Genomic DNA, 465,000 nt, shown 5'->3' on the forward strand with positions numbered 1-465,000 from the left:
GACCCAGGCCTGACTGGTGAGCTCGGTATTTCATCCAACAGTAGACCGATTATCGGGATGGATTCTTGAGACATTCTGAAAATAAATAAGGATTTGGATAAGTAAGGTGTCGTAGAGGTGGGGATGAGACCTTCGGAGAACTGGCCTGTTAGCTAGTGCTGAAGCAAAAAATTTACCTAGAACCGAGTGACAGGTGAGGCCCTGCTAGTGCCAAGTGGCAGAGAGAGGCTCTACCTATGATTTGGGCCGAGGGAATTTTGTGGCCACTTGAATGAGGTGGCAGGATGTTGGCCTCTCGGTGACCGTAAGAGATTCAAAATGTGTGGCCGTGACTTGGGAAGCCCTAGCTGTAGCCCTAAAGAAGGGCGAGCGAGTTAGCGAACTATGATTTGGTCATGAGGCTGAACCTCCGTGTATGAGGTGGGGGTGTAGACCTTGCGGGACCATAGTATTACTTAGGGTAGCTAAGGCCAGTGCCTAACCCTCAATGCCAGTTCACTAGCCTAATGGAGCTTGTCTCTTAGAATGGTGTAATTGAACATACGTATATACTTAACCTTGAGTATTGTCCTTTTTCTTTGGTCAATGCGCAGGAAGATTTAGATATAAACGTATGGGTAAAGTGTAATTATGAAATGTGACTTAGGAACCCGTGTACGATGAGGGACCTGAACGTAGGTCTGTAAGTAGAGACAAGCCCCCCCCCCCCCCCGGTTCCCACAATTGTGACGTTTACATGATACGAAGGCGAAGTGAGGCCTTGAGGAGAAACTTAATCGTAATCGTGATGCCGTGTAACTTGGTGAAACTACGGTAATGACACAGGTCTGAGTGAGGAAATGTAGAAACAATAGACAGGAAATGTACGGTTAAATAAGTAGTAGCGAGGTGGAGTGTCGGTTTGAGTAAGGTTTGCTGTTCTGATCGTAGTGAGGAATCTCAGACCTGGTTCGTTTGAAGTGTAGAACCCACTTTGGGAGGTGGGCAGGCTGAATGAGGCCTCGAGGAAAAAAGAGAACTGGTAAACCTACTTACCTGATACAGTAATACAGGGTACTGGGATACCACTTCTTGAAGACTGTTTGAAGGAAAGTAGTAGAACCTAAAAACATATGCAGTCTAAGTGTAAGGAACCGGTATATAAGGTCTTTTAAGGAACTGAGGTTTAAATTGTGTTAATGGTCTGTGATGACAAAGGACCGTAAGGGCTTAACCTATGAGCATAGTGACCTTAGATGCGTAGAAGATAATACATTAGTGAAAGTACAATAAACTAAGTCCCCGCCGGGTTAGATAATGCCTGGAGGTGTATTTATACGTAAAATAATAAAAAGAAAGTGGCCAAACTGTCCCTTTAAGAAGATTACCCTGTGAAAAATAGGTGTCCCACAATTATGTGACCATGGACGGGAAATTTGTAAAACACATATATTTTTCAACCAGTGGTGACTTTAAGAGCCATATAATAAACTTAACATCATACAGGAAAACATAATGTGAGTGCTTGGTATAAGTAAGTGGCATAACTAGATATAGTTACAGTAGATTAGTAAATTTAAACACTGTAGCCCGTTGCGTTCAGTTAACCGAATGAACAAGAGTACTATAAATAGAAAGAACTCCTGCATTCGGTAAATGGAACATCCAAAAAGATTTAAACAAAAGCCAATTGAATAATCAGCTGCAGGCTGTAATGTGTAAATTAACTAAAGGTTGCACGAAAAAGCCGTTTGAACGTGTTCGGCTGAACGAACATACGAAAGTACAGACGAACGTAGGGTAAGTATGCACATACGGTAAATTGAATTAAACTAAAGTAAAACTAAAGCGTGTGTATTCCGCGTTCGGCTGTTAGCCGCACGAATGCGGAAGTACACGAACAGTGTAATAGCACTAATAGGTAAGTAATAAAGGGAGCCTATCCCCGCGTTTTTAGGCCCGAACGTGGGAAATAGCTGAATGCTATTTCCCACGTTATGCTTACGTGGACGTGCCGGTCTCGTGACCGTTTGCTGGAGACTGACTTTGGCGGGAACAACTGAGCAGAAGTGCTGGTTGCTATGGAGAAGACAAAGAGCTTACACGACAAAGGTGAGTAGGGGGTAGGGTTTATATAGGATCATAACTCCTCCCACAAATTCAGACCAAATGGCCTTCCAACACACACACACATATATATATATATATATATATATATATATATATATATGATCCAAGTACTTTTATTAACTTTTACATGGCCGGAGGGGGGACGGAACGGGCAGAGGTGGTCTGCCTGAGCTCCCGGGATCACGACCCTCGGGGGAAAGACAAGCACCCGGTAAGTACAAAGGACGGCGGGGACGTTCTAAGCCTCCTGACTACGTTTAGGACCGTCCTCAAAAAGATGTCAGCGAACATCCGTCATCCTTAAGGGGTTAAACACTTTATAATAGTACATATCCAAGCAACTAGGTTACATGAGCTGTTCACTGTCCTATACTCGCCTTTAACGGTTCTACAAAGAAACACGACAAAGTCAATCAATTTCTTTAGTACGAACACAGCATTTGGACTCTGCCTACGTTAGAGGAGAAAACCACCTTAATTTCAGTCAGAAAATGGTTGGGGGGAAAACCGAAAGGAAAAAAAAACAACAACCTGTCATTTTCAACCTGGAGTGAACCTTAATTTATTTGTTGGTCCCCATCACAGATTGCATTTAAGTTTCATTTTTCTGATCTAGCTCCGACATAGATAGCCATATGCAGAAATACATGTATGTTCATGTATGAAAATGCGTGTAAATAAGAACACGTGTGTGCACATGATTGAAAGCAACACAAAATTAAGTGTGTCCGTGAATAAATTTACTGTGGGTGAGTTATTGGCCTTTTATGTGCATATGAATGTGGTTGAGAGTTTGTACAGCTAGTCTGTGTGAGTAGTAATTACTAATACCCTTACTTCACGTATTTTAAGGATTAACCTTATTCATTTTCCAACTTTCTCCCTTTACCTCTCTATACCTCCCCGTATTTGGGAATAGTCTGGACTATAGTCTCTATCCATAGGTGGTTTTTTAAGGACGATAGCTGATTTTTCCACAATATCTATTGTCCAGTACCACTGTTATTTAGAATCCACTCCTTTTTAAACTATTTTTTGTATTATTATTTTTTGTTTTCTTAGTTATTTGTACAATTGGTGTTTATTTCGTTTTATTTTATCTTATTTCCATTAAAGGTTAAGTTTTAGTATTACTATTAGGAAGGGGTTACCTACTCTGGTCGATCTTATTAGAGATTAAGAGTTTTCTATATCTCTCTCTAGATCTTCCTCTTTTGTTTTTTGTTCTTATCACGTATGTAAGGGTTACCCCCTTTCCAAGGTTTCCCCAGGCACACTCACGGACTGGTTGTCTTTGGCAACTAGCCTTTGGCTTCTTTTCTTTTCGATATTTCTAACAGGTTTCAATACCTTTTAAGTGTGCCATGTTCCTTACTCCAGTGTAAATTCATAAAATATGGCCAGTTTTTTGAACCAATTAAAAGACCCAAATCAATGGTGTCTGGATGCCGACAAAGTGTTTTCAGACAAAGATTGTCTTTTTCCATCAACTGACATGAGTATTGAATCAAAATTTAAACGTTTATCTAATTTATGTAAGCAACAAATTAGGATTGGGTGGGAATTATCATCTCTACACAATTATCTTAATAAATCCATGATACCAAGGGGTCTCAGGGTACAAATCTTGCCTAATATTGACATGGATGACGCCGCCCTCCTAAAGGAATGGGAAGAGGCAGCTAATCTTTGTTCTAAAACTTTTATGGATATTATCTGCAGGTTTGAAAATAAGCGACTCACTGCAGTTAATGAAAAAGTTAATGAGGCAATAGAAGTCACTCAAAACTTAAAGGAAGATCCTAATTTTAGCACTCAAGAGGATAATCTTCAACAAAGTTTAAATAAATATAGAGATTCTATTAAAAAACGAAAACACAGAAAGTTTCTTAGAGATCATAATGACTACAAAAATGAGCGGGTATATAGAAAATTTAAAAGGAGTACCAGAGTAGACTCAGATCAGAACACAACATCTGAATACGAGACATCAGACACAGACAACGACGAAAGCAGTACCTCTTCTATGTCCCAGACTAATGAACAATCTAAAAGCATTCTTAAAAAGGGAGTGACTTTTTTAGGGCACAACCCCCGAGAGGGGGAACAACCACAACAGTACAGACAAACACGGTACAGAGGAAGGGCACGGAAGAGATATTGAGCACTAATACTAAGGTGCTCAACTTCTCTGACACTATACTCACTGAACAGCAATGCCAAATCTTGATGAAGGGTTTGTCTTTTGTTCCGGTCCCCCCTTTTAATAAGTTCGACTGGATCAAAGACATCCATCTGTTTGGGAGACGTTTGGCCCTTCATAAATATTTCTACACCATTAATGAAAAAAGAGCCAAAGATCTTGGCTTCAGTGTTAGAGAATACCAATGTCTTAATGATTTAGTGTCCCTCCTTGAGGATAACGAAGTTACCTCTTTACAACCCTATACTGAACTGTGCCCTAAAAGCAAATTCACTCCTAATATTAGGGACTTCAAAAATGTCGAACTGTTTATAGAGTCTGTATGTACGATGATACAGAAGTTAAAAGTCGATTCTCTGGAACCCCGACCTCACAGTAATCTCTCGAGGGAGGAAAGTTTAGCCCTTCGTAGCCTAAGAGACAACGAGGACATCATAATCAAACCAGCAGACAAGGGGGGAAATATTGTGGTCCTTAATAGGACACACTACATCTAGTTAGCTACTAACATACTAAAGGATGAAACAACCTACCGTACCCTTAAATCTGATCCTTCCACTAAATTCCTATCAGATCTTAAAGCTATCTTGGACTCAGCATTTGACGAAGGCACCTTGAGTAAGGACGAATATTCATATATCTATAATAAAAGCCCAGTGGTTTCTACATTCTACTGCCTACCCAAGGTGCACAAAAAATGTAGCCAACTAACAGCTAGACCTATCGTGTCAGGGGTTAATAATCTAACGAACAGGGCCAGTCTATATGTAGACACAATATTGAGACCATATGTCGAAAAATTACCTTCGTACTTGAGAGACACAAAGGACACATTAAAATGTCTAGCTTCTCTCAATATACCAAGCAATGCACTCCTATGTAGTCTCGACGTTGAGGCCCTGTATTCGTCAATTCCCCACACTCAAGGTCTTATGCATTCTGAATGCTATCTAGCCACACGGGGTCCGGAACATGACCGCCACACGAAATTCGTGATCAATTTGCTGAGGTTTATCCTGACCCACAATTTCTTCCTCTTTGATGGTCAGTTCTACCACCAGGTGCAGGGGACTGCTATGGGCACGTCTTGTGCTCCATCGTATGCCAACCTGCACCTGGGGTGGTGGGAAGAGAATGTGGTGTTCTGTGACACAAATGCTGACTTTACAAAATATATATTTCTGTGGAAGAGATTTATCGATGATGTCCTCGTTGTCTGGACTGGCACGGAGGACTTCTTTAGATCCTTTGTGGAAAATTTGAATTCCAACGACCTCAATTTAAGATTCACGTTTGAGATCGGAGGAACCACACTTAATTTTCTAGATTGTACCTTTAACATCTCCAAAGATTTGGTAATCGACACTACCCTCTATAGGAAACCCACCTCAACAAATACCATGTTGCGGTGGGACAGCCATCACCCGATACCCCTCAAAAATGGGATTCCAGTTGGACAGTACCTCCGCTTGAGGAGAAACTGCTCAACGGTGGAGGAATTCATAGTTCAAGCTAAACTCCTGAGAGCGAGATTCAAAGAGAGGGGATACCCTAATCGTTGCCTCAAGAGGGCATATCAAAGGGCACTTTTGAGTGACAGGGAAGACCTCTTAAAGGATAAGGCAACACCATCCAACCAGGAACTCATTCGTTGTATAGCAACGTTTGACTCCGGATGGGACCAGTCCAAACGGATACTGAGTAGGTTCTGGCCACTGATCTCCCAAGATCCCCAACTAAAGGGAGCTGTGACTCCATTTGCTTCCCTCACTGCACGTAGAGGGAAAAACCTCAAAGATGTCCTGGTTTCCAGCCATTTATCCTCTAGAAGTGCCACTACTAACTGGCTTTCAGTGCAGGGTACCTACCAATGTGGTAGGTGTGTAGCCTGCCATTATATGATGAAAAACTCTAAAATACTTCCAAATTTGATAGACAATACAACATGCAAAGTGAAACATTTCTTTAACTGTAACACAAAGGGCATCGTTTACCTATTGACTTGTGTATGCGGACTTAGGTATGTGGGAAAAACTATACGCCCCTTTAAGAGGCGTGTGATGGAACACATACACTCAGTCAGAAACCTTAAGGATACCCCTGTCGCTAGGCACATAAGGAATTACCATCACAGCGACACAAGCGGGATAAGATTTGCAGGGATTGAGAGAGTCCTATTGGGTCGCAGAGGGGGGGACTTAGACCGCACTCTCCTCAGAAGAGAATCCTTTTGGATTTACAGTTTTAATACACTGACCCCCAATGGTCTAAATGAAGGGTTCACATTTACTCCCTTCATTGAAAAATGAATTACACTGTGAGCATAAATTTATACCATCAGCAATGCTCTTACCCTTAATCTGTATATATTTTTCATTAATCTTTGTAAATACCTTCATTTTATTAATTTTTGAGTAACTTGGATTACATATATCTGTCCCTTTAAGAGTTGGGAGTTCTGGATTCTGTCATTATCATAACTGCCTTTTTCAAGATAAATTTAAGTTATAATTAGACCCGTTTTTTATTTGCTATATTTCACTATTATCCTTTCATGAACTTTACAATTTGGTAATTGAACTGAGTTATAAGTTTGGTTGCATCCCTCCAGTCTGTAGGAGGGTTTAAACCCTTCTTTTCGTTCTCTCAATAACACATACTTTACTTCGAAGTAAGCATCTAGGTGGCTTGACAGGTATTTGCATATCGTGTCAATCAACCCATGACGTAAGCAGATGGGCGGTACAGATTGAAACGCCGTTTTTGGCGCGAACAAATCCTCCAACTCCCTTCTCATGTTTGCCGGCTCTCCAGATATAAAAGAGCCGTCAGTAGGACAGCACGCTGCTTGTACCTCTGATGAAGGCGCAATTATAGCGCTGAAACGCGCGTCAGGTAGCTAGTGTAGGAGTGAGTTCCAGACCTTGAGCCTTTAGTCTAGACTAGATAGTTTTGCTTCCAATATTGCTACTATTGAGGTTTTTCTAAGAGGGAAATTAGGGGGAGAGTGTCTCTGTCGGCAACACAATTTAGCCGATTTTTTGTACTGTAAACTTTGAGGTCCAGGTGTTTATTGGATACAGGGGGGTTTTTTGCTACAAGTGTTAATTTGGCAGTGGTACTTTATTTTATCTTGTTACAGTACCCACTTGTTAGCTTACATGCAACAGTTTTTTAGTGTTGCTAACCATCCCACCCAAGGACCTAGGTTTTTTGCTACAAGTGCTTAGTACATAGTTTGTTTAGCACTTGCTAGCCAGTATACTAATACAATAATTATTCTCATGTATGGTTTAATTCCCTTACTTCACGTATTTTAAGGATTAACCTTATTCATTTTCCAACTTTCTCCCTTTACCTCTCTATACCTCCCCGTATTTGGGAATAGTCTGGACTATAGTCTCTATCCATAGGTGGTTTTTTAAGGACGATAGCTGATTTTTCCACAATATCTATTGTCCAGTACCACTGTTATTTAGAATCCACTCCTTTTTAAACTATTTTTTGTATTATTATTTTTTGTTTTCTTAGTTATTTGTACAATTGGTGTTTATTTCGTTTTATTTTATCTTATTTCCATTAAAGGTTAAGTTTTAGTATTACTATTAGGAAGGGGTTACCTACTCTGGTCGATCTTATTAGAGATTAAGAGTTTTCTATATCTCTCTCTAGATCTTCCTCTTTTGTTTTTTGTTCTTATCACGTATGTAAGGGTTACCCCCTTTCCAAGGTTTCCCCAGGCACACTCACGGACTGGTTGTCTTTGGCAACTAGCCTTTGGCTTCTTTTCTTAGTAATTACTAATAAGTAGTAAAAATAAATACCAATCATACAAGATAATAGTTGCTATCGTGTTCGTACAAGGTATGGAAGTACTAGAAATTATCGTACCACTGTTACCTGCACCAGGTCTGGTGAAAATGGTACAGGTCCAACATTTGACTTTTTAGTCCTTTTCAGCTGCTCCAAGCGCTCTTTGTCTTTTTCCACTGCTCTCTGTGATTCACGCAACCTTTCAAGGTCTCGCTGGTAGGCCTCTCTTTGGGTCTCGAGTTCTTTCCGCTCCTGATCCAGCTTCTCCTTCTCCATCTTAGATTGCTCTTCTCGTGACTTTAACAGGGTCTCTGTGGTCGCTATTTCTTTTTGCTGTTTTTCTCGCTCTCGCTCCCAGCGCTGCCTTTCGTTTCTTAGCTGTTCCTGCAGCTTCTGCACATTGACAAGCTCCTCTCTTTGCTTTTCAAAGTTGCGCTGTTTCTCTTGCTCCAGAAGCAAGTTACCCTTAGAAGACAGCTGTCGAAACTGCCTCTCCCGCTCTTTCTGCACTTCGACAAAGCTATCCTGCTGGGTTACTACTGCCTGTGTGTGAGAGTTGCAGATTTTTGCATTAGGAAACTTACTGAAGACATGTTTAACAGTAAAACAGGAAACACGTTTTGATGCCTGCTAAGTTTGCCTGTCAATCTGGCGACTACATATATTAGCCTTCAAAATTTATGGCTGTGTTTTAAAACTCATGCACAGATATATACAGAGAAACAAACAGATCCCATTCAAATGGGAATCTTTACTTTTATGGCAACTACACCATTGGATAATACATTGAAAATTCAGTATACCATGTTCATCTTTTTTTTTCCCCCTCTTCAACTGATGCTTCATTTTCTTTTAAATGTATATGAGAGATTTAAAATTTTACAACACAATTAAGTTCAGTCCTGGCATAGCCAGAGCGCACACAGTATGGAAGAAAGTTTAGAAACAGAAACAATGGTATATCTGCCTTTTAAGGCAGGAATAATCAGCTCTGACAGTCGTTTCTCTATTTATTACTTTTGTAATATTTCCAGCATTTTGGGTAGTGCAATCAATTAATATTTAGCGTTTTAACCATCAGAAAAGTATTCTTTCCTGACTATCCATATCAGCATATACAAATTGGTTAGCTCTGCCTCATACATCAGCTTTTCAGGCTAAGTTTTATTTTATGCTCACTAGGCCATTAAAAAAAAAAAAAGGCAGAGCCAGGAAAATTATACCTTTTTATTACTGAAGACCCAGTGTGCAGTCCTTTTAAAATGTCTCCTATGTATGAATTGCTGTTTGTTTATAGCACTATGGTCCAGAAGATTCAAAACAAATTTATCAGAAATTGCACCTGCTTATTATCCTAGTTACAAGTTACAGATGTAACACTTTAGGAGAGTGTAAATCTGATTGGTTATTGTTATTTCAATGGCCTTCTAGCTTACTTGGAAAACCTCAGAATAAAAGGTCACATTTAGGAGCATATTGGTGAGAATTTATGTACGTACTAAAGATTGGGAGCTAGTAAAGTGTGTATAAAATGCTATGTGAATGTGATGTCAATGTTTTATGTCTGCAGCAAGTTGTATGGTTATCTGCACAGGAATGGTTGCAGGCTGTAGTGTTAACTGACAAAGTTAAGGCATAGCCCCACTTCTAAAGACACTAAAGACAACAAATGGGGTTTGATGTTTTGAATATCTTGTTGGGACTGGCAGGACCAAGGTTAATTTGCACCCATAATATGTCAAACACTGTTTATCGCTTGTAATTTTTTTCACTTACATTACTTTTACAAACACTTTTCAGACTACTTTCAACTAAAAAAAAAATTAAATGCCCTCCACCCCCGCCCACCAAAACACTTTCATAAATTTTCCAATGTCTTTGCTTATATATATATTTTTTACTGATTTTGTGGAATAAACTGGGACTATTATATTATAATAATTTATTATATTTTTCCGTTGCTTTTTTTGTGGGCGTTGAATGGCAGAATTTACCTAGGCACTCATTTGTGTTATTTCCACCATTTTGCTTTCTATTTTAGAAAGGTATTAGAATACACAATGCATCGCATTGTCCAGCGATGAAAACGTCTTCAATGTGGATGTGAATTCCAGAACCAGACCAGAGCAATGGAAGAAAGGTGAAGACAGCAAGGTGAAATGTTAGTGTAGGATTTACCTAAGAGATATTGTCCTGATGTGGCAGGTGAGCTTACAAAGGTAGGGAGGGAGGGGGAGAGGGGGAGAGGGGGAGAAAGAGAGTGACAAGGGAGGGAGGGGGAGAAAGAAAGGTAGGGAGGGAGGGGGAGAAAGAGAGTGACATCCATCACACACACACACGATCATGCAACCCTTACACACACAATGCATTCCTTACACACACACACTCAATGCACCCCGTGCGCGCGCACACACACACACACACACACACAATCATGCAACCCTTACACACACAGAAACACACAATGCATTCCTTACACACACGCAATGCACCCCGTACACACACTCAAGGCACCCCTTACAGACGCACACACTGCATCCCGTACATACACAGAAACACACCATGCAGCCCTTACACATACAAACAAAGATTCACACAATGCATTCCTTACACACATATCAGGACATCCCCTACACACTCCACCCCCTGTGAACAAACTCATTGGTGGAACATGAAGGTGGACCCTGGGACCCAGACTTTGAGCTGTGTAAAGGGCCCCCAAAAAATGGAGCTGCTTCCCGTTCTCCCAGAACATTGATTTTTGTGACCACAGTTACAAACAGCCTCCAGAGAGCCAAACATCATCCTCATCTGGTTGTAAGTAGGCAATCTAGCACATTATTCGTGGCACTAATCTCTAATTTACCTCACATTAAAGAAACACTATAGTCCCCAGCTTAATGTAGTGGTTCTGGTGTCTATATGCAGGACTTTTAATGTAAACACGGCGGCACTGGCGTTCGTTAACATGGCAGAAAAATAATTGGAAAGGGTTAGGGAGGCTACTAATAAGGATAGGGGGAGAGGGGTAGGTAGAAAAATAATTGGAAGGGTTTAGGGGGGCTACTAATATGGATGGGAGGAGAGGGGAGGTAGAAAAATTATTGGAAGGGGTTAGGGGAGTACTAATATGAATGGAAGAGGTAGGGTGGGTTCTAATATGCATGGAAGGGGTTAGGGGGTACTAATATGCATGGAAGGGGTAGGTGGGGTTCATTTGTGCATGGAAGGGGTAGGGGTGGTTCTAATATTCATGGGAAGGGTAGGGGTGGTTCTAATCAGGAGGATCCCAGCGCTGTATCCGGGTAAGTAAAACCCCTTCCCTGTAGTGACCCTTTAATGTTATTATTTAATCATTTATATAGCGACTGCAAATTCCGTAGCGCTGTACAATGGGATAAACAACTCCTAGTTTACGGAATAAGAATATACCCGGCGAGTAAAAATGCTATCCCCCCCGATTTTTTTGGGTTCCTACGCCCATGAATGCGGATAAGCAGTAAGGATTTTTTTTAAAACCTAATTTAAACCTTACAAAACACATATTTCTAAATACAATGGATAAATACACAAATTCTGGGAATTGACAGGTTTCTTTTAAAGCACAATAGTAACAGGCATTTTTTTCAGAAAAGGGTGACTGCAACCATGGTAAAACGCCTGGGGGGAGGTACTTACGACAATCTTCAGCTGCTGACAAATTGCATCTGTCAGAAAACATTCACATTCATTCTATCTTATGAATTAGTAATAGTACAAAACAGGAGTCCATGGAGACTGACCATCAGGTCCTCCACAGATGATCACACACGCGGCATGCAATAGATATCCATTCTGCACTAGGCAAGAAGATATAGGTTATCAACTGTTGCCCATGATGACGGGAAATGTCAAAGTGCTAAAAACTCCACCCTTTGCCAAAGATTGTAAAAAAAAAAAAAAATCAGCAATTAAATGAGACAAAGTAATCCATGTAAGGTCAGCGGTGTATCCTGGTTTTGTGCTGCCCTAGGCTCCACCCCCACCCTACCCTTCCCCCCTTGCCCCGCCTTCTAAATACGCATACACTAGCTAACAGACACACACACACTCACTAACAGACACACACTAACAGACACACACACACTTTTTTGATTATTTATTTATTTTTATTTAACCCCCCCCCCCAGCCTCCTTACCTTTGGGAATGCTGGGGGAGGGTTCTCCCTTTCCCTGGGGGTCCAGTGGCTGATGGGCGGTCGGCTCTTTCCCCTGAGCGGTCTGCTCAGCTCCCTCGCGCGCCGGAGAGTGATGCCAGGAGCTGGAATATGATGTCATATTCTGGCTCCAGGTGACCAGCATCACTCTGCGGCGCGTGATGGAGCCGAGCAGAGCGCTCAGGGGAAAGTGCTTCCTTCGCCAGCGCCGCCCGCCCGACCGCATGCCTGGACTCTTAGCGCAAGGCTAGCAAGGCATTTGCCATGGGCATTTGGGGGCAGCTTTTTTTGCCGCCTCCTGGAAAGTGCCGCCCAAGGCAAATGCCTCGCGGCTAAAACGTCCCTGTGTAAGGTTATGGGTATCAGGACTGTGGAAGACAGCTCAACAGGCTAGGAGTGGTAGAAAGGAGGAAAAAGAAAAAGAGGAGAAAAAAAACCCGAAAGGATGCATACTAGAAGTAAAAATGCCAAAGATTTCCCATGTGCGACCTGGTAATAATAACATGAGACAGAAAATAAAACTTACTAAAGGTTTGATAGCTTCCAAGTGTCTACCTAATGGATTTGGGTAACTTTATTCAAGCATCACTTACCTGCAGACTATACAGCATCTGTAGTAGTGTCTGTACCTTGCAAAGCAGCTGTGGAGAGATATGAAGTGAAACAATAAAATAAATATGTATGCATTTTAACAGAACAGGCCTTACTGGCAAAAACAAAATTACTATATAGTACAATGCATAAAACTACCAGTAGCCCATGGCAAGTGAAAATGTAACCCTTGCAAGTAGGAATTTACCCCCAGTGAGTATGCTACAGCTTGCAGAGGTGAGTAGCTTTTGTGGACTGGCACATTTGAAACTCTTTTTTTTATTACAAGAATGATATTCAGCAGAACAGGAGGAACCAAAATTACTTTTTTTCCCCTGCCTTCCATACAGACCGTATGTAACTCTTCAGTCCTCAACTAACTGCTGTTGTGAGCAGAAATGTCTTGCTTATTAGCAGATACATTCGTACATAGCTGAAAAGTGACATGTGCCCATCAGGTTCAGCCTTTCTCACATCTGTTTTTGCAGTTGATCCATAAAAAGGCAAAAAAAAAAAAAAAAAAGGAAAATGAAAAAACAGCTTGTAGCACTTCTAATTTTGCAACAAACTAGGAAAAGAAAAGTAATTTTGACCCCAGAATAACAGTCAGATCTTTCCTTGGATCAAGAAGCTATTACCCTACAGTTTCAAAAATATATCCCTGAATATTATGCTTTTACAAGTATTCAGATGATCCTCAAATAAAAAGAAAATGTTTATAAATACCAAACAGCCTCTACAAAAACCTTACTGATGCCAATAATATTTTCTCATATGAGGAGTGGAATCACTTATTTAGGTTATGTAAGTTAGCTAATTAACTCAATTAGAACAGCAGTCCCTTTTAGAATAATGCCACGCCTTTGCAGTGATCTGGAAAAATTATTCCAAGTGCTACTGTATATTGTTGTACCACTTTTATGTTTGCGGTCATGCTTTACTACATGCCACTAGCCTAAAGTACATACTGAAAAATAAATATCAGTGAGAAGTAACAAAGTTTCATTACCTCAGGTTCTTGATTAATGGGAGCAATATTATCATCCAGTAATGACACATCAGGCTGTTGAATTAAACAAATTATGTTTTACAAACAAAGAAAAAGGTAAACAGTTGAGATCATATAATACATTCCATGATCTAAAACAGAAAAGGCAACTGACAAACAATAAATCAATAAATAGTAGCACTTGTTGGATTTAACACGGTGAAATCTTAATGCGTCAAAATTAGATAGGACACAAAAAGTAGATCAAAGTTTCAACCAACAGGGTAATTATCGATAAAAATGAAATCAAATATAAATAAGAACATTTGTAAATTAAAGTGAAATCACTCATAAATCAAGGTGTTCAGACCACACACACTATACAAATATATTGAGGATGTAACATCAAGCTATTGCCTGGTGCTTAATTAATATAGTGTCTGTGTATTTTACAAGAAAAAAAGTCTTCCGCGGAGAGATATTCTTTTGTTTTGGTTTTTATACACACACATTTTTATATATTTATATTCACACATACACATACACAAACTTTAACAAGATCATCCTTTTCTCAAGTCTAAAAACAATGCTTTAGACTTGAGAAAAGGAGGATACCTCAAAGTCTTGCGGTTCCATAATTTTGTTAGTGTTTCTCAATAATTTGACTGGATAAACGGACATACTACCTCACTTCGCACAAGTTCCACACTTGGCGTTTCTGAGCTGGTTGATGTAGTACGGCAATCTTTGACTTTTTGTTTAAAGCTGCCAGCTGGAGACAAATATAAAAACAACATATGCATTTAACCACCAAACCTCAATGACCAGGTTTTTTACTCATACAAACATTTTATTCCAATCATTGGGTGTTAAATATGAAAAGTGTTGTGTTCTGAAAAGTGGCAAACAAAGAAGAAGGGTGGAGACATCAATGCAAAGTATCATCTGGTATCACTTGTTTCTATGGTGACTGCCCCACTTTTACATCTTTAGACCACTTTTCAGAATAAAACACTTTTTATGCAAAGCCTCCTATATTTTATTAATTGCACAGTTATGAAAATTAGTCATAATGTTTGACAAAACCAGTCATTTTTGTGGGCATCTTGTAAACTATATAGAAACAACAGACAATCATACAATATGTATGTATCCATGAACAAACTATCAAAAATAGGTTTAAAACCATTTATTTATCTGTATTTTTGTTTTATATGACAGGATGTAAAGGAAAATCTGACACACACACACACACACACACACACATATATATATATATATATATATATATATATATATATATATATAACAAAAATGAAAACAGGAGCACTCTCTTGGATTTCCAAAATATATATTTTTTTTAATATATTTTGGAAATCCAAGAGAGTGCTCCTGTTTTTATTTTTGTTTATACTATTGCTGGTAGGCACCTGGGTACAAGTTACTGGTGTATATATTTTTTTCAGGTTGAGTAATATATATATATACACACACACACACACAACTATGTACTATTTCTTCCATACTGGAATAGATGGGAACTACTCATCAAAGAACATCAGATGCATGTACTGTGCATTCATGACTGGCTCATATTCATTTCTAAGTAGGAAGCACCAGCATGCACATAGGTGATAACAAACAATGTGGCTTCCATAGAAATATGTTTAATTAGCACCTGAAGTAAGTTATAAAATAAAGGGTTACTCCAACCATAAAACAGTGTTTTAACAAAACACTGTTTTTGGTCAAAGTAACCTGTACAGGCATGCTCCCCCATCTCTACCCCAAGGAAAAAAAGAAGCATTAACTTTGATTTAGTGCAAGACATCACTCCTACTCACTACAGGGGAGGACTTGGGTGGAATGGAGGGCAACAAATGGCTTTATACTCTGTATGTATGCTACACATACAGACTCAAAGCACCATGGTAACTGCAAATCACTGAAGGGGTCATGGTGCTTTGTATAACCCTTGAAAAACACAATGGTGTAAAACCATTAACGTCTCCATGTCCAGATTTTGTACAGGATATTTGTCAAGATCCTATCCTGACAACCAAGATATTTTATTGCTGCAATACCTGTTTCTCGCCTCTGGTGGCCTCCCTAGCCACTAATCAATCCTCAGTTGCTCTCACCTGCCTCATATGATCTTCCAAGTCTGCTATAAAAGGCCGCACTCAACTCTTCACACGGCCTTTACATTGAAGTCAGTGTTCTGACATAGAACTTCTGATCCTGGCTCCTGAAAACATCCTGTATTTATCTGCATTATTTCAATCTGAAGAGACTTACCTGCATGATCCTGTAAGCAACCTGTATTACATTATACTGGAATCTACTTACCTGTTTCAACTGCTGCAACACTGCATGATCCTGTAAGCAACCTGTATTACATTATATTGAAGTACTTACCTGTCTCAACTACTGCAACTCTACATAATCCCGTAAGCAACCTGTACTATATTATACTGAAAGTACTTACCAGCTTTAACCATTTCAACCCTGTATCATCCTGAACGTGGCTGCAGTGTGACATTCCACAAACGACTAATCTACTTGGGAATAACGTCAAACCTACTTGTATATAAAATACTTTATTCATTTACTTTCAAGATATCCTGTTTGTGGCATATTATTATTCTGTTTTACTCTCAAAGTATCCTTTTTGTGGCATATTGCCTTAATTCTTTCTTTCAAGTAAATTGTTATGTCTAAAAAGACAAAAAGTTTGAACCAATAACCCTGGCAATTGTCTGCTCTCTGACCTGCTCAGGGACATGACACTATTGTGGTTAAAAATCTAAAATGATTTCATAGTTATACACATTAAACACTTACTTTTTCTGTGTTCACATGTATTTTCTACAACCTTAAAGTTTGGAAAATTCATGCAGGAGGTGCGAATATTAATGTACATTGTTTTTCAGTGTGCGGGCCTGCTGCATAGTTCGCTGTAAGATGGAATTAGATGTAGAATGGTGTAGAAAGTAAATAATTTATCCCGACTGTCTTACTTTTGTTTGACTGACTGGCATTACGGTCATAACCTCCAAATGTCTCTGATCTTCGTGGCAGAGACGGATTCCCAGAATTCCCCTCCTCTTGGGATGTCTGGTTTGATGGTGGTTCGAAGAGCATGAAAAGAATTCTCTCAGCTACAAAAATTAACAATACATTACTAAAGACAGAGGCTACATTAGCCCTTACTATAAATAAATGAGAGCGAGAAGAGAGAGAAATCAGAAAATGTAAATGGAATGGCTAGGGTTGTCTCTTCATTAATGGAAGGAAATAGACATTTGTACATCAGGCTACTCTACTGGAACACTGTATTCTTTATTGCAATACATGACTTTTAATGCGTGTTCAGCCTATCTTTGCAGCAAGACTTTTGGCGGCTTTACATCTAGTTTATGTATGTTATGTATTTTACCGGTTGGCCAAAAATGTAATCAAATTTTAGAAACACAGAAACGGAGTGTAAGAGTTTTGGTCATCATCAAAATGCATAAGGTAACAAGTGGGGCAAAGGTAGGTTCTACAAAGTAATAAAACAAGGGTGTCATTTGTTGGCCAGCTACAACATGGCTCTCCGCAACAGAAAGAATTCAGAAATACCTAAACAAATCACTACCGGATGTGAAAGAGCTAACAATATTTCCCTACATTTATTTAAAAACAAGTTTTAAAATAATTGCTGATGTTTTAGACATTGTGAAAAAGTATTTATTAAAATCTGAATAAAAGAAAGGAACATTAGATTGCAGAAGTAACTTAAAAAGTTGTACCTTCAGCTATAGCAGACAGGAGTATACTTTCCCCTGTGAGATTTTCTCCAAGCAACAGTCTTCTGGCTGACTGAGGAGCATCTTCTAAGCCATACATATCTGAAATGTCTGTGCATATCAGTAGTTTCTCTTTTAGTGACTGCATAATACACACATCTTTTGTATGAAGACGCTCTGTGTGATCAGGAAGAAAATAAGAGATAGGATATTTAAGGTGACCAGTCATCCTTGAAAGGCCTGCTATGGAAAGTCACGTAGCTTACCAAGAAATATGGTCTGAATATGAAAATGATTTTTTTTTTTTTTATTTCATAAGACACACTTATAGGGGGGTCAATAAAGGTTATGACAAACACAGGTATCAATGAGGATACAGTACATAAGTCTGTCAGTGTTCACTGCTATGAATATTTATTGAATCTGAATTATTAGGCCAAAACACATGAACCAAAGTGCACAAAATGTTCTTAAAGTGTTATTCAAACCAAGAAGCAGTGTATTAAGTGTTTCTGTTGGTGTACCCCTTCCAATCCTTTCACTCTCCCCACCTTGAAAATAAAGTCAAAACTTTATCTATGCAAAGAAATATTAGATGGCCCGTAAGTCTTGTTCCGGATTGGCTAATGGCGCCCCAATGATGGTGCTTGAGATATTATTATTATTAGCATTTGCAAACTGTAAACTTATTCCACAGCACTTTGCAATAATATAAATGGGGGAATTTAACAACAATTGAGAAACTGACACATTTTGACAGAAACAACAAGTTAGGACTCTGCTCAAACTCAAATAGTCATGGTGCTTGGAGTAACATTTTAAAATAGAAGGAATAACGTACTAGCTTTTTTATTGTTGTTTTTGCTGAACAACAATAACATTTATTTAGAAGACTACATAAAAAGTCCAGTGCATCAAGTGAACTTTAAACCTTACCTTGTAACTCATTTACTTTAGCAGTACGCTCGTCTGTATCGCTGATGATATCTCCTTCAACTGGACAACTGTCATGAGAATAGAGAAAGATTTCCATGACAATTCTATGATATTCGTGTGTCTTAAAAAGACCGTTAAAACCAGTTAAATAACAAAGTCAATCCCATAGTTTTCAAACTGCGAGTTTCTTTCTATAAAATTGCCTGAAAGGCTATCTCAATCAGAAAATTTAAGATTTTATGGTTACTCATGCACCGAGCAAATCTTTAATGGTAAGTTTTGTCCTGGTACTATCGCTCTTCTGACTCCCCCCTCGGCACTGGGTCAAAGCTCCGCCACATCCGACGTCTCGCAATGAGCGGGCGCAAATGTGCATGTGCTGCAAATGCTTGATTCAATGCTTTCCTATAGGGGAAAATTCTGACACTGGAAGTCCTCATGCACCAAAAGTCTGTTTCAATCCAGCAAGCCTTTGGTAGACAGCCACTGGAGGCAGACTTAGTGCTGCAATGTAAACATTGCAGTTTCTCTAGAACTGCAATGTTTTACATTACAGCACTAAGTGAAAAAGGGACACTGCAACCAGCTGAAGTGGACTGTGTGCCTACAGTGTCCCTTTAACTGGCAACTTGAAAGAAGAAAAGCAGCAAAGTTACCTTATATAAATAATGTTTAGAAATCAAATACCAAGCCCATGTCTGTACTAGTATTATTTTGCAAAAACTAATTGGAAATTGTAGGTGCTTTATATTTTATTTGTCTATAATACGACTGGTATGGGAAAACAGGAGGGGAAAAAAGTGGGGCTGGTGTGGAGAATGTAAATGAAAAATTAGGCTGTGGCAGATGGTTTGGAAAAATAGAGCTACGGTGGGGAGACTTAAAGCGGCACGGTCATGCCGAACTTACCTTTCCTCAATCTCTTCCTCTTCCCCCCCTCTCTCAGGATCTGTTCTTCTTTTCTTCCTGTCTTCTTTAGTTTTCTTTAAAATCATAAGACAAAGTAGGGACTCTTTGTCTTATGGGGGATTCCTCCGCTTGACCAGCTCAGACCAGCGGAGGAGCAAAGTGTGCTTCATTTCCGCTGGTCAGAGCAATTTTCCCATGATCCCTAGCTTTCCTCCCAGTTCCCACAATGCTTCCTGTCAGTATTGCCGAACGTCCTGTCACTTAGACAGAACGCCGGCAAAACTGCCGAATTGCATCCTAACAGAATGAGAAGAGTTTCTCCATTGGTGTTAGGATGCAATTCGGTACTTTGATCGTATCGGAATTTCATTCTAATGAATGAAACTCCGATCCTATTCAATGCCGCGGCTGCATCTTGCAGCCGCTTAGTAGATAACTCCCTAATTCCCACGATATCAGGGAGCTATCTACTAAAAGGCTGAAAGACCTAAACTGGTCTTTCAGCCACATTTACTAACACTAAGTAAAAATTACTTGGCATTAGTAAATAATATGCCCCTACTCACTATACCGCGAGTAGGGGCATGTCCTGTGGCTGCTCACTGTAAAAAAAAATAAAAAATAAAAAATATTGCCCCCCACCCCTAAACGACGGGTGGGGGCCGTAAAGTAAAATAAGGGAGGGAGACCTATTGTCGTCCCCCCCGGCCCCCACCCCTGAGCGGTGGGTGGGGGCCATAAAGATAATGAGGGGGGGGGGGGGGGGGAGACCTACTGCCCTCCCCCCCGGCCCCCACCCCTGGGCGGCGGGTGGGGGCCATAATAGTAGTAGGGGGGGGACCTAATGTCCTCCCCCCCCGGCCCCCACCCCTGGCCGGCGGGTGGGGGCCATAATGGTAATAAGAGGGGGGGGGGACCTATTGTCCACCCCCCCCGGCCCCCACCCCTGAGCGGTGGGTGGGGGCCATAAAGATAATGAGGGGGGGGGGACCTACTGTCCTCCCCCCGGCCCCCACCCCTGGGCGGCGGGTGGGGGCCATAATAGTAGTAGGGGGGGACCTACTGTCCTCCCCCCCCCCGGCCCCCACCCCTGGCCAGCGGGGGCCATAATGGTAATAAAAGGGGGGGACCTATTGTCCTCCCCCCCGGGCCCCACCCCTGGGGCGGGTGGGGGCCATAATAGTAGTAGGGGGGGGACCTACTGTCCTGACCCCCGGCCCCCACCCCTGGGCGGCGGGTGGGGGCCATAATAGTAGTAGGGGGGGACCTACTGTCCTCCCCCCCCGGCCGGTGGGTGGGGGCCATAATGGTAATAAGGGGGGGGGGGCCTACTGTCCTCCCCCCCCCCCCCGGCCCCCATCAAGGTGACTAGGAATTCTTTGGAATTTTCCCACGCTTGTAAAATGACACAGAGCACTGTGATTGGATGGCTTGAAATCCATCCAATCACAGTGCTCTGTGTCATTTTACAAGCGTGGGAAAGTTCTTTGGAATTTTCCCACGCTTGTAAAATGACACAGAGCACTGTGATTGGATGGATTTCAAGCCATCCAATCACAGTGCTCTGTGTCATTTTACAAGCGTGGGAAAGTTCTTTGGAATTTTCCCACGCTTGTAAAATGACACAGAGCACTGTGATTGGATGGATTTCAAGCCATCCAATCACAGTGCTCTGTGTCATTTTACAAGCGTGGGAAAGTTCTTTGGAATTTTCCCACGCTTGTAAAATGACACAGAGCACTGTGATTGGATGGCTTGAAATCCATCCAATCACAGTGCTCTGTGTCATTTTACAAGCGTGGGAAAGTTCTTTGGAATTTTCCCACGCTTGTAAAATGACACAGAGCACTGTGATTGGATGGATTTCAAGCCATCCAATCACAGTGCTCTGTGTCATTTTACAAGCGTGGGAAAGTTCTTTGGAATTTTCCCACGCTTGTAAAATGACACAGAGCACTGTGATTGGATGGATTTCAAGCCATCCAATCACAGTGCTCTGTGTCATTTTACAAGCGTGGGAAAATTCCAAAGAACTTTCCCACGCTTGTAAAATTATAAAGAGCACTCTGATTGGCTTGAACCCTACCGATCAGAGTGTTCTTAGCCTAATTGCAGGGCGGGGCAAGGCTTTATAAGCCTTGCCCCGCCCTGCGGAGCTCAGTCTGCGCGGAGCCCTCCATGGGTGAAGATGGATTATTTTTTTTGCGCTCGGGTTTTTTCTTTTTCGTCGGGTTTTTTTTGCGCTCGGGTTTTTTATTTTATTTTTAGTTCGACGGCTATGATGGTTTTTTTATTTGGCCTTTTTTGGGGCTTAAAAATGAAGATTTTAGAAAAAAGAAGACGTCGAATGGTAAGTTTAATTTTACTTTACAGGTTAGCAATTTTATTCCCCCCTCACTATTTTTTAGGGTGAGGGGGGTAGGTAGGGGCATTTTTATTTGGGTGGGGGGTGGGTGACTAGGGGCTTGGGCACCCCTAGTCACCTTACTTAGTGCCCCCACCCGCCGCCCAGGGGTGGGGGCGGGGGGAGGACAGTAGGTCCCCCCCGTTATCGTTATGGCCCCCACCCGCCGCCCAGGGGTGGGGGCCGGGGGGTGGAGGACAGTAGGTCGTCCCCCCCTTATTACTATTATGACCCCCACCCGCCGCCCAGGGGTGGGGGCCGGGGGAGGGGAGGACAGTAGGTCCCCCCCCCCCCCCCTTATTACTATTATGGCCCCCATCCGCCGCCCCACAGGCTGCTCACTGTTTAGTGGACATGCCCCTACTCGCGGTATAGCGAGTAGGGGCATTGGGGAGATTTGAATCTCCCTTATGCTATTATGGGGGTCATATTGACCCCCATAGAGTGAGGGGAGGACCTGGGGGGCTAATGAAGTGGTGGGGAGCACTGCTCCCTGCCGCTTCTGTCTTTACATATTGCAAGGAGGGAGCTGCACGCCGGTAGCTCCCTCCTTGTAATAAACCGAACAAACAAACGAACACTGATACTCAGTGTTTGTTTGTTCGTTTGATTTTTTCTATTCATTCATTCGTCTGTCTGATGAATGAATGAATAGATGAAATTCCCGTTCGCATGTCCAGGTGTTTCACTGGGCATGTGCGGGAATCTCACAGTCTGTGTAGTGTGGGTAGATGACGTGTCCCACAGGGACTTCACCTACCCACACAAAGATGGCGGCGCCCTGAATATAGATCGGGGCAGAAAATAAAGAATAAAAAATAGGTAATGTGGGGGGCTTAGGGGCATTTGCGGGTGACTAGGGGGTCGATTGGATGTAGTGGAGGCGGGAGGGGGGTTAAAAAAAAAAAAACGGAATTCGGCATGACAGTGCCGCTTTAAGACAAAAAATGTGTGAAGTGGAGAGGGTAATGAAACAAATAAGGTTAGGGTGAAGAGGAAGATGGAAATTATGTGGCTGGAGTGGAGGGAAGGAAAATGTGGCCAAGTTGAGAGGATAAGAGAGCATAAATGTAAATTTTTAATGCAAAAGGAACTGTGGGAATTTTATGACTTTTGTAAAGAGGTCATGTAACAAAAAAGGTACCTCTCCACAGCTCCCCGAATTAGTGCCATCCATGAGTTCCTTTCTTCTTTGGAGCTAGTGTGAATTTCATACATTTCTGGGCCCTTTAATGAAGCACTGATCAGGAACATGGCCTTTTCCTCATTAGCTACCTCTCGGACAATCAACTTTTGCAGTAAAATCACTGGTGGTTTTGAGTCCTGCAGGATACAATGAAATTTAGAACAAACAAAATTAAATATTGGGACTTTGTATAGGTTTAGACCATAAAATTTAATAATACAGACTAAACAGTTTCAGGTAAAAAAAAAGAACTCAATCTGAAGCAATAACCAAATGGAATGAGACTGATCCTCCCAGTGCCCTAGTTTTTTCTGTTTGCTTTGTGGCTAACAGAGATGCACTCCAGGATAAGGAACATTAATGTCAATATATGTATAAAACATTTGAGAGAGGGAAAAAAAAAAAGAGGAGAAAACCTTTTTAAAGGGAATAGGAGCTTTCCAGAAAGCAGATATTAAGATATCTGCATGGCAACTAAAGTAGGCCTGATACTGTGAGATTAAGTCAGGTCAGGCTGGTTTCCTTATCGGACTGCAAAATATTACAGACCAGGTAGTAGTTCACCTGAAACATTTGCTCTTTGCATTAGAAGTCATTCCCTCTTTACGGTTTATTTTTATAGGTAAAGACTCATCAGTAAAACCTTATCAAACTGACCTATAAGGGCAAAGATTAAAATGAAAGTTCTTTTGACAGTATTACTTATACAGATGCTTTGCTTTCAGAAGCCTGCATCACACTGGAAGTGTATTTGCTGTTTCAAAAGCATGTGCCCAAATTAGAACATACTTGACACCTATAGAGACATTTTAAGAGTTCTCTCAGCTTTGGTGAAGGCTTTTAAAAAGCCAATGTCTTTGTAAAATAAGCCTAGATAGCTGAAACCACTTACCACATTTGAAAATGAATACTTTTGATCCTTTTCTTGCAGAAGTAGCAAGACATCTGTGAGCAGAACAGCAAGAATATCTGTAAAAATTAAAACATGCACAACAAATGATCAGAATACTGGCAAATGAACATAAACTGACTTAGAATATGCATAACTCTCTTAATTTATATTAAGATTTTTTTTTTTCTTAGTCAGTTCCATATTTCTCATATGTCCTTGTAAACCAGGTGTCGAGTGCAACATTTCTATCTGAAATAATTTTTACACTTGAGTGAGTGCAATTTATTTACGCAGATTGAACAATCACAGATTTTAAGTTTGTTTGATCAGGTTTTCTCCACCTCTAAACATCCCCTTTCTATAATTTTTAAGTGGAGTATGTTGCCACAATACGAACGCTAATAATAATAATAATAATAATAATAATATGAGAGAGTCATTTCCACTGTTTGGTCATATTTATTTATTTTCAGCATAACATGATGTCTCTTTAAAGGAACACTCCAGGCAGCAAAACAAGAGTAAATTAAAATAATAAGCTCAAATACCGGTGGTTAGTTTCTTTTCTTTCAATTCTGTGCAGTTTTCCTGCAGTGCTGCAAAATGTTTTGATGTTTTAAGCAGGATAACCCAGCCTCCTTAGCCACCCCCCTCTCAAATTTCAACATGTTCCTGATTCCCAGAGTCTGAAAGAAATGTACCCTTTTCAGCCAATGAAATAGAGGCATGTCTTCTTAAGTGTAAGAAATGCTCACAGCACAGACTGCACCGCAGAGACATCAGAGTCCACATGTGCTCCTCTCCCTCCCTCCCTGTAATGCAAGTAATAAATTCTCTTCCAGCTCCTGTCAGCCAACCTCCCAACCTACTGTTAACCCCCTTCCCATCCAGTCCCTGTTAATCAACCTCCCCAGACAGAGATATAGATAGCTAGAGAGATAGAAAGATAGCTAGATAGGTAGACAGATAGCTAGAGGTATATATGGATAAATAGATAGACAGAACATAATGTTCTATTTGGATTTATGAGTTTGTCTATTTATAATTATTTATATTAAATATATGTCACTGTATGATATCTAATGTGGTTAGGAAATGTGAGTGTGTGTGAGAGAGAGATGTGGTTACTAAGTTCTAGTGTCTAAATGCTGTATTTGTAATATAATTTAAGTTGAGTACTTCTTGGGCAGGCATTGTGGCCATGTGTTGAGTCAAGCAAACTTGCATCACTAAGTTCCGGCAAGCCTACTAAGGCGTGTCATTACGGATTCTCATAGAGAATCACTGGAGCATGGCAATTGGTGGACAGTCCAGCTGAAATACAGGAATTAAGGAGAAAGCAAAGGGGGAAATTACATTCAATTAGAGGAGGAGTAGAACATCTGATCAAAGTAGAGAGGTACTTATAAAGCTAAATTTGACACTATTCAGGGAAAAAAGCATTTAGTGACAGTAGCTTTACTGTTGGGGGGGGGGGGGGGGGGGCGACAGGTATGCATTTTTTTTGCCTCTACAGTTTTTTTAATGTTGCATTTTGTCAGCCTTTTTAATGTTTATAGGTTTTGAATGAAAAATCTGATCTCAGGAATGTAGTGTTACTAGTACACTGTCTAGAGTCACTTAACATGGAACAAATCTGTAATGTAATATATGAAGCCATAAAAACCAACGTACAGTTAAGTACATTATTTATATGATATCGGTTTATTAATGTTAATACAATGTGTAATTATATAAATGCATGTACCCCGTCAAATAAACTTTCACTCCATACTAGCTATATGAACAGACTTTAACCTGATGAGATTTGTATGCAATTACACAATTACCTACAAACTAGCATGCTCTCTAAAATCCATAGGATCAGGCATTTTATGGAACATAAGTATGCATACCTTTCAAGCGACCTGAAGCACTCCTCCAGTAAAGAATTCCATCATAGAGAAGCTGCCTGCGCATCATATCATGTTTCCTAAATGTCATTCCATTCTTTAGCTTTCCAGAAGATTTCAGTTCCATCTTGCCCACAATTTCCCGCAGACGCTGAACTTTCTCACTTTCATGAACACGTAAGTCTACTTCAGTGATGGTTTCTTTGATAAGAGCTAGGGCCCGGGTCAGTGCCTCATAGTCTTCGGTACCCGCTGAAACATTAAATATCCAGTAAATAAGGTGCCCTTTGTGCATCTTGAATGATCACAGACAGCACAGTCTTCTAAAAGCACAACCAAGCAAAGATTCAAATTACTTGATGCCTGAATAGCGCAAAGTTGTGTTCAATATTTAATTTCTTAAAACTAAATTGTCATTCTTTAACACTAGTTATCAATAGAAATGTACTCAATGCCAATCCTTTAAGTTATCTCAGAACTGTCCACTTATTTGGTGTGGTGAGCAACATTTTGAAGCACAGGTATCAGAAGGCAGGATGAGTTAGTGATTTAATAACCTCAAGGCAGCCAGGTGTTGTCCAACAATGAACCAAAACAAAGTAATTTATGTAAAGCATTTTTTATGGACCATGCCATACTGTCTGAAAATAAGTTTAGTACTAGCCAAAGGTATGTATCCTTTAACAAGTTCCACCACTCAGTGTGTAGCTTATTACAATCATTATATGCATTATATTGCTTTTTATGTTTTGTAATTAATTGGCCTCAGTTTTGCAATGAGGAGTAATCTGTTGGTGCTCTATAAATCTAAAGGCTAACACAGATTTACTCAAAGGTCCTAGGACATTTCACTAAATTCCTCAAAATGAAACATATTATGAGTGATTGGTAGTTACATCTAAGAGAAATCTTGAAAAACATAGAAATTTTTATTTAGAATAAAGTTTATTTATGCAGTTACTGCTAACAACAAAGAGTGGGAAAAGTCATTTTCTAACCCACTGCTAAAACTGCTTATCGAACAAACAAAATTAATTTACTGCATTAATAACAGTCAGTAATTAATTTGGGAGTAGGATGTACAATGAAAATGGATTAATCATTTATACATTAGAACCATAAACATCCTACCGTCTGTATTCTGAAGGATACGTTCCACCAGGACAGGATACTTAGTAATCCTCTGAGTTACCAACAGGATGCACTCTGGAACGCCTAGTCGCCTCACGATGGAGGAATTGCCTATTTTCTGTATCATTAAAAAAAAATATAAAAAATAAAAAAAATAACATTTATTCTAAATCATGGTGGACCGCCGGTACAATCTATTCAATGTCTTCTGGTTTTCATCATCATCTCATCTGCCTATATATTTAGGACTTACAGCAGTACAACACAAGTCTGCATTTTACCGTGGTCTCGGACGGATTTAATATAGCCTGGTTGTTAACAAACCTATGACCCAAAAATGTGCAGATGAAAAGCTCTCCCTCAGCTAAATTATAAAATTGTATTTAAATAAGACACAGCCAAAATATCAACCCCAAGTTGACTCAGCCAACACATTACATGTCCTGCCATTAAGCGGACCTGAAAGGGCTGCCTTGGACTGCAACCACAGTGTACCTACCTTTCGGTGCCCCTAAGGTTCAAATGAGGTCTTATGGACTCACCAGACGGGAGAGAGGGCCGCTCTCCCGACCAGTGTAAAGCTCTATCTTCACACGCATCCCAGTACTACGAGGTCCCTTTGGACCGGCAGGGGTTATCCCAATACCCACGGGCTCAGCACACTTACCACTGACGAACGCCACGGTGGCCTATACAAGATGGCGGACACACCACTTTCTTTAGAGGCTACTACTGTCCTGCCACCTGGAAACCCCTCAGCTCTATGGAGCACTTTAACAGATGGCTGGATGAGATCTTCCTACCCTTTTGGGCAACCCTGGAGAAGCGCAAATGTTTGATGCTTCGTCAGCCTGAGGAGAAGGTGGGGAGAGATGGGGGGCCGTGGGTGGAATGGATTTTCCCCGGGCACAACTTTCCCACAAGCGCACGTGCCCCCTACCGCTAGCCTACCTAGGCCGAAGGCCACCAGGGGTTTGACCCAAGAGCATCACGCACATAGTCAGAAGACCACCCACTGCAGGCGGAGGCAGAATAATGGGATCTTCTGTTGCCCAGATCCTCGTGTCCACCGAGTGCGCGGTGCAGAAATGCTGGCCTGGGGCTGGAGGGAGGACCCACCTTGCCACCAACGCGCCTGTACCCTCACGAAGCTCTGTGAACCACATACCTGCTTACCCAGCATAGGAATTGGCTAACTATGGACAGTCTAGTCGGTGTAACCCCCCCTGTACCCCAGCGACATCTAAATGCCACCATCTTACATATGATGTGCATAGCTTGATACACCCACTGCAGTTTTATTTCTTATTTCTCGTTTATAAATATATTTTATTGTACCTTGCACGTGTCAGTTGTAGGGGGGGGGGGGGTGTTGGGCCTTAGTGGCTACTCAAGCATACGTTTTACTTTTGAACCATGTCTTACTGAAAATAGCACAGTCAGTAAAAAGAGGGGGAAAACATTTTTTTAGATCCATAAATGAGAAAAGGAAAGTAAAACAAGGATTAGTTAGATTAAAAACAAAAGAAGGAAGGTATGTAGAAGAGGATAAAGGTCTAGCTGACTGCCTCAATTAATATTTTTGTTCAGTATTTACAGATGAAAATGAAGGAAAGGGACCTCAGTTAGGAAAAAGGACAGATGAGTCATTTATTACATATGAGTTTACAGAGGAAGATGTTATATTTCAATTGTCAAAAGTAAAGACAAATAAGTCAATGGGACCTGATGGAATACACCCAAAGTTATTAAAAGAGCTTAGTGGTGTACTAGCAAAACCATTAACAGATTTATTTAACCAATCATTGTTAACAGCAGTAGTCCCAGAAGATTGGAAGTTAGCGAAGGTTGTGCACATTCACAAGAAAGGCAGTAGGGAGGAGTCGGGCAACTATAGGCTAGTAAGCCTTACTTCAGTAGTGGGGAAAGTGATGGAAACCATATTAAAGGATAGGATTGTTGAAGATCTAAAAACACATGGATTTCAAGATCAGAGACAACATGGGTTTAATTCAGGGAGATCATGCCAAACTAATCTTAATGATTTTTTTGATTGGGTAACTAAAATAATAGATCAGGGTGGTGCATTAGACATTGCTTACCTAGATTTCAGTAAGGCTTTTGACACTGTTGCACATAGAAGGCTTATCAATAAATTGCAATCTTTAATTTTGGATTCCAATATTGTTGAATGAGTAAGGCAGTTGCTGAGTGACAGGCAACAGAGGGTTGTAGTCAATGGAGTACCTCAGGGATCTGTACTTGGACCAATTCTCTTTAATATTTTTATTAGTGATATTGCAGAAGGTCTTGATGGTAAGGTATGTATTTTTGCTGATGATACTAAGATATGTAACAGGGTTGATGTTCCAGGAGGGATAAGCCAAATGGCAAATGATTTAGGTAAACTAGAAAAATAGTCAGAGTTGTGGCAACTGACATTTAGTGTGGATAAGTGCAAGATAATGCATCTTGGACGTAAAAACCCAAGGGCAGAGTACAGAATATTTGATAGAGTCCTAACCTTAACATCCGAGGAAAGGGATTTAGGGGTGATTATTTCTGATGACTTAAAGGTAGGCAGACAATGTATGGTTGCATAGGGAGAGGTATTAGCAGTAGAAAGAGGGAAGTGCTCATACCATTGTACAGAAAACTGGTGAGACCTCACTTGGAGTATTGTACGCAGTACTGGAGACCGTATCTTCAGAAGGATATTGATACTTAAGTTCAGAGAAGGGCTACTAAACTGGTTCATGGATTGCAGGATAAAACTTACCAGGAAAGGTTAAAGGATCTTAACATGTATAGCTTGGAGGAAAGATGAGACAGGGGGGCTATGATAGAAACATTTAAATACATAAAGGGAATCAACACAGTAAGAGGAGACCATATTTAAAAGAAGAAACAACAAGAGGACATAGTCTTAAATTACAGGGGCAAAGGTTTAAAAATAATATCAGGAAGTATTACTTTACTGAGAGGGTAGTGGATGCATGGAATAGCCTTCCAGCTGAAGTGGTAGAGGTTAACACAATAAAGGAGTTTAAGCATGCGTGGGATAGGCATACGGCTATCCTAACTATAAGATGCCGTGCAGCATCCTATTCTGTAGCTGACCCAACAAGTTTTAAAGTACTCTTACATGCATTAGTGTAATTTCAATAAATAAAAAATAAAAATAAAAGTGATGTACCTCCAAAGTTTAAAGGAGCACTACAGCCTGTATTTCTGACCCTATACTGTTAAAACCACCATCTAGCCCCCCTGGTCCCCTCATGCCTCCCTAAATATAGTAAAATCATACTTGTATTCAAGTCTGGAGCTGCTTACTTTGTCCCTGTTTCCTTTTGACCTGCCCACTGCCTGCTGACATCAGCAGAAGTGGTAGCCTGATCCAATCACAATGCTTCCCCATAGGATTGGCTGAGACTGTCAAAAAGGCAGATCAGGGGCAGAGCCAGCCCAATTCAAACACAGCCCTGGCCAATCAGCATCTCCTCATAGAGATTAATTGAATCAATGAATCTCTCTGAGAAAAGTTCAGTGTCTGCATGCATAGGGTGGAGACACTGAATGTTTTGATGCATTTTAGGCATCAATGACTCAGGAAGGATCTCTAACAGACATCTCAGGAGTAGCCAATGAAGTTATCACTAGGCTGTAATGTAAACACTGCATTTTCTCTGAAAAGACAGTGCTTACAGCAAAAAGCCTGAAGGTAATTATTCTACTCACCAGAACAAATTCAATAAGCTGTAGTTGTTCTGGTGACTATAGTGTCCCTTTAATGTTCAACAAGATTTTGACCTTTTGTGCATACTCATGTAAAACATTGTTATAAGCCTGTACTTTTTTTTGTGCACTACAAAACTAAAGTATAAAAAAAAATTACAAAAATAGGACACACAAATAAACATAACTACTAGTGATTATGCTGTCCATAGTCTATCAGTGCCATCTCAAAGCAAAAGTGGTTTGAGAATAAATGGGACTCTTTAGTACCCTGACACTGATTACTTGTGAGCTGAAAATGTGTCTTTGCACTTCTGCATTATCAATATCAATTTATCTGGTCTATCGGGCAGCACTAAAGATTGTCAGCCTTGAAGTGTTAAAACTTTGACTTAGCCAAGTTTTTTTTTTTTTTTTTTTTTTAAACATAGGATATTTGGTTCACTTACCTTTATCACATTCTGAAACTTTTTACTGTCTCTCAGGAGGTCCTTATAATAACCAACTGCCTTGTTGTGCTGACTGCAAAACATCCCATACTGATCTTTCATATGTTCACCTATGTCCCCTGAAAACTAAGCACATGCAAATAATACATTACAACAATTATACATACATTGCTACATGAGCACAAATGGTTGAAAATATTTTGTCTATAGAGGTCGCTTTACCAGATTTAATTTAAAAACAAACAAACAAATCTGAATTATTACAAAAAGAATAGTCCTGCACTCACTCCCATCACTCATGGGTGGCAGCAACGACCACAGTACACATCAGCCCAATACATACAGTAAATCAAAGAAAAAGTTACCTGCGCTCTCTAATTAAAATACCTATGTATATGTGTTTAAACAAACGGAGATCATTTAGTTACTCCAATGGCCACTGGAGGGAATAACCACCAGCCAACGTCAAGGTTGAATATAGGAGTGTATATAAAAAAAAAATACCCCTCTCTGTCTCATTGGAGATATCTTTGCCAGAGGCTCAAGGAAGCAAGGTGAAGGATCAGTGTAGGACCCACCTGGGGGGGGGGGTCTGCCTTGACGTTGGCAGGTGGGCATTCCCTCCAGTGGCCATTAGAGTAACTAAATGACCTCCATTTGTTTAAATAAATATACATAGGGATTTAGGAGAGAGCGCAGGTAACTTTTGCTTTGGAAATCTGAATTATTATTTGAGAGGAAAAAAAAAATGAATATTACATGGTACAATAATTAATGTATATGTTAACAGTTAGTTGATCCAAGACGATACCCATTATGGAATGGCCATTATGGAACCAATAAGGATGTTGTGGCATACTTGGAAACTTCTTCTAACTAGCTTTTTGTTGCCTTCTTATGGATCACTGCACAGATGTGTTAATGGTTTAACGGTGGATTGGATTCTGTTTTTCAATAGTTTACAATGCCACTATGCTTCATTTAAACAAATAAAAAATAGTTTTAGACAGATTAATAAACACATAGGTACACTGGAAACAGAGATGGGTGTGTTAGCAAAGACCATTTTAAATAACAATTTTCTTCAGTATATATTAATGAGGATCCTATGGCAAGAGATATGCATATTATCGCTGCAAAGAACTTGCAGATAACTTGAGATTGGATGACTCGAGACAAGGGGCTACAGCAGCTAAAAAATAAATTAATGTAAAGAAAGCTCCAGGGCCTGACGGTATTCGCAGAAGTAAGTAAGTAGAAGTACAGATCAGGGTGTTGCAGTGGATGTGATCTACTTATGGTTCCTCACAAAAGGTTAGTGTTCAAACTAAAAGAAATTGGTCTAGATGAATATTCTTGTTCTTGGGTAGAACATTGGCTTAAGGATAGAGTACAACGAGTTGTCATTAATGGTAAATTTTCAGGCTGGACAAAAGTGGTAAGTGGTGTCCCTCAGGGTTCTGTTTTGGGACCGCTTCTATTTAACATATTTATAAATGATCTTGCAATAGGCATTGAAAGCCATGTTTCAGTGTTTGCAGATGACACCAAACTTTGTAAAGTAATAAAATGTGAGCAGGATATTGCTTTGCTGCAGAGGGAATTAGATTGGGGGACAGGGCACTAAAAGGGCAGATGAAATTTAATGTAGAGAAATGCAAAGTTATGCACTTCGGGGTCAAGAATGCACAAGCAACTTACACCCTAAATGGTAGTGAATTAGGGATAACCACACACAAGAAGGATTTGGGAATGGTTATAGACAACAAATTAGACAGCAATATGCAATGTCAATCTGCAGTTGCTAAGGCCAGTAAGGTTTTGTCATGTATATTATTATTATTATTATTATTATTATATTATTTATAGAGCGCCGTCAAATTCCGCAACGCTTTACAATGGGTGGACCAACAGACATGTAGTTGTAACCAGACAAGTTGGACACACAGGAACAGAGGGGTTGAGGGAACTGCTCAATGAGCTTACATGCTAGAGGGAGTGGGGTAAAATGACACAAAAGGTAAGGATAGTATTAGACTAGTGACAGTTGCAGAAGAGGAATCAGTTGGGAGCTATTAAGAGTTTAATTGATACGCTTTTATGAAGAAGTGGGTTTTTAATGATTTTTTGAAGGAGTGGAGACTGGGTGAGCATCTAACGGAGGAGGGAAGCGAGTTCCACAGGAATGGTGCAGCCCTCGAGAAGTCTTGAAGGTGAGCATCAGAGGTGGGAGTACGGACAGAAGATAGACGTAAGTCTTCAGCAGATCGTAAGGGCCTAGACGGGACATACTTGTGTATAAGGGAGGATAGATAGGTGGGAGCAGCATTATGTAGACATTTGAAAGCAAGAACCAGAATTTTAAATTGAGCTCTATATTTTATAGGAAGCCAATGTAGGGACTGACAGAAGGGTGAGGCATGGGAGGTGCGGGCGGACAGGAAGATGAGCCTCGCCGCCGCATTCATTATGGACTGTAACGGCGCAAGTTGGGAGCACGTAAGACCACTAAGAAGTGGATTACAGTAGTCAAGGCGAGAAAGTACAGTGGAATGGACCAACACCTTAGTCGCATCTGGCGTTAAGTAGGGGCGGATGCGCGCAATGTTTTTGAGATGGAAATGACAGGATTTGGCGATAGAGTGAACATGAGGCTTGAAGGAGAGGTCGGAGTCAAAGAGAACACCTAGGCAATGAGCCTGCGTGGTGGAGCTGATGGTAGCACCATTGACTTGGAGGGAGACAGACACAGGAGTAGCAACACTTGAGGGAGGAAAGACCAGAATTTCAGTTTTGGTCAAGTTTAGTTTAAGGAAGTGGGTAGCTATCCAGTAGAAACAGCAGAGAGGCCGTCAGAGACACTAGTCAAGAGGGACGGGGAGAGATCAGGAGAGGACAGGTAGATTTGCGTGCCATCTGCAGAGAAATGATATTGGAAGCCAAAGGAGCTAATGAGTTTACCAAGGGAGGCAGTATAGATGGAGAACAGTAGGGGACCAAGGACTGAACCTTGAGGGACACCAACAGAGAGGAGTTGGGGAGAAGAAGCAGAGCCAGAGAAAGAAACACTGAAAGAGCGCTGGGAGAGGTAGAAGGAGCACCAGGAGAGAGCAATATCTTGTAGACCGATATTGCTAAGGATGAGAAGAAGCTGTTGATGATCAACAGTGTCAAAAGCCGCAGACAGGTCAAGGAGAATTAGGATAGAGTAGTGACCACGAGATTTTGCAGCGAGTAGATCATTGGATACTTTGGTCAGTGCCGTTTCCACCGAGTGCTTAGCGCGGAAACCAGACTGAAGCGGGTCTAGCAGAGAGTTTGATTCGAGGAAGTCTGTCAATCTCGCATACACAATTCTTTCAAGGATCTTGGATGCAAAAGGCAGTAGCGAGATAGGACGATCGTTGGATGGGGAGTTAGGGTCAAGATTGGGCTTCTTTAGAATTGGGGTAACAGTTGCATGTTTGAAGGGCGATGGAAATATACCAGAGGAGAGAGAGAGAGAGAGAGAGAGAGAGAGATTGAGAATTTTAGTGAGAGGTGGATAAAGAGATAAATGTGGTAATATCTAAAATTCATATATACCATGTAAAATTCCTTTCTAGTACTGCTGCAAGAAATAAGAGGTCACATAGGGCAATATGTAAGGTTTTTTTCCGCTTCTCATTTTTATAAATATATACTTGGTTCTAATCTGATTCCCTCTGTTTTTACTAAAACCTGGGAGGACCAAGGAAGCCACTGCACAGCATTGATACCACTCTACGCTGTGATACCTGAGCCAGTTATATACAGGCTCATGAAAATGTGAGTGGTACTTATGAAGATTTAGATATACTTTATTTATAGCTATATTGTATTGCCATATGTGAGCTCTTATTTCTTGCAGCACTACTGGAAAGGAGTTTTACATGGTATATATGAATTTTAGATATTACCACATTACTCTATTTATCCACCAGTGCATGCTTCACTAGTGTGCTGTCCACTTTTTTTCTGTGTCAATGCATCTCTATGAAGAGAAGCTGATTGACCAGGGCTGTGTTGGCTCGTATTGGCTCTGCCCCTGATCTGCCTCCTTGACAGTCTCAGCTAAACCTATGGGGAAGCATTGTGATTGGCTCAGACCACCACTTCTGATGACAACAGACAGCAGGCAGTTCAGGGGCAGAGGCAGCAGCTTCAGACTTGAATACAAGTAATATTTTACTATATTTAGGGAGGCAAGGGGTGACATGAGGGGGGGGGGGAGGTGCTAGATGGTGGTTTTAACACTATAGGGTCAGGAATACATGTTTGTGTTCCTGGACCTATATTGTTCCTTTAATATGAAAGCATTGAATTACGGTTAAACAGACTTATAACGCAAATTAAAGGTTTTGTTTTGATCAAAATGTGTACAACTGGCGGTGTCCTTAAAGGGAATCTCCAGTGCCAGGAAAACAATCAGTTTTCCTGGCACTGCAGGATTCCTCTCCCTCCCACCCCCCAATCTAATAGACAGCCACTAGGGGAGGACTTAACCCTGCAAGGTAATTATTGCAGTTTAAAGAAAACTGCAATAATTACACATGCAGGGTTAAGGGTAGTGGGAGTTGGCACCAAGACCACTCCAATGGGCAGAAGTGGTCTGGGTGCCTACAGTGTCCCTTTAACCCCTTCAGGACAGAGTCAATAGTGCACATTCTGATCTACCGTAATTCACCGCTGTCACATTAAGTGCACCCACACTTATTATATATCATTTTGTTCAGGAGAAACAGGGCTTTAATTTATCAATAACTATTCATATATGGAACATAATTTATTATGAATAAAATTTAAAAAAAATGTGAGAAAATAAGATTTTTTTTTAAAATTTGTATTTCCGTCTGACATTTTAGCTGTGAATGTCATAATACGGTTAGGTTTTACTGCAATAAAATGCACATATTTGTAATCAGCGATGTCTCACGAGTACAACAGTACCCCCCATTAACAGGTTTTATTGTGTTTTGGAAAGTTACAGGGTCAAATATAGAACGTTCCATTTTTAAATTGAAATTTGCCAGATTAGTAATGTTACCTTTGAGACGGTGTGGTAGCCCAGGAATGAGAATTACCCCCATAATGGCATACCATTTGAAAACGTAGACAAGCCAAGGTATTGAAATTGGGGTATGTTTAGTCTTTTTTTAGTAGCCAATTAGTCACAAACACTGGCCGAAGTTAGCGTTCATATTTGTTTTTGTGTGAAAAAAGCAAAAAACAAATATTTGGCCAGTGTTTGTGACTAAGTGGCTACTAAGAAAGACTGGACATATCCCACTTGCAATACCTGTTTGAAACACTAATATTTGAGTTCAGCAAAGTCCCCCGAGTAAAACAGTACCCCCTATGTACAGGTTTTATGGTGTCTTGGAGAGTTGCAGGGTCAATTAGAGTGCTTGCAAATTAAATTCTCTGCACTTTCTCCCTGTGTTGTTAGGCACGTCAATCAAATTTTAATTAATCAAATCACATAATTATGATAAAAGATTGCTTAAATATACATGTAGAATTTTAATATATATTCATATATATGTATTTAAATTCTACGTGTATACTAATGTAATCTTTTATGTAATTATATGTATTTATATATGTAACGGACCGTTTCAGCATAAAAGGGGAAAAATCCGTTTAGGCAATAATCCCCTTTTCTGGATACAGGCACAGCTACTGCAGAACACCGCACTCCCGATCTGGATACGAAATAACACTCCGAACTGGAACAGCTGAACAAGAAAAGCATACAATCGGCTTACACTCTTGGCAGTCAGCTTACAATCCAATCCCCCCCAAGAACGAGACGACACTTCGTTTTGAGGGTTAAGCAGGAACTCAAGACTGGGACACCCAGTCTGGCTTTTATTACCAACAAGTACATACAGGACACTCCCAGGGGGAGGATGAAATTAACCAATCACATGGATGTACCTCCCACACATTTCCTCCCCTTAGATTAACACTTAACACAATTATACTGTACACCTTTTTCCCCAATTCCTGGATGTACCCCAAATACATATGCTACACCTCCAAAACAGGTATCCCCTGATAGCCCTTATTCAGGGGGACAACATATGCAAGAATCAGCCCATTCGGATAAATGGTTCAGGAGTTATGGGACTTTAAAGTATTGACCGACCGCATGGGTAAAGTATCCGAAAACAGTTCCATGCATTTTGGCCCTGCGGTCGGTCACAAACAAGGGAATGAAAACAGGCGAATTGCCTGTGTTATAGAGCCTGGAGAGGGTTTGAATGAATTCCCTTGTTTATGGGGTTCTTTCTACCGAACGGCTGGTCATTCGGTAGTTTCCATACGAATTTCTGGAAGTATGGAGGTCTCAGCGGTGTTTGCCTAGTCGAGTGTCCGATTTCAGTTCCAGACACTCGACGGCAAAACACCGCTGTTCGGTAGTTAAAGATGGCCGCCGCCACGTGGTTGTTTCCTGAATGGCGGCCACCCAGAGGACACAGAACACATTACATGATTGCCAATTACCCGTTTGCAACATTGTTGCAAACGGTAATTGGAGGCACACTTAGTCCTGGGTGGTCTGGTTGTTCGGTAGTTTCCTCAATACAATGAATGGAGTGATTCTACCGAACAATCAGATGAAGGCTGCATATATACATAACCCAGGTTAACTGCATACATAAATACATATACAATATACAGGCAGTATAATAGAATATGCTTCACAGTCTTAAAGGGACAGTAGTCCCAAAATGTCCACCGCTGATTTTAAAGGGCCAGTAGCAGCAATATAAATTATACATGCCCAAATATAGTCTTTAAAGTGTAATATGTCCAGGGGCCATAGTCAGCGGGCAGGAGGCTAGCAGCCAGGCTTCTCCAGCCCACAGTGGCGAAGTTGGTTTCGCCACAATATATATATATATTTGCGTTTATTTGTATTTTATATATAGATAGATATATATAGAATGTCATTCTAAGTGTATTTTGTTACCAATATATATATATTAATAACAAAATACAGTTAGAATGAAATTACATATGGATATATCATTTATATAAAATTTTGTTTCAATATTTTATTATTTTAATTATACGTATATATATATATATATATATATATATATGTAGATCTATTATATATATATAATATATACACATATTATATATATGTAACGTCATTCTAAGTGTATTTTAATACTACTATATGTACTTAAATTAATATTAAAATACCCTTTGTATGACGTTACATATATATAATATATATATATATAATATATATATATATATATATATATATATATATATATATATATATATAAATACTTTTAATTTATTTTATAACATGTTTAATTGTTTTTTTTATTCTTCATACCAGCAGGGGGACTGTGAATTTTTTTTTTTTTTTAAATCTGTTTTATTAGTATAATACGAAGTCAGAGGTTTAAGTGTACAAACATATTCGTCAGCGAGGACTCGCAGGTCCTAATTGCTCGTAACCAGATAAAGTCGCATACAAAGTAAGTGAAACTGTTATACAGAATTATACATGACATATACAAAGTCGGTAAGGCAGATGTAGTGTTATAAACAGCGCTCAACATATAATGACACCATCCAAATTCGCTACATAACAGAGCGGACAGCTAGAAGTCAACTTTGTTTAGTGCGCTACGTGTCTGAAGTGTACCTTGCTAGTCATGGTGGTGTATATGAGGTGTTGTAATTAGCGTCGTTATAGCGGGGCGCAACCCAGGTCGGGTACAGCTAGATATCATGGGTCTTCGTGTGGCTATGAGGCTCTGCGTCACCCGCATGTAAGTGTATGTGCGTGCGTTAGCGTTCATGCGGACCGCCACCATTTTACCAACCACCACATCCCCACTCAAGTCAATTGTGCGTGAGACCCTAAACCATCAACCAATTCCGTGGGAGGCAGTGTGAGGTAAACCCAATGTCCACCTCTCGTGGCCGAATCGCCCGGCCCCTAACGTAATAGAAACGCATCGCCACATCTAGCGTGTGTTATAGTCATGTGTTTGTAACAATTGAAGATCCTAGAGAAGAATCAAGAATATATAGATAGAGAGAGAAAAAGAATTGAGAGGGAGTAGAAGGATAGGAGAGCCGCCCCCAAGTTCAGTTATAGGTGGATTAGGGAGGATATGGAGGATAGGGGTGGTCAAGTCCCACCGGGCCAGGTGCCCTTTCTTCCCACTCTCAATGGCCATTAGAGATAAATGCAAACCATGGTTGCCACAGCTCCGTATGTCTGTCCCCCCTACCAAGCAACGAAGCCCGAATTGCTTCCGCTCCCTGAATCTCCTCCACCCTACGAATCCATTCCTCCTTTTTGGGAACCTCTGTCTTCTTCCAGTATAGAGGGATCAATGCTTTGGCCGCATTAAGTAGATGGCGCACGATCGACTTTTTGTACCCAGCAATCGACAGTGTCGAAATATGTAGGCGGGCTAGCGCCGCCGTCCATTCCGCTGTCGCCCCCAAGATTTCGATGATCGTATCCCTGACCATTTCCCAGAATGGGACTATAAGGCGACATTCCCACCAAATATGAACGATCGTGCCCCTTTCCGACATGTCGGGGGCGTTGTCGGAAAAATCCTATGGAGTAATATGGGCGTCCGGTACCATAGAGCCAGTTCGTTTCCTGGTATTGAGTGCAGATGGAGCTTTTGTGCTGCCAGAGCAGCGCGGTTTCCCATTGCTGGGATGTAAAGGCAGTGCCTAACAATGTCTCCCATTGCCTGCGGAAGACATTATTCTCTGCCAAGTGTCCCACCACCAGGTTTTGGTAGAGGGTGGATATAGTTTTTCCCAGCGATGAGCCCCTCTCGCATCTCTGTTCGAACCAGGTGAGATCTCTGTGTAGTTTCTCCTTATTGCGTACATTATCATAGTAGTGCTGTACCTGCATATAACGTAGTGTGAGCAGAGGCGTCCGGGGCGAGTGCCCCAGCAGGGAATCCAAAGAGCTCAGGGCGCCATTACGCAGGACCGTGGAAATGGGAACATGGGTGCGGCCCTCTGCAAAGGGCCATGCGCTTGGTGGAATGCCCCCACCTATCGCCGGGTTATGGATGATGGGGAGTAAAGGACTAGGCATGGGCGAGACATGTGGTTGATCTCTCACGCGTTTCCAGCTGATAAGCGTTTGTGTTATGATGCCTACCGAGTCCCCCTTGTCAACCGCCTGAGGTCCTCCCGCCCAGATGGCAGATTTCAGTTGTGCCTCCTGCCCATCCCTGGTCAGTGTCACCCACTGTTTCTGGTGCGTGATTGCATGCCATTCCAGGATGCGCTGGAGGGTCGTTGTGGCGAAACCAACCTCGCCACTGGGCCCTGGAGAAGCCTGTTTGCTAGCCTCCTACCTGCTGACTATGGCCCCTGGGTTATTTGGGGCATATTGTACTTTATATTGCTGCAACTGGCCCTTTTAAAATCATCGATGGACATATTGGGACTTTTTGGGATTGTGGCGAAACCGACCTCGCCACGTGTCCTTGGAGGGGGCCGATTGGCCGCCTCTTGCCTTTGGACTATGGACCAGACTTTATGGGAATGTGATACCCCAGATAGCTATACCATGGAGCCTATTCATAATGAAAGACTATGGGAAAGACTTTAGCTCCATGGCAATTGTACTGTGTGAGTAGGATCTGCGCGCTATTCGGTAGTTTTGTGCGCGCAGATCCCAGCTATCTGGGGATAGGTGAAATGTCTGTGTGTTATGTGTAAAAGGTGAATTTATGTATTTTAAAGTGTTTTACTGTCTTTGTGTCCCCATGTGCTTAATGGAGTCTGTCTCTGTGCTGGGAGATAATCGGATTACTTCTCCAGCACAGAGAAGGCCCTGGAAAGCTAGGGGTTTTAAAAGATACTTTTAGTAACTTTTGAACCCCTGGTCGGATTCATGCCATTTTTTAATATGTTGTTCCCCTGAATGGATTGATTGTGGATATGTATTTTAATGTGAATGTGATGTATGGTTTTAAAGTTTTGAAAGTTGTGTAAAAGTATATTTTACACTGTATGCATAATGGGATTATGTGTCACACTAAGGGGAGGGGATGTGTGGGAGGTAACATCTATGTCATCTATGTCCGGGCTGGATGAGCCAGTCCAGAGTTCCTGTTTAATCCTCAAAGTGAAGTGTCGTCTCATTATTGGGGGAGGATTTATTGTATGCTGTTCCAGTTTGACTGCTAGGATTGAAAACCTATTCGTATGGTTCCTATTCAACTGTCTACAGCATTCATATGCTTGAGAGGATTTATACGCTTCTCTGATTCGGTGGTTGTGGTGTCTGCTGCAGTGCTTGGAGTCCTCAGGAAACGCTAGGAGCATCCTTTAACGGAGGTACCCAGTCGGGGTGCCAGGCGATCCGTTACAGTCGTGGCCTGGTGTTATTTTTTTAAATCTGGCAATGCTAGTCCCCCACGGCATCGTGGTAAGCAAAGCAGATCGTGACGGAGCCTTGATCTCTCACCTTTCCAAACATAGCGGATAATTGCCGATCTCAATGTGGAGAAGAAATGTGGAGGAACAGCCCAAGGGAGTGTTTGAAATGCATACAGGAGCCTGGGTAGGACATTCATTTTAAGGACAGCGATTCGTCCAAACCACGAAACGTGTGGGTATGCCCATCTTTCAAGGTCCGCCAGGATCGTCTTCAGGAGTGGAGGGAAGTTTTGAGGGTATAGGTCACTCGGGTCCGACGTGAGCCATATCCCAAGATATTTCATTTTACCGGGACACCAGCGGAAGGGGAACAGGGTATCTAGAGCCCAATATTCAGCTTCCGGAATGGTGATATTAAGTACCTCGCATTTGGACAGGTTAAGTTTGAAACTGGATATTGTGCCGAATTGCTCAAGCGCGGCCATCAAGCAGGGCATTGTGACACGAGGAGAGGAGATGAAGAATAAGAGGTCATCCGCATATGCGGCCACTTTATGTTCCACCCCTTGCCACGAGTATCCCCGAACGTCTGGGTGTTGTCTAATAGTTTGAAGTAGGGGTTCTAAGGACATGGCAAAGAGCAGGGGTGACAGTGGGCATCCCTGCCTTGTGCCGTTGGAGATTGCAAAATCCGTCGTTAGCGCCCCATTCACACGTACCGCGGCCCACGGATTGTGATACAGCGCCAGTATCCATGTGAGGAGCCTCTGTCCCAACCCCATAGCACCAAGGGTGGTAAGCATGTATGGCCATTTTACCCGGTCAAACGCCTTTTCAGCGTCTGTGGAGAGGAGGAGGAGAGGTTGTCTCTGCTTGCGCGCTCTATGTTGAATTGCGAATACCCTCAGGGTGCTATCCCTTGCCTCTCGGCCGGGGATGAATCCTGTCTGGTCCATATGTATGAGGGCCGGTAGAACAGATCTGAGTCTAGTTGCAAGTGCCTTAGTAAACAGCTTTGCATCCACATTTAGGAGGGAAATTGGGCGATAATTGCCACATATCGCGGGGTCTTTCCCCAGTTTCGGCAGGACAGTTATTATAGCAGCCTGGGATTCCGTTCCGAAGGTCTCTCCTGCAGCTATCGCATTCAGAGCCTTCGTGAACCATGGTAACAGTATGGCCGAGAATGCTTTATAGTACCCCACGGAGAAGCCGTCCGGGCCTGGCGCCTTGCCCGTCTTGGTCGACTTCAAGGCCGCTTTTAATTCCTCCTCAGTGATTAAACCGTCCAGCAACTCTGCCGTATCGGGGCTGATCGTCCTCACCATAGACTCTTGTAAGTAGTTCCGCGTTAGTGCGCCTTCGTCAGTTGCAGCGACATCGCCGCCTGTCGCGTGTATATTGTAAAGTGAGTGATAATACTTCTTAAATTCCTCAGCTATCTCAGTCGGGAAGATCGTGGAGGTGCCCGAAGAAAGGCGTAGGCTGCGAACCTGTGAGCGGGGGGTATTCCCCTTCAGGAGATGAGCTAGGTATTTCCCCCCCTTGTTGGCATGAGTGTAGAAGAACCCCCGGTTGCGTTGTAGGAATTTGAGGTAACGTTTTGTGAGAAGATCCTTCAGTTGTCGTCTGGCCTGCATGAGTTTCCCATATGTCTCTATCAGGTGAGATCGTTTGTGTTGCTGTTCTAGAGCTGATATTAATTTGTATAGATCCGCCATTTCAAGTGCAGCTGCTTTCTTTTTGTGGGACGCTATTCGGATAAGTGTGCCTCATATAACGCCTCCCATATTGACACTGGAGAGGTTTCCGGCACGTCGTTATCTTGGAAATACTGTTCTAAGGCTTGGGTAATTTGGGTTCGCGTCCCAGGGTCGAGGAGAAGGGCTTCATTCAGCCTCCACGACCACGCCGAGGGCCGATAGAGAGGAGATTCAAGGCCCACTGTGACCGCGTTGTGATCTGACCACGTAGCTGGATCTATGGTAGCGGAGATGAGCCTTTGTAGGCCCAGTTGGCGAATGAAAACATAATCAATGCGGGAGTACCGATCATGCAATGCCGAATAATACGTGTAGTCTTTAGCGGAGGGGTGAAGGGCCCTCCAGCAGTCTACCAGACCCATGTCCCCCAGTGACCGTTTCATAGAGCGCAGGTGTAGATGAGAGATACTGCTATGTCCCGTTGAGGTGTCCATGATGGGGTCCAGGGATGCATTGAAATCCCCCCCCCAGGATGAGTGCACCTTCCGAGAAGCTGCTTAACTTATTCAGCGTTCCTCTGAGGAACTGAGCTTGTCGGGTATTAGGTACGTAAGCCGTAGCAAACGTGTACATCATGCCCGAGATCGTCCCCTTCAGAAAAAGATAGCGTCCCTGTGAATCAAGCAGACTGTCCAGCTTCTGGAAGTCAAGGTGTGCTGCTATTAGGATGGCTACCCCTGCTTTCCGCGATGTTGGATGATCGCAAAAATAATTTGTCGGGTAATGTTTGTTATGTAATCTGGGAGCTGCCCCAGTTCGGAAGTGCGTCTCCTGTAACAACGCCACCGAAATATGATCCCTTTTCAATTCTCGAAGGAGATGGGTCCGCCGCTCAGGTATGTTCAGGCCCCTGCAGTTAATAGTGCGGCCAGGCAAGGGAGCAGGGCGATATGCACCAGGCTCTGCCATCCCCTTTCCGGGATCCATTGCAGTGAGGTACACCCTCCCGTCACCTTGGGTGGGTGAAATCCAGGAGGGTCACAACCGCCACAGTGCGGGCCAAGGAGAGGCCCAGAGGGACAGACCACCCTGGGTGTAGGGCAGAAGGGAGTAGGTCAGAGGAGGGAGAGGGCAAGGGGGGAGACTCAAGAACGAGGAGAGAAGAGTAGAGAAGAGAAGTAAACGCCCGTAGTAACGGGTGTTACAGCTGAGACAGAAGGCGTCCCAGAAGATCCACCCCCGTATGGGTGGTGACTCGTGCTACGGTCAGAAACTCAGGGATTCCGTACCGGCAACCAGGCCAGGTATCAGGAGGCCCCAGGTTCCGCCGTGCAGGGTAAGCACGAGCGTGTGTCGGGATGCGCGGTTCAACACCAGACAAGAGTGTAAGAGTATGTATGTGATCGGAAGAGTCCTCACACCCCAACCCCTGACAATGTGTTACGTGAAGTACAATTTAGTGCGATCTGTAAGAAATGTTAATATGCGTGAATAATAGAACAACTACAAGGGCATGGCCGTAGCCCATAGACGATAACATTCGGTACAATAATCAAAGAGACATTAACTATGTAATTAAGCAGTATTAATAACAAAGCTTCATAACTTCTGTCCCGCATCCCTACCAGGTAAGGCCCCAAGAAGCCACAGTGGTTCCGGCCCACCCCGTATCATAGGCACAGTCGTCGTCGGGGGACCTGGCGTCCAAGGAGGGGGGGGGGGGGGGAGAACAATTTCTCAACGAGTGGGTCAGTGAAGAGTCGGTCCAGTAAGGCGTCCATAAACAGAAACAAAGTGCGCAGTGAAATTGCAGGGGAATGATCTATACACTAAAACTGCTTTATTTAGCTAAAGTAATTTAGGTGACTTTAGTGTTCCTTTAACTTGATCATGAGCTTCTAAGCTGGAATGGCAGTTATGATCTGAGCGGAAGCAGTCTTGATTGATAGTGGGCTTCACACACTTGTGAATGATATTCTAATGCGCTGTGTCAAATGTCACGATAACTATTATATTTGTATTTATTTTACTTACATGTGTCTTTTGTATATGGATTTGAAGTTGCAGTAAAGATTAACTGTGAGAGTTGCATAAACAACTTATTTTTATGCATGTGGTGTTAATTCATTTCGGTTTTCGATCCTAGTGTAACGTTAATACCCAATACGCCGAGTGAAAATCACCAAGACAATAGAGACAGGTAGAAAGTCCCTAAACCAGCCCTTAGAATGGCCGGAATAATAGAAACTACAAGAAATGCCAGGGCCAAGATATTTCAAATACATGTCATTGTCTACAAAAGAAGCAAATGTTGAGCCAAAGCTAATGAGATATTTGCACATTGTAAATTTAAAGCAACACTATAGTTACCTAAATAACTTTAGCTTAATGAAGCAGTTTTTGAGCAGTTTAAATCATGCTGCTCAGGTTTCACTGCTCAATTCACTGCCATTTAGGAGTTAAATCACGTTGTTTCTGTTTATGCAGCCCTTGTCACACCTCCCCTGACTCTGATTGACACAGCCTGTGTGAATAAAACTAAACTGGTTTCAGTTTCAATCAGATGTAATTTACCTTAAACAATTGTATCTCTTTCTCTGTAAATTGAACTTTATTCACATACAGGAGGCTCTTGCAGGGTCTAGGAAGCTATTAATATAGCAGGTGGATAAGAAAATCTAAATTAAACAGAACTTGCAATAAATGAAGGATAAACTTTAAATGAATCTTAACATGAGGTGTTTAGGAAGGCTGTGCAAGTCACATGCAGGGAGGTGTGCCTAGGGTTCCTAAACCAAGTGATTTAACTCCTAAATGGCAGATAATTGAGCAGTGAGACTGCAGGGACATGATCTATACACCAAAACTGTTTCATTAAGCTAACATTTTGGTAACTATAGTGTCCCTTTAATGAGAAAGAGCAGGGAGATCACAAACCACCTGAGAAGTTTATGACAGGTTTGTGTCTTCTTATTAAAGACTGTATGCAAACAGTGACAAAATGAACAGTTTCAAAGAAAGCGGCTTTTGTGGAAACAAGTCTCATGCCTATTGAACTCTCTGTCCTGCAAAAGGAAAGGTGTGCAAAATATGTGGGAAGTTAAACCACTTTGCAAAAGTATGTTGCTCCAGCCGCGAGAAAGGTCCATAAAATAAGCAATGAACGCACCAATCGAGAAGAGTGAGATAAACTGATTATTGACGCAGGTCAGGCAAAGCCCAGACAGAACAGGGCTTTTATCAATGTTAAACAAATTGTAATCAAGTTCAAACTAGACATCGGTGGTGAAAGCCTAGAGGTAAAAGTCAAATGTGACCTGAAATGCAAGCACAAAGATATCGAGATGGTCATGACATTTTATGCAGCTGACACAAATGCACCTCCAGTCATAAGTCTAAACGGCTGCATGGACTTTGGTCTCCACAAACTAGCATTGTTGGTCACAAGAAAACAAAAAGGTGGCAATCATGGAAGAACTGGCAGATGTCTTTAAAGGAATGTGACTGTTTCCTGGTGAGTGTATTAGATCACTTAGATCAACATGAAACCCCAGTAGTCCAATCGCACTACACAGATGCCTCGATGCTGCTACTGTGAGGGACATGGAGCCACCTGCATATAAGGGAGAACTAGACAAGATTAATTACCTCTTTAAATTTGCACCCAATCTTGCCAATATCAATGCACTAGTGTGCCAGCTCCTGAAGGAATTATGTTAGTTTGTTTGGGACATCCAGCGTAACAAAGGTTTTAAGAAAATAAGAGAACTTCTCACATCAGACTCAGGGCCAGTATTAGATTACTCCAATCCTCACAAAGAGCTCAGGCTATAGGTTGATGCCTGCAAGTGCAGACTCGGGCAGTACTCCTACAAGAAGGAAGACCTATCACTGAATATGAAATCAACTATGCACAAATCGAGAAAGAACTCTTTGCTGTATTATTCGATTGCAAGCGCTTTCATCAGTACATTTATAGCTGTGAAGTCATTGTTGAAAGTGACCATAAACCTCTTGAGTCCATAATGTGTAAACCCCTGGCATCAAGTCCCACAAGGATCCAGAAGATGATCATGCAGCTCCAGAAGTACAACTTCACCATTATACATTGGACAGGCAATAACATTACTGTTGCGGGCACTCTGTCCAAAAAGTCACTAACTGACCAAGATAGGAGCATTAGTGAAGGTACGGACATTCAAGTGCACACACTCTACAGCAGCCTTCGAGTAAGTGACCAAGAGTTGGAAAAAAATCAGAATTCAAACTGAAAAGGACCTGCAGTTACAGGCATTAAAAGTGTCATACAAAGAGGTTGACCTGAAGAAAGACTACAATGTCCTCTAAGTGCGCCACAACAGCGTATACATTGACATTTTAATGAAACAATGGCATGAAAAATGTTGCACATTTTTATATTATAAACAAGCTTAACCCCTTAAGGACATGTGTGACATGTCATGATTCCCTTTTATTCCAGAAGTTTGGTCCTTAAGGGGTTGAACTTCCCAACATGTCACATAGTTGCACATGCGCATTAGGTATCCCCCACCAGCGGACGTCAGTACTAGATTAAGATAAGTGTCTGAAGAGGTTTTAACTCCTTCAGCAATGTGGGATGTGAGGTGGGAGGGAGGGGGGCACTCATGGATGCTCTACTGGATAATTCCTTTAATGACTTGGAGAGGATCTGCAAAGAGGAGTGGGGCAAAATCTGTCTTGAGATGTGTGCAAACCTGGTAGCCAACTACAAGAAATGTTTGACTTCTGTGATTGCCAACAAGGGTTTTGCCACCAAGTTCTAAGTTGGAAGGGTCAAATACTTATATCACTCATAGACAAATCAATTTGTAACTTTTTTGACATGTGTTTTTCTGGATTTGTTTTTGTTATTCTGTCTCACACTGTTAAAATACACTTACTATTGAAATTATAGATGGATCATTTCGGCTGGCAAACGTTCAAAATAAGCAGGGGAACGAATACTTTTTTCCCCTCACTGTACAGCCAATGCTGCAGCCCAGCCCATTTGTTCCTTATTAAGGGTTAATAAGTATGTAGAAGTTTAGAAAAATATCCCTCTCTGTCTAGAGATTTTACCTTGAAGCTTTCCTCCTCCTCTCCTCCTTCCTAGCGACGTCATCGGCTGAATGCGCATGCGTGGCAGGAGCCGCGCGCGCATTCAGCCAACTCATAGGAAAGCATTTTCACAGTGAGAAGCACGCAAGCGCCTCTAGCGGCAGTCAATGAGAAAGCCACTAGAGGCTCTAGAGGCTGGATTAACCCTCAGTGTAAACATAGGAGTTTCTCTGAAACTGCTATGTTTAAAAAAAAAAAAAAGGGTTAACCCTAGCTGGACCAGGCACCCAGACCACTTCATTAAGCTGAAGTGGTCTGGGTGCCTATAGTGGTCCTTTAATGTGGAGAATTAAAGCGCCAGGAGGAACCTCCAGAATAAGGTTCAGTTAAGTATAACTAACCTTTCCCTGCTCCCCTGGACCCCAGTGGCGATATCACAGTTAGTGCCGCTTTAAGTTCAGTTTCCTAACCTCTGGCAGTTTACTGCTTACGTTTGGGATATTTCAGGTTTTTCACTGCTTAGATTTCATACAAACTGTAAAAAATTAGGTATTTTAAAACCTTTGACCAGTATTGTGTAATGAAAAAATGTCCAACATTTCCATGAGATAACACAAAAAACAAACAAAAAAAAAACCCCATTACTAGGTACTATGATTTAAAATTTCAGTCTTACACTATTGACCAGGACTTAAAAGTTACTTACCACTGAAAGCCTAAAGGGTCCATGGCAAACTCACCAGGGGTGAATTCCTAGGCTAGTAGAAATTTGGAGCCATGCTATGATGGATTGCTGTGGCAATTTGTCCTACCTGCTGCACAAGGATGTCACCAATTTTCTGAATGATGTAATTGCGATCGCTCCCCTCCTCTAAGGACTCTTTACGCCTCTCTTTGAACCGAGCCAAAAATTGCCCATGCAATTCCAATAGTTCATCCACACAAGGAAAGATCTGGTGGATTTCTTTGTTTCCATATTGCAGGTCCTCCCTCAGTGCACGAGAGTATACTTTCAGCATTATCTTTAGCGTCCTCACATGGTGCATCTCTGTTTGCATTAGCTCTGAGAATTAAAGACAACATAATGCATAAAGGTTTGTCAAATGGCACACTAATCTGAGGAGAGATTAAAGTGCAAGGTTAGATAAATTATATATTTAGATTACATATATCAATAAGAGTAGACAAAGTGATTAAAGCAAAATATAATGAATATCCATTATTGTAGAAACATGATTTTACATAGAGCAACATGTAAATAGCAACTGATCTAAGTGATCATTAACCCCTACATAAATAACAATTTAGGACTGACACAAAGAAACATTTGTGAACAAGTATGGTAATTCAACACTAGTGCTTCTAGAGCAACACAATATATTTGGGCCTTGCAACTATTAAAATAATTAACAGGGGCTATTAAATTAAATGGGGGACCTACTGCTTCCCAAGTCCTCACACACCTATTATCCCCCAGACCCCACTCATTAGCGGCAGGTGGGGCCTAATTGTAAAAAAAATAACTCCTCAGTGATTAGGGATCCCCAAATCCCTAGATAACCCCCAAACAAAAGCTAAAAACATATCCTACTATGCAGTATATCAAACCACATACAAAAATATCTCAGATCTACTTTGTCTAGTTTTGTTTTATTATATAAAAAAAACTAATATTGGATAATTATCTGTTTTAGTGTCTAGTCAAGTGAGGTAAGTGTTAAAGTGAATATCTTTTTCTTTTCAAATATTTTTTATTGAAAATGTTTATATTTTATAGTGATATATGCAATACACAATGAGTACTGGAAACATTTATGCATTATTTCCGGAGATATGTTATTTTTATTATTTCTGTTATATATATATTTATTTATTTTTATTATTTTTTTTTGTTAAGTCAATCTGTAATTCATACAATCTTATTGTCATTATTGTTATTGAATTTCTTTTAATAATAATAAAAAAATTAAAAAAAAAAAATATATATATATCCTACTCTAATAATAGTGAAGGGGGATGAAATAAATTACTAAATAACTGAAAAATAAAATATTAATACTTACCATTAGATGTCAGCGCCAAAAAAGGCCAAATAAAAATCCATAAAGACGCGTTAAAATACTAAATAAAAAAAGTGACAAAACAAATATTCCATTCACGGCGAGGACTTATGTGCACAGACTGACCTTTGCAGGATGGGGAAAGGCCTATAAAGCTTTCCCACGCCATGCAATTTGACTCAGAGCACTCTAATTGTTTGGTGCATGGCAACTAAAGAGCTCTGACAGGTAAATCTTGAGACTTACAGGTTATTATTACAATTAGCCCTTACCTGCAACAAATGGGTGGGGCTGATGGGACAATAGGTCCTCGTCCCCATTATCATTTGGGCCCCTGCCATTAATCCGAAGACATAGATAATCCCTTATTAATTCAAACGGCTCATTAATGAAAAATTGCAATGAATACATATAATGCGCAAATCATACCTTGCAAAGTACTATTGCAATCACAGAGTGGAGGGATTATTGGGAAGGGCTGGGGATGACCTAGCTGTCATGGTCCATGATGGTATCAATGACCAAGTCAGAGGAAAATGGAAGGTCCTAAATAACGAGTTAATGGAACTAGGAAGTAAGCTAAAGAAAAGGACCTCCAGGGTAATATTTTTAGAAATATTACCTCTGCTGCGCGCTACAGAGAGGTCAATGCGTAGCTGAAGTCTTGGTGCAGGAAAGAGGGTTTGGTGTTTTTAGAGCACTGAGCCGATTTTGGGCTTGTACAACCTGTATAACCATGATGGATTGCACCTAAACGGAAGAGGGACTGCTGTGCTGGGGGTAGGATGGCTAGAAGGCTGGAGGAGATTTTAAACTAGTAGTGCAATCTTAAAAACGGAGATAGGATAGAAAGGAGATGGGCTTTAGCTCAGTTAAAGGGGGGTGGAGATGGGGGAGTGTCAAGCTCAGAACAGAGGAGGTATGTAATATTGATGTGAATTTACAAAAAGACTCATGATAATATCAAATTTATGCTTACTAATGCAAGGAGCCTATATAACAAAATTGGGAACTAGAGGCAATAGCATACACTTAACAATGTGATATAGTATGCATAACAGAAACATGGTGGGATGAGACACATGACTGGGCAGTTAACTTAAATGGGTACACCTTATTTAGGAAGGATAGGAAAAACAAGAAGGGTGGTAAGGTATGTTTGTATGTCAAACATGAGTTAAAGTCAAATCTTAGGCATGTGGAGTGTGACGAGGAAAATGTGGAAGCTTTATGGGTAGATATCTGCTTGGGGCAAACAAAGGGAAATCAATTATTGGTTGGGATATAAAAGGCAGACATTTTAAATAACTATTTTCTTCAGTATATATTAATGAGGCTCCTATGGCAAGCGATATGCAAATGATTGCTGAAAAAACTTGCAGATAACTTCTGATTGGATGACTCAAGACAAGGTGCTACAGTTAAAGAAAATGTATGTTAAAAAAAGCTCCAGGGCCTGACGGTATTCACCCATGAGTACTTAAGGAGCTAAGTGGGAAAATAAGTGAACCTCTGTATTTAATCTTTCAAGATTCTTTTGTTTCAGGTATTGTACCGTAAGATTGGAGGAAGGCAGATGTTGTTCTTATATATTAAAGGGTACAAAATCCTTGCCTGGGAAATTATACCTGTGAGCTCAACTTCTGTGACTGGGAAAATATTTGAAGGGCTATTAAAGGGACACTCCAGGCACCCAGACCACTTCTGCCCATTGGAGTGGTCTGGGTGCCAACTCCCACTACTCCTAACCCTGCAAGTGTAATTATTGCAGTTTTCTACTAGACAGCCACTAGAGGGAACTTCCTGGATTAAAGCACAGATTATCTGTGCTAGAGTGTCGCTGGACGTCCTCACGCTGTCTGAGGACCTCCAGCGTCGCTCATTTCACAATAGGAAAGCATTGAAAATCTTTTGCTTTGGCAGTCCAGGGCCCCACAGTTACTCTCTGCACCTATATATAGCGATGATCACTTATACATTTTCAAGCTGGACAAAATTAACCTAAATTGCATTCTATGAAGAAGTAAGTAGAAGTATAGATCAGTGTGTTGCAGTGGATGTGATCTACTTGGATTTTGCCAAGGCATTTAATACGGTTCCTCACAATAGGTTAGTCTTTAAACTAAAAGAAATTTGTCTAGATGAATATTCTTGTGTAGAACATTGGCTTATGGATAGAGTACAACGAGTTGTCATAAATGGTACATTTTCAAGCTGGACAAAAGTGGTAAGTGGTGTCCCTCAGGGTTCTGTTTTGGGATTGCTTCTATTTAACATATTTATAAATGATCTTGCAATAGGCATTGAAAGCCATGTTTTAGTGTTTGCAGATGACACAAAACTTTGCATAGGTTATATATAGGTGCAGCCGCAGGCCCCCCGGCTCCCTGTATCTGCAGAGGGGGCCTAGCGGACTGCAGCTGTACAGGCCGCACATGCTTTAAAGTACAGCTGCAGTCCGCTGGGCCTCCTCTGCAGGTACTGGGAGCCGGGGGGGGGGGGGGGGGAGGGGGGCACAATGGCACCGGACCGGACTGGACCACCAGGGATCAAAGAATCTTCCCCCCTCCCTGAACCAGGTATAAAACAGGGAGGGGGGTATAACAGATTGCATTTACAAGCATACACTACTAAACACACACACACTGCATCCACTACACTAACACACACACACATTGCATCCACTACACTAACACACACACATTGCATCCACTACACTAACACACACACTGTGCATTCACTACACTAACACACACACTGTGCATTCACTACACTAACACACACACTGTGCATTCACTACACTAACACACACACTGTGCATTCACTACACTAACACACACACTGTGCATTCACTACACTAACACACACACTGTGCATTCACTACACTAACACACACACTGTGCATTCACTACACTAACACACACACTGTGCATTCACTACACTAACACACACTGTGCATTCACTACACTAACACACACTCTGCATTCACTACACTAACACACACTCTGCATTCACTACACTAACACACACTCTGCATTCACTACACTAACACACACTCTGCATTCATTACACTGACACACACTCTGCATTCATTACACTGACACACACTCTGCATTCACTACACTGACACACACACTGCATCCACTACACTGACACACACTGTGCATCCACTACACTAACACACACTCTGCATCCACTACACTAACACACACTCTGCATCCACAACACTAACACACACTCTGCATCCACAACACTAACACACACTCTGCATCCACAACACTAACACACACTCTGCATCCACAACACTAACACACACACTGCATTCATTACACTAACACACACTGCATTCACTACACTGACACACACACTGCATTCATTACACTAACACACACTGCATTCACTACACTGACACACACACTGCATCTGCTACACTAACACACAATCTGCATCCACAACACTAACACACAATCTGCATCCACAACACTAACACACAATCTGCATCCACAACACTAACACACAATCTGCATCCACAACACTAACACACACTCTGCATCCACAACACTAACACACACTCTGTATCCACAACACTAACACACACTCTGTATCCACAACACTAACACACACTCTGCATTCATTACACTAACACACACACTGCATTAATTACACTAATACACACTGCATCCACTACACTGACACACACACACACACTGCATTCATTGCGGGGGGAGGCCGGCCGGGCGCGGGGGAGGGGAGGCGTGGGGGGCCCAGACCTTGTGCTTTGTCAGGGGCCCCAAAATTTCTGGTGGTGGCCCTGACAGAGACTATCCACACTGGGCCTTGTTTTAACAAGATGTGTGACAAGTGATTCCAATAAGGCCTTAATTACAAGAGTGTCCACTCCTGGCCTTGTCTGTAACAAGACAAGTAACTGTGTTTTCCAGCACCGAGAAAATCCACCCTGGTCCTTGTTTTTTCAAGATGTTTAGGTATGGTATCCAGCCGGACTTAACTCAGAGAATGTCTGCAATGGCCCTTGTTACTACAAGATATGTGGGAGTATTTTCCAGCAGACCTTAATTCAGAGAATATCAACACTGGCCTTTTTGTCTACACTGGACTTTGTTTACAACTAGATATGTTGCAGTTATTTCCAGCCTGCCTTACTTCAGAGAAAGGAAAATATTCTTTATTCTGAGCACTCCTATCTAGTGTGAAGTCCACTGCTCCCTCGGTTTTTATTCATTATGTGAATTGATTTCCTCTCACTTGTGGTGTTCACAACTAATTCAGGCCCATTAAAGGGACACTATAGTCACCTGAACAACTTTAGCTTAATGAAGCAGTTTTGGTGTAGATAACATGCTCCTGCAGCCTCACTGCTCAATCATCTGCCATTTAGGAGTTAAATCCCTTTGTTTATGAACCCTAGTCACACCTCCCTGCATGTGACTTGCACAGCATTCCATAAACACTTCCTGTAAAGAGAGCCCTATTTAGGCTTTCTTTATTGCAAGTTCCGTTTAATTATCCCCTGCTATGTTAATAGCTTGTTAGACCCTGCAAGAGCCTCCTGTATGTGATTAAAGTTCAATTTAGAGATTGAGATACAATTATTTAAGGTAAATTACATCTGTTTGAAAGTGAAACCAGTTTTTTTTCCATGCAGGCTCTGTCAATCAAAGCCAGGGGAGGTGTGGCTAGGGCTGCATAAACAGAAACAAAGTGATTTAACTCCTAAATGACAGTGAATTGAGCAGTGAAATTGCAGGGGAATGATCTATATACACTAAAACTGCTTTATTTAGCTAAAGTAATTTAGGTGACTATTGTGTTCCTTTAAGAGAATGATCTTATAAGGTATTATGTTACTGGTTGTTGTGACACTCAGCATGTAGGCAAGCAGATTTAAAGGAGTGTGGAAGGATTTGTGTTTTTTTTTTTTTTTTTTTTTTTAACTTTTATTGTTTAATTTTGCACTTGACATCATGTGAAAAGGATATAGGAGTCATACATCTCATAACATGTAATACTTTACAGTATGCACGAGTGGTACAGAAGTTTCAAACTTTAGGGTAGTCCTAGCTTGACAAATTCCTAAAATACATTGTTGTCAGCTTAGAGAACAATACACAGTAGTTCAGTGAGGTATTAGAAGCAGTTTGTAACGGTGTGATTACGTATATATTAGGTAATCGTCTGAATGGCTCAAAGAAAACACAAGAGGGTTAAGTATCGTGGAGTGGAGAACCCTCAGAGTCTTTAATATACTTGTCCCAGGGTGCCCAGGTATATGTGAACACATCGTAAGTGCCAGAGAAGGAGTGTGAGAGCTCCTCCATTTGTCTAAAGGTGTCCACTTTGGTAATCCATTCCCTGATGGATGGGGGCTTGGTTTGCTTCCATTTGAGGGGGATTAGACTATTTGCTGCGGTAAGCAGATGATAGAGTAGGGTACGCATTGATTTTGGTAGAGGGGTGGGGAAGAGCATGAATAGTAAGGCCTCAGGAGATTGTGGGATTGCGTAGCCCGTAATAAGTGTTATTATGGTGGTTATTTTGCACCAGTATGATTGTATTACATTGCAAAGCCACCAGATGTGGCCCGGGGTCCCTGCGTCAGTTTTGCATCTCCAGCATAGGTTGGATGCGTTCGGGAAGAACTTGCATATTCTGGTTGGGGTGAAGTGCCATCTAGAAATGCGCTTATAGTTACTCTCTTGGGTTATAGTGTTGCTAGAGGACTTAAAGGCATTTTTAAATATGGTTCTCCAATCGTCAGGTGAGATTGTGATCTTTAAGTCTTTTTCCCAGGATTTTGTGAATTCTGGGAGGTTAGCGTGGAGATCCGTCTGTAAACATTTATAGAACACGGTGATGTGTTTCTTTGTCATAGTCCCCAAAAAGGTTCTAGCTTCGAATGCTGTCAATGGTCTGCTACCTTGTGTGAGGGTAGGTTGAGTTTGTAGGAAGTGCATGAGTTGTGTGTATTTGTAACCCTGCATTGGTGTGTGTGTGGGCGTGGGGATTAGATCCGAAATAGGGACCATTCCCTGACTGTTTAGTACGTCTTTCAGGAGTAGTTGCTCCTGTTGGTTCCCGAAATCTCGGTATGCATTCTGTGGAATGCCTGGTTTGAAGTGTGGGTTTCCTGTAATCGGGTACAGTGGGGATGGATGCGGGGCAACATGGTCGGATTTCCTTATATTGTTCCAGTATCTTAGTGTAGGGATTAATGTTGGATGGTCTTTGTGGTTTGGGCGTACTAATTCCAGGCCTGAGGCATGCCATGGTAGCGTTCGAATGTGGACTTGTAGGCTGGTTGCTTCTATTTGTACCCACTGTTTCTGGTTGTAATTGTTAGTCCAATCGTAGATACGGGATAGGATGACTGCCCTATGGTATGTCTCTACATCTGGTGCCCCCATGCCGCCTTGTGTTTTGTGTCTCGTTAAGTTTGTGTATTGAGTCCTTGGGTGTTTTCCTGCCCACAGAAAGTTGGAGAGGCAGTGCTTTACTGTCTTGAAGAATGAAGTTGGGATCTTTATGGGTAGTGTTTGTAAAATGTAAAGGAATTTCGGCAAGATGGCCATTTTCAAGATGTGTACTCTGCAGAGCCAGCTGAATTGAGGTTTGTTCCAGGTTCTTAGGTCTCTGTCAATGTTGGCCAATAGTGGGGGAAAGTTGAGGTCGTATGTTTTGTGTAAGGAGTTCGTCAATTGTATTCCCAGGTATCTTACGGAATTCTGTGGCCAGTGGAATGGGTAAGTCTGTTGAAGTCTGGTCTCCAACCCCTTTGAAATGTTCAAGGGGAGGATCTCACTCTTGCTACTATTTATTTTGTAGTTGGATACTAGGCCATATAGATCGATCTCTTGCAACAGGTGGGGTAGTGAGGTTTCTGGGTTTTTTATCGTGTATAGTAAATCATCTGCAAAGGCAGAAACTTTGTATTCCCGGTCGGCTATGTGTAAGCCCTGGATATTCGGGTTGTTTCTGATCCCCTGAAGGAAGGGTTCTAGTGTTAGGATGAAAAGCAGGGGGGACAGAGGACATCCTTGTCTCGTGCCATTAGAGATATGGACTGTGTCTGAGAGTTGGCCATTAACCCTTATTTTTGCACCCGGCTTAGAGTAAATAGCTGAGAGCCACGACAGCCAATTGGGGCCGAAGCCCATGGCCTGCATTGTGGCTGTTAGCAGAGACCAGTCCACCCTGTCAAACGCCTTTTCGGCGTCGATTGTGAGGATAAGGCTCGGGTCCCCCTTCGTCTGTGCATGGTATATAAGGTTCAACACTTTGGTGGTATTATTTTTGGCTTCTCGCCCTGGCACGAACCCAGCTTGGTCGGGGTGAACTAGTCCCTGCAGGTATGGTTTGAGGCGGACAGCTAGTATCTTTGTAAAAATTTTAAGGTCAATATTTATTAGTGAAATGGGCCTGTAGCTGCCACATTCCGTTAGGTCCTTGCCTGGTTTGGGGATAAGTGTAATATGCGCTTCTAGTGTTTCTCGAGGCAGAGTGTGCCCATGGTTTAAGGAATTGAACGCCGCTAGGAACGGTTTGTTCAAGGTCTTGGAGAAAGTTTTGAAGTATTTGGCTGTAAAGCCATCTGGCCCGGGACTCTTTCCTAGTGGTAGTTGTCTTATAATCATGGAGACTTCTTCTGATGTGAGTGGAGAGTCTAGTATTTGCCTAGCGTTTGGAGGGATTGTCTGGGTTAGTCTTTTTGCGAGGAAATTTTGGATGGCTTCCGGATCTGGTGGTTGGGATCTTAGGTTATATAGGTTTGAGTAATAGGAGTGGAATTCTCTCATTATGTCTGGCAGTAAGTGGGTTATTGTCCCTGAGGATTTTTTTATGTGGGTTATGTACGTTAGCTGCCTCTCTTTTTGTATCGCCCTGGCCAACATGCGGCCGCATTTTCCGCTTTGGGTGTAGTACTTGTGTTTAGTATATAGGAGCGACCGTTGAATTTTCGTGTTCAGAAGTGTTTGGAGGGTAGAGCGCTTGTCTATGAGTTCTTTATATGTATCTAAGGTCATGTGCCTTTTGTGAGCATTTTCTAAGCATCTAATGTCCTCCGTGAGAGAGGTAATTTGGGCCTCCCTCGCTTTCTTGTGCCTGGATGCAAGGGCAATTATGTGTCCCCGTACAACGGCTTTATGGGCCTCCCAGATTACTGTGGGTGAAACCGAAGGTGTGCTGTTCTCTTCAAAGTAGTTATTGAGCGTCTCCTGTATTTGGGCAACATGTATTGGGTCGTTGAGTAATGAGTCGTTAAGTTTCCATTGTGATCTAGATGGGAACAGGTTAGGTATCTGGATAGACATAGATAGGGGACCATGGTCGGACCACGTAATGGGGCCGTACTCGCAGGAACGTATGAGATGTAGGTGTCTGTGTTGCAGGAAGAACATGTCTAGTCTCGAGTATGTGTGCTGAACCGCTGAGAAGAAGGAGTAGTCCCGGGAGGTGGGGTGTGTTATTCGCCAACAGTCAAAAAGGTGACGATTGTCAAGGATTTGAACGATTCTAGATCTGGAGGTTGCGTTGTATTTAGTGGACTTGGAAGTTGTGTCTAAGTCAGAATCTAGTGAGATGTTGAAGTCACCCCCCAGTATAAGGATCCCTTCCGTGGTTTTGTCTACTGCGTTCAGATATTTGCGTGTATGTTTGCATTGTTTGCTATTGGGAAGGTATAGGTTGGCAAGTGTCACTACGGTGTTCCCTATCTTACCTTTGACTATCAAAAGCCTACCTTCTGAGACTGAGTGGTGTGATAGGTACGTGAAGGGTACGTGTTTCCCTATCAGAATGGCTACCCCTTTGGATTTGGAGCTTTCATAATTGCTAAAATATCCTGTTGGGTAGTGTTTATTGCGAAGGGTTGGGGCTGAGTTAGCTTTAAAATGCGTTTCTTGTAGAAATGCTATGTCTGTTCTGAGAGTGTGAAGTTCTCGAAGAGCTAGGGATCTTTTGGTTGGTGAATTAAGCCCCCTCGTGTTTAGGGTTGTGATACGTATGGTTGCCATGTTCGGTTGTCTAGGTGAAGTCACTGCTTCTAGGAGTGTTAGATAATGTAAATGCAGGCACAGTGGATACACTGAAAACAATATATGAGAGATATCGACTCTAGTAGTGAGAGTATTAAGTGCAGATTACAATATATCAACCAGAGAAAAAAAAAAAAAAAAAAAAATAAAGAATAAAGAAAGAAAGAATATCAAAAACGGATTAATCCAACTATATACAAAGACTTTGAATAAACTCTGGAGCTAGCAATTGAGAGTGCGAAGGTGTTGTGGGTGTGTAGGCCCTTTTAGCCGGTGGCTTTCCCCGAGGGTATTGGGAGATCTCGGGGATACAGATATGGCACCGCTGGGGCTTGTGATGCTGCTGCAGAGTGTCTCGCAGTCTGTGGTGGGGGGTAAATCTAAGTTGTTTTGAGTGATATAAGGAGAGGTGGCGGGCAATCCACCTGTTAACTTATGTGAGGAGGTGGATTTCGGGCGTTAAGTTTTAGTGAGGAATTGGGACACATGTGAGCTTTGCTCGTTATGAACGGGTCTCCTGGCTCAGTTATGTGTCAGGTTGTGTGCGGCTTCGGTTATGGTCGACACTCTCAAAAGCTTTCTCTTGGTGGTGACTTTTCAGGGTACCCGACTCTCTCCCCCCCCCCAACGCCCCCCACCCTCCCCCCTCCCGACATCCCCAAATACATGTCTAAATATTGTACTGGAGAGGTGTGAAGGGTAAAAAGAGCAAGGAAAGAGGAAGGAGGGAGAGCAGGCCCGCGGCCCTTAGGGCCGGGAGAAAGGACAGGAAAGGGAGCCGAAGAACACAGTAGGTTTATCTAGTGGTTTGCATAACAACAGAACCCTGAACCTTTAGGTAGACAGCAAGTACGTATGCTCCTTGGTCAGATAAGTTCGTGGGTATTTGGAGCCCTTCAGGTGTGTGTGACAAGATCTGTGGTGCCAAACTCAGCTTTATGGTAAAAGTCACTGGGATCGCACCGATGTCCCTTCTCCGGCTTGATATAAGACATTGACGAAGAGCTGCCATGTCTTAAGTCCAGGCTTCCTGTGGATCAGGCGTTTTCCAAGAGTCGGGGCTTCATATTAGGCTCGTGAGGTCTAATTGGGCGGGAGACTTGCTGTTCGAAGGAGAGGCTGATGTAGCCATGTCTTGTGGGAAATCAGTGTCTCAGTCCCTTTGTGAGTAGTCTTGAGCAGGCTCTTAAGAGTGTGATAACCTGTGAATGAAGACGCTTTTCTGGCAATTTATGTGGTTTTCAGTTCTTTTCTATGTCGTGTTTCCGTCTCAGGTTTCAGAATCGGTGTGGTTCAACCTGTTGCCTTTGCGTGTTTTGGAGATGAGGTTGGTTGTCGTTGCGACGCCTTTTTGGCGGGGTTTGCCATCTTGATCTCTGAGGACGTGGATAATTATGAGGAGCTTGAATCGGGCCGTACCAGTCTGGTATTTGTACATCCGGGAGATTTAAGGTAGAAGTGAACGTGGCAATGTCCTCTGAAGTGGTTACAGTAGCGGAGGTCCCGTTATGGGTGGCTGTTAAGGAGAGGGGGAAACCCCATCTGTACCTGATGTTCCTAGTACGCAGGATATCTGTCAGGGGTTTAAGTGTTCGTCTTGCTTGCAGAGTCATCCAGGAGAGGTCCGGGTAAATTTGTATTTGGGCCCCCATAAACAGTAGCGGTTGAGTCGTTTTTCTGAGTTCGCGGAGGATGTCTTCTTTCACCCCATAATAGTGTAGGCGACAGATTATGTCTCTCGGGGCGTCTGAGGCCGGACCTCTTGGCTTAAGTGCTCTATGGGCTCTGTCAAAGAGGATATGTTCCGCTGGATCTTTGTGCAGTAGGTAGTTGAATAATTCTTGGAGTGTTTTAGGGAGGTTTTCCCCTTCTATTTCTGGCATGCCCTTCAGCCTTAGGTTGTTACGTCGCCCCCTATTGTCCAGGTCATCAATAGCTCTGTACATTAACGCTAATTGCGTATTTTGTGCTTCTAGTGCCTGTTGGACCTGTTTAACTTGTGTGAGTGTGTGGTCCTGATTATCTTCTAGTGATTCTATACGTTCCTCTACCACTTTAACTTCCGCCGCCATGTTGTCTAATTTATTTTGAAAGGAGGATTCCATTTTCTGGATCAAGGCTGCTATGTCTTGTTTAGTTGGCAGATTGCTGAGTATGGCTCTCAGGTCAGCATCTATGTTTGTGGAGGCACTGTCCGAGATGGCTGGGCTTAGTGGGGGTGAGGATGAGGGGTGCTCGTGTAGAGCTTCCGCCGCCATTTTGGGGCCTATCTCGTCGGCGGCGTTTTGCGCCGGATTTTCTTTAAAAAAATTATTCAGGGCGCCCGTTTTGACAGCGGATTGTCTGTGGGAGGCTTGGGCAGGTGTGGTACCTTTTTTGGGGTGTCCCATGTTGCTCTGTGTGCCCGATGGTCGTGGATTGCCCGCGGTCTCCTGCAGAGCTCAGCTAGTGCACGTCCAGCTCGGCTCGCGGTCGGCTCCGCCCCCAGGATTTGTGTTTTTTATGTTAGAATTAAATAGAAATTTGGTTCTCTTAAGATTACCATATCTCAAAGTATATCCATTTTAATCTGATGTAAAGGGTCTGTCCAGTCCTTATTGAAGTTAAGGTATGTTACTTCATTATACTTTGGAAGTATCATTTATGGATTCCTTCATTAGTCTATTTCTGGTCTCCAATTTAGAATAGAAGATAACCTTATTTGGGATTCTCATTAGTGCATGATCTTGTGTCAGTCCTTATTGAAGTGAAGTATGGAATATAGCCTTTGTTTGGGATTCTCATCAGATTATCTGGGTGTCTATCCAGTATAAACTCTGTACATGAACTGGTGTGTATGAACAGTCCAGTCTTTAGTATTGTCAGCCGAGTTCTTATTAAAGTGAAGGATGGAATATAACCTTTGTTTGGGATTCCCATTAGACTATCTGTATGTCTATCCACTATAACCTCTGTACATAAACTGGTGTATATTGACAGCCCAGTCCTTATTAAAGTGCTGGTAAGTAACTATATTCGGTGTGAGGCTCTACTTGCAGTATAAGGCCTTCTATTTGTCATACCAGAAAGCCTTTACATGTGGATTGCAGTTTGCAGGACACACCCGGTAAAAGAGTAAAGTCTTGCAGTTCTAATTAAATACTTCAGATGAACTGCAGGTGCTACTGGGCCTTGTGAATTGTCCTGACACTGAAAACAGGAGTCTTGAGGTTAATATGGTGGTTTGCATTCCTGTTATCATGACTTTAGAAAAACTTACTTTTATTCTTTCTTGTACATAGCTACCAACATTTACTTGATGTAAGGCACCTTCAGAGAGTTTGTCTTGTATAGTTACATAGTTACATATGCTTTTGCTGTTGATCCAAAAGAAGGCAAAAAACCCAGTCTGAAGTGCTTCCAATTTGCAACAAACTAGTAAAATTCCTTCATGACCCCAAAATAGCAGTCAGATGTCTCCTTGGATCAAGCAGCTATTACCCCACTAACTAGAAATTATATCCCTGTATGTTATGTTTTTGCAAGTATGTATCCAATTGCAGTTTAAACATCTGTATAGACTCTGACAAAACCACCTCTTCAGGCAAAGAATTCCATATCCTTATTGCTCTTACTGTAAAAAAAAACCCTTTCTTTGCCTTATATGAAATCTCCTTTCTTCAAGCCTAAATGTGTGACCTCGTGTCCTATGTATAGCCCTGTTTATGAATAGATTTCCAGATAATGGTTTGTACTGGCCCCGAATATATTTGTATAATGTTATCATATCCCCTCTCAGGGGCCGTTTTTCCAAACTGAAGAGATTTAAATTTTTTTAACCTTTCTTCATAACTAAAATGCTCCATTCCTTTTATCAATTTTGTAGCTCGTCTCTGCACTTTTTCTAGTGCCATGATATCTTTCTTTAGAACAGGTGCCCAAAATTGCACAGCATATTCAAGGTGTGGTCTTACCAGCGATTTATAAAGAGGCAAAATTATATTTTCATCTCGAGAATTTATGCCCCTATTTATACATGACAAAACCTTACTGGCCTTAGCAACGGCAGATTGACATCGCATATTGCTACCTAATTTGTTGTCTATAACAATTCCCAAATCCATCTCGTGTGTGGTTATCCCTAGTTCACTACCATTTAGGGTGTAAATTGCTTGTGCATTCTTAACCCCGAAGTGCATAAGTTTGCATTTTTCTACGTTAAATTTCATCTGCCATTTTAGTGCCCAGTCCCCCAATCTATCCAAATCCCTCTGCAGCAAGGCAATATCCTGCTCACATTTTATTACTTTACAAAGTTTTGTGTCATCTGCAAACACTGATAGATGGCTTTCAATGCCCATTTCAAGATCATTTATAAATATGTTAAATAGAAGCGGTCCCAAAACAGAACCCTGAGGGACACCACTTACCACTTTTGTCCAGCTTGAAAATTTACCATTTATGACAACTCGTTGTACTCTATCCTTAAGCCAATGTTCTACCCAAGAACAAGAATATTCATCTATACCAATTTTTTTTAGTTTAAAGACTAACCTATTGTGAGGAACTGTATCAAATGCCTTGGCAAAATCCAAGTAGATCACATCCACTGCAACACCCTGATCTATATTTCTACTTACTTCTTCGTAGAATGCAATTAGGTTAGTTTGACATGACCTATGTTTCATAAAACCATGCTGATTATTGCTAATAACACAGTTCTTCCCAATGAATTCCTGAATATTATCCCTTAGTAGCCGTTCAAATAATTTCCCAGTCACAGAAGTTAAGCTCACATGTCTATAATTTCCAGGCAAGGATTTTGAACCCTTTTTAAATATAGGAACGACATCTGCCTTCCTCCAACCCTCCGGTACAATACCTGAAACAAAAGAATCTTGAAAAATTAAATACAGAGGTTCACTTATTGCCCCACTTAGCTCCTTAAGTACTCATGGGTGGATACCGTCAGGCCCCGGAGCTTTATTTACATTAATTTTCTTTAATAGCTGTAGCACCTTGTCTTGAGTTATCCAATCACAAGTTATCTGCAAGTTTGTTGCAGCAATCATATGCATATCTCTTGTCATAGGATCCTCATTAATATATACTGAAGAAAAATAGTTATTTAAAATTTCTGCCTTTTCCCGGTCTTCATTAACTAACAGACCCATCTCTGTTTTCAGTGTACCTACACAAGTGTCCTCAAGTATTTTAAAAATGCATTGTGTAGGTATATATATATATGTGTGTGTATGTAGTCATTAACTGATTCAAACCGATTAAGGTTGAATATTTTTCTTTCTTTATTCTGGCTACAGCTGCACAGCTTGAGATATTGGGTATAAAGTATATTTCTGTATTATGCTGGTAAAATCTGAAATGTAATGGTAAATTCAGGCTGTTTATCCTACAATTCTTTATATCACAGTGTTAAAGGATGGCATTGTTTTGTTAAAATTTTCTGCACATATATAGTTAATGTCACTCTTTGCTCTGTCTATAGGTGCATATTGATATTCAGGTTTTATTTTTATTCACTTTTTAGGATTTGGTGCATTTAAAGCCTTTGCATTGAGAGAATAGTTTCTAATTGTAGGAGATCTCTCGGTGTATGATATTCTATTATGAGTTACTTGTGTATATATATATATATATATATATATATATATATATATATATATATGTGAACTGTCTTCCCTCCTTGGAGGTTGTATGCGGTTACTTCTTCCTATATTATGGAATGTTTTTTCTTAACCTTAACATGTCTTGTTCACACAGGGATTAGAATATCTGGTGTCTAAATCTTTCATCTAGAAAATTCTGTATATCTACAGTGTGACATTCTATTATTCAGTGTGTCTAAAGTGTGACACATTCTATAATTATGTATACCTATAGTGTGAGACATTCTCTAATTCTGTATATCTACAGTGTGACACATTCTATAATTCTGTATAATTACAGTGTAACACATTCTATAACTTTATATATCTACAGTGTGACATTCTATAACTCGGTATATCTACAGTAAGTGTTACACATTCTATAACTCTGTATATCTACAGTGAGACACATTCTATAACTCAGTATCTATGAGCAGTAATTTGTTCTTTTCATCTTTGATTCATTCATGTTGGATAATGTTCCAGAATTGTCATGTTATGCTTGTGTTTCTTGTCCGAAATATGGTCGGTTTCGTTCTGTATATCGATTTCCATTCATATTTTTAATCACTAATAATATAATTGATTCTGATGGGCTTGAGTTTCTTGTCCTATGCTGCTGGCCAGGCTTTAAGGGTTAATTGCCACTGCAGGCCTGGAAGGTCTGTGGCACGTTTACCAGAGGTGAATTTCTCCTTGCTAGAACTAAATATTCTATTTCTAGTGACAAGTGGAAATGTTGAACCGTGGGCTAGGTTAATTTTTTTAAATATATATATTTTTTTAGTAAAACCTTCACAGTGCTAGAATCCTGTTTCACTATTTATAATCTGTAGTAAATCATAACGGCCGATATGTTTTAGTTTTGGGCCTCTGAGCTCAATCTTGTGAGTTCTATTCCGTATTACCTTTTCCACTGGAATGTTATTGGGTTCTGTTCCTCCTGCTACTGCTCACATACCTGCAGATGAGTCGAAGGTGGACTACAATGGACCCTGAAGATAGTTCTACCATCTCTGGTAAGTCCTATATCATTTACTAATAAGAAGTTCATCTTATATCTGCACAAGATATCTGCACAAGATCTGCTATTATTTATAACAAAGGAATATTTAGAGCAACAGGATATTTTCCGGTGCTGCTTGGTTTAAGTTGTCATACTGATTTACAATTAATATCTGGTATTATCATGCCTGGTTATCCTATATTGGGGCACAGACCATACTAATCTCTGTATTCCAGGTTTAGGAGATCCAACGTTACCATAGTTCGGATTTAATATCGAGAGAATTTTGCATATTATGTTTTGGATAGATGGAGTATCTGTTCAGACGATGTGTCTGTTTTTGCACTTATTATTTAACTACTTATTTTCATCATGTTTGGTTAACTTTTTTTCATTTGCGTTTTAAACCACTGTTTGCTAGTTATCTGATACCTACTGGTAACCGTATCTTGTCTTACTATTCATAATGTTTTTGGGACAATCAAAGTATAAAGAGTATCCTGATATTTGCAATGCTTCGATACCTTGATCTTAGTGCCATAATAAGGTGCGTCTCACACAATTTCATTTAACTCTGTTGTTAATGAATGTTTCTGTTCTCAGATGTCACTATAGTCTTCTACCTTTTAAAATACTACATTACTGAATTGTTACTGTATTTCCTGTAGTCTCACACCTTGAGAGAATGTTTATTTTATTTTATTTTTTTGGGAGGTTATGTTACAGTTTCTGATCTCTGAGAAACTGGAAGAATTAGCAGCTTCTCTGATGCTGTAGTTGTTCTCAGTCTTGAAACTATTCCTGTTTAACCTGGACTATTCACTCACTGCTGGTTTGTGCCACAGTTCCTCTGCCATTTTATATCTAATACCTTTATTGATTTTCCTCCCAGTTTGCAATTATAAGGATGCCAATGTAATTTGGGTTAGAGGTCTGATTCCCTGTTCCTCCTATCGAACACTATTTTGGGTAACTTCTGCAGTTGTCTTTGCCTGGGGGGGGGGGGGGGGGGGGGAGGGTGGCCTTATTTTACATTTTGGGAAGTTTTCCATAAACTCTGCAGTCCAGAGTTTGCTTTTTCGTAACTGATTGGACGAATATTGGTGGGTGCTTGTTTATTTCCCTCCCATCAGATGTGGAGCTTGGGTATTACCCTATTGTGATGCTGCCATGGATTAGCCAGGAATAAGGAAAATTTCACCATACTTACTGTAATTTTCTTTTCCTGGATATATCCATGGCAGCATTGCATACCTCCCTTCTGTATAATTTTTTTTTTTTTTTTTTAGGAGTTTGGAACTAGACTGGAGATCCGGTCTGGTAGGAGGAGTATTTATACTTTTATTTCCTGTCCTAAACAGCCAAGTGGGCGGAGCTAACCCTATTGTGATGCTGCCATGGATATATCCAGGAAAAGAAAATTAGGGTAAGTAAGCTGAAATTTTCCTTATTTCAAGCTTTGATGGAAGTCTTGGTTGATAAATGCATATCTGTCATCCTTGTGCACTGAGATGGAAGCAGCTATAAAGTTAAAGCTTGCTTGCTTCCATCTCAAGCCAAAGAGGGTGATCACTATCCAAGTAAAATTTTAAAGCCATCACAGCAATGGTAGCATAATAGTATTGAATAAAGTCAGGCAAGCCTACGCCCCACAAGTTTTTGTAATATGGATAATTTAATCCTGGCAGGTTTACCTAATTTGGATATAAATTACTGGTCCCTTCATTCTATTAACTATATTAATGATCTATTTTCATATCCACCCTTTTATCCTTTCCACAAATTAAACAAAGATTCCACCTAAGTGACATTGACGCCTCTATTCGCAAACAGTTGGAACTACAAAATTTCGAAAAAATATATATATTTCGGATCCTGACCAGAAACGTGCCATCTCTCAATGTTACGCTGTTTTTGAGGGCAAACTAGGTGCGAAATAACCTTAAATGATTAAATGGGAGTGATTTGGGTGTGATGTTTACTGTGTCAGAGTGGCATCATTTAATATTGGCTTTAAAAGGGATTACTCATAATATTATCAATTTGGAAACTCATTTGAAATTATTATATAGATCATGGGTCGTCAACCTGGTCCCTATGTTTCAGGATTCCAGGTGGGCGGTAGGGATTTCAAGGTTGATAGTGCGGGCGGGCGGGTGCGAGCCGGCGGTACCCGTGCGACTGGGTACCGCTGTGACCATTTGCGGCTCCGGCCCGCGCGGTAAACTGCCGGGGCCGCCTTCCAAAGTGTCCATCGGGTGGCCCATGCTGTCAGGGCCACCCGATGGATGCGGATTGTAAGGGGGCCCGGTCGGCGCTGGGCGCTTTAACAGCGCAACCGGGCCCCCTGTGATGACTTCACAGAGCTGGGAGGAAGTGATTCCCCGGTCACTCCTCCCAGCTAAAACTGAGAGCCGCGCGGGAGGAAGCAGAGGGAGTCAGAGTGGGAAGCCATCCACCTGAGCCACCACTGGACCCCAGGAAAAGTCACCCTCCTGTACCTTAAAGGTAGGAAACAGGAGGGTGACTTAAATATAATGTGTGTGTTTGTTTGTGTGTGTGTGTGTCTTTGTAGGTATGTCTTGTGTGTGTGTGTGTGTGTCTTTGCATGTCTTGTGTGTGTGTCTGTCTGTATGTGTCTTTGTATGTATGTGTCTGTCTGTATATATATGTGTGTGTGTGTGTGTGTGTGTCTGTATGCATGTGTGTCTTGTCTTTGTATGTATGTGTCATTGTATGTGTGTCTTGTGTGTCTGCATGTGTGTGTGTCTATGTATGTCTTATGTGTGTGTCTGCATGTGTGTGTCTGTTTGTATGTGTGCCTGTCTGTTTGTATGTATGTGTCTTGTGTGTGTCTGTATGTATCTTGTGTGTGTATGTGTGCCTGTCTGTGTCTTTGTGTGTCTTTATGTGTGTCGTGTATGTGTGCCTGTCTGTGTGTCTGTATGTGTCTGTATTTGTGTCTTGTTTGTGTGTGTGTGTCGTATGTGTGTCTGTGTCTGTATGTGTGTCTTGTGTGTGTGTGTCTGTATGTGTCTTTGTATGTGTGTCTTGTATGTGTGCCTGTATGTGTGCCTGTATGTGTGCCTGTCTGTTATAGTGGTATTCCTTATTGCTATAAGGAAGGTTAAAAAATAGAAAAAAGGGAAAAATAGGCGGGGAGGGGAATTGAGGAGGGAGAGGAGATGAGCTGACGCACAAATGAAAAATCATATTATACGCAAACAGAGAAGTCGTCTGAATATCAATGAAAGAGACCTTCGTTTGTTCCTTACGAAAATCGAACCAGATATACAATATTTAGTCTCGCAGCATCAACCTCAAGGATCTCATTAATCACTGGTAAAGGTAATTTCAATTTACTTTATTGTTTTCTCATTAAACTTTATAAAGTTAAAAACCTTATAAACCTGCATTAAGTAGAAATAAAAAGATAAATGTACGTACATTTTTTTTTTTTTAAAACACCCTCCTTTCTAAAAAATATTCTGCATTTGCGCGAAAACTGTTGGGCGGTAAGGAAATTTTTTCAACCAAAAAGATGCATTAGTGGGCGTTAGATAGAAAAAGGTTGACTACCACTGATATAGATGATGCTTTTCTCCCTTTAAATTATATAGACTAAATCTTACCAAATCTAAATTGTGTTGGAGGGGATGTGGCCAAATGGGTACCCTGTTTCAAATTTTCTGGAAATGTCCAAAATGGAAAAATTATTGGAAAAACACTTTAGAATAAATTATCACCATCACAGAATGTTTAATTTATTCACCCCGAGTATGTGTCTCCTTAAACATTAACATGATCTAGCATATAATAAACGCGTTATGTTGGGTCATCTACTTGTTTCAGCCACCTCTTCTATTCCCTGCCTATGGAAATCGGCTGCTACTACAACTGTAAATGAAGTTCTTACTTATTTGAAAGCAAAAGATGCAAGCTTGCTCTCCGCATACCATCAGCCAGTAATTTTTTTCCCTTTTCCCTTTTTTTTTTTCTTCATCTCAATATTGACTTTATCAATTGAAGAAAGCATGACCATCTTACATATATTTTTTTTTTAACCTTTTTTTCTTTTTGTTGGGATTCGTCGTGGACATAATGTTATCTTTTAAAAAAATGTATTCCCCCCCCTTTTTTATTTTTTATATTCTCTCCCCCAGTTACATTATTACTCTATAGATATTGCAAATGCTTATTATAGGCCATTATTGTATTAAAGGGACACTCCAGGCACCCAGACCACTTCTGCTCAATGGAGTGGTCTGGGTGCCAACTCCCACTACTCCTAACCCTGTCAGTGTAATTATTGCAGTTTTTTAAAAACTGCAATAATTACCTTGCAGGGTTAACTCCACCTCTAGTGGCTGTCTACTAGACAGCCACTAGAGGTCTCTTCCTGTGCTAGAGCATCGCTGGACGTCCTCACGCTGTGTGAGGACCTCCAGCGTCGCTCAAATCCCCATAGGAAAGCATTGAAAATAGTTTTCAATGCTTTCCTATGGGGAGACCTAATGCGCATGCGCGGAATTGCCACGCATGCGCATTAGGTCTCCTCAACCGGTGGGCGGGATCAGTCTCGCCCGCCGGCCGACGGAGCCAGTAGGAGGAGCAGCGCGGAGGAGGAGACAGCGGCGAGGGACATCGCCGCTGCCACAGGTAAGTGACTGAAGGGGTTTTCACCCCTTCAGTAACTGGGGATTGGTGGGTGGGAGGGAGAGGGACCCACCAGTGCCAAGAAAACGGATCGTTTTCCTGGCACTGGAGTTTCCCTTTAATACACTTACTGTAACAGCTTCACGTTTCTGAAATCTTACAATATATTTTGGTTATGTATCTTTACCACTACATGATACAGTTTATTATATTGTTTATTATTATTTTTTCTTATATAATTCAATACATTTCAAAAGAAAAAACATATTTGAAAGTAGTATGTTGTTAGAATACCTGATTTGCAGCTTTATTAAAATGACCATACACCACGCTGTCTATCATTCTATTTGAATTCCTTCAAGTCTGCAACTTTTAGGTTTTGCTCACTGTTCTTAGAACAAGAGTATAATCAAGGTAGAGGTAAAAAAATTAAAGAAATTGGTTTTGCCATCAGGCATAGTATGTAACAAGGTTGCTCACCATATATAACATCCTGTCGCTTAATAACCTCCTTCTTCTGCTTTTTAGCATATGGAGCTTCAACGGCACTGCTCCAAGATTCTGTGTCAAACTCATGTGAATCAGCTTCTAACTCTGTCCTCACAGAGGAGTAAAATAAATCTGAAAACAGAGATAATTATTAGAGGTCAGAAAAAAAGAACAGTCATGATAAGACCTACCAGGTTTTAGCATTTCCCTCTCTGGTCTGTGAAAACATAGTTTTGCTGTGTTCTAAGCCAGCATGGTCAAGAAGTGGGGGGCTATGTTGCCTTTAACAATGGTGTCCAAGGAACACTCACACAATGTTTGCTTTTAACCCCTTAGTGACCAGACCATTTTTTTCAATTTTCTTACCGTTAAGGACCAGGGCTGTTTTTACATTTCTGCTGTGTTTGTGTTTAGCTGTAATTTTGCTCTTACTCATTTACTGTACCCACACATATTATATACAGTTTCTCGCCATTAAATGGTCTTTCAAAAGATACCATTATTCTCATATCATATAATTTACTATAAAAAAATTATAAAATATGATAGAATAGGGTATGATAAAATATGATAGAAATTTTTGACCCCCCAAAATCTGTTACGCATCTACAACCACCAAAAAACGCCCGTGCTAAATGGTTTCTGAATTTTGTCCGGAGTTTAGAAATATCCAATGTTAACATGAACTTAGCTTTTTTTGGAAAGTTATAGGGCAATAAGTACAAGTAGCACTTGGCTATTTCCAAACCATTTATTTTTATTCAAAATTAACGAAAGTTACATTGTAACACTGATATCTGCCAGGAATAACCCTTCACATGTATATATTTTTTAAAAAGAAGACAACGTAAGGTATTAATCTTGGGGTATTTTGATTCTTTTCATGCAACCATTTTATCACCAATTTCTGACAAATTTTGAAAAAAAAAAGAAAATAATTGGTGATTTTTTTTGACACACATAGAATACATGTACTGAGAACTTTAGGGGTTACTGCCAAAGAACACCCCAATATGTGTTTAGCAACATCTCCTAAGTACAGGGATACCACCCATGTATAGGTGTGTTGGGTTCTCTGGGGGCTAAAAGACCTTATTTGGAGGGTGTGCATTCCAGTTTTCCAACTTGGAGTTTTCACAGATAAAATAGAAAGGTGAACAGCGCTAAAGATCAGAAATTGTACATACGTTTAGTAGAAATACTGGCCAGCGGAGTAACTTAAAAAAAAGGAGAAACAAAGATACAAATAATGGTACAGTATGTATGAACGATATAATTCCACAAGAACAAAGGTGTTATATTCACTCACACTTTGAGGAGCTATATCAGCTCGGTGTTAAGAGCTTGGACGGAATAATCCCAGTCTATGGATTTCTTGAGGTTCCAGATCGTTGGTGAGTTTATAGGTGTAAGTATTCGTTGTATGAAAAACAAGAGTAAAATACGCCACATGGTCTAGTACGTAAATATAAAATATTGTAGTAAGAGTAGATGATCCTACTTACATATACTAGAGCAACGACCTGCTCTAGTTTGGAGAATTTCAGGTGGAATAATCCCCACCTCGGGATATAGTGGACCCAGGTATAGCAGCAAAGCAGTATTAAATAGGAAGGAGGACAAAAAAAAATGACTGGATGGTTTAAAAATTATATATACTTTAATACAATAAGTAAAAAGTGAATAATACACTATAAAACCAGTCCTGTATAAAAGTCCAAAATTCTTCCTCACTTGACGCGTTTCGCCGAAGCTTTCTCAAAAGTGAAGAAAGCTTCACTTTTGAGAAAGCTTCGGCGAAAGTCCAAAATTCTTCCTCACTTGACGCGTTTCGCCGAAGCTTTCTCAAAAGTGAAGAAAGCTTCACTTTGAGAAAGCTTCGGCGAAACGCGTCAAGTGAGGAAGAATTTTGGACTTTTATACAGGACTGGTTTTATAGTGTATTATTCACTTTTTACTTATTGTATTAAAGTACCGTATATACTCGAGTATAAGCCGAGTTTTTCAGCCCATTTTTTGGGCTGAAAAACCCCAACTCGGCTTATACTCGAGTCAGAGTCTGTATTATGGCAATTTGCATTGCCATAATACAGACTGGGGGGAGAGGGGGGCTGGCAGAGCTGTACTTACCTGTTCTGCAGCTCCTGTCAGCTCTCTCCTCCTCCGCGCCGTCCGTTCAGCACCTCGGTCAGCTCCCAGTGTAAGTCTCGCGAGAGCCGCGGCTCTCGCGAGACTTACACTGTGAGCTGACAGAAGGAGCTGCACGGACGGCGCAGAGGAGGAGAGAGCTGACAGGAGCTGCAGAACAGGTAAGTACAGCTCTGCCAGCCCCCCTCTCCCCCCACTGAACTGCCACTGGACCACCAGGGAAGGAGAGCCCCCCTCCCTGCCATATATCAAGCAGGGAGGGGGGACGGAAAAAAAAAAAAAAAAGAAAGAAAATAATAAAAAAAATAATAATAATAAAAAAAAAAGGGGTATAAGGACCACTATGGGAGGGGGGGGGGGGTATAAGGACCACTATGGGAGGGGGGGGTATAAGGACCACTATGGGAGGGGGGGGGGGGGGGTATAAGGACCACTATGGGAGGGGGGGTATAAGGACCACTATGGGAGGGGGGGGGGTATAAGGACCACTATGGGGGGGGGGGGGTATAAGGACCACTATGGGAGGGAGGGGGTGGGTTAAGGACCACTATGGGAGGGAGGGGGGTATAAGGACCGCTATGGGAGGGAGGGGGGGGGTATAAGGACCACTATGGGAGGGAGGGGGGGGGTAAGGACCACTATGGGAGGGAGGGGGGGGGATAAGGACCACTATGGGAGGGAGGGGGGGTATAAGGACCACTATGGGGTGGAGGGGGGTATAAGGACCACTATGGGGTGGAGGGGGGTATAAGGACCACTATGGGAGGGAGGGGGGTATAAGGACCACTATGGGAGGGAGGGGGGGATAAGGACCACTATGGGAGGGAGGGGGGGTATAAGGACCACTATGGGAGGGAGGGGGGGTATAAGGACCACTATTGGAGGGAGGGGGGTATAAGGACCACTATGGGAGGGAGGGGGGTATAAGGACCACTATGGGAGGGAGGGGGGGTATAAGGACCACTATGGGAGGGGGTGGGATAAGGACCACTATGGGAGGGAGGGGGGTATAAGGACCATTATGGGAGGGAGGGGGGGGTATATGGACCACTATGGGAGGGATGGGGGGGGATAAGGAACACTATGGGAGGGAGAAGGGGGATAAGGACCACTATGAGAGGGAGGGGTGGGATAAGGACCACTATGGGAGGGGAGGGGGAAGTAAGGACCACTAGGGGAGGGTAAGGACCACTGGGGGAGGGGTGAGTCAGGACCACTGGGGGGGGAGTGAAGGAACACGGGGGTGGGGAGGTAAGGACCACTGAGGGAGGAGGAGGGGAAGTCAGGACATATGGGGGGGGGAGGGGGCGGCAAAAAATGTTTTGCCTACGGCGGCAAATATCGTTGCACCGGCCCTGCACACACTGCATTCACACACTGCATTCATGCACACACACACACTGCATTCATGCACACACACACTGCACTCATACACACACGCTGCACTCATACACACACACATACGCACACACTGCATTCATTATACACACACTGTAAATAAATATTCAATTAATAAAAAAATTTTAGGATCTAATTTTATTTAGAAATTTACCAGTAGCTGCTGCATTTCCCACCCTAGTCTTATACTCGAGTCAATAAGTTTTCCCAGTTTTTTGGGATAAAATTAAGGGCCTCGGCTTATATTCGGGTCGGCTTATACTCGAGTATATACGGTATATATAATTTTTAAACCATCCAGTCATTTTTTTTTGTCCTCCTGCTTTAATACTGCTTTGCTGCTATACCTGGGTCCACTATATCCCGAGGTGGGGATTATTCCACCTGAAATTCTCCAAACTAGAGCAGGTCGTTGCTCTAGTATATATGTAAGTAGGATCATCTACTCTTATCTACAATATTTTATATTTACGTACTAGACCATGTGGCGTATTTTACTCTTGTTTTTCATATAACGAATACTTACACCTATAAACTCACCAACGATCTGGAACCTCAAGAAATCCATAGACGGGGATTATTCCGTCCAAGCTCTTAACACCGAGCTGATATAGCTCCTCAAAGTGTGAGTGTGAATATAACACCTTTGTTCTTGTGGAATTATATCGTTCATACATACTGTACCATTATTTGTATCTTTGTTTCTCCTTTTTTTTAAGTTACTCCGCTGGCCAGTATTTCTACTAAACGTATGTACAATTTCTGATCTTTAGCGCTGTTCACCTTTCTATTTTATCTGTCCATTTATCACAAGGTAGAGGGAACACCTTGTTGGTGAACTGCTGCTCACCCTTGAGAAGAGAGCGCTTATTACCCTTTTGCATTGGAGTTTTCACAGCTGGTCATCATGCACCCATATTCTTTTAGGGATATTTGTGAAGCCGGCCAATGTTATTTACCCCCATCAAACCATATATTTTTGAAAAGTAGACACCCTAGGATATTTCAAATGGTGGTATTTTAACACTTTCCATGCAATTCTACCACTAGCCTTTGTCAGAATTTGGGTAGTCATTGTTTTGTCTTATTTTTCTCTCACATTGTACTTTATGCATGGATTCTAAGTTCTGGCTGTTACTGACAAAGAACACCCCAATATGTGTTCAGCAACAACTCCCAAGTACAACAGTGCCCCCAATGTACAGGTATTTTGGGTTTATATAATGCATATATACAGTGGTGTATCCTGGTTTTGTGCTGCCCTAGGCATGACAAAACTCAGGCACCCCACTCCCGCCTTCTAAATACACATACACACTCACTGACAGATACTGGCATTGAGGGTTAGGCGCTGGCCTTAGCTATCCTAAGTAATTCTACGGTCCCGCGAGGTCTACACCCCACCTCAACACGGAGGTTTCAGCCCCACGACCAAATCATAGTTAGCCACCTCGCTCGCCCTTCTTTAGGGCTACAGTTAGGGCTTCCCATGTCACGGCCACACGTTTTGAATCTCTTACAGTCACAGAGAGGCCGACATCCTGCCACCTCGTTCAAGTGGCCACAAAATCCCCTCGGCGCAAATCATAGGTAGAGCCTCTCTCCGCCACTTGGCACTAGCAGGGCCTCACCTGTCACTTGGTACTAGTTAAATTCTTCGCTTCGGCACTACCTAGCAGGCCAGTTCTCCAAAGGTCTCATCCATACCTCTAAGACACATTACTTATCCAAATCATTATTTCTTTTTCAGAATGTCACAAGTATCCATCCCGATAATCGGTCTGCTGTTGGACGAAATACCCAGCACGCCAGTCTGGCCAGGGTCTCCATAGGAATCCCTCACCCCTTCTACCACCCTCAGTTACCTGGGATTCTGGTACATTCCAAAAAATATCAGCATTGCTCTGACGCAGGGGTATCCCCTCCCCAGTCACTGCCAGTAAGGCAGAACACTAGCTAGCAGACACACACACTCTCATTGACAGACACGCATTACATACTAACAGACACACACACACACACACACACTCACTAAAAGACATGCATACACTCACTAACAGACACACAGACTCACTAACAGACACACTAACAGACACACACACACTAACAGACACACACTAACAGACACACACAGACACACACACACAGTGAGTCTGTGTATGTGTCTGTTAGTGAGTATGTGTGTGTGTGTGTGTGTGTCTAATAGTGAGTGTGTTCGTATGTGTGTGTGTCTAATAGTGAGTGTGTTCGTATGTGTGTGTATCTCTGTCTGTTAGTGAGTCTAACAGACACACACCCAGACTCACTAACAGACACACAGACACACACAAACACACTCACATTTTTAAAAAAAATATTTAAAATTCAATCCCTCTAGCCTCTCTACCTTTGGTAGATTCTTGCTTTCCCTGGGGTCCAGTGGGGCTGCTGGGCGGCCAGCAGGTCACTGCAGTCGGTGAGGGAGCACTGATTCTCCTGTTCAGCTCCCTCGCATGCCGCATAGTGATGCCTGGTACGGAGTTACGTCATATTCCGGCATCACTGTGGTGCGTGCAAGGGAGCTGAACAGGAGAATTAGTGCTCCCTCGCCGCCCGTAAAGTGCCGCCGCTGCCCCCAGGACAACAGTCTGGCAAGGCATTTGCCAGTGCGAATGGGGGCAGCTTTTTTTGCCGCCCCCAGAAAGTGCCGCCCAAGGCAAATGCCTTGTCAGCCTCGTGGTAAATACACCCCTGTGTATATATATGTTGGAAGGCCATTTGGCCTGAATTTGTGGGAGGAGTTATGATCCTATTTAAACCCTACCCCCCCTACCCCCCCTACTTACCTTTGTTGTGCAAGCTATTTGTCTTCACCATAGCAACCAGCACTTCCGGTCCGTTGTTCCAGCCAAAGTCAGTCAACAGTCCGTCGCCAGCAGCTCCTACCTCCGTCTTCCATGCCCGTCCACCGGCTTCTACCCGACTTCCGGTCACGAGACCGGCACGTCCACGTAAGCATAATGTGGGAATTAGCGTTCGGCTATTTCCCACGTTCGGGCCTAAAAACGCGGGGATAGGCTCCCTTCATTACTTACCTATTCGTGCTGTTACTCTGTTCATGTACTTCCACGTTTGTGTGGTTAACAGCCGAACGCGGAATACACACACTTTCATTTACTTTCGTTTAATTCTATGTATCGTACGTACACACTAACCCTATGTTCGTCTGTTCTTTCGTACATTCGTTCAGCCGAACAAGTTCGAACTGCTTTTACATGTAACCTTTCATTTATTTACAGCAGCTGATCATTCAATTGGCTTTCGTTTAAATCCTTTTGTGTGTTCCATTTACCGAATGCGGGAGTTCTTTCTATTTAAAGTACTCCTGTTCATTCGGTTAAGTGACGAAGGGGGCAACAGTGTTTAAACTTACTAATCTACTATAAAATATCTAGTTATGTCTCTTTACTTATACCAAGCACTCACATAATTATTTTTCCTATATAATGTTAAGTTTATTATATGGCCCCTTAAGTCATCATTGGGTGAAATATGACTCTTTCTTTTATAATTTATGTATATAATACACCTCCACTTTCCTCCAATCAGCCTTCAAGAAGCTGTATCCCAGTACCCTGTATTACTGTATCAGGTAAGGTTTACCAGATCTCTTTTTCCCTCGTGGCCTCATTCAGCCTCCACGGCCTCATTCAGCCTTCCCACCTCCCAAAGTGGGTTCTAAAACTTCTAACAGGCCAGTTCTGAGATTCCACACCGCGTTTAAAACATCAATCACACAAATCTACACCACCTTGCTACTACTTATACTTTTCTTCAAACAGAGCTCCAAGAAGAGGTACCCAGTATCCTGCATTTCGGTAACCGGTAAGAAGGTTTACTATTTTTACGTTTTCCCTTGAGACCTCATTCAGCCTCCACGGCCTCATACAACCCCCCACCTCCCAAAGTGGGCTCTACACTTCAAAAACGTACCACAGCTAAGATTCCTCACAAAATGTCAACAACAATCTCAATCATAATCCACCATATTACCACTATATTTAACGGTATATGTTTTGTCATTTATTTCTACATATCATTACTTAGACCTGTGTCATTGCCACCAACTCCTATGCCATCAACAACCTACAGGCTACCTGGTTCCCTGCATTGCAGTATCAGGTATTGGTAATCTTACTCACTACGATTACGTTTCTCCTTAAGGCCTCACTTTGCCTTCATTTAATTCAAAAAATTCACATTTATGGGAACCCAGGGGCTTGTCCCTAATTTACGGACCAACGTTCAGGTCCCTCAGCTTACCTACGTTTGTACGTTACAGTATCTCTGATACACACCTTCTCATACGTTCAACATTTTTACACTCATTATATAAGTGGCACGCCTCAGGCCCACTAGTCATCTTTTTCCCTCTAAGGTTTCCCAGAACGGGCCCGTTCCCTACAGACGCAAGAATATATTGTAATCTTCCGGCGCGTTGCCCAAATAAAGAGGACAAACACTCAAGGTTAAGTATCTACATACGTTACATCACACCATTCTAAGAGACAAGCCCCATTAGGCTAGAGAACTGGCATTGAGGGTTAGGCGCTGGCCTTAGCTATCCTAAGACCTACCACGAGGTCTACACCCCACCTCAACACGGAGGTTTCAGCCCCACGACCAAATCATAGTTAGCCACCTTGCTCGCCCAAGTATCCATCCCGATAATCGGTCTGCTGTTGGACGAAATACCAAGCCTGCCAGTCTGGCCAGGGTCTCCATAGGAATCCCTCACCGCTTCTACCCTCAGTTACCTGGGATTCTGGTACATTCCAAAAAATATCAGCATTGCTCTGACACAGGGGTATCCCCTCCCCAGCCACTGCCAGTAAGGCAGAACTACACTGGCTCACAACGGCTCAGCCCTAAGTTCCCAGGCCCGGCTCTAGCTCACAAGGGCCGTCAGCTTACTCCTCAGATTCCAATCAGGAGACCCCAGTTGCTATCCTGGCCAGCCTCCAAATGATTAACAGGCTGATAAATGGAATCGGCTATAGCCACACCAGGTGTTTCAATAAGCCCGGCAGGCGCTCACCTGGCGACCTCAGTCATACAGTCTGGCTTACCCTCCCCGTCCCCCACCACCCACTATCACTACTCCATATGTCTCACCAGCCCACCCTGTTCCAATTTCCATGGAGAAAGTAATTCTCGATGGAAAGGACGTTAAACTAACATCACCACTTAAAGACTCCCTACAGTACAAAGGTTATATTCTTGGTGACATTTCAGTACTCCAAAGTCAGACACCCACGATCTGTTTATAATTGCCTCTCACATAGAGACAGCTACTTCCACTTCTCACCACCCCTTCAACCCACGCACTAGTCAGGGAGGTGGCCAGAGGGACAAGATGGGCTGACCATTTCATTTCTGGGGAAGGCTCGGGTGCACTATGACTTTAATCGTGGGGTATGCTATTTCACTACATGCAGGGTTTTGCACATCTGCTCCAGTACCTACACCTAGTCCACATACGCAGCCCATCTGTCACCTAAGATACGCCCAACTAAGGTTAACATTGTTATCCTAATATACTATCTGCATTTACACCCAGCCAGGCATCTGGTAGATTCTGGTGCTGGGTTTCTCACAGGGGTTCACACGGGCCTTATCGCCATTCCCAAAGGTACACTCGTATGCCCTAACCTATTATCTGCACCCATTGACCCTCTTACGGTGGACCACCTTCTGTCCACAGCAGTCATACGCTGGGTTCACGATCACCTCCTTACGGTCTTCACACTTCTCATCTTGGCGTACCATTCCCATTGATGTAGACATTCACTATACCCTATAATACGTCTGATCATAGACCTTTTCTGCACCGCACTCTTCATCCATTCCCAGCATCAAACTCCTTCATTCCCGCTATGGAGTTCTCACTGCACTACGCAAATCGATCATGCAATACAAGCTATCACTTAGCAAGTAGTAAGGCTTGGTTGGGCAAGATGGACTTATCCGACACCTTTAATCTACTATCTATTCACCCTTCACTATGACACCTGGCCAACGTTCGGGCGGCCATCCTCGCTAACCATTTTGTGGCTATTTTCACAGGCTGACTTGGCTGGCAGCAACCTCTCAGCTCTTTTTAGTCTGCTTTTACATTGAAGCTCTTTCACGCTCAGTTTAAGGTCTCCTTACGACCTACTACATACCATCCAGGATACAACCTTTTCATGAGATAATCTTGGACTAAGCACACAGTTACACCTCATACAGATACGCACGCTTCACGCAGTTTCACGACTACTCTATCACTCACGCCAGGGCTTTGTATATTGTTCCATGTCACAAGTAGAGTTTGCTTGAATCAAGACTTTTTTAAACTATTGTACTTTTTGCCTTTTTCTCTAAACCTACATATCAAGCATCTTATTTATACCTCCTATGCTGTCACTCCGTTTTACGTATCCAAGGTCAGCCACACACTATCAGTACTAATCCATTACTTCATGTCTAAACATTCCATTAAGGTAAGCTACATCATGGCTTCCTTCGCTGGTCTCTCATTTTCGCAGAAGCGCTGCATCAGCGTTTCCAAGCTCTTACACCCCAGTCCACATCACTAGGTGATGGGGCCACAGGTAATCCTCAGCTTAGTTACATATATACCTCAATCAGAGTAAAAGCTCCTTACTAGCTTTCAGTACACAAGCCGTATTAACTTGCAATAAAGTGTGTTTTCTTTGAATCCTCTTTTTGCCCTCTTTTACAGGCCTACTCGTACGTTGGTTTCGGCACACCTCAACCAACTTTGCTTCTCCTTCTACATTCCATTACGTATTAGATCAATTCCGAGCACAAGTTGGAAGGCCATTTGGCCTGAATTTTTGGGAGGAGTTATGATCCTATTTAAACCCTACCCCCACCTACTTACCTTTGTTGTGCAAGCTGTTTGTCCCCACCCACCTACACCCATTTATATTAACAATTCACCTTTGTGGGCCCTCTTTTACAGGCCTACTCGTACGTTGGTTTCGGCACAGCTCAACCAACTTTGCTTCTCCTTCTACATTCAATTACGTATTAGATAAATTCCGAGCACAAATATATATAATATCTCATTATAAGTGTATATTGAGATATATGTGTATATAGCTCATAGTATACTTATAATGAAATCATATATAAGCATTATATATGTATAATATATTACAAAATGGCTCCTATTGCGGCCATGTGATCATGGAGATCACATAGCCATGAAGGGCTGGGGTTGCCGGAGCTGCTTCAGGGGGACTGCTGGCATTGGATCGCCAGTCCAGGTAAGTCCAAAGTTCCTATTTGCCGTTTTTTAAGGGGATATATGTATTTATAATGTCATTATAAATGTATTTTGATTGAAATATATATGTATATTACTATCAAAACACATTTAGAACCAGGTACGTCCAAGGTTGTTAACGACCGCTTTTTATTGGACGTACCTGGTACGCCCCCAGTCGGGAAGGGATTAAAATGGACTGGTAATGGAGAGCTAATTAAAAAGTTTACCTTAACTGTGGTGGAAAACCATAGAAAGAGGCCTAATCACGGACAAATGTGTGAAGTGTGTCTGTTGATATGTACTTGACACCAAATCATATATTGCAGTAAATAAGCAGGAATAACAAGGACCAATTGTATGGATTATATGGGAAGAAGAGGTGCATAGCATAGAAAAAAATAAAATAATCCATCAATATACAGTCATGAGAATAAGAAAGAACATCATCTTTGTACTCATCTGCAGGTCTTAGAATTAGGTAAATACTACCTCAGATGAACAACACCACATGACATATTACACTGGGTCATAATTTATTTAACTAAAACAAAGCCAAAATGGAGAAGCCATGTGTGGAAAAAGTTTACCCTTATTCCTTCCATTGGAATTAAGAGGCTAAATAGCAGACAGGTGCTGCTAATCAAATGCCCTTGAATAATTGATACGGTGTACTTAGTTTTCACACATGGCTTTTCTATTTTGGCTTTATTTCTGTTAGATAAATCATGACACAGTGTCAAATGTTGATCATCTGAGGTTGTATTTACCTAATTTTAAGACCTGCTGCGGAACAGATGATTGTTGTTATGTCCTGACATGTAAAACCATAGAATTCTATGGTCACTTTCATGGGTGTACGTTAGTTTTTCCATGATTGTAGTAAACAACATTTTGAGCTTTAAATGTTTTACTAAGGACCAAAAACATGTCATCCTGCTGAACTGGTTATGATGCGAGGATCCTGCTCCTGCCATCTTTAATTCCAAAACTTTGAGGGGAGAGTTTTACCTCCCTGCTGTCAATCAGAAAGCTAGATGGCTGGTCTTTTTTTAGCACTATAATCCAATGAACTTATTTCCCCAACAGCAGTAAATGCTCATGTTGGCAACATGGAATTAGACACTGCTGCAATATCCCCACTGCTGCAATATCATTGGTTATGTAAACTGCATAAAACAGCCTCTGCTAATAACTAGAGCAAAACATGAACAGCTAACAAGAGTAAGCAGGAGAGGTTTTTCTAGTGACTGGCATTTTAGGATGTGCCCTACACGTGTGCTACTGGCCTTCCCGTTATTCACTGAATACAGAAAACACAAAAAGCAAAGCTAAAAGCACATATATCCCCTTGTAACAGACAGGGAATTCCTATGGGTGGATCATCTGTCTTTCTTTACTTGACACAAACTTTGCTAGATAGGAAAATGGTGTTGAGAAACTAGGAGGGTAGCTACTAGCAAAAATCTCTTACACTTATTTTAGAGGGAGCATTTGTGATAGTCAGGTAACCATATCTTTAATGCATATATTTGCTCACATTTTTATAGATTAGATGTACACGAACCTGAAACAAATACTGGTATAATTACTAAAAAGGGACCCAGTCAGCCAACAAAACATTAACATATTTGTTTCAGAGCGCACAATGATTTAAAGCATTGAATACTCATATATTCCTATTAATTGCATGAAAATTTACTGTTTCACTTCACATTCTAAAGTATTGTAAGTGCCTAAATATTGTGATGTGGCAAGACTCATTATGTTGAGGTTTAAACTTTAAACATTGAGCTTTTGGTGATGCAAGTAATGCTTGTACCTCAAAATATTAGAGTGCTAAATCTGAGACAAAACTTTAAATAAGAATAAATAAATAGTATTGGTAGTGTTTTAAAATACAGACTTGTAAGGGTTCGTGAGAAAGCCCCAGTAAAGAAGAAAAAACAATGTGCCCAGCTTTGATTCATCCTGCTGAAGAATTGTTATATCTTTTGATTTAAAAATAAAAAAGGGTTATCATTATTAACGCAGAATTAACTGCTACAATTTGGGCCAAAGATGCAGCAGAAATCCAGATCTGTAACTACTGGTGGTCTATCATGTAAACAATGCAAAATTGTACTATATTACAAAGCAATTACAGATAGCAGGAGCCTGAAACTCACCTTCCACAAATATGGAATCAGCAGTGGAAGGCGCCAAGGAAATACCATCATCTGAGAAGATTTTTATCTTGGAGGAAAAAGCTGAATCTAATTCGTCCATCTCGGTTGTTGATCCACTTTGTAGATACAAACAAATGAAAAAAAAATATTAATCTAATTTGACAATCAACAATACACACACACACACACACACATATATATCAGTACATACCAGGTGTTTTTACTTTGACAATGACTGGTTTTAAAGCAAACAGACTAACCTGCAATAGTATAATAGTACTTTTAATCTGAATAAAAAAAAAAAAAATTAATTGGATATTTGAACTCCAAATTGTGCCCAGAGGGTTAAATATTGATTTTGAGATTGGATCAATTCTCTAGGGAATTTGTTCTCAATATGCTTTGTTTACTCATTTAATAAATATTACTTCTTGATATTGTTTTTAAATCACATACTTTAAGTATGTTTTCTCCTCCCCTTAACCTTCATATTTTGTTCAATATTAACATTGTGGAATTTTATTTATTTTTATTCCCTTTTTCTTAATTTTATTTTTAATAAATTTTTACTTATGCTTTATCTTCTCGCTCTTACTATACTCATAACCAACATGGCAACTCATGAACTCAATACTGGACTTTGCGGTGATATGAACTTATTGGATGACCATACCCCACAGTAAGTGGAGTTCCAGACATCTTACTTGTGGGAAATCTCTGAGGACACTGCGGCTAGAAAACTAACAGCACATGTTTAGGAAGAACATCATCAGCAATTGTCACAAAGAGAAGCCATGGACGCACGGAAATTGCGTCACTGGAAGGTGACGCCATCAATAGCAACATGTGACTATAGCGATCTGGAATAGACACACGGCCATTTTAAGAAGGTCATACGCGTCTATAAAGGGAAGCATAATCTACACTCCATGTTGGGTGGGGCAGAAAATTGCAGGTCTCAGTCCATATATGGACAGGGGTGGGTTTTTAGTTAAATTAACACACCTGTATTGTTTTTAGTAATATGTGAGGGTATATAAGGACACTTGTTCATATGTACAGCTACGTGAACCTGAGGAAGGCATATGTTTATGGTTTAAACGTGTTGTGCTTTATTTTATTTTGTTTGGTCAATAAAGGTTTTTTCTTTACTGACCTGATTCCTGACTTCTTAAACAGAAGAACCTTGCTGCTTTTTGGAGAACTGGGTGATGAAAATATCTTCACTCCAACGTCAGATTACTGATGAAAATGCCAGCATAGTTTAGAGCCAACTTATATGGGCTTTTAAATATTGTGAGTGTTCCAAGTTATTTTATTAATGCATTTAAATTACACATATTGCCCAATATTCACAGTGCATAGGAATTATCTATCACTTATATCCAGAACACTATATACCATTGTGTGTGCGATCACCTTATTCATTTTTCAATTATGCAATAGATATTGTCAACATGGTTACTCTACGAACTCTAGCTAAAATAGCCGAGATGTAAGTACAGTTTTTCAAAATCTGGTACTTTAGACTAAATTCTGCAGTTTTTGTTTTACAATTCAGTTTCACATTTGATTTGTGCTTCAAACTATGCTGTGTTATATAGGCCAAATCGCTCTATAACCACTGCTCCCATGACATAATACTTATTATTTGTACTTCTTATTTATCCCCTTCGAGAGTAGATATGGTGACAATTCTGACAAGTCTATGCAGGTCTATATGTTTCCCCGTTAGAAAAAAAACAATGTCAAATTAATATTTTGAAATACCAGCTTCCTTAACAAACCAAAAGTAAAAAAAAAAATGAAACCAGTTTAGCATGACTTATGTGTAAACTGAACTCCTCACAGTTTGCCAAGTCATACCCATACTGTTGTGAAATGTGGATGGATGGAATACATTGTTCTTCTTACCTTGATCTGTAGCCTGAAGTTGCCTGTATTTCAAATCTCGAGTTTCCTCTATGAGTAACAGTCATTCCGAGGCCCCGTGTTTGTGCATGAGTCCCTTCTAGTCCCACGATGGCATAGCGGGGATGATCCTTTAGAGAAGCTGCAAATGAAGCAAAGACTGCATTGGAATGAGAGATACTGGCATCTGAATCAAAGGTTCTCTGTGTCTTCTGACGCAAAGCAGAGAAGATATGAAAGGTCAGTAGCTCGTTCTCCAGCATAAAATTTCTGCCCCATTTCCTTGGGTAAGAACTGTACAGAGATATCCTGGAAGGTGCAGCTTGGCAACCGGTTCCCCTTTCCCTTCTGAGACTGGCATTTCCCATGCTGATACCACTGGCTGCTGCAAAATGATCTGATATACTGTCAAAAACTTTCTAGTGAAGATTCTAGAAAACCTCCTGCTGCTCAACAAACCATTATTGACTAAATCTGCACGGCTGGCAATGAAAAAGACAATTCCACCTAGGACTTATTAACACCCAGTAGTAGCTACCAGATAAATGACTATATGTGCGGAGTGTGATCACAGAGGCCACTTTAAAAAACGTACACGTGTACATCTGTTTGTCTCATGGCAACAGTCTCTTATCCAACACGCCAATTAGAATGGGGTTTCTTCTGCATATTAATGTGCAAGGACTTAAAATAGCTATAAATATTTGGAAAGTTGCACAAAAATACATTTTTCTAAGTTCACTGCATAGACTGCCTAGGCAGCAATTAAAATGCAATTTGGCCTATTTAGTCTTCCTATCGCTTACCTAAAATAATTTATATTATTCCTGACAGCTGTGTTGTGACTGTTCAACTTACATTCTAACACTTCTGCTGGTAGGCTAGTTTAGGCATCAATAACTCTTTCTGTAATTATTTTTGTTACTACCATGTTATCCAAATAAATACATAAAATAAATACATATTTTATACTACTTGTTTCAATGGAACAAGTTTTTCAGTCTTTGTTAGAAAAAAAAGAAATATATATAAAACTTACTTTAATCAGCTATCAATGTGTACATTGATTCAGAACTTTTAATCTATGATTAGAATCTGGTGCACTATATTGTATTCCAAACGCATATTTTTCAGTGTCTCTCCCCGCCACTTGAGGGTTTAAAAGATGAGATTTATTTACCTTTTAGCCCTCAACGCGCTGGTCTCCATGATGTTGCTCTGCCTCTTTGGCTAAGATGATGATCTCTGCCAATACATTGTTTTCAAGAAGCATTGGGAGGCTACTGCACATGCATGGCATAATGGCCAATCAAGCTATGAGATCACATGATTGAATAGCTGAGTTTAACTCTCCTATTGGGGTGAAAGCGCCTGTAGTGGCTATTAGGGAGATAGCCACTAGAGGCATGCTAACCTTGTTTTCAGTTGCAGGGTTAAATGGACACTACTGACTTCTAAAGCAACTCAGTTTGCTGAAGTGATTTACATGTTAAAAAAAAAAAAAGTGTGTCCAGTACTCATTTGTCCCCCCCATTTTACAAAATGTGCTGATTTCAATAGAAAATCCTGTTACCTTCCTGGTTGCTTAGCTCAGTGGAGCTAAACTCAAGAGGTAGGAAATTGCACAGAGGACCTAGCTTGCAAAGACTTCTCATTGAGAGGCACTGATAAGTTAACCAACCATATAAAGATAAGCAACTTTTGCAAGTGGTTTTAGATATAACCCCACTGAAGAAAAAAATGCAGGCATTCTTTCACTTAGGGTATATCTGCTAAACCATTATTTTATTATATTTGATGGATTTGGTTAGTGGACATTGCGCACAGACCACTCCTTTGAAATTAAGTGTTTTACGTGCATATAGAATCCCTTTAATGGGCCATTATCTGGAAAACTAAAATGCTCTTAATGATACAGTTTTGTGAAGTGAATCATGTCTTGATTCAGAAATTGTGCACTGTTACTTCAAGAACAATGGGTAAAATATTTCAGGAGGATACAAATAACTCAATTTTGATAGCCAAGGACCGTGTAATATGTTCATGAGCCAAGTATTCAAAAATTAAAGACTAGTTTACACCAGTGGTTCCAACCCAATACTTAAGGCACACCAAAGGAAGATCCAATATTCAGACTAATCAGTGCGGATATTCACAAATCACAGACTGTTGGTGTGCCTCAGAATAACTGGGGGAGGAGAGCTCTCCAAAAAGAGAAGCATGAAAACTGCGTACCTACCATGATGCATCTGGGGGATGATGGGGTGGGGGAAGGGGGGTTGTCAAAGTGTTAAAGCTTAAAATAATATGGGCAATCAAACATGAGAACAAATCTAAACACACAAGGGAATCAAGTGAAAAGCACAAACTAATGTCTTGGCGTTAAACCATAGATTTGTAAGATATAATTCTCGGCACTGGCAGTAGTTGTACTAATGAAAAAATATGAAGAATATACAATGGTAGGTACAAATCTGATAGGGCTTGTAAAACCTACAAGACACAGCTGGGCCATCACTATACAAATGCAGTAGTGGTCTGATGCCATAGTTTAGCAATGGTTTGCCCCCTTACCTGGTTCCCCGCCAGGCTCCGGTGCTCCCTGTTATTACGGTGATGCACGTTTGGCTTCTGCAGTGGTGCAGACCTCATTGCCATTCTTTGGAAGCAAGCTAGTTCCAGGCTGGATGATAACCCAATGATGCCGCTGGAAGTGATACACCTCCAGCAAAAGATGAGAAACTCTGTATGTGCAGCATTTCAAAATGCTGAACATACATACTGCAGGCACCATGACCACTTCAAATCAGTAAAGTGGTTGCAGTGGTTAAAGTAACCTTTTAATTTGCAATAGCACTTGAACCCGGTTACAGGCTTCAAAATATGTTAATGAGAGAGCTCCTATGAAACTCATGTTTTCTAGACAAGAGGTAAAACACCAATTATTTACTACACAAAAGCCAAAAGAGAAAAGTTGTCCGTGAGGCTGTGCACAATACTTAAAGGGACACTATATTCACCCAGACACTTCAGCTCAGGTTTTAACCCTTCAGATGTAAACATAGCAATTTCATAGAAACTGCTATGTTTACATAGCAGGGTTAATCCAACCTCTAGTGGCGGTCTTCCTGACAGCCGCTAGAGGCACATTCAGCGTGCAGAACGTCCATAGGAAAGCATTGAGAAATGGTTTCCTATGGAATGTTTGAATGCGCACGGAGCACTTGCCGCGCATACTGCTCCACTCGGGAGCTGACGTCGGCGGGGGAGGAGAGGTCACCAGCGCCGAGAGAGCTGGATTAAGGTAAGTAGCTGAAGGGATTTTAACCCCTTCAGCGCCAAGGGAGGAGGACCCTGAGAATGGGGACACCCTTAGGGCACTATAGTGTCAGGAAAACTGCTTTGTTTTCCTGACACTATAGTGATGCTTTAATTTAATGCAATAATAAAAAAAAAGTCATACAAACACACAAAAGATAAAGGGAACTCCAATCATTATCACGCTGCAGGAGAGGTAAGATACAGGAAGTAAATGCAAATACCCTAATACAAGAGATATATGATATATACAACAGTTCCTATCTGGGCCCCCACCATTGACCAGCACTCTAAATGCCCACCAAGGTTGCTTCATGGGTAATCCAGCAGTGCGCAGGAAGTCATGGCTTTTTATGTTACTTGGTGAATTGATGTTTGAGTACCTACATACCTACAATTTGCTATACAATTTGGCATCTCGGGTTTATTTCTACTAAATGGCACTGGTAGCTGAGAAGTCCTAAAAAAAAGGCAGATTTACCTTTCAGTCTTAAGCAAAGTTAACAAAACCAGCAAGGCAAGGGATAATAATTCATAAGTTATCACAATGCTCTGAGCCATGATTAATAAACACTTCTAAAGTGTGAAAATACAATAAATACTACCAGCAAGTTATTGCTGAAAATAAAAACATGGTGACGTAAAGCAAATAATTTATCCTATATTTCACTTCTATTTGTAATAAACAATGAGTACTTCACCACTACATAATACAACAGAAATCAAAAACGCCTTCAAAGACTAAGTATTGCTTCAGCCTAGAGGTTAAACTACTCTATAAATATGAAACAATCATTCTTGTAACATGGGAAAAGCTTATATACTGTCATATTCCATACTGAAATTTTGTTTCCTGCATCCCTCACAACAGACTGCTGAGCAATAAATAGCATAAAATGGGGCAAGAAATTGCTATTACATACCTTGTTGATAACACAATGAGGACAATTGGGATGACTGCTTCTGGGAACTGCAAAAATTCTGCAAAAAATGAAAAGGCATACTTTTTTTGTTGTTGTCTTTTTTATGCCAAAATAAAATACTTAACAGAAAGGTAAAAATAGTTAATGCTTTGTTTCAAAATTTACATGGATACAAGATTTACAAGGTTAGTCACTAAAGTGAGAATCCAAAGTGAATTTCAACTTTTAACATACGGTATCTAAACTGGAAGGATAGCGGATTTTTTCCAGTTCGACTATTTTGTTTTAAGGCTGAAATTCACTCAATTCTCATATTGTCATTCAAGAAGACAGCCACTAGAGGTGGATTTAACCCTGAAAAGTTACATGACAGGGCAATAGCACTCAAACCACTTCATTCAGAGGAAGTGGTCTGGGTGTCTATAGCGTCCCTTTAATTGAACAATTGGTAAAACACAATTTTTAGCTGCAGGTCTAGTGAAACTGCAATATATATTCAGGAACCCAAACTGTAGAATTGGCAAAATGATAAAGAGGGTGCTTTTTTGTTTTTGTTAACTTTACACTTATTACAATTGGCACACCACAAACTACCATTAAAAGTTACTTCTACATTACAAAGAACCATTTTAGTCTTTGTGAATTTAAGCTGTGTAGTAATCCAACAATGTAACATGTTAAAGCCTTTAAACGAAGAAAGCATAGATGTGTGTTCTTAACAAAAATAAATAAATAAAAAGTTCACATCAGATTTTGATTCTGTCATTTTGCTGTAGAGGCTTTTAGATGTCTGGACAAATGTTATACAGACTTGTGAAATATTCAGTAGACAAAAAATTAAATAAAATTATTCTGCACATGTAATCCTGGAACATGCAAACTGGTTTAAGAACGGCCTTTTTCATCTGTTAACATTTTGTATGTAACATGTCAAATAACCCCATTCTATAATTAAGTGCTGTGAAATAATGTTGGCGCTACATAAATATTAGTAACAAGTTACCGTATATACTCGAGTAAAAGCCGAGTTTTTCAGCCCATTTTTTGGGCTGAAAAACCCCAACTCGGCTTATACTCGAGTCATAGTCTGTATTATGGCAATTTGCATTGCCATAATACAGACTGGGGGAGAGGGGTGCTGGCAGAGCTGTACTTGCCTTTCCTGCAGCTCCTGTCAGCTCTCTCCTCCTCTGAGCCGCGGCTCTCGCGAGATTTACACTGTGAGCTGACAGAGGGAGCTGCAAAGACCGCGCGGAGGAGGAGAGAGCTGACAGGAGCTGCAGGAAAGGTAAGTTACAGCTCTGCCAGCACCCCTCTCCCCCACTGAACTGCCACTGGACCACCAGGGAAGGAGAGCCCCCCTCCCTGCCATATATCAAGCAGGGAGGGGGGACGAAAAAAAAAATATAAATAAAATAAGAAATAAGAATAAAAAAATAATAAGAATAAAAAAAAATTAATAATAACAAAAAAAAAGGGGGTATAAGGACCACAATGGGAGGGAGGGGGGGGATAAGGACCACTATGGGAGGGAGGGGGGGGATAAGGACCACTATGGGAGGGAGGGGGGTATAAGGACCACTATGGGAGGGAGGGGGGGTATAAGGACCACTATGGGAGGGAGGGGGGGTATAAGGACCACTATGGGAGGGAGGGGGGGGATAAGGACCACTATGGGAGGGAGGGGGGGTATAAGGACCACTATGGGAGGGAGGGGGGGTATAAGGACCACTATGGGAGGGAGGGGGGGTATAAGGACCACTATGGGAGGGAGGGGGGGTATAAGGACCACTATGGGAGGGAGGGGGGGTATAAGGACCACTATGGGAGGGAGGGGGGGTATAAGGACCACTGTGGGAGGGAGGGGGTGGGATAAGGACCACTATGGGAGGGAGGGGGGGTATAAGGACCACTATGGGAGGGAGGGGGTGGGATAAGGACCACTATGGGAGGGATGGGGGGGGATAAGGAACACTATGGGAGGGAGAAGGGGGATAAGGACCACTATGAGAGGGAGGGGGTGGGATAAGGACCACTATGGGAGGGGAGGGGGAAGTAAGGACCACTAGGGGAGGGGAGGGTAAGGACGACTAGGGGAGGGGTGAGTCAGGACCACTGGGGGGGGGGTGAAGGAACACGGGGGTGGGGAGGTAAGGACCACTGAGGGAGGAGGAGGGGAAGTCAGGACATATGGGGGGGGAGGGGGCGGCAAAAAATTTTTTGCCTACGGCGGCAAATATCCTTGCACCGGCCCTGCACACACTGCATTCACACACTGCATTCATACACACACACACTGCATTCATGCACACACACACACTGCACTCATACACACACACACTGCACTCATACACACACACACTGCACTCATATACACACACGCTGCACTCATACACACACGCTGCACTCATACACACACGCTGCACTCATACACACACACATACGCACACACTGCATTCATTATACACACACTGTAAATAAATATTCAATTAATATATTTTTTTTAGGATCTAATTTTATTTAGAAATTTACCAGTAGCTGCTGCATTTCCCACCCTAGTCTTATACTCGAGTCAATACGTTTTCCCAGTTTTTTGGGATAAAATTAGGGGCCTCGGCTTATATTCGGGTCGGCTTATACTCGAGTATATACGGTACCTTTGGTTTGCTGCTGGTGCATTCAGGGAGTAAGGCCTTGCAGTTTTTATGAACATTTAGAGCACAATCTGAAACAAATAAGGAAATCACATTAACTTGGATATCAGTAACAAATGATGATGGTATCATAGTACCAAAAATACAGTCTCAGAAGCACAACATGCAAGTAATGCCATTTCAGAAAATCCAAAGCTTTTATATAAACGCATAGAGCAATGAATACATCACATATTGCAAGCAATCAGAACAAAACAAAGTAAGTAAGGTTCTTATGTCACCTAAATTATTGCAGACTAAGGGACTAGGCTTTGAATGCCAATCAAGCTCTTTTTTTAACCAAGTTGATGACAGAAGAAAAAAAAAAAGAGAGAGCAGTACCTGCAATGGACTGCAGTGGTTATAATACTCAAGTGTGTTTCAACAACAGTATATAGGAAAAACAAAAGTATACATTAAATAATGGGTGTAATGAACTGAAAAGTGTGACAGCAATAGAAAATAAGCAAATTGTATATCTCAACTCTTGCTATAAGATGTGCTACTGATACAGTGACCCATTGCATACAAAAGCATAAAGGGTACTAACATTTACTTTGCTGATTTATCTATATATATATATATATATATATATATATATATATATATATATATATATATATATATATATATATAAAGTTTTCTGTGTTTATCATAAAAGTATTATCTCTCCAACCCTTATTACCCTGCATCCTTCGTCTCTCTTGGTGACAAATTAACATATTATAAAAGATTTAGTGCTACAGCAGACAAAGTAAAGTTGTTGGACCTCCATAATGCCAAGTACCACCTTGTGGTAGGTAAGGAAGAAAAAAAAAATTCTAATGTGCTATATGCTATTTTTTTTAATGGTTTAACAGTTTTACAAGGGCAAACAGTGTTATGACACCTCCTCAGCAGTTCAAAATCAATGCATAGATCATCCAGCAATAAGCATGAGTCAGATGTTCATCAACTTGAAAATTGCACCTGTCATGTCAAACATGATTGTTTCTTTATACAAAATAAAATAAAAGTTTTTTACATACAGACTCAGCCCTTCATCCTTCCGAGGTAGATAAAATGAGTACCATTAAATTGGGTAATAGTAACAACCTCTGGATGTTGGGCTAAAGTAACATCCCCATGACGTACTTGAAAACCAGACTAATCTGAATGTACCTTTCCTGGTTAAAGGACCACTCTAGTGCCAGGAAAACATACTCGTTTTCCTGGCACTAGAGTGCCCTGAGTAATTTTTTAACATAATTACCGTATATACTCGAGTATAAGCCGACCCGAATATAAGCCGAGGCCCCTAATTTTACCCCCAAAAACTGGGAAAACGTATTGACTCGAGTATAAGACTAGGGTGGGAAATGCAGCAGCTACTGGTAAATTTCTAAATAAAATTAGATCCTAAAAAAAATATATTAATTGAATATTTATTTACAGTGTGTGTATAATGAATGCAGTGTGTGTGTATGAATGCAGTGTGTGTGTATGAATGCAGTGTGTGTATGAATGCAGCGTGTGTATGAATGCAGCGTGTGTATGAGTGCAGCGTGTGTATGAGTGCAGCGTGTGTATGAGTGCAGCGTGTGTATGAGTGCAGCGTGTGTATGAGAGCAGCGTGTGTATATGAATGCAGTGTGTGTATGAGTGCAGTGTGTGTATGAGTGCAGTGTGTGTATGAGTGCAGTGTGTGTATGAGTGCAGTGTGTGTATGAGTGCAGTGTGTGTGTGTATGAATGCAGTGTGTGTGTGTATGAATGCAGTGTGTGTGTATATGAATGCAGTGTGTGTATGTGTGAATGCACTGTGTGTGTGTATGTGTGCAGTGTGTGTGTGTGTATGTGTGCAGTGTGTGTGTGTGTGTGTGCAGTGTGTGTGTGTGTGTGTGTATGTGTGCAGTGGTGGGGGGTGGGCAATTTTATTATTTTATTTATTATTATTTTTTTTTTCATTATTATTTATTCTTCTTATTTTTTATTTAATTATTATTATTTCATTTATTTTTTCGTCCCCCCTCCCTGCTTGCTAGCTGGCCAGGAAGGGGGGCTCTTACTCCCTGGTGGTCCAGTGTCATTGGTAGTTCAGTGGGGGGGAGAGGGGGGCTGCAGAGAGTGTTACTTACCTTTCCTGAAGCTCCTGTCAGCTCTCTCCTCCTCCGCGCCGTCCGGTCAGCTCTTCTGTCAGCTCCCACTGTAAGTCTCGCGAGAGCCGCGGCTCTCGCAAGACTTACACTGGGAGCTGACCGAGGTGCTGAACGGACGGCGCAGAGGAGAAGGGAGCTGACAGGAGCTGCAGGACAGGTAAGTAACACTCTCTGCAGCCCCCACAGCCCCAGTCTGTATTATGGCAATGCAAATTGCCATAATACAGACTATTGACTCGAGTATAAGCCGAGTTGGGGTTTTTCAGCACAAAAAATGTGCTGAAAAACTCGGCTTATACTCGAGTATATACGGTATGTCATTTGATTAAGAGAAAGTGCAGAGAATTTAATTTGCAAGCACTATATTTGACCCTGTAACTCTCCAAGACACCATAAAACCTGTATATAGGGGGTACTGTTTTACTCGGGAGACTTCGCTGAACTCAAGTATTAGTGTTTAAAACTGGTAAATTGTATTACAACGATGATATTTTAAGTAAAAGTGAAGTTTTTTGCATTTTTTACAAACAAACGGCACTTTTATGGACTATATTATTGTTGTAATATGTTTTACTGTTTTAAAACACTAATATTTGTGTTTAGTGAAATCTCCCGAGAATAACAGTACCCTCCATGTACAGGTTTTATGGTGTTTTGGAAAGTTAGAGAGTCACATATAAGGCTTGCATTTCATTTTTTTGACATTGAAATTTGCCAGATTAGTTATGTTGCCTTTGAGACCGTATGGTAGCCCAGGAATAAGAATTACCCCCATGATGGCATACCATTTGCAAAAGTAGACAACCGAAGGTATTGCAAATGGGGTATGTCCAGTCATTTTTAGTAACAAATACTAACGCTAACTTTGGCCAGTGTTTGTGACCAAATGGCTACTAAAAAAGACTGGACATACCCCATTTGCAATACCTTGTGTCGTCTACTATTGCAAATGGTATGCCATTATGGGTGTAAATTTATTTCCTGGGCTACTATACAGTCTCAAAGGCAACGTAACCAATCTGGCGAATTTCAATTTCAAATGTAACACGCTATATTTGACCCTGTAACTTCCCAAAACACCATAAAACATAAAATAAATTATAATGCTTCTTTTTGTTCTTTTCCAACCTCTCCTTTTCAATCAGCAGGCACCTTATAAAATTGCCAGTCTGTATTAAGTATAGGAATATAGATTTGTACTGTCCACTTTAAGGGATATTGGAAAAGCGAAGGCTTTTCCTGCTGTCTAGAATTGATCATTTTTATATAATTTGTAATTTTTATTTAGAATTAACTACCCTTGTATAATGTCTATTATGTATACCTATAAAAACTTAATTCAATGAAGTAAGAAGATGTCTCTTTGACAAAGCCCTGTAGAATTACTATGTGGAATAATTTAGATATGGTCTATGTATGTATTAGAAATAATTTTGATTAATACCACTTTGATGATTCTGTTTTGAATATGTGGCACTGAATATAACCGATTTAGTGTGGTTGCTGGAAGGGGTTAAGTCTATGAAGTTTACAATTGTGTAATTGAATGATTGAGAGAAAAAAAGAAACTGCTATGTTTACATTGTAGGGTTAATCCAGCCTCTAGCGGCTGTCTTCCTGGCAAATGCTTTCCTATGGGCGTTTTTAATGCGCGCGCGGCTCTGGCCGCGAATGAGCATTCGGCTCCACTCAGGAGCTGACGTCGGAGGGGGAGGAGAGGTCACCAGCGCCGAGGGAGCCCGGCACTGGATAAATATAAGTAGCTGAGGTGGTTTTAACCCCTTCATCCCAGCGTGAAGGGGGCCCTGAGGATTATATAGTGTTAGGAAAACAAGTTTGTTTTACCTGACACTATAGTAATCCTTTAAGTTACACAAATATTGCTCCTACTAACCTGTTAAATTGGAGCTTTTAAAGCTCTAAAGACAGTTTGCCATTATCCCGTGACTTAGGTAGAATATATGAACACAGCTTGGTGCCACCAGAACGGATTAAGACTCTGCAGAAAGGCATGATAAGCTTTAATGGATTGCTGGCCAGGTTCTGCCTTTACTGTGCAGGGGAGAACAAAAAGGTATGAAAATTGAAGATATTTACTGAATGTATAGTTATATCTCCATTTTTAATACAGGTGTGTCACAAAAGCAGATCTACTTCTGAACAGATTGGGACAGCCTACAACTCTGGAGCAATTGCTATACCTGTGCTTGTTGAAAAGAAAAACCATGAACTTATAGCACTATACAATAGCAATGTGGATCATTTGTTTTCCCGGTACATTGAAGGCTTCTCATTTATCAACACACCAATCCACAAAACAAGCACTGCAGGATTTCTTCATTGACTTAAAAGTCCATCTTTATTAAGCAGACATACAAAGGGCAAATTTTGACAGACAACTTTATGATTCATTCAATGCATAAAAATCCAACAGCAAACATATTGATTATTAAAGAATTCTTGAATTCCTTAACCCTCCCAATACCGATAAAATATAAGGACAAACAAAAAAGTATAACACTAACACCAGTTGTGAAGACAATTCTTTGTCAATCCCTTTGGATGGTTAAGAGGCTGAAACCTGCCTGCAGACTTGGTCTTAAAAATCTTTGCTAGAAGAGGAGGTAGATTAGTTGTTTGTGTTAATATTTTCCTGCTTAAAGGCATTGATCACAGTTTCACAATGTGCAGACGTATTGATCTTTGTGAGATTGGAACCTGCTGGTCGACCTGCACTTTTCTTATCCAATTATAGAAGAGATAATTATCTGAAAACAAAGTCCACATTTCTTAAAGGGAATCTTCCTGCATGTACCTTCTTCTGCACTGCAACACAGCAATATACTGAAATAACTACTTTAGGAGCTCAGTTGATAAAATGTTATGCAGCAAAGAGCTTACATTCAAAACTCAAATGCAGAGGCAATTTTAATAGAAAGGAAAACAAAGAAAACAAAAAGACTTTGATTGCTTATATATAGAGTTGAGCAGACATCTGGATGTTCGGGTCCGGCGGGTTCGACCAAACTTTGAAAAAAAGTCCGGTTTGAGAGAAGGTTGGAGTGTAGTGTATTCTCTTTCATTGTTCAAACTGAGCTGAACTCCTGATGCATGGAGAAAAGGCCTTCAGAAGTCTCTGCTATTGTGTACATAGTTTATACTAAGTGATCCATAGGTTGAGGAGGCGGTGACCGTGGCGGTGTAGGTGGACGCGGCGGTGGAGGAGGAGGTAGCCAACACTGTTTTTTTATATAAAAAATATTGGGACATATAAAAAAAAAGAAACAATTGCGGCCTGCGGTGCATTTCTTGCAGTCCTGATGCATGGAGAAATGCTCAACTTTTGATGCATGGAGAAAAGGCCTTCACAAGCCTCTGCTAATGTGTACCTAGTTTATACTAAGTGACCCATAGGTTGAGGAGGTGATGACCGTGGCGGTGGAGGAGGAGGTAGCCAACACTGTATTTTATGGGGGGTTTTAAATTCTGGTAGCCCACAAAATATTGGGACATATAAAAAAAGACAACTCTTTTCCGCAGAGTAGCTGTTGACATTATAGTTGCAAAGGAACTTTGTTGACTCTAGAGAACCTCGGGCAAATCGCACATCCCTGTGGCGGCGACTCTGCATGCGGATGTCATCCATATCAACTTTCGATGCTAGTTTCTGCGCCTACCATGGTGATTCACGAACTAATACATGCCGACGAGCGCTAGGGGACGGCCGCTCCGCTTTTGCACCCTGCTCCCTCTTATGCTGTGCTGGTGCCTCTGTGCGACCAGCGCCTCTTCCTCCAAACTGCACACCTAACTCGCATGACCTTGATTCCATGTGGGGTCTAGGACCTCATCATCCTCCACATCATCTTCCACTCACTCCTCAACCATGCCCTCCTTGCCAGTTTGCACACTGCAGAAAGCCACAGAAGTTGGCACCTGTGTTTTTCCAGCATGTAAAGTCTGCACTTTTCCCTATAAACTGACCTCTTATTTTGACTTGTGAGGGTATTGCCCCAGAATTACAATATTGTTGAAGTACCTCTTAGCTATTGATCACTGGTTTAAATATAGCAGCTGGTTATCTGGTAGTTTCTAGTGTAGAAAATATCAATCTTTTTTCTATCACTTACATCCGTGTAACACAATATTACAAGTTACCGATATAGTAAATTCGAATCAAAGTTACGCTTCGATTTGACTCTCAGATATGAAGTGAACACCCCAAATATACTATTTAGCGCCAAATAAATAAATAAATACATTGACTTTTTAAAACTCCAATGTAAGCAGCAGATTAGCAGCAAAACAATTAGAATGTTTACAAGTGCGCAGAAAGCACACTATTAGACGCTTCAATTTGACTCTCACATATGAAGTGCACGCCCCAAAATTGACTATTTAGCAGATTAGCAGCAAAACAGCAGTTGGCACCTGTGTTTTTCCAGCATGTAAAGTCTGCAAAGGACATATGGGAATTGTTTTAGAATTGTATCCAGGCAACAGTTGTCCCTATAAACTGACTTGTGATGGTATTGCCCCAGAATTACAATACTGTTTAAGTACCTCTTAGCTATTGATAACTGGTTTAAATATACAGTCAGGTCCATAAATATTAGGACATCGACACAATTCTAATCTTTTTGGCTCTATACACCAGCACAATGGATTTGAAATGAAACAAACACTGCAGAATTTCAGCTTTAATTTGAGGGTATTTACATCCAAACTTTCACTTTTTAATACATGGTTGCAAGTCCATTGTAGTCAATTACAGCCTGATGTCTGGAACGCATAGAGATCACCAGGCGCTGGGTTTGATCCCTGGTGATGCTCTGCCAGGCCTCTACTGCAACTGTCTTCAGTTCCTGCTTGTTCTTGGGGCATTTTCCCTTCAGTTTTGTCTTCATCAAGTGAAATGCATGCTCAATCGGATTCAGGTCAGGTGATTGACTTGGCCATTGCATAACATTCCACTTCTTTCCCTTAAAAAACTCTGGTTGCTTTTGCAATATGCTTCCGGTCATTGTCCATCTGCCCTGTGAAGCACCGTCCAATGAGTTCTGAAGCATTTAGCTGAATATGAGCAGATAATATTGCCCGAAACACTTCAGAATTCATCCTGCTGCTTTTGTCAGCAGTCACATCATCAATAAATACAAGAGAACCAGTTCCATTGGCAGCCATACATGCCCACGCCATGACACTACCACCACCATGCTTCACTGATGAGGTGGTATGCTTCTGATCATGAGCAGTTCCTTTCCTTCTCCATACTCTTCTCTTCCCATCACTCTGGTACAAGTTGATCTTGGTCTCATCTGTCCATAGGATGTTGTTCCAGAACTGTAAAGGCTTTTTTAGATGTTGTTTGGCAAACTCTAATCTGGCCTTCCTGTTTTTGAGGCTCACCAATGGTTTACATCTTGTGGTGAACCCTCTGTATTCACTCTGGTGAAGTCCTCTCTTGATTGTTGACTTTGACACACCTACACCTACCTCCTGGAGAGTGTTCTTGATCTGGCCAACTGTTGTAAAGGGTGTTTTCTTCACCAGGGAAAGAATTCTTCGGTCATCCACCACAGTTGTTTTCCGTGGTTTTCAGGGTCTTTTGGTGTTGCTGAGCTCACTGGTGCGTTCTTTCTTTTTAAGGATGTTCCAAACAGTTGATTTGACCACACCTAATGTTTTAGCTATCTCTCTGATGGGTTTGTTTTGTTTTTTCAGCCTAATGATGGCTTGCTTCACTGATATTGACAGCTCTTTGGATCTCATATTGAGAGTTGACAGCAACAGATTCCAAATGCAAATAGCACACTTGAAATGAACTCTGGACTTTTTATCTGCTCCTTGTAAATGGGATAATGAGGAAATAACACACACCTGGCCATGGAACAGCTGAGCAGCCAATTGTCCCATTACTTTTGGTCCCTTGAAAAGTGGGAGGCACATATACAAACTGTTGTAATTCCTACACCGTTCACCTGATTTGGATGTAAATACCCTCAAATTAAAGCTGAAAGTCTGCAGTTAAAGCACATCTTGTTCATTTCATTCATTGCAACCGCAGTATTAGACGCTTCTATTTGACTCTAAGATATGAAGTGCACCCCACCCCACCAATGTACTAGTTTGCAGAATTCTTTCCTAAGCTGTCCTAATCAGCGGCAGCATCCTCTCCCTACACTAATAAGACTGCGTATAAATAGAAACTGGGTCACATGCTGCACTGGCCCATCACAGCCATGCCATTAGTATGCATTGCTGTGATGGCTTCTAAGGGTACATGAGTCAAACGCTTGTTGATTGGCTGCCCTGCAGCCTTTGAAAAAGCGCCATTAAATCGCCGAACACCGAACTCCAACCCGAACATACAGTGAAATGTCCGTGTTCAGGTCCGGGGTCCAAAAAAAATCTAATGTTCAGTACGAACCCGAACTTTTCAGTTCGGGTTCGCTCAACTGTACTTATATACACTGATCAGCCACATATTTAAAACTAGGGATCGACTGATTAACGGTCTGGCCGATATTCTGAATTTTCAGCAATATCGGTATCGGCTAATAGAGATACCGATATTGCCATTAATGGCAATATCCCTTCCCAGCAGCTCCCTTTAGCTCCCCTGTCTAACTCTCGCTTACCATTGCAACGCTCCGTGCGGCACACAGTTAGACAGGGGAGCTGAAGGGAGCTGTTGGGAAGGTAAGTAAGAGTGTGCTGGGCCCCCTCTAAACAGTCCATGCAACCGGACCACCAGGGAATGCCATATCCCCCCTCCTTGGCCAGGAAAGAAGCAGAGAGGTGGAACTAAAACATAATTTAAAAAAAAAATTAAAAATTGAAAGTTAAAAAAATTAAAATGCACCCTCCCTCATTTTACACACTTAACATACCTACATAAACACACACACACTGCACAAACACACACACACTACACAAACACACTGCATTCACTATACACACACTACACAAACACACTGCATTCACTATACACACACTACACAAACACACTGCATTCACTATACACACACTACACAAACATCCACTGCATTCACTATACACACACTACACAAACATCCACTGCATCCACTAATCAAATACTCTCACTGCATCCACCACACACATATATTCTTGAAAACTTAGAACATTCTGACTGGCATGTATATTTTGTGCATTTACCTTAATAAAAAATAAAAAAACTTGCAAAAAAAATAAATAAATAATAAACATGTTCTGTTAACAGTAGATTTGTGAAGAAACACTTTTTTTTTTTTTAAATGGTAAATGTACAGAATATCGGTATTGGTAAGTTATTGGCTATCGGCCTGAACGTTAACAGATTATCAGTGTGACAAAACTCCTGTTTTATGGATTCCAGGGCCCTTTTCATATGCAGTTCGTGTATTTAGCCCTATTTATTCCCTTTTAGTTTGTTTACCGAACAAACTAATGAACAACCGGACCACCCACAAGGGGAGTGTGCAGCCTGTTAACCTCCCAGAAGCTGTGGTTAACCGCAGTTAATTGACGAACGTCTGGGTGGTTGCCGTTCGTATGAACGAACACGTGGCAGTGGCCATCTAACACTGTCGAACGCCCAGCGGTGTTTTGTCTTCGACCACATGGAACTGTTTTTGGTCACACGAACACCACTGGGACTTCCATCCCGTCGGTTTTATTCATATGAACGCCTCGTTGTTCGGTACACTAGAAACTCACGAACTGGACCGACCCTGGTAGCTAACAGCCATGGAACTAATTCTGGACAGCTTTCTGCTTAACGATCGGTGAAAACCTTCCATCTCCATGGTGATTCGACTGTGTTCATGGGATCTGAGCGCTTTTCGAATATATATTGAGCACTCAGATACAAGCTATCTGGGGATATGTCGAATATGGGGGTTCAGTAATGTGAAATAAGAGTTATGTATTTTAATGTGTTTTGTTACACTTCTGACTTAGAACTATTTTCCCTACCTGGAGATAATTAAGATTACTACGGCCACTTAACCCAATTATCTCCAGGATAGAGAGGAGGGATTTTACTGTTTATGTGGGAGTGTTTCACATTGTACTGTATGTTGATTGGTTACTGTAAATTGTGTCCCAGTCTTTCAAAAGGTCCATGTGGGACTATCCCTTGCTGGAGGACCTGCATAAAAGGCCAAGCTGTGGCCACCATTAAACAGATTGTTTTACCCCTTCATGAAGTCTTGGCTCATGTTTGGGGGATTGGGAGCTATAATTCACTACACCTTCTGCCACACTTGGATTTCGGGAGATTCTGCATGGATATACTCAACTTGAGTATAGGGGGTCCGTTACAATCGGTATCGGCTCTAAAAAAAATCAAATATCGTCCGATCCCTACTTAAAACCACCTGCATAATAACGTGTAGGTCTCCCTCATGCTGCCAAGACACCTCTGAATGTGTCCTGTGGTATCTGCTACTAAGACATTAGCAGAAGATCCTTTAAGTCCAGCAAGTTGCGAGGTGGTGCCTCGGATGGATCGGATTTGTTGTAGCAGCACATCCCACAGATAGGGTGAATTTGGAGGCCAATGCAACACCTTCAAAACTCTTTTGTCATGTTCTTGTCACATATTCATCCGCTTATAAAAATGTGATTAATGCCATTTACTGTCCACACAGGAAAAGTTGTGCCGAGCAGCAACCAAATCGACAGGGTTAATGCTGAGCAGCAATTATGCAAATGGGAACCTGGTAACTGCCTTTGGGGTCAAAGGCCGGTTACAGCCTATCAGACCTAGAGAATCAAGGAAAACCACGATTGGAAGACTGCATTTAATACCAGAAGTGGACACTATGAATATCTAGTGATGCCATTTGGGTTGTGCAATGCTCCAGCGGTTTTCCAAGATTTCATAAATGATGTACTCAGGGATTACATTTACTCGTTTGTCTTGGTCTATCTGGATGATATCCTTATTTATTTTCCTGACATTCAGGCTCACCACAATCACGTTAGACAAGTTCTGCAGACCTTGTTAAAGAATCAACTTTATTGTAAATTAGAAAAATGGATCTTTGACCAATCTGAAGTACAGTTTTTGGGATATGATATCTCTGCCTCTGGGTTTCAGATGGATCCTAAAAAGCTGGAATCGGTTCTACAATGGCCTTTACCCACTGGGTTGAAAGCCATTCAAAGGTTTATTGGTTTTGCCAATTATTACAGAAGGTTTATAAAGGGATTTTCTTCAGTAATAGCCCCCATCACCAATATGACGCGCAAGGGGATTAGCAGTATGATATGGTCTAAGGAGGCTATAGAAGCCTTTGAAACTCTCAAACAGCAGTTTGCCTCCGCCGACATATTGATACATCCTGACACCAGTAAACCTTTCATACTAGAAGTTGATGCATCAGAGACATGGGTAGGGGCAGTTCTCTCCCAGAGGGAGAGCCAGGATACTCCATTGCATGCTTGTGGTTACTTCTCTAGAAAGTGGTCTCCTGCCGAGTGCAATTATGATATTTGCAATAGGGAATTGTTGGCCATTATTCTAGCTCTCAAGGAGTGGCGACATCTTTAAGAGGGTTCCAAGGACCCCCTTTTTATCATTACTGATCACAAAAACTTGGCTTACATAGGAGATGCTAAATGATTGTCTTCTAGACAAGCTAGGTGGTCTCTGTTCCTTTCTCGCTTTAATTTTCTTATTACTTATATACCTGGTTATAAAAATGTCAAGGCAGACGCCTTATCCAGACAGTTTGATACTGAGTCTATACAAGAGCAAGAAAAGTCCATTATCATTTCCCCGGAATGTATCATTGCTTCCACTAACCTTTCATTGTCCTCTCCGCTGCTTGGCTCCATCATGGAGGCTCAGTCTCAAGCGCCCTGCGCTAAACCTCAGGACAAATTGTTCGTTCCATTGGGGGAAAGGGTTAATATCATGAAGGTTTTTCACGACAATGTGTCTGCTGGTCACCCAGGTATTAATAAATCCACTTCTGCTATCATGAGGTCATTCTGGTGGGATTCCCTCAGGAAGGATGTTAAGGAGTATGTGCAGGCTTGTTCTGTTTGTGTGGTTTCCAAAGTACCTCATAAACTTCCTTGTGGCTTGTTACAACCTCTTCCCGTTCCTGGTCCCATGGTCCCACTTGGATTTCATTGTAGAGCTTCCTAGATCTAATGGTTATACCACTATTCTCATGGTTGCTGACCGTTTTTCTAAAATGGCTCACTTCATCCCTCTCAAGAAATTACCGTCATCTCAAGACCTGGTACTGATCTTTATACGTGAGATTGTCCATCTGCATGGCATTCCTCACAATATTGTATCTGATAGAGGTTTGTATCCCGGTTTTGGAGGGCTTTCAATAAGCAATTGGGGATTGAATTGTCTTTTTCATCCTCTTACCACCCCCAGACTAATGGTACAGCCGAGAGGGCTAACCAGTCTTTGAAGTTATACTTGCGTTATTTTGTTAATAGCACTCAAGACAATTGGTCTGAATTATTACCATGGGCCGAGTTTGCTAGGAACAATGCTGACCATGACTCCTCTGGGCATAGTCCATTTTTTGTTAATAATGGCTGGCATCCTACTGTCCTACCGGCTGTTTTTTCTGATACGGCTATTCCTGCTTTGGATGACCGTCTGGCTTCCATCCGTGATACCTGGGTTAAAGTTCAATCTGCTCTGGGTACTGCTGCTGACCGTTTCAAGCATTTTGCTGATACACGTCGAGGTGCCAACCCTGTTTACCAAGTGGGTGAGAAGGTTTGGTTATCTTCTCGTAACATCAGGCTCAAAGTCCCTAGCATGAAATTTGCTCCTAGGTTCCTTGGACCTTTTCGTGTCCTTTGTAGGATCAATCCTGTTGCGTACTCTCTGGCCCTTCCGGCCTCCTTGAAAATTCCTAATACCTTTCATATGTCCTTGCTCAAACCTCTTGTTTGCAATAAATATACTGTCTCAAGTGTCCCCCTCCTCCTCCCTAGGTTGTTTCTGGACAGGAAGAGTATGAGGTCTCCTCCATAATTGATTCCAGGTTTTCTCGGGGCAATTTACAGTACTTGGTGGATTGGAAAAGTTATGGACCAGCCGATCGTTTGTGGGTTCCAGCATCTGATATACATGCTGGCCGCAAGATTCGCTATTTTCACGCAAAATTTCCTCTCAAGCCTGGTCCTGCCCGCCCAGTGGGCATTCTTCAGGTCACGTATTCATCCGCTTATAAAAATGTGGTTAATGACATTTACTGTCCACACTGGAAAAGTTGTGCCGAGCAGCAACCAAATCTACAGAAGGGTTAATGCTGAGCAGCAATTATGCAAATGGGAACCAGGTAACTGCCTTTGGGGTCAAAGGCCGGTTACAACCTATCAGACCTAGAGGAGGGGTATTTAGGCCCAGTTCTCATCCTGCTCAGTGCCCTGTCGTGGTTTCCCTTGTGGTTGTCTGAGAGCGCGTTATTGATTCTGGTAATTCTGGTTATTTGACTTTGGCATTGTTTTTGACTTCCCTGTTTTCTGGCATCCCTGAATCCTGGCTTTTCCTTATCGTTGGGTCTCTTTCTGTTTCCCTTGACCATGGCTATTCCTGACTATTCTTTGGTACGTTAGTCCGGCCATTCTAAGGTCCGGTATACGCTACCTATCTGTGTTACACAATTCTATGTGCTGGATCATTTTGTAATACTGACAGTTCTTCAGACTATAGATGAATGCAGTGTGGCAGGATGCAATTTAAAGGGTCCACTGCCATAAGGGAACACCGTTGCCATGAAGGGGTGTTCGTGGTCTGCAGCAATCCATAGGTAGTTGGTACATGTCAAAGTAACATCCACCTGAATTCCAGACCCAAGGTTTCTAAGTAGAACAATGCCCAGAGCATAACACTGCATCCACGACCTTCCATAACCTGCCCAGGTAAATAAAGCACACGCACCTGGCCATCCACCTGATCTAAAAGAAAACATGATTTTTCAGGCCAGGCAATATTCTTAGTTATCTCTATGTTCCAGTTCCAACATTAAACATCCTCATTGAAGGTGCTTTCAGCGGTGGAGATGGGCACTCTGACTGGTCTGCAGCTAAGTAGCAAACTACAATTTTTTTTTATATATATTTTATTTTTAATCATTTTTTAAATGATACAGTCTCATAATGATGTAAACAAAAAAACACAAGATGTAGAAGAGTAAGAATAAGAAAGTAAAAAAGTAAAATTAGAATCATAAAGATCCAAACAATGAGCAGCAATACATCCAATTACATACATGTATGTTAAGGTGAGTGAATTCACAGTTCCCGTCACTGGTCTTCTATTATATTAATCTATACATACAAAGACTGTTAAAAATTATAACACTAGATTTGATCCCACATCGCCATAGTAACATGGGTGGCGTTTTCGATACCTCCGTGTACTGTTATATGTCACAGCTCGACTAGGGTGTGCCTTCAAGGGGTTCGTATCCCTTGCTTAGTTAAGGATGTGCGTTGGTGTTATTAGGTAGTCCCTGCAGGAAGTGTCTCCAAGGTTGCCATATGTCCGTGTATCTATGGTATTTGTCTAGGGATCCCCATCTAAGTTCCTCTAGGGCATGGTAATATTCTATCTTTAGATACCATTCCTTCTTGGAAGGTGGGTTAGGTGACCTCCAGTTGTTCACCAGGCAGCTTTTAGCTGCTGTTAACATAAAGTACATGAGAGAGTGTTTGAACTTTTGTCTTGGGACATTAAAATGGAACAGTAGTAACGCTTCAGGGCTAAAAGGGATCGTTATGTTCAACACTAAGTTGTCTGTATTCCAAACCGCTCTCCAGAAACTTGTCACTAAATCACAGGTCCACCATATATGTTGAAATGTACCTGCATTTGAGGTGCACCTCCAGCAATCAGGTGAGGAAGAGGGGTCAAATCTATTAATGTCAGTCGGGGTGGTGTACCATCGCGAGATACATTTATAGTTAAGTTCCTGTAGAGGGACACTTGAATGTGAATGAAAAATGGTTTTGAATATCACAGCCCAATCGTCCTCTCCTAGTTTTTCTACTATGTGGGTCTCCCAAGTTTTGGTAAAGTAGGGTAGGGAGGTGTGAGTTAGTGTTTGGAGAAGCTTATAACACAAGGAGGTTCCTTTTGGAGGAGCTTTAAGACGTAAACAGAGATCTTCGAATGTGGTGAGATCCCTATGCTTCCAATTGATCAGACCTTGTGTCCCTAGGAAATGTTTAACCTGTGCATATTGGAATCTTTGCATTAGAGAGGGTGGTCTTCCCTCAGTCAGGTGGGTCACCAGTACTAAGCCCCCCTCCCCAGTCACTTCTGCTACCTTTCGGTAAAGTAAGCAGGAGACCCTGTTTTTCCAGCTATAAAGTCCGGGTTGTGTGTTATTGGGTATATTGGTGAGGGGGTCGGAGCTAAATTTGATCTGCCTAGAGTTTTTTTCCCAGAGAAGTAGTGTTGGTGCCACTGTTGGGTGATTGGGGATCTGCCACTTAGAGGATGGTGTCATCATCCAGGGGATCGTTTTATTAAATCTTGTTCAAGGGCGATCCACAACTTAGATTGCCCTTGGTGAGACCAATCCATGATGCGGTTGAGATGGACGGCCTGGTAATAAAGCCAGATATCGGGTAGCCCTATACCTCCTCTATCTTTGGGTCTCGTGAGGATGAGGTAGCTCAGTCTCGGGCGTTTGTGTGCCCAGATAAATGTGGTGAATAATGTCTGTATCTTCCTAAAGAACACTCGTGGGATCCTTATTGGAAGTGTGTTTAGAAGGTATAATATTCTAGGGAGTGCATTCATTTTAATTATATTTACGCGGCCAAACCAACGAAAAGGCGGTTTATCCCATCTGATCAAATCTGAGCTAATGGCTTCTAGAAGCGTGGAAAATTCGCAGTGTACAATGCGGTGGTGTGTGGGGTGACATTTATTCCCAAGTATTTTATCGAGTGCTTGGCCCAACAAAAGGGGTACTCTTGTTGTAAATGGGTTTTATCTTTATCCGGGAGCGTAAGATTTAATATTTCACACGTATCCATATTTATTTTAAAATTAGAGAGAGCACTGTATTCCGATAAAATGTTCATCAAGGCTGGGAGAGTTGATTTGGGGTTAGTTAAAGTAAATAGCAGATCATCAGCGAAAGCCAATACCTTATATTGTGTATTGCCCACCTGTATACCCTCCACCTCCGTCTGTGTTGTCACTGCGTTCAATAGTGGCTCCAGTCCTAGAATGAAGAGGAGAGGGGAAAGGGGACAACCTTGTCTTGTACCATTTGGGATTCCAAATGGGTCGGACAAGGCCCCATTGATTTTCAGTCTGGCCGATGGAGAGGAGTATATCGCTTGGATCCATTGCATCCATCTCGTCCCGAAACCAAGGGCTTCGAGCGTTGACAGGAGGAAGTCCCAGTCCACCCTGTCAAACGCTTTTTCAGCATCTATAGCTAGCAAGATTGCTGGCTGTTTAAGGCCCCTAGCCCCATGAATCAGATTAATAATTTTAATGGTATTGTCTTTGGCTTCTCTCAAAGGCACGAATCCTGCCTGGTCAGGGTGGATTAACGTTGGTTGCAGTGGTTGCAGTCTGAGTGCTAGTAACTTAGTAAATATTTTAATGTCCACGTTGATCAGGGAGATAGGCCTATAACTACTACAAAGGTCTGGGTCTTTTCCCGGTTTGTGGAGAAGGGTAATGTTGGCCTCTAGACTGGGTCGAGGTATGGGGTTATCCCTATTTATAGAGTTAATGGCTCGAAGTAGATGTTGGCCTAACTCTTTCGTATAAGTTTTGTAGTAGGAGGCCGAATAGCCATCCGGGCCTGGACTTTTACCTGATGGGGCGATTCTGATCGCGTGTTTGAGTTCTGTTAAGGAAAACGGTTCGTCTAGGGACCTAACAATAACTTGCGGGAGGACGTTAGTAAATTTATCTGCGAGGTATGTCTTTATGACCTCTTTATCCTGAGAGTCTTTTGTAATATTGTATAGAGAGTGATAGAATTCCCTAAACGTCCTTGCTATGTCCTCATTTGTTCGTACTATTTTGTCAGTTGTGGTTTTAATCTGGGGGATGTAAGTTTTCCCTCTCTGCTGTTTTAAAGCATTCGCCAAAAGTTTCCCACATCTATTACCTTGGGCGTAGAATAATTGTTTGTTCCACATCAGGGATTTTTTTGCTTTGGCCTGTAGGAGTAGAGTCAGTTCTGATCTGAGAGATAATAGTTTTCTATAGTCATTGTCTGACATGGTGACCTTATGTATCTCTTCTAAGTTTTTAATGTTTTGCAAAAGTTCCTGTTGTTTTTTTATTTGCTCTTTCTTAATGAAGGAGCCCCATTTTATGAGTTCTCCCCTCACTACGCACTTATGGGCTTCCCATTGGAGAAAAGGAGCGGTGTCGGGGGTGTTATTGTCCTGAAAGTAATTGGTGATCACTTCCGCAATGGCTTTTTTAGCCTCGGTGTTATGTAATATAGAAGTGTTCAATCTCCATCGGCCTTTCCCTTGAGCCAAGGACGGAATGTTTAGTGACATTTGAACCGGTGCATGATCAGACCAAGTGATATTGCTGATGTCACTAGTGAGAGGTCTCTCTGAGTCGTGAGGAAAAGGTCTATCCTGGTATATGTAGATGCTGATCTAGAGTAGAAGGAATAATCCTTAGTTGTCGGATGTAATGCTCTCCAGCAATCAACCAGTTGATGGTCGTGCATGAGGCGTCTAATCTGAGTTCTCGTGTGGTTCAGGTGTTTAGATTGTGGTGCAGTGCTGTCCTTGTGACCATCGATGGAGATATTGAAATCTCCCCCTATAATCAATATACCTGATGTGTGCTGTTGAACCTTGTTGATGATTCTATGCAGTGTATGACACTGTTTAATATTTGGTAAATAGAGGTTCACAAGTGTGATCGGTTGGTCCCCTATGGAGCCCTGCAAGATAATATAACGCCCTGAGTTATCATGAAAATGGTTTTGGTAGGTGAAGGGGATCTCTCCCCGGATCAGGATTGCCACTCCACGTGACTTGTTTTGAGTGAAGTTACTATAGTATGCTAGAGGGTAATGTTTGTTAGTTAGTTTAGGCGCTTTCGGATCCCTGAAATGTGTTTCTTGGACAAACACTACGTCAGCTTGAAGTCTGTGAAAGTCCCTAAGTGCTATATTCCTCTTCTGAGGAGTATTAAGTCCCCTGACATTGTAGGATAGGATATTGATTGAGTCTATCACCGCTTGTTGTGTTTGGACGTGTGTTGTCATTGTGTACACTGGATGTGCGCGGAAAGCTGAGAAGTCTATAAATGTACGCTGCTTTTTCCAAAAATTAAATCAGAAAAAAAAAAAAAGAAAAAGAATTGGTTACGGTAACAGTATATGAGAATCAACCGTAACCAATAATATAACCAATCTGTGCAATTGTGAAATCTAAATACAGAAATCACTAACTAAAGCTGGTGTCAACACCAGCTCTTAAGGAGTCGGTACACAATATTCTCCCCTTCAGCACAATTAACTGAATCGAGAATGACTACCCTGTAGAATAGTGCCAGTTTGTACCGCACAGAACCACTAATGGTCCTTTTAGGGGTTGTAAAGGTGGTTTATTCAAAAGGTTATAATAACCGTGGTCGTTAGGGGTATAATAGGAAAGAAATATGATAACCTGTAGGGCCCCCTCCAACCTCTCTAGAAGTCACTTTAAATCTGCGCTGCCTTGCACTCAAAGGTACTAAAATACCAGAATGGGTGTTACGCTGGGCATATCTTAGCAGCAAAATTAGTCACGCACCCAGTGCTCAGGTGGATACGTGGCGGGGACCCAAGGATACCCGGACCGTCCCTAACATCAACCCCCTACTTCCTTATTGCGTAAGTAGGCAGTGCATTTCTTAGCCATAATGTACGTCAACACAGTGCAGTTGCAACACACTAAAGCATCAAAGCAATATAAAGCATAATTTGACCTTTTGTATCACGTATACATTACACTCCTTCTCAGTGCAGGTCGATACACTTCCTCCGACTGTCCAAGTATCCAAGGGTCCCAAGACCCAGTCACCTCCCTATTCATTAAGCATCCAGTGGTGTGTGGAAAAAATAGAGATTGAAAAACATATGGCTTATGTCCCCAAGAAAGATCCATCAGAGGATCTGTAAGTCCAGAAATACATGGCGTTGAGCTCCTCCAACTGTGAGGTCTTGAAGTGTCCCGTGGAGCATATCTGGGTCTGGATACCGGTGTGAAGGGAAGCCTCTTTCCCGGTGTCCGTCTCTTCTCCGCCTGGAGTCTCCATCGAGGCCGTTGGGTTAGAGCTTGTGAGGTTCCTTGGGGACCGGGGTCGTACCAATTTTGTATTTCCAATTGAGGAATGTCGAACATCTTGAGGAATATCTTGTACAGTTTGAATGCATCCTTGTGTCCCATTATGCGTAGCTGTAAGGGAGAAAGGGTATCTCCATCTAAAGCGTATTTCCCTTGCCTGCAAGATCTGCGTCAGGGGTCTGAGGGCCCTTCTGCCTTGTAATGTTTGCCAGGTCAAGTCAGGCATTATTTGGATTTGTGATGCGGCTGAGTTGAGGACCGGGGAATTCCTGGCCTTGCGCAGGATCTCTTCTTTGAGGGTAAAATAGTGAATTCTGCACACAATATCCCTAGGTGCTTCTTGGGGCAGGCCCTTAGGCCTTACTGCCCTGTGTGCTCTATCCATTAATATGGCCGTATCCGTGGGGCGTTGTAATATGTCATTGAATAATACCTGCAGTGTGTCCATTATATTTTCTGGGTCCCCCTGTGCTTCTGGAACCCCTCTCACACGGAGGTTGTTTCTCCTCCCTCTGTTATCTAAATCCTCAGTGTGGCGAAGTATTTGTATAAGTTTAGCTTCTTGGGCCTCCTGTTTCTGTTCTATATTGAGGAAACGGGTTTGAATGGATTCCCTGTGTGGCAAACCTAGCCACTTAAGACTATGGAACTAGTTCCCTAAAGGTTGTCCTACACACTGCTAATATGTTGTAATTGAATGTACTTTGTATTCCGCCTGTAAATGTATGGTTGCATGTATTTCTATGGTATTCGTATGCTAGCAGCCGAAAGTCGCTAGCATTTACATGGTCGTTTCACGAACAGCAACTTTACCGGCTGTTCGTGAAACTAATTAGGTACCGAACGCAAGCCCACACACTTAGAGGCGTGTGGCACCAATTACCTGATTGCAACAGTGTTGCAATCGGAAATTAAGTGGATTCTTAGGTGGCCGTCGTTCGGCTACCGACCACGCGGCGGTCAGCCATCTTGGATCCTTTGTCTCCCCGAGCGGTGTTTGGCCGTCGAGTGCATGGAACTAAAAACGGCTACTCGAATGCACGAACACCGCTGTACTTCCAGGCTGTTCGGGAGCTTCGGTCTTCTTCTATTGGGAGACCCATTGGTGTTCGGTACTTTTTATACAAATTAAATGAATGTATTTCGTGCGGCGTTCAGTTAGTTTAGCTGGGATCTGAGCGGTATTCCCACGAAACGTACCCGCAGACCCCAGCTATCTACTGAATGGCTGTTCGTGCAAAATAGACGAATATTATTCAAGTTACAGATTTTAATGTGAAATGCCGGTTCTGCTGCACGAGGGGATAATCCACTTAACAGTATATTTTAGTGGGAGTATCCCTCTCGTGCAGCGGTGGCTGATGGGAAAAATGTACCAAATGTTAAGTCCCCCATGTAGTCTCTTACTGTATCACCCCTGCTTTGTCAGTAAGGAAACCCCTTGCATGGGGACTTGCATAAATACTGGAAGTTCTGAATAAAGCTGCTAGTTGACTCCCAGACTGTGTTTTGTCTGGTTATTGGGAGGATTGGGGATATTGCCATACTTTTCAGCGCTGACTGTGGATTTACCTGTTATACCAGCGGAGATCGTGGATTCTAATATTGCACTCCGCTACACCCTGTCTCCTTCTAGGTCCCCAACTCTCAGGCCTATCTGCCTTACCTCCGTCGTGATGGATGAAAGTTTATCCTGTATTGAGGCGTCCAACTTCGCCAGCATGGTTGCCATGTCACCTTTAGAAGGTAGATTTTGAATAATATCCTGCAGCTTGTTGGTGCCGCGTGATATAGAAGTTTCGGAGCTTGCCGGGCTGTGTGAAGAGGACGCACGTGGGGAAGATGGCGGCCCGTCCGTGTCTGTCTCTGCAAGTGCCCTCACTTTGTCTCGAAAGTAGCGGTCGAGATCGCCGTCTTTCTTACCGGACGGCTGTCCAGGGTTCTCCTGGGAGGCTTGGGGTTTCTTTTTGTTACCCATTTGTTCAACTGGGAGCGTTCACATCCCCGGTTAGGCCACGCCCCCCCCCAAACTACAATTTTTACTATAAGTATTTCAGCACTTTGAGCTACAGTAGCTCTTCTGTGTGATCAGACCAGATGGGGTAGTCCTCCCTTCCCATGTGAATCAATGAGCCTTGGGCACCTATGTTCACCAGTTGTGCTTCCTTGCACTACTATTGTTAGGTACTAACCACTGCATACTGGGAACACCCCCACAAGACTTGCCATTTTTTAGATGCTCTGACCCAGTCATGTAGACATCACTACACAACAGTCCGATAAGTTGGGTTAGCACAGTGTTAAGTGTTTCAGCTGCAATATCTTAAATAATAAGGTCAAGTCAGGCTTTCAAATTCATTAGGGGGGTGGAGAAGTTGAATAACTATTAAGTTTACTCACTAAAGTGAGAGGAGATATGAATTTAAAAAGTGAATTCTCCAAGTCAGAATTGTTTCTATTTTGGAACTTAGAATTTACACATCAGTATGCCAGGTTAAATGAGCACGCCAAGCAACATAACCACAGAGTGTTCTTAGCCTAATTGCATGGCGGGCAAGGCTTTATAAGCCTTCCACCGCCCTGCAAAGCTCAGTCTGCGCGGAGCCCTCCATGAGTGAAGATTGTTTTTATTTTATGCGTCTGGTTTCTCTTTTTCGTCAGGTTTTTTTTTGGCGCTCAGTTTGTTTATTTTATTTTAAGTACGACGGGTATGATGGTTTTTTATTTGGCCTTTTTTGGGGCTGAAAAATGAAGATTTTAGAAGAAAGAAGACATCAAATGGTAAGTTTTATTTTTATTTACAGGTTAGTTATTTTATTCCCCCCTCACTAGGGTTTTTTTCACTATAGGTTTTTTTTTTTTTTTATTTTATTTTTTACAGTGAGCAGCCACTAGCTGCTCACTGTTTACTAGACATGCCCCTACTCGCGGTATAGCGAGTAGGGGTGGAATTTACTAATACTAAGTAATCATTACTTAGTATTAGTAAATGTGGCTGAAAGACCAATTTAGGTCTTTCAGCCTATTGGTAGATAGCTCCCTAATACCATGGGAATTAGGGAGTTATCTACTAAGCGGCTGCAAGATATAGCCACAGCACGAATAGGATCGAAGTTCCATTCATTCGAATGAAATTGCGATCCGAACAAAGTCCCGAATTGCGTTCTAACACGAATGGAGAAACTGTTCTCATTCTGTTAGGACGCAATTCTGCAGTTTTGCCGGCGTTCTGTCTAAGTGACAGGACTTCGGCAATACTGACAGGAAGCATCGCGGGAACAGGGAGGAAAGCTAAGGATTATGGGAAAATTGCTCTGACCACCGGAAACGAAGCACAATTTGCTCCTCTGCTGGTCATGGCTGGTCATGGCTTAGGAAACCTCCAGAAGAGAAATAGTCCCTACTTTGTCTTAATTTTTAAAGAAAACTAGAGCAGACAGGAAGAAATTAATAACAGATCCTGAAAGAGGAAGAGAAGAGGAATCGATTTGGGAAAGGTAAGTTCGGCATGACAGTGCCACTTTTACAGAAAAGAAAAACTTTTTTAGAAAAAAGAAGTTAACATAAATCCAGCTATAGAAAGAGAGTGTTTATATTGCTTAATTTTGTAACATTCTTACACAAAACACCCCCACCCACCCAAGTGATGTAACCTGGAAATCTATTTAAAATACATACTATGGCAGACAGGTAACAATTTAGCTAGGCATGACTATAGATATCTGGCTGAAGTGTGACAGAAGATCTATGAGTGTTTGTTAGTCATCAAAATACACTTGACAGACAACCACCTGTTTCCAATTCAAATAACTAGTGTTGGATTACAGAGGCATAAACTGTATGAAGAAAAAAAAAAAAAAAGTGTATCAACTGCAGTCAAATAAGGTTTCTCTGGCAAACATAAAAAAAAATTGACAGCGATATTCTTGAAACAGGTAGTTTCACTTGAATGTTTTTTTGAAAATGTCATAAACCCTGACATAAAACATTTATAAATATCTCATTTATTATACTTTAAAAAAAACTAGACCAAACAGATTTGTATCAAACGTGTGGCATCCCAACAGACAGCAAAAACACAAAGGTGCAGATGGAGTAATAGGCCTACTGTAGAGGCCAAATTACTGCCTCTGGTGTTACAGCACTCTGCAAGATCCTAGACAAGAGCGCAATTAAGAACACTGCAGGGGAGTAAAGACTGACATGATTGCCAAGAAAACAGGTTTAACCCACAAGAGCCATAGGAAACTGATCAGAAACAACTAATGAAAGACAAATATGCGGTTTGGATTAAATTAGACCAAAAGATTTTATTAGGATTGGATCACTGGCACCAAAAAAAGCTGCAGAAGTTCAATTACATGCATTGTGTTAGTTTAATTACTCAGAAACATTTGTACAGGGATACAATGTATATAAGACCCATGTACAAGTATTAAGGAATGCAGAATAGGTGCACAGTATTGAATTTACATGTTCAAGCCCCTATGACAAACATACTGAACTCACTCAACATGAAGCATCACAAATCACTCTTATGGTACTTGATGAAGGAAATGTTGCAAGGCATGGCCTTACATAGAGTGGCTCCAACTAACAGCAAGTTACCATGTAACACGTAATTTAATTACTAGAATCAGTCATATAACCTTGCATCTGTTAGCGATTATATTATAAGAACTGCATAAACATTTCTAAATACATATAAATAACACATGTCCAAGGAGTACATATATAATGCAGTTTAATGGTCCTCATCATGCGTCAACAGTAGTGTCGCTTGTCTACAGAGAAAATTGAACTAGCAGTATTTTCACAAACATCAAATTATGCAGCAGCAAACCCAAGATACCAGCAAAAAAATATATAAAATCATGATAAAAGTAAACAGCGCAATTGTCTGCTATGGCTGTCAAATAGAGTGTAAAACAGCAGAAAGTCCAAAAAGTTATGAAGGTATCCCTCTAACATACACCACCTAAAAACAAACTAAAAACGTACCAACATAATTATACGTCATTACAACATGCATTCTAACCTCACTACCTAATAAAATACACAATAGATCACGATGTTAAACAAATACATAACATAAGCGCACACACTATTTATTGATTAAATGTATATAATTGGAAACTGCCACACACCTGGGCTGCAAGGGTAAAAGTGTATTTTATTATTTGCCGTTTCGTTCAGCAGCAAGATATACATATTATCTGTACACTGTCAATTTAATATAATTAAAGCTTCGATATAGATGTTTGCCTTAATAACAATAGTCCTAAGCATTTTTTTTAGATCCTATACCTGACACTACAATAGCTACGGCTACAAATCACTGCTTATAACCTCCTAGCTGGGTCCACACGGTGGCATGCAAAGCAAACATTACTAAAAAATTTCCCTAATGATCATATACACATCCCCCCCTTTATTAGTGCTAACATAAAGTGGGTTACGGTTACCTGCCCTGCTGTTTCCGAGGACACCGAGCTCCACCTGACGGGATCACTGGGAACCGGAAGTAAGGAGTGCTTCCGGTCGGGGGGGGGTTGTCCCGATTGGGGAATGAGAGCGTGATACATGTGTGTCTCTGACCGCATTCCATCCTTACCGAACGTGTTTACATCATGTGGACATAAAGGAATGTTATTCTATCTGGTGACTCATACCCCAATTAATGAGTTTCATGATATCATACTATTGTGGTAAAATTGTCAACATCATCGAGGTGATTTTCTTTCCCATAGGAGTATGGCATGTTGCATCTTTGTTATAAGGAAATGCGCTAAGCTCGGGTTTTGTTTGTTCATTGATATGCTATTACAATTTAAATGTTAAAGAATAGTAAAATACTTGTTGCATGCTCATATTTTTGTGCTATGGTTGATTTGAGTGTCAGGTGTTTGTACTATTACTGCAGTGTTCTGTTTTTTTCTTCTATTATTTATCAAATGCATCACATACTTTAAATGTATAGTGTTAAACTGAATCCTGTTCAACTAAAGTATGTTGCCGTTTCCGCTATAACAAAACTAATACAAGTTAGCCCAACAGGATGCAAAACATAAAGGTTAGGGAGATTCAAGTGTCTTGAGTAATAAAATGTATGCTCACTTAGTTTCCTTCTTACCCCAACTGCTGAGACACAAAGTTCCCAAAATTAATTCACTGTGCCATTTAAAGGGGCAATGTAGGCACCCAGACCCTGGGGGCGGAGCCTGACCGCCAAGCCGACTGGACGCATGGGGACAGAGCTCCCGCCGAGCGAGCTCTAAGCGGGGCAAAATCAGCGGCTATATTGCCCAGAACCCATCCAGGGTGCGACACCCACGACGGGTGTGCTTCGGGGAACCGGTGGATACCCTTTTTGTGCACAACGGGGTATATAGTCCGCAACACAACCTGAGGCCTACGGGAGTCGGAGCCGGGGAGAGGCGGCCGTTCTCCTCGACACCTGTGCCCCTGAAAAGCGCTGCAGGCCTCCTACCCCCTCCCCCCCCCCCTCCCCTCTGGACCGGGGGGGGACATCCCGGTCCCCACTAGACGGGCAAGCTGAGGCAGAAAGCAAATGCGACGATTGTCTAGCGGCCAGATAGCAAGTCAACTATACCTCAGATGGCCGTTTAACGAATGCCGCACAGAAAGAATGAGGGGCAGCTAAGACACCCCCACTTCTTGGTGGCCCTGGACTGGCTCTACTCGATCTTCTGCGAGATACTACTCTCCAGGGGACTGCCCTACCCACAAGCGGCTCGGACGGTGGCCACGTGGATCCGCCCGGTGACCCGCCGTCGCCACTATGGAGCTCCGCTAGTGGCCCTCAGAGCAGCCGTCAAGCCACCTCTGACTAGGCACAAGAGAAGAGGGGAAACCGACCACGCAGACCCAGGTACTCACACATGCATCCGCAAAGGCAAGAGCACAGCCACCGGGTCACAGATACAAGCAACCCCACAAGATGGCGGAATTGCGCTCAGAAGCACCACGAGGTACTCAGGCACAATACTGCCTCACATCCGAGCCACAGGTACATACCGGCGGGACACAAGCCTAGCACAGAGCGACCATCGCCCACATGACAGACTGGGCATCGGCTGAATAAGCAAAGACCCTGGACAGTCTCCCGGCACAAATACTGACGGCGCTGCAGGACTACAATACTCTGGGGACTCCCCAACAAGTACAGGTCTCCCTACGTGAACCTCGCATAATGTTCTCTAGACCTAGCCTATGGGACTCATTCATAGTTGTGTTTTAAAGCCCCATAGCCAGTTTAATATGCTATTTGTTGTATTTTACGCGCTGAGTTACTAACTCTGTCTTATATACCGCGTTGTTGCTATGATAAATGTTGCATTGTATACAGCAGTGTGTCGCTAGACTAACATATATAGGCATGTCTATAACTATAACTCCAAAAGTCTTACGGCTCATGATGTAGGCGTGTTTAATTTTTATCTTTGGTTAGTATGTTCTTCTTTATTTTAGCCTAATTCCACCACTCTTAACATATAGGACTCAAAGCACCATACAAGTTAGCTTACTCGGTCAACACGTCTAACACACCTGTTTCCCTTAACTGCAATGCATTGGCCACAGGGCTCTTACTACTTAACAAGCTGGCCCAGCTGCCTTCAGCACAGAATATAAGTACACTGACGCCACAGGAAACCACCCTGCCTGCACTAAACATGTGCCAGAGTCTAGCATAAAGTCTTGTTCACTTGTTTATCCTCATGATATGATAGCTGTACAACTGTTATTACCACTATACGACCGTACTCTATAGCACCGTAACAACCCACTAGTTTTGCTTAACGTGAAAATGTCTAGTTAGTCTATGCTTTAAAATGTTTTAAAATGTATATACCCTCACGCCAATACTAAGCATGTATACGCATCTAGGAACGCAACTATGGCGCAAGCATAAGCCTGTACCTAAAAATCTAAAAAATGTGCATGTCTCGCTGCCACTGTTTAACTCGTTGTTATGCACATATACGCTGTTGTGGCGTTCGCCAATATTTCTGTACCCACCTGCGCAACAAAAATAAAGAATTAAAAAAAAAAAAAGCCCCCCTACCCTTATCACACACACACACACAGCCCCCAATACAAACACATTGCACCCCATACTGCCCCCCATACACACACATTGCACCCCATACTGCCCCCCATACACACACATTGCACCCCATACTGCCCCCCATACACACACATTGCACCCCTTATTGCCCCCCATACTGCCCTCATACACACACTGCCCTCATACACACACACTGCCCCCCATACCGATACTGCCCTCATACACACACATTGCCCCCATACTGCCTCTCATACACACACACTGCCCCCCATACACACACACTGCCCCCATGCTGCCCCCATACACACACTGCCCCCATACTGCCCTCATACACACACTGCCCCCCATACTGCCCTCATACACACACACTGCCCCCATACTGCCCTCATACAGACACACTGCCCCCATACACACACACACTCTACACACATACACACACACACACACTGCAACTGTTACACACACATACTGTCCCACACATACACTGCCACCCTCACTCCCACACACACACACTGCACCCCTTACACATTGCACCACTCACACACACCACTGCTCCTATACCCTACTACAGCCCCATTTCCCAGCAGACCTCAGGTAAGTTGTCAAACTGTTCTTAAACAGTTTGACTACTTATTCTGGGAGGGGGTCCCGGCACTATTGACACCATAACCACTACACTGAGCTGTAGTGGTTATTGTGTCTGGATTATTTATTTAAATAATCTACAAGTGCCCCTCCCGAGATCAGGCTCTGGATCCGCCACTGGTGCAATGCCCCATGTCCCTTAACCCTGCAATAGTAATTATTGCAGTTATTGAGAAACTGCAATAATTACCATCCAGAGTTAACCCCACCTCTAGTGGCTGTCTACCAGACAGTCACTAGAGGGCCTCCTAATTCGAAAGGGGGTGGGGGGGCGGGCTGACCAGACACCATTATCATGAGCTCCTGCTCCATGCCAACAAAAAGGCAACTAATATCGCCTCAGACTGCCTAAAAACGCAAAGTCCCATCAGAAATGAACCGAGGATGGCGCCAGCTTACCCCCGATACCCGACACTCACCGCAAGCCAGGCAAGCAGAGAAGGCCGAGCACGGCCTACATGAGGCAGAGAGTCAGAAACCCAGCGCCCACTGCAGGCAGCACAGCCAAGCGGTCCCGCTGTGGACATCTAGACGAGGGGAGAACCTCGGCCTGGGGCACGGCCCTGCCCCCCCCCCCCCCCCCCCCCCTCGGTCGGTGGGGGATATCCCGGCCTCCAGGCAGAGGAGCTGGCTGCAGCGGGAGTCCCCGCGCGGTCCGGATACCGACCGCCTGCACTGGCACAGGCTGCACGAAAATCAGCCAGCAACATTAGACGTCGCCGCGGAGGGGCTGAAACATCTACCCGAAGAAGCACCCTGATCAGGCGCAAAGAGACTCGGGTGCACATTGCGATTATCCTATCACTGGCAAGTACTCCACAAAGGCACTACTGCTGAGTCGGAGGAGTGAAGGTGGAGAGTGCAAATCATGGGAGGCCGTTCGAGACCGCCCGAACGGACTTGGGCACAGCTGAGCGCTGGATGGATCCCCTGATTGGGACTGCCGGCCCGCTGGAGGAGTGGGTGCCCTGGCCCATGGGTATGTGGGGTCCCTGATGCCGTGAGCCCGGTGGGCTGAGTGTGCACTTCCTTTTAGTCCGGCCGGGTACAGGAAACAAAAGCTCCCTGTACCCGCGGACAATACAGAGCTCGGCCACGCTACAACAGAGACAGGGGGGGGGAGAAATTGACAGGGAGGGGAATTGACAGGGGAGGGCGGGGGAATGAGAGTGGGGAGGGGAGAAGAGAGTGACAAGGGAGGGGGGAGAGATTGACATCCATCACACTCACACACACACACACACAATGCACCCCTTGCACACATAAAAACACACAATGCATTACACACACAGACACACAAGCAATGCAACCCTTACACACACAGAAACACACAATGCATTCCTTACACACACTCAATGCACCCCTTACAGACGCACACATTGCATCCCGTACATACACAGAAACACACCTTGCAGCCCTTACACATCCAAACACAGATTCACACAATGCATTCCTTACACACATATCCGGACATCCCCTACTCTACCCCCTGTGAACAAACGCATTGGTGGAACATGAAGGTGGACCCTGGGAACCAGACTTTGAGCTGTGTAAAGGGCCCCAAAAAAATGGAGCTGCTTCCCGTTCTTCCAGAACATTGATTTCTGTGACCACAGTTACAAACAGCCTCCAGAGATCCTGTTCTACACCAGACCAGTGGAGCCAGACTGCAGCTAGAGCCCATCATCATCCTCATCTGGTTGTAAGTAGGCAATCTAGTATATTATTCGTGGCACTAATCTCTAATTTACCTCACATTAAAGAAACACTATAGTCCCCAGAACCACTTCAGCTTAACCCCTTAAGGACCAAACTTCTGGAATAAAAGGGAATCATGTGTCCTTAAGGGGTTAATGTAGTGGTTCTGGTGTCTATAGCCTGTCCCTGCAGGCCTTTTAATGTAAACACAGCGGCACTCCAGCACTGGCGTTGGTTAACATGGCAGATCATATGGGTGGGGCATTGTGATGTCACGTGGTGGAGGGGGGGGCGGCGGCAAACTTTACTTTTGCCTAGGGCGGCAAAAATCCTTGCACCGGCCCTGTATGTATACATTTTGGTCACGACAGCAGCACACTTTCTGCAAAATGCATGTTCCAGGTGTGCCTCCAATTCCCTTTTTGTCTTTAGTATGATCTTTCAGTTGGTCAGGGGTTGAGTACGTGGGTTTAAGTAGGCAGAGACCAAAAAAATCATGGGTCAGTGCCCCACCATCTTTAAAATTGTGTATTGGTTTTAGTTTAAGCAACGTAAAAAGTCCATATTTCTGTTTGCAGCTTTCTATTTCTGCATGTATAATATGTTCATGCAATGAAATGGCTTCTTCATGATGATATTACCTTATCTTGCTTTAAAAGCCATCACTCTCCTCAGGGTGAACTCTTTTACCTTGTGACAGATGGGTTGAATGATCAGATGTCTAAATCAATAATGTTTATTTTTATCAGAAAGTTTTGGAAAACACAAATGAAATAGCAGCAGAATTATTTGAAATGGAGCATGACAATGCTACATATAGTGTAAAAACAAAAATAAATACCAGTAATTGATGCAAAGTGGAATACTATGCATTTGTCTCACCATCACCTGAACATTCAATAGTGTATGGAGGAGTGTTTCTATGGCAGTATTCTCTACTTTATGTCATAAAATACATGCTGTGTTTAATGTTTAGTTTTTTTCAGTCAATGGTAGTGATGTCTAGTAGTGATGTTCGCGAACCGGGCGAACCGCCATTGACTTCAATGGGCAGGCGAATTTTAAAACCCACAGGGACTCTTTCTGGCCACAAAAGCAATGGAAAAGTTGTTTCAAGGGGACTAACACCTGGACTGTGGCATGCCGGAGGGGGATCCATGGCAAAACTCCCATGGAAAATTACACAGTTGATGCAAAGTCTGGTTTTAATCCATATAGGCATATATCACCTAACATTCCTAAATCGCAATGAATATGGATTGACACCTGACATATGACATATTGACACCGTGACATATGGATTGACACCTGTCCTCAGAGACCCTGATACACACTGACACAGAGCAGAATAGGGACTGTTCCTCCTACATAGGGTCACTTGGCAGATATGGATTGACACCTATCCTAAGGATCCCTGATACACACTGACACAGAGCAGAATAGAGACTGTTCCCCCTACAAAGGGTCACTTGGCAGATATGGATTGACACCTGTCCTCAGAGACCATGATACACACTGACACAGAGCAGAATAGAGACTGTTCCCTCTACATAGGGTCACTTGGCAGATATGGATTGACACCTGTTCTCAGAGCCCCTGATACACACTGACACAGAGCAGAATAGGCGACATGAAGCATATCTTCTGGGACTGCCCCCTATTACGAGGGTTCTGGTTAACCATGGGGAAAGTAATTGAACTGATAGCGAACCGAATAATCCCACACACGCCAGAATGCTAACTGCTACATCTGTCCCCGGTATTGTTGGCGGATAAGAGTATCCATGTCCTCATACACATATTAACGGCAACTAAAACTAATATAGCTAGCCATTGGAAACAGAAACACATCCCTACACCACTTGAGGTTTGGAATAGAATTGAAACCATAGCTGATTATGAACGTATGGCATACAAAATAAAAGGCCGAACAGAAACTTATTCCAAACACTGGGCAAGCTGGCAAACAGCACGTACAAAGGTGAAACACCTCATAGACACGACCTAGCAGAGGTTGCTTAATTCCACACGACACAAACACCACCTAAGGAGACAAACTTAACAAGGAACACACAGGCCCATATAGCTACATTAATGCCAGCCATGTCTCCACGTCTCTAAGTTTCCCGTTAACCTGAACGGAGTACATCTTAAGCAAAAAGTTATAACACCCCTTTATCCCCCCGCGCCTACTAAACCCCTATCACCCTCCCTATGTTACAAAAAGAAGCAGGATGCTCACATACAACCCACCACACTTGACAACCGCACCAAGTACCAACCCACTACTCAAGAGGTTTATCTGAATGATAATGTTGACAGCACCGCTTTAATAAAGATAGCGCTGTTAAAAGGTCTGAATCCTGATGTACGATATATTATATGTAATTCACAACTTGTATAAACGGACCACAGTCGAATGTGTATGTAACTGTGTTATGAATATATGTAACTATTCACCCCCGCCCTTGTTTCTTTTCTGTACCCCTATGTTTTATTTTTCCATGAAAAAACTCAATAAAAACTAAACACTGGAAAAAAAAACCTTTACCAATAAGCTAAAGTTACTTTGGTGCTTATAGTGTCCCTTTAATTATCCTTTCTTTATAACTTCAACAACTGCTTCAGATGTCCGTTCGTTTATCATCCATTACTATAAATCTATCTATTCAGGGCAAAGGAGATATATAAAGCATTTGGTCTTAAAAGATATATATCACGCTTGCCTTGACTATTTTTGGGAGGAGTTTGAATCTATCTAAGCCTATAAAATCCCTAATCACTATCTTACCTGGGCCGTTCAGGTTATAAGTTACCTAGGTTACCTCTTGGACTTTCGTTTTGGCTCTTTACAACAACATTTTCCTGAACTCCTCTTGTTCCAGTGTTGCTACCTTCCTCCATGAAACTCGACCGCCCCTGGTACCGCCAATTGCCTCCATCCACTTCGGAGCCTTACTGCATGTCACATCCTGAAACCAGTCTAGCGGATTTCTGCAGGTAACGCGAGGCATTCTCTCGAGTGCCTGCTGCTGAAGTTTCTCCCAGTTTTCTATTTCATGAATGGTTGTTCGGCTCCACTATATGGGCATTCGTGCTTTTTAGGCTTTCGTTAAATTTGTTCATTACACTGATGTTCGTACAGTCAAATGTTCACATAATTATTTCACTTATTCCAATAATTGTTCTAGTTTTTCTGCACTTTGCTCCCTTGTATTCGAACATTTGAGCTCTGTCATTAGCATTTGCATGATTTAAAATTAGTTGGGTTTATTGTTTGTTTTTTTTCATTTCCTATGGTTCCCATTGGAGTTCGAGTTTTGGCTCTGGTCAAGGGGAACTTTAGCCTGTTGATAAGTAGGTTTGTTGGCCATTTGGCACTTTGCTTTCATTAGTTCCTCCTGAACGTTCGAGCATTGATACGCAAATTGTGAAGTATAGTCATTCCCCACTCTTTCATTACTGATCCCTCTTGAATTTTCTCAGTTCGAGAGGAACATTCGCTTGTTTCGTGTTTATATTCTAAATATACTGATTTGTGTCATGATTCGCTAACACACACACAGAAAGTGTGCAGTACCGGACCTTAGAGTGGCCGGGCTAGCACACACAGAATAGTCAGGAGACAAGCCGAGTAAGGGGAACCAGAAAACAGAATAACGAGAAACAAGCCGAGGTCAAAGGGTAGGAGTAAGTCACAAAGTCAGTATAACAAGCCAGAGAGTACGTAACCAGAAAGCACACGTACTATAAAGCAAAGACCACAACAGGGCACTGAGAGACAGGAAAGGTAAGTGTGTGTGTGTGTGTGTGTGTATGTATATATATATATATATATATATATATATATATATATATATATATATATATATCCTTGCCTTAATTCTGATTGGATAACTTCCAATCAGAATTAACAAACACATGTGGGGGATATCTATACCCCCCACTGTGACTGTTGCACTGTCACTTTAACGCCGGGTCACGTGAGCAACCCCGGCGTACTGATATCAGTGCCGGCTCCCAGCGTGCAGCGTTAGACATGCTGCCGCTGGGAGGAGGAGAGGACGCTAGCGGCGTGTCAAGGGGAGAGGACGCTGCTCGCCGACCGGTAAGAGGAGGGGGGACCGCGGGCAGCGACGGACCCCTGACATGGACCGCCCGGAGGGCGGGAAGCCGAAGGCTTCAAAGGAAACTGCGCATGAAAGGAGCGGATCAAAGAGGGTGCGTCCAAGTCAGAGACAGAAACCCACGACCGCTCCTCAGGGCCGTAACCCTTCCAATCAACCAGATACTGCAACCGACCTCGAGAGAAACGAGAATCAAGGAGAGCAGCCACCTCATATACGTCACTAGAGACCGCGCGGAGGGCATCGGAACGCCTGAGAGACCCAGAGAACCGATTACAGAGCAAGGGCTTCAAAAGGGAGGTATGAAAGGTGTTAGGTATACGCATGGAAGGAGGCAAGGCCAGGGAGTAGGACACAGGATTCACCCTACGCAACACCTTATAGGGACCAAGGAACTTGGGCGCGAACTTCATCGAGGGAACCCTATGGCGGAGATTCCTAGAGGACAACCAAACCCTATCACCCGGAGCATAAGAAGGAGCCGCACACCTACGACGATCAGCAAATCTCTTTTGAGTAGCAGCAGCACGACAAAGAGCAGCATGGACCTGATCCCACATCTTCCGTAAGGAGGCGAGGTGCTCGTCCAAAGCGGGCATTCCCTTGTCGGAGAACACACCGGGAAGGACAGCGGGTTGGAACCCATAAGCCACCATAAAAGGACTTACGCCAGTAGAAGAATGAGACACAGTGTTCCTGGCAAATTCAGCCCAGGGAAGGAGATGGGACCAGTTGTCCTGGTGTGCATTCGTGAAACAGCGTAAATACAACTCCACAGACTGATTAGCTCGTTCGGCAGCTCCATTAGATTGCGGATGATAGGAGGAAGTAAACGATAAGGAGACCCCCATCTCAGCACAAAAGCCCCTCCAAAACCGAGAGACAAACTGAGGGCCCCTGTCGGATACGATATCTTGTGGTATACCATGCAAGCGGAATACTTCTTTGGCACCTTAAAAATATTGGATATCGGGCGGAGCCAGCGCCTTAGCGAGACGGTCGCAGCTCACCATAGCTCCGACGGCCGACCCGATAAAACAGTGGCAAAGGAGGCTAAAACAGCAACGGGGACCCTGATACCATCCCCCTGCTTACCCGAGACCATGGGGGAAAAAAAGCAAAAAAACACAGAGCAGAACCGGGCTCCGGAACCAGAGATATTGGCGCTTTTATGCGCCTGACACAGCGATGCGAGACAGCCAAGATGGCGCCGGCTGAGGCTTTACCTCGCAATCCTCAGACGACGACAGCCTCCCGGACACTGTGCCTGCACAGACAAAGGTACGACCTATGCCCCAACAGACACCAGATCGTGGTGACCTAGCACCAGCAACAAAAGCCGATATTAAGGCTATAATGATAGAAATCAGGGCGATGTTTGACGCAGATATGGCACTTATTAGAGGAGAGGTGAACACTCTTGCAGGCCGCGTAACCTCAACGGAGGAGACGCTCAGAAGCACTAAGGTGGCACAAACGGCCACAGATGACACACTGGGATCCCTACAGAAACAGTGCACTACACTAGCGGCCCAACTAGCAGGCATGGAGGATAAGGCTAAAGCGCGCAATGTGCGCATTAGAGGGGTACCTGAAACCATTACTAATATGGAACTGCCTCACTACTGCAGAAGGCTGATAGCCACATTGCTACCGCCAAAACAGGCTAAACTGATTGCAATTGATTCCTGCTTTAGACTCCCCAAAGCCACAAAAGCACCACAAGATGCCCCAAGGGATGTTCTAATTAAACTGGTTCGAGACTCCGATAGAGGGGCCCTTATGGGGGCAGCACGGGGTTCCCCCACAATCACTTTTGAAGGAGCCAGCTTGACACTGTACAGGGACTTGTCGAGACACACCCTCACGTGGCGCAGAACATTCCGCCACATCACGCAACACCTACGAGAGAACTCTATCCCTTACAAATGGGGCCCCCACAGACTGATGGCGGAACATGCTGGAAAGACACACCTCTTACTGAGTGCTTCGGAAGCACCGACTTTCTTCCAATCGATAGGCATCCCAGCGCCGACGGTGAATACGGGAGCCTGCCCCCTGTGGAACATCGTAGAAGTTACTCCCTTTGCTCCCAGGGGAACGGCACTAAGGGCGACGGACCAGCAAACCTGAGATGGGCGGACGCACACCCCTACAACATTCTACTATGTACTTTCTTGTGGAGATTCCAACTCCCAGTTGAAGGCCTCTCAGGCCCATTGTTTTTCACCAGTTTTATATGTATGTTTACATGATCTTTCGTCACGTTGACACTTTCTCCGACGTTAATATCCACACCTACAGCTCTACTTTAGAGACACCACCTCTACCCTGGCTCCGCAAGCCGACTGACTGAGACATTACCTACGCAACACACCATTCCCCCCCACCCTTACGAAGACAGAGTAGGGCCTCAACCAACTGATCTATACATCCACACTACATGGCAAGAGACCCACCTGAAAACCCTGACCAACTAAAGAGCCCACACAGGGGCACAAGCAGTGGTGTATCCTGGTTTTGTGCTGCCCTAGGCAGGACAAAACTCAGACACCCCCTCCCCCGCCTTCCAAATACACACATTCACTGACAGATACGCATAGACTAGCTAACAGACACACACACTCACACTAACAGACATACAGACACACACTCACACTAACATACACTAACAGACACACTAAACGACACACTAACAGACACACACACACACTAACATACACTCACACTAACAGACAAACCACTAACAGACACACACTCACTAACAGACACACACTCACTAACAGACACACACACACACACACTCACACACTTTAAATGACACACTAACAGACACAGACTCACACTAACATACACTCACACTAACATACACACACTCACACACTAACAGACATACAGACACACACACACTAACAGACACACACTAACCTACACACACACACTGACACACACTAACATACACACACTTTTTCTTTAAAAAATTCAACCCCCCAGCCTCCTTACCTATGGGAATGCTGGGGGGGGGTCTCCTTTTCCCTGAGGGTCCAGTGGCTGCTGGTCAGTCGGGCGGGCGGCGCTGGCGAGGGAGCACTTCCCCTGAGCTCTCTGCTATGCTATGACGTCATCTTCCGGCTCCCGGTATCACTCTGCAGGCGGCGCGCGAGGGAGCTGAGCAGAGAGCTCAGGGGAAGTGCTCCCTCTCGCCAGCGCCGCCCGCCCGACTGACCAGCAGCCACTGGACCCTCAGGGAAAAGGAGACCCCCCCCCAGCATTCCCATAGGTAAGGAGGCTGGGGGGGTTGAATTTTTAAAAGAAAAAGTGTGTGTATGTTAGTGTGTGTGTCAGTGTGTGTGTAGGTTAGTGTGTGTGTCTGTTAGTGTGTGTCTGTATGTCTGTTAGTGTGTGTGTCTGTTAGTGTGTGTCTGTATGTCTGTTAGTGTGTGTGTAGGTTAGTGTGTGTCTGTATGTCTGTTAGTGTGTGTGTGTGTGTCTGTTAATATGACGTCATCTTCCGGCTCCCGGTATCACTCTGCAGGCGGCGCGCGAGGGAGCTGAGCAGAGAGCTCAGGGGAAGTGCTCCATCAGCAGCCCGACCGGATTGTCAGGTAGCCGCAAGGCTAACAAGGTATTTGCCTGGGCATTTGGGGGTGCCATTTTTTGCCGCCCCCTGGCATTTGCGCTATATGTCTGTCCAACCGTAATTCACCTCTTTCATATTAAATGCACCCCCCCTTATTATATATCATTTTATTCAGGGGAAACAGGGCTTTCATTTAATATCAAATATTTAGCTATGAAACATAATTTAATATGAAAAAATGGGAGAAAATAAGATGTTTTTAGTTCTACATGACATTTTAACTGTCAATGTAATAATACTGTTTGCTTTTACTGCAATAAAATACACATATTTGTATTCAGCAAAGTCTCACGTGTAAAACAGTACCCCCTATGTACAGATTTTATGGTGTTTTGGGAAGTTACAGGGTCAAATATAGCATGTTACATTTGAAATTGAAATTCGTTGCCTTTGAGACTGTATAGTAGCCCAGGAAATAAATTGACATCCATAATGGCATACCATTTGCAATGTCCAGCCTTTTTTAGTAGCCATTTGGCTACTAAAAAAGACTGGACATACCCCATTTGCAATACCTTGGGTTGTCTACTATTGCAAATAGTATGCCATTATAGGGGTAATTTTCATTCTTGGGCTACCATAAGGTCATAAAGGCAACATAAGCAATCTGGCGAATTTTAATGTGAAAAAAATGAAACACAAGCCTTATATTTGACGCTGTAATTTTTTAAAAACACCATAAAACCTGTACATGAGGGGTACTGTTGTACTCGTGAGACTTCGCTGAACACAAATATTTGTGTTTCAAAACAGTAAAAAGTATTGCAGCAATAATATCGTCCGTGTAAGTGCTGTTTGTGCGTGAAAAATGCAAAAAACTTCACTTTTACTGGCGATATCATCGTTGTAATACATTTTACTGTTTTGAAACACTAATATTTGTGTTCAGCGAAGTCTCCCGAGTAAAACAGTACCCCCCATGTACAGGTTTTATGGTGTCTTGGAAAGTTATAGGGTTAAATATAGTGCTAGCAAATTAAATTCCCTATACTTTCGGCATGAGTTGTCAGGCAGGTCCCGCTAATTGTAATTAATTAGGATACCTAATTATGTAAAATTATTACATAAATATATGTGTAGAATTAATATATGTATGTATGTGTATATATATATATATATATATATATATATATATATATATACGTGTGTGTATATATATATATATATATAATTTTTTTTTTAATATTTTTATTTATATATAGGTATATATATATATATAGTGATATATACGTATATATTTATGTATATAGATATATTATTTCGTTCTACGTGTATTTTGAAATAAATATATATATATTAATATCACAATACAGTTAGAACGAAATAAAACACTTCTATATATTTTATTTTTTTTATTTTATTTTTTTACGGATTTACATATTTTTTATATTTTATATATATATTTAATCAGTATCAGTCTACGTGTAATTTGATATTAATATATATATATATTAAAATACACCTAGACAGTGTATGTGTGTGTGTGTGTGTATATATATATATACTTAGATCATATATATATAATATATAATCTAAGTATATATATATATATATAATATGTATGTATATATATATTTTTTTTTTACACTTATTTTAATTTTATATCCAGCCAGCAGGGGGACTAACTGTCATTACAGTTTCTTGTCTGACAGACCACGTGATATACCTCATCTCGTGCCCATGTGGACTATGTTACGTGGGTAAGACGGACCTTACGCTTTGAGATAGAATCAGGGGTCATCGGTCATCAATTATGACAGCCTACAGAGATGGGAGAACAGACAAACCGGTAGCCAAGCACTTCTTGGAATTCAATCACAGACTACCCACTTTGAAATTTATTGCCATTGATGTGATACCAACCCTTGTGAGAGGTGGTGACCGGTCTAAATTGCTGCTCCAGAAAGAGACCTTCTGGATTAAACAATTGGACACCCTACAACCCTACAATGAATATATCTCATTTTCTTCATTTTTGGAAACTCGCTAGGTTATCAATGTTTTTACTGGTGTAGATTGAGATCAGTTGATTTATTGCTTATCGCTATGAGATATTGGTTTTTATTTATATTTTTATTTTTATTTTTTCTTCTTTCCTATTGTATGTAGGTTTATGAGGGTAGTGAGGGCCACAGCAGAGATATATGACATGTTACTTAAAATACACCTAGACAGTGTATGTGTGTATATATATACTTAGATCATATATATATAATATATAATCTAAGTATATATATATTTTTTTTTTACACTTATTTTAATTTTATATCCAGCCAGCAGGGGTACTAACTGTCATTACAGTTAGTCTCCCTGCTGGCATTGCTGCAGCCAGCTATCCCGGCCATGTGATTGTGAGGTCCTCGCAAGGACCTCACTCTCTCACATGGCCCGGGGGGCTGAAGAGGACAGAGGTGCCGGGGGGGCGGGGGGGGCTCCCTGGGAGTCCCCCCAACCGCGATCGCCGGCGTGGGATCGCCAGCGACCGGGTAAGTAACAAAAAAACGGAGGGCGTACTATTACGTCCTGCGGCGTTTAGAGCCGCTTTAAAAAGGACGTAATAGTACACCCTCCGGTCTTAGGGGTTAAATACAGCTTTGTGTAAAACTATGTATTTTCCTGCCTATGATAATTATGTTAGCCCATTGTGTTCAGTAATTATATCACAGGCAGAGAGGAGGATTTTGCTGGAATGAATGGAAGTGTTTATTGTATATTGAAACGTATATTACGTATATTACTTGATTAGATGTTTCACAAAACCCTGTGGGTGGTACTAATGTGTAAGAATGTGTATATAAGAACAATAAAAACACAGCTCTGTCTCTTCCTGTTTTGACCCTCAACACGGAGCCTTGTCTCCTTCTTGGGGGGATTTATTGTATGATGTTCCAGTTCGACTGCTAGGAGTGTAAACCTTTCGTATGGTTTTTCCTATTTGACTGTTTGGAGCATTCGTATGGTTCCAATTCGGCTGTTTACAGCATTCATATGGTTTCTTGTTCGGCGGATTGGTGTTTTTGGTAGCTGCCTGTGAATTTGGAAGGGAATATCTCCTAAACGGCTTTTAACCCCTTTTATGCCTGGGGGTGCCGTTACAACCCTGAACTACCTGAATTGTAGAATGTTTTCACATTGGCTATTTTGGCCTACAAAATTAATTTGTCTGTTATCTACTATTCCCATTTCAGTCAATAAAATCTGTGTATTTGTTTCTGTGTGTTCAGTGTGAAGGCATGTCTATGAATGTATGTTTGAATGCCAGGGTTATTCACAAAAGTGAGACCTGTTAGGAATTCAAATTGAATTTCAAATTTAACCCCTTAAGGACACATGACGTGTGTGACATGTCATGATTCCCTTTTATTCCAGAAGTTTGGTCCTTAAGGGGTTAAAGGGACACTATAGTCACCAAAACAAGTACAGCTCAATGTAGTTATTTTGGTGAGTATAATCATTCCCTACAGGCATTTTCATGTAAACTCTGCCTTTTCAGAGAAAATCACCACCTAAATGGTGATTCTAACACTATAAGGTGAGGATTACATGTTTGTGTTCCTTTAAGGCCAAAATGGCAGAAAAGCATTTACAGATCAGCTATGCTTCCTGCTACTTTGTCCTTAAATTTAAAATTCACTTTGAATTCCTGACAATTCTTACTTTAGTGAATAATCCCACGTGTGTACTTACAGAGTGTAGGTGCCTATTCATGTACCTAATGCGAGTATATTTGAATTTAAAAAAGCATTTGAGTGTGCAAATGCAAAACTGTTTTTGAGTAGAGCATGTTTATATGTAGAAAGCTTTATAACTTTGATAGATGTAGCTGCATGTTGGTGTTTAATGTCTGTTTGTGAATGGTGAGTGTATTTGCAAATGTGCAAAAATGCATTTGTTCAAATTAGCTCCTGCATATAAAAACAGTGTCAAAGTGTGTACATATATAGGTTTGTAGTCCAAGTGTGTGTATTTGTGTGCAGTGTTTTTTGTATATGTATGCCATGTGTGTAAAAACAGGAATATTTTTTCACGGCAACACCCCCTCCCCCGTAAAGTTAGGGGACTTCCATACGACTCGACTCATCACACTCTGACTCCTAGAACCCCCACTGGGCTCTTGCTACCCACATCATTGTAGCATCCAGTATTGGCTCCATTAGACTAAACAGACGCCACCTGACAACACCTTTACACCTTTTTGACGAGGGTGACTTGCTAACTCATGCGGCGCACCGTTCAACAGACCTCTTTATATTTGACCCCTGTTGAGACGGCCCTATCTCCTGCACACCGTCCACTCAACACCAAATAGCTCAAGCCACATAAACTAATCTAATACAATTCAGTTGCATTCACAAGATGCCACACAAGACGCAATACACATGGGCCAAGCAAAACTGGGCATACTACTATCTTATAAAGTAATATGGCTGATTATCCATACTTACCCAGGCAACCAGCTACCAACTCTCATACCTTGCCAAAGTGAAGAGACCATCTGACTTACTTAGACAAACGACCCACGGGTGGCTTACACATACATAGTAGCTGGCGTAGATCTGTTCCTGGGGTCCAGTGGGGCTTCAGTGCGACGGGCGGCTGTGTTTCCGGCAGAGGCGGCGAGTTGTGATCTCCCTACTCTGCTTCCTCGCGCCACGCGGGCTGTCTACTTATGCCGGGAGCCGGAATATGACATCATATTCCGGCTCACGGCATCAGAAAATGGCATGGGGCTCCCTCTTGGGGGGGGAACGAGGGGGGCGGCATCCCGGTCTGACAAAAAGAGCTCTCTTGGTGAATACTTCCTGATAGACTGCTCGGCCAAGCTAAACACCGTCAGGAGGGGAGCAGCACAGCTCTCCCCTTCTGCCAGACTCCTGTGGACCTTGGCCAGTGCGGCTGTTACATAGTTAGTTACATAGTTACATAGCTGAAAAGAGACTTGCATCCATCAAGTTCAGCCTTCCTCACATATGTTTTTGCTGTTGATCCAAAAGAAGGCAAAAAACCTAGTCTGAAGCGCTTCCAATTTTGCAACAAACTAGGAAAATATTCCTTCTTGACCCCAAAATAGCAGTCAGATATCTCCTTGGATCAAGCAGCTATTACCCCACTAATTAGAAATTATATCCCTGTATGTTATGTTTTTGCAATTATTTATTAAATTGCAGTTTAAACATCTGTATAGACTCTGACAAAACCACCTCTTCCGGCAATGAATTCCATATCCTTATTGCTCTTACTGTAAAAAAAAAAATAATTTTCTTTGCCTTATATTAAATCTCCTTTCTTCCAGCCTAAATGTGTGACCTCGTGTCCTATGTATAGCCCTGTTTATGAATAGATTTCCAGATAATGTAATATATTTGTATAATGTTATCATATCCCCTCTCAGGCACCGTTTTTTTTCAAACTAAACAGATTTAAATGTTTTAACCTTTCTTCGTAACTAAAATGCTCCATTCCTTTTATCAATTTTGTAGCTCGTCTCTGTACTTTTTCTAGTGCCAGTGAACAGTTGCCCAAATTTGCACAGCATATTCAAGGTGTGGTCTTACCAGCGATTTATAAAGAGGCAAAGTTATATTTTTATCCCAAGAATTTATGCCCCTATTTATACATGACAAAACCTTACTGGCTTTAACAACTGCAGATTGATATTGCTGTTTAATTTGTTGTCTATACCAATTCCCAAATCTTTCTTGTGTGTGGTTATCCCTAATTTACTACCATTTAGGGTGTAAATTGCTTGTGCATTCTTAACCCCGAAGTGCATAACTTTGCATTTCTCTACGTTAAATTTCATCTGCCATTTTAGTGCCCAGTCCCCCAATCTATCCAAATCCCTCTGCAGCAAAGCAATATCCTGCTCACATTTTATTACTTTACAAAGTTTGGTGTCATCTACAAACACTGATACATGGCTTTCAATGCCTATTTCAAGATCATTTATAAATATGTTAAATAGAAGCGGTCCCAAAACAGAACCCTGAGGGACACCACTTACCACTTTTGTCCAGCTTGAAAATTTACCATTAATGACAACTCGCTGTACTCTATCCTTAAACCAATGTTCTTCCCAACAACAAGAATATTCATTCTAGACCAATTTCTTTTAGTTTGAAGACTAACCTATTGTGAGGATCCGTATGAAATGCCTTGGCAAAACGCAAGTAGATCACATCCACTGCAACACCCTGATCTACACTTCTACTTACTTCTTCGTAGAATGTTTGACATGACCCATGTTTTCGTAAAACCATGCTGATTATTTCTAATAACAAACTTCTTCCCAATGAATTCCTAAATATTATCCCTTAATAGCCCTTCAAATATTTTCCCAGTCACAGAAGTTAAGCTCAGAGGTCTATAATTTCCAGGCAAGGATTTTGAACCCTTTCTAAATATAGGAACAACATCTGCCTTCCTCCAATCCTCCGGTACAATACCTGAAACAAAATCTATGTGTGTGTGTAAATATGGGTGGGCAGTGTATGCGTGTAAATATGGGTGGGCAGTGTATGCGTGTAAATATGGGTGGGCAGTGTATGCGTGTATATATGGGTGGGCAGTGTATGCATGTATATATGGGTGGGCAGTGTATGCATGTATATATGGTTGGGCAGTGTATGCATGTATATATGGGTGGGCAGTGTATGCATGTATATATGGGTGGGCAGTGTATGCATGTATATATGGGTGGGCAGTGTATGCAGTGTGTGTATATATGGGGGGGCAGTGTGTGTGTGTGTATATATGGGTGGGCAGTGTGTGTGTATATATGGGTGGGCAGTGTGTGTGTGTATATATGGGGGGGGCAGTGTGGATATGGGTGGGCAGTGTATGGTGGGGGGGCAGTGTGTATATGGGTGGGCAATGTGTATAGGTGGGTGGTGTATGTGGGGGGCAGTGTGTATATAGGGGGGAGGTTGTATATGGGTGGGCAGTGCGTATATGGGGGGGGCAGTGTGTATATGGGTGGAGAGTGTGTATGGGGGAGGGCAGTGTGTATGGGGGAGGGCAGTGTGTATATGGGTGGGCAGTGTATGTGGGGGGGCAGTGTGTATATGGGTGGGGCAGTGTGTATATGGGTGGGGCAGTGTGTATATGGGTGGAGGCAGGGTATGTGGGTGGGCAGTGTGTGTCTATATATGTGTGGGCAGTGTGTATTTATGGGGGGGCAATGTGTGTCTATATATGGATGGGCAGTGTATGCAGTGTGTATATATGGGGGCAGTGTAAGCAGTGTGTATATATGTGGGGGCAGTGTATGTGTGTATATATGAGTGGGCAGTGTGTGTCTGTATATATGGGGGGCAGTGTATGTGTGTAAATATGGGTGGGCAGTGTATGCATGTATATATGGGTGGGCAGTGTATGCAGTGTGTGTATATATGGGGGCAGTGTGTGTGTATATATGGGGGCAGTGTGTGTGTATATATGGGTGGGCAGTGTGTGTGTGTGTGTATATATGGGTGGGCAGTGTGTGTGTGTATATATGGGGGGGCAGTGTGTATGTGTATGGGTGGGCAGTGTATGGTGGGGGGCAGTGTGTATATGGGTGGGCAATGTATGTGGGGGGCAGTGTGTATATAGGTGGGTGGTGTATGTGGGGGCAGTGTGTATATAGGTGGGTGGTGTATGTGGGGGGGCAGTGTGTATATGGGTGGGGGCAGTGTGTATATGGGGAGTAGTGTGTGTATATGGGTGGAGGCAGGGTATGTGGGGGGGCAGTGTGTATATGGGTGGGCAGTGTGTGTGGGGGGGGCAGTGTATGGTGGGGGGGCAGTGTGTGTATGGGCCTGCTTACCTGTACAATCTGATGTTTTCTTACTCCAGCAGCAGTGGGGCAGAGAGAGGCTCCTCTTCTCACCCTCCATCCCTGGCTGTAAGTATGCTCCGTGTGAGAGGGAAGCAGGGGGTGTGATGTCACTTCCTGTCCCGCCTCCCATCCTCACGGATCACTGAGCAGGGAGAGAGGAGACCTGGCAGTGAGAGCAAGGTATGCTGCCAGGTCTCTCACTGGATGTGGGGGGGGGGGGTTATTTGCAGTGTGATGGGTTGCATGGGCCCTTCCAGTCATTATGGGCCCCCTGCAACCTTTTCCTGGATTTTTTTTTGCATAACTGAATCTCCACAGCAGAAGCATGGCTGTGCTGCCGGGCCCCTGACTGCCTCGGGCCCTCGGTCAGTGACCGATCTGCCCGACCTGTCAGTCCGCCCCTGTCTATCTATAGTAACTGACTTCTCTCTAGTAACTCACTGTATCTCTTTTTAAAGGAAAACTCCAGTGCCAGGAAAACAATCCATTTTCCTGGCACTGCAGGTTCCCTCTCCCTCCCACCCCCCAATCCCCAGTTGCTGAAGGGGTGAAAAGCCCTTCAGTCACTTACCTGAGGCAGCGGCGATGTCCCTCGTCGCTGTCTCCTCCTCCGCACCGCTCCTCCTACTGACTCCGTCGGGCGGTGGGCGAGACTGATCCTGCCCACCGGCCGGGGAGATCTAATGCGCATGCGTGGCAATCCTGCGCATGCGCATTAGTGCTCCCCATAGGAAAGCATTGAAAAAGATTTTCAATGCTTTCTTATGGGGAAATGAGCGACGCTGGAGGTCCTCACACAGCGTGAGGACGTCCAGCGACGCTCTAGCACAGGTTTCCTGTGCTAGAAACCAGGAAGTGCCCTCTAGTGGCTGTCTAGTAGACAGCCACTAGAGGTGGAGTTAAGCCTGCAAGGTAATTATTGCAGTTTATAAAAACTGCAATAATTACACTTGCAGGGTTAAGAGTAGTGGGAGTTGGCACCCAGACCACTCCAATGGGCAGAAGTGGTCTGGGTGCCTGGAGTGTCCCTTTAAGTAAATCTCACTTTATCTCTCTTTTGTAATTGACTTATCTTTCTTTAGTAACTCTGCTCTGTCTTTAGTAACTTATGTGGGTATGTCTCTCTCTCTCTTTTTTCCAGCCTTCCAGAGCCCCTTTTCTCTCTTGTCTTCCTCACAGTTTGTCTTTCTCGCTATGTCCCTCTTTCCTTGCCTTTACCTTGTGTTTGGTGGCTGGGTGCTGCTGCCTGTGTTCTATCAAATTCCCCTACCTCGTGAAAATCCCCTACCCTCTCACTTCCAGTGAGGGGAATCAGCTGGATCCTGTGCTGTACATGCATGCTAGCACTCCTGCTACTCCTCCACAGCAAGGTCCTGGAAGGTAAGTAAAACTAGTTTTACACTTTCATTATAGTTAGTTCATTCACTAATCTTAGGCACACGGGACATTTAGGGTTCAAATTAGGGATAGGCAAGTTATTTTAACCTCTCTCACACTCTATTCTTACCCTAACCCTTGGGGTAAGGGTTAAAATAAAGTGTGAGAAATCACTATTTAGTGATATTCCCCTAATGTGAAATATCACTAAATGTGAACAAGTCCCTAATCCTAACCCTAATTTGAACCCTGAATGGTATTCACAATAACTGAGTGGCTATTCCATTTATGTTTGTAGCTAAGGTTAGAGCCACATATTTAGGTATACGTTAAGTAGGGTAAGCAATATCATAACACATTTGTATTAGGTATAAATGGCAAGGATAATATAGCGGTCAGGCATTTAAGTCATCAGAAATGGGTGTCTTGTAGCAGCACCTTGTTAGGCCAACACATATGTTTTTACTGTTGATCCAAAAGTAGGTAAAAAAAAAAACCCAGTCTGAAGCGTTTCCAATTTTGCAACAAGCTAGGAAAAAAATCCTTCTTGACCCCAAAATAGCAGTCAGATATCTCCTTGGATCAAGCAGCTATTAGTACACTAATTAGAAATGATATCCCTGTCTATTATGTTTTTGGAAGTATTTATCCAATTGCTGTTTAAACATCTGTATGGACTCTGATAAAACCACCTCTCCAGGTAGAGAATTTCATATCCTTATATTAAATCTCCTTTCTTCAAGCCTAAATGTGTGACCTCGTGTCCTATGTATAGCCCTGTTTATGAATAGATTTCCAGATAATGGTGTGTACTGGCCCTGAATATATTTGTATAATTATATCATATCCCCTCTGAGGCACAGTTTTTCCAAACTAGAGATTTAAAAATGTTTTCTTTGTAAGTAAAATTCTCCATTCCTTTTATCAGTTTTGTAGCTCGTCTTTGCACATTTTCTAGTGCCATGATATGCACAGCATATTCAAGGTGTGGTCTTACCAGCGATTTATAAAGAGGCAAAATTATATTTTCATCTCGAGAATTTATGCCCCTATTTATACATGACAAAACCTTACTGACCTTAGCAACTGCAGATTGACATTGCATGTTGCTGCCTAATTTGTTGTCTATAACAATTCCCAAATCCTTCTTGTGTGTGGCTACCCCTAATTCACTACCGTTTAGGGTGTAAGTTGCTTGTGCATTCTTTACCCCAAAGTGCATAACTTTGCATTTCTCTACATTAAATTGCATCTACCATTTTAGTGCCCAGTCCCCCAATCTATCTATATCCCTCTGCAGCAAAGCAATATCCTGCTCACTTTATTACTTTACAAAGTTCTGTGTCACCTGCAAAAACTGAAACATGGCTTTCAATGCCTATTTTAAGATTTATAAATGTTAAATAGAAGCGGTCCCAAAACAAAACCCCTGAGGGGGGACACCACTTACCACTTTTGTCCAGCTTGAAAATTTACATTAATGACAACTCGTTGTACTCTATCCTTAAGCCAATGTTCTACCCAAGAATATTCATCTAGGCCAATTTCTTTTAGTTTGAAGAGTAACCTATTGTAAGGAACCGTTTTAAATGCCTTGGAAAAATCCAAGTAGATCACATCCACTGTGTCAGGATTACTGTAGATGCCCAACAAGCAGAACTTGGATATAAAGTAAAGACGTATTACCGGGCCTTAGAATGGCCGGATTTAACGTATAAAGGCAAAAGACACAAGATAGGGAAAAGCAAAGACAAAGGTATAACGCAAATGATAAACAAGCCTAAGGTCAAGGAATGGAGATATCAGAATAGTCAGGAGCCAAGCCTAAAGTCAAGGAATACAGAGGTCAGATAGTCAATAAGGGAAGCCAAGGTCAGATACACAAGAAATCAATACAAGGAACACGCTCTCGGATAACCAACTGGAAACCATGACAGGGCACTGAGAAATGGACAAACTAGGTTTAAATAGCTAAAGGCGTTTCCTGATAGGCTGTAGGGAAACATGTGATCAAGCTTATGTGTGTAACACACCCATATTAAATTAATTGATCTGACCCTTTAAGGGTTAAACAGGAAACCCTTTATTATTCACAGCTGCAGCGGGCGACGTCCTTAATGATACAGACCCGGCTGCTGAGAGAGGAGATGTCACCTCTGGTGAGTGTTTGGCAGTATTCCCCTTAGTTTGTGGGAATACCGCTGTAGCGATACGCGCCCGCTGGGACCCATGCTGCCCTCTGACAGGAGCAGGGCCGGCGGGCGGCGTGACACACTGCAACACTCTGATCTATACTTCTACTTACTTCTTCGTAGAATGCACTTGGGTTAGTTTGACATGACCTATGTTTCATAAAACCATACTGATCATTGCTAATAACAAAAATCTTCCCAATGAATTCCTGAATATTTTCCCTTAATAGCCCTTCAAATATTTTCCCAGTCACAGAAGTTAAGCTCACATGTCTATAATTTCCAGGCAACGATTTTGAACCTATTTTAAATATAGAAACGACTTCTGCCGCCCTCCAATCCTCTATCTACTCATCAGTGGTTATTACTGTCATTCAAAGACAAATGCAGTTAGTCCCATCATACACAGCCAGCACAAAACCACCACAAACACAAGCAGTTCCCATCACACATTGACCGCATTAAATGCTTACACACATTCTCATCACACACAGCCAGCCCAATGCTAACACACAGCTCAATAACATAACCCACAGACAATATAATACATAGCATGCAGTCCTAATTATAGTCAGACAGCCAAATATATCACACACAAACTGTAGCCATCATACAGCCCAACACGCAGTCCCCGTTGCACCTTGACACCCCGATACATCACATGCAGTCCCCACTATACTCAGACAGCCTGAGTTAATTGGTCACAACCAAAGTATTTGTTGGCTATAAAAAAAAAATGTAGTGACACCAGTAAAGACTCTTGTTTGTAATAGGGTGCAGGGCCGGACTACCCTGGGGCCGCTGTGGGATGTGGCCTTTAAGAATTTAGCAGTGATGAGATACAGATGTGGCTGTAAGAGTGTGAAAGAGTACTCTTGGCCAATGTGATGTTGCTTTTGTAACTGCCGGAAATCTCATATCATATGGTGCATGCAGGAGGCTGTTTGAAGTCCTCGGGCAAGTCCTGTGAGTGCAATCTAAATGCCAGGGTAAGTCCTGGGTGCTGGAGCAAGTCCTGTGAGTGCAATTTCTTTGCCGATCTAAGTCCTGGGGCAAGTCCTGTGAATTGGTATAAAACTTTTTCCAGGTTTGATTTTTATCCCCAGTCCAGCACTGATATGGTGTGATGTCCCAGTGTTTTTATTATTATTATGTTATTATTTATATAGCGCCAACAAATTCCGCAGCACTTTACAGTGGGTAGACTAATGACAGTTGCAATAGTCAGGAGCTATTAACCGTTTAATTTATATGCTTTTATGAAGAAGTGGGTTTTTAATGATTTTTTTGAAGGAGTGGAGACTGGGTGAGCATCTAACAGAGGAGGGAAGTGAGTTCCACAGGAAAGGTGCAGCCCTCGAGGTCTTGAAGGCGATCATCAGAGGTAGGAGTACGGACAGATGATAGACGTAAGTCTTCAGCAGAGCTTAAGGGCCTAGACGGGACATACTTGTGTATTAGGGAGGATAGATAGGTGGGAGCAGCATTGTGTAGAGATTTGAAAGCAAGAACCAGTATTTTAAATTGAGCCCTATATCTTACAGGAAGCTAATGTAGGTAATGACAGAAGGGTGAGGCGTGGGAGGTACGGGCGGACAGGAAGATGAGTCATTATGGACTGTAACGGCGCAAGTTGGGAGCACATAAGACCACTGAGAAGCGGATCACAGCAGTCAAGGCGAGAAAGGACAGTGGAATGGACCAGCACCTTAGTCGCATCTGGCGTTAAGTAGGGTCAGATGCGCGCAATGTTTTTGAGATGGAAGTGGTAGGATTTGGCGATAGAACATGAGGCGTGAAGGAGAGGTCGGAGTCAAAGAGAACACCTAGGCAGCGAGTCTGCGTGGTGGAGCTGATGGTAGCACCGTTGACTTGGAGGAAGACAGACACAGGAGTAGCAACACTTGAGGGAGGAAAGACCAGAATTTCAGTTTTGGTCAAGTTTAGTTTAAGGAAGTGGGTAGCCATCCAGTTAGAAATATCAGAGAGGCAGTCAGAGACACTAGTCAAGAGGGACAGGGAGAGATCAGGAGAGGACAGATAGATAAATGTATCATCCGCATAGAAATGATATTGGAAGCCAAAGGAGCTAATGAGTTTACCTAGGGAGGCAGTATAGATGGAGAACAGTAGAGGACCTGGGACTGAACCTTGGGGGACACCAACAGAGAGGAGTTGGGGAGAAGAAGTAGAGCCAGAGAAGGAAATACTGAAAGAGCGCTGGGAGAGGTAGGAGGAGCACCAGGAGAGAGCAATATCTTGTAGACCGATATTGCAGAGGATGAGAATAAGCTGTTGATGATCAACAGTGTCAAAAGCCGCAGAAAGGTCAAGGAGAATTAGGATAGAGTAGTGACCACGGGATTTTGCAGCGAGTAGATCATTGGATACTTTGGTCAGTGCCGTTTCTACAGAGTGCTTGGCGCGGAAACCAGACTGAAGTGGGTCTAGCAGAGAATTGGACTCGAGGAAGTCTGTCAAGTTATGCTTGTAAAAAGGTGTGATTTATCAATGTTGTGTTTGCAATAAGGTTTAATGGCCAGTGTTGCTTGTGATAAGGTGTGATGTGCAGCTTTAAGGCTCAATTTAACTTTTCATTTTTGCAACTAAGAATCTTCTTTTGAAAACTGCAGTTTTAACCCCTTCCCGACGCGGATGTATCAGGTACGTCCAACAAAAAATGGTCCATAAGGGCCGCGGGTGTACCTGATACGTCCGCAGCAAATTAGAGCGCTGGAAGTGATCATTATCGCTTCCAGACGCTCTGATGGTATTGCAAAGTCTCAATGTCGAGGCATCCTGCAATAACCCCCCTCACTGCCAGGCCGCCGGGTGATCGATCCCCTGGAGCGATCACTTCAGGGTTGCCCCACGTGGCACCCGGCAGTGAGTAGGAGCATCGGAAGCCATCAGGCAGGCTTCCGATGCTCTGCCTGTGCGGAGTGCCTCAAGGGGTAATCGATGTCCTTCTCCATCGGGGGGACTGTCTGACAGCCCAGACAGTCCCCCCCCCCCTCAAGGGCCATGTGATCGCTCTGAAAGTGTGGTCACATGTCCGCAATAAGCAGGTAGCAGGGAGGCAGTCCCCCTACTGGTGAAAAAATGTTTTTAAAAAAGTTTTAAAATAAAAAAATAAAGTTTAATAAATTTAAAATAAAAATAAATATATATATATCTTATATATAACGTCATACTAAGTGTATTTTTTTGTTAATATATACATTTATAATATAATATATACATATATTTTTTATTAATATATACATGTAAAATTACACACGTGTGTGTATATATTTAATGTATATAACTATATATATATATATATATATATATATATAGTGTTTTAAAAAATTTAATTTAAAAAAAATGTACATAATTTAAAAAATTCAAAATTATGTATACCGTATATAGTCGAGTATAAGCCGACCCAAATATAAGCCGAGGCCCCTAATTTTACCCCAAAAAACTGGGAAAACTTATTGACTCGAGTATAAGACTAGGGTGGGAAATGCAGCAGCTACTGGTAAATTTCTAAATAAAATTAGATACTAAAAAAATTATATTAATTGAATATTTATGTGCAGTGTGTGTGTATGAATGAAGTGTGTGTGTGTGTGTGTTTGTGTTGCAGAGCCTTGGTGGGGGGTGGGCATTTTAATTATTTTAAAAAAATATTGTTTTAAATTGTTTTTGTTATATTATTATTATTTTTTTATTATTATTTTTATTTCATTTTATTATTTTTTTTTCGTCCCCCCTCCCTGCTTGATACATGGCAGGGAGGGGGGCTCTCACTCCCTGGTTGCCCAGTGGCATTGGCAGTTCAGTGGAGGGGGCTGGCAGAGAGCACTTACCTCTCCTGCAGCTCCTGTCAGCTCCCTTCTCCTCCGCGCCGGTCCGGTCAGCACCTCTGTCAGCTCCCAGTGTAAGTCTCGCGAGAGCCGCACTATGACCCCGCGGCTCTCGCGAGACTTACACTGGGAGCTGACAGAGGTGCTGAACGGACCGGCGCGGAGGAGAAGGGAGCTGACAGGAGCTGCAGGAGAGGTAAGCGCTCGCTGCCAGCCCCCAGTCTGTATTATGGCAATGTAAATTGCCATAATACAGACACTGACTCGAGTATAAGCCGAGTTGGGGTTTTTCAGCACAAAAAATGTGCTGAAAAACTCTGCTTATACTCGAGTATATACGGTATATGTAATTTTATTCTAACTGTATTTTGATATAATATATATATATATATATTTATTTATATCAAAATACACAGAATAAAATTATATATATATATCAATGTATATATAAATAAATAAAAAAAATATACATATGTCCATATATATAATTTCATAAATAATTTAAGAAATATACATGTAGACTTCAAATATATAAATATGTATGTATGTGTGTGTGTGTATATGTATATATATATATATATATATATATATATATATATATATATATATATATATAATTTCCTGGCTAATCATGGCAGCATATACACATGGGTTAGCTCCTACCCTTACAGCCGATAGGACAGGAAAACCACCAAGGTTTTAAAAGGAGGTTTCCCTAAGTTCCTCAGTCTTTTTCCTGTCCTACAGCCCTTAGGACGTGAGCAATTTGCTCCCTTTACTTACGGACATGTATGTTTTTTTTTATCTTCATTACTTTATTTGCCTGTTTTTACTGTAGTACATTAAGCAGTTGTGCTTTTATGCTGTGATGCATTTAAGCTTTGATATCGTTAAACTAGTGCATTATACAGCTGTACCTTATTTTTAAGATTGTGGTATATAATGCGGTTGTGCTTTTACTAGGAAGCATTTAAGCTGTGTGGCATTTAAAACTGTTTCATTTAAATTTGCATTTAATACTGTTGCATGTAATACTGCAAGTCATTGGAAACTGCAGTACATTTGGAAAACTGCAGTACTTTTGAAGACTGCAGTGCGTTTGAAAACTCATATTTTAAAACCTGTGATACATTTTGGAAACTGTTACCTTTTATACCTTGAGACCTTTAGACTGTGGTGCCTTTAAACTTTTACTTTTTGCACCTGGTTGCCTTTTAAACTTCCTTGCAGGCACTTTTGTTATCTATTTTGCTCCCCTTCGGTCCCAGTGATTTAATCCTGGTTCCCTGGGTGTTTAGGGCCCATGTAGGCTTCAGACAGAGTCCTCTCCCTGGTCTCTAAACAGCAATCACACTCGGAATAGGCCCACATGTGTGCAGTTTGTGCCTTAATGGGCCTAATACAGATGACTTGCATTGTGGGAAGACAAGTTGTGGCAGCCATCTTGGATAAGGGCAATTGACAGAAAGTTCCTAAAATAAAGGGAATATTACAGTAAACATACCACACTTATTTGGTAAGTATTTGCATGGTCTCCAGACATGGATAAGTGCTGTCTTCTGCCTGTTTTAAAGCTGTTTCACTTGTTTCTTATAGAATTTAACAGTACACATTTTTACTTAATACTTTACCACACGTAATAGTTATTATTATTTGTCAGATGTCTGATTCTTCACCAGGATTTGGTTATAAGGAGAAAACAGTGTAAGGAAATCGGTTATGCACTGACTGCCTCCAGAAGGTTGCCGCTTCCGCATGACCTATCACTGTGTAGCCACATGACATGCAGGCAGGGCTTACAAAGTAAGTTCCAGAGACCTTAGGGGTAAGAAAAGAGGCCAGGCTTTACCCTGTGGAGGAAGTTATTTCCAACCCCAGAACTACACCACCTAAGTTGCAAACTTATGGATCATAGGTGGACGCAGACCTGTCCACAATTTTACGCCTACCATTGCAGGAGGCCAGCCAGCTGTGACTTCCGTTGCTGTTTCTACAAACATGAAATATGTGATTAAAGATCTAAGGCTACTATGGAGAGAGATATTAAAAGCCAAGATTAAAGAGGCAGTCTGAAGTCTTCAGGTTACAACTGACTTCTTCACAGAAACTTCCCTAGATGTAACTAGGATATTCTCTGGATCAAATGACTTTATCTATAGCAGCTAATAAAGCATTATGGTTCTGTTTCTGGGATGATGACTCATCCTCCAAGTCTGCCCTCTACACCATTCTATTTGAAGGGGTGGTGCTGTTTGGGGAAACTTTGGATAATTCCATTGAAAAGGCAAGATATTTGTACCTCCGGACGAAAGTTCCTAGGATCCCAGCACCTTATAGTCTAACTGTAGAACCTCCAGTGACCAGTATTTCTGAGATACATAGAGCTACTGACCCTGCAGGGTATACTCCAGAGGTAACTCATGGCAGTTGGTAAACCTGCCTTTCAAGGTTCTAATGGAGCTATTAAGCAGTCGTTTTGCTCTTCAGCAATGAACATGTCTACTCCAGTACTCGGAGCCTCATTTTTCTGATCACACATACATGGGCTTGTCATACTCTGGAGGCTTGAGTGGTATCCATAGTCCAGATTGACATAGACTGGAGTTTTTTTTTCTTCAGGCACAGGAGTCTCCATACCAACAGGAGTATTAAGACCAATGAATCAAACATTCCCGAGTGAAAAATTCTATGCTCTGCTTTTCCCTATCTCAGGAACAGTTCCACAGATTGTGAAGGTTTTCTCTCCCAGTTTTTCCATTTCTGCTTGCTAACCACAAGAAAATAGATGCAACTACTAGGACTCCTGGCTTCCACCAGCAGACTTGTCAGATGGGCCCAATGGCATCTCTGGATTCCTCACAGATCCTTCCTATCTTGGTTTAACAAGAGAAAGATTATTGGAGCCAGCCACTGACTATGTCCCCATCAGTGGAGTTACACCTTACCTGGTAGCTGAAAAGAGGGATTAGATCTCTGAGTTTCCAGTGAACAGAACCTCCTTGGTCAATTATTAGCTCGAATTCCAGTTTTTATAAGATTGGTTGCACAGTGTTTGGACCATGTTGCACAATATTTACATTCATTTGTATGGAATTACGAGTCATTTTCAAGGCTCTTCTTCACTTCAGAGGCTTGCTGAAGAACGAGTGGGTCCAAATATCAATGTAACTGTATCCTATATTTATCAAGATGGGTCTCACAAATACGTATTGATGGAATTCCAGCCCATAATGATCAAGGCACAGAAGAACAACCAATGGCTGTTTGCTTGAGCTGAATAACTGTGAACAAGGTGGATTGGCAACCATGTCACAATGTATCCTCGGGGTTGACACAGATTTGTCTGATACCCTACATAGATCTGATGGCCATTTCTTGGAACTACCAGGTCCGGAAGTATTTTCTACATGCTAGGACCAGAATGCTCAGGTTCAGGATAAACTGACTCAAATTTAGAATTTTAGTCTGATGTACATATTTTCCTGCTTTCGACTTTGCTAAAAAGGGAATGCAAAAGGTGACAGTGGAAGACCTTGTCGACTCTAATTCCTATGATGAATAAGATGATTCTGGAACCTTCAAGGAAAATTCCAGTACATCCAGACCTATTACAAGGCTCCTTGACACACCGGGATCCTCAAGTTCTGGTGTTCATGCGGGAGTCCATATTGGTATAGGCATCCCTGAGACGGTCAGTGAGATCCTCTTACAATCCTGTACAGGCTTTACAAAGCTTGACATGCTTTTGTCTGTTGGAATTACTCCTTGTTCAGTCCTTGAAAGGTTCTGTGTTATAACACTGTAAAGGAGCACTTAGCTGCACTTTGCTTCATATAGGCATTGATTGGAATCATGCCTCCACTGAGTGTGGTGAAGCCAATATGTGACGTACCACTGATCTCACGGGCCCTGACTAAACCATTATTTGAACCTCTAGAAGGAGCTTCCATGGTGGTAGCACAGAAAGTGCTGGTGGCTGGTACACAAGGAAAATGGGTTAACTCCAGGCTTGATCCTGTGAACCCCCTTTTACTACTTTTCAACAGATATGGTTGTCTTGCATTTGGCACCTGAAGATCCTGACTATGGTGAATGCTTATCTATGTCATTCTCTACCTGTACTGAAGGGTACCCATTGTGCATTGATGCCCCTGGTGCTTTGCTTCATGTAAGCAACAATTGAACTCAAGCCTCCGCTGAGGGTGTTGAAACCAATATGTGATGTAACACTGGTCTCACTGGCTCTGACTAAACCATTATTGGAACCTCTAGAAGGAGCTTCCATGATGTTAGCACAGAAAGTGCTGGTGGCTGGTACCACAGCAGGGTGAATGTGTGAACTCCAGGCTTGATCCTGTGTACCCCCATTTACTGAATTTCAACAGGATATGGTTGTCTTGCATATAGCACCAGAGATCCTGCCTAAAGTGAGAGCCTTTCAATGCCATTCTCTACCTGTACCAAAGGATTTGGGGGCATTCTCCACTAGTGCTGTTACAGCATCTCGTGGGCTTCCATGGCAATGGTCTCTGCTGAAACTTTGTAAAGCTGGCATTTGGACCTCTTTGAACTAGTTTGTCCTGCATTACATATTGGACATTGAAGCAATTAATGAGGCACAATTTGGACGTCACGTCCATTCTCTACCTGTGCTGGAGGGTATCAGGGCACTCTCCTCTCATTGCAGCATTGTGGGTTTCCATGGCAATGGTTTCTGCTGACACTTTTTGTAAGCTAGCATTTGAACCTCTTTAAACATGTTTGTCTGGCATTTCATACTGTTCGTTAAAACAGTCTATGATGCACAATTTGGTACTCAAGTACTTAACTCAGTTCATTCTTCTATCTATGTTGAATTATTCTGATTATTTGATTGGCTATCCCTCCCTTTGTAAGCTTGGGTATTTCCCATGTGTATATGCTGCCATTATTAGCCAGGAAAGTGGAAAATTTATTCATACTTACCGTAATTTTCTTTTCCTGGCTTTTGTTCATGGCAGCATATACTTCCCACCCATTAATGTCTCTATTTGTGTACTGTAGAGCTTGTAAACTGACTGAGGAACTTAGGGATCGAGCCTCCTTTTAAAACCTTGGTGGTTTTCCTGTCCTATCGGCTGTAAGGGTAGGAGCTAACCCATGTGTATATGCTGCCATGAATAATAGCCCGGAAAAGAGAATTACGGTAAGTATGAATACATTTTCCACTATATATTTAAATTTAACGTGCATATTTATGTAATATTTTTACATAATTAAGTAATTTTATTGATTGCAATTTGGGGGACCTGCCTGACAACCCAGGACGAAAGTCCAGATAATTTAATTTGCTATCATTATATTTAAGCCTGTTACTTTCGAAGACACCCTAAAACCTGTACATGGGGGGTACTGTTTAACTTGGTAGACTTCGCTGAACACAAATATCAGTGTTTCACAACAGTAAAACATATCACAGCGATGATATCGTCAGTGAAAGTGAAGTTTTTTGCATTTTTCACACACAAACGGCACTTTCACTGATGATATTATTGTTGTAATACATTTTACAGTTTTGAATCACTAATATTTGTGTTTAGCAAAGTCTCCTGAGTATAACAATACCCCCATGCTCAGGTTTCATAGTGTTTTTGAAAGTTACAGGGTCAAATATAAGGCAGTTTTTTTCACATTTTTGCCAGATTGGTTATGTTGTCTTTGAGAGCGTATGAAGCCCAGGAATGAGAATTCCCCCCATGATGACATACCATTTGCAAAAGAAGACAACCCAAGGTATTGCAAATGGGGTATGTTCAGTCTTTTTTAGTAGCCACTTAGTCACAAACACTGACCAAAGTTAGCGTTCATAATTGTTTTTTGCATTTTTAACACAAACAAATATAAATGCTAACTTTGGCCAGTGTTTGTGATTAAATGGCTACTAAAAAAGACCGGACATACCCCATATTAAATACCTTGGATTGTCTACTTTTCAAAAATATATGGTTTGATGAGGGTAAATTACATTGGCCTGCTTTGAAAAGGTCCCAAATAGGATATGGGTGCATGATGACCAGCTGTGAAAATTTCAAGTTGGAAAACTGGAATGCACACCCTCCAAATAAGGTCTTTTAGCCCCCAGAGAACCTGACACATCTATACATGGGTGGGATCACTGTACTCAGGAGATGTTGCTGAACACATATTGGGGTGTTTTTTGACAGTAACCCCTAAAGTTCTCAGTGCATGTATCCTTATATTGCTATGTGTGTCAAAAGAATCAACAATTCTTTTCTTTTCATTTTTTTTTTCAAAATTTTGCATAAGTTGGTGATAAAATGGTTTCATGAAGAGTCCAAATACCCCAAGTTTAAAAAGTGTGTTTTTTAAAAAGATTTTTCATCATATTTTATAATTTTATATTACATTATATGATATGATGAAAATAAGAATATCTTTAGAAAGACCATTTAATGGCAAGAACAACTGTATATAATATGTGTGGATACAGTAAATGAGTAAGAGGAAAATTACAGCTAAACACAAACACTGCAGACTTGTAAAACCAGCCCTCGTCCTTAATGGTAAGAAAATTGAAAAGCGGTCTGGTCACTAAGGGATTAAGGCCCAATTTAACTTCCATCTTTGCAACTAAGAATCTTCATTTGAAAACTGCAGCCTAAGGCCCAATTTAACTTGCATCTTTGCAACTAAGAATCTTTATTTATACTCTACCCTGGCTCCTTCTAACTATATAGCATGACTCCTTCAGCTGTTTCCAACCACAGTCCATCATATTCTCATTCCCTTCACATGTTATCAATCACTGAAGGCACACTATACATTCTCTCTGCCATAACTTCAATTTCCTCTGCTTCCTCGTGTCTCATTTCCCTATTTTACCTTTAGATTGTAATCTAGCTAAGCACTTTGTATAAAAGAGCTTCAATGGCTAGATATTTGTCTGTGTATATTGTACGTCCTCCCCTTATTGTTCAGCGCTGCGCAATCTGTTGGCACTTTTAAATACCAGTAATAAAAATAAAAAAAGTGCTTGTGTACCAGGGGTCAAGTCCTGGGGAATAAAGTGTGGGAACTCACTCGAGTTCCACCCCCACCCCACCACCAAAAAAAAAAACTTGTATGCATATATAAACGCGTACACACACACTCAGGTGCACACATACACTTACAGACACACACGTACACTCACAGACACACAAAGACACACACACAAATTCACAGATAGACACACATACACTCACAGACACACTCCCAGATGCATACACACACATATACACTCAGACACACACACTCACAGACACACACACTCACAGACACACACACTCCCAGACATACACTCCCAGACACACACACACACACACACACACTCCCAAACACATACACATACATACACTCACAGACACACACTCCCAGACACACACACACACACTCCCAGACACACACACACACACTTCCAGACACACACACATACATATACATACACTCACACTCCCAGACACATACACACACACTCCCAGACACATACACATACATATACTCACACTCCCAGACACATACACACACACTCCCAGACACACACACACACACTCCCAGACACATACACATACATACACTCACAGACACACACACTCCCAGAAACACACACTCACAGACACATACACACACACACACACTCCCAGACACATACACACACACACACTCCCAGACACATACACATACATACACTCACAGACACTCACTCACAGACACACACACACACACTCCCAGACACACAACACACACACATATACACAAGAATTATTTGTATATTTTTTTTAAATTTAAAAATGTCCACCCAGCCTCCCTACCTGGAGAGCTGGCGTGGACCTGTCCCTGGGGTCCAGTGGGGCTTCAGTGCGGCCGGCTCTTATCTCGCTGTCACACGCGGCGAGGGAGCTGTGTTCTCTCTGCTCTCTCTCGCCGCGCGGGCTGTCTGCTGACACATACACATACATACACATACATACACTCACAAACACACACTCCCAGACACACACACACACTCCCAGACACATACACATACACACACACTCCCAGACACATACACATACATATACATACACTCACAGACACACACACTCCCAGACACACACACACACACACTCCCAGACACATACACACACACACACACTCCCAGACACATACACACACACACACACTCCCAGACACATACACATACATACACTCACAGACACACTCACTCACAGACACATACACATACACACACACACACACACACACACACAAGAATTATTTGTATATATTTTTTTAATTGAAAAATGTCCACCCAGCCTCCCTACCTGGAGAGATGGCGTGGACCTGTCCCTGGGGTCCAGTGGGGCTTCAGTGCGGCCGGCTCTTGTCTCGCTGTCACACGCGGCGAGGGAGCTGTGTTCTCTCTGCTCCCTCTCGCCGCGCGGGCTGTCTGCTGACAGACACACACACACACACACACACACACACTCCCAAACACATACACATACATAAACTCACAGACACACACACTCCCAGACACACACACACACTCCCAGACACATACACATACACACACACTCCCAGACACATACACATACATATACATACACTCACAGACACACACTCCCAGACACACACACACACACACACTCCCAGACACATACACACACACACACACACACACTCCCAGACACATACACACACACACACACACACACTCCCAGACACATACACACACACACACACACACACACTCCCAGACACATACACATACATACACTCACAGACACACACACTCCCAGAAACACACACACACACACTCACAGACACATACACACACACACACACACACACACACAGACACTCCCAAACACACAACACACACACATATACACAAGAATTATTTGTATATTTTTTTTAAATTTAAAAATGTCCACCCAGCCTCCCTACCTGGAGAGCTGGCGTGGACCTGTCCCTGGGGTCCAGTGGGGCTTCAGTGCGGCCGGCTCTTGTCTCGCTGTCAGACGCGGCGAGGGTGCTGTGTTCTCTCTGCTCCCTCTCGCCGCGCGGGCTGTCTGCTGATGCCGGGAGCCGGAAATGATGTCATATTCCGGCTCCCAGCATCAGCAAACGGCGGGCGGCGAGAGGCAGCAGAGAGAACACAGCTCCCTCGCCGCGTGTGACAGCGAGACAAGAGCCGGCTGGGGGGGGTCCTTCAGGTGGCAATTAGGCCACCTCTTGGGCCCCCCATGACAGGGGGAACACAGGGGCATTTGGGGTCGGCATTTTTTGCTGCCCCCTGAGTGCCTGCAGGACCACAAACGGGAACGGCGTTCCTGCTCTAAAAAAAGTGCAGGAACGCCGTTCCCACGCGTTCCTGCAGGACTCGAGCCCTGTTGTGTACTATGCTTGCAATATGGTGACAAGCATTCCTCCAGCACATCACCATCATCACACAAGTCTAAATATGTGTGTGTGAATATATATTTATGATTTGAGGTTGATAACAGATTATTACTGGCATTATGGGAAAGCAGGGCAGTCTTTAATTTTGATTGGACCCTGGGCAAGCATTTACTTGGGCCCCCTGACTACATATAGATACACACAAATACACTACCTGACACACATGCAGATAAACACAAGAACCAGATACCCACAGACTACATATAGATACACTGACACACACAGATACAAACACTGACATACATGCAGATACAAAGGTACACACACTGACTATATATAGATACACTGACACATACAGATATACACACAAACACAAATGGACAACATACAGATACAGAGACACATTGTAACAGACATAGTGACACAGACAGCCATACTGAACCACACAGACACTGATGGACTCACACACAGACATACAGATACACTGACAGACATACTGGCACATATACACACAGACAGACTGACATACTGAAACACACATACACACAGACACATTGACAAACAGACTTACAGAACCACATGGACACTGACAGACAAACTGACACACAGACAGACATTCTGGCACACATACACACATACACACAGACAGACATACTGAAACACACATACACACAGACACTGACAGACATACACACATACATACATTTTGACACTCACAGACAGCCATACTGAAACACACATACATACTGAACCACACAGACACTGACAGACTCACACACACAGTCACACAGACAGACATTCTGGCACACATACAGACAGACAGACATACTGAAACAGACACTGACAGACATACACACATACAGACATTTTGACACTCACAGACAGCCATACTGAAACACACATACACATACACACACACATACATACTGAACCACACAGACACAGACTCACACACACACAGACATACTGACACACTGACAGACTTGCACACATCCAGACATACTGAAGCACACAGACAGACATACACACATACACTGACAGACTCGCGCACACACACAGACATACAGATACACTGACAGACATACTGGCACACTGACAGACATACATACATACATACATACTGACACACACACTCATGCAAAAATTGATAACCACCCTCCAGTTTCTTACCTTTTCCTGGAGGGTGGCTTCCCTGGGGTCCAGTGGGGTGGCTGGGAGTTAAGCTCTCGCTCTCTCCCGTCCTGGCCCCCTCAGGAACAGCTCCTTCCTCCCGTGCGGCTCCTGTTTGTGTGGGAGGAAGTGATGCGCCGCTGTCACTTCCTCCCAGTGCTGCCGAAAAGCAAGGGCCCCCCGACCGGGCCCCTGCTGACACAGGCCCACCGGGTGGCCCTAAGTGCATGGGCTACCCGATAGGCTCCCATAGTTTGCGGGCATAGGGCAAACGGGGCAGCTGCCTTGGGCCCCCCAGCAGGGACAGGGCCCAGAGCAGCTGCCCTGTTTGCCCCGCGTTAAAGACGGCCCTGTGGGAAAGCATTGTATATAGAGCTTTGCTATTTCATGTGTATGAGTTCTCCTTGCAGTGATTTCATATAGTGTGAAGGGGTTTTGAGTGACTGCAGGAAACCTTAGGAACTCTCAATTCCTTTGTATTCCTTTTTCTTATGGAGCAGGGAGGATTAGGAAACAAAATGTAATGCTAGATATGTTTCTTTAGTTTCCCTTTACATGGTGGAGAAATTATATAGGAGTCAGGCTATGTCGAACAGTACCCTTAAAGGACCACTATAGTGCCAGGAAAACATACTCGTTTTCCTGGCACTATAGTGCCCTGAGAGTGCCCCCAACCTCAGGGTCCCCCTCCCGCCGGGCTCTAGGGGGCGGAAGGGGTTAAACATACCTCTTTGTCCAGCGCCAGGGCGGGTGACTCTCCTCCTCCTCCTCCTCCTCCTCCTCCTCGGCTGAATGCGCATGTGAGGCAGGAGCCGTGCGCGCGCATTCAGCCAGTCCATAGGAAAGCATTCACAATGCTATCCTATGGACGCTGGCGTCTTCTCACTGTGAAAATCACAATGAGAAGCGCGGAAGCGCCTCTAGCGGCTGTCAATGAGACAGCCACTAGAGGCTGGATCAACCCTATTATAAACATAGCAGTTTCTCTGAAACTGCTATGTTTGTAGGAAAAAAAGGGTTAATCCTAGCTGGACCAGGCATCCAGGCCACTTCATTAAGCTGAAGTGGTCTGGGTGCCTATAGTGGTCCTTTAAAAATGTAAAATGAGTTCCATCAAGGTTTTATATTTCTTCAAAATGTGATACAGCATGTTTAGCCAAAATCTCATGTGTATAGTATGCTCACTATGGAAATGCAGACAATAGAAAAAGATTGAAATTGATCTAAACGAGAAAAAAAAAAAAGAATCTGATACAGCTTCTCCCAAGGGCGCTGGAGATCCTAGGTAAGCCTCGGGCCTTCGGTCCATAACCGAAGTGCCTGAGTGCTCTTTCTGCCCCTGCCCACATCATACCAGATCAGAAAGAGAGTGCCCAGGACCGTCAAGAGATGACTGGAGCACAGTGCAGGTATAAAAGGATCTGCATGTATTTCTTACTTCTCATAAATATGCCATTAAATTGTAACAAATGGTTATGTATTTGGAAAGGATTGTATTGAGTCAGCTAAATTAAAGGAACACTATAGGGTCAGGAACACAAACACGTATTCCTGACCCTATAGTGTTAAATCCACCATCTAGTCCTCTTCCCCACCTCTCCCCCTCCCCCCAACCCCTTGCCCTCCCTAACAATAGTATAATTTTACCTTTACTCCAGAATGCTGTTGCTAGCTCTGCCCCTGATCTGCCTACTTGGCCGACATCATTAGAAGGCATAGGAAAGCATTGGATTGGCTGAGATTGCGAAGAAGGCAGATCAGGAGCAGAACCAGCACAAGCCAAACACAGTTCTGGCCAATCAGCATCTCCTCCTAGAGATGCATTGAATCAATGCAGCTCTTTGAGGAAAGTTCTCATGAAAAGACAGTACTTACTACAAAAAGCTTGAAGGGAATAATTATACTCACCAGAACAAATACAATAAGCTGTAAATGTTCTGGTGACCATACTGTCCCTTCAATGTTTTTTTAAAGGAACACTATAGTCACCTAAATTACTTTAGCTAAATAAAGCAGTTTTAGTGTATAGATCATTCCCCTGCAATTTCACTGCTCAATTCACTGTCATTTAGGAGTTAAATCATTTTTTTTCTGTTTATGCAGCCCTAGCCACACCTTCCCTGGCTTTGATTGACAGAGCCTGCATGAAAAAAAAACTTTCAAACAGATGTAATTTACCTTAAATAATTGTATCTTAAGCTCTAAATTGAACATTAATCGTATACAGGAGGCTCTTGCAGGGTCCAGCAAGCTATTAACATAGCAGGGGATAGGAAAATCTTAATTAAACAGAACTTGCAATAAAGAAAGCCTAAATAGGGCTCTCTTTACAGGAAATGTTTATGGAAGGCTGTACAAGTCACATGCAGGGAGGTGTGACTAGGGTTCATAAACAAAGGGATTTAACTCCTAAATGGCAGAGGATTGAGCAGTGAGGCTGCAGGGGCATGTTCTATACACCAAAACTGCTTCATTAAGCTAAAGTTGTTCAGGTGACTATAGTGTCCCTTTAATGGTTGATTTTAAAAGGGGAGCTTGGCTGATTGTTAGATGGGGCAGATCACCCATAGCGATGCAACCAATCAGATGGTGGTTAAGGGAATTTAAACTTTGAACAGGTACAGATCAATTGCATTATCCTGAGGAAGTCACTTTATGAGGAAACTGGTCGGCACTCAAGTATTTTATAAACTTGAAAAGGAAATTCATTGCACTAAGCACTTGGAACTTTTCTTTGTGCATATTATATCTCAATTGAGATCACTAGAGACAACATTTAACAGTGGCAGGAGCTTCTTCCTACCTCAAGCTTCAGCGATTGGGGAGAACTCAGGACAGCTCCAGTTAGGCTGGTGAGCTGCACTTATCCATAGTGCAAATCCTTTTTGTATTTGAATTTGTAAACCCTGCATAATTTTAAATTGTATACAGTGTTATTCTATGACATTTTATATAATTTTTTTTTAATATAAGTAGTTGTTTTTAATTAAATCTGACAACTGTGATTTGGACATATATTACTGGTATGTGCAAAGTGTGAAATTTACTACATAGAAAACAGTTTCCTTCGCACATTTTATAATACTTTGCATGCACCTACCTCTTATGACTATTTGGTCAATGATGCTGCCAGAGGTGGTGTTACACCTTAAACAGCAAATATTGTTAAATTTCTACGGGCAGAGTTTCAAACTGAAACACTACACATGCAGACTTACCAGAACCATGTCAAGTAAGTGAAGTGAAACTGATATGATCATCTATGTTTACTGTACCGAGACCAGTAGCAAAACCAAAGTGAGTTTCTATCAACTGATAAAAAAGGGGTATATTATAGCAGATACTGTCAGTTGGCTAGTGCGCAATGATCTTGTGCTTTTCATGCCATGTAGCAATGCTATGTGTAATGTTTTCTGGGCTGGTGTGTGCCCTCTGTAGCAAACAGGCAGAGCCTACTCACACATGCATTGCAGTCCACTCCCATTTGCAAGTGCTTTGGTGCATAAAGTGCATTTAGCGTGATTGGAGAAGCGGCCTAGCACCAATTCATGCGCACGGGCATTCATTCACTTGTCCTTTGGATCTCTGCCCTTCTCTTTCAGCTGCTCTTTCACCTTACCCTAGGAGACAACAAAGGGATCATCAGAAGCAAAAATGTTACATCTTTGCTTGTATTAAAATAACAATCTAACAGCCAAATGCTTTTAACATTGTTTATTAACGAAACACATATTTAATAGTACTGATGCAATCCAGATTGTCTACTCCTTTGACTGCCATACCCACATGTTTACAGTAACATAAAGTCTGTCCCCTCCAAGAATAAAGGTTCATGATTTCTGAAAAGCCTGCATGATTAATAGTTAATTTGACTAATCAGGGCTTTTCCTAATGCCTTACTTTTACTAACATATTTTTGCTGCGGGACTATGCCATACTTCTTTACATATTTGGAACATAATGATTTATTTTGATAATCTAATAAAGAGAGATGCAAATAAGTCGGAAAATGATCCAATCTACACATTTTTTGTTTAGCTAAAACTGAATATAATAATGACTGGATAATCCACAAAAAAAAGCTTGTTAAATAATTTGAAACTCATATTTTTGCTTTTGTAGTACCTTCTCTTTCTGCCAGGATCCTGTAACTCTGTTCTTCAATGAGCTGAGTCTTCTCTTCACTTTAGTTCCTTTTTCAACTTTCTCAGGTTTGGCTGCCTCTTCTGTCCTTTATGTGGGAAAGAAATATAAATCGGTCAAAATCGCTCTGGATAATCCACAGGTTTTTGATACAACCTTAAAGGGACACTATAGTCACCAGAACAACTACAGCTTCATATAGTTGTAATGGTGTCTATAGCCTGTCCCTGCAATTTTGTTAACCCCTTAAGGCCACACCATCAGAAGTAAAAAACCAGCATGATGGCATTTTTCAGAGAAATGGAAATGTTTACATTACTGCCTAGTAACAACTCCTGTGGCAGTCACTCAGACATCTAATAGACGTGCTTCATGCCCAGTTTTCAGCACTGACATTCAGCATCTCCAACCTCCTTTATGAAGACGCTAAGCTTTCCCATGATGCTTCCTGATGTCATCCCAGCATTTGCGAATTCCAATCACAGGCTTCTCAAAGAGAAGCCTGTGATTGGACCACTTTGCCAGCTCAGAGCGCATACATGCGATCTAAGCTGGAGAGTAGAGCAAAGGTGGGAGGGAGATTTTTATTTAGTTTTTTTCTTTTTAAAAAGCCTATGCAATTAGAGGAGGAAGAACACACATGGAGAACATTTTTATGTCTGTTGCTAGCACTCTGTGCTTGCAGACAACATAAGTAAAATATGCAGAGGATTGATAGTAAGCAGCCTGAACAGAGGGGTGCAAGTAACCCCCGGCACACAATTAAAAATAACTTTGTATGTGCAGTATTTCAAGCAGAAACACTGCGCATATAGACTCCTACCACCATGATGACTTTAGATCATTGACTTCAAATCATTTTAAATTTAAATTTAAAATTCACATTAATTCTCACCTAATCAATAACCCTGATCTTTACTCATCTATATACATCTATATACAGACCAGAAGAGCGTGTACCAAGTGCAAAGATGCACCTACAGTTTTAATATAGGTTGTCTTGTTAAGTGTGTCTCAAGCTCCATGTATGATGATAAACAATTTTGTGCACTATCCTTTCTGCCACTTAATTTTTATACTTTTTCTGTTATACAGACTTTACAATTTTATAGTAAATAAAGCAGGAGTAATCATAAGGTGATTTAGCTGACCGCGCAATTACGGGCCCAGGTATTAAATTAGGGCTCTGGAATGATGAATTTGCCTGGCCACTTCACCATCCTTATGTGAAGAATAAAGGGGTGGCTCCAAACCAATAACCTGCCTAGGGCCTTGTGGGTTCTTAATTCTTCTCTGATATAGATATCACAATTAGTGCCCGAAAATTTTTTGGGCGCCCCAGGTGTAGTCATTTTACTAACTCATGCCTTCCACGTCTCCATTAGGACCTGAGGTTGGGTGGGGACTAGGGATATAGTGAGGGTTAGGTGTTGTTGTAGGTTGGTATAAAGACTGTAGTGGCGTATAAAGGCTGAAGTGATGGTTTATAGTAGTGTGTGATAGTGGGGTATAAAGGAAGTAGTTGGGATAAGAATAGTAAACAGTTGAGAATTGCCCACTCTTTCAATTCTCAGATCCCAAAGATCGTTCTCATGTAAGTGAAATGTATTCCATATAAATAAAATCACAATTTGTTATAAAAATAGATACAATTTATCGTGACAAATTAAATAATAATAATATGTAACATGCGTGATAATAATCAATGAATATTTGGTATAACATGAGTATGCAATACAATGGCAATACACATTCCAATGGTTAACACGGTCTTAATTGTCAAGACAAGATTTATGACGGTAGTTCACAGAGACAAAGAAAAACTTTCTTTCACACAGCTTGCAGCGTAAGGCCATAAAACTTTAGCTAACAGTTAACTGAATAACTGAGTAACCCTTTCAATGCTGGTTAGATCTTTCTGGACATATAAGATCTATTCTCATGTAATTTTAAATAAAATAACATTTAAACCAGCTCATTAGTCATTTCCTGGAACCATCCAATAAGAGTAATCTACCATGTTCTATAAGCAGAATTTTAATTTGCCTAAAAAGATATCTTATCTTATTTTAGAGCAAATCAATACACCTGGATAAATAACACGATATGCTAACATGTGATTGTACCCACATTCATATATATAATTATTATTTTCCCATCTGCAGTATGGGATGCTATAACTATATATTCTTTAGTAACTAAGATTTCTAAATATCGAAATCTAATCGTGATTTATCCAGTCATATATCATGCTATTAGAAAAATGTAATTAATTTAGATTAATTAAATGAAACCAGTGTAATTACCAGTTAGGTAGATATTCCCATCAGATGAGTAGGTAGTCTCAGGAACTGAATGGATGTGTGATTGGTGTGTAAGAAATTCTGAGTGCCCTGGAGTGGATATCTGTCATGGATTTCTCTGCATGGCCGAATCTGAAACCCAATCTCCAACTCTTTGACTGCTTAGCCTGCTTCCGACTTTTTGACTTTTTCCCCGACTGCTCACTTCTTTGCTTATCTCTTTTCCCTTTGTCTTAACTTTTTAAAGGGAAAGATTCTCTGTTCGTCACTAGGTGATAGACCAATAGAAAACTGGAGGTGTGGTTACCTTCCAGATAGCAATTTAAGTATTTGGTCTATAGAGGGCAGTCTTGTCCCACATTTCTATCCAGGAAAGAGTTCACTTTTCCTGGTGGCGTCAGTTCAAAGGGTTTTCTTCAGACAGTGTGTCTCCAATTCCTGCTGTAATTTCTAATATGACCGTTCGTAAACTAAGTTTCACCTTTCACTTACAATGGGACCTTATACAATATCGAAAGTAAAATTAAATTCTTTAATCTTCTCTGTCACAAATGGGTTTAGAATTAATTCTGTTCCATTAGCATTTAGACAGTCTGTCCATCCCCCGTTCTCATTTCTTATCACTTGGTTTGTATATACTAAGCATTCCTTAGCTTCTGGCAAAGTGGTTAGTTTTACAGAAGGGATAGAAATCTTGTGTCTTTGTTAGCTTGAAATCCAAAATGGAGTCTGCTCTGTTCTGAGTGATTCAGGCAATATACACTCTTAATTTCTATCATAGCACAAAATGTCTGCTGATATAAATATCATGACAGGAGCTTGGGACTGTAGTGGGGTTAGAAAGGGTAGTGGGTAAATTAGTGGGGGGTGCAGTGGGGGCTAGATAATGTAGCGGGGGTTAGGCGGTCTAATGAAGTAGATAAGAGGCTTTCATAAAATAAAATAAAAACTAAATGCAGTTTTGTCCCCCCTCCCTGACTCTTCCTTTGGCCAAGGAGGGGGAATCCTGGTGGTCCTGTAGGGGAGATGCAGCTTGCCAGAGCACACTTAATGACTGGAGTTTGCCTGGCAGAGGCTCAGCCCAGCCTCAACACTCTTCATAGACGCGTTGTGTGTGAAGCAAGGAGCAGGGATATGCCCCCTCAACACAGCCTCCAGCATAAACACTGATCCTGATCTGAGAGAACATGCTTGGCCACACTACAGTAAGGGGGAGGGTGAAAAACGCACACAGTGGCTAGGTTTATTATCTCCTAGTGCCCTGTTCTAGCCAGGCATAGAACAGCGCTTTTATCGATAATAATAATTGCTACATTTTAGACCAGGGATTTTCGGGGGCCCACGCTGTGCTTTAGCCTGATGCCCCTGACGCCTCTCCTGCCTCAGCTCCCTTGGGCACCTGCCCAAGATCGACCCTGTCTTATCTATGTTTAGATAAGACAGCTGAATGGCTGATGATGCACCAGTAATGATGTTGAAGTGTTCACAATCTTACCATTACGATACTCTTTGACAAAACTTTTACAATTATTAGATTGGTGAAAAAGAACCCTATACCTCAAATTAAGCCCACATATTTAATCAGTCACACACCACTTTAGCTGGAGCATCAAAACTGTTTACTAAAATAACTTGACAAGAACTGAAAAAGGCTTTTCTGACAAATAACCAATATTTAAAACTAGTACCGCCATGATAATTTTCTAAACAAGGGATTTTGGATAGATGGTTAAAATCCAGTGAAAATGGTAATTCGTATATTTACTAAAACCAAATCCCTTTGGAATTTAGCCAACCTGAGTGAATCTGCAACAAACATAGTTACCAGTAGCATAGTGATCTATGTTAGAAAAAACAAAAGTCCATTAAGTCCAACCTTTAAATGCATTATTTTTATGCTGTTGCTCCAAAAGAAGGTAAAAATAACCCAACAATAGTTGCCATTTTCAATTATGCCACAAAAAAAGAAAAACATTTCTTGACCCCATAATGGCAATCATATTACACCTTAGATCAGCACCCTGTTCACATACATATTAATTATATACTTTAATATTCTGTTTTTGCAAAAAGCATCCAGGTATTCTTTAAAAAATATATAATCTGTTAAGACAACCTCAAGGTAGAGATTCCACATCTATATTGTTCTTACTGCAGAGAACCCTTACCTTAGCTTTAAGCGAAAACACCTTTCTTCCAGGTTCAACGTGTAACCTCTTGTCTGTTGTATATTTCAGCTAGTGAACAGGCTAGGACATACTGGCCCAGTATATGATTGTATAGTGCTATCATATCTGATGCACCTTTTTTCTAAAGAAAAGAAATGTAATTTTTCTACTGGTGCTCAAAATTGCACCACATATTCAAGGTGGGGGTCTCACCATTGATTTATAAAGAGGCAAAATTGTATTTTGATCATGTGAATCAATATCCCTTGTATACAATAGCCTGTTGCATTCAGTGTCCAAATTAAAATCAGTGCTTTTTTGCACTTTATTTGCATATAGCGCTCTACTGTGTATGTTTATGTCATATGCTCTAGAGCTGCTTCAAGCACATTGGGAGATATACAGTGCCTTGCAAAAGTATTCACCCCCCTTGGCATTTTTCACGTTTTGCTGCCTCACAATCTGTAATTAACATGGATTGTTTGGGGATTTGCATAATTTAATTTACAGAACATGCCCACAACTTTGAATATATATTTTTTTAATGTTGAGCAAACAACAAATAGGACAAAAGTCAATGTGCAGAACTATTCACCCCCCTAAAGTCAATACTTCGTAGAGCCACTTTTGCGGCAATCACAGCTGCAAGTCACTTTGGATAAGTCTCTATGAGTTTGCCACATCTTACCACTGGGATTTTTGCCCATTCCTCCTTGCAAAACTGCTCCAGCTCCTTCAAGTTGGATGGTTTGCGCTTGTGAACAGCAATCTTTAGGTCTGACAACAGATTTTCTATTGGATTGAGGTCTGGGCTTTGACTAGGCCATTGCAACACATTTACACGTTTCCCCTTAAACCACTGAAGTGTTGCTTTAGCAGTGTGTTTGGGGTCATTGTCCTGCTGGAAGGTGAACCTCCATCCTAGCCTCAAATCACGCACAGAGTGGTACAGGTTTTGCTCAAGAATATCCCTGTAATTGGCACCATCCATCTTTCCCTCAAGTCCTAGCTGCTGAAAAACATCCCCACAGCATGATGCTGCCACCACCATGTTTCACTGTGGGGATGTTGTTCTTTGGGTTATGTGATGTGTTGGGTTTGCGCCAGATATAGCGTTTTCTTTGATAGCCGAAAAGTTAAATTTTAGTCTCATCAGACCAGAGCACCTTCCTCCATACATTTTGGGAGTCTCCCACATGCTTTTTCGCAAACTCAAAACGTGCCACTTTTATTTTTGCTGAAAGTAATGGCTTTCTTCTGGTCACTCTGCCTTAAAGCCCAACTCTATGGAGCGTACGGCCTATTGTCGTCCTATGTACGGATACTCCAGTCTCTGCTGTGGAACTCTGCAGCTCCTCCAGGGTTACCTTAGGTCTCTGTGCTGCCTCTCTAATGTCCTCCATGTCCGGTCTGTGAGTTTTGGTGGGCGGCAGTCTCTTGGCAGGTTTGCTGTTGTGCCATGTTCTTTCCATTTGGTTATGATAGAGTTGATGGTGCTCCTGGGGATCTTGAAAGATTTGGATATTTTTTTTATAACCTACCCCTGACTTGTACTTCTCAACAACATTGTCCCTTACTTGTTTGGATAGTTCCTTGGTCTTCATGGCAGTGTTTTGTTAGTGGTGCCTCTTGCTTAGGTGTTTCAGCCCTTGGGGCCTTTCAAAAAAGGTGTGTATATGTAATGACAGATCATGTGACACTTAGATTGCACACAGGTGGACATCATTTCACTAATTATGTGACTTCTGAAGGTAATTGGTTGCACCAGAGCTTTTTATGGGCTTCATAACAAAGGGGGTGATTACATACGCACATGCCAATTTTCTGTTTTATTTTTCTCATTTCACTTCACCAACTTAGACTATTGTGTTCTGATCCATCACATAAAATTCAGATTAATAAAACATTGAACTTAAGGCTGTATTGTAATAAAATAGGTAAAAAGTCAAGTGGGCTGAATATTTTTGCAAGGCACTGTAATTACTAATTATTACTCCATCCAGCACAGATTTTAATCAAGAAGCAGTGGAAAGAACAGTGGAGATGACCGGAGTGGAAACGGAAGGTTAACCGGCGAAAAAGCATAGTTAGAGAGCAATTGCTCTCGACAAACAATGCTTTCTTTCACAGATAATGTGTAGCCAAGATAGCGGAGGGTGTGGAATCAGATTCCACAAACTTCTCTTCAAGGCCTTCCACTCCAGGACATACTTACACTCTTGAACTGGAGCCCCAGGTAGAACTTCACTCCTTGCAGCAGGAATTTAGGAAACACATCACAGGGGAACTGAAAGCCCTGAACTGAAATATTATCTGCTGGAGCTGGAAGGGCAGCGTAGACAAAATCATCACACCCTTGAAGGAAGTAAAAATGCTTAAACCTACATTTTCAGACCCTGTGGACAAGTCATGGAGAAATAATCTTCGGATATGGGGGATCTCAGAAGACATTAAGCCAGCAGAATTGGCAAATTATGAACAATAATCCTAACCTCATTATTGCCAGACCAGCACAATGCCATCATGCTTTGCTGCACTAATCCCCCAAACAGCCAAAAGATGTTATCACCAGAGTGCACTTCTATATTATCAAGAACACCATCGGGCAGTGGGCTATGGCTCCTGGCAACTACCCTGAGCAGTTGTCACAACTAAAGGTATTACAAACAAAATAAAGATAAAACCAGACACAAGGAACAACCTTAAACGAAAAGCTGCCTCCCTAAAGGCACACTCCAAAAGCCTATAAAGACAAAATATAAACACAAAAAGGTGGAATGAATCCCACCTAATGGGGGCGCTAAACGTAAGGAATGAACAATACCCTGTAAGGGATAGTAACGAAATAATGCTCTATATAAACTAGAGAAATCTTATAGAAAAGTGAAATTTATTCTGCATCACAGTGCAGTGAATCCATATAAAAAAATACCATAAAAACAAGATATAAAAATATCCAATATACAAGTAATAAACAGTAGACAGTCCTATTACGAGACCTGGGAACAATTGCCCTGCATAAACCACTAAATAGACCGAAGCTGAGTATAAGATAGACTAAACAGCTCCTGGTCGCGACCTCCAGGGCTGAAATATACTTGCAACTCGGTCAGTGGTAATGATGTTGTGGTCTCTGGACGTCGGCTGGATGATGAATGGGGCTCAACGCGTTTCGTCCCGCTGTATTCGGGACTTTCTCAGGAGCTGTGGATGGCCTCTGTTCCTTCCGGGGTCTCTTCTTATCTTCTGAGTTTTGCGCTCAAATTAGCCCTGTGCGCATGCGCAAAACGGACATCGGCTTCCGTTGGAAATGTTGCCGGAACACAACATAGATGTGCCCGCCCCCAATATCTGTCGGGAATGACCGATGCGCATGCGTGGCCAAATTTGTGCGTTCAAAAACTTCATTAGCATCCGAAACAGAGACACATTATAACACTAAGCTATATTAATAGCCGTTATATGTGTCAAACTGTTCGTTACAATAGATGCTTACAACCTCTATATGCAGCCTACAATTTGCCACAAACATAAAATATATATATATAAAAACAATAAAATATTGGAAAAGAATTAGAATTATATTTAATAGAAAAATCAAAGTGTTGTGTGTACCAGTTAATTCATGGCAAACTTTACAATCTAGGTCAAATAGAAACCCTCTCACTAACAAGATGTATATCATATGCTAGACTTACATATCCATCTAGATATAATGATCGACATAGATAAATAGTATATATCAATGCCTATTTCTTATGCAAAAAACAAAATATATAAGCATATTGTAAGGCAGGATAATATTTCACAGTTAATCAAAAAAATACTGTTATTCAAAGACAATCAAAAAATACATGCCCAAAACTAAATTTTCACCTACAGCAATAAAAGCATAATAGTTATTTTGGACACAGAAAGTATACCCATATGCAATGCCTAACATAGGGAAATTGCACACACGCCAAAATAGACATACTAAGAACTACAAAAAACGATATATTTTAACCCATATTACATAAAAGCCAGAATGTCTAGGTCTGTGTTGAGACCTCGTGGAGTGGAAGATTTCATCTTATATATCCATTCCGTTTCTTTTTTGGCTAGTGCTTTCGTAGTATCACCACCACGCCAATGTGGAACCACTTTGTCGATACCTATACATACAAAATTATTAAAAACAAAAGCAGGACATTGATTACAGTGTCGAGGAACGTTATGTTTGTCACTTTTCTTATTTATACCATAAAAATGTTCTCTTAATCTCTCGTGTAGTTTGCGTATGGTGCGGCCTATGTACTGCATTCCGCATACACATTCCAGCAAATATACTACATTTTTACTACTACACGTTATAAAGTGCTTAATTTCAAAGAATTCTCCCGTAGCAAAACTTTTAAAGCTAGTAGTGGTTCTTTTTTGATATTTACAAGTACTGCAATTACCGCATTTAAAAAAACCATTGGGTTTCTTTGCTAGAAAATCTTTGTTTGAACTTTCAATTATTAGGTCCATTTTTGGAAGGACACTTGGAGCTAGGATCGTCTTAAGGCTATCAGTTTTTTTATACACAATCCTCGGTTTCTTTGGCAATATTTTTTGTATCATGCCGTCTTCTGGATTGAAGATAGGGTTGTCAATGCCATTACCCCTAGTACCTCCAAGGGAGGCAATCCTGGAGGTCACACCACTTTGTTTTAGTTGGGAGGCCAATTTCTACCCTGCTTTATTACCAGAGGCTTCCTAATTAGGAACATTGTTTTGACCAGTTCCATGTCTCTAAGCTGTGATTGTAGCTGGAGCAGCCTAGTGTAGGTCGATGGATTAGGGGAGTGTTTATTAGCATGTGTTAAGGTAGTCAGTTCAGAAATCACAGAGGTGTATTTTTCCAGGCGTACCTTTTTAGCGTAGCTAGCGTGTTTAATAAAACAACCTCTGATATGTGTGCTAGCCAAATTTGATCTAGAGGGGAGTCTGAAACCGTATTGTCCCGAAAGTAATTCTGTAAATCCAGTTTTATCTCGGCAACTATAGCTGGGTCCGTGAGCAGTTGCTTGTTTCATCTCCAGCTGCCCCTGCCTCTGCTGGAGAATTGTTCCCTAAGGGACATAGTGATCGAGGCATGGTTTGACAAGGAGATCAGTCCAATAGTAGTGTGTTCAATCCCTGCTAGGGAGGAGGTGTGGAACCGGAATCTATCGATCCTTGAGTAACTGTTGTGTGCTGCTGTGTGGCATGTAAAGTCCTTGTTTGTAGGGTGGGTTATCCGCCAGGGATCAACGTTTCTGTGCGATATTAATTTGTGATATATGTGTGTGGCGTGTTTGGACCTACATTGCAGCGTCTGGTTTGACAGTCCCAGGCTCCGGGAGGAATCCAGGTCGCTATCCAATAGAAAATCAATGTCGCCTCCAATGATTACCTCCCCAAGGGCATGCACAGAGACTAAAGTAAATAGCCGATAGACAAAATCACATTAATTGTTATTTGGGCCATAAACATTGATCAAAGTATACGGGTTATTGTTCAGATAGCATTGCAATATAAGGTACCTTCCCTTCTTGTCCCCCACCTTCCATACCAGAGAGAAGGTCACATCCTTGCTTATTAAGGTAGATACCCCCCTTTTTTGTTCAGTAACAGTAGTCTATTGGGAATGCTGGAGAGTTACATTTTGTCCGGCTGTCCCATTTAAAGTGCGTCTCCTGGAAAAATGCTACATGGGCATTGTGGGACTTCGCTTCTCGTAAGGCTAGGCGATGCTTATTAGGGGAATTTAGCCCCTTTGTATTTTTATGGAAAAAAAGTTAAGTACCATTAAATCAGGTCTAAAGTTGTGGACTTCGTGGGTATTGGGACGTACACAGTGTCTCAGACAGAGGACCACCCACCCCCCTCCCGAACCCATAAGTTATTGCTTGGGTAGGGGGGGTCAGGGTCTGGGCTCCGTTGGTGATTGGCAGGTGGGTTAGTAAGCAACTATGTACAATATTCTGTTCCCTGCACCACTATGGTGTAGCGTATAGGTCAACGGCAGTGGTTGTGGCGGTAATCCAGAAGCCACTCTGGGGAGGGTGGTCAAAGAGAGTGACAATAGTGGTATCACGTATTGCGAAATCATGTAAAAGTGATAAAAGCTAGCTTAGAGCTCCGATTTACCTGTCAAAGGTGAAATATTATATATAATAGGTAACATAAAACAAAAGGAACTGACGATTATTGTAACAGCCTGAGCATACAACCTGGCCCCTGTTTGTACTCATCAGAGATGGTATGGTCAAGGACATTTCTTAAGTTCATGTAGTCTTTTGGTCGTTCAAGGGGCATGGTGTCTTCGTCCAGTCACTATTAAGTTTCATTGGGGACCTTTTGGTGGAGGTTGGCAAGGGTGGGTATTGTAGGGGAAATCTCCATTACGTTAGGAGCTTTTTGCCGTCATCTGGATTGAAGAAAGGGTTGTAAACGCTATTTCTTTTAATGAGCAATTTAGCTGGGAATCTCCACTTATACTGGATGTTAGCTGCCCTCAGTGCCGCCGTGATGGGTGCGAATCTACGCCGCATGAGAATTGTGGAGGAGCATTGGTCTATAAATGATTTGACCTGTGTGAATTTCCCCAATAGCCGGTCGTTGACGCTGGAGGCTTGCATTATGTGGTCTTTCAAGGTGTAATAGTGAACTCTGGTGATTACGTCCCTTGGCACCGTAGGAGGTAAGTGCTTGGGTTTCGGGAGTCGGTGTGTGCGGTCCAGCAGGAGTTCAGATTCTGTCAGTGTTGGGATGTAGGCTTTGAACAGCTCCTGTACATACTGGGTAAGATCTTCTGGCTTGAAAGTCTCCGGGATCCCCCAGATTCTGACATTATTACGCCTGTCTCGGTCCTCGTGGTCCGCCACTTTCTCCTCCAGATTTTTTAGCCTCTCCATAAGAGAGGAGTAGGCATCCGCCATAGTGTTATGTGCTCCCGCTATTTCTTCTGTCCGCTCCTCTAGCTTTGCTGTTCACTCGCCTAGTGACTGAATATCTGATGTCTGATGCAATCTTCATACGGTCAGATTTAAAGGAGTTCTTTATGTCCAGCAGCATGGTTTGCAGTGTAGCATTGGTGACAGGATTCTGCATACCATCTAAGCTGTGCGCGCTCTCACTAATATCAGAGCATGAGGCTCTGGATTCTGGTCTCTCGGCACCATCTTGGTCTCCAGGCCTGACTTTTGGCGATGCTGTTAAGTGCATTTGGAGTGTCTTCTGTTTACGTTTTTTGCAGGTCTTTGATGCCATCTCCGCCAGAAGGTATTCTTCATTTAGGGATGTAGTTGTAGTCGGGTTAGTCGCTGTATACACCGTAGGACGGAAGAGCTCTGCACTCAGGCTACTGCTCCCATTCGCAGCTAGGCCACGCCCCCCTATATACAATTTTTTAGATGTCAAAAAGGGGCTTTAATATATGCATTCCCCCCCCCCCCCCAGTTTTGGCAATAATAATGTGTGCATAATATATCCAGATTAGGAAAATTAATTCAAAATCAATTAATTTATGTGTCTTGATTAATAGAGTACATAATATGTATAGGGTTTCAGTTTATTTTGAAAGTTACAGGTCACAAACTACAAGGTCTAAAATAAAATTTCAATGTGAAGCAATTTTTAAAGTGATTGTCTTGGAAGTTTAATACCCATCACAGAAAATAAAATTGCCACACAAAAGTATATATTTATATACAGGGCCGGTGCAAGGATTTTTGGCTACACAGGCGAAGATGAATTTTGCCGCCCCCTCACACACAAATAAGATGTATCTTTAGCGGTGTCTCATATCCAGCCTTTTGAAATCCCCATGTAGTGTATTGTACCCCCCTTTAGTGTGTCTTACACCCCCTTGTATGTCTCTTACAACCCCCATGTGTATCTCCTTCCCCCCCCCCCCAGCCCCTTTGTGTGTCTTTCTTTCCCACAGCCCTTTTCTGTGGGTCTCTCCCCTCAGCCTGTTTTTTGTGTGTCCCTCTTCCCCTCAGGCTCCTTTGTGTAACTTTTCCCTCCCAAGCCATATAGACATAGATATATAGCTACACACACACATACAGGCACATAGTCACAGAAATATGCAGGCACACAATCAAACAAACACAGCCATACAGGCACACAGTCATACAATCAACACATACAGGTACACAGACATACAGTCATACAGACACACACACACAGACATGCAGATACTGGCATATAGATAAATAAAAACACAGTTATACAAACACAGACATACAGAGACATGAAGATGCAGGCATACAGAGACATAACGAACAATGCATACAGAGACATATATACACAGACAGTCACACAAAGATATACAGAACAAGGCATACAGAGACATATGGATACAGTCATACAGCGACATACAGGGACATTCAGAAACACACGGACACAGTCATATAGAGACATACAGACACAGACAGACAGTCATACAGAGACATGCAGACAGGTATACAGAGCAGGGGCAGATCCAGAACCTAATCTTGGGTGAGGGGGGGGAGGTGGTAGTGAGTTTTAGTGGGGTAATAGGGGCTCTAATTAAGGAGTTAAGGGCTGTAGTAGGGGGACAGGGGCTGTAGTTGAGAGTTAGGGGCTGTAATTGGGGGCTTAGGAAATGTAGTGGGGAATTGGGGCTGTAGTAGGGGGTTAGGGACTGAAGTAGGTTGATGGCTGCAAGTGGGAACAGGGGCTGTAGTGTGGGGGATATGGGCAGCAATTTGGGGGAGAGTGGCTGTAGTGGGGGTAAGAACTGTAGTAAGGGAATAGGGGCTGTACTGGAGCTATGGGGTAAAAGGGAGTGGAAGGGATGTGAAGTAAGGGAGTTAGAGGCTGTAGAAGGGAGTATAGGGGCTGTGGTGGGAGCAAAGGGGCAATGTGGTTGGAAATGGGCAGTAGAGGGGGGACACAGGGGCAGTAGAGGGGGACACAGGGGCAGTATGGTGTGGGCACAGGCTGTAACGAGGGACACTGAGGCAATAAAGTGGTGTCACAGGGACAGTATGGTAGGGGGTAAATGGGAAGTAGAGGGGGGGACAGGGGCTGTTGAGGCGGGTAGAGGAAGTAGAGGGGGGAGACAGGGGCAGTAGAGGCGTGTGAAAGGGGGGCAGAGGCAGGGGCAGGGGCTGTAGAGGGAAATAGAAGTGCTGTAGAGGGACACATGGGGCAGTAGAGGGGGCAGGGGCTTTTGAGGGGGCAGGGGTAGTATGATGGGGCAGGGGCTATAGAGGTGGCAGGGGTAGTATGGTGGGGGCAGGGGCTATAGAGGTGGCAGGGGTAGTATGGTGGGGGCAGGGGCTATAGAGGTGGCAGGGGTAGTATGGTGGGGACAGGGGGGAGTATGGTGGGGCAGGGGGGAGTATGGTGGGGGCAGGGGGGAAGTATGGTGGGGGCAGGGGGGAGTATGGTGGGGCAGCGGGAGTATAGTGGGGGCAGGGGGAGTATAGTGGGGGCAGGGGGAGTATAGTGGGGGCAGGGGGAGTATAGTGGGGGCAGGGGCTGTAAAGGGGGCAGTATGGTGGGGGCAGGGTCTATAGAGGGAAATAGAAGTGCTGTAGAGGGGCACATGGGGCAGTAGAGGGGGCAGAGGCACTATGGTGGGGCAGGGGCTATAGAGGGGCTGTAAAGGGGGCAGGGGTAGTATGGTGGGGCAGTTTGGAGGGGTAGGGGCTGTAGAGGGGGCAGGGGCTATAGAGGTGTCAGGGGTAGTATGGTGGGGCAGGGGCTATAGAGGTGGCAGGGGAGTATAGTGGGGGCAGGGGCTATAGAGGTGGCAGGGGAGTATAGTGGGGGCAGGGGCTATAGAGGTGGCAGGGGAGTATAGTGGGGGCAGGGGCTATAGAGGTGGCAGGGGCCGTATGGTGGGGGCAGGGGCCGTATGGTGGGGGCAGGGGCCGTATGGTGGGGGCAGGGGGAGTATAGTGGGGGCAGGGGGAGTATAGTGGGGGCAGGGGCCGTATAGTGGGGGCAGGGATAGTATGGTGGGGGCAGGGATAGTATGGTGGGGGCAGGGATAGTATGGTGGGGGCAGGGAGAGTATAGTGGGGGAAGGGGGAGTATAGTGGGAGCAGGGGGAGTATAGTGGGGGCAGGGGCAGTATAGTGGGGGCAGGGGCAGTATAGTGGGGGCAGGGGCAGTATAGTGGGGGCAGGGGCAGTATAGTGGGGGCAGGGGCAGTATAGTGGGGGCAGGGGCAGTATAGTGGGGGCAGGGATAGTATAGTGGGGGCAGGGAGAGTATGGTGGGGGCAGGGGGAGTATGGTGGGGGCAGGGGGGAGTATGGTGGGGGGCAGGGGGGAGTATGGTGGGGGCAGGGGGGAGTATGGTGGGGGCAGGGGCTGAAGAAAGGGGCTGAAAAAAAAACGTTTTGATTTAAAAAAAAAAAAAAAAAATGCTACAAGTTCTTCCCCCACCCCCTCCCAGAGACTTACCTTGGTCCAGGAGGGAGAACCTTACCCCTGGTGGTCGGATGGGATGGGATGGGCTGCACTGGAGGCTGGAGCTGCAATCAGGACCGCTGGGGAGTCTGGGAGCAGTAGAAGTCCCGCCCTCTTCTGACATCATCAGAGGAGGACGGCTGACTTCACTGCCAGGCTCCTGTGTGCTGGCTGCAGGGAGAGAGGTGAGATTAAAAATCCGAGTCTCCAGCCAGAGGCAGGGGATTCGGATTTTTGCGCCCCCCTTCTCTGGCGCCCTAAGGCGGCCGCCTGTGCCGCCTTATGGACGCGCCGGCCCTGTTTATATAAAGTAGACATCACAGGCTATTTACCTAAGGTTATTATTTATACTTTTCACATAGTCATTTCACCGCCAGTAAAATTGTGTTTCTTTTCTATTTTGACATGTACACATATAACAAGGTTTTTGTAAAGTGTATTTCGTAAAGCTAGTGTGTGCATTTCCTGTACAGAACCCCATATTGTGTTCACATCTGCTGAGTACAACGATACCCCCATTGTATGCCTTTGCCACTATTTTATTTTTTTAAATTTGACAATTTTTATTTTTATGTGGTTAAGGGTACAGAAAAGAAGAGGGAAGGCAGGGGGGGAAGTTTAACAGACTTCATCCATGCATATTAACAACTCGAATACAGTTGGCAATGAGTATTTAAATAGTGTACACCGCACTTATTCAACACAAACAGATTACTACATCTTTCATGGGACAAAGTGTTCTGGTTGTACCTACGACACATTCCCATATGGGATCTAACAGGATGGCCCTAATCTTTGCTTTCTAGTTCCTCACTTCTAACCGCTGCTTCTAACATAATTGCGCGGTGCATTCACACTTATGTATTCTATATACAGTATTATTGGTAGGTTACATTTACATCCATTTATCAGCCGATCTCCATGAGTTCCACATGTCCCATGATGCTTGGGCGGTGTTCGCTGGTGGGAACAGCGTTTTTAAGCCCGTTTCAAACGAGCATTGTGTATCTAAATCTGCAGTGACTCGTTGTATACTAGGGGTGGTTGTTTGTTTCCAATGTTGTGCGATTAAGCGTTACGCTGTTAAAATGATATGCAGCAGGAGTTTTTGTGTGGCCCTGGGCAGTCCTCTCGGGAGGTCAGTTATCAACATCTGCCGGGGCTCGAAGGGAATAACGCAACTAGTTGCTGCTTGGGCAAGCTTATGGACCCCCGCCCAGAAGGTCTGGATGTGGGGGTACGTCCACCAGACATGCAAGACAGTGCCCTCAGCCCCATTGCAGCGCCAGCACCTATTGGGAGTGTTAGGAAAAATGTTTTGTAAAGTTGTTCTAGGTGTGTGGATGATTTGATCAGAAGTTGAGGCAATCGGAATATGCGTTCCCAATCTTTGCTCAAGAGGGAGCAGTTCAGGTCTGATTCCCACAGTAGTGCTATTTTTGAGGCAGCAAAGGGCAGGTGGCGTGACAGTAGTCTGTAACACACGGAGATCGGTTTACACGTAGTGGGGAGCAATCCCTTAATAAGCATCTGTTCCCATACATTTGGAATTACGGGCAGTAGGTTGGGTCTCTACATCATCTCTACAGTAGTGTTTGGTCAAAAATGATCGTAACTGGATATAGGAGTAGTATGATGTAGGAGGCAGTGAATGCCGGGTTTGCAGCTCTTCAAAGCTGAGCAGTTTGCCCTGTTCGTACAGGTGTGTCAGGTGAGTGATACCCCGGACGTGCCATGGCGTGGCCTGGAATGTGGGAATGCAATATGTGAAGGACATGACTGGTGTTGCCAGTGATAAGCCATTGTGGCCGCTAAGTTGTGTCGCGTGTTTGTCCCGGAGCCTTAGAAGTAGCTCAATCGAGTGAGGTGCTAGGGGCCATTGTGGTCTAGATTTTTTTGGTATCCATACTATGTTGGCTAAAGCGTGTGGGGCCACCAGCTCTCGTTCTAGTGGTACCCACTGTGGGGGTGGTGTTTGGAGGAAATGTGGGAGGGCAGTGGCTATGATAGTTGCACAATAATACGTGTGTATGTTAGGCAGTGCCAGTCCCCCCTATCGTCTAGGTGCATTTAGCAAGGCTTGTGTCACTCTGGGATTGCCCCCTTTCCACACAAATTGGTTTATATCTGATTGGACCGTTTTAAAAAAGGATCTGGGGAGTTCTAGTGGTAGGTTACGAAACAGGTAGAGTAGTCTAGGTAGGATTGACATTTTGATCGCTATAACCCTTTCTGTCCAAGACAGGTATAGTGGTGACCATTTTTTAAGTAAGTTACGGCAGTTGTTCCATACCGCCACATAGTTTGCAGCGAACAGAGCAGGGTGGGCTCTCGTGTATGTAATCCCCAAGTATGTGATAGTATCAGTTCTCCATTCAAACGTGTAGTCCCGCTGAAGTTGTTTGGTTAGGGTGGCTGGTAGTGATATGCCTAGTGCCTGGGTTTTGGACGTGTTGAGGGAGTAGTAGGACACCCTCCCATATTCCTTTATCAGCCTCATAACTACGGGGAGTGTGGTACATGGATGTGTTAGATAAAGTAAAATGTCATCCGCAAAAGCTCCTACTTTGACCACTTTGTGACAGATCTTAACTCCTTGGATTTCATCATTAGTTCTGATCCCCTCTAACAATGGTTCTAAAGCCAAAACGTGCAACAACGGGGAGAGCGGGCACCCCTGCCTCGTACCATTGGTTATCTGGAAAGGAGAGGAGAGGAAACCCGACTGGAGTACTTGTGCCGAGGGGCTCGCATAGAGTGCGAATATTTGTCGGCAAACTTGAGATGGGACCCCATATGCCTCCAGCACCCCCTGAAGGAAGGGCCAGCCAAGGCGGTCAAACGCCTTTTCGGCATCTAATGCTAACAGGAGACCGCCCTCTCTGGCCCCCCTAAGCCGCTGGAGGACCACCGATAGCTTTCGGGTGTTATCCAGGCCTTGTCTGCCTCTCACGAAGCCAGTTTGGTCATCTTTGATGAGGGGCAAACCGGTTAGCCAAGATTTTTGCATACAGCTTAGCGTCCGTATTGAGTAGGGAGATAGGACGGAAATTTTTACAGTTGTCAGTCGATTTACCGGGCTTTGGCAGGGTCGCTATAGTGGCCCGCAGCATATCCGGCGGCAGTGCCCCCCTCTCCATCGCCTGGTGGAAGGTTTCCAACAGGTGTGGTGCCAAGGTCGAGGCATACTTTTTATAGTAGAGATTGGAGAACCCATCCGCTCCAGGGGACTTGCCATTAGGCAATTCCCTGATAGTGTCTAAGATCTCCGTCACTGTGAGGGGGCGTGTCAGGGTGTCTATTTGGCCCCGTGAGAGTTGGGGTAGTTTAATGCGGTCAAGAAATTTTTTCACTTCAGTTGCATTGGGGGTGTGTGTATTGGGGTCGTCTTTCAAATTATACAGTCTGGAATAGAAGGTGGCGAACGTGTCACTAATCTCTTGGGGCCCTAGTTTTTTTGTCCCGTCTTCCCCCAGTATGTGTGCTATTCTATTAGTGGACAGTTTGTCCCGCAGTCGTGCTGCTCGGTACTTGTTAGCTTTCCCACCGGAGTGGTAGTTAGTCGCTTTCAATCTATTTAGTAAGTACGCAGTTTTCGCTGCGTTCAATGTATGTAGTTTTCGGTAGGCTTGCTGAAGTTCCGCAGCAAGTTTCCTGGTGGGGTTGGCTTTGTTCCTATTTGTTAGTTCTGCAATTTGTTATTGACATCGGAGAAGTTCTCCCTGTCTGTCGTTTCAAGTATGCTGATCTCTTAATGAATAGGCCCCGGACGACCGCCTTATGGGCTAGCCAAACCGAGGTTTCTGATACCTCTCCCCCGCTATTCAGTCGGAAGTAGTGGTCTAATTCGTTTTTTACTAGGTCAGCAAAGGAATCGTCAGAGAGTAGCGACTCATTAAGTTTCCAGGTCCCTCGCCCCCGGAATTGGAACGCGTCATGTAGTGTTATGTAAACTGGGCAATGATCTAACCAAGCAAATGATCCAATTTTACATTCCGCCATTTGGGCCAGGGATCTGCTGTCTAGCAGGAATGCGTCTATGCGGGAATAAGTATTATGCACCGCGGAGTGGAACGTATAGTCCCTCTCCATGGGGTGAGAGATCCTCCAGCCGTCATACAGGCCATATTTTGAGATCAGGGTGGTGAGGCTCTTGCACGTCTTGGACAGGCGTCTACCCCTATTACGGGATGGCGTAGCTGATGTGTCCAATTGTGGTGATTGGATAAAGTTAAAATCCCCACACAGGATTAGGCCTCCCTGACGGTAGTCCTCCACTATTTGGAGAAGTTTGGTTAGAAAGTTTGTCGAGTCGGTGTTGGGGAAGTAGGCTGTGACCAGTGTGTATTGCGTCGCATTAAAAAGGCCCACTAATATAATGAACCTCCGTTGTGGGTCAATGTACTGTCTCTGGACGTCCAGAGCTATGCCCCTGCTAATTAGGATTGACACCCCTTTCGTCTTGTTAGCAGCTTTAGCATGGAATTGATTAGGGTATTGTTTAGCAAATAACTTTGGTTCCATGGGTGATTTAAAATGGGTTTCCTGGATACACGCTATATCTATATGTTGGTGTTGTAGTGTCTGAAGTAGTAGGCTTCTTTTTATTCGGGGAGTTAAGCCCCTTCACGTTATAGGAGACTATTTTCATAACAGAGTGTTAGATATTGGGTAGGTGATGACTCATGAATCCCATATTCATAAAGCGTATGGTATTGTGAGGTGTCTAGTGTGCGGTACATAATATTGCTCAGCTGTGCAATGGCAGGTCTGTTGGGGATCACAACGGTGCAGTAGATTGAAATCCAACTTGGTGAGGGTGGGGGGGTGAATATAGGGATAACAGAGAAAAACATTTAGAAACAAGTGACAAAGAGCTCAAACCACTTGAGCTATATCGTGCCTAGTTATACTGGGCACAGGTGGTGGGTGACGTGGCTATCGGTCGTTCTGGTGTGCTGACGACCGTATCTAGGGGGGTGGGGAGTCACGTGTAGGAGGTGAGAATTTTGGAGTATCTCATTTGTGCGGGGGTGGAAGAGACCTCGCTACATGAGGCACAACCAATATCCATCAGTGCCTTGCCCTGTGTTATGCTTAAGTAACAGGGACCGGGGTGTCTTGGAGTGTATCTGCTAATGGGCAGCACCTATTCTAGCCGTCAACTAAAAGTTGTTGCGGTCATTATGTACGTCAGACAATGCACACAACAATAAGCATTATACAAACATATCCCCTTTTCACTGAAGGTCGTGGGACCAGGTGAGACAGTGAGCAATGGCACAACATATAAGCAATATTGGAACGGTTAATGAGGTATTGGTCTAGCAATCATGCAGCATATACTCAGCTTTCACGTTAGACCCTGGACCAGTCTGCCGACAGTCTCTGTATTTTTGTAACAGGTTGCACAGGTATGTCCGGCCCAGGGAGTCCCCAGTCCGCCAGCTTCTTCAAGCCTTCTTCCACAGAAGAGATGGGGTGATTGGAGTTGTCGTGGTGGACAATAAGCTTTGCTGGGAAGCCCCACCGGTACGGAACCTCCTGCGCCCTCAGTGTGGTAGTGATAGGTGCAAGCGATTTGCGAAATTGGAGTGTGTGCGCTGACAAATCCGCAAAGATCTTCAGGTTCCCATATTGAGAGGGTATATTATCTTTTCTAGCTGCAGACAATTTTCTAGACAATTTTCTCTTTGACATGGAAAAAATGCACTCTGGTTATTACATCTCTGGCTGCTGAGGTAGGAAGGTGCTGGGGTCTCCTGAGTCGGTGTGTTCTATCTAGGACCATTTGATCCGGGTGAACTTCTGGAATCAGTTCCAGGAAAAAGGCCTGGAGGTAGTTGTGCAGGGCTTCATTTGTGATCGATTCAGGGATACCCCTGATGCGTAAATTATTTCTCCTGGACCTATCTTCCAAGTCAGCAATTTTCAGGTTTTGTTCACGGAGAAGTTGTTGCACACGGTGTAGCTGGTCAGCCATGCTGTTGTGCGCGGAGGCATGCTTGCTGATTGCGTTCTCCATGTGAGACGTGCGTAGGCCCAGGTCTTGTATGTCCCTTTTAAGTTCGCCGGCTAGCGTTTTTATCTGCCCTGCAATGGTGCCTTGTATCTGCAGGGTGATATCCGCCATGAAGGACTTAATTGTGGTAATTGTACTGGGGGCTATCCTCTAGTATTGAGGTGGGTGAGGAGGGAGTGGATGGAGAGTCCTTCCTGGATCCGTGGCCGCCGCCATCTTGGATTTCTTCACGGCCGTCGCGGTGTTTGTTATTTACGGCTTTAGCCATAAAAAAGGTTGCTTTATCCGCTTTCGCCGGTTTCTTGGCGGAGCGGTCAGACATCGTGTCGGTCCCTGCAGGTTTTTGTACCGAAGTATGGTATGTAGCCCGGTTATTTTTCCTCCTTTAGCATGTATCTCCTCGGAGCTCTAGAGGAACACGTCCATGCGGCTCGGGTGTTAGGGAACGCCCCCTTTGCCACTATTTTGTGAAGCTACAATGCCATATAGGAGACCATGCTATTTCAGTTTCTATAGTTGGAATTTCCATAGATGGTCCTATGTCTGATTTTGTGACATTATAGCCATTTGACTGTTCAAATAACCCCACAAAGGCCTTTCATTTGAGAAAGCAGGCACTCCAGGGTATCTTATTAGGCATATACAGTTGCAAGAAAAAGTACGTGAACCCTTTGGAATGATATGGATTTCTGCACAAATTGGTCATTAACCCCTTAAGGACCGGACTTTTTTTGCGATGTTGTACATTTGCGACCAGGCATCTTTTTGACACTTTTGTGGTGTTTGTGTTTAGCTGTAATTTTCCGCTCTCTCATTTACTGTTCCCATACAAATTATATATTGTTTTTTTTCAGGACAAAAGGGGCTTTCTTTACATACCATTATTTATATAATCTCATGTAATTTAATTTAAAAAAAATTAAAAAATATGATGAAAAATTGAAAAAAATACACATTTTTTGAATTTTATGTGAAAAATCTTTTACTCATCTACAAAAGCGAATGAAAAAAAACTGCTAAATAGATTCAAAATGTTGTCCTGAGTTCAAAAATACCCAGTGTTTACATGCTTTTTGCTACTTTTTTGCATGTTATAGGGCTATAAGTACAAGTAGGATATTGCGGTTTCAAAACATACATTTTTAAAATGTATCAATAGTGACATTGTAACACTGTTATCTGTCATAAATTGCTAAATAACACCCCACATGTACATATTTTTTTAAAAGTAGACAACCCAGGGTATTCAATATGGGGTATGTTCAGACTTTTTTAGTAGCCACTTAGTCGCAAACACTGGCCAAAGTGTTTGTGTGTGAAAAAAGTAAAAAACTAAATTGAATGCTAATTTTGGCCAGTGTTTGTGACTAAGTGGTTACTAAAAAAGACTGGACATAACCCAAGGTATTGCAAATGGGGTGTCTTCTTTTGCAAATGGTGTGCCATCATGGGGGTAATTCTCATTCTTGGGCTACCATACGCTCTCAAAGGCAACGTAACCAACCTGGCCATTTTCAATGTAAAAATATTTGACCCATATATTTGACCCTGTAACTTTCAAAAACGCTATAAAACCTGTACATGGGGGGTACTGTTATACTCAGGAGACTTTGCTGAACACAAATATTAGTGTTTCCAAACTGGAAAATGTATCACAACAATTATATCATCAGTAAAAGTGCTGTTTGTGTGTGAAAAATGCAAAAAAAGTCACTTTCACTGACAATATCATCGCTGTGATATGTTTTACTGTTTTGAATCACTAATATTTGTGTTCAGCGAAGTCTCCCGAGTAAAACAGTACCCCCCATGTACAGGTTTTAGGGTGTCGTAGAACGTTACAGGGTAAAATACAGTGATAGCAAATTAAATTCTCTGGACTTTCGGCCTGGGTTGGCAGGCAGGTCCCTTAAATTGCAATCAATAAAATAACTTAATTATGTAAAAATATTACATAAATACGCACGTAGAATTTAAATATATATGCATATTTATATATTTAAAGTCTACGTGTATATTTATATAATTATTTATGTAATTTTGTATATGGACATATGAATAGTTCACATTCTTTTTATTTATTTATTTATATATACATAGGTATATATACAATTTCATTCTAAGTGTATTTTGATATAAATATATATATATTATCAAAATACAGTTAGAATAAAATTTTGTATAGATATACAATTTTTTTTAATTTTTATTATTATTTTTAATTTTTTTAATTTCAATTATTTATTATTCGTATTTTATAATATATATACAATATATATAGTTATTATATATATTATATATATACGTGTGTAAATTAATTATAAGTGTATTTTTATATTAATATAAAAATACACTTAGCATGACATTATATATATATGATATATAGACATATATTATATAGGTATAATATATGTCTATATATCATATATATATATATATATATACACATATATAATAATATTTTTTTTTATTAACTTTCACTTTAAATTTTTCTTTGATTTTACAGTTGCAGGGAGACTGCCTGTCAGCACAGACAGTTCTCCTGCAGGCAGAGACTAGGACACCTATTGTGACCATGTGGTCGCCCTGTTGGGCGATCACATGGCCCCAGGGGTCCTAAACCGCCATGGGGAGACTGTCTGGGCTGCAGGCAGTCTCCCCACACCGGGAGCACCGCCGATCGCCGCTGGGGGAACGACGGCGATCGGGTAAGTACATTTTAAATTTAGGAGTGTTCAGGACCGTCGTCGGTCGGCAAGGGAAAAATGCCGATGACGGTCCTGAACCGTCTAGCGTCCTCAAGGGGTTAAATGTGATCTGATCATCATCTAAGTCACAACAATAGACAATCACAGTCTGCTTAAACTAATAACACACAAATAATGAAATGTTGCCATGTTTTTATTGAACACACCATGTAAACATTCACAGTGCAGGTGGAAAAAGTATGTGAACCCCTAGACTAATGACATCTCCAAGAGCTAATTGGAGTGAGATGTCAGCCAACTGGAGTCCAATCAATGAGATGAGATTGGAGGTGTTGGTTACAGCTGCCCTGCCCTATAAAAAACACACACCAGTTCTGAGTTTGCTTTTCACAAGAAGCATTGCCTAATGTGAATGATGCCTCGCACAAAAGAGCTCTCAGAAGACCTACGATTAAGAATTGTTGCCTTGCATAAAGCTGGAAAGGGTTATACAAGTATCTCCAAAAGCCTTTCTGTTCATCAGTACACGGTAAGACACATTTTCTATAAATGGAGAAAGTTCAGCACTGCTTTTACTCTCCCTAGGAGTGGCCGTCCTGTAAAGATGACTGCAAGAGCACAGTGCAGACTGCTCAATGAGGTGAAGAAGAATCCTAGAGTGTCAGCTAAAGACTTACAAAAGTCACTGGCAAATGCTGACATCCCTGTTAGCAAATCTACAATACGAAAAACACTAAACAAGAATGGATTTCATGGGAGGATACCACAGAGGAAACCACTGCTGTCCAAACAAAACATTACAAGATCAACTGGATGTTCCACAGCAGTACTGGCAAAATATTCTGTGGACAGATGAAACCAAAGTTGAGTTGTTTGGAAGAAACACACAACACTATGTGTAGCGAAAAAGAGGCACAGCACACCAACATCAAAACCTCATCCCAACTGTGAAGTATGATGGTGGGGGCATCATGGTTTGGGGCTGCTTTGCTGCTTCAGGGCCTGGACCAATTTCTATCATTGAAGGAAAAATTAATTCCCAAGTTTATCAAGACATTTTGCAGGCCATCTGTGTACCAGCTGAAGCTCAACAGAAGATGGGTGTTGCAACAGGACAATGACCCAAAGTATAGAAGTAAATCAACAACAGAATGGCTTAAACAGAAGAAAATACGCCTTCTGAAGTGGCCCAGTCAGAGTCCTGACCTCAACCCGATTGAGATGCTGTGGCATGAAAGTGATTCACACCAGACATCCCAAGAATATTGCTGAACTGAAACAGTTCTGTAAAGAAGAATGGTCAAGAATTACTCCTGACCGTTGTGCACGTCTGATCTGCAACTACAGGAAACGTTTGGTTGAAGTTATTGCTGCCAAATTGTGAGTAACACAATATGCCCAATGAATGACCTAAACACTATTTCGTGATGTTACAGTGCTGTAAAAGAGACCAGTTTCAGATTTTTAAGTGTGAATTTTAATACATGGTTTTGATGGGTCCTAATTCTATTTTGAAATATTTTAGCAGGCTGCTTTTTCGAGGCTGCTTTTTCCAACTACCCCAAAAAGGCATACCATTTCTTAAAGAAGACACCTGAGGGTATTTCAAAAGGCATATTTTGAACCTTAGTGTGGAATAATTTTTCCGTTAGCTTGTACCAAGTGTAGTGGTAATAAGCATTTGTTATTGCCAGGATTACTATATTATCCAGCATGTAGTATTGTGTCACACAGATGACTAATAGGTAACGTATTACCAGGCCTTCGAATGGCCGGACTAACGTACGAAAAAATAGTCAGGATACTAGCCGAGGTCAGGGGACACAGAAAGTGACACAACGATAAAGGAAAGCCAGAGGTCAGGGATACCAAAATACATGGAAGTCAAAATCAAAGCCAAAGTCAAAAAACAGAAGAAACTTGAATGAGGAATGCGCTCTTGGACAAACACTAAGGAAACCATGACAGGGCAATGAGGAAAGGTAATTTTAAGTTTTTATACCTGCTTTTCCTTTCTGATTGGTCGAGATCGCTCTTTGACCCCAAAATGTGCACGCGGCACGCCAACGTCGTTAATCACGTGAACAGACGTGGGGGTATAATTAGCCGTGGATCCGCAGCGGCCGGCGTCCATTAACATGCCGCAAGTGTTAGTCATGCAGATGCACGGCCGCTGACCGCAAGGTGAGGATGAATATGTTAGTTATGCCTTTTTGACACACACAATGAGTTTGTAATATATATTTTGCAAAGCTTATGTGTGCGACGGCAGTATAATATGTCATATGTTGCTCAGCTATGTCATCTAAGTATAGCAATATCCCTGTATGTACCTTTACCAGGTATATTTAAGTTTGAATTTTTACGCTGGGTCCATGCCCCACTTTGACATTTTTTTTAGTAGGTTGTGTTTTCCAATTATGCCAAAGGCATACCATTTCCTAGAGAAGACACCCCATGGTGCTTCAAAAGGCATATTTTAAACCTTAACATGGTATAATTTTTTTCGCTAGCCTGTACAAAGTAGAGGTAATACGCATTTTTTCCCTTTTTTAAACATTTTTTATTTACTTTTGAAAAGTTTTTTTTTACTTTTAAAATTTGCTTTCCTATTTTAAAACTGTTTAAACTTTGTAACAGTTTAACTTATTTTTTACTAAAAACCCTAACTAGCCTAACAGTAAATCCCCCAATTTCCCAGTTAACTTCTACCCAACCTAGCCAAATAAATATATATATATTTTTTAATTTTTTATTTATAGTGTGCAGGGTAATACAGACATGCATGATTTGCCACAACAGCATAAACACGCATTTGTTGTGAATACATCTGGTGCATTTTTCATGGCACATAGAAAAGACTGCACATTTTATAGTAAGGGTAAGCAAGTTGAACTAAGCATTTTACATTTTTGAGTAATAGACAAGCTGGTACAGGGTATGTCAGTCGGTGATGAGTCAGTAGGCTTATAGAGAATATCGCTTGTGGGCTGACATTGACCCTTCTAAGCTGGGTAGGGAACAGAGTCTGCTGAACTATAAGTAAGATTAACGCTAAAGCTTGGTAACCGCTGGGTTTTAGGGTTTACGGTAACGGGAAGCAGCTTCCTCTAAGCTGGTATCAAACATTGCAGTATACCATGGTACATAGCTTGTATCTATAGTTAGGTTGGCTGAGAGGCTTATTGCCGCACACTGTGGGTAGTAGGTTTGGCAAGTTAGATACTGGGGATGAGCCGTGTATCAGGCGGCTTGTAGCCATCACTTGAGGCTGTACATCCAGTGCCCGCTAGTGGCAACTCGCCGAACCTAGGGGTCCTGAGTGTCTAATCATTGGTCGTAGACAATTTAGCTAGGTACAAGTGGGTATCCAGACATGAGATTATCAAAGAAAAAAAAGTTTTTGTTTTAATGATTGAATTCTCTATATATAGAGTAAGATCTAAAAAAATAATACTAAAAGGATCTGCATGGGGAGTAAAAACCAATGATGGTTATTTACATTAATATACTTAAAACATTATTGTAGTGAATTAGATGGGCCTTTCCATATAATTAAAATATCATCTATCATCTATGTACCTCCGCCATAGTACCAAATTCGCGCCAAAAGGATTATTATTCAAAATATTGGAAGTTTCCCAGTTGTCCATAAAAATATTAGCGTAGCTTGGCGCGAATTTGGTACCCATGGCTGTGCCCTTGGTTTGTAAATAAAAGATTATCAAGTAATATTATCAAGGATTATGAAAGGATCTCCCCTGATGGGCGGGCATGTTGGACAGCGCGTTGGGGACCCCATGCTTTTGGGGTCCCCGGGCAACTGTCCGGCGTGCCCATGGGGAAAGACGGTCATGCTCCAAGTCTTTCCTAAAAGCGGACCAGAACTTAGCCAAGTTATTATCATGCATCTTAGACAGGTTCTTGCATAAGTTGATACTTAAGTAAGAAATGTAATAGTCCCTCCAGACATACTTTAAATCATTTTTTAGAGTTTCCAATTCGAACTACGGGACAAAGAAAGCAAGGGCTTGAGTTTTACTTGTGTTTAATTTATAGTATGGAAATTATGTTAAAGGATCGGATTGTTGAACATCTAAAAACACATGGATTTCAAGATCAGAGACAATATGGGTTTACTTCAGGGAGATCATGCCAAACTAATCGTATTGATTTTTTTGATTGGGAAACTAAAATAATAGATCAGGGTGGTGCTGTTAGATTTCAGTTAGGCTTTTGACACTGTTGCACATAGAAGGCTTATCAATGAACTGCAATCTTTAAGTTTGGATTCCAATATTGTTGAATGGGTAAGGCAGTGGATGAGTGACAGGCAATAGAGGGTTGTAGTCAATGGAGTATATTCAAAGCATGGGCTTGTCACCAGTGGGGTACCTCAGGGATCTGTACTTGGACCCATTCGCTTAAATGTTTTTATTAATGATATTGCAGAAGCTCTTGATGGTAAGGTATGTCGTTTTGCTGATGACACTAAGATATGTAACAGGGTTGATGTTCCAGGAGGGATAAGACAAATGGCAAATGATTTAGGCAAACTAGAAAAATGGTCAGAGTTGTGGCAACTGACATTTAATGTGGATAAGTGCAAGATAATGCATCTTGGACATAAAAACACAAGGGCAGAGTACAGAATATTTGATAGAGTCCTAACCTCAACATCTGAGGAAAGGGATTTAGGGGTGATTATTTCTGATGACTTAAAGGTAGGCAGACAATATAATAGAGCAGCAGGAAATGCAACAGAATGCTTGGTTGTATAGGGAGAGGTATTTGCAGTAGAAAGAGGGAAGTGCCCATGCCATTGTACAGAACACTGGTGAGACCTCACTTGGAGTATTATACGCAGTACTGGAGACCGTATCTCCAGAAGGATATTGATACTTTAGAGAGAGTTCAAAGAAGGGCTACTAAACTGGTTCATGGATTGCAGGATAAAACTTACAAGGAAAGGTTAAAGGATCTTAACATGTATAGCTTGGAGGAAAGACGAGACAGGGGGGATATGATAGAAACATTTAAATACATAAAGGGAATCAACACAGTAAAGGAGGAGACTATGTTTAAAAGAAGAAAAACTACGACAGCAAGAAGACATAGTCTTAAATTAATGGGGGCAAGGTTTAAAAATAATATCCAGAAGTATTACTTTACTGAGAGGGTAGTGGATGCATGGAATAGGCTTCCAGCTAACACAGTAAAGGAGTTTAAGCATGCGTGGGATATGCTTAAAGGACCACTATAGGCACCCAGACCACTTCAGCTTAATGAGGTGGTCTGGGTGCCTGGTCCAGCTAGGATTAACCCTTTTTTCTATAAACATAGCAGTTTCAGAGACAGCCGCTAGAGTGCTTCCGCGCTTCTCACTGTGAAAATCACAGTGAGAAGACGCCAGCGTCCATAGGAAAGCATTGTAAATGCTTTCCTATGAGACTGGCTGAATCCGTGCGTGGCTCTTGCCGCGCATGCGCATTCAGCCGAAGAGGAGGAGAGGGGGAGGAGAGCTCCCCGCCCGGTGCTGGAGAAAGAGGTAAGTTTAACCCCTTCCTCTCCATCCAGCCCTGTGGGAGGGGGACCCTGAGGGTGGGGGCACCCTCAGAGCACTATAGTGCCAGGAAAACGAGTATGTTTTCCTGGCACTATAGTGGTCATTTAAGGCTATCCTAACTATAAGATAATGCCAGGGACTAATGAAAGTATTTAAAATAAATTGGGCAGATGGGCCGAATGGTTCTTATCTGCCGTCACATTCTATGTTTCTATTAGGCATGTGCATGGGGAAATATTTGGCTCGGTTCGGCATTTCGAAATTCGGGACTTCGCCACTTCGGCAACTTCGGAACTTAGACACTTCGGAACTTCGTAACCCCGGCATTTCAGGACTTCTCTTGCAGCTGCTTGGTACATAACTCCCTAATTCCCACGGTATTAGGGAGTTATCTACCAAAAGGCTGAAAGCCCTAAATTGGTCTTTCAGCCAAATTTACTAATACTAAGTAAAAATTACTTAGTATTAGTAAATGTTGCCTCTACTCGCTATACCGATTGTTATACTGCTTGTTAAAAAAAAGAAAAAAGAAAAAAAAGGGTCCCCCCTCCTGAGCCCCCACCCGCGACGTGCGAATTTACGAAGTGTAGTAGTGCCAAAGTGCTGAAATGCCGAAGTTCCGAGTAAGTACTAATATACTAAGAAGAAGAGTGTTACATTGTATACAATTTTAAATAAAAAGTATACAAACATAGCCAGGATTCAGCTGTAAGTGTCTGCAACACTAACAACAATCGAGTAACACACATTCATATAAAATGTAAGTTACTTAGCCAGTCATGTAATGACAGGAATGAAAAGGTAGATAACTCCCTAATGCCCACGGTATTAGGGAGCTATCTACAAAACGGCTGAAACACCTGAATTGGTCTTTCAGACAAATTTACTAATACTAAGTAAAGATTACTTAGTATTAGTAAATTATGCCCCTACTCGCTACATCGCGAGTAGGGGCATGTCTATTAAACAGTGAGCAGCCTCTGGCTGCTCTCTGTTAAAAAACCCCCCAAAAAAAACCTATTGCCGCCCCCACCCCTGAGCGGCAGGTGGGGGCCCTAAAGTAAAAAAGGGGGGAGGACCTATTGTCACCACAGCCAAAACTTAAATAAACAAGTCGGCTGTGGTGTACTGGAACTGACTGTCGATAGACTTGTAAATACAAAGGGCGGGAGCAGGACTTAACCGCGGAACAGAGCAGACACCATTTTCTGCAGCTCCGACAGTGCTCCTACTAATCCACCAAATATCACAAACCTTCTGCTCATTCTACCACCACCACCCAAGTACTTACCCTCCAGCAGCCTCTGGTACTGATGTCGTTTTTTCAGACCATCGGGCAGAAATGTTGGAACAGGATGCCTGTGGCCTACCACCTCCCTTCACACCTGGATGAGCTACTGGGTTCTATCCCGTTCCTGAGTGCCCCAGAGCCGGACCCAGGAAGCAGACCCACAATTGATCAGCCCACAACTATGGGGAAGTGCACACAGAAGCCACCTCCAGGTACACAGACTGACTCCCATGACAGGAGGAACAAGAGGCTTCAGCTGGCCCCTGAGAGAAACGCAGGACAACAGCCACACTCAGTCCACGTTGCAGGGACTTGAACAGACCTCACCAAGCTGCCCAGATCTGTCAGCTCTGGCCACCAAACAAGATATCAAAAACCTCTTCACAGATTTCCAGCAGAAGCTGGCAGCAGGTATAGCAGTGATTAAGGCTGACATGCAGGTGGTCACTGACAGGGTTCAAGCCACCAAAGAGGATATCTTAAATGTGAGGCAAGAAATGTCTAAAGTGAAAGACTCGCCACACAACATACAAACACACAATGCATTGTCTCTACAACTTGCTACATATGATGATCGCTCCAGATGCAACACCCTTAAAATAAGAGGGGTGCCAGAGTCCATCACAATGGAGGAATTGCCACACTACCTAAGGCGACTAGTGGCCTCCCTGCTACCCCCGGCACAGCTAAAAAACTCATGTTCCATGGCATATTTCGTCTGCCAAAATCACCCAAGGCACCGACAAATGCCGCAAGCAACATTAAAATACGCTGCTCCCTCGCGCAAGATAGAAGAGCACTCCTGACAGCATTGTGAAACCAGACACCTTACTCTTTCATAGGAACTGACCTATACTTTTACCAAGATCTTTCGAGGTCCACCTTACAATGGCGCAGAGTACTCCTTCCAATAATGAGACAACCCCGAACTGGGGGAGTGACATATCGATGGACCACCCCAAGATCCCTTGTGGTGAACCACAATGGGACTGTATTCAGCCTATCTTTGGCCGAAGAGGAACCAGCTCTGTTTCAAGCATTGGGATTACCTGTTCCTGGCAAGACAACGGAAAACCACAGAATTACTCATACCTGGGACCCGACCACCGTAGTCCCTTTCACCCCACGGGGCCACCCCCCCCCCCCCCAACAAGAGCTGGGACATGAATGAGATCCAGACTGCTTGGAAAGCCAGCAGCAATGGGCCACACCCTCCAGAAATCATTATTTGTTTTTGCATTATATTGTTTGTCTGTTGATGAGGTTTGACAGGGTTACCATAACAGACAGTCTGTTATGGTAACCTGAGAGGGTGGGATAAGACCCTCCTACTAGAGTCTCAAAGATAATGGTGCTGCTCCAGTTAAGAGGGGTCTGGCTTTGTATCTACTCCACTCCTCCCCCCCCCCCCCAAGCCTCCTTGGTTAAGGGTACCAACAGCAAGAGCTGGTTTAAGCACATCGTACCATAACTCCACTACTATGCATGACCTAGGCTCATAAACGACAACCAGTCAATACTGCACGTCACCAACTAATGCTCAACCCGTTTACTCTATTATTCAGCGGGTTCCTCCCCCTAATTGCCCCTCCATATTTTCATGGTCACACAATGACACCAAAACCCTCATAGTCTCACATACAAGATTACCCAGAAAGGACCACCCACTAACAACGTCTCAGGGCTATTTGAGATAATTTGCCTATACACCAAACGGTGATACCTCCTACGTTACCCTACACCATTTACCAGTATTATGGCTTATGTTACTGTATTGTTTTTTTCCTACAAAAAAAAAGGGGGCAATATTACTCAGGAGTAGTCACTATTCTTCACTGTACTCGCATCCGTCTTTATTATACTACTATGATACGCTGTAATTGTCATAAACCAATGTGATGTAACTCCACCTTACCTTTGTCTGCAATGTGAATTAAGTGCCTCAATAAAATAAAGAATTATAAAAAATAAAAAAAAGGGCAAAAGTAATTTTGAAAATGCTATTTTATTATGAAATCCACACGTTACATTGCCAAATCTTGCAAAACTCCTTTTCAGGTTGAGAGCAATATCTATTATAGGCAGGGCCATATTAAGAGCCCTTTCGGCATGATGTTGACAATTATGATGGGCCTTATTACATTATCTTATAGACAGAAAACACTAAAGCAGTCATAAATCCCAAGTGTCATGTATCTGGTGTAAGGTGGTGCTGGAGGGAAACTTACAGGATATAGCTATCAGAAATACCCTATGCTAATCTCTCTCTTTCATCTTTCAAGTAAATCCTTGTAGTGTCCGGTGAAGTAAAAGGGTGGGCCACTGACACGAATCACGTATCCAGAACCCCTTAAAGGGACAAACATGCCCACAAAGGAGGCGTGTCTGCACAAAGAATTAGATGATCAACCTGGAGTGAATGTACATCAGGCTGCCTGCCAATCATGCAGGATGACCAACCAAGAGCATACTGTGCAGACAGCACTCTGATCTTGCTTAAGCAAGATCATGTGAAGTGTAATAAAAAAGAAAATATTGAAAAAAATAACAATCAATGGGTCCAGCAGCCCCTATGTTTATCCAGCCCTGATTAAAGGCTGTTGACTTACGACAGCCTAGTCGCCTAATGATATGAATGGCAGTATTCTTGCTAGACTAAGCTGATGCTTTATCGATCCTAAACAAATGTTCTGAAAATGAAGGGTCTATACCTAGTCAAACCAATAAAGTCTTGGCATACAAAGTTAATTTAACAGAAGTAAAGGGGTTAATGTAGAGTGGTCCTGGGGAAAACTGCATTGGAGTGGAAGTATTGATCCAAGACTTTCATGGGGCATCATATAATTTTAAGTAGGGTATATCTGGATTTCTGTTGATGGATCAATTTGATTAGTTTTGGAATGTCTAAAACTGAAGACATAGTGATCAACTGTTTTACATAAATCTTAGGCACAGGGTAGAATCGAATGATTTCACAAAACTCAATTCTTTAGGTTGGAGGAATCCATAGTAGACAATATAAATTGATGTTTTGATATTCATGCTTGTTTGGCACGCGAAAGGGGTTTTGTCAAAGTAGATCGAATAAGGCCCAGCATTTGAGTCTATCTAAAAGTTGAATTTTAGGCGCTTGAGGACAGTCTAACTGTTTTAGTATATTTAATATATTTTTGTATAGGGTATGAGGACAAAGGCTTTGTGATTGGGAAATGGGGAATGTAAATGGTGTTGAATACTGATGATGTATAGTTTAATTATGTGACCATTTTAGATTAAGGTGACAACAAGCTGAAAATCTATGAAGGTTTCTACCAAGAAAGATTTGCTGATGTGATATTCTGAAACAAATCTATTAAAGCTACTTAATGCCACATCATAGAACTTCCTGGTATTAGTAGATAATGCTTGATCAAGCAACTTGCTATGGGGCATACATTGAGATAATCCATTAACAGGTCCCTGAAGACTGGGCAATGGTGGCCTGTATGTCTGCCGAAAGATGAAGTTTGAAGAACACCTGTAATTTAGAATGGGATAAAGCATCAGCCAAATAATTGTGTCAACCTTGGATATGTAAACAAGTCAAACCAAATAGAACTGATGAGTACTAACCATGTTAACTTCCTAATTAATCTTATAATGGTTAATGATGAGGACCATCCTTGATCATTTTACATGAAGACTGATCACTAGAATATCATTTGACTAATTCACCTTGCCAAGACCTACTCCTTATCTGTGCTGCTACTACGATTGTATAAATCTCAAACAGAGTCTAGGTTATGTTAAATGCCTGTAAACTCAGTCTCAGACCATTGGTCTCTAAACTACATGCTGTTAAATATAGGCGCAAAGTCGGTGTGTGTTGCCGCGTATATTAAAATGATTGGGTACTGATCTGAAGGTGATGATATGAACATAACACTTCCATTACAGTTAGCAATAAACTCTTGCCTCATAGCTAAATCGGCCCTAGCGTGGGTATTGAGAGAGATTCTACTACTGTCAACAGGAAGACCATGAAATGAAAGAGCATAGCATAGAAAAATTCAGAGAAGCTTACAGGGACTGCAATTCATTGCAAAAACAGGAGCCATGACTGATGCCATAGTTTATATCCTCCCAGATTCGCTGAACCTTTTCCCCAGGGAAACTGCATTGCATTACTTAAGAGTCAATATGGATGTAAAAATGTCAGACTGGTAGTGGGGCCTATGGTCTTCCTTGAACAGTGGAACTCCCAACGTAAAGTAGTTACTTTTTGACAAGTGAGAGAGGAAATACTACTCCTCAAAGTTATCTAAGAAATGTATTACCACTGGGCACCTTCTTAAGTTAAAGGGACACTATAGTCACCAGTGCAACTACATGTATTCCTGACCCTACAGTGTTAACATGAACATCTAGCCCCCCTGTGCCCCTCATGCCTCCATAAATATAGTAAAAATCTTACTTATTCAAGCCAGAAGCTGTAAATTTGCATGCTGTTAGACTCAGGAAAAACAAGCAGTCTGCTGACTCAGGAAAAACAAGCAGTCTGCTGCAAGCCTGATCCAATCACAGTGCTTCCCCATAGTATTGGCTGAGACTGACAAGGAGGAGATCAGGGGCAGAGCCAGCACGATTCAAACACAGCCCTGACCAATCAGCATCTCCTCATAGAGATAAATTGAATCAATTAATCTCTATGAGCAAAGTTCAGTACTGCATGCAGTGGGAGGAGATGATGCTGAATCACAGGATGCTCGTGCACAGCAGATCTGAGTGGATGGAGGCATATTATGATTATTATGATTATGATTGAACTTGGACTTGCAGAGTCTTAATTCCCGACTGGAGAATTGGGTTTGGCTGGGGTGCTGAGTCTAGCAGGAGTTCTGGGAAGATAAATGTCCTCTCCCTATTCTAAAGCTTGTGACAAGCTACAACAAAATGATGAATAAATGTTTATTAGTAACAAAAACAAAAGCACCACTCCCCTTCAGTCCTTTATCTGAACTGGCAGACTAACTAGCGCTCAGTGGCGAAAAGCTAACTAAGTCGGAAATAGTGAGGCCCTACCATGAACCAAGTGGCTGGGATAGGCTCTAACTATGATTTAGGCTAGGCGCTGGTGCCACTGAGCAATGTGGCGGGTTGTTGGCCAGCTACAAGAATGAAAGATTTGGCTGTGACAGGTGAATTCCTAAGTATGAACCCGAAACTGTGGCTGTATATATGCTTTGTGCCGGAAACGTCCATGTAAGGGTGGGAGTTGGCCTCATTGGATCAATACCTGAGGCATAACAGGCCTAGAAAACTAATCTATCAAAGTGCTAATTGAAACCTGACTGCAGTCCAGCTGACCCTATACTGAAGTCGTGATAAGAATTGCATGATGCAATGTATAAGGGACCGTATGCATGAAGGTGAACGTACCTTAAAAATGTATACGCCTGATAAGCACTGGTAGACGGAACTGAGAAGCAGGATACCTGTTGACATAATGGACTTATCAAGGACATAGGTAGTTTTATAGAAGTTTAAATTTACCGGTATTCGATTTTACAAAGTCCTATCTCACTAATAAAAGATCACTGTTCTGAAAACGGCCTAGGCGGAATCGTCATAGGAAAGGGGAACCTAAATTTAAATATAAAAGGTTGGACTCTTAGGACCAGAAAATACTGCAAGAAGGGTAACAATGCAGTTTATGCAAGCATATGTCCCCAAAGTTCAGGACCCATATACTTTGTGTAAGGAGATATACTTGTTAATATAAAGCAAGGGATAAATAGTACAGTTGCACAATATTCTGTTAAACCACATACTACTTATTGAAATCAGAACCAGTACAAATCACAAATCTAGTGTGATTATAATAGCAACAAAATAAACTATAACAAGAGTAAAGTGACACAACAGAAGACCTAATTATAAGTTTAATAACTAGACTGGCATAGCTGAACAAAACGAGACCCTTATGAATGAGAAGTAGGTAATTCACAGCCGAATGCTGGCCTAAGATTCTACTATTCCTTCCAAAATCAGACGAGAGTACGTGAATGTGCCCATTTACAAATAGTGTGACCGAAAGCAGCCCATACAGTGCTCTGAGCATGTAGTGTGGCCGAATGTAGGCTGAATTGCTGAAGAATAGATTCAATTGTAGCCTAGCCAAAATACTGGCCGGAAATATTTGTGATGTAGGATTAATAGCAATTGACTAGATTACCATGCAATGCAACCGAATGTTGGCAATGGACTGGAATGATGATCTGAAACTCCAAATGTATTTAACTGTGATCACAGCCGAATTGTAACAAAGTGGATTCAAAGTAACACGGCCTAACAAAGGCATATAAAACCATGTGCTTGTAACAGTGCATTCATGACCAACTGTAGTCCAAATGTATTGGGCTGATTTGAAAAGTAGCGTGGCCAAACAGGTGTGTAAAGTTTAACCCTGTGGCGGAATGTAACATATTAGAGAGAGTGTACAGTGGCCGAACATGGCCCTAATTAATTAATTGTTTAGAGTAAAGAATTAGCAAACAGGGGGAGTAAAGTCTGATGGTCTTACTCCCTACTTACTATGCGATAGTTAGTTTGGAAGTCAGAACTCGAAGAGCTTCTGGTAACCTTGGCAACAACTCAGGAGGACGCAACTGAACTGCTATGGCCCAGGAGAGGAGATACACTGGATTAAATAGCAGGGTAACCCCTCCCACAATGCCAGGCTTAACATGTGTATAACTTACAGGGCCATTCCAAGCAGTGTAAGTACTATAACTCACTGTGTACAGGTCCCCCCACTGTAAGGAGTCATACCTGTCTGAACAGTTTGACTTCTTACTTGGGGTGCTGCTCCCCACGAGACAGAAGATGTTAAGCAGAAACGTCCATTAAAGCATTGACTGAGATGGACCCGCTGAATTGTAACAAAATGGAATGTAAAGTAGCCCAGCTGAACATAGGATTAAAATACCATTTGCATGTAACAATGCATTTGCAGGCAACTGTAGGCTGAATGTATTGAATAAAAGTAGCGTGACTGAACGACTGTGTAATGTTTAATCATGTATCCGAATGTAACTGTCTAGAGGTAGTGTAGTTTGGCCGAACATGAATTAATGAATTTGCGAACCGTAGGAGCAAAGTCTGTTGGTCTTGCACCCTACTTACTGTATCCCTTAGCGATAGTTAGTTTGGAAGTTGGAACAATAAGTGCATCTGGTAACTTTAGCAATGATGTAGGAGGACACAATCTGAAAGCCTATGGCCCAGGAGAGGAGATAGGCTGGATCCTCTGAGGCCGAAGTGGATCCACGTGTGTCAGCCATTAGATCCGCAATTTTAGGTCTGGACGGCTGGGTCAGTAGGAAGCTGATATCCCGGGATTTGCTCCCGCCCGAGCCCCGAGATTTGCGTGAATGCTTGCCCATGCTCTCCTGCCTCAGCTTGTGTCCTGCAAGAGCAAATCTGCTCATCCTGAAGGGGCAAATTGAGGTTTCAAAGGCTGTTTCGTGTCGGAGCTCAGGGTACATGCGTACAGGGTACAAGCTCCGCCCCCAGTTTTTATTTTTTAATTTTTTTAAACCATAATTCAAACGAGTGAGCTAGGAACACTCCCGGCTATCAAGTATACTAACAAGCACACTTAGTAACTTTGTGTTACTAAGGGTTTTTATAAAAGTCCCAGTTTCTCTTGAAATTGACAATCTATAAAATAAGCCTGTAAGGACAGTTATTTAGGTGACAGGAGTGTCCCTTTAATAGGATATATTGAAATCAGGGCAAGATCTAAAATAATAAATTAAAAAAATCTATAATACAATTACTTGTAGACTGGTCAAGAGAGCAAAAATAAAATAAAAGTACACCACTCCCAAGGACCTGCAGTATTTGTGCACCTTTCCACTTTGCAACAACATGATTTAAAAGGAAGCAAAATGTATCCTCATCAAAAAAACTAACATCTATAATATGCAATATGATACACACTGTTCAGTCACAATATTAAAACCACCTACCTAATATCGTGTAGGTCCCCCTCATACTGCCACAACAGCTCTGATACATCGAGAAATGGCCCCCACAAGATGATATAATCAATGTTATTCACTACACTTCAAAAAAATAAAACCTATTTTTTCAATTAACGGTGGAAGGCTGGAGGAAGCACAAACTGGGAGGGAGGGGCAACCTATCTTCCTAACGTGTTCTAAGGGTGCAACTAGCTCTCGGCACACAATTAAAAATGACCATGACCTTCAAATAACAGTTTAACCCCTTCAGGACCGGCCTGTTTTTGCGATGTTTGTACGTTAAGGACCAGAGCAGTTTTAACACTTTTGTGGTGTTTGTGTTTAGCTGTAATTTTCCGCTCTCTCATTTACGGTTCCCATACAAGTTATATACTGTTTTTTTCACGACAAGAAGGGCTTTCTTTACATACCAGTATTTATATTATGTCATATATTGTATTTAAAAAAAACATGCTTTATTGCTTTTTTTTGCAAGTTATAGGCCTATAAATACAAGTAGGAAATTGCTGTTTCAATATATATATATATTTTAAATGTATCAATAGTGACATTGTTACACCGTTATCTGTCATAAATCCCCGAAACACACCTAACATGTACATATTTTTTAAAGTAGACAACCCAGGGTATTTAAAATGGGGTATGTCCAGTCTTTTTTAGTAGCCACCTAGTCACAAACACTGGCCAAAGTTAGCATTTATATTTGTTTGTGTGTTAAAAATGCAAAAAACGCTAACTTTGGCCGGTGTTTGTGACTAAGTGGCTACTAAAAAAGGCTGAACATACCCCATTTGCAATACCTTGGGTTGTCTTCTTTTGTAAATGGTATGCCATCATGGGGCTAATTCTCATTCCTTGGCTACCATACGCTGTCAAAGGCAACCTAACCAATCTGACAAATTTCAATAAAAAAAATCAAGCCTTATATTTGACCCTGTAACTTTCACAAACACTATAAAACCTCTACATGTGGGGTACTGTTATACTCATGAGACTTCGCTGAACACAAATATTAGTGTATCAGAACAGTAAAATATATCACAGCAATAATATCCTCAGTAAAAGAGCTGTTTGTGTGTGAAAAATGCAAAAAACTTCACTTTCACTGACAATATCATCGCTGTGATATGTTTTACTGTTTTGAAACACTAATATTTGTGTTCAGCGAAGTCTCCCGAGTAAAACAGTACCCCCATGTACAGGATTTAGGGTGTCATAGAAAGTTACAGGGTTAAGCACAGTGCTAGCAAATTAAATTATCTGGACTTTTGGCCTGGGTTGGCAGGCAGGTCCCTCAAATTGCAATCATTAAAATTACTTAATTAGGTAAAAATATTACATAAATATGCACGTAGAATTTTAATATATATACATATTTATATATTTGACGTCTACGTGTATATTTATGAAATTATTAATGTAATTTTGTATGTGGACATATGTATATTTCGTATTATTTTTATTTATTTATACATAGATATATATATCATTACATTCTAAGTGTATTTTGATATAAATATATATATATCAATATCAAAATACTGTTAGAATAAAATTGAATATATATATATAATTTTTTTTTAATTATTAAAAATTATTTTTATTTTTTGTTATTTATTTTTATTAACATATTATTTGTATTTTATAATAATATATATATACCATATATATAGTTATTATATATATTGTATATATTCGTGTGTAATTTAAATATAAGTGTATTTTTATATTAATATACGTATATATAAATATAAAAATACACTTAGTGTGACATTATATATATGATACATATACATATATAATATATATAGATATAATACATGTATATATATCATATATATATATACACATATTATAATTTTTTTTACACTGATTTTTTTGTTTTACACTTTATTTAATGATTTTTTACTTGCAGGGAGACTGCCTGTCAGCACAGACAGTCCCCCTGCAGGCAGATACACAGACCCCTATTGCGGTCATGTGATCGAGTGATCACATGGCCGTGGGGTCCTGATCTGCCGAGGGGGGACTGCCCGGGCAGACAGGCAGTCCCCCTGGACCGGGAGGAGAGCTGATCGCCGCCGTGGGACCGACGGCGATCAGGTAAGTAGCCCAAAACCGTTATGACGGTTCAGGACCGTCAGCGGTCCAAACGCACGTTTTACCGCTGACGGTCCTGAACCGTCAGCGGTCCTGAAGGGGTTAAAGTGGCTCTCTCAAAAAAAAAACTTTATCTTATCTGCTTTTATACAGCTCATTGTTTCTAAATGTATTTTTATTTTATTCTTCAGCACACTAGTTTTCATAAAATACATAAAGAAACTAGGGAACACTTTTCCTTTTGTACAGCAGTCAAGCTGAAAAAACTCAATGGGTGGAGCTTAAAGCATGGTTCAGTTGCCAATCAAATTCACCCAAAGTCCTTCAGTAAAATCATTACCAGAGAATGGCAAACAACAGACATCTTGGGCAGAGAAGAACACATTGCCTGTGTCCAGCTATTGAGATACAGCAAGGGAATAAAAAAATAATAAATATATGTAGCGGAGTGCAGTATTATATTCCACGATCTCCGCTGGTATTACAGATAAATCCACAGTCAGCGCTGAAAAGTAAGGCAATATCCCAATCCTCCCAATAACCGGACGAAACACAGTTTGGGAGTCAACTGAAGTCTTTATTCAAAGCTTCCAGTATTTATGCAAGTCCCTATGCAAGGGGTTTCCTTACTCACCTAACAGGGGTAATACAGTAAGGGACTACATGGGGGACTTAACATTTGGAACTTTTCTCCCATCAGGCACTGCTGCACGAGAGGGACACTCCCACTGAAATACACAGTTAAGTGGATTATCCCTCCGTGCAGCAGAACCGGCATTTTACATTTAAATTCACAACTTTCTCAATATTAATGCTATTCAGACGAACGGACGTTCGGTAGATAGCTGGGGTCTGAGTGCACATTTTGTGTGAATACCGCTCAGATCCCAGCTGAAACAACCGAACTCCATACGAAATACCTTTATTATTTCAATTCATTTCAAAGTACCGAACACCGATGGGGAACCACAATAGGAGAAGACCGCAGCTCCCGAACGGCCTGGAAGTACACCGGTGTTCGTGTCGTTGAGAAGCCGTTTTTAGTTCCACGCGCTCAATGACAGAACACCGCTGGGAAGACAAAGGATCCAAGATGGCCGACCGCCGCGTGGTCGGTAGTCGAACGACGGCCACCTAGGAATACCTTTAATTACCGATTGCAACAATGTTGCAATCCGGTAATTGATGCCACACGACCCTCAGTGTGTGGGCTTGTGCTCGGTATCTAATTCGTTTCACGAACAGCTGGTAAAGTTGCTGTTCGTGAAACGACCATGTAAATGCCAGCAGCTTCGGCCCCTATTGGATATGATTTCTTGGGGAAACCCCACCCTGGAAAATATTTTCATTAAGGCCTCTGCCACAGTTTCGGCATGAATATTGGTGAGGGCTATAGCCTCGGGGTACCGGGTAGCATAGTCCACTACAGTTAAAATATATCTTTTCCCAGAGGGACTGGGCTTGGGTAAGGGTCCCACTATGCCTACGGCCACCCTACTGAATGGTTCTTCAATAATAGGAAGAGGACATAACTTGGCTTTGTGGCGGTCACCTCGCTTACCCACTCGCTGGCAAATGTCACAGGAGGTGCAGTACTGTCTCACATCCTTAGAGATCCCTGGCCAGAAGAAAGCATGGGTCAACCTGTATCGAGTACGGGTCATCCCTAGATGCCCAGACAAGGGGATGTCGTGAGCAATCCTAAGCAGCTCTTGTCTATACTTCTGGGCAACTACTAACTGTTTAGTCGTTACTGTGACTGACCCTCCCACTCCTCTTTCAGCAATGCGGTAAAGTAGCCCTTTCTCCCATGTGTACCGCTCCCCCTCTAACCCAGCCTGGTCGGTGTGTACTCTGTCCCTGTATATCTGTAGCGTGGGGTCTAACTTCACCTCTGCCTCAAATTTAGTTTGTGTATCCCAGGACATACGTGTCGTGTGCGGGTCATGGTCTCTTACCTGAGCCTCAGAATGTGTTGGTGGAACCGTGGTGCGAGCCTGTTGCCGTGTGGTCACTGGATGGGCTTCCTGTTGTGGAGCCTGTGGTATAAAAGCAGAGGTCATCTGGCCCAAGTCATTTCCCAGCACAACATCCGCCGGTAAGTTTTGCATGAGGCCCTCTTTTACAGTCCCCTCTCCCACACCCCAATCCAAATGTACTTTGGCAGTGGGTAGTCGGTACACTGCTCCCCCTGCCACTCGTACTGCCACTGATCCGCCAGTGTGTGCGGAACCTTGGACCAAATGTGGTGATACCAACGTTAGAGTGGCTCCTGAATCTAGGAGCCCTTGTACTTCTTTCCCCTCCAGTGTTACTAGCTGGCGATGATGTTGCCTGTTGTCGGTGGCTCTAACTGACATCACTTTGTGTAGTACTCCTAGGGGTTCCTCTGCCTGGGTGCACAATATCTCCTGGGTGACTGGTGCTACTTGATAATGATGGGCAGCGGCCCTTAGCGCCAGGTTCCGTTGGCCTTGGTTCCAGGCGGGTCTGCCCCGGTTCTGAGTGCACTCACGTGCCATATGTCCCCACTGTTTGCAGGAGTGGCATTGGATGTTGGCCCGTCCGTTATACATGGAGGGTGGGGGTAGGTTCCCTTGAGATGGACGGAAAGGGATGGCTGTGTGAGCGGTGGGTGGTAGATTACTGGGTGGCCCAGTGGGTCGAGGGTAACTCTTGGTTAGGGGCCCATGATGCCTCCTCGCATCAAAATGCTGATCTGCTAATCGAGCTGCTTCTGTTAGGGTGAGAGGTTTTCTATCTCGCACCCATTCTTGTGCCTCTGGGGACAAACCGTTGAAGAATTGCTCCAAAAGCATTAACTGTCGCAACTCTTCCATAGTAGTGGCTTGGCTGGCTTTTATCCACCCTTGTGAGACTTGATCCAGCTTGTGTGCCCATTCTGCATGCAAGTCTTTTTCTGGTTTGCGCAGGCCTCTAAACTTGCGCCGGTATGCCTCTGGAGTAATCGCATATCTCTCCAATATTGCTCGTTTTACTTTATCATAATCCTTGCTGTCCTCACTGGGGACAGCGCGATATGTTTCTGCTGCCCGACCTGCCAGCTTGCCTGCCAGTAATGGGACCCATACTGTCCGTTCCAAATCATGCAAGTCACACAGTCTCTCAAAATCCTGTAAATACCTATCAATCTCATCCTTCTCCTCACAAAACATTTTAAAGGCATGATATGGGATCTTGGGTTTTACCTGGTTGTAGAGTGAACCAGTAATGGATTCTGATCGAGATGGTGCATGCTGTGGACTGTGTGCCATCACGTACTCCTGCACATTCGCCATCACCAGGTTCAGCATGGCATCTGATATAGGCTGTGGTAAAAATTCCAGCCTGGTCCTCATTTCTCTTTGGTAGAGGGTCTCTTCCATGGCTGCTGGGGGTGTAGCGCTGCGAGCTCTGTCTCCTTCCATCAGCTCGGCAATTAGTACAGCTTTGGGTTTGTTACTGGCTATCTTACCCCTGGCTTCTAGCAGTTCCTTTAATGTCTGCTGCTTTAGTGTAGAATAATCCGTCTCCATTCACTTTGGTAGTCTGTTCTTTTGCTGTATTCTACTTGCCATTCCCTTTTCCTATTCGGCAGTTTTAAAATTGCACGAATTGCGCTTTTCGGCTGTAAGGTTGGATCCCGTTGCTTGCCACCAATTGTAGCGGAGTGCAGTATTATAATCCATGATCTCTGCTGGTATTACAGGTAAATCCACAGTCAGCGCTGAAAAGTAAGGCAATATCCCAATCCTCCCAATAACCGGACGAAACACAGTTTGGGAGTCAACTGAAGTCTTTATTCAAAGCTTCCAGTATTTATGCAAGTCCCCATGCAAGGGGTTTCCTTACTCACCTAACAGGGGTAATACAGTACGGGACTACATGGGGGACTTAACATTTTGAGCTTTTCTCCCATCAGGCACTGCTGCACGACAGGGACACTCCCACTGAAATACACCGTTAAGTGGATTATCCCTCCGTGCAGCAGAACCGGTATTTTACATTTAAATTCACAACTTTCTCAATATTCATGCTATTCAGACGAACGGACGTTTGGTAGATAGCTGGGGTCTGAGTGCACATTTTGTGTGAATACCGCTCAGATCCCAGCTGAAACAACCGAACTCCATACGAAATACCTTTATTATTTCAATTCGTTTCAAAGTACCGAACACCGATGGGGAACCACAATAGGAGAAGACCGGAGCTCCCGAACGGCCTGGAAGTACAGCGGTGTTCATGTCGTTGAGAAGCCGTTTTTAGTTCCACGCGCTCAACGACAGAACACCGCTGGGAAGACAAAGGAGCCAAGATGGCCGACCGCCGCGTGGTCGGTAGTCGAACGACGGCCACCTAGGAATACCTTTAATTACCGATTGCAACAATGTTGCAATCCGGTAATTGATGCCACACGACCCTCAGTGTGTGGGCTTGTTCTCGGTATCTAATTCGTTTCACGAACAGCTGGTAAAGTTGCTGTTCGTGAAACGACCATGTAAATGCCAGCAGCTTCGGCTGCTAGCATACGAATGCTATTGGAATACAGGCACACAAACATTTCTATACAGAAAGTAAATTACATTCCAACACAATATTGTAGCAGTGTGTAGGACAACCCTTAGAGACCCAGTTCCATAGTCTGAAGTGGCTAGGTTTGCCACAATATAAATAGAGGCAAGTAGCCAGGGCCGAATTCACATCACAAGCGTCTGTAGGCACAGAATTCTCAAGCGTCCCTCAATCCTCCCATCCATACTAATAAAAAATAAAAGTATGTGGACTTTTGAATATATAGATGTCAGATAGTGATCAGCACTCACAGACTTGTAGAAATAAAAGTTCAAAGTTTATTGTAAATCCATTAAAATTAGATCGAAGTTTCAGTCCCTTCTGGAACTTTCATCAGGATCAGGCATAAAAAGACTTTTCAATATACATACTCCTAAAGAGTAAGTGTGAGCAAGTGTAGCAGTGTGTAAATGTGTGCATATCTATTTGTATATATTTGTGTTAAATTGTTTTTATTACGTTCTCTTATGTTAAACATTCACAAAGCATATATGTATACTTTCGTGGCATCATTGCCTACGCAGAGGCTCTGCTCGTATATCTCAGGTACTTGGGGATGTGCCTACGCATAGGCTCTGTTTGGTATGGCAAAATATAATCAGAAGGAAACCGCCTACGCAGAGGCTCTGCTCGTATATCCCAAGAACTTGGAAATGCGCCTACGCAGAGGCTCTGCTTGTTATGGCAAAATATCATCAAGAGAAAAACGCCTATGTAGAGGCTCTGCTTATATAACAAAGGTAACTAACATTACGCCTACGTCGAGGCCAACTTATAGCAAAACTTCTCAGTTTTGTATCATTGTGTGTGCTATCTGCGAATCGGTTTGGTTGTTTGTGGCCTTGGCCTATGTCTGCTTGTACTGTGGTTGGCTCTTATGTTTTGAAGTGTGTGTTCACGGTGTTTGGGGTCCTCTGTTTGGAGGGTATACGGCCACGAGGTCTCCTTCTGAAGTTGTGTAATACATTAGGTTCTATCCCTTTCGAGAGTCCCTGGTGGGTGGTATGCATCCGTCCAGGGTGTCTGGGTCGATAAATGGTGTGGGTTATGCTGGCCGTGTGTGGGGGTTTGTGCCTTTGTTTGTCACGGTGTATTGTGTGGTCGTTTGGGCGTCGGTCAGTGTCTTGTCTCATTGTATTTTGGGTCGTGGCAAGGTCCGTAGCTGGGCTGTGTGTGGCTGGTCCGTTACGTGGCTCTCTTTGTGGGTGCCGTGCTTTTTCTTTTTTTGGTGTATATTTGTGTGTATGGCTACCCCTCTCCCCCGCGTTCCGCTGTCTGTGGGGGGATGGTATCTAGTATGGTGTCGAGAGTTGCTGTGTGGCACTGTCCCATCGCCCAGGAGGTGGGTATCGGTCGTGTGTGCGGGGCTGTGTCTCTCGTGTTGTGCTAAAAGAGTAGCTGTCTTGGGGTCAGTCCTGTGTTTGCTCCTGCACCATGTGTGGTGCTTGGGCTTTGTGCGCGGGGTATTTTGGTGTGTCCGTGTCGCCTGGTCTGAGTAGCTGGGTGTCATTCGTTTCTTTTGTGGGTCCTCTGCTGGCCCGAGTCTCTTGTGGGTGTATGGGCTGTTTAGTAGGTGTATGTGTGGTGATGTGGTCGTCCTCGGGTTTTGGGTATATGTGTCTCTGCTTCAGTGGCCTGTGGGTCATCTGTGGACGGTGCGCGTCTGCTCGGTTCAGTGATCTGGTCTGCCGAGGTGTAGTCGGGGTAATGCCGTGGTGTGTCTGGGTTATATTAAGTGGTCGTGAGTGTTGTCCTTTACGTCGTGTGCCTGTTCGGGTGGGGGGGGGAGGGTTCCATGGGGTAGGGAAGGGTAATGCCCCCCATCGCCGCCCCAGAGCCGCCGCTCCCCGGGGCCGCATTCGGGGGTCCTCTTGGCCTCCATTGCACTCTTCGCGTTCCTGCTTACGGTTCTGCAAGATGTGGTAGAAAGTCGTCCGAGTTAATGTGGCGTAGCCAGTAGAACCAACGGTTTGTGTAGTTCTCCCTCTGTTTCGGGGTAGTTGCCTTCATGTCCTCGTATTTTCTTATGTCCTCCACTTCCTCTACCCATCTTCTTAAGGGTGGCGTGCTTGTCTGTTTCCAGAACGTGGGGATCGTGGCCTTGGCCGCGTTAAGGAGTCTCGGGATGACTGATCTGGTGTAAGCCGGCGTCGGTATGGTAGTATGATGGAGGAGGAAGGCGGCTGGTGTCCGCGGTAGGGTCTCGTCCGTTATGTCCCGTATTGCTTTGCGTATCGCTTCCCAGAAGGGCCGAATACGGGCGCATTCCCACCAGATATGGGTAAATGTGCCCGTCTCTGTTTCGCATCGCCAGCATGTGTCGGGGATCTGGTTGTCTCTAGCGTGGAGGCTCGATGGGGTGATGTACCACCTGGTTAGGATTTTGTATGAATTCTCCTGTAGTCTCGCCGAGCCCGGTGTTTTCTGTACGTGGGTGATGATCTTGTCCCAGTCTGCGTCAGTTAGGGACTCGTTAATGTCTTCCTCCCAGCGTCTGATGCATGGTGGTGCCAGAATATATCTGTTCACTACGATGGCTGAATAGATTTGGGATACGGCCCGGGTCGGTTCCTGGTCCTGCGTGCATAACGTTTCAAACTGCGTCAGCTCTCGTTGTAGGCAGGGTCTTTGCGGAATTGATCGAATGTATTGCACGATCTGCGCCCGTGCTAGGGTATGCGTGAAGGTAAGTGGTTGGTCGGGGAACAGTTCAGTCGTCGGGCGAACTCTATTTGTATATATTTGTATGTATGTGTGCAGTTTGTGTATAATGTGTGCAGCAGTATGTGTGTGGGTAACATTGTGTATATTAGTGTGTGTAGTAGCAGTATGTATTAAGAGACTAAAATACATTAATCGATCTACCCTATTTCTCAACAAAGCTGGGCATAACCCACAAATACAGTAAAGAGACACTAGAGGCACCAAAACTATTTTAGCTTAATGAAGCAGTTTTGGTGTACGGATCATGCTCCTGCATATATATTATATAATTATCAGACCAAGATTAAACAAAAGGGAAAATGAGGAGGAAGGGAATTGGATCACCACTTGCATAACATACCTCTACTTATATTGAGTCTATTAACCCCTTAACCCCTTAACCACTTTAGGACGGCGGGCGTGCTCTGCCGTCCTTAGGGTCCTGGCTCTAAACACTGGGGGGCGGCATAGCACGTCCCCGCCGTCCTATGTACTTACCCGGTCGCCGGTGATCCCACGCCAGGGATCGCGGTATGGGGACTTACCTGGGATTCACCCTCCTTCCTCTTCGGCCCCCCTGGGCCATGTGATCGCGAGGTCCTTGTGAGGACCTTGCGATCACATGGATGGCATAGTCGTCCATAGCAATGCCAGCAGGGGGAGTGCCTGTAATGACAGGTACTCCCCCTGCTGCCTAAAAAAATTAATTAAATTGTTTAAAACAGTGTAAAATTAAATGATATATACAGTTGCAAGAAAAAGTATGTGAACCCTTTGGAATGATATGGATTTCTGCACAAATTGGTCATAAAATGTGATCTGATCATCATCTAAGTCACAACAATAGACAATCACAGTCTGCTTAAACTAATAACACACAAAGTCTGAAATGTTGCCTGATGTGAATGATGCCTCGCACAAAAGAGCTCTCAGAAGACCTACAATTAAGAATTGTTGACTTGCATAAAGCTGCAAAGGGTTATAAAAGTATCTCCAAAAGCTTTGCTGTTCATCAGTCCACGGTAAGACAAATTGTCTATAAATATAGAAAGTTCAGCACTGCTGCTACTCTCCCTAGGAGTGGCCGTCCTGTAAAGATGACTGCAAGAGCACAGTGCAGACTGCTCAATGAGGTGAAGAAGAATCCTAGAGTGTCAGCTAAAGACTTACAAAAGTCACTGGCAAATGCTAACATCCCTGTTAGCAAATCTACAATCCGTAAAACGCTAAACAAGAATGGATTTCATGGGAGGATACCACAGAGGAAGCCACTGCTGTCCAAACAAAACATTGCTGCATGTTTACAGTTTGCACAAGAGCACCTGGATGTTCCACAGCAGTACTGGCAAAATATTCTGTGGCCAGATGAAACCAAAGTTGAGTTGTTTGGAAGAAACACACAACACTATGTGTGGCGAAAAAGAGGCACAGCACACCAACATCAAAACCTCATCCCAACTGGGAAGTATGGTGGTGGGGGCATCATGGTTTGGGGCTGCTTTGCTGCGTCAGGGCCTGTACAGATTTCTATCAACGAAGGAAAAATGAATTCCCAAGTTTATCAAGACATTTTGCAGGAGAACTTAAGGCCATCTGTCTACCAGCTGAAGCTCAACAGAAGATGGGTGTTGCAACAGGACAATGACCCAAAGCATAGAAGTAAATCAACAACAGAATGGCTTAAACAGAAGAAAATACGCCTTCTGAAGTGGCCCAGTCAGAGTCCTGACCTCAACCCGATTGAGATGCTGTGGCATGAAAGTGATTCACACCAGACATCCCAAGAATATTGCTGAACTGAAACAGTTCTGTAAAGAGGAATGGTCAAGAATTACTCCTGACCGTTGTGCACGTCTGCTCTGCAACTACAGGAAACGTTTGGTTGAAGTTATTGCTGCCAAAAGGAGGTTCAACAAGTTATTAAATCCAAGGGTTCACATACTTTTTCCACCTGCACTGTAAATGTTTACATGGTGTGTTCAATAAAAACATGGCAACATTTCATTCTTTGTGTGTTATTAGTTTAAGCAGACTGTGATTGTCTATTGTTGTGACTTAGATGATCAGATCACATTTTATGACCAATTTAATTCCAAATGGTTTACATACTTTTTCTTGCAACTGTACTTAGTTCATATATATATATTTATTATATATGATATATATATATGATCTAAGTGTGTATATATATATATATATATATATATATATATATATATATATATACACAAACATACAGATAAATATACATACACTGTCTAAGTGTATTTGAATAATATATATATATATATATATATATATATTAATATCAAAATACACGTAGAATGATATTGATTAAATATATATATATATATATATATATATATATATATAAAAACAGAAATCGATGTGAGGCACAATGTATTCATCGATTAGACACAGTGACACCAAGGGGACTTAACGAAAATATTGTGCTCTCCATGTTTCTTTAATATTATTTTGGTCGTTTTCTTCATCTTTATTTACTATTTTATTATTATTATCATTATTATTATTATTATTATTATTTTTATTTGTAATATTTTTTAATTTTATTTTTATTATTTTATTTGGTTTACTTTAGTACATTTGTTGATTAATTTTGCCTGTTTTTCTATATTTTTGGTTATTTTTCTTGCTAATATTTGATAAGTTGTATATATATTTTTTCAGTTTAGATATGCTTTTCGATTGCTTTAGTCTTAATATTGTGAGCTTCTGAGATCTATGATTTAATGAGATGTTTATAATTGTATATAGAATGTACTCTATTAGAGATATTCTCTCTGTGACATCTATATGATGTGCTGTATTTGTCTTTTGACTCAATTTTTTCTATTTACATGCCTGCTGTTCTTTTCTGTGTTCTGAGTCTTTGCCTTAATAGCCTTAATTCTCCTCTTTAATTGATTTATAATCATTATAAGATATTCTAAGTAATGCCCATAATCTTGATATGGTATGTGAAATGCTTTCAACACACCTTATTCTGGGTCACTCTTCTTATTGGGTATTAAGTGACACCTTCATAGTATATATGATGACACAATCTTTTTCTATTTTTTATTCACATTTTTTTTTAAATGTTTTGCTTATTGCACTTTGCACTTTACAGTTCTATATTTCTATGATAACAGATAGATAGTCCATGAAGAGATTTCATGCATTTCACTGGCACACTCGATATATACACGCCAGAACATTATACCGATCTTATAATTGTGTTTGTTTATCGGTATCCTAGCAACACCATGTCATCACATACGCATCACGTGACCGTGGTGTTTTCACTTCCGGGTGTGCACGAAGGGATTCAGGGGTTTCTTCACGATTGGTGAGTACATTTTCTTATTTCCTATATATATAACTTTTGTAGCTAGGTACCTTGAGAAAGACCCGAACGGGCCGAAACGTCGGCTATTTTTTAATGCTATACCTATTGGAATAAACTACCCCTTTTTTCATCTACCAAGTCCTTGGAGTGCATCTCTTTATTTCTGTTTATATATTTTCAATGTGGGATTGCACCCAGGCTAGATTGAACTATACACATGAAAGGGTGAGTGCCAAGAAACACTGTTTGAATATATATATATATATAATATATACAAAAAATGAAAAATCAAGTTGCACTCACAGGTCTTCATATATGTAAAAAAAACTGGTGCTTTATTAGTCCATTTGTAGTGTACAAAAATCAATCGACGTTTCGACCCTGCCGGGTCTTTTTCAAGATCATTGAATACATAACAATAAAGTGTTTATATATTAAATCTAAATCTATGTAAATATGCACTTACCCAATGGTGAAGTGAGGTGGAGTGTGTCTGCCTCTTAGAACCCGGAAGTGAATGGAAGCCGCACAGAACGTCACGTGATCGGGACGTCAGGCGGAGAAAAGTGGTTGCCATGGCAACAATACACAAAGATACAAAATCACATACCGAGCACAAGTGAATCGCTATAGAGAAGAGTTGATAGTTTAAACTATCAGCTAGGTGTAACTATCCAAGATGCCAGAAGAAAAATCAAGTAGACGAACAACCAGTGCTGTGAAGTGAAAATAAAGTGATAGTGGCACACAAGTGAAAATGTATGCAAACAAAATATATACAGTCTAACAAACAAAATCTAAATCCTGGCATCATATGTTTGAAATCAAAGCAGAGAACAGAAGATATTGATAAAGTACTGTATTTATAACACTCTAAAGAACGTTTTTCCATAAGTTCAATGAACACTAGAAGATAGTGTATAATATGCTAATTATGTGATAATCTGATTATAGAAAATATAACATTATCTCCAAGCTTAACACGGACATGATCTAACAGATATTCAAAAAGAATCTATATGCAGTCTAAAAGCCTAAAAGAGTAATCTATCCATGAGTTTGAAGCAACCAATGTCACCTCTCTACAGGCACCTACCGCGAATGAGATGATGATTAAATTACAAGACGATATTCATAAATATCAGAATGATTTAATCCGTTAAAAAAAAAAAAATTCAATAAAGTTAACCATGACTATACACATCATCAAGTGTATAGATGGCTCAGTGGCATGGATACCAATACTAGGAATGCTCCTCCTAGATTTAGAACCCGCATTACCAGACCTTCCGTACAAACGATTGACATCAGTTCGGGAGAATCGGCTTTGGACGCCGAGTCCAAAGACACCAGACATCAGTCCAGAACTGAACCTTTTTTGGGAGCTGGCATCCATCACCAGGATCCCCCAGGAATGAGTACGGAATCCAGCGGCACAGGAAAAAGAGACCCCCCCCCCAGACGAGGGAAAAAGGGTCACCAGATATGCCAACACAGCCGCAAAACCCCCATCACAGAAGAGACGTCTGTAGTATTCAATCTTTCCGACAAACCACTGACAGAAGCTCACCACAGTCTTCTTAGTAAAGGCCTAACATTTATTCCTGTTAAAAAAACCCAGGCATTTTCTGTTGAAATTGATATGTACAAATTACAACGCACCTTGTATGCTAATGAGTACAGAAAAGAAAATTCCACATATCAATCAAGTCCTTTTATTATCAAAGAGAAAAAATACATTAAATCAAACAATATGACCATCAAAACCTTTGTACAGACCATACATAAGGATGCGCTAAACATTATAAAAACACCGCCTAAACACAGACCTAATCTGACTCTGGATGAAAAAGCTGCACTTCAAGATCTCCGTGATGATGTGAATATTGTAATTCGCCCCGCTGACAAAGGCGGAGGTGTTCTGATTCAATCTTACCAACAATATAAGTGTGAAATCATGCGACAATTGAACGACATTTCCACATATCGGAAACTTACTTATGATCCTGTTCAGTCATTCCAAAAAAAGATTCAGCAACTTATTGAAATCGGCCTTTAAGCTGGCTATATCGATTCCAATATAGCCAAGTACCTATATGTGATCCATCCTATACATCCAGTCCTCTACACCTTACCTAAGATCCATAAATCCAGCCAATACCCTCCAGGCAGACCCCATAGTCTCGGCTAAGGGTGGCCTCCTAGAACCTATTGCCAAATATGTGGATTATTATCTACAGGATTGCGTCAAAGAGTTACAGTTTTGCCTTAAAGACACCCAAGTTCTCCTGTGCCAACTCAGAGATCTTGGTAACGATACACAACGCGTGTTTATGTTCGCCACTTTGGATGTTCAGAATTTATATACGGCAATACCACAAGCGGAAGGTATAGAAGCTGTTCGTATTACTCTGTCTAAATTCCCAGCGTATAAAGGCCCCCCCATTGAATTTATTTTGGAATTACTTACAATTGCACTCTCTTGCAATTATTTTAAATTTGAGGGCAACTTTTATTTGCAAACATCTGGGACCGCTATGGGGGCGGCTATGACTCCGTCGTATGCCAACATCTTTATGTCATGGTTTGAACAACAATAAATTTTTTCCACATATGCGAAGAAAATATTGAAATATTTTAGATTTGTCGATGACATCCTTCTCTTATGGACTACTACACAACAGGAATTGGAAGAAATGGTTCAACCAGGGCTGCCATCAGACATTTTTGGGCCCCTGACAAAGCACAAGGTCTGGGCTCCCCCCCCAACCCTCCCCCTCCCTCCTGGGCCCGCCCACGCCCTACCTAGTCCGCTGACAATGATGCGGGACTGAATGTGGTGTGTATAGTGGAAGTGAATTAGAATGTGTGTAATGGATGTAGTGTTTGTGTGCATTAGATACTGTTTGTGCAGTGAATGCAGAGTGTGTTAGTGTAGCGGATGCAGTGTGTATAGTGAACGCAGAGTGTGTTTGAGTAGTGGATGTAGTGTGTGTACAGTGATGTAGTGTGTGTTTGTGTAGTGGATGTAGTTTTGTATGTACTAGATGAAATGTGTTTAGTGGATGCAGTGTCTGTAGTTGATGTAGTGTGTGTATTAGACGCAGTGTCTGTGTATAGTGAATGCAGAGTGTTTCAATTTGTGGTGGATGTAGTGTGTGTACTGTGAATACAGGATGTTTGTGTAGTGGATGCTGTGTGTACAGTTAATGCAGAGTGTGTGTCAGTATAGTGAATCCAGAGTGTGTGCATAGTTTAGTGAATGCAGAGTGTGTGTTAGTGTGTAATGAATGCAGAGTGTGTGTTAGTGTGTAGTGAATGCAGAGTTTGTCAGTGTAATGAATGTAGTGTGTGTGTGTTAGTGCAGTGAATGCAGAGTGTTTGTAAATGTGTAGTGAATGCAGAGTGTGTGTTAATGTGTAGTGAATGCAGAGGGTGTTTTAGTGTGTAGCGGATGCAGAGTGTGTGTTAGTGTAGTGAATGCAGAGAGTGTTTGAGTAGTGGATGTAGTGTGTGTACAGTGATGTAGTGGATGTAGTGTTTGTATGTACTAGATGAAATGTGTTTAGTGGATGCAGTGTCTGTAGTGGATGAACTGTTTGTATTAGACACTGTCTGTGTATAGTGAATGCAGAATGTTTCAATTTGTGGTGGATGTAGTGTGTGTACTGTGAATACAGGATGTTTGTGTAGTGGATGCTGTGTGTACAGTTGATGCAGAGTGTATGTTAGTGTAGTGAATGCAGAGTGTGTGTCAGTATAGTGAATCCAGAGTGCATAGTTTAGTGAATGCAGAGTGTGTGTTAGTGTGTAATAAATGCAGAGTGTGTGTTAGGGTGTAGTGAATGCAGAGTGTGTCAGTGTAATGAATGTAGTGTGTGTGTAAATTTGTAGTGAATGCAGAGTGTGTGTTAATGTGTAGTGAATGCAGAGAGTGTGTTAATGTGTAGTGAATGCAGAGAGTGTGTTAGTGTAGTGAATGCAGATAGTGTGTTAGTGTAGTGAATGCAGATAGTGTGTTAGTGTAGTGAATGCAGAGAGTGTGTTAGTGTAGTGAATGCAGAGAGTGTGTTAATGTGTAGTGAATGCAGAGAGTGTGTTAGTGTGTAGCGGATGCAGAGTCTGTGTTAGTGTAGTGAATGCAGAGTGTTAATGTGTAGTGAATGCAGAGAGTGTGTTAGTGTGTAGTGAATGCAGAGTGTGTTAGTGTGTAGCGGATGCAGAGTGTGTGTTAGTGTAGTGAATGCAGAGTGTGGTAATGTGTAGCGAATGCAGAGTGTGTGTCAGTATAGTGGATGCAGTGAGTGTGTTAGTGTGTAGTGTATGCAGAGTGCATGTTGTATTAGTGAATGCAGTGTGTGTATTGTATTAGTGTATGCACTGTGTGTGTTAGTGTATGCAGTGTGTGTTGTATTAGTGTATGCAGTGTGTGTTGTGTCAGTGTATGCAGAGTGTGTTGTGTTAGTGTATGCAGAGTGTGTTGTGTTAGTGTATGCAGTGTGTGTTGTGTTAGTGTATGCAGTGTGTGTTGTGTTAGTGTATGCAGAGTGTGTGTTGTGTTAGTGTATGCAGAGTGTATGCTGTGTTGGTATATGCAGTGTGTGTGTTGTGTTGGTATATGCAGTGTGTGTGTTGTGTCAGTGTATGTCGTGTGTGTTGTGTTAGTGTGTATGTCGTGTGTGTTGTGTTAGTGTGTATGTAGTGTGCGTGTGTTGTGTCAGTGTATGTAGTGTGTGTGTGTTGTGTCAGTGTATGTAGTGTGTGTGTTGTGTCAGTGTATGCAGTGTGTGTGTGTGTTGTGTCAGTGTATGTAGTGTGTGTTGTGTCAGTGTATGTAGTGTGTGTGTGTGTGTTTTGTCAGTGTATGTAGTGTGTGTGTGTTGTGTTAGTGTATATAGTGTGTGTGTTGTGTCAGTGTATGTAGTGTGTGTGTGTGTGTGTTGTGTCAGTGTATGTAGTGAGTGTGTGTGTATGTGTGTGTTGTGTCAGTGTATGTAGTGTGTGTGTGTAAATGTCCAATAAGGAGGGGGAGGGGGGGCATTTTAACATTATTTAAAAAAAAAAAAAATTTTTTAATTAATTAAATTGTTTCTCCCCCCTCCCTGCTTACCTGTGTCTAGGGAGGGGGGAGATTCCATCCCCGGTGGTCCGGTGGCATGGTGGGGCCCCCCCCCGGCTTCCTGTTACCGCAGAGGGGGCCCAGGCAGCACACTGCTTCTCCTCTTCTCTCCTCCAATAACTCTCGCGAGACCCGCGGAGCGTTGCCATGGCAACCGGGTCTCGCGAGAGTTATTAGCAGGGAGGAGAAGAGGAGAGGCTGTGTGCTGCCTGGGCCCCCTCTGCGGTAACAGGGAGCCGGGGGGCCCGCGGCTGCACACATAGCGATATTCGCTATCTATGTGTGCAGGGAGGGAAAGTGGGGCCCGGGACTGCCAGAGCAGTCCGGGCCCCCCAGGGCCGCCGGGCCCGTGACAACTGTCACGGTTGTCACCCCCTGATGGCGGCCCTGGGTTCAACAACTAAACATGTTACCCACTACAATAAAATTCCCTCTTAACCATAATTGCGACCAAATTCATTTTTTGGATGTTTTATTATACAAAAAAACTGGTGAAATTGGCTATACTATACACCGTAAAGAAACGGACAGAAATACTATTTTATCAGCCACTAGCTCTCACCCCCAACACCTAAAAGATTCTCTGCCTATTTCACAGTTCCTCAGTTCTGCGTTACAACAGTGACATTCCTCACATGAATGTCCAACTGGCAGAAATGAAACAACGCTTTATTGACAGGGGTTATGCCCCCCAGACATTGGATATTGCTGAACAAAGAGCTAGAGAACGCCTTGATTCCGGAAAAAACACCAAAACTACGAAGACTCAGTTATTTCTCCCTATGACCTACCCCACAGCAACTGCAAAAATAAAAAATACCATACAAAGACATTGGGATGTGATACAAGCTGATAATAATCTTCCTTCGATTTTCCAACAACGTCCTATGATCAGTTACAAAAGAAACCGCAATCTGAGGGACCTATTAGTTCGCAATGACCCCACACAATGTTATACAAAGAAAACATGGATCAAAAAGAAGGGCTGCTTCAAGTGCACTGGATGTGTGACCTGTAGCCATATGCTAACCAGTACTTATTTTGCCCACCCACATACGGGCAAACGGATACCGATCACTCATTATATCACTTGCACGACGGATCATGTCATCTATATGGTGACATGTCCATGTGGACTATCGTATGTTGGCAAGACAGACCTTACACTACGTGACAGGATGAGGGGACATCGTTCTGGGATAATGACGGCGTATCGGGACCAAACTACAGAAAAAACAGTGGCCAAACACTTTTTGGCTATGCAACATCATTTACCCATGCACAAATTTATTGCCATTGATCACGTACCTCCTCTGGACCGAGGTGGTGATCGATCAAAAATCCTCTTACAGAGAGAGGCCTATTGGATCCACTATTTGGACACAGTCACTCCTAAAGGCTTGAATGGAAATATTGTATACTCAATGTTCTTGTGATTATATTTTCACATCTAAATAGTGTTTTGACGTATTACATCCACATATTGTTTGTGGAGCCGCATAAGTTTGCATATACTTCACATAGTTTATTGTTTTAGAAGAACATCTTCTTTATTTTTCTTTTCTCTCTATTATTCTTTCAGCCACTATCTGAGTCTAGTACAAATGTGGTTATTTGCATACGTTTATCAGATGCAATCAGTCTGTTCCGACTTGTCTGCATCACTATGATTTTCTGAATTCTATTCACAATAATTGTTTTTTCTCATCTACATTTTATATTTATTATTACTATGTGGTCATGGGTAATAAGTGGTGTTTTGTATGGATAGAATTTGCTTTTCTATTTATCTCGCGTTCTCTAAGACGTATTCAGCAGTCATATGCTACAATTACTATTTCATCATTTTTTATGGCATACCTATGTGGCCAATGGTAATAAGTGGTGTTTCCCATGGATAGTATTTGTCCTTCCATTTATCTCACGTTTTTTAGATGTATGTAGCAGTCATACGCTATAGTCACTATTTCGTAAGCTTCAGTGGCATATCTAATCTTGCATTAGCCATAGATGGAAATTATTTTTTTCGGATTATACGTGTTGGTATAACTTCAGTTCTTATTCATAGGTGGTGTTCATTCATTCATTTATTTATTTCTTTTGCATATCTTTATACTGCCAATACACTGTGCAGTTGTTCCCACATCAACTATGGTGGCCCCATTACTCTTTTAGGCTTTTAGACTGCATATAGATTCTTTTTTAATATCTGTTAGATCATGTCCGTGTTAAGCTTGGAGATAATGTTATATTTTCTATAATCATATTATCACATAATTAGCATATTATACACTATCTTCTAGTGTTCATTGAACTTATGGAAAAACGTTCTTTAGAGTGTTATAAATACAGTACTTTATCAATATCTTCTGTTCTCTGCTTTGATTTTAAACATATGATGCCAGGATTTAGATTTTGTTTGTTAGACTGTATATATTTTGTTTGCACACATTTTCACTTGTGTGCCACTATCACTTTATTTTCACTTCACAGCACTGGTTGTTCGTCTACTTGATTTTTCTTCTGGCATCTTGGATAGTTACACCTAGCTGATAGTTTAAACTATCAACTCTTCTCTATAGCGATTCACTTGTGCTCGGTATGTGATTTTGTATCTTTGTGTATTGTTGCCACGGCAACCACTTTTCTCCGCCTGACGTCCCGATCACGTGACGTTCTGTGCGGCTTCCATTCACTTCCGGGTTCTAACGGGCAGACACACTCCACCTCACTTCACCATTGGGTAAGTGCATATTTACATAGATTTAGATTTAATATATAAACACTTTATTGTTATGTATTCAATGATCTTGAAAAAGACCCGGTAGGGTCGAAACGTCGATTGATTTTTGTACACTACAAATGGACTAATAAAGCACCAGTTTTTTTGACATATATGAAGACCTGTGAGTGCAACGCCCTGGAACTAGTTTTGGCATAAGATCACGTGTGCGACTGGTCAGAACTTTAACAAGGTGGCGTTTCCTCTACACTGCATGGATCTAAGTGCTATTTGGAGAATTTGGGCGCTCAGATCAGGGCTTTTTGGGGGATGTATTATTTGTGGAGTTATTATATATTTTTATGATGTTTTGGAATATTTTTATGTTTTATTACCGGTATTTAATGCAATTATCTCCCAGGCACAGAGATCTATGGAAGGGGCTTGTCTTGCATTGAATGGAGACCAAATGCTGGGGGTTGTGCATAAAAGCAGGCAACTTGGCCACAATAAGCCAGTTCCTTTTCATCCTTCTCTCAGTCTCGACTATTGTTCGGGTGTACCAGCTATATAGCTATACTCTGTGCATGAGAGAGTTAGAAGCTGGATCCAGGACCCTGTACCAGGGTGGGAAGCGATGGCGAGACCCTGGCCAAGCTACGGCGGCTAGGGGCTGGAGTGCTGTTGGTGTCCCGGCGATAGCTAGGCAGCATACTTGGCGGAGGTCAGGGTACCAGGCAGTGGTGTATCCTGGTTTTGTGCTGCCCTAGGCAGGACAAAACTCAGGCGCCCCCCTCCCGCCCGTCCCACCCCCATCCAAGTCTTCCCCCCGCCCGCACCACCCCCACCCTTCCCCCGCCCCGCCTTCTAAATACACACACACACACATTCACTTACAGATACGCATACACTAGCTAACAGAAACACACACTCGCTAACAGAAACACACACACACTAACAGACACACTCACTAACAGACATACACACTAACAGACATACACACTAACAGACATACACACTAACAGACATACACACTAACAGACATTCACACTAACAGACATACACAGACACACTAACAGACATACACAAACACACTAACAGACATACACAGACACACTAACAGACATTCACACACACTAACAGACAGACACACACAGACAGACAGACAGACACACACACTGACAGACAGACAGACACACACACTGACAGACAGACACACACACACTAACAGACAGACACACACACACTAACATTCACACACACACACACTAACATTCACACACACACTAACATTCACACACACACACACACTAACAGACATACACACATACTCACTCACATATTTAACACATTTTTTTTTTAATTTACCCCCCCCAGCCTCCTTACCTTTGGGAATGCTGGGGGGTTCCTATTTCTCCCTGGTGGTCCAGTGGCTGCTGGGCAGTGCTGGCGGGCGGGCGGCCGGCGAGGGAGCACTTCCTCTGAGCTGTCTGCTCAGCTCCCTCGCGCGCCGCACAGTGAGGCTGAGAGGCGGAGCCGGAAGATGACGTCATATTCCGGCTCCCAGCCTCACTGTGCGGCGCGCGAGGGAGCTGAGCAGACAGCTCCCTCGCCGGCCGCCCGCCAGCACTGCCCAGCAGACCGACCGCCCGCCCAGACGGCATGTCAGTTAGCCGCAAGGCTAACAAGGCATTTACCCTGGGCGTTTGGGGGCGGCTTTTTTTGCCGCCCCCTGGAAAATGCCGCCCAAGGCAAATGCCTTGTTTGCCTTGCGGCTAATACGCCCCTGGTACCAGGTTGTCCACCACAATCTAATTCAGTGATTTAATATAATTTATCATGCATCTATCAACCCTGAAACAGGTTTATTGAATTCAACAGGAAAAAACCCCACTGAATATTATGACTACGTCACCTAAACAGTGGCAGCATGGAACCTAAATAGTGGGGGCATCTCTACAAAATGGTTAAAGCATGTCTATGACACAGTGAGCCAGCAACTTCTCACTGTAATTAAAAACTAGAGACTAGGCAGCTATTGCTGCACATATCCCCCCCCCCCCCCCCCCCATGCTCAGTAATCTATATGGTGCAGACCATGGTGGGGTCGTGTATGTTAATGGTGAAATTAAGTGGAAAACAACTTTAAAAACATCTCTATCTATTAAACTGCAAGAATTATTATGCATTAACATTACTAACTGGTAAGATGATGTGGACTGGGATTTGAGTTTTCCAATTCTGACATTAATGCTGCTCTAACCAGGTTATATTGCTGTAAATATTAAAAAAAAAAAAAAAAAATTCTCACTCAATGTGCAAGTTGCTTCTGAGTTATTTCCCACCTGTCCAATACATTTTGAATTCCATTTTGACCAGCTGACTGGTTTATTGAGTTTGGCTGGTCAAAATTTGGATGATATTAAATCAAGATGAAATTAAAAAAAAAATGAGTACCATAGATAGTTAATAATTTTCAACTAGGTTTTTCAAATAATATTACATTGACTCCAATGTTTTCGAACAAAAATAATTCTGTAAAGAGTAGGATAAGGACAAATTCTTAAAACAAGAAAAGTAGGGGGGCATGTCCTGGAAGTGGAACTGATCGGATGCATGTACTGAGTGCTCTGCACTAACACGGCCTTTGTATAAAATACAATTAACACATTTGACTGTAGTCATAGAAACATCTTGGTATAATCGGTTACATTAGACAACATTACAAGCTCTTGTTTTTAACTTACTGATGGTTACAACTAAAAGGAGTAAAAATATAATTTTATAGTTCACCATGGGTGTATACAGTATTGAGGAACCTGCCAGGGTGGGTCCTTGAACGCCAGCTGGGCCAGGTTCTCCCTTAGCACCAGGTTCACCTTTGTTTCCTTGAGCACCAGGTTCACCATTGTTACCCTTAGGTCCAGGGGAACCTCCAGGGCCTTGAGGTCCACAGGCACCAGGGAAGCCAGGGGCACGAGCAATACCCGGAGTACCAGTGGGGCCAGCTTGATCGGGAGAACCGGGTTCACCACGAGCACCTTGGGGTGAATCCCTGCTCTCCACAATTAAAACAGTGCTGAAGTTGCCACCTCTACAAAAGTTAGACCCTTTGATCAAATTCTCTACCTCTGTCTCTAAAACTTTTCTGATTCAATCTCCTATCACCTCACAAATGTCCTTGTCTCGCCTGCTTAAGATCACAATCCTTTGTGACCGTTTCAACATACTTTTCCCTCTTTCTTTATATCAAAACAACCTGCTGTATCTTTCTCATGAAGTGTCAGGGTACCTGAAGTCTCTACCTCGGAGGAGGTTAGACTTCCCGACGTCCGTTCTCTCAGCGGGGTTGACAAGCTTAACATGACAAAAACCCAGGCCATGGACATTCACATTAATAAAAACACGCTTGATACGCTCAGAGAAAACTTTACTATGGACTGGAGAGTAGACCATGTCACATTCCTAGGACTGCACATCACAAAAAAACCCGCACACCTATTTCAGGGTAATTATGACAAACTTTATAAAAATCTGGTGTAACGGATCACCTGGCACCCCGACTGGGTACCTCCATTGAAGGATGCTCCTAGCGCTTACAGAGGGCTCCAAGCGCTCCGCAGACACCACAACCACCGCAGACCCCACGAACCGCCGCAGCTTGGTTGGGGTCTCGCCGTCTCCTACCCACCCTGGACCTACGACAAGGCTCCAGGTTCCAGTGGGTGAACCTCTCCTCCAAGAGAGTGAAGCAGGAACAAAAAGTGATTATAAAGGGTGCATGCAGAGCATAGCAATCCCTTGTAGTGATATAGCATTTCCCCCAATAAGAGACAAGACTAGATTGAGGGTGAAGAAGAACTCTGGTTTAATGACGCACACTCTGCTTTTATGCAATTCTACCAGGCAATTATACATTAGCCAATCACACAATTGTTATAACCCACACATCACCTCCCCTTAGCCTGAGATGTAACCCAATTATCCGTACAGTTTAAAACATACTTTTTACCCAACTTTAATAACTCTAAAACTATACATTCAATCTTCAAACATATCCAAAATTCCTTACTTACAAACATATCCAAAATTCAATCAATTCCATCCAGGGGTTAAAGAGCTTTTTAACACTGAAAAAAAGTCCCATTTGAACATCCGTTCGAATCTTCGAACGGGACTTAGTCTGTGTGGCTGAAAACTCGGTGCAGGAGAAGGTAAGGGTCAGCGGTGTTTGTTGATTTCAGTTCCATGGATTTGGCTACACATACCGCTGACCTCGTTTGAATGAACAAAGATGGCCACCGCCGCGTGTTCGTTTGTCGAATGGCGGTCACTTCGACTACTTCAGCTGTGCCAATTTAAAGTTGCAACACTGCTCCAAAGTAATTAAAGGGTCAGAAACAGCATTATAAAAATCCCTTATGCCCAAATACAGTTCTTAAAGGGTCAGTAATAGTATAATATAAGTCCATAAGCCCCAACTCAGTTCCTTAAAGGGCAATACATCCCACAGCCATAGTCGCAGGGCAGGAGGCTGGCAAACAGGCCCCTCAAAAAAACAGTGGCGAGGTTACTTTCGCCACAACTGGAGTCTACTGTCCACCTGGGAAGACGAGTGTCTGTCATGGCTCGGAAGACTTGCAGCGGTGAAAATGACATTATTGCCCCGCCTACAGTACCTATTTCATATGCTGCAGATCACACTTCCATTGGCTAACTTGGACAAAACTAAAAATTATTCACTCACTTCATTATGGCGCATAAACGGGTAAGGGTCGCCACGAAGTTCCTACATCGACCAGTGGCAGAGGGAGGTCTTGCCCTACCTAATGTCAAATTATATCATAGGGCGGACCTGCTGGCATCGGTGGTGGAAATAATTCTTCCCCTACCTCAATGGGTCCATATAGAAAGCTACTGGGCCCAGGGGCTGAAATTAAAAGAGCCTACTATGTGTACCTAAACAGGCACGCCCTGTGCTCCCGGACTTGCTCCCAACTACAACAACACTCCTAACGACGTGGGACGCAACCTGAGCTGTACTATGCTCCACTCAAACCTGGTCACCGGCTGCACCGATGTCCAGCCTCCAGATAGCCAACCAAATGTTTGACCACCGGGCATGGGTTGAGGGAGGTTGCACTCACGTGCAACTCCTATTTCAGGGAGCAAAACTGCTACAATTTCCTACCCTTCAGGAGAAATGTAACCTATCCTCCAGAGTAATATTCTCATACCTCTAAATCAAATCAATGCTAGCATTCCGAAGCACTAACCCTACAGAACCAACCCCGGAATCGGAGTTTGAGTCAGCGTGCCTACCGCCGACCCCCCCCAAGAAAGTTACTTTCTATGTGTTACAGCCTCCTTAACAGAGGTGATAAGAAAGTGATTGATAAATTTAGCCTAGCATGGCGGGCAGACTTAGGCCAATCCTTTGACATACCACAATGTTTGAAAACACTTAATGCACACAAAGGGAGAACATCCTGCACCTTACACTTAGAATTGTTGAGGAAAATATTTTACAGGTGGTATATGGTGCCAGCTAGACTGGCCAAAATCTTAACAGGCACAAGGGACACATGCTGGCGATGTAAAGTTGACAAGGGCAAAATGTACCATATATGTTGGTCCTGTAACCACATCCAACCACACTGGCTGACAGTGGAGGATATTCTATCGGAAGTCCTAAAAAACAAAATAACACTTATGCCAAGCCTAGGTCTATTGCTTTTAAATATTGATAGGTCCCCAAAATGGGAAGCAATTTTGCTATTTCATACTTTAGTTGCAGCTTTGACACTACTAGCACAGGCTTGGAAGTCAGTGGAGGCACCTTCCAGACAGGCCTTAATGCAACAAATCTCTACCATCCCAGACTACGAGTATATGGCCAGACGACCACATGGCACAAACACACTCTTTGAGAGAGCCAAGGAGGCATGGGTTACCTATAGACACACAATAGAACAATTAACAGACCCACAATGCCCCTGAATGGTCTCACCATACGGCCAAGCGACTGACCGACTCCTACCAGGGCAAACCATTCTATCAACTTATTCAAACCCGCCCCATCAGATGTCACTGGCAAACAAGGGGTAGGTGATTCATTGGGGAAGATCCAGGGAATAATGCAACTTCACACAACTACGACCAATGGTAGACAAATGCCGATATAACAGTGTACAAATTCTGAGGATCCCTGTGCATACTAAAATTCTCTTTCCATAAACGACAGGTAGGGCTCACCTGCTCTTTATAATTCCTACCCCCTGCCTCCCCCCCCCCACAATTTATCCCCCTAACTGCCAACTGGATTGTACATAGTTGGTGACAAGGTACGATTGAGTTCTCTAGACTGTACGGCTCCAAGCCCATGCACATGAGTAATTCACCTAGGGTCCCTAAACAAGGTTTTCAACCTAGCTCTTTTCTACTATAGGCAATTCTTAAAAGCACATAGAAGATAAGCTAGATCACCAAGAAGAGTTGTAAACCCCAGGTATCGCTGTGCTGTATACATTACGCGAGTTTCGATTTGAAAATATGTAAAGCTGTAAATGTGTTCTTAAACGATACGTTCAGTTAACCTATACTGTATTGGGGTATAGAAAGATAATTCACATGGTAAAGGTTAACGCCTACGAGAGAACTACTCTTAGAACAAATGTGTAATGTATTGCCACACTTGGTGGGCCTTTAAGCCCTAGTATTGTTTCCCCTTTTTCTTTTCTGTCTCCCCCCTTTATATAAAATGAAAAAACTCTGAAAATTGTCAAATAAAAAAATAAAAAACAAGAAAAGGAGGACTGTTGTGTGATTTCTGTCAAAGGTGGTGTTATTAAGCACTGACTGACAGGGTTTCCAAAATGTTGCATACATCACATTTACTATTTCCTACAATCAGTAACATTTAGCAAAAAAAGTATTTGTCTACTAAATTATGCAGACATATATATGTTTAAGGTTTTTCTTTCACTGAAGAAGGCGTATTATGAAAGTCACTAGAACAACTACAGCTTAATGTCGTTTTTCTTGTGAGTATAATCATCCCCTGCAGGTATTTTCATGCAAACACTGCCTTTTCAAAGACAGTGTTTACATTGCCCCCTAGGGACACCTCCAGTGGCCACTCCTCAGATGGCCACTCTAGGTGCTTCATGGGACAGTGTCGTTCAGCGTCTCCATGCTCTGCATGGAGACACTGATATTTCTTTATGAGGAGGTGCTGATTGGTCAAGCCAGTGTTTGGCCCTGTCCTGCCTCCTTGCCGATTTCAGTGCATCCAATGCTTTCCCTATTGCTGAAATCATAAATTCTCATGTCAGCAAGGAGACGGATTGGAGGCGTTGCCAATGCCGGCAGACCTGCGTGGCGCTGGAAATAAGGTCTTATTACCTTTTAAGGGGCCAAGGTGGGGCAAGGCACCAAAATGGTGGTTTTAACACCATAGTGTCAAGGAAACATGTTTGTGTTCCTGACCTTATAGTGTTCCTTTAAATTCTTTTTTCTTAGAGAATCAAGAAAACATACTTTTGCATGAAACTTTATATATAATGCATGTACTATACAACTATTTCTAGATAAAGTGATATATGTGTAAAAACTGTTATAAGGGGAATTACCCACTCGTTAGACAGGAACTCGAACCAGGTCAGATTCTGCTTTGGCTCCCTGCTCCCTTCCTCTTTATGCTTGGTCCTAAAGAGGTAAAATCAATATTAATGGTTACAGTGGGTGAGCATACTTTTCATTTTATGGGGATCCATTGTTTATATTCTATAAGAGTCAATGAGACTTTAATCATAGTGTGTAAAACTGCATGTTTCCTACCATACACTTTAAACTTACACACAACAAGGCATGATATAATATTACATCTGAATTACACATCATATCCCAGAGCTAAATAATAGTATACACGAGCTACATAGTTTTATTACTAGATCCAATTTATTCTTTTTTTTAATTTTCTTATTTCTGGAGCATGCTTTGTTAGACAAGGGTTCAGGCTAGGATTAGGGGTAGCATAAAGATTATTGTTAAGATTAACTTATAACTTGTCTAGCGTTAGGGGATTAGGATTAGTTAGAGTTAGGGTCGGGATTTGTTGGGGTTAGGGTTAATTAGTGTTAGTGGTTTATTGTTGCAGTTAGTGGTTATGATTAAAGTTAGGCTGTTAGTGTTAGGCTTAATGTTGCTGGAAGGTTTACTGTTATAGTTGGCCTTAGGGTTATGATGCCAACCCTAACGGGTTAGCCTCGAAGTTGGCAACATAGATCCATCTTCACTTTTCTCTGCAGCTAAGTAATTTTGGCCCTGTATCTTCATATAATCTTTGCAAAGGTATACTTAGGGGGTCTATTGTTCCACTCAGGAGATGAACGGAGTAGAATTTGGGTAACTTTATTATAATGATAAATATGAGATTAAAAAACAAATTGTAGCGGAGCGCTAGTTCAACATAGACTTTCGCTGGTATTCCAAGAGTTTCTCAGGATCAAGTAAAATATCCCAGGAAGAACCGCTTAAGCAGTAAATAAAATAATCCACAGATATCCCATCACCTTTCCCAATAACTGGACGACACACAGTCAGGGCCGGCTTTAGGCCTTTAGGCGCCCTGTGCGAAAAAATCTTCACAGCGACCCCCCTCCTGTCATCCATGTATGATGTAATGTTTGTGTTGTCTGTGTATGTGATAGTTGTGATGACTGTGTGTGATATGTATGCTATGTGTTGGATGTGTGTGATACTTGTAATGGGTGTATTAACAGTGTGTGATATGCATGTATTAGTTGTATGTGATATTCGTGCTGGGTTTATTGCCTGTGTGTGATGGTTATTTAATTGAGATAAAAGCATGCATTTAGGCCTGTGTGTGAATGCAGGTGTATATTTTGCAGAGTTATGTGCACACAGTCCCACAGTCAGATGCACACAGTTATACATATACACTGTCAAATCCACCACATGCACATAGTCGCAGGCAGATAGTCACATACACAGGCAGACAGCCACACACACACACAAACAGAGGCAGACGGCTATACTTGTGTGAAGACATCCACACACACAGAGGCAGGCAGTCACACACAAACACACACACACACACAGGCAGACAGTCATACACACACGCACACAGGCATACATATACACACACAGGCAAACACACAGGCAGACATATACACACAAAGGCACACACACACAGGCAGACATATACACACACAGGTACACACACACAGGCAGACAGTCATACACACACACACATGCAGACAGTCATACACACACAGGCAGACAGTCATACACACAGACACACACACACAGGCAGACAGTCATACACACACACACACACACGGAGGCAGACAGACATACATACACACACACACACACACAGACCGTCACACTGACAATCACACATAGTTACCTCTGTTCATTGTGGAGGCAGGCAGGCAGTGCAGCTCTTGGAGACTGTTTGTTGGGGAAGCAGGAACTCCTTCCTGCTTCCCCTGCAGCAGTTATCTGGCACCTTTAGCTCCGCCCCAGCACACGGAAGCTCCGCCCCGTCCGGCCATGTGTGAGGTGTGTCGGCTGTCAGGGCGCCTCCTGCTCCATGGCTCCCTGTGCGGCCGCACAGCTTGCACACGCCTAAGGCCAGCCCTGCACACAGTATCAGGATCAGAACTGAATTTTAATGCCACATACACAGCTTTTATGCAATTCTCCCATGCAAGGGAGACACCCACAGAAAATCATGCATTATCCAATCATCAGCTGGTTACAGGCCACACATTCCCTCCCCTTAGCCTGGGAGATAACATAATTAACTGTACATTGGAAACACACATTTTTACCCCATCATGGATGTACCCCAAATCTTACACCCATAAATTATATATCCCCAGATAGCCCTGATCTGGGTGAGCAACATACTCAAAAATCACCCAGATCTGTTCAGGGGTTTGGGAATTTCTTGGAGGTCTTCGTTTACCGATCGCACACAAGGTATTAGCCGAAATGAGTTCCATGTGTTTTGGCCTTGCGGTCCGTCTCCGTTCGTGAGGTGAAAATCACAAAATACTCCAATATAATGGGCTCTGCCTGGGTTCATATGATTCCCCTCGTTCGTGTGGGAACGCCATGCCGTTCGTATGTTTGCCCACGAACAGGTGGAATTATGGAGGTATCTGCGGTGTTCGCATAGTCGAGTGTCCGATGTGGGTTCCAGACACTCGACAACCAAACACTGCTGGTGCGTTCATATGGCAAGATGGCATTCATGTAATTGTCAATTGAGATAAAGGGAAATAACGATAGGGGAGGTCAATTATTTACACACTCCTCTCCAGGGTGGTCTGGTTGTTCGGTATTTTGTTCGTTTGTCGAATTATATAACTCCAGATGGTTCACAGTAAATCCTTACCGAACAACCAGACGAATGACACAACATATAGAGTGTAACTGGGCTATTTTTCCAGGGTACTGAACCAGGGAGAAGGGAATAAAATATTTCACCAATTAGGGGAAGGGACAGCCAACAAGAATATGATGAGTAGCAACGTACAGTTTGCTACACTGCTCCCCCTTTGCAAAAAGCCGGCATACACAGCCTGATCCATCACGGATCAGCTTGGGGATGTCCTGGGTTGCTCACGTATCATTTTTCCAAGTCAGTTTGTCTAGACAATCCGTCAGCGTTTCCGTTCTGTTTTCCCGGGCAGTACTGGATGTTGAAGTCAAATGGCTGAGCGCCAAACTCCAGCGCAGCAGCCAGGCGTTGTCCCCAGCCATCCCGTTTTACCAGACCAACGGGTTGTGATCTGTGAGCAAAGAAAAGGGCTGTCCATACAAGTAGGGTTGTAACTTATTCCGCCATCGCCCATGACTTGGCTCAGTACTGCCCTCAATCCAAACAGAGAAGCGTCTGTGTGAACAAAAAAAAGGTTTAGTTGGATTGGGAGCTGCCAAGACAGGGGCATTTGTAAGTGCATTTTTCAATTGTTGGAATGCCTTCTCACACTCTGGGGTCCAGGTTACTTGGCGGGGAAGATTTTTCCGGTTAAGATCAGTAAGGGGCTTGGCCAGGGCGCTATATTTGGGAACAAACTTCTTATAGTACCCTGCCATCCCTAAAAAGGATAACACCTGAGTCTTGGTTCTGAAGGTTGGCCACTGGGCTACGGCCTCTACTTTAGCTGGCCGGGGTTTCTGCTTCCCACAGCCTACTCGATGCCCGAGGTACTGGACCTCGGTTATTCCTATATTGCATTTGGCAGGCTTCAGCATTAAGCCTGCTTCCCTAATTCTGTCTAGAACCACTCCTATATGGGCCAGGTGCTCCTGCCAGGTATCGCTAAAGATGGCGATTGTAACGGATCGCCTGGCACCCCGACTTGGTACCTCCGTTAATGGATGCTCCTAGCGCTTCCTGAGGACTCCAAGCACTCTGGCAGACACCACAATCACCGAATCCGAGAAACCTTTTAAATTCTCCCAAGCATATGAATGCTGTAGACCATTGAATAGGAACCATACGAATAGGCTTGTACTCCTAGCAGTCAACTGGAACAGCATGCAATAAATCCTTCCCCCCAATAATGAGACGACACATCACTTTGAGGGTAAAACAGGAACTGTGGACTGGCTCATCCAGCCTGGCTTTTATTTCCAACTCACACATACAGGCCACACCCAGGGGGAGGCATAAAAGAACCAATGACATAGATGTTACCTCCCACACATCCCCTCCCCTTAGTGTGACACATAATCCCATTATGCATACAGTTTAAAAGATACTTTTACACAACTTTCCTAACTCTAAAACCATACATCACATTCACATAAAAATACATATCCACAATCAATCCATTCAGGGGAACAACATATTAAAAATGGCATGGATCAGACCAGGGGTTCAAAAGTTAGTAAAGTATCTTTTAAAACCCCTAGCTTCCCAGCTCAGACTGTTTTTTACAGAGCCTTCTCTGTGCTGGAGAAGTAATCTAATTATCTCCAGCACATAGACAGACTCCATTAACCACATGGTTACAGAAAGACATAAACACTTTAAAATACAGAAAGTTACTTTTTAACCATAACACACAGACATTTCACATATCCCCAGATAGCTGGGATCGGCGCGCACAAAACTACCGAATAGCGCGCAGATCCTACTCACACAGTACAATTGCCATGGAGCTAAAGTCTTTCCCATAGTCTTTCATTATATGAATAGGCTCCATGGTATGGCTATCTGGGGTATCACATTCCCATAAAGTCTGGTCCATAGTCCAAAGGCAAGAGGCGGGCAATCAGCCCCCTCCAAGGACACGTGGCGAGGTCGGTTTCGCCACAGCGATGTCATCTAAATAGGCGCAGGTGTAGTTCTGGAACCCATCTAGGAGCCGGTCCACCGTAGCCGGAGTGTTTTTTCATCTCAAACGGCATTACCTTAAATTGGTGTAAGGCGAATTGGGTGACAAAGGCTGACTTAGGGATGGCGTCCGGGGCCAGGGGAATCTGCCAATACCGAAGTCAAAACCAGGAATAAATAAGCAAAGTACAATGCGCTATTGGGACTAAAAAGAACCACAACAGGGCAATGAGTCTAGTTCAAAAATTCCCTTTTATACAGTGTTCTTTAATTTGTAGGCACACCCCCAAAAGTTTGAATTCATATGTTTTGGCGGGTAGTGACGTCATGGCGTCGGGGCGCACGTCCCGTGTCACAAAAAAGGGCGGAGCTATCGCGGCCGTCGCGAGAATCACTGGAAACAGTGAGAGAATGCCTGAACAGGTCCCCAGCCTCTCGCAAGAGGACTTCAGTGTATGGCACATCCTGTACCCACACAAAAGGTACCCTGACAGCGTAAGTGAGAGAGACAGACATATAATAATAATAATAATAATAATAATAATAACTAGAAAAGCTACAATTTCTGGGGAAATTGTGTGAAGTGTTCTTGCCTCCACCAGTAGTCTACAACTAGAGTGGGTGGAGTAACTGTTATTATTTATTTATATAGCACATTTAATTGCAACATTGTTGCCCAAAGTACTTCACAGTTACATTAAAACATACAGTTATAAAAACATTAGTTTTTTATTGGTTTTTTATTTGGCCTTTTTTGGGGCTGAAAATGAAGATTTTAGAAAAAAGAAGACGTTGAATGGTAAGTTTAATTTTACTTTACAGGTTAGCAATTTTATTCCCCCCTCACTATTTTTTAGGGTGAGGGGGGTAGGTAGGGGCATTTTTTATTTGGGTGGGGGGTGGGTGACTAGGGGCTTGGGCACCCCTAGTCACCTTGATGGGGGGGGGGGAATTTACTTAGTGCCCCCACCCGCCGCCCAGGGTTGGGGGCGGGGGGAGGACAGTAGGTCCCCCCCCATTATCGTTATGGCCCCCACCCGCCGCCCAGGGGTGGGGGCCGGGGGGGAGGACAGTAGGTCCCCCCCCCCTTTTACCATTAGGGACCCCACCCGCCGCCCAGGGGTGGGGGCCGGGGGCTGGAGGACAGTAGGTCCCCCCCCCCCTATTACTATTATGGCCCCCACCCGCCGCCCAGGGGTGGGGGCCGGGGGGGGAGGACAGTAGGTCCCCCCCTATTACTATTATGGCCCCCACTCGCCGCCCAGGGGTGGGGGCCGGGGGCTGGAGGACAGTAGGTCCCCCCCTATTACTATTATGGCCCCCACCCGCCGCCCAGGGGTGGGGGCCGGGGGGGAGGACAGTAGGTCCCCCCCCTATTACTATTATGGCCCCCACCCGCCGCCCAGGGGTGGGGGCCGGAGGGTGGAGGACAGTAGGTCCCCCCTTATTACTATTATGGCCCCACCCGCCGCCCAGGGGTGGGGGCCGGGGGGGAGGACAGTAGGTCCCCCCCCTTATTACTATTATGGCCCCCACCCGCCGCCCAGGGGTGGGGGCCTGAGGGAAGGACAGTAGGTCCCCCCTCATTCCCATTATGGCCCCCACCCGCCGTCCAGGGGTGGGGGCCGGCGGGGAGGACAGTAGGTCCCCCCCCTTTTACCATTAGGGCCCCCACCCGCCGCCCAGGGGTGGGGGCCGGGGGCTGGAGGACAGTAGGTCCCCCCCCCTTATTACTATTATGGCCCCCACCCGCCGCCCAGGGGTGGGGGCCGGGGGGAGGACAGTAGGTCCCCCCCCTATTACTATTATGGCCCCCACCCGCCGCCCAGGGGTGGGGGCCGGGGGGTGGAGGACAGTAGGTCCCCCCCCCTTATACTATTATGGCCACCACCCGCCGCCCAGGGGTGGGGGCCGGGGGGTGGAAGACAGTAGGTCCCCCCCCCCTTATTACTATTATGGCCCCCACCCGCCGCCCAGGGGTGGGGGCCTGAGGGGAGGACAGTAGGTCCCCCCTCATTCCCATTATGGCCCCCACCCGCCGTCCAGGGGTGGGGGCCTGAGGGGAGGACAGTAGGTCCCCCCTCATTCCCATTATGGCCCCCACCCGCCGTCCAGGGGTAGTAGGTCCCCCCTTATTACCCTTCTTTTTTTTTTTTTTACAGTGAGCAGCCACAGGCTGCTCACTGTTTAGTGGACATGCCCCTACTCGTGATATAGCGAGTAGGGGCATTGGGGAGATTTTAATCTCCCTTGTGCTATTATGGGGGTCATATTGACCCCCATAGAGTGAGGAGGGGACCTGGGGGGCTTATGAAGTGGTGGGGAGCACTGCCGCTGCTTCTGTCTTTACATATTGCAAGGAGGGAGCTGCACGCCGGTAGCTCCCTCCTTGTAATAAACCGAACAAACAAACGAACACTGATACACAGTGTTAGTTTGTTCGTCTGATTTTTTCTATTCATTCATTCGTCTGTCTGATGAATGAATGAATAGGTGAAATTCCCGTTCGCATGTCCAGATGTTTCACTGGGCATGTGCGGGAATCTCAGGGCTATCTAGTGTGGGTAGATGACGTGTCCCACAGGGGCTTCACCTACCCACACAAAGATGGCGGCGCCCTGAATATAGATCGGGGCAGAAAATAAAGAATAAAAAATAGGTAATGTGGGGGGCATAGGGGCATTTGGGGGTGACTAGGGGGTCGATTGGATGTAGTTGAGGCGGGAGGGGGGTTAAAAAAAAACGGAATTCGCTTTAACAATGAAGGCACAGTCACAGTTTAGAAATTGCCCTTCAAAAGTGAGCTTTGCAGAGTGGAGTTTCAATGAATGTTGTAGCGGAACCCTATTGTGGCTGTCCTCCCTGTACTATGGATTGCCTTCATCTACCCTGTTAGTCTGGGGGGCAAAGGGGAGAAGTGTGGCGAAACCGACCTCGCCACGTGTCCTTGGAGGGGGCTGCTTGCCCGCCTCTTGCCTTTGGACTATGGCCCTGCAGCAGGGCCGCCATCAGGGCATGACAACCATAACAGTTGTCATGGGCCCGGCGGTCCTGGGGGGCCCCGAGCCCCACATACTGCTGCAGTAAGTAATGGCTGAGCTGGGGAGTTAAAAATCTCCCCAGCCAGCCTGCACTCAGCAAGGGGCCCGCATAGCCGTCTGCGGCCCCTGCTGCTAGAAATATTCTCCCTCCGTGCAGGGCACACTGAGAGACAGCTAAGGGTCCTCCCAAAGACCCCACTAGGCTGTCCCTCAGTGTGCCTGTCTCAGAACACAGCCTCACTGAGCTGCCTGTAACACTGCTCAGGGCAGCTCCGTGGGGCTTGTTTTGCAGGAAGTGACATCACCAGTCACAGTGAGCTGTGCGGAGCTGCCCTGAGCAGACTTACAGGCAGCATGTCAGCATTGTGAAGTTCCTTCAGAAGAGGACCACCAGAGAGGTAAGGTTTGGGAGGGTTTTGGGAGCCCCTACCACCCCCCCTTGCTCCCACTGCATCCCCTACCCCCCCTCCCACTGCATCCCCCCCTATCCACTGCATCCCCTACCCCCCTCCCACTGCATCCCCTGCTCTCTCTGCAGCCCCTGCTCCCTCTGCAGCCCCTACCCCCTCTGCAGCCCCTACCCCCTGCTCCCTCTGCAGCCCCTACCCCCCTTGCTCCCTACCCCCCCCCCTATCCACTGCATCCCCTACCCCCCCTTGCTCCCACTGGATCCCCTGCTCCCTCTGCAGCCCCTACCCCCTGCTCCCTCTGCAGCCCCTTCCCCCCCTGCTCCCACTGCATCCCCTGCTCCCTCTGCAGCCCCTACCCCCTGCTCCCTTTGCAGCCCCTACCCCCTCTGCAGCCCCTGCACCCACTGCATCCCCTGCTCCTTCTGTAGCCACTACCCCCACTGCATCCCCTACCCCCCCTGGCTCCCACTGCATCCCCTACCCCCCCCCCCCTATCCACTGCATCCCCTACCCCCCCTTGCTCCCACTGGATCCCCTGCTCCCTCTGCAGCCCCTACCCCCTGCTCCCTCTGCAGCCCCTTCCCCCCCTGCTCCCACTGCATCCCCTGCTCCCTCTGCAGCCCCTACCCCCTGCTCCCTTTGCAGCCCCTACCCCCTCTGCAGCCCCTGCACCCACTGCATCCCCTGCTCCTTCTGTAGCCACTACCCCCACTGCATCCCCTACCCCCCCTGCTCCCACTGCATCCCCTACCCCCCTCCCTGGCTCTCCACTGCATCCCCTACCCCCCCTTGCTCCCACTGGATCCCCTGCTCTCTCTGCAGCCCCTACCCCCTGCTCCCTCTGCATCCCCTACCCCCACTGCATCCCCTACCCCCCCCTTGCTCCCACTGCATCCTCTACCCCCCCCCTTGCTCCCACTGGATCCCCTGTTCCCTCTGCAGCCCTACCCCCCTGCTCCCTCTGCAGCCCCTACCCCCCTTCTCCCACTGCATCCCCTACCCCCCTGCTCCCACTGCACCCCCTGCTCCATCTGCAGCCCCTACCCCTGCTCCCTTTGCAGCCCCTACCCCCTCTGCAGCCCCTGCACCCACTGCATCCCCTGCTCCCTCTGTAGCCCCTACCCCCACTGCATCCCCTACCCCCCTGTTCCCACTGCATCCCCTGCTCCCACTGCATCCCCTACCCCCCTGCTCCCACTGCATCCCCTACCCCCCTGCTCCCACTGCATCCCCTACCCCCCCTGGCTCTCCACTGCATCCCCTACCCCCCCTTGCTCCCACTGGATCCCCTGCTCCCTCTGCAGCCCCTACCCCCTGCTCCCTCTGCAGCCCCTACGCCCCTGCTCTCTCTGCAGCCCCTACCCCCTGCTCCCTCTGCAGCCCCTGCTCCCTCTGCAGCCCCTACCCCCCTGCTCCCACTGCATCCCCTACCCCCCTGCTCCCACTGCATCCCCTACCCCCCTGCTCCCACTGCATCCCCTACCCCCTGCTCCCACTGCATCCCCTACCCCCCTGATCCCACTGCATCCCCTGCTCCCTCTGCAGCCCCTACCCCCTGCTCCCTTTGCAGCCCCTACCCCCTCAGCAGTCCCTGCTCCCACTGCATCCCCTGCTCCCTCTGCAGCCCCAACCCCCCTGCTCCCACTGCATCCCCTGCTCCCTCTGCAGCCCCAACCCCACTGCTCCCTCTGTAGCCCCCACCCCCCGCTCCCACTGCATCCCCTACGCCCCTGATCCCACTGCAGCCCATACCCTTGCAGCTCCTACCCACTGCAGCCCATACCCCCTACTGCCCCTACCTCCCACCTCCCTCTGCAGCTCCTAACCCCTGCGACCACTGCAGCCCATACCCCCTACAGCCCCAACCTCCCTGCTCCCTCTGCAGCCCCTGCTCCCTCTGCACCCCCTGCTCCCTCTGCAGCCCCTACCCCCTGCTCCCTCTGCAGCCCCTACCCCCTGCTCCCTCTGCAGCCCCTAGCCCATACCCCCTACAGCTCCTACCTCCCTGCTCCCTCTGCAGCCCCTACCTCATTCAGCCCCTACCTCCCTGCTCCATCTGCAGCACCTACCCATGCTCCCACTGCAGCCCCTACCTCCCTGCTCCCTCTGCAGCCCCTACCTCCCTGCTCCCACTGAATTCCCTACCCCTCTGCTCCCACTGCAGCCCTTACCTGCTGCTCCCATTGCAGCTCCTGCCCTCTGCACTGTGCGCAATGGTAGGGTTTCGCTTTTGGTAGTGGCTAGTGGGCTACCCAACTGCACCCACTACAACCTCTATTCCCCCCTGTACCCTCTGCAGCCCCTTCCACTCACACCCTTTACAGCCCCTTCCTTTCAGCACCCTCTGCAGTCCCTAACCCTTTGCACGCACAAAGATAAAGGAACACTATAGTTACCAGAACAACTACAGCTTAATTTATATTATACAGCTTAATGTAGTTGTTCTGGGGAGTATAGTCTACTACTGCAGGTTTTGTTCTGCAAAGACTGCCTTTTCAGAGAAAATGCAGTGTTTACATTGCTGCCTAGGAACACCTAGGCGCTTCCTGTGTCAGTGTTGCAAAATGTGCAGCACTGACATTCAACATCTCTGCATGTCGATGCTGAACGCTTGTCATAGAGAAGCACATATATATATATATATATATGTGCACAGAGGGCCCCCTACTACCTGTACGATGAAGAGGGGGCCCAGCAGCACACTCTGTCCTCCTTTCCAGCTGCTCTCTGTCTAACTTTCCTGCACCCTGCGGCCGCCAGAGCGTTGCCACGGGTTACTATGGCAACGCTCCGCACAGCACGCAGGCCTGTCTCGCGAGAGTCAGAGAGGAGCTGGAAAGGAAGACAGTGTGTGCTGCTGGGCCCCCTCTTCAATGAACCGCGGCTGGCTCCCTCCACCATGCCACTGGATCAACAGGAAATGTGATCTCCCCCCCTCCCTGGCATGGTAAGAACCAGGGAGGGGGGAATAAAATTGAAATATACACAAATAAATATAAAAAATAATACTCCCCTCCCCCCTATTTTACACACACACTGAATCCTTACAAGCACACTCTGCACTACACACACACACTACATTCACTATACACATTGTGCACTACACACACACTACATTCACTAAACACACTGCACTACATTCACTATACACTCTCTGCACTCACTACAAACACTACATTCACTAAACACACTCTGCACTACACACGCACTACATTCACAAAACACACTTTGTACTACACACACACTACATTCACTAAACACACTTTGTACTACACACACTATACACACGTTTCACTCACTACAAGCTCACTACAAACACACTACATTCACTATACACACTACATCCACTACAAAAACGCACACTCTGCATTCACTATACACACACCTACATTCACTACACACATACTCTGCATCTAATGCATGCATACAAACATTACATACATTACACAAAACGTACAATCTGCATCCACTATACACACTGTATCCATGACACACATACCGCATCCACTATACACACACACACTTCATCCTTGTGGCTGGACTCGGGGCTGGCCCCGGGGGCCCAGATCTTGAGCTGTGTCAGGGGCCCTAAAATTTCTGATGGCAGCCCTGCCCTGCAGGTTAAACTGTTTATTTTCCCTGCAGAAAGGCTTATTCGTGTGATCTGAGTGCCATTCATCTAATAATGTGCAGTCAGATCAAAGCTATCTGGGGATATGTAGAAATGTGTGTTTTATGTACTAAATGTATCAGTATGTAATTTTATGTCTTTTACTCTCTTTTTGTCTGCCATGTGGGTAATGGAGTTTTGCTCTGTCTTTGGAGATAATTAGATTCCTTCTCCAATTATCTCCAGGGCAGAAGGGAGGAAGCCAGGATGCATTGTGGGGATGGTTTTACTTTTACTGTTTGAGCCAGATTAAAATACAATCAGCCAGGGGGAACAAAAGATACTTTTACTAACTTTTGAACCCCTGGTCTGATTCATGCCATTTTTTTATATATGTTATTCCCCTGAATGGATTGATTGTGAATATGTATTTTTTATCGAATGTGATGAATATTATAGAAGTTATGAATATGGTGTAAAAGTTATGTTTGAAACTGTACAATAATGGGATTATGTGTCACACTAAGGGGAGGGGATGTGTGGGTTGTACCCAAGATACCATTGGTTGTTTTATGCCTCCCCCTGGGTGTGGCTTGTCTGTGTCCAGTTGTAATAAAAGGCAGGCTGGATGTACCAGCCAGCAGTTCTGTTCCTGAAACTGTGTGTCGTCCAGTTATTGGGATTGCTGTGGGGATATCGCTGTGTTACTTTGCCTGCTGGAAACTCTGCCTATGGATCTACTATTGCCTTGTTCCTGAGCCTTCCTGGGATTGTCAGTGGAGAATAGCTGTGGGATATCAGCTCTCCGCTACATTGGTTGGCAGCGCTGGGATCCAGACTCACAAGGGAACAAGGATTAATGGAATACGGATGGAGAGTGACTATGCTAAGCTTAAAAGATCCACGCTAAAGGACTTACTGGAAGCAAGAGGGATTGCAGCAAGCAACAAAAAGAAAGCAACTCTCATTGCAGAAGTCATGGCAGAATACCAAACCGAGGACAGGGCAATCCCTGAACAGCAAAACACATCGGATGGGTCAGAACAAGAAGAATTTCAAAGACAAGTGAAATGTAGACTGGCCTTTTATGGAGGAAAAGAAACGCTTGACATTATTTCCAGGACTATGACCGAGGTGCAAGAATTTATGTGGCGCCAAAGGCCACAACCATCCACAGTACGGGACACAGCAAATACCAACAATACAGAGGGTAAGATAAAAATTCCTTACCAAGCGTTTAAAAACTATGTGGAGGCGGAGGAAGACATAGATGCTTTCCTCCAAGATTTTGAAAGACTGTGTGCCTTGCATAAAATCAATACTGAGGATTGGGTACCTATTTTAGCTGGGCGGTTGTCTGGGAGGGCAGCAGAAGCTTATAGAACTGTACCAGATGAGGAGATCCGGAACTACAGCCGAGTAAAAGAGATTATATTGGCCCGGTATGCCATAACACCAGAGGCATACCGAAGGCGGTTTCGAGAGTTGAAAAAGGCAGATAAAGACTCACATGCCGAGTGGGCTTGTAGGTTGCAGCGGGCGGCCCTTGGCTGGGTGCAAGCCAGCAAGGCTCGATCCATGGAAGATGTGATACAAATGTTGCTCATGGAACAATTCTATGATGGGGTAACAACGGATGTACAGGAGTGGGTAAGAGACCGCAACCCTGTATCCCTCACAGAGGCGGCTAGGAAGGCGGATGAGTACCTAGATGCACGCAGGTCACAGAAACCGGTAGCCCCAAAAGTCACAATGAAAACCTTTGGGGGAACAAACTACCCCCCTGTACCACCCCGACAGCTACCACCACCACCACCGGCTGTGCAACCACGTTTCCGCCAACCTAGCTCTGGGCCCTGTCATCACTGCCAGAAGTGGGGGCATTACAAAAGAGAGTGCCCACAACTCCGAGACCGATCCTCATGGATCCGACCAGGGCCCCCAACACCCCCGAGAGCCACTGCCCATCACTACCAGGAGGAGCCACCAGTTGCTTATGGCTCCGCGGTTCCTGTCACCACCATAGAACAGTGGGAGGTACTACACGAAGCTAACCCACTACAAGCCCATGCCGATAACCGCCAGCACCACAGACAGACGGTATACCTGGAGGGAAAAGCAGTACAGGGGCTCCGAGACTCTGGTGCCACTATAACCCTGGTCAAAAGCCACTTGGTCGCTGACAAGGCCAAGACTAACCGGACTATAGCCGTCAGAGTTGCTGGGGGAGCCGTCTACCGGCTGGACACTGCCAACGTCCATTTGCATTGGGGAGCGGGGGCAGGGAGGGTGGAGGTGGGGTTGATGCCCCAGTTACCCGCAGAGGTGGTACTGGGAAATGATTTGGGAAAGCTCACATCTGCTTTTGAGCCACAACCCACCATCACTGAGGAAGCACACCCAGTGGTCACCCGACAACAGGCCCGCACCCAGGACTACAACACACTGCCGGAGGTCCAGGTAAGAGAACCTTCCCCTTCCCTAGACTGTGTCCCCTGGTCCCCCCCTAACGAATTTGCAGCAGAGGTGATAACTGACCCTACCTTGCAAGTATATAGAGATAAAGTCACCTCTGATCACCCTGGGGCAGAGGGGGAAAGATTTGTATGGGAGGGACAGCTGTTATACCGGGAGTCCGACAAGAAAGTAGAGGGGTCAGACCCGATTGTGTTAAGGCAATTAGTGGTACCACAGAGGTACCGAGCCGAATTGCTGCGGATAGCACACAACATTCCGCTATCCGGGCATTTAGGGGTTAGTCGGACCAGATACCGACTGACGCAAAATTTCTTTTGGCCGGGAGTTAGCCAGGAAGTACGGAAGTATTGTAATACCTGTGACACGTGCCAGAGGGTGGGGAAGAGGGGAGACCGGCGGAAAGCAAAACTGCATCCGCTACCGATAATTGAGGAACCCTTCCACCGAATAGCGGTGGATATCATAGGCCCCCTCCAGAAACCTAGCCCTTCCGGCAAGAGGTACATCCTCACGGTGGTAGACTACGCTACCCGATACCCCGAGGCAGTGGCCCTGACAAATATCCACGCTGAGACAGTGGCCGAGGCCCTGATGCAGATCTTCTCCCGGGTAGGGTTACCTAGGGAGATCATCTCGGATCAGGGTACTCAGTTTACTGCCGAGATCACCCAACAACTCTGGAGGCTGTGCAATGTTAAGTCCATTATTAGTGCCCCATACCACCCCCAGACCAACGGGCTCTGTGAAAGGTTCAATGGCACCTTAAAGCAAATGCTCCGAACCTTTGCTGAGACCCATAAGGACTGGGAGCGATTCCTGCCGCACCTCCTCTTTGCTTACAGGGAAGTGCCTCAGGAATCAACGGGATTTTCCCCATTTGAGTTATTATTTGGGAGGAGGGTAAGAGGACCCCTAGATCTCATCCGAGAACATTGGGAGGGAGACCGGAGTGCAGACGGTACCCCCATCATACCCTATGTGTTGGCACTTCGGGACCGACTGGAGGCCCTAACTAAGACAGTAGGAGAGAACCTCCAGGCGGCCCAGACGCGTCAGCGTACATGGTATGATCGGGGCGCCAGGGACCGTAGCTTCCAGGTGGGACAGAAAGTTTTAATTTTAAAACCTGTCCGACATGATAAGCTGCAGGCCGCATGGCAAGGCCCTTATAGAGTCGTGGAACAGAGATGTGACACCACTTACATAATTGGCCCCTGCACAGGAACTGGAGGGCGACGCATGCTCCATGTGAACATGCTAAAGCCCTACCGGGAACGTTCAGAGGAGGTGACAGCGATTTGTGCACCCACCTCCGACGAGTGTGACAGCCTTCCCCTTCCAGATCTGCTGGAAGATGGGAAGCTGTCTGGAGATTTAGGAGAAGTTGTACTGGGAGACCGGCTGAGTCCACAGGAGCGTATCGAGGTACAGCAGCTGTTGCGAGAGAAGCAAGAAACTTTCTCTAATGTACCTGGGTACACTCCTCTGGCAACTCACCGGGTCGAGACCCCAGGGCAACTACCCATGCGCCAGACCCCCTACCGCATCCCAGAAGCGGTGAGAGAAAACATGCGCAAGGAGATCGATGAGATGCTCCAACTGGGGGTGATAGAGCCCTCAGATAGCCCATGGGCCTCTCCGGTAGTCCTCGTGCCGAAGCGAGACGGTACGACTCGCTTCTGCGTGGACTATAGGAGATTAAATGAGAAAACCGTGTCAGACGCCTATCCTATGCCCCGGATAGACGAGTTACTAGACAGAATGGCCAGGGGCCAATACCTCACCACTATTGACTTGTGTAAAGGATATTGGCAAATCCCCCTGGCCCCAGACGCCATCCCGAAGTCGGCCTTTGTCACCCCATTTGGCTTGTATCAGTTTAAGGTCATGCCATTTGGGATGAAAAACGCCCCAGCTACCTTCCAGAGGATGGTAGATCGACTTCTGGATGGATTCCAGGACTATACCTGTGCCTACCTGGACGATATTGCTATTTTTAGCAATACGTGGCAAGAACACTTGGCTCATATAGGAGCTGTACTAGACAGGATAAGGGAAGCTGGTTTGACCCTGAAGCCGGCTAAGTGTAGTATCGGAATGGCTGAGGTGCAGTACCTGGGACATAGAGTAGGGTGCGGTAAACAGAAGCCCGAACCTGCCAAAGTAGAGGTCGTAGCTCAGTGGCCCACCCCTAGGACTAAGACCCAGGTGTTAGCATTTCTAGGGACCGCGGGGTATTACAGGAAGTTTGTCCCTAATTATAGCGCCCTGGCCAAACCCCTCACAGACCTGACCCGTAAGAACCTTCTGTCAGGATCGGGACAGGGATCCAACACGCAGAGTACAAACAGGTACAGGATACGTATACCGGACCTTAGAATGGCCGGACTAACGTACGGAGAGTATAGAGAATGGTCAGAGACAAGCCGAGGTCGAGGGAACGAGAGGACAGGTAAACGAGGAACAAGCCGGGTCAAGGATAACAGAGGTAAACAGAGTAAGTCAAAACAAGCCGGGTCGGAACCAAAGGGATAACAGAAAATACCAGAGCACTGTGTGACTAGACAGGCTAGAACCACGACAGGGCAATGAGCAAATGGGAGAAGCAAGTTTAAATACCCTGGCTCGGAGAGAGAGACACGCCTCCGACGAGATCTGATTAGTCTCTAAAGGATTGAGTGACAGGTCGTTCCGGGCTGGCGTCATGACGTTGGTTTCCGGACGTCCTGCTACAAAAGGAAGTGACTCCTTCGCGGCCGGCGTTTACGTGACCGGGAGGACCGCGAGGAACAGAGGAAACAGCCCGTCCGGAGGGATAGACGTCTAAGTCTCTGCCTCTCTCGGAGGTAGAGACTTCAGGTACCCTGACACCTTCCCCGCCAAGTAAACTGGACCCCGGAGTGTGAGCAGGCATTCCAACAACTGAAAAATGCACTGATAAATGCCCCTGTCTTGGCAGCTCCCAATCCAACTAAACAATTTCTTGTTCACACAGACGCTTCTATGTTTGGATTGGGAGCAGTACTGAGCCAAGTCGGGGCCGATGGCGGAGAACATCCCGTGGCTTACATCAGTCATAAGCTGTTACCTAGAGAAGTAAGCTACGCCGCCATCGAAAAAGAATGCCTGGCTGTGGTGTGGGCCCTAAAGAAACTGCAGCCCTATCTGTACGGACAGCCTGATCCTTGCTCACGGATCACAACCCGTTAGTATGGCTGAACCGGGTGGCTGGGGACAATGCCAGGCTGCTGCGCTGGAGTTTGGCGCTGCAGCCCTTTGACTTTAATATCCAGTACCGACCGGGTAAGCAGAATGGAAATGCTGACGGGTTTCCAGACAAACTGACCTAGAAAAATGATCCGTGAGCCCCGGACATCCCCAAGCCGATCCGTGTTGGATCAGACTGTGTATGCCGGCTTGTGGGCAAGGGGGAGCAGTGTAGCGGAACCCTATTGTGGCTGTCCTCCCTGTATTATGGATTGCCCTCATCTACCCTGTTAGTCTGGGGGGCAAAGGGGAGAAGTGTGGCGAAACCGACCTCGCCACGTGTCCTTGGAGGGGGCTGCTTGCCCGCCTCTTGCCTTTGGACTATGGCCCTGCAGGTTAAACTGTTTATTTTCCCTGCAGAAAGGCTTATTCGTGTGATCTGAGTGCCATTCATCTAATAATGTGCAGTCAGATCAAAGCTATCTGGGGATATGTAGAAATGTGTGTTTTATGTACTAAATGTATCAGTATGTAATTTTATGTATTTTACTCTCTTTTTGTCTGCCATGTGGGTAATGGAGTTTGGCTCTGTCTTTGGAGATAATTAGATTCCTTCTCCAATTATCTCCAGGGCAGAAGGGAGGAAGCCAGGATGCATTGTGGGGATGGTTTTACTTTTACTGTTTGAGCCAGATTAAAATACAATCAGCCAGGGGGAACAAAAGATACTTTTACTAACTTTTGAACCCCTGGTCTGATTCATGCCATTTTTTTATGTTATTCCCCTGAATAGATTGATTGTGAATATGTATTTTTATGCGAATGTGATGAATATTATAGAAGTTATGAATATGGTGTAAAAGTTATGTTTGAAACTGTACAATAATGGGATTATGTGTCACACTAAGGGGAGGGGATGTGTGGGTTGTACCCAAGATACCATTGGTTGTTTTATGCCTCCCCCTGGGTGTGGCTTGTCTGTGTACAGTTGTAATAAAAGGCAGCAGTTCTGTTCCTGAAACTGTGTGTTGTCCAGTTATTGGGATTGCTGTGGGGATATCGCTGTGTTACTTTGCCTGCTGGAAACTCTGCCTATGGATCTACTATTGCCTTGTTCCTGAGCCTTCCTGGGATTGTCAGTGGAGAATAGCTGTGGGATATCAGCTCTCCGCTACAAATGTCAATGGACTGCGTGAGTTGCAAACAAATATTGCGAAAACAATCAGGACTATGGCTTAGCCGTGGACATTTTTAGTGGCAGCAGGGATAGCTGAACGTTTTGATATAAGATTTGTGTAGGTGGGCCTGAAAATGAGGGAGTGGTGGCAGTTTAGAAATCATGTCCTGATTTTTCAGCTTTTGCCAGCTCCCACTCAAGCTTTGCCATTCATTCCTATGGGACAAATTTCGCGACAAGAACGACAATATTTTGTGTACCATTCGGCGAAACGTTCCACAAAGTAATAGCAATCCGATCGGGAACAATCTGAACATTTTGGTATATTTATGTCTATGTAGTGTAAAAACTGTGGGAGGAGTTAGGGTGGCAAATTTGGCTATAATAATAATAATAATATATATGTGAGATAACAGTAAGTGGTCTTGCTATGCAAGAACACTTAATAATAATAACTAGAAAAGCTACAATTTCTGGGGAAATTGTGTGAAGTGTTCTTGCCTCCACCAGTAGTCTACAACTGGAGTGGGCGGAGTAACTGTTATTATTTATTTATATAGCACATTTAATTGCAACGTTGTTGCCCAAAGTGCTTTACAGTTACATTAAAACATACAGTTATAAAAACATTAGCAGGTGCAAAAGGCCCTGTCTATGACATCACTTGCTGCTGCAGCCTGGCACAGGTCAGAGTATTTTGGCGTTTGCCATCTTCAAACGGTCGTATTTTAAAAACTATAAATCCTACAGTGAAGAGCTTTATATTGTGAGAATCACAAGACCCAGACCTACATTTTGATGTATAGTATGTCTCTGAGATATTAACAATGAAGGCACAGTCGCAGTTTAGAAATTACCCTTCAAATGTGAGCTTTGCAGAGTGGAGTTTCAATGAATGTCAATGGACTGCGTGAGTTGCAAACAAATGGTCATATTGTGAAAACTATAAGGACTATGGCTTAGCTGTGGACATTTTTAGTGGCAGCAGGGATAGCTGAACGTTTTTATATAAGATTTGTGTAGGTGGGCCTGAAAATGAGGGAGTGATGGCAGTTTAGAAATCATGTCCTGATTTTTCAGCTTTTGCCAGCTCCCACTCTAGGTTTGCCATTCATTCCTATCGGACAAATTTCGCCACAAGAACGACGATATTCCGTGAACCATTCGGCGAAACGTTCCACAAAGTAATAGCAATCCGATCGGGAACAATCTGCACGTTTTGGTAAATTTTTGTCTATGTAGTGTAAAAACTGTGGGAGGAGTTAGGGTGGCAAATTTGGCTATAATAAGAATAAGAATAATATATATGTGAGATAACATTAAGTGGTCTTGCTATGCAAGAACACTTAATAATATATATGTGAGATAACATTAAGTGGTCTTGCTATGCAAGAACACTTAATAATAATATATATGTGAGATAACAGTAAGTGGTCTTGCTATGCAAGAACACTTAACTAGAAAAGGTACAATTTCTGGGGAAATTGTGTGAAGTGTTCTTGCCTCCACCAGTAGTCTACAACTGGAGTGGGCGGAGTAACTGTTATTATTTATTTATATAGCACATTTAATTACAACGTTGTTGCCCAAAGTGCTTCACAGTTACATTAAAACATACAGTTATTCAAACCATTAGCAGGTGCAAAAGGCCCTGTCTATGACATCACTTGCTGCTGCAGCCCTGCACAGGTCAGAGTATTATTGCGGTTGCCATCTTCAAACGGTCGTATTTTAAAAACTATAAATCCTACAGTGAAGAGCTTTATATTGTGAGAATCACAAGACCCAGACCTACATTTTGATGTATAGAATGTCTCTGAGATATTAACAACGAAGGCACAGTCGCAGTTTAGAAATTGCCCTTCAAATGTGAGCTTTGCAGAGTGGAGTTTCAATGAATGTCAATGGACGGCATGAGTTGCAACAAATGGTCATATTGTGATAAATATTCGGACTATGGCTTAGCCGTGGACATTTTTAGTGACACCGCGGATAGCTGAACGTTTTGATATAAGATTTGTGTAGGTGGGCCTGAAAATGAGGGAGTGGTGGCAGTTTAGAAATCATGTCCTGATTTTTCAGCTTTTGCCAGTTCCCACTCTAGCTTTATCATTCATTCCTATGGGACAAATTTTGCCACAAGAATGACGATATTCCGAGAACCATTCGGCGAAACGTTCCACAAAGTAATAGCCATCCGATCAGGAACAATCTGCACGTTTTGGTATATTTTTGTCTATGTAGTGTAAAAACTGTGGGAGGAGTTAGGGTGGCAAATTTGGCTATAATAAGAATAATAAGAATTATAAGAATAACTAGAAAAGCTACAATTTCCGGGGAAATTGTGTGAAGTGTTCTTGCCTCCACCAGTGGTCTACAACTGGAGTGGGCGGAGTAACTGTTATAATTTATATAGCACATTTAATTGCAACGTTGTTGCACAGTTACATTAAACCATACATTTATAAAAACTCTAGCAGGTTTACAAAAGGCTTTGTCTATGACATCACTTGCTGCTGCAGCCTGGCACAGGTCAGAGTATTTTTGCGGTTGCCATCTTCAAACGGTCATATTTTTAAAACTATACATCCTACAGCGAAGAGCTTTATATTGTGAGAATCACAAGACCCATACCTACATTTTGATGTATAGTATGTCTCTGAGATATTAACAATGAAGGCACAGTCGCAGTTTAGAAATTGCCCTTCAAATGTGAGCTTTGCAGAGTGGAGTTTCAATGAATGTCAATGGAAGGCGTGAGTTGCAAACAAATGGTCATATTGTGAAAACTATCAGGACTATGGCTTAGCTGTTGACATTTTTAGTGTCAGCAGGGATAGCTGAACGTTTTGATATAAGATTTGTGTAGGTGGGCCTGAAAATGAGGGAGTGGTGGCAGTTTAGAAATCATGTCCTGATTGTTCAGCTTTTGCCAGCTCCCACTCTAGCTTTGCCATTCATTCCTATGGGACAAATTTCGCCACAAGAACGACGATATTCCGAGAACCATTCGGCGAAACGTTCCACAAAGTAATAGCAATCCGATCGGGAACAATCTGCACGTTTTGGTATATTTTTGTCTATGTAGTGTAAAAACTGTGGGAGGAGTTAGGGTGGCAAATTTGGCTATAATAATAATAATAATAATAATAATATATATGTGAGATAACATTAAGTGGTCTTGCTATGCAAGAACACTTAATTATTTATATAACACATTTAATCGCAATGTTGTTGCACAGTTACATTAAACCATACATTTATATTAGCAGGTGCAAAAGGCCCTGTCTATGACATCACTTGCTGCTGCAGCCTTGCACAGGTCAGAGTATTTTGGCGTTTGCCATCTTCAAACGGTCGTATTTTAAAAACTATAAATCCTACAGTGAAGAGCTTTATATTGTGAGAATCACAAGACCCAGACCTACAATTTGATGTATAGTATGTCTCTGAGATATTAACAATGAAGGCACAGTTGCAGTTTAGAAATTGCCCTTCAAATGTGAGCTTTGCAGAGTGGAGTTTCAATGAATGTCAATGGACGGCGTGAGTTGCAAACAAATGGTCATATTGTGAAAACTATCAGGACTATGGCTTAGCCGTGGACATTTCTAGTGGCAGCAGGGATAGCTGAACGTTTGGATATAAGATTTGTGTAGGTGGGCCTGAAAATGAAGGAGTGGTGGCAGTTTAGAAATCATGTCCTGATTTTTCAGCTTTTGCCAGCTCCCACTCTAGCTTTGCCATTCATTCCTATGGGACAAATTTCGCCACAAGAATGACGATATTCCGAGAACCATTCGCCGAAACGTTCCACAAAGTAATAGCAATCCGATCGGGAACAATCTGCACGTTTTGGTATATTTTTGTCTATGTAGTGTAAAAACTGTGGGAGGAGTTAGGGTGGCAAATTTGGCTATAATAAGAATAATAATAATAATAATAACTAGAAAAGCTACAATTTCTGGGGAAATTGTGTGAAGTGTTCTTGCCTCCACCAGTAGTCTACAACTGGAGTGGGCGGAGTAACTGTTATCATTTATATAGCACATTTAATTGCAATGTTGTTGCCCAAAGTGCTTCACAGTTACATTAAAACATACAGTTATAAAAACATTAGCAGGTGTAAAAGGCTTTGTCTATGACATCACTTGCTGCTGCAGCCTGGCACAGGTCAGAGTATTTTTGCGGTTGCCATCTTCAAACGGTCATATTTTTAAAACTTTAAATCCTACAGTGAAGAGCTTTATATTGTGAGAATCACAAGACCCAGACCTACATTTTGATGTATAGTATGTCTCTGAGATATTAACAATGAAGCACAGTCGCAGTTTAGAAAATGCCCTTCAAATGTGAGCTTTGCAGAGTGGAGTTTCAATGAATGTCAATGGAAGGCGTGAGTTGCAAACAAATGGTCATATTGTGAAAACTATCAGGACTATGGCTTAGCCATGGACATTTCTAGTGGCAGCAGGGATAGCTGAACGTTTTGATATAAGATTTGTGTAGGTGGGCCTGAAAATGAGGGAGTGGTGGCAGTTTAGAAATCATGTCCTGATTTTTCAGCTTTTCCCAGCTCCCACTCTAGCTTTGCCATTCATTCCTATGGGACAAATTTCGCCACAAGAACGACGATATTCCCAGAACCATTCGGCGAAACGTTCCACAAAGTAATAGCAATCCGATCGGGAACAATCTGCACGTTTTGGTATATTTTTGTCTATGTAGTGTAAAAACTGTGGGAGGAGTTAGGGTGGCAAATTTGGCTATAATAAGAATAATAATAATAACTAGAAAAGCTACAATTTCTGGGGAAATTGTGAAGTGTTCTTGCCTCCACCAGTAGTATACAACTGGAGTGGGCGGAGTAACTGTTATTATTTATTTATATAGCACATTTAATTGCAACGTTGTTGCACAGTTACATTAAAACATACAGTTATAAAAACATTAGCAGGTGCAAATGGCCCTGTCTATGACATCACTTGCTGCTGCAGCCTTGCACAGGTCAGAGTATTTTTGCGGTTGCCATCTTCAAACGGTCGTATTTTAAAAACTATAAATCCTACAGTGAAGAGCTTTATATTGTGAGAATCACAAGACCCAGACCTACATTTTGATGTATAGTATGTCTCTGAGATATTAACAAGGAAGGCACAGTCGCAGTTTAGAAATTACCCTTCAAATGTGAGCTTTGCAGAGTGGCGTTTCAATGAATGTCAATGGACTGCGTGAGTTGCAAACAAATGGTCATATTGCGAAAACAATCAGGACTATGGCTTAGCCGTGGACATTTTTAGTGGCAGCAGGGATAGCTGAACGTTTTGATATAAGATTTGTGTAGGTGGGCTTGAAAATGAGGGAGTAGTGGCAGTTTAGAAATCATGTCCTGATTTTTCAGCTTTTGCCAGCTCCCACTCTAGCTTTGCCATTCATTCCTATGGGACAAATTTCGCCACAAGAACAACGATATTCCGAGAACCATTCAGCGAAACGTTCCACAAAGTAATAGCAACGCGATCGGGAACAATCTGCACGTTTTGGTAAATTTTTGTCTATGTAGTGTAAAAACTGTGGGAGGAGTTAGGGTGGCAAATTTGGCTATAATAAGAATAATAATAATAATATATATGTGAGATAACATTAAGTGGTCTTGCTATGCAAGAACACTTAATAATAATATATATGTGAGATAACATTAAGTGGTCTTGCTATGCAAGAACACTTAATAATAATAATATATATGTGAGATAACATTAAGTGGTCTTGCTATGCAAGAACACTTAATAATAATATATATGTGAGATAACAGTAAGTGGTCTTGCTATGCAAGAACACTTAATAATAATAATAATAATAATATATATATATGTGAGATAACATTAAGTGGTCTTGCTATGCAAGAACACTTAACTAGAAAAGCTACAATTTCTGGGGAAATTGTGGGAAGTGTTCTTGCCTGCACCAGTAGTCTACAACTGGAGTGGGCGGAGTAACTGTTATTATTTATTTATATAGCACATTTAATTGCAACGTTGTTGCCCAAGGTGCTTCACAGTTACATTAAAACATACAGTTATAAAAACATTAGCAGGTGCAAAAGGCTTTGTCTATGACATCACTTGCTGCTGCAGCCTTGCACAGGTCAGAGTATTTTGTTGGTTGCCATCTTCAAACGGTCGTATTTTAAAAACTATAAATCCTACAGCGAAGAGCTTTATATTGTGAGAATCACAAGACCCAGACCTGCACGTTTTGGTATATTTTTGTCTATGTAGTGTAAAAACTGTGGGAGGAGTTAGGGTGGCAAATTTGGCTATATTAATAATAATAATATATATGTGAGATAACAGTAAGTGGTCTTGCTATGCAAGAACACTTAATAATATATATGTGAGATAACAGTAAGTGGTCTTGCTATGCAAGAACACTTAATAATAATAATATATATGTGAGATAACAGTAAGTGGTCTTGCTATGCAAGAACACTTAATAATAATAATAATATATATGTGAGATAACATTAAGTGGTCTTGCTATGCAAGAACACTTAATAAGTTAAGTATGCATGTATGTAAGTGTATGCGTGGGTTGCTTGAGTGGGGCAGTTCCCAACGTCAAATATGATACGGTGTAATATGTTATGTGTTGTTCATCTGAGGTTGTATTTACCTAATTTAGTTAAAACTTGCTAAGGAACCGATGATTGTTATTATGTCCTGATATGTAAATCCATAGAATTCAAGAAGGGTGTGCTTTCTGAAGGGACAGCCAACAAGAATACGATGAGTAGCAACGTACAGTTTGCTACACTGCTCCCCCTTTGCAACAAGCCGGCATACACAGCCTGATCCATCACGGATCGGCTTGGGGATGTCCTGGGTTGCTCACGGATCATTTTTCCAAGTCAGTTTGTCTAGACAATCCGTCAGCGTTTCCGCTCTGTTTTCCCGGGCAGTACTGGATGTTGAAGTCAAATGGCTGAGCGCCAAACTCCATCGCAGCAGCCAGGCGTTGTCCCCAGCCACCCGGTTTTACCAGACCAACGGGTTGTGATCTGTGAGCAAAGAAAAGGGCTGTCCATAAAAGTAGGGTTGTAACTTATTCCGCCATCGGCCCTGACTTGGCTCAGTACTGCTCTCAATCCAAACATACAGGGAGTGCAGAATTATAAGGCAAATGAGTATTTTGACCACATCATCCTCTTTATGCATGTTGTCTTACTCCAAGCTGTATAGGCTCGAAAGCCTACTACCAATTAAGCATATTAGGTGATGTGCATCTCTGTAATGAGAAGGGGTGTGGTCTAATGACATCAACACCCTATATCAGGTGTGCATAATTATTAGGCAACTTCCTTTCCTTTGGCAAAATGGGTCAAAAGAAGGACTTGACAGGCTCAGAAAAGTCAAAAATAGTGAGATATCTTGCAGAGGGATGCAGCACTCTTAAAATTGCAAAGCTTCTGAAGCGTGATCATCGAACAATCAAGCGTTTCATTCAAAATAGTCAACAGGGTTGAAACCAAGGCGCAAAATAACTGCCCATGAACTGAGAAAAGTCAAGCGTGCAGCTGCCAAGATGCCACTTGCCACCAGTTTGGCCATATTTCAGAGCTGCAACATCACTGGAGTGCCCAAAAGCACAAGGTGTGCAATACTCAGAGACATGGCCAAGGTAAGAAAGGCTGAAAGACGACCACCACTGAACAAGACACACAAGCTGAAACGTCAAGACTGGGCCAAGAAATATCTCAAGACTGATTTTTCTAAGGTTTTATGGATTGATGAAATGAGAGTGAGTCTTGATGGGCCAGATGGATGGGCCCGTGGCTGGATTGGTAAAGGGCAGAGAGCTCCAGTCCGACTCAGACGCCAGCAAGGTGGAGGTGGAGTACTGGTTTGGGCTGGTATCATCAAAGATGAGCTTGTGGGGCCTTTTCGGGTTGAGGATGGAGTCAAGCTCAACTCCCAGTCCTACTGCCAGTTTCTGGAAGACACCTTCTTCAAGCAGTGGTACAGGAAGAAGTCTGCATCCTTCAAGAAAAACATGATTTTCATGCAGGACAATGCTCCATCACACGCGTCCAAGTACTCCACAGCGTGGCTGGCAAGAAAGGGTATAAAAGAAGAAAATCTAATGACATGGCCTCCTTGTTCACCTGATCTGAACCCCATTGAGAACCTGTGGTCCATCATCAAATGTGAGATTTACAAGGAGGGAAAACAGTACACCTCTCTGAACAGTGTCTGGGAGGCTGTGGTTGCTGCTGCACGCAATGTTGATGGTGAACAGATCAAAACACTGACAGAATCCATGGATGGCAGGCTTTTGAGTGTCCTTGCAAAGAAAGGTGGCTATATTGGTCACTGATTTGTTTTTGTTTTGTTTTTGAATGTCAGAAATGTATATTTGTGAATGTTGAGATGTTATATTGGTTTCACTGGTAAAAATAAATAATTGAAATGGGTATATATTTGTTTTTTGTTAAGTTGCCTAATAATTATGCACAGTAATAGTCACCTGCACACACAGATATCCCCCTAAAATAGCTATAACTAAAAACAAACTAAAAACTAATTCCAAAAATATTCAGCTTTGAAATTAATTAGTTTTTTGGGTTCATTGAGAACATGGTTGTTGTTCAATAATAAAATTAATCCTCAAAAATACAACTTGCCTAATAATTCTGCACTCCCTGTATTGTAAACTTGAGAAATGCATATTTGATCAGCATGAGGTTCAGTTTTTGGGGTATAATATTTCTGCCTGGTTTCCAAATGGATCCTTGCAAACTAGAAGCCGTTCTACACTGGCCGTTACCCAATGGGTTAAAAGCCATCCAGAGGTTTATTGGTTTCTCTAACTATTATAGGAGATTCAAAGTTTTCTCTTTGTTAATTGCCCGCATCACCAATATAGCCCACGCAAGGGGGCTAATTGTACTATATGGCCTAAAGAAGCTAAAGAGGCTTTTGAGCTTCTTAAACAAATTTTGGCATCTGCTGACATATTAAAACATCCTGACACTAGTAAATCTTTCCTACTTGAGGTTGACACATACAAGAAAGGGGTCAGGGCTGTTCTTTCTCTGAGAGAGAGTCAGGATGCCCCTTTGCATCCTTGTGGTTACTTCTCCAGAAAGTTCTATCCTGCCGAGCGTAACTATGATATTGGTAATAGAGAACTGTTAGCCATCATACTAGCGCTTAAGGAATGGCGACATCTTTTGGAGGGTTCCAAGGATCCCATTCTGATTATTACTGATCACAAGAACCTGGCATATATTGGGGATGCCAAACGACTGTCTCATTATCACCTACAAACCCGGTTCTAAGAACGTTAAAGCTGACGCCTTGTCAAGGCAATTTGACGTTAAATCGGATCTAGAACAAGACACATCCCCTAGTATTTCTCCTGAGTGTATTATTGCATCCACTGTCCTTTCTTTATCGTCCCCTTTCCTCCGTGCTATCATGGCGTCTCAGCCCCAGGCACCTTGCAACAAACCTCAAGATAAATTGTTTATTCCACTGCCTGACAGGAAAGAGGTGTTGAAGGTATTCCATGACAATGCGATCTCTGGGCATCCAGGTATTAATAAAACTGTATCCACCATTTCTAGGTCATTTTGGTGGTAGTCATTCAGGAGGGATATTAAAGATTATGTAGAAGCCTGCTCTGTCTGTGCAGTTTCGAAGGCTCCTCATAAACTTCTGTGTGGATTGTTACAGCCACTTCCTATACCCAGTATCCCATGGCCTCATTTATCGATGGATTTAATTGTTGAACTGCCTAGTTCCAATGGGTATACAACCATCCTCATGGTAGTTGACCATTTTTCCAAAATGGCACACTTTACTCCACTTAAAAAATGGCCATTGCCTCAGGACCTGGTTATTGGACCAGGATATTGGTTTATACGCAATATTGTCAGGCTACATGGTATTCCTCAAAATATTGTGTCTGACCAGGGTTCCCAATTTGTGTCACAGTTCTGGAGGGCATTCAATAAACAGTTGGGCATTGAATTGTCATTTTAATCTGCTTACTATTCCAAAACTAATGGTACGGCTAAATGAGCTAAGCAATCACTTGAGCTGTATTTACGCTGCTTCGTGAATAGTACACAGTCTAACTGGGCTGAATTATTGCCCTGGGCCAAATTTGCAAGGAATAACACTACCCATGACTCATCTGGACATAGTCCGTTTTTTGTCAATACGGGTCGTCATCCTGCCGTTCTCCCTGCTGTGATTTCTGATACGGCTATTCCTACTCTGGATGATTACCTTACCTCGATTTGTGATACCTGGACTAAGGTTAAGTCCGCTCTTGAAACTGCGGCTGCTCGCTTTAAGTTTCATGCGTTTAAACGGCGGAGTGCCAATCCAGTTTAGCAGGTGGGTGATCGGGTTTGGTTATCCTCACGCAACATCAGGTTAAAGGTTCCAAGCAGGAAGTTTGCTCCGAGGTTCCTTGGTCCTTTTCGTGTAGTTAGGAGAATCAACCCTGTTTCTTATTTTCTAGCCCTTCCAGTGTCCTTACGTATACCTAATACTTTTCATGTGTCCTTGCTCAAACCGCTTGTTTGCAATCAGTACACAAGTCTGGTTGTTCCCCCTCCTCCTTTGGTTGTTTCTGGACAGGAGGAGTACAAAGTCTCCACCATTATTGATTCCATGTTTTCTCGCGGTTCCTTACAGTATTTGGTTGATTGGAGGGGGTATGAGCCTGCTGACCGTGGGTTTCGGCTTCTGATATCTATGCTGCCTGTAAGATTTGTTCTTTTCATGCCAAGTTTCGTCTCAAAACTGGTCCTGCCCGCCCGGTGGGCGGTCTTCAGGTGGGGGGTAATGTCACGTATTCATCCACACATAAAAATGTGGTTAATAGCATTTACCGTCCTGACAGGAAAAGTTGTGCCGAGAAGCATTACTATCCTGACAGGAAAGGTTGTGCCGAGCAGCAATCATGCACATGGAAACCTGGTAATTGCTTTTGGGGTCAAGACCGGTTATGGCCAATCAGATCCACAGGAGGGTTTGTGCTGAGCAGCAATCATGCACGTGGAAACCTGGTAAAGGCCGGTTACGGCCAATCGTATCCACAGGAGGGGTATTCAAACCCAATTCTCCTTTTGCTCATTGCCCTGTCGTGTTTTCATTGTGATATTAATCCGAGACTGCATTCCAGATCTTGATTTTCTGGTATTTGACGTTGGCTTCGTTTTGACTTCCCTGAATACTTGTATCCTTGACTTTTGCCTTTACCTCATCGTTGTGTTGTGTTTGATTCTGTATTCCTGACCTCGGCAAGTATTTTGACTATTCTTGAATACGTTAAGTCTGGCCATTCTAAGGTCTGGTTATACGTTATCCTAGGTGTTACACAGTTCTGCATGCTGGATCAACTTGTAATCCCCCTCCTGGTGTTAAATGCGGTTTTCCATTCGTGGTCCTTTTTTATTCTGACAAGATTATATGCCCCTCTCAGATCGACAAGACCTTAACAGGTGACCCTGGTGGCCGCAATATAGACACGGGTCTTCCCTCCTCCTAAGAGGCCCTCTCCCCAACAGAGAGGCGTGTGAAGCCTAACAGCCTTGGCTCCACACCACCAGAGGATTTAAAACCAGGAGGCTTAGGAGGAGAGAGAGTCTTGGGAGGGGAAGAAAAGCTTGTTGCCAAAAATACAGGAGACCTCCGCAGGCGCTCACTGAACGAGGGTCTCTCTTGGAGTCTGATATCAATAAGGATGACAAAGGATATCAGTTTCTCGTGCTCTTTCTCTGGCTGCAATTTCATCCTTAATAGCATCAGAAAGCCCATGTGAAAGGCACCTACGAGAGTCTCGTTGTTCCAGCCACCCTCTGCTGCCAGGGTACGGAATTCACTGGCATACGCAACAATTGTTCTCGTTCCCTGTGCATTAGACATGAGTTGTGTGGCAGCAGAAGTGGAGCAGGCTGGAATATCAAATACCCTTTTAAAAGACGCAACAAATACAGGGTACTGAATGAGGGAGTAGAGCTTGGACTGAATGACTCACAGCATGATACTTATGCTATACTGATTTAGGGTAGTGCAGAATACAGTTTAACCTGCGTTCAACGCTCCCATATACGCTGCTGTAAACATATAGGTTGTTATTAGCGTTGCCGTTATATGTTAGTAAAATTTTGTAACCAGACTAAATCATTTCAGCACAATAACCTATGCTAACACTTGTTAACTGTAACAGACTTAATGATGCCTGCATATTCAACCTTTTAAGCCTCTGCGCAGGCGACCAAATACCGTATGTGACTTACCCTGACTTATTACGCCTCTGCGCAGGCATCCATGCAATGATTTTTTGAATTTGCTCCATAATTGCTACCATTTTGCATATAAAATAAAAACGATTTAAAACAAATGCAGGGTAATTGTAAAAAAGTGGTCTCTCTGCCTCCCAAAGAGGATTTGCTCAAGCTAGGGCTTTATCAGACAGCAAGGTATCCTCCAACCTGGTTTAAAAATCCTCTGCACTGAGCTGGGTTGCCCCCAAAATACAGAGGAAGCGGGACAGACCCAGTAATTCCTATAGCCATAACAGGCTACAACTGGTGCTGGTCCCACTGAGTAAATAGGTTAGGTGTAGGTGGAGTGCCTGTACCATCTGTATTCATGGCCCTTGCATAATGTTAGGGACCAGGAACCAGACAGAGACAGAACGTAGATGCAAAACACCTTTATTATAAATAGCAAATAATGACTGTGACGAAAGTAACCTCGTCACTGGCTTGGAATGGGCCTGTTTGCCAGCCTTCTACCCGGTGTCAAATCCTATTGGAAAACAACAATTGTGCCTCTTGGACTTATAACAGGCTCTGTTCGTGCAATTGGGACTATATGGTTCGTTTACCAAACAGAAAAGAAGCCAAAGGCTAGTTGCCAAAGACAACCAGCCCGTGAGTGTGCCTGGGGAAACCTGGGAAAGGGGGTAACCCTTACATACGTGATAGGAACAAAAAACAAAAGAGGAAGATCTAGAGAGAGATATAGAAAACTCTTAATCTCTAATAAGATCGACCAGAGTAGGTAACCCCTTCCTAATAGTAATACTAAAAATTAACCTTTAATGGAAATAAGATAAAATTAAACGAAATAAACACCAATTGTACAAATAACTAAGAAAACAAAAAATAATAATACAAAAAATAGTTTAAAAAGGAGTGGATTCTAAATAACAGTGGTAGTGGACAATAGATATTGTGGAAAAATCAGCTATCGTCCTTAAAAAAACACCTATGGATAGAGACTATAGTCCAGACTATTCCCAAATACGGGGAGGTATAGAGAGGTGAAGGGAGAAAGTTGGAAAATGAATAAGGTTAACCCTTAAAATTCGTGAAGTAAGGGAATAAAACCATACATGAGAATAATTATTCTTATAGTATACTGGCTAGCAAGTGCTAAACAAACTATGTACTAAGCACTTGTAGCAAAAAACCTAGGTCCTTGGGTGGGATGGTTAGCAACACTAAAAAACTGTTGCATGTAAGCTAACAAGTGGGTACTGTAACAAAATAAAATAAAGTACCACTGCCAAATTAACACTTGTAGCAAAAAACCCCCCCTGTATCCAATAAACACCTGGACCTCAAAGTTTACAGTACAAAAAATCGGCTAAATTGTGTTGCCGACAGAGACACTCTCCCCCTAATTTCCCTCTTAGAAAAACCTCAATAGTGGCAATATTAGAAGCAAAACTATCTAGTCTAGACTAAAGGCTCAAGGTCTGGAACTCACTCCTACACTAGCTACCTGACGCGCGTTTCAGCGCTATAATTGCGCCTTCATCAGAGGTACAAGCAGCGTGCTGTCCTACTGACGGCTCTTTTATATCTGGAGAGCCGGCAAACATGAGAAGGGAGTTGGAGGATTTGTTCGCGCCAAAAACGGCGTTTCAATCTGTTCCGCCCATCTGCTTACGTCATGGGTTGATTGACACGATATGCAAATACCTGTCAAGCCACCTAGATGCTTACTTCGAAGTAAAGTAAAAAGACCTCAAATATATGTTATTGAAAGAACGAAAAGAAGGGTTTAAACCCTCCTACAGACTGGAGGGATGCAACTAAACTTATAACTCAGTTCAATTACCAAATTGTAAAGTTCATGAAATAATAATAGTGAAATATAGCAAATAAAAAACGGGTCTAATTATAACTTAAATTTATCTTGAAAAAGGCAGTTATGATAATGACAGAATCCAGAACTCCCAACTCAAAAATTAATAAAATGAAGGTATTTACAAAGATTAATGAAAAATATATACAGATTAAGGGTAAGAGCATTGCTGATGGTATAAATTTATGCTCACAGTGTAATTCATTTTTCAATGAAGGGAGTAAATGTGAACCCTTCATTTAGACCATTGGGGGTCAGTGTATTAAAACTGTAAATCCAAAAGGATTCTCTTCTGAGAAGAGTGCGGTCTAAGTCCCCCCCTCTGCGACCCAATAGGACTCTCTCAATCCCTGCAAATCTTACCCCGCTTGTGTCGCTGTCATGGTAATTCCTTATGTGCCTAGCGACAGGGGTATCCTTAAGGTTTCTGACTGAGTGTATGTGTTCCATCACACGCCTCTTAAAGGGGCGTATAGTTTTTCCCACATACCTAAGTCCGCATACACAAGTCAATAGGTAAACGATGCCCTTTGTGTTACAGTTAAAGAAATGTTTCACTTTGCATGTTGTATTGTCTATCAAATTTGGAAGTATTTTAGAGTTTTTCATCATATATTGGCAGGCTACACACCTACCACATTGGTAGGTACCCTGCACTGAAAGCCAGTTAGTAGTGGCACTTCTAGAGGATAAATGGCTGGAAACCAGGACATCTTTGAGGTTTTTCCCTCTACGTGCAGTGAGGGAAGCAAATGGAGTCACAGCTCCCTTTAGTTGGGGATCTTGAGAGATCAGTGGCCAGAACCTACTCAGTATCCTTTTGGACTGGTCCCATCCGGAGTCAAACGTTGCTATACAACGAATGAGTTCCTGGTTGGATGGTGTTGCCTTATCCTTTAAGAGGTCTTCCCTGTCACTCAAAAGTGCCCTTTGATATGCCCTCTTGAGGCAACGATTAGGGTATCCCCTCTCTTTGAATCTTGCTCTCAGGAGTTTAGCTTGAACTATGAATTCCTCCACCGTTGAGCAGTTTCTCCTCAAGCGGAGGTACTGTCCAACTGGAATCCCATTTTTGAGGGGTATCGGGTGATGGCTGTCCCACCGCAACATGGTATTTGTTGAGGTGGGTTTCCTATAGAGGGTAGTGTCGATTACCAAATCTTTGGAGATGTTAAAGGTACAATCTAGAAAATTAAGTGTGGTTCCTCCGATCTCAAACGTGAATCTTAAATTGAGGTCGTTGGAATTCAAATTTTCCACAAAGGATCTAAAGAAGTCCTCCGTGCCAGTCCAGACAACGAGGACATCATCGATAAATCTCTTCCACAGAAATATATATTTTGTAAAGTCAGCATTTGTGTCACAGAACACCACCTTCTCTTCCCACCACCCCAGGTGCAGGTTGGCATACGATGGAGCACAAGACGTGCCCATAGCAGTCCCCTGCACCTGGTGGTAGAACTGACCATCAAAGAGGAAGAAATTGTGGGTCAGGATAAACCTCAACAAATTGATCACGAATTTCGTGTGGCGGTCATGTTCCGGACCCCGTGTGGCTAGATAGCATTCAGAATGCATAAGACCTTGAGTGTGGGGAATTGACGAATACAGGGCCTCAACGTCGAGACTACATAGGAATGCATTGCTTGGTATATTGAGAGAAGCTAGACATTTTAATGTGTCCTTTGTGTCTCTCAAGTACGAAGGTAATTTTTCGACATATGGTCTCAATATTGTGTCTACATATAGACTGGCCCTGTTCGTTAGATTATTAACCCCTGACACGATAGGTCTAGCTGTTAGTTGGCTACATTTTTTGTGCACCTTGGGTAGGCAGTAGAATGTAGAGACCACTGGGCTTTTATTATAGATATATGAATATTCGTCCTTACTCAAGGTGCCTTCGTCAAATGCTGAGTCCAAGATAGCTTTAAAATCTGATAGGAATTTAGTGGAAGGATCAGATTTAAGGGTACGGTAGGTTGTTTCATCCTTTAGTATGTTAGTAGCTAACTGGATGTAGTGTGTCCTATTAAGGACCACAATATTTCCCCCCCTTGTCTGCTGGTTTGATTATGATGTCCTCGTTGTCTCTTAGGCTACGAAGGGCTAAACTTTCCTCCCTCGAGAGATTACTGTGAGGTCGGGGTTCCAGAGAATCGACTTTTAACTTCTGTATCATCGTACATACAGACTCTATAAACAGTTCGACATTTTTGAAGTCCCTAATATTAGGAGTGAATTTGCTTTTAGGGCACAGTTCAGTATAGGGTTGTAAAGAGGTAACTTCATTATCCTCAAGGAGGGACACTAAATCATTAAGACATTGGTATTCTCTAACACTGAAGCCAAGATCTTTGGCTCTTTTTTCATTAATGGTGTAGAAATATTTATGAAGGGCCAAACGTCTCCCAAACAAATGGATGTCTTTGATCCAGTCGAACTTATTAAAAGGGGGGACCGGAACAAAAGACAAACCCTTCATCAAGATTTGGCATTGCTGTTCAGTGAGTATAGTGTCAGAGAAATTGAGCACCTTAGTATTAGTGCTCAATAATACTAAGGTGCTCAATTTCTCTGACACTATACTCACTGAACAGCAATGCCAAATCTTGATGAAGGGTTTGTCTTTTGTTCCGGTCCCCCCTTTTAATAAGTTCGACTGGATCAAAGACATCCATTTGTTTGGGAGACGTTTGGCCCTTCATAAATATTTCTACACCATTAATGAAAAAAGAGCCAAAGATCTTGGCTTCAGTGTTAGAGAATACCAGTGTCTTAATGATTTAGTGTCCCTCCTTGAGGATAATGAAGTTACCTCTTTACAACCCTATACTGAACTGTGCCCTAAAAGCAAATTCACTCCTAATATTAGGGACTTCAAAAATGTCGAACTGTTTATAGAGTCTGTATGTACGATGATACAGAAGTTAAAAGTCGATTCTCTGGAACCCCGACCTCACAGTAATCTCTCGAGGGAGGAAAGTTTAGCCCTTCGTAGCCTAAGAGACAACGAGGACATCATAATCAAACCAGCAGACAAGGGGGGAAATATTGTGGTCCTTAATAGGACACACTACATCCAGTTAGCTACTAACATACTAAAGGATGAAACAACCTACCGTACCCTTAAATCTGATCCTTCCACTAAATTCCTATCAGATTTTAAAGCTATCTTGGACTCAGCATTTGACGAAGGCACCTTGACTAAGGACGAATATTCATATATCTATAATAAAAGCCCAGTGGTCTCTACATTCTACTGCCTACCCAAGGTGCACAAAAAATGTAGCCAACTAACAGCTAGACCTATCGTGTCAGGGGTTAATAATCTAACGAACAGGGCCAGTCTATATGTAGACACAATATTGAGACCATATGTCGAAAAATTACCTTCGTACTTGATAGACACAAAGGACACATTAAAATGTCTAGCTTCTCTCAATATACCAAGCAATGCACTCCTATGTAGTCTCGACGTTGAGGCCCTGTATTCGTCAATTCCCCACACTCAAGGTCTTATGCATTCTGAATGCTATCTAGCCACACGGGGTCCGGAACATGACCGCCACACGAAATTCGTGATCAATTTGTTGAGGTTTATCCTGACCCACAATTTCTTCCTCTTTGATGGTCAGTTCTACCACCAGGTGCAGGGGACTGCTATGGGCACGTCTTGTGCTCCATCGTATGCCAACCTGCACCTGGGGTGGTGGGAAGAGAAGGTGGTGTTCTGTGACACAAATGCTGACTTTACAAAATATATATTTCTGTGGAAGAGATTTATCGATGATGTCCTCGTTGTCTGGACTGGCACGGAGGACTTCTTTAGATCCTTTGTGGAAAATTTGAATTCCAACGACCTCAATTTAAGATTCACGTTTGAGATCGGAGGAACCACACTTAATTTTCTAGATTGTACCTTTAACATCTCCAAAGATTTGGTAATCGACACTACCCTCTATAGGAAACCCACCTCAACAAATACCATGTTGCGGTGGGACAGCCATCACCCGATACCCCTCAAAAATGGGATTCCAGTTGGACAGTACCTCCGCTTGAGGAGAAACTGCTCAACGGTGGAGGAATTCATAGTTCAAGCTAAACTCCTGAGAGCGAGATTCAAAGAGAGGGGATACCCTAATCGTTGCCTCAAGAGGGCATATCAAAGGGCACTTTTGAGTGACAGGGAAGACCTCTTAAAGGATAAGGCAACACCATCCAACCAGGAACTCATTCGTTGTATAGCAACGTTTGACTCCGGATGGGACCAGTCCAAAAGGATACTGAGTAGGTTCTGGCCACTGATCTCTCAAGATCCCCAACTAAAGGGAGCTGTGACTCCATTTGCTTCCCTCACTGCACGTAGAGGGAAAAACCTCAAAGATGTCCTGGTTTCCAGCCATTTATCCTCTAGAAGTGCCACTACTAACTGGCTTTCAGTGCAGGGTACCTACCAATGTGGTAGGTGTGTAGCCTGCCAATATATGATGAAAAACTCTAAAATACTTCCAAATTTGATAGACAATACAACATGCAAAGTGAAACATTTCTTTAACTGTAACACAAAGGGCATCGTTTACCTATTGACTTGTGTATGCGGACTTAGGTATGTGGGAAAAACTATACGCCCCTTTAAGAGGCGTGTGATGGAACACATACACTCAGTCAGAAACCTTAAGGATACCCCTGTCGCTAGGCACATAAGGAATTACCATGACAGCGACACAAGCGGGGTAAGATTTGCAGGGATTGAGAGAGTCCTATTGGGTCGCAGAGGGGGGGACTTAGACCGCACTCTTCTCAGAAGAGAATCCTTTTGGATTTACAGTTTTAATACACTGACCCCCAATGGTCTAAATGAAGGGTTCACATTTACTCCCTTCATTGAAAAATGAATTACACTGTGAGCATAAATTTATACCATCAGCAATGCTCTTACCCTTAATCTGTATATATTTTTCATTAATCTTTGTAAATACCTTCATTTTATTAATTTTTGAGTAACTTGGATTACATATATCTGTCCCTTTAAGAGTTGGGAGTTCTGGATTCTGTCATTATCATAACTGCCTTTTTCAAGATAAATTTAAGTTATAATTAGACCCGTTTTTTATTTGCTATATTTCACTATTATTATTTCATGAACTTTACAATTTGGTAATTGAACTGAGTTATAAGTTTAGTTGCATCCCTCCAGTCTGTAGGAGGGTTTAAACCCTTCTTTTCGTTCTTTCAATAACATATATTTGAGGTCTTTTTACTTTACTTCGAAGTAAGCATCTAGGTGGCTTGACAGGTATTTGCATATCGTGTCAATCAACCCATGACGTAAGCAGATGGGCGGAACAGATTGAAACGCCGTTTTTGGCGCGAACAAATCCTCCAACTCCCTTCTCATGTTTGCCGGCTCTCCAGATATAAAAGAGCCGTCAGTAGGACAGCACGCTGCTTGTACCTCTGATGAAGGCGCAATTATAGCGCTGAAACGCGCGTCAGGTAGCTAGTGTAGGAGTGAGTTCCAGACCTTGAGCCTTTAGTCTAGACTAGATAGTTTTGCTTCTAATATTGCCACTATTGAGGTTTTTCTAAGAGGGAAATTAGGGGGAGAGTGTCTCTGTCGGCAACACAATTTAGCCGATTTTTTGTACTGTAAACTTTGAGGTCCAGGTGTTTATTGGATACAGGGTTTTTTTTTTGCTACAAGTGTTAATTTGGCAGTGGTACTTTATTTTATTTTGTTACAGTACCCACTTGTTAGCTTACATGCAACAGTTTTTTAGTGTTGCTAACCATCCCACCCAAGGACCTAGGTTTTTTGCTACAAGTGCTTAGTACATAGTTTGTTTAGCACTTGCTAGCCAGTATACTATAAGAATAATTATTCTCATGTATGGTTTTATTCCCTTACTTCACGAATTTTAAGGGTTAACCTTATTCATTTTCCAACTTTCTCCCTTCACCTCTCTATACCTCCCCGTATTTGGGAATAGTCTGGACTATAGTCTCTATCCATAGGTGGTTTTTTAAGGACGATAGCTGATTTTTCCACAATATCTATTGTCCACTACCACTGTTATTTAGAATCCACTCCTTTTTAAACTATTTTTTGTATTATTATTTTTTGTTTTCTTAGTTATTTGTACAATTGGTGTTTATTTCGTTTAATTTTATCTTATTTCCATTAAAGGTTAATTTTTAGTATTACTATTAGGAAGGGGTTACCTACTCTGGTCGATCTTATTAGAGATTAAGAGTTTTCTATATCTCTCTCTAGATCTTCCTCTTTTGTTTTTTGTTCCGTTTACCAAACAGCCACACAAACCGGAGACCACCCTGGAGCTTGTTAAGCTTAATTGATACATGGTTGCAATTTCCACCTCGGTGGTTTAAGTGTTCATCTGGGTAACCGCGATTCCTATGGCCCACCACGAGGTGGCAGACAACTTGTTCGCATGGACGAAAACCGTGAATAGACTTCAGGGGGAATTAGCCGCAATTCTAAGGAACTATTTTCGCCTATGGGACCGTGCCTGCGGTCGGTAAAAATTGTGACTTCCATAAAAGTTCTGATTCCCTGAACTGATCTGATTTTTGGATATGTTGGTCACCCAGATCAGGGCTATCAGGGGATTTTTTGTATTTTTAGGGTACTTTTGGGGTGTTTTCAAAAAGTATGTTTTTTTCTGTTCTTGGAGATAATTGGATTAGAATTAGTACAGTTGCTGATCCAATTATCTCCCAAGCAAGGAGGAGGGATTGTATGTTTGTTATGAGAGTGTCAGGCATTTAATCACTGTTCTGATTGGTCTGTGTCTTTGTGTCACAGTTCCTAATAAGGTCCATGTGGGCGTACCCCTTGCATGGGGACTTGCATAAAAGGCCAGTGTGGCTACCATTAAAACAGAATGCTTTACCCCTTCATGAAGTCTTGGCTCATGTTTGGGGGATTGGAAAACTACATACACTCTGGGGATTGCTATATCATAATACATCCCTGAGTATAATCACTAGCTGTTATAAGAGCTGTTCCTGCTATGCACTCTGGACTAGGAGAGGTCTACCCACTTAAAGCTGGATCCTGGTCTTGGGTCCAGGGTGGATGGAGGATGGTGAGATCCCCAACCAAGCTGCGGCGGTTCGTAGGGTTTATGGTGGTTATGGTGTTCCAGTGCAGTGCTTACGGTGCTCACAAGTACTAGGAAGCAGCAATTTACAGAGGTACCCGGTCGGATTGCCAGGTGGTCCGTCACAATAACATAAACCAAAAGCAAAGTCCACGAGACAAGCAGGAGTCAGGCACCAGAGCGGGTAGTCAGACAAGCCAGGATCAGGAGAACGGAGAGCAGCCGAGTCAGGAACCAGGAACACTCAGGAAACAGGAAACTCTTTCAGTGGCCATCTGAGGAGTGGCAACTTGGAGGTGTCCCTAGGGGCCATGTAAACACTACATTTTCTCTAAAAAGACAGTGTTTACATGAAAATGCTTGTATATAATGATTATACTCACCATTAAGCTGTAGTTGTGTTGTGGAATTATTAGGCCCCTTAAATTTTTGTCTTAGGCCTCATAATTCATGTCTTATAAGAATGCTTTGTTAGTAGAAATTGTGCGTCAGCAGAAACATTAGGTTCCTGTTGAATGAAACATTGTAGCAGCTAGCCTACATGTTAGTCTTAATAAAATGTGAAGTTACTAAAAGCCTTGAGAACTAACCTTGAGACTAACAGTGCCAACTACTCAAAATGGCTGCCAAAGCACCCCTCCCATCGAGTGAGCACCGCATGGTACCAAGATGGCGCCTGCATCTTGTGCCCACTCCCGTGTCAAGGATGTCAACACCTCTTGATGGGAGGGCATTTAACTAACCACTTAACACCTAAACCAATTAATAATGTTTACTTGTTGTTATCTTGAATTCTGTAGTGATGTAATAATGCCTTTATAAGTGTCTGCGCACCCATTTTCTGTGCTTTTTGCCATTAAATTTCCTGAAGTTCTTTCATTAACCTGAACCTCGTGTCTCAGTGTGAATTTACTTCTGTGTGCACGCAACTTTATTATTTCTAATTTGGACAGGAACAGATAGTCATTCAAACTTATTGGTTTGCATAAAAGAATCCACTACAATTTGGCGCCCAACCGTGGGGCTCTGGGTTATGCAGCCGTCCAAGAAGACGCTGGGTGGATGAATCCTGGGGGAAGGAAAGGAGTCTGATCACCTCTGAATACACGGTAGAGATTGCTGCAGCACCTAGCCGGTATGTTCCCGCCCCTGTAATTTGACCTGCCCCAGTGTCTGAGACTGCTGCCGAGAGGACAGCAAAGTCAGGTAATAACTTGCCCAGAGACCTTACATTTTACCTGTAAATACTTAAGTTACCTGCACATGTTGACTATCTGTTACATGGGTGTGTTTGTATTGGTTTGTCCTTAGCTTAGGGCCCGGGTAGAGTGATTGCCTGTTTACCCCTTTTAGGTGCCAAGTGGCTTTGGCAGTAAAGAAAGTGGGGGGGGGATCTGTGGAAGTTTTCCTGGGGGTCCTCAATTGCCTGTTTACCTCTTTTAGGTGCCGAGTGGCTACGGCAGTAAGGAAAAATAGGAGGGGGGATCTGTGGAGGTCTGTGTAGACTCACTGCTTCCTGGGGGTTCCCATAGTGTCACTTTGACAGCTTAGCTAGCCTCATTGGACACTTGACTCTGCTTGCAGAGAGGTGGAACACTTCAGCCTCGAGCGCTGAAGCTGGTAGTGTTCCGGTTTTCCTTTTGTGGCGTGTGGATTCGGGCAGGCATTGCTGTCTCCATCACCACGTGGTAGTGAGACTTGCGGGTGGGTCTGCAGGTGCACTACGGGAGTGAGGGTAGAAGTGGTTGAGAACCACTGTAACTAGGGAGGCGTACGGAACTCGGGCCGGTGTTTGCTGTTTTCCGTCGCCGCCAGGTAGTGGGACATATAGACGTCATTCCCCGAGCGGGGCCACTACGAGGTTGAGGGAGGTGGCTTCGTCCACACGAGTAAAGGAAAGGGATTACTGTTGATATTTTGAACTGTGATGCATGCACTGTATTTACACTGAAATGTCTTAATTGTCTGTCACACAAATTCCTGTGCTTACTTTTATCTTACTCTCTGTTTTTATTTACACTTTCCCCTCCTATTTCTCTTTGTTGAGAGAAGTGATTGGTCACACACTTCTTGCCACGCTCAGGGCCGGCCTTAGGGGTGTGCGAGCTGTGCGGCCGCACAGGGCGCCATGGTGCAGGGGGCGCCCTGCGGCCGCATAGCTCACACGGCATGTCTGTTAGCCGCAATGCTAACAAGACATTTGCCTTGGGCAGCATTTTCCAGGGGGCGGCAAAAAAAGCCGCCCCCAAATGCCCAAGGCAAATGTCTTGTTAGCCTTGCGGCTAACAGACATGCCTGGCTGCTGGGCGGTCGGGCGGCGCTGGCGGGCGGCTGGCGAGGGAGCACTTCCTCTGAGCTGTATGCTCAGCTCCCTCGCGCGCCGCAGAGTGAGGCTGGGAGCCGGAATATGACGTCATATTCCGGCTCCCAGCCTCACTCTGCAGCGCGCGAGGGAACTGAGCATACAGCTCAGAGGAAGTGCTCCCTCGCCAGCCGCCCGCCAACGCCGCCTGCCCAGCCCAGCAGCCACTGGACCACCAGGGAGGAAGAGACCCCCCCAGCATTCCTAAAGGTAAGGAGGCTGGGGGGGGGGGGTCTAAATAAATGTTAAAAATTTTGTTAATGTGGGTGAGTGTGTGTGTATGTTAGTGTGTGTGTGTGTGTGTGTATGTCAGTGTGTGTCTGTGTCTGTTAGTGTGTATGTTAGTGTGTGTCTGTTAGTGTGTGTGTGTGTGTGTGTGTCTGTTAGTGTGTGTCTGTTAGTGTGTGTATATGTTAGTGTGTGTGTGTATGTTAGTGTGTGTCTGTCTGTTAGTGTGTGTGTGTGTGTATGTTAGTGTGTGTGTATGTTAGTGTGTCTGTGTATGTTAGTGTGTGTCTGTGTCTGTTAGTGTGTGTCTGTGAGTGTGTTTGTCTGTTAGTGAGTGTGTGTGTCTGACTGTGTGTGTGTGTGAGACTGTCTGCGCGTGTGTGACTGTCTGTGTGTGTGTGTGTGGGAAGGGGTAAGGAGTGGGGGAGAGGGGGATGGGAAGGGGGGGCGCTGTGAAGATTTTTTGCACAGGGCGCCCAAATGCCTAAGGCCGGCCCTGGCCACGCTCCAATCCGCGGCTACCTCGGGTAGGCGGAATCAGTGACTAGTCTACGTTTTGGGAAGACGTACGTAGGAATTTATTCTTACGTAGCAGTCAAGCACTGTAGACCTTCTGTTCCTTTTTTCTTTCTCTATATCTGGGACGCCTTGTATAGGGAGGATGGGACAGAAGTTAGATAAACCCAATAAGGGTTGGTTAGCATGTGATTTGGTAGAAGAGAAGGAGAAGAGATGGTTAAGAAAGTTGATAAGATTGCTAAAGTATGTGGAATTGCCGTACCTCCGTGCGTCAGATTACAGCCAGAGAGCTGGCGTAAGTTACTGACAGAAAAGAAAGGGAAGCTGTTGGACCATGATTTGGTCCGTACAGCAGAAGCCTGGTACAGAGTAGCAAAAGCTATTCAGCAAGAGGGATGGATTGAGGAAGAGGTTGATCACAAAGGTTTAAGATTGTTTGTATACTATAGGAACTGTGTTGCCGGGAAGTTCTCCCAACCAGCGCCCAGTTATGGCGCACACGAGGTGGCCACTCCCAACATCACGTCAGCAATGACTGAAATGCAGCTGACCATGGTTCCCACCCCTGGTCCCCTCCCTGCCACTGCCCCCGTTTGCCCGGTCCTGAATACTGATGGATCCTTATTCTCCCCCCCATCAGTCCTGCAGCTCCCATCATCCTCATCCCATACTCTACCCCACCCATCTCCCTCCAGTCCATTTCTCCTATCCAATATGCCCCCTTCCGCCCGTCCTCCCCTGCTGCATCACCTGCATGCCCCCCTGCCTGCTCATCCTCCCCTTCCCCTCCCATTGACCCATCCCCTCTGTCCGCCTCCCCTCCTACTGCTCCCTCACTTCCCCCTCCTGCATCTCCTGCTCCTCCTACTCCACCTTCTCCTCCACCTACTCCTCCAGTCCCTCCTACTCCACCCTCTCCCCCTCCTACTCCACCCGCTTCCCATCCCTCCCCTTCCCCGTCCCCATATCCGTATCCTCTATATCCTTCCACCCTCCCTAATCCCTATCCATCGCCACCGCCCTACGCCTACTCCGCCCTGGCGCCTGCCCAAATGCCTTGGCCTCTCACCTACCCTTATCCCGCACTCCCGCCCTATTCAGCCATCTCCCATGTACCTCCCATAGTTACGCAGCCGACCCCGTTCACGCCTACTCCGCCCCAACCTACCCACACCGTGCCCACATCCAACATGGCCGCCACTTCCTCACTTAACCCAAACGCCACTTGCTTCCACGCCTCCAATATGGCGTCCCCCAACAATCCGGCACCTCTCATGCCAGTCCTTCCAAATGATCTGATACCACCAGCTCATAATTCACCAGCAGCCCCGGCTGGTGGGGTGCCTATCCTACCTCCGCCTTTGACACCGCAGGTAGCCCTAAACCCTCCGGGAGTCCGTGTGACACGTGAAGATGAGTCTGACACAGTTAGCTCTCATGGTTACCAGATCCCACCAGACTCCAGGGAGGCATCGCCCCGTCCACCCCGTTGTTCTATAAATTACCCTTTTGGTCGCCGGATTCAGGGAGACAAGGCTCCTATAATGTATGTCTCTTTCAACCCAACGCAGGCCAGTGCCCTGATGAAATCACTTCCTGACCCTGAAAAGCAGCCCATGCCCTTCTATAGAGGAGTAGTTCAGATTCAGCAGACCTATTCCGCCGCATGGTGAGATTTGTTGAGCCTCTGTGCCATCAAGACTGGAGATGCCTATTGGCCTAACATTGCCCGCCACCTCTGCACTAACTGGCTTGTCAGTGATACTGACTATATATCTGGAATTGAGTTCTGTGACCAACTGAAGGCCTGGGCTAAAGATAAGCTTGCGGATCTAGCAGCTGGCCTTAATGATGTTGTCCAGGAAAAAGGTGAATCTGTAGAAAGGTTTCATGCTAGACTTTTCCAGGTGTTCACAGACCTGGGGTTTGACCTCAGCAACAAAATACACGCCCAGATGCTTTCTGGTGCCTTTGTCCTGGGCATCAAAGACTCTATACGCAAGGGTATTATTGCTGCACGCCCTGAGTATAGAGTGGTTCCTCTTGATAAACTGCTTCTAGTTGCCAGAGGACTAGAGTCAGCACAGGTTCCAAGAAGATCTAATTCCACTCCTATTATGGTGTCACGCCCACCGGTCCCTAAAGGCACCAAGCCTGCAGATGGATTCTGCTTTAACTGTGGGGAAAAGGGCCATTTCAGGAGTGATTGCCCTGCACCCATTAAATACCAAAAACCATTTGCTGACAGGGAAGTATCCAGGCCTACATCTACCACAAAGGCCCCAAAACCTCCCTCGCCTGATTCAGCCCAAGAAGACTAGGACATTGGCAAGCCTGTATCGTTAACCCCTGTTATGGCAGTGTCTACAGGGGAACAAGGGGGGCCACTAGCCACTGTTACTTTACCCATTGAAGGTCACCCCACCACATTCCTTGTCGATACAGGTGCAGCCCGAAGTGTTCTGCGAGAACAAGACCTGCCTGATTCTTCATTCATGTCCAATATTGATGTCTCCTGTGTAGGAGTGGATGGCCTTCCAAGGCAGAGTCCTCTGACCACTCCTTTACGGGTAGGAAACTGCCTCAGTCTACTTGCCCGTTTCGTGGTGTCATCCACATGCCCCATTAACCTGTTAGGTGCTGATGTTCTCTCCCGCCTGCAGGCATCTATCACCTTCACACCAGACGGCCAAGTGGAATTATCCTCTGCTCTGTCTGATTCAGACACCTCAGCACTGTGCTCCTTACCTTTGATGCTTCATCTAGAGAAACCCAATGGTGATGCAAAGGCTCTGAGGGACAATTTCCCAGAATCTCTAATGAACAGTGTACCTAAGGCACTATGGTCTTCAGGCCCAGAAGACATAGACAATCTCAAAGTCCCACCTGTGATGGTCAAGCTCATTCCATGAGCCAAACTGCCAAGAAAGTCTCAATATCCATTGAAACCTGCCCAAGCTGCGGCCATCACTAAGCAAGTCCAGGCACTACTAGAGAAAGGGGCTCTTGTCAAGTGTGAATCACCATGTAACACTCCATTATTTCCTGTCAAGAAGAAGACACCCAAGGGTGAACCAGAGAAATACAGAATGGTCCAGGATCTCAGAGCAGTAAATGAGGCCACAGTTCTGGACACCCCAATTGTGCCAAATCCGCACACACTCCTCTCTGGCGTTCCACCCTCTGCTAGATACTTCACGGTAATTGACCTGGCCAATGCATTCTTCAGTGTCCCCCTAGACCCAACCTGCCAGTATCTGTTTGCTTTCACACATGAAAAACAGCAATATACATGGACTGTTATGCCCCAGGGGGCACAAAATTCTCCAAGTCAGTTCGCAAAAGCAATGTGTTCCATCCTTGACCCATGGCAATCTGACCACCCTGAGGTTGTCGTGCTCCAATATGTGGATGACCTACTCCTTTGTGGAGATGACGTCCCTACAACAGAAAAGTGTTCTCTGGATCTCCTTTGTTACCTTGCAGATCAGGGATGTAAGGCGTCTCTTGTCAAGCTTCAATTTTGCCAACCTACTGTAATTTTTCTAGGCCATTGCCTGTCCCATGGCACTAGACACCTCACCCATGATCGTGTCAGAGCAGTTTTGGCCGTTCCACCTCCACGAACTACAAAATCTCTTCATGCCTTTCTAGGCCTTATTTCATACTGCAGAGCATGGATCCCTGGGGCCTCTCTACTCATGCAGCCCTTGTATGACGCTCTCAAATCTGACCCGTTCTCTTTATCCCAAGAAGCATATGACAACTTTTATGTTCTCCAACGTGCCATTGCCTCTGCCCCCGCTCTTGGCCTACCAAACTACGACAAACCTTTCAAATTATTTGTGTCTGAAAGAAAAGGCAATGCTACAGGAGTCCTCACTCAAGCACATGGTCCTGGAGGACGCCAGAGGCCTATTGGATTCTTCTCCTGCCAACTGGACATCGTGGCTAGAGGAACTCCCTCCTGCCTTCGCGCTGTTTTTGCTGCTCAAGAACTTATTGAATGTACTGGGGACCTGGTTCTTGGCCACTCTCTTACTGTTTTGGCACCTCATGATATTTCTGCCATCATTAACCAGGTCCAAATCAAACACGTTACTGCTGCCAGACACCTTCGTCTCCAATGTCGTCTACTGCTACCGGACAATGTCACCCTTCAGCGATGCCAGGTTCTAAATCCGTCCACTCTTCTGCCACTCCCTGAGGGGGGTAGCTATTATGGATTCATCATGGATGAAGGATATGTCCTACTCCTTACACACACCACTGGAAAAATGCACCCCAATTTGCCCCCCTGCGACGGGCCAGAATATGCCTTCTGCACCATGTGGTACAAACCAACCATCAACCCCGACCCTCATTACGAAGATGAACTTTATCAATTGGTTGAGGTAATGCTCATCTTACAAGATTTCTACTGCGATACTGAAGGCAACAGTATGGCTTTAGTCCAACTACCACATGGACTTGAACATCTGTATCATCATTGGGACACAGCCATTCCACATGTCCCTGTAACCAAGTCAAAGACTAAGTCATGGGGTGATCTTGGGCCTATGGCAAAACTATGGGCCACCATGAACGATTCACAGCTTCAGGAAATAGGCGTTGTCAAGTATCCATCAACTGAACCTGAACATGTAAAAGCATGGGCACGCTACTTTCTGGAGGAAGAATTTGAAGATCTGGTCATAAAGCACTACTATGATCCAGAAACACCCCATGACTGCTTTGAACAAATGAAAATGGAAACAACACATCTACCAACCGTGCATGAGGATCCACTAATAGATCCCGACATCACCATGTTTGTGGACGGCTCAAGGTATGCTGATGAAGAAGGAAGATACCATACAGGATATGCCGTCACCACAACAGATGAAATTATTGAATCATCATCATTACCATCAACAAAGTCTGCGCAAGAAGCTGAATTACAAGCCCTAACCTCAGCATGCAAGATCTCTGAAGGAAAGCGCGCCAATATCTACACAGATTCAAGATATGCACTGGGCGTGGCTCATGACTTCGGACTGATTTGGAAAACAAGGGGATTTCTCACCACTGCCGGTACACCAGTCAAGCACAGTTCTGCAATCAAGGAGCTAATGGACGCCCTCCTACTCCCAGAAGAAGTGACTATTTTGAAGATAAAGGCAAATGGGAAGCTGGACTCAGATGAAGCAAAGGGCAACCATCTGGCTGATCAGGCTGCAAAGCAAGCTGCAAGAGAGCCGCAGGAAGTGGAAAGAAGAGTGTCCGGAAATGAAGAAACCCCCATATTTACTCTGCAGACTCTTCCAACTGATCTAAAAATCCTACGGGAACAACAGGCTGCAGTTACCCCTGAGGAAATACAGAGATGGAAGCAGAAAGGGGCAATTATAAAGGATGGAGTGTACTACAACAACCTCAAGTTCTGCCTCCCTAAGAGTTTGTACCCAGCGGTGGTTCAATGGGCACATGGACCTGCACACTTATCAAAGAATCTAATGAATGCTCTTGTACAAAAGTACTATGATGCACCAGGAATTACTATACTAACCAACAACTACTGCAAGGCCTGTGTTATTTGTGCTAAGTGCAATCCGGGAAAAACAGCCAAAGTCCCTCCAAAACACCTGGCTAAACCTATGTATCCATTCCAGAGAATTCAGATAGATCATATCCAGATGCCAAAGAGTGGTTGCTATGAATATGCACTAGTGATAGTTGACATGTTCTCAGGATGGCCAGAAGCCTACCCAGTAATCAACATCACCGCTAAGACAACGGCAAAGCGTCTACTTACGGAGATTGTATGTAGATTTGGACTCCCCGAAGTAATTGAAAGCGACCAAGGCCCAGCTTTCACCGCATCAGTAACCAAAGAAATTTGGGCTGCTTTAGGAGTAACTCTTGCCTTCCATACACCTTATCACCCACAGAGTAGTGGCAAAGTGGAACGTATGAATGGCACCTTAAAAGCTAGGATGTTAAAAATGTCACAAGAAACAAAGATGCCCTGGCCAGAAAGCCTGTCAATAGCTTTATTCAGTGTCAGACATACACCCAGAGGAAAACCCTCATTGTCCCCATACGAGATTCTATTCGGGACCGCGCCTAGGCTAGGTTGCTATTTTCCTCAACAATTATAACTTCAAACTGACGTTTTAGTAGATTATGTGACTGAACTTGCAGGTGCTTTAAACAAAATCCATGCCCAAGTTTTCTCTTCAATTCCAGATCCGGATTCTGACACAGGAAATCACAGTCTGCTCCCCGGTGATTGGGTCCTAGTCAAGAAATTTGTGCGGAAGCACACCTTGGAACCAAGATTTGACGGACCATTCCAAGTTCTACTGATCACATCCACCTCTGTCAAGTTGGCTGGAAGAACCAACTGGATCCACGCCTCCCATTGCAAGAAGACACCTGCCCCAGAGGAAGCCGACTCTGTACAACCATGTACTTCTGGTACATTATCCCCTTGATTAACTTCCTTAGAGCCCAACAAGTGGCCATTACTAAAGATGATAGCGGGTATACTTTCTGGTATAATTCATCATGCACCCGCGTAGCTACATTTACCTTTGATTACCGTGACATCGTAGATTGTCCATTCCCCAAGTCACAGATCCAAGACATCTATAGAGATATACCACATACAAAAGACCCCTATGTTTGTGTAGTTGACGAGCAGTGGGGGCACAGCTGTAGCCATTGGGGGGCTGCAGGATGGAATGCTGGGCCTGCCTGCCTAAAATAGATGACCATGGTAGATCCCTCCTTCAAAGAATGACTTTGAGAAAGCCTGGAGGAGGTACGCCCATGAAATTAATGTTAAACATTGAACATCCTGGCCCAGAAGATGCTGACCAGTATGTAATGGGAATGTATTGGAAGAAAGGTTCCTATAGCAAACTAGGTCATTTCTATCTTAAAGATATGTGCCACTCTCCAGAGTGGCAAGGGGCTGTGCATATGGTCCCGAATCCACTGAAACCACATATCCAGTCCTTTAGGGACATGATGGCCATCGCTAACCCCACATTTGAAGATACCATGGCCGCTGAAACTGGTTTTAATGATATTAATTTGTGGTTAGAGTGGATGAGATATAACGCTAATAAACATAATAGAACTGCATGCTATGTATGCGGTGGTGCCCGACCCCATCTTGGCACCGTTCCTTTGACTATCCCTTTGGAAATAGAGAATTGTTTTCTAAGTCTCTTTGCCAATCTGTCCCTCTGCAAAGCATGGACAGCAGAGTACCCTCTCTTAGTTGGAAATGTCAAACCCCCAGATGGAGTTACGATTTAGAAAGGTAATTACACTTGTATTACACTTGTTATACTAACTATGACAGGACTGGTAAATTTGTGGGTAACTTTTCCAATGGTTATTGTGCCACCTACAGAACTGTTCCTATACGCCTGCTACAACACCATACCAGGTCATTAGGGGATATTTACTGGTTATGTGGGGATTTACTGTTGAGATCCAGGCTAGAGATTGAATGGTGGGGTGAGTGTGCTCTAGCTAAAGTTATCATGCCCATTCATATTATTTCTGATAATCATTCCGACACACACGGTCCTCCACATACACCAGCCAGAGTCAAGCGTGAAACCCCAGTAAAAGGCAGTTTTGACCCACACATTTACATAGATGCCATTGGGGTACCTAGGGGGGAACCTAATGAATTTAAAGCCAGAGTTGCAGTAGGGTTTGAATCACTGTTTACCATAGTCACTGCCAACAAAAACCTTAATTGGATTAATTACATCTATTACAACCAACAGCGTTTTGTTAACTACACCAGGGATGCCCTCCAGGGCCTGGCCGAACAATTACAGGCCACATCCCAAATGACCTTCCAGAATAGACTGGCCTTAGACATGATTCTAGCCGAAAAGGGGGTGTATGTAAAATACTACCCGACACCATGACTTGTTGCACCTACATTCTAGAAAACACAGGTCCCAATGGTAAAGTCACCTTGGCCATAGAAAAATTTAATAAACTCTCAGAAGAGTTGAAAAGGAATTCTGGGGTAACAGATCCCTGGGAAAGATGGTTTGGTTGGATGACTGGTTGGCAGAAAGCTTTAGTCCAAATTGGTATGGCTCTACTAATTTTTCTTTTTGTTCTCGCTCTTCTCGTTTGTTGTGTCCTCCCATGCCTTAGAAAATTCCTACAGAAGACTGTAGACCAAGCAACACCAACCTTTACTCATCTGGAGATTGGTGATCAAGATCTCACATCGCCCTGTATTCCGCTACAAACTCTTCCTTATGCTGATGAAGTGCAGAAATTCTAGGAAGGGACAGCTCAGGGACAGCTTCCGTATTCAGCAGCCTGTGTGTGTGTGTATAAAGCAGCCTGTCTGTATTCAGCAATCTGTGTGCATTCAGCCATCTCTGTGTGTGTTCAGTGTGTGTGTGTTCAGCAGTCTGTGTGCATACAACAGTCTCTCTGTGTGTGTATTCAGCAGTCTGTGTGTGTGTGTTCAGAATTCTGTATGTATTCATCAGTCTGTGTGTGTGTATTCAGCAGTCTGTGTGAATTCAGCAGTATGTGTATGTAATCAGCATTCTGTGTGTATTCAGATGTCGTCAGTGTGTGTATCAGCAGTTTCTGTGTGTGTATTCAGTGTACTGTGTGTATGTTTTCTGCAGTCTGTCTGTGTGTACACAGCAGCCTGTCTGTGTGTACTCGGCAGTCTGTGTGTACTCGGCAGTTTGTGTATTTAGCTGTCGGTGTTTGCGTGTATTCAGCGGTCTGTGTGTGAATGTATTGCATTTGTCGGAGGCACCATAAAATATAAATCTAAGCGTAATTTGTATCGATAATTAAACTTGTTATTTCTGTGAGTTGTTGTGTAGGAAGGGCCCCAGTGCACTGCTTTGCCCGGGGGCCCATAAAGCTGTTAAGATGTGTGTGTCAGTGAGCTTGTCTGTAGTGAGCATGTGTGTGTCAGTAAGCTTGTATTTAGTGAGCTTGTGTGTGTCAGTGAGCTTCTATTTAGTCAGCGAGTTTGTCTGTAGTAAGCTTGAGTGTAAGTTAGAGTTTTGTGTCAGTGAACTTGTCTGTCCGTGAAGGCACAATGCAGGGCCGGTGCTTTGACAGTGCCTGCCCTGCATTAGCCAGCAGGGGAGAACCTCCTGGGGCATCCATATGTATAGGGGATTTATTAAATGAAAATTTAACAATTAACAAATATTTATCCTCTCTTCCCTTCCATTACCTTGCATGGAGTGGGGGGCATGCTGATCCAGTTTGCTGGGAATCTGGTCAGTGCCTTCACTGGGTGCAGACCATCAGCAACTGTCTCATGAGCTCAGGCACTTACAGTACTTACAGTATCAGAGCTTTCCTGTGGTAATCTGCAGCAACGTTCTGATTGGCCGGAACTCGGAAGACAGCTACATTTATCATGTGTGTGTCAGACGTGATTGTGTGATGTGTTCGCTGTGTGCCATATTTGTAATGGGTGTATTGACCGTGTGTGATTTTTGTTCACTATAGCAGTATATAGGGGGACAAATGTATATACCCTTTTGTCTCCTATATTTGAGTGGATCTACAAGGAAGAATCAAACAAGGACATTTATTGCAGACTGAATACTGCCGTACTAGACGACTGCACGGGACACTCTTAGATAAGACTTTCTCCCTTTTATCCATCTATTTTATTTGGACTATAATTTTTTGACTGTTGTTAGGCGCAGCTTTTATTGTTTTTTCTTTTAGTATATAGGGGGAGCAGGGGCACTGGGGTAGATGGGGAGCAGGGGCGCTATGGCAGTATATGGGGGAGCGGGTGCACTGGGGTAGATGGGGGAGCAATGCACTATAGCAGTAGATAAGGGGAGCAGTGGCACTAGGGTAGACGGGGAACAATGGCAATATAGGGGGAGCATGGGCACTATAGGGATAGATGGGAACAGGGGTACTATAGGAGGAGCAGGGGCACTATAGGGGTAGAGGGGGAGCAGGGGTACTATAGGGGGAGCAGGGGCACTATAGGGGTAGAGGGGGCACTATAGGGATAGATGGGGAACAGGGGTACTATAGTGGGAGCAGGGGCACTATAGGGATAGATGGGAACAGGGGTACTATAAGGGGAGCAGGGGCACTATAGGGGTAGAGGGGGGCACTAAAGGGATAAATGGGGAACAGGGGTACTATAGGGGTAGAGGGGGCACTATAGGGATAGATGGGAAACGGGTACTATAGGGGCAGAAGGGGCACTATAGGGGTAGAGGGGGGCACTATAGTGATATATGGGGAACAGGGGTACTATAGGGGTAGAGGGGGCACTATAGGGGTAGAGGGGGAACAAGGGTACTATAGGGGTAGAGGGAGGCACTATGGGGTAGAGGGGGGCACTATAGGGATAGATGGGGAACAGGGGTACTATAGGGGTAGAGGGGGCACTATAGGGGAAGAGGGGAGCAATATAGGGATAGATGGGGGACAGGGGTACTATAGGGGTAGAGGAGGTACTATAAGGGGAGCAGGGGCACTATAGGGGCAGATGGGGAACAGGGGTACTATAGGGGGAGAAGGGGAACTATAGGGATAGATGGGGAACAGGGGCTCTATAGGGGTAGAGGGGGCACTATAGGGATAGATGGGGAACACGGGCACTATAGGGATAGATGGGGTATTATAGGGGGATCAGGGGCACTATGGGGATAGATGGGGTACTATAGGGGGAGCAGGGGCACTATAGGGATAGATGGGGTACTATAGGGGGAGCAGGGGCACTATAGGGATATATGGGGTATTATAGGGGGAGCAGGGGCACTATAGGGATAGATGGGGTATTATAGGGGGAGCAGGGGCACTATAGGGGGAGCAGGGGCACTATGGTCTCACTTACCAGGCAGCAGATTCGGGCCTCGGTTAGCTCCGCCCCTGCCGGATGCTTGGCTCTGCCTCCTACAGTCTCTCTCTCTCTCTGCTAAGCCCTGGTAGAGGGCAGGGAGTGTGCGAGCTGTGTCGGCCATAGGGCGCCCCCTGCTGCCATGGCAACCTGTGCGGCCGCACAGCCCGCACACCCCTAAGGCCGGCCCTGGTTACAGGTCACAAAGCACAAGGAGTCAAATAAACTTTTAATGTGGAGCGATTTTAGAATTTGGTATGTTTGTCTTGTAAGCTTAATAGCCATAAAAGAAAACAAAATTGCCACACAAAAGTATATATTTATATAAAGTAGACTGTGACGGAACGCTGGCACTCCGACCGAGTACCTCCGCCAATCGATGCACCTAGTGCTCACTGAGGACTCCAAGCACTCCAACCAACACCATCAGCACTGCAGACCCCACTTCCAGCGATACAGCTGCGCCGGGGTCTCGCTGTCTTCACCCACCCTGGATCCATGACCAGGATCCAGCTCCCAGTGGGTGAACCTCTCCTAAATCCAGAGAGCGTAGCAGGAACAAATCAAGCTATTGCAAGAGCGTACTCTGGGGAATAAGTGATTATAGCAATCCCCAGAGTGTAGGTATCCCTTCCCCCAAACATGAGCCAAGGCTTCAAGAAAGGTTCAAGATGATTTGATTTTAATGACCACACACTGGCTTTTCTGCAAGTCCCCATGCAAGGGGACATCCCACAAGGTGGGACACAGTACAACCAATCCTTTACAGGCAAATCGTAAAACACACCCACCACAAACATACAATCCCTCCCCTCTGCCTGTGATATAATTACTGAACACAATGGGTTAATATAATTTATCACAGGCAGGAAAAATACACTTTATGCAACATATTAATAACTTCCAAAATATACATGCCACAAACATAAACGAACTCAGCACACTTTAATTATAAACATACCCAAAAATCATACAATTCCCTCCAGTAGTTCAAAAGTTAGGTAGAAGTCCTATTTGGGACAAAACAGCTCATTTCAACTGGTTTGGCAGTGTCCCTGGGACAATGCCCTGCTGGAGAACAATGGTATAGGTATTAGAGGAGGAGGGGTAAAGACACATGCTCCCATGGAATCAAAGGGCAGAAACAGTCTTTTAAAAACCAATAAGCCCAAATAGTCTTTTTAACTGGCAGGGACCATAGTCACATGGCAGGGGGCTGGCAATTAGTCCTCTCCAGGCACAAGTGGCGAAGGCACTTCTTCACATAGACATCACAGACTATTTACCTAAGGTTGTTTTGACACTTTCTACGTAGCCATTTCACCGCCAAGCTCTGCTAAATATTGGAGTAAAATTTCGTTTTTTGGCACACAAACTTATAACAAAGGACTTCTCATGTGTATTTTGTAAAGTTGGTGTGTGCTATTCCTGTACACAGTTTTATTTTGTGTTCAGTTACTTCTGCTGAGTACAACGATACCCCAATTGTATCTCTTTGGCACTATTTCGTGAAGCTACAGTGCCATATAAGAGACCTGTCCGTTTCAACATTTACAGTAGAATTTTGAGAGGCGGATTTAATGGGCCTTTGCTTCAATTGGGGGTATTATAGCAGTTTGACTGTTCAAAAAAAAACCCACAAAGGCCTACCAATTGTAAAAGTAGACACTCCAGGGTATCTCATATGGTGCATATTGTGCCTTAACATGCCCCCATTTTTTCACCAATATATGCCAAAGTATGTGGTAAAAAATAATTTTGGGCATTTTTTTTACATACGGATTCCATTTTTGCTGGGCATTTTGTACATTTCATATGTGCCACTAAGTTCAAACCCCCCAAATTATGCTCAGCTAAGTCTTCTGAGTAAAACAATATGCCCAATGTATGACCTAGACACTATTTTGTGAAGTTACACTGCTGTAAAAGAGACGTGACAAGTTAAGGTTTTTAAGTGTGAATTTTCATGGAGGGTTTTGATGCGTCCGTGTCCCACTTTGGAGCACTTGAGCAGGCTACATATTACAACTACACCATAAAGGCATACCATTTCTTAAAGAACACATCCCAGGGTATTTCAAAAGGCATATTTTGAACCTTAGCGTGGGATAATTTTTCCGCTAGCTTGTACCAAGTGTAGTGGCAATAAGCATTTTTTTCTGCCTTTTTGACACACAAAGTGAGTTTGCGCAGTATATTTTGCAAACCTTATGTGTACTACGACTGTATACTACTTCATATGTTGCTCAGCTATATCGGCTGAGTACAGCAATACCCCCGTATGTACCTTTGCCAGGTATATGTGGATATTGAAGGGGCACATTTGAGACACAGCCATTCCAGTTTTTCTCAAATTTTGAATTTTTATGCTGTGCCCGTGTCCCATTTTAGAGTATTTTACAAGGCTATATAATCCAATAACACCATAAAGGGATACCATTTCTTAAAGAAGACATCCCAGGGTAATTCAAAAGGCATATTTTGAACCTTAGCGTGGGATCATTTTTCCGCTATCTTGGTAATGAGCATTTTTGTATGTATTTTTTTACTTTGTAAAACCCGTTTTAAACTTTTTTTAACTTATTAAATGTTTTACACTTCCTTTTCTTTTTTTTATATATATAAATCTTTATTTTTGATTTTAAAAATTTCATTCAAATACAGCTTTTCAAAGATATATTTGGAACACAGTACCATAAGTTGCGTTACAATAAAGTGTTATACGTAATTAACAATAAGGCCATGGTTCATATGTTCATATACTCAACTTCAGCTGTATCTACAGTCATACAGTCATACAGTAAAGAGAAAAACAAACGATACAGTTCTTATCCGTACTCTCACCTATCACTGCAACTTAGGGGTGGCTATCTATAGGGGGGAGGGTTTGAGTTTTATGGTTAAGGTATCTAACCCAAGGGGCCCAGACTTCATTATATTTCTCTCTAGAAATCTTATTTAGAGCTATCCCAGCTTCCATACTACATTAAAATTCTATCTGTGTACATATATCATGCCAGTTTAATGCACCCACATTTCTCCAGTTTCTGGCCAAAACTATTTTTATTGCCATACAGATATGGATCATATGAATTTTTAGTTTTATGTTACTTTTTGGCAGATCGAAATGAAACAAAAACATTTGAGGCGTAGTAACAACTTGAACCTCATAAATAAAGTCTACCAGTTCCGATAGCATTAGTTTCATAGGTTTCAACTCCTCACAGTCCCACCAGATGTGGGAGAATGAGCCCAACTCCCTACCACATCTCCAACAATCTGGTGCGAGTGTGGGTTGAAACCTATGGAGGCGAGTAGGCACCAGGTACCAACGGTATATAATTTTAAAATACATTTCCTGTATATTCACCCCATGCATATATCTTTTAACAGCTTGTAAGCTCGAAATCCAATCCTCAGCTGAGGATGAGAAATGGAGTTCTTCTTCCCATTTATTCATTGCGGACGCTTTATCTGTTTGCCTTTGGCTTCTTATAAATTGATTAAATCTAGATGCAATTTTTTTTTGTAGTGGAATGCTATGAACTGGTCAATTGGAGAAGTTTCCGAAAAGACTTTTCCCATAATAAAAGATTTTATTCTTAAATAGTTAAATAATTCCTTAGAAGGGAGGTTATATTTAGACTGTAGCGTTGGAAATGATAATGTTTTGTTATCAATTAAAAGTTCTGCGATTTTTACTATTCCACATTTTTCCCATTCTTGAATATTTATGTCCGTAATATATAGTTTTAAACATGTTAGTGGGGCGTTACTTGATATATATTTTGTTCCATATTTTCTTTTCAAGTACTTAACAATATAGATCATTGTATTATTCATCGGATTGCTAGATCTTATATTTTTTACAAATTCGCTGTCACACCACCAGAGATATAGGGGTTCAATATTACAGAGGTCCGATTTTTCGATATCTAACCAGTTTGGTCTTGACATTGTAAAATTATCGCACTTAACTAGGTGTGCTACCATGTTGTTCATATATAGTTTCTGTATATCTGGGAAAGAAATTCCCCCTTCTTTCCACTCGCTCTGTAATATTTCCAATGACACTCTAGGTCTCCTATCTTGCCATGTATAGTCTGATAACTGTCTTTGACCACGTATCGTCTGGCTTGACACCCTCAACGGGAGATTACAAAATAAAAATGTCAGTTTGGGGAGAAGGTAGGAGTTTACTGCTTCAATCCTTCCTAACCAGGACAGTTCCAATCCCTTCCAGTTTTTTTTAGAATACTCCTAAATTGGGTAGCAATTTCTGTATAATTAAGTTCTCCAATTTCTCTATAATCTAAAGATAGTCTTACCCCTAAATATTTTATGTTCCTTGCTTCCCAGTCACATTTAAATTCTTTTTTTAAGTTTGTCTACCCCAGGACCACTTAGACCTTTTATCAGAATTTGTGTTTTCTTTATGTTTATTTTATAACCTGAGAGTTTACTATACTCGTTAATAAGCCGAAATACGGCTGGGATAGAACTAATAGGGTCTGTAAGGGTCAATAGAACATTATCTGCATAAAGTGCAATTTTGTTCTCCAAGCTATTCGCTTTTAGCCCACTGATATCATCATTCTGTCTGATCGCGGCAGCCAGCGGTTCTTTAGAGAGGATATATAGCAGGGGTGCCAAAGGGCATCCCTGTTGCGTCCCGTTTCTAATTGGGAACCATTTTGATTGGAACATATATCCTGAAACTCTGGCTTGAGGATCATTATATAACGCCATTGTGCACTCCTTGAAGAGCCCCTCTACGCCGAAGGCCCTCTATACTTCCTCCAAGTACTTCCAGTTAACCCGATCGAAGGCCTTCTCGGCATCGAGGGTAACCATAGCAAAAGGAGACACGCTTTGATCCGCATGATATAAGACATTCAATAATTTCCTAATGTTATCCGATGTACCCCTACCTTCTACAAACCCACTCTGATCTAGGTGTACAATATCAGGTATATTATGTTTAAGTCTATCAGCCAATATTCTAGAATAAATTTTAATATCCAAATTAATAAGAGAAATTGGTCTATAATTCGAAGTATATATTGGATCCTTATCTATCTTAGGAATTGGTATTATAGAGGCCTGGAGTAATTCCGATGTGTTAGCTTTTTAGTTAGCAAAATCATTAAATGTCCTTAATATGTATGGAGAAATTATATCATTTAATTTTTTATAAAAAATTTAAGAAAAGCCATCTGGGCCTGGAGCTTTACCCGCTGTTAATGCTTTAATGATATTACTAATCTCCTGAGTGGAAAATGGGTCGTTGGTTTCGAAGAATTCTCTAGTCTGGGTACGCAGTTCTTCTACGTTAATTTCTTATTTTAATACATTTTCATTTAGTCTCCATCTGTCTCTACATTTATATTCAGCATTATTTTTTATGACTAAGCTTACAGGTGCATCGTCGGACCATGTTATAGGTCCAATTGTCACCTTATTAACTCGCTCCAAAGTTTCAGCTTTAACCAAAAAATAATCGATTCTGGTATAAGTCTGATGAACGTTTGAATAAAACGTATAATCTCGCTCTTCTGGATTACATGTTCTCCAGGCATCGTATAGACAGTTTTTTTGCCAAAAAAGTCTGCATCATTGATGGTGCTGTTCTTTGCTTGCCGTCTATTTGTGCGGGCTTAGTACTATTCCTATCTATTTTATTATCTATAATGCAGTTAAAATCCCCGCCGATAATTGAACTTCCAGACGATACGCGGTCAATCTTTTTCATCAGATTTCCCAGAAATCTACACTGCGTGCAGAATTATTAGGCAAATGAGTATTTTGACCACATCATCCTCTTTATGCATGTTGTCTTACTCCAAGCTGTATAGGCTCGAAAGCCTACTACCAATTAAGCATATTAGGTGATGTGCATCTCTGTAATGAGAAGGGGTGTGGTCTAATGACATCAACACCCTATATCAGGTGTGCATAATTATTAGGCAACTTCCTTTCCTTTGGCAAAATGGGTCAAAAGAAGGACTTGACAGGCTCAGAAAAGTTAAAAATAGTGAGATATCTTGCAGAGGGATGCAGCACTCTTAAAATTGCAAAGCTTCTGAAGCGTGATCATCGAACAATCAAGCGTTTCATTCAAAATAGTCAACAGGGTCGCAAGAAGCGTGTGGAGAAACCAAGGCGCAAAATAACTGCCCATGAACTGAGAAAAGTCAAGCGTGCAGCTGCCAAGATGCCACTTGCCACCAGTTTGGCCATATTTCAGAGCTGCAACATCACTGGAGTGCCCAAAAGCACAAGGTGTGCAATACTCAGAGACATGGCCAAGGTAAGAAAGGCTGAAAGACGACCACCACTGAACAAGACACACAAGCTGAAACGTCAAGACTGGGCCAAGAAATATCTCAAGACTGATTTTTCTAAGGTTTTATGGACTGATGAAATGAGAGTGAGTCTTGATGGGCCAGATGGATGGATTGGTAAAGGGCAGAGAGCTCCAGTCCGACTCAGACGCCAGCAAGGTGGAGGTGGAGTACTGGTTTGGGCTGGTATCATCAAAGATGAGCTTGTGGGGCCTTTTCGGGTTGAGGATGGAGTCAAGCTCAACTCCCAGTTTCTGGAAGACACCTTCTTCAAGCAGTGGTACAGGAAGAAGTCTGCATCCTTCAAGAAAAACATGATTTTCATGCAGGACAATGCTCCATCACATGCGTCCAAGTACTCCACAGCGTGGCTGGCAAGAAAGGGTATAAAATAAGTAAATCTAATGACATGGCCTCCTTGTTCACCTGATCTGAACCCCATTGAGAACCTGTGGTCCATCATCAAATGTGAGATTTACAAGGAGGGAAAACAGTACACCTCTCTGAACAGTGTTTGGGAGGCTGTGGTTGCTGCTGCACGCAATGTTGATGGTGAACAGATCAAAACACTGACAGAATCCATGGATGGCAGGATTTTGAGTGTCCTTGCAAAGAAAGGTGGCTATATTGGTCACTGATTTGTTTTTGTTATGTTTTTGAATGTCAGAAATGTATATTTGTGAATGTTGAGATGTTATATTGGTTTCACTGGTAAAAATAAATAATTGAAATGGGTATATATTTGTTTTTTGTTAAGTTGCCTAATAATTATGCACAGTAATAGTCACCTGCACACACAGATATCCCCCTAAAATAGCTATAACTAAAAACAAACTAAAAACTACTTCCAAAAATATTCAGCTTTGATATTAATGAGTTTTTTGGGTTCATTGAGAACATGGTTGTTGTTCAATAATAAAATTAATCCTCAAAAATACAACTTGCCTAATAATTCTGCACTCCCTGTATATGGAAGTTGGTTTGGAGCATAAACATTTACTAAAGTGTACAAGATGTCATTGATTCGAACTATCACTATAAGAAACCTACCACCAGGGTCCACCTCCTCATGTATCAGCTCATATTTCAAGCTACTTGAAAAAAAAATTGCCACCCCTCTTTTCTTATTCTTTCCTGCCAAATTAGATCTATGGACTACTGGAATTTTTGTAGTTCCATAATTTGGACGTAGAGTTAACCCAGTGTGTCTCTTGAACAAAACCAATATCTGTTTTACTGTCAATCAATAATTTATACAGATAGCCTCTTTTCTGTCCTGAATTTAAGCCCCTTGCGTTAATAGATAATATATTTAATGACATCTAGTGATGTACCGAACTGTCCGCCGGCGAACAGTTCCCGGCGAAATTAGCGTGTTCGCCTTCGCCGCGGCGGGCGGACACATGCGCAGTTCGATCCGCCCCCTATTCGTCATCATTGGGCAAACTTTGACCCTGTGCCTCTCGGTCAGCAGACACATTCCAGCCAATCAGCAGCACTCCCTCCCTTCCACACCCTCCAACCTCCCTCCCAGCATCCATTTTCGATTCATTCGGAAGATGCATGCTTAGTGAGAGGAGGGAAAGTTTAGCTGCTGCTGATTACATAGGGAAATTGATAGCTAGGCTAGGGTATTCAGTGTCCACTACAATCCTGAAGGACTCATCTGATCTCTGCTGTAAGGACAGCACCCCAAAAAGCCCTTTTTAGGGCTATAACATCAGGCTGCTTTTTTTTTTTTCCTGTGTAATGTAATTGCAGGTGCCTGCCTGCCAGCTTCTGTGTGAGGTTCACATTGGATACTGTGCCTACTTGCCCAGTGCCACCACTCATATCTGTTTTAACAATAGGTTAAGCTTTACATTTAAAATAAATATTTTTTTTTCACTGTAATAGAAGAGCAGTTGCCTGCCTGCCAGCTTCTGTGTGAGGTTCACATTGGATACTGTGCCCACTTGCCCAGTGCCACCACTCATATCTGTTTTAACAATTGGTTAAGCTTTAGATTTAAAATAAATATTTTTTTTTCACTGTAATAGAAGAGCAGTTGCCTGCCTGCCAGCTTCTGTGTCAGGTTGGATGCCTTGCCCATTTGCACAGTCAGTGCCACCACTCATATCTGTTTTAACAATAGGTTAAGCTTTACATTTAAAATAAATATTTTTTTTTCACTGTAATAGAAGAGCAGTTGCCTGCCTGCCAGCTTCTGTGTGAGGTTCACATTGGATACTGTGCCCACTTGCCCAGTGCCACCACTCATATCTGTTTTAACAATTGGTTAAGCTTTAGATTTAAAATAAATATTTTTTTTTCACTGTAATAGAAGAGCAGTTGCCTGCCTGCCAGCTTCTGTGTCAGGTTGGATGCCTTGCCCATTTGCACAGTCAGTGCCACCACTCATATCTGTTTTAACAATAGGTTAAGCTTTACATTTAAAATAAATATTTTTTTTTCACTGTAATAGAAGAGCAGTTGCCTGCCTGCCAGCTTCTGTGTGAGGTTCACATTGGATACTGTGCCCACTTGCCCAGTGCCACCACTCATATCTGTTTTAACAATTGGTTAAGCTTTAGATTTAAAATAAATAATTTTTTTTCACTGTAATAGAAGAGCAGTTGCCTGCCTGCCAGCTTCTGTGTGAGGTTCACATTGGATACAGGGCCGGCGCGTCCATAAGGCGGCACAGGCGGCCGCCTTAGGGCGCCAGAGGAGGGGGGCGCAAAAATCCGAATCCCCTGCCTCTGGCTGGAGACTCGGATTTTTAATCTCACCTCTCTCCCTGCAGCCAGCACACAGCAGGAGCCTGGCAGTGAAGTCAGCCGTCCTCCTCTGATGATGTCAGAAGGGGGCGGGACTTCTACTGCTCCCAGACTCCCCAGCGGTCCTGATTGCAGCTCCAGCCTCCAGTGCAGCCCGTCCCATCCGACCACCAGGGATAAGGTCTCCCTCCTGGCCCAAGGTAAGCCTCTGGGAGGGGAAGGGGAATAACTTTCAGTATGGTTACTTTTATTTTATTTATTAAATCAAAACTTTTTTTTTGTTTGTTTTTGCAGCCCCTCTCTACTGCCCCTGCCCCCACTATACTACCCCTGCCCCCACCATACTTCCCCTGCCCCACTATATTGCCCCTGCCCCCACCTCCTGCTCCTGCCCCACTATACTACCCCTGCCCCACTATACTACCCCTGCCCCACCATACTACCCCTGCCCCACCATACTACCCCTGCCCCCACCATACTGCCCCTGCCCCCACCATACTGCCCCATGCCCCCACCATACTGCCCCTGCCCCCACCATACTGCCCCTGCCCCACCATACTGCCCCTGCCCCACCATACTGCCCCTGCCCCACCATACTGCCCCTGCCCCACCATACTGCCCCTGCCCCCACCATACTGCCCCTGCCCCCACCATACTACCCCTGCCCCCACCATACTACCCCTGCCCCCACCATACTACCCCTGCCCCCACCATACACTATACTGCCCCCACCATACTGCCCCTGCCCCCACCATACTGCCCCTGCCCCACTATACTACCCCTGCCCCACCATACTACCCCTGCCTCCACTATACACTATACTGCCCCTGCCCCACCATACTGCCCCTGCCCCCACCATACTGCCCGTGCCCCCTCTACAGCCCCTGCCCCACCATACTACCCCTGCCCCTTCTACAGCCCCTGCCCCACCATACTACCCCTGCCCCTTAACAGCCCCTCTATAGCCTCTGTCCCCACCATACTGCCCCAGCCCCCCCTCTACTGCCCCATGTGCGCCTCTCCAGCACTTCTACTTCCCTCTATAGCCCCTGCCCCCACCATTCTGCCCATGCCCCTCTACGTCCCTCTATAGCGCCTGCCCCACCATACTGCCCCATGTGCCCCTCTACAGCACCTCTATAGCCCCTGCCCCCACCATACTGACCCTGTCCTCCTCTACTGCCCCATGTGCCACTCTACAGCACCTCTATTTCCCTCCATAACCCCTGCCCCACCATACTGCCCCTCTACAGTCCCTCTATTTCCATCTACAGCCCCTGCCCTGTCTACAGCCCCTCTATTTCCCTCTAAAGCCTCTACCCCACCATACTGCCCATGCGCCCCCTATACAGCCCATGCCCCCCTCTACAGCCCCTGTCCCCACTATACTGCCCATGTCCCCTCTATTGCTTCTGTGACCCCCTCTTTATCCCCTGTGCCTCCTCTATTTCCCTCTACAGACCCTGCCCCCTGCCTCTGCCCCCCTTTCAAACGCCTCTAGTGCCCCTGTCTCCCCCCTCTACTTCCCCTACCCCCTATACAGCCCCTGTTCCCCCCGACCTCCCTCTAATTCCCATTTACCCCCACCATACTGTTAATGTGACACCACTTTATTGCCTCAGTGTCCCTCGTTACAGCCTGTGCCCACACCATACTGCCCGTGTCCCCCTCTACTGTCCGTTTCCAACCACATTGCCCATTTGCTCCCACCACAGCCCCTATACTCCCTTCTACAGCCCCAAACTCCCTTACTTCACATCCCTTCCACTCCCTTGTACAGCCCCTATTCCCTTACTACAGTCCTTACCCCAACTACAGCCCCTCTCCCCCAATTGCTGCCCATATCCCCCACACTACAGCCCCTGTTCCCACTTGCAGCCATCAACCTACTTCAGTCCCTAACCCCCTACTACAGCCCCAATTCCCCACTAAATTTACTAAGCCCCCAATTACAGCCCCTAACTCTCAACTACAGCCCCTAACTACTCAATTACGGCCCCTAACTCTCAACTACAGCCCCTGTCCCCTACCACAGCCCCTAACTCCTCAATTAGAGCCCCTATTACCCCACTAAAACTCACTACCAGCCCCCCCACACACGATTAGGTTCTGGATCTGCCCCTGCTTTGTATACCTGTGTCTGTATGACTATGTCTGTCTGTGTATGAAAGTGTATGTATGTCTGTGTCTGTATGTCTCTATATGACTGTGTCCGTGTGTTTCTGCCTGTGTCTGTATGTCTCTGTATGACCGTATCCATATGTCTCTGTATGCCTTGTTCTGTGTAAATATGACCCTGCATGCCTGTGTAAGTATGTCTCTGCATGCCTGTGTGCATCTGTATGCTTTGTTCTGTATGTCTCTGTATGCCTGCATCTTCATGTCTCTGTATGTCTGTGCTTGTATAACTGTGTCTTTATTTATCTATATGTGTGTGTCTGTGTACCTGTATGTGTTGATTGTATGACTGTGTTTGTTTGATTGTGTGCCTGCATATTTCTGTGACTATGTGCCTGTATGTGTGTGTAGCTATATATCTATGTCTATATGGCTTGGCAGAGAAAAGTTACACAAAGGGCCCTGAGGGAAAGAGGGACACACAAAAAACAAACTGAGGGGAGAGACCCACAGAAAAGGGCTGTGGGAAAGAAAGACACACAGAGGGGCTGGGGTGGGGGGAGGGAGAGACGGGACACCGCTAAAGATACATCTTATTTGTGTGTCGGGGGGGGGGGGGGGGGGTGGCAAAATTCACCTTCGCCTGTGTAGCCAAAAATCTTTGCACCGGCCCTGATTGGATACTGTGCCCACTTGCCCAGTGCCACCACTCATATCTGTTTTAACAAGTGGTTAAGCTTTAGATTTAAAATAAATAATTTTTTTCCACTGTAATAGAAGAGCAGTTGCCTGCCTGCCAGCTTCTGTGTCAGATTGGATGCCTTGCCCATTTGCACAGTCAGTGCCACCACTCATATCTGTTTTAACTATAGCTTAAGCTTTAGATTTTAAAGAAATCATTTTTTTTCACTGTAATAGAAGATCAGTTAGTTGTCTCCAAGTGTCTGGGTGTCAGGCCTACTTCAGCGTGTGCTCTGCAGACCTGTGCCAGCGTGCTTTGACAGTTGCCAATCATATCTGGTGTCTCTTTAGCGTGCTTTTACAAAGAAAAAAGGTTTCCAGTGTAAGCTAATAGCAGACAGTCAGTGTCCTTCAAGCGGCTCTGTCAGGCATTCCTTCAGCGTGTGCCCTGCACAACCCTGCCAGCGTACTTTGACAGTTGCCACTCATATCTGGTGTCTCTATAGCGTGCTTTTACAACCAAAATTTTGTTTCCACTGTAATAGAAGAGCAGTTGCCTGCCTGCCAGCTTCTGTGTGAGGTTCACATTGGATACTGTGCCTACTTTCCCAGTGCCACCACTCATATCTGTTTTAACAATTGGTTAAGCTTTACATTTAAAATAAATTTTTTTTTTCACTGTAATAGAAGAGCAGTTAGTTGTCTGCAAGCGTCTGGGTGTCAGGCCTACTTCAGCGTGTGCTCTGCAGACCTGTGCCAGCGTGCTTTGACAGTTGCCACTCATATCTGGTGTCTCTATAGCGTGCTTTTACAACCAAAATTTTGTTTCCACTGTAATAGAAGAGCAGTTGCCTGCCTGCCAGCTTCTGTGTGAGGTTCACATTGGATACTGTGCCTACTTGCCCAGTGCCACCACTCATATCTGTTTTAACAATTGGTTAAGCTTTACATTTAAAATAAATATTTTTTTTTTCACTGTAATAGAAGAGCAGTTGCCTGCCTGCCAGCTTCTGTGTGAGGTTCACATTGGATACTGTGCCTACTTGCCCAGTGCCACCACTCATATCTGTTTTAACAATTGGTTAAGCTTTACATTTAAAATAAATATTTTTTTTTCACTGTAATAGAAGAGCAGTTGCCTGCCTGCCAGCTTCTGTGTGAGGTTCACATTGGATACTGTGCCTACTTGCCCAGTGCCACCACTCATATCTGTTTTAACAATTGGTTAAGCTTTACATTTAAAATAAAAAAAAAATTCACTGTAATAGAAGAGCAGTTGCCTGCCTGCCAGCTTCTGTGTGAGGTTCACATTGGATACTGTGCCTACTTGCCCAGTGCCACCACTCATATCTGTTTTAACAATTGGTTAAGCTTTACATTTAAAATAAATATTTTTTTTCACTGTAATAGAAGAGCAGTTGCCTGCCTGCCAGCTTCTGTGTGAGGTTCACATTGGATACTGTGCCTACTTGCCCAGTGCCACCACTCATATCTGTTTTAACAATTGGTTAAGCTTTACATTTAAAATAAAAAAAATTTCACTGTAATAGAAGAGCAGTTGCCTGCCTGCCAGCTTCTGTGTGAGGTTCACATTGGATACTGTGCCTACTTGCCCAGTGCCACCACTCATATCTGTTTTAACAATTGGTTAAGCTTTACATTTAAAATAAATATTTTTTTTTCACTGTAATAGAAGAGCAGTTGCCTGCCTGCCAGCTTCTGTGTGAGGTTCACATTGGATACTGTGCCTACTTGCCCAGTGCCACCACTCATATCTGTTTTAACAATTGGTTAAGCTTTACATTTAAAATATTTTTTTTTTTCACTGTAATAGAAGAGCAGTTGCCTGCCTGCCAGCTTCTGTGTGAGGTTCACATTGGATACTGTGCCTACTTGCCCAGTGCCACCACTCATATCTGTTTTAACAATTGGTTAAGCTTTACATTTAAAATAATTTTTTTTTTTCACTGTAATAGAAGAGCAGTTAGTTGTCTGCAAGCGTCTGGGTGTCAGGCCTACTTCAGCGTGTGCTCTGCAGACCTGTGCCAGCGTGCTTTGACAGTTGCCACTCATATCTGGTGTCTCTATAGCGTGCTTTTACAACCAAAATTTGTTGGACACACTCTCCCCCATGCGTGGAGGGAAGAAGAGGAAGGAGAAAACCCCTTCAGTGGCATCACTATTCCGCCCGCAGAGCGCGCCAAAATCGCCATCTTGCCGCTCAGAAATGGAGAGCGCTGATAAGGATCATGCACAGCACAGGTACCCGACCACAACAGACTCCCCCTTAACAAAAAGAGACCTACAAAACTTACTGCAGGAAGCCACTGCAGAAATAAAGGCACACACAAAGGCAGAATTGAACCGCCAAATTCAGTCCCTTAAAACGGACCTAGAGGCCCTGTCACACCGCACAGACCATGCAGAGGCCAAACTCACTAAACTGGCTGACACCACCTCCTCCCACTCCCAAGATATCACTTACCTGCATGGCAAAATGGCAGCACTTGAAGAAGAGATAGAAGACCTCAATAATAGGTCCAGGAGAAACAATATCAGGGTGAGAGGTTTACCAGAAACAGTCACCAGTGACCAGCTTCAGTCCTCCCTCACTGACCTATTTAAAACACTGCTGCCAGAGGCCACACTGCAAGACCTCACCATGGACAGAGCACACAGGGCACTCAGACCTCTGGCGCTAAACCCAGACACCCCCAGGGATGTAATAGTGCGGATGCACCGTTTCCCCATTAAGGAGCAGCTGGTCCAACAAGCACAACAACGCCCCCCAACTTTCCAACAGCAGACTGTAGCCCTTTATCAGGATCTGGCACCTTCGACTCTTAAAAAAAGGAGAGACCTGCGGCAATTGACAAACACCCTCAACCACCACGGCATACGGTACATGTGGGGGCACCCCTTCAAGCTGCTGGTCTGCATGGAAAACCAGACACACATACTATCTAACGCAGCAGAGATGATCCCCTTCACAGAGTCCCTAGGCCTCACGCTTCTACCTCTGCAACCGAATCGACCATCTGGCCCCAGAGGGAGCTCCCGGAGACATCAAGAATCCATCAGCCATTCACCTCGACGCACACCAAGAAAAAGAGCGCCTCCAAGACCACAAGATGGCAGCCCACAGCGGCCCTAAGATACTGCCAAGATATGCGCAGAGACTCTCACTCCCAGGACATTTTTACCGCCATTACGCTATATGGCCCATGTCAATAACCGTTATATCCTTTTTAATATTGCGCACTTCTACTATGCTTTATATTGCTTTCTGTTACTGGTATTTTGAACCCCTTGTCATATGCTATTTGAAAGAACTGGGACATAGGAAGACAAGGAGCGGAGGGGGGAAGTTAGGAAAGGGATGTGGTGGACTCCCCCCAGACTTGAAGTGACGCACCTGAATCCTCCTGACTGAACTCCAAAAAAAAAAAAAATTATAATAATAATATATATATAAAAAAAATAATAATAATAATGTTTTATCCATATATATACCTAGGAGGCTTGCCTAGGAGGTTGCCTTTATTCAACAGGGGAGGGAAAAAGGGGTTCGAGGGAGGGGGGCGGGAGGTGGGGGACAGAGACAAGCTAGGACCCTAGCAATCACCCAGGGCCGGGAAGAGAGCTTCTCAGCAACAAGCTCACTAAAGGGCCCTATAGAGAAACGAAAGACAAGACCCCCTGGGACCTGGTAAAGTGACCCCGCACCCCCCTCCCCCCGACAGAATAGACAGCGACAGGCCCCACCTTGATCCATGAAAGATGCCTGAACACCCCCCGGAGGAACGCCCCCTCCCGCACAGACAAAACAAAAGACGGACGACCACTAACCAACACCTGAGGAGACAGGGGAGCTCTTTCCCCCCTTTTGGAAGACACTCTGCGCATAGCTACAACTAGTTTATACTTGTTGGGTATTACATTTTCTCTTTTTTTTTCTTGTATATAGTTAATGGCATGCCCGGACGGAAAATCCATAAGCCCTCGACAGAGAGCCAAGGTACATCGGACAAAACTCCAGGTACACAAGGTAACACATCACGGGAGGGGAGAGAAGTGGACGTGACCATCCCTCCTCTTCTCTTCTCACCCCTCACACACACTACACGAGACTCACCCCCACAAGGGTGAACCGAACCACATCTTCAACCCCTACACTACCCCCCCGCCCACCAGGCTGGGCACGCACATCGTAAGACCAAGCCCTCTCAGTAACACCCCCACAACCCGTCCCCCCCACACCCCCACCCCGCCCCCCCTGACCCCACGCGCCGTGAGCAAAAGCTCCAGCGATACAATGCCAACTGCCACGCTAACTTGTGTCTTGGTAAATTGCAAGGGCCTGAACAGCCCGAACAAAAGGCACCAAGTCCTCAGATGGGCCACTAGAACTAAAGCAGATGTCCTCCTCCTACAGGAGACGCACTTTGAGCAAAGCAGGCCCTTCCCACTACGTAACAGATATTACACAGAAAGCCACCAGGCAAACTCACGCCCAAGAAAGACATAACGGGGTAGCCATTCTCATCCGCAAAACCTGTCCCATACAATTCACCAACGCAGCCTCAGACCCCCAAGGGAGGTTCCTCACTGTAACGGGTCATCTAGGCCCGAACAAATATGCAATCACATCGGTATATGCCCCAACGGTACCTAATGCACACTTCTGGACGGCCCTATAGGCACACCTGGTACTATTCTCACCCATCATAAGGTGGTAGGGGGTGACTTTAACGCGGTGCCGTCCCCGTCCAACGACAGACGCAGGACACAAAGTCGGGGACTGCTGCCCCCACCCGAGGTAAAAACAGACAAACTACTCCATTCTTTCTTAACAAACACAAATCTAGTGGACATGTGGAGAACGCAACACCCACAGACACTGGACACGTTCTTTTCCCACCCACACAAGTCCTACTCACGTATAGACATGTTCTTGACCTCCCCATCTCTAATGCAACACACAGACAGGACAGAGATAGGACAAATCACGTGGTCAGACCACGCCGACATCACCATAACTATACAGCTCCCGAACGCGACCAGACAATGGGCTTGGCGACTAAACCCAACACTACTTCACATCCCACACATCAAAGACACAATCAACGACGCCATAAAAGACTTCTTCACGAATAATAAAGGCTCGGTACCCTCAGCAGGCACATTATGGGCTGCACATAAAACGGTCATTTGAGGCAGCTTCATTTCGGCGGCCTCGGCCCACAAAAAAGAAAAACTATCCCGACTAAACCATCACCTCACCGAACTCCGCAAGGCGGAACACGAACACAAACAAAACCCCACCCCCGACTTACAACAACAGATACAGGCGCATAAACATGCGATTCATGAATTCATGGCCAAAGACTCGAAAAAAGCACTGCTCTGGAAGAGGCAGATGTTTTACGAGAAGTCTAACAAGGCAGACTCCCTCCTAGCCAACAGGCTTAAAAAGAAAAGGCTGCATAACCGACTAACCTCGATTACCACACCTGACGGCCAAACACAAACCCTCCCCGAACAGATAGCGGAAACCTTTACTCAATTTTACACCTCCCTCTATGACCACGACCCCCACTCTCGACAAAACGCAACAGACACAGAGGAAGCCATAACACGCTATTTGCACAGCATACCTCTACCACAGCTCACTGATGAAGCACGAGGGTCACTAGCCGCAGAAGTTACAATAGAGGAGGTGGCAGAGACGATTAAGGCCCTACAACCTAACAAATACCCGTGCGCCCGGACGGCTACTCGGGGCTACACTACAAAACATATTCTGCAACCTTACTCCCACATCTTAGCGAGCTATATACGTCGATCCTCAAAGGGGAACCGCTTCCAGTGGAAATGCTCCAAGCTAATATTAGCCTAATACCAAAACCGAATAAATCCCTACAAGAACCGGGACATTACCGCCCCATCTCACTCCTAAATGTAGACGTTAAAATATTTACCAAACTCATTGCAAACAGACTTAAACAATTCCTCCCGAAACTGATCCACCCAGACCAAGTGGGCTTCATACCCAACAGACAAGCCTATGACAACACGAGACGCACATATGACCTAATTTGGACAGCCACTCACAGAAGGATCCCGTTGTTACTACTATCCCTAGACGCCGAAAAGGCATTCGACCGGATCCTCTGGCCATACTTGTTCGCGGTCCTGACAAAGTTCGGCTTCCCCAGGGCCCTCCTAAAAGCAATTCGCACCCTCTACACCAACCCGACAGCTCGACTACTCATACCAAATGCTCGCCAAACCCCGTTCCACATACAAAACGGCACCCGGCAGGGATGCCCCCTGTCCCCCCCCTCCTCTTTGCCCTCTCCCTCGAACCCCTCTTACAACAGATCCGCAATACACCGGCCATACAAGGCATAAAAATTAGAAGGGAGGAATACAAAGTGGCGGCGTATGCGGACGACCTGCTTCTAACCCTGACCGACCCAGAGACGTCCCTACCCCCACTGTTAGACTTATTAGACGCCCACGCAAAAATCTCAGGGTACAAACTCAACATAGAGAAAACTGAAGCCCTTGCAATCCATACCCCTTCCCGCACATGAACACTACTGCAACAAAACTACCCATTCCGCTTTCAGACGCAAAGTATTCATTATCTAGGAATAGATATACCGGCAGACCTACATCACACATTCAGTTTAAACTATCCCCTGTTAATCGACCAGGCCCTAAAGGACCTACAAACCTGGCAAAAACTATCCATTTCATGGCTTGGGAGGCTGGCAGCGATTAAAATGAACCTACTGCCGCGCTTTCTATATCTCTTCCAGACCCTCCCCATCCCACTCTCCCGAACAGACTTCAAAAATCTACAAAGGCACATAGACAAAATTATATGGGCAGGGAAGAGAGCAAGAATAAAATGGATCACCCTGTATATCCCACACAAACAAGGGGGACTAGGCCTGCCAAACTTCTGGGACTACCACCAAGCAGCCCAACTTGCGCAAATCCAAACCATGCATGCCCCCCCTGGGGTCAAGCGCTGGGTGGACTTGGAACACGACCTATTCGGAAGGGACCTGCCAACACTCTACCTATGGCTACCGAAAACACACAGACCACGCCAGCCAAACACAACACCAGCCCTCACGACAGCCATCCACATTTGGAACCGGGTGACCGACAAATACAACCTCATAAACACACCCTCACCCCTTATGCCTGTTCTGAGAAACCCCCAATTCGCCCCGGGAATGACACCCCAGCTTTTCACCAGATATGAGGACAATGACCTCACGAGAATATACCAATTTTACAAGAATGACCGCCTTATTCCCTTCCCAGAGCTGCCAAACGTCACACCGTATAACACGTTCGATCACTTCTGATACCTCCAGCTCCGAAGCTTCTTGTCAACCCCTAACATAGCCGCAGCGTCGGTGCTGAAACCCACTGCATTTGAAAGGGGCTGCCTAAATAACCGAATACACAAGGGCCAAATCTCCAATCTATACACCCTTATGACACTTAAAACCCCACCTGACACCTTCTCCTACATAAAGGCCTGGGAAAGGGATCTCGGCCCCCCAGGGGACCCCTCGGACTGGGCGGACATCTGGGAGGCAACAGCGACAGTGACTATCTGTGTTAACCACAGAGAGCAGGCGTACAAGACCCTGCTTCGGTGGTATCTCACCCCACTGAGACTCAAACAAATGAAGCGCACAGACTCGGACAGATGCTGGAAAGGGTGTGGCGAACAGGGTACATACATCCATGTGTGGTGGCAATGCCCACACTTAACTCAAATATGGAAAGAGATGGCCGCTGCCACCTCGAGAGCACTACAAACCGACATCCCCCTAGACCCATGGACTTGGCTGCTGTCCAGGCCCCTAGAAAACCTGACTCGAGCACAAAACAAACTGGTAGCAAAAGTGGCCTTAGCAACACGTAGAACTATTGCTACCCACTGGGGTAGCCCAGAAATCCCAGCGGCCTCAGAGGCCGTTTTAGGTGAGTAAAATATACCGAATGTTGCCTTCTTTTTCTCCATATTTTGCACTTTCTCTTTTTTAGGAGCCATATATAATGGTAGGACTCTTAATTTAAACTTTGCACCGCAGAAGTAAGCTATTGTATATTTCTTTAACACAGATATTCTCTCTTTTCTTTTTCTTTTTTATAGCATTTACTCCTCCGGCCTTTCTTGTTTAAAAGGGGTTCTGGACTCTCCCCTTTCCCCCTTTCTCTCACTCCCCTTTTCCCTCTCCCTTTCCTCTTCACTGCACCTCCAAATCTCAAATAACTGTCCCTTTATGTTATCTCTTATTTATCAAATGTGGGATAGAGGTCAATGTCAGATAAATGGAGAAATATTATTTTTACTCACAGGTATTGTTTAATACACGCTGGGACCGCATTCATTCCCATCTGAACGCTGCCAAATCAATCTTCCATTTACCAGACGAAAATACCATCAAACTGAGGTTATAGTGTCGGTTCTTGTAGCAGCTTTGTAGCAACTTTGTAGCGGCTTTGTAGCAGCTTTGTTGCAGCTTTGAAAAACCTTCAGCTGCTCAGCCGCATATAAGGGTCTTTGCCTCGCTGCCTTCAAATTTTTTTAGCGCCGTTCTGCCTGGCGTCCTCGCTGCCTCACTTGCTTCGTTGCCCCACTTCCTGGTCCTTGAAGGCGCGCGTACGCACCTACGTCACGTATCGCCTGCCCATCTCAGTGCCGCCGATCCAGTACCTACACTTCCTTTTCTTTTAACGTTAACCCCTAACTAGCAGTAAGCAGCACTAACAGTAAATTCCCCCCTTTCCCATAACTCCCACCCACTCCAGCTAGCAAAATATATAATTATAAAATATTTAAATTATTAAATAAATTGAAACCCTGAGGGTTAAAAAAATAAATAAAAGTTAATCCTCAGGGGTTAAAATAAATTAGATTACAGTATAATACTGTGATCTGTATTTTGATCACTGTAGGCAGTGATCAACTGGCAGGGAAGGGGTGTGGTATTTTTTTTTTTACTTTAACGTTACTAAAACTTTTTTTAAACTTTTTTTTTAACGTTAATCCCTAGTTAGCCTAACACTAAATTCCCCAATTCCCCACTAACTTCCACCCATCCCAGCTAGCTAAATATATAATTTTTAAATATTGAAATGAATTAATAAAATAAATTTAACCCCTGAGGGTTAAAATAAATAAATAATAATTAACCCTCAAGGGTTAAAAAAAAATCAGATGACATTAAAATGTATACCCTGCCAATTGATCACTGTAGTCAGTGATCAAGTGGCAGGGAAGGGATTAATTTTATTAAAGCAGGGGAAAGCGGGGTTGGGATTTAACTTTATTTATTTTTTTTTACACACAGGGAGAAGATCAGCAGCACTGATCCGTCTCCCTGCACTTCACACACTTCTCAGAGTGAGCACTGCTGCTGGGGCAGCCCGATCAGGTGCGCCCGGTCTGCCTCTAATACAGAGGCAGACCGGAGCACCGTAAACCCCGCGATCGCGATCTGGGGTTAACTTTAGTAAATTACGGAAATTTTCCGTCAACGGTCCTTAACTGAAGGACAAGGTTGACGGAAAATTTCAGTCTGCGGTCAGGAAGGGGTTAATCAGTGTTGCTGTGGCAGAGACTTGTCAGACTGTGTGCAAACCTTTGATAAGGAAGTCTTTCTGACATGAGGAGTGTAACTAAGGACGCAGGCTCGTGGTGTAGCATTCTGCATAACATTTAGTGTGGTCTTGGATTCTTAAGGGTTTCGTCGCTTGTGTTCTCAGCGATATGGGGGTATTCGCCCTCAGCGAGGACCAGGATATCCCCTGCCGGACCATGGGGGGGGGGGGGGGGGGTGGTAGGGCTGCTATGCATTCTCGCTGGTGAGCGTATCCCAGGCCGTGGGATCGGTCGCCTGCCCCGGACCACAGGCCCCGCTCTGGCGTAGGCCGCATGGCCGGTTTCAACTTTTCTATGGCGCTCCGGTGCCGGGCTGATATCATTTTAAAGCTTGTATCGTCCCGTGCCCTTTGCTGGTCACCGTGTGCCGTTAGCACTGTCGGATTGCTCAGTATCTCCGCTCTTTGGTCTGATGCAGCAGGAGCTCAGAAATTATGCGGCCGGCCATCTTAGCTGTCAGGCCCCACCCCCCAACATTTAGTTTTTATTGTGAAAAAACTGTAAATGTTTGAGCAAGCAAAAAATGCAGCATAATAATGAGACCAGAACCAAATCAAATGCTTTAAAGTTGTATTGGTACCAAGTGTCTCCTAAACTATAACGCCACAGACATAATCCTCATGAATAGTAACTTAATAAAATACATCAAACATGTAAAAATTTTAAAAGACCGCTCATCATAACATCAATTCTGTTAGCATTAAAACATAAAGAACATTGGAAAAAAAATCCCTCATAAAAAAAATCAATATAATAATTTTGAGACTGGAGTTGCATTTTCATTTGAAATTAGGGAAACCACTTGAAGCATGCGTTGTGTTGAGCTTTTTGTTAGATTTGTTCATTGCAAACAGCTGAAAGTCTTTTTTCAAGAAACCTGATTTTCAATGAGGGTTGGATCATTTTGATTACAACTGTACATAGAGCTCTAGTATATGTTAATGACCGTTTAATTACAGCAGAGTTCTTTCGCACTGTAATGTGGAATGTCTAAAAATATTACATAACTCTGCAGCAGTAATACTCATTGAGTTGTATTTTTTACTCGGCCAGCAAGACCTAAGTCTATGGCGCAATTCTGGTGGGGTCCATTATGCAATTAAATTTAATTGTTGCAATTCAGAGTACAATGAAAAACTAAATATAAGATAAGCCCTCTATAGTGCATAGCAAAAGGATCTGAATATACACATAATAATACATACTCCCACTGACACAGTTTCAGTGACACACACAATAATATACACACTTAAAGTCACTGACACAACCACTCACTGATGTGCACACTAACACAAGCAATAACTGTCGCCACAGACTCCTCAGCCTTTACATACATTTCTAAAGGGCACACAGCCTCTTTACCCATCATATACCACACTATATAATATCCATGGAAAACACTGACAAAAAACACTAATTGGCATACACTGACACTAGCACTCACCATCACACACACACTGTCACAAGCACACACTAACATGCAAATTTGCCCTTACCAGTAGTTTTGTGGACTGAAATAGTTTTGGCATTTTGGCAGCTTTGAGAAGGATATGATTCACTTTGTAGCCCTGCCTCACTATGGCTGCAATTTCTTGTGGACTAAGCATAACTTTCATGGCTCCTGCACTGGCCCCATGCTAGTCAGTTCTTCTAGTGAGTGGGGCCAGATGGAGAAGCAGACATTATTAACAGATTTATTTTACCAATCATTGTTAACAGACCAATCATTGTTAACAGACACTGGCAGACCCCTGCCAGTGTACTTTGACAGTTGCCACTCATATCTGGTGTCTCTGTAGCGTGCTTTTACAAAGCAAAAAAGTTTTCCAGTGTAAGCTAATAGCAGTCAGTGTCCTTAAAGCGGGTGTGTCAGGCCTTCCTTCAGCGTGTGCCCTGCAGACCCCTGCCAGTGTACTTTGACAGTTGCCACTCATATCTGGTGTCTGTATAGCGTGCTTTTACAAAGAAAAAAAGTTTTCCAGTGTAAGCTAATAGCAGTCAGTGTCCTTAAAGCGGGTGTTTCAGGCCTTCAGCGTGTGCCCTGCAGACCCCTGTGTCAGGGTACCTGAAGTCTCTACCTCGGAGGAGGTTAGACTTCCCGACGTCCGTTCTCTCAGCGGGGCTGGTTCATCTAATCCTCACAGCTCTCATAGTCATTCCCACGCCGGCCGCGAGAACCCCACTCCCTTTTATGACACGACGCTCAGGAGCCGACGTCATGACGGCAATCACATCCCGACCTGTCAATCTGGTTCGGAACAACGAATCAGGGCTCGGCAAGGGCGGAGCCATGATTTAGAGAACCAGGGTATAAAAGAGGGATGTGGCTAATGGTTCATTGCCCTGTCGTGGTTCTAGCTTGTCTGGTCCCTCAGTGCTCTTATGTTTATCGTTCTATCTGGTTTTGACTCGGCTTGTACTATCGTTCCTGTTTACCTCTCGTGTCCTTTGACCTCGGCTTGTCTCTCGCTTACCTGTCCTCTCGTTCCCTCGACCCCGGCTTGTCTCTGACTATTCTCTGCTTTCTCCTTACGTTAGTCCGGCCATTCTAAGGTCCGGTATACGTACATCTTTACTGTTCGTACTCTGCGTGTTGGATCCCTGTCCCGATCCTGACATTACGACAGGGCCATGGATCCTGCAGGTACTAACGCTCAGTTTGGTTCACCTGACTCAAGGTTTGAAGCCATGGACCATAGAATGGACCAAATGGCTCTGGCGCTGCAGACATTACTATCCCATCCGAGTAATCAAGCAGAGGAAATTCGTACTCCATCTATCTCTCTTGCTAACACAGGCCTAGAGGTAGCCACAGGGGGAATTTCTTCCTGTGTTACTTCCCCTTTACGGTATGGCGGTGCTCCAGATACTTGTCGTGGTTTCCTAAACCAGATAGGAATTCATTTTGAATTACAACCCCGCGCCTATCCTACTGACAGGGCGAAGGTTGGATTCATAATATCGCTACTCATTGACAAAGCTCTTAGATGGGCTAACCCTCTGTGAGAAAATGATAATCCAGTAGTCTATAACTATAATGCGTTCCTTACTACGTTTAGGAGGACTTTTGATCCTCCAGGGAGAAAGGCCAGTGCTGCTAGATCACTATTACGTCTTAGACAGCATAGGCTAACCCTTGTGGATTATGCGCTAGAGTTCAGATCCTTGGCGGCAGAGGTCAAGTGGAATGAACAAGCCTATATGGACGTATTTCTGAACAGATTGTCAGATGCGATCCTAGACGAGGTTGCCACTAGGGATCTTCCTGAAAATTTAGAGGAATTAATTTCATTTATTTCTCGTATAGATGAACGCATGAGACAGAGGCAGAACACTCGTGATTTTGGTTATAGACCTTCCTTAAGTCTAACTCCCGCATTTCAGAATTCTGAATCTACTATTCTAGCTCTCCCAGAACCTATGCAGATTGGTAACACTCACCTTTCAGAGAATGAAAGACAAAATAGGAAAAGGGAGGGTCGGTGTATGTATTGTGGAGTAGGAGGTTAGGCCTTAATTGCCCTAACCGTCCGGGAAACGCTCGCACCTAAGTTTCTCCAGAGGACAGGCCTTGGGTGTTTCTATTTTGTCCTCTACATATGATTACAGGGATCATAGGCTACTAGTACAGGTTTCTTTAACTTGGGAAAAGGGAGCACTTAAAGCTATGGCATTAATAGATTCTGGAGCAGCTGAAAGCTTTATTGATCAAACTTTTGTCAAGAAACATGCTATCCCATCTCAGTTAAAGGAGACTCCCCTGGCCGTTGAGGCCATAGATGGTAGACCGTTGTTAGATCCAGTTATTTCTCGTGAAACTTTACCAGTTAAACTAACCATTGGTATTTTACACGAGGAGGAGATTTCTTTCATGCTTATCTCATCCCCTTCAGTTCCTATAGTTTTGGGGTATCCCTGGCTTAAAAAGCATAACCCTACTATTGATTGGGAACAAGGTGAGATAGTCTCTTGGGGTCAGGGTTGCCAGAAAGGTTGTGTACAGAAAGTCTCACCGTTGTGCCTAGTGGACACACCTAGCAACTCTAACAAGCCCACAGATTTACAGATACCTTCCCAGTATCAGGATTTAAAGGCAGTCTTTGATAAGAGGAAGGCTGATACTTTACCTCCACACAGGTCCTTTGATTGTAAGATTAATCTCCTGCCTGGTACTATGCCCCCGAGGGGTAATGTATATCCTCTATCCGCTAAGGAGAACTTAGTCTTAGAGGAGTACATTCAGGAGAATCTAGACAAAGGCTTTATTAGGAGGTCCTCTTCTCCAGCCGGAGCCGGTTTCTTTTTCGTAGATAAAAAAGACGGCACACTACGGCCTTGCATCGATTATCGGGGCTTGAACAAGATAACAATCAGAAATGCTTATCCGATTCCCCTGATTACTGAGCTATTTGATCGCCTGAAAGGTTCTAAGATTTCTACCAAGTTAGACCTGAGGGGAGCTTATAACTTGGTGAGAATTCAGCAGGGTGATGAATGGAAAACGGCTTTCAATACCCGGTATGGCCACTATGAATACACGGTAATGCCCTTTGGGCTTTGCAATGCTCCTGCTGTATTCCAGGACTTGATTAATGAGGTTCTTAGGGAATTTCAACAGGAATGTGTTATAGTTTATTTGGATGATATACTAATACATTCTAAAGAGCCTGAAACTCATCACAAACAAGTCAGAAGGGTATTACATAAACTTCTACAGCATGGGTTGTACTGCAAATTGGAGAAGTGTAGCTTTGTCCAATCTCAGGTAAATTTTCTTGGTTACGTTATTTCTGGAGAGGGCTTTAAGATGGACCCTGTTAAACTCCAATCTATCTTGGATTGGCCATTGCCCAAGGGACTCAAAGCCATTCAGAGATTCATCGGTTTCTCGAATTACTATAGGCGCTTCATTAAGGGATACTCGTCTATTATCTCTCCTATTACTAACATGACTAAACAGGGTGCTGATACTAAGACATGGTCTCCAGAAGCGCTTGTTGCTTTCAGTACTCTCAAGGAACAGTTTGCCTCAGCACCGATATTAGTTCATCCAGACACATCTTTGCCGTTCTTACTCGAGGTAGACGCCTCAGAAACAGGTGTAGGCGCTATTCTGTCCCAAAGGTTAAGTTTGAATAAACCACTGCATCCATGTGGTTTTTTTTCTAGGAAATTGTCTGGGCCTGAGAGCAGGTATGATATTGGTGACAGGGAACTGTTAGCGGTAATTTTGGCTTTAAAGGAGTGGAGACACTTGTTGGAAGGGACTTTACACCCGGTTATTATTTTGACGGATCACAAGAATTTGTCATAAATAGGGGAAGCCAAGCGATTATCTGCCAGGCAGGCTCGTTGGTCTTTGTTCCTTACTAATTTCAACTATGTTCTCACTTATAGACCTGGTTCTAAGAATTCTAAGGCCGATGCATTGTCCCGCCAACATGAACCTTCTACTATGCCTGAAATGTTTTTTTCTTCTATAGTTCCTAAGCGTAACATTATTGCCAGCACTAGCATTAAGATTCACTCTCCGTTGCTGGAGGAGATCAAGAAGTTACAACATCTGGCACCCGGACCTATTCCGGGGGACCGTTACTTCGTGCCTCCTAAACTCCAACTGGAACTTATGCAGTGTTTTCATAACAGTAAATTTGCCGGACATCCTGGCATACGCAAGTCATGTTCTCTGATTTCTAAGGATTTCTGGTGGCCTTCATTACGTAAGGATCTTAAGGAATTCGTCGGGGCATGTGATGTCTGTATGAGGACCAAACAACCTCATACGCTTCCATGTGGACTTTTGCAACCCCTAGAAATTCCTGTGAAACCATGGTCCTGTCTGGCTATGGACTTCATTGTTGATTTACCGGTTTCTAAAAGACATACGGTTATCCTCACAGTAATTGACAGGTTTACCAAAATGGCTCATTTTGTACCTCTGCTCAAATTGCCCTCTTCTCCCGAATTGGCTGAAATTTTCGCGAGGGAGATTTTTCGTTTACATGGGATTCCTTCTGAAATCGTTTCTGATAGAGGTTCCCAATTTGTTTCCCGGTTTTGGAGATCCTTCTGTTCCCAGCTTGGTATCAAATTAAATTTTTCCTCTGCCTATCATCCCCAGTCCAATGGGGCTGCCGAGCGCACCAACAAAAAGGTTGAACAGTTCTTGCGTTGTTTTGTTTCTGAACACCAGGACGATTGGGTCGGTTTGATTCCTTGGGCGGAGTTTGCGCACAACAACAGTGTTTGCGATTCTACTCGTTCTAGCCCCTTTTTCATGAATTATGGCTTCCATCCTTCCGTTCTTCCGTCGGCCTCCCCCTCCCAGGGGATACCGTCGGTTGATATTCATGTTGCCAATCTGAGAAAGTTGTGGGATCAGACTCGACAAATCCTTGTTCATAATTCCATGTTGTCCAAACAACACGCTGACAAACGCAGAAGGGTGGCTCCTGTATTCTCTCCGGGCGATAGGGTATGGTTGAGTACCAGAAACATCCGCTTGAAAGTTCCTTCCATGAAATTTGCTCCTCGTTTCATAGGCCCTTACAGGGTTCTGTCTCGGATAAATCCTGTTGCATATCGTCTGGCTCTTCCGCCTGCTTTACGCATCCCGAACTCCTTTCATGTTTCTTTATTGAAGCCTTTGGTATGTAACAGATTTTCCTCCACTGTGCCGTTCCCTCGTCCTGTCCAGGTTGAGGGTCAGGAGGAGTATGAGATCAATTCCATCCTCAATTCTCGGATTTCTCGGGGGAAGGTGCAATATCTTGTGGACTGGAAAGGATATGGTCCTGAAGAGAGGTCTTGGGTGGTCCAGGAGGATGTGCATGCTCCTCGCCTTCTCAGGGCTTTTCATGCTCGCTTTCCGTCTCGCCCCGGTTCCTTCCGCCCGGTGGGCGTTTCTGAAGGGGGGGGGTACTGTCAGGGTACCTGAAGTCTCTACCTCGGAGGAGGTTAGACTTCCCGACGTCCGTTCTCTCAGCGGGGCTGATTCATCTAATCCTCACAGCTCTCATAGTCATTCCCACGCCGGCCGCGAGAACCCCACTCCCTTTTATGACACGACGCTCAGGAGCCGACGTCATGACGGCAATCACAACCCGACCTGTCAATCTGGTTCGGAACAACGAATCAGGGCTCGGCAAGGGCGGAGCCATGATTTAGAGAACCAGGGTATAAAAGAGGGATGTGGCTAATGGTTCATTGCCCTGTCGTGGTTCTAGCTTGTCTGGTCCCTCAGTGCTCTTATGTTTATCGTTCTATCTGGTTTTGACTCGGCTTGTACTATCGTTCCTGTTTACCTCTCGTGTCCTTTGACCTCGGCTTGTCTCTCGCTTACCTGTCCTCTCGTTCCCTCGACCCGGCTTGTCTCTGACTATTCTCTGCTTTCTCCTTACGTTAGTCCGGCCATTCTAAGGTCCGGTATACGTACATCTCTACTGTTCGTACTCTGCGTGTTGGATCCCTGTCCCGATCCTGACACCCTGCCAGTGTACTTTGACAGTTGCCACTCATATCTGGTGTCTCTGTAGCGTGCTTTTACAAAGAAAAAAAGTTTTCCAGTGTAAGCTAATAGCAGTCAGTGTCCTTAAAGCGGGTGTTTTAGGCCTTCCTTCAGCGTGTGCCCTGCAGACCCCTGCCAGTGTACTTTGACAGTTGCCACTCATATCTGGTGTCTGTATAGCGTGCTTTTACAAAGAAAAAAAGTTTTCCAGTGTAAGCTAATAGCAGTCAGTGTCCTTAAAGCGGGTGTTTCAGGCCTTCCTTCAGCGTGTGCCCTGCAGACCCCTGCCAGTGTACTTTGACAGTTGCCACTCATCTCCGGTGTCTCTGTAGCGTGCTTTTACAAAGCAAAAAAGTTTTCCAGTGTTAGCTAATAGCAGTCAGTGTCCTTAAAGCGGGTGTTTCAGGCCTTCAGCGTGTGCCCTGCAGACCCTTGCCAGTGTACTTTGACAGTTGCCACTCATATCTGGTGTCTCTATGCGTGCTTTTACAAAGCAAAAAAGTTTTCCAGTGTAAGCTAATAGCAGTCAGTGTCCTAAAAGCGGGTGTTTCAGGCCTTCCTTCAGCGTGTGCTCTGCAGACCTCTGCCATCGTGGCCCTAGAATAATGCCCAGTTTTCAGAGGCCACGTACCCTGAACTTGAAAAGTTCTGAGGACATAGTTGACTGGCTAACACAGGACACCCAATCTTCTACAGCTTCCGCTCGGAACCTTGACGCACCATCCTCCTCCAGCTTAGCTTCAGGCACCTCTCAAGATACCACTCACCCGCCTGCCGCCACCACCAAAACTAGCACCACAGCCGCTTTACTTGGTATGTCAGAGGAGTTATTCACACATCCGTTTGAAGAAATGAGTAATGCGCAACCATTATTGCCAGAGGATGTAGATAACAGGGATATGTCTCAGGCAGGCAGCATTACACACATGGACGTACGGTGTGATGATGATGATGATGCTTCCTTTGCTGAGTTGTCAGATACAAGTGAAGCGGTTGATGATGGCGATGCGTCCATGGATGTCACGTGGGTGCCCGCTCGGCAAGAAGAAGAACAGGGCGAAAGTTCAGATGGGGAGACAGAGAGGAGGAGGAGGAGACAAGTTGGAAGCAGGGGGAGGTCGTCGCAAGGAGCTAGTGGCACAGTCAGACAGCATGCATCGGCACCCGGGGTCAGCCCGACAGCACGCCAATCAATGCATGCTGTGTCCACCACCAGAATGCCGTCATTGTAGAGCTCAGCAGTGTGGATTTTTTTTTGTGTGTCTGCCTCTGACAACAGCGATGCCATTTGCAACCTGTGCCAAAAGAAACTGAGTCGTGGGAAGTCCAACACCCACCTAGATACAACTGCTTTGCGTAGGCACATGATCACACATCACAAACGCCTATGGGATCAACACATGAGTTCAAGCAGCACGCAAACTCAAAGCCACCATCCTCCTCCTCATCCAGCATCTTCAGCCACGTCAACCACTGCTGTCCTCCTTGCCCCCTCTCAACCATCCGCCACTCCGTCTCTCGCCTTGAGCAGTTCCCGCTCATCTGCCCACAGTCAGGTGTCTGTCAAGGACATGTTTGAGCGTAAGAAGCCAATGTCAGAAAGTCACCCCCTTGCCCAGCGTCTGACAGCTGGCTTGTCCGAACTATTAGCCCGCCAACTTTTACCATACAAGCTGGTGGAGTCTGAGGCGTTCAAAAAATTTGTAGCTATTGGGACACCGCACTGGAAGGTACCCGGACGAAATTTATTTTCACAAAAGGCAATCCCCAACCTGTACTCGATTGTGCAAAAGGAAGTAATGGCATGTCTGGCACACAGTGTTGGGGCAAGGGTCCATCTGACCACTGATACCTGGTCTGCAAAGCATGGTCAGGGCAGGTATATCACCTACACTGCGCATTGGGTAAACCTGCTGACGGCTGCCAAGCATGGAATGCGTGGCTCTGCAGAGGAGTTGGTGACACCGCCACGACTTGCAGGCACGCCTGCTGCCACCTCCTCTACTCCTCCTACTCCATCCTCTTCAATAACCTCCTCGGCTGAGTCCTCTTCTGCTGCTGCGTCTTGCTCCACATCAACGGCACCCCCCCAGCTCCCCAGGTACTATTCCACATCCCGGATACAGCAGTGTCACGCCGTCTTGGGTTTGACTTGCTTGAAAGCAGAGAGTCACACCGGACAAGCACTCCTGTCCGCCCTGAACGCACAGGTGGAAAAGTGGCTGACTCCGCAGCAACTGGATATCGGCAAAGTGGTTTGTGACAACGGAAAAAATTTGTTAGCGGCATTGAGTGCTGGATCAGGCCGTAGATGAGCGTAAAGAGGAAGAGGAGGAGTTGTGGTCACCATCACCACCAGAAACAGCCTTATCAGCATCGCTTGCTGGACCTGCGGAAACACTGGAAGAGGATTGTGAGGAAGAGGAGTCAGAGGAGGAATGTGGCTTTGAGGAGGAGGAGGAAGACCAACCACAACAGGCATCCCAGGGTGTTTGTTGTCACCTATCTGGTACCCGTGGTGTTGTACGTGGCTGGGGGGAAGAACATACCTTCATTGAGATCACTGAGGAGGAGGAACAGGAAATGAGTAGCTCGGCATCCAACCTTGTGCAAATGGGGTCTTTCATGCTGTCGTGCCTGTTGAGGGACCCTCGTATAAAAAGGCTGAAGGAGAACGACCTGTACTGGGTGTCCACACTACTAGACCCCCGGTATAAGCAGAAAGTGGCGGAAATGTTACCAAATTACAACAAGTCGGAAAGGATGCAGCATTTGCAAAATAAATTTAAAAGTATGCTTTACACAGCGTATAAGGGTGATGTCACAGCACAACGGGAATCTAACAGGGGGAGAGGTGGAAGTCATCCTCCTCCTCCCACGACCACGCCGGCAAGGACAGGACACTTTAAAGACGTGTTGTTGATGGAGGACATGCGGACCTTTTTAAGTCCTACGCATCGTCACAGCCCTTCGGGATCCACCCTCAGAGAACGACTCGACCGACAGGTAGCAGACTACCTCGCCTTAACTGCAGATATCGACACTCTGAGGAGCGATGAACCCATTGACTATTGGGTGTGCAGGCTTGACCTGTGGCCTGAGCTATCCCAATTTGCGATAGAACTTCTGGCCTGCCCCGCTTCAAGTGTCCTGTCAGAAAGGACCTTCAGTGCAGCAGGAGGTATTGTCACTGAGAAGAGAAGTCGCCTAGGTCAAAAAAGTCTAGATTACCTCACCTTTATTAAGATGAATGAGGGATGGATCCCGAAGGGATGACACTGGGCGATACATTCGATTACAAAAGGCCTGATGAGATGAGCTGCCTTGGGCTAAAAATGGTCCACACGCTGCTGTATTTTAGCTCTGAATGCCGGTTGACTTGCGTGGCTTATCCGCCACCAACTAGGGTTCAAGCCGCCATGTTTTAGGGCACTTTCTGCCTGTGAAACAAACATCAATTTTTCGGGCCGCTGCTACAGCAGCGGCTGCAACAATACCTAATTTTTCAGGCATGTGTACATGCCTAATTTTTAGGCCCTCTGGTGCTGCACTCTGGCTTCAAAAACCAAACCAAAAAAAAACCCTATGTAGGGGGAACAGTCCCTATTCTGCTCTGTGTCAGTGTGTATCAGGGATTTGACTATCTTTATTCAGATTCAAAAAATTACAATTCCAGGAAAAATTTAACAAATATTTACAAGAACATGTTATGCACATCATAGAAACAACGTGAACCTCTTTAAACCCTTAAGGACCAAACTTCTGGAATAAAAGGGGATCATGACATGTCACACATGTCATAAGTCCTTAAGGGGTTAAAGCCACAAACTTAAGACAAAAACTACATACACACAATGTGTAAGGGTTTGAAAGAAAATTCTGAATCCTTACATGTTTAATTTATCGTTTGTTTGTTTTTTGTGAACCATATATAAACTACAAGCAGCGTGAATACTATAAAAACTCAAGTGGCCATGCTGATCAAATTAAATAGTATGCTTTACACAGTGTATAAGGGTGATGTCACAGCACAACGGGAATGTAACAGGGGAAGAGGTGAAAGTCAGCCTCCTCCTCCCACTACCACGCCATATCTGCCAAGTGACCCTATGTAGAGGGAACAGTCTCTATTCTGCTCTGTGTCAGTGTGTATCAGGGGCTTTGAGGACAGGTGTCAATCCATACCTGCCAAGTGACCCTATGTAGGGGGAACAGTCTCTATTCTGCTCTTTGTCAGTGTGTATCGGGGGCTATGAGGACAGGTGTCAATCCATACCTGCCAAGTGACCCTATGTAGGGAGAACAGTCTCTATTCTGCTTTTTGTCAGTGTGTATCAGGGGCTTTGAGGACAGGTGTCAATCCATACCTGCCAAGTGACCCTATGTAGGGGGAACAGTCTCTATTCTGCTCTGTGTCAGTGTGTATCATGGTCTCTGAGGACGGGGAACAGTCTCTATTCTGCTCTGTGTCAGTGTGGATCAGGGGCTTTGAGGACAGGTGTCAATCCATACCTGCCAAGTGACCCTATGCAGGGGGAAAAGTCTCTATTCTGCTCTGTGTCAGTGTGTATCATGGTCTCTGAGGACGGGGAACAGTCTCTATTCTGCTCTGTGTCAGTGTGTATCATGGGCTTTGAGGACTGGGAACAGTCTCTATTCTGCTCTTTGTCAGTGTGTATCAGGGGCTTCGAGGGCGGGGAACAGTCTCTATTCTGCTAAGTGTCAGTGTGTATCAGGGGCTCTGAGGACAGGTGTCAATCCATACCTGCCAAGTGACCCTATGTAGGGGTAACAGTCTCTATTCTGCTCTGTGTCAGTGTGTATCAGGGGCTCTGAGGACAGGTGTCAATCCATACCTGCCAAGTGACCCTATGCAGGGGGAAAAGTCTCTATTCTGCTCTGTGTCAGTGTGTATCATGGTCTCTGAGGACGGGGGACAGTCTCTATTATGCTCTTTGTCAGTGTGTATCAGGGGCTTTGAGGACAGGTGTCAATCCATATCTGCCAAGTGACCCTATGTAGGGGGAACAGTCCCTATTCTGCTCTGTGTGAGGAGGAGGAACAATGGGAAATGAGTAGCTCGGCATCCAACCTTGTGCAAATGGGGTCTTTCATGCTGTCGTGCCTGTTGAGGGACCCTCGTATGAAAAGGCTGAAGGAGAACGTCCTGTGCTGGGTGTCCACGCTACTAGACTCCCGGTCTCTATTCTGCTCTGTGTCAGTGTGTATCAGGGGCTCTGAGGACGGGGAACAGTTTCTATTCTGCTCTTTGTCAATGTGTATCAGGGGCTTTTAGGACAGGTGTCAATCCATACCTGCCAAGTGACCCTATGTAGGGGGCACAGTCTATATTCTGCTTTTTGTCAGTGTGTATCAGGGGCTTTGAGGACAGGTGTCAATCCATACCTGCCAAGTGACCCTATGTAAGGGGAACATTCCCTATTCTGCTCTGTGTCAGTGTGTATCAGGGTCTCTGAGGACAGGTGTCAATCCATATGTCAAGGTGTCAATCCATATGTCAGGTGTCAATCCATATCCATTGCGATTTAGGAATGTTAGGTGATTTCTGCCCTTTATGGATTAAAACCAGACTCTGCATCAACTGTGTAATTTTCCATGGGAGTTTTGCCATGGATCCCCCTCCGGCATGCCACAGTCAAGGAGTTAGTCCCCTTCAAACATCTTTTCCATCACTTTTGTGGCCAGAAACAGTCCCTGTGGGTTTTAAAATTCACCTGCCCATTGAAGTCAATGGCGGTTCGCCCGGTTAGCCGATTCGCGAACGTTTGCGGAAGTTCCCATTCGCCATTCGCGAACTGAAAATTTTGTGTTCGCGACATCACTATTATAGAACTCTCTAAGTCGCATATGTCTCCGAAAGTTAACGAGTTCAGTGTTCCATTTAAACTGGTTAAGTGTCGATGTAGGTACGAAAGAGAGACCACGACTGAGTATTTCAATCTCTTGAGGACCAAGGTTTTTTTTTCCCCACTCGTTTCACTTGGTTAAGCACTATGCACTTTATATAGTTTGTTCTTTTTTTTTTTATTATTCTTTTTTTTTGATCGTACAACACTTTGTGCATAAGTACACAGGCTTACAGGACGTCCTGAAGCAGGCCAGGAAGGTGTGTGGCCATTTCAGGCGTTCCTACACGGCCATGGCTCACTTTGCCGATATCCAGCGGCAAAACAACATGCCAGTGAGGCGCTTGATTTGCGACAGCCCGACACGTTGGAATTCAACACTCCTAATGTTTGACCGCCTGCTCCAACAAGAAAAAGCTGTTAATGAATATTTGTATGACCGGGGTGCTAAGACAGCCTCTGGGGAGCTGGGAATTTTTTTGCCACGTTACTGGACGCTCATGCGCAATGCCTGTAGGCTCATGCATCCTTTTGAGGAGGTGACAAACCTAGTCAGTCGCACCGAAGGCACCATCAGCGACATCATACCATTTGTTTTCTTCCTGGAGCGTGCCCTGCGAAGAGTGCTGGATCAGGCCGTAGATGAGCGTGAAGAGGAAAAGTTGTGGTCACCATCACCACCAGAAACAGCCTTATCAGCATCGCTTGCTGGACATGCGGCAACACTGGAAGAGGATTGTGAGGAAGAGGAGTCAGAGGAGGAATGTGGCTTTGAGGAGGAGGAGGAAGACCAACCACAACAGGCATCCCAGGGTGCTCGTTGTCACCTATCTGGTACCGGTGGTGTTGTACGTGGCTGGGGGGAAGAACATACCTTCATTGAGATCACTGAGGAGGAGGAACGGGAAATGAGTAGCTCGGCATCCAACCTTGTGCAAATGGGGTCTTTCATGCTGTCGTGCCTGTTGAGGGACCCTCGTATAAAAAGGCTGAAGGAGAACGACCTGTACTGGGTGTCCACGCTACTAGACCCCCGGTATAAGCAGAAAGTGGCGGAAATGTTACCGAATTACAACAAGTCGGAAAGGATTCAGCATTTGCAAAATAAATTAAAAAGTATGCTTTACACAGCGTATAAGGTTGATGTCACAGCACAATGGGAATCTAACAGGGGAAGAGGTGAAAGTCATCCTCCTCGTCCCACGACCACGCCGGCAAGGACAGGACGCTTTAAAGACGTGTTGTTGACGGAGGACATGCGGAGCTTTTTAAGTCCTACGCATCGCCACAGCTCTGCGGGTTCCACCCTCAGAGAACGACTCGACCGACAGGTAGCAGACTACCTCGCCTTAACTGCAGATATTGACACTCTGAGGAGCGATGAACCCCTTGACTACTGGGTGTGCAGGCTTGACCTGTGGCCTGAGCTATCCCAATTTGCGATAGAACTTCTGGCCTGCCCTGCTTCAAGTGTCCTGTCAGAAAGGACCTTCAGTGCAGCAGGAGGTATTGTCACTGAGAAGAGAAGTCGCTTAGGTCAAAAAAGTCTAGATTACCTCACCTTTATTAAGATGAATGAGGGATGGATCCCGAAGGGACTGACACTGGGCGATACATTCGACTAAAAACCCTATTCTGCTCTGTGTCAGTATGTATCATGCTCTCTGAGGACAGGTGTCAATCAATATCTGCCAAGTGACCCTATGTAGGGGGAACAGTCTCTATTCTGCTCTGTCAGTGTGTATCATGGTCTCTGAGGATAGGTGTCAATCCATATCTGCCAAGTGACCCTATGTAGGGGGAACAGTCTCTATTCTGCTCTGTGTCAGTGTGTATCATGGTCTCTGAGGATGGGGAACAGTCTCTATTCTGCTCTTTGTAAGTGTGTATCAGGGGCTTTGAGGACAGGTGTCAATCCATACCTGCCAAGTGACCCTATGTAAGGGGAACAGTCCCTATTCTGCTCTGTGTCAGTGTGTATCAGGGTCTCTGAGGACAGGTGTCAATCCATATGTCAAGGTGTCAATCCATATGTGAAGGTGTCAATCCATATGTCAAGGTGTCAATCCATATGTCAGGTGTCAATCCATATCCATTGCGATTTAGGAATGTTAGGTGATTTCTGCCCTTTATGGATTAAAACCAGACTCTGCATCAACTGTGTAATTTTCCATGGGAGTTTTGCCATGGATCCCCCTCCGGCATGCCACAGTCAAGGTGTTAGTCCCCTTCAAACATCTTTTCCATCACTTTTGTGGCCAGAAACAGTCCCTGTGTGTTTTTAAAATTCGCCTACCCATTGAAGTCAATAGCGGTTCGCCCGGTTCGCCGGTTCGCGATCGTTTGCGGAAGTTTCCGTTCGCCGTTCTGCTCTTTGTCAGTGTATATCAGGGGCTTTGAGGACAGGTGTCAATCCATACCTGCCAATTGACCCTATGTAGGGGGAACAGTCTCTATTCTGCTTTTTGTCAGTGTGTATCAGGGGCTTTGAGGACAGGGAACAGTCTCTATTCTGCTCTGTGTCAGTGTGTATCAGGGGCTTTGAGGACAGGTGTCAATCCATACCTGTCAAGTGACCCTATGTAGGGGGAACAGTCTCTATTCTGCTCTGTGTCAGTGTTTATCATGGTCTCTGAGGACGGGGAACAGTCTCTATTCTGCTCTGTGTCAGTGTGTATCAGGGGCTTTGCGGACATGTGTCAATCCATACCTGCCAAGTGACCCTATGTAAGGGGAACAGTCCCTATTCTGCTCTGTGTCAGTGTGTATCAGGGTCTCTGAGGACAGGTGTCAATCCATATGTCAAGGTGTCAATCCATATGTCAAGGTGTCAATCCATATGTCAAGGTGTCAATCCATATGTCAGGTGTCAATCCATATCCATTGCGATTTAGGAATGTTAGGTGATTTCTGCCCTTTATGGATTAAAACCAGACTCTGCATCAACTGTGTAATTTTCCATGGGAGTTTTGCCATGGATCCCCCTCCGGCATGCCACAGTCAAGGTGTTAGTCCCCTTCAAACATCTTTTCCATCACTTTTGTGGCCAGAAACAGTCCCTGTGGGTTTTAAAATTCGCCTACCCATTGAAGTCAATAGCGGTTCGCCCGGTTCGCCGGTTCGCGATCGTTTGCGGAAGTTTCCGTTCGCCGTTCTGCTCTTTGTCAGTGTATATCAGGGGCTTTGAGGACAGGTGTCAATCCATACCTGCCAATTGACCCTATGTAGGGGGAACAGTCTCTATTCTGCTCTGTGTCAGTGTTTATCATGGTCTCTGAGGACGGGGAACAGTCTCTATTCTGCTCTGTGTCAGTGTGTATCAGGGGCTTTGAGGACAGGTGTCAATCCATACCTGTCAAGTGACCCTATGTAGGGGGAACAGTCTCTATTCTGCTCTGTGTCGGTGTTTATCATGGTCTCTGAGGACGGGGAACAGTCTCTATTCTGCTCTGTGTCAGTGTGTATCAGGGGCTTTGAGGACATGTGTCAATCCACACCTGCCAAGTGACCCTATGTAAGGGGAACAGTCCCTATTCTGCTCTGTGTCAGTGTGTATCAGGGTCTCTGAGGACAGGTGTCAATCCATATGTCAAGGTGTCAATATGTCATATGTCAGGTGTCAATCCATATCCATTGCGATTTAGGAATGTTAGGTGATTTCTGCCCTTTTATGGATTAAAACCAGACTCTGCATCAACTGTGTAATTTTCCATGGGAGTTTTGCCATGGATCCCCCTCCGGCATGCCACAGTCAAGGTGTTAGTCCCCTTCAAACAACTTTTCCATCACTTTTGTGGCCAGAAACAGTCCCTGTGGGTTTTAAAATTCGCCTGCCCATTGAAGTCAATAGCGGTTCGCCCGGTTCGCCGGTTCGCGAACGTTTGCGGAAGTTTCCGTTCGCCGTTCTGCTCTGTGTCAGTTTGTATCAGGGGCTTTGAGGACAGGTGTCAATCCATACCTGCCAAGTGACCCTATGTAGGGGGAACAGTCTCTATTCTGCTCTGTGTCAGTGTGTATCAGGGGCTTTGAGGACAGGTGTCAATCCATACCTGTCAAGTGACCCTATGTAGGGGGAACAGTCTCTATTCTGCTCTGTGTCAGTGTTTATCATGGTCTCTGAGGACGGGGGACAGTCTCTATTCTGCTCTGTGTCAGTGTGTATCAGGGGCTTTGAGGACAGGTGTCAATCCATACCTGCCAAGTGACCCTATGTAGGAGGAACAGTCTCTGTTCTGCTTTGTGTCAGTGTGTATCATGGTCTCTGAGGACGGGGAACAGTCTCTTTTCTGCTCTGTGTCAGTGTGTATCATGGTCTCTGAGGACGGGGAACAGTCTCTATTCTGCTCTTTGTCAGTGTGTATCAGGGGCTTTGAGGACGGGGAACAGTCTCTATTCTGCTCTGTGTCAGTGTGTGTCAGGGGCTTTGAGGACAGGTGTCAATCCATACCTGCCAAGTGACCCTATGTAGGGGGAACAGTCTCAATTCTGCTCTGTGTCAGTGTGTATCATGGTCTCTGAGGACGGGGAACAGTCTCTATTCTGCTCTGTGTCAGTGTGTATCATGGTCTCTGAGGACGGGGAACAGTCTCTATTCTGCTCTTTGTCAGTGTGTATCAGGGGCTTTGAGGACAGGTGTCAATCCATACCTGCCAAGTGACCCTATGAAAGGGGAACAGTCCCTATTCTGCTCTGTGTCAGTATGTATCAGGGTCTCTGAGGACAGGTGTCAATCCATATGTAAAGGTGTCAATCCATATGTCAAGGTGTCAATATGTCATATGTCAGGTGTCAATCCATATCCATTGCGATTTAGGAATGTTAGGTGATTTCTGCCCTTTATGGATTAAAACCAGACTCTGCATCAACTGTGTAATTTTCCATTTGATTTTTGCCATGGATCCCCCTCCGGCATGCCACAGTCAAGGTGTTAGTCCCCTTCAAACAACTTTTCCATCACTTTTGTGGCCAGAAACAGTCCCTGTGGGTTTTAAAATTCGCCTGCCCATTGAAGTCAATGGTGGTTCGCCCGGTTCGCCGGTTCACGAACGTTTGCGGAAGTTCCCGTTCGCCGTTCGCGACCGAAAATTTAGTGTTCGCGACATCACTATTATAGAACTCTCTAAGTTGCATTTGTCTCCCAAAGTTAAAGAGTTCAGTGTTCCATTTAAACTGGTTAATTGTCGATGTAGGTACGAAAGAGAGACCACGACTGAGTATTTCAGTCTCTTGAGGACCAAGGTTTTTCTTTCCCACTCGTTTCACTTGGTTAAGCACTATGCACTTTATATATTTGGTTCTTTTTTTTTTTTTTTCATTCTTTATTTTTGTAGTGCATAAGTATAACAGTCAAGCTCATGACGCCACAATAGCAGACACAGGCATTTCAAAAGGCATAATACTGTGGCATGAGGTTTACCTGCACATTTTTAAGTAATAAACAGGATACTATTAGCAATGTCATATATGGTGAGGACAAGAGGAATAATTAAGACATGCTCCTTTAACTGACAGTAATATAATAAAAGAGAAAAATGTAAGGTAACATGCTCAACTATGGTAATTCTGTAGCTTAGTAGCCGCTGGGTGGACTATCATGGCCATCCTTGGCCAAAACATATCTGCAGCATCAAGAAGAATAGCATCTAGATAGGCTGGTGGTCTGGGATATCTGCCTGGCTATTACATGAAAATAATATTTGAGGGCACTAGCAAAGCATAACAATAAGCATAAAAATCATGATAAAAAATTCAACTTGGAGGCAATAGCCACGGGTTGTGCATTCGGGCAGTGTGTCATGACAATGGTGAGTAGTGCGAGTCCCCGTGGCTGTGCAGTCTATCAGCTGGTGCCAACCCTGGAGGCCTGATTTGGAGGGGTAACTTCAGTGAATTGCTGTCTTGCATCAGTAGGCACTTACAAGCATTTGCCAGTCCTTTGCAATAGGTGCTAGGCCGGAGCAGTTCTCTGCGGTTTTCCTTGCAGGGCTGCGGGTTCAGACCGTCCCCTTTCTTCCCATGTGGGGAGCGATGCAAGGCTCTCCGAATGCGTTGTGGGCGCAATCTCTGATGGCGGCGTCTGGTGGCTCTCCGACCGCGGGGATGGAGTGCTGCTGCCATATTCCTGGTGGGTCTCTGCCCAGTTGAGCATGCAAGTTTGGTTACCGATGTGCCTGGAGCCGGCTTGCCCGGCTGGAGCCTCTGCAGCTCCCGTTCATGTCGCTTTCAAGTCTCCAGTGCTGTTTGAGCAACCAGTGCCGCCATTCTCGAGCAGGCCTCCAGTTTCGCCCAGCAGCTCTTGAAGATGGCATCCAGTGCATCCATGGATGCCTGAGGTGAGTGGGTCGAGTGTTGTTGGCCCTGCAGGGATGGACCATGTGCATCGGCCATCTTGTATAGCCAGGCCTCGGGTCAAGAGCGTTGCTGCTCACTCAGGCTTGTTCTGTTATTCTAGGAGCTGTTGTTTGCACCCCCAGCGGGGACCGTGATAACCCCGCCGGCCCAGAGGGGGGGAGAAACGAGGCCCAGACCACGGTCATGCTGAGAATAAGGCAGGAGATCGGCCGCGTCTCCCACCTCAGATCAGATAGCAGGCCGCAAGGAGCTTCAGGCCCCTCAAATGTTAAGCAGAGTGTGTCCAGTTGATTTGGGGGATTGTCAATGCTGTCTCCACAACTCATAAGGCGATTTCGGCTGCTTAAACTAATTTTAATCACACGATTAATTGAGGAGCTCATTCAGCCCGCTTCCTGCTTGCTCGGCGGTCAGGCCCCGCCCCCCTAGTTGGTTATTTTGAGTAGTTGAGCCATCAGCTGTAATCATTTTATGAGTGGTAATATCGGTTCAGATTTACTTGGTGGGAATTTCCACCCCTTTAAGTGGAGAATGCAAACAAATATGGGCACTCAGAGCAAGACCACTTAATGTTATCTCACAAATATATTATTCTTATTATTATAGCCAAAATTACCACACTAACTCCTCCCACAGTTTTTACACTACATAGACAGTAATATACCAAAACGTGCAGTGTGTTCCCGATTGGTGTGCTATTACTTTGTGTAACTTTTCGCCGAATGGTTCACGGAATATCATCATACTATGCATCACTATGTAGGTTTGGGTCTTGTGATTCTCACAATATAAAGTTCTTCGCTGTAGGATGTATAGTTTTTAAAATATGATCGTTTGAAGATGGCAACTGCCAAAATACTCTGACCTGTGCCTGGCTGGAGCTGCAAGTGATGTCATAGACAGGGCCTTTTGTCCACCTGCTAATGTTTTTATAAATGTATGTTTTAATGTAACTGTGAAGCACTTTGGGCAACAATGTTGCAATTAAATGCGCTATATAAATAAATAAAAGTTGGAATGCATTTCTCACTATCAATATAGGCAATATCGGTATCTTTAGAGGCCGATACCGATATTGCCGAAAATACCGAATATCGGCAGATAATATCAGTAAAACCGATAATCGCTCGATCCCTAGTTGTAGACTACTGGTGGAGGCAAGAACACTTTACACAATTTCCCCAGAAATTGTAGCTTTTCTAGTTTTATTTGGACACACACACACACACACACACACTTTTTTTAACCCCTTAAGGGCCAAACTTCTGGAATAAAAGGGAATCATGATGACATGTCACACATGTAATGTGTCCTTAAGGGGATAAAGGATGTTGCATTATAAAGGACTTTGTACAGTTTTGTGATTTTATGTCAAATGCATTGTTTAGGGGATATACCATGTATTTGTGGAATTTACATATTTGCATAATAGCTACTCAACCTTCAGTTTTCCGGAAGAACTAATCAGAAAACACTGTTACAATACCACACCGACTCAAGTGGATTTAAATGGACAAGGACAGCAGGGTTGTGACGTGAACTGAGGAAGCCACCGAGGCAAAACACGTCATCACGCACAGATACGTACAACGTCATCATGTGGTCGTACGATGCTCATATTCCCGCAACTACTGTCCATTGCTACTGCAGCTTGAAAACCGTTAGTGCTAGCCGCGAGTTTTTAAAGACTTCATAACTGAGGGATAAAGGCTTCTTTGGGTGAAAGAGCTGAATCACTTGATGTGTGATTTTTTTTTATCTTGTTTATAATAAACAAAGAATTTCTTCATATCCAGTTGCTGTCCTGGTCATCTACAATCTCTCAGTCCTAAGTATAAGGACTAAAGCCAGATTTCGTCTAAGGCAAAGGAAAGGTTTTTTTACTGTAAGAACAATCAGGATGTGGAATTCTCTGCCTGAAGAAGTGGTTTTAGCAGAGTCCATACAGATGTTCAAACAGCTACTAGAATATTCAAGGATATAATCTTTCAATGTAGGGTAATAACTGCTTGATTCAAGGATAAATCTGACTGCCATTCTGGGGTCAAGAAGGAATTTTTTGTCCTAGCTTGTTGCAAAATTGTGCTTCAAACTGGGTTTTTTTTTTTTTTTTTTGCCTTTTGGATCAACAGCAAAAAACAGGTGTGAGGAAGGCTGAACTTGATGGACGCAAGTCTCTTTTCAGCTATCTAACTATGTAACTATGTAAGTTAGAGTAGACTTCCACTGTTCTCTCTATGTGAGTTTATTTAATTTTCTTACCTTACTTTCTGTGATGTTACAATATTACACTAATTTTTCTCTCTGTTTGTTTTCATCCATTATGTTTCAATATATCTAGGAGATAATCAGGAAGTTCCCATTTTAAATATTCATAGTGTTTTTTTTTTCTTCTTACAGTGATCACCTTTTGCACTTGGTATTCATATGCACTTTATTTTACTTATGATATACATAATACAGAACTTTAAAAGTGCACTGTCACTTGCACTGTGTACACTTTATGTACTCACTATATATCTTAAAGGTATAGCACAACTTTTTTATTTTTGATGTGTTAGTCTGGTGTCTTTTGAGCTATTTCACTATGAGGTGAGGCAATTTTTTTTTTACCTTTTTAATATTTATCTATTATCACATTGTTTTACCATTTATTTTATTTTATTGTAAGCACCTTTTTTTTCTTGTACACCTTTTACATATAACCTGTATGATATATTGAGGGATCAGCATCCAATCGGCTTTCCAAAATGCTCAGCCAATTCTCTAATAGCAGGAATGTAAAATATAGCCTATTCTCCATACCTAATGAATAACTTCTGCAACCCTATTCATAAAGAGTATTTTGAGTATCATTGATGTATTATACTTACCCGTGATATTGTTTCAGTTCTTGCAGAACTTGCTGAACAAATAATCTGCAAGAAAGACTGGTATTAAACCAAGTTGTTTTTGTTTGTATGTTTGTTAGTTTGTTTGTTTTTTTAAATCAATGTTCTATAGAGTGCAGCAAATATAAAACATTAAGAAAATGTAAAACATAATATGAATGTATATTTCCAAACTGCAACTTAGCCTCAATAGTTTCCTTCTACAAACTAGACTTAATTTCTCAAAGGCATAAGAGCGAGCCTAATTTCAAGTAAGACATATATGAAAATACTGACAATTAAATCATGTGAATTTTGCTTTCTTCTAAGTAATTAAACACAACCCACAACCCCTGGTTTGGAAACAGGAGATGGCTATATGTTGTTATGGCTACAGCTAGATAGTGCTTCCCAGAATCGACTGAAAGCCGTAAAATATTGTAGAAATGTATAGATCTGTAATATATGAACATACACATGAGTCGGTTCCACATGGTCTTTCTCAATGGTTTCCATCTGCGGTGGTTGAATGCCTGGAAAAGAAAACACTGGATTAGAATTTGGTGAAATTACTTAGTAAAATGTACTTCTCCCTTTTTTGGAAAAGATAGAAGATATGAAGATGTTTAAAAGGCCTGAGAAACAAAGAAAGTATCACAAAACCCATTGTTGTACACTAACTGCTCCTCATTCTTTCAAATAGAAATTCTAATTGCTTATGAACATTTGATGTCCATTTGCATGCTCACACATTTTCTGAGTGCCTTGGAAAGGTATAACTGAAAAAAAATAATGTAATTTGTATAGTGAGCAATGCGATTAGTCAGTACTTACAGTGTTAGCGATGTAATGGATGGTAATTGAAATTAAAATTTTACACCAAAAAGACAGAACTGAAAACATAGCTAATTTGCATGATCTTTTCAATTCGACTATTTTTGTCTTTGAATACCCAACAATTAACACATACGTTTACAGCCCTGTAGGTGTCCGCATCAAGGCTATAATTTCCTTAACTTCAGCCCACTGTAGTGGTTAATCAATGACATTCCAGTGAAATGTATAAGAAAAAGAAGGCCTACTTTGTTTTTTTGGACAAGATGATTTTTCTCAAAATGTGGTAATAAGCAGATCTCCATTACATATCTTCCCAATTCCCATGAGCTGCTGCTCAGTCTAAGATTAACTGAACTCTAGCCCATAGTCGTTTTGATATCAGGTGGGCCATTTGTGAGTAGTTTGACAACTTACCTATTGTCTGCAGAGCTAGTTGCATCCTTCTCTGGAGCCCAGGAGATCATGCAAGAAGTTTCCATTAGATTCCCTTAACTAGGCCCTGCCCTGCAGACTAGCTCATTGGCTGAGAGTGTCAGCCGAGTACTCTCAGTCATTGAGCTAAGCCTTGAACTGCAGGGAACAAGGAACTGTGGCGGCAGAGGAGAAGGCAATCGGCTAATACACATCTGGCTACATAACTACTACATATGGACTTAGTGATTATGGTTCTTGGAGTGTAACTTTAAAGATCATGCTTCAATATCCATAAGATATATCCATAAGATATGATGTGTGTACAGGAATATTGAATTATATGTGTATATACTATATGCAGTGGTGTATTCTGGTATTGTGTTGCCCTAGGCATTAACAAAACTCAGACACCCCCTTCTAAATTCCACTTCCTTTTAAAAAACAACACGCTCTTTGCATGACAGACACATACCTTCACTGATGCATACACTGACATACACTCACTGAAAGATACAAAGTCATTGTCACACACACACACACACTGTTTAACCAACATACTCTTTCACTGAAACTTTCACACTCACCGACAGACACACACATCCACCAACAGACACACACACGTACACTCAATGACAAATACACGTACACACTCACTGACGGACACACTCACTGACAGACACATATACACTCAGTGTCAGACACATATACACTCAGTGTCAGACACACACTCTCACTGGCACACACTCTTTGACAGACACACAAACACACTTGCCAACAGACACACACACTCACTAACAGACACAGACACACGAACACACTCACCAACAGACAAACACACACTAACAATAAAAAAATAATGTTTTATTTCAATCCACTCAGACTCCATACCTTTGCTGGAGTGAATTCTCCATTTCCCTGGGGTCCAGTGGGGATCCTTTAACTGCCAGAGGGACAGGCGTGTGGTCAATTTAGGCGCGCCTCTCAGTGATGATGGAGTGATGTCATATTCCGGCATCACTGCAGTGCACGCAAGGGAGCTGAGCAAAGAGAGCATAGGGGACATTGCTCCCTCGCTACCAGCCTCCGACATCAGGTAATGCCAGCCTCTGGGGGTATGAGGTGGCCAGCTCCTGGGCCCCCCCAAGACAAGAGGCTGGCAAGGTATTTGCCAGGGCGTTTAGGGAGGCGGCTTGTTTTGCCGCCCCCCTGAAAGTACCTCCCAAGGCAAATGCCTTGTCAGCTTCGTGGTAAATACAACGCTGACTGTATGTATAAAAAATTTATATACATTTTTTTTATTGCAGTGCATAAATTTAGTACAAACAGGCTTGAGGTACCCCAACGGCATTCCTCGAGCTTAGTAGCATACATCACAATTAGGGTAGTAGATAGGCAGTGCACAATTTTATAATATAACAGAAACAGGGTAAACAGTAGGCTTGTGTTAATATGGGTTGTATTAAGCAGGTTCGTCAAATCTGTCTTGTCTGAGGAAGAGACAGTAGATGCTGCATTTGAAATGCATTTATATAACTATGCCGTATAGAGCAGAGCGATTAAGGTATCAGGAGTCAGCATACAGTACATAGCTGGACACCATGTGAATTGCCTTTATGCGTTAAGAAGGTAAAGTGTTTATGCGTGTTTCAAAAAGTAAGTACTGTTATGTCATCCTAACTGGCAAAATAGTAAAGTCTAGGTATAGAATCAGGCTGCCTAACCAGTGGTTTACCACAGAAATTACAGAGGCTGTCTAGTGCCTGTAGTGAAAGGTAGCATATGGCTTAAACAAAGAGAGCATAACATTTTGTCTAGTAAACTTGTAAACTTGTCTAGTTCCCCTGGGTCTATAATGCATTAACAGTAAAGAAGACACTTTTAGGACCCTTAGTTTAGAACTGTTGGTTAGCAAGCTAAGCAAACACATTATGATAAAAACATTTATATACCAGGCTACACTGATATGCTAAACAACATTTATGTTCAAGTTCTGCTGGTTGCCTCTGTTGATATGCCGAAGCAGGCAAGGAGTAATGCTACTCTGTAGTGCCTAGCAGCGTGGAACTCTGTAAAGGCTGTCCGCCCACACCACACATTGGCTCAGAAGGAGAATCTGCCGCTTCGGGAGATACAACTGGTTAGATGACGATACGGTAGGGTAGCAGAATGGTCTCTTGAGTCACCACTGAGCTGAAGCCCTCCATGGACTTAGCAAGGCCCGGCTGCAGACCAGCTGTCAGTATGCGGTGTGGCGTCATCAGGGTTGGCTGGGATGTGGTGTGCGGCCATCCAGGAGTAGGGTGCGGCACCTCATATGGGAGACCGCCTCCCCGGTATGTTTGAGGGGTAGGTTTTCGCTTGCTGAGCATCAGTAGACTCTGCTTTGATGTGAGTGCTGGCCTGCCGTGCCCAGTATTGCGTCCCATTAGGTAAGCATCTTGCCAGGGCGCTTTGATGGGTGCTTATAGCTGGCTGTTGTGGGTAACGGGCCAGCTTGTGCTTGGAAGCCACGCTGGGTGTTGCGAGCGCGGGGGCACTACAGACACTCTCTCTGATTTCGGCGCACATAGCATCTGCTATGAAGCGCCTGGGCTGCAGATCGGGGTGGTAATGCCGCTGGGCCTTGGTTGCATTACTGGGGATGGGGAACAAGGCCAGGTCCACATGGGTTTTAGTCAGGATAGTGGGGCAGTGGCCGTCTGCCCCGCTCACCGCCGGAGAAGGCCCCATCTGGGGCATCGAAGATTTCTCCTACAGGGGACTAAAACTCAAAGAGCCAGCCTCACCGTGGATCCAGTGTCCCCTTTGCACTGAGGACCATCGCTGTCGGTCTGCAATCACATCGAGAATCATGCTTTAGGGGCTTAGAGAGTTGCAAGTTGCAGGAGCTAATCTTACTTGCGACCGTCCAGCTCGGCAGTCTGAACCCCCCAATATAAGCTCGGCAGTCTGAGCCCAATATAAGTTTTTTTATATATACTAGCTACTCCTAAAAATGTGCAAAATATCCATATAGTTCAGCCAATCTACATTGATCAGCTACAACATTAAAACCATCTACCAAATATAGTGCCCCCCTTATGCGGCCAAAAAAGCTCAGATTCGTCAAGGCATGGACTCCACAATACCTCTGAATGTGTCCTGTGTTATCTAGCACCAAGCCATTAGCAATTGAGCTTTTAAAGTCCTGCAAGTTGCTAGATGGGATCGACTGGATTTGTTGTTCCAGCATATCCCACTGATGCTTAGATTTAGATCTAGGGAATTTGAACACCTTGAACTCTTTGTCAGGTTCTTCAAACCATTACTGAACAATTTTTGCAGTGTGAAAGGGTGCATTATCCTTCTGAAAGAGGCCACTGCCATCAGGGAAGAGCACTGTCATCAAGGGGTGTACATGGTCTGCAACAATCATGGTCTGTACAAATCAAACTAGAATCCACATGAATTTCCAGGACATGAGGTTTCCCAGCAGAACATTGCCCAGAGCATAATCCTGCCTCCGCCAGCCTGCCTTCTTCCCATAGTGCATTCTGCTTCATCTCTTCCCCAGGTAAACAATGCACACGCACCTGGCCATCCACCTGATCTAAGAGACTATGTGATTCATTAGACCACGCAATCTTCTACCATGTCTCTATTGTCCAGTTCTGACACTCACGTCCCCACTGAAGAAGCTTTCAGCGGTGGATAGTGGTCATCATGGGATCTCTGACTGGTCTTCTATGCAGTCCAATACACAGCAAATTGCACTGCACGTTGTGTTCTGACACCTTTCTATCATTCCAGCATCAAGATTTTTAGCAATTTGAGCTACATTTGAGCTACAGTAGCTCTTCTGTGTGATTGAACCAGAGGGACTAGCCTTTTCTCGGCACGTGCATCATTGAGCCTTGGGCGCCCATGACCCGGTTCACCAGTTGTCTTTCCTTGCACCACTTTTGATAGGTACTATCCACTGCATACTGAGAAAACCTGACAACACTTGCCATTTTGGAGATGCTCTGGCCCAGCTGTCTAGACAGGACTACTTGGCCCTTGTGAAGGTCACACGGATCTTTTCGCTTGCCCATTTTCCCTGCTTCCAACACATGAAATTCAAGCACTGGCAGTTGATTTGCTGCCTAATAAATCCCACCTCTTGCCAAGTACAATTTTAATGACATAATACACCAATACAAAAATATGTAAATCATTGTATACACAATTAATTGATACAAATTACTTAATAACAATCAGTATCCTCATTTGTTTCAGGTTCAAGTCGAATCTGCTATTAAACCTGACTATATTGACTACTTGGGTGTAACAGTTGAATTTCCTTTGTTTTTATCTTGTGACACCCATTTTAGTTGATAAACCCCTAAATACTGTCAACTTTAAAGACTGCATTGGAATTTCATTGAAATTTTAACAAAATCTAACAATCTAATTAAATCATACAAAAAAGTAGGGACTTATTACAGACCGCCTGGTACCTCTGTCAATCGCTGCTTCCTAGTACTTGCAAGTACCATAAGCACTGCACTGAAACACCATAACCACCATAAACCCCCAAAACCGCCGCAGCTTGGTTGGGGTCTCGCTGTCCTCTACCCACCCTGGACCCAAGACCAGGATACAGCTTCCAGTGGGTGAACCTCTCTTACTCCAGAGAGTATTGCAGGAACAGCTCTTATAAGAGCTAGTGATTATACTCAGGGGGGTATTGTGATATAGCAATCCCCAGAGTGAATATAGTTCTCCAATCCCCCAAACATGAGCCAAGACTTCATGAAGGGGTAAAATGAACTCAGTTTAATGGTGCCACATTTGGCCTTATATGACAATCCCCTTGCAAGGGGTACGCCCACATGGACCTGATGGTAGACTGATTTACAACGTCACAGACCAGTAACAATAAGATTACAAGGCACAACACTCCCCCCCACACACACACAGCACAAAATCCATCCCCTCTGCCCAGGAGATAATTGAGTAAGATACTGCATTAACTCAATTATCTACAGGCAGAAAAAACACACTTTTTCAAAACACCCCAAAAGTACCCTAAAATACATAAAACCCCACAAAATCCCCTGATCTGGGTGACCAACATATCCAAAAATCACCCAGATCAGTTCAGGGGTTCAGGAATTTCCTGGAAGTCATTTATCTGACCGACCCCAGGCATGGTCCCATGCCCAAAACAGTTCCAGAGAATCAGGGCTTGTGGTCGGTCTAGTTCAGTAGTTTAAAAACGAACAAACTACTGAACAGAGTCAATAGTCTTACCCTGTAGCTTCTTCCCCTCATCCAAATGAATGATTTCAACGAACAGTGCCCTTCTAAGTTGTATAGAAACTAACGCAGGCGATGATGGAAGCCCAGTGGTGTTTGGGAGTTTCTGTGTCCGTATTAGTTCCATGAGATTCATGCCCAAACACTGCTGCCTGCGTTCATGCGAACAAGATGGCCGCCATCTCATGGTTGTCCACAAGAATTGCAGTCACCCAGACTAACAATTAGAACACTGCGGTGAGAAACGTTCCAAGTTGTTAATAAGTGTTAACAAGCTCTAAGTATTTATCATCCTCCTAAGCATTCCACATGTAGGTCTTATATCTCCTGTCTTTTCCTATGTATTATGTACGGCCACTAGCCTCTTCAGTCACTGTGGCATTCTAGAGGCATCTGTTCCCATTTTGATTCTATCTCTCAACAACCGTTTTATTGGGCTCAGTGCGTATGTATTATGTGATGTTTTATAAGTGTTTGTATACAGTTTATGCTATTTTCACCATTTCATAAACTGGATGATTATTCGTAACTATCGGGTTCTCTACCATCTCATCACCAACATGTCTTTTTTTGGGTTAAGAATAGAATGTCTTGTTTTAGGTTCTGGGTAGTACATTGATAGGCACCTAGTATACAGAGATCATTAGTTTACAGTTATGTAGCAGTAATATTTCCTCAATCAAATTATCATAATGCCACAAACTGGTATTACCTTCGATGTGGCATATTAGATGGGTTATGATACGCCTTGGACCACACTGTCCATATTTACATAGGCATTTCTGTATAATCTACGGTTTTGCTTACAAACATATTTATGTGTCATGTCTAATCATATTATGAGATTTGTGTAAAGTATGCTGGTGCCCCGAAGGGAATCAGCGGGTGTGTGTAGGGAACACAATAGAGGGTAACCCTCACTTGTATGTGGAAAAACTATAAAGCAAATGATCCCTGGACGGCAGAACCACCAGGGGTCACAGAAAAGGTCCCTAAGGGATCTGTACCATATATGCAGTGCTTTATAAAATTAAAAAATAACTTTTATTGAAACTCTAATCCTAAAATCTTAACAAAATAATCTGGCATTTCATAATTTTGTGTGTGATATAGAGTGTATGACATCTAAAAATTATTGGTAGATGAACTAAGTTGCCAATGGATAGGTGTCCAAAGGTAAACGCTGTAGGCGTATGAACAGTATAGACTATCCTATCGAAAAACCACTGTGGCTCCTCTAAAGGAACCTGAATAAGCATATTGCTCATTCACTAATAGCAATTATTGACCGGGGGTCTATGGGTGGGGGATATGAACTATGTACAATATATACACAATAACTGCAGTAGGTGGTAATGATCGTCTAGTTCGAGGACCTTTTTGAATGAGCGTAACAAGATCTGTAGATAACCTGATCCTACTCCGTCAGACTGTGCAATTCAGCGTGTAGTAATGAGAGAGGCCACTCCGCCCCTCGTGTCGCTCACATAATTCCTGTGATAACCTACGCGGTTACTGTTGCCTGCTGAATAAAGAGTAACCACTAGTTGTTCAACAGTATTCGCATTATATACACTGTGTCCGACTAAACATGGTGCACAATGTAACAAATGCTGGTCTAAATAATTGTGGAAGGAGCGTAATAACAGGCTCAAATGGAGACCCCCGCCCGGGCAAAAACATAGTTAGCCACCTCGCACAGAGGCATAGAGAGGGCCTCACTTGTCACACCCAATCTATCTCATGATTTAAATGTCACAGAGAAGCCAACACCCTGCCACAATGTATGTTGGCCATGAATCCCCTCACACCAAAGCATAGATAGAGCCTCTCAAGCCACTTGGCAACAAGCAGGGTCTCACCTGTCACCAACCTAGTGAATTGCTTCGCCACTTGACACTAGCTAGCCAGCAAAACGAGCCTCATCCAAGCTAATTATTAATATCTTGAAGTATGTCTCAGGTCCTTGTAAGAAGGTGATGACATGTCAATCCCCAATACTCCAGTCTGGTCCACTACACCTACACAAATCTGGTTCTATCAGGTCATGGACCATTCCTCGTATTACGGCTGAGCTACGCAGATGCAATGTTGCTTTCCCAGCAATGGCTGGGAAAGCGGAACTGTTCAGGCTCATGCGTAACAATATGGACAATGCTGATGCTGGAGTAGGCACGAGTTGCTCGAGGTTTACTTTATTTTAGATATACTGATTAGGGTTTGTTGGCTTGCTTCTCATACACTTGTTAGCTTGAATTGTCCACCGTTATGTATATTCTTGTTGATACTGATACTAGTTACCCATGCTATTGTTTTATTCAGTATTGATACTTTTCCGGTTCTCAACGCTTTCTACTCTATTATTTCCCCTATATAAGTTGGTTTTATCAACTTGGCCCCTTGCTATATTAATCACTTATCAATGTTCATCACTTATCTACGTTCACTTATCTGTCTCCGGGCTATCACATTATTTTCAGGCAACATGGGCTTATACATGTGACAGGGTCCCGATTCACTTACTTTCCAGAGTTTCTGCATTATTAGTATTTTGCTATATGCCTCAATGCCATTAGGTTATGGTTGACGGTATTTTCATATTCATGCCACCTAGTTTAGTCTAAGTCACTCGTGTTACCCCTCAATTGTTTGAAAGGTATATATTGGTTGTCACTTACAGGTTTACAACAATTTCCTTACTCACATGTCTGGCAGATACCGCTATTTAATGTACACGGTATTACTCCACCAGGTTCTAAGGTATTTCAAGTTGTGCCCTTAGTGGTCTCCCAGCAATTGCTGTCACCAAGTATCTCCATTACTAATTACATCACAGGTAAGTGGTCCTTCATTACATAATGTTGGTTATTACATCTCTGGTTGTGTTCGCTAAGTTTTATTGCCACCTTCAATTTAGGCTCTCTCACTATACCATCAAGTTTCGCCTGACTGGCATCCAACATCACATGTTTCTCTACTTTCCAACAACGCCAGTTTTCCTTTCATTGTATCCAATCACACTATACTTAAGGGAATCCAAAATATGTCTGATTTGCTAGAATCAGCCCCTTTCAAACCCCTCACTAACTCTGTCATTAAAACCGCTATGTACCTGACCTTTTACAGCTTCCTAAGGCCACGAGAATTCACTCAGTGGCCAACACAATGCACAAGGTTGCCTTCGAAGCTCCTACCTAATTAAACATAAAGATCATTACATACTGACTCTACACGTGACCAAAACGAGTCAACTGGGTCAGCCCGTCCACATTCCATACTATCCCACAAATAATATATGGTGCCCAGTGAAGGTTTTCGATTCCTACCTCCTCACCGTACCGAATATTCCATCACTTCCACTACTGTCACTTTACGGGGCTTTTCTCACTACCGCTAAGTTCATGTTATATGTACAGTTATTGTCAACAAGGCTCGGTATGAACCCTAGCCATTATTCAGGGCACACCAACTTTTTTCTATCAAAGGTTTGCTAACAAGAATCTTACTTCATTTCATACACAAATTGGAAGGCTTGGCCTGAAGTTGTGGGAGGGGCTTATGGACCTTTAAAAGGGACCCCCCACCTTCCATACCATACCGTGACTGGTCTGACAAGCTTCTGCCCCACCCTCCACTCCCTTTATTTCCCATACTCTTCTAGTGTAGGCCCACTTTATTTACTGGCCTACAGCATACGTCGGTTTCGGCACATCTCAACCGACTTTTTCCTATCGCAGGTTTGCTAACAACAGTCTTACTTCATATCATAATCCATGTAGGAAATGTGGAGCCCAGGACTCCCAAAGGAGTCTGTGCCCACCAGGACCACCGGGCCCATGACAACCTTCATGGTTGTCATGCCCTGATGGTGGCCCTGAAAGGGAAGGTTGGTTATCACCAGAAGCAGCACCATCTGCCCATGTCAGAGATGAGGAGGGCTCTCAAGATAGTAAACAGAGACAGGGCAAGCAAAAATTAGGAAGGCACACCAATAATTTAACCCTTGAAGAATGTGGTGCTGTACATGTCAGGTAGGGCTGGACTGGAAATAAAAAGCAGCCCCAGAAATCTTTTTTAACACTAGCCCTACAATGCAATGCACCAGTATAGTGTACTTACACTGACCCATCAGCAAATATAGTTACATTGCTACATGCACAAACTATATATTCTCTCTGCACAGTCACATTACATGAATATATATATATATATATATATATATATATATATATATATATATACTACACACAAATATATATATATATACATATATATATTACCCTTGCTATCTAGCTCAATATGCCATATTTTACAATATACGTTTTTTTTTTTTATATTTTATATTCAAATGAGGTTACCTCCTACAACAAGGACTATTTGAAGAACCAACACTACACTATATCCTCAGGCAGAGATTATCCTGCCCAGGCGTACAAGTTCAGCTGAATTGAAGCTCTATAAAAGTGAGTGCATAACTTTATTTAACCCTTACTCTACAAAGAAGTTTTAACTTTCTACACTATTAGTTCCTTCTGTTTCCTCTTTTGACTTTACATAAGGAAATTCTAGGTGCAGCACCTACTTTTTGTGTTGCCCTACTTCCTATTGGATGAGAGAGTATTTGGTGATTCTAGCTGTGCTAGAGAGGTAGCAGCCACGACAGTACACAGGGACACTTCCTGATATTATTTTTGAACCTTTGTCCCTCTAATTTAAGACTATGTCCTCTTGTTGTGGTAGTTTTTCTTCTTTTAAATATAGTCTCCTCCTTTACTGTGTTGATTCCCTTTATGTATTTAAATGTTTCTATCATATCCCCCCTGTCTCGTCTTTCCTCCAAGCTATACATGTTAAGATCCTTTAACCTTTCCTGGTAAGTTTTATCCTGCAATCCATGAACCAGTTTAGTAGCCCTTCTTTGAACTCTATCTAAGGTATCAATATCCTTCAGAAGATATGGTCTCCAGTACTGTGTACAGTACTCCAAGTAAGGTCTCACCAGTGTTCTGTACAATGGCATGAGCACTTCCCTCTTTCTACTGCTAATACCTCTCCCTATACAACCAAGCATTCTGCTAGCATTTCCTGCTGCTCTGTTACATTGTCTGCCTACCTTTAAGTCATCAGAAATAATCACCCCTAAATCCCTTTCCTCAGATGTTGAGGTTAGGACTCTATCAAATATTCTGTACTCTGCCCTTGGGTTTTTACGTCCAAGATGCATTATCTTGCACTTATCCACATTAAATGTCATTTGCCACAACTCTGACCATTTTTCTAGTTTACCTAAATCATTTGCCATTTAGCTTATCCCTCCTGGAACATCAACCCTGTTACATATCTTAGTATCATCCGCAAAAAGACACACCTTACCATCAAGACCTTCTGCAATATCACTAATAAAAATATTAAAGAGAATGGGTCCAAGTACAGATCCCTGAGGTACCCCACTGGTGACAAGCCCAAGCTTCGAATATACTCCATTGACTACAACCCTCTGTTGCCTGTCACTCAGCCACTGCCTTACCCATTCAACAATATTGGAATCCAAACTCAAAGATTGCAGTTTATTGATAAGCCTTCTATGTGCAACAGTGTCAAAAGCCTTACTGAAATCTAGGTAAGCAATGTCTACTGCACCACCCTGATCTATAATTTTAGTTACCCAATCAAAAAAATCAATAAGATTAGTTTGGCCTGAAGTAAACCCATGTTGTCTCTGATCTTGAAATCCATGTGTTTTTAGATGTTCAACAATCCTATCCTTTAACATGGTTTCCATCACTTTCCCCACTACTGAAGTAAGGCTTACTGGCCTATAGTTGCCCGACTCCTCCCTATTACCTTTCTTGTGAATGGGCACAACATTCGCTAACTTCCAATCTTCTGGGACTACTCCTGTTAACAATGATTGGTTAAATAAATCTGTTAATGGTTTTGCTAGTACACCACTAAGCTAGTTTAATAGCTTTGGGTGTATTCCATCAGGTCCCATTGACTTATTTGTCTTTACTTTTGACAGTTGAAATAGAACCTCTTCCTCTGTAATCTCACGTGTAATAAATGACTCATTTATCCTTTTTCATAACTGAGGTCCCTCTCCTTCATTTTCATCTGTAAATACCGAACAAAAATATTCATTGAGGCAGTCAGCTAGACCTTTATCATCATCTACATACCTTCCTTCTTTTGTTTTTAATCTAACTAATCCTTGTTTTACTTTTCTTTTCTCATTTATGTATCTAAAAAAAGTTTTGTCCCCCTTTTTTACTGACTGTGCTATTTTCTCTTCTGTGTGTGATTTGGAAGCTCTTATAACTTGCTTAGACTCTTTCTACCTAATCTTATAGGTCATTCTGTCTTCCTCACTCTGGGTTTTATTATAATTACTAAATGCTAACTTTTAGTTTTTTACTATTTTGGCCACATCTGCGGAGTACCACAGTGGTTTCTTGAATTTATTGCTTTTACTGACAAGCCTAATGCAATTTTCTGTTGCCTTCCGTGGTGCAACTTTTAAATAATCCCATTTCTCTTGGACTCCATTTAAATTGCTCCAGTCTGATAATGACTCCTTTACACATATTCTAATTTTAGAAAAGTCTGTTTTTCTAAAGTCTAAAACTTTTGTTTTTGTGTGGTGTGACTCAGTCACTGTTCTTATATTAAACACACTGACTGATGATCACTGGATCCTAAACTTTCACCTACAGTAATATCTGATACCAAATCTCCATTTGTTAACACTAAATCTAGTATGGCCTCTTTACGAGTTGGCTTCTCAACGACTTGTTTTAGAGACAATCCCAGTAGGTAGTTTAGAATATGTGTGCTCCTGGCACAAGTAGCTATTTTTGTTTTCCAATTCACATCAGGAAGATTAAAGTCACCCATGATGATAACTTCCCCCTTCATTGTCATTTTAGCTATTTCCTCAACTAGTAGATTATCTAACTCTTCAATTTGTCCCGGGGGCCTATAAATCACACCTACACGAGTCACTGTGTGATTACCCAATTCTAACGTAACCCAAATGGACTCTATGTTCGCCTCACTAACCTTTATTAGGCTAGATTTTATGCTATCCTTCACATACAGGGCCACCCCTCCCCCTTTCTTGCCTTCCCTGTCTTTTCTATATAAAGAGTACCCTGGTATTGCTATGTCCCAGTCATTTCTCTCATTATACCATGTCTCAGTAACAGTGACTAAATCTACACTATCAGTTGCCATTATTGCCACAAGTTCATGGATCTTATTCCCTAAATTGCGAGCATTTGTAGACATGCCTCTAAGCTTATAATTTTTTAACACACTTGCTACAGGCACCTTCTGTCCTTGTTTTGGGGGACAATTGGATTGATGTTTTATCACCCTTTTGCCCCCCCCCCTTCTAGTTTAAATACTTCCTAGCAAAACCTCTGAACTGCTCAGTGAGAACATTTGTTCCCTTTTGAGAAAGATGCAAACCATCTTTTTTGTACAGTTTATTTCCATTCCAAACAGAGCTACCATGAGAAATAAAGCCAAATCCTTGCTCCCGACACCATTCACCAAGCCACAAGTTAAAGTCCCTAATACGCATCCGCCTGTCATTCTGAGTGTTATGCACAGGCAGAACTTCAGAGAATGACAGTGTGGAAGCAACCTGCCGTATATCATTGGCAAAAACACTAAAAACTTCCATAACCTCTGAAACCTCATTGCAAGCCAAGTCATTTGTCCCTAAATGGACAAGTACATCCAATTCCCCTTCCTGCTTTGCTTGCTTAACAATATTACAGATACGTCTCCTGTCTCTGTGAGCAGTAGCTCCGGGAAGACACCTCACAAGACCACCATTGTCCATCTCCACACCTCTTATGATGGAATCCCCCAACAACAACTGCTTTCTAACCTCTCTGCACAACACCACTAGCCTCAGTGCCTCTCTGCACAACACCACTAGCCTCAGTGCCTCTCTGCACAACACCACTAGCCTCAGTGCCTCTCTGCACAACACCACTAGCCTCAGTGCCTCTCTGCACAACACCACTAGCCTCAGTGCCTCTCTGCACAACAACTCTACCCTCAGTGCCTCTCTGCACAACACCTCTAGCCTCAGTGCCTCTCTGCACAACAACACTAGCCTCAGTGCCTCTCTGCACAACAACACTAGCCTCAGTGCCTCTCTGCACAACACCACTAGCCTCAATGCCTCTCTGCACAACACCACTAGCCTCAGTGCCTCTCTGCAAAACACCACTACCCTCGGTGCCTGTCTCTATGACACTATTACACTCTGAAAGTGCAGAAAATGAATTATGTAGAGCAACAGACTGTGCAATATGCCTTTTATCCACAACTCTAAGTCTACCAGATCCTACAGTGATCCATCTGCCATTCCTATTATGTCTCTGCGGCAGTGGCTTTGCAGCAGTTCCAGCCTGAGGTTGTTTACCAGATAATTTATAAATCTCAGACTTCAAAAATACAATCTCCTGCCGCAAAATAGAGAACTGTCTACAGATTACACAACAACCAAAGTTCCAAAAAGTGGAACGTGAAACAAATGCATAGCAACTATTACACTGAACTAAGTCTGCCATTCCAATGAGATGAATAATTTAAATCAAGTTTTTACTTTTTATTTATCCTCCTGAATACCTCAGATTAAACAGCAATCAATAGCAAGTAGCTAACTAATCAAATCACATGCCTTATAATTACCAACAGGAAATCAAACCTTGTGCAATCAGTAACCTTTTCCTACAGATGAATCTTACCTGTAACAGTAAAAAAGAAAACTCTTAGCACAAATCTTAGACAGTTGAAGCTTCTGTAAAAGTCTCCAGAATATCTCTTACCACACACACTTAGAAGCAACACTTAGATGAAGCAACCAAGGACCAGAGTAGCCTGTCAAAACCTAGAATTCCCTGTGGGCTACTTTAGTTTGGGGTCTGCTTATCAGTGACTTGGGAACTGAAGATTATGTACCACTGCCTTGGTTGGTGGAGAAAAACAGCAGAGACAGGACAGGATGGTTCAGTGTCACAAGGCAGGGAAATTAGGTTGCATTTTCCCTCTCAATTTCATTGTCTTGTGCCACTTAACAGATTGTAATAAAGTATTCTATATACTTCACCTTCAAGTTGCTGTTAAACTAATAAAGTAAAAACATTTTATGTAGAATTGGAATGTTATTCCTGTAAAGGAAATATTTAGCTTCCTTTGAAAAATTAGGTTGGTGGGGACATAGACCACGCAAATCATTCATAACTCGAGCAAAGTCAATTGCTCATAAAATATATACATATAAAATATATTATATATTATTTAAAACCCACAGTGTTACACCATTTTCCTTCTGTTTCAGAGAGCACTAAAGTTCAGCAATGTGTTGCATAGCAGGGTTCCTGTACAATCGAGCTACTGCAGATTGCACAGCATTTCAGTTTGGATCTTGGAACGATAGTGGCTGCTTTTCATCTAGGATTCCAGCCCCATCAATATCCAAAGCGGGTATTTTAAACCGTTGCTGCTTTTAAGACAAAGAGCTAGTCTGACAGCTCTTAAACACATTTCATTCATATAATAAAGTGTTACATTATATATGTTTGTATTTCTTGTCGAGATTATGCCTGCTGAAGTGACACTGCTAGAAACATTGATACAAATCATACTATATTGGTGCAACATATTGAAATCTGTTACTTTGGACTTTTTGTTAACAAAGTTACAAATGTACTAGAAAAGAGACACAACACCAAGTGTTAGAAAAGAAAATCCTTCACTGGAGTTGGTAAGGTTGCAGAGTATTAGGGCATAACCCAAGGGATATAATATAAAAAAGGAAGAGACTGAAATGGGATTGCAGAAAGGTCCTCCCAAATATCAGTCCCTATACCCTAAAAGAGAGGTGTTCATTAAACTAAGGCAGCCAATTGCCATTATAGAACATAAATGAAATATATGGAAAATAATAAATTTTATTAGCCCCTCTTGAGGAGAAAAATAAACAAAAAATAGTGATAAACGTGCATATACAGTGACAAAATAAAAAGATGTATGTATGTATATAGGAGCCGTCTACTATTCTGCTAAATATATAATGTGAACAGCACACCAGTGAACTCTTTCATTGGCAACTGAGATATAAGTATAAATTGTTGCTAGTAATGCATGTTGCAACAATGTCTCATTAGCCAATGTAACTGTTGGTGTGAATAAACAGAGAACAAAGTTAATCCCTGGAATAAAGTGACCTCAATGAATTAATATTGATGTCCCTGTGGGGTATAACACTTTGTATCCAGATCAATTTGTGTGGGTAAACTTGCAAAAGTATTACTGGGGGTTAGGAGTATTGGGGAAGTTTGGCGGCAATGCTATCTGATCTAACAATGTAGTCAGAAAATATTAGCCGATAGAACACTTCTGTAATCCCAATTATAATACTCAAAGTACCCCAATGTTGCAGTAGAATAAAGATATATTAAGCATCATCTATATCCCTAACGATCACTGGGACTTAATGCAAGAGCTCTGTCTACAAATAGTCTATAATCGAATAATGCCATATATTGCGCCTTTGTAAGGGCTCTTGACAAAGGCGCAATGCTGGCGCGCGTTGAGTGTTACTGTGACCATTAGGTTTTAATTTAGGATGTCTATCTGCTCTTTTGTGTATAGAATTAGGAGGGTGTATCGGCATTGATATATTAGGCTTTATTACGACGAATCTTATCCTTATATGGCATTATTCGATTATAGACTATTGGTAGACAGAGCATTAAGTCCCAGTGATCGTTAGGGATATAGATGACCAAATGGCTACTAAAAAAGACTGGACATACCCCATTTGCAATACCTTGGGTTGTCTACTATTGCAAATGGTATGCCATTATGGGTGTAAACTTATTTCCTGGGCTACTATACAGTCTCAAAGGCAACGTAACCAATCTGGCAAATTTCAATTTCAAATGTAACCCGCTATATTTGACCCTGTAACTTCACAAAACACCATAAAACCTGTACATAGGGGGCACTGTTTTACACGTGAGACTTTGCTGAATACAAATATGTGTATTTTATTGCAGTAAAAGCAAACAGTATTATGACATTGACAGTTAAAATGTAATGTAGAACAAAAAAAAATAAAAAAAATCTTATTTTCTCCCATTTTTTTCGCATTAAATTATGTTTCATAGCTAAATATTTGATATTAAATGAAAGCCCTGTTTCCCCTGAATAAAATGATATATAATAAGTGGTGTTGCATTTAATATGAAAGAGGTGATTTACGGTTGGACAGACATATAGCGCAAATGCCAGGTTTTGTTTCCATTTTGTTTCGTTCACAACGTGTACATTTGGCTCCGTCCTTAAGGGGTTAATCCAGGCAAGGGGTCAGGAAGCAGAAAAAATGCAAACAGAAACTGAAGCCCCCTGGTGGATATCATGCTGGAGCTGTGAGTTCAAACCCAGCCAGGTCTCTTAAAGGGGCGGTCACGCCTTGCTGTCTGCAGGGCTCTCGCTGTGCCGTGACACTTGCAAATAAACACATACAAAGGTGACCTGATAAGAAGCCACCTAGGCTGTGAGTCTGTGCACGGTGGCTGTGCAGGACATGGCTCCAAGTCGCAGTACAGGGAAGGACAAAAGCAATAGGATAGTCGAAGATAAGCCAAAGTCAGAGGATGCCAGAGGTCAGGATAAATGATGATAAGCCAAGGTTAGGAGCCGTCTGGAGAACACTGGATTAAGATCCGGAGTCAATGAACTGACACTGCCTTCAGAGAGAGGCAGTCTTTTATACCTGGCTGATTTGGTATCTGCTTCAGGTGGACTTAGATAGACAGGAGCAGACACAGGAATAGTCCAACCCCGTAGTGCTGGAATCATAACCAGGTAGAATAGGGCTAGAAATGCTCAGAGGAATAGGAGCTGCTGTGGCTTAAAGGCAGTAAAGCAGGCCCAGGACTGCTAAGTACCCAGGTTCAAATCCCCTGTTGGGAACCTCTGGGACAACCACATCTGGCCGTCTGTATGTCATGGTGAGATCTGTGACCGGACCCTCCCTTTAAGAATGCCCTCTGTGCGTGAACAGGCTCTTTATAATGGCTCCTCATCTGTTTCACTATCCAAATCAAAGACCCCAGAGTGGAGTCCACGTTCAGCGTGAGGCTCTATAGTACCAGCTTCTGGTATAGCTGTAGAGCAGTCAAGTGATAAGTACTTCTCGCACCTCAGCAGGAGCAGAGTTTGCGGCTTGCAATGCCTTCTCGAACTGTAGTATATATATTTTTATGGACAATAGTAGCCATAGAAGCAAAAGCACAATCTGAAAGTAGGTCTTCTTTGGGCTGGCAGGAAGTAGTGATGGTGTCAATAGAAGTAATGTCAAGATGAGGTGCAGAAGTCTCAGGAACAGAAGGCGGAGACTTCTCAGGGGTACTGGGTGTGTTGTTTACCATAGTCTGGGTACCCATTTGTGTCATGGAATGTGATCAGGGCTGGCAGCAACCTTGGCAGTTATCAGGCTGTGTTGCTGGGATGACAGGACTGGTCCGTAAGGTACCCAATAGAAGAGCTTTTGATCTAGGTGGACAAGTTGGGCAGAGAGATATGATGTGCCCTGGTTCTCCACAGGCAATGGACTCTCCTATGGTTTCTGTCAATGAACTGACACTGCCCTCAGAGAGAGAGGCAGTGTTTTATACTTGGCTGATTTGACATCTGCTCCAGGTGGACTGAGATAGACAGGAGCAGCCACAGGAAATGTCCAACCCCCTAGTGTTAGAGACTAGATACCACCATGGATGTCAAGACCAGAAAACTACTCACTTTGAATGGAGGATTCCACCCAAAATCCAGCACCCAGAGACTGTAAACCTGCCAGAAGGATGATGAGTGTCAAGGCCACAGTACTGGATGAAACACAGAGCATCCACAAGTACATCATGAAGATGGCTCCCAAAGATGAACTGATAAGGGAATGCCCGGGACCTCAACAAATAGAGGATGCAGAAAAAGAGGAGGTTCCTTGACAAGACAAACCTCTCCATGGGGTGTACCACCAGCAGATAGCATGGGGTGTACCACCAGCAGAATCCTATTATTTATTTATTTATTTATTATTGCCATTTATATAGCGCCAACAGATTCCGTAGCGCTTTACAATATTATGAGAGGGGGATTTAACTATAAATAGGACAATTACAAATAAACTTACAGGAACAATAGGTTGAAGAGGACCCTGCTCAAACGAGCTTACATTCTATAGGAGGTGGGGTGTAAAACACATTAGGACAGGAATTTACAATCAAATAAGGTGGGCTGCCCTTTAGGAGAGGGCAAGAGACAGGTATGTGAGGTAAGGGTTAGTCTTGGAGGCCATAAGCTTTCCTAAAGAGATGGGTTTTAAGGCACTTCTTAAAAGATGCAAGACTAGGGGAGAGTCTGATGGCGGTAGGCAGGCTATTCCATAGGAAGGGAGCCGCCCGTGAGAAGTCCTGCAAGCGCGAGTTGGCTGTACGAGTGCGGACAACGGACAGGAGGTGGTCACGGGCAGAACGGAGAGACCGAGAAGGGACATACCTATGGATCTGTGAGGAGATATAAGAGGGGCTAGAGTTGTTCAGTGCTTTATAGGTGTGAGTTAGTACCTTGAATTGACTCCTATAGCATACAGGAAGCCAATGTAAGGACTGGCAGAGGGGTGAGGTGTGAGAGAAACGACTAGAGAGGAAAATCAATCTAGCAGCAGCATTCATTACGGACTGTAAGGGTGCAGTACGGCTATTGGGGAGACCAATCAGGAGAAGGTTACAATAATCCATGCGGGAAATTACTAGGGCATGGACAAGCTCCTTGGTAGTATCTGGTGCAAGAAAGGGGCGGATGCGGGCTATGTTTTTAAGATGGAATCTACAGGATTTGGCAACATGCTGGATGTGAGGCTCAAAGGTGAGACCAGAGTCAAGTATGATGCCAAGACAGCGCGCTTGCAAGGATGGACTGATGTTGGTACCACAAACTTGAAGGGAGAGTGAAAGAGGAGGATCAGTATTAGGAGGAGGAAAGACAAGGAGCTCAGTTTTTGAGAGATTGAGTTTCAGAAAGCGGGAGTGATTGGAAAAGGCAGGACTGAAAGATAGCACTAAGGCACTAATCCTAGCAGCACAGGAACAGACACTCAGCACCAGATCAATAGAAGTTGGAGTCTACCACACTAGGCAAGACCGAAGAGTGCAGTTTTAGGAACAGCTAAAATACTGCATACATAGCTCAAACTCCCAGGCCTCTAGAGGACCAGAGAATGAGGAATAAATACCACCCAGGAGGGGTGTGAAAACCAATTTATTTTTTTATATATACATGTATATAGTAAGGGGAAAAGTGTTTGATCCCCTGCTGATTTTGAACGTTTGCTCACTGACAAATGATCAGTCTATGATTTAAATGGTAGGTGTATTTTAACAGTGAGAGACAGAATAACAAAAAAAAAATCCAGAAAAACATATGTCAGAAAAGTTATAATCCCATAAAAAAAATCTGTGGAGGGAGCTGAGTTGCCAAACGTCAGCCTTGAAATCTTAAAGTACCACTATAGGCACCCAGACCACTTCAGCTTAATGAAGTGGTCTGGGGGCCAGGTCCAGCTAGGATGAACCCTTTTTTCTATAAACATAGCAGTTTCAGAGAAATTGCTATGTTTATAATAGGGTTAATCCAGCCTCTAGTGGCTGTCTCATTGATAGCCGCTAGAGGCGCTTCCGCACTTCTCACTGTAATTTTCACAGTGAGAAGACGCCAGCATCCATAGGAAAGCATTGTGAATGCTTTCCTATGGACTGGCTGAATGCGCGCGCGTCTCCTGCCGCGCATTCGCATTCAGCCGAGGAGGAGGAGAGTCCCCCGCCCGGCGCTGGAGAAAGAGGTAAGTTTAACCCCTTCCACCTCCTAGAGCCCGGGGGGAGGGGGACCCTGAGGGTGGGGGCACCCTCAGGGCACTATAGTGCCAGGAAAACGAGTATGTTTTTCTGGCACTATAGTGGTCCTTGGAGAGGATATGCTAAGAGGAGTAGGACAAAATCCCTCTTGAGATGTGTGCAAACCTGGTGTCCAACTACAAGAAATGTCTGACCTCTGTGATTGCTAGTGATGTCGCGAACCCGAAATTTTCGGGTCACGAATGGCGAACGCGAACTTCCTCAAATGCTCGCGAACCGGCGAACCGCGTGAACCGCCATTGACTTCAATGGGCAGGTGAATTTTAAAACCAACAGGGACTCTTTCTGGCCACAAAAGTGATGGAAAAGTTGTTTCAAGGGGACTAACACCTGGACTGTGGCATGCCGGAGGGGGATCCATGGCAAAACTCCCATGGAAAATTACACAGTTGATGCAGAGTCTGGTTTTAATCCATAAAGGGCAGAAATCACCTAACATTCCTAAATCACAATGGATATGGATTGACACCTGACATATGACATATTGACACCTTGACATATGGATTGACACCTGTCCTCAAAGCCCATGATACACACTGACACAGAGCAGAATAGAGACTGTTACCCCTACATAGGGTCACTTGGCAGGTATGGATTGACACCTGTCCTCAAAGCCCATGATAAACACTGACACAGAGCAGAATAGAGACTGTTCCCCATCCACAGAGACCATGATACACACTGACACAGAGCAGAATAGAGACCGGGGGTCTAGTAGCGTGGACACCCAGCACAGGTCGTTCTCCTTCAGCCTTTTTATACGAGGGTCCCTCAATAGGCACGGCAGCATGAAAGACCCCAATTGCACAAGGTTGGATGCCGAGCTACTCATTTCCCCTTCCTCCTCCTCATACAGAGCAGAATAGAGACTGTTCCCCCTACATAGGGTCACTTGGCAGATATGGATTGACACCTGTCCTCAAAACTCCTGATACACACTGACACAGAGCAGAATAGGGACTGTTCCTCCTACATAGGGTCACTTGGCAGATATGGATTAACACCTGTCCTCAAACCCCTGATACACACTGACACAGAGCAGAATAGGGACTGTTCCTCCTACATAGGGTCACTTGGCAGATATGGATTGACACCTGTCCTCAAAACCCCTGATACACACTGACACAGAGCAGAATAGAGACTGTTCCCCGTCCACAGAGACCATGATACACACTGACACAGAGCAGAATAGAGACTGTTCCCCGTCCTCAGAGACCATGATACACATTGACACAGAGCAGAATAGAGACTGTTACCCCTACATAGGGTCACTTGGCAGATATGGATAGACACCTGTCCTCAAAGCCCCTGATACACACTGACACAGAGCAGAATAGAGGCGGTTCCCCGTCCACAGAGACCATGATACACACTGACACAGAGCAGAATAGAGACTGTTACCCCTACATAGGGTCACTTGGCAGATATGGATTGACACCTGTCCTCAAAGCCCCTGATACACACTGACACAGAGCAGAATAGAGACGGTTCCCCGTCCACAGAGACCATGATACACACTGACACAGAGCAGAATAGAGACTGTTACCCCTACATAGGGTCACTTGGCAGATATGGATTGACACCTGTCCTCAAAGCCCCTAATACACACTGACACAGAGCAGAATAGGGACTGTTCCCCCTACATAGGGTCACTTGGCAGGTATGGATTGACACCTGTCCTCAGGGACCCTGATACACACTGGGGGGGGGGACCTACTGTCCTCCCCCACCCCTGCGCGGTGGGTGGGGGCCATAAATCACAATGGGGGGACCTACTGTCCTCCCCCCCGGCCCCCACCCCTGCGCGGTGGGTGGGGGGCATAAATCACAATGGGGGGGACCTACTGATAGGAGTGGAGTATTGTTCTGATCAGTTTAATACCTTCCGCGTCTCCTATCAGTGGACGTGTATATGGCAGCGATTTTTAATTGTGGAATCATCTCTCCTTTTTAGGCCAAGGTGGGAAGATTCTTAGACCACTGGTATATTGGTGCCATCTTGGAGGATTTCAGTCACTTGGTTGGAGACGGGGGTGGGCTGAACTTCACTGGTGGTAAAGTGACCCATAGTAATTTTTCCCCTTTTAGAAAATGAGGGTGGTGAATTGTATGACTTAATTTACTTTAAAATATAGAGACGGCTACAGTTCTGCGTCTGTTTATTCAGTGTTTTTTGAGTGGTGGTGCTAATGTAACCTGTGAGTTTGCATGTTTCCTCCATCTGCAGTTTTGCCTCATTGACTTGGGTCAGATTACCATACACACCAGGTTTCTAGAATCGAACAAGGTGTTTTTTGTTTTTTTTGTGGGATCTCCTTCTCTAAAACATGTTTAATCCTGAAATCCTTAGCTTTAATTAGCCATTTGTACCCTGCTTGTGATTTATTTTTTCCCTAATTTTTACTAAAGGTATTACAACATTTTGTCATATACATCTCTTCTGGAAGGATATCCTGCTGCAAAGCAATCTGACGTTATTATAACATTTAACAGGTTTTTAAATGCAAGCTATTGGGACACCGTTCAAGCTGCTCGTTAAAGCTGCTCTGGTTCCTTGATGAGCCAGCTGCCCGCGAGTTAACATGTCATGTGGAGAAGCACTCTGTCCTGTAAAGCCTCACCACAAAAAATGTAAATAAATAACAGCACTCGGAGTGGTGAGTTTAGTAAATGTTCATATCAGTTTAATACCTTCCGCGTCTCCTATCAGTGGATGTGTATATGGCAGCGATTTTTAATTGTGGAATCACCTCCCCTTTTTAGGCCAAGGTTGGAAGATGCTTAGACCACTGGTATATTGGTGCCATCTTGGAGGATTTTTTTTGGTTTGGTTTTTGAAGCCACAGTGCTGCACCAGTGGGCCTAAAAATTAGGCATGTACACATGCCTGAAAAATTTGGTATTGTTGCAGCCGCTGCTGTAGCAGCAGGCAGAAAAATTTATGTTTGTTTCACAGGCAGAAAGTGCCCTAAAACATGGCGGCTTGAACCCTAGTTGGTGGCGGATAAGTCACGCAAGTCAAACGTCATTCAGAGCTAAAATACAGCAGCGTGTGGACCATTTTTAGCCCAAGGCAGCTCATCTCATCAGGCCTTTTTTAATCGAATGTATCGCCCAGTGTCAGTCCCTTCGGGATCCATCCCTCATTCATCTTAATAAAGGTGAGGTAATCTAGACTTTTTTGACCTAGGCGACTTCTCTTCTCAGTGACAATACCTCCTGCTGCACTGAAGGTCCTTTCTGACAGGACACTTGAAGCGGGGCAGGACAGAAGTTCTATCGCAAATTGGGATAGCTCAGGCCACAGGTCAAGCCTGCACACCCAGTAGTCAAGGGGTTCATCGCTCCTCAGAGTGTCGATATCTGCAGTTAAGGCGAGGTAGTCTGCTACCTGTCGGTCGAGTCACTCTCTGAGGGTGAATCCCGAAGGGCTGTGGCGATGCGTAGGACTTAAAAAGGTCCGCATGTCCTCCATCAACAACACGTCTTTAAAGCGTCCTGTCCTTGCCGGCGTGGTCGTGGGAGGAGGAGGATGACTTCCACCTCTCCCCCTGTTAGATTCCCGTTGTGCTGTGACATCACCCTTATACGCTGTGTAAAGCATACTTTGTAATTTATTTTGCAAATTCTGCATCCTTTCCGACTTGTTGTAATTCGGTAACATTTCCGCCACTTTCTGCTTATACCGGGGGTCTAGTAGCGTGGACACCCAGTACAGGTCGTTCTCCTTCAGCCTTTTTATACGAGGGTCCCTCAACAGGCAGGACAGCATGAAAGACCCCATTTGCACAAAGTTGGATGCCAAGCTACTCATTTCCCGTTCCTCCTCCTCACTGATGTCATTGAAGGTATGTTCTTCCCCCCAGCCACGTACAACAGCACGGGTACCAGATAGGTGACAACGAGCACCCTGGGATGCCTGTTGTGTTTGGTCTTGCTCCTCCTCCTCCTCAAAGCCACATTCCTCCTCTGACTCCTCTTCCTCACAATCCTCTTCCAGCGTTGCCGCAGGTCCAGCAAGCGATGCTGATAAGGCTGTTTCTGGTGGTGATGGTGACCACAACTCTTCCTCTTCACGCTCATCTACGGCCTGATCCAGCACTCTTCGCAGGGCATGCTCCAGGAAGAAAACAAATGGTATGATGTCGATGATGGTGCCTTCGGTGCGACTGACTAGGTTTGTCTCCTCCTCAAAAGGACGCATGAGCCTACAGGCATTGCGCATGAGCGTCCAGTAACATGTCAAAAAAATTCCCAGCTCCCCAGAGGCTGTCCTAGCACCCCGGTCATACAAATATTCATTAACACCTTTTTCTTGTTGGAGCAGGCGGTCGAACATTAGGAGTGTTGAATTCCAACGTGTAGGGCTGTCGCAAATCAAGCGCCTCACTGGCATGTTGTTTCGCCGCTGGATATCGGCAAAGTGAGCCATGGCCGTGTAGGAACGCCTGAAATGGCCACACACCTTTCTGGCCTGCTTCAGGACATCCTGTAAGCCTGTGTACTTATGCACAAAGCGTTGTACGATCAGATTACACACATGTGCCATGCACGGCACATGTGTCAACTTGCCCAACTTCAATGCCGCTATCAAATTTTTTCCGTTGTCACACACCACTTTGCCGATATCCAGTTGCTGCGGAGTCAGCCACTTTTCCACCTGTGCGTTCAGGGCGGACAGGAGTGCTTGTCCGGTGTGACTCTCTGCTTTCAAGCAAGTTAAACCCAAGACGGTGTGACACTGCCGTATCCGGGATGTGGAATAGTACCTGGGGAGCTGGGGGGGTGCCGTTGATGTGGAGCAAGACGCAGCAGCACAAGAGGACTCAGCCGAGGAGGTTATGGAAGAGGATGGAGTAAGAGGAGTAGAGGAGGTGGCAGCAGGACTGCCTGCAAGTCATGGCGGTGTCACCAACTCCTCTGCAATGCCAAGCATTCCATGCTTGTCAGTCGTCAGCAGGTTTACCCAATGCGCAGTGTAGGTGAAATACCTGCCCTGAACATGCTTTGCAGACCAGGTATCAGTGGTCAGATGGACCCTTGCCCCAACACTGTGTGCCAGACATGCCATGACTTCCTTTATCGAGTACAGGTTGGGGATTGCCTTTTGTGAAAAGAAATTCCGGACGGGTACGGTGTCCCAATAAAAAAATTTTGAACGCCTCAGACTCAACCAGATTGTATGGTAAAAGCTGGCAGGCTAATAGTTCGGACAAGCCACCTGTCAGACGCTGGGCAAGGGGGTGACTTGGTGACATTGGCTTCTTACGCTCAAACATGTCCTTGACAGACACATGACTGTGGGCAGATGAGCGGGAACTGCTCAAGGCGGGAGACGGAGTGGCGGATGGTTGAGAGGGGGCAAGGAGGACAGCAGTGGTTGACGTGGCTGAAGATGCTGGACCAGGAGGAGGATGGCGGCTTGGAGTAGGCGTGCTGCTTGTACTCATGTGTTGATCTCATAGGCGTTTGTGATGTGAGATCATGTGCCTACGCAAAGCAGTTGTACCTAGGTGGGTGTTGGACCTCCCACGACTCAGTTTCCTTTGGCACAGGTTGCAAATGGCATCGCTGTTGTCAGAGGCAGACACACAAAAAAATGTCCACACTGCTGAGCTCTGCAATGAAGGCATTCTGGTGGTGGACACAGCATGCGTTGATTGGCGTGCTGTCGGGCTGACCCCGGGTGCCGATGCATGCTGTCTGACTGTGCCACTAGCTCCTTGCGACGACCCCCCCCTGCTTCCAACTCGTCTCCTCCTCCTCTCTGTCTCCCCATCTGAACTTTCGCCCTGTTCTTCTTCTTGCCGAGCGGGCACCCACGTGACATCCATGGACGCATCGTCATCATCAACCGCTTCGCTTGTATCTGATACCTCAGAAAAGGAAGCAGCAGCGGGTACAACATCATCATCATCACACCGTACCTCCATGTGTTTAATGCTGCCTGCCTGAGACATATCCCTGTTATCTACATCCTCTGGCAATAATGATTGCGCATCACTCATTTCTTCAAACGGATGTGTGAATAACTCCTCTGACATACCAAGTAAAGCGGCTGTGGTGCTAGTTTTGGTGGTGGCGGCAGGCGGGTGAGTGGTATCTTGAGAGGTGCCTGAAGCTAAGCTGGAGGAGGATGGTGCGTCAAGGTTCCGAGCGGAGGCTGTAGAAGGTGTAGAAGGTGTCCTGTGTTAGCCAGTCAACTATGTCCTCAGAACTTTTCAAGTTCAGGGTACGTGGCTTCTGAAAACTGGGCATTATTCTAGGGCAAAGGGGAATCACAGCACCACGACCACGACGGCCCCTGCAGGGTGGCTTGCCTCTGCCTGTAATTTTTTTGGGGATTAGTGGTACTATGCGTGCAAGCTACTGTGAGACCAGATATGAGTGGCAATGTGCACTGTAACAGTTCTGGAGAGCACACACTGTAGGCCTGACAGAGCCGCTTGAAGGACACTGACTGGCTGCTATTAGCTTACACTGGAAACCTTTTTTCTTTGTAAAAGCACGCTATAGAGACACCAGATATGATTGGCAATGTGCACTGTAACAGTTCTGGAGAGCACACACTGTAGGCCTGACAGAGCCGCTTGAAGGACACTGACTGGCTGCTATTAGCTTACACTGGAAACCTTTTTTCTTTGTAAAAGCACGCTATAGAGACACCAGATATGATTGGCAATGTGCACTGTAACAGTTCTGGAGAGCACACACTGTAGGACTGACAGAGCCGCTTGAAGGACACTGACTGGCTGCTATTAGCTTACACTGGAAACCTTTTTTCTTTGTAAAAGCACGCTATAGAGACACCAGATATGATTGGCAATGTGCACTGTAACAGTTCTGGAGAGCACACACTGTAGGCCTGACAGAGCCGGTTGAAGGACACTGACTGGCTGCTATTAGCTTACACTGGAAACCTTTTTTCTTTGTAAAAGCATGCTATAGAGACACCAGCTATGATTGGCAATGTGCACTGTAACAGTTCTGGAGAGCACACACTGTAGGACTGACAGAGCCGCTTGAAGGACACTGACTGGCTGCTATTAGCTTACACTGGAAACCTTTTTTCTTTGTAAAAGCACGCTATAGAGACATCAGATATGATTGGCAATGTGCACTGTAACAGTTCTGGAGAGCACACGCTGAAGGAAGGACTGACAGAGCCGCTTGAAGGACACTGACTGGCTGCTATTAGCTTACACTGGAAACCTTTTTTCTTTGTAAAAGCACGCTATAGGGACACCAGATATGATTGGCAATGTGCACTGTAACAGTTCTGGAGAGCACACACTGTAGGCCTGACAGAGCCGGTTGAAGGACACTGACTGGCTGCTATTAGCTTACACTGGAAACCTTTTTTCTTTGTAAAAGCATGCTATAGAGACACCAGCTATGATTGGCAATGTGCACTGTAACAGTTCTGGAGAGCACACACTGTAGGCCTGACAGAGCCGCTTGAAGGACACTGACTGGCTGCTATTAGCTTACACTGGAAACCTTTTTTCTTTGTAAAAGCACGCTATAGAGACACCAGATATGATTGGCAATGTGCACTGTAACAGTTCTGGAGAGCACACACTGTAGGACTGACAGAGCCGCTTGAAGGACACTGACTGGCTGCTATTAGCTTACACTGGAAACCTTTTTTCTTTGTAAAAGCACGCTATAGAGACACCAGCTATGATTGGCAATGTGCACTGTAACAGTTCTGGAGAGCACACGCTGAAGGAAGGACTGACAGAGCCGCTTGAAGGACACTGACTGGCTGCTATTAGCTTACACTGGAAACCTTTTTTCTTTGTAAAAGCACGCTATAGGGACACCAGATATGATTGGCAATGTGCACTATAACAGTTCTGGAGAGTACACGCTGAAGGAAGGACTGACAGAGCCGCTTGAAGGACACTGACTGGCTGCTATTAGCTTACACTGGAAACCTTTTTTCTTTGTAAAAGCACGCTATATAGACACCAGATATGAGTGGCAATGTGCACTGTAACAGTTCTGGAGAGCACACACTGTAGGCCTGACAGAGCCGCTTGAAGGACACTGACTGGCTGCTATTAGCTTACACTGGAAACCTTTTTTCTTTGTAAAAGCACGCTATAGAGACACCAGATATGAGTGGCAATGTGCACTGTAACAGTTCTGGAGAGCACACACTGTAGGCCTGACAGAGCCGCTTGAAGGACACTGACTGGCTGCTATTAGCTTACACTGGAAACCTTTTTTCTTTGTAAAAGCACGCTATAGAGACACCAGATATGAGTGGCAATGTGCACTGTAACAGTTCTGGAGAGCACACACTGTAGGCCTGACAGAGCCGCTTGAAGGACACTGACTGGCTGCTATTAGCTTACACTGGAAACCTTTTTTCTTTGTAAAAGCACGCTATAGAGACACCAGATATGAGTGGCAATGTGCACTGTAACAGTTCTGGAGAGCACACACTGTAGGCCTGACAGAGCTGCTTGAAGGACACTGACTGGCTGCTATTAGCTTACACTGGAAACCTTTTTTCTTTGTAAAAGCACGCTATAGAGACATCAGATATGATTGGCAATGTGCACTGTAACAGTTCTGGAGAGCACACGCTGAAGGAAGGACTGACAGAGCCGCTTGAAGGACACTGACTGGCTGCTATTAGCTTACACTGGAAACCTTTTTTCTTTGTAAAAGCACGCTATAGGGACACCAGATATGATTGGCAATTTGCACTATAACAGTTCTGGAGAGCACACGCTGAAGGAAGGACTGACAGAGCCGCTTGAAGGACACTGACTGGCTGCTATTAGCTTACTCTGGAAACCTTTTTTCTTTGTAAAAGCACGCTATAGAGACACCAGATATGAGTGGCAATGTGCACTGTAACAGTTCTGGAGAGCACACACTGTAGGCCTGACAGAGCCGCTTGAAGGACACTGACTGGCTGCTATTAGCTTACACTGGAAACCTTTTTTCTTTGTAAAAGCACGCTACCGGGACACCAGATATGAGTGGCAACTGTCAAAGTACGCTGGCACAGGTCTGCAGAGCACACGCTGAAGGAGGCCTGACACCCAGATGCTTGCAGACAACTAACTGCTCTTCTATTACAGTGAAAAAAATATTTTTTTTTAAATCTAAAGCTTAAGCTATTGTCACAACAGATATGAGTGGTGGCACTGGGCAAGTGGGCACAGTATCCACTGTGAGCCTCACACAGTAGCTGGCAGGCAGGCAACTGCTCTTCTATTACAGTGAAAAAATATATATTTTTTTAAATCTATAGCTTAAGCTATTGTCACAACAGATATGAGTGGTGGCACTGGGCAAGTGGGCACAGTATCCACTGTGAGCCTCACACAGATGCTGGCAGGCAGGCAACTGCTCTTCTATTACAGTGAATTATTTATTTTTTTTTTAAATCTAAAGCTTAAGCTATTGTCACAACAGATGTGAGTGGTGGCACTGGGCAAGTGGGCACAGTATCCACTGTGAGCCTCACACAGAAGCTGGCAGGCAGGCAACTGCTCTTCTATTACAGTGAACATTTTTTTTTTTAAATCTAAAGCTTAAGCTATTGTAAAAACAGATATGAGTGGTGACACTGGGCAAGTGGGCACAGTATCCACTGTGAGCCTCACACAGAAGCTGGCAGGCAGGCACCTGCAATTACATTACACAGAAAAAAAAAAAGCAGCCTGATGTTCTAGCCCTAAAAAGGGCTTTTCGGGGTGCTGTCCTTACAGCAGAGATCAGATGAGTCCTTCAGGATTGTAGTGGACACTGAATACCCTAGCCTAGCTATCAATTTCCCTATCTAATCAGCAGCAGCTAAACTTTCCCTCCTCTCACTAAGCATGCAGCTTCAGAATGAATCGAAAATGGATGTTGGGAGGGAGGTTGGAGGGTGTGGAAGGGAGGGAGTGCTGCTGATTGGCTGGAATGTGTCTGCTGACCGAGAGGCACAGGATCAAAGTTTGCCCAATGATGACGAATAGGGGGCGGATCGAACCGCGCATGTGTCCGCCCGCCGCGGCGAACGCGAACACGCTAAGTTCGCCGGGAACTATTCGCCGGCGAACAGTTCGGTACATCACTAGTGATTGCCAATAAGGGTTTTGCCACACAGTACTGAAGTTGAAGCGGTCAAATACTTGTTCACTTATTGACATGCAAATAAATGTATAACTTTTTTGACATGCTTTTTTCCAGATTTTTCTTTTCTGTCTCTCACTGTTAAAATACACCTACCATTAAAATTATAAACTGAGCATTTTCTTTGTCAGTGGGCAAGTGTTAAAAATCAGCAGAGGATCAAAAAAATTTTTCACTCACTTTATATTTATACAATGTAGAAGTATGCATAGGACTTCGAAATTTAACATTTTTATTTTTTATTTTAAGTAGTTGTGGAGCAACAACATACAGTAAACATTTCAGTGTTATTAGTAGACTTTTTTTAAGACATCAAGTTTTGGGGGCTGAAACGTTACGTGTATGCTGTTGCAAATCTCAGTTAAAATAAAGCAGTTATATTCCTTATTTTGAAAACCTATGAGTGCATTTATAAAATTTTAAACATTTAGAATTGTATTAAAACATTTAGAATTTTAAGTTCTTCCACTTGCACATTTGCACACTATTTTGACACAATTCATTATAGGGCTGTTATTTTTTGAGGTGCAGGGCAAAAGAATTCTTGCACCGGGCCAGCTGCTCATTTGTTCCACCACCGATTATTCACTTTCCTATCGAACAACATGGAAACAGTCCTAAAGAGCCGTGAGATTGAACCAGAAAGGTTAGAAGAATTGAAAGGTTGCAAGCATTAAATGGTGGACACCATTTCAGAGTTAATCCTGGCCACCATTTCTGACCCAAGAATAAAGGACAATCTGGCTATAAGGAGTAATACCCTGCCTGAAATACAGATTGCATGTGATGAAGAGATAAGGGGTATGATAGTACATAGCTAAAAAGAGAAATGCGTCCAGTTCAGTCATACTTATATCTGATTTTGCTGTTGATCCAAAAGACCCCAGTTTGAAGTACTTTCAATTTTGCAACTAGGAAAAAGTCCTTCTTGACCCCAGAATGGCTGTCTGACATCTCCCTGGATCATTTTTTATCTAATGATGTTGATTTAACATCTGTGTAGACTCTGATAAAACCACCTTTTCAGGCAAAACATATTTCCTTTGCCTTAGACTAATTCTACTTTCTTCCAGTCTAAATGTGTGACCTTGTGTCCTACGTATAGTCCTGTTTATGAATAGATTTCCAGACAATGGTTTGTATTAGCCCAGAATATATTTGTATAATGCTATCATATTCCCTCTGAGGCACTGCTTTTCCAAACTAAAGATATTTAAATGTGTTAACCTGTTAAAATTTAACAGATCTTGTTAAAATGTGTTAATAACTAAAATTCTCCATTCCTTTTATTAATTTTGTAGCCTGCCTCTGCACTTTTTCAAGTGCCATATTATCTTTCTTTAGATAATGGACAAACAGCAGTAGTTGTCATTGGAAATATTGGCAAAGGAAAAATATAAATTCAAGCAGTAGTGGAACTCCTTATAATAGTGGCCGTACTTCTGCACATCAGAGATCTTCCTCCTAAGCTAATATCTGTGATTATGGTGCTCAAGGCAGGGGTAGACAGAGTGGAGTAGCAACCATTTGGGACAAGGCCCTTACCAGAGCTATGGTGGGTAGAACCAATGGAGTAAGGTTATTATCCCAGAGTTGGGTCTTTGAAATAGTTGAATCAGTTTTCAGAACCCACTTTGACTCCAAGTAGGAACAGAAAAAAACTCAGGTGAGGCCAGTGCGTAGTTTGGTGGCCCAAGAACTGACCACCCACAAGTTAGAAAGATTTCTCAGTTACTGGCACAATCCTCAATCCACAGCTCGCGCCAGATTTAGTTTAAAAAAATTACATTTTTAAAATTCAACCTAACCAAGCTACATGTCAAAGCAGATTATAGAGGAGCTTTGATTCTTGTCGTAAGAAAAAGTCTGTCACCTCCCTCTCTGGACCACGTTCAAATGCTACTGCTGACACTTTTCTTAATCTGATTAAACCTCCTTTCTGCCTGTCTGCCATCTCTATCCAAATACAGCTGCTGTTCTAAATGAATTTATTGTCCACCAATAGGGGTTGTTGGAAAAGAGTAAGATTAAAGCTGCAGTGCTAACAAAATTGACTGTCCATCTGCCACCTCTGCCCCATTCCTCATGTCCAAAGGCTGCTGCTGCTGTAGGGACCTAATAAATGTTTTTATTGCTGTAGGGACCTAATAACTGCACGTTTGTCACCGCTGTCCCATTTAGGTGTTGTAGGGTGGGAGTAAGGCTGCAGTATTTCTCCCTGTAAAGCATTACAGAGTCTTGTTATCAATTATCATTATTGCAGGGATCCAAGGAATGTCCATCGTCCAATTAGTCCCTCAGCTCATGTCAAAATGCTGCTGTTGAGTGAAAAATGTTTTATTGGGTATAGGATAAGGCTGCATTGCTTTGCCATGTAAAGCACTGCAGTGTTTTGTTGCAGGGACCATTGTTGCAGGGACCTAATTAAAGTGACTGACTAACAATCAGTTTTCCTCCATCTGGTCTCACTAATTCCAGAATGAAGGAACCGGGGACTGCCTCCAGAAAGCAGGGGCCAGTGATCTTGCTGCTGTTAGCAGGTGTTTGGAGAGTGTTTTTGTATACTTAGAGATAGAAAGTTTGTAATGTGACAGTAACATGTCAGCTGGACAAAAACACACCTTCATATGTGACTCAAGGCAGTACTTTCTCCAAAAGGATTTGATTATGGGGCATTCTCAAAATATGTGCAGCATATGGATCAGACCACACCTTAACGCCTTCAAAATAGGTACGAGGACCCTGGAAAAGCTCTGTGTATTTTTTAGGGTGTTTTATACCAAGTTGCGAGAATCTTAAAATTGGTTTCTTGGTATATTGAGCATGAGGAGTCCTGATGCACTAGTAAAGGTCTCTTCCCAATAGGACAAACACCTGAGTGGGGTTATTGTAATATTGTAAAGCACTGTGGAATTAGTTGGCGCTATATAAATACCAATAATAAATATAATAAAAATAATAGAAGTATCTGATTAAGGGTGGAAATGCCTCTAGTTAGTGGCTCAGCATGAGTGTATATTTCCTTAAAGTGTGTCAATTGCCTGTGCAATAGATGTCTTGGGTGGATAGAGTTATAATAGTGGCGAAGTGTCTAATAAGGTGGGTTACCTACTGGTAATGTTAAAAGTATGTGGTTCCAGTTCTTCCCACTAGGAATCCTGGGTCATTTGTGATCAAGTAACTGGTGGACAGGGGAAATTGTCTACAAGCTACAAGTACCAAATCTGCAGGATGGCGCCTATGGAAGGGTGTGATCTTACATGCCTCATGATATTACCCACATCTAGCCAAACTGAATCTGTCTATTTACTATCTATGACAGTGGCCTCAAGTACCGACCAGCTTTGGGGTTTTGCCACTCAACTACATGGGCCAGATAAGCCATCTGGTAATAACTGTGAAAGGACAGAAGACCCAAACCACCCTTTGCTCTTGGCAACGCCAGTAAGCCAACCAATAAAACCCATCTGAAAGCCAAGGCTTCAGAGAAGGAAGACTTCTCTCAAGACTTGTCTGTCAGAGCTCTCTAATTGGTTGCCTTACTAGCCAATAATCGAGCACTTGGTCATATTGCAGAGCTTGGGAAAGTTCCCCACACTTTGCAATAGCTGTGTGTAAGAAAGCCTATATAAGATGAAGATAAGAAGACTTCTGATGGTAAGTAGACTTTTTTTTTCAAGAGGTATTAGATTTATCCCTCCTCATTATCATTAGGTTGGTTAAATATTTTTTTATGATCCACCCTAGTGTGAGTAGAGGGATTTGGACATAGCATGGCCACTACCATTATTATTTAGCTAGGGCCCCCATCTAACCCAATGGCCCCATTTCCATTGGACTAGTTTGGAATATTTTGTAAACATACCCTCAGTTGCTGTAATGCAGGTGTGGCATAGGGAGGTTTACAGTAATATGGGGGTCTTACTGACCCACATAGGTTTTTTATTTATTTTAACTTTTTTAATCCTTTGCATCGCTGAGGATTCTTTGCTATTTGCCTGCTAATTGGTAATGCTGCCAATGGCAAATACTACTTCAAATTATTATTCACTTGCAAAAAGCAAGTACCGTATATACTCGAGTATAAGCCGACCCGAATATAAGCCGAGGCCCCTAATTTTACCCCAAAAAACTGGGAAAACTTATTGACTCGAGTATAAGACTAGGGTGGGAAATGCAGCAGCTACTGGTAAATTTCTAAATAAAATTAGATCCTAAAAAATTTATATTAGTTGAATATTTATTTACAGTGTGTGTATATAATGAATGCAGTGTGTGTGTGTGTATGAGTGCAGTGTGTGTGTGTATGAGTGCAGCGTGTGTGTATGAGTGCAGCGTGTGTGTATGAGTGCAGTGTGTGTTTGTATGAATGCAGTGTGTATGAGTGCAGTGTGTATGAGTGCAGTGTGTATGAGTGCAGTATGTGTGATCAGTGTATGTGTGCAGTGTGTGTGATCAGTGTATGTGTATGTGTGCAGTGTGTGTGATCAGTGTATGTGTATGTGTGCAGTGTGTGTGATCAGTGTATTTGTATGTGTATGTGTGCAGTGTGTGTATGAGTATGTGTGCAGTGTGTGTATATGAGTGCAGTGTGTGTTGCAGAGCTTTGGTGGGGGTGGGCAATTTTATTATTATTTTTAATTATTTTAATATTTTATTTTATTATTTTATTATTTTATTTTATTTAATTATTATTTTTTTATTATTGTTTTAATTTTTTTTATTGTTATTTTTTATTATTTTATTTTATTTGTAATATTATTTTTTCACTTATTAATATTTTATGATTTAGATTTTTTTTTTTCGTCCCCCCTCCCTGCTTGATACATGGCAGGGAGGGGGGCTCTCCTTCCCTGGTGGTCCAGCATTGGTAGTTCAGTGGGGGGGGGGGCTGTGGGGGCTGCAGAGATGTTTACTGAGTATATACGGAAGATTATAATTTGCAAATGTGCATCCTACTGGATGCATTTGGTTTGTGTTCAATTTAAAAGTAGTGCTTTGTGAATCTTCTGAATCCTTTTCTTTATATAGGACCTTACTAAATATGAGAATTGCCAACTGGAATTTGGCCATTTTCTCTGTATTTGTTCATTTGGACAATATTTGAGTTTTAGTGAAACATTCTACTAAAGAAACTGCACTAGCATTTTATTTTATTTTTATTTATTTATTTATTTTTAAATTAGTTTTTTTTTGTAAATATATTTTTTTTATTATTATTTTATGGTTGAAGTGAGACGCGCAGGTCTCTTCAAGTGCATCGCAACTGAAACACAATCGACATTTTCGGTGAGACTCGCAGGTCTCTTCAATGTTATTATAAGTAGAGCACAACGTGTGCTAGAATAAAGGTGTAAACATAAACAGTTATTTGGGCCCGCAGGCCCGCTTCATTGTTGGACTCGCAGGTCCCCGTTCATCAATACCTTAGTGAGGCTTCTAGTGCCTTTCTTGTATTTCCCCCTCGGGTAGGTTGTGTGTGGCCCCTCATCTGGTGCCTGTGAAAGTGATTAGATCTAGCGTGCGTGTGGTTATGTTACATTGGTTGAGAGGGGTGATCAGATAGTATTGTGTCGGTGACCCCCAAGACACTGTTTTTTTGTGTTGGGTGACCTTTGGGTTCATGGTCCCATCGTTAAGTGGTCAGCCGTGTCTCAGTTCTTTCGGAGTGTGGGCCTGCAGCCCAAATATGGTAGGCAAGAGAAAGTTGGGGGGGAAGGGGCGGGGGGGGGGGAGGAAAGAGCGGAGGGGGAGGGGGTAAGTGTTATGTGACAGGGTAGGTGGGTAGGATGATGAGATGGGGTCAGTTTTGGGCGTCAGGTCTGTCGGGTGGGTCGTCAGCGTCTAGGCGGGTAGTGAAGTCTACCTGTGTGGTGGATACAATCCAGTGTGTCCATGTCTCTATGTATTTTGCGGTGGTATTAGTCGCCCCCGAGTGTAGTTCTTCTATTGTTCTAAGCTCCTCCATTTGGTTGAACCATGTCCTGAGGGGGGGGGGCTATCCTGTCTCTAGAATTGTGGTATGGTTTGTTTGGCTACGTTGAGGATCCTTATGGTCATGGATCTTTTGTATCTGGACCTGGGTATGGTCGTGTGATGTAGCAGCATTGCCGCTGGGTCCAGTGGTGGGGGTGCGTCTGAGAATTTTTCTAAGATGGTGTGTATGCCCTTCCAGAATGGTTTAATACTACGGCATTCCCACCATATATGTAGTGTGGTACCCGTTGTCTCCCTGCATCGCCAACATAAGTCGGAGTGTGATGGGTCTATTGCATGAAGTTTGTGTGGGGTACGGTACCAGTGGCTCAGTAGTTTAAATGCCGTTTCCTGTGTCTTGGTGAAGGTGGAGCAATGATGAGTGAGATAACAGATTTTTTCCCATTCTGTCTCGGTGAATGTCCTCCCCAGGGCAGTTTCCCATTTACCTTTGAAGGCAGGGGTCTCTGTCGGAGTCTCCCTTTGTAGCAGTGAGTATATAAGAGATATGCTGTGGGGCAGGGGGTCAGGGTGGGTGCAGTACTCTTCGAAGGTAGTCGGGTTCTCAACGCGGGTTCGTCCCCCGGGTAGGGTGTTTATGTAGTTCGATAGTTGTTTGTATTTGAAGGTTTGTAGGAATGTGGGGGGTGTGTCCCCTGTCAGGTGCATAAGTGTCTTCCGTCCGGCGTGTGTGTACATGTGGTGTAATCTGGGGATGGGCTGGTGGATGAGGTCTCTGAAGGCGTTCGGGTCGAGGCCTGGGGGGAAGTCATGGTTGTGGGTTAGGGGCAGTAGGGGCGTTGGTCAGTCGAGTGAGACTGTGTACCCTAGACGCTCTGTGCCATACCCGGAGGGTATGTTGTGCTAACGAGGAGCATCCCCGGCCGAGGCCTCCCCCGGGGCACCACGGTAGGGTCGACACTGGACCAGCTATCTCTGTCTCCTCCACCACCTTCCACAGTTTATGGACGTTGGTCTTGGTCCATTCCATGACTCTCTGTAAGTGCCCTGCTGTATAGTATAGGTAGAAGTCAGGGATGGCTAGCCCTCCCCTCTCCTTGGGTAGAGTGAGGGCCTGATATTTAATTTGTGGTCTCGTCCTGTTCCATATGTAATTACCCGTCATCGAGCGTAGGGCATTGAAAAATCCTTTGGGGATAGTTATGGGGAGCGTCTGAAACAGGTAGAGTAGACGCGGGAGGAGATTCATTTTAAATACCTGAATCCGTCCCAGCCACGAAATATGTGGGTGGGACCATTCAGCTAGTTCCCTCTTGAAGGTATTTAGCATGGGTGTGAAGTTCTCCCTGTATAAGTCCTCTCTCTGTTTGGTTAGCCATGTACCTAGGTAGCGTATTTTGTGTTCCGCCCACTGGAATGGGAAGCTGGAGCGGAGAGGGGAGGCTCGTTTGTTGGGTAAGTCAGCGTTCAGGATGTAGGATTTGGAGTAGTTTATTTTTAGATTGGATATGGTTCCGAATGTCTTAAATGCTTTCAGTATATTGGGGAGGGAGATCTCTGGTTTGGTGACGTAAAAGAGGAGGTCGTCTGCATAGGCGGCCACTTTATGGTGTGCGTCCCCCGTTTGTATTCCTGTTATGTCATGGTGTTGTCTGATGGCTGTCAGAAAGGGTTCCAGGGCAAGGACGAAGAGCAGCGGGGATAGTGGGCATCCCTGGCGGGTGCCATTATAGATCGGGAACTCGTCCGTTAGTGCCCCATTCACTATTACATGTGTAGTGGGTCTGTCGTACATGGCTGCGATCCAGCTTCGCATGTGGGGTCCCAGACCCACCTGGGCGAGGGTCGGGAATAGGTAAGTCCAACCCACTCTGTCGAAGGCCTTCTCCGCGTCAGTAGACAGCAGTAGAAGGCCTCCGGTGCTTTTGCTTTTGTTGTGCATGAGGGCGAGGGTCCTGATGGTGTTGTCCCTCGCTTCACGGTTAGCCACGAACCCGACCTGGTCAGGGTGTATCAGTGTGGGGATGTGCGGCTGTAGGCGCATGGCTAACATCTTTGCCATCAATTTAATGTCACAGTTGATGAGGGAGATGGGCCTATAGCTCCCACAGTGCTCTGCGTCCTTGCCCTCTTTCGGGATGATGGTTATGTGTGCCGTCAGTGCTTGTTTGGGGAAGTGGTGGCCCTCCCTTATTGCGTTAAATGAGGCCAGCATCGGTTGGTATAGTGTGTCTGCAAAGTGTTTGTAGTAGCATAGAGGCAGACCATCAGGGCCTGGGCTCTTGCCTGGCTTGGTGCGTTTTATCGCCAGTGCCAGCTCCTCGATAGAGAAGGGTTCGTCTAGTTGGTTCGTTATCTGTCGATCTAGTGTAGGTATTTTGTGTGTTTGTAGGTATTGCTGGATGGAGTCTGTTAGGCGAGAAGTCGCCGCTCCCGGTTGTGGTCTGGGGAGTGAATAGAGGTCCGAGTAGTAGGCTCTCACCGTCTGCAGGATTTCCGTCGGCAGACGGCGAACTGTGCCCTTTTTGTCTCTTATTTTGTTGATATACGTCAGCTGGCGCCGTTTCGTCAGCATTCTGGCTAAAAGTTTTCCGCTTTTATTCCCGTGTAGGGAGAAAAAGGCCTTATGCCGGAGTACATCCCTGTGGTGTTTGGACTGGAGCAGGTCAGTTCCCGTCGCAGTTGTAATAGGCGTGATTGGTGGGCTGGGGATTGTGTTTGTTTGTGCAGTGTGTCATGTTTGTGTATGTCCTCTATCAGTTCTATGAGTCGGGCTTCTTGTTGTTTTTTGAGTTCCGCCCCTTTCTGTATGAAGTGTCCCCGAATGACACTTTTATGTGCCTCCCATCTGATCGTCGGGGAAGTGTCCTCGGGGGCATTGTCCTGGAAGTAGTCAGTCAAGGCCCTACCAAAGTGTGCGGTCAGATCTTGGCGTGATAGTAAGTATTCGTTCAGCCTCCATTTGGTTACTGCTGGTCTAAGGAGTGGGGACCGGAGGGTGAGCGGGACGGGGGCATGATCCGACCAGGTTGCCACCCCCACCCTCGCGTCCCGTACCAAAGGGAGGTGATAGTGTGTAGTGAAAAAGTAGTCTATGCGGGTGTATGTCTGGTGGGGGTGAGAGTAGAATGTGTAGTACCTTTCGTCTGGGTGGTGTGCTCTCCAGCAGTCAACAAGTCTAAGTTTAGTCAGTAGGGAATTAATAGCCCCAAGGTGTTGTCTGGGGAGGTGAGAAGTGCCCGTGGAGCAGTCCCAGACCGGGTCCAGAGCGACGTTTAAGTCGCCCCCTATTATGAGGACCCCTTCTGCAAATGTGTGTAGTTTTTGTAGAGTGGTTTTGAGATAGCGGTGATGTTTGTTGTTTGGTGCGTATAACGTGGCAAAGGTGTATAGGTGGTCGGCTACTGTGCCTTTGACAAAAAGGTATCTACCGTCTCGGTCAGTCATGGTTGCTTTCTCTATAAACGGTACGTTTTTATTGAACAGTATCGCCACACCCCTGGATTTCCCTTCATGGAAATCGCTGTAAAACCCCTTTGGGAAGTGGTGATTGGTCAATTTGGGCCTGTCTCCCTCCCTGAAGTGAGTCTCCTGTATCATGACTATGGATGCTTTTCGTGAATGGAAGTCCCTCAGTGCCCCCGATCTTTTCTCCGGTATGTTAAGCCCCTTTGCATTTATGGAGAGGATTGTGAGGTCGCTTGGTATTAATGGTTTGTCTGTCATGGTAGGGTCCGTGGGTGTCGTTGCGCCCGCTGGGTCCTAGTAGTGTTTGTCGGGATTTAGTCAGGTCGTCAGGTGAGGGGGTGGGTATGAGGTGGGAGGGGGTGGGGATGTATTAAGGGGGGGGAATAGGTGCAGAGCGAGGGGGGGTGGGGAGACAGATAGGGAAACTATGTACAAATTTATCCAGTCACTCGAAGGTGGCTGATACGGAATGAGCGGCGGAGGACACGGTGTGGCAGGGTCCACCAGTGGTCCGCCAGATCCTGTCCGCCTGTCTTTGGACGCTCTGTCCTATGGGGAAAAGTGGAGGAAGCCGGGAGTTTCCGTGTGGGTCCTGCCCGGGGAGCCCGGGATCACGTGACTCCCAGTGTCCCCGCACCCGGGCCTCTCTTGAACCGGACCTTGTCGGGAATCCTCGACTCCCCTATGGCTTTAAGTGTGAGTGGTATGTGGATGTTCCATCCTCGTCCTAAATTCTAGCGGCCCTTGGCCTCAAGTGGGTAATGTTTCGCACTGCCGGGCATCAGAGAGTGGTAAACAATTAAACAATTAAACAATTAAACAGTTAACAACAATTCAAAATGACAACCCAATAAACATGTATTATCAACCACGATTGCAAAGTAGAATAAAACCCCCCACGGTCCCCAGGATAAGTTCTGACCTTCCCCCCCCAGCCCAGAGGTATCGGGGTCTCGTCCTCTCCGTTATTCGGTGTGGGATTTAGGGTGTTACTTGACCCTCCAGTGTGGGGAGAGAGGGCATCCGGTCAGTAATGTAAATGAATGGGGTGGGCAGATTCAGGTTTGAGGTGTTGCGATCCCCGGTATGGTAAGCCTGTCTCATGGCAAGAGTGGGTCCTTTTCCTAACCTCCCCTTTTAGAGTTAGTCTCATGTTATCTTTCCCTACCCCGCGTCTAGGGGAGGGTCGCACCCCAGGTGAGCCGCCCCGGCGCCGGTGCCCCCGCCGCTGTTCCCCCAACGGTTCCTCGCAGTGCGGTATACACCCCGGTGGTGCGGCCCAGCCAGGGGGCGCCCCCCACCTTTCCGCCAGGGGGTCCCCTCGGTGGACTTTCTGGATTATGTACCTGGGCAAGGGGGTGCCAGTGTTGGGTCAGCGTGGCCTTACAAGGATATGTAGTGTATTGCCCCTCAGACTGTGGCCCCTACTAGCGGGACCCGACATCGTTACGGTTGCTTTTATCCCCCCTCCCCCCCCCCCCCCAGTTTAAGTAAGTGGGTCAGGTGAAAAGTCCCGCATTCAATGCTTAGGCGGTCATAGTCCCTGGGCCCATGGGGCAGTTCAAAATACTTGCGGTTGAGCTCAGTGGTAGTGAGGCCCTCAGGTTTAGGAGGTTGTCCCTGTTTGGCGTATGGTCTGGGACATTTATAAGTCTAGGATAGGGTGTGTCAGGATATTTATATCGGCAGACATTTTGTGCTAAAATAGAAATTAAAAGTGTATATTGTCAGAGTCACTCAGAACAGAGCAGACTCCATTTTGGATTTTCAGGCTAACAAAGATACATACAGTTTCTATCCTTTCTGTAACTAACCACTGAGCCTGAACTAAGGAATGCATTATATAAACAAGTCAAGTGATAAGCAATGAAGCAGGGAGATGGAATGCTCTGTCTAAATGTTAATGGAATAGAAATAATTCTAAACACAGACATTAGTGACAGAGAAGACAAGTAATTAATTTTACTTTCTAAATTTTACAAGGTCCCATTGTAATTAAGGGGTGAAATTGAGTTTACAACTGTCAATTTTAGAAATTACTATCAAAATCGTAGCCACAAAAACTGAGGCAATGCTTTGAACTGACAAGTAAATTTAAGTTATGGTAGTCATATAGATAAGCCAAATGACGTCAAAATCGTCATCAGGAAAAGTTAACTCTTTCCTGTATAGGAAGGTTTAGTGAGGCGAGACTGCCCTCTATGGACCAAATACCTAAATTACAATCTGCAGGTTGACCACACCTTCAGTTTCCTATTGGCCTTATCAACTAATGACGTACAGAGAGTCTGGCCCTTTAACTGTTATGACAAAGGGAAGTTGAAGTGAGAGAGTTGGAGGGAGTTTTGGGCTTTCAGATTCGGACATGCAGAGAGATCCATGACAGATATTCACTCTGGGACTAACACTCAAACTCTCTTGGACCCAACTCAAGAAACACTCCTGACACTTAGAATTTTTTCTAACGAACACTATTTTTTTTACTATTACTTACATACCTCCATACAACCAATCATACACGCATTCAAGTTTTTGGGACTACCCAAGAGCATCTGATGAGAACATCTACTTAACTGGTAATTATGCAGGTTTTATTTAATTAATCTAAATTAACTAAAAATCTAATAGCATGATATATGACTGGATAAATCAAGGTCAGATTTCAATACTTAGAAATCTTAGTTAACTAAAGAATATATAGTTATAAACATTCCATTCTGCAGGTGGAATTAAGAATAATTATATATTAATGTGATATTATCATGTGTTAGCATACCGATGTTTTTATCCAGGTGTATTGATTTGCTCTAAATAAGATAAGATATCGTTTTAGGCAAATTAAAATTCGGCTTATAGAATCTGGTAGATTATTCTTATTGGATGGTTCCAGGAAATGATTAATGAGCTGGTTTAAATATTATTTTACTTGAAAATTACATGAGAATAGTATATTATATGCCTAGGAGAATCTAGCCAGCATTGAAAGGGTTACTCAGTTAACTGTTAACCAAGGTTTTATGACTTTTCGCTGGACTGTGTGAAGTTTTACTTTCTGTCTGTGAAATACCCTCATAAATCTAAAGTCTTGACAGTTGATGCTGTTAGCCATTGGAACGTGTTTAACATTGCCATTGTATTGCATACTTATGTTATACTAAACATTCACTGATTATTATCATGCATGCTGCCTAATATTATTATTATTGTATTTGTCACAATAAATTAGATCTATTTTTATAACAAATTGTGATTTTATTTGTATGGAATACATTTCACTTACATGATAATGATCTCTAAGATCTAAGAGAATTGAAATAGTGGGCAATTCTCGACTGTTTAATATTATCATCCCATAAATATCCCCACATATTGGAGACACTGCTGAGATCATTAAATTGAAATTATATTCCATACAATAATTCGGAGGCGTTGCTATTTGAGTAATTCATGCAATATTAATCTTGATAAAGAAAAGAGTTTTGATTTGAGGTTAAATCAGTGTATAGAAATATGGCTGAATCCAGCGCTTCCTCTCAATCAGAAAATGGGAAGAAGTTAGCGGAAATCCACGTTTTTCCCTTAAGCATCTTATATAAGCATCTAAAGATTAAAATGGATTATAAAGAGTGGGTACTCCAAATTAGAGAACACATTTATAATTCGATTTATGATAGATCGGATAATTCGCCAATGGTTAAACATTTTAGCAACATAGACGAAAACTCTACAATGCAGTCTGTTACCAAATCATGCTCGTTTTTCATATTGGGTTATTCAATTATATTAAAAAGCATAATGAGATAGAACTTAAATTGGACAAGTGTCAGAGAGATCTGGTGCTAGAACAAAGAAGGTTCAACACTTTGTCTGATGAAAATAATATCCTTCAGGCTAAAAACTCTGACCTTTCAAATAGACTGGAAGGAATGAGCAAAATGATGGATGATTATGATCAGCAGATAAAACAGATACAGATGCAATTGGATGAGTATGAAAAGGAGAGTCAGAAATCAGACAATGAGGTTAGTAGTCATCATTGTGTGCCAAAAAGTTGCACAAAAATGCAAGAAAAGACTATCTGTAAATCCCCTCCTTATTATGATTTTCCCACACCAGACCAGGTTTTCATAAAACAGTCTCAAAGAAAAGATGTGAGTAATTCTGATAAAACACCTGTAGATTCTTGGCAATCTTGGGCAGAACAGTTTGAAAAGACTGTCTTGGCCAAACTTGACGGAGGGAATCAGGTTCAAGGTGATAGGAATGAAAACAGACATGGTTCTGTACACTGGCAGAACTCTAATGCTGATCAGAATTGTGACAGTGAACGAGAAGCTCAGAGTGATGGGAGTGAAAATGATTGCACTGTCCACTCTGAAGGCCACTTGACTGATATGCCATCTGCACTGTTGTACGGGTCTAATTCCTCTCCAACAGCCAGAGCGCATAGACGTTTACCAAAAAGAAAGGAAAGTAGAAACAAAGATTGTAAATTAAATGTGCCTATTTATGAAACGCCAAAGGTTATTAAATTCTTTAAAGAGACTGTCCCACAATTTTTTAGAGGTTCAGGAAACATATCTGAACATCTGGAAAATTTTGAAAGAGCCATTAATTAATTGGGCATGTATGATGACATCCAAAAGAAATGGTTCATCACATGGACCTTTGATTCAATGTGCCGTGTTTATCTAGAAAGTCTTCAAGCTATAAAGCTAACGTCCTGGTCCACGATGAAATATGAGATAATCATGGAATATGGTAAGTATAAAACCATTGCTTCTGCAAAAAAAGCGCTTTATAATTTAAAGTGCTGTCCAGATCAAAGCCCCAGGGAATTTTTAATAATTCTTAAAAATGCATATTCCGTGGTCCAAAGAAAACCCAGGTCTGAAAGTACAGACTTCAAAGATCTGTATTTTATTTTCTTTTTTAAAATTCTTTATTTATTCCAAGGCAGAAAATGACATTGAAACCATAACGCATCAAGACATTGTAATATATTGTTACATTGTGTATGACAGATTCCTATCATATTTTTAATAACAGTAGGTGTAACGGACCGTTTCAGCATATGAGGGGTTAAAATCCGTTTAGGCAATAATCCCCTTTTCACAGAAAGGCACAGCTACTGCAGAACATCAAAACTCACGAATTGGATATAGGTGAATGCATCAAACTCCCGAACTGCATACCAGGGAATAAGATAGCACTCCAAGCTGGAACCTCACGAATAGCTGCTAGCAGATGAATAGGAAAAGCAGACATCAGCTTATACTCCTAGCAATCAATCTCCAACAGCATACAGTGAACCCCCCCAAGAACGAGACAAGGCTCCGTGTTGAGGGTCAAGCAGTGGTCTGAGGTGCTGGGGCACCCAGACTGGTTTTTATTACATGAGTACACATACAGGCCACACCCAGGGAGAGGCATAAAATAATCAATGACATAGATGTTACATCCCACACATCCCCTCCCCTTAGTGTGACACATAATCCCATTATGCATACAGTTCAAAATATACTTTTACACAACTTTCGTAACTTTAAAACCATACATCGCATCCACATACAAATCACATATTCAGACTCAGCATACTTTAAACATAAACACTCTCAAAAATCATACCAATCCCTTCAGTAAGTAAAAAGTTACACGGAAGTCCTTTTATGACCGACCGCAAGCACCTTTCCTTGCCCAAAACAGTTCCATGGATTTAGGCTGTGCGGTGTCAGGATTCGAACCTGGGAACTTGGCAGTTCTGGTGCCTTGTCTTACCTCTGAGCCATCTCTCCACTTTACGGTTTCCTGTATCTAGCCCTCTCTAGTATCTAGTACTAGAAGCTGGACATTCATTGGAACTACTCCTGCCACTCATGTTACACCTGAGCTTGATGTCTCATTAGCCAGGTATATAACACTGCCTCTCCCAGAAGGCAGTGTCAGTTCCTTGACTCTGGTGATCATTCTGCTGTTTCGTGTTCTCCAGTTTATTATTGACCTCTGGCTTGTTACTCCGATTATCCTGACTTCTGGCTTCCTCTGACCCTTGGCTTCCCACGACTATTCTCCTGGTTTATTGTTCCAGTACCGCGATTTGGATTTACCTTGCACAGCCCCCGTGCACTGACTCACAGGTCAAGTGTATTCTTGCCTGACCACCTTGGCCTGTGTTTTCTTGCAAGGGTGAGCATACTTTTCTGCCTGCCGGACTCCCACACCCAGGTAAGCCCTGACATAAGGAACTGACCAATATGGAGTCCGCAGAGATGTGCTCACCCCTGCCCCAGCAAGTGTCTAGCCTGGCCCAGACTGTCTTGGAGCTGCAGCGAGAAGTTCGTTTTCTTAAAGGCACGGTAGGCCCAGCCCTGGAACCTGTTTTTCCTGAACCGTTTACAGTTATGCCGGAGAGATTTGATGGTAACCAAGCTTCCTTCCTATGCTTTAAAGTGGATTGTGAATTGGTGTTTTCCCTGAAGCCTCAGACTTATGCTAATGATTTCATAAAGGTCCGAGCAGCTATAAACCTGCTGTCTGGAAAAATGAAACAATGGGCACACGAAATGTTGCTGTCTCAGAGTCCTGTCCTTGCTGGATGGGATGCTTTCATGACTGCCATGGAAGCACAGTGCAAGACTCCTAGCAAGACCGCTGTGCCTAAACCAGCACCACGTCCCAGAGGATCCCAGATTCACAGAAACAAAGGGAACCTGTACCTATACCACAACCCCGTGTTGCCTCATTATGCTCCTGATACTAGGAAGGCCCCAGAGCAATCCTCCCTTCCTCTCGACTCAGATGAACCTATGGTGATCGGATATATCAGGACTAGCTTGCCCCTAAAGGAAAGAGACCGTAGGAGAGCCCATGGCTTGTGCCTATATTGTGGAGAAAGAGGGCATTTCATCTCTTTCTGCCCAATTCGTCCACCCAAGCAAAGACCCCTTCTATTGAGTGCCCTACGTACCTATCCAGTCGTCTCAGAAACTTCGTCTAGATGCTGCCAAGGTTATTGCCAGTCATGTCCCCGTTATGTGACACAGAAGGGTACACAAACTACTTACCCAGTGCTCCTGAGAAATCTGGACCTCCGCCGTTAGAAACTTATGTTAAAGCTGGTACAATCATCCCTTCCTGTCAACCTAAAGAGGAGTTACCTACCGTCTGTACCTATGCCTCCAATGGTAACGTACATAAGGAAAAAGGTTCAGAGAATAAGACTCCTGGGATCAAGTTACCTGCCACTTGCAATGTATCCATTGCCAACCCTAACCTCTCTCCAGTAGTACCTGAAAATGCTAATTGTTCGGTGAAGAATGATCCTCCTTCTGGCTGTACCTATGCCTCTAATGGGACTCTAGTCCGGAAGGAGGACTTGCAAGCCTTTGAAAGGGCCCTTATAGCTATGTCCTCCGATCCTGCTGGCAAAACCAGAAACAAGAAGTCAAAGAAGTGACCTCCTGGGCCGTACTTGTTTTTTCCTTTTCTTGTTTTTTCTCGCCTGGAGGCGTCTTTGAGGAGGGGGTAATGTCAGGATTCAAACCTGGGAACTTGGCAGTTCTGGTGCTTTGTCTTACCTCTGAGCCATCTTTACGGTTTCCTGTATCTAGCCCTGTCTAGTATCTAGTACTAGAAGCTGGACATTCGTTGGAACTACTCCTGCCACTCATGTTACACCTGAGCCTGATGTCTCATTAGCCAGGTATATAACACTGCCTCTCCCAGAAGGCAGTGTCAGTTCCTTGACTCTGGTGACCATTCTGCTGTTTCGTGTTCTCCAGTTTATTATTGACCTCTGGCTTGTTACTCCGATTATCCTGACTTCTGGCTTCCTCTGACCCTTGGCTTCCCACGACTATTCTCCTGGTTTATTGTTCCTGTACCGCGATTTGGATTTACCTTGCACAGCCCCCGTGCACCGACTCACAGGTCAGGTGTATTCTTGCCTGACCACCTTGGCCTGTGTTTTCTTGCAAGGGTGAGCATACTTCTCTGCCTTCCGGACTCCCACACCCAGGTAAGCCCTGACATGCGGTCGGTCACTTTCTAGCATAAAAACGGCTAAGTCCCGTTCGAAGTGTGGCCGGTACTTCGACTTTAGTCGAAGTGTCGAAGTGAAGTCGATGGTACGGGTCGGCGGTGTTCGAAGTTAAAATGGCCGCCGCCACGTGGTCCTTTGTCCAAAGCCGATCACTTCGACGACTTCGACAACTTCGGTAACTCCTGCACTTCGGCTACTTCGGCACTTCGGCTGCATCCGAAGTGCCCTATAAAAAGTGTCAATTCTTCTCCCATAGTAATTAAAGGGCCGAACACTGTTTGTAAAGGACCCAATCTCCCAGGGCCATAGTCCAAAGGTAGCAGGCGGGCAACCAGGCTCCTCCAATACAATGTGTCGAGATTGGTTCCGTCATAGTAGGCTAACACTCCTTGCAAACCGTTACTTCACCATTGCATCCTGGAGTGTAACTATCATACAGTACAACGCTGGGCCCCTGTCCTCCCTGGTATATTTTTAACTTATAACTTAGAAGGAAAATCATAAAAAACATAAAGAAGCTAAAATAACCATACAAACATTTCTTTTATCGATAGGACATGCCCTATCCTTTCCCACGCGTTCATGTGCGGATCCTATACATCTTTTTCTTAATCTTAATCTCTTTCAAATTTCTATCCATTTGCTCCTGTGAGCACATGTCCATATCCTTTCGTGGTGCAAGAGGTTTACATATTGCATGGTTTTGTTGTGAGTGGTTCTCACAGAAAAAAGGAAGAAAGGAAAAGAGACGTAAAAGGGGTAAGCATGAATGTAGGAAATGAGAGAATTGGGAAAGGGAGAGGGTGCGGGGGGAGTCAGGCCAACCCATATCTAATCGATCCAATCCCGTCCAAGGGAGTCTCATTTGTGTGTACATCAAGCACTTGCTGCGCTGGCTACCCAAGGGCCCCAAATGTTTTCAAACTTTTTCGTCGTACCCGGGCTGTTAGGTCATCCATGAGATAATTATCTTTAATTTTCCGGATCACCGCAGCAATTTCTGGAGCCTCTCTTCACAGCCATACCTGTGCCAAAGCTCTCGTAGCGGCTAGATTTACCTTATGCAATAGGGTCAGTTCCGCTTTTGTCCAGTTCTCTATAGATCTGGCTAGCAAGAATACCCATGGGTCTAGCTTAACCTCTCTCTAGAATATTTCTTGCAACAACTGCGCAATTTGCCGCCCAAAAAATTGTGCAATTGGGCATTCCCACCACATGTGCACATTTGTGCCCTTGAGACCGCACCTGTGACGGTACAATCCGTTACTCCGTCAAGCATTCCCTACTTCCCATAAAATAATATTCCCAATAATCCACAGGAATAAATATCGCCGGTATCACCAAATAATCCACACATGAGCCAAAGCTTAATGCTGGAACAGAACTTTACTGGAAGTAAAAACAACAGGTATTCAAGCTACAGTTTATTTTATGCCCTGCTCCCATGCAGGTGAGGGACACACACGTTATCTACAGAAGCCAATAAAACAGAGGTTACAGCCCACACAAAATCCTCCCCTCTGCCTGTGATTCAATTATTTTATACAATAGAAGATGCAATTATCACAGGCAGGAAAAATACAGTTTTTACAGCATATTCATAACTTCTAAAATATACATCACATTCACATAAAAATTATATATTCACAATTAGTGATGTACCGAACTGTCCGCCGGCGAACAGTTCCTGGCGAAATTAGCGTGTTCGCGTTCGCCACGGCGGGCGGACACATGCGCAGTTCGATCCGCCCCCTATTCGTCATCATTGGGCAAACTTTAACCCTGTGCCTCTCGGTCAGCAGACACATTCCAGCCAATCAGCAGCACTCCCTCCCTTCCACACCCTCCAACCTCCCTCCCAGCATCCATTTTCGATTCATTCTGAAGCTGCATGCTTAGTGAGAGGAGGGAAAGTGTAGCTGCTGCTGATTAGATAGGGAAATTGATAGCTAGGCTAGGGTATTCAGTGTCCACTACAATCCTGAAGGTCTCATCTGATCTCTGCTGTAAGGACAGCACCCCAAAAAGCCCTTTTTAGGGCTATAACATCAGGCTGCTTTTTTTTTTTTTCCTGTGTAATGTAATTGCAGGTGCCTGCCTGCCAGCTTCTGTGTGAGGTTCACATTGGATACTGTGCCTACTTGCCCAGTGCCACCACTCATATCTGTTTTAACAATAGGTTAAGCTTTACATTTAAAATAAATCATTTTTTTTCACTGTAATAGAAGAGCAGTTAGTTGTCTGCAAGCGTCTGGGTGTCAGGCCTACTTCAGCGTGTGCTCTGCAGACCTGTGCCAGCGTGCTTTGACAGTTGCCAATCATATCTGGTGTCTCTTTAGCGTGCTTTTACAAAGAAAAAAGGTTTCCAGTGTAAGCTAATAGCAGACAGTCAGTGTCCTTCAAGCGGCTCTGTCAGGCCTTCCTTCAGCGTGTGCCCTGCACAACCCTGCCAGCATACTTTGACAGTTGCCACTCATATCTGGTGTCTCTATAGCGTGCTTTTACAACCAAAATTTTGTTTCCACTGTAATAGAAGAGCAGTTGCCTGCCTGCCAGCTTCTGTGTGAGGTTCACATTGGATACTGTGCCTACTTGCCCAGTGCCACCACTCATATCTGTTTTAACAATTGGTTAAGCTTTACATTTAAAATAAATATTTTTTTTTCACTGTAATAGAAGAGCAGTTGCCTGCCTGCCAGCTTCTGTGTGAGGTTCACATTGGATACTGTGCCCACTTGCCCAGTGCCACCACTCATATCTGTTTTAACAATTGGTTAAGCTTTAGATTTAAAATAAATAATTTTTTTTCACTGTAATAGAAGAGCAGTTGCCTGCCTGACAGCTTCTGTGTCAGGTTGGATGCCTTGCCCATTTGCACAGTCAGTGCCACCACTCATATCTGTTTTAACAATAGCTTAAGCTTTAGATTTTAAAGAAATCATTTTTTTTCACTGTAATAGAAGATCAGTTAGTTGTCTGCAAGCGTCTGGGTGTCAGGCCTACTTCAGCGTGTGCTCTGCAGACCTGTGCCAGCGTGCTTTGACAGTTGCCAATCATATCTGGTGTCTCTTTAGCGTGCTTTTACAAAGAAAAAAGGTTTCCAGTGTAAGCTAATAGCAGACAGTCAGTGTCCTTCAAGCGGCTCTGTCAGGCATTCCTTCAGCGTGTGCCCTGCACAACCCTGCCAGCATACTTTGACAGTTGCCACTCATATCTGGTGTCTCTATAGCGTGCTTTTACAACCAAAATTTTGTTTCCACTGTAATAGAAGAGCAGTTGCCTGCCTGCCAGCTTCTGTGTGAGGTTCACATTGGATACTGTGCCCACTTGCCCAGTGCCACCACTCATATCTGTTTTAACAATTGGTTAAGCTTTAGATTTAAAATAAATAATTTTTTTTCACTGTAATAGAAGATCAGTTAGTTGTCTGCAAGCGTCTGGGTGTCAGGCCTACTTCAGCGTGTGCTCTGCAGACCTGTGCCAGCGTGCTTTGACAGTTGCCAATCATATCTGGTGTCTCTTTAGCGTGCTTTTACAAAGAAAAAAGGTTTCCAGTGTAAGCTAATAGCAGACAGTCAGTGTCCTTCAAGCGGCTCTGTCAGGCATTCCTTCAGCGTGTGCCCTGCACAACCCTGCCAGCGTACTTTGACAGTTGCCACTCATATCTGGTGTCTCTATAGCGTGCTTTTACAACCAAAATTTTGTTTCCACTGTAATAGAAGAGCAGTTGCCTGCCTGCCAGCTTCTGTGTGAGGTTCACATTGGATACTGTGCCTACTTTCCCAGTGCCACCACTCATATCTGTTTTAACAACTGGTTAAGCTTAATATTTAAAATAAATATTTTTTTTTCACTGTAATAGAAGAGCAGTTAGTTGTCTGCAAGCGTCTGGGTGTCAGGCCTACTTCAGCGTGTGCTCTGCAGACCTGTGCCAGCGTGCTTTGACAGTTGCCAATCATATCTGGTGTCTCTTTAGCGTGCTTTTACAAAGAAAAAAGGTTTCCAGTGTAAGCTAATAGCAGACAGTCAGTGTCCTTCAAGCGGCTCTGTCAGGCCTTCCTTCAGCGTGTGCCCTGCACAACCCTGCCAGCATACTTTGACAGTTGCCACTCATATCTGGTGTCTCTATAGCGTGCTTTTACAACCAAAATTTTGTTTCCACTGTAATAGAAGAGCAGTTGCCTGCCTGCCAGCTTCTGTGTGAGGTTCACATTGGATACTGTGCCTACTTGCCCAGTGCCACCACTCATATCTGTTTTAACAATTGGTTAAGCTTTACATTTAAAATAAATATTTTTTTTCACTGTAATAGAAGAGCAGTTGCCTGCCTGCCAGCTTCTGTGTGAGGTTCACATTGGATACTGTGCCTACTTGCCCAGTGCCACCACTCATATCTGTTTTAACAATTGGTTAAGCTTTACATTTAAAATAATTTTTTTTTCACTGTAATAGAAGAGCAGTTAGTTGTCTGCAAGCGTCTGGGTGTCAGGCCTACTTCAGCGTGTGCTCTGCAGACCTGTGCCAGCGTGCTTTGACAGTTGCCACTCATATCTGGTGTCTCTATAGCGTGCTTTTACAACCAAAATTTGTTGGGCACACTCTCCCCCATGCGTGGAGGGAAGAAGAGGAAGGAGAAAACCCCTTCAGTGGCATCACTATTCCGCCCGCAGAGCGCGCCAAAATCGCCATCTTGCCGCTCAGAAATGGAGGGCGCTGATAAGGATCATGCACAGCACAGGTACCCGACCACAACAGACTCCCCCTTAACAAAAAGAGACCTACAAAACTTACTGCAGGAAGCCACTGCAGAAATAAAGGCACACACAAAGGCAGAATTGAACCGCCAAATTCAGTCCCTTAAAACGGACCTAGAGGCCTTGTCACACCGCACAGACCATGCAGAGGCCAAACTCACTAAACTGGCTGACACCACCTCCTCCCACTCCCAAGATATCACTTACCTGCATGGCAAAATGGCAGCACTTGAAGAAGAGATAGAAGACCTCAATAATAGGTCCAGGAGAAACAATATCAGGGTGAGAGGTTTACCAGAAACAGTCACCAGTGACCAGCTTCAGTCCTCCCTCACTGACCTATTTAAAACACTGCTGCCAGAGGCCACACTGCAAGACCTCGCCATGGACAGAGCACACAGGGCACTCAGACCTCTGGCGCTAAACCCAGACACCCCCAGGGATGTAATAGTGCGGATGCACCGTTTCCCCATTAAGGAGCAGCTGGTCCAACAAGCACAACAACGCCCCCCAACTTTCCAACAGCAGACTGTAGCCCTTTATCAGGATCTGGCACCTTCGACTCTTAAGAAAAGGAGAGACCTGCGGCAATTGACAAACACCGTCAACCACCACGGCATACGGTCTGTCGCTACATTTATTTAACTGGGCGAGGGCTTCAGCCGAGATCTAGTGTTTGCAGAGTCACCTTGCTCCATATCCACTAGCTAGGAGGTGATTTCTGTTGCTACATTTATCCCACTGGGCAAGGGTGTTAGCCGAGATTTGGTGCTTGCAGAGTTACTCTGCCTCATATCCATAAGCCATTAGTGAATTTCTGCTGTATTTTGCACCAGACACTCGGTCACCTCCAGGCTTGTATAGCAGTTCTGGGTTCTTCCAGCTGACTTTTTTTCTATGTGCAACTGTCAATAGTGCAACTGTGTTGCCATTTGCAATAGATACTTTGTTACCTCTAGGCTTACAGCCTGGGAATTTAATTATATATTCTTTTCCAAAAATTTTTTTCAGTATCCCACTGGACTACCCAGGCTGTTTCCCCTTTTTCCAACCCTCTAATAGTCACTTTTTGTGACGCTTTGATCTCTATAGTATACTAATATATATAGGTGGTTACAGTGGACTGTGTATATATTTATTTTTTCACGGTGGATTTCCACACACCTATATATACTCTTTTGTGGTAGCACTACTCTTTTGTTTTATTGTATATATTTTTTGTGTTTACATTGTTTTGGCTATTATTAAAAGTTACGTTTTAGCATTACATCAGGACGGGGTCTCCTTGACAGGTCTATCCTTTATAAGGGTGTGGAGCTACTCCATTACCCTTTGGATTCTCCTGTCTTTTCTTTCTTTTTTCTGTGTCAGGTTGGATGCGTTGCCCATTTGCACAGTCAGTGCCACCACTCATATCTGTTTTAACAATAGCTTAAGCTTTAGATTTTAAAGAAATCATTTTTTTTCACTGTAATAGAAGATCAGTTAGTTGTCTGCAAGCGTCTGGGTGTCAGGCCTACTTCAGCGTGTGCTCTGTAGACCTGTTCCAGCGTGCTTTGACAGTTGCCAATCATATTTGGTGTCTCTATAGCGTGCTTTTAAAACCAAAATTTGTTTTTCACTGTTATAGATTGAATAGCAGTTACTTGTCTTCAAGCGGCTCTGTCAGTCCTTCCTTCAGCGTGTGCTCTGCAGAACTGTTCCAGTGCACATTGCCAATCATATCTGGTGTCTCTATAGCGTGCTTTTAAAACCAAAATTTGTTTTTCACTGTTATAGATTGAATAGCAGTTACTTGTCTTCAAGCGGCTCTGTCAGTCCTTCCTTCAGCGTGTGCTCTGCAGAACTGTTCCAGTGCACATTGCCAATAATATCTGGTGTCTCTATAGCTGTCAGGATCGGGACAGGGATCCAACACGCAGAGTACAAACAGGTGATAGGTACGTATACCGGACCTTAGAATGGCCGGACTTAACGTAAGGAGTAAGTAGAGAATGGTCTAGGGACAAGCCGAGGTCGAGGGAACGAGAGGACAGGTAAGCGAGAGACAAGCCGAGTCAAAGGGTAACAGAGATAAACAGAGTAGTACAAACAAGCCGGGTCAGAACCAAAGAGACAACTAGAATACAAGAGCACTGAGTGACTAGACAGGCTAGAACCACGACAGGGCAATGAGCAGATGCCGAAAGCCTTACTTTATACCTTGATTCTAAAGGTAATCACGCCCCCGACGAGTCCTGATTAGTGCTCGGGACTTGACTGACAGGTCGACCCGGGTTGGCGTCATGGCGTCGACTACTGAGCGTCGCGTCATATAAGGAAGTGGATCCCTCGCGGTCGGCTTGTAAATGGCCGAGAGGACCGCGAGGAACGGAAGAAACAACCCCTCTGGGAGGATAAACGTCTAAGTCTCTCACCTCCTCTGAGGTAGAGACTACAGGTACCCTGACAGTACCCCCTCTCAGAAACGCCCACCGGGCGGAAGGAACCGGGACGAGATGGAAAACGGGAGTGAAAAGCCCTGCGGAGGCGAGGAGCATGTACATCCTCCTGAGGTACCCAAGTCCTCTCCTCAGGACCATATCCCTTCCAGTCAATAAGATATTGTAACTTCCCCCGGGAGATTCGAGAATCGATGATGGAGTTGATTTCATACTCCTCCTGACCCTCAACCTGAACAGAGCGAGGAGAGGATATAGTGGAGGAAAATCTGTTACAGACTAACGGTTTCAGTAAGGAAACATGAAAGGAGTTAGGAATGCGTAAGGCAGCTGGAAGAGCTAGGCGATACGCAACTGGGTTAATTCGAGTCAGAACCCTGTAAGGGCCAATGTAACGAGGAGCGAATTTCATAGAAGGAACCTTTTAACGAATGTTTCTTGTACTCAACCATACCCTATCACCTGGAACAAAAACCGGAGCCGCCCTTCTGTGCTTATCAGCGTGTTTCTTGAACAACATTGAATTATGTAGGAGAATTTGTCGAGTCTGATCCGACAACTTCCTCAAATTGGCAACATGAACATCAACCGACGGTACCCCTTGGGAAGGAGAAACCGAGGGAAGAATGGAAGGATGAAAGCCATAATTCATGAAGAAGGGGCTGGAACGAGTAGAATCACAAACGAGATTATTGTGTGCAAACTCCGCCCAAGGAATCAAACCGACCCAATCGTCCTGGTGTTCAGAAACAAAACAACGCAAATATTGTTCAATCTTTTGATTGGTACGTTCAGCAGCTCCGTTAGACTGAGGGTGATAGGCAGAAGAAAAATTCAATTTGATGCCAAGTTGAGAACAGAAGGATCTCCAAAAACGTGAAACAAATTGGGAACCTCTATCGGAAACAATTTCGGAAGGTATCCCATGTAAGCGAAAAATCTCTCTCGCGAATATCTCCGCCAATTCAGGAGAAGTCGGGAGTTTAGTTAAGGGCACGAAATGAGCCATCTTAGTAAACCTATCAACCACTGTGAGGATCACAGTCTGTTTTTTAGAAACAGGCAAATCTACAATGAAGTCCATAGCCAAACAGGACCATGGTCTCTCTGGAATGTTCAAGGGATGTAACAAACCACATGGAAGCGTATGAGGTTGCTTAGTCTTCATACAGACCTCACATGCTCCGATGAAATCCCTAATATCCTTCCGTAAAGAAGGCCACCAGAAATCTTTAGAGATCAAGGAACATGTCTTGCGAATACCCGGATGCCCAGCCGCCTTACTGTTGTGAAAACACTGTAAGAGTTCCAGTTGGAGTTCAGGAGGAACGAAATGCCTTGCCCAAGGAGTCTGTCTAGGCGCCAGATGCTGCAACTTCATGATCTGACCAAGCAACGGAGAGTGAATCTTAAGACTCGTGTTGGCGATAATATTGCACCTGGGTACTATAGAAGACAAAACCGGCTCAGATATCGCAGAAGGTTCATATTGGCGAGACAAAGCATCGGCTTTAGAATTCTTAGAACCAGGTCTATAAGTGAGCACGTAATTGAAATGCGTGAGGAATAAAGACCAATGAGCTTGCCTGGAGGACAAGCGCTTGGCCTCCCCAATATAGGACAAGTTCTTGTGGTCTGTCAAAATAGTAACAGGATGTAAGGTGCCCTCCAATAAATGTCTCCACTCCTTTAAAGCCATGATAACTGCTAGTAGTTCCCTGTCACCAATGTCATATCTGCTCTCAGGACCTGATAGTTTCTTGGAAAAAAAAACACATGGATGTAAGGGCTTATCCACACCTAACCTTTGGGACAGGATAGCACCTATACCTGTCTCTGAGGCGTCTACCTCGAGTAGGAAAGGCAGAGTCGTATCAGGGTGAACTAAAATTGGTGCAGAAGCAAACAGTTCCTTGAGTGTTTTGAAGGCAAGAAGGGCTTCAGTAGACCAGTTCTTAGTGTCAGCCCCCTGTCTGGTCATATTGGTAATAGGAGCTATAATTGAAGAGTATCCCTTAATGAAGCGCCTATAATAGTTGGAGAATCCAATAAACCTCTGAATGGCCTTGAGGCCCCTGGGTAAAGGCCAATCCAAAATGGACTGGAGCTTATCCGGGTCCATCTTAAACCCTTCCCCAGAAATCACATAACCAAGAAAGTTTATCTGGGATTGGTCAAAGCTGCATTTCTCCAATTTGCAGTACAGGCCATGTTGAAGAAGCTTGCGCAATACCCTTCTGACTTGTCTGTGGTGAGTCTCAATCTCTCTAGAGTGTATAAGTATATCATCCAGATATACAATAACGCAGTCATGTTGAAATTCCCTAAGAACTTCATTGATCAGGTCCTGAAATACTGCCGGTGCATTACAGAGACCAAAAGGCATTACTGTGTATTCATAGTGCCCATAACGGGTATTGAACGCCGTCATCCACTCGTGTCCCTGCTGAATTCTCACCAAGTTATACGCCCCTCTGAGATCTAACTTGGTGAAAATCTTGGAGCCTTTTAGACCATCAAAGAGCTTGGTAATCAAAGGAATTGGGTAGGCATTTCTAATGGTTATTTTGTTCAAACCTCGATAATCAATGCAAGGTCTTAGTGTACCATCCTTCTTCTTAACAAAAAAAAAACCCAGCCCCGGCAGGGGAGGAGGATCTCCTAATGAATCCTTTTTCAAGGTTCTCACGAATATACTCCTCTAAGACTAAGTTCTCTTTAGTGGACAAAGGATATACATTACCCCTGGGAGGCATAGTACCAGGTAGTAGATTAATCTTACAATCAAAAGACCTGTGTGGAGGTAAAGTATCAGCATTCTTTTTGTCAAATACTGCCTTTAAATCCAGGTACAGGGGCGGTATTTGTACCTCTGTAGAGTAGGTAGAATTAATCGGTGTGTTAACTGCGCAAAGCGGTGACACTGTCCGTAAGCACCTGTCCTGACAACCCTGACCCCATGAGACTATCTCCCCTAATTCCCAATCAATAATAGGGTTATGTTTTTTTAACCAAGGATACCCCAGGACTATGGGAACAGAAGGAGACGAAATAAGCAATAAAGATGTGTCTTCCTCGTGTAAGATACCAACAGTTAATTTAACGGGTATGGTTTCACGAAAAATAACAGGCTCAACTAAAGGTCTACCATCTATGGCCTCAACGGCCAAGGGTGTCTCCCTTAACTGGGATGGGATAGCGTGTTTGGTAACAAAAACTTGGTCGATAAAACTCTCAGCAGCTCCGGAATCTATCAATGCCATAGTTTCTAGTACTCCCTTCTCCCAAGTTAAAGAAACGGGTAGCAGAAGCCTGTGATCTTTATAATTATGATTAGAGGACAAAATAGAAACACCCAAGGCCTGTCCTCTAGAGAAACTTAGGTGCGAGCGTTTCCCGAGCGATTAGGACAATTTAGGCGTAAATGGCCTCTGACTCCACAGTACATACACAACCCCTCCCTTCTCCTGTACTGTCTCTCCTCTTCTGAGAGGCGAGTATTGCCTATCTGCATAGGTTCTGGAAAAAGTGAGGTTGTGGATTCAGAACTTTGAAATGAAGGAGCTAGTTTAAAGGAAGGTCTACGGTTTCTCTCTCGAGTGTTCTGCCTCTCTCTTAAACGTTCATCAATGCGAGAAATAAAAGAAATTAAATCCTCCAAATTTTCAGGAAGCTCTCTAGTAGCAACCTCGTCAAGGATTATGTCTGATAACCCGTTTAAAAATACATCTATATAAGCCTGTTCATTCCACTTAACTTCTGCCGCCAAGGACCTGAACTCTAGTGCATAATCCACAAGTGGTCGGTTATCTTGTCTAAGGCGCAACAGTAATCTAGCTGCATTGACCTTTCTACCTGGAGGGTCAAAAGTTCTTCTGAAAGCGGCTACAAAGGCATAATAATTATATACTAACGGATTATCATTTTCCCACAATGGATTGGCCCATCTCAAAGCTTTCTCAACAAGTAATGTGATAATAAATCCAACCTTCGCCCTATCTGTAGGATAGGAGCGGAGTTGTAATTCGAAATGGATACCTATTTGGTTTAAGAAACCACGACACTTCTCTGGAGAACCACCATAACGTACAGGTGGAGTGATACGGGAAGAAGCACCTACAGTGGCTACCTCTAGACCTGAACTCACAGGAGAGAGAGAAGTATTACGCATCTCCTCTGGTTGATTACTAGAACGAGATAGTAACGCCTGTAGTGCTAGAGCCATCTGGTCCATTCTGTGATCCATGGCGTCGAACCTAGAGTTAGAAGGACCAACCTGAGTGTTTGTACCTGCAGGATCCATTGGCCCTGTCGTAATGTCAGGATCGGGACAGGGATCCAACACGCAGAGTACAAACAGGTGATAGGTACGTATACCGGACCTTAGAATGGCCGGACTTAACGTAAGGAGTAAGTAGAGAATGGTCTAGGGACAAGCCGAGGTCGAGGGAACGAGAGGACAGGTAAGCGAGAGACAAGCAGAGTCAAAGGGTAACAGAGATAAACAGAGTAGTACAAACAAGCCGGGTCAGAACCAAAGAGACAACTAGAATACAAGAGCACTGAGTGACTAGACAGGCTAGAACCACGACAGGGCAATGAGCAGATGCCGAAAGCCTTACTTTATACCTTGATTCTAGAGGGTAATCACGCCCCCGACGAGTCCTGATTAGTGCTCGGGACTTGACTGACAGGTCGACCCGGGTTGGCGTCATGACGTCGACTACTGAGCGTCGCGTCATATAAGGAAGTGGATCCCTCGCGGTCGGCTTGTAAATGGCCGAGAGGACCGCGAGGAACGGAAGAAACAACCCCTCTGGGAGGATAAACGTCTAAGTCTCTCACCTCCTCTGAGGTAGAGACTACAGGTACCCTGACAATAGCGTGCTTTTAAAACCAAAATTTATTTTTCACTGTTATAGATTGAATGGCAGTTACTTGTCTTCAAGCGGGTGTCTCAGGCCTACAGTGTGTGCTCTGCAGAACTGTTACAGTTCACATTGCCAATCATATCTGGTCTCACAGTAGCTTGCACGCATAGTACCACTAATCCCCCAAAAAATGACAGGCAGAGGCAGGCCACCCTGCAGGGGCCGTCGTGGTCGTGGTGCTGATGATTCCCTTTTGCCCTAGAATAATGCCCAGTTTTCAGAAGCCACGTACCCTGAACTTGAAAAGTTCTGAGGACTGGCTAACACAGGACACCCAATCTTGTACAGCCTCCGCTCGGAACCTTGACGCACCATCCTCCTCCAGCTTAGCTTCAGGCACCTCTCAAGATAGCACTCACCCGCCTGCCGCCACCACCAAAACTAGCACCACAGCCGCTTTACTTGGTATGTCAGAGGAGTTATTCACACACCCGTTTGAAGAAATGAGTGATGCGCAACCATTATTGCTAGAGGATGTAGATAATAGGGATATGTCTCAGGCAGGCAGCATTAAACACATGGAGGTACGGTGTGATGATGATGATGTTGTACCCGCTGCTGCTTCCTTTTCTGAGTTGTCAGATACAAGCGAAGCGGTTGATGATGACGATGCGTCCATGGATGTCACGTGGGTGCCCGCTCGGCAAGAAGAAGAACAGGGCGAAAGTTCAGATGGGGAGACAGAGAGGAGGAGGAGGAGACGATTTGGAAGCAGGGGGGGGGTCGTCGCAAGGAGCTAGTGGCACAGTCAGACAGCATGCATCGGCACCCGGGGTCAGCCCGACAGCACGCCAATCAACGCATGCTGTGTCCACCACCAGAATGCCTTCATTGCAGAGCTCAGCAGTGTGGCATTTTTTTTGTGTGTCTGCCTCTGACAACAGCGATGCCATTTGCAACCTGTGCCAAAGGAAACTGAGTCGTGGGAAGTCCAACACCCACCTAGGTACAACTGCTTTGCGTAGGCACATGATCTCACATCACAAACGCCTATGGGATCAACACATGAGTACAAGCAGCACGCCTACTCTAAGCCGCCATCCTCCTCCTGGTCCAGCATATTCAGCCACGTCAACCACTGCTGTCCTTCTTGCCCCCTCTCAACCATCCGCCACTCCGTCTCCCGCCTTGAGCAGTTCCCGCTCATCTGCCCACAGTCATGTGTCTGTCAAGGACATGTTTGAGCGTAAGAAGCCAATGTCACCAAGTCACCCCCTTCCCCAGCGTCTGACAGCTGGCTTGTCCGAACTATTAGCCCGCCAGCTTTTACCATACAATCTGAGTCTGAGGCGTTCAAAAAATTTGTAGCTATTGGGACACCGCAGTGGAAGGTACCCGGCCGGAATTTCTTTTCACAAAAGGCAATCCCCAACCTGTACTCGATTGTGCAAAAGGAAGTAATGGCATGTCTGGCACACAGTGTTGGGGCAAGGGTCCATCTGACCACTGATACCTGGTCTGCAAAGCATGGTCAGGGCAGGTATATCACCTACACTGCGCATTGGGTAAACCTGCTGACGGCTGACAAGCAAGGAATGCGTGGCATTGCAGAGGAGTTGGTGACACCGCCACGAATTGCAGGCAGTCCTGCTGCCACCTCCTCTACTCCTCCTACTCCATCCTCTTCCATAACCTCCTCGGCTGAGTCCTCTTGTGCCAGTGCTTCTTGCTCCACATCAACGGCACCCCCCCAAGTCCCCAGGTACTATTCCACATCCCGGATACGGCAGTGTCACGCCGTCTTGGGTTTGACTTGCTTGAAAGCAGAGAGTCACACCGGACAAGCACTCCTGTCCGCCCTGAACGCACAGGTGGAAAAGTGGCTGACTCCGCAGCAACTGGATATCGGCAAAGTGGTGTGTGACAACGGAAAAAAATTGATAGCGGCATTGAAGTTGGGCAAGTTGACACATGTGCCGTGCATGGCACATGTGTGTAATCTGATCGTACAACGCTTTGTGCATAAGTACACAGGCTTACAGGACGTCCTGAAGCAGGCCAGGAAGGTGTGTGGCCATTTCAGGCGTTCCTACACGGCCATGGCTCACTTTGCCGATATCCAGCGGCGAAACAACATGCCAGTGAGGCGCTTGATTTGCGACAGCCCTACACGTTGGAATTCAACACTCCTAATGTTCGACCGCCTGCTCCAACAAGAAAAAGCTGTTAATGAATATTTGTATGACCGGGGTGCTAGGACAGCCTCTGGGGAGCTGGGATTTTTTTTTGCCACGTTACTGGACGCTCATGCGCAAGGCCTGTAGGCTCATGCGTCTTTTTTTTTTTTTTTAATTTTTAGTATACAAATGTAAAAACATATCCCATGCTTTACCCATTTTACAGTACAACTGTACACATGCAACATAAAAGAAATCACTGAAATTCAACAACACAAAGCTTACATGGGCTTTGAGGTGTTTGCCAAAATGCATGTATTTGTAGCCCAGATATAACAGTGGATATAATTAACCTATGTAAACTTGTCACATCTGGCACACTTATACATTACTAAACACAGAATAGTAGTGAACTAAAAAACAAATTAAAAAATTCTGGTATTTGAAGAATATATTCAAATCATTCGTTTTCTGCCTACATTTTGTCATTCAGTTTTCAATTCAGTACAAATAGATGTTCAGTGAATAAACAGCTTAATATGGGGTTGTTGCTTGCTAAAAACAGACAGTTATGCTTTCTTCAGAAAACAATTATTGAACATTTGAAACTCCCATAGAAAGTATGGCTTTCAACTTACTGAGACAAATTACAATTTCAGCTTTGATGTTCAGCACATTACATGTATTTTTTTCAATATTTCGCTAAAACATAACAGTTAAAAAAAAACAAAAAACTGGGGGCGTGGCCTGACTGTGGAGCTGAACAGTCGCACATGCTTCGAGCTCCTAGGCCCTGGTCTAAATATCGGCTGAAATCGGGGGCTATCTGCCTAATCTTGCACCCCTACTCACCCTAATTTGCTCCGCAGCAACCGGCGACCCGAGGGACACCCTTCGACGCCCAACTTACCCGCCGGAATGACCGAGCCGAGGTCTGGAGCATATGCCAAGCAGGGCAAGGGAGAGGCGGCCGCTCTCCCAGCCCGCAACTACGAGCAACGCCCGCAGCACACGGTTGCTTCCCCCCCCCAGGACCGGTGGGGGTTATCCCGGTCCACACACTCTCGACCAGCACACCTCTGTGGCCCTTCAACGCTGACTACAGCACAAATCACGCACCAGATATGCAGGCAGCTCGCCACGCTAAAATGGCGGATGTACAGCCATGCGGAGGAGACTTGCCGCTGAAATGCAACCCCCAACCAAGCGTTTCACTCACCACCCGCCTGAACGCGCTGTTTAACACCTTCTGGGCACGAATTGAGGCCCGACAAGCAGCAAAGCAGCAACTACAACAGGAGAACGGGAGTGGAGGGGATCAACGTGGCGGTGTCGACCGGAGCAGGCCTGGGCTACCCTTGGGCACAGCCTTGATACAGCAGCACACACCTCACCACGCTAGCCCATCTGGGCCGCAGGCCACCAGGGGCCCAACCCTGGCGCATCAACCACACAGGCGGAGGCCGGCCCGCCGAAGGCGGCGCTACACCACCATACAGGCCTCCAGGCCTATCCCGACAGGGAAGGATCCGGCCCCCAGAGGTACCCGAATCCGTGGACGCAAGATGCCGGCCATGCTACAGGCCCGGAGCTGGAGGGCGCAACCGGCTAACTCCTGGCTGAATGCCTACCACCATGAACCCCCACTGCTGCAGACACGGTTCCCACCTGAAGGAATGGGGTGATTATCCAGCAAGAGGACGGCTCCCCCCACGATCACTATTGAACGCTGCCCAAACACTCACGGACACTGACTGTACACACCAGGGTTTCTGACACATGTATGTTGGTGGCTGTGTTTACGCTATATCTCTCTCTCACACAAGGCCACAGAAACGCATTCAACACTTATTACTTATTGCAAATATCCATGACACTCATATACCTATTCCAGCTTACACTCGCGCATGTTTCAACCATAAGCTGTTACTTGAACTATGTTCCCTGTTATATGCCTTCTGCTTTAAGCCTTTAACACATTGTCCACACTAGCATTGGGCAGAGACAAGAGGGGCCCTCAGACTTAGTCTGCCAATCCATGTGTAATCAAGATTGCTAGACATGCCTATTGTTTATACCATGTGCAACACTATTGCCATTCATGCTATATCTGTGCCTAATCGTGAAACTATATTGCCTTATTCTCTCATGCTATCTGTTGAACGTTCTGATGAGTCTAAAGCTTTTGTCAGTATACACTGCAGCAATCTGCTTCCTCTCACTGAGAATTTAACTACGACCTCTCTAAGCACAGATTTCTATGATCCAACTCACTGTTATTATGCGGATCTTATGTGATAAGTTTATGTTTTCAGCCTGTTCCCTTAGCATGTTACCCTATTTCATCATAAAAATGTGCAACTGTATACCTTGTAAGCATTACCCCACCTGTGCCTGCTGTTGTGGCACCACAGGAATGTATGTTCATCCTATTTGCACCAAAAATAAAGAATTTAAAAAAAAAACAAAAAAAAAAAAAAACTTAAATATAACAAAACTACAACATTTATGCAAAAGGTTGAGGTCCTGCAGTAAAATGTTGATCAGATAAGAAGTTAGGTGGTATTATTTGTGAAAGCGGGTAAGAGAAGAGATTGGCTGGGTCTATGGACAATGGATTTACTGCATGAGTAGGGGGCAACATACCATGCCAGCCAGGGTAGGCTGCTTCTGGATACAATGGAAAAGATGGATATGGGAGACCTGCTGGAACAGTATTTGGCACATGGAGAGGTGGCATAATATTAGCACCCTGACTCTCTCCTATAATTACAGAGAATTCTCCTGGGAACTGAAGGCCATTGCTCAAATTTTGGAGCATATTCATGATCTCAGGCATGCCAACTTCCTCTCCTGTATCCTCAGAATTCTGATTCCACTGCTCAAAATTTGGGAAACCTGGAGGAGGGAGCCCTTGCTTGGCCATTTGTCTCTCCTCTCGTTCAACATCTGCTAATATGTCAGAGAAAATATCATCTGGGATATCCAAACCTTCTTTATGTTTCTTGGAAGATTTTTTGGGATAAGCTGTCCAGGAAGGATGGCTTGGAAGAAGCAAGATCAGAAGCAGAATAGGATGGTTGTCTTCCAAACCTGGACCTCCCAAAGGACGCAATCTTTGAGGGATGGGTTGGCCGGCAGGTAGAGGCACTAGGAACGCCTCCATGCCATGACTTCTGATGATTGCATATCTCAGCTTCCGATTAAGATAAGAATACAGCCGAGCATATGAAACTGCATCACTTGACGTTCTTTGATTCAGTCGGATCACACACATGTCCTTGGTGCACTCTGGCCAGATACGATCCACATATTCCCAAACAGACTCTTGCAAAATGCATCCTTCGGATGTTAACACTTTTGGTAAATCCTGGCAAAGATGACTGCTATAACCAGACTCTGGCGTGGCTGTAACTTTAAACTGCTTTATAGAGAACATGTGAAGGAATCCCTTCCACACACTTGAGTCTGCTGGATCTGTGAGTCTAGTATCTGGATCATACAATTTCTTGTTCTTCTTTTCAATGCATGAAGAATGTTGATTGCCATTAGTTATATGGTGTTTCCATATTTTCTCTGGTTTCTTGGTAATTACCCATTGGCTTAAGTCAGCATCACCTGGGGGGTTTATCAGCCCTTTGCATATAAGGCAGTCCTGATCTAAAAGGTGGCTCTTGTGTTGGGATGTTGTGTCCCTTTTCTCTGAGATGCAATCCTGCTGAGAATCCTGAGGCTGCCACACAGAGTCAGACAGATCCTCTAGGGTCAAGTTCTGATCGGGCACGGTATCAATTTCAATTAACCCCTTGTGTGTCAGCTTTGTCATCTGAATCTGGTATGGCTGCCTTTCCTCTTTCTCGATTAGTTCCAGTGCATGTTTTCTCTTTTGAATTCTCCAGTTGGCCAGCTCCTGTGCAGCCATTTACGTTGCACTCATTAGAACCAAACACTGTGGGGTGATTTATGGCCCACACCCACCGCGCAGGGGTTGGGGAGGACAGTAGCTCCCCCCAGTGTGTATCATGGGCTTTGAGGACAGGTGTCAATCCATACCTGCCCAGTGACCCTATGTAGGGGTAACAGTCCCTATTCTGCTCTGTGTCAGTGTGTATCATGGTCTCTGTGGACGGGGAACAGTCTCTATTCTGCTCTGTGTCAGTGTGTATCATGGACTCTGTGGACAGGGAACAGTCCCTATTCTGCTCTGTGTCAGTGTGTATCAGGGGTTTTGAGGACAGGTGTCAATCCATATCTGCCAAGTGACCCTATGTAGGAGGAACAGTCCCTATTCTGCTCTGTGTCAGTGTGTATCAGGGGCTTTGAGGACAGGTGTCAATCCATACCTGCCAAGTGACCCTATGTAGGAGGAACAGTCCCTATTCTGCTCTGTGTCAGTGTGTATCAGGGGCTTTGAGGACAGGTGTCAATCCATACCTGCCAAGTGACCCTATGTAGGGGGGGCAGTCTCTATTCTGCTCTGTGTCAGTGTGTATCATGGTCTCTGTGGACGGTGAACAGTCTCTATTCTGCTCTGTGTCAGTGTGTATCATGGTCTCTGTGGACAGGGAACAGTCTCTATTCTGCTCTGTGTCAGTGTGTATCAGGGGTTTTGAGGACAGGTGTCAATCCATATTTGCCAAGTGACCCTATGTAGGGGGAACAGTCCCTATTCTGCTCTGTGTCAGTGTGTATCAGGGGTTTTGAGGACAGGTGTCAATCCATATCTGCCAAGTGACCCTATGTAGGGGGAACAGTCCCTATTCTGCTCTGTGTCAGTGTGTATCAGGGGTTTTGAGGACAGGTGTCAATCCATATCTGCCAAGTGACCCTATGTAGGGGGAACAGTCCCTATTCTGCTCTGTGTCAGTGTGTATCAGGGGTTTTGAGGACAGGTGTCAATCCATATCTGCCAAGTGACCCTATGTAGGGGGGACAGTCTCTATTCTGCTCTGTGTCAGTGTGTATCAGGGCTGGGCTTTGAGGACAGGTGTCAATGTTAGGTGATTTCTGCCCTTTATGGATTAAAAGCAGACTCTGCATCAACTGTGCAATTTTCCATGGGAGTTTTGCCATGGATCCCCCACAGTCCAGGTGTTAGTCCCCTTGAAACAACTTTTCCATCACTATTGTGGCCAGAAAGAGTCCCTGTTGTTTTTAAAATTCGCCTGCCCATTGAAGTCAATGGCGGTTCGCGCGGTTCGCCGGTTCGCGAACATTTGCGGAAGTTCGCGTTCGCGAACCGAAAATTTCGGGTTCGCGACAACACTATTCACAATCAATCCATTCAGGGGAACAACATATCAGAAAATGGCATGAATCAGACCAGGGGTTCAGAAGTTAGTAAAGTATCTTTTGGGGCCTGGCTGGCAGCATGGCTATCTGCAGGGCCGGCCTTAGGGGTGTGCGAGCTGTGCGGCCGCACAGGGCGCCATGGAGCAGGGGGCGCCTTGCGGCCGCACAGCTCACACATGGCCGGGATAAAAAAAAATTGCGGTGGGGGCAGGGCTTAGCGTGCTGTGGGGGAGGGGCTTAGCGTGCGGCGGAGGCGGAGCTAAAATGCAGTCTAACTGCTGCAGGGGAAGCAGGAAGGAGTCCCTGCTTCCCCGAACAACCAGAATACAGGAGCTGCACTGCCTGTCTGCCTCCACAAGGAACAGAGGTAACTATGTGATTGTCTGCTTGTGTGTTTGTGTGTGTGTGACTGTGTGTGACTGTCTATGTGTGTGTGTGTGTGTGACTGTCTATGTGTGTGTGTGTGTGTGACTGTCTATCTGTGTGTGTGTGTGTGTGTGTGTGTGTGTGTGACTGTGTGTGTGTGACTGTCTATGTGTGTGTGACTGTCTATGTGTGTGTGTGACTGTGTGTGTGTGACTGTGTGTGTGTGTGTGTGTGACTGTCTGCCTGTGTGTGTGTGTGACTGTCTGCCTATGTGTGTGTGTGTGACTGTGTGTGTGTGGCTGTGTGTGTGCGACTGTCTGTGTGTGTGGCTGTCTGCCTGTGTGTGTGTGTGGCTGTCTGCCTGTGTGTGTGTGTGACTGCCTATGTGTGACTGACTGGGCAGACTAGATGGGCCGAATGGTTCTTACCTGCCGTCACATTCTATGTCTGTGTGTGTGTTTGTGTGTGGCTGTCCGAGTGTGACTGCCTGCGTGTGTTTGTGTGTGTGCGTGTGTATGGCTGTCTGCCTGTGTGTGTGTGTGACAGGGTGCGTGGTAAAGGGGAAGGAGGGGGGGAAGGATTGGTGAGGGGGGGACGGGAAAGGGGGCGCTGTGAAGATTTCTCGCACAGGGCGCCCAAAGGCCTAAGGCCGACCCTGGCTATCTGGCCCAAACCGGTTTTACAGAGCCCTCTATCCTGGAGACAATGGGGAAACTAATCCAATTATATCCAGGGATAGAGGCAGACTCCATTGAGCACATGTTACCAGTAAAACACAAAAGGATACAAAAATACATAACTACTATCATACTGAATTGAACGGGCCAAATCTCCCAGGGTCCATAGTCACAGGGCAAGAGGCGGGCAAGCAGTCCTCTCCAGGCACAAGTGGCGAAGGGCACTTCGTCACAGTAATAAATCCATGAATAAAGTAGCAGGGAGGGAAAGTACCGAATAAATGGAGGGTGATTCTTCACAGCACCCCCACCAGCATAGGTCTGTAGTAGTTTGGTTCATACGGCTTAACTTTACCGGTGTAGCATACCATCAAAATAGCATCTTATATGATTGTTCCTGCAGCAAGACACACATAGAGGACTGCGCAGCTGCCTCCCATATTTCCTGCCACTCCACTCCCTCCAGTGTCTCTCCTAATTCCGCCTCCCATTGGTCTATGTATGTAATTCCTCCCCATTCTAAAGTGTTATTGCACAAATGTGAGTAGAGAAGTTAAATCAGTCTGCTCGGGAACTGTTCCTTTGTGCACATTCTTTCAAAGAACGTCATCTGTGCCTCTGCGGCTTTTTTAACCTGAAGGTCTTGGGCATAAGCTCTAATCTGGAGGTATCTAAAAAAGTCAAAGGGTCGCAGAGGTGTTTTATTTTGCAAATCCTCAAACGTCACAAACGACCCCCCTCGAACAGCTGGTGTAATCTCTGCAGCACAAAACGTTCTATGCCTCTAAAATCCCGGGCTGTCATCCCTGGTAGGAATGCTTTGTTCCTCAACAGAGGGGTAAAGATCTGTATTTTCATGCCATGCCGGTAAACCTACAAATGAATCTCGCAAGAGAATATGATTGTAAGTTACCATTAGAATGGCTAGTCAGTCAGTGCATGAAATTGTATACTATACACCATGCACATGATGAAAATCAGCCAAAGGTTAAGAAACCTGGTGATAAAACGGTGTCAGAGACTAAAATTCAGTTAGGTTTAGAAACCCAACAGAAAAAGAGGACCTATTCTGAGGTTTTGAAAACACCAAAACCTCAGAAACAGGAAAATGCCGGAAGCAATTCTTTAAACTCCTCTGATAATAACTCTGAAAAGTCCAATGCCAATGGGAATAAACGCCCCTGGGTTAATAAGAACCAAGGCAATTCCCAGTGGAGAAGGAATCCTCAGAGAAATACGAGATATGAAAACAGAAACAACCAATCTGCTTCCAATAACTCCCAACAGTCTCAGCCATCCCAGCCAAATTCTAATGGCAAAAGACAAAACGGCAATGGGGGAAATAATTTGCGTTGTCCGGTTGGTCAATTGACAGACCAGATGGGCAAATTAATGGAGGAAATGACAAAGGTTAACCAAGTCTTTGCCAATAATCCTTTTTTAGGGACAGCTCCAATTACAGAGCCACCTATGCAACTGTAGCAGCAACAACAGGTGCCGCAGCAAATATAGCTACTGTGACTAAACAGGCTAGGTTGTCAGTAGATGTAATACCTAACCCTGTTTCATTTCCAGGTACTCACAGTCAAATAAACAATAGTTGTGTTAGGAAACCTATTGCCTACCCCGTCACTTCATTTCCAGGTGAAGGAGGCGCAACGTGTTCCTCTGCTTTTTCATTTCAGCCAAAGGCTAAAGTAGCCCCAGCAACCACTAGTTTCCAGGATCCAGACCTGAAAGGGTTAACTGATGAGATGCCGACCACTAGTTCCCGCTTGATAGTTCAAAATGTTCCTAAAAAGGATGGGCCTGTGGGTAAGACTGAGCATTCCTCAGTAAAGGTAGTAACTACTGCTGTGACCAGTAACGTATGGAAAACGAGTGATATGTTGACACATTCTAAATTCTTGTGTGAATTAGAAGAACATGAAGGAAGGTACTACATATCTGTAGAAATACAGGATTCGCTACCCCAGCCTTTCAAAGGGTTAATAGATACTAGTTCACAAGCCACTATCTTATCCAATACCTACTTCCAGCAGGTAATGGACTTAGCCGCGGATAAGATGAAGCTAAGAGATTTCGCCAATGCTCTGTTGAGTGTAGGAGGAAATGCCCTTCATGTTATTGGCAATACCTGGTTAAAATTTTAAATAGGTAACAAAACCTTTAGACACCCGGTAATTGTGGTAGATCTCCCCTATGACTGACTGTTTCTGGGTATAGACATACTCAGAAGACTTAACACAATTATTGACTGTGTGAATGGAATTGAGAATTGAGAAATCACATGTTCAATCCGATCGTAATTGCCATGTGATAGAAGAAAGACCTGACTCGATAGAGGTACATTTTAGGAATAGTCAGTCACCTGACGTGACTATCCTGCAGGTGAATGATGCAATCGCACCTGTAGATGAGCATTCCGTAAGAGTTGCTCCAGAGAGGATCCAGAATGTCTCTCTGGAAGGTGATGTTTTAACCATTTCTCTCCACAGGGACTATGTTGAATCTGTCGATCTGGCAGGTCATGCTCAATTCCTTGCCAGAATTGAAAGGGTTAATTAAAACGTATTCTTTCCTATGCAAATAAATGAATTAGGAAGAAGTAGGAATGCAAAGCTGGACTTAAAGAGTGAAAACAGCTATATTAGCAGAAGTCTGTTAAAGCAGATCGCTAATCCTAAAGTGATCAGGTACGCTTCCCCACTGTCAGGGTACCTGAAGTCTCTACCTCGGAGGAGGTTAGACTTCCCAGCGGCCGTCCTCTCAGGGGGGGCTGATTCACCCAATCCTCACAGCTCTCATAGCCGTTCACACGCCGGCCGCGATAGCCCCGCTTCCTTTTATGACGCGGCGCTCAGGAGCCGACGTCATGACGGCAATCACATCCCGACCTGTCAATCTAGTTCTGAACAACGAATCAGGGCTCGGCAAGGGCGGAGTCATCAATTAAAGAACCAAGGTATAAAAGAGGGATGTGTGTAATGGTTCATTGCCCTGTCGTGGTTCTAGCTTGTCTGGTCCCTCAGTGCTCTTATTACTATTGTCTATTTGGTTTTGACTCGGCTTGTACTTTTGTTCCAGTTTATCTCTCGTGTCCTTTGACCTCGGCTCGTCTCTCGCTTACCTGTTCTCTCGTTCCCTCGACCTCGGCTTGTCTCTGACCATTCTTTGCTTTCTCCTTACGTTAGTCCGGCCATTCTAAGGTCCGGTATACGTACCCATCTCCTGTTTGTATTCTGCGTGTTGGATCCCTGTCCCGATCCTGACACCCACATGACAGGTGGATCCAGAAGCTGGATGGCGAATCAGAGAGTCACAATGTGATAGCAAAATGTTTGCTATCTATTTCTATTGGAAATAAGACAGTTAAACATTTATTCCTAGTGATAGACGAACCTCGCTATCAGGTTTACATTGGCAATGATGTCATACATCGCTTTGCCATACACCTTGACCTGATTAATTCTAACTTGTGGACAAGATTAAAAGGTAATCCTTGTGGATACCTACACGAGGAAACTGCCCTGAAATCAGGACAAATACTCCCATATGCGGTAAGTATCCAAGTACCTGATGACATAACCCTTCCACAAGGGACAAGTAACTTTCTTTTACCTCTACAGGTCAAGAAGGGTCAGAGATAGAAAACCTAATCTGTTTATCCAACAGGATACAACAATTAGGGATGGTGGTAACGCATACACCAATGGTAAGTATTGGTAACACTCCCACCTATGTAATAGTCAACAATGTTACACCCAATAGTGTTACTTTACCAAAAGGAACATTATTAGGTCTAGCATTGGATGCTGAATACTATACATTTGGTTTCCAAAACCAAATTATAGGCCTCATCCCTGAAGAATACTTAACTGAGGACGAAATTGTCGATCAAATATTCCATTCCTCCCCAGAAGGATTATTCACTATCCTATCTGTATATCCCTTCAACGTCGAAGAAGGCTTGTGTAAAATCGAAGAAGCATCAATCACCTTCGATCATCCGCTCAATGAGCAGGAATCACGAGAGTATCACAACCAAAGAGAAAAGGTAAGTCAACACCGAACTGACCTAAGAAGCTTATGAGATAGGCCAGCCTGAAATCTTTCCAGGATTTCAAGAAAGGCTAGAAGAGCAAATATCTTTAGCTGACGGTTGCTCCAACGATACTGAGCGGCAACAGCTAAAGGAAATCCTTTTGGAATTCCAATATATTTTTGCCAAAGATTCCTATGACTGTGGGTTAACTAACCTCCACGTAGCCAGAATACAACTCCCATTATAGACTCCCATTAGCGTCATATGATGGTCTACAAGACATCATTCAGAATTTAAAGGAAAGGGGCATTATGCGCTGACTTACGACAGCTAAATAAACGCGTCTATATGTTTGGTTGGCCAGTACCATACATAGACCAATGTTTGGTACAAATGCAGGGATCCAAAATATTCACTGCCATTGACTGTGCGCAGGGATATTGGACTGTACCAGTCCATGATGAAGACCAATACAAATTGGCCTTCACATTTGGAAAGCAGCAGTATACCTGGACCCGTATGCCCTTCGGTTACATAAACTCTGGTCATGAATTCGCTGTGTTCAATCATAAAGCTATGCCTGATGCACTCGAGAGAGGAACGTTATCATATGTTGATGATGTCTTGCTGAAAAGCACTTTCTTTGATAAGCATATCATAGAGATTAGACATGTTCTCACTCAGTTAAGAGAGGCAGGGATTAAACTGTCTTTACAAAAGGCGCAATGGTGTTGCATCCATGTGAACTTCCTCGGACATGAGGTAACTTCTGAAGGATTAAATCCCCAGAGGAAAAAGGTTGAAGCTGTAATTAAGGCTAAAATACCTTCAAACATCAGGGAATTAAGATTGTTCCTTGGTATGACTAACTACTCCCGTAAGTTTATAGATAACTATGCAGAAATAACGAAACCACTCTTACACCTGCTTAAAAAGGAAACTATCTGGAACTGGGGGAGCCTCAGGACCAAGAGGTAAGTGAACTGAGGAGGAAGCTTACTCAGGCACCATGTTTAGCATACCCAGTGGGGGATAAACCCTTCTATCTGGAGACAGGATATACCGATTTAAGCATAAGTGCTGTTCTATATCAGAAGCAGGACAGTTTAAACAAAGTTATTGCATATGCTAGCAAGACTTTGTCACCTGTTGAAGTTAAATTCAACACGTGTGAGAAGGCGTTATTGTCGACTGTCTGGGCACTAAAAAAATTTCGTAGCTCTCTAACAGTCGGATTACTGCATGGACTCTATCCTTACAGGGATGGCCGTTAGAAGTCCGTTATAAACACAATAAGAGAAGCCCAGTTGCCCAAGGTTTAGCAGAATTACATGACTGTACTGCTCCATCTCTGGATGATAATGACACCGGAGATGACTTCCTAGAAGAGCAATTGCTATCCCGTTATAAAGTTTATGACGAGGAATACTGTCGACCACTACCGTGGGTATACATTGATGGTTGTTCATATCACCACACCGCTGGTGCTGATCGGAAGTTAGTTGCAGGTATCAGAATCGACTGGACAGGTGATTATCCCAATGTATCTATAGGATACAAGAAACTCCTAGTGAGGACCTGATTACTAGTCAAAAGAACGATCCCGTCATAGGCATATTCTATAGACATATAGAAGACCCTACTGCCAATCCCATTACAGATGAGGATTGCAAAGATAGTGAAGATTTACGAATATTGATGAGATATAAAGTCCAATTTAGTATCATGGATGGGTTGCTGGTCAGAACTTCTAAACATGATATTCAACAATGGGTAGTCCCAACTGTATACTGGGGGTTCATGCTCCAACACGCACATGATGCACCTATATCTGGGCATCGTGGTGATAAGATCACATAGGAGATATTGCGTGATTATGCATATTGGCCACACATGTTACGAGATGTTAAGACATACTGTCAGGGATGCTTGATTTGTCCGCAATATCAACCCCATGGTTCAACCCATCGTGCACCACTTCAGAAGAGGGGGGTGTCATTACCCTGGTCTGATATTCAAATTGACTATAGGTCCTATAACAAGATCTATAGGTCCTGTAACAAGATCTTCAAGAGGTAACAAATACATGTTAACCGTTACATGTATGTACACAAAGTGGATAGAGTGTTTGCCTTGAAAAGAGAACACGAGTACCGTGTGTGCCACTTTGTTGATTAACCATGTCTTTTCCAGGTTCGGTCTGCCTCAAAGAATTGAGTCAGGCAGAGGTAGTCATTTTACCAGCAAAGTAATGGCTAAGATGTGGAAAATTCTAGGTGCTAACCGAAAGCTACATATTGCATACCGCGCTGCATCTAGCGGGGGTGTAGAGCGATATAACCAGTCTATCATTAATATTCTGAAGAAGTACGTTAAGGAGTCTGGTAAAGACTGGGACATTAAATTGCCCCTAGTTTTAATGGCGATTAGAGCTACACCTAGCACTGCTACCAAATTGTCACCTTTTGAATTAATGACAGGAAGAAATATGGTTTTACCACAGCATTTACTATATCGTACTTTGGATCATAACTTGATCAATGCTGCCACTACGCATCAGTATATCGAAGATTTGCGCAAGCATTTACAGCATGCGTTTGCTTTTGCCCAAAATAATTTAGAAAAAGCAGTGACAGGGGTTAAGACCTATTACGATTTAAAAACCACGAAAATGGAATATGAGATCACAGATCAAGTCTATCTGTATAACTTTGCGCAAAATCAAGTCAAGGCAAATAAATTGTTACCTTCTTGGAAAGGGCCATATGTCATCATTGACAAAATTTCCCCAGTAGCGTATAAGATAAAAATTCCTAAGGATGGTGATTTTATTGAAAAGTGGGTTCACATTAACCAGTTGCGTGCTTGTCATCCTAAATCTCAATTAAGGATTATAGGTGTGGATTTGGACGCAGAAGGGTGAACGACTAACCTGGATGAATGCTTGATTCACGTGGTATCGTATGAGGTGAAATGTTGTGATGTGCCATGATCTCACGTATGTTCATGTCATTAACCATTTCCTTGCCATCCAATAACTACATTTTCTAAGCAGGTTACTAGCTTGCTTAACTGCAATAGGCATATTGCTGAGGAGTCAGTAATAAATGTAGTGAGGGATGAAGTTATAAAAATAGAATTAGAGAGAATACATATGTTGATGAATCATAATAATGTGTTGCCCTAGGCAAAGTGATGTCATACTGTGATGTCACCTGTACGCTGATGACACCCAGCTATATCTCTCCTCCCCGGACCTCTCCCCTGCCGTCCTGCAACGTGTCACTGCTTGCCTTTCTTCCATCTCTGACTGGATGTCCTGAAACTCAATCTCTCAAAAACTGAGCTCCTTGTCTTTCCTCCTCCTAATACTGATCCTCCTCTTTCGCTCTCCCTTCAAGTTTGTGGTACCAACATCAGTCCATCCTTGCAAGCGCGCTGTCTTGGCGTCATACTTGACTCTGGTCTCACCTTTGAGCCTCACATCCAGCATGTTGCCAAATCCTGTAGATTCCATCTTAAAAACATAGCCCGCATCCGCCCCTTTCTTGCACCAGATACTACCAAGGAGCTTGTCCATGCTCTAGTAATTTCCCGCAAGGATTACTGTAACCCTCTCCTGATTGGTCTTCCCAAAAGCCGTACTGCACCCCTACAGTCCGTAATGAACGCTGCTGCTAGACTGATTTTCCTCTCTAGTCGTTTCTCTCACACCTCACCCCTCTGCCAGTCCTTACATTGGCTTCCTGTATGCTATAGGAGTCAATTCAAGGTACTAACTCACACCTATAAAGCACTGAACAACTCTAGCCCCTCTTATATCTCCTCACAGATCCATAGGTATGTCCCTTCTCGGTCTCTCCGCTCTGCCCGTGACCACCTCCTGTCCGTTGTCCGCACTCGTACAGCCAACTCGCGCTTGCAGGACTTCTCGCGGGCGGCTCCCTTCCTATGGAATAGCCTGCCTACCGCCATCAGACTCTCCCCTAGTCTTGCATCTTTTAAGAAGTGCCTTAAAAGCCATCTCTTTAGAAAAGCTTATGGCCTCCAAGACTAACCAATACCTCACATACCTGTCTCTTGCCCTCTCCTAAAGGGCAGTCCACCTTATTTGATTGCTAATTCCTGTCCTAATGTGTTTTACACCCCACCTCCTATAGAATGTAAGCTCGATCGAGCAGGGTCCTCTTCAACCTATTGTTCCTGTAAGTTTATTTGTAATTGTCCTATTTATAGTTAAATCCCCTCTCATAATATTGTAAAGCGATACGGAATATGTTGGCGCTATATAAATTGCAATAATAATAATAATAAGTTTGTATGCTTAACAAACCTTTTAATCATTAGTAGATAAGTCTGAAACGAGTTCCTGATCCGTGACTGTCGAAAGATGTCCAAGAAGGATGTGGCGTGTTTCTGGATCGTACTGCTCCTGTGCCAAGAGCTACGGACCGACCCGATCGCAGCGATGGGACCATCCTCCAGCATCCTGATTCAAGAGACACCAGGGTTCATCTTGACAGAGAAGAGGATCCTGACCCGACGTGTGTTCGTCAGCTTGGACCCCAAGATTTCCATTGAGAAGGCATACAACATTTCATCGATGCAGCTTCCTGAATTACAGACTTGCTACCAGATGCACCTCCAAAGTGCACAGGACCATGTGCAAAACATCTTGGAGCAAGCCCGGAAACCATTTGTATCCAGTACTATTTCGATGAGCAACCGACCCAAAAGGTTCCTCACCGCCATAATTGTTGCATTAGTTTGTGCCACTGTCGGTGCAGATGTCTCAAATGGAATGTCTGCAGCCAACTGTCCAAAAGCTGGATATGGAAATCTATGCGCTGAAGCAACACATTAACGACATTCATCAGGTGATAAACCAGCAAAGAACACTTCTCCAGGACGTGTTGACTATTGTGGAAGACACAGTTGTTACAACAAATTTGCATTCGGAGGTAATTGACAAATCCACTGAGTTGCACCAAAGTCATGACTTATTTAAGCGTGAACTTCTATTTCTGCATGACCCAATATTGTTCCACACACTTGCTTTTCTTGACGAAGTGCAAACTGGAATGATTGAATTGGCAGGGGGATGCATACCTCTTTATTTTGTATCCAAGGATATTGTTCATGCGATGCTTGCCAATGTGGATGGAGAAACAATTGAGCCTATGCAATTAAATCTGGCCTTTGAGATGTCGAGCGCTATACCTCTCTTAAATGATCTGGAATGTATGGAGATTTGCTTTTATTGGCCATACCATATGTAATTACCAAAAACATTTTTCAAATGAAAACGATTTACAATTATAATAATGATATTATGGTTGATTGTACTAAGTGTAAAGTTCAAAGCCCTTACAGGTACAAAATAAATTACAAAAATGTTCATTGCACGCACGGGCCTATGTCAGTAGAAATGCTGTGAATGCACAATATGTCTTGTAACTTCTTTAGTGCTTATTCATAGACTAATTTAATCCTTGCTATGATATGTCAGGATATTTATATCGGCAGACATTTTGTGCTAAAATAGAAATTAAGTGTATATTGTCAGAGTCACTCAGAACAGAGCAGACTCCATTTTGGATTTTCAGGCTAACAAAGATACATACAGTTTCTATCCTTTCTGTAACTAACCACTGAGCCTGAACTGAGGAATGCATTATATAAACAAGTCAAGTGATAAGCAATGAAGCAGGGGGATGGAATGCTCTGTCTAAATGTTAATGGAATAGAAATAATTCTAAACACAGACATTAGTGACAGAGAAGACAAGTAATTAATTTTACTTTCTAAATTTTACAAGGTCCCATTGTAATTAAGGGGTGAAATTGAGTTTACAACTGTCAATTTTAGAAATTACTATCAAAATCGTAGCCACAAAAACTGAGGCAACGCTTTGAACTGACAAGTAAATTTAAGTTATGGTAGTCATATAGATAAGCCAAATGACGTCAAAATCGTCATCAGGAAAAGTTAACTCTTTCCTGTATAGGAAGGTTTAGTGAGGCGAGACTGCCCTCTATGGACCAAATACCTAAATTACAATCTGCAGGTTGACCACACCTTCAGTTTCCTATTGGCCTTATCAACTAATGACGTACAGAGAGTCTGGCCCTTTAAAAGTTAGGACAAAGGGAAGTTGAAGTGAGAGAGTTGGAGGGAGTTTTGGGCTTTCAGATTCGGACATGCAGAGAGATCCATGACAGATATTCACTCTGGGACTAACACTCAAACTCTCTTGGACCCAACTCAAGAAACACTCCTGGACACTTAGAATTTTTTTCTAACCAACACTATTTTTTTACTATTACTTACATACCTCCATACAACCAATCATACACGCATTCAAGTTTCTGGGACTACCCAAGAGCATCTGATGAGAACATCTACTTAACTGGTAATTATGCAGGTTTTATTTAATTAATCTAAATCAACTAAAAATCTAATAGCATGATATATGACTGGATAAATCACGGTCAGATTTCAATACTTAGAAATCTTAGTTAACTAAAGAATATATAGTTATAAACATACCATTCTGCAGGTGGAATTAAGAATAATTATATATTAATGTGATGTTATCACGTGTTAGCATACCGATGTTTTTATCCAGGTGTATTGATTTGCTCTAAATAAGATAAGATATCTTTTTAGGCAAATTAAAATTCGGCTTATAGAATCTGGTAGATTATTCTTATTGGATGGTTCCAGGAAATGATTAATGAGCTGGTTTAAATATTATTTTACTTGAAAATTACATGAGAATAGGATATTATATGCCTAGGAGGATCTAGCCAGCATTGAAAGGGTTACTCAGTTAACTGTTAACCAAGGTTTTATGGCTTTTCGCTGGACTGTGTGAAGTTTTACTTTCTGTCTGTGAAATACCCTCATAACTCTAAAGTCCTGACAGTTGATTCTGTTAGCCATTGGAACGTGTTTAACATTGCCATTGTATTGCATACTTATGTTATACTAAACATTCACTGATTATTATCATGCATGCTGCCTAATATTATTATTATTTTATTTGTCACAATAAATTATATCTATTTTTATAACAAATTGTGATTTTATTTGTATGGAATACATTTCACTTACATAATAATGATCTCTAAGATCTAAGATAATTGAAATAGTGGGCAATTCTCGACTGTTTAATATTATCATCCCATAAATATCCCCACAGGTGTTTACCTGGTCATTGTTCATGTTCAAGAACAATACTGTAGATTTAGTAATATTTAACTTTAATGTATGAAATCAATAGATATTCCAGTATTTCAAATTTTGAGATCGTAAGGAAAACTCTGGAGATGAAAGAGTAACTAGCGCGTCATCCGCATAAAGTGATATTTTAACATCCACCAGTTTAATATGAACACCTTTAATCAATGGATTGTTCCTGATGTTTATAGCCAAAGGCTCAATAGATAAAATATACAACATAGGGGAGAGAGGGCACCCTTGGCACGTACCATTTTTAAGTGCAAACCAGCCGGCCGTAATGTTCGGACCCACGGTTCGAGCGGAGGGAGAAGAGTACAAAGCCAATATATAAAAAGATATGGAAGGTCTGCGCCAAATAAGGGTAGATAGTCCAGTAAAGTATTGCTAGGGTGCCAATAGATGGTCTCGGATACTTGATAGAGTTCCTCTGTGGATGCGTCTAGTGTAGACCGTTCCGTATATGTAAATACAAGAGAGCTATGGCCAGCTCTGGTGGGGTTTGCGTACAGCGGTATAATCCCCGCTTATGGGATATGTAGGGAGGGGGTCTCCGTCAACACCGTCTGGTAGTCCAGAACTCGGAAAAGAAAGACAGAAAGCGACAATAGTGCTCTCAATTTTGATGTGGTTCAGTGTGCAGATAAGTAGAGGTAAAAAACTCACATTTGAGGGAGCTATGGCCAGCTCTGGTGTGGATAGCGTACAGCGGTATAATCCCCGCTTATAGGATATGTAGCGGCATATACGTCCGTCAGCACCGTCTGGTGATCCAAGGCTCCAATATAGAAGAATAAAAAGCAGCAATAGTGCTGTCAATTGTGATAGGTTAAGAGAGTAGTAGAGGAAATAACATAATACTCACAAAGATAGAGCAGAGGTACTGCTCTATGGATAGGCGCTGCTGGTATGATCCCCACCTAGGATTTCTTGGAGTACTGGAACTTTAAAATTGCCAGTGGAAGTAAAAGTAACCAGGAGAGGTTAAAATGCCAGGAATAAGGTACCCACGGGACTAGACACCTTCCATTACATGCAAATTCGAGCATACTACAAGACTTTCCCAGCCAAACAATGCCTACACAGAGCCCTCACACAGTTCGAAACTCTCTGCACAGCCAGGTCACACCCAGATAAGGGGGTCTCTAGGCTATACGCACATCTCCTAGCTAGCGAACACCTGTCACATCCGAGATATGTTTCCAGGTGGGAAAGGGACACGGGGACCACACTCACAGACCAGGAGTGGGAAAAGATTTTCATTCTGTCACATAAGTGCTCCATCAGCTCCAAATTCCAAGAGACGAACTTTAAGATCCTTACGCACTGGTACAGGACACCGGACACTCTGCACCGCATGGACGCGGAGATACCTGGAGACTGTTGGAGGTGTGGAGCCTCAGACGGCTCCTATCTGCACATTTGGTGGAGCTGCCCCGAGATTATCCCCTTTTGGACAGCGGTCAGGGATTCCATTCAACAGATCACGGATGTTACACTACCGCTCCAACCCCTCTCCATGCTCCTTCACCACACAGACATGTCGCTTGCTGCCTATAAAAAATCCCTGATAAAACACTTGCTGACGGCAGCCACATCACTGATCCCCACGATGTGGAAGCAGCGGGATGCGCCTACACTCCGGCAGTGGATGGACAGGGTGGGGGATATATATACTATGGAGTCCCTTACGGCGGCCCTACAGGATAGACAAGAAAAATGTACCCATGTCTGGACGCCATGGCTGTGGCACATATCGGCCGCCGGGGCGGGGAGTGGGAGACAGGCAACCCGACCCTCCCTACCCTCACCCTCCCTCTTTCCCTCCTCCCATCCCCTTAGCCCCGACAGTCAGACTCCTTAACTCCCCCGTAGAGACTTCCCCCCTGATTGCCACACCATATTGTACCGTATTGGGTACGGCCTATAAGCGCTCTCGACCGTCCCGAGTGACGGACTCACAGACCCGTCAAAGAGTAGACACTCTCCCCTCCACCGACTTGACTTTCTAACACCTAGTGTCCTGTTATAGCTCACATGGACCAGACATAGATACCCCACTGACGTTCATCTTCATGGTGGCCCCATATCCCTGCGAAGATGGCACGTAGTTTGACTACAGACACACGGATAGTCCCACATGTTACTGGGGGGAACTACTGGAGTGAGATGAGAAATCGAATCAGAGTGAAATAGGTTGAGAGCTGCATGCAGCTTCATAACGGTATAACTTTGTATCACTAACATTGCACAGAAACCCAGATAGCCTGATATGTCTCGCAGGGATCTCCGGCGAGAGTTCTACAAAAGTCCTACCACCTCGACTGTACTAGGGGTTACCAAGATATGTATAGCAGCTGTGAATATATTGCGCACTCAATATCTTATGCAGTCTCCTATTAACTAAAACTCTCTACCCTGGAATATCTGATGTACACCCGTTATAAGATTGGTGAATTGTACTCATGACATGTTTTTGCTTGTTATTGTTGTAATACCTCTTGCTATGCTATCCAAAATAAAAATAAAGATTGTCTAAAAAAAAAAAAAAAAAATGCCAGGAATAGGTAAAAAAAAAGTTTAAAGTGCATAGAGAGTGCAATAAAAAGAGGATTGGTACAATAAAGTAGCCAAAAAGCTTTTATTGATCTAAAATATACAATAAAATACAGAATTAATAACCATAAATGCGTTTCACCATAAGTGGCTTCTTCAGAATGGGATAAAAGTAGTAACCTGGCAGGGGTTGTTTAAATAGGGCTATGTTAATTTGAAAATTGCGCCAACATTTTAATTGGCCAATCAGAGACAATTTTTGGTATCGCAACTGATAAAATGATATTAATACCTTTTCATTTTAACCAACAACTATTTTTGGTTTTTTGACTCCTTTTACCTACAAAAACAAGGCACAGCGATGGGTACAAGGTTCGTGCCAAGCTACGGCAACCTCTTTATGGCCGTCTGGGAATCCACGGCCATATGGGGAAGGCACGCTTGGTGTACGAACCTTGTAACATATTTTAGATATATAGACGATTTGTTTTTTATCTGGGATGGCACAGAAGCTCTTTTTAACGCTTTTATCCACCACCTCAACATCAACAATAGAGGCATTACCCTAACCCACGAAACAAGTAAGGATTCTATTAATTAAAGAGGAATCTATTAATCCTCTTTTTATTGCACTCTCTATGCACTTTAAACTTTTTTTTTTTTTACCTATTCCTGGCATTTTAACCTCTCCTGGTTACTTTTACTTCCACTGGCAATTTTAAAGTTCCAGTACTCCAAGAAATCCTAGGTGGGGATCATACCACCAGCGCCTATCCATAGAGCAGTACCTCTGCTCTATCTTTGTGAGTATTATTGTATTTCCTCTACTACTCTCTTAACCTATCACAATTGAGAGCACTATTGCTGCTTTTTATTCTTCTATATTGGAGCCTTGGATCACCAGACGGTGCTGACGGACGTATATGCCGCTACATATCCTATAAGCGGGGATTATACCGCTGTAGGCTATCCACACCAGAGCTGGCCATAGCTCCCTCAAATGTGAGTTTTTTACCTCTACTTATCTGCACACTGAACCACATCAAAATTGAGAGCACTATTGTCGCTTTCTGTCTTTCTTTTCCGAGTTCTGGACTACCAGACGGTGTTGACGGAGACCCCCTCCCTACATATCCCATAAGCGGGGATTATACCGCTGTACGCAAACCCCACCAGAGCTGGCCATAGCTCTCTTGAATGTGAGTTCTCTACATTTTGTTACCCATCACACCCTGAACTTTCCTACTATACCATTAGTCGCCTCTACCTCTCTTGTATTTACATATACGGAACGGTCTACACTAGACGCATCCACAGATCAAGTATCCGAGACCATCTATTGGCACCCTAGCAATACTTTACTGGACTATCTACCCTTATTTGGCGCAGCCCTTCCATATCTTTTTATATCTATCCACCGAAGGACCCGAGGGGTTTTCCTTCATTTGGGTTGCTGCCTACCTTGACTAATTTTGTGATTACTAGCGCGGAATTCATTTTTGTGTTTACAAAGCCAATATAGCATTGTGTATCCAGCCTATAAACCCAAAAGCATTTAGGACCTCACTCAAGTAACCCCACCCGACCCTGTCGAACGCTTTTACAGCGTCTAATGACAGGGCCAGGAGGGGGAACCCGTCTTTATTGGCCAAATCTACAATATCTATTATTCTCCTAGTATTATTAGAAGCTAGCCTACCCAGGACAAACCCAATCTGATCCGGGTGAATCAGACTCGGTATAATAGTCTTAATTCTCACAGCAATGATAGCCGCATATATCTTCATATCCACGTTAATTAACGCTATGGGTCTATAATTACTGGGATCAGAGCTGATTTTATTTTGTTTCAATATTGGAATAATTAGATTGCAATAATTCACTTGGAAAAGATTAATTTAATGCTATCTGATTAAACATTTCTGTTAGAGGATTGATTAATAAAGACTGCATATGTTTATAATATAGATTCGAGAAGCCATCAGGACCTGGAGTTTAATTAATGGGTAGTCTATTTATTTGAGATTGAACTTCGTCAGGCAAAATGCTTTTATTTAGAGTTAATAAATCCTGGCATGGGACTTTTGGAATCTGCGTATTAGCTAGATAATTTTGACTATCCATTAACCCCCTAAGGACCAGACTTCTGGAATAAAAGGGAATCATGACATGTCACACATGTTATGTGTCCTTAAGGGGTTAAATTGGGAGACAATTTGAGATTGTACAAATATTCATAAAATTGATTAAATCTCTCCCTTATTAAAGAAGGTGTCGAATAAACCTTTTGACCATCAATCAATTTTTTGCATATTGATTTTGCAGTCATTTGGACAATTTTTTATTTGCTCTGTTTCCTGTGTAATATTTTTTTAATTTTAGTTTGTGAATATTTAATTTAATTTTTTGTTCGACTTTTAAATTAATTTGTCTTTGTAAAGCATTTAAATTAGTTTTTATTTCTGCAGAGGGGTTCTGTTTATTTCTGTTTATTTAATTTGGATAGATTATAGAATTCAATATACAGATCAGTTAGAGTCTTACCATTCTTTATCCTCATTATATGATCTTATTTAATTAAGTACCCTCGCATAACCGATTTATGTGTACACAAATTTTCCGATGTATCTGAAAAGCTATTTTCTGACCAGAAATATTTAAGTAATTTAGTTAGTTCATCCTTACTCTTTGGATCATTAATAAGAGCATCATTTAATCTCCAAGTCGTCCGGGCCGGGGGAGATTTATTTCCGAGATCCTTTCTGTGATCTGACCATAAACTCTCTTTAATTTTTATTAAATTGCATAAAGGAATCGAATTTGCATCAACTAAACAAAAATCAATCCGTGCATATAAACCATGTGCACAAGATTGATGAGAATAATCTTTATCCAAAAGATGTAATAATCTCCAAATATCATGAAGATTATATTGTTTACAAATATTATGAAGTTTTTTAGCCTGCTTAACAGTTCTTTTATCAATTGAAATAGGAGATATATGCATCTTATCTAATTTAGGGTCACTAACACAGTTAAAGTCGCCAGCTACGATTAAATGTCCCTTATATACCTTATCAACTCGCTCCATTATTGTCAAGAGTTTGGCCGTAGGGTCTACATTAGGCAGATAAACATTGACTAACGTATAAATCGTATTATCAATAGCACAAACCATAATTATGAATCTGGCTTCTGGATCTAATGTAATATGTTTGATTTCAAGATTTATATTACTATTGAAAATGATTGCAACTCCTCTTTTTTTCTTATCGATTAATGAAGCATGAACAATAGTTGTAAATTTGTCATCCCCCCATCTTTGTTTAAAGTCTTTAAGCCAATGTGTTTCTTGCAAGAATGCCACTTGTATATTATGTTCAATAAGGGAATTATACAGTCTACTCCTTTTTTTATTTGTATTTAAACTGGACATTTATAGACAAAAATTTTAACATCTATTATTGTCAACAGTTTCCTAAAAATATCTTGTGCTCTGAAGTGAAAAGAAAAAAATAACAGAGAAACAAACATAATACACATAATATTAAGGAGATGTATCTGCATAGATCCGACGCTCACGAACAACATTAAACAAATTTGAAAGAACATAGTTCTATTAAACCGTAGATTTCTGTAGAAATCGACGGAAACAATGTAGTAACACTACACAAAGAGGGGACCATCCAGGGAAACAGGACACAACCTCAGAGGATCACAATTAAATCTAGCATTGTTCACAAAGAATAAAAAAAAAAAAATATATATATATATATATATATATAAATAACACCTTTAAGCAATATATTAAATCATTACCGAGTGAGAAATTCTCATAAATTCTAACCTATATCAGTTACCATCATCTTAAGTTTACTTGTATTTATGCGGTGACACAAACAATAAGCATACATCTTGTATCCTTCCGTTTGTTAAATCAAGTGTATCTATCTATTATTATTATTATTATTGAACAAAAAAAAAACCCTTATACAAAATCAAGTGCAGATCAAATTATCCAGACCTAAACCTCGTCTTATATCATAATTACATATATCATGATTTTTTGGAACTACAGTATTACATAAGTATATGTAATACTGTAGTTCCAAAAAATCATTAAAGATTCTTATTGTATCCGATATCAGCTTATTATTTACCCATCACTTTATAAGAATACCATTTAGTGTAAATCATATTAAATCGTAACCTAATAAAAAAAAATAAGTTATCAGTATATTATAACTTCCCCATAAACCCATATATAGACCCACCCTAACTGTCTTAAAGAATAGTGATAAATTTACATTTCATAACGTGATGGATATCTATCAATTGTTTGTGTATAAAGCGTAATACAAATTGAGTGCAAATCTCATTATTAATACCCACAACACATCATATATCAGCATCCTATATTCGTTATAGTGACTATAAATATATATAAATATAAATATAAATATATATAAATATAATAATATATATATAAATATAAAAATAAAAAATTTAACCTTTTAGGCTACTTTTTAAAATCTGCTATAATAATTTCTTAATCTTCATCCATTCAACTAGATTTAAGTTTGAATCAAAAGTCTCTCTTTTATCCTCATATGTCAAAGATAATTTTAAGGGGTATACCCCCTATATCTTATATTATGAGATCTAAGAGTTTGAGTTGCAGCGCTGAATGATTTTCTATTTTGTCTGGTTTCAAAAGAAATATCACGAAAAACTTTTACATTTTGAAAGCGTCCTGAGTTGATTTGATTTGTTCTTACGGACTTCAAAATTGATTCTTTAAATTCATATGAAAAAAAACAAGCAATGATATCCCTTGGCAAATCATTCTGAATAGGTTGGGGTTTAAACAACCTATGACACCTTTCTATTATCTGGTCATGTGGATCGAACGAAATTCCCAAGACTGCAAAAAAGTCCAGTAAAGTTTGTTTTAAGTCTTCTTGTGTGTCTTTCTCCGGTATATTTCTGAAACGTAATTTTTTTCGGCTACTACGATCTTCCAGATCAATTAATTTGAGTTCGAGGGCCGAAATCTTACTATGGGCCTTCTGGCTTTCACCTGTAAAAATTTTTTACTTGAAAATAAATTTCTTTAAATTGGTCTTCAATTCTCTGCATGTTAGCAGCAAGGACATTTATCTCTTGTTTGATTTCTGATTTAATTTCTGCTGCAATCGTAGCCAATTCGATCTTTATTTCTTCCAAGTTTGATCTTAGACTAGTATGCAGTATAGAAGACGTTATTTGATCCTTTTCAGTAGTATATTTCCCCTCAGCTACCAGAGTATCAAGACTGGAATCTATATCATTCGTTTTCTGTTTCAGGTTTTTATAGTGTTGAGGGGAGAAATAAATATTCATTGATTTATCTTGAGAGGGATCTTTTTTATCCTTTCTTGTTGAGGATTTAACATCATTGGGTTTTCTTGAAGCCATAGTAAATAATGTTGTATTATCAAACCCACATGTATTTAATTAAATTAGCCAATTTGGGATTTTAAAGTTGGGTTTAGAGTTGAATTTGCACACTTATTTTTAGGCTTGCCCTTTAAATATGTTGGTAAACCAATTTTTCATGTGTGCCTAATAATATAAAAAATGGCTGGAAAGACAAAAATATATAGATTTTCTTCTTGGGAAATACACAATTTTTGAGGATATTTTGTGTAGAAGTTAATCTGATCTATATGCTTGAATTATCATACGAATTTATCATACGAATCTATAGGATCAAATAAGTTAAAAACATCTTACGGATCCTCGAGAGACACGTGGGCGTCGGCATCCATGAAGTCTCATAAAGTTCAGCGTGTCTCCCAGCAATCAAAAGTTTCCTTCGATGAGATTGGTGGTCTAAAAAAAAAACGAGGTAGCACAAGGTATAATTCTACCGTCGAGGGAACATTGAATCTATTTAGCAGTAGATGATAACCGCAGTAATCCCTCAAGGCTGGGATGGGAACAAAAATGAATCATCCGAGGACGGCTGCATCGGATCCCGCCATCGCTGGCGGCTGCCCCTCCTCTTCCGTCACAGTGGCGTCGCACGTAGGTGTGTCAGCACGTCATGACGCTCCCCATGTCTGCACTGGCATTTTAATAGATCAAAAAAAGTTTCTTCATTATGAAATATATATTTAATAAGATATAATACTTGTGCATGTAGGTCTACTAATTGTGGCCTATTAAAATTGTACACAGTTAACATCTATGAAAACTAACAAGACTTACAATATACAAAATTTAATAAAGTGGAATTTATAAACTGTTGTAAATCTCCTTAAATGCCTATGTTAATAGGGCTCCGCGGGCGGCTGTAAGGGGAGAATGCAATCCACGGTCTCCCCTTCCCCTACCTGTCGGCGAGCGGCGTCCTTACAGCTCCATGCGCCGCTCGCGTCCTCCTCCTTGCCTCCCAGCGGCAGCATGTATAACGCTGCACGCTGGGAGCCCGCACATTTATGCAAACGCCGGGGTCAGTCACATGACCCGGCATTAAAGCCACAGTACCATAATCACAGTGGGAGGTGTAAATATCTCCCACGTGTGATTGTTAATTCTGATTGGAAGTTATCCAATCAGAATTAGTCACAGGATTTATATACTTACCTTTCCTGTCTCTCAGTGCCCTGTTGTGGTCTTGTGATACCTGTATTGCAGTCTGCTCGTGTTTCTCTCTGTGTCACGTCCTGCTCTGTTCTGTGGAGATGTCTGGCCTTGGCTTCTAGTATCCAGTACTCTTGTTACAATTCTTGTTAAGTTTTTCTTGGTTTTTGGTTTTCTATTCTATGTCTGGTTTTCTTTATGCTGGGATTTCTGGGTTCATTCCTGTAATCCATCCCTGGGATGCCCAGTCTCCAGGTTTCATTTAAATGTTTGTTTTATGTTGCCACACCCGTTTGTTTTCCATCTTTCACTTTCAGTGTTCCTGCAGGCAGCTCCTCAAGGCTTCTGCCCTTTCTTGCAGGTAAGTGCTATATATGTCTTTTGGTTGTTTTAGTATACATTAAGCAGTCTAGGACCTGCCAGGTATTGGGTACATTGGCGTTGTTGGCAGGCTTATGCAATGTATGATCATATAATGTGACTAAATCCCCATGATTTTCATATGTAGTACTTGGTTATTTCTCCTCTTGTTTTGCCTATGTTAACTTGTCTTGTTTTAGTTTGTATACCCAGTCCATGTACAGTCCTGTCCAGTCTTGCCCAAGTTATGTTCATGTTTTCCTCATGTCTTGTGTATATGTTCTGGGTTTAGCTTACTATCCTTCTCTGGTTCTGGGTTCTACTAGTTCTGTCTTGTTTTCATGTTTGGTGCCTATCTCTAGTCTAGTCTTGTTTCTAGTACTGGATACAATCTTGCTGCAGAGCCTCCCTATTCAGCTCCTGGGAAGTCTGCTTAATTTCCTGCTCTTAGTTCCTGGTATCCGCTGAAGCTGATTCAGGGTCTTGGTATGTGGCTGCACAAACGCTGGTGCTCAACACCAGGGGGCGTGCGGTTACCCTGCACCAGACCCTGCTAATCCACCTCCACGCTGTGACTCCTACTCTGAACATCAGGCATACTGGGTCCCAGTCCTGCACCGCCGCCCGGACAGTGTCTGGGTACCGGGCACCGGACCGCCACCCTGACAGTATGGCCGTAGGCCCTTGGAGTTCGTGGAGTGGACCCTGCAGCTTTCCTGATCTGTTCTGTCTGTATCCTGTCCTGCCTGGATTATGCAGCATACAAGAGTACCTGTATCTGGACCAGTCTGCTGGAGATGACTTCCTCATTCCTGTTCAGTCTGTCTGATTTCTGTCTTGGAGGGGGTCGATCTGCTGAGCAGTTTGGTGCCTCTGCAGGTGTCATCTTGTTCTGCTTCTTGTTCTAGTTCCTGTTTCGGCATGCAAGAGTTCCTGTATCTGGACCAGTCTGCTGGAGATGTCTTCCTTATTTTTGTCGTGGAGGAGGTCGATCTGCTAAGCGGTACGGTGGTTGCTTCAGGTGTTAAACACAACCCAGTACTTGATTGGGGTTGTTTAGATATAATCTCCTGGGGGGAATCTTGTCAATGAGACTAAGGCCCGTGTGTGTTCTGTTTGTCTACTTAATATGCCCACTGCTAAACCGCTTTCTGTTTCTGTCCTTTCTGTGTATGCAGACCTCGCATTGTTTTTTGAAAAAAGGGAGGCTGATGGGCTGCCTCCACACCGTGATTATGATTGTGCCATAAACCTGTTACCAGGTACTATGCCCCCTAGGGGTAAGGTCTACCCGCTTTCTGAGAAAGAAAATCAGGTTATGGAGGAGTACATACGGGAATCCTTAAGTGAAGGTTTTGTCGGAGGGTCCTCCTCTCCTGCTGGTGCTGGTTTCTTTTTCGTTGCCAGGAAAGAGGGCGATTTGAGGCCATGTATAGACTGCAGTGGTCTGGACGGTATAGCGGTTGAAAAGGCTTGTCCTATCCCTCTCGTCGCTGAGATGTTTGATCGTGTTAAAGGTTCTAGATATTATACTAAACTAGACTTCAGGGGGGCTTATAACCTGGTTGGTATAAAAGAGAATGATGAATGGAAAACAGCATTCAATATACGCAGTGGACATTGCAAGTGTCTAGTCATGCCTTTTGGACTGTGTGGTGCTCCTGCTGTGTTTCAGGACCTCATAAATGATGTCCTTAGAGATCTGCTGCATGTCTGTGCCGTAGTCTATCTTGATGACATGCTCGTATATTCTCCTGATTTAAAGTCACACCATACTCATGTGGGGATGGTGCTTAAGAGATTGTTGCAGAACGGTCTTTATTGCAAGTTAGAAAAATGTTTATTCGACCAAAAATCTGTACAATTCCTAGGGTATGTCATTTCAGAACAGGGATTCAGCGTGGATCGTTCTAAATTAGAAGCCATACTGTCTTGGCCTCTTCCCCAAGGACTTGGGGCAATACAGCGGTTTATGGGGTTTGCCAATTGCTATCGGAGGTTTATTAAAAACTTTTCATCAATTATTTCTCCGATCACGAAACTGACGAAAAAAGGTTTGAGGCCTTCGAGACTCTCAAAAAGGCATTTGCCACTGCCCCTGTGCTACACCATACTGATCCTTCCCTTCCCTTTGTTATGGAAGTAGATGTCACGATTTGGGGAACCCAACACGCTAACACACACACAGACACACACACAGAAAGTGTGCAGTACCGGACCTTAGAGTGGCCGGGCTAAGCACACACAGAATAGTCAGGAGACAAGCCGAGTAAGGGGAACCAGAAAACAGAATAACGAGAAACAAGCCGAGGTCAAAGGGTAGGAGAAAGTCACAAAGTCAGTATAACAAGCCAGAGAGTACGTAACCAGAAAGCACACGTTCAGTATCAATACATAAAGCAAAGACCACAACAGGGCACTGAGAGGCAGGAAAGGTAAGTATAAATATCCTAGCCTTAATTCTGATTGGATAACTTCCAATCAGAATTAACAAACACACGTGGGGGGTACCCACTGTGATTTTGTACTGTCGCTTTAACGCCGGGTCACGTGAGTGACCCCGGCGTACTGATATGGGTGCCGGCTCCCAGCATGCAGCGTTAGACATGCTGCCGCTGGGGGGAGGAGGAGGAGAGGACGTGAGCTCGCCGAACGGTAAGAGGATGGGGGACCGCGGGCAGCGACGGACCGAGGGTGAGTGCTGCGAGCGGATTGCAGCCTCCCCTCACCACTGCCCACGGAGCCCTGACAGTAGACGCTTCTGAATCAGGTATAGGAGCGGTGTTATCACAAAGACGAGCGCATGCCGAACCCCTCCATCCCTGTTGTTGCTTTTCTGAAGGGCTGTCTGATTCTGAGGGGAATTGCGACTACGGAAACAGAGCACTATTGACTATTGTGGTGGCTTTTGAGGAGTGGAGGTATTTATTGGAGGGAGCTAGACACAAAATCCTGGTTATAACTGATCATAAGAATGTCTCCTATGGGGCTGATGCTAAAAGGTTGTCCTCTCGTCAGGCCAGATGGTCTTTGTTTCTTTCGCACTTTCGGTACATTATCACATATAGGCCTGGATACCGTAATGTCAAAGCTGATGCTATCTCCCGACAATACGAACCTTTGGAGTCGATTTCCCCTGCTCCTGAACCCATTGTGCCTACATCTAAGATAATAGCTGCTACCCGTTTGGTTGTTTCGTCTCTTTTCCTTGATGGTATCAAGACATACCAAACCCAAGCACCCTTTGAGACGCCTGTTGGTAGATTATACGTGAAAGAGAAATACAGAAAGAAGTTGTTAGCTTTATTTCACACCGCCAAAACTGCTGGTCATCCAGGGGTTACCAAAACATACAAGGGTCTCCTTCAACAGTTTTGGTGGCCCTCACTTAAACAAGACGTGGTGGATTATGTGCAGGCTTGTCGTGTTTGCACACAGTGTAAGTCCCCTAATGTTAAACCCCCGGGACTCCTAATGCCCCTATCTGTACCCAAGAAGCCATGGACCCACTTACCCATGGACTTTATTGTGGATCTTCCTTCATCTGATAGACAGACAGTAATTTTGACTGTAACTGATAGGTTCTCTAAAATGGCACACTTTATTCCACTTAAAAAACTACCTTCTGAATGCTTGGTTTTATAGGGAGAGGTATTAGTAGTAGAAAGAGGGAAGTGCTTATGCCATTGTACAGAACACTGGTGAGACCTCAATTGGAGTATTGTACGCAGTATTGGAGACCATATCTTCAGAAGGATATTGATACTTTAGAGAGTTCAGAGAAGGCCTACTAAACTGGTTCATGGATTGCAGGATAAAACTTACAAGGAAAGGCTAAAGGATCTTAACATGTATAGCTTGGAGGAAATACGAGACGGGGGATATGATAGAAACATTTAAATACATAAAGGGAATTGACACAGTAAAGGAGGATACTATATTTAAAAGAAGAGAAACTACCACAACAAGAGGACATAGTCTTAAATTAGAGGGGCAAAGGTTTAAAAATAAGATCAGAAAGTCTTACTTTACTGACAGGGTAGTGAATGCATGCAATAGACTTCCAGCTGAAGTGGTAGAGGTTAACACAGTGAAGTATTTTAAGCATGAGTGGGATAGGCATAAGGCTATCCTAGCTATAAGATAAGGCCAGGGACTAATGAAAGTATTTAGAAAATTGGGCAGACTAGATGGGCCGAATGGTTCTTATCTGCCGTCACATTCTATGTTTCTATGGTGCACTTGTTGCAGTCTTCAGCAAGGTCTACTCAGTGTCAAGGAAGTATAAGAGGTTTGAATTTGTTGCTACAGCCCTTAGACCTCTTGGCTAAGGTCCAGGACATCTTCCTATGTGGCTTGTGTACGCGCAGTCACCATCTGGATTTCGGTTCAGACTACATCAAGGTAATCCACGGCCATTTGTCTCAACTCCCGCAGAAGGTTAGGGATATCTTGTTTTTTAGGCTGGGCCAATGCATTCCAGTCCACCAAATCCACAAGGGGTGTTGCAGGAGATATGGGTTCCCCGTATTCAAGTTATTCAGCTTGGGAGTCTGTCTTGTTCAAGTTGTCATCTGATCGAGCCGCCATCTTGGAAGCCACAGGTCGCTGCAGCAAGGCTCCAATAGTCTTTACCCAGTCCAGCTTGTGGCTTCTTATAGAGTGTGTAGGGAACTGCCCTCACTCCCATCAGTCTGAGCCAGGGTGCTTTAACTGTACTGGAACCAAACACCAGATTCCCAAAGTAGTAGAATAAAGGAAAAAGGGTCCAGACACTCCTTGGTTCAAGATAGGCACTTTATTAGAACATTAGAACAGCAACATTTCAAACATCTAGGTCTTTATCAAGCTTGATAAAGACCTAGATGGTCAAAACGTTGCAGCTTGTGGCTTCTGTGATCTCTATCCCATCGTGCCTGAGCTCCATGCAGGAGAGTTGGGTTGCCAAGGAGTGATGTTAAGCATCTCAACTTTGGACTCTAATTCCATCAGTGTGACTTTTGAGGTCAGAATATCGAGATGGGCCCCAGATTTTCACGGAACCTTCTTGTCTGACTTTGAGTACAAAAAAAGATATGGGCTTGAGATATGGGTTCATCCTTGGTAAGCAAAGTTGTGGGTAGGTAAATACCCCAATGGCATTGAAGGGCCATGGATGAATATGCTGCAGCATAATTGCCAGATGTCAGGAGCTGCGATGGAAGGCATCCATACAGTTCAGATGCTTTAACATATTTTTTACAACTTGTTACTTAATAAACCATTTTGCATTATACATCTCCTGGCAACCTACTGGGCATCATATATGATCTTCCAGACTCCCTATCCCTGGTGGAAATGATACCACCTAAGTATGGTACCACCTACAGGTAGCCACAAAGGAAAGGAGAATATCATAAATGTAGGGCTATATAAACAATCACCATGAAGACAAAAGACAAATCCCAAGGAAGATGCATTACTGATAATTGTTGTGCCTTTACTTACATGTGAGATTTTTCTAAACAAAATTTGTTATAATTGGTGAATTTAAATTGGTGAAATGTATCCCCTCCTTTGTGGCTACCATTCCCTTGTGTGACAACTTGTCTGCTGATCTGGGGGAACCCAAGTGATAATCTACCTACATATTAATATTGATCTTGATATTGTCTACATTTTTAGACATACATACATACGGTATGTGGTAAGAATTTGTATTTCTCCTTTTTTGTATCCCTTTATTTATAAGAAGGGTATAAATATGTATATATTTACAATATATAATTTGTGTACTGTTCATGTTGGTTGATTGTTCATGAAAGTTGATGGTCACTATGTTTTTTACTTAAAAAAGCTTTATTGAAGTTCATCTCGGCAAAGTAACTGAGCAAACAAACTGAAAAAAACTTTTGTAGAATTTTAGGAAGCTGAAGGGTTCATGGTGGGATTAAGGGAATACATCATATATAAGCATAATGAACAAGATAAATTAAATTATCTCTCTTAAAAATGGTGGCAAACATTATTCATTTTCGTCACCAAATGTAAGTTGTTCTTTTTCCACAGCTCACTGTTTCATGAAACAATATACAATCATAGTATTACTGGGATGAATACATAAAATAGAAACTTCAAAAACTTCAAATATAAGGCTTCCTTACCTTCAATAACAGGGCAGGAGGATTCCAAGCTTCGGGAAATCCTAGGTGCTGATATCTTATCCAATGTTGAAGGCATTGACTTAGATCTGATCCTCTTCCCAGTACTATCGACATCCTAACAAAATTCACAAAAAGGTTGTGGTTTTAAAACAGCTTTGACCTTTGATGGTGACAATGATAGATAACACTGATGTCTATGAAGGAAGCCGCATGATTGAAGGAGCCTCCATAGACAATGCCTTTTTCATCACACCCATCCCTGGTGATAGCTGGGGGACTTGACAAAACTTGATGACAGTAGCTCTGCATTTTGTCAATTGTTACCAAGGGGAGGGAACATACATAAGACTAACTAGCCCCTACCTTGCATATGATATCTTTTAACTGTGGTGGAATTTCAGTGGACTTCCAACACAGTCAATGTGAGTACTTCATAAAGATTCTGGGGGGATGTTCAGTGGGGTGACAGAGCTGCTTTAAAGATTATTGTTCCTGTACATGAGGTAAAGATTTACACAGCATAACATGGAATACAAGAACCTGCTTAACAGAAATTAAGAACTTGATTCCAATAAACTGAAACTGGATACACTTCAATATGTCATTTCAGCTCAAAATAAAGAAGCCTGACATATTAAATAGAATAAACACAATACTGTGAAGCATTACCTTGTTTTCCATGACATCCCCTTGAAGACAGATGTTCCCATCATCTGGCTCAATGAGCAAGTTTGCCTTTGTCACCCATGGTCGAGAAATTTTAAGAGTCTCCTCTGATTCCTGTTCCCTCTCAGTTGCAAGATCCATCTCAGAGACATCAAGGCTGAACCTTGCAAAACATAACATTCTTGTTAGAATATATATATATATATAGAATATATCTATATATTTGTGTTAAGGGCTCATGATAGTACAGAAGAAACAAACACTGATAAGTGTAGGATGGTATTAAAAGAGCAAGTCGGTTGTGGTGTGCCGGAACCGACGATGAGGTAGGCCTGTAAATAAAGAGGGCCCACCAAGAAGAAATGTAATAGAAAAAGAGTTAATAATGAGGAGTGGGTGGGAGGGTGATGCAGCGCTGACCTCGAACGGTATGGAGGCAGGTAAGGGTTGTCCCTTAAGTAGGGAAGAGATGTGTCATTCGCCCCTCCCACAATTACAGGCCAAAAGGCCTTAATACTTGTGTTAAGGGCTCATGATAGTACAGAAGAAACAAACACTGATAAGTGTAGGATGGTATTAAAAGAGCAAGTCGGTTGTGGTGTGCCGGAACCGACGATGAGGTAGGCCTGTAAATAAAGAGGGCAAAAGTAGAAAATCTAATTCATTACATACCAGCAATACTTTTAACCAGACATGTCTTGAAAGGCATTTCTTACTTCTTGTACCGGGTTAGGTATGTATCTAGAGTAAGCAGATGATTTCCAGCGCCCTAGTGACTTGATAACATGTACTGGAATGTTTGCACTGAATGCTGTGGAGTGGCCCGAATAGTTAGCTGATTTTGAGGCCCAGCTGTGTAAGTAAAGACCTGACGTGTGTCATAAAGGTGGTGGTAGTGAGTACCGAACCTTGTAGACGGAAAAGTGGTTGAGATGGTGGTGCGTTGATATGCTGGGTATATGAGTCCAGTAGTTTGACGGGGCACCACCTGTTGTGAGTAGGATAGTATTTAACCTCTACTAGAGGTGCATGTTGATTGGTTTTGGAGTGAGGCAGAGTCAAGATATGTGTTTTGTTAAGTGTGAATGAAGTAGGATGTGAGTGGACTGTGTTGTGTTGATGGCGGTAAATTCTCTTGGTCTCAAAAAAACATAAAAATCTACGTATATAGCGGTTTTAATGACGAGATTTGTGTTGTTGGCAAAGGGTTTTAAATCTAGTAAGCTGGATAAGTCTTTAAAATATGGAAGTCTATAGGTAGCCTCTGGGCAGTACGTGGGGGTTCGGATCTCTGAATACCCCTAAGGATGTTCTTAATTTGGTAGGAGGACATGAAACTTGAGTTGTTTGGTTGTAAAGTTAGCATGTGATGTTGGACACCTGTTAGATATAGTTTGATTGTGTTGTATTATCGTTTGAGTTTGAGGTGGCAAAAAGAAGCAAAGCCCAACAAGGATGTCATGATGAAAGGTTGTAAGATGTTGTGTTCCGACAGGAATCTTTTAAATAAAATGAAGGCCCTGTCGTAAGTTTTCCGGGTATTGGTAGACAATGCTAATTGGGACAATGTCCTGCTATGTTGCATGATAGCGTCTAGTCCATTACTAGATGGTGGAATAGTGGAGCGGTCGTGGCTGTGAGTGCGGCTGACGGGAGTATTTGCCGAAAAGCCTGGAAATTAAAACGAGACAAGTTGTCAGCAGCCGTGTTACATACACCTGGAACATGAACACAAAACAAGAAGAAATTATGACATGCAGCCAGCCAAGTGAGTTTTCTCAGGAATCTCATAATAGTCAGTGATTTGGATCGGCCTTTGTTTATAATGTGACAGGTTGCTTGGTTGTCTGAGTGGCAACGTACTGACGAACCTGCCCATAAATGCCCCCATGCCACGGCAGCCGCCACAATGGGATATATCTCAAACAGAGCTGAGGTAGTGGAAAAACCCTCCAGGTCCTGAACCTCTGAAGGCCAGCTGCCCCAAAGCCATTTGTTCCCGAAAATAGCTGCAAAACCTGTGGTAGACGCCGCGTCTGACTAAATGGTAGGTGAGGAGTCAGACAATTTAGGGAGGAACATACTTTTACCATTCCAGGTGGTTAAAAAGTTTCTCCACATAAGTAGGTCTGCCGTGGCTTGGGTATCCAGGGGTAACCTGTGTGCATCATGTCTAAAAAGTGGGAACTAGTGATGTCGCGAACACAAATTTTTCGGAACGGGAACTTCCGCAAACGTTTGCGAACTGGCGAACCAGGCGAACCGCCATTGTCTTCAATGGGCAGGTGAATTTTTAAACCCACAGGGACTCTTTCTGGCCACAAAAGTGATGTAAAAGTTGTTTCAAGGGGACTAACACCTGGACTGTGGCATGCCGGAGGGGGATCCATGGCAAAACTCACATGGAAAATTACACAGTTGATGCAGAGTCTGGTTTTAATCCATAAAGGGCAGAAATCACCTAACATTCCTAAATCACAATGGATATGGATTGACACCTGACATATGACATATTGACACCTTGACATATGGATTGACACCTGTCCTCAGAGACCCTGATACACACTGATACAGAGCAGAATAGGGACTATTCCCCCTACATAGGGTCACTTGGCAGATATGGATTGACACCTATTCTGAGGATCCCTGGTACACACTGACACAGAGCAGAATAGAGACTGTTCCCCCTACATAGGGTCACTTGGCAGATATGGATTGACACCTGTCCTCAGAGACCATGATACACACTGACACGGAGCAGAATAGAGACTGTTCCCCCTACATAGGGTCACTTGGCAGATATGGATTGACACCTGTCCTCGGAGACCATGATACACACTGACACAGAGCAGAATAGAGACTGTTCCCCCTACATAGGGTCACTTTGCAGATATGGATTGACACCTGTCCTAAGGATCCCTGATACACACTGACACAGATCAGAATAGGGACTGTTCCCCCTACATAGGGTCACTTGGCAGATATGGATTGAGACCTGTCCTCAGAGACCTAATTGTGTAATAATGGTAATACTATTACCTGTTATATAATATTGTCAGGGGCAAGGAAATTCCCTCTAAATAGATGGGTATAGGCAGAGAGTATGGAGACCGGAGTGATAAAGTGTCAATAAGGTGATGTAAAGTTAAATGTATCACAGACACACAGCCACCCTTTCTCTTAGCTAGTTTCCAGAAATGCTGGATAGGTAGAAGGGCTATAAAGACTCAGAGAGGTCTAAGAAGAATCCTCTAAACTAGCCCTAATCTCCTTAAACACCTTCAAGGGTGTTCTAAGCTAAAGCTCAATCTAAACGTTTAGATGACAGACTGATTTCCCATCACAGATGCTGGCTAGGAATAACAGTGTGCAAGACAAAGAGTGGGTCTGAGTGCCCATAGTGCAGTGAAGTGTCCCTAGTGAAGTAAAAAAGAGAATAACGAGCTGGCGCCCAAGAGAATAACGAGCTGGCGCCCTATCAGGGGACATGTATATGGCATCGATTTTAGGAACCGGGAGATGTAAAAAGATGCTTGGTCGGTCCTCCTACTTCAAATTTGGGGCACTGCGCGTGCAATCTAATGTGCCACCAGATAGGAGTGGTGTGTTAAGTAGTACTATTCCTATCAGTTTAATCCCTGTTATGTGCCTTTTTTTTGGTTTGGTTTTTGAAGCCACAGTGCAGCACCAGAGGGACGAAAAATTAGGCATGTACACATGCCTGAAAAATTAGGTATTGCTGCAGCCGCTGCTGTAGCAGCGGCCATAAAAATTGATGTTTGTTTCCCAGGCAGAAAGTGCCCTAAAATATTGCGGCTTGAACCCTAGTTGGTGGCGGATAAGTCACGCAAGTCAACCGGCATTCAGAGCTAAAATACAGCAGCGTGTGGACCATTTTTAGCCCAAGGCAGCTCATCTCATGAGGCCTTTTTTAGTCGAATGTATCACCCAGTGTCAGTCCCTTCGGGATCCATCCCTCATTCATCTTAATAAAGGTGAGGTAATCTAGACTTTTTTGACCTAGGCGACTTCTCTTCTCAGTGACAATACCTCCTGCTGCACTGAAGGTCCTTTCTGACAGGACACTTGAAGCGGGGCAGGCCAGAAGTTCTATTGCAAATTGGGATAGCTCAGGCCACAGGTCAAGCCTGCACACCCAGTAGTCAAGGGGTTCATCGCTCCTCAGAGTGTCGATATCTGCAGTTAAGGCGAGGTAGTCTGCTACCTGTCGGTCGAGTCGTTCTCTGAGGGTGGATCCCGAAGGGCTGTGGCGATGCGTAGGACTTAAAAAGCTCTGCATGTCCTCCATCAACAACACGTCTTTAAAGCGTCCTGTCCTTGCCGGCGTGGTCGTGGGAGGAGGAGGATGACTTTCACCTCTTCCCCTGTTAGATTCCCGTTGTGCTGTGACATCACCCTTATACGCTGTGTAAAGCATACTTTTTAATTTATTTTGCAAATGCTGCAACCTTTCCGACTTGTAATTCGGAAACATTTCCGCCATTTTCTGCTTATACCGGGGGTCTAGTAGCGTGGACACCCAGTACAGGTCATTCTCCTTCAGCCTTTTTATACGAGGGTCCCTCAACAGGCACGACAGCATGAAAGACCCCATTTGCACAAGGTTGGATGCCGAGCTACTCATTTCCCATTCCTCCTCCTCAGTGATCTCAATGAAGGTATGTTCTTCCCCCCAGTCATGAACATCACCACGAGTACCAGATAGGTGACAACGAGCACCCTGGGATGCCTGTTGTGGTTGGTCTTCCTCCTCCTCCTCAAAACCACATTCCTCCTCTGACTCCTCTTCCTCACAATCCTCTTCCAGCGTTGCCGCAGGTCCAGCAAGCGATCCTGATAAGGCTGTTTCTGGTGGTGATGGTGACAACAACTCTTCCTCTTCACGCTCATATACGGCCTGATCCAGCACTATTTGCAGGGCACGCTCCAGGAAGAAAACAAATGGTATGATGTCGCTAATGGTGCCTTCGGTGCGACTGACTAGGTTTGTCACCTCCTCAAAAGGACGCATGAGCCTACAGGCATTGCGCATGAGCGTCCAGTAAAAAAATTCTAGCTCCCCAGAGGCTGTCCTAGCACCCCGGTCATGCAAATATTCATTAACGGCTTTTTGTTGTTGGAGCAGGCGGTCGAACATTAGGAGTGTTGAATTCCAACGTGTCGGGCTGTCGCAAATCAAGCACCTCACTGGCATGTTGTTTCGCCGCTGGATATCTGCAAAGTGCGCCATGGCCGTGTAGGAACGCCTGAAATGGCCTGTGTACTTATGCACAAAGCATTGTACGATCAGATTACACACATGTGCCATGCACGGCACATGTGTCAACTTGCCCAACTTCAATGCCGCCAACAAATTTGTTCCGTTGTCACAAACCACTTTGCCGATCTCGAGTTGCTGCGGAGTCAGCCACTTTTCCACCTGTGCGTTCAGGGCAGACAGGAGTGCTTGTCCGGTGTGACTCCCTGCTTTCAAGCAAGTCAAACACAAGACGGCGTGACACTGCCGTATCCGGGATGTGGAAAAGTACCTGGGGAGCTGGGGGGGTGCCGTTGATGTGGAGCAAGACGCAGCAGCAGAAGAGGACTCAGCCGAGGAGGTTATGGAAGAGGATGGAGTAGGAGGAGTAGAGGAGGTGGCAGCAGGCCTGCCTGCAAGTTGTGGAGGTGTCACCAACTCCTCTGCAGAGCCACGCATTCCATGCTTGGCAGCCGTCAGCAGGTTTACCCAATGCGCAGTGTAGGTGATATACCTGCCCTGACCATGCTTTGTAGACCAGGTATCAGTGGTCAGATGGACCCTTTGCCCCAACACTGTGTGCCAGACATGCCACTACTTCCTTTTGCACAATCGAGTACAGGTTGCCTTTTGTGCAAAGAAATTTCGTCCGGGTACCTTCCACTGCGGTATCCCAATAGCCACACATTTTTTGAATGCCTCAGACTCCACCAGCTTGTATGGTAAAAGCTGGCGGGCTAATAGTTCAGACAAGCCAGCTGTCAGATGCTGGGCAAGGGGGTGACTTTCTGACATTGGCTTCTTACGCTCAAACATGTCCTTGACAGACACCTGACTGTGGGCAGATGAGCGGGAACTGCTCAAGGCGAGAGACGGAGTGGTGGATGGTTGAGAGGGGGCAAGGAGGACAGCAGTGGTTGACGTGGCTGAAGATGCTGGACCAGTAGGAGGATGGCGGCTTTGAGTTTGTGTGCTGCTTGTACTCATGTGTTGATCCCATAGGCGTTTGTGATGTGCGATCATGTGCCTATGCAAAGCAGTTGTACCTAGGTGGGTGTTGGACTTCCCACGACTCAGTTTCTTTTGGCACAGGTTGCAAATGGCATCGCTGTTGTCAGAGGCAGACACACAAAAAAAATTCAACACTGCTGAGCTTTGCAATGACGGCATTCTGGTGGTGGACACAGCATCCGTTGATTGTCGTGCTGTCGGGCTGACCTCGGGTGCCGATGCATGCTGTCTGACCGTGCCACTAGCTCCTTGCGACGACCTCCCCCCTTCTAACACGTCTCATCCTCCTATCTGTCTCCCCATCTGAACTTTCACCCTGTTCTTCTTCTTGCCGAGCGGGCACCCACGTGACATCCATGGACGCATCGTCATCATCAACCGCTTCACTTGTATCTGACAACTCAGAAAAGGAAGCAGCAGCGGGTACAACATCATCATCATCACACCGTACGTCCATGTGTGTAATGCTGCCTGACTGAGACATATCCCTGTTATCTACATCCTCTGGCAATATTGGTTGCGCATCACTCATTTCTTCAAACGGATGTGTAAATAACTCCTCTGACAGATAAAGTGAAGCGGCTGTGGTGCTAGTGTTGGTGGTGGCGGCAGGCGGGTGAGTGGTATCTTGAGAGGTGCCCGAAGCTAAGCTGGAGGAGGATGGTGCGTCAAGGTTCCGAGCGGAAGCTGTAGAAGATTGGGTGTCGTGTGTTAGCCAGTCAACTATGTCCTCAGAACTTTTCAAGTTCAGGGTACGTGGCCTCTGAAAACTAGGCATTATTCTAGGGCAAAAGGGAATCACAGCACCACGACCACGATGGCCCCTGCGGGGTGGCCTGCCTCTGCCTGTCATTTTTTTTGGATTAGTGGTACTATGCGTGCAAGCTACTGTGAGACCAGATAGAAGTGGCACTGTGCACTGGCAGAGGTTGGCAGAGTACACGCTGTAGGCCTGACACACACGCTTGAAGACAACTAACTGCTATTCAATCTATAACAGTGTAAAAAAATGTTGGGTTTTAAATGCACGCTATTGTGACACCAGATATGAGTGGCAATGTGCACTGGCAGAGGTTGGCAGAGTACACGCTGTAGTCCTGACACCCGCTTGAAGACAACTAACTGCTATTCAATCTATAACAGTGAAAAAAGTTTTTGGGTTTTAAATGCACGCTATTGTGACACCAGATATGAGTGGCAATGTGCACTGGCAGAGGTTGGCAGAGTACACGCTGTAGGCCTGACACCCGCTTGAAGACAACTAACTGCTATTCAATCTATAACAGTGAAAAAAGGTTTTGGGTTTTTAAATTCACGCTATTGTGACACCAGATATGAGTGGCAATGTGCACTGGCAGAGGTTGGCAGAGTACCCACTGTAGGCCTGACACCCGCTTGAAGAAAACTAACTGCTATTAAATCTATAACAGTGAAAAAAGTTTTTTGGTTTAAAATGCATGCTATTGTGACATCAGATATGAGTGGCAATGTGCACTGGCAGAGGTTGCAGAGTACACGCTGTTGGCCTGACATACAGACGCTTGCAGACAACTAACTGCTATTCAATCTATTACAGTGAAAAAAAATTTTTTTGTTTTTAAATGCACGCTATTGTGACACCAGATATGAGTGGCACTGTGCACTGGCAGAGGTTGGCAGAGTACACGCTGTAGGCCTGACACACAGGCTTGAAGACAACTAACAGCTATTCAATCTATAACAGTGTAAAAAAATGTTTGGGTTTTAAATGCACGCTATTGTGACACCAGATATGAGTGGCACTGTGCATTGGCAGAGGTTGGCAGAGTACACGCTGTAGGCCTGACACCCGCTTGAAGACAACTAACTGCTATTCAATCTATAACAGTGAAAAAAGTTTTTTGGTTTCAAATGCACGCTATTGTGACACCAGATATGAGTGGCAATGTGCACTGGCAGTGGTTGGCAGAGTACACACTGTAGGCCTGACACCCGCTTGAAGACAACTAACTGCTATTCAATCTATAACAGTGAAAAAAGTTTTTTATTTTAAATGCACGCTATTGTGACACCAGATATGAGTGGCAATGTGCACTGGCAAAGGTTGGCAGAGTACACGCTGTAGGCCTGACACCCCATGCTGTAGGCCTGGCACACACGCTTGAAGACAACTAACTGCTATTCAATCTATTACAGTGAAAAAACATTTTTGTTTTTAAATGCACGCTATTGTGACACCAGATATGAGTGGCACTGTGCACTGGCAGAGGTTGGCAGAGTACACGCTGTAGGCCTGACACCCGCTTGAAGACAACTAACTGCTATTCAATCTATAACAGTGAAAAAAGGTTTTGGGTTTTTAAATTCACGCTATTGTGACACCAGATATGAGTGGCAATGTGCACTGGCAGAGGTTGGCAGAGTACACATTGTAGGCCTGACACCCGCTTGAAGAAAACTAACTGCTATTAAATCTATAACAGTGAAAAAAGTTTTTTGGTTTAAAATGCATGCTATTGTGACATCAGATATGAGTGGCAATGTGCACTGGCAGAGGTTGCAGAGTACACGCTGTTGGCCTGACACACAGACGCTTGCAGACAACTAACTGCTATTCAATCTATTACAGTGAAAAAAATTTTTTTTGTTTTTAAAAGCACGCTATTGTGACACCAGATATGAGTGGCACTGTGCACTGGCAGAGGTTGGCAGAGTACACGCTGTAGGCCTGACACACAGGCTTGAAGACAACTAACTGCTATTCAATCTATAACAGTGTAAAAAAATGTTTGGGTTTTAAATGCACGCTATTGTGACACCAGATATGAGTGGCAATGTGCATTGGCAGAGGTTGGCAGAGTACACGCTGTAGGCCTGACACCCCATGCAGTAGGCCTGGCACACACGCTTGAAGACAACTAACTGCTATTCAATCTATTACAGTGAAAAAACATTTTTTGTTTTTAAATGCACGCTATTGTGACACCAGATATGAGTGGCACTGTGCACTGGCAGAGGTTGGCAGAGTACACGCTGTTGGCCTGACACACAGACACTTGCAGACAACTAACTGCTTTTCAATCTATAACAGTGAAAACATTTTTTGGGTTTTAAATGCACGCTATTATGACACCAGATATGAGTGGCAATGTGCACTGGCAGAGGTTGGCAGAGTACACACTGTAGGCCTGACACCCGCTTGAAGACAACTAACTGCTATTCAATCTATAACAGTGAAAAAACATTTTTTGGTTTTAAATGCACGCTATTGTGACACCAGATATGAGTAACACTGTGCACTGGCAGAGGTTGGCAGAGTACACGCTGTTGGCCTGACACACAGGCTTGAAGACAACTGACTGCTATTCAATCTATAACAGTGTAAAAAAAAATTTGGGTTTTAAATGCACGCTATTGTGACACCAGATATGAGTGGCAATGTGCACTGGCAGAGGTTGGCAGAGTACACACTGTAGGCCTGACACCCGCTTGCAGACAACTAACTGCTATTCAATCTATAACAGTAAAAAGAGTTTTTTGGTTTTAAATGCACGCTATTGTGACACCAGATATGAGTGGCAATGTGCACTGGCAGAGGTTGGCAGAGTACATGCTGTAGGCCTGGCCTCACACACGCTTGAAGACAACTAACTGCTATTCAATCTATTACAGTGAAAAAACATTTTTTGTTTTTAAATGCACGCTATTGTGACACCAGATATGAGTGGCAATGTGCACTGGCAGAGGTTGGCAGAGTACACGCTGTAGGCCTGACACCCGCTTGAAGACAAAAAACTGCTATTCAATCTATAACAGTGAAAAAAGTTTTTTGGTTTTAAATGCACGCTATTGTTACACCAGATATGAGTGGCACTGTGCACTGGCAGAGGTTGGCAGAGTACACGCTGTTGGCCTGACACACAGACGCTTGCAGACAACTAACTGCTATTCAATCTATAACAGTAAAAAAAGTTTTTTGGTTTTAAATGCACGCTATTGTGACACCAGATATGAGTGGCAATGTGCACTGGCAGAGGTTGGCAGAGTACATGCTATAGGTCTGGCCTCACACACGCTTGAAGACAACTAACTGCTATTCAATCTATTACAGTGAAAAAACATTTTTTGTTTTTAAATGCACGCTATTGTGACACCAGATATGAGTGGCAATGTGCACTGGCAGAGGTTGGCAGAGTACACACTGTAGGCCTGACACCCGCTTGAAGACAACTAACTGCTATTCAATCTATAACAGTGTAAAAAAATGGTTGGGTATTAAATGCACGCTATTAGACACCAGATATGAGTGGCAATGTGCACTGGCAGAGGTTGGCAGAGTACACGCTGTAGGCCTGACACCCGCTTGAAGACAACTAACTGCTATTCAATCTATAACAGTGAAAAAAGTTTTTTGGTTTTAAATGCACGCTATTGTGACACCAGATATGAGTGCCAATGTGCACTGGCAGTGGTTGGCAGAGTACACACTGTAGGCCTGACACCCGCTTGAAGACAACTAACTGCTATTCAATCTATAACAGTGAAAAAAGTTTTTTGGTTTTAAATGCACGCTATTGTGACACCATATATGAGTGGCAATGTGCACTAGCAGAGGTTGGCAGAGTACACACTGTTGGCCTGACACACAGACGCTTGCAGACAACTAACTGCTATTCAATCTATAACAGTAAAAAAAGTTTTTTGGTTTTAAATGCACGCTATTGTGACACCAGATATGAGTGGCAATGTGCACTGGCAGAGGTTGGCAGAGTACATGCTGTAGGCCTGGCACACACGCTTGAAGACAACTAACTGCTATTCAATCTATTACAGTGAAAAAAAATTTTTTGTTTTTAAATGCACGCTATTGTGACACCAGATATGAGTGGCACTGTGCACTGGCAGAGGTTGGCAGAGTACACGCTGTAGGCCTGACACCCGCTTGAAGACAACTAACTGCTATTCAATCTATAACATTGAAAAAAGTGTTTTGGTTTTAAATGCACGCTATTGTGACACCAGATATGAGTGGCAATGTGCACTGGCAGAGGTTGGCAGAGTACACACTGTAGGCCTGACACCCGCTTGAAGACAACTAACTGCTATTCAATCTATAACAGTGAAAAAAGTTTTTTGGTTTTAAATGCATGCTATTGTGACACCAGATATGAATGGCACTGTGCACTGGCAGAGGTTGCAGAGTACACGCTGTTGGCCTGACACACAGACGCTTGCAGACAACTAACTGCTATTCAATCTATAACAGTGTGAAAAAATGTTTGGGTTTTAAATGCACGCTATTGTGACACCAGATATGAGTGGCAATGTGCACTGGCAGAGATTGGCAGAGTACACGCAGTAGGCCTGACACCCGCTTGAAGACAACTAACTGCTATTCAATCTATAACAGTGAAAAAAGTTTTTTGGTTTTAAATGCATGCTATTGTGACACCAGATATGAGTGGCACTGTGCACTGGCAGAGGTTGCAGAGTACACGCTGTTGGCCTGACACACAGATGCTTGCAGACAACTAACTGCTATTCAATCTATAACAGTGTAAAAAAATGTTTGGGTTTTAAATGCACGCTATTGTGACACCAGATATGAGTGGCAATGTGAACTGGCAGAGGTTGGCAGAGTACACGCTGTAGGCCTGACACCCGCTTGAAGACAACTAACTGCTATTCAATCTATAACAGTGTAAAAAAATGTTTGGGTTTTAAATGCACGCTATTGTGACACCAGATATGAGTGGCAATGTGCATTGGCAGAGGTTGGCAGAGTACACGCTGTAGGCCTGACACCCGCTTGAAGACAACTAACTGCTATTCAATCTATAACAGTGAAAAAAGTTTTTTGGTTTTAAATGCACGCTATTGTGACACCAGATATGAGTGGCAATGTGCACTGGCAGTGGTTTGCAGAGTACACACTGTAGGCCTGACACCCGCTTGAAGACAACTAACTGCTATTCAATCTATAACAGTTAAAAAATTTTTATTTTAAATGCACGCTATTGTGACACCAGATATGAGTGGCAATGTGCACTGGCAAAGGTTGGCAGAGTACACGCTGTAGGCCTGACACCCCATGCTGTAGGCCTGGCACACACGCTTGAAGACAACTAACTGCTATTCAATCTATAACAGTGAAAAAAGGTTTTGGGTTTTTAAATTCACGCTATTGTGACACCAGATATGAGTGGCAATGTGCACTGGCAGAGGTTGGCAGAGTACACGCTGTAGGCCTGACACCCGCTTGAAGACAAAAAACTGCTATTCAATCTATAACAGTGAAAAAAGTTTTTTGGTTTTAAATGCACGCTATTGTGACACCAGATATGAGTGGCACTGTGCACTGGCAGAGGTTGGCAGAGTACACGCTGTTGGCCTGACACACAGACGCTTGCAGACAACTAACTGCTATTCAATCTATAACAGTAAAAAAAGTTTTTTGGTTTTAAATGCATGCTATTGTGACACCAGATATGAGTGGCAATGTGCACTGGCAGAGGTTGGCAGAGTACACACTGTAGGCCTGACACCCGCTTGAAGACAACTAACTGCTATTCAATCTATAACAGTGTAAAAAAATGGTTGGCTATTAAATGCACGCTATTAGACACCAGATATGAGTGGCAATGTGCACTGGCAGAGGTTGGCAGAGTACATGCTGTAGGCCTGACACCCGCTTGAAGACAACTAACTGCTATTCAATCTATAACAGTGAAAAAAGTTTTTTGGTTTTAAATGCACGCTATTGTGACACCATATATGAGTGGCAATGTGCACTAGCAGAGGTTGGCAGAGTACACACTGTTGGCCTGACACACAGACGCTTGCAGACAACTAACTGCTATTCAATCTATAACAGTAAAAAAAGTTTTTTGGTTTTAAATGCACGCTATTGTGACACCAGATATGAGTGGCAATGTGCACTGGCAGAGGCTGGCAGAGTACATGCTGTAGGCCTGGCACACACGCTTGAAGACAACTAACTGCTATTCAATCTATTACAGTGAAAAAAAAAAATTGTTTTTAAATGCACGCTATTGTGACACCAGATATGAGTGGCACTGTGCACTGGCAGAGGTTGGCAGAGTACACGCTGTAGGCCTGACACCCGCTTGAAGACAACTAACTGCTATTCAATCTATAACAGTGAAAAAAGTGTTTTGGTTTTAAATGCACGCTATTGTGACACCAGATATGAGTGGCAATGTGCACTGGCAGAGGTTGGCAGAGTACACGCTGTAGTCCTGACACACAGGCTTGAAGACAACTAACTGCTATTCAATCTATAACAGTGAAAAAAGTTTTTTGGTTTTAAATGCACGCTATTGTGACACCAGATATGAGTGGCACTGTGCACTGGCAGAGGTTGGCAGAGTACACGCTGTTGGCCTGACACACAGACGCTTGCAGACAACTAACTGCTATTCAATCTATAACAGTAAAAAAGAGTTTTTTGGTTTTAAATGCACGCTATTGTGACACCAGATATGAGTGGCAATGTGCACTGGCAGAGGTTGGCAGAGTACATGCTGTAGGCCTGGCCTCACACACGCTTGAAGACAACTAACTGCTATTCAATCTATTACAGTGAAAAAAATTTTTTTGTTTTTAAATGCACGCTATTGTGACACCAGATATGAGTGGCAATGTGCACTGGCAGAGGTTGGCAGAGTACACGCTGTAGGCCTGACACCCGCTTGAAGACAAAAAACTGCTATTCAATCTATAACAGTGAAAAAAGTTTTTTGGTTTTAAATGCACGCTATTGTGACACCAGATATGAGTGGCACTGTGCACTGGCAGAGGTTGGCAGAGTACACGCTGTTGGCCTGACACACAGACGCTTGCAGACAACTAACTGCTATTCAATCTATAACAGTAAAAAAAGTTTTTTGGTTTTAAATGCACGCTATTGTGACACCAGATATGAGTGGCAATGTGCACTGGCAGAGGTTGGCAGAGTACATGCTATAGGTCTGGCCTCACACACGCTTGAAGACAACTAACTGCTATTCAATCTATTACAGTGAAAAAACATTTTTTGTTTTTAAATGCACGCTATTGTGACACCAGATATGAGTGGCAATGTGCACTGGCAGAGGTTGGCAGAGTACACACTGTAGGCCTGACACCCGCTTGAAGACAACTAACTGCTATTCAATCTATAACAGTGTAAAAAAATGGTTGGGTATTAAATGCACGCTATTAGACACCAGATATGAGTGGCAATGTGCACTGGCAGAGGTTGGCAGAGTACACGCTGTAGGCCTGACACCCGCTTGAAGACAACTAACTGCTATTCAATCTATAACAGTGAAAAAAGTTTTTTGGTTTTAAATGCACGCTATTGTGACACCAGATATGAGTGGCAATGTGCACTGGCAGTGGTTGGCAGAGTACACACTGTAGGCCTGACACCCGCTTGAAGACAACTAACTGCTATTCAATCTATAACAGTGAAAAAAGTTTTTTGGTTTTAAATGCACGCTATTGTGACACCATATATGAGTGGCAATGTGCACTAGCAGAGGTTGGCAGAGTACACACTGTTGGCCTGACACACAGACGCTTGCAGACAACTAACTGCTATTCAATCTATAACAGTAAAAAAAGTTTTTTGGTTTTAAATGCACGCTATTGTGACACCAGATATGAGTGGCAATGTGCACTGGCAGAGGTTGGCAGAGTACATGCTGTAGGCCTGGCACACACGCTTGAAGACAACTAACTGCTATTCAATCTATTACAGTGAAAAAAATTTTTTTGTTTTTAAATGCACGCTATTGTGACACCAGATATGAGTGGCACTGTGCACTGGCAGAGGTTGGCAGAGTACACGCTGTAGGCCTGACACCCGCTTGAAGACAACTAACTGCTATTCAATCTATAACATTGAAAAAAGTGTTTTGGTTTTAAATGCACGCTATTGTGACACCAGATATGAGTGGCAATGTGCACTGGCAGAGGTTGGCAGAGTACACACTGTAGGCCTGACACCCGCTTGAAGACAACTAACTGCTATTCAATCTATAACAGTGAAAAAAGTTTTTTGGTTTTAAATGCATGCTATTGTGACACCAGATATGAATGGCACTGTGCACTGGCAGAGGTTGCAGAGTACACGCTGTTGGCCTGACACACAGACGCTTGCAGACAACTAACTGCTATTCAATCTATAACAGTGTGAAAAAATGTTTGGGTTTTAAATGCACGCTATTGTGACACCAGATATGAGTGGCAATGTGCACTGGCAGAGATTGGCAGAGTACACGCAGTAGGCCTGACACCCGCTTGAAGACAACTAACTGCTATTCAATCTATAACAGTGAAAAAAGTTTTTTGGTTTTAAATGCATGCTATTGTGACACCAGATATGAGTGGCACTGTGCACTGGCAGAGGTTGCAGAGTACACGCTGTTGGCCTGACACACAGATGCTTGCAGACAACTAACTGCTATTCAATCTATAACAGTGTAAAAAAATGTTTGGGTTTTAAATGCACGCTATTGTGACACCAGATATGAGTGGCAATGTGAACTGGCAGAGGTTGGCAGAGTACACGCTGTAGGCCTGACACCCGCTTGAAGACAACTAACTGCTATTCAATCTATAACAGTGTAAAAAAATGTTTGGGTTTTAAATGCACGCTATTGTGACACCAGATATGAGTGGCAATGTGCATTGGCAGAGGTTGGCAGAGTACACGCTGTAGGCCTGACACCCGCTTGAAGACAACTAACTGCTATTCAATCTATAACAGTGAAAAAAGTTTTTTGGTTTTAAATGCACGCTATTGTGACACCAGATATGAGTGGCAATGTGCACTGGCAGTGGTTTGCAGAGTACACACTGTAGGCCTGACACCCGCTTGAAGACAACTAACTGCTATTCAATCTATAACAGTTAAAAAAATTTTATTTTAAATGCACGCTATTGTGACACCAGATATGAGTGGCAATGTGCACTGGCAAAGGTTGGCAGAGTACACGCTGTAGGCCTGACACCCCATGCTGTAGGCCTGGCACACACGCTTGAAGACAACTAACTGCTATTCAATCTATAACAGTGAAAAAAGGTTTTGGGTTTTTAAATTCACGCTATTGTGACACCAGATATGAGTGGCAATGTGCACTGGCAGAGGTTGGCAGAGTACACGCTGTAGGCCTGACACCCGCTTGAAGACAAAAAACTGCTATTCAATCTATAACAGTGAAAAAAGTTTTTTGGTTTTAAATGCACGCTATTGTGACACCAGATATGAGTGGCACTGTGCACTGGCAGAGGTTGGCAGAGTACACGCTGTTGGCCTGACACACAGACGCTTGCAGACAACTAACTGCTATTCAATCTATAACAGTAAAAAAAGTTTTTTGGTTTTAAATGCATGCTATTGTGACACCAGATATGAGTGGCAATGTGCACTGGCAGAGGTTGGCAGAGTACACACTGTAGGCCTGACACCCGCTTGAAGACAACTAACTGCTATTCAATCTATAACAGTGTAAAAAAATGGTTGGCTATTAAATGCACGCTATTAGACACCAGATATGAGTGGCAATGTGCACTGGCAGAGGTTGGCAGAGTACATGCTGTAGGCCTGACACCCGCTTGAAGACAACTAACTGCTATTCAATCTATAACAGTGAAAAAAGTTTTTTGGTTTTAAATGCACGCTATTGTGACACCATATATGAGTGGCAATGTGCACTAGCAGAGGTTGGCAGAGTACACACTGTTGGCCTGACACACAGACGCTTGCAGACAACTAACTGCTATTCAATCTATAACAGTAAAAAAAGTTTTTTGGTTTTAAATGCACGCTATTGTGACACCAGATATGAGTGGCAATGTGCACTGGCAGAGGCTGGCAGAGTACATGCTGTAGGCCTGGCACACACGCTTGAAGACAACTAACTGCTATTAAATCTATTACAGTGAAAAAAAAAAATTGTTTTTAAATGCACGCTATTGTGACACCAGATATGAGTGGCACTGTGCACTGGCAGAGGTTGGCAGAGTACACGCTGTAGGCCTGACACCCGCTTGAAGACAACTAACTGCTATTCAATCTATAACAGTGAAAAAAGTGTTTTGGTTTTAAATGCACGCTATTGTGACACCAGATATGAGTGGCAATGTGCACTGGCAGAGGTTGGCAGAGTACACGCTGTAGTCCTGACACACAGGCTTGAAGACAACTAACTGCTATTCAATCTATAACAGTGAAAAAAGTTTTTTGGTTTTAAATGCACGCTATTGTGACACCAGATATGAGTGGCACTGTGCACTGGCAGAGGTTGGCAGAGTACACGCTGTTGGCCTGACACACAGACGCTTGCAGACAACTAACTGCTATTCAATCTATAAGAGTAAAAAAGAGTTTTTTGGTTTTAAATGCACGCTATTGTGACACCAGATATGAGTGGCAATGTGCACTGGCAGAGGTTGGCAGAGTACATGCTGTAGGCCTGGCCTCACACACGCTTGAAGACAACTAACTGCTATTCAATCTATTACAGTGAAAAAAAATTTTTTGTTTTTAAATGCACGCTATTGTGACACCAGATATGAGTGGCAATGTGCACTGGCAGAGGTTGGCAGAGTACACGCTGTAGGCCTGACACCCGCTTGAAGACAAAAAACTGCTATTCAATCTATAACAGTGAAAAAAGTTTTTTGGTTTTAAATGCACGCTATTGTGACACCAGATATGAGTGGCACTGTGCACTGGCAGAGGTTGGCAGAGTACACGCTGTTGGCCTGACACACAGACGCTTGCAGACAACTAACTGCTATTCAATCTATAACAGTAAAAAAAGTTTTTTGGTTTTAAATGCACGCTATTGTGACACCAGATATGAGTGGCAATGTGCACTGGCAGAGGTTGGCAGAGTACATGCTATAGGTCTGGCCTCACACACGCTTGAAGACAACTAACTGCTATTCAATCTATTACAGTGAAAAAACATTTTTTGATTTTAAATGCACGCTATTGTGACACCAGATATGAGTGGCAATGTGCACTGGCAGAGGTTGGCAGAGTACACACTGTAGGCCTGACACCCGCTTGAAGACAACTAACTGCTATTCAATCTATAACAGTGTAAAAAAATGGTTGGGTATTAAATGCACGCTATTAGACACCAGATATGAGTGGCAATGTGCACTGGCAGAGGTTGGCAGAGTACACGCTGTAGGCCTGACACCCGCTTGAAGACAACTAACTGCTATTCAATCTATAACAGTGAAAAAAGTTTTTTGGTTTTAAATGCACGCTATTGTGACACCAGATATGAGTGGCAATGTGCACTGGCAGTGGTTGGCAGAGTACACACTGTAGGCCTGACACCCGCTTGAAGACAACTAACTGCTATTCAATCTATAACAGTGAAAAAAGTTTTTTGGTTTTAAATGCACGCTATTGTGACACCATATATGAGTGGCAATGTGCACTAGCAGAGGTTGGCAGAGTACACACTGTTGGCCTGACACACAGACGCTTGCAGACAACTAACTGCTATTCAATCTATAACAGTAAAAAAAGTTTTTGGGTTTTAAATGCACGCTATTGTGACACCAGATATGAGTGGCAATGTGCACTGGCAGAGGTTGGCAGAGTACATGCTGTAGGCCTGGCACACACGCTTGAAGACAACTAACTGCTATTCAATCTATTACAGTGAAAAAAAATTTTTTGTTTTTAAATGCACGCTATTGTGACACCAGATATGAGTGGCACTGTGCACTGGCAGAGGTTGGCAGAGTACACGCTGTAGGCCTGACACCCGCTTGAAGACAACTAACTGCTATTCAATCTATAACATTGAAAAAAGTGTTTTGGTTTTAAATGCACGCTATTGTGACACCAGATATGAGTGGCAATGTGCACTGGCAGAGGTTGGCAGAGTACACACTGTAGGCCTGACACCCGCTTGAAGACAACTAACTGCTATTCAATCTATAACAGTGAAAAAAGTTTTTTGGTTTTAAATGCATGCTATTGTGACACCAGATATGAATGGCACTGTGCACTGGCAGAGGTTGCAGAGTACACGCTGTTGGCCTGACACACAGACGCTTGCAGACAACTAACTGCTATTCAATCTATAACAGTGTAAAAAAATGTTTGGGTTTTAAATGCACGCTATTGTGACACCAGATATGAGTGGCAATGTGCACTGGCAGAGATTGGCAGAGTACACGCAGTAGGCCTGACACCCGCTTGAAGACAACTAACTGCTATTCAATCTATAACAGTGAAAAAAGTTTTTTGGTTTTAAATGCATGCTATTGTGACACCAGATATGAGTGGCACTGTGCACTGGCAGAGGTTGCAGAGTACACGCTGTAGGCCTGGCACACACGCTTGAAGACAACTAACTGCTATTCAATCTATTACAGTGAAAAAAAATTTTTTGTTTTTAAATGCACGCTATTGTGACACCAGATATGAGTGGCACTGTGCACTGGCAGAGGTTGGCAGAGTACACGCTGTAGGCCTGACACCCGCTTGAAGACAACTAACTGCTATTCAATCTATAACATTGAAAAAAGTGTTTTGGTTTTAAATGCACGCTATTGTGACACCAGATATGAGTGGCAATGTGCACTGGCAGAGGTTGGCAGAGTACACACTGTAGGCCTGACACCCGCTTGAAGACAACTAACTGCTATTCAATCTATAACAGTGAAAAAAGTTTTTTGGTTTTAAATGCATGCTATTGTGACACCAGATATGAATGGCACTGTGCACTGGCAGAGGTTGCAGAGTACACGCTGTTGGCCTGACACACAGACGCTTGCAGACAACTAACTGCTATTAAATCTATAACAGTGTAAAAAAATGTTTGGGTTTTAAATGCACGCTATTGTGACACCAGATATGAGTGGCAATGTGCACTGGCAGAGATTGGCAGAGTACACGCAGTAGGCCTGACACCCGCTTGAAGACAACTAACTGCTATTCAATCTATAACAGTGAAAAAAGTTTTTTGGTTTTAAATGCATGCTATTGTGACACCAGATATGAGTGGCACTGTGCACTGGCAGAGGTTGCAGAGTACACGCTGTTGGCCTGACACACAGATGCTTGCAGACAACTAACTGCTATTCAATCTATAACAGTGTAAAAAAATGTTTGGGTTTTAAATGCACGCTATTGTGACACCAGATATGAGTGGCAATGTGAACTGGCAGAGGTTGGCAGAGTACACGCTGTAGGCCTGACACCCGCTTGAAGACAACTAACTGCTATTCAATCTATAACAGTTAAAAATTTTTTATTTTAAATGCACGCTATTGTGACACCAGATATGAGTGGCAATGTGCACTGGCAGTGGTTTGCAGAGTACACACTGTAGGCCTGACACCCGCTTGAAGACAACTAACTGCTATTCAATCTATAACAGTTAAAAAAATTTTATTTTAAATGCACGCTATTGTGACACCAGATATGAGTGGCAATGTGCACTGGCAAAGGTTGGCAGAGTACACGCTGTAGGCCTGACACCCCATGCTGTAGGCCTGGCACACACGCTTGAAGACAACTAACTGCTATTCAATCTATAACAGTGAAAAAAGGTTTTGGGTTTTTAAATTCACGCTATTGGGACACCAGATATGAGTGGCAATGTGCACTGGCAGAGGTTGGCAGAGTACACACTGTAGGCCTGACACCCGCTTGAAGAAAACTAACTGCTATTAAATCTATAACAGTGAAAAAAGTTTTTTGGTTTAAAATGCATGCTATTGTGACATCAGATATGAGTGGCAATGTGCACTGGCAGAGGTTGCAGAGTACACGCTGTTGGCCTGACACACAGACGCTTGCAGACAACTAACTGCTATTCAATCTATTACAGTGAAAAAAAAATGTTTTGTTTTTAAAAGCACGCTATTGTGACACCAGATATGAGTGGCACTGTGCACTGGCAGAGGTTGGCAGAGTACACGCTGTAGGCCTGACACACAGGCTTGAAGACAACTAACTGCTATTCAATCTATAACAGTGTAAAAAAATGTTTGGGTTTTAAATGCACGCTATTGTGACACCAGATATGAGTGGCAATGTGCATTGGCAGAGGTTGGCAGAGTACACGCTGTAGGCCTGACACCCCATGCAGTAGGCCTGGCACACACGCTTGAAGACAACTAACTGCTATTCAATCTATTACAGTGAAAAAACATTTTTTGTTTTTAAATGCACGCTATTGTGACACCAGATATGAGTGGCACTGTGCACTGGCAGAGGTTGGCAGAGTACACGCTGTTGGCCTGACACACAGACACTTGCAGACAACTAACTGCTTTTCAATCTATAACAGTGAAAACATTTTTTGGGTTTTAAATGCACGCTATTATGACACCAGATATGAGTGGCAATGTGCACTGGCAGAGGTTGGCAGAGTACACACTGTAGGCCTGACACCCGCTTGAAGACAACTAACTGCTATTCAATCTATAACAGTGAAAAAACATTTTTTGTTTTTAAATGCACGCTATTGTGACACCAGATATGAGTAACACTGTGCACTGGCAGAGGTTGGCAGAGTACACGCTGTAGGTCTGACACCCGCTTGAAGACAACTAACTGCTATTCAATCTGTAACAGTAAAAAAAGTTTTTTGGTTTTAAATGCACGCTATTGTGACACCAGATATGAGTGGCAATGTGCACTGGCAGAGGTTGTCAGAGTACATGCTGTAGGCCTGGCACACACGCTTGAAGACAACTAACTGCTATTCAATCTATTACAGTGAAAAAACAGTTTTTGTTTTTAAATGCACGCTATTGTGACACCAGATATGAGTGGCACTGTGCACTGGCAGAGGTTGGCAGAGTACACGCTGTAGTCCTGACACACAGGCTTGAAGACAACTAACTGCTATTCAATCTATAACAGTGAAAACATTTTTTTGGTTTTAAATGCACGCTATTGTGACACCAGATATGAGTGGCACTGTGCACTGGCAGAGGTTGGCAGAGTACACGCTGTTGGCCTGACACACAGACGCTTGCAGACAACTAACTGCTATTCAATCTATAACAGTAAAAAGAGTTTTTTGGTTTTAAATGCACGCTATTGTGACACCAGATATGAGTGGCAATGTGCACTGGCAGAGGTTGGCAGAGTACATGCTGTAGGCCTGGCCTCACACACGCTTGAAGACAACTAACTGCTATTCAATCTATTACAGTGAAAAAACATTTTTTGTTTTTAAATGCACGCTATTGTGACACCAGATATGAGTGGCAATGTGCACTGGCAGAGGTTGGCAGAGTACACGCTGTAGGCCTGACACCCGCTTGAAGACAAAAAACTGCTATTCAATCTATAACAGTGAAAAAAGTTTTTGGGTTTTAAATGCACGCTATTGTGACACCAGATATGAGTGGCACTGTGCACTGGCAGAGGTTGGCAGAGTACACGCTGTTGGCCTGACACACAGACGCTTGCAGACAACTAACTGCTATTCAATCTATAACAGTAAAAAAAGTTTTTTGGTTTTAAATGCACTCTATTGTGACACCAGATATGAGTGGCAATGTGCACTGGCAGAGGTTGGCAGAGTACACACTGTAGGCCTGACACCCGCTTGAAGACAACTAACTGCTATTCAATCTATAACAGTGTAAAAAAATGGTTGGCTATTAAATGCACGCTATTAGACACCAGATATGAGTGGCAATGTGCACTGGCAGAGGTTGGCAGAGTACATGCTGTAGGCCTGACACCCGCTTGAAGACAACTAACTGCTATTCAATCTATAACAGTGAAAAAAGTTTTTTGGTTTTAAATGCACGCTATTGTGACACCATATATGAGTGGCAATGTGCACTAGCAGAGGTTGACAGAGTACACACTGTTGGCCTGACACACAGACGCTTGCAGACAACTAACTGCTATTCAATCTATAACAGTAAAAAAAGTTTTTTGGTTTTAAATGCACGCTATTGTGACTGGCAGAGGTTGGCAGAGTACATGCTGTAGGCCTGGCACACACGCTTGAAGACAACTAACTGCTATTCAATCTATTACAGTGAAAAAAAATTTTTTGTTTTTAAATGCACGCTATTGTGACACCAGATATGAGTGGCACTGTGCACTGGCAGAGGTTGGCAGAGTACACGCTGTAGGCCTGACACCCGCTTGAAGACAACTAACTGCTATTCAATCTATAACAGTGAAAAAAGTGTTTTGGTTTTAAATGCACGCTATTGTGACACCAGATATGAGTGGCAATGTGCACTGGCAGAGGTTGGCAGAGTACACGCTGTAGTCCTGACACACAGGCTTGAAGACAACTAACTGCTATTCAATCTATAACAGTGAAAAAAGTTTTTTGGTTTTAAATGCACGCTATTGTGACACCAGATATGAGTGGCACTGTGCACTGGCAGAGGTTGGCAGAGTACACGCTGTTGGCCTGACACACAGACGCTTGCAGACAACTAACTGCTATTCAATCTATAACAGTAAAAAAGAGTTTTTGGGTTTTAAATGCACGCTATTGTGACACCAGATATGAGTGGCAATGTGCACTGGCAGAGGTTGGCAGAGTACATGCTGTAGGCCTGGCCTCACACACGCTTGAAGACAACTAACTGCTATTCAATCTATTACAGTGAAAAAAAATGTGTTGTTTTTAAATGCACGCTATTGTGACACCAGATATGAGTGGCAATGTGCACTGGCAGAGGTTGGCAGAGTACACGCTGTAGGCCTGACACCCGCTTGAAGACAAAAAACTGCTATTCAATCTATAACAGTGAAAAAAGTTTTTTTGGTTTTAAATGCACGCTATTGTGACACCAGATATGAGTGGCACTGTGCACTGGCAGAGGTTGGCAGAGTACACACTGTAGGCCTGACACCCGCTTGAAGACAACTAACTGCTATTCAATCTATAACAGTGTAAAAAAATGGTTGGGTATTAAATGCACGCTATTAGACACCAGATATGAGTGGCAATGTGCACTGGCAGAGGTTGGCAGAGTACACGCTGTAGGCCTGACACCCGCTTGAAGACAACTAACTGCTATTCAATCTATAACAGTGAAAAAAGTTTTTTGGTTTTAAATGCACGCTATTGTGACACCAGATATGAGTGGCAATGTGCACTGGCAGTGGTTGGCAGAGTACACACTGTAGGCCTGACACCCGCTTGAAGACAACTAACTGCTATTCAATCTATAACAGTGAAAAAAGTTTTTTGGTTTTAAATGCACGCTATTGTGACACCATATATGAGTGGCAATGTGCACTAGCAGAGGTTGGCAGAGTACACACTGTTGGCCTGACACACAGACGCTTGCAGACAACTAACTGCTATTCAATCTATAACAGTAAAAAAAGTTTTTTGGTTTTAAATGCACGCTATTGTGACACCAGATATGAGTGGCAATGTGCACTGGCAGAGGTTGGCAGAGTACATGCTGTAGGCCTGGCACACACGCTTGAAGACAACTAACTGCTATTCAATCTATTACAGTGAAAAATTTTTTTTTGTTTTTAAATGCACGCTATTGTGACACCAGATATGAGTGGCACTGTGCACTGGCAGAGGTTGGCAGAGTACACGCTGTAGGCCTGACACCCGCTTGAAGACAACTAACTGCTATTCAATCTATAACAGTGAAAAAAGTGTTTTGGTTTTAAATGCACGCTATTGTGACACCAGATATGAGTGGCAATGTGCACTGGCAGAGGTTGGCAGAGTACACACTGTAGGCCTGACACCCGCTTGAAGACAACTAACTGCTATTCAATCTATAACAGTGAAAAAAGTTTTTTGGTTTTAAATGCATGCTATTGTGACACCAGATATGAATGGCACTGTGCACTGGCAGAGGTTGCAGAGTTCACGCTGTTGGCCTGACACACAGACGCTTGCAGACAACTAACTGCTATTCAATCTATAACAGTGTAAAAAAATGTTTGGGTTTTAAATGCACGCTATTGTGACACCAGATATGAGTGGCAATGTGCACTGGCAGAGATTGGCAGAGTACACGCAGTAGGCCTGACACCCGCTTGAAGACAACTAACTGCTATTCAATCTATAACAGTGAAAAAAGTTTTTTGGTTTTAAATGCATGCTATTGTGACACCAGATATGAGTGGCAATGTGCACTGGCAGAGGTTGCAGAGTACACGCTGTTGGCCTGACACACAGATGCTTGCAGACAACTAACTGCTATTCAATCTATAACAGTGTAAAAAAATGTTTGGGTTTTAAATGCACGCTATTGTGACACCAGATATGAGTGGCAATGTGAACTGGCAGAGGTTGGCAGAGTACACGCTGTAGGCCTGACACCCGCTTGAAGACAACTAACTGCTATTCAATCTATAACAGTGAAAAAAGTTTTTTGGTTTTAAATGCACGCTATTGTGACACCAGATATGAGTGGCAATGTGCACTGTCAGTGGTTGGCAGAGTACACACTGTAGGCCTGACACCCGCTTGAAGACAACTAACTGCTATTCAATCTATAACAGTGAAAAAAGTTTTTTGGTTTTAAATGCACGCTATTGTGACACCATATATGAGTGGCAATGTGCACTAGCAGAGGTTGGCAGAGTACACGCTGTTGGCCTGACACACAGACGCTTGCAGACAACTAACTGCTATTCAATCTATAACAGTAAAAAAGAGTTTTTTGGTTTTAAATGCACGCTATTGTGACACCAGATATGAGTGGCAATGTGCACTGGCAGAGGTTGGCAGAGTACATGCTGTAGGCCTGGCCTCACACACGCTTGAAGACAACTAACTGCTATTCAATCTATTACAGTGAAAAAACATTTTTTGTTTTTAAATGCACGCTATTGAGACACCAGATATGAGTGGCAATGTGCACTGCCAGAGGTTGGCAGAGTACACGCTGTAGGCCTGACACCCGCTTGAAGACAAAAAACTGCTATTCAATCTATAACAGTGAAAAAAGTTTTTTGGTTTTAAATGCACGCTATTGTGACACCAGATATGAGTGGCACTGTGCACTGGCAGAGGTTGGCAGAGTACACGCTGTTGGCCTGACACACAGACGCTTGCAGACAACTAACTGCTATTCAATCTATAACAGTAAAAAAAGTTTTTTGGTTTTAAATGCACGCTATTGTGACACCAGATATGAGTGGCAATGTGCACTGGCAGAGGTTGGCAGAGTACATGCTGTAGGTCTGGCCTCACACATGCTTGAAGACAACTAACTGCTATTCAATCTATTACAGTGAAAAACATTTTTTGTTTTTAAATGTACGCTATTGTGACACCAGATATGAGTGGCAATGTGCACTGGCAGAGGTTGGCGGAGTACACACTGTAGGCCTGACACCCGCTTGAAGACAACTAACTGCTATTCAATCTATAACAGTGTAAAAAAATGGTTGGGTATTAAATGCACGCTATTAGACACCAGATATGAGTGGCAATGTGTACTGGCAGAGGTTGGCAGAGTACACGCTGTAGGCCTGACACCCGCTTGAAGACAACTAACTGCTATTCAATCTATAACAGTGAAAAAAGTTTTTTGGTTTTAAATGCACGCTATTGTGACACCAGATATGAGTGGCAATGTGCACTGGCAGTGGTTGGCAGAGTACACACTGTAGGCCTGACACCCGCTTGAAGACAACTAACTGCTATTCAATCTATAACAGTGAAAAATTTTTTTGGGTTTTAAATGCACGCTATTGTGACACCATATATGAGTGGCAATGTGCACTAGCAGAGGTTGGCAGAGTACACACTGTTGGCCTGACACACAGACGCTTGCAGACAACTAACTGCTATTCAATCTATAACAGTAAAAAAAGTTTTTTGGTTTTAAATGCACGCTATTGTGACACCAGATATGAGTGGCAATGTGCACTGGCAGAGGTTGGCAGAGTACATGCTGTAGGCCTGGCACACACGCTTGAAGACAACTAACTGCTATTCAATCTATTACAGTGAAAAAATTTTTTTTGTTTTTAAATGCACGCTATTGTGACACCAGATATGAGTGGCACTGTGCACTGGCAGAGGTTGGCAGAGTACACGCTGTAGGCCTGACACCCGCTTGAAGACAACTAACTGCTATTCAATCTATAACAGTGAAAAAAGTGTTTTGGTTTTAAATGCACGCTATTGTGACACCAGATATGAGTGGCAATGTGCACTGGCAGAGGTTGGCAGAGTACACACTGTAGGCCTGACACCCGCTTGAAGACAACTAACTGCTATTCAATCTATAACAGTGAAAAAAGTTTTTTGGTTTTAAATGCATGCTATTGTGACACCAGATATGAGTGGCACTGTGCACTGGCAGAGGTTGCAGAGTACACGCTGTTGGCCTGACACACAGACGCTTGCAGACAACTAACTGCTATTCAATCTATAACAGTGTAAAAAAATGTTTGGGTTTTAAATGCACGCTATTGTGACACCAGATATGAGTGGCAATGTGAACTGGCAGAGGTTGGCAGAGTACACGCTGTAGGCCTGAAACCCGCTTGAAGACAACTAACTGCTATTCAATCTATAACAGTGAAAAAAGTTTTTTGGTTTTAAATGCACGCTATTGTGACACCAGATATGAGTGGCAATGTGCACTGTCAGTGGTTGGCAGAGTACACACTGTAGGCCTGACACCCACTTGAAGACAACTAACTGCTATTCAATCTATAACAGTGAAAAAAGTTTTTTGGTTTTAAATGCACGCTATTGTGACACCATATAGGAGTGGCAATGTGCACTAGCAGAGGTTGGCAGAGTACACGCTGTTGGCCTGGCCTCACACACGCTTGAAGACAACTAACTGCTATTCAATCTATTACAGTGAAAAAACATTTTTTGTTTTTAAATGCACGCTATTGTGACACCAGATATGAGTGGCAATGTGCACTGGCAGAGGTTGGCAGAGTACACGCTGTAGGCCTGACACCCGCTTGAAGACAAAAAACTGCTATTCAATCTATAACAGTGAAAAAAGTTTTTTGGTTTTAAATGCACGCTATTGTGACACCAGATATGAGTGGCAATGTGCACTGGCAGAGGTTGGCAGAGTACACGCTGTTGGCCTGACACACAGACGCTTGCAGACAACTAACTGCTATTCAATCTATAACAGTAAAAAAAGTTTTTTGGTTTTAAATGCACGCTATTGTGACACCAGATATGAGTGGCAATGTGCACTGGCAGAGGTTGGCAGAGTACATGCTGTAGGCCTGGCCTCACACACGCTTGAAGACAACTAACTGCTATTCAATCTATTACAGTGAAAAAACATTTTTTGTTTTTAAATGCACGCTATTGTGACACCAGATATGAGTGGCAATGTGCACTGGCAGAGGTTGGCGGAGTACACAGTGTAGGCCTGACACCCGCTTGAAGACAACTAACTGCTATTCAATCTATAACAGTGTAAAAAATGGTTGGGTATTAAATGCACGCTATTAGACACCAGATATGAGTGGCAATGTGCACTGGCAGAGGTTGGCAGAGTACACGCTGTAGGCCTGACACCCGCTTGAAGACAACTAACTGCTATTCAATCTATAACAGTGAAAAAAGTTTTTTGGTTTTAAATGCACGCTATTGTGACACCAGATATGAGTGGCAATGTGCAATGGCAGTGGTTGGCAGAGTACACACTGTAGGCCTGACACCCGCTTGAAGACAACTAACTGCTATTCAATCTATAACAGTGAAAAAAGTGTTTTGGTTTTAAATGCACGCTATTGTGACACCAGATATGAGTGGCAATGTTCACTGGCAGAGGTTGGCAGAGTACACACTGTAGGCCTGACACCCGCTTGAAGACAACTAACTGCTATTCAATCTATAACAGTGAAAAAAAATGTTTGGGTTTTAAATGCACGCTATTGTGACACCAGATATGAGTGGCAATGTGCACTGGCAGAGATTGGCAGAGTACACGCTGTAGGCCTGACACCCGCTTGAAGACAACTAACTGCAATTCAATCTATAACAGTGAAAAAAGTTTTTTGGTTTTAAATGCATGCTATTGTGACACCAGATATGAGTGGCACTGTGCACTGGCAGAGGTTGCAGAGTACACGCTGTTGGCCTGACACACAGACGCTTGCAGACAACTAACTGCTATTCAATCTATAACAGTGTAAAAAAATGTTTGGGTTTTAAATGCACGCTATTGTGACACCAGATATGAGTGGCAATGTGCACTGGCAGAGATTGGCAGAGTACACGCTGTAGGCCTGACACCCGCTTGAAGACAACTAACTGCTATTCAATCTATAACAGTGAAAAAAGTTTTTGGGTTTTAAATGCATGCTATTGTGACACCAGATATGAGTGGCACTGTGCACTGGCAGAGGTTGCAGAGTACACGCTGTTGGCCTGACACACAGATGCTTGCAGACAACTAACTGCTATCCAATCTATAACAGTGTAAAAAAATGTTTGGGTTTTAAATGCACGCTATTGTGACACCAGATATGAGTGGCAATGTGAACTGGCAGAGGTTGGCAGAGTACACGCTGTAGGCCTGACACCCGCTTGAAGACAACTAACTGCTATTCAATCTATAACAGTGAAAAAAGTTTTTTGGTTTTAAATGCATGCTATTGTGACACCAGATATGAGTGGCAATGTGCACTGTCAGTGGTTGGCAGAGTACACACTGTAGGCCTGACACCCGCTTGAAGACAACTAACTGCTATTCAATCTATAACAGTGAAAAAAGTTTTTTGGTTTTAAATGCACGCTATTGTGACACCATATAGGAGTGGCAATGTGCACTAGCAGAGGTTGGCAGAGTACACGCTGTTGGCCTGGCCTCACACACGCTTGAAGACAACTAACTGCTATTCAATCTATTACAGTGAAAAAACATTTTTTGTTTTTAAATGCACGCTATTGTGACACCAGATATGAGTGGCAATGTGCACTGGCAGAGGTTGGCAGAGTACACGCTGTAGGCCTGACACCCGCTTGAAGACAAAAAACTGCTATTCAATCTATAACAGTGAAAAAAGTTTTTTGGTTTTAAATGCACGCTATTGTGACACCAGATATGAGTGGCAATGTGCACTGGCAGAGGTTGGCAGAGTACACGCTGTTGGCCTGACACACAGACGCTTGCAGACAACTAACTGCTATTCAATCTATAACAGTAAAAAAAGTTTTTTGGTTTTAAATGCACGCTATTGTGACACCAGATATGAGTGGCAATGTGCACTGGCAGAGGTTGGCAGAGTACATGCTGTAGGCCTGGCCTCACACACGCTTGAAGACAACTAACTGCTATTCAATCTATTACAGTGAAAAAACATTTTTTGTTTTTAAATGCACGCTATTGTGACACCAGATATGAGTGGCAATGTGCACTGGCAGAGGTTGGCGGAGTACACAGTGTAGGCCTGACACCCGCTTGAAGACAACTAACTGCTATTCAATCTATAACAGTGTAAAAAATGGTTGGGTATTAAATGCACGCTATTAGACACCAGATATGAGTGGCAATGTGCACTGGCAGAGGTTGGCAGAGTACACGCTGTAGGCCTGACACCCGCTTGAAGACAACTAACTGCTATTCAATCTATAACAGTGAAAAAAGTTTTTTGGTTTTAAATGCACGCTATTGTGACACCAGATATGAGTGGCAATGTGCAATGGCAGTGGTTGGCAGAGTAAACACTGTAGGCCTGACACCCGCTTGAAGACAACTAACTGCTATTCAATCTATAACAGTGAAAAAAGTTTTTTGGTTTTAAATGCACGCTATTGTGACACCATATATGAGTGGCAATGTGCACTAGCAGAGGTTGGCAGAGTACACACTGTTGGCCTGACACACAGACGCTTGCAGACAACTAACTGCTATTCAATCTATAACAGTAAAAAAAGTTTTTTGGTTTTAAATGCACGCTATTGTGACACCAGATATGAGTGGCAATGTGCACTGGCAGAGGTTGGCAGAGTACATGCTGTAGGCCTGGCACACACGCTTGAAGACAACTAACTGCTATTCAATCTATTACAGTGAAAAAAAATTTTTTGTTTTTAAATGCACGCTATTGTGACACCAGATATGAGTGGCACTGTGCACTGGCAGAGGTTGGCAGAGTACACGCTGTAGGCCTGACACCCGCTTGAAGACAACTAACTGCTATTCAATCTATAACAGTGAAAAAAGTGTTTTGGTTTTAAATGCACGCTATTGTGACACCAGATATGAGTGGCAATGTGCACTGTCAGTGGTTGGCAGAGTACACACTGTAGGCCTGACACCCACTTGAAGACAACTAACTGCTATTCAATCTATAACAGTGAAAAAAGTTTTTTGGTTTTAAATGCACGCTATTGTGACACCATATAGGAGTGGCAATGTGCACTAGCAGAGGTTGGCAGAGTACACGCTGTTGGCCTGGCCTCACACACGCTTGAAGACAACTAACTGCTATTCAATCTATTACAGTGAAAAAACATTTTTTGTTTTTAAATGCACGCTATTGTGACACCAGATATGAGTGGCAATGTGCACTGGCAGAGGTTGGCAGAGTACACGCTGTAGGCCTGACACCCGCTTGAAGACAAAAAACTGCTATTCAATCTATAACAGTGAAAAAAGTTTTTTGGTTTTAAATGCACGCTATTGTGACACCAGATATGAGTGGCAATGTGCACTGGCAGAGGTTGGCAGAGTACACGCTGTTGGCCTGACACACAGACGCTTGCAGACAACTAACTGCTATTCAATCTATAACAGTAAAAAAAGTTTTTTGGTTTTAAATGCACGCTATTGTGACACCAGATATGAGTGGCAATGTGCACTGGCAGAGGTTGGCAGAGTACATGCTGTAGGCCTGGCCTCACACACGCTTGAAGACAACTAACTGCTATTCAATCTATTACAGTGAAAAAACATTTTTTGTTTTTAAATGCACGCTATTGTGACACCAGATATGAGTGGCAATGTGCACTGGCAGAGGTTGGCGGAGTACACAGTGTAGGCCTGACACCCGCTTGAAGACAACTAACTGCTATTCAATCTATAACAGTGTAAAAAATGGTTGGGTATTAAATGCACGCTATTAGACACCAGATATGAGTGGCAATGTGCACTGGCAGAGGTTGGCAGAGTACACGCTGTAGGCCTGACACCCGCTTGAAGACAACTAACTGCTATTCAATCTATAACAGTGAAAAAAGTTTTTTGGTTTTAAATGCACGCTATTGTGACACCAGATATGAGTGGCAATGTGCAATGGCAGTGGTTGGCAGAGTACACACTGTAGGCCTGACACCCGCTTGAAGACAACTAACTGCTATTCAATCTATAACAGTGAAAAAAGTGTTTTGGTTTTAAATGCACGCTATTGTGACACCAGATATGAGTGGCAATGTTCACTGGCAGAGGTTGGCAGAGTACACACTGTAGGCCTGACACCCGCTTGAAGACAACTAACTGCTATTCAATCTATAACAGTGAAAAAAAATGTTTGGGTTTTAAATGCACGCTATTGTGACACCAGATATGAGTGGCAATGTGCACTGGCAGAGATTGGCAGAGTACACGCTGTAGGCCTGACACCCGCTTGAAGACAACTAACTGCAATTCAATCTATAACAGTGAAAAAAGTTTTTTGGTTTTAAATGCATGCTATTGTGACACCAGATATGAGTGGCACTGTGCACTGGCAGAGGTTGCAGAGTACACGCTGTTGGCCTGACACACAGACGCTTGCAGACAACTAACTGCTATTCAATCTATAACAGTGTAAAAAAATGTTTGGGTTTTAAATGCACGCTATTGTGACACCAGATATGAGTGGCAATGTGCACTGGCAGAGATTGGCAGAGTACACGCTGTAGGCCTGACACCCGCTTGAAGACAACTAACTGCTATTCAATCTATAACAGTGAAAAAAGTTTTTGGGTTTTAAATGCATGCTATTGTGACACCAGATATGAGTGGCACTGTGCACTGGCAGAGGTTGCAGAGTACACGCTGTTGGCCTGACACACAGATGCTTGCAGACAACTAACTGCTATCCAATCTATAACAGTGTAAAAAAATGTTTGGGTTTTAAATGCACGCTATTGTGACACCAGATATGAGTGGCAATGTGAACTGGCAGAGGTTGGCAGAGTACACGCTGTAGGCCTGACACCCGCTTGAAGACAACTAACTGCTATTCAATCTATAACAGTGAAAAAAGTTTTTTGGTTTTAAATGCATGCTATTGTGACACCAGATATGAGTGGCAATGTGCACTGTCAGTGGTTGGCAGAGTACACACTGTAGGCCTGACACCCGCTTGAAGACAACTAACTGCTATTCAATCTATAACAGTGAAAAAAGTTTTTTGGTTTTAAATGCACGCTATTGTGACACCATATAGGAGTGGCAATGTGCACTAGCAGAGGTTGGCAGAGTACACGCTGTTGGCCTGGCCTCACACACGCTTGAAGACAACTAACTGCTATTCAATCTATTACAGTGAAAAAACATTTTTTGTTTTTAAATGCACGCTATTGTGACACCAGATATGAGTGGCAATGTGCACTGGCAGAGGTTGGCAGAGTACACGCTGTAGGCCTGACACCCGCTTGAAGACAAAAAACTGCTATTCAATCTATAACAGTGAAAAAAGTTTTTTGGTTTTAAATGCACGCTATTGTGACACCAGATATGAGTGGCAATGTGCACTGGCAGAGGTTGGCAGAGTACACGCTGTTGGCCTGACACACAGACGCTTGCAGACAACTAACTGCTATTCAATCTATAACAGTAAAAAAAGTTTTTTGGTTTTAAATGCACGCTATTGTGACACCAGATATGAGTGGCAATGTGCACTGGCAGAGGTTGGCAGAGTACATGCTGTAGGCCTGGCCTCACACACGCTTGAAGACAACTAACTGCTATTCAATCTATTACAGTGAAAAAACATTTTTTGTTTTTAAATGCACGCTATTGTGACACCAGATATGAGTGGCAATGTGCACTGGCAGAGGTTGGCGGAGTACACAGTGTAGGCCTGACACCCGCTTGAAGACAACTAACTGCTATTCAATCTATAACAGTGTAAAAAATGGTTGGGAATTAAATGCACGCTATTAGACACCAGATATGAGTGGCAATGTGCACTGGCAGAGGTTGGCAGAGTACACGCTGTAGGCCTGACACCCGCTTGAAGACAACTAACTGCTATTCAATCTATAACAGTGAAAAAAGTTTTTTGGTTTTAAATGCACGCTATTGTGACACCAGATATGAGTGGCAATGTGCAATGGCAGTGGTTGGCAGAGTAAACACTGTAGGCCTGACACCCGCTTGAAGACAACTAACTGCTATTCAATCTATAACAGTGAAAAAAGTTTTTTGGTTTTAAATGCACGCTATTGTGACACCATATATGAGTGGCAATGTGCACTAGCAGAGGTTGGCAGAGTACACACTGTTGGCCTGACACACAGACGCTTGCAGACAACTAACTGCTATTCAATCTATAACAGTAAAAAAAGTTTTTGGGTTTTAAATGCACGCTATTGTGACACCAGATATGAGTGGCAATGTGCACTGGCAGAGGTTGGCAGAGTACATGCTGTAGGCCTGGCACACACGCTTGAAGACAACTAACTGCTATTCAATCTATTACAGTGAAAATTTTTTTTTTGTTTTTAAATGCACGCTATTGTGACACCAGATATGAGTGGCACTGTGCACTGGCAGAGGTTGGCAGAGTACACGCTGTAGGCCTGACACCCGCTTGAAGACAACTAACTGCTATTCAATCTATAACAGTGAAAAAAGTGTTTTGGTTTTAAATGCAAGCTATTGTGACACCAGATATGAGTGGCAATGTGCACTGGCAGAGTTTGGCAGAGTACACACTGTAGGCCTGACACCCACTTGAAGACAACTAACTGCTATTCAATCTATAACAGTAAAAAAAGTTTTTTGGTTTTAAATGCACGCTATTGTGACACCAGATATGAGTGGCAATGTGCACTGGCAGAGGTTGGCAGAGTACATGCTGTAGGCCTGGCACACACGCTTGAAGACAACTAACTGCTATTCAATCTATTACAGTGAAAAAATTTTTTTTGTTTTTAAATGCACGCTATTGTGACACCAGATATGAGTGGCACTGTGCACTGGCAGAGGTTGGCAGAGTACACGCTGTAGGCCTGACACCCGCTTGAAGACAACTAACTGCTATTCAATCTATAACAGTGAAAAAAGTGTTTTGGTTTTAAATGCACGCTATTGTGACACCAGATATGAGTGGCAATGTGCACTGGCAGAGGTTGGCAGAGTACACACTGTAGGCCTGACACCCGCTTGAAGACAACTAACTGCTATTCAATCTATAACAGTGAAAAAAGTTTTTTGGTTTTAAATGCATGCTATTGTGACACCAGATATGAGTGGCACTGTGCACTGGCAGAGGTTGCAGAGTACACGCTGTTGGCCTGACACACAGACGCTTGCAGACAACTAACTGCTATTCAATCTATAAAAGTGTAAAAAAATGTTTGGGTTTTAAATGCACGCTATTGTGACACCAGATATGAGTGGCAATGTGAACTGGCAGAGGTTGGCAGAGTACACGCTGTAGGCCTGACACCCGCTTGAAGACAACTAACTGCTATTCAATCTATAACAGTGAAAAAAGTTTTTTGGTTTTAAATGCACGCTATTGTGACACCAGATATGAGTGGCAATGTGCACTGTCAGTGGTTGGCAGAGTACACACTGTAGGCCTGACACCCACTTGAAGACAACTAACTGCTATTCAATCTATAACAGTGAAAAAAGTTTTTTGGTTTTAAATGCACGCTATTGTGACACCATATAGGAGTGGCAATGTGCACTAGCAGAGGTTGGCAGAGTACACGCTGTTGGCCTGGCCTCACACACGCTTGAAGACAACTAACTGCTATTCAATCTATTACAGTGAAAAAACATTTTTTGTTTTTAAATGCACGCTATTGTGACACCAGATATGAGTGGCAATGTGCACTGGCAGAGGTTGGCAGAGTACACGCTGTAGGCCTGACACCCGCTTGAAGACAAAAAACTGCTATTCAATCTATAACAGTGAAAAAAGTTTTTTGGTTTTAAATGCACGCTATTGTGACACCAGATATGAGTGGCAATGTGCACTGGCAGAGGTTGGCAGAGTACACGCTGTTGGCCTGACACACAGACGCTTGCAGACAACTAACTGCTATTCAATCTATAACAGTAAAAAAAGTTTTTTGGTTTTAAATGCACGCTATTGTGACACCAGATATGAGTGGCAATGTGCACTGGCAGAGGTTGGCAGAGTACATGCTGTAGGCCTGGCCTCACACACGCTTGAAGACAACTAACTGCTATTCAATCTATTACAGTGAAAAACATTTTTTGTTTTTAAATGCACGCTATTGTGACACCAGATATGAGTGGCAATGTGCACTGGCAGAGGTTGGCGGAGTACACAGTGTAGGCCTGACACCCGCTTGAAGACAACTAACTGCTATTCAATCTATAACAGTGTAAAAAATGGTTGGGTATTAAATGCACGCTATTAGACACCAGATATGAGTGGCAATGTGCACTGGCAGAGGTTGGCAGAGTACACGCTGTAGGCCTGACACCCGCTTGAAGACAACTAACTGCTATTCAATCTATAACAGTGAAAAAAGTTTTTTGGTTTTAAATGCACGCTATTGTGACACCAGATATGAGTGGCAATGTGCAATGGCAGTGGTTGGCAGAGTACACACTGTAGGCCTGACACCCGCTTGAAGACAACTAACTGCTATTCAATCTATAACAGTGAAAAAAGTGTTTTGGTTTTAAATGCACGCTATTGTGACACCAGATATGAGTGGCAATGTTCACTGGCAGAGGTTGGCAGAGTACACACTGTAGGCCTGACACCCGCTTGAAGACAACTAACTGCTATTCAATCTATAACAGTGAAAAAAAATGTTTGGGTTTTAAATGCACGCTATTGTGACACCAGATATGAGTGGCAATGTGCACTGGCAGAGATTGGCAGAGTACACGCTGTAGGCCTGACACCCGCTTGAAGACAACTAACTGCAATTCAATCTATAACAGTGAAAAAAGTTTTTTGGTTTTAAATGCATGCTATTGTGACACCAGATATGAGTGGCACTGTGCACTGGCAGAGGTTGCAGAGTACACGCTGTTGGCCTGACACACAGACGCTTGCAGACAACTAACTGCTATTCAATCTATAACAGTGTAAAAAAATGTTTGGGTTTTAAATGCACGCTATTGTGACACCAGATATGAGTGGCAATGTGCACTGGCAGAGATTGGCAGAGTACACGCTGTAGGCCTGACACCCGCTTGAAGACAACTAACTGCTATTCAATCTATAACAGTGAAAAAAGTTTTTGGGTTTTAAATGCATGCTATTGTGACACCAGATATGAGTGGCACTGTGCACTGGCAGAGGTTGCAGAGTACACGCTGTTGGCCTGACACACAGATGCTTGCAGACAACTAACTGCTATCCAATCTATAACAGTGTAAAAAAATGTTTGGGTTTTAAATGCACGCTATTGTGACACCAGATATGAGTGGCAATGTGAACTGGCAGAGGTTGGCAGAGTACACGCTGTAGGCCTGACACCCGCTTGAAGACAACTAACTGCTATTCAATCTATAACAGTGAAAAAAGTTTTTTGGTTTTAAATGCATGCTATTGTGACACCAGATATGAGTGGCAATGTGCACTGTCAGTGGTTGGCAGAGTACACACTGTAGGCCTGACACCCGCTTGAAGACAACTAACTGCTATTCAATCTATAACAGTGAAAAAAGTTTTTTGGTTTTAAATGCACGCTATTGTGACACCATATAGGAGTGGCAATGTGCACTAGCAGAGGTTGGCAGAGTACACGCTGTTGGCCTGGCCTCACACACGCTTGAAGACAACTAACTGCTATTCAATCTATTACAGTGAAAAAACATTTTTTGTTTTTAAATGCACGCTATTGTGACACCAGATATGAGTGGCAATGTGCACTGGCAGAGGTTGGCAGAGTACACGCTGTAGGCCTGACACCCGCTTGAAGACAAAAAACTGCTATTCAATCTATAACAGTGAAAAAAGTTTTTTGGTTTTAAATGCACGCTATTGTGACACCAGATATGAGTGGCAATGTGCACTGGCAGAGGTTGGCAGAGTACACGCTGTTGGCCTGACACACAGACGCTTGCAGACAACTAACTGCTATTCAATCTATAACAGTAAAAAAAGTTTTTTGGTTTTAAATGCACGCTATTGTGACACCAGATATGAGTGGCAATGTGCACTGGCAGAGGTTGGCAGAGTACATGCTGTAGGCCTGGCCTCACACACGCTTGAAGACAACTAACTGCTATTCAATCTATTACAGTGAAAAAACATTTTTTGTTTTTAAATGCACGCTATTGTGACACCAGATATGAGTGGCAATGTGCACTGGCAGAGGTTGGCGGAGTACACAGTGTAGGCCTGACACCCGCTTGAAGACAACTAACTGCTATTCAATCTATAACAGTGTAAAAAATGGTTGGGTATTAAATGCACGCTATTAGACACCAGATATGAGTGGCAATGTGCACTGGCAGAGGTTGGCAGAGTACACGCTGTAGGCCTGACACCCGCTTGAAGACAACTAACTGCTATTCAATCTATAACAGTGAAAAAAGTTTTTTGGTTTTAAATGCACGCTATTGTGACACCAGATATGAGTGGCAATGTGCAATGGCAGTGGTTGGCAGAGTAAACACTGTAGGCCTGACACCCGCTTGAAGACAACTAACTGCTATTCAATCTATAACAGTGAAAAAAGTTTTTTTGGTTTTAAATGCACGCTATTGTGACACCATATATGAGTGGCAATGTGCACTAGCAGAGGTTGGCAGAGTACACACTGTTGGCCTGACACACAGACGCTTGCAGACAACTAACTGCTATTCAATCTATAACAGTAAAAAAAGTTTTTTGGTTTTAAATGCACGCTATTGTGACACCAGATATGAGTGGCAATGTGCACTGGCAGAGGTTGGCAGAGTACATGCTGTAGGCCTGGCACACACGCTTGAAGACAACTAACTGCTATTCAATCTATTACAGTGAAAATTTTTTTTTTGTTTTTAAATGCACGCTATTGTGACACCAGATATGAGTGGCACTGTGCACTGGCAGAGGTTGGCAGAGTACACGCTGTAGGCCTGACACCCGCTTGAAGACAACTAACTGCTATTCAATCTATAACAGTGAAAAAAGTGTTTTGGTTTTAAATGCAAGCTATTGTGACACCAGATATGAGTGGCAATGTGCACTGGCAGAGTTTGGCAGAGTACACACTGTAGGCCTGACACCCGCTTGAAGACAACTAACTGCTATTCAATCTATAACAGTAAAAAAAGTTTTTTGGTTTTAAATGCACGCTATTGTGACACCAGATATGAGTGGCAATGTGCACTGGCAGAGGTTGGCAGAGTACATGCTGTAGGCCTGGCACACACGCTTGAAGACAACTAACTGCTATTCAATCTATTACAGTGAAAAAAAATTTTTGTTTTTAAATGCACGCTATTGTGACACCAGATATGAGTGGCACTGTGCACTGGCAGAGGTTGGCAGAGTACACGCTGTAGGCCTGACACCCGCTTGAAGACAACTAACTGCTATTCAATCTATAACAGTGAAAAAAGTGTTTTGGTTTTAAATGCACGCTATTGTGACACCAGATATGAGTGGCAATGTGCACTGTCAGTGGTTGGCAGAGTACACACTGTAGGCCTGACACCCACTTGAAGACAACTAACTGCTATTCAATCTATAACAGTGAAAAAAGTTTTTTGGTTTTAAATGCACGCTATTGTGACACCATATAGGAGTGGCAATGTGCACTAGCAGAGGTTGGCAGAGTACACGCTGTTGGCCTGGCCTCACACACGCTTGAAGACAACTAACTGCTATTCAATCTATTACAGTGAAAAAACATTTTTTGTTTTTAAATGCACGCTATTGTGACACCAGATATGAGTGGCAATGTGCACTGGCAGAGGTTGGCAGAGTACACGCTGTAGGCCTGACACCCGCTTGAAGACAAAAAACTGCTATTCAATCTATAACAGTGAAAAAAGTTTTTTGGTTTTAAATGCACGCTATTGTGACACCAGATATGAGTGGCAATGTGCACTGGCAGAGGTTGGCAGAGTACACGCTGTTGGCCTGACACACAGACGCTTGCAGACAACTAACTGCTATTCAATCTATAACAGTAAAAAAAGTTTTTTGGTTTTAAATGCACGCTATTGTGACACCAGATATGAGTGGCAATGTGCACTGGCAGAGGTTGGCAGAGTACATGCTGTAGGCCTGGCCTCACACACGCTTGAAGACAACTAACTGCTATTCAATCTATTACAGTGAAAAAACATTTTTTGTTTTTAAATGCACGCTATTGTGACACCAGATATGAGTGGCAATGTGCACTGGCAGAGGTTGGCGGAGTACACAGTGTAGGCCTGACACCCGCTTGAAGACAACTAACTGCTATTCAATCTATAACAGTGTAAAAAATGGTTGGGTATTAAATGCACGCTATTAGACACCAGATATGAGTGGCAATGTGCACTGGCAGAGGTTGGCAGAGTACACGCTGTAGGCCTGACACCCGCTTGAAGACAACTAACTGCTATTCAATCTATAACAGTGAAAAAAGTTTTTTGGTTTTAAATGCACGCTATTGTGACACCAGATATGAGTGGCAATGTGCAATGGCAGTGGTTGGCAGAGTACACACTGTAGGCCTGACACCCGCTTGAAGACAACTAACTGCTATTCAATCTATAACAGTGAAAAAAGTGTTTTGGTTTTAAATGCACGCTATTGTGACACCAGATATGAGTGGCAATGTTCACTGGCAGAGGTTGGCAGAGTACACACTGTAGGCCTGACACCCGCTTGAAGACAACTAACTGCTATTCAATCTATAACAGTGAAAAAAAATGTTTGGGTTTTAAATGCACGCTATTGTGACACCAGATATGAGTGGCAATGTGCACTGGCAGAGATTGGCAGAGTACACGCTGTAGGCCTGACACCCGCTTGAAGACAACTAACTGCAATTCAATCTATAACAGTGAAAAAAGTTTTTTGGTTTTAAATGCATGCTATTGTGACACCAGATATGAGTGGCACTGTGCACTGGCAGAGGTTGCAGAGTACACGCTGTTGGCCTGACACACAGACGCTTGCAGACAACTAACTGCTATTCAATCTATAACAGTGTAAAAAAATGTTTGGGTTTTAAATGCACGCTATTGTGACACCAGATATGAGTGGCAATGTGCACTGGCAGAGATTGGCAGAGTACACGCTGTAGGCCTGACACCCGCTTGAAGACAACTAACTGCTATTCAATCTATAACAGTGAAAAAAGTTTTTGGGTTTTAAATGCATGCTATTGTGACACCAGATATGAGTGGCACTGTGCACTGGCAGAGGTTGCAGAGTACACGCTGTTGGCCTGACACACAGATGCTTGCAGACAACTAACTGCTATCCAATCTATAACAGTGTAAAAAAATGTTTGGGTTTTAAATGCACGCTATTGTGACACCAGATATGAGTGGCAATGTGAACTGGCAGAGGTTGGCA

General features: G+C 43.5%; 2 protein-coding genes across 3 annotated transcripts in view; both read right to left on the bottom strand.

Annotated features, from left to right (window-relative positions):
• The window catches only part of LOC134611536 (rho guanine nucleotide exchange factor 18-like), a 119,590-nt gene extending 33,174 nt beyond the window's left edge, over window positions 1–86,416 (bottom strand). Inside the window, exons 1-16 of one of the 2 annotated variants that reach the window (XM_063455494.1) lie at window positions 86,282–86,416; window positions 84,368–84,483; window positions 71,330–71,470; window positions 49,242–49,492; window positions 31,226–31,351; window positions 27,042–27,159; window positions 25,914–26,162; window positions 24,019–24,095; window positions 23,085–23,263; window positions 18,628–18,695; window positions 17,695–17,868; window positions 16,921–17,061; window positions 14,587–14,672; window positions 13,922–13,975; window positions 12,915–12,962; window positions 8,213–8,668 (exon numbers count right to left, since the gene is read on the bottom strand). In XM_063455494.1, coding sequence (XP_063311564.1) covers window positions 8,213–8,668; window positions 12,915–12,962; window positions 13,922–13,975; window positions 14,587–14,672; window positions 16,921–17,061; window positions 17,695–17,868; window positions 18,628–18,695; window positions 23,085–23,263; window positions 24,019–24,095; window positions 25,914–26,162; window positions 27,042–27,159; window positions 31,226–31,351; window positions 49,242–49,492; window positions 71,330–71,470; window positions 84,368–84,483; window positions 86,282–86,346 — 2,349 coding nt within the window. In that variant the 5' untranslated portion in view covers window positions 86,347–86,416. Of the gene's footprint in view, window positions 1–8,203; window positions 8,669–12,914; window positions 12,963–13,921; window positions 13,976–14,586; window positions 14,673–16,920; window positions 17,062–17,694; window positions 17,869–18,627; window positions 18,696–23,084; window positions 23,264–24,018; window positions 24,096–25,913; window positions 26,163–27,041; window positions 27,160–31,225; window positions 31,352–49,241; window positions 49,493–71,329; window positions 71,471–84,367; window positions 84,484–86,281 lie in introns of both variants that reach the window. The other variant, XM_063455495.1, reaches the window with a different exon arrangement.
• Window positions 86,417–160,271: 73,855 nt separating this feature from the next.
• Window positions 160,272–423,262, bottom strand: LOC134612214 (rho guanine nucleotide exchange factor 18-like). The gene is made up of 6 exons (XM_063456564.1): window positions 423,086–423,262; window positions 422,417–422,531; window positions 326,225–326,282; window positions 325,753–325,797; window positions 160,831–160,936; window positions 160,272–160,325 (listed from the first exon to the last, which is right to left on the bottom strand). The coding sequence occupies exons 1-6, from the start codon at window positions 423,260–423,262 to the stop codon at window positions 160,272–160,274; spliced, it is 555 nt and encodes a 184-aa protein (XP_063312634.1).
• Window positions 423,263–465,000: the final 41,738 nt, after the last annotated feature.

This window comes from Pelobates fuscus, chromosome 5 (assembly GCF_036172605.1).
Source record: "Pelobates fuscus isolate aPelFus1 chromosome 5, aPelFus1.pri, whole genome shotgun sequence".
In the NCBI taxonomy this organism is placed as follows: domain Eukaryota; kingdom Metazoa; phylum Chordata; class Amphibia; order Anura; family Pelobatidae; genus Pelobates; species Pelobates fuscus.

Bases quoted from the DNA above. Each gene is read 5' to 3' on its own strand.
- LOC134612214 (XM_063456564.1), bottom strand. From the start codon at position 423,262: ATGTTATGTTTTGCAAGGTTCAGCCTTGATGTCTCTGAGATGGATCTT. The intron at 422,532-423,085 runs GTAATGCTTCAC...GAATTTTGTTAG, and splicing joins GGGATGTCATGGAAAACAAG to GATGTCGATAGTACTGGGAA. The intron at 160,326-160,830 runs GTACTACAAAAG...GTTGTCTCCTAG, and splicing joins GATCCTGGCAGAAAGAGAAG to GGTAAGGTGAAAGAGCAGCT.